Source organism: Cetorhinus maximus, chromosome 1 (assembly GCF_964194155.1).
Source record: "Cetorhinus maximus chromosome 1, sCetMax3.hap1.1, whole genome shotgun sequence".
Lineage (NCBI taxonomy): Eukaryota > Metazoa > Chordata > Chondrichthyes > Lamniformes > Cetorhinidae > Cetorhinus > Cetorhinus maximus.
The window spans coordinates 30,520,597-31,065,801 of record NC_135879.1 but is presented as its reverse complement, the minus strand read 5'-3'; the positions used below and the strand labels follow the sequence as shown (position 1 = coordinate 31,065,801).

At 41.8% G+C, this 545,205-nt stretch overlaps 4 protein-coding genes, 1 long non-coding RNA gene and 2 pseudogenes across 17 annotated transcripts; 4 read left to right on the top strand and 3 right to left on the bottom strand.

Annotated features, from left to right (window-relative positions):
* Positions 1-13,220: 13,220 nt before the first annotated feature.
* Positions 13,221-79,432, top strand: pgrmc2 (progesterone receptor membrane component 2). The gene is made up of 3 exons (XM_078539497.1): positions 13,221-13,610; positions 51,538-51,693; positions 74,832-79,432. The coding sequence occupies exons 1-3, from the start codon at positions 13,262-13,264 to the stop codon at positions 74,927-74,929; spliced, it is 603 nt and encodes a 200-aa protein (XP_078395623.1). The 5' UTR covers positions 13,221-13,261; the 3' UTR covers positions 74,930-79,432.
* A 65,738-nt stretch (positions 79,433-145,170) lies between these two features.
* Positions 145,171-217,816, top strand: ints10 (integrator complex subunit 10). 2 transcript variants are annotated; one of them, XM_078539456.1, is made up of 18 exons: positions 145,171-145,311; positions 149,777-149,844; positions 151,778-151,881; positions 158,795-158,934; positions 165,902-165,983; positions 166,693-166,833; positions 168,509-168,680; positions 169,916-170,085; positions 185,041-185,177; positions 194,502-194,655; positions 198,363-198,445; positions 199,912-200,058; positions 200,958-201,066; positions 202,317-202,396; positions 206,227-206,389; positions 209,164-209,257; positions 214,531-214,602; positions 215,318-217,816. In XM_078539456.1, exons 1-18 carry the CDS (start codon positions 145,183-145,185, stop codon positions 215,472-215,474), a joined length of 2,202 nt encoding a protein of 733 aa, XP_078395582.1. In that variant the 5' UTR covers positions 145,171-145,182; the 3' UTR covers positions 215,475-217,816. The 2 variants fall into 2 exon arrangements, with proteins under 2 accessions (XP_078395582.1, XP_078395590.1); XM_078539464.1 differs by lacking the exon at positions 214,531-214,602.
* Positions 217,817-242,981: 25,165 nt separating this feature from the next.
* gab1 (GRB2-associated binding protein 1) lies at positions 242,982-474,089 on the bottom strand. Of its 10 annotated transcripts, none has more exons than XM_078539363.1 (12): positions 473,870-474,089; positions 327,949-328,243; positions 295,574-295,787; positions 285,573-285,659; positions 276,154-276,761; positions 272,780-272,862; positions 268,644-268,947; positions 257,234-257,323; positions 255,200-255,299; positions 248,745-248,877; positions 246,022-246,150; positions 242,982-244,811 (listed from the first exon to the last, which is right to left on the bottom strand). In XM_078539363.1, exons 1-12 carry the CDS (start codon positions 473,939-473,941, stop codon positions 244,656-244,658), a joined length of 2,271 nt encoding a protein of 756 aa, XP_078395489.1. In that variant the 5' UTR covers positions 473,942-474,089; the 3' UTR covers positions 242,982-244,655. The 10 variants fall into 10 exon arrangements, with proteins under 10 accessions (XP_078395489.1, XP_078395497.1, XP_078395506.1 ...); XM_078539371.1 differs by lacking the exon at positions 248,745-248,877 and adding an exon at positions 247,863-247,977; XM_078539380.1 differs by lacking the exon at positions 473,870-474,089 and adding an exon at positions 436,104-436,201.
* LOC144679124 (COP9 signalosome complex subunit 8 pseudogene) lies at positions 418,261-418,919 on the top strand (annotated as a pseudogene).
* Positions 474,090-475,443: 1,354 nt separating the features above from the next.
* Positions 475,444-499,077, top strand: LOC144679133 (uncharacterized). Its single transcript, XR_013576254.1, has 3 exons — positions 475,444-475,631; positions 479,161-479,258; positions 498,942-499,077. It is a non-coding gene; the product is annotated as an uncharacterized LOC144679133 (long non-coding RNA).
* On the bottom strand, positions 480,711-481,554 carry LOC144679058 (small ribosomal subunit protein eS1 pseudogene; annotated as a pseudogene).
* Positions 499,078-500,263: 1,186 nt separating the features above from the next.
* usp38 (ubiquitin specific peptidase 38) lies at positions 500,264-541,813 on the bottom strand. 3 transcript variants are annotated; one of them, XM_078539336.1, is made up of 11 exons: positions 541,659-541,813; positions 535,030-535,755; positions 533,782-533,917; positions 529,220-529,349; positions 527,477-527,578; positions 524,622-524,780; positions 521,856-522,049; positions 520,078-520,171; positions 519,402-519,508; positions 510,601-511,969; positions 500,264-501,868 (listed from the first exon to the last, which is right to left on the bottom strand). In XM_078539336.1, the coding sequence occupies exons 2-11, from the start codon at positions 535,712-535,714 to the stop codon at positions 501,704-501,706; spliced, it is 3,141 nt and encodes a 1,046-aa protein (XP_078395462.1). In that variant the 5' UTR covers positions 535,715-535,755; positions 541,659-541,813; the 3' UTR covers positions 500,264-501,703. The 3 variants fall into 3 exon arrangements, with proteins under 3 accessions (XP_078395462.1, XP_078395470.1, XP_078395477.1); XM_078539344.1 differs by lacking the exon at positions 527,477-527,578; XM_078539351.1 differs by lacking the exons at positions 524,622-524,780; positions 527,477-527,578.
* Positions 541,814-545,205: the final 3,392 nt, after the last annotated feature.

Below are 545,205 nucleotides of genomic sequence, written 5' to 3'. Positions count from 1 at the left end.
CAACATTCTGGAAGTCACCACGATCCAGAAACACACACACATTCTGGCTACTCTGCAGCAAATGGCTCCCTTTGCTCCCCAAAACATCATCTCCACCTTAAGACAAAAGTTAAGTGTGATGGGATACTCTCATTTTACTTGGATGTTTGATGCTGCAAAAGGAATCTCAATACTCTTCCACTAGCTGAAACTTCCACCAATGTACTGTGGCTACATCTACAAGATGCATTTGCCACCTTGCCAAGGCAGTATCTCTCAAACCCATGTTTCCAGCTCGCACATCATTCATGTACACCAAGGTTGTCCAACCTTTTCGTGTGAGGGGCCATATTTAAATTTTTTTTTCTCACTCAAGGGGTTGATGAGCAAATTCAGAAAGATAAGGTTTGGCACAACATTAAACATGAATTTCAAGTTAAAAGTTTAGGTATGAAAGAAAGAAACAACAAAAATGTCAAAACGATAAATGATTTTTAAAAATGAGCAATTAATAAGGATGACCATTAGAGTGTGTGCCTAGCTCACTCCCAGTCTCGGGGTGCTCACTCACTTATCCTCAACCATGCCCATTGTGTGTGCATGTGTATGGGACTAAGGGTGAGTTAGCATCCTGAGACTGGGAGTGAGCCAGATACACACACACACATTCACTCTCGCTTTCTCACACTTGCGCACATTTTACTGTTGTTCCTCCAATCACAAACTGTTTCTCTCCCTCACTATTGAGCCTATCAGCAGCATAGGCAGGAGAGGAATAGCCTGTGATTGGAGGAGCAGCTCTTTGCAGAATCTTAACTTGTATTTTGAACACTGGCTCCATGGACCGGATTGTGGCCTGCGGGCCATATGTTGGACAACCCTAATGGTGTGCAGAAGTTGTTCCAGAACCAAACCCTGTGGGTCACGCTATCCACTTCTAACCTCTGCAGAACCGTGCTTTAATTTGTGTTCTGTTTCCTCCCTTCCAATCAGGTTTCATCTCAAATTGCTACTACTTCCTTAATTCCTTATCTCTCATTCTTCTCCAGTAGTCTCTGGTTTAACACTTATTCAAAAGCTTTCTGAAAGTTCCTATACACCAAATTCACTGCTATTTCTTGCCCCCCACCCCCAATCCATCATATCTGTTATCTTTTCATGAAACACAATATTAGTTTCTAAAATTACTGTTGGCTGCTTCTGATTATCTTCTCTACATCTCGATGTTTAGTGATTTAATCTGTAATTGAAGATTTTGTACATTTCTTTTCCCATTTCTCTCAGCATCCTTGCATGTATCCCATTAGATTCCAGCACTTTATCCTGCAATAGCTTAATTCATTTCTGTTATTAAGAGTGACTTGTCACAGAGAGGGATATAGGTGACTGAAGAGGCCAACTTAGTTTAGCATTGACAACAAAGGAGTGATTTCATTCAGCTGTGTTGTCACACCTGAGCTGACAGATGGATATTTAATTGTTATAGTATTAGTAGAGTGTTATAATATCACTTGATTTTAATTAATTCATAATTTATCTGCACACCAATGTCCCCTTTTATAATTACAGAAATGAAATACTTGATAAATATCCTGCCAATTTATATTTATCCTTTACTAACTCCCTATCCTCTCTTAAGGATACCACTCACATTCAACAAGTTGCTTTTTCTTTTTTAAATTTTTTTCCAGTGTTCTCATTTCTTTTCCTCATTGCTTTCATTATATATTTCTTAATTTATTCCCACATTATCTTGTATTCTATTATTTTTATCATCCCAATAAGCCTTATATGCTTCCTTCCTAGTTTCCAACCGCTTTATTCAGTCACAACATTTAGAAATTTGAAGTAGTCTTTATAAATTGTATACATTTATTTTTCAACTTTGCAGGTTCCTTATTCTATAAAAAATCTAGTCCTGTGTATTAATTTATTGTTTCTCATCTCATCTAAATTCACTCATCTTTCTAAAATTAGCCTAGTTTTTCATTTGGACTTTAAAACTCATCATTTTATCTCAAATATTAAAACAAAATACTGTGGGTGCTGGAAATCTGAAATGGAAACAGGAAATGCTGGAAATACTCTGCAGGACAGGCAACATCTATGGAGAAAACGGTTGTGATAAAAGGTTACAGACCTGAAATGTTAACCTGCCTACTCACCTACCTGATCTTTGCCATTTTTCTCCATTCAGTCCTTCCCTCCCCCTATCAATAGGTGTGTATTTAAAATCTAGAACAATAATTTTGTTTTCAATCGGTAGTTCAATTTGTCTAATTTACCATTAAGTACCCCTTGTAATCTTGTGTGCATCATAGGGACTGTGGTGCTTTATAGACTCCTTTGATCACATTTTGATTTAATGTTGGTAAGTTTCCTTTAAATTTTGTCTTTGTTTTTGTAGTTTCCCTTTAAGGGGCTGCCTTTTATATTATCCCTGATTTTGTTAATTTAGTTTAATTGGTTGTGACCCGAAAGAGTTACAGTTGTTCCTTAAGTTATTTATGACATCCATTGATCTTTAACTTCTAACCCATCTCAACTGATTGTTCATTATGTTAACTCATTAATTCTTACTCTTTGCTGTTTCCATTAAAGCTTAATACATTTTCTTGACAAAAGGGCACTAAATGTTTGAAAGTCTGTATTTAGCCCACAATTTCTGTTCTAATTGCTGATTCCTTTGATTTGAATTTGTCTGGACACGCTGAAACACAAACCTGGTAGGCTTCGAGCTCAAGTACTGGTTAGATGCAATTTTCGTGGAGCACTACATGTAGGCTCCCCACACCCATTTCCATTGAATGAGTGGAATGTGTTGGCTTGCACACGATGGCATGTTGTACAGTGGTCCAGGAACAGAAGAGGGGGCATAGGTTCTCAGAACTGGAAGTAGCGATCCTGTTAAAGGAGGTCCAGAAGAGGGATGTCCTGACCTGCAAGGGTAGGAAAGGATGCCATCTTGTCCTCCAGGAGCAGCTATTGCTGCTCTGCTTGGCCTCATGTCCTCCCAATCCTCATCCAGACCGGGGTGGGTGGTCCCTTAGCAAGATGCCCATGACCAATTCCCTTTCTCCTAGTAATTCCTTTATGGTGTCCGCTAAAGTGGAATAGCACACTGCACATTCCTTAGTTGAAATCCTCAGAATTTGCAGAATATATGTTAGTGAAATCTTGACTCTGTCCCAAAATTTTTCCCAATATGTTTGAGGTCCATTTCACAGTTCCAGCAGCAAGTGAACATAAAATAGTGAGAGTCACTTCTGCTCATGCTTGAAGTTGGCATCAATGTTATGTTTGGTTTCAAATAGCTGGTTGCTATTTAGAGAGGGGGTTGAGAATAAATTTTAGCTGCTAAAATGCTGTATAACCTTCCTTCATGAGTGTTAGCAAGCATTTTGAGGCAATCAGCCCCTATTGAGCCACCAGGTGGTTGTTCCTAGTACAAACTTCAACTCCTTTACCTAATTAATTGTGCTTCAGCTCAAGTTCTCACTTTGGCCAGCTCAGGGTTGTTAACACCTGAATGTGCTACCAAAAATTGACCCCTCATGTCTTTCTCATTAAATACAACCCTTTGCAAGACATCTATTAATCTTCCAAGCTTCACTTTGTTAAAGTTGTTCTTATTGTATGATTCCTATTGCACCAAGACAAGTGCCTGGAGGCTTGTAAAGCATCCTGGGTATCAACAACTTCTAACCATTTTCAGTATTTTGAGTTAGAGTCCATATCTACAAGCTAAATTTTTTTAAGTTTAAATCATGAAATTAGACCAAATCCTACGTCTCTTGCAGTGGTATTGCTTGTATTCTTTCCATGTTCTGCACCTTTGAATTTTTGGAAGTGTTATATAACTGATAAAGTGCATGTGTAGCATTCCCATAATATATGAGTAATTTACTGTTACAATACCTGATGGGGAACCATAAACCAAAATAACCAAATTTACTGAATGACCCCCAATGAAGAAATTACTAACAATTCCACTTTCTGTAGCTTTCACTTTAACACAAGTCTGAATTGATGTAAATTAAACATGAATTAAATGATACTTCAAATAAAAAGGTAAATTTCACTTTAAATAGTTGCTACAACAAAGATGCATCTTCCACATCACTCATGGCACAAATGTGGCACTATGTAGCTGCATGGTTCCACAATTTGCTGTTCTTTATTCACGCAGTATTGGTCAGGAGTCTTATCCAACAATAGTTTTCACCTTTGAGTTTTACCAGTATGATTATGATTAGCAAGGCACACTTATGCGAACCCTTTCTCCCTTGGGTCAGGACAGTCCTGAAGCCACAGCTTTCCAGAGTTCCTTTTCAACCAACCAATAACATAGTTCACAGTTTTGCTCTTCTGGTAAAATGTCCAGCTGTTTAGTGTCTCTGAGCTATTCATGGTTTTCCAGGTTTTAAGCCTTTTTAGCCTGCTTGCACAACTGACTCCAAGAGTTCCTGCAACTGCTTGCTGATCATCTTCTGCTTCCAGCTCTCCTTTGTGTCTGCCAGCCACAGCTTTTGTATCTTAACCTTGCTGTTGGTACTGCTTCCAGGTCAACGGTCGCCAGGTCAAAATGACCAGTAATACTCCTCATTTCGAGAAAATTACAATTGATACCTTTACAATTAATGCAAACTCTTAGAACTTTTCAAACATTGTTAAAACCAATTACTGATTCCCTAGACAAAGATTGTCACATGACACTTCCCCTGCACCCCCCCAAAACCACCACAATTCCCCCCCAGAAAAAAATAAAGCTTTACCATGGTAAAGTTGTCTTTGCAACAATGTTTGAAATACTTAAAGTTTTAAACATCATAAACACTTTAACAACCAGCATATTACGAGTTACACAATGATATATCGTATTCACAAAACAAGCTTCATTATAAACATACAATACTATTTTATAATCTTAATAAACCCCGTAAGTTCAACAGGCTTTAAAATATTGTTACCATCCCTTGTTCTTTAAACTCCTGACAGGGCACCTGCAACCACATAGCTTTGGCCTGCATTGGTGTTAACGGCTGTAGCATTAAACTCCTCCAAAACAGCTTTTCATTTTTGGTTAAAATATTGTACCTTGATTTTGCATTCTTCATGTTGCTTTTTTTAAAATCTGCATTGGATTTTGGACATTCTGGACCCTAAGAGTTTTGTAATGGGTCCAAAGGTTTTTACAATTTGTTTGGTCCATTTAACTTTGCCAGAAGCAGCAATGTTGTTGACAATCTATCTGGGTACTGGCAGTTGTAATGGAATCCAAGGAGAAGTTCCCTATCATATTGCTTCTCGCCCTCTTGATTCAGCAACTTCTTCTGTTCTCCTTTAAAATTAGTCACTAAATTGTCATCAGGGTTTACACATTTGAAGCACACTGTAAAAGACTTTATTCAGTTTTTTAACTCCTGATCTCCATTTTAATCTGTCTGCATGTTTTTAATGTCCAAGTCTTGGAAAAAAAATTTCAACCAACCAAACATCAGTTGTGATGGAGAATGAAATTAATGGTGAATTTAAATCAACAATAAATGACATTCATCCGGGGACAGGGGGTTAAGATGATCACCTTTGTTTCAAAAAAAGACCTATTCAATTCAGGAATGTCTTTAGGGTTATGTATAGTTGACATCTTTTCAACTGGGATGTACCCTTTTGTCTCTGATAGACAGTCAGTTTTTGAATATACAGGCCAGGTCAGCTGACCTTCAGTGGCCATCTTTGCAGCAGCACATTGAAATGAACCATTTTTAAAAGAAACAGTTGACATTGAATCTTAAAAGTTATGAATATAACATGCCTTCACTGGTCATGCTTTGTAGCTTGCCTATTTTCTGATACAGTACTTCTAGCTTACCTGTAATATTCAACATTTTTTCAATCTTCAGTTCATTAAATATTCTATATATTTTTCATCTAGCTTTAGTACCTTTTAATTACTTGAAATATTTATGTATCATTAATGCAACCAATAATTGCATTTTCTTCCCTTTGTTAGCTGTTTGATTCCTTTTCATGGTTTTATGCTCTTAGTTTGTCCAGTTTATCTACATCATTTTATGATCCACACATCCTGGGCTTTAATAAACTTTTCCTTTGTAATCTTATCCAGTTCTTTGTATTGAAAATCATCTAGTCTTTTCCTTCATAGTAACATATTTAATTTGTAAGTGAATTTCCTCCATCATCTGTGATGTCCTTGGTTCTTCCTTGATAACTATTCTGTTTTAACATTGGAACAATATACATTATTACTTGTCTTCAGGCGCTATATTCACACTTATGTTACTTCATATTTTTTGTGCATTTTTATCTTCATTAAAACCATCAATGCTCATAATTAATGAAGGTGTGCTCTTGCTGACGATCTTAAGCAAGATTCTTCTCTTTAATTCCACTAGGTTGTAGCTGAATTGGACTCCACCAATAGCTTGATCAGGAACATGAAAACAATGGTTAAGTATATCTATCTAATGGGTGAGATATAAGTTATCTTCCAAAACACAGTAAAAAAAAATCTCAAGTGCTGCCAAATATTCATAATTCCAATTAGCTTTCTTACTAGGTAAAAACAACCCATCCAAATTTATCACTTGTAGCACTGGATAGACTCTCTCACTGTTCAGGCACCGTGCTTTAAGAGGGTGTTGGTGAGCATGGACTTTCTCGTGTTGGTCCACGGTTATGCTTGGCAAAGTACTACAGCAGTTTGCCACTGTTTTCTGCATGTTCTGGCTGATCAGGAGACTCTCTTGCTCTTACCACCTGCAGTAGGCATTTGAAAGGATTGCAGGTTGATATCAACCTGTTTGACCACATTATGAATACATCTGTGACCAGTAAATCACGGAGTGGGACTTGAACCCACAGCTTATGGTTCAGGTTGGGGTACCATCACTGCGCCACAAAACACCCCCATACTAAAAACACTAAGCAAAGTAAATTATTCTAGTAATGTTAGTCAGGCAATACACTCCCGTAATATGCAAAACTTGTTAAGAACTAGAAATATGAAAATGTAACATTTAAAATGCATATTTATTCATTGGTATGCTATTAATGTAGGTACACATGGTGTTAATAAACACACCTCAAAAGTCACTATCTCCTTGCCTTTGAGTTTTGAATTTTAATTCCCACTACTGTTCTTATTCTTTATTTTTGTGAAGATATATGCATTTTCATTCCTTTGAAAATACTTCCATTCTGAGAGAACAAGACATTCACCAGCGCTTGATTTCCAGATCTGTAATTTCCAGAACGTGTGGGTTGAACTTTGCCAGTGTCTAATGGTGCCCAATTGTATTCTTGCTTCTTAGTAGTGAAGTTATGTTTGGAACAATGCTGCACTACAGGAAGGTGGAATGATTCTTCCTGCTACCTTGTAACTTGCTTTCAATAGTCACTCAGCTGTTTATTAACACATTAATGAATGTTTTTTGTGCCAAGATTGACATCCAGGAACAGGAAATATGTTGATCTTCGGTCTCAAGCTCAAATTTAACATCAACCAACAGCATCTTAGTCAAAATATCTAACACAACAGAGGGAATTTAACTCCCAAGAATAGGTGATTTGAGGTTAGGTGGGTAGTTAAAATAACTGAATTCTACAATGCATTGCAATCCAGATCTAACACACCCACATCTGGCTTAAACAGAGGTGCGTCCCTTGTTACTTTAATTTAGTTAATTGTTTTAACTCTAAAAGAAGTTAAACAGAGGTGCGTGTGAATACCTGCAAGCATCCTCCTTACCTAAATTGGGGCTTTGATTAGTGCAGATATATGGGTGCTTATTGCAGCAACTAATGTCCTTAGGAGATGTTAATGAGATCATGACCTGCATAGGATTCCTGGGGCTCAGGAAGTTGATCGGTGAAATGGAGGCGAAATTGAGCTGCAGTTCAGGTGAATATTTAAACCGGAGACTGCTGCATCTGAATCCAATCTCACTATTACAGCCGGTGCTTCAGTTCCCTCTGACAAACATTTGGCAGAGAAAGTTCTTGTATTGTTAAATTAATTATTTTTATTTCATTATGCATGTTATATTAGCTCATCTTTGCAGGAGGGATATGTACAATTTAGCATTAAAGATTTGGCTGTCAATAGAAAGTAACTCGACCACCTCCAATCCTTTCCCTCACGTTCTGTTTTCCCTTGTACTCCAAAGGCTGCATAAAACAGACCCACGAATAAGTCAAAGTTAGGTATTCACTCAATGGACATATTGCATTGTTAGGATGACTGAAATAAATGCACCACATAACATAAGGTCTGGGATCAGTGGCAACAGTGGATGGATAAATAGGAAGATAATGAAATGCAAAGAATTTCTGAAATTTCTATCAAGACCAGGGCACAATCCATCTATGCCTTCTTGGTAAGAACTGCAGATTTCTTCCTCATTACTGGGGAAAACCATATCCCTTCTGCTCCTGACAATCCAGCAGTAATTGCAATGATACATCATCTAAAGAGGAAAAAAAATATAGGCCTATGGCGAAAGGGCAGAGGAGTGCAACGAACTAAATTGTTCCTGCAGGGCCAGCACAGACTCAATGGGCTGAATGGCCTCCTTTTGTGCTGTAACCATTCTATAATTAAACCTGGGTTCTGCTCTTGTTCTGTGTGCAACATCCATTGTGGTGCACCTGGCTCCTCCAATTTCCATTTATAAAATGTCCCTATAAAAAAAGCTGAGATTGTGTCATGCAAATAGCATGCTCTCCACACAGTTGAAGACACAAAACCCATAAGCGAAAATTTATTGATTTAATTCAGTTACAATTGCAGGTTCTGATTTGGCTTCTGATTCTGAGTGGGCTTTTGGGTTTTGCCCCTCCATTTGCATTCTTCTGTTCTTCAAATATCAAGACCAGCGAGATTCATGAACTACTTCTGAACATGCACCAATAGAGAAGATCCTCTCAAAGTGGAGCAATATTCAATTACCTCATGACAAGCTTTACAATAATGGTGGTTGGGTTGGATGGGCAGGGCAAGGGCTGTTGAGAAGCGTCTGCTGAAAAGTGCTGATCTTTAATGAAGACCCAAGCTGAGCTTCCTACCCCATATCCTCTTCAACACCAAGATTTCCACTTAATCCTCCATAATGCCCATCTCCAGCCCTGCCTCAACTTAACTGCTGCTGAAACCATTATCCATGCCTTCTAGACTCAACTGTTCCAATGCTTTCCATGCCGGCTTCTCACTTCACACCCTCTGTAAAACTCTGCAGCCCATATCCTAACTCGCACCAAGTCGCTGCCATCCATCATACCTGCTCTTGTTTATCCAAATTGGTTCTCCAGTTTGGCAATTAATTCATTTTAAAATTCTCATCCTTATTTTCAAATCCCTCTTTAGCCCCACCCCTCCCTATTTGTGTAGTGTCCTCAAGTCCCATAACCCTCAGAGTTCTCTGTGTTCCTCTAACTATGGCCTCTTCTGCATGCCTAATTTTAATTGCTCTACCATTGGTGGCATTGTTGTCTAGGCCCTGAGCTCGAGAACTCCCTCCTCAAACCTCTCCACCTCTCCTCATTTAAAACACTCCTTAAAACCTACCTCTTTAACCAAGCTTTTGTTCACCTGTCCTAATATCTCATGTCACTCTGTGTCAAACCTTGTTTTGATAACTGATGAAGTGCATTGGGTTGTTTTGCTACAGAAAGGCATTATATAAATTCAAGTTGTTGAGGCATTATACCCCTCCTAATAAAATTATTAGGAAATATATCTCCCATTATTTACAAAAATATAATGTGACTTACATGTCATTTGTCAGTAAATTTCATTGCGTTGCTCTTTCACATTTTCCATCACCACTCTCCTCAAAAACTCAATCACTAACCCCTCCATCCTTGCACACCACTGCCATGTCTCCAACCTCATTTCCTCAGCAAAGTCCTTGAATGTATTGTTAACTCCCAATTGTGTACCCACCTTTCTCAACCTCTTTGACCAAGCTTTGACCACGTATCTGTACTAATACGTTCCTTTGTTATATTTTGTTTTATAATAGCCTGGGAATTTTGTTATCTTAAAGGTGCTATATAACTACAAGTTATAGAGTCATAGAGGTCTACAGCACAGAAAAAGGCCCTTTGGCACATCGAGCCTGTGGCGGTCAAACAAGTACCTAACTATTCTAATCCCATTTTCCAGCACTAGGCCCATAGCTTTTTATGCCATGGCATCGCAAGTGCACATCCAAATACTTCTTAAATGTTATGAGAGTTTCTGCCTCCTCCACCCTTTCAGGCAGAGTTCCAGATTCCCACCGCCCTCTGGATGAAAAAATTCTTCCTCACATCCCCTCTAAACCTCCTGCCCCTTACCTTAAATGTATGCCCCCTGGTTTTTGATCCCTCCACCAAGGGAAAAAGTTCCTTCCTGTCTACCCTATCTATGCTCCTCATAATTTTATACACCTCAATCATGACCCCACCTCTGCTCCTCTGATCGTGTATTCCCGTGCCTTGTTTGTCATGCCCAAGTGCATCACCTCACATGTATCTGGATTAAATTCCATTTGCCACTGATCAGCCCATCTATATCCTCCTGTAATCTAAAGCTATCCTCCTCACTATTTACCACCCCACCAATTTTCGTGTCATCTGCGAACTTACTGATCAACCCTCCTACATTCAAGTCTAAATCATTTATATATACCACAAACGATCCCTGTGGAACCCCACTGGACACCGCCATCCAGTCACAAAAACACCCCTCGACCATCACCCTCTGCTTCCTGCCACTCAGCCAATTCTGGATCCAATTTGCCAAATTGCCTTGGATCCTATGGGCTCTTACCTTCGTTATTAGTCTCCCATGTGGGACCTTATCAAAAGCTTTGCTGAAATCCAAGTAGACTACGTCAAATGCATTGCCCTCATCTACATACCTGGTCACCTCTTCAAAAAATTCAATCAAATTGGTCAGACATGACCTCCCCTTAACAAAAGCATTGTTGTTATTAAGTAATAAAAGTGAGCTACAGGTTTTTGGGCTCCTTCAGTTCCCACAATGGAGCAATTAGCATAGGGGAAAAGTTAGGAGTAAGATTCATGATTAAAGAGTAAGTGAGACATATTGAAAACCCCTTTAGAAAACATGCCATATAGGAACAAAAGTAAACAAGATAGGTCAATCTACTTTGTTATTTTTTAAATATTTTTAAATAAATGTTGCAAATCAACTTGCTAACAATATTTTGCAGTTCTCTCTTCTAACATTCATGTATATAGATCTTATCATACATGTTTCCTTGTTACATAGTTCCCTAGTATCTGCCATGGTTTGTATGTTTGTCTGATAATCAGTGTCCAAACCTACCTGCTACTGCCTTTTATTCTACAATTTCTGGAATCCTAACTTTTTTCCACCTGCCCTCCCCTTCCACAAATGATTTTCTATTGCTGCTTCAAAACCTATTTGTCCCCAGATGACTCATCTCTCCTGTATCAGTTTTTTTTTGGAAGTATTCCCAGTTATTTATGAAGGTAGCAATGTTGTACTCTCACAGTCTAGCAACCACTCATTTTCTTCCACAAATTTTCTTTCCTTTCCTTTCCCAAACACAATTTTAAATTCTCTATCCTTGAGATTTTGAGCCATTTTTCATATATATGGCTATTGTCCCTATGTTTTTCCTATCTCATTTACACTTACATGGACCACTCCCACTGGATCCCTACCTGGGCCCTTCAGTTTTCCTTCTAACCATTACTCAGTGTGTACTGTGCTAGTTTCAGTCAGACACTCACGATTCTTCAGGTATTGCCATCACAACACACATCACCGTTCATTGAGCATGAATCACTTAAGATCACAATCTCTCTCTGATCTGGAAACGGTAGTTAAAAAGACAGGGGGGACAACGTGGTAAGATCATAGTTTCCAAGTGGTGGTCCTCCTCTCTGGTTTTCTAAGCCCCTTTTCTTCTGGAACCTTAAACCTTTCTGCAGATTAGACTGTGCCTGGTATATGTTCGCTAATAAGATCTCTTAGGTAGCTTAATTTTTGCTTACTTTATCAATCTTTATCCTGTGTCTCCTTCTTGGCTTCCTCTAGCACTTTGTCCCTTCATCAAATCAATGCTGTTCTTACTGTGCTGCTCTTCAGCTCCAATCCTTGAAGGTTCAGTCTCTAATGCTAGACTGGTCATATCACTTACCCGAGGGAATTTACTTACTGAATCTAATACTCTCCATCTACACTCAACAATCTCCTCTCTTCTGTCTGTCTTTAGAAGTTCCGGTGTGCAACATGTTCCATTTTTATTTTATTTGTATCTGATGCTCAATTTTAATTTTACTTCCCCTTTATGTTTTGTTTTACTTTTTTAAATCTCCCTTAGGTGTTACTTATTTCGGCTTGTCTCAGTCCTTCTCTAATTTCTTTGGTCTTTCTCTGCGCAACTTTCACAATTTCAGACTTTTTCTGCTTCTCGTCATATTTTTGATGTACTTTTCCTTAATCCTGCTGTTTCTACATAAGTTTCCTAACCACTGAACAAGACTGCCTTATATCTTGTACAGTTCATCATCCTCAACAAACAAGGCTAAACATTCAGGGGATTTACCTCAGACCCCACTACTCATGAGCTTTGCCCCCTAGAACCTAATAGTAGGAGACGTCATATCTTTGGATTCTAACTATTGCCAGAAACTGCCATTTTTAGTACAAAACCTCAGTATTTTTACATTTTTAATGTTGGTATATCTCCATTAGGATGATAAATAACATGAAATATATTCTCAATGTAATAAGTGTGGAAAAATACATCCAAGAACAAAATTGGGCCAAAAGATTATACTCAAGAACAAACACGTTCATCTAAATATATCATTTAGCACTGAAGTTACGAGTTCGTGTTATAAGCGTTTTAAGTTTTCCTGTGTTGGTAACCCATAGCTTAAAATCCCATGTCCATCTGCGTCGCTATGCCACCATATCACGAAAAATTGTGAAAGAGACTCTCCTAACAGTAAACTCCACTCCAATACATTGCCCCAGGACTTATCTACACTCCACGTGCCGATTCTGAAGAGGCGCCACGTAGGCAGCAAGTCCTGCGCCAGACTGGCCCGCGCACGCGCACTGGACTCTGCGTTTGTCGACGTATCAGGCGCAGACGCTTGAAGGACTACAACCCCCGTCAGGCCCCGGGGACGGCGTTTGATTGGCGGAGGCGCCGCCAATGGGATGCCGTTATACTGGAGTGGGTACGCGCTGCTGGCGGGGTTGCTAACGTGCATTATGGCGGACAATGTGGAAGGGAATAGCGGTGGTGCTGGTGGCGGCGAGGGGGTTGGTCCATCTGTGGAGGAGGAGGAAGCGGCCGGGATGGCCGGTTTCGGCGTCGGCGGGTTAGTGTTTAACGTCTGTCTGTTGCTGCTGGCTTTGCTCGGGGTGTACAGACTGTACCGGAGGAGGAGGGCCGGCTCGGAGATCGAGAGCAAGGAGCCCGAGCTGCCCAAGATGAAGAAACGCGATTTCAGCCTGGAACAGCTGCGTGAGTACGACGGGCTTCAGAACCCGCGGCTCCTGCTCGCCGTCAACGGCAAAGTCTTCGATGTGACCAAAGGGAAGAAATTCTACGGACCCGGTCAGTGCAACAACAAAATTACCCACCTAATAAACAAAAACACAGGGGCTCTACATCCACTGCCGCGGAATGCAGATAGACATCTGCCTGTACAACTTCGCTGTATACTGTGAGCCGATGATCACTCAGTTATGTGCAATTTGTGTGTTTGCATTTCCCACTCATTTATTCTTGGTGTATTTGTATGCAAACTGCTCACGTACAGGAAGAGAGAGCAGCACATTAATACTGGGTATAATTTTTTACTCCAGCACAACATCCATCAGTTAAGCTGGAGAGGTGAGAAGTAGAGATTTTAAATAATTGCCTTTATTCGATAGTTGCAGAGTTTCCCCTCCCCAAGTGCTTCCGAGCATGTGTCTGGCGAGTAATTTTGTTGTCAAACATACACTGCACAGTGAAATCTTGTTACGGACCTGAAGATGTTTTCTTGTTAATTGGTGGGACTCAGAAGTGGTAATAGCGTAAAGTTACTGTGGCTGCGCGCGTTTGCAGTGCTTTTCTATTCAGGCGGTGTGTACTCGAGTTTCGAACTGCCGAAGATTAGTTGCGTTTAGGGTTTTGCATTCCCAAAGTTTTGAGAATTTTACTTCTAATTCAGTCTTTGCTATCAGTTAGGTGAAGTTTTTATGTAGTATCTTCAGCTGGGAACAAAAGTTGAATGTAACTCGACTTTCGTGCAAGAGCCTGGTAAATCCTGTCATTGAGAAAATACAAATATTACCCTCATTCATGCCGAAATTGCCTCCAGACTTGACTATTTTAACGCACTGTTGGCTGGCCTTCCACATTCTACCCCCTGTAAACTTGAGGTCATTCAAAACTCTGCGTCCGTGTGTTAACTTGCAATAAGTCCCATTCAACTATTTCCCCTGTGCTGGCTTCCAGTCAAGTAATGTTTTGTTTTTCAAATTCTCATGTTTTTTCAAATCCCTCCATGGCCTCAACCCCCTCAATCTCTGTAATATCCTCCAGCCCCACAACCTTCTGAGGTATCTCCTCTAATTCTGACCTCTTGAGCATCCCCAATTTTATTCGCTCCATCATTGGAGACTACGCCTTTAGTTGCCTAGGCTCTATGCTCCGGATATGTTCCCTACGCCTCTTTCCCTCCTTTAAGATACTCCTTAAAACCTACTACCTCTTTGACTAAGCTTTTCTTATCTGTGCTAATATCTCCTTATGTGGTTTGGTATCATATTTTGTTTGACTTTTTATCACTTTACCAGTGCTATATAAATATAAGTTGATGTTGTATACATGATTGTGGTGTTGGTACTTTTTGCTGACAATATCCTGACATCTTGGGGAGTGAAATTGTTGGATTCTGGAAGAATATTGTTTCCTTCGTCAAGTAATATGCGCACTTTTTATAAACTTAGCGATAAAGCATGTGGGGTCAATATTGCTTTATAAAAGCCACAAAGAAAACTGATGCACTCATGGATAAACTTTTCTCGCCTTGTGCTGTTAGATGATATCAGTGTAGTGTTGCATGATGGTTATTGGTTACATCACCACAGGTTTGAGTGATCAATAACTGTTCCATTAAAGCCCTGTGTAGAAATGGAAGAGTACAACACTGAGACGTGCTGTCTGTCTTGTATGGAATTATGGAACTTAAATACATCCAAAAGATTTCAGTTAATATTCTAGTCACTTACATAATCAGCAAGTCTGAAATGGTTATGCCTTGCTTTGGTGTTATAAATTTAAGTATGCAGACCTGGTAGCATTTCATTTTTGATCAGTAATGCCCAGTAGGCAAGCATACATGACTGGGTTAATGGCAGTTCTTGACACAGTGCATCAGAATACTAAAGAACTTGTGTCTCAGTCTCTCTCCTGAAGTTATTCTTTAAACTCTTTTGTGTGTTTGTGTCCAGACCCTTTACGCTGGTGAGAGATTACTTCAAAAATATTCCTTCATTAAACAACCTGTCAATAGTGCAATAATTGTGTACCGCAACTGGAGGGAGTACTTTAAATGGGGTGAATTATGGACTCGCATTGGACTGGTATTTTAGTAACTTTTAAACTTTTTAAAGAAAGCACTTCACCTGATGGCATTGGCGCTTGACAATACTTTGCGGTGTTGGCAGGAGTTAATGTTTTATCCTCAAAGTCTGGAGTGGGACTTGCACCCACAACCTTCTGACTTAGATGTAAGAGTGCTGCTGAGCCATAGTTGACACCACGTTGGGGGGATATAGAATGGTTGCAGGCCTGAAAGAGGCCACTTGGTCTGCCTTGTCATTTCTGGCTCGTTGTAAGACCAACTCAGCTGGTGTCTCACTCTTGCCATTCCCCCCTCGCCCTGTAACTTTTTTTCTCTTTTCCTGTTATTATCTAGTCCTTTTGAAAGCCATGATTGAAACTGCTTTCACCACACACTCGGGCAGTGTATTCCAGGTCCTAACTACTTTTTTTTATTATTCGTTCATGGGACCTCAGCGTCATTGGCTAGACCAACATTTATTGCCCATCCCTATTTGCTTTTGGGAAGGTGTTGGTGAGCTGCCTTCTTGAACAGCTGCAGCGCATGTGGTGTAGGTATGCTGTTAGGGAGGGAGTTCCAGGAGTTTGACCCAACGACAATGAAGGAATGGCTATATATTTCCAAGTCGGGGTGGTGAGTGGCTTGGAGTGGAACTTCCAGGTGGTGCTGTTCCCATGTGCCTGCTGCCCTTGTCCTTCAAGATGGTAATGGTTGTGGGTTTGGAAGGTTCTGTCTAAGGGGGCTTGATGAGTTCCTGCAGTGCACCTTGTAAATGGTACACACTGCCACTGTGTGTTGGTGGTGGAGGAGGGAGTGAATGTTTGTGGATGGGATGCCAATCAAGCGGGCTGTTTTATGGTGTCAGACTTTGAGTGTTGTTGGAGCTGCACTCACACAGGCAAGTGGAGAGTATTCCATCACACTCCTGACCTGTGCACTGTAGACGGTGGACAGGCTTTGGGGAGTCAGCAAGTGAGTTACCCGCCACAAGATTCCAAGCCTCTGACCTGCTCTTGTAGCCACAATGTTTATTTGGCTAGTCCAGCTCAGTTTCTGGTCAATGGTAACCACCCCCCCACCCCCTGGATGTTGATAGTAGGGGATTCAGTGATGGTAATGCCATTGAATGTCATGGGGTGATGGTTAAATTCTCTTCTGTTGGAGGTGGTCATTGCTTGGCACTTGTGTGGCGTGAATGTTACTTGCCACTTGTCAGCCCAGGTCTGGATATTGTCCAGATTTTGCTGCGTTTGGACGTGCACTCCTATAGTATATGAGGAGTCATGAATGATGCTGAACATTGTGCACTCATCATCAAATGTCCCCACTTCTGACCTTATGATGGAAGGAAGGTCACTGATGAGGCAGCTGAAGATGAATGGGCCTAGGACCTTACCCTGAGGAACCCCTGCAATGATGTCCTGGAACTGAGATGATTGACCTCCAACAACCATCTTCCTTTGTGCTAGGTATGACTCCAACCAGTGGAGCACTTTCCACCTGATTTCCATTGACTCCAGTTTTGCTACTGCTCCTTGATGCCACACTCTGTCAAATGCTGCCTCAATGTCAGCACTTGTTGCATTTTAAAAAAAATGTTTTTCCTTATGTTGCCTTTTGGTTCTTTTGCAAATTGGCCTAGATTGGTGTGCTTGGTTCCTCAACCCTTCCGCCAATAGGAACAGTTTCTCCCTATCCACTCAGCCCAGACCTCATGATTTTGGACACCTCTTCAAACCTCTCTCGACCCTTTCTAAAGAGAACAGCTACAGCTTCACCTATCTGTCCATGTAACTGAAGTCCCTGAACCCTGGAACCATTCTCATATCTTTTCTGCACCCTCTCCAATGCCTTCACATCCTTCCTAAAGTGTGGTGTCCAGAGTTGATGCTTTATCAAATGTCTCTTATAAGTCTACCTATACCACAAAACCACATTATCCTCAATCTTCTCTTACCTCAGCAAAAAACTAATAAAATTAAACATGATTTTCCCTTAATATGTCCATTATGATTTTCCTTAAATTGCACTTATCGAAGTGACTGTTAATTTTGCACCAGATTAGTGTTTCTATAAACCTTCCCACCAAACTGACTGACCAGTAGTTGTGGACTTGTCATTAAACCCTTCTTTGAAGAAAGGTTGAAATTTGCAATTCTCCAGTCCACCCCTGTATCTAAGGATGATTGGGAAATTGTGGCTATTGCCTCTGCAATTTCCACCCCTACTTTCATCAGTACCATTGGATACATCTGATCTAGCCTTGGTAACTTATCAACTTAGTCTCCTAGCTGTCTCCAGTGCACCAGTTTTTGTCCTTCATCCAGAAAATTGTAATCTGTAACCCCGCTTACTCTACCTCAAGGACTTGCTTATCACCTTTGAATTTGGGCGTTGACGACTTGTCATGTTTTCATTGGTAGCTCAGTGAGGGAAATCTGAGCGCTAATGTTCAGCTAAATTTGCACATGCAAGTTTTGGCCCTGAGTACAGCTGTTCTTAATATGTAAATACACTTAATACACAAAATTTGTAGTTTTCTTTGAAGAAACCATCTAGGGTAACCTATCGTCACCCCAGAAGCCTAAAAACTATTAAAGAATGGAGACTCGTCAGGTCTGTGCAGACTCTCAAATTATGTAATGCTAGTTGGTATGTTTAGTGATTATCATTTGTGCAATAATGCCTGTATGACAGTATTATGGGCCAAGTAGTGGATAGTTAAGATTCCATGCCCATTCAGCTTTCTATCACATGAATTTTGTCATACAATGTATATGTTCAAAAAGAGGATGTGTGGATGGTAATTCTGTCCTCTTTAGCTCTTGGTACTGAATCATCAGGTGCACACTGATACAGCTGACTTCTAATAATTCAAGGTCATTTTTTTCCACTAAAGTGAAATTATACAGTAACTTGATTTAAATCAACATTAAATGAGGAAGTAGGAATTTAATGCCAAAATATTTAAATTACTATATCTGTGAATCAGTGGCTTTTGAAAGCGATGAGACATGGAATTCAAATTCAGGAATCAAATTGAAACATTTGCATACAGTTAAATCAAAAGTTGTACATGACTGATCTTTTGACATTAAATTATTGTGCAGGGAGCTATGAAATTCAGTTTCAGTTCTCGTAAGTTCAATTAACTACAGTAGTGGAGTGCTTCACAAAATATTATTAAATGTAAAATATCCACATGGGTTCCTGGCAATTTTGATCCAATCCTTGCATTTCATGAAAAGATAATGATTATGTTTTGTAAACTTCCAAATACACAATCTTGTGTAATAACCTTTTAATCTTTTGGCTAGTATTTCTCCTATCACATTCCACAAACTAAGTTGGAAGATGTACCGCCACCTTCGAGGAGTTCACGCGACTGTCTCAAGGGCACTTAGGGATGGGCAATAAATGCTGGCTTAGCCAGCAAGGCCCACATTCCATGAATGAATAAAAACAAATAAAGATTGAAGCATTTTACCATGTAAGTGTGCAGGTATAATTTCATTGAATTCTTAATGTAACTCCTGAGTCCTTTGCAGGTCAGATTGGCTTTCTAAGTGTTTTAAGACTGAAAAATGTGATTTGCTGAAGGTAAGCAGGTAAGTTACCCTGCTTACAGACATTCAGACTCCTGTGTCAGATGACTGTTTTTGCTGTTTGACATGTAGGGAGAACTATGATGGACCAGAAATATGCACCAGACGTACTGTTGCTCAGTGGGTTTTATAACACGAGGGCTGTTTATGTAATGTAAGAGAGTCCACTAATTTGTAATTACTAAATCATTCAATTTTTATTAAATATAGTCTGTATTTTTACTGTTGTTTTTGTGATCGAATTTCATGACTTTTTTATTATGTGAAAAATGGAAATGACTGGTATTTAGATGTTACAGATGCAAACTATAGAAGATTGAATAGTATATAGGGAGTCAAGACAAGGTGTCTTTAGGGCAAGGGTAATTGGACCAAAACTCTGAAGACATGTCAAGGTTCGGATAGACAGGGAAGGTACATCTGAAAGAGCAAAGTTAATGTGGGATAGGAGTCCTCAACATCGACTTCGGACTCCATGAAGTCTAGCTCCCCCCCACTGTCCACAGCTGATAAATCAGTACTCCTTCATGTTGAACACCACTTGAGAGTGGCAAGGGCACAGAATGTACTCTGGGTGGGAGACTTCAATGTCCATCACCAAGAGTGGCTCAGTAGCACCACTTCTGACTGAGTTGGTCAAGTCCTAAAGTACATAGCTGCTAGACTGGGTCTGCAGCATGTGGTGAGGGAACCAACAAGAGAGAAAAACATACTTGACCTGATCCTCACCAACCTGCTTGTCACAGATGAATCTGTCCATGACGGTATTGGTAGGAGTGACCACCGCACAGTCCTTGTGGAGATGAAGTCCCACCTTCACATTGAGGATATCCTCCATCGTATTGTGTGGCACTAACACCGTGCTAAATGAGAGAGATTTCGAACAGATCTAGCATCTCAAGACTGGGCAACCATGAGGTACCATGGGCCATCAGCAACAGCAGAATTGTACTGAACCACAATCTGTAACTTCATGGCCCGGCCACTCTACCACTACCACCAAGCCCGGGGATCAACCCTGGTTCAATGAAGAGAGCAGGAGGGCATGCCAGGAGCAGCACCAGGCATACCTAAAAATGAGGTGAAAAGCTGGTGAAGCTACAACACAGGATTACTTGCATGACAAATAGCAAAAGCAGCAAGTGATAGACAGAGCTCCAGCCGTGAATAGTGGTGGAGAATTAAACGGCTCTCTGGAGGAGGGTCCACAAATATCCCCTTCCTCAATGATGGGGGCGCCCAGCACATCAGTGTAAAAGATAAGGCTGAAGCATTTGCTACAATCTTCAGCCAGAAATGCAGAGAGGATGATCCATCTTGGCCTCCGGAGGTCCTCAGCATCACAGATGCCAGTCTTTAGCCAATTTGTTCTACGTGACATTAAGAAACGGCTGAAGGCACTGGATACTGCAGACTATGGACTCTGACAATATTCCGGCAAAGTACTGAAGACTTGTGCTCCAGAACTTGCAGCACGCCTAGCCGAGCTGTTCCAGTACAGCTACAACACTGGCATCTACCCAGCAACGTGGAAAGTTGCATCAGATATGTCCTGCGCACAAAAAGCAGGACAAATCCAACCCGGGCCAATTACCACCCCATCAATCTACTCTTGATCGTTAGTAAAGTGGTGGAAGGGGTCACCAACAGTGCTATCAAGCAGCACTTGCTTAGCAATCATCTGCTCACTGACACACAGTTTGGGTTACACCAGGGCCACCCAGGTCCTGACTTCATTGCAGCCTTGGTTCAAACATGGACAAAAGAGCTGAACTCCTGAGGTGAGGTGAGAGTGACTACCCTTGACATCAAGGCCGCACTTGACTGAGTGTGGCATCAAGGAGCCCTAGCAAATCTGGAGTCAATGAGAATCAGGGGGAAAACTCTCCACTGATTGGAGCCATATCTAACACGAAGATGGTTGTGGTTGTTGGGGTTAATCATCTCAGCTCCAGTACATCACTGCAGGAGTTCCTCAGAGTAGTGTGTTCAGCTCAACCATCTTCACATGCTTCAGCTGACCTTCCTACCATCATAAGGTCAGAAATGGGGATGTTTGCTGCTGATTGGTGCTCAACATTGCACATTTGTGACTCCTCAGATACTGAAGCAGCCCATGTCTAAATGCAGCAAGACCTGGACAATATCCAGTCTTGGGCTGACAAGTAACATTTGCAACACACAAGTGCCAGGCAGTGATCATCCCCAACAAGAGAGAATCTAACCATTGCCCCTTGACATTGTGGCATTACCATCACTGAATCCCCCACTATCAACATCCTGGGAGTTACCATTGACCAGAAACTGAACTGGACTAGCCATATAAATACTGTGGCTACAAGAGAGTGTCAGAGGCTAGGAATCCTACAGCGGTTAACTCATCTGCAGACTCCCCAAAGCCTGTCCACCATATACGGTGCACAGGTCGGGAGTGTGATGGAATACTCTCCACTTGCCTGGATGAATACAGTTCCAACGACACTTATGAAGCTTGTCACCATCCAAGGAAAAGCAGCCCGCTTGATTGGCACCCCATCCACAAGCATTCACTCCCTCCACTACCGAAGCACAGTAGCAGCAATGTGTACCATCTACAAGGTGCACTGCAGAAAGTCACCAAGGCTCCTTAAACAGTACTTTCCAAACTCAGGACTGCTACCGTCTAGAAGGACAAGGGCAGCAGATACATGGGAACACCACCACCTGGAAGTTCCCCTCCAAGCCACTCACCATCCTGACTTTGGAAATATATTGCTGTTCCTTTACTGTCGCTGGGTCAAAATCCTAGAACTCCCTTCTTAACAGCATTGTGGATATACCTACACCACATGGGCTTCAGCAGTTCAAAAATGCAGCTTGCCACCACCACCTCAAGGGCAATTAAGGATGGGCAATAAAAGCTGGCCTAGCCAGCGAAGCCCACATCACTAGAATGATTTTTTTAAAAAAGGCTAGGTAGAACAGTGTTAGAGGTTTGGAAGGTAGGTAGGTGGAATACAGAAAGAGGCTTATTGGGGCTGAGAGAGAAAATGTTGCTCGAGGACCTCAAAATAAGGGTTGAGGCTATATGAACTGGCTGCATTATTGTAGCCATGACAGAAGTCCATTAGGATGTAGAAGGAAGGGAAGTGTAGAGGAGACTGGAGAGAACATCGGGAGAAGAGTGTGTGGCGATATGGGAAATGGAGGAGGAAGAAGTCAAAAGTAAAAATGAATGAAAAGGTTACTGAGTTTAAAAACAGAATTGGTGAAGGTGCCATTAATATATATAAAAAATTAAGAGTTGGCAGAAGCAGGATAAATGAATTAAATTGGGGGAGAACATTGAATCAATTAAATAGTTAGAACTAATGGATTGAAAGAGCATTTTCATATGAATCAACATTAATTAAAGATCAGCACTTTACAGGGGAAAATTTGGATTGTTTTCCTTGGAACTGAAAAGGTCAAGGGGAGATTTAATAGAGGTATTCAGAGCTATTAAGGTAGAGTAAATGAGAAACTGTTTCCACTGGCAATTGACAACTACAGGGGAGATGAGGAAAAATATTTGTATACTGCAGAGTTGTCTAAAAACCATCTCGTGCATACTCCAGGAATTCATCCACCACTGTATTTTCGCTTATTTGGTTTGCCTGGTCTATATGTAGATTAAATTCACCCATGATTACTGTAGCACCCTTGTTTCATGGCTTTCTAATTTCCTGTTTAATGCCATCTCCTACCTTATCACTATTCTTTGGAGGCCTGTAGACAACTCCTACTAATGTTTTCTGAGCCAATATCCTCTCTCACTATCCCAGTGATTTCATCCTTAACTAACAATGCCACGCCACCCCCATTTCCTTTTTGCCTGTCCATCCTAAATATCGATTATCCTTGGATGTTCAGTTCCCAGCCTTGGTCACCCTGCAGCCATGTCTCTGTGATCACAATCATATTGTACCTGTTTACATCTATTTGCACTGTTAATTCGTCTACCTTATTGCGAAAGCTCCGTGCATTCAGATACAGTGCCTTTCAACTTGTCTTTTTAACATTTCTACACTTTTTTTTGTACTGTGGCCCTATTTGATGCTAACCCTTGTTTCCTATGCCTTCCACTTTAGCTTTCTCCTTGTCTGTTTTTCATTCCTATCTTTGTTTCCCTCTCTTGTGTCTCCCCACTCAGGTTCCAATCCCCCTGCCAGTCTAGCCTCTTGAGAGTATTAATGCTCTGTTGTAGAGTACACTGTTGTTTCTCATTATGCTTAATTCATGATTTCATTGGGGATAGCTTTAAGCAAATATGTGTGCTAGGCATTTCACCACAAAATGTAAAAAAAATGTTTAGATCTTGTACCCACTAATGGTTGCAAAGCACAAGTGATTAAGGGCTAGGAGCAGATACACCTATCTACCTTTCAAATCACAATGTTTGGTATATTTTTTCTTTATGCTAATGGATTGTCTTGCGTGCTGTTCATGGTTAAGGCCCCTGAAAGGGTCAAAGAAGTCACGCTGTTTTATAAAGGCAGGATCATTGTGTGTTTTCTTTGGTATGATGTATTTTGCTACAGCGTAATCAGATTTCTCTGAATTCAATTGCTCTGCATTCTTCAAATCAATTGGCTTCTGATCAGTAGCTGGTTGGGTCAGTTAGAGGTTACAGACATTGAGTCCTGGGTCAATAAAGTATTATGCCTTTGTAGATTGCAAATGATTGACATTTTTAAAATTTTTCTAAGTTCCATACTCAGGTGTGAGGAATGCTCACACAATATTTATCTCATGATTAAAAACAAAAAGCTGTTTTCCCCTACACAAAAACAAAAATACCTGGAAAAACTCAGCAGGTCTGGCAGCATCTGCGGAGAGGAGCACAGTTAACGTTTCGAGTCCGAATGACCCTTCAACAGAACTAAGTAAAAATAGAAGAGAGGTGAAATATAAGCTGGTTTAAGGGGGTGGGTAGAGCTGGATAGAGGGCCAGTGATAGGTGGAGGTAACCAAAAGATGTCACAGACAAAAGGACAGAGGTGTTGAAGGTGGTGATATTATCTAAAGGAATGTGCTAATTAAGGGTAGAAAGCAGGATGAGCAAGGTAGAGATAGCTCTAGTGAGGGCGGGGTGGGGTGAAGGAATTGAAAAACGCTAAAAAGTAGAGATAAAACAATGGATGGAAATACATTTAAAAATAATGGAAATTGGTGGGAAAAGAAAAATCTATATAAATTATTGGAAAAAACAAAAAGGAGGGGGAAAATCGGAAAGGGGGTGGGGATGGAGGAGAGAGTTCATGATCTAAAATTGTTGAACTCAATATTCAGTCCGGAAGGCTGTAAAGTGCCTAGTCGGAAGGTGAGGTATTCTTCCAGTTTGCGTTGAGCTTCACTGGAACAATGCAGCAAGCCAAGGACGGACATGTGGGCATGAGAGCAGGGTGGAGTGTTGAAATGGCAAGCGGCATGGAGGTCTGGGTAATGCTTGCGGGCAGACCAAAGGTGTCCTGCAAAGCGGTCACCCAGTCTGTGTTTGGTCTCCAATGTAGAGGAAACTGCATTGGGAGCAACGAATGCAGTAGACTAAGTTGAGGGAAGTGCAGGTGAAATGCTGCTTCACTTGAAATGAGTGTTTGGGCCCTTGGACGGTGAGGAGAGTGGAAGTGAAGGGGCAGGTGTTGCATCTTCTGCGGTTGCATGGGAAGGTGCTGTGGGAGGGGGTTGAGGTGTAGGGGTGATGGAGGAGTGGACCAGGGTGTCACGGAGGGAACGATCCCTACGGAATGCCGCCGGGGGGGTGAAGGAAAGATGTGTTTGGTGGTGGCATCATGCTGGAGTTGGCGGAAATGGCGGAGGATGATCCTTTGAATGCGGAGGCTGGTGGGGTGATAAGTGAGGACAAGGGGGACCCTACCATATTTCTGGGAGGGAGAGGAAGGTGTGAGGGCGGATGCGCGGGAGATGGGCCGGACACAGTTGAGGGCCCTGTCAACCACCGTGGGTGGAAAACCTCAGTTAAGGAAGAAAGAAGACATGTCAGAGGAACTGTTTTTGAAAGCGGCATCATCAGAACAGATGCGACGGAGGCGAAGGAACTGAGAGAATGGGATGGAGTCCTTACAGGAAGCGGGGTGTGAGGAGCTTTGGTCGAGGTAGCTGTGGGAGTCGGTAGGCTTGTAATGGATATTGGTGGAGAGTCTATCACCAGAAATTGAGACAGAGAGGTCAAGGAAGGGAAGGGAAGTGTCAGAGATGGACCATGTGAAAATGATGGAGGGGTGGAGATTGGAAGCAAAATTAATAAATTTTTCCAGGTCCAGACGAGAGCATGAAGCAGCACCAAAGTAATCATCGATGTACCAGAGAAAGAGTTGTGGGAGGGGGCCGGACTAAGACTAGAACAAGGAATGTTCCACATACCCCATAAAGAGACAGGCATAGCTGGGGCCCATGCGGGTACCCATAGCCACACCTTTTATTTGGAGAACGTGAGAGGAGTTAAAGGAGAAATTGTTCAGTGTGAGATCAAGTTCAGCCAGACGGAGGAGAGTAGTGGTGGATGGGGATTGTTCGGGCCTCTGTTCGAGGAAGAAGCGGAGAGCCATCAGACCATCCCGGTGGGGGATGGAGGTGTAGAGGGATTGGATGTCCAGGGTGAAGAGGAGGCGGTTGGGGCCAGGGAACTGGAAATTGTCGATATGATGTAGGGTGTCAGAGGAATCACGGATGTAGGTGGGAAGGGACTGGGCAAGGGGAGAGAGAATGGAGTCAAGATAGCAAGAAATGAGTTCCGTGGGGCAGGAACAGGCTGACGCGATCGCTCTGCCGGGACAGTCCTGTTTGTGGATTTTGGGTAGGAGGTAGAAGCGGGCCGTCCGAGGTTGGGAGACTATCAGGTTGGTAACTGTGGAAGGAAGATCTCCAGAGGAGATGAGGTCAGTAACAGTCCTGGAAACAATGGCTTGATGTTCCCACAGCACCTTCCCATGCAACCGCAGAAGGTGCAACACCTGCCCCTTTACTTCCCCTCTCCTCTCTGTCCAAGGGCCCAAACACTCCTTTCAAGTGAAGCAGCATTTCACTTGACTTCCCTCAATTTAGTCTACTGCATTTGTTGCTCCCAATGCAGTTTCCTCTACATTGGAGAGACCAAACACAGACTGGGTGACTGCTTTGCAGAACACATTCGGTCTGTCCGCAAGCATTACCCAGACATCCCTGTCGCTTACCATTTCAACACTCCACCCTGCTCTCATGCCCACATGACCGTCCTTGGCCTGCTGCATTGCTCCAGTGAAGCTCAACCCAAACTGGAGCAACAGCACCTCATCTCCCGACTAGGCACTTTACAGCCTTCCGGACTGAATATTGAGTTCAACAATTTTAGATCATGAACTCTCTCCTCCATCCCCACCACCTTTCCAATTTCCTTCCCCCCCCCCCCCTTTTTTTCCCAATAATTTATATAGCTTTTTCTTTTCCCACCTATTTCCATTATTTTTAAATATATTTCCATCCATTGTTTTATCTCTACCTTTTAGCCTTTTTCGATTCCTTCACCCCACCCCACCAGGGCTATCTGTACCTTGCTTGTCCTGCTTTCTCCCCTTAATTAGCACATTCCTTAGATAATATCACCACCTTCAACACCTCTTTGTCCTTTTGTCTGTGACATCTTTTGGTTATCTCCACCTATCACTGGCCCTCTATCCAGCTCTACCCACCCCCTTAAACCAGCTTATATTTCACCTCTCTTCTATTTTTACTTAGTTCTGTTGAAGGGTCATTCGGACTCGAAATGTTAACTGTGTTCCTCTCCGCAGATGTTGCCAGACCTGCTGAATTTTTCCAGGTATCGTTGTTTTGGGTTGCCAGCATCCGTAGTTTTTTGCTTTTATCTTGCTGTTATCTTATGTTATAAAACCTACTGAGCAACAGTATGCCTGGTGCATATTTCTGGCCCATCATAGTTCTCCCTACGTGTCAAACAGCAAAAACAGTCATATGACACAGGAGGCTGAATGTCTGTAAACAGAGTAACATAAACATATAAAGCAAAAACAGAATTACCTGGAAAAACTCAGCAGGCCTGGATGAATTCGCTATCGATATGGGATGGACAGATACTATCCGAAGGTCCAAACCCATCAATAGATACGCGGCTTGGAGGGAGGTTGAATATTTAAAGTGGGCCGACCTCCAATGCCAAGGAACTGGCGTCAAGTACTACACAAACGACTATGCTTCTAATTCCTGGATAAAAACTTGCTTCAACATAAAGCAATCCAGACTCATCAATAGTTTGCTTCTGCGGTGCAATCTCTACCCGACGAGATCCACCCTAAACAGACATAAACATATGTTCAGCAAATCAAATTTTTCAATTCAAAAACACTTAGAAAGCCAACCTGACCTGCAATGGACTCAGGAGTTACTTCAAGGATTCAATACAATTATAGCTACACTTTTACATGGTATAATTCCCAATCTTTATGAAACAGTACATCCCCCAACTTAGTTTGAGCAATGTCCTAGGAGAAATACTAGCCAAAAGATTATTACACAAGACTATGTAATCAGATCAGACAGCACCTGTAGAGGGAGGAAGGTAGGGTAACATCTCAGGCCTTGTGACCCTTTGTCAGAACCTTCAGTCGATGTTGCTGAAGAGAAAGATCAAGAACATGCATTCGATGACTCATGGTGGCAAAGTTAAATCTTAAAGTGACAGGGTACATGGAACACTGAATAGCACCAAGATATCTGATCATGAGTGGATCTGAAGCAGGAAAAGTGGAATTAAATCATGGGGAATAGTTTGGAGTGGGGTACAGTTGCTGGGAGATGTGATTATGAAAGTGACTTAGTGAGCATGCGATCAAATACAAGATGGAAAATGGATTGAAATGGAGGTGAAGGGGGTAAGAAATAAAAATAGTGTTGAACAACACACTCTTCAAGGCGTTGAGCAGTCCTAGCAGAGATGGAGCAGTAAATGAAACCGAAAAGCAAAATACTGCAGGCACTGGAAATCTAAAAAAGAAAATGCTGGAAACACTGAGCAGATCAGTCAGAATCTGTGGAAAGACAAAAGTAGGATTCACGTTTCAGGTGTTCTGATGTTCTATTGTCTTCATTGAATTTGTGTTATACTTCCAAAGCTGGTCAGTATTCAACAGCATGCTACAAGTTTCTTTTTGATTTTAAGTAATTTTGCCTCATGGAATCAGCAACATAATATTTTCCCACCAGGAAATTGCAGCTAAGTTCCTCTTTTTAAATATGATGTCACAGACAATATATTCTATGTGTAGCATATGCACCATTATGCTAGCTGCTTCGAGGCTTGCCTATGTGGTGAACTTGGCAATGAACTGACATAATTGTGATCTAATCTCAGCATTTGGAGCTGTTGAGTTGGCGAAAGATAAGAACGTGCACTATCTTATTACTAGCTGTGGTACTGTTGCATGTATGCTTAAAGTACTGTAGATTTTCAAATATCTTTATGCTTAAGTGATACTTTTGAAACAGCTCTCCTTGACTTAATATGTTTTTAAAAATAAGCTAAAATCTTGTTATAAGGCCTCTGTGGGCCCCATTTACAACTGATTTCTGCTTTGTGCCAAATTTAAAATAGCCTTTTACCACCAAGGTGCTCAGGATATTGGCTTCAGTCTAATAACATAGATTTGTCAAGAATCTGTTATGTACAGAATAGAATTTTTAACTCATTAGTCAGTTCTGTGCCACAGGCATTATTTAATTTTGTTTTTTAGAGAAAGGGAGAAAGAGCAAACAAAGGGGTGTTAGTGGTCACAGGATGGTTATCTCTGCATATATTTGTATGAAGTATAATGCTGTTTTTGCATAATCTTTTAAACCTATATTCTAAGTTTCGCAATAAAGACAGATTGCATTTCTATGGTGCCTTTCTCTTCCTCAGGATGTTGTAAGTGTTTTACATTACTTTTTAAGTGTAGTCTCTTATGTAGGGTAAACACAGCAGCTGATCTGCTCTCAGCCAGGTTTTACCATCAGCAAACCAACTAATGACCTCATTCCCTCTTTTTGGAATTACTGATAGAGGCAGGAATGTTGGCCAGGACACCAGGAGAGCACTGCTCTTTTTTCAAAATAATGCCACAGCATCATTTAGGTCCATTTGAATAGGCAGACAAGGCTTCTGTTAATATCTCATCCAAAAGTCTACACTTCTGAGAATATAATTCACTCTGTCACCCTAGCTCAAGTCTGCAATGGAGTCTGAACCGCTACCTCTGAGGCACAAGTGCTACTGACTTGTGATAAACTGATATGAAATAAATGTTTGTGTTCTGTGGCACTGGAGTTATTTTTGCCTTACTAGGTGTTTTTTTTGCATTTGAAAGCATATTCACTGGTATTTTTTTGCATTCATTTTAAAATTCCCTACCGCTCACTCTTTAGGGGAATGGGCGGTTGTATGCTCCAAGTTTGCCATTAGTCCTGATAGGTGCAGCAGAATAATTCCTGGTGACTCATAATATTCCTTAGCATGATCCATTTTTACTACTCCATCTTCAGAATGGGAACTGTTGCAATTTCTTCCGATGCACTAGAAAAGCTGAGTTTGGATAATATTAGCACATGCACTTATGTGCCAAGTAGCTACCTTTCAGTTTCATTTCCTAAAACTGATACCTCATACCAAAATACCTAATTTGTGCATTATGAACTAAAGAAAAGGTTACAATGACTTGAAAATTAAGAAGCAACCAAGGTGAATCAAGAGAAGCCAAGGAATATGGGGCAGAAAATAAGATGTTTCATTGGTTTGTTTTTTTTATATGCCAGCAGCAAAGATAACCTGATAGTGAAACTGCTGACTTAAATTACTTCAGACTGAAGCTTTGAAATTTTTTATTTGGGGCTCCCCATTGGATCCTTACATTCTCTTGCATTTGTGCTTTAGTTTTGATACTAACATTTTTTTTTAAAATGTTTTTACCCATCTATTTAAATCTGAAACAAAAATATGCTTCTGTATGCATTCCAATCATGTTATTAGAAAACCTTACTAGATAGTAATGCTGTATTAGCATGTGATGGCATAGTTCTGACACAAGGAATACAGTATAAATGTAATTGGTGTAGAGGTGAATTTTGAAACTTATTAGGCAGTTTCACAAAGTACCAGTGTTATTCATTTGTGGAGGGGCACCACAGATGAGTCTGCATCCGATCTCCATAAGTGAATTTCTAGCAAGGATCATTGGATAGGAATCAGGGGCAACCCCAGCCAACTCCCTCCCTCAACCCCCCCCAGTTTGCACACACCACTCTGAAAATGATAGAGACATAGAAACTAGGAGCAGTAGTAGGCCATTTGGCCCTTTGAGCCTGCTCCGCCATTCAATATGATCATTGCTGATCCTCTATCTCAACGCCATATTCCTGCTTTCTCTCCATACCCCTTGATGCCTCTAATATCCATTTGCATGTCAAATCAACCTGCCAGTATGTATCACATAGATGCAGTAAGATTAGCAGCATTATGCAATGGTACCAACATTTCCTAGCCTGTAGTCTAGGCAGTTCTTTCCTTTTTGCATAGGTGTCATTGCTTCCTGATAGTCCATGATTAGTGATCTATATTGTTCTTAAGTACATGAAGAAATGAAAGACAGTAAGGTGGCTATTCAGAGGTTGAAGGAAGTGCTTGGGTGTATAACATATGTCAGTGCTTCCCAAACTTTTCTGCTGTGGGCCCATTTTAAGGCTTCACACTTGGTGTGACCCCAGAGTGAAAATTGGTGAGACAGGGGTGCAGGGGAGAGACTTGTTGAGTGGGGTAGGGGTTCAAACAGCAGGGATACAGGCACAAAAACAACTGATAAACTTACTATTTTTCAGGGTCTAGTGTCAGTGATAGGACCTTTAGAGTTCATTGGATTGGGTCATACCCACTGGCAAAAGCAAATCGCACGCATTTAAAGGGGCTACGCAGCCAATCCCAGGACTGTCAAATCTGAGAATTGTGATCAGGACTCTTATTTGACACTTCGTAGTTAAATGGATCTTGGTAACAACTATTTGGTGCTAATGCTTAAATGTGTTTTAAAACGAGTGATCATTTTGATAAGTGCTACTGAAGAAAGGGGCATCCTGAAAATAAAAATGCTGCAGATACTCAGGGCAGACAGCATCTGTAAAGATAGAAACAGTTAATGCTTCAGGTTGATGACCTTTTTTGTTAGAATTGGAAAAAGTTACAGATTTAACAATTTATAGTGCGCAGCCAGAGATAAAAAAAGGCCGGAGGTGTAGTTGGAGGGCAGGAAAAATCTAAAGGAAGGGTCTGTGATAAGATGGAGAGCAGAACTTATTAAATGGCAAAGGGGGTGATGGTGCAAGACAAAAGGCATTGATAATGGGATAATAAAGAAACAAAAGATGACAATGGTTGAGTACATTACCCGCCTGTGTGGGGGAAAAGATGGGATCTCATCTGAAAAATGTGGCAGCTGACAGTGCGGCACTCCCTCAGTACTGCACTGAAGTGTCAGCCCAGAATTTGTGCTTAAAACTCTGGATAGGACTTGAACCTGCTGACTCAGAGGCAAGAATACTGACCACTGAACCACAGCTGACACCTAATACCATATCCCAGTTCCAATATTCATGGGTGTAGTATAGGTGATTCTTTTAATAAACCTTTTTGATCTTAAAAAGCTATATTTGACTTGATTTCTCACTTGGATCTTTTTTAACCAGCTGTTTGACCATTCTGGTCTAATAAACGTATCAGTCTAAAAAATTTGTTTGAGCTATATTTCTCCACTTTAAGAAATTCAAAAGTATAAAACCAGCAATAGAAACCACCAGCTTATACTGCAAAAATTTTACTGAGTATTAAAAACAAACTGGAAGTTAAAAGCAATCTTGATGAGTAAGCATGGACTAATTAATATCTAAAACTTGGTTTCAAAGCTAAATTACTAATAAATAATGCTGTATCCAATTCATTGGCATCATTAACTTCTAATCTACACATAAGAGGAGGAGGCAGAGAAAACTGTCGGGTGATGAAAGGAGATAAAATATTGACACATAAGGGCTTAACCTGGGACGGGATACTTTTATTTTGTCCCAGTTGCTAACTTACATTCATGTTATATGTTTTGTATTTGTGATACTGGTGCCTTTGAGAGTTGTTTTAATTTGATCTGTTGCTTCTGGTTTTGTCCATAATACCTTTGCATACCTTGTGATTCGCTTCACATGTTAGAATGCTAACTGAGTTTCATTGATATTAGTGCTTGTGAGTGTTGTGTGTAAGTTTTTTGGTGTAATTTCTCTGCTGCAAGCATCTGTATGCAAAGTGTTTTGCTGTTGTGTGTTTGATTGTTTTTTAAATGTGTTGTTCTCAGTGCTTGCTCATGTTTGTGGCTGTCCATGACATCTGATATGTGTGTATGCTGAGAAGCTCCCCAAAATAGCAAATCCAGACACGATGAAAATGGTGGCAAGTGGAGAGGCTCTAACATACTAGGCTCCAAATGCAAAAAAAATTGAGGCATCAATTAAACCAATGACCTGATTAGAGTCTAAAGTCAAATTAAGATAATTTGCATGTTAAATGTTCTTCTGTATCAGATGTGCATTAGAAATTGTTGACTCGTGTCTCATGTTTGCGACATTTTCGCCACACGCACTGATTTTAGCAAAATAATAAATTCATTAAGGAGTTCAGGAGAGACATTGCCCAGAGAGTGGTTACAATGGGGGAACTTGTCACTAGTAGTCGGGGAGGTTGGTGTAATGCATTTAAAAGGAAGCCAGTTCAGCATGCGACAGAGAAAGGAATTATGCTGAAGGCAAAATACTGCGGATGCTGGAAATCTGAAACAAAAACTAAAAGTGCTGGAAAAACTCAGCAAATCTGCCAGCATCTGTGGAGAGAAAGAAGTTAATGTTTTGAGTCCGCATGACTCTTCAGAACTAAAGAGAAGTAAAAATATGGTGAAATATAAATTGTTGAATTTTTACAGCGCTTTTTGTTTTTGTTAAGGAATTATGCTGATAGGGTGGGGAGGAGGTTCATGTGGAGTACAAACACCAGCATAGACCAGTTGGGCCAGATGTACCGTGTCTCTGCTTTAATTGTTGTTGTATCTGTTTATCTGTGAGACCCCTTTGGAATAATGCCTGAATCCTTGCAGTTTTATTTGTTGGGTTGAACTATCGGGTGGATTTTCTTGATGCGCACATGTATGAAGCCCTCTTTTTTTGAGATGATGTCCATTGATTATGTGGTTGAGGACAATATTTTTGCCATTGGGGAATAGAAAAGTAGGGCGATGGTAGAATGATAGGATTTTAAATGTTGACAGTGGATTCCAGGAGAAACCAGTGAGCGAGTGAATGATGAGAAAACTGCAATTGAATGAAGGGAAAGCCTGCAAGGGGTGAATAAGAATCAGACTGAGGGCATATGGTAGAATGGTGAAGATATTTTTTTTTAAACTTTAAAAAAAACAGCTGCAGAAATCCTATCTTTGCAGCTCTCATTAAATATCTTCAGCTTGTAGCCAGTGAGAAAAAGTAAATGGCAGCCAGGGCTGGCGCTAGTGTCACCAGTGGTGGGGAGGAGTGAACAGAAGGCATTGGTGTTATCTATGAAAAGTAATTGGAAAATATGTTAATCTCCAGGAGTTCCCAAAGTTACAGAAGTGTTACTAAGTCATGATTGAGGAAAATGCCAAATAACATATCTAAGAAAAAGAGGTTTTTGCTTATTGTGTTGTGCCTTACTTCCATGGTTACTATTTATTTGTCATCTGCTAAAATGGTTTTTAACATTGGTGGAATGCTGGATTTCAGCATTATGGAAAAGCCAGCAATGTTGTGTGGAGAGCCCTGGTCGGTTTGACCAATTGGAATAACTGCCAGAACAAAGTAAGATAAACCAAACGAGCAGCTCCAACAGGGCCTGTCATGGCAAAAGGCAAGCAGCACTCTATGTTGTGGCTGGAGAACAGGGATGGGGTGGGGGGTGATGTATTGCATTTCATTACATTCTCAGCAATCACTTTAGAGTCAAAGTCCCACTTGCAATTGCTGAGCAAAAAACTAGAAGTTGCACAAAGATATGTTGTATCAAATAAATTCAAGCGAAAGTTTCAAACTTTTGAGTACGTTTATCTGTATTATATAAAAAGTATTTACTTAATGCATGTGGTCAAAATAGTGTCACTATTGCCATATCTGTAGCATGTCAACAATTTTTAATGAGCACCCCTGGTATCAAAAAAAGTTTAATTTGCAAATTCTTTTAATTTTACCTTCAACTCTAATGATCAGTTTGATGCCTCAGTTATTTTTCTCACATAAGCTGCCCATTGTATAAGTTTAGAGCCTCCCAGGTTGCCACGCTCTTTATTGTATTTGGATTTGGTATTCTGGGGAAGTTTCTCAGCACAGCAGGTTTTTTAGCTTAAAAACAAAAAGCTAAAAGCTACTGCGGAGGCTGGAAATCCAAAACAAAAACAGAATTACCTGGAAAAACTCAGCAGGTCTGGCAGCATCGGCGGAGAAGAAATCAGTTAACGTTTCGAGTCTTCATGACCCTTCGGCAGAACTGAAGCATAGTTAGGAGAAAGGTGAAATATAAGCTGGTTTAAGGTGGGGGGGCGGGGGGAGAGAGAAGTTGAGGGTGTGGTGATTGTGGAGATAAGCAAGCAGTGATAGGAGCAGATAATCAAAAGATGTCACAGACAAAAGGATCAAAGAGGTGTTGAAGGTGGTGATATTGTCTAAGAAAGGTGCTAATTAAGAATGGAAGACAAGACACTCAAGGTACAGCTCTAGTGGGGCTGGGGTGGAAAGACTAACAAAGTTTTAGTTTTAGATTTAAAAATAATGGAAATAGGTGGGAAAAGAAGAATCTATATAAATTATTGAAAAAAAAGGGAGGGGGGAGAAACGGGGTGGGGATGGGGGGAGGGGGAGTTTAAGATCTAAAGTTGTTGAATTCAATATTCAGCCCGGAAGGCTGTAAAGTGCCTAGTTGGAAGATGAGGTGCTGTTCCTCCAGTTTGCGTTGGGCTTCAATGGAACAATGCAGCAAGCCAAGGACAGACATGTGGGCAAGAGAACAGGGTGGAGTGTTAAAATGGCAAGCGACAGGGAGGTTTGGGTCTTTCTTGCGGACAGACCGCAGGTGTTCTGCAAAGCGGTCGCCCAGTTTGCGTTTGGTCTCTCCAATGTAGAGGAGACTGCATTGGGAGCAACGAATGCAATAGACTAAGTTAGGGGAAATGCAAGTGAAATGCTGCTTCACTTGAAAGGAGTGTTTGGGCCCTTGGACGGTGAGGAGAGAGGAAGTGAAGGGGCAGGTGTTGCATCTTCTGCGTGGGCATGGGGAGGTGCCATAGGTGGGGGTTGAGGAGTAGGGGGTGATGGAGGAGTGGACCAGGGTGTCACGGAGGGAACGATCCCTACGGAATGCCGTCAGTGGGGGTGAAGGGAAGATGTGTTTGGTGGTGGCATCATGCTGGAGTTGGCGGAAATGGCGGAGGATGATCCTTTGAATGCGGAGGCTGGTGGGGTGATAAGTGAGGACAAGGGGGACCCTATCATGTTTCTGGGAAGGAGGAGAAGACGTGAGGGAGGATGCGCGGGACATGGGCCGGACACGGTTGGGGGCCCTGTCAACGACCGTGGGTGGAAAACCTCGGTTAAGGAAGAAGGAGGACATGTTAGAGGAGCTGTTTTTGAAAGTAGCGTCATCAGAACAGATGCGACGGAGGCGAAGGAACTGAGAGAATGGGATGGAGTCCTTACAGGAAGCGGGGTGTGAGGAGCTGTAGTCGAGGTAGCTTTGGGAGTCGGTAGGCTTGTAATGGATATTGGTGGACAGTCTATCATCAGAAATTGAGACAGAGAGGTCAAGGAAGGGAAGAGAAGTGTCAGAGATGGACCATGTGAAAATGGTGGAGGGGTGGAGATTGGAAGCAAAATTAATAAATTTTTCCAGGTCCCGACGAGAGCATGAAGCAGCACCGAAGTAATCATCGATGTACCGGAGAAAGAGTTGTGGGAGGGGGCCGGAGTAGGACTGGAACAAGGAATGTTCCACATACCCCATAAAGAGACAGGCATAGCTGGGGCCCATGCGGGTACCCATAGCCACACCTTTTATTTGGAGGAAGTGAGAGGAGTTAAAGGAGAAATTGTTCAGTGTGAGAACAAGTTCAGCCAGACGGAGGAGAGTAGTGGTGGATGGGGATTGTTGGGGCCTCTGTTCAAGGAAGAAGCTAAGGGCCCTCAGACCATCCTGGTGGGGGATGGAGGTGTAGAGGGATTGGACATCCATGGTGAAGAGGAAGCGGTTGGGGCCAGGGAACTGGAAATTGTTGATGTGACGTAAGGTGTCAGAGGAATCACGGATGTAGGTGGGAAGGGACTGGACAAGGGGAGAGAGAAGGGAGTCAAGATAACGAGAAATGAGTTCCGTGGGGCAGGAACAGGCTGACACGATCGGTCTGCCAGGACAGTTCTGTTTGTGGATTTTGGGTAGGAGGTAGAAGCGGGCCGTCCGAGGTTGGGTGACTATCAAGTTGGAAGCTGTGGGAGGAAGATCTCCAGAGGAGCTGAGGTCAGTGACAGTCCTGGAAACAATGGCTTGATGTTCTGTGGTGGGGTCATGGTCCAGGGAGAGGTAGGAGGAAGTGTCTGCGAGTTGATTTCACCTTTCTCCTAACTATGCTTCAGTTCTGCCGAAGGGTCATGAAGACTCGAAACGTTAACTGATTTCTTCTCCGCCGGTCTTTTAGCTTCCTCTCCAGATTATTCGTGCTATGTTGTTTACCCGCCTATGTTGGATTTCTTTTCATTTGTTAACAATCTGACTGAATTTGTAATCTTGATCTCTCTTGGAAAGTTAAACCTGACTTAAATATGACCTCTAAAGACTACCTTTGTAATTTACCACAGTAATGTAGGAGGCCTTCGATGAGCAGCTGACAAGTTGTCCTACAGGAATGGTAATAACTGAGTCACTGCGAGTTAGAGTTGAGATACCAACCTGAAGCTTGTGCCTCTCTCTCCATGGCTTTTTTTTAGTGGGCTAGGTATGGGAGAAAAGAATTTGAAGACTTTGCAGAAGTACTAGATGGGCAGATATTGCAGTCAGTGGTGAAGCAATGGGATTGCCTTGTTGAAATCGGCTCACTAAGAACTGGTGACCTTTGGCATGGTTTTCCCCTTCCAAATGATAGTTTCAATCTGGCGCCAAGTTGGTTTGGGGGAGGGGATGTGGTCCCTTGGAGTGCAGTGCAGTAGTAGTGATATCAGCAAGTGGGCAAGCAGCCAATGACATTCAAGTGTTCACACACTGCAGATCAAAAACACTTAATATCCTTCAATTTTAGTTTAATTCAGATAGCAAAATAAGTGAACAATTGCATTAAGTTAGAAGCTAAAACAAAGCTTAAAAAAACTTTAAATTTTTTTTAATCATAATATTGAAATTTGACATTCTATAAATATAAAATGATAAATTAGCTTCTGAAGGCCAGTGAAGGTGTTTCTCAGTAATTACTGAGTTAGGAACAGCTCATTCAACAACTGTAAATTTTTTTCAAGGCTGACAAGCACAGGAGTAGAAGTTTTCATCAGTTCAATTGATTTCCCATTAATTGCAGTCTGGTGATGCCTCAACAGCCTCTGGAGTAATGTAGAATTCTGTTTTTTTCTGCGCATGGGAGGACTCCAGAAGCTTCTGTCAATCTCTGGCATAATGATGGCAAAAACTGAGTTTTGCCATTGTTACCATCACAAAATCCATTATCTTTATGCCAGGATGAAAATGTAGACAATTGACATTTGTAGATACCATGAAGAAAAGATGGTGTGTTAAAACTTATAACTGGACTTTATAGGAGCCCTTAGTTGGGATTTTAACTATCTAGTGGAATACCTGGAATTTTGGTTATGTCTGCAATACAGTGTTGAAGTTTATGCAATTCACGTCTTTTGGACTTTGCTTGACTTTCTGGCTACACCAGTAATTTGTGGTGAAAACTGCAGGCAAGTTGGTATTCAGCACAAACCCTGCTCATTTTTTCTGCACCATATTAATTTGATCTCTAAGTGGAGTTATCTCACAATACTAAGAGACCTTTTCTTAAATCAGTTTGGTTTTAAAAACTGAGCTATAGAACAAAATACAAGTCTTTCCCCCTTCTTGTCCAGTTGTAAACTATGGTGCTCTGCAATAGGGTGCAGGGTGTGTAGAGTTTTCTTTTACAGGGAGAGGGGTGTGGTTGGATCCTTCTAAATAGTTCTTTTTCCCATTAAAATCTAGAACTTATAGTTAAAACAATATTTTCCAATTGTTAACATTTTCATATTCCTGCAATATTGAACAGTAAATCCTGTAAAGACCTAATTGTGAAACCTGCAGAAATTACAAAACTAGATTTCAAAGTGGAAGTTTGCATGTGTTTAAATAAGAGTAGCCTTGCGTGTGTTTAAATAATAGTAGCCACCCTGGACAGTATGTTGCAAGCTAGTAAGCATCAAGACTCAGACTTTCCAAACTAAGTAAAACTGAACTGATTTATTAAATAGTCAACTTGGATTGTGCTTTGTTGTAATTTACTATCCAAGGCAGCTGCTATTACTTACAATGTATATATAATCTCCCATTTCGTAGGTTTGTAATTAACTGTTGCAGTTATTATGCGGCAAAACAACGTGAGGATGAGAAGAAAAGGTAAGTTGGACTACTTTTTTTCCCACAAAATATTGAACACGCTGTATCTAGTTAACATAATTTCAATGAATAGAAACTGAAAAGGCAGCTTTTGGTTACATCACATTGTATGTGTTCCATTTAGGCCCTGGACACGTTTAGGTCAGACATCATGATTAAAGCCAAAGTTATGTCTGTTTGTGCTACTCATTATATGTTACCCACTACCCCATGAGCCCTTATCTTGGGTGACACCTTATTGAATCCCTTTTGAATATCCATCTATACTACATCCACTGGTTCCCCTTTATCTACCCTGTTGGTTACATCCTCAAAAAAAATTAATAGATTTGTCAAACACTATTTTCCTTTCATAAAATCGTGTTGATTCTAAGTCGTACTATGATTTTTGGCCTTAGAACCATATACGTACATGACCAAGAAGGAGGCCATTTGTTGCATTGCATTCACACCAGCAGCTCTTTACAATTCAGAACTGGTCCGACTACTTTCTCCCCATAGTGATCTCTGTGTTAGATATTCTCTATAACAAAGCATTCCATGTTGCAACATAAAAATTTCATTACATTTTTCTTCACTCTGTTTATGACTTTTTTAAATGAACAACTTCTCCCTAACAAGAGATAGATTTTCCTATTAATACTATCAAACCTCTTCATAATTTTAGTAACCTCCTCTTAACTATCTCCATTCCAGTGGAAATACTTTGTTACTTCTCAAGCCTTTCCTCATATCTACAGTTTTCCTCTCTGATGAATTAATGCTATACGTCTTCTCTATTTAAAACTGAGGTATCCATCATGTCTGGCATTGTGGGAACACAGCTGATCCTTGACCTCAACTCCACCCCGCTTAATTACCTTAGTGCCCAAAAATCTGTCAATCTCAGCCTTGAATAAACTAGACTGAGCATCCAGAGCTTTTGGGGAGGGGATTGTGGTTAGAAAACTCCAAAGATTCACAATCTAGTGAATGATGAGATTTCTCCTTATCTTAGTCTAAAATGGCTGTCTCATCTGAGACAATTCTTGGTTTTATACACTCCAGCCAGGTAAAACAGCCTCTCAGCATCTGCCCTGTCATAGCCTTTCAGAATCTTTTATGTTTCAAAGAGATCACCTCTCATTCTTCTAAACTCCAGAGAGAACAACTCCACTCTACTCAATTTCTCCTCAAAGCCCTCTCCGCCCAGGGATCAATCTAGTGAACTTTCGTTGCACTCCCTCTAAGGCAAGTATGTCCTTCCCTAAGTACAGAGATCAAAACTACACAGTACTTCAGGTGTACTCTTACCAAAGCCTTGTAGAATTGCAGCAAGTGTGCCTCACTTTCGTACTCCAACCCTCATCAATAAAGGCCAGCATACCATTTGCTTTCGTAATTGGTATTGTACCAACAGGTTGACTTTATGCTCCTTGTATTAGGCCCCTCTGAATGTCAACATTTAATAGTTCCTCACCTTTTTTAAAAAAAATGCTTTTCTATTCTCACTACCAAAGTGAATAGCCTCAGATTTCCTTGCATTATAGTCTATTTGCCATCATCTTGCTCACTCACTTAACCTATCTATTTCCCTTTGCATACACTTTGTTTGCTTCACAACTTACCTTCCCATCTAGATTTGTATTATCAGCACACCTGGATGAGTGTAATGTATCCAAGTATTAACATAGTTTGTAAACAACTGCAGCCCCAGCACCAATCTTTGCAGCACCTCAGTAGTAGCAGCTTGCCAACTTTAAAAAGCCCATTTATTCCTTCTCTGTTTCCTGTCCTTTAACCAGTCCTCCAATCTTGCTAATATGTTACCCACTACCCCATGAGCCCTTATCTTGGGTGACACCTTATTGAATCTCTATTGGATATCCATCTGTACTACATCCACTGGTTCCCCTTTATCTACCCTGCTGGTTACATCCTCAAAAAAAATCTAATAGATTTGTCAAACACTATTTTCCTTTCATAAAATCGTGTTGATTCTAAGTCGTACTATGATTTTCGAAGTAACCTGTTGGCACTTACTTAATAATGGATTCCAACATTTTCCTGATGGCCTATGTCAGGCTAACTGGCCCATAGTTCCCCTTTTTTCTCTCTCCCTCCTTTCTTCAATAGCAGTTTTATATTTGCTACCTTCCAATCGACAGGGACTGTTCCAGAGTCTAGGAATTTTTGGGAGATTGCAATCAATGCATCCACCATCTGCAGCATATACTTTTAGAAACTGAGGATATAGACCACCAGGCCCAGGAGATTTGTCAATTTTCAGTCCTAGTAAAAGAATGACTAATCGTAATGCTAGCAAAAGTGGGTATAACAGGAAATGGAAGTAAACAGAAGATGAACAAAATGGAACCTGATTTTTGATCCTTTTGGGGAAGGAGCAGCCTTCATGTGTCAAGATCCCCATTCTGAAGTCTATATTAGGGAGTTACCTCCCTGTATTGCTGCCGTAGTCTGCTTTTAGTACCAAAGGAGACCTAGAATACAGATGAGAGCCGAATTTCCCCACTTAATTTAACAAAGCTGAAAATCAGAACCTAAATAGTCAGATACCCAGTTGTTTATTATAAGCTGGCAACCTTGTATTGAGTGTTACTTCAGATAAGAGAACCTTGTGTCTGCGTTTGGTTACTGCTGTAGAAGTATACTTTATATTTTTATATATCAGTTTAGTTAAACAGAGGGCTGCTGTGACTGATGAGGGTTGCAGCTGAAGGAATGGATCTGGTTCTGGGGACTGAGGTGGGTCAGGTGGAGCAAGTGTCAATAGGAGGTCATTCAGGGAACAGTGATCATGGTATCATAAGCTTTAGATTGGTTTTGGAAAAGGACAAGGAGCAGTCTAGATTATAAATACTTAATTGGAGGAGGCTAATTTCAGCAGGTTGAGAATGGATCTGGTCCTGGTAAATTACAAAGATTGGCAGGCAAAAATATAAATTGAACAATGGGTGGCCTTTAAAGAGGAGCTGGTTCAGGTACAGTGAAGGAACATTCTCACAAGGGGGAAAACTAGGGCAACCAAAGCCAGAGCTCCCTGGATGATGAAAGAGAGATGTAAAATGAAGCAAAAAAGGATGTGTGAAAGAGGTTAGGTTGAGCGTACAAGTGAGAACCAGACTGAATATAGAAAGCTCAGAGGCAAGTGGAAAGGGAAATGAGAGGCAAAGAGAGAGCTTGAGAACAGACTGGCAGCTAACATAACAGGGAATCCAAAAGTCTTCTGTAGAAATGTAATTAGTAAAAGAATGATTAGTGGGGTGGGGCCAATTAGGGAACATGGAGACCTACGCATGAAGGCAGAGGACATAGGTGAAGTATTAAATGAGTACTTTGCATTTGTCTTTGCCAAGGAAGAAGGTATTGTCAAAGTCACTGTAAAAACGTGGTTATTGAGATACAGGGCTAAAAATTGATAAACAGGTACTGGAAAGGCCAACTGTAGTTCAAATTAGTGTTGTAGTATTGGATACTCCTAGGTTGTTGAGGGAAGCAAGGATGGAAATTGCAGAGGTACTAGCCGTAATCTTCCAATCCTCCTTAGATACAGGATGGTGCTAGAGGCTAGGATAATTCTAAATGTTACACCCTTATTCAAAAAAGGATGTGAGGATAAACCAGCCTCTAAGGGCCAGTTAGTTTAACTCCAGAGGTGGGGAAGCTTGTAGAAACAAGAATCAGGGGCAAAATTAGCAATCACTTGGACAAGTTTTTTTTAATTCATTCATGGTATGTGGGTGTCGTTGGCTAGGCCAGCATTTATTGCCCACCCCCAGTAGACCTTGTTTAGCGGGCATTTTAAGGGTCAATCACATTGCTGTGGGTCTGGAGTCACTTGTAGGCCAGACCAGGAAAGGAAAGCAGATTTCCTTGCCTAAAGGACATGAATCCTTTTGGAAGTGATATACACATCAATCACATCACTCTCATCAACCCTGCTCCAGATGGGATTTTACAACAATCAGCAATGGTTTCATGGTCATCATCAGACTTTTAATTCCAGGTTTTATTTTATTGAATTCAAATTTCACCATCTGCCATGGTGGGATTCAAACCCAGGTCCCCAGAACTAGTGAAAATACCACTGTGCCACCGCCTCCCCAAGGATTAATTAAGGATAGTGCTTAATAATGGATTCCAGCATTTTCCTTCAGGCTAACTGGATCTAGTTTCTTTTGTTCTCTCTCTTCCTTCTTGAATAGCAGTGTTATATTTGCAACCTTCCAATCCCCTGGGACTGTTCCAGAATCTAGTAATTTTTGGCAGATCACATTCAATTCATTCACTATCTCTACAGTTTCCACTTTTAAAACCTGAGTATGTGTTCATAAGGGCTTTTTTAAAGACAAGTTGTGCTTAACTCACTTTATTTAGTATTTTGATGAAGGAACAGAGAGGCAGGGTTGATGTATATATCACTTCCAAAAGCTGTTTGATAAAGACAACATAATAGACCTGCCAGCAAAATTGAAACTTATGAAATAAAAGGGGCAACATGGGTAAGAAGTTGGTGGGTGACAGAAAACAGATTAGTGGAGAATGGTTGGTTTTTTGGACTGGAGGGGTCGGTATTAGGGCCACTACTTTTCATGATGCCTCCTGTATATTAATAACTTAGATTGGGGTATACTGTATGCGATTTCAAAATTTGCAGATGACACAAATTTTGGAAGTATTGTGAACTGAAGAGTTTTGAGAAGACGTAGGCTGGTGTAAAGGGTTTACGCATGGCAGATGAAATTTAACGCAGAGAAGTGCAAAATGATTTGTTTTGGAAAGAAGAAAGGCAATATAAGTTAAAGGGTACAATTCTAAAGGGAGTGCAGGAACAGAGAGAACTCAAGCTAGATGTGCATAAATCATTATGGTGGCAGGGCAGTTTGAGAAAACGGTTTAAAAAGCACTCAGGATCCTGGGCTTTATAAATAGAGGTATAGCGTACAAACACAAGGAAGTTATGATGAACTTTTATACTCCAGAGGTGGACCATTGTGTCCAATCCTAGGCACCACACTTCAGGGAGAATGTGAAGGATTGAGAGGGTGTAGAAAAGATTTACGCAAATGGTTCTAGGGATGAGGGACTTTAGTTAGATGGATAGGTTGGAGGAGCTGGAGTTGTTCTCGTTTGAGCACAAAAGATTGAAAGGAGATTTGATAGAAGTGTTCAAAATCATGAGGGATCTAAACAGAGTAGATAGAGAGAAACTGTTCACATCGGCAGTAAGGCCTAGAACCAGAACCTGATGTAGAATTGTCAGATTTAAGGTGATTGGCAAATGAACCAAAGGTCCCATGAGGAAACATTTTATTACTTAGTGCATTCCAGAACATAACTGTACACTGTCTGAAAGGGTGGCGGAGGCAGAGTCAATCATGGCTTTTAGAATGGAATTATTTAAGCACTTGAAGGGAGAAAACATTTTCAGGGTTATGGGAAAAGGGCAGAAGAATGGGATTAGCTGGCTTGCTTTTGCAGAGAGCTGGCATTTATTTGATGGGCCAACTGGCCTCCTTCTGTCCTGTGCTCATTCTGTGATTTTATAATTCAGGGCATGTGAACGAGGAAAATTGGGTAGAAATAAGTATGGGGGGCAGATAGTGTACAGGTTGTCAGTTGCCTGTTTTAAGTAGATCATTTTACTATTTAGGCTGGTGAAGGCAGCTGCCGGTAATTTTAGTCTGACCATGGAGTATTTCAATACCTCAAAAGGTGAAATGAATGATTAAGGCCAATCAAATAAGTGGAACAACAGCACAGGTAATTTTAGAGGAAATAAATGATTGACATCATGGGAGTGAATATTGCATTTAATACTTACCTGAAATTGTTATTAACCTGTGAATGAAGGTAAAGGGATGTTCATTTTCACCTTCCTTCGGTTTAAAAAATAGAATAAATTAAAATGCAATGAAGCCTTGATTCACAGAAAAGTTAGTTTAGGACAATTGGAGGAATTATCACAGGGCAAACAAAAGTGAAAAACCTCATTACGAATAGCAACAAAATGATTCCAAATTTTTTTTAAGCTATTTGTCAGTCTCCTGTGATGATGTATATGAGGAGTCAGGACCATGTGTAGTTCTGAGGTGAAGTGGGATTAGAGACTGTCGGCTAATTAGGGAAAGGCGCATAAATATATTTAATTCCCCATTTTAAAGTCATATTCTGTTCTTTATGCTGTTTGATTTGATAATAGGTCATACTTTGCTGTGAGCAATGAGCAAATGGCTGTTTGTCAGATTTGCACTTGTCCATGGACCTTTGGCCATCAGCCAAACAGTGCAGCACCCCTGCAGGGCATCTGGGACCTATGCAAGCAAGACAATCCATTGTGTGTTTCTTTAACCAGTCAAATTGAAAAATCGCTAATAGGCAGACTCCAAACCAAGATATGTTAGATAGAATAGTGAATACAATGTCAAATCGATCACAATGGTAGGAAAGAGAGCCTGAATTAAAAGAGAGAGATAAAATAGACTAAGAACCTTGGTTAAATTTTTGTATTTTTAAGAAATAACCAGCAATAAGTAAAAGATGAAGTAATGAGATTCTACACTTGTAAAAGTTAATTTTCAGTGCCAGAAAGATATTTGGCAGTAATTAAGATTTAGATGTTATTCGACTGGAATGGACAAACTCCTAACTTCTTGTCCCATTTTTAGACTGCATTTACCCTGCAAGTACAGGAATTCCACATGGATTAAGGCATTTGAACAGCAGCTAGGCAGCAAGATGCTATTTTCATGCAGCTCGGAGCAGTGCATCTCAGCTGCTTACATTTTTTTACAGTTAACCTGCATATGCATTAACCACAAGTTGCCATCAGATTTGCATGAGTCATTTGCTGTTATTTTCACAGCAAAGTCTGGCTCAATACCCATATTTACATGTAGGGGCAAGATTAAGAATTTTGCAGATGATAGAAATTGGCTGTGTGGTTGATAGTGAGAAAGAAATCTGTAGACTGCATGGATATATCAATGGACTGGTCAAGTGGGCAGAAAGATGGCAAGTGAAATTCAATGTGGAGAAATGTGAGGTAATGCATTTGTGGAGGAAACATAAGGTAAGAGAATACACAATGAATGGTAGAATATGGAGAAGTGTCAAGGAACAAAGGTACATTGGAGTGCATGTCCACAGACCCCTGAAGATAGGATAGGTAGATAAGGTGTGGTCAAGAAGGCACAGCAGATACTTTTCTTCATTAGTTGAGGCATAGAAAGTAAACAGGGAGGTTAACAATAAAACACGAGTTAGACATTCTGGTCACTGCATTACAGGAAAACTATGATTATACTAGAGAAGGTATGGAGGAGAAGAATGTTGGTAGGACTGGAGAATTTTAGCTATTAGGATTTGGATACGCTAGGGTTGTTTTCTTAGGAACAGAGGAGGCTGAGGGGAGATTTAATTGAGGTGTACAAAATTGAGGCCTATGTAGTGTTCCATTGGCAGAGAGGTCAACAACCAAGGGTCATAGATTTAAATTAATTGGTATAAGGATTAGAGGGGAGTTGAGAAAAAGTTCTTTCATGCAGGTTGTGGAAACCTAGAGCTCTCAGCCTGAAAAGATGGCAGCGACAGAAACTCATTGCATTGAAAAAGTACTCGGAAATGCACTTGAAGACCCATAAGCTACAAAGCTGTGGGCCAAGAACTAGAAGGTGGGTAGGCTGGGTAGCTTTTTTTCAGCCAGCACAGACAGATGGGCTGAATTGCCTCTTGTGCCATAAATTTCTATGGTCTGTAAGATTATATAAGACATTTAAAATTTTAGTACCATCATTGGAGGTAAAATGTACTATAGCATCACCAATTTATATAAGTACAAGCAGTTTCCATCATAAATGAGTATAAGAATCAGTAATGAGAAAAGTTGACGAATCAGTAATGAGAAAAGTTGACAAGTGTTTCATAGGATTTTTAATTGTTTTTGTATTTAAAACAAAATATACATATGAAATAGATTTAGTGCTCAATACCAGGCGATGGCATAGTGGTATTGTCATCGGACTGGTAATCCAGAGACCCAGGGTAATGCTCTGGGGACTCGGGTTCAAATCCCACCACAGCAGATGGTGGAATTTGAATTTAATAATTTAATAACTGGAATTAAAAGCCTAATGATGACCATGAAACCATTGTCAGTTGTTATAAAAACCCATTTGGTTCACTGATGTCGTTTAGGGAAGGAAATCTGCTGTCCTTACCTGGTCTGGTCTATGTGTGACTCCAGACCCACAGCAATGTGGTTGACTCTTAAAAAATGCCCTCTGAAGAAGGGCAATTAGGGATGGGCAATAAATGCCCAAAAGATTAAATTTTTCATGCCATTCTGTAGCAGGCTAGACAAATTGAAGATCTATTTAAACTGCCTTTATAATCTTCTAACTATGTTATTAAAAGGGCACTTAGATTGTAATGGACAAACTCTAACTTTTTGTGACAAATTTAGTCCGTATTTACCTTGCAAGCACCAGAATTTCATGTCAATCAAGTCATTTGCCAAAGGGCTAGGCAGAAAGATGCTATTTTCATGGGGCTCACGGTGGGGCAGTGCACCTTAGACAGTAGCTTACAGTTTTTCTCAGTTAACTGTGCATGCACACTCGCTGCATATTGCTGCTCTGTTTGCCTATGAATCACTCACCATTATTTTCACAGGAAAATCCAGCTCTTTGAAATGTAGGCAGCAGGATTACTCCTAAGAGTGTACTTGATTGTAGATATATACATCTCCCATTTGTGGGTGCACTGGTGAAAACCAGCCCAGGCTCCAGAACTGACTGCATGGCAGACCCTGAAGATAAAGGTCTGTGATTCTGAATGGAACTTGCTACCATGAGGAGTAGTTGAGATGACTGGCATAGATGCATTTAAGGCAAAACTGAATAGATACATGAGGGCGAAAGCATATGCTTCTATTCCTAAATGAAAGGGTGAGAGGAGGATCTGGACTGAATGGCCTGTTCCTATACTGTTAATACAATGTGAATGTAAAATAATCATTTTAGTTATGTAAATGTGGCAACTGATCCCATCACATTGAAGTATGGCCAAGTGTGCTCAGAGTGTGTTGCTTCAAGTTGGAGAATCAAAGCAGAGCAACAGGTGGACAGCTGTCCTACAACAGGATACAGGAAGAATGTATGTATATAAGCATACAGCTTTGAACTTTTTGGAAAACATGAATGTTATATTCAAAGATTATGCCTACATGGCACTTGGACCAGATACGAATCACTCTAAAATCCTCAAGGAGGTAGGTGAAGCACTGAATATTTTTTGGATTTGCATGTGTACAAGACTGTACATGTGGAATGGAGAATAACTTAAGTAATGCTATCAAGAAGAATGACGCATGAATCAGACAATGGTAAAATAATAACATGGTTAATGCAGAAGAGCAATTTTGGGATATTCATTTAAAGCCTGGAGGTAATAAGGTGCAATTGACATGATTTTAGAAGCATTTTATCATGCTGTACAAATCTTTTTGAATTCCTTCTGATGAGATAGCTAATTGAATTGCAATCATAGGCTGCCGACTGCTTCTAACTGACTTGGATTTTCAGAAGTTGAAGTCCAGCATGTAATGCTTTTAAGGAATAATTGAAGGTGGATTGGTTAGATGGATTGAAAACTAGATTGATGAACAAAATGAGAAAGTGGTAGATGATAAAAACTTTAAGATAATTAGCAAGTTGTGAGGAGACCAGTTTTGTTTTGTTTTAATACTGATGATGTTGAAGATAACAGCTCACTATGTTATAGAACTTAAGAGCAAGTTGCGGTCAGCTGGCAAGGGGAACCGGTTAATATTTGACTTTATTTGAATAAATTAAGTGGATCAACAAAGGAACAACTGACTTTAATATGGATAATAGGATCATTTATTTTGGGGAAAAATTGAATGCTAAATGTTCAAGAGCCTTGGCAAAAGTGGAATGTAACTTGGGTATGTATCCTTCTGAAAATAAAATTGTCACCATGAAGCTAAGTACAAAACAGTTGATTGTAGGTTGTTGCGAGTGCATTATTTTCCTGTAGCTGCATGTGCGTGGTTTTTAGGCCCTATCTTCCATTAGATGATTCATAGCATTTAATGAGAAGTCACTAGGATAATTCCTAAGACTTAAAACATTGTTATTAAAAGAAACTCAATTCAAAAGACAGAAGAAAGGGATTATCCATAATTTTAAAAAATGATAAAAAGAATGGATTAATATCTTGTATTATTGAAATCTATTACTGACCTTGAACACAAATATAAAAAAAAATCCCTGTGTGATTCTAACGGTTGGAATTCCACCACCTCACCTCCAACCAATCTATAGAATAGTAGCTGTGAAATAGACTGCAGTCATGATCAAATAATGCTATGTGAAACAATTCCTTTGGGGGAAAATCCTGAGTAATTGGTTAAGAATAGGATTGAAAGTGAATAAGTATAGAAAGTTAATCAAATATGTTATGGAAATGTTGTTTCTTTTGAATTCCCTGTCCCACTGCCACTATCTAACGTCATCTAGAAAAATAACTTCAAAAACTTATGATTATTCACCTCCCTCGAGGAAGATTTAGGTAGCTGAAAGTTGTAAGTGACCTATATTGAAATCAAAACTATTTCTCATGGGATGTGGGTGGCACTGGCAATGCTGCATTTATTGTCTATTCTGAGTTCCCCTGAAAAGGTGGTTTTTGCCTCTGAACTTTAGCAGCCCTTGTGTGATGGTGATGCCAAATGGTTGTTAGGCAGGGAATTCCAGGATATTGACCTCTGGTGATGAAAGAATGGTGCTGTATGCCCAATGCAGGACGATGTGCAACTTGGAAGAGAACTTCGAAGTGAATGTGTTCCAGCAACATTGCTAATCTTGTCTGCCCTGACAGTTGTTACAGGTTTAATATAAGTAACTTTTGCTTGCTGAATGTATCCCATAGATTGTACATCCTGTAGCCAGTATGTCGATGATGGAGGAGGTGGATAATGATCCTAAAGGCAAGGGCACCAGTCAAACACATTGCTCTGTCCTAGGTGGCATTGTGCTAATGGATTGTTATGGCTACACCTAGCATGTTGATTATTCCTACACCCACCTGACTTCAACTTTGTGGATGATGGGAGAAGCTTTGGGGGCTCAGGCAATGAGCCACATGTCGTAGAGTATTCAACTTATAGGCATGCCTTGCTATGGCTGGTCCAATTTAACTGTTGGTCAATAATGCACAAATGTTGTTGACCACTTGTCAGCCCGAACTAAATGTTATCCAAGCCCCCCTCCAGGTTGGCATAAGTTGCTTCATTATTAGAGAAGTTGTGATAGAGGTGAACAGTCCATTTCAGTTCTTAGGTGGAAGGTAATTGTTGAAGCAGCTGAAAATGGTTGGGCTGAACAAGCTTCACAGAGGAATTCGTGCAGTGATGTCCTGGATTTGTGATTGTCCTCTGGCAACCAATTTCACTCATTACATCATCAAAACACGTCTGCTGTGAAGGCACTTTTATGTTACAACTCTATGTAGATTGAGTCTTGGAAGAGTGATCTGTGAATGAATTCTGCATCACAAGTCTTAGGTATGCATGTTGGAGACTGGACAGATTTTGCTTGAGCCTGTACTAGGCATCCCATTAGTGTAGGCTGTTGAGGCCACGTGGACTTCCTTTAACCACAGGAATTTTTTTCATTGTATTGCTTGGATATTCTATTTTCTGAACTCACTTGGATATTTGCCCGTGTTTTAAGATTTTTTTTGTTCATTGTCTTTAATAACTTGCTTTGTTTTGGTGCTGAGCTTCAGTGTTGCTTTGTGAGCATGCTGAACCAGCTCAACATGTTTTGTAGATCAGTGCAGCAGCTTGTTACAGTGGCAGTTTGTTAGACCCATGGAAAATAAGTCTGCTTCTCTCGACTGTAATCGAAGGCTAAGGGCTTGGGACTTCAGAACTATTCGATTTCTATTCTCAGTCTTTTTATTTTTCAGGCTTTAAACCCAACCCAGGCCTGGTGACAAATTACTACTGATCTGCCATTTCCCTTTTAGATTCTTTTCAGCGATTGTGGTGGCATGGCCCTCCATCCTTGTTTCTCGATTGAAACTGTATTTCTACAAGGAATTGAGTCAATAGGCTTGTCTTTCTGTGTTCTATACTCCAATTAAATGGAGTAATAACGATATATTAATACTTTCCAGTTAACTGATCAAGTGAAATATTGAAATATTCAGGAAGGCCATCTAGGGATTTTGTAAAAATGAGTTCAAGGGGCAATTGGGTGTATTTCTGAGGAATGAAATGAAGGATTTCATGAGAAGGCATATGAGTAAGGTTGATTCCTTTAAAAAGGGAACAAGCTTGTTAAACCTAATGGCCATTCTATATTCCCAAATAGTTTCATGAGTAGCAACTTATTCATGTTAAATTGCCTAGAGGTATTACTTCTGATTAAATATTCTTGAATTTCTTTTGTCAATTGCTGTTTATAAAAGCTTGGGACAAAATCAATTATCAGTTGTCAGCTGCCAATTCAAGGAGTTTCTAATCTATTTCTGAAACTTTTTTTTAAACAGATGGTCCCTATGGCATATTTGCTGGCCGAGATGCCTCTAGAGGATTGGCTACTTTCTGTCTTGATAAAGAAGCTCTGAGGGATGAATTTGACGATCTGTCCGATTTAAATGCTGTACAGATGGAAAGTGTTAGAGAATGGGAGATGCAATTTATGGGTAAGTATTCAACATTCTGTTGAATGTTTGACATTCTGCAATTGATGCTGTTGAGGGAAGGCATATTGAGATGGTTGTATAGTAAAGGTTTTGTTAAAATCCCTATTTCCATTTCATTTGTACTGTTTTGTTCTAAATTCTAATATTCAAATTACATGTAATTTTTGGACTTCAAGAAAGAGAAATTATGAAAGCTTGGTCAAAGAGGGTCTTAAATTTGAAAAGGTTTAGGGAGGTAATTTAGAAGTGTGGGACCTAGATGGCAGAAGGCATAATCATCAAATAATAGGATGAAGGACTGCACAAAAAGCCAGACTTAGAGAGAATTTCAAGAGAGGAGACTTTAAGACTGGAGGGGGTTGCAGAGATTGGGAAGGGTTGAGACCATTAGGAATTTAAGCACTGTGATAAGAGTTTGAAATTTCAGCTGATGGGGGACTGATGGCCATAGTAGGGTATTGCGGACAGAGGTGAAGACTTGTAGCACAGAATATGAGCTGCAGATTGATGGATGAGCTGAAATTTAGAAGGTGGAGGCTGGGAGGCCAGCTTATTGGAATAAACTAACCTAGAGTTGACAAAAAGTATGGATGAAGATTTCAGCAACAAATGGACTGAGTTAAGGGCGGAGGGGGCAATGATATGGATGTAGAGGTAGGATGTCCCGGTCACGGAGAGAGTCAGCTCAGGAGCCCATCTTGAGATCAAGCAGGTCGCTGGGAGTAGAAACTGTCTGCTTCAACCTGATACAGTGGTTAAGTTGGGAACACCACCACCTGGAAGTTCCCCTCCAAGTCACTCACCACCCTGACTTGGAAATATATTGCCATTCCTTCACTGTCGCTGGGCCAAAATCCTGGAAGCACCTTCCTAACAGCACTGTGGGTGTACCTACAGCATATGGACTGCAGCAGTTCAAGAAGGCAGCTCATCACCACTTCCTCAAGGGCAACTAGGGATGGGCAAGAAATGCTGGCCCAGCCTGAAAAGCCTGTGAATGAATAAGAAAAAGATTGAATCAGGGCCATAAATGATGGCTTTGGTCGTAGAATCATAGAATCTTAATGGCATAGAAGGAGGCCAATCAGCCCATCGTGCCTGCACTGGCTCTCATCTTGGTGTTTAATTGGGAAAATTGTAACGCATTCAGAACTGGAGAAGCAGTCTGATGACAGAGGCAGTGGAGGGCTCGAGAAGTAATGGAGAGGTAGAATGGTGTGTCGTCATTGTCTGTGTCAGAATTGAATCTGTGTCTTTGGCTGATGTCACCAAAGGGCAGCATATAAATGAGGAAGGGGAGGGGGGCCAAGGATAAATAAATGCCAAGGAAATTTGATGATGGTGCATTGTTGGTATAGAAACACTTGGAAGTGTTCTAGCTAAGAATGGAACCAAACAAAATGTATTCCCACTGAACTGGACAGTGAAGGAGAAGAAGAGCATGTGGTCATGTGTGTCAAAGGCTGCAAGAAGGTCAAGGAGAGGTAGTACATCATGGTCACAGGCACAGAAAATATAATTTATGACTTTGATTAGGGCAGTTTATGTTGTTGCTTGAAGGAAACCTAGAGAGCTTCAAATAGTTATCAGAAAGTTGGGCATGGATCTGGGAGGCTATAACACGTTACAGAACTCGAAAGAGGAAAATGAAATTGAAAAGGGGACATAATTTGCAAGAAGAGGGGAATGAGTGTGGATTTTTTGAGTAGCTGGTGATGATGGCAATTTTAAAAGAGGCGAGCAGTACCTGAGGAGATGCAACTGTTTGCACTGGTAGCTAGCATGGGGGCCAGAAAAGGAAGTTGTGGTGAGTTCAGTAGGAATGGGGTTAAGGGAGCAGGAGGTGAACATTGGAGAAAGATGTAGGTTTATGGCTGGGGTGTAGAGAATCCTGGTGGAAGTTTGACTTGCCAGGAAAGTAGGAGAAAAGAGCATAAGATCACCTAAGTCTACATGATGAAAAAGTCCCTGAGCTCCTCCCACTTGCTTGAGGTGAAGACGGAGGGATTTATGGAAATGTTTGATAGTGGAGAAAAGCCATGATCTTCTCTTCATGATGATCCTGGAGTAGTGGATAGTAGGGTGGAACAAGATGAGGAGCTCAAAGGACAAGGTACCAGGCTATCATGTTTTTGCCCCAATAGGCTAAATGTATGTATTGGCATCCGCCCATCTCAGAAGATGATGGACTTCACCCAGGGCGTATGTTGCTTCTGTATTGAACATCATCTGTTGTGGCTGTGGAGACAAATTTGTGAATGGCAGCTTATTCCACAGCTGGCACAGATGAATAGTGTTGACCTGAGGTTGACTAATGTTTTTTCCTTCTGGTGGGCTTTCTTTTCTGCCATCTGGTCATTTCTTTTGTCCTCTGGCTTTTCCATGCCCTTCCTGATTGCTTTTCTCCAGGCATTCTGGTCAGCAGCAAGGACTTCCCAGGCATCAACTTGATTCCCGGTCAACTTGAAGTCTAGCTTGCAGACATCCTCGTATTGCAGCTGTGGACACCTGTTGGCCTCATGCCGAGACCAAGCTCGCCACAGCATGTCTTTAGGGATGTGGCTGTTACAATTTGGCTCACGTGACCAAGCCAGCAGAGTTGCTGCTGACACAACATGCTGGGTACCCCTGCACGTTGGTGATCTTTCATATTTGGCATTCTATCTTGTCAGGAGATGCCCAATATTCACCTTGGGCTTTTACAGGATAATCCATATCCAGACACCTTTTAAACAAGTTTGACAACTAGGAATTGTTGTTATGTGGCTTCATGCTTTCTAATCATACTATACAAACCACTGTTTACAGTGACTGAGATTAACTTTTAGAAGAGATGGGCAATAAGGAAAAAGAGAAGCAGCCCTGATAAAGATGGGATAAAGACAGGAGAAAGAAAGCATCTAAGCTCAGAAAATTAAGTTGAATCAGTTTGGGTGGAGCAAAGGAACAACAAGAAGCTGAAACCATTGAAAATTGCTTATTTTCCCCCTAACAGTAGTTGTCATGTAGGGCAGAATATCAATCAAGAAATTAGAGGTGCATGTAACAAGGGGACTTTAATCTTCATAAAGATTGAACAAGTTCATGGAATGTATACAAGTTTAGTTTTCTAGATCAATATACTGAGGAACCAACTAGAGAACAGGCTATTTTGGATCTTTTTTTAAAAAATTAAATCATTCTTGGGATGTGAGTGTCACTGGCAAGGTCAGCATTTGTTGCCTATCCCTAATTGCCCTTGAGAAGTTTGTGGTGAGCAGTATGAACTGCTATAGTGCATGTGGTGTAAGTATACCCGCAATGCTGTTGTGGGAGGAGAGGGGGTACTGGGGGCAGTGGTGGTTCCAGGCTTTTGACCCAACAATGGTGATGGAATGGCGATTTAGTTCCAAGTCAGGATGGTATGTGACTCGGAGGGGAACCTGCTGGGTTTGGTGTTTCCATATATCTGCTGCTCTTCTTGGTGGTAGCGGTTGTGGGTTTGGAGGTGCTGTTGAAGGAAACTTGGCTAGTTCTTGTAGATGGTACACAACTGTCCCACCAGTGGTGGTGGTGTGGGGGTGGGTGTGTGTATCTTTAAGATGGCGGATGGGGTGCCAATCATTTGGGCTGCATTGTCTCGGCTGGTGTTGAGCTTCTTGACTTTTGTTGGAGCTCCACTCATCTAAGCAAGTGGAGTGTGTTCCATCACTCTCTTGGCTTGGATCTTGCTGATGGTGACAGGCTATGGGGAGTAAAGAAGTGAGTTACTCACCACCTGTGCAATGACAGTGGGTTAATTAATAACTCTGCAGTAAAGGAGCTGACAGGGAAGCATCGCCATAATTGTATAGAATTGTACAATGAGTTTTCAGGTGATTAAATTAAGCCTGAAACTAGGATCTTAAATCTAAACAAAGCAGACTACATAATCACAAGGATAAGTTGGCTAGGGTAGATTGGGAAACTACATTAAAAGATGATGGTAGACAAACAGTAGCTAGCATTTAAAGATTTGGTACATAATTTGCTTCAAATATACATTCCATTAATGCACAAAAACACCACAGCAATCATCTCTGGCAGTATTAGATCAAAGGAGAACATTTATAATATTGCCAAAAAACAGTAGCAACCCTGAAGATTGGGCAGATTTAGAATTTGACAAAGGAGGACCAAGAAACTGATGAGGAAAGAAAATGAGAGCAGGCTAGCAAGAGACGTAAAAACAGATTGTAAAAGTTTCTGTAAGCATGTAAGTAGGAAAAAAATTAAAGTAAAAGGGCCCATTAAAGGCAGAGAGGGGTGAAATTATAATGGACGATAAAGAAACGGCACCAGATATTTAACAAATACTTTGTATCTGCCTTCTTGGTAGAAGATGCAAAATAAATTCTGGAAATAATGGAGAACCAAGGGTCTAGCAAGAATGAGGAACTTGAAGTGATTATTAGAAAAGCAATAGTACTGGAGAAATTAATAGGACTAAGTAACAACAAATTCCCAGGGAAGGACACACTTGCCCTAGGGAGACTGAAACAAAGGTTCACTAGACTGGTTCCTGGGATGAGGGGATTGTTCTGTTGGGAGAGATTGAATAAACTAGTTCTATATTCCCAAGAGTTTAGAAGAATGGGGTGTGACCTAATTGAAACATGTAAGATTCATAAGGGGCTTTACAGGTTAGGTGCTGAGATGATGTTTCCTCCGGCTGGGGAATCTCGAACACTGGGTCCGCCATTTAGGATTGAGATGAGAAATTTATTCATCCAAAGGAGTGTGAACTTTTGGAATTCCCTACCCCTAGAGGATTGTGGATGTTTAGATGTTGAGTATATTCAAGTCAGATGTTGATAGATTTTTGGTGCCGGGGAATTGAGGGACACAGGGTAGTGCAGAAAGGTGGAGTTGAGTAAAAGATTAGCCATAATCTTGCTGAATGATGGAGTAGGCTTAAAAGGGACAAATAGTCCACTCCATCACTTACTAATGTACTTATTTCTGGTATAGATTCATAGGAGGACTCTTCAAGAAAAGTTGGAAGTTCTAACTTGGTTCTAACCTGTTTATGCTGATAAAAGCTAGAACTTAAAGTTCCAATGACTTTTTGACCATTTATAGTGTTGGTAACTTCTTGCTAATGTGAAAATACTCTGACATATTCTGGTTATTTTTAATTAATACATAAAACAATCCATTATGTTATCTTATAAATTGTGTAATCTTCTTTAATATGCCTGCTTGACACTATCATTGCTTTTCTCACGACGTGTTGGGTTAGGACAGCTGAGAAAATGTGAGATAGTATATGTAAGTCTTTTGATCATCTCTTGATTTGGCTCTGTTCATAGAACAAACCATTTCTGTCCTTGAAGGTTACTGGCCCGTTAATGCTGTGCTTCTATTGTAGGTTCTTAGGTTTAAAGTGTGTAATTGTCTACTGCTGACAAAAATGTATAATAAGGCTATTAGCATTTTTAGGATATTCCACACCTGCCCTCCCCCTCCCCCCACTCGCCGTCTACACAAAGGAGTAAGGGTCGAGACTAATGTGTGAATTGATGTTAAACTCACGTCAGTATCATGATAGTTTAGGATGGGCAGGTGGTGGAAAGTATAACCAAGCAGAGAAGCTTCAGTGAGGAATAAGATGTTGGCTTCCATGAGCAATGTTTCAATCAAAGCCATGATAATGTAATCATCCACAAAAAAAGGTTTTGGATGTCAAGGACCTTGTTCATGAGCGAGCAGACATTCTGATGGAAAATGCAAGTGGTTGGTCTACCAGCTGTCCAATGGGGCATTGGTGGGCGGGAGTCATGAGATGAGAAGTGTGCCCTCCAGTGGGTGCATTTGGTAGGGAGGTCAAGAGAGGACGTTGAAGCCATAAGGGTTACTGCTATTTAGGTCGCAATAGGTACTTTGATGGGGTTTTTTTTAATGCAAAGTGAGGCACAGAGGTGAACTATGGACATCAAACCTGGAACAGCATCAGGGCAATCAGAAAGCAGAGGAGCAGTAATAGATTGGAATGCCTTACTGCATTAATGGTGCCATATAAATTCACATTGTAGACAGACTAGATTCAACCTTGAAAAATATCCAGAGTTGGGGGAGGAATTAATCTAAAGTGGGTGAGAAGCAAAAATTGGTAGTGCACTGCTGGACACTGGCCTGTGGAATTGGCACAGAGAAGGAGTGGAGAATTGCCCACAAATTAGAGGTTCGTTAATATGTCCAGAGCAATTGCATAATGACCTTGGGTGCTACACCAATGATCCAACATACTAACACAGAAAGGAGAAGTGGGGTTGAAACCTGGGGATCAAAAGCAACAAACTCCAGAGAGTCAAACATACAAAATAGAAGAAAAAGCAGGCCCTTTGAGCCTGCTTTGTCATTCAATAAGAATATGGTTGATCTGTTTGTGTTTCCAATTCCACGTTCCCATCTACCTCCGATAGCCTTACATTCTTGTTAGGCAAGGGAGTCAGTCTACCTCTGCCTTAAAAACATTCAATGATGCCACCTTCTGAGGCAGTGTTCCAAAGTTGCACAACCCTCATGAGAGAAAAAATTTTCTCCTCATCTCTGTCCTAAAAGCGCAGCCCCTAATCTTAAAATGGTGCCTCCTAGTTCTGGACTCACCCACAAGAGGAAACATCCTTTCCATGTCCACCTTGTTAATACCGTTCAGGATCTTATATACTTCAAGCAAGTCACCCCTCACTCTTCTCAACTCCAGTGTGACCTTGCTTCATAAGGCAACCTACTCATTCCAGTTATCAATCTAGTATACCTTCTCTGAACTGCCTCCAATGCATTTACACCCCTCCTTAAATAAGGAGACCAAAACTGCACACAATATTCGCGATGTGGTCTCACCACGCTGTGTATAACTGAAGCATAACATCCTTACTTTTATTTTGAATTCCCCTCGTAATAGAGGGTAACATTCCATTACCCTTCTTAATTACTTGCTGTTACTGCATACTAACTTTTTGTGATTCCTGCACTAGAACAACTAGATCCATCTACGTCTCAGAATTCTGCAGCTGCTCTCTGTTTAAGTAATACCCTCTTTTTTTAATTCTTCCTGCCACCGTGAACAATTTCACATTTTCCTACATTATATTCCATTTGCCAGATTTTTGCCCACTCACTCAACCTTTCTACATCCGTCTGCAACCCCCTTATGCCCTCTTCACAACATATTTTCCTACTTATCTTTGTGTCATCTGCAGATTTAGCTACTGTGCCTTCACCCCCCTCACTTAAGTCATTGGTATAAATTGTGAAAAGTTGAGGCCCCAGCACAGACCCCTGCAGGACTTCACTCATCGCACCCTGCCAATCAGAAAAAGACCCGCCTATGTATACTCTGTTTTCTGCCAGCCAATCTTCTATCCATGCTAATACGTTACCCCCTGCACCATGATCTTTTATTTTCCACCATAACCTTTGATGTGGCACCTTTTCAAATGCCTTCTGGAAATCCAAGTACAGCATGTCTACAGGTTACCCTTTATCCATAGTGCATGTTATGCCTTCAAAGAGCTCTAATAAATTGGTTAAACATGATTGCTGACTCTTCCCGACTACCTTGAGTTTCTCTTAATTGCTCAGCTAGAACCTCCTTAATGATCGATTCTAACACCTTCCCCAGGACAGACATCAAGCTAACTAGCCTGTAGTTTCCTGTTTTCTGCCTCCATCCCTTCTTGAATAAAGGGGTTATATTTGCTATTTTCCAGTCTGTTGAAACCTTTTCAGAATCAAGCAGTTTTTGGAAAAGTAACACCAACGCATCTACAACCTCATCAGCCACCTCTTTTTAAGACCCTAGGATGAACTCCATCTGGACCCGGAGACTTGTCAGCCCACAGCTCCATCAGTTTGCTCAATATTGCTCCCAAGTGATTGTAATTTCACCAAGTTCCCCTCTCCCTTACACCTCCTGATTTGCAGCTATTACTGAAATATTTTTTTGTACCCTGTATAATGAAGACAGAAGCAAAATATTTGTTCATTTCATGTCAGTTCCTTTATTATCTACTATTAACTCCCCATTGTCACTCTAGAGGACCAACACTCACTTTACCTTTTTCCCTTTTAAATACCTGTAGAAACTCTTGCTATCCATTTTTACATTTCTAGCTGGCCCCCTCTCATACTCTATAATCTCCTTCTCCTGATTAACCTTTTAGTCTTTCTCTGTCATTCATTGTATTCTGACCAGTCATCTGACCTGTCACTCATCTTTGCGCAGTTATATGCTTTTTCCTTAAGTTTGATGCTTTCCTTAACTTCTTTAGTTAATCACAGATGGTGGGTCCTCCCCTTAGAATTTTTCTTTATAGTAGGAATATACTTATTCTGAGTATTCTGGGATAGCCCCTTAAATGTCTGCCACTGCTTCTCTATTATTTATCCCCTGGCCTAGTATCCCAGTTCACTTCAGCTAGCTCAGCTTTCATGTCCACATAGTTGCCCTTATTTGAGTTTAAAATATTAGCCCTAGAACCACTCTTCTCTGTTTCAAACTGGACGTAAAATTCAATCATATTGCACCTAAGGGTGCATTCACTCTGCAGTCATTAATTAACCCTATCACATTACACAATGCCAGGTCTAATATAACTTGCTCTCTGGTTGATTCCAGAATGTGCTGTTCTTAAAAAAAACTATCTCGGAAGCATTCTAAGAACTCCTCATCCAGGCAATTACTGCCAATCAGATTTTTCCAGTTTATACATAGATTAAAATCACCCATGATTATTGCTGTCCCTTTATCACAAGCATCCAATATTTCTTCTTGTACACTTTGTCTTAAATTGTGGTTACTGTTAGGGAGACTGTATACCACTCCCACCAGTGACTTCTTTCCCCTACTGTTCCTCATCTCCACCCAAATTGATTCTACATCCTGAGCACCTGAATCAAGGTCATCTCTAACTATTACAGTAATGCCATCCTTGATCAACAGTGCTACCCCTCCACCTTTGCCTAGCTTCCTTTTCTTATTGAATGTCATATGCCTCTCAATATTCAGGACTCAAGCCTTGTCATCGTGCAGCCACTTCTCCGTAATGGCTATCAGATCATATTCATCTACCTCAATGTGCGCTATTAATTCATTCACTTTGTTATGAATGCTACACATATTCAAATACAGAGCCTTTAGTTTTTTTTTGTTATCTTTGTAACATCTAGTCTTGACTATTGGTGTATGCTTAGGTTTTATTTCTGTCCCTCCCTGCTATCCTATGAACCTCATTTCCCTTATTACTATTATGGTGTCCTGCCTTGAATCTACCCCTTGATTTGCCACATCTACCCAAGCTTGGGATCACCCTCCTTGTTTAATTTAAAGCTCTCTCTACTTCCCTAGTTATGCAATTCGCAGGAACACACATCCCAGCATGGTTCAGGTGTAGACCGTCCCAATGGTACAGCCCCCACTTTCCCCAGTACTGGTGCCAGTGCCCCATGAACTGGAACCCACTTTGCCCACACCAGCCTTTGAGCCACACATTCATCTCTCTAATCTTATTTGCCCTATGCCAATCTGCACATGGCTTAGGTAATAAACCAGAGATTATTACCTTTGAGGTTCTGCTTCTTAATTTGGTACCTAGCTTCTGACTATGGAGGGGAACATGAAGGAGCAACAGAGGGAATTGGTCAGGGGAACAATATGGGTTTGTTACAGATTTGTCAAAGTCAAATACTTTTTGACTAACTTGAGTTCTTCCATGAAGTAATGGAGAGGATTGGCGGTACTGCAGTTGATGTATATATTCCCTTTCATATTGGAGGGATGTTTCAGTCTTTTTCCCCAGGGGCTGGTGTTGGGGCTAGTGTTCTTTTTGATATGAATAACCTTGATTTGGATATACAGGACACGATTACAAAGCTTGTAGATGACACCAAACTCTGAAACGTAGCCAACGCTGCAGAGGATAGTAACAGACTTCAGAAGGCAATAGACAGATGGCAAATTACATGGCAGGTGAAATTTAGGGCAAAGAAGCATGAAGTGATTAATTTTGATAGAAAAAATATGGAGACACAATATAACCTAAATGGTGCAATTTTAAATGGGGTGCAGGAGCAGAGACCCGAAAATGTATGTACACAAAGCTTTGAAGGTGACAGGACAAGTTGAGATTTTTAAAAAAGCACACAGGATCCTTGTCACTAAAAGTAAAGACATAGGCCCCAATGTTAGCTCAATGTGGGTATTGGCTGTCTTGCGGTCAGGAAACCTGGAAGAATAGGTTTCCCTCAGGTTCTGACTACTTTAACGGCTGGACCTGATTAACATTTATTGCCTCCTTTTCCTGGCTGCAGCCAGGTTGAGGGGTTGGCTAGTTATCGTGCTGGTAAGCTTTTCGTAACCAGGGAGAGGAGGGAGGGTCAGATAGGCTGAGGGATGGAAGGCTGGAGGGAAGATCATTGTAGGTGTTGGTGAGGTCGGGGGGGGGGCATGCACAAGGCAATAACGGGAAGATCACAGGCTGCAGCTGGAAAGTGCACAGGAGGGAGGGATTGGAAAGACCTGGGATGGGGAAGTTGGGGGGTGGCGTGGCAAAGAGTTGGGAAATTGTAGCTCGGGGGTTAGGGGGGGAAGCAGATAAGCTGGATCCAGCAGGTAAGTGGTGAGATCACTTGTTTGCTGGATCCAACAGTCCTTGCCTCCCTTTAACTATTGGATTTCCTGAGGCCTGGAAAACCCAATGAGGCATGCAGCTTCATTATAATGTTTAAATGACCAACCTACGCCCCCCCCGGGAGAGGGTTAGTTGCTTGCCTATATTAAAACACGAAGTGGGAAGTTTTGAAGCAGGTTCAAGTCAGGTTTGAGGTTTTTAACATTTTAAAATCCTACTCAACCCAAACCCACCCGTTAGAGACTTCAAAAGCAAGGAAGTTATGCTAAACTTTTATACACTACGCTTTAGGTCCCAGCTGGAGTATTATGGCCATTTCTGGGCACCACACTTTCAGAAGGGTCCTTTGAGAGGGTGCAGAAAAGATTTACTAGAATGGTATGAAAGACTTGATTGCATAGAGAAACTGGAATTATTTTCCTTGGTGCAGAGAGCTTTATGGGGATATAGGTGTTCAAAATTATGAAGAGTTTTGACAAGGTAAACAAGAAGCTGTAACAAAAACAGAAAATGCTGGAAAATCTCAGCAGGTCTAACAGCATCTGTGGAGAGAGAAACAGCACTAACGTTTCAAGTCCGTATGATCCTTCTTCAGAGCGGAAAAGTGGAAATGTTAATCCCGTCTTCTAATCCCAGCCCTTGCCACGTATTGACCATACCCTCTGACCTTCCCCTTTCTGATGCTGAACGTTCTGTACTCAGCAAAGGACTCCGTTTTATACTCTTACGCCCTCATCTCAGTGAATTTCGGGCTGGGCACGATGCTGAGCTCTTCTTCCACTGCCTTTGTCTCCATGCTCACTTCTTTGGACAGGAGTCGTCCCCCTGTTCCACGGATCCTTTCACCCACCCCCAGTATTCTCCCTCCACCTGGACCCCTCCCTCTGGCCTCTTACCTGCTCTCGATCTTTTCATTGAGAACTGTCACTGTGACATCTGCCGACTCAGTTTCTTTGCCCCTCTCACCCACTCTAACCTGTCTCCTTCTGAACTTGCTTCACTGCGTTCTCTTAGGTCCAAATATGACTTTGTTATCAAACCTGCTGACAAGGGTGGTGCTGTTGTTGTCTGGCGAACTGACCTCTACCTTGCAGAGGCTGAGCGCCAACTCTCAGACACTTCTTCCTACCTTCCCCTGGACCACGACCCCACCGCAGAACATCAAGCCATTGTTTCCAGTACTGTTACTGGCCTCGTCTCCTCTGGAGATTTTCCCTCCACAGCTTCCAACCTCATAGTCTCCGAACCCTAGACAGCCCGCTGCTACCTCCTTCCCAAATCCACAAACAGGACTGTCCCAGTAGACTGATCGTGTTAGCCTGTTCCTGCTCCACGGAATTCATTTCTTCCTATCATGACTCCATTCCCTCTCCCATTGTCCAGCCTCTTCCCACCTACATCCGTGATTCCTCTGATGCCCTACGTCATATCAACAATTTCCAGTTCCCTAGCTCTAACCACCTCCTCCCTCCTCACCGTCCAAGGGCCCAAACACTCCTTTCAGGCTTCCACTTACACCTCCTTCAATTTGGTCTACTGCATCCGCTGCTCCCAATGTGGTGATCTCTACATCGGGGAGACCAAACGCAGACTGGGTGACGGCTTTGCGGAACACCTCCGGTCTGTCCACAAGCATGACCCAGACTTCCTGTTGCTTGTCATTTCAACACACTATCCTGGTTTCATAAAAGCAAATAACTGCGGATGCTGGAAATCCAAAACAAAAACAAAAATACCTGGAAAAACTCAGCAGGTCTGGCAGCATCTGTGGAGAGGAGCACAGTTAACGTTTCGAGTCCGCATGACTCTTCAACAGAACTAAGGAAAAATAGAAAAGGGGTGAAATATAAGTTGGTTTAAGGGGGGGGTTGGGACAAGAAGAGCTGGATAGAGAGCCAGTGATAGGTGGAGATAACCAAAAGATGTCACAGACAAAAGGACAGAGGTGTTGAAGGTGGTGATATTATCTAAAGGAATGTGCTAATTAAGGGTAGAAAGCAGGACGAGCAAGGTAGAGATAGCTCTAGTGAGGGCAGGGTGGGGTGAAGGAATTGAAAAACGCTAAAAGGTAGAGATAAAACAATGGATGGAAATACATTTTAAAATAATGGAAATAGATGGGAAAAGAAAAATCTATATAAATTATTGGAAAAAACAAAAAGGAGGGGGAAAATCGGAAAGGGGGTGGGGATGGAGGAGAGAGTTCATGATCTAAAATTGTTGAACTCAATATTCAGTCCAGAAGGCCGTAAAGTGCCTAGTTGGAAGATGAGGTGCTGTTCCTCCAGTTTGCGTTGAGCTTCACTGGGACAATGCAGCAAGCCAAGGACGGACATGTGGGCATGAGAGCAGGGTGGAGTGTTGAAATGGCAAGCGACATGGAGGTCTGGGTAATGCTTGCGGGCAGACCAAAGGTGTCCTGCAAAGCGGTCACCCAGTCTGTGTTTGGTCTCCAATGTAGAGGAAACTGCATTGGGAGCAACGAATGCAGTAGACTAAGTTGAGGGAAGTGCAAGTGAAATGCTGCTTCACTTGAAGTGAGTGTTTGGGCCCTTGGACGGTGAGGAGAGTGGAAGTGAAGGGGCAGGTGTTGCATCTTCTGCGGTTGCATGGGAAGGTACTGTGGGAGGGGGTTGAGGTGTAGGGGTGATGGAGGAGTGGACCAGGGTGTCACGGAGGGAACGATCCCTACGGAATGCCGCCGGGGGGGGGGATGAAGGGAAGATGTGTTTGGTGGTGGCATCATGCTGGAACTGGCAGAAATGGCGGAGGATGATCCTTTGAATGCGGAGACTGGTGTGATGATAAGTGAGGACAAGGGGGACCCTATCATGGTTCTGGGAGGGAGAGGAAGGTGTGAGGGCGGATGCGCGGGAGATTTGCCGGACACGGTTGAGGGCCCTGTCAACCACCGTGGGTGGAAAACCTCGGTTAAGGAAGAAAGAAGACATGTCAGAGGAACTGTTTTTGAAAGTGGCATAATCAGAACAGATGCGACGGAGGCGAAGGAACTGAGAGAATGGGATGGAGTCCTTACAGGAAGCGGGGTGTGAGGAGCTGTAGTCGAGGTAGCTGTGGGAGTCGGTAGGCTTGTAATGGATATTGATGGACAGTCTATCACCAGAAATTGAGACAGAGAGGTCTCAATTATTGTTCATTAACGCCCTCTTCACAAAGCTCATCTGACTACTGGTCCCAATGGCATTTACTAGAAGGTTCTTAAAGATGTGGAAGCTACGCTTAGCAAGCCCTTTGCTTGTATATCTAACATTTCCCTGGAGTTAAGGAATGTTCCCATGGAATGGAGAGTGGCTCATAGTGTGCCAATATTAAAAAAGGGCAGCAAACCAGAACAGGAAACCTTAGTCCCACTAGTTTAACTGGTTACAGGCTGGTTGCTAGTTGGGAAAATTATAACACCAACAATTTGTGTTTATATAGTGGTTTTAACGTAATAAAACACCTCGAGGCGCTTCACAGAGACAGTATAAAGTGAAATATGACACCGGGCTACTTAACACAATATTAGGGCAGATGATCAAGAGCTTGGTCGAAAAGGCAGGTTTTAAGGAGTATCAGAAGGGAGGAAAGTGAGGTGGAGAGGTTTAAGGAGGCAATCAGAGTGATGTTATAGAGGTGGAAATAGGTGGTCTTAGTGACAAAGTAGATATGTAGTTGAAACTTCATCCCGGGGCCAAATATGATACCAGCATTGCAAAAGAGTCTGAATGAGCCTCAGATAGATGTCAGGGAGAGGGATGGAGTTGGCGGCAAGGGAGCATAAAAATGTAAGAACATAAGAAATAGGAGCAGGAGAAGAGACCAAATGGTCCGCCGAGCCTTCTCTGCATTCAATATGATCATGGCTGATCTTGGGCTTCAACTCCGCTTTCCCACCTACTCCACAAGCAGAGTTTATGGCAGGAACTAAAGACGATGGCTTCAGTCTTCCCAATATTTAATTGGAGGAAATTTCTTCTTATCCAGAATTGGATGTTGGACTAACAGCCTGACATTTTAGAAATAGTGGGGGCTTTGAGAGAATTGGCAGTGAGGTAAAGCTGAGCATCTTAAACAGACATATGGAAACTGCTGTTTTCAGATGATGTCACAGGGGAAGCACATAGATGAGATAGGAGGCGGCCAAGGATAGATACTTGAGGGACACCAGCAGTAACTGGGAACGGTAAGAGAAGCCATTGATGGCAAATCTCTGACAAAGTTTAGATAAATGCGAATTGAACCAAACAAGTGGAGTCCCACCCAGTTGGACAACATTGGAGAGGCATTAAAGAAGAATGATGTGAGTGACTGTATAAAAGGCTGCAAACAAGTCGAGAAAGCCGAGGAGGGATAGTTTGCCTTTGTCACCCAGGATGTCGTTTATGATTTTGATCAAAGCCATTTTGGTCCTGTGGCAAGAGCAGAAAGCTGATTGGAGGGTTTATGAATACTCTGCCCTACCACTGGGACAGGGAAAGCGTTTGTAAGATCCTCAGCATGGCTTCTGGAAAAGAAAGTCAAGTCTTACTAATCTAGTTACATTTTTTTGAAGTTAATAGATTGTTGAATGAAGTTGGCATGGTTGACATGCTACATGCTCACCAAAGTGCCACAAAGTAAATTGTATAAGGTCAAGCCTCTCCCCATTAGAGGAGAGATGTTGAGTTGGATAAGGAGTTGGTTGTCGGCTGAAGGTTATTAATAGTAATGCATTGTTGACTTAAAAGCCCTTGTTTGTGATAATAGGCTTAGAGAACTTGATCTGCTTACTCTAGAAAAGCTTAGATTTTGAGAAGGTTTCATTTCAGCATTTAAAATCATGAAGGTATGAGGTATGGAGCAATGTATCTCATGATCACTTTATATCTCTTGGAAAACGCTTTAATCAACTTTTGGGGCGTGGTCAGAGACTATTGTCCCTGAAGTACCTGGGGTTTTAAAATAAAATTAAAACATTCTTATCTTGGAAGTTAGTTGTTGGTAAGTAGGGAATATTGAGGTTCATAATGCAATTTGCAACATGGCTATATGTGATAGGCTCACTGGTTGTCTTCTGTTCTTTCTACACATGATTGCATGTATGATGCACCATCAATGAAGGAAATGTGCATTCCCATGTGGCTCCGTTGATGGCTTCTTGAACTTTGGGGAATCTTGCCAACTTGGAGACTTTGCTGCTGGGATATTTAATCTGTACAGAAAGTGATGAACTCAGCTGCAAAAAAAAACTCAATGACCTGCCTTATGGAGTGTTGGGGAGCTGACTGAGCAACATGCTCCCTGCTTCTGCCTGAAGGGAGTCAGGCAAAAAAAATGTGCAATGAGCACTAAAACTGCAATTGACAATGCAATCGGTATGCCAAAGGTGATGTGGAGGTCACCTTACAGCATCTGGCATTACTCCCCTGGACAGCTTTACTTAGCAAATTCTTTTGGGGTGAGGTGGAAATAGAATCTGTGGATTGAGATATTTGATTGGCCCTGAATGCTTCATGTGTAGCCTGACTTTCTGCTTTTCCTTTCGTCATCTTCCTGTTTTCCACCAAGGAAGTCAAATACAGTTAAAGGATGTGCCCTAGATTCCAAAGGAATAATGGTGCCTATAATTTTAAGGCATGCAACATGACATGTTTCACCTTAGCAGACAGAAAATACAAAAAAAGTATGTTCATGATTGTAATTCTGTACAGGTTCAAAGATTTTCCAGCACATTCAATATAGAAGTCCTGTGACAAAATGAAAGCACCTTACCAGCACACTACAGAAACAGGGTACACCTGTTTTTGTATGGTATCCTTTATGCTAGGGGTAAGTCAAGGTGTAATAGGATGCATTATGACACTCATTCTACCTTTTTTACATTTTTCTGCCAACAAGTGCTTCTTTGCACCTGATGGGCTTCTGATATAAAATTTAATGGGTGCAAAATGAGTGGGTATTGCAGTGGAGCATGTTTCTGATGCATTTCTCACTCCCAGTTACACGAGGAATTGGCTGAGGAATGGCAGGTTATCTAGGTAGCAATGCTCAAAAGAACGTGTATTTGATAGGATTTGAAATGACCATTAGTTGCTGGTTGTGCTCTAACGCAATGTGTAGTCATTGTGAACATCATTCTATTGTCGTCTTTGGTTAATAAACTGATTTTGAACAATCTGTTAAGTGCTGTGCAGCTGTTTCCAGTAGCAACTTAGCAGTGTCATCTTAACAGACCTGCTGAATTTTTCCAGGTGTTTTTGTTTTGGATTTCCAGCATCCACAGTTTTTTGCTTTCATCTTAACAGGCCATTAGTTTTAACTATGAATTTCTAATTTTTAGGGTTTAACATTAGCATGATTAAATAGCTTAATTGAATTAAAGATAACCAAGTGAACTATTGTGTAAAAATATTGAATGTAATGCAAACCTTTTGAAAACAATACTTGATCTTGCTTTTGGCACTAAATTATGATTCAAGTGAATTTGGGAGAGCTAGGTTTTGTTTAGGTGTGCATTTTAATTGGAGTTGCTGCTCAGTTTTGCAAGGCCATTGAACTAGGAAGGCCATTCAGCAGATCGTTCATCCATATAGAAAAATCTGCAGCCTTGCTCCTAACCTTAGCTGCCTCCACTCCATCCCACTGCAGTTCAATCACAACATCCAACAGTCCATAAATTATGCCAGAATTTTTAAAAAGATAGCTCAAAAAGGCTAATGAAGTATTAACCTCCACCCTTGAGATAAAGGTTATGCTAAAGTTGTATGAAGCTCTGGTTAGATGACATCTGGAGTACAGTAAGTTCTCATTAAATTTGTATTTTGTTCCTGAGAAGTGCAATTTAAATGAAAGAACTTGTATCGAATCACATTTTCCATTAAAACCAATGTAAAAGCTGTAGTTATGTTCGTTCGGTAATTGTATTAAGGGGTGTAAAACCAAGGGAGGGTTAATGGAGTCAAAATACAGATCAACCATGATCTAATTGAATGGTGAAACAGGCCCAAAGAGTTGAATGCCCTATTTAATGCCTCGGCTACAGTACCTAGAATTTCATTCTTCAGGTTGATTATTCTGTGAAGGGCTTCTTGATGTCCTTATTTTACTTCTCACTAATTTGAACCTTTCAACTGTTTTTCCAATGAAAAAGGAATACTTGCATTTATGTAACACCTTTCAGGACCGCACGATGTCTCGAAGTGCTGTACAGCCAATACTGTTGAAGTGTAGTCACTGCTGTCATACAGGAAACGTGGTAGTAAATTTTGTGCATAGCAAACTCCCACAGACACCAATGTTTTTGTAAAGTTGATTGAGGGATAAATATTGGCCAGGATACCGGGGATAATTCCTCTGCTGTTCTTCAAAATAGTGCCGTGCGACCTTTTACATTCACCAGAACGGGCAGATGAGGCCTCAAGTTTAATGTTTCATCCAAAAGTTGACATTTCCACAGTGCAGCACACCCTTAGCACTGCACTGGAGTGTCAGCCTTGATTTTTGCAATCAAGTTCTGGAGTGGAACTTGAACCCAGAGCATTGTGACTCCGGAGTGGTGCTACCAACTGAGCCGCAGCATAATGTCATGGTGTACTTTAAAGTAGTGTTTCTGATTTATTTGTCTCTATAGCGATTAACTAGCATAATTGTTTTGAATCAGAAGATTGCCCGTTCAAGCCCCATACCAGAAATTGAAAGGAATCTAGGGTGATACTGGTGAAATACTGAATGTCTGCTGAACTGTTTACCTAGATGTTAAAAGATCCAAGGATCAGGAAATTTTTAGGGCAATGTTCTTTACTCAGTTAACACATTCATGTTTTTAAGTTTTTATGTATGTTTTTTTAAAAACTCTGGTAATTTCTCAATGGTGTCTACGACTTTGTTGCTGAGTTCACCTTCATGGCTGGAGTGACTAGACTTGAAATAATTAATTTGTATATGGAAAGTTTTGAAATGTCCTGAAGCGTTATGGAAATGAAACTTTCTTCCATCATCCCTTCCCCTCCTCTGCTTTTCCTCCTCTCTCCTTCCCCCCACCCCCTTCCTCCTTTCTCCTTTACCCCCACCCCCTTCCTCCTCTCTCCTTCCTCTCTCTCCGTCCTCCTCCTCCCCCTCTTCCTCCCTCCCCCTCTTCCTCCTCCCCCCTCTTCCTCCTCCCCCCTCTTCCTCCCTCCCCCCTCTTCCTCCTCCCCCCTCTTCCTCCTCCCCCCTCTTCCTCCTCCCCCCTCTTCCTCCTCCCCCCTCTTCCTCCCCCCCTCTTCCTCCCCCTCTTCCTCCCCCCTCTTCCTCCCCCCTCTTCCTCCCCCCCTCTTCCTCCCCCCCTCTTCCTCCCCCCTCTTCTCCCCCCTCTTCCTCCCCCCCTCTTCCTCCCCCCCTCTTTTCCCCCCTCTTCCTCCCCCCCTCTTCCTCCCCCCCTCTTCCTCCCCCCCCTCTTCCTCCCCCCCCCTCCTCCCCCCCCCTCCTCCCCCCCCCCCCTCCCTTCCCCCCCCTCTTCCTTCCCCCCCCTCTTCCTTCCCCCCCTCTTCCTCCCCCCCCTCTTCCTCCCCCCTTCCTCCTCCCCTCTCTTCCTCCTCCCTCTCTTCCTCCTCCCCCCTCTTCCTCCTCCCCCTCTTCCTCCTCCCCCCTCTTCCTCCTCCCCCTCTTCCTCCTCCCCCTCTTCCTCCTCCCCCCTCTTCCTCCTCCCCCCTCTTCCTCCTCCCCCCCTCTTCCTCCCCCCTTCCTCCTCCCCCTCCTCTCTCCTTTACCCCCCCCCCTTCCTCTCCCCCCTCTTCCCTCCCCCCTCTTCCTCCCCCTCTTCCTCCCCCCTCTTCCTCCCCCTCTTCCTCCCCCCTCTTCCTCCCCCTCTTCCTCCCTCCTCTTCCTCCCCCCCTCTTCCTCCCCCCCTCTTCCTCCCCCCCTCTTCCTCCCCCCCTCTTCCCTCCCCCCCTCTTTCCTCCCCCGCCTCTTTCCTCCCCCGCCTCTTTCCTCCCCGCCTCTTTCCTCCCCCGCCTCTTTCCTCCCCCGCCTCTTTCCTCCCCCCCTTCTTCCCTCCCCCCCTTCTTCCCTCCCCACCTCTTCCCTCCCCCCCCTTCCTTCCTCCCCCCTTCTTTCCTCCCCCCCTTCTTCCCTCCCCCCCTTCTTCCCTCCCCCCCTTCTTCCCTCCCCCCTTCTTCCCTCCCCCCCTTCTTCCCTCCCCCCCTTCTTCCCTCCCCCCCTTCTTCCCTCCCCCCTTCTTCCCTCCCCCCCTTCTTCCCTCCCCCCCCCTTCTTTCCTCCCCCCCCCTTCTTTCCTCCCCCCCTCTTTCCTCCCCCCCCTTCTCCCTTCTTTCTCTCTCTCCCCCACCCCACCCCCCTGTCGTCCTCTCCTTTTCCCCTTTTTTCCCCTGACATTGGTGCGATGATATGCAAATCTACCTTAGTGGAATGGAAGCTTAAAGTGGGGCTTCAGATATTTGTTGCCCAAGATTTTGCTCTGAAAATCTTGGCCAGTGCATGCCTAAACTTTTGATGTATCTGTCAACAGCACAAACATCAAAAAATTATCTGCTTGCAAAGCAGGCTTATGACTACTGCGTCCACAGATCCAAATGTGCTTTTTAGCCAAAGTATTGTACAGGTTCAACATTAGCGTGTTCTGATTTGTACCGTTATGTATATGTTTTATAGTTCAACATTACATTTTCTTTGTTGTTACACAGTGATTGAAGACGCTATGCTCCAAGTCTACTAACACGCTTGGATCTGTATGTTTTAGAATTTTCTCTGTGGTGTTGGTCTGCAATTTCTTTGTCATTTTCAGTGCAACAAAGATAGAAGAATTATGTTGTGCTCTGCCTTTCTAAGAAAATTCAAGCATAAATGACATAAGATAAGAGAACTGAGTTTTCTGCATTATATTTGGCAAAGTAGGACCCAAAAATCGCTTTCTGATATTTAGCATTTTAAAAATATTTCTCACTGCTAAGACCTGTACTGTTCTTTCTATATCTCTGCATTTTCTCTGCAGTATATCTCGAAGGCAACAGAACCTGCTCCATGAAAAGAAAAGCTTCCACAATTGTATTTTCCTAAAATGCCTGTGCCTTATGTGCATAAATGATGGTTTGATGGTTTCAGACTTCAATTTTTGTAACATAGATTGTTGGAAATTGGTGTAAACAGTTTTTATGTGCTGGCCTATGTTAAATGAACTTTCCAGGAAATTTCGGCAGAAGTTGATGATTGAATATCGGGGGATGTTTTGTGGTAATATTGGCCTTAGCCAGGTCAAGAAAATTCTTGGCCGTACTATGTTTTATTTCTTTTGAAGCAACAGCCCTTGTAGATTAGTGCAGAGCATTGATTTAGAAGAGTATCCAGCACCTGCAGATGATTAGCACACTTTATTACAGCAATGTTATTAATGACCTGGCTGTGCTGTGATGGAAGCAGAGGAAAAAAAAAATAAGCAGCCTAACAGAGAGGGTTGATGAGGGTTATGTAGTTGATGTTCCAGAAGGCATTTGATGATGTGTCACATAACAAGCTTGTCAACAAAATTAAAGTTCATGGAATAAACGGGAATGTAGCAGCATAAAGACGGAAATGGCTGAGTAACAGGAAGCAGAGCAGTTGGGAATGGTCAGTTGTTTTTTTGGACTGGAGGAAGGTATATAGTGGGTTCCCCAGGGGTCAGTGTTAGGGCCCTGCTTTTCTTGATAAGTGTTAATGACCTGGACTTAGGGCTACAGGGTATACTTTCAAAATTTGCAGATGGCAGAAACGTTGGGAGTATTGTGAACTGTGAAGAGGAAAGTGATAAATTTCAAGAGGGTATAGATAGACTGATGGAATGGGTGGACAAGTAGCAGATTAAATTTAATGTGGAGAAGTGTGAAGTGATTCGTTTTGGTAGGAAAAATGAAGAGAGACAACATAAATAAAGGGTACAATTATAAAGTGGGTGCAGGAGCAGAGGGATCTTTGGGTATATGTGCACAAGTCATTGAAGGTGACAGGGCAGGTTGCAAAAGTGATTAATAAGGATCCTGGACTTTATAAATAGGGGCATAGAGTACAAAAGCAAGGAAGTTGTGATAATACTGTATAAAACACTGGTTCAGACTGACTTGGAGTATTGTGTCCATTTCTGAGAACCACTTAGGAAGGATGTGAAGGCATTAGAAAGAGTGCAGAAAAGATTTGGTAAGTGGTTCCAGGGATGAGGAACTTCAGTTACGTGGATAGATGAGAAAAGTAGGGGCTGTTCTCCTTGGAGAAGAGAAGATTGAAGGGAGATTTGATGGAGGAGCTCAAAATCATGATCCTGGACAGAGTAGAAAGGGGAAAACTATTGCTGTTGGTGGGAGGGTCGAAAATGAGAACACCGATTTATAGCAAAAGAAGCAACAGTGTCATGAGCACTAATCACAGAAAATGGTTCATCTTCAAGGACTCCGTCCTTTGCCATTGAACCATTGACTTTTAAGCTTTGGCCGAATTCCTCCATTTCTATTTTTATTTAATTTCTTTTTGTGTGTTTGTGTGAGAGACTTAAGGTATCTCAAGAGTAATTAGTATAATTTCATATTCCATTCTGGATGTTGATAAGCTTTGCCTTTCTATTTGACAAGACCAGTTTAATGGTAAACTAATAATTTTGTTGTTTCGTCAAAGAAGCATGGTTTAAGTCTCTCTCATTCTGAGTACCAGTAGTGAAGGTAAACAATTGGCCACTCTAGTGAGTAAATTAAACTATTAACCTGATGGTACAATCTGTGGAGTAGTGGAGCTAGATCAACTGCGCACTTCTCCCATCCCGGTTGTAACAACAGCAATGTGAGGAACTTTTTTTACAGTGGCTAAAACCTTCAATGCACTGTCTAAGAGTGTACAATTATAAAGGGGGTGCAGGAGCAGATTCAATTGAGGCCAAGAGAATGGGATCATTATCTGAAGAGAGAAAATTTGTGAGACTATGGGGAAAGGGTGGGGGAGTCGGACTTAGTGAGTTGCTCTTGCAGAGAGCTGACACAAACATGGTGGGCCAAATGGCCACCTATACTGTAATGATTCTATGAATTACTCAGATGTCTGCATACTTCATAATAGCCTATGTAAAGTTTAGTGATTTGTGCGGTTCATCAAATTTTCCACCAAAGTACAATTCTGATCATTTTGCTGTAAATGAGAGGGATTTGGTTTAAAATGGAATGAATTGAGTAGAAATACAGGTTTGATTGTTTACAAGTCAGTGTTTTTAATCTGTATTTAACTTATTCTAAAATTCTTCTGCTTGGTTGCCCATTGGGTAACGATTTATTACCAAATTCTGTATTCTCCTCCATGACTTTGCAATAGCCCACGCCAGTGAAAAAGATGGGGGCTGCTAAACAATACCTGTATCCCCAAAAAACAGCATTTAAAACAAAAACTTTAAACTGGTATGCATTGGTGCACTAAGTTATGAAGGAAATAAAAAGTTGATTTTTTAAAAAAGCATGATGTATTATTGAATTAAAATCTTTGGTTATTTCATTTGCAGAAAAATATGACTACATAGGCCGGCTGCTGAAACCATGGGATGAACCATCAGAATATACAGATGAGGAAGATGTTAAGGAGCACTCAAAGCAGGACTAAAACTGTTCAGCAACCAAAGCAAGGGCCTTCCGTGCTGCAACTTACTTTACTCAGATTTCTGCAGCTTTCTTTTTCTTCACAAGCTACAAATAATTGAATGCAAAATATATTTTGTAAAAAGTGATGAATACCCTTGTGTGGAGATTTTAATTAAAATGTCCAGTATATGCTGCCAACATTGTTTTGCAGTTGTTGTATAAGTCAGGTATGGTTACGTCCATGTTAGCAAAAAAAAAAGAACACCCAGGAGTTGACTTTTCTTGGACCTTTTGTTTGCTGGTGGAAGTGAGATGGGCTTAAACCATCGACATCACCAATGTTTCAAGATTCTTTAAACTGGGTGTAATAGGACAAGACCCTGTATCTTGGGATCCTTGTTTCGTGCAATTTTTTATGTACAGCAACATTACAAACAATCACCAGTGATCTTGCTTTTACAGTAAAACAGTAAGTAGTTTGCACTACTGACAGCTGGGGTTCAGAGATGAATTTTGAATTCTCTGCGCAGTGCGGTTTTATAGGCTTTTTTTTCCATAAAACTGCACTAAATCAGTATATAGTAATCAAAGGAAAGAGAGGTACTGCTAACTGATTATGCTGATTCAGTTCCAAAATGTTATGTGGTTTATTTCCACTGAATGTTACGCAATTATATTTCTCTGCAATGATGTAACACTGAAGTCTGGCTCCCCTCCATTTATCGAAATGTAGGTAATATTCATTGTGCCTTATTTTGATTACTTTTCTACTTCAACTTGAAATATTGTGAATCAATTTCCCCAGACCTGAGTCAATGCTGTAATAGTGTTCAAAGAAGAAAAGCAGTCATTGCCTGTACCTCTGTTTATCATTGCCTGTAGTGTGATATTGCCATTGGTAGAGTGGGAGGAAAAGTCCACTCGTGCTAATGTAAGTGTAGCTAGCATATCTACTGATACTGCCATATTTATGTAGTGATTGTATAGTTTTGTGTTGTCATAGTCTGAAACCCACGTTGCATTTATTTTCCTCCTTGTTTGGAGTAGCTCTTCTATTCTGTGGGAGAGGAGAGTACCTTTATTTAGCTTGTGTGGGATAGGAAAAGAAATTGGGATGGTAAGGCAATGTGAATTTTGTAAATATGTGTGCAACTGTTTTAATGAAAACATACTACAACTAGGCAGAACCGACTTCATGTAGAGTATTAAATCTTGAATCAGAGCTATAGGTTATGATGGATCAGATGGATATTGCACAATAAACGGTTGGTTATTAATCTGGTCTGATTTTGTGATTTATTTTGAAAATACTGAAAACCTTTGTTAACAGCGCAGGTAACAGAAATTGCAAAGAAACAGATTGTGTTACATTGGCTGAGGTATTTAATCTTTACCAAAGATTATTTATGTGAGAAAAGTTACAGTTTAAATATTTGCAGTCTCCCAACATAGAACTTGTAAATTTGGGTAGAGCATTGTCTTGTGTTTAAATTGCATTAAATTGTATCTACTTGTTTTGATGAATGGGAACCAGTGTAATACCAAAACATGGCATACAGTACAAATGTAACAGCAACTGAGTATCAAAATGCTTGTGGCTTTTTATTAGTGCACTCTCCAGCTATTTGTTTAGGAATGCAAACCTGTTATGTTTGCGATTTAGTGTCACCAGATACACCTGTAATTTCTAGGGGAGCCTTCCCAAGTGCTTGTAAACGCAAATGTTTGATTATGAAAACTTGATATGTGAATTTCTTTTTTCTGTCTGATCTGTAAGTAGTCAATCCTTAGCTACTGCATTAATCTCCTTTTAAAATGGTTTTTAATCACAACTTTTGTTTCATCTGACACTTTGTTCATTTTGAAAAATTCCATATGTTTATTAATGCTTTTCTCAACCTGTCTGCCTATCTTTCTTTCTTTTAAGACACTCCTTTAAAACCTACCCCTATTCATCTCCCCTTATATTTCCTTGTGTGGCACAGTGTTTTGTTTGACATTCCTGTGAAGCACCTTGAGACTTTTTTTTGTGAAATATGCTATTTAAATAGAAGTTGTTTATGTATTCTCCTTGAATTTTATTTCTCAAGTCATTTTCATTTTTTTAAAAACTGGGCATCCATGAAACCCCAGATTCACACTCAAATGCTGAAGTGTTTGGAGAATCTTTTGACGTGTAAACTATATCCAGAAAAAGAGACAAACTGCCAATAAAAGCATTTCAGCTTTGAATTACAATAATATTTCAACAAATCCATCACATCTGTAGACCACAACAATCCTGTTTTGATGCATTAGGTTAACAAGGTTACTGAAGCATCATTATGCAGGAATGCATTGTATCTGACAAAGCTCTTCCTGATTTTTCAGCTCATGCCTTTACTTCACATTTGGAAAGCCTTCCAAATAATTTTCAGATCATTATCAAACATATTTTGGTCAGTTGTCTTTAGCAAATATCTCTGTTATAACCTTTTTGACATGTTGCCATTCATTCAATAACTTGTATTTTAGGAAAGTCATCATGAGCTTAATGTTTCTGCATTATCTGACTAAACTTGGTAGGCATAGTACCTGCTGAATAATGAGAGAGAAATTGACAATGCATAGAGACTAAGTGGTAATGATTTAACTGAGTACATTTGTGAAATGTTTATCTGCATCATTAGGAGTCTTGTAAAACCTTAACTTACAACAAAGTAAATTGTGGTACTAGCTCCAATAATGAACAGTAAAAGATTGTAGGACTTCAAAGACCCAATATTTACCCATATTAGGATCTGTGCCAAATAATGAGTTTCAGTTCAAGCTTTGTCTTAAGAGAGGGGTGACGGAATCCGTTCTAATAGGGGAGTGCGATCCGAGTTTTGTGAGTATCAGCGAGCCTTTGTCCTATGGATTTGTGTTGGAAAGTGGAAATTTGTTTCAGTTTTGTCATTTGTATTTCCCTTTAGAAAATATAAACTCCAGGAGTTTAACAGTATTTTAATCATATCGCTGGGTTGATTATTGTTTTAGCACTGAAACACTGGACAGAGGTAAGAAACCCTGTACCTTAGTGTTTTGAAGTAGCATATATGAGGCGATACAAACTAATCCAAAGTTGACCTGTGCTTTTGTATTCACAATTGCCTAAAATTCAGTGGAAATTTCTCACCAGACATTTTTTTTTCGAGTTTGGGTCATAAAACCAATTCTGAAATTCATCTGTAATTTTAAAAGTTCCAGTCATTTATTGCCATAATTTTAGTTGTTATCATATTCTAAAAATAGTCTCTAACACTAGTCTCTAGTGGCTATTAATATGAAACATTCCTTGTTACAGGTATGATCAATAATTATAACTTCAAGAATAGATTTTTTTTAAACATTTTTTCAGCATTTACATAATTGGGAATGTGACCATTCCCAAGGAGCTACCTTGTGCATCTTGACCCTCGATATTTTTTGGGACATATTCATGTCTCAGACCTCTGGCCATTAATGTTAATTCATCTTTTGTGCTTTTATTATACAGGGAATGTTTGAGTTGCACTATATAATCTTAACAAATCTGATCACATTGACGAAATACAGTACTGAGAAAATGAAATCGGAATTTTACAACACTGACTGAACTAACACCGTTAAACAAAATGGACAATGGATTCTTCATCGTCTTCCACAATGTCTTGTGATTTCTTGGCTGACCTGATTTTGCATTGCCTTTAAGAACTTTCTGCTCTTTGTTATTGACAATCTTTATGGTACTACACTGCATTTGTTTTTCACCTCCATTGTTTTCTAGTGAATATAGAAAATGTTGATGGGAAATGTTAACACAATCAGTGACCCTAGAGTTTTATTAGATTAGAACTGACTTAGTGTAAGTACTATCTATTGCCAAAAAAGAAAGCAGTTTTTATTAAAAATTAAAATACCAACATCTGGCTTTCAGTGATTCAAGCTAAATGGAAGCAGATTGTCACAGAATTTGATTGTCACAATCCCTGAATTTCTCCAAGTCATTTTTATGAAGGCGTATTCCATTTAGTGATCAATTGCATGTGCGTGGCAATTAGTTTGGTACCTTTCATTGGATAATTGAGCCAGTGGAAACGGTCTTTAAAAATAAATTGAGCTGACCTAAATGATTTTGCAATATATATGGAATAAACAATACTTTTTCTAAAGTTTTTTTTCAGTATCATATTTTCACTTGTTAGTTCATTCAAACGAGTTCAGTGGTGATTTGCCACTCTTACACTCCTTGGATTCTACAGTTATATTCTTCAAACATAATTGTACAGGAGTCTTAGGCACTGCATTAAAATCATTTTGGCTTTAATTTGACACTTTTTCATACATAGCGTGGTTGAAAATAGTTCTGAAATCTCGATGTTACCAATATTTTCTTTGCAAAGTTTTAATTCTTTAATGATTTTAAGATGATTTTGCAGGTTATGTTTGCCATAGTTTGTATTGTACAATAGATGGTAATTCTTGTATGTATAATGGAACATTGGTATAAATTATGCAGAAGTTACTCAAATTTTCTGCGGTACCATCTCAAAGTTGGTTTTAGTGCCACTAATGCTCAAGGTTTATAATAGAATCATTGAAAGTTTATAGAACAGAAAGAAGTCACTTGGACCATCATGTCTGTGCCAGCCAAAAAAAGAGCTACCCAACCTAACCCCACTTTCCAACATTTGGTCCATAGCCCTGCAGGTTACGGCATTTGAGGTGTATATCCAGACATCTCTTAAATGAGTTGAGGGTTTCTGCTTCTACTACTCTTTAAGGCAGTGAGTTTGAGATCGTACAACTCCCTGGGTGGAAAATATTTTGCCTCATCTCCCCTCTAATCTTTCTACCAACCACTTTAAATCTATGCCCCTAGTCACTGACCTCACTGCTAAAGTAAATAGGCCCTTCAAATCCACTCTATCCAGGCTCCTCACAATTTTGTACATCTCAATTCAATCTCTCCTCACCACCTCTGTTCCCCAACCTACCTAATATTTCCTCATAGCTGCAATTTTCCAGTCCTGACAACATCCTTGTAAGTCTCCTCTGTAACCTCTCTGATGCAATTATACCCTTTCTGTAATGTGGTGACTACACACATTACTCAAGTTGTGGCCTAACTAATGTTTTTAGTTCTAGCATAACCTCTCTGCTCTTGTATTCTATGCCTCGGCTAATAAATTAAATACTATGCCGCCTTAACCACCTTATCAACCTGTCCTGTTACCTTCAGGGATCTGTGAACACTCACTCCAAGGTCCCTTATTAAATTAATTAATTAAAGACCAGTAGGAAATTGAAAAACTAATTAAATAAAATAGAGATGAAGGGCCAGGCGATGTGTTGTAGCTGGTGGACCCCATTCTGATTCCTAGTGACCACATCTCTGGCAAACGTTGGTTGCTCGAGGAACTCCGGCTCAGAGTTGTTGAGCTAGAGTCTGAGCTTCGGACACTGTGACACATCAGGGAGGGGGAAGAGTTACCTGGAGGGCTGTATTTCAGGAGACAGTCACACCCCTTAGATTAACTACCTTAAATTCGGCCAGTGGTCAGGGACAAGAGGGTGTGACTATGAGTGAGGCAGGTAGAGGGATCCAGGAAATAGCACTGCCGGAGCCTCAGCCCTTGCCTTTATCCAACAGGTTTGAGATTCTTGCTCCCTGTGTGGACAAGAGCGGGGACTGTAGGGAGGATGAGCAAACTGACCATAGCACCGTGGTACAGGGAGCCATTCAAGTGGGGGGAGAAAAGAGAAATGTAGTTGTAATCAGGGATAGTGTAGTTAGGGGAATAGATGCTGTTCTCTGTAGCCAGGATCGAGAGTCCCGAAGGCTGTGTTGCCTACCTGGTGCCAGGGTTAAGGATATCTCATCTGGGCTGCAAAGGAACTTAGAGTGGGAGGGGAAAGATCCAGCTGTCGTGGTCCACGTAGGTACCAACGATATAGGTAGAATGAGGAAAGAGGTTCTGCTGAGGGAATATGAGCAGCTAGGGGCTAAATTAAAAAGCAGAACCAAAAAGTTAATAATCTCCGGATAACTACCTGAGCCAGGAGCTAATTGGCACAGGGTCAATAAGATTAAAGAGGTAAATGTGTGGCTCAAAGATTGGTGTGGGAGAAATGAGTTCGAATTCATGGGACATTGGCACCAGTACTGGGGAAAGAGCGAGCTATTCCATTTGGATGGGCTCCACTTGAATCAGGCTGGGACCAGTGTCCTGGCGAATCGCATAACTGAGGTTGTAGATAGGGCTTTAAACTAAATAGTTGGGGGGGAGGGTTCAGTTGCAGGGAAATATAAAACATTAAAGTTTAAGGAGAGGGTAAGAGTGCAGGTTAGTGACGAGGCTGATTGTTATCAAAAAGTGAAAGGAAGGGACGGTTTGTGAACGCCATATTGCACCAAAGAATCATATAAGAGTGGGGAAAATTGCCAATAGAGAAAACTTAAAGGCTTTGTATCTGAATGCACATAGCATTTGGAATAAAACTAATGAGTTAACAGCGCAAAGAGAGATAAACAGGTATGATTTGGTGGTGATTACTGAGACGTGGTTACAGGGAGAACAGGTATGGGAGTTGAATATCCCAAGGGTACTCTGTTTCAGAAGGATAGGCAGGAAGGAAAAGGAGGTGGTGTAGCTTTGTTAGTAAAGGAAGAGATCAGTGCTATAGTGAGGAATGATGTAGGCACTGGAGAGCAAGACGTAGAGTCAGTCTGGGTAGAAATAAGAAATAGCAAGAGAAAGAAGTCCCTGATGGGAGTAATCTATTGGTCCTCAAACAGTAGTTTAGCAGTAGGGCACAGTATAAACCAGGAAATACTGGGAGCATGTAAGAAAGGCATGGCAATAATCATGGATGATTTTAATATGCATATTGACTGGACTAATCAAATTGGCAAGGGTAGCCTCGAGGGAGAGTTCATAGATTGTATTAGAGATTGTTTCTTGGAGCAATATGTTGTGGAACCAACCAGGGAGCAGGCTATTCTGGATTTGGTTTTGTGTAATGAGATGGGATTAATTAATGATCTCATAGTAAAGGATCCTCTAGGGAAGAGTGATCATAGCATGCTAGAATTTCAAGCTCAGTTTGAGAGCGAGAAACTTGAGTCCCACACTAGTGTTCTGGAGTTAAACAAAGGTAACTATATAGGCATGAGGGCAGATTTGGCCCTAGTGGACTGGGCAGGAAGACTACAAGGTAGGACAGTTGATGAACAATGGCAGATATTTAAGGAGATATTCAATTCCTCCCAAGTAAAATATATTCCAAAGAGGAAGAAAGATGGTAAGAGGAGGAAAAGCATCCATGGCTAAGCAAGGAAGTTAAAGATAACATAAAGGCAAAAGCTAAGGCATACCAAATTGCAAAGGTCAGTGGCAGGCTGGAAGATTGGGAAACTTTTAAAGATCAGGAAAGGGTTACTAAAAAAATAATAAAAAGAGCAAAGGTAAATTATGAAAGAAAACTAGCACAAAATGTAAAAACTGATAGCAAAAGCTTCTAGTATATAAAAAGTATATATATGTAAAAAGTTAAGTATATAAAAGGAACGAGAGTAGCTAAAGTGAATGTTGGTCCCTTGGAGGATGAAACTGGGGAGTTAATAGTGGGGAACGCAGAAATGGCAGAGATGCTTAATCAATATTTTGCCTCAGTTTTCATGGTGGAGGATATTAGTACCACCCCAATAGCAACAGTTAGAGCAGAGGGTATAAAGAAAGAGGAACTTAGAACAATCACCATCACTAGAGAAAAAGTACTGAGCAAACGATTGGGATTAAAGGGTAACAAGCCCCCAGGACCTGATGGCCTACATCCCAGGGTCTTAAAGGAAGTGGCAGCGGTGATAGTAGATGCATTGGCTATAATATTCCAAAATTCCCTGGATTCTGGAAAGGTTCCAAAGGATTGGAAAAATGCTAATATAACGCCCTTATTCAAAAAAGGGGGAGGCAGAAAGTAGGAAACTATAGACCAGTTAGTTTAATGTCTGTCATTGGGAAATTGTTGGAATCCATTATTAAGGAAGTAGTAATGGGGCATTTGGAAAGTCAAAATGCAATCCATCAGAGTCAGCATGGTTTTATGAAGAGTAAATCATGTTTGACTAATTTGCTAGAATTCTTTGAAGATGTGACAAGCAAAGTGGATAATAGGGATCCTGTAGATGTGGTATATCTGAACTTCGAGAAGGCCTTTGATAAGGTGCCGCACAAAAGATTAATAAACAAGATAAGATCACGGAGTTAGGAGTAACATATTAGCTTGGATAGAGGATTAGCTAACCAACAGAAAGCAGAGAGTTGGGATAAATGGGTCTTTTTCTGGATAGCAAGCTATAACTAGTGGGGTGCCACAGGTGTTCGGTCCTTGGGCCCCAACTATTTACAATCTATCTTAATGACTTGGATTCAGGGATAGAAGGTACTATAGCTGGGAAAGTAAGTTGCAATGAAAAAATAAATTTACAAATGGATATGGACAGGTTAGGTGAATGGGGCAAAATTTGGCAAATGAAGTTTAACGTGGATAAGTGTGAGGTTATCCATTTTGGTCGGAAGAATAAAAAGGCGATATTATTTAAATGGAGAGAAACTTCAGAATGCTTCAGTGCAGATGGATTTGGGTGTCCTAGTGTATGAATCACTGAAAGCTAGTATACAGGTACAGCAGGTAATAAGGAAGGCAAATGGAATTTTGGCGTTTATTGCTAAAGAAATAGAGTCTAAAAATAGGGAAGTGTTGTTGCAACTGTACAAGGCATTGGTGAAACCGCACCTGGAGTACTGTGCACAGTTTTGGTCCCCTTGAGGAAGGATGTAGTTGCATTGGAGGCGGTTCAGAGGAGGTTCACTCGATTGATTCCAGAGATGTGGGGCATGTCTTGTGAGGAGAGATTGAGCAGTTTAGGTCTATACTCACTAGAGTTTAGAAGGATGAGAGGAGATCTAATTGAGTTATATAAGATGCTAAAGGGGTTAGACAAAGTAGCCGTGGAGTGGATATTTCCCCTTGTGGGGCATTCTAGAATGTGAGGCCATAGTTTTAGGCTTAGGCGTGGTAGATTTAAATCAGAGATGAGGCGAAATTACTCTTCTCAAAGGGTCGTGAATCTGTGGAATTCACTACCTCAGAGTGCAGTGGATGCCGGGATGCTGAATAAATTTAAGGAGGAGATAGACAGATTTTTAATTAGTAATGGGTTGAAAGGTTATGGGGAGAGGGTGGGAAATTGAAGTTGAGGCTGAAATGAGATCAGCCATAATCGTAATAAATGACGGGGCAGGCTCGAGGGGCTGAATTGCCTACTCTTGCTCCAAGTTCTTATGTTCTTTGCACCTCCTCAGTATCCTCCCATTTTTTGTATACTCCTTTGCCTTGCTTGACCTCCCCAATGGATCACCTCACACTTCTCTGGGTTGAATTCCATTTGCCATTTTTCTGCCTACCTGACCAGTCTATTGTTATCTTCTTGCAGTCTACAGCAGTCGTCCTCATTATCAACTATGTGGCCAATTTTTGTGTCATCTGCAAACTTCTTGATCATTGCCCCTACATTTACGTCCAAATCATTAATGAATGCCACAAAAAGCAGGGACCTAGTACTGAGCCATGTGGAGCCCCACTGGAAACAGCCTTCCAGCCACAAAACTACCCATCAACAATGACTCTTTGTTTCCTGCCACTGAGCCAATTTTGTATCCAGCTTGCTACATTCCCCTGGATCCCGTGGGCTTTTATTTTTTTTAACCAGTTTTCCATGTGGGACCTTGTCAAAAGCCTTGCTAAAATCCATGTTGACCACATCAACTGCACTACCCTCATCAATCCACTTTGTTACTTCCACAAAAAATTCAATCAAATCAATCCGACACTACCATCCTTTAACAAATCCATGCTGACTGACTTTGATTAACCTATGCCTTTATAAGCAACAGCCTATCCTGTCCCTCAGAATTGATTCCAATAGTTTGCCCACTACTGAGGTCAGACTGACTGGGCTGTAATTATTTGGTCTATCCCTCGCTCCCTTTTCAAACTAAGGTACAATGATAGCAGACCACCATTTCCCTGGCACCTTGCCTGTAACCAGTTATGATTGGAAAATGATGGTCAGACCCTCAGCAATTATCCCCCCCAGGTTCTTATAATTGCCTGGGGTACATTTCATCCGGCCCTGGCAATTTATCCACTTTCAAGGATACTAATCCCCTCAATACTTCCTCTCTCCCTATGTTTATTGCATCTAGTGCTTCACACTCCTCCTCCTTAACTACAATGTCTGCATTGTCCCCCTCTTTTGTGAAGATGAACACAAGTATTCATTAAGAACCATACCCATATCCTGCAACAAAAACAAAAATAGCTGGAAAAACTCAGCAGGTCTGACAGCATCTGTGGAGAGGAAAACAGAGTTAATGTTTCCAGTCCTTATGACTTCATCAGAACTAAAGAGAAATAGAAATGTGGTGAAATATAAGCAGTTTAAGGGGGTGGGACAGGTGGAGCTGGATAGAGGACCAGTGATAGGTGGAGGCAAAGGAGAGATTGCCAAAGGTGTCATAAACAAAGGTCAAAGGGGTGTTAACGGTGGTGATATTAGCTAAAGGATGTGCTAATGGTGACATTAAGGGTAGAAAGGATGAGCAAGTGACAGATGACCCTAGTGGAGGGGAGGTGTTGGGGGGAAGGGATCGAAATAGGCTAAAAGGTGGAGATAAAATATTGGATGGAAATAAATTTTTAAAATAATAGAAATAGGTGGGAAAAGAAAACTATATGTATATAAAATATATATATTATTAGAAAAAGGAGGTGAGGATGGAGAAGGGAGTTTATGATCTGAAGTTATTGAACTCACTGTTAAGTCCGGAAGGCTGTAAAGTACCTAATTGGAAGATGAGGTGCTGTTCCTCCAGTTGGCGTTGAGCTTCACTGGAACATTGCAGCAGGCCAAGGACGGACATGTGGGCATGGGAGCAGAGTGGTGTGTTGAAATGGCAAGCGACAGGAAGGCCTGGGTCATGCTTGTGGACAGACTGAAGGTGTTCCACAAAGCGGTCACCCAGGCTGCGTTTGGTCTCTGCAATGTAGAGGAGACTGCATTGGGAGCAGTGAATGCAGTAGATTAAATTGAGGGAAGTGCAAATGAAGTGCTGCTTCACTTGAAAGGAATGTTTGTCACCCATATCCTGCACCTCCACACACAGCTTACCTCTGGTCTTTATGGGTCCTACTTTTTCCTTTGTTATCCTCTTAATGTATTGATAAAACATTTTTGGGTTCTCCTTGTGTTTGCTTGCCAATATTCTTCCATGTCCTTGCTTTACTTTTCTAATTTCCTTTTTGATTTCAACCCTCCTCTTTCTATACTCCTCTTGGCTTTCTGTAGTATTGAGTTCTCGGTGTCTGATATAAGCTTTCTTTTTATATCTTCGCTTACCCTGTAAGTTCCTTGACATCCAGGGAGCTCTAGATTTAGCCATCCCATCCTTTTTGTGGGAACATGTATACTCTGAACCCTCTGAATTTCTCCTTTGAATGTCTCCCCCTGCTGTGTCACTGATTTACCCTCAAGTAGCTGTTTCCAGTCCACTTTTGCTAAATCACTTCTCTGTTTAGTAAAATTGGCCTTGCCCCAATTTAGAACTTTGACCTCTGTTCTATCTTTGTCCTTTTCCATAATTATGTTAAAACTAACTGAATTATGATCACTACCACCAAAATGCTCTCCCACTGTCATTCCTTCCACCCGCCCAGCTTCATCTGTCAGAATTGTTATGGTGCAGAAGGAAGCCATTCGGCCCATCATGTCTGCACTGACTCTTTAAGCATTATGACTCCATGCCATTCTCCTGCCTTTTCCCTGCAACCCTGCACATTGTTTCTATTTAAATAATCATCTAATGCCCTCTTGAGTGTCTCGAAATAACCTGTCTCCACCACACTTCCAGGCGGTGCATTCCAGACCTGAACCACTTGCTGTGTGAAAAAGTTGTTTCTCACATCACATTTGCTTCCTTTGCAAATCACTTTAAATCTGTGCCATCTCATTCTCGACCCTTTATATGAGCAGGAATGGCTTCTCTGTGTCTCTTCTATCCACCCCCTCATGATTTTGAACACCTCTTTCAAATTTCCTCTTAGCCATCTCCTCTCCAAGGAGAACAATCCCAATTAGCCCAATCTATCTTCATAACAGAAAGTTTCTCATCCCTGGAACCATTTTTATAAACCTGTTTTGCACTCTCTCTAATGCATTCACATCCTTCCTAAAGTGTGGCTTCCAGAACTGTACGCAATACTCCAGCTGAGGTCTAACTAGTGCCCTATACAAGTTCAGAATAACCTCCTTGCTCTTGTACTTCATGCTTCTAATAATAAAGAACTAGGATACTGTATGCTTTATTAACTGCTCTCTCCACCTGTCCTGCCAGCTTTAGTGACTTATGCACATATACACCCAGGTCCCTCTGCTCCTACACACCCTGTGGAGTTATACCCCTTATTTTATATTGTCTCTCCATGTTCTTCCTAACAAAATGAATTCTGCCACCTATCTGCCCCCACCAACTTGTCTATGTCCTTTTGAAGTTCTACGCTGTCCTCACAGTTTAGAATGCCTCCAAGTTTTCTATCATCCGCAAACTTTGAAATTGTCCCCAGCACACCAAGATCTAGATCGTTAGTACATATCAGGAAAAGCAAGGACCCCAATACCAACCCCTGGGGAACTCCACTACAAACCTTCCTCCAGCCCAAAAAATAGCCATTAACCATTACTCGCTGTTTCTTATTACTCAGTCAATTTTGTACCCACGTTGCTACTGCTCCTTTTATTCCATGAGCTATAACTTTTCTCTCAAGTATTTTGTGCGGCACTGTAGCGAATACCTTTTGGAAGACCATGTACACCACATCAACAACATTACACTCATCAACCCTCCCTTACCTCTTCCAAAAACTTCAAGTTAGTTAAACACTATTTTCCCTTAAGGATTCCATGCTGGCTCTTCCTAATCAACCCACATTTTTCCATGTTTCTAGAAGCTTCCCCCACTACTGAAGTTAAACTGACTGGTCTTATGAGGAAAGGTTGGACAGATTGGTTATGTTTCCACTGGAGTTTAGAAGAGTGAGGGGTGATTTGATTGAAGTATACAAGACCCTGAACGGCCTTGACAAGTTGGACATCAAAAGGATGTTTCCTCTTATGCGTGAGCCCACAACAGGGGGCACTGTTTTAAAATTAGGGGTCACCCTTTTAGGACAGATGAGAAATTTTTTCTGAGGGTTGTGTGACTTTGTAATTCTCCACGTTAGAAGCTGGTTGAAGCGGGGTCATTGAATATTTTTAAGGCAGATGTAGATAGATTCTTGTTAGGCAAGGTAATCAAAGGTTATCGGGGTTAGATGGGAATGTGGGAGAAACACATGATGATCAGCCATGATCTTATTGAATGGCCGAGCAGGCTCGAGGGGCTGAATGGTTGTCTCCTGTTTATATTTCTTATGTAATTGCTGGGCTTATCCTTAGAATCTTTTTTGATCAAGGACGTAATGTTTACAATTCTCCAGTCCTCTGGCATCTCCCCTGAATCTAGGAAAGACTGAAAGATTACGGCCAGTGCCTCTGCAATTTCCACTCTCACTTCCTTCAATATCCTCGGATGCATCTCATCCGGTCCCGGTGCCTTGTTAACTTTAAGTACCGACAGTTTATCCAGTACCACCTCCTCATCAATTTTAAACCCTTCTAGTGACAAGAGATTCCTTCTCTGTCACCATGGCCTGTGTAGCATATGCTTCCTTGGCAAAGACTGATGCAAAGTATTCATTTAACACCTCAGCCATGCCCCCTGCCTCCATGTGTAAATCCCCTTTTTGGTTCCTAATTGGCCCTACTCCTCCTATTACCACCCTTTTACTATTTATATGCTAATAGAAGATTTTGGGATTCCCCTTTATATTGGCTGGCAGTCTTTTCTCATAATCTTTCTTCCTTCTCTTATTTGCTCCTTCACCTCTCATCTGAATCTTCTGTATTCAGCTTGGTTCTCAATTGTATTTTCTACCTGACATCTGTCATAAGCACACTTTTTTTCTTTATCTTAATTTTTATATCCTTTTTCATCCCGTGAGCCCTGGATTTGTTTGCACTACCTTTCCCTTTTGAGGAATATACTGTGGCCGTGTCCGAACCATTTCTTCTTTGAAGGTAGCCAAGTGTTCAGCTACGATTTTTCCCACCAACCTTTGGTTTCAGTCTATCTGGCCCAGCTCCATTCTTGCCCCATTGAAGTCGGCTCTCCCCCAGTTAATTATTGTTACTCTGGATCGCCCATTGCCCTTTTCTACCATCATCCTAAATCTTATGAGACAATGCTCACTGTTTCCTAAATGTTTACCCACTGACACCTGATCTACTTGGCCCGCCTAATTTCCAAGAACCAGGTCCAACAGTGCCTCCTTGTTGGGCTGGACACATACTACTGCAGAAAATTTTCCTGAACACAATCTAGGAACCCTTGCCCCTCTCTGCCCTTTACACTACCACTGTCCCAGTCTACATTTGGGTAAAGTCCCCCATTATAGCTACTCTATAATGTCTGCACCTCTCTGTAATTTCCCTGCAGATTTGTTCCTCTGCATTCTTCTCACTAGTTGGTTGCCTATAAACCACACTGAATGATGTAATTGCACCCTTTTTGTTCCTTAGCTCTAGCCAAATTGATTCTGTCCTGGTACCCACTGGGACATCCTCTTTCTCCAGCAATACAATGTTCTCCTTAACCAATACAGCCACCATCCTTTTTTCCTCCCCTATCATTCACCTTGTACCCAGAAATATTTAACACCCAGTCCTACCCTTCCTTGAGCCAGATCTCTGTTATCGCCACAGTATCATAATTCCACAAGGCAATCATGAGCCTGTAACTCGCCTATCTTATTTGCTATACTTTGTGGATTCACATACATGCAGTATATAACCTTAACTTAGACTTCATTACTCTCTCTCTTACTTCAACTTAGCCTATTAACTTACTATTCTCTATTCTAGTGCTATCTGCGTCTCACAGTATTGTGTGCACCTTGTTATTCCTCTCTGGTTCCCACACCCCTGTCGAGTTAGTCTAAAACCCCCCAACAACACTAGCATTGAGCTTCACTGGAACATTGCAGCAGGCCAAGGACGGACAGGTGGGCATGAGAGCAGGATGGTGTGTTGAAATGGCAAGTGACAGGAAGGTCTGGGTCATGCTTGAGGACAGAACGAGGGTGTTCAGCAAAGCGGTCACCCAGTCTGCATTTGGTGTCTCCAATGTAGAGGAAACCGTGTTGGGAGCAGCGAATGCAGTAGACCAAATTGAGGGAAGTGCAAGTGAAGGAGTGTTTGGGCCCTTGGATGGTGAGGAGGGGGGGAAGTAAAGGGGCAGGTGTTGCACCTTCTGCGATTGCATGGGAAGGTGCCATGGGAGGGGGTTGAGGTGTTGGGGGTGATGGAGGAGTGGACCAGGGTCACCTGGAGGGAACGGTCCCGACGGAATGCCGACAGCGGGGGTGAAGGGAAGATGTGTTTGGTGGTGGCATCATGCTTGAGATGGCGGAGGATGATCCTTTGAATGCAGAGGTCGGTGGGGTGAAAAGTGAGGACAAGGGGGACCCTATCATGATTCTGGGAGGGAGAGGAAGGTGTGAGGACAGAGGCACAGAAGATGGGTCGGACACGGTAGAGGGCCCTGTCAACCACCGTGGGTGGGAAACCTCGGTTAAGGAAGAAGGAAGACAAGTCAGAACCACTGTTTTGGAAAGTGGCATCATCGGACCAGACTTCCTCCATCACCCCCAACACCTCAGCACCCTCCACGGCATCTTCCCATGCAATCGCAGAAGGTGCAATACCTGTCCCTTTACTTCCCCCCTCCTCATCGTCCAAGGGCCCAAGTATTCCTTTCACATGAAGCAGTGCTTCACTTGCACTTCCCTCAATTTGGCCTATTGCATTCGCTTGCTCCCTGTGATCTCCTCTACATTGGAGAGACCAAACACAGACTGGGTGACCGCTTTGCTGAACACCTTTGGTCTGTCCTCAAGCATAGCCCAGGCCTCCTTGTCGCTTGCCATTTCAACACATCACCCTGCTCTCATGCCCACATGTCCGTCCTTTGCCTGCTGCAATGTTCCAGTGAAGCTCAACGCCAACTGGAGGAACAGCACCTCATCTTCCAATTAGGCATTTTACAGCCTTCTGAACTTAACATTGAATTCAACAACTTCAGACCATGAACTCTCTCCTCCATCCCCACTCCTTTTTGATCCCCCCTTTTTCTATATTCATTTTTATTGATTAATTTTTATTTTTCCCCCACTTATTTTCATTATTATTATTATTTTTAAAATATATTTCCAATTTTTATTCATTGTTTTATCCACAGCTTTTAGCCTATTTTCGATCTTTTTTTCCCTCCACCATCCCTCCACTGTTATCTACTTGGACTTCCAGAAGACCTTTGACAAGGTGCCGCACAGGAGGCTGCTCAGTAAGATAAGAGCCCATGCTGTTAGAGGCAAGATACTGGCATGGATAGAAGATTGGCTGTCTGGCAGGAGGCAGAGAGTGGGGATAAGGGGGTCCTTCTCAGGATGGCAGCTGGTGAATAGCGAAGTTCCGCAGGGATCAGTGTTGGGACCACAACTTTTCACTTTATATATTAATGATCTAGATGAAGGAACTGAGGGCATCCTGGCTAAGTTTGCAGATGATACAAAGATAGGTGGAGGGACAGGTATTATTGAGGAGGCGGGGAGGCTGCAGAAGGATTTGGACAGGTTAGGAGAATGGGCAAAGAAGTGGCAGATGGAATACAACGTGGGGAAGTGTGAGGTCATGCACTTTGGTAGGAAGAATAGAGGCTTAGACTATTTTCTAAATGGGGAGAGAATTCAGAAATCTAGAGTGCAAAGGGACTTGGGAGTCCTAGTCCAGGATTCTCTTAAGGTTAACTTGCAGGTTGAATTGGTAGTTAGGAAGGCAAATGCAATGTTGGCATTTATTTCAAGAGGACTAGAATATAAAAGCAGGGATGTGCTGCTGAGGCTTTATAAGGCTTTGGTCAGACCACATTTAGAATATTGTGAGCAATTTTGGGCCCCGTATCTCAGGAAGGATGTTCTGGCCCTGGAGAGGGTGCAGAGGAGGTTCACGAGAACGATCCCAGGAATGAAAGGCTTAACATATGAGGAACGTTTGAGGACTCTGGGTCTATACTCGATGGAGTTTAGAAGGATGAGGGGGGATCTGATTGAAACTTACAGAATACTGAAAGGTCTGGATAGAGTGGACGTGGGGAAGATGTTTCCATTAGTAGCAGAGACTAGGACCTGAGGGCACAGCCTCAGAGTAAAGGGAAGACCTTTTAGAACAGAGATGAGGAGAAACCTCTTAAGCCAGAGAGTGGTGAATCTATGGAATTCATTGCCACAGAAGGCTGTGGAGGCCAGGTCATTGAGTGTATTTAAGACCGAGATAGATAGGTTCTTGATTGGTAAGGGGATCAAAGGTTACGAGGAGAAGGCGGGAGAATGGGGTTGAGAAACTTATCAGCCATGATTGAATGGCGGAACAGACTCAATGGGCCAAATGGCCTAATTTCTGCTCCTATGTCTTATGGTCTTACGGTCCCCTCCCCCTACCCTACCCCCATTAGGGTCATCTGTCACTTTCCAGAGTGCTTACCTTGGTCCGGCCATTATCACATTCTGCTTTCCAGTCTTAATGTCACCATTAGCACCTCCTTTAGCCACTACCACCATTATTAACAACCCTTTGACCTTTTGTTTATGACATCTTTTGCAATCTCACCTTTGCCTCCACCTATCGCTGGCCTTCTGTCCAGCTTCACCAGCTCCACCCCCCTTAATCAGTATATATTTCACCACATTTCTACTCCCCATTAGCTCTGAAGAAGAGTCATACTGACTCAAAACATTAACTCTGTCTTTCTCTCCACAGATGCTGTCAGACCTGCTGAGTTTTTCTAGCACTTTTTGTTTTTGTGTGTGTAAAGGAGATTGTGTGTAAGGTAGAGGCATTTTAAGATCTAACAAGTGTGAGAAGCCTCCAGCCTGTAAGCCACAAATTTGTCTGCAAGGACCCAGAGCTGAAAGAAACTCATTTTGAATGCGACTGTCCAGGGTGTCCCTCACCAGGTGTCTGTTTAAATCTGAGATTTACTGTTGCCTTAACAGGGGCATAACTGAGAGTCAGATTAATTAGGGGATTATTGTAGTTATTATAGTAGTAATTTTGTAGACATATGTATGTGTTTACAATCTTTCTTGTATTAATAAATGTTTAATTTAGTTTTATAAAAAACCTCTGGAGACTCGGTGGTCTTATTATTACTGAATTCAAAGCCTGCATCTCGAAACATGCAAATTGCAAAAATGGGTTATGACAGTTGTTTCAAGTTTCCCTCTGGGATTTGAACAATTCAGCCTTTACCATCAGCTGTGTCATAATAACCACATCCCCCTTCCTACCTAATTCATCGATACCAACATAGACCACAACCTCTGGCTGCTCACCCTTTTCCAGAAGGATGACCTGTAGCCACTCAGTGACATCCTTGTCCCTGGCACCAGGGAGGCAACATGCCATCCTGGAGTCACATCTACAGCTCAGAAACACCTGTCTGTTCCCCTAACTAACAAATCCCCTATCACTATTGCTATACCTTTCTTCTTCCTTCCAACCCCCCTGTACATCAAAGCCACTCATGGTGCCACAAACTTGGCTCTGACTGCACTCCTGTGAGGAATCAGTGCCCTCACCTGTATCCAAAATGGAAAACCGAATAGTAAGTGGGACCCCAGAGGATTCCTGCACTACTTGCCTGGTTCTCTTGGGCTGCCTGGGAGTCACCCATTCCCTTTCTGCCTCCATGCTCCTAAGCTGCGGTGCAACCACCACTCTGAATGTGCTACCCATGTAGCTCTCAGCCTCCCTGATGCGCCGCAGTGACTCCAGCCACTGCTTGAGCTCCAAAATACGGAACAGTCTGGGCAACTTATTTGTTGAGTGCCTGTTAGTGGCATAGATTTGTTCTCAATCTAAGCTCTCGTAAGTGCAACTATTGTCAGGAACAGATTCATACCTAATGACGCCTAATGCTCAGAACTGCAGACCTAAAATGGCTAAAACCTGTTTTTGACATAAAATAGAAAAAGCTTTACTCTGCATTTAAACATATTATAATTTGAGCTTACTGAAAGTTGATGTAAAATGCAAAAAAATGAGAAAACTGTTGCTCAGCTTGATGAGAACAATGTTTATCTCTACTTTTTGCTTCCTGTCTGTTAACCAATCCACTATCTGTGCTAATATATTAACCCCACCTCCAAGCAACTGTTAACCTTTTGTGTGACATCTCATCGAATGCCTTTTAGAAATCCAAATACACTACATCTACTGGTTTCCCCTTATCCACATTACTAGTAACATCCTCAAAAAACTTTAATAAATTTCTCAAATACTATTTTCCTTTCTTAAAACCATGCTGACTTTGCCTGATTGCACTATGATTTTTTAAGTATGTTGTTAAGATTTCCTTAAGAAATTCCAGCATTTTCCCAATGACTGATGTGAGGCTAACCGGCTGGTAATACCTGTTTTCTCTCTCCCTCCTTTCTTGAATGGTAATGTTACATTTATTGACTTCCAATCTGCTGGGATTCTTCTAGAATCCATGGAATTTTCTAAAATCATAAAATCTGCAACTATCTCTTCAGAATCCTTGGATGTAGGCCATCAGGTTGGATTTTAGTCCTCTAGGTTCCATAAATACTATTTCTCAGCTTTTTTTAAAAATCCATTCATGGGACCTGGGTGGGTAGGCCAGCATTTATTGCCCATTCCTAATTGCTCTTGAGAAAATGGTGGTGAGCTGCCTTCTTGAACTGCTGCAGTCCATCTGGTATAGGTACACCCACAGTGATGTTAGGGAGGGAGTTCCAGGATTTTGACCCAGCGACAGTGAAGAAACAGCAATATATTTCCAAGTCAGGATGGTGAGTGGTTTGGAGGGGAACTTCCAGGTGGTGGTGTTCCCATGTGTCTGCTGCCCTGTCCTGCAATGCATCTTGTAGATGGTGCACACTGCTGCCACTGTGCGTCAGTGGTGGAGGGAGTGAATGTTTGTGGAAAGGGTGCCCTGGATGGTGTCAAGCTTTGAGTGTTGTTGGATCTGCACTCATCCAGGCCAAGTGGAGAGTATTCCAACACACTCCTGAGTTTTGCACTGTAAATGGTGGACATGCTTTGTGGAGTTAGGAGGTGGGTTAGTCACTGCAGGGTTCCTAGCCTCTGATCTGCTCTTGCAGCCACAGTATTAATATGGCTAGTCCAGTTCAGTTTTTGGTCAATAGGAAGCCTCCAGGATGTTGATTGTGGGGGATTCGGCAATGGTAATGCCATTGAATGTCAAGGGGTGATGGTTAGGTTCTCTCTTGTTGGAGATGGTCATTGCCTGGTAGTTGTGTGGTGCGAATGTTACTTGCCACTTGTTGCACAAGCCTGGATATTGTCCAGGTCTTGCTGCATTTGGACATGGACTACTTCAGCATCTGAGGAGTCGCAAATGATGCTGAACGTTGTGCAATCAGCGAACATCCCCACTTCTGACCTTATGATGGAAGGAAGGTCATTGGTGAAGCAGCTGAAGATGGTTGGGCCTAGGACACTACCCTGAGGAACCTTTGCAGTTATATCCTGGAACTGAGATGATTGACCTTGAACAAATATAATCATCATCCTTTGTGCTGGCTATAACACCAACCAGCGGAGAGTTTTTCCCCTGACTCCCATTGACTCCAGTTTTGCTCGGGCTCCTTGATGTCACACTCTGTCAAAAGTGGCCTTGATGTCACAGGCAGTCACTCTCACCTCACCTCTGGACTTCAGCTCTTTGTCCATATTTGAGCCAAGGCTGTAATGAGATCAGGAACTGCATGACCCTGGCGAAACCCAAACTGAGCATTTGTGAGCAGCTTATTGTTAAGCAACTGACACTTGATAGCACTGTTGATGACCCCTTCCATCACTTTACTGATGATCAAGAGTAGACTGATGGGGCAGTAATTGGCTGGGTTGGATTTGTCGTGCTTTTTGTGTACAGGACATACCTGGGCAATTTTCCACATTGCCAGGCAGATGCCAGTGTTGTAGCAGTACTGAAACAGCTTGGCTAGGGGCATGGCAAGTTCTGGAGCACAAGTCTTCAGTACTATTGCTGGAATATTATCAGGGCCCATAGCTTTTACAGTATCCAGTGCCTTCAGCCATTTCTTGAGATCACGTGGAGTGGCTGAAGACTGGCATCTGTGATGCTGGGGACTTCCGGAGGAGGCCAAGATGGATCATCCACTTGCCACTTCTGGTGGATGATTGTTGCAAATGCTTACGCCTTATCTTTTGCACTGATCTGCTGGGCTCCCCCATCATTGAGGATGGGGATATTTGTGGATCTTCCTCCTCATGAGCTGTTTAATTGTCCACTGCCATTCACAACTGGATGTGGCAGGACTGCAGAGCTTCACTCTGATCTGTTGGTTTGGAATTGCTTTGCTCTATCACTTGCTGCTTATGCAGTTTGGCACACAAGTAGTCCTGTTGCAGCTTCACCAGATTGACACCTCATTCATAGGAATGCCTGGTGCTGCTCCTGGCTTGTTGGTAATGGTAGAGTGGGGGATATGGCAGGCCACAAGGTTGCAGATTGTGTTTGAGTATATTTCTGCTGCTGCTGATGGCCCACAGCGCCTCATGGATGCCCAGCCTTGAGTTGCTAGATCTGTTTGAAATTTATTCCATTTAGCACAGTGGTAATGCCACACAACACGATGGAGGGTATCCTCAATGTGAAGACGTGACTTCATCTCCACAAGGTCTGTGCACTCCTACTGACACTGTCATGGACAGATGTATCTGTGACAGGTAGGTTTGGTGAGGTTGAGGTCAACTATGTTTTTCCCTCTTGGTTCCCTCACCACCTTCTGCAGACCCAGTCTAGAAATCAGCCAGCTTGGTCTGTACTGGTGCTATAGAGCCACTCTTGGTGATGGACATTGAAGTCCCCCTCCCAAAGTACATTCTGCGCCCATGCCACCTATTGTTCCACATGGAGGAGCACTGATTCATCAGCTGAGGGGAGGGCAGTACGTGATAATCAGCAGGAGGTTTTCTTGCTCATGTTTGACCCGATGCCATGAGACTTCATGGGGTCTGGATTCGATGTTGAGGACTTACAGGGTAACTTCCCTCCTGACCGTATACCACCGTGCCATCACCTCTGCTGGGTCTATCCTGCCGGTGTGACAGGACACCGGCAGGGATGGTGATGGTGGTGTCTAGGACATTATCTGTAAGGTATGATTTCATGATTATGAATGGTCAAGCAACAGCCTCTCCCAATTTTGGCACAAGCCCCCAGATGTTAGTGTGGAGGACTTTGCAGGGTCGACAGGGCTGAGAATCGTTTCTAGTCAATTTCTAGGTTGATGCCGGGTGGTCCGTCCAGTTTCATTCCTTTGATTTTCTAGCAGTTTGATACAATCTGAATGGCTGGCGAGGACATTTAAGATTTAATCACATTGCTATGGATCTTGAGTGAGTCACATGTAGGCCAGACCAAGTAAGGACGCAGATTTCCTTCCCTAAAGGACATTAGTGAACAAGATGGATTTTTACAACAATCAACAATGGTTTCATGGTCATCATTAGGCTTTAAATTCCAGAGCATTACCCTGGGTCTCTGGATTACTCATCCAGTGACAATGCCACTACGCCAGCGCCTCATTCCTATTAGTTCCTAGGTAACCCTCTATTTCTGGTATGTAACTTGTGTCTTCTACTGTGAAGACACACAGAATATTTGTTCAATGTCCCTACCATTTCCTCATTCATAATTTATCCTGTCTTTGCCTCTTGGAGGCCAATGTTTACTCTCCTTTTTGTACACCTGTAAAAGCTCTTGCAATCTGTTCTTATATTCCTGACTAGTTTACTTTCATATTCTACTTTTTTTCTCCTTTTTATCAGCTTTTTGGTGGCCCTTTGCTGTTTTCTAAAACACTGTCCAACCTCAGGCTTACTACTATTCAGTAGTGCAGTGTTATATAAGCCTCTTTTAATGTAATACTACCCTTAACTTCCTTAATAAGCCATGGATGGATTTTTCTTCCTGAGTTATTGTTTTTAATGGAATGTAATTTTGTTGAACGTGCTGAATTGTTCCTTTAGCAAAAAGTAAATCAAGGACAGAAGGGGCATGTAATTGGAGACCAAATTAAAATCAATCGATTATTTCTTTTTTTTAATTAATCTAAAGAGTTATCAAACTAATCTCCATCAGAAATGTGGTCTTTGTTTAGTGCGAATGTTCCCAGAACATTTAACTACTTTGTTCCTTTTTAAAAATCATAACTCAGTGAAGTCTTTCTAACTTAAACTTTTTATTGCTTGTCTTTATACAATAAGTACATTCTTGCCCTTTTTTGAGTAGTGTAACATTATTGCAAATTTCTCCCCTCTTACAACTGCTGACTCTTTGGTAAAAATGATGACACTTTGATGATAATTTGTACCGTGCCCAAGTGACCATCTTTGTTATCAGAAGAGAAAAGTGTATATTATTCAGGCATGATATTATAGCCCGATCCTGTTTCCATGGCATTATAGCCCAATCCTGTTTCCACCTGATCGCCACACAGATGTACTTTGCAGGAGTGATCCTTTTCAAGCGCAAGAATCCTACCTGATTTCTTATTGGAGTGTTGATACTAATTGTAGCACAGAAAATTCTGTCCTTTCTGAAATGATGAATTCAGCACAGGTTGGCAAAGAAATGTGAAGCTTTGTGGTCTTCAGTAATACTGAGCTGTACAATGGAGGAAAGGTGTTGAAGGAGGGTGATGTGCTCTATTGTCTCAAAGGAAAATGTAAAGATTAGGAGGGATAATGCTTATGATAAATCACAATGTTACTTGTGACTTTTCTTAGGGCTGTCTCAGTGCTGAGACAGGGACTGAAGCCTGATTGAAGAGATACAGCTCTGAGTTCCATGAAGGATGGGCATGGACTTTGGAGGCAGCGAAGCAGTCTCAGACTTTGGAGAGGAAACTGAGTTTTAAGATGGGATAGTACTTTGCAGTGAGTGGAGAATGTTTTCTTTTGAGGAGGGAATGATGATGGTGACTTTGAAAGTGAGAGGGATAGTATCCGAGGAAAGGGAATTGTTCACAATGTTATCTATAATGTTGGCCAGGAAGGGAAGATAAGTGGGAATGGAATCAAAGGGGCAGGAGATTGGCATCATTAAGATTGGCTGTGGGAGAGCATGAAGAGCAGTGAGTGAGGAAAGAAATGCAGGTTCAGGGTGAGGGGAGAGGGGAGCTGAGCCTGTGGTGGGTGGAGTGGTTTGGCAATATTAGGGAAGTGGGAGAAGCAGCAGAGGTAAATACATGGATCTTTCTTGATGGCAAATTCTGTCAGATCCTTGCTTATTGAAGGTGACAGAGAAAGATTTAGGCAGGCTGGCTTAAAAGTAGATAAATCTCCAGGCCTGGATGAAATGTATCCCAGGCTGTTGAGTGAGGCAAGGGAGGAGATAGCAGAGGCGCTGGCAATAATTTTCAATACCTCTCTGGCCACAGGAGAGGTGCCAGAGGACTGGAGGACAGCCAATGTGGTACCATTATTCAAGAAGGGAGGAAGGGATAAACCAGGGAACTACAGGCCAGTCAGTCTAGCCTCAGTGGTGGGGAAACTATTAGAAGCAATTCTGAGGGACAGAATTAATCTACACTTGGAGAGGCAGGGATTAATCAAGGACAGTCAGTGTGGTTTTGTTAAGGGGAGGTCATGTCTGACCAATTTGATTGGTCTAAGAGGTGACCAGGTGTGTAGATGAGGGCAATGCATTTGACGTAGTTTACTTGGGCTTCAGCAAGGCTTTTGATAAGGTCCCACATGGGAAACTGATAACGAAGGTAAGAGCCCATGGGATTCAAGGCAATTTGGCAAATTGGATCCAGAATTGGCTGAGTGGCAGGAAGCAGAGGATGATGGTCGAGGGGTATTTTTGTGACTGGATGCCTGTGTCCAGTGGGGTTCCACAGGGATCGGTGTTGGGCCCCTTGCTGTTTGTGGTATATGTAAACGATTTAGACTTGAATGTAGGAGGGTTGATCAGTAAGTTCGTGGATGACACAAAAATTGGTAGGGTGGTAAATAGTGAGGAGGATAGCCTTAGATTGTAGGAGGTAATAGACGAGCTGGTCAGATGGGCTGATCAGTGGCAAATGGACTTTAATACAGATAAGAGTTAGGTGATGCACTTGGGCAGGACATGGGAATACACAATGAATGGTAGGACCCTGGGAAGTACCGAGGATCAAAGGGACCTTGGTGTGCATGTCCACTGGTCTTTGAGGTAGCAAGACAGGTAGATAAGGTGGTTAAGAAAACATATGGGATACTTGCCTTTATTAGCCGAGGCATAGAATATAAGAGCAGGGAGGTTATGCTGGAACTATATAAAATGCTGGTTAGGCCACAGCTAGAATATTGCATGCAGTTCTGGAATCCGCATTATAGGAAGGATGTGATTGCACTAGAGAGAGTGCAGAGGAGATTTACCAGGATGTTGCCTGGGCTGGAGAGTTTTAGTTATGAGGAGAGATTGGATAGACTAGGGTTATTTTTCCTGGAGCAGAGGAGATTGGGTGGGGTCATGATTGCGGTGTATAAAATTATGAGGGGCATAGATAGGATAGACAGGAAGGAACTTTTCCCCGTGGTGGAGGGATCAATAACCAGGGGGCATAGATTTAAGGTGAGGGGCAGGAGGTTTAGAGGGGATGTGAGGAAGAATTTTTTCACCCAGGGGGTGGTGGGAATCTGGAACTCACTGTCTGAAAGGGTGTAGAGGCAGAAATCCTTATAACATTTAAGAAGTATTTGGATGTGAACTTGCGATGCCATGACATACAAGGCTATGGACCTAGTACTGGAAAATGGGATTAAAATAGTTAAGTACTTGTTTGACTGGTGCAGACTTGATGGGCTGAAGGGCGTTTTTCTGTGCTGTAGACCTCCGTGACTCTATGACTCTATGATTTAAGGAGACAGTTGATGGTGGAGAAAAGCTATGGATATCTTTGCTGTCTAGGGTGGTCTTGAAGTGGTGAATCATTTTGACAGAGTGCAGCAAGGTATGGTAGTGCTTGATGTGTGCCAACAGATTTGGTGATTGATGACTATGCCAGTTTTCTGTCAGTTATGCTTTACCCCTTGGACTTGAGAGCAAAGACGGGAGGTATACATGGGAGACCAACCAGGATGGAAGAGAGTAAAGATTTTGTCAAACCCAGGGCAACACAGGTGGCAGAAAGTGAGTGGTTCAGCAAATCTACAGTTGCAGAAATATAACAGTAAATGAAGGGCAAAGGCTAAATAAGTGGAAGTACAGATGTAAATGACTCATGAGGATAGAGACAAGGAAGGGGATATCTGGGTGGAGGGGTGCATGTGAAGGACATAATGAGGTGATTGTGGAATAGTCTTTTCTGTGATCAAGACCATGGGAATAGAGATGCCAAGCTCAAAGGGATGTCTCTGAATGTCAGTAGGAGAGTTTAATTGGCAGATAGTTCAGAGGAGAGAGACGAGGCAAGCTGCAGATTGAGAAGGTACATTGCAGTGGCTGAGGAAAGAAAGGATGGAGATCATCCTGAGACAGGGCTGGGGTCGGCTGTAAACAACAAAGGTTTTAAGTGAATGGTGGGATGTTTGAAAGAAGGTGCCAGTGGAATAGGGAAAGAGTCAAGAGGCCACTCTGCCACTGCCCTGGATTAAGTGGGACAGGTGGTAGACAGCGTAAATAGGGAATGAAGCTTTGATGTGGAACAAGCTGTTGCCACCCATGAACCAAGTATCAATGAAACCCAAGATTTCAATGCAATCACCCATTATAATGTGAATAACAAGGGCCTTGTATATGAATAAGCAAGCATCAATTCTAGAAAGAAATACAGAGCGAGTTAACTGATTTGCTAGCATTGTCTAAGGGGGCAATGGTGAGTGTAATGGGAAAGAGGTGAGCAGTGTTAGCTCCCAGCAGATATGCTGTGCAGGAATGTTATTGAGAGAGGAGAATGGAGTAGTAGGGGTGTTGTTTGCAGGAAACCAGCATGGGTGGCTCATCCATGACTCATGGGGATAGAGACAAGGAAGGGGATATCCGGGTGGAGGGGTGCATGTGAAGGACACAATGAGGTGATTGGGGAATAACCTTTTCTGTGGAAATAGAGATGCCAAGCTCAAAGAGAGGCAGAGAGGATGGATGTGGGTGTATTAAAGCCTGGAACATCAGGAGAATAAAAAGGCAGGGTAGTAGTGATTGGCTGGGGCAGGAATTGGTGAGGACAAAGTAATCAAGAAGGGAGAAATAAAATGTGACATTATTGGTTGACAGGAGGGAAGGAACCAAGAGAGGCCATAGGGACAATAAAAGGAGATGGACATAATGGACTTCAGTCCAGAATGGCAGCCAAGATGTTCAGGCAAATTGGTAGGATTTGCATGATCAAGATTAGCAGAGATCCAAAAGTGAATAGGGGAGCTCCAAGCACAATTTAAAAAAAATATTCCAATCTAATTAGCAGAGATCTAGTCCTTCCTCTAGTCATAATGAAGCTTCTGGGCATTGGCTAGATCACTTTACTCTTTTAAAGTACAATGTGAATGTGATACATTAGCATATTGTTAATTATGAAGTTGATGGCTATGAAATAAATATGCAGAAAAGCCAAAATTGTATATTTCTCTTCAAACCTTGTAAAAGTAGATGTGAAGGAATTTCAGCACAGTCTGTACCATGCTGCTTGTTTTTTGAAACTTCTCCCACGATCACAGTGCAGACTTGCTCAAGATACTGCTTGTTTTCCTGTTTCCTAAATTATAAGAGGCAGTGACTTGTTTAGGCTTGCATGGTCAAAGCATAATATCATGAGCTGAATCATATCATGAAGCCTCAACATTCTACTGCACCGTGCATCAGGGATATACCAATTAGAAATGGGAATGTTATAGGATTTCAGAAGTTTGTTATGGGGCTAGCAAAGTGTAGATTTGCACTGCTTGTCTGAGACAGTACATTCTTCAGTTTGAGCTCAGACAAACTGGTTTGTGATAGGTCAGTAATATATGTTAAACTCATTTAACTTACAGAACTTTTAAAAGCATGGAATCCAAATTGATGCCAGCAGCTGAACAAGAGATCATAATTTCAGAATTTCTTGTATATGGATTTCAATGACAAGCCAGAAAAGACCACATTTCAGAGAGAGAAAAAATTATTTGCATTTTATCTCAAAATATAAATAATTGGCATAAGATGGATGGTAGGATTGTTATGACTGATTATTTATCTTAAGGTGCAATGCCCCAGGGCTTTTTCTGCTACACAATTAGTATTTGAATGCTGAGTCAATTCTGATCTTTGCCCTTGTTTGTGAGAAACAGGGGACGTGTGTTAAGAGTAAAGGTCAATTATTCTACAAACATACGTATTAGGAGCAAGAGTAGGCCATTCTGCCCCTCAAGCCTGCTCCACCATTTGATAACCTCATGGCTGATCTGATTGTGACCTCTATTTACCTGGCAACCCCTATACCCTTTGACTCCCTTGTCAGTCAAGAAGCTATCTAACCCAGCCTTAAAAATATTCGATGACCCAGGTGCCACTGCTCTCTCGAAGAGAATTTCACAGAGTAATCCACCCAAAAAGGGAGACCCCTTATTTTTAAACTGTTTCCTCTAGTTCTAGCCTCTGCCATAAGGGGAAACACCCTTTCAGCATTCAAGCTACACTTTGTAAAACAATCTTTAAAAATAACGGCCAGATACATCGGATGAAATTTTCCACTCCGGTTGACAGCAGTCGTCATGGCAGGTGTGAGTGGGCAATATGGCAAGAAGGCCAAAATTGATTTTATGCCATCATGAAGCCAGTTTGCGATCGTCTGTTCCACTCCTCAATGGCAGGCCGCGTTTCCCACCGTCCAATTTTGGGAACTTAATTTTAATGCATTTGCATCTCATCATTGAGTCCACATGCCAGAATCATTCCGCCATGTCAAATTTACCTCCCATGTAGGTGTGACTTAGACCATAAGACGTAGGAGCAGAAATAGGCCATTCAGCCCATCGAGTCTGCTCCACCATGAGATCACGGCTGATCTGCTAATCCTCAACTCCACTTTCCTGCCTTTTCCCCATAACCTTGATTCCCTTACTGATTAAAAATCTGTCTATCTGAGACTTGAATATACTTAACTACCCAGCCTCTACAGCCCTTTGTGGTAAAGAATTCCACAGATTCACTACCCTCAGAGAAGAAATTCCTCCTCATCTCTGTTTTAAATGGGTGACCTCTTACACCAAGATTATGCCCTCTGGTCCTAGACTCTCCCACAAGTGGAAACAACCTCTCAGCATCTACCCTGTCAAGCTCCCTAAGAATCTTATATATTTCAATAACGTCGCCTCTCATTCTTCTAAACTCCAAGAGTACAGGCCCAACCTACTCAATTTCTCCGCATAAGAAAATCCCTCCATACCCGGAATCAACCTAATGAACCTTCCCTGGACTGCCTCCAATGCCAGTATATCTTTCCTTAGATAAGGGGACCAAAACTGTTCACAGTATTCTAGGTGTGGTCTAACTAGTTCAGAATGTCGTGATTTACAACTGCCTTTAAAAGGCGTACACCTGGTAAGCTGAACTTCAAGGGGAACTCTGAGGTGAGTGCCCACAACCTTTGGCAGCTCTCACGAGGCAAATCACTTTTTCCCGGCTGGCTTTGTGTGGTGCCAGGGCAAGGACTCCAGTTCGGGTGGGACCAGGGTGGTGGTGGTTTGGGGAGTGGGGAGGGGGGTGGTGGGGGTGTGGGTGGTGCAAGGCAGCACACACTGAAAGAAGCACACAAGCACATGTGGGAGCGGGGTAGGGAAGCGGCCACACACTAGGAAAGGCTGTAAAATGCGAGCATTCTTCCACAGCTGAGACTGTTCAGCTGCAGCTCTATTGACATGCTTGGGGTCAGGCCTCTGAAACTTTTCTCCCCACTCAAGCAATGCAAAAGCATGAATGTGTCACCATCTGCTCCAGAACCTTTCACCTCGCGGGCGCAGACAGTAAATTAATGTGCGTTTTAGGGGGCTGCAGAACAATTGGACGACTGAGCAAGTTGTAGAATCCCCTTGCAAAAGATGGGCATGATGCAGTCACTGGTGGAGGTGCTCAGAGCCTCTTGCAGTATCTTTATTATGGCTTGGACCAATATCCCTCATGGTTCAAGCTAACAGCTCAGCCTTGCAGTGCCAGTTAGGAGAAGGCCTGAGCTGAAACCACAGCATGCAGTCCAGTGGCTGAAGCTGCCGTCAATCAATCAAGTGGAGTGAGACTGAGGTGGATGGGGTTTCAGGCAGCCATGAAGCGACTACACACTGGCCATCTAAGTGGTGGCCAGCACCCCCCAACATGCGTGAAGGGGCCTTGAGGCTTAACCAAGAGAGGTCCTTAGGACACATATGCTAACCCACATGTCTCCCTCTTTGATCCTGCAGGAGGAGAACATCAAGATCATGGAGCCTGGTGATTTAGTGGCATGCATCATGCCTTACAGGGAGCAGAGAAGAGTATGACAGAGGCGCCTTGCTCACCAATGGGAGGAGCACGACCCTCAAGATGAAGGTGCGGCAGGGCCTCCTGTGCACGCAGCTGAGGATTCACGCCGAGCCGTCGATCGTAGGTGCCTCGCTAGACCGAGAGTCTATAGATGGTATTTATCATTCCTGCAGATGACTGAGAACCAGGGTCACCAAAGACTATGCATGTCTAGCGAACTGGTCGGTCACATGCCACCTGCTGCGGGATTTGGGGGTGCCACAGGGACATGGAGAGCCTCCAATTCCATTGGCCATCAAAGTGACCATGGTGCTCAATTTTTACGACAGTGGCTTCTTCCAAGGCTCCACAGGTGACCTGCACGGGATCCACCCATAAGTGTATCCAGGAGGTCATGGACACCATATTTGTGCAGAGGCAGAGCTTTGTGCATTTCACCCGGGATCAGGCAAGCTAGGCAGGAAGCAAGTGCACAAATGTGATGATCTCTGGCTTTCCACAGTTGCAGGGTGCAGTCGACAGCACTCACATGGCACTTAGATCTCCATGGCAATAAGCAGTCAACTATGATAACTACAAGGGCTTCCACTCGTTGAATGTTCAGCTGGTTTGTGACCACCACAAACGTTTCCTACAGGTCTGTGCACGATTCCCAAGGAGCGCCCACGACTCCTACATCCTCAGCAGGTCTCAGATCCCTGGCATTTTTCAGCATCCACAGAGGCTGCAGTGTTGGCTCTTCATGAACAACGGCTACCCACAGAGGACATGGCTGATGGCACCCATGTGGCAGCCTGAGACTGCAACAGAGCGATAGTATAACGAGTCTCATGCCATAACCTGGACTTTAATGGAGCAAACAATAGACATATTGAAAATGAGGTTCCGGTGCCTCGACAGGTCTGGTGGAGCACTGAAATACAGACCCCAGAGGGTGTCGTACATCATCACAGCTTGTTGTGCGCTGCACAACCTGGCGCTGCAGCAGAGGGAGGATCTGCCTGAGGAGGATATGGAAGAGCTACACATCTTCTCCGATGAGGATGTCGAAGGGGATGAGGGCGATGAGGTCCTCGAAGGCAAGAATGATGGCGATGAGGCCATCACACTGGCCAGATGAGGCAGGCGTGCTCATGAGGCCCTAATAGCTGCAAGATTCATGGAGGATTATGAGATGCAGTGACAACAGACCTGACATCCTCACCTTGCACCTGTGAACGTTTGACTCCTATGTGGCTGATGGCAGAGCACATACCCTCAGTGCACAGGCTTATGTCATGGACATGTGTTAAGACCCTAATACTCGGCAAAATTCCAGGAGAATGATGACAACATGCAGTGAAGACACTCCAAGGACCTTCACATTGCCTCTGTGAATATCTGACCCCTGTCTGGCTGAGGGCAGCTCGTTTGAGCTCTATGATCATGGTCTTATCATGGAGACGCAACCATTCCTTGATGCATTCTCTATGGCAATGCTCTACCAATCGGAGTCCAGTTGTCAACCAATCAGCACTGTCTTCTCATGCAGTATAAATTGTTGTTTCTTTTACATTTGGAATTCTTGCAAACTGTCCCGATGAGTGAAAGACTAAAAGCTTTGACAGCATGCCTCCCTTTTTTCAGCAATACTCAAATTCAACTTTTCTTCTGTCAAATGATCAAAGTACAAGCTACAATATATATAAAGTAACAAACGCCTCTCATGTGTGGGAGTGTAGTCGAACGGAGGCCCAACCAATCCCCATCCACCATCACCCTCCTCCACCTGACTGAGCTTGTTCTCACCCTGAGCAACTTCTCCTTCAACTCCACTCACTTCCTTCAATAAAAGGTGTTGTTATGGATACCCACATGGGTTATATAAGCATACAAATTAGGAGCTGCAGTAGGCCATTCAGCCCCTGGAGACTGCTCTACCATTCAATATGATCATGGTTGATCTGAATGTGGCCTCAACTCCACATTCTGCCTACCCCGATAACCTTTGATGCTCTTATTAATCGAGAATCTATTTACCTCTGTCTTCACCGCTTTCTGGGAAGAGAGTTCTAAAGACTCACGGCCCTCATAAGAAACTTCTTCTCATCTTGTCTTAAATGGAAGACCCCTTTTTTTTTAAACTATGTCCCCGAATTCTAATCTCTCCCACAAGGAGAAACATCCTTTCAGCATTCACCCTGCCAGTTCCTTCAGCATTTAATGTTTCAATAAGGTCGCCTCTCATTCTCCTAAACTCCAATAGATACAGGCCTAGCCTATCCAACTTTTCTTCATAAGTATCAGTTGAGTGAACCTTCTCTGAAATGCGTCTAACGCATTTATATCCTTTCTTAAATAAGGAGACCAAAAATGTACGAAGTACTCCAGATATGGTCTCACCACTCCCCTCTACAACTGTAGAAAATTACTACTTTTATATCCTATTCCCCTTGCAATAAATAATAACATTCCATTTGCCTTCCTAATCACTTGCTGTGCCTGCATACTAACTTTTTGTGATTCATGTACCAGGATATCCAGATCCCTCTGTACCACTGAGTTCTGCAATCTCCCTCCATGTAAGTAGTACACTGCTTTTCTGTTCCTCCTGCCAAAGTGGACAAATTTATGTTTTCTCACATTTGCCAAATTTTTTCCCACTCACTTAACCTATCTATGTCCCTTTGCAAGGTCCTCTTCACAACTTACTTTCCTACCTATCTTTGTGCCATTAGCAAATTTAGTAATCATACATTTGGTCCCTTCATCCAAGCCACTGATATAAATTGTAAATAGTAGAGGCCCCAGCACTGATCCCTGTAGCACTCCACTTGCCACATCTTGCCAAACCAAAAATGACCCATTCATGCCTACTCTGTTTCCTCTCAGCTAACCAATCCTTGAGCTATGCTTGTCTTTTTGTGAGATATGTAGAACATTCATTATTTCAGTTGGGCCCCCTCTCTTATCTCTCTTTCTGGCACATTGATGACTTGTGTTGGTGCCACTTCCTCTCGTCATGAACTGGAAAATTTTTTTGACTTTTTTTCAAATTTCCATCCTTCTCTCCTTCACCTGGTCCATCTCTTACTCTTCCTTTCGTTTCCTCAACTTCTCTGTTTTCATTTCAGGTGGTTGGTAGATAGCCTATGTTCACTACAAACCCAGACTCGCACAGCTACCTTGACTACACTTCCTCACACCCTGCTTCCTGTAAGGACTCCATTCCAATCTCCAAGTTTCTCTTTCTCTGTTGCATCTATTCTGATGATGAAACCTTTGGCACTTCTGATATGTCTTTTATTCCTCAATCAAGGATTCCCACCCAGGGTTGACAAGGCCCTTCACCATGTCTGATCCATTTCATGCACTTCTCTCATCCCTTCCTCTCCCTCTCAGCACCATGATGGGGTTCCCCTTGTCCTCACCTTCTACCCCACCAGCCTTCATATTCAATGGATCATCTCCTGCCATTTTCACCAGCTCCATAGTGACGCCACCATCAAACACGTCTCACCCTGCTCTCCCCTTTCAGCATTCCAAAGGGAGTGTTCCCTCTGTGACACCCTGGTCGACTCCTGAGTCACCCCTACAGCACCTTTCTGTGCAAATGCAGGAGATGCAACACCTGTCCTTTCACCTCTTCCCTTCTCCCCAGGCAAGGTCCCAAACACTCCTTTCAAGTGAAAGAGTGATTTATTTGTACTATCAATTTAGTATACTGTATTCGCTGTTCAAGATGTGGTCCCCTCTGCATGGGGGAGACCAAACATAGACGAGGTGAACACTTTGCAGAACACCTCTATTCAGTCCGCAAGCATGACCCCAAGCTTCTTGTTGCTTGTCATTGTAATTTTTCACCTTGCTCCCATTTTGACCTTTCTGTCCATAGCCTGTTACAGATTCCAGTAAGCTCAACACAAGTTCAAGGAACAGCACTCATCTTTTGTCTCTACACTTGACTGCCTTTTGAACTTGGTATTAAGATCAACAACTTTAGATCATGACCTCTGCCTCCATCTTGTGCTATGTGTTTTTTTGCTGGCTTGTTTCTTTCTTTATCACTTCACGTTGCATTCATATTGCTGCTATATAGCCATTCACACCTCATCTGTTTACTATACTCATTATCACTCTCTTTGGATTTTGCATTATGAAATCTTCTGTTCGTTAATCTCTATTCGTTAATCTCTACTATTATTTACCCTATCGCAGACCTTCATTTTGTTCTTCCTGCTCCTTCCCCATTCTATTGACTTGAAACCTCTGAAATTTATCGATCTGAAACATTCAGCTGTAACTTCTCAGCTCCCCAGCATCGGATTAGGGGGATACACCAAAGAAGCACTGGGGGACCTCACAGGTAAGGGTTTGCATGGCAATTGCCCAGAAGCGCATGCTTCCTCTGGGTAATGGCCCTGCTCTGGGAACCATTTGAAGTGCAATTTTACGTTGCAAGCTTTGGAGGTTCTGACAGGGTTATACCAATAGTTACTTAGAAAAAATTAGAAGAATTAAAATCTTTCTAACGTCTGGGTAACTATTGTAACGAACCAGACCAACCGCCCCCCGTGGGACTCCCCCACCCCCCAACTAGCCACACCCCCCCACCACAGTATTGTCTATACCCCCCCCAAACAACCCATGTGACTCCACCCCACCTGCACAGGCACACACTGCAGGCCTGACTCTCATCCCCATGACCCGACCCCAACCTGACGTATCCCCCCACACCCTAGCACCCCCCAATCGCAGCAGACCTGGCCTGACAAACCCCAACCCCAATACCCGATCTGGCCCAACTACACCCCATGCAGACCCAGCCACCCCCCCAACTCTCCCAAAGAACCCACCCCCTCCTATATGCGGTCCCATCCCTTCCACTGAGGACCGATCCCACCCCCTTCACTGAGATCCGGACCCCCACTCCACTCCACTCCACTGTCCCCTCCCGAGGTCTGACCCCAACCACAATGAGGTCCAGCCCCCACCTCCCAAACCCACATGAGGTGCAGCTGCCCACCACTCCATACACTGAAGTCCAAATTCCCTTAACTGACCCATGCCCCCATCCCACCAGCCCCCCCACACTGACCACTGACGACTCGCCCCCATCCCACCCTTCCACATCACACCCTACCCCCCCTTCCCCCCCAAACGAGATCTGACCAACCCCCTTTCCCGAGGTCTGACCACCCCAACCCCTCCCGAGACCCCGACCCCCTCCCGAGGTCCCACCGTGCCTCTGATTTTTCCCTCCCACCCGCCAAATCTTATCTATTTACCTTCTCCCTGGCCCTTCAAGGACCTATAAATTTCAATGGGACCTTTAACTTACCTGGTTTACGGCAGCTCGTGCTGTAAAAATGGGGGCGTGTTCTCCTTCACTTCGACGGAGCTGGTCTTCGCCACTGGGCCTCGAGGGCGAGCTGCTTTGCCTGGATCTCGCCTGACCTGAGTCGGAAGGCCGGGCAAAGGCAGGCTTGGAGGAAAATCGCCTGGGTAATTGGGCATGGAGTGGCAAATCTGAAGCTATTGCCACTCCAAGGAAGTTACAGCCCATTAACTCTTTTTCTCTCCACAGATGCTGCCTGACCTGCTGAGTATTTCCAGCAATTTTTGTTTTTAATTTCTATTGCTATCATTCGCAGTATTTTTCTTTCCCAATCAGGAAACACCTGAAGAAGTCATACTCACAGAATCGTTCCTTTTAGCCAACATCCCAGACTCTTATCACCATCCCTTGGTATATCCTGTCTTACCGAGAGGGCACTCACACCAGAGGTTGTGGCTCAGTGGTATGCAGTAAGGAGGGAGAGGTCCTGCAGGGTGTCTCTGAACTCCATGAATGCTCTTGGCATCAGGTTAAACATAGCAAGGAAACCTCCTGGTTACCATCTACCACCTTTGGTTAGCTGATGGATCAGAACTCCATGTCGTACACCACTTGGAAGAAGCACTGATGGTAGCAAGGGCACAGGATATGATTTAGGTGGAAGAACTTAAGGGTCCATATGTCCAACATTTGCCAGGTAGGACTGTGGCAGTGACAGAGCCAATACGAGGGAAAAACCTACTTGACCTCACGCTCACTCACTCTACCTGCTGTAGATGAACTTATCCATTGCAGTGTTGATAGGAGTAACCACTGCACAGTCCTTGTGACAGTGAAATTCTGACTTCACACTGAGGGCATCCTTCATTGTGTTGTGTGGCACTACCACCGTGTTAAACAGAACACATTCAGAACAGGTATAACAGCTCAAAAATGGGCATCCAATCACATGCAGTATGCTGTCAGTCACAACAGAATTGTTTTTCAGCACATTAGTAACCTCTTGTACCAGCATATTCTTCACTATCGAGCCAGGGGATCAACCCTGGTGCATTGAGAAGTGTAGAAGCGCATGTCAGAAACAGCACTAGGCATACCTGAAAATGGGATACCAACTTAGTGTTTTGGGACCATGTGTGTAGGAAATGTCATCAGCTATTTGAGCTCAAGCTCAGGCTTTCCAAGCTTGATGGGCAGCTGGACGCTTCTCGGCCTTTTGGCTAAGATCAAGTGTAGTGTTGCAGGGGCGACACCATGGTCCTGCCAAGGCAAGGTCGGGATGGAAGGGCGATAACCAATCGCAATCCGAATCCATACCGTGGGTTACCTATCACCGTCCGAGTCACGGTGAACCACAGCGACGAAGGAGGATCACCTATGGATCGGGGCTTCTTCACCAGGAGGATCCTGTTGAAGGCGTGCGGCTTCCAAGCTACGGAGATCTTCACCCTGCATGACTCCCGCAAAGGGGGTTATTTTGACGTGACGTTCAAGCGAGTGGCAGACTGCGTCCGGCTCCTGAGGGTGTTCGAGGAGAAGAGAGACCTGCCGGAGATGAAGATCCTGACGGCGGAGCCGCACTTTTCTCTGCCGTTGCAACGGGAACGTGAGGTGATGGTGCATGTGTACAACCCCTTCGTCCCTGTCGCCGACGTGGTCACCTTCCTCACCAGGTACTTCGATAAGGTGGGGAGCGGCACTGAGATTCGAGACGACTTGGGGATCTGGACAGGCAAACGCCTGTTTAAGGTCACGCTAAAGACCGATGGTAAGGGAGCCATTTTCCACCCTCCTTCCAGTTTCGCTATCGGGGGAAACCGTGGCTACCTGGTCTACGCTGGGCAACCCAAGCATTGTCGCTCATGCGGCAAGGCTGGTCATGTGGCGGCCAACTGCAGCGCCTCCCTCTGCAAGATCTGCAAACAGGAAGGGCACCAGACAAAAGACTGCAAACAGGCCAAGTGCTGCAACCTGTGTGGCGAGGCAAGTCACCTCTACAGGACCTGCCCCAAACGCTGCCGTACTTACGCACAGGCAGCCAAAGCCGACCAGGGGGAAGCAGAAGAAATGTTCCGTGTCACTCCAACCACCAAGGCCCCCAGGGAGCTCAACGGGACAAAGGAGGACACAGAGAGAGACAAGGTGGAGAAAGAGATTGAGGCAACAGAGAGCCAATCAACAGCACTACCCCCTGAACCTTCCAGTCCTCAGGACAGCGAATCAATGGAGGAGGAGGCAGCAGTGGAAAAGCAGCAGGGGGAGTGGCGGACGGTGAAGAACAAGAAAAGTAAGAGGGAGCGAAGAAGAAGCAAAGGCGTTTCCCAGAGAAGCGGCAAGAGGCGTCTCCCATCCGACACGGATGACAAGGGCAGCAGCTCTTCGGATGAGGAAGTGCCAGAGCGGCACCGACAGAAGAGGCGGCAAAGCTCCAGGGCGTTGGAGGACGAGACACCCGAGCTCCAGAAAATTGGAGACAACAAGGAGCCCAGCGCACCCCAACTTTGCCTGCAACCTGAGGAGGCCAGTGCACCACAGCCCCTGGAATCTGGGAGCAGTGAGGCAATCATCGCACCCCAGCTCCAGGAAGCCGGGAACAGCAACCCCCCAGAGGGGGTGAGTTTTGGAGAAGCTTCTCCAGCAAAGGTCATCTCAAAACCCGCTCTCTACGTGAACCTCCAGATGCCACTGGAGCAGAACACGGCCAAGGAGATCTACCTCAGCCCATCCAAAGTGAAGGAATTTGAGCTCACTACGGGTATGAAGGAGCAGACTAAAGGTCTGGGACTCTCAGAGACAGTGGGTTTGGTAGGAGAATAAATGCTTTAAAATGGGTTTAAAGATTGTATCCATAAATGTGCGTAGCATTAAATCTACTACGCGATGTGTTGCGACCTTGGACTACCTAGCCAAGGTCAAAGCTGACCTGTTGTTTCTGCAGGAGTGTGCGATACCGCACCTCAGCTCCTACAGGCAATGGTCACGATGGTGGTCCCACGGGCCATCGATCTGGTCGGGCGGAAACGACTCTCATTCCTCCGGCCTGGGTATTCTGCTGCGGGGAGGCAACTTCACCGTCTCCGAGGTCAAGGAGGTGGTGGGCGGGCGACTCCTCGTAGCAGACGTAATGTACAAGAACGCTCCACTCCGGTTAATTAACGTGTACGGCCCGGCACAAGGGGCTGAGCGGCTGGAGGTTTTTCAGCAGCTCCCACTGCTGCTGGCGACCTCCAGGCCGGTCATTCTGGGCGGGGACTTCAACTGCATCATCGATGCGGCTGGACGATCCGGCAGGGCCGGAAGCAGATTGGACGCTACGTCCAGATCCCTGATGGAAACAGTTAAGGATGCCAAGCTGCACGACGTCTTCAGCAACCCTGCAGACGGAGCGCAGCGTAGATACACCTGGTCGCGGCCAGACGGGTCCATTCGTTCCAGGATAGACTTCCTGTTTGTGTCCCGTGCATTCACAGTCAGATCCACCGAGGTCAAGCCGGTGTTCTTCTCTGACCACTGCCTCCTACTGGCGGACTGCCACTTGGAGGAAGACCTGAGGGTGGGCAGGGGGGCATGGAAGCTAAATGTGCAACTGCTGACCCCAGAGAACATTGAGGAGCTCAAGAGGGATTACAAAGGTTGGAGAACCGTGAAACCCCTCTTTGAGTCCCTGACACACTGGTGGGAAGTGATCAAGGGAAGCATCAAGAGGTTTTTCATCCGCAAAGGCACCCAGAAAGCTAGAAAGGAACAGAGGGAAATGTCCCGACTCCAGGAAAAGATGCAGAATCTGCTCCGGCTGCAGTCGATGGGGGTCGATGTCAAGGAGGAGCTCCAAGAGGTGAAGGGCCAGCAAGCCTCGCACTTTGCCTCGGAGGCCTCCAAGATCATCTTCCGTTCCAGAGTCCGCTCCGTGGAGCAGGATGAGACGTGCTCACGTTTCTTCTTCCAAAAGGTACACAGAGAGCGCTCTGTGATCAGCAGCCTGAAGGAAGAAGACGGCTCAGTAAAGTCATCACGGTCCGACATTCTGAGGATCAGCAAATCCTTTTATGCCGGACTGTATGACGTGAAGCCCACGGACAGCACGGCCTCCCAGTCCTTCCTGTCCTCTATCACGGAGGTCTTAGACCACAGTACGCGGGAGAGCCTAGACAAACCGCTAACTCCTGACGAACTGACTAAGGCCCTCGAGTCCTTCGAGAAGAGTAAAACCCCCGGAAGCGACGGCCTGCCGGCGGAGTTGTATTCGGCTCTGTGGGACTTGATCGGCCCAGACCTGCTAGAAGTGTACGAGAGTATGCTCCTGGCCGGCAGCATGTCAGAATCCATGAGGAAAGGCATCATCACCCTCATCTACAAGCACAAGGGGGAAAGGGAGGAAATTAGAAATTGGCGACCCATTTCACTGTTGAATGTGGACTATAAGATTCTGTCCAAGGTCATCGCCAACCGGGTCAAATCCGCTCTGGAATTGGTGATTCACCCTGACCAGACCTGCTCTGTGCCAGGCAGGAAGATCTCTGACAGCCTGGCGCTGCTCAGGGATACGATTGCCTATGTACAGGACAGGGGTGTGGATACCTGCCTCATCAGCTTGGATCAGGAGAAGGCCTTTGACAGAATATCGCACACCTACATGGGGGATGTGCTCTCCAAAATGGGCTTTGGGGAGGGAATTCGAAATTGGATCCAACTGCTCTACACTAACATCAGTAGCGCAGTCTCAATCAATGGGTGGGAAACAGATAGCTTTCCGATTAAATCTGGAGTCAGGCAGGGCTGTCCTCTCTCGCCTGTCCTTTTCGTGTGCTGCATAGAACCCTTTGCCGAGTCCATCAGGAAGGATCCGGGCATAAGAGGAGTGACGATCCCAGGCAGTGGAGGCACTCAGGTAAAAGCCTCCCTGTACATGGACGACGTCGCCGTTTTCTGCTCGGATCCGCTGTCGGTGCGCAGACTGATGCACGTCTGCGACCAGTTCGAACTGGCCTCGGGAGCCAAGGTAAATCGTGGGAAGAGCGAGGCCATGTTCTTTGGGAACTGGGCTGACCGATCCTTTGTCCCCTTCACTGTCAGGGCTGACGGCCTGAAGGTGCTGGGGATATGGTTCGGAGGGACCGGGGCATGCGTTAGAAACTGGAAGGAGCGAGTGGCTATGGTGAAAAGGAAACTGGGCATGTGGGAGCGACGCTCCCTCTCCATTGCGGGTAAGAACCTGGTCATCAGGTGTGAGGTACTCTCGCTGTTGCTGTACGTGGCGCAGGTCTGGCCCATTCCACACTCCTGCGCGATGGCGATCACTCGAGCCATCTTCCGCTTTATCTGGAGGTCGAAAATGGATCGTGTCTGCAGGGACGCGATGTACAAGCCTCTAGATAAAGGGGGAAAAAACGTGCCCAACATCGCCCTCATACTGATGGCCACCTTTGTGTGTGGCTGCATCAAGCGGTGCGTAGACCCTCAGTACGCAAACACCAAGTGTCACTACGTGCTGAGGTTCTACCTGTCCCCGGTGTTGCGAAGGATGGGTCTGGCCACGCTGCCGCGGAACGCTCCAAGTAGTTGGACCGTGCCGTACCACCTGTCCCTGGTGGAAAAATTTATGCAGAAAAACACCTTTGACCACAAGTCCATCAGGCAGTGGTCAGCACGTAACGTCCTAGAGGCCCTGAGGGAAAAGGAGAGGGTGGACCCTGTGGGATGGTTCCCCGAGCAGACTGTCAAAGTCATTTGGCAGAATGCCTCATCGCCAGAACTTTCCAACAAGCACCAAGACGTAGCTTGGCTGGTGGTGAGAAAGGCCCTCCCCGTCAGATCCTTCCTACACGCCAGGAGTCTCACCCCCTCTGCACGTTGCCCTCGAGGTGGCTGTGGTGGGGAAGAGACCGTTGTTCACCTCCTTGTGGATTGTGCCTTTGCAAAGAAAGTCTGGAGAGAGATGCAGTGGTTGCTGTCGAGGTTCATCCCGAGCAGTTCTGTGACACAGGACTCTGTGCTCTACGGGCTGTTCCCAGGGACACACACCGAGACAAACATCGACTGCAGCTGGAGGATCATCAACTCGGTGAAAGACGCGCTTTGGTCTGCCCGAAACTTGTTGGTCTTCCAGCACAAAGAGTTGTCCCCGACCGATTGTTGCGGACTGGCACAATCCAAAGTCCAGGACTACGTGCTGAGGGACGCACTAAAGCTTGGGGCAGCTGCCGCAAAGGCGCAATGGGGAAGGGTCGCTGTCTAAGACCTTTCTACCACAGCGCACCGAGAGACTGGGAACTGTTTAGAGCCCCTCGGGCTGTACAGATCAAAATGAAAGGCTGTAAATGATTGTAATATTGTTTGTACTGATGCACCTGGTGATACATTTTGTAAAAGTTTAACCTGGATTGTACCCTTGTAATGTTGTTTTTGAAATGGTTTTGAATGTGATTGAAGATTTTTTATGAATAAAGTATATTTTTACAAAAAAAAAAAAAAGCTTGATGGGCAGCTGGAGTCACCGTGGAGCATCAGGGAAGCTTCAGGGAGGTTCCAGGTGGCGGCCATCCCACAGGCAGTGCTTGTTCAGGATAGTAGATAGGCAGCCATCCAGAGGAGTAGAAAGAGGCGCAATGTGTGTGCTACACTCAAACCCGTACTCAGCATTGGAGACTGCTGGGAGTGATAACACCATGAAGGAATGTAGCCCAGACGATGACACCAATGGGCAAGGGACTGCAGAGGAGGGAACAGCAAAGGTAGAATTGTAGTCGTTAAAGGAGATTCCATAGATGGGGGTGCAGACAGACAGGCATTTCTGTAACAGTCATCATGAATCCCTCATGGCGTGTTCCATCCCTGGTGCCAGGATAAAGACATGGAGAAGGTGCAGAATACTGTATTCTGCATGGGGAAGGGCGTGAATCAGAAGTTGTACATGTCGGTACCAATCACAAAGGGCAGGTATTGGCTCCCTACGGTCTGACTTTCAGGAACTAAGAAGGAAGTTAAAAAGTAGGACCCCAAAGGTTAATAATCTCTGGATTACTCCCAGTGCCACATGCCACTGAGAGTCGAAATGCGTGGCTTGAGGCATGGTGCAGGAGGGAGAGCATCAGATTCTTGGAGGATTGGGACCAGTTTGGTTCATGCTTCTTCCTGTTGTACTCCTACTAGACTGGAACCAATGATCTTGTAGGGAAGTTCACTAAGGTATTTGAGGAGGGTTTAAGCTAAATTGATCGGGGTGGGAACCAGCATATAGAAGTAAAGAGAGGAATAAAGGAGTGAGTGTTGGATCGAACTTGAAAAGGAAGTAATATCTTATTAGATAGCAGGCTAAGAAGCACTGAAAGGAATACAAAGACAGGCTTTGTATGTATGTATAGGTATAATGAGTGATGAATAAAGTTGATGAGCTACAAGCACATAGCAATGCGGGAATGTGATATAGTGGTAATGATGGAAACGTGGCCTAAGAATGGTGGGGATTGCACATTAGATATTCACAAATACAGTGTGTTCATTTTGGGAATGAGAAAAGGAAGGTGGGTTGGCAGTCCTGATCAAGGAAGGCATTGTAGTGTTGGAAAGAGGATGTCCTTTGACAGAATCCATTGGATAGAGTTGAGAAGCAAAAAGGGCATAATCACGACTGGGGTTATTCTTTAGGGCTCCAAATAGCGAGTGAGAGGTAGTGGAGTAAATCTGCAGGGAAATCACTTGGATGCGCAAGAACTATAGGTTGGTGATATTGGGATATTTAATTTCCCAAATATTGTTTGGGATAATTATAGAGTAAAGGGAAAAGAGGAAGAGGAATTTCTGAGAACTTCCTTGACCTATATGTTCTTGGTCCAACTAGGAAGGAGGCGGTGCTGGGGAATGAGGTGGATCAAGTTGATCAAGTGTCTACGGGAGAACAATTGGGTAAGAGTGATCATATTGTAAGGTTTAAATTAATGGAGAAAAGCAAGGAAAAATCTAAAGTAATTGAAAGAGGGCTAACTTCAGTGGGATGAGAAAATCTGGCGAGGGCAAAATGAAACTAAACTGTGACGAGAATAGCTGTAACTTATGAATGGGTGATCTTTAAGGAAGAGATGTTTCAGGCTAGATACATTCCAACAGGAGGGAAAGGCAAGGGAGCCAAAGCTGGGCTCTTTGGATGAAGGATGTAGAGAATATGGTTAAACAAAAAAAGAGCATGTATGATGCATGTCAGATGAATTCTTCAGGAGAGAAGTTGAGAGGATAAGTGAAGAGAAAAATTAAATTGTCAAAGAGAGAATATGAAAATAGAATGGCAGTTAACATAAAAGGGAACCCAAAAATCTTCTCCCATATGTAAATAGTAAGTATGCAGTAAGAGATGGGGTGGGGCCTATTAGAGACAAAGAAGGTGACATATGCTTGGAGGCAGAGGGCAAGGCTAGAATACTTAATGAGCAATTTGTATTGATGTTTATTAAGGAAGAGGGTGCTGGCAAAATATCATTAGAAACAGAGATGGTGGAGGTAATGGATGGGGTGAAAATTGATAGATATACTAGAAAGACTAGCTATGCTTAGAGTGGATAAGTTGTCTGGCCTGGATAGTTTACATCACTGGTTGCTAAGGGAAGTGAATGGCGGAAATAGCAGAAGGACCTGCCATAAGCTTCAAATCTTCCCTCAATGCAGAGGAGGTACCAGAGTATTGGAAAATGGCAAATGTGACATCCTTATTCAAGAAAGGATGTAAGGATATTCCTAGTGACTACAGGCTGGCAATTTAACATCAGTGGTTGGTAATGTTTTAAAAACAGTAATCGAGGAAACAATAACAGGCATCTGGAGAGCTTTCAGTTAATTAAGGATAGCCAGCACAGATTTGTAAAAGGCAGATTGTGTTTGACTAATCTAATTAAATCTTTGGATGTAATAACAAAGAAGGTTCATGAAGGGATTGCAATGGATGTTGTTCATATGGATTTTAAGAAAGTGTTTGACAAAGTACCACATGAAAGGCTGATTAACAAATTGAGGTTCATGGAATAGGAGCTTGGATTAAAAAAAAAATGCCTTAAGAACAGAAAACAGAGCCGTGGTAAATGGTTGGTTTTTAGGTGGAGGATGGTAGACAGTGGTGTTTCCCAAGGGTCTATGCTGGGACCACAACTGTTTTTGATATATTTGAGTAAAATTTCAAAATTTGCTGATGTTACCAAACTTGGAGGTGTGGCAACCAGTGAGGATTATGCGATCAACTTGCAACAAGGCATAGATGGGCTAACAGAATGGGCAGGCAAGTGGCAGGTGGAATTTAATACATAAGTGATACATTATGTCAGAAAGGATAGGGAGAGACAAAATTGACTTAATGGCACAATTCTAAAGAGTGTGCAGAGACTGAGGCCTGGGAGTTCATGTGCATAGATCTTTGCAAATGTTGTCCAATCACGGAATCATATCTAATGTTGGACACTGTGTTTTGAGTTTTGCAAGTGCAGGATGGTTGAGTATGGTCTGTACCTTGCCCATTGTGAACTGCGGAAAGGACTTGCTGTTTGTTACGATCCACCAGTGTTTGGGATGTACTGAAATTCATATACTACATGACTCATTTGTGTGATAGGTAGAACGTTTTTGGCTTGACAGCAGCATCCTGTTAGTGGCGAATATCACTTGTGTTGCTGCTGCATAGTAGCAGCATGAAACAGCTAGCTTCACCTGTTCCTCAAATCTTTGAGATACCTTGCCCTTCCAGGGTAATCTGAGGTACATTGGGCAATTTTCAGGGTTGAAAGTGATGGCCTTAGGCCCATTCATGAGTTTGCACAATACACAGCGCGAAATGATCTGATCAAGGTAGCCATTATCCAGCAGGATCTCTTTAATGAGCCTTACTTCAGCATCAAGCTTGCATGTTGAGCAAATGGCTTGTGCCCTATTTACAAGGTTGTCGATTAGGTCAATCTTATAGTGTGTGGAACTGCAAGAATCCCAACACGTATATTGACCAGTGAAGGTAAGCTTGTGGTAGACTGTAGTAGAGAAACCCTTGGCAGATTTCTCAACAAATACATCAAGGAAGGGGAGTTCATCTGACTGCTCCATTTCAAAGATTAATTTGAGCAAAGGGTGGAGCCCATTAAGACATGTAAGGAAATTATTACATGCTGCTATGGATTTAAATACAGCAAACGTATCATCTACATATCGGAAATATGCAAGGGGTAGGAAGCTAAGTATCATTCCATTGAAGACACGTTTCTCATGGAAGCCAACAGAAATGTTTGCGAGAGCTGAGCTTAACGAGGATCCCATGACAACATCATCTATTTGGACATACATGATGTCATTAAAACTGAACACAACTGCGTGAGTTGCATAAACTCAATGAATACTGATTCACACAATGATGGCGGTCTAGATCACCATGATATAGTGCTGCAGCGCAAATATCTTCCTTAATGGCTTCCTTAAGTGGAACATTAGTGAATAAGCTAGCAATAACATTGGGAGTCGGAGAGGTGGCTGGACCTGCAAGGAAGCAACCCAGAGTGACAGGATATAAATCATGACCAAGGCTTGAAGCCTACACCACTTACCTAGAGTCGGAGAGGCATCGAGACCAGTCAGCTGCTCGGAACTGGCCCACGCTGAGTTTGAAAGGAGAGTGAGGAAAAACAAATAATAAGTTCATTGGTTGGTAAGAAACTGCTGTTAGGGACTGTGTTTAAATTGCTGTAAATTAGAAAAGTGCATTATTTTTTAGAATGTAGCTATACCAGAGAAACACCAGGAATAAGGGAAAATCAGGGCCAGTATAATAAAGTAATATAAATAAACCAACGTAAAATAAAGTTAAGACATGGCAGGGCAGCTCAGTCGAGTGGAATGTGTGTCCTGCAATATGTGGGAAGTCATGGACACTACCAGTGTCCTAGGTGACCACGTCCAGGAAGTGCTACCAGCTGCAGAACCTTGAGCTCTGGGTTTCAGAGCTCGAGCGGCAGCTGGAGTCACTGCGGCACATCTGTGAGGCTGAGAGCTACATAGATAGCATGTTCAGAGAGGTGGTCACATTGCAGTTTAGGAGTCTGGAGGCAGAAAGGGAATGGGTGACTGCCAGGCAGTCCAAGAGGAGTAGGCAGATAGTGCATGTGCCCCCTGAGGCCTTGCTCACAAATCAGTTTTCCATTTTGGAAGCTGGTGAGGGTGCTAGTTCCTCAGAGGAGTGCAGTCAGAGCCAAGTTTGTTGTACCACCAGTGGCTTGGCTGTATAGGAAGGAAGGAAGGAGAAAGGAAGAGCAATAGAGATAGGGGATTCTTTAGTTAGGGAAACAGACAGGTGTTTCTGCAGCAGTAGACATGACTCCAGGCTGGTATGTTGCCTCCCTGGTGCCCGGGTCAAGGATGTCACTGAATGGCTGCAGGACATTCTCCTGGGGGAGGGTGATCAGTCAGAGGTCGTGTCCACATTGGTACCAATGACTTAGGAAGGGGGATGTGGTCCTGTGATCAGAATTTAGGGAGCTAGGTCGAAAATTAGCAAGCAGGATCTCAAAAATAGTAATCTCGTGATTACTCCCAGCGCCACGTGCAAGTGAGTACAGAAATAGGACGATAAGGCAGATGAATGCGTGACTGGAAAGATGATGCAGGAGGGAGGGCCTTCAGATTCCTAGGATGCTGGGACTGGCTCTGGGGAAGATGGCACCTGTACAAGCTGGACGGGTTGCACTTGAACAGAGCTGGGACTGAGTTCCTTGCGGGGTGTTTTGCTAGTGCTGTTGGGAGGGCTTTAAACTAACTTGACAGGGGTGTAGGAATCAGGAGAGAGTATTAGAGAGGAACACCAGGGTGCACAAAATACTGGGAGAGACAGATGGCACTGGTATAGTGAAGAATAAGTTAATAGGTGGAGTCGGAGTAAGGGAGAAAGTCATGAAGTCTAAATCAGGGTTACTGTGCATGTATGTATGCATGGCATACTGTGCATGGAGTATAGTAAATAAGATTGGGGAGTTACAGGCGCAGATTGCCATGTGGAAATATGATATTGTGGTGATAACAGAGACCTGGCTCAAGGAAGGGCAGGACTGGGTATTAAACGTTCTTGGGTACAAAGTGTTCAGAAAAGATAGCAAAGGAAGAATAGGAGTAGGAGGGGTGGCTGTATTGGTTAAGAAGAGCATTGCAGTGTTGGAGAAAGAGGATGTCAAAGAGGGTTCAAGGACAGAATCAATTTTGCTAGAGCTAAGGAACAAAAAGGGTGCAATTACATGGCACAGTGTGGTCTATAGACTGCCAACTAGTGAGAAGGATGTAGAAGAACAAATCTGCAGGGAAATTACAGCGAGGTGCAGACATTATAGAGTAGTTATAATGGGGGACTTTAATTATCCAAATGTAGACTGGGACAGTGGTAGTGTAAAGGGCAGAGAGGGGCAAGGGTTCCTAGATTGTGTTCAGGAGAATTTTCTACAGTAGTATGTGTCCTGTCCAACAAGAAAGGAGGCACTGTTGGACCTGGTTCTTGGGAATGAGTTGGGCCAAGTAGATCAAATGTCATGGGAGATCATTTAGGAGACAGTGATCATTGTATCATAAGGTTTAGGATGACAGTAGAAAAGGACTGTGCAATCCAGAGTAAGAATAATTAAATGGGGGCGAGCTGACTTCAATGGGGCAAGAACAGAGTTGGGCCTGATAGACTGGAACCAAAGGTTGGCAGGAAAATCTGTAGATGAACAATGGGCTACCTTCCAAGAAGAAATGGTTTGGGAACAGTCAAGGCATGTTCCCTCAAAAAGGAAAGGCAGGGCAAACAAATCCAGAGCTCCCTGGATTAAAAAGGAGATAGAAATTAAGATAAAGAAGAAAAAGTGTGCTTATGACAGGTGTCAGGTAGAAAATACACTCAAGAAACAAGTATAATACGTAAGGTTCAGAGGGGAGGTGGAAAAGTAAATAAGAGAAGCAAACTGGGGATATGAGAAAAGACTGCCAGTCAACATAAAGTGTTGAAAGTCTTCTATCAGCACACAAATAATAAGAGGGTGGTAAAAGGAGGAGTAGAGCTGATTAGGGACCAAAAAGGGGATTACACATGGAGGCTGGGGGCATGACTTCTTTACCAAAGAAGCAGATGCTACTAAGGCCATGGTGACAGAAGAGGAAACTCTGCTACTAGAAGGGTTCAAAATTGATAAGAAGGAAATGTTGCATAAATTGTGAGTACTTAAAGTTGACAAGGCACTGGGACCGGATGAAATGCATGCAAGGATGTTGAAGGAAGTTAGAGTGGGAATTGCAGGGGCACTGACCATAACGTTTCCATCTTCCCTAGACTCAGGAGTGATGTCAGAGGAATGGAGAATTGCAAACATTACGCCCTTGTTCAAAAAAGGTTGTAAGGATAAGCCCAGCAATTACAGACCAGTCGGTTTAACTTAAATGGTGGGGAAGTTTCTTGAAACAATTATTTGGGATAGAATTAACAGTCACATGGAAAAATGTGGGTTGATTCAGAAGAGCCAGCATGAATTTCTAAAGGGGAAATCATGTTTAACTAACTTGTTGGAGTTTTTTAAAAAGGTAACAGAGAAGGTTGATGAGGCTAATGGTGTTGCTCTGGTGTGCATGGACTTTCAAAAGGCATTTGATACAATGCCACATGACAGACTGGTGAGAAAAGTTGTAGCTCATGGGATAAAAGAGACAGTAGCAACGTGGATACAAAATTGGCTGAGTAATAGGAAACAGAGGGTAATGGTCAATGGATAATTTTTCAAGCTGGAGGAAGGTTTGTAGTGGAGTTCCCCAAGGGTAGATATTGGAGCCCTTGCTTTTCCCGATATATATTAATGATGTAGATGTTGGTGTGCAGGGGACAATGTCAAAGTTTGTGGATGATACAAAACTTGGAAGCATTGTAAACTGTAAGGAGGACAGTATAGAACTTCAAAAGGACACAGACAAGTTAATGGAGTGGGCAGATAGGTGGCAGATGAAGTTCCATGTGGAGAAGTGTGAGGTGATGCATTTTAGTCAGAAGAACATGAAGAGACAATATAAGGTAAGTACTACAATTCTTAAGGGGGTGCAGGAGCAGAGGGATCTGGTGTATATGTGCATAGATCATTGAAGGTAGTAGGACAGGGGGAGAGAGCAGTTAATAAAGCATGCAGTATCCTAGGCTTTATTAATAGGGGCATAGTGTACAAGAGCAGGCAGATTATGTTGAGCTTATATAAGACACTAATTAGACCTCAGCTGGAGTGTTGTATTCAGTTTTGGGTGCCAAACTATAGGAAGGATGTGAACACATTGGAGACAGTGCAGAAGAGGTTTACAAGAATAGTTCCAGGGATGAGAAACTTCTGTTATGAAGATAGATCGGAGAGGTTGGGGCGGTCTCCTTGAAGAGAAGAAGGCTATGAGGAGATTTGAAAGAGGTGTTCAAAATCATTAGGGGGCTGGATAGAGTAGATGGGGAGAAACTGTTCCCACTCGTAAAAGGATCGAGAACGAGAGGGCACAGATTTAAAGTGATTTGCAAAAGAAGCAAATGTGATGTGAGATAAAACTTTCCACACAGTGAGTGGTTCGGGTCTGGAATGCACCGCCTGGAACTGTGGTGGAGGCAGGTTCAGTCGAGGTATTCAATAGGGCATTAGATGATTATTTGAATAGAAACAATGTGCAAGGATATGGGGAAAAGCCAGGACAATGGCACTAAATCATGGCTCATTCAGAGAACCAGTGCAGACACGATAGGCCGAATGGTCTCCTTCTGTGGCATAACATTCTGTGAACACATGGACACAGCATTGCTATCAAATGCATGTCCTGTATGGTCTCTGCAAATGTGAGGGAATCATTCACCGTGTATCTATGTCACCGTTGTTTCACACGGCTACTATGCAGTAGCAACATGAGGGTGGAATGCAAATATTGCGGATGACATCATAAGAAGGGTTGCAAAGCATAGGGAAAGCAGTGTTTTAACTGCAAGAAGCCAAATAATTTTGCACACAGGCGTTTGGCTAAAAAGAAGCAAAACCAGCCTATACAGATGGCCACTGGAGAGATATCAGCAGGAGAGTCTAATGAAGCACTATACACCATACAACAGGTTGGCTCAGTCAAGTCTATAGGTGATAAATGGTTTGTGACTGTTACAATGATGACTGCAGAAGGAGAGTAGGAAGCAAACAAGAAATGTCAGATAGACACTGGTGCGCCATGCAACATCATGACCTGCACAAACCTGTGTAAAGTGGCTCATGATGGCAATCTGCAAATGAAACTCTCGAAAGTACGGTTGAGGCTGTATGATGGCACGATGCTCATACCGAGAGGACAAATTGGTCTGCAAGCCCAATGCAATGGCAAGAAGAAAGATTTAGAGTTCCAGATCATAGATAGTACACAACAGCCACCCATCTCAGCAGGAGCAAGTCAAAGCTTGGACTGGTAACCTTAAACGTGCCAACAGAGATTTCCAATATGTCGCAGCACATAATACCATTGATTGCCGAACAGATCCTACAGGAGTACAAAGATGTGTTCACAGGGTTTGGATGTCTACCAGGAGAATATACTTAAGAAGTAGATGAGAGTGTAAGACCAATTCAGCAGCTGGCAAGAAGAGTTCTAGCTGCCCTCAAGTGAAGCCTAAAAGACAGGATAGAAGAACTGGAAAAGAAGGTGGTAATCAAGAAAGTGATAACTCCTGCAGACTGGATTAGCAGCATAGTAACAGTGAAATAACCCAAAAAGCTGCGAGTATGCTTAGATCCAAAGGATCTAAATAAAATGTTGAAGAGATCTCATTATCCCATACCAACCATCGAAGGAATTTTCACAACTTGCCAAGGCAAATATCTTTACTACCCTAGACGTAAAGGATGGTTACTGGCAAGTGAAGCTTGATAAAAGCAGCAGCTTTCTAGCTACATTCTGGACGCCGTTCAGGAGATACAGATGATTGTGCATGCTGTTTGGCATTTCCACGGCTCCAGAAGTGTATCAACGCAAAAACATGAGATAATGATCTTCCCAGAGTGGAAGCCATGATGGATGATCTACTAGTCTCTGGATGTGGAGACACAATGGAAGAAGCCATAGCTGACCATAATCCATATTTAATACAACAGCTAGAGAGAGCTTGCAAGATGAACCTGAAGCTGAACAAGAAAAAATGAGAGTTGAAGATGCCTGAAGTCAAGTATTAAGAGCAAAAGGCCTTTGCCTGGATCCTGACAAGGTGAGAGCTGTAGCAGTGATGCAGTGACCAACTGATGTGAAAGCAGTGCAACAATTTGTTGGATTCATGAACTATTTAGCAAAATATTTGGCCAATTTGTCATCAGTTTGTGAACCATTACGCAAGCTCACTGCCAAGGATGTGCAGTGGTATTAGGGCTCAGGGCAAGAAGCAGCGTTCACTAAAATCAAACAACTAGTAACAACAACACCAGTGCTGAAGTACTATGATGAATGTCAATGATGAAGTCAATGATGAAGTCACCTTGCAGTGTGACACCAGTGAGATAGGTCATGGAGCAATCCTAATGCAGTAAGGACAACCAGTCACATTTGCATCCAGAGCACCATTGTAAACAGAATGAGGCTATGCTCAGATCAAGGAAGAGTCCCTGGCTATTGTTTTTGCTTGTGAGCATTTTCATCAATACCTGCTTGGGAGAGACAAAGTAATAATGGAGTCCAAAAACAAGCCACTTCAAAGCATTTTTCTCAAACCACTATCTACTCCAAAGTATCTGCAAAAAGTTACCTTTTTTAACAGAGATATCATCTGGACGTGACATACAAGCAAGGGAAAGAGACATATATTGCAGTCATCCTGTCAAGAGCAGCACCATGAAGAAAGTTGAGGATGCTACAGCAGAATGTGAAATCTTCCAGATTCAATGTAAAGCAGCAGTTCGACATGATCTCAGTAAGTCACAACCAGCAGAGACATTGAATCTGACAGACAAACACCTTACTCAAATCAAGTGAATTACCCAACAAGGTAGTGATGAAAGGATGGACTCAGAGCAACAAGGACACACCTGGTCACAAGAGCATGTTGGGCATACTGAGATGAATTGACAGCCCAAGATGGCATCTTGCACAAAGGAAATAGAGTCATGATCCCTAAGGTGATAAGAGGAAAGATGCTGAAGTGCATCCATGCAAGCAATCAAGGAATTGAATCAAGTCTGAGAAAGGCAAGAGAAGTGCTCTATTGGCCAAACATGAGCAATGAAATGAAAGATCACAGAGACCAATGCGGTACTTGTAATGAGTACCAAATTAAACTAGCTAGGGAGCCATTGATGACGCATGACATCCCAGACAGATCATGGATAAAGCTAGGAGTCAACCTCTTTATGTTAGCAGGAACTGATTATTTTGTCTCAGTCGACTACTATTCCAATTACTGGGAATTAGACACTTGACTTTAATGACAACAAGAGAAATAGTAGAATGCCTGAAAGCACTTCAATCATTATGGCATTCCAGACATTGTAATGAGTGACAATGAATGGCCCTCAATTCACGAGTAAAGAATTCAGTTGTTTCACAAAGGATTGGGAAATTCAGCACTATACACCAACTCTGCACTATCCCCAGTCGAATGGAAAGGCTGAGTCAGCAGTGAAAATCACCAAGGGAATTATCAAGAAATTGAGCAAATCTAGCACAGAAGGACACAAGGCAATCCTTGAGTGGAGAAACACACCGACTGAACACATGGAAAGTAGTCTAGTCTAATGTCATCAAGCAAACGACTCTTCCGATAGCAATAAAGCTGCTGAAACCAGAAGTAGTAACAGGCGTGAGTGAAAAAAATCAAGGTGGAATGGTAGAAAGCCAAATTTCATTTTGACAAGACTGCCAAACCATTGCCAGAGCTGAGCATTGGAGAGCCAGTCGGGGTATAAACCTTTAACGCTTTCAACAGGTGTCAGCCTATGTGGAAACTTGGGACATGCGTAGAGACATTGTCACCTCGATTGTTCATGGTGGAAGTGAACAACCAAATATACTGGAGCAACTGCAAGCACATACGTACAACTAGCGAAGCAGTTCCTTCACAGTACAAAGCAGTTCCTTCACAGCAATCGGCCAGCCAAGAAGATGGGATCACACTAGCTATACAGAGTACAGAACAACCATCACTCCTAGAGGTCCAATTGTCCCCAACTGTGATCTCTGCCATAAGGCAATCTCTCTGTACGTTGCCATTTTACATGAGCTCAATAAAGACTTTAGACTGGAAAGCACTACAATCATTGAACTTGAACTAATCCCTGTGGCACTCCACTAGTTACAGCCTACCAACCCAAAAAAGACACATTTACCCCTACTCTCTGCTTTCTGTTAGCTAACCAATTCTTTATCTGTGGTTTCTATGTTATCCCTGCACCATGAGCTATTATTTTGTTCAAAGCAGAGATGTAGAGTTGTGATAGCACCAGACTTGATTTGTATATTAATAATGTGTGCCATGAACATGCCTGTTATTTTTCTAGCACGATATGGCTCATTGATTATTTTATTTGGCCAGAAATTGTTACAGCACAGTGTAGATCAGCAGACTGTTTGCTTCAGTTTTTACTATGCCACAGTCAGAATTTTCCAAGTGCTCTCACTATATCAATATCCTGAAGGGCAGAGAAACTAAAGAAGGACTAAATGTACTATTGGTTTCACTGAACCACATGACAGTAATTAATCCACACAATAAAATATAACAGTTTAGCTCTTTCACCTGGGCTCCTGAGCAGGAAGTGAGTGGGAAGTACTGCATTCAGCAGGGGTAGGCAGTTTCGTGTTGCAAACATCAAAATGATATCCAGCAGATGCTTAAAACTGTTAATACATAATGCTCAACTATCCTGGTGGCATCCAGCATCATGATGTCAAACATCAATCACAATAGGACTGGCACTTATTGGTCTGCAATGATAGTAGCTCTGAAAGCTGTTCAACCACAACAATGACAAGTGAAAAGCTTGTCTCAATATGGCTGACTTATATGGCAAGAAACGCAGCCAAAAGGTCATCACAAAATAAGCAACATGTAGAGCTGCTTATTATGGTAACAACTAGCATTTGTTAGTATCTTTAACTTAACTTTTTTTAAAGGTGGAGAGAGAGATTTAGGGAGAAAGTTCAGAGAATAGGGTTCAAATAGCTTAAGTCTCATTTATAATTGAGACAGTGGAAGGAAGTCCGAATACACAATATACCAGAGTTACAGGACAGAATAGTATGGCTGAAGAAAGTTGCAGAAGGTGCAATAGAGACATGGAGGAAATCAAAGACAGGAATTGTAAAGTTAATGTGGTGGCTCCTGGGAACTATCATAATAGGTTTCCATCATTACATTTGCAATTGTTCAATAGTATTTGTGAAACTCAAGAACTGTTGGGACATAAATATTTCCAATATTAGCAGCCAAACATGTTGATTGTATCAAACTACTCTGTCTGCTATTTAACAAAGACATGTAACTATGGTGTAAAACATTGACTAATGTAGCAGGCAAATGAATTTTCTACAAATGTGTCAGAGCATAGTTCCATCCCATTTGAAGGGAAGGCTTTAACTTTCCCTTTACTGGAATTTATTGGAGGTCTAGATTAGATCAAGGAACCACTGGATTACTTGTGGAAACTGAAAGCTTCTTTTGTCAGGATTGATTTTGTGATGTGTTGGAAGGACAGGAGCTTCAGGTCGAATGCCTCTCCAATGACACACATCTGTTCCTGATGAATCATGCCTTCGTTACATTTTCCAAGTGAGCTTCTGTTGCTCACAAAGGAAACGTGCTGGTTCTGAGCGAGCTATCTGCCACTGCTGCAGCTATTTGGATGGCAGGCCTATTTTTGATGGGAAACATTTGGAAAATATTTCTTTATGCTTACCTGTATGCAGGCTGATAATAGGTAGAACTGCTGCTGTAAGAAGTGGGTGTTTAAGATGTTTGCTCTGCTTGACACTTCAGAGTACTGTCCCCACAAGAAAGCAGCCAATGCTACCTGACAAGAAGCGGAGCAATAAATCAGTCTGATTGCAAGATATATGGAACTAAATTGAAAAGCCCTTGCACACAGCCGGCACAGCATGATGGGCCAAAAACCTCCTTTGGGGATGCTGTAGAATTATATGATTGTGCAAGTATTCCAATTTATAAATGTTTGTTTATTTAGTAGTGTTTGCTTTACTTCTTTCTTGTGCTGTGTCATAAAATTCATTCGTTTTCAACTGTGGAATGTTGTGGCATCATTTCTTTCAGGTAATCACTGGATGTTCGAATTTCTCTTCAAACATTAGTCTCTACAGGGATCATAACACATTGTGGATTAGCTTTGTGGCTCGTCCCTCCCCCTCACATAATAAAAATCAACTTAAGTGGGATTTCAATAAATTAACAAATTTTATTGTTATTTATTTGAGTTCTATGTTGAAAGTTCAGGGAAGATTGACCACGACGATTCTGGGGCTTAAAATTGTATACAGTAAAGAGAGTCACGAAACCAGACTTATTTTCACTGGAGAAAAGATGCTCCAGGTTTCTAAAATGTCGAGACATTCACCAAAGCATACTGCGTTACGGCTATGGGCGCTGAGCCATTTAGATCAGGTTGGGTCCCAGCTGGGAGGGCAGGGGTTGCTGATAGGGATATTACAGCCCAGAATTTCCAGTCAGTGCAATGCTGGGTGCATTACTGCTGCCTGCCAAGTTTTCTGCGCCCCTATGGAGCTGCCAATTTTCAGCCGGGACTTCCAATCCCAGCTGAAACAAATTGATCAGCACAGCCGCTCCAGGGTAAGACTAGCAGGTGCAATTGAGTCAAAGGAAGGAGAGGGCACACTCCCTTTTTACTGCACTAGCTACTATATTCAGTTAAGTTTTTAAAGGCCCAAGTCAGTAAGTGAGTGAGTGGTTGGGGTGTGGGTGGTTGGGGTGGGTGTGGGTGGTTGGGGTGGGGGTGGGGGTGGGGGAGGGGGCAGGGACGGGGACGGTAGGGAGAGGGTTGTAGTCAGGTCGAGCCTGGGGGTGATCAGGTCAGAGGATTAGTCTGTTGGTCAAGAGATGGCCAGGTGGTTGGTAGGGTAGTTGTGTTGGGTTGGAGGGGGCTACTCAGGTGGTTGGGTGTGGGGTATTCAGGTCAGGTTGGGGGGTTAGTCAGGTCGGGGGATGATTGGGGAGTTGATTGTTATGCTCGGTTGAGTCACAATGGCTAATCCCTGAACCTGACCAGATATTAACCAGTGTAACTTTTCCAGGGAAGTATCCAGGTAAGTCCAGCATATCTGGCCCAAGTCTCCGAATCTGAGCTCAGGGTCAGAGACTTTCACAGAGGGTCCTGGGCTGTAGAAATCAACCCATCTGAAGTTTAAATTTCCTGGCAATTTCAGTGCATGTGTGTGCATCAGGACTTCTGCGGGGTCCTGATGCAAATCTCCCAGCTTATGGGTCCCTACTCCGATGATACGGATACCAGAAGATTTGGGCCTACATTTGGACTCTGTGCACCTTACGGTTGCCAACTCTACAGGATTGGCCCAGAGTCTCCCGGAACTGCAGATCAATCTCCCAGGACACTGCAGTATGCAACCCTGGAGAAAAATCATCGGGACATTAAAAAAGATTGCTTTTTTGTCATTTTCTTTGAATATTTCTCTTTACCAGATATTAAAATATTAAAAATGGGGACAAAAAGCTGTTTGACTGACAGTCAAGCATCATCCAATTGGGTAATGAGTCTTTTTGCTTTCCGATTGGTGTAAGGAAGGCATTGCGTCACTGGCTGGATCTGTCAGCTGCCTGATGGCTGGAGCGTGGGAGCAAGTCAACTGATGGAACCTCCAGGAATACATTTGATCACAGTTGGCAACCCTAACGCACCTGTGTTAAAGAAACTAAAGCCAGATCCCTGTTCCCAATTGCTATGTAGTGATCCCTAGTGGAAGTGCAGGTGTAGATATTAGACAAAGATAGGGTTTGAACTGAACTGTGGTGCTTACCTGGTAGGCAAAGGCTACCTGCTCTAACTCAAGGCACATACATTGAGGGTTCACTGGTACTCACATATCTACAAATAGAACCATAGCTCAGGAAGGAGTCAATACCTTCAGGAGAGAAGGAATGGGAGACAATAGATGGAAAAAAGCAGCATATTTAATTTTTATTGTGAGCACTGGACTGGAAGATGCACATAGGAAAATAGGAAGTCTCATTCAGAAAAATAGTTTCTCACACACTAAAGGCAGGATTTAATGCTTCCCAGCAGGATCATGGAGGTGGAAGGGAGAGCGGCCAGTGCACCTGCTCCCACAGTCGATGTTTCAGGCGCAATTAGGCGTCAACTGGCCAATTAGCAGCCAGCCGACTGGACATCCTAGGGCAGGGGGGTAGCTTTAGGGGAGTGTTTTTTTCTTTGCATAATTTGCAGAGTTATTCACTCTCACAAGTGTCAATTTGTTTTAGGGGTTTCTATTGCTGTAACACAATTGTGTGTAACGCTGTTCCTAAGAAACTACATTTCACTTCTGAATTCTACCACCAACAGTGTAATTCCAGAGTAAAGCATTTGTTTATTTGTAATGAATCTAGAATGGTTTTTTAAAGAACATGTTTTGTATTACCCCTTTCTATGAACCGAAAGAAGGTTCCAGAGTACAATTTAAAGGGCTGCAGATACTGAGGAGGGCATCATGAGGGGCAGGAACTTTGGCATGCCTGAATAATTGAGGCAAGGCAGCAATGATAGCTGAGATTTAAGAAAGAACAGCTGTTGCCATCCTGGTGACTGTTGTGCCAGCTGCATCTTGTGACAGTCCCACTTCAAAGGAGAAAGTTTTATCTCCCCATCCAGTGCACCCCCCACAGTGGAAAAGTAATCCACTCTCATTGCTGCAGCTGCTAGGAGCAATGAGGGATCCAAAAAGCTGGATGGCCCATGGTTTCATGACTCCCTGTGAGTCCTCTTCCAGGCTGTGAAGGAATGGCTGGAGATTCTAATGCCACAGGATGGCAAGAGGAGACCTCCCTGTCAGACCAAGGAAGCTTGGCTGGAGGTGGCAGAGGAGGTCAGCAGCTGTGGGGCATCCAGAGGACATGGCTGCAACACTGCAAGAGACTGAATGATCTCCTACATTCCACTTTCTCAATGTGGACAGACACCTATGGGGGTCTGTGAGGATGTTGTGTATGGCAAGTGGGAATGGGTTAATGATTGAACAATAGCCAGAAGGCAGAATCAATAGGCTTTCCACCCGGTATGGCTCTGGGGACTGGGGTGGGGCTCAACCATAACGGCTGGATCTTGATCTTTCCGGAGGTGAGACGCATCATTCTTCCAATCTTTGCAGGAGAAGAGAGCCCATTATGCCCATTAGGACTGATGGGGTGTGCCCAACCTGGCTTTTACGACACTAATGGAGGAGGAGATTCTCAGCTGGCCGGTCACCAGGGGCTCAGATCCATTGACCTTGGAGAGGCTGGAGTTTGGCCTGGGGGAGGATGTTGGTTGGAATCCAAGGGGCGATTGCTCAGTCCAGGGAGGAGATTGTGGGTGGGGTGGTGGGGGAGGTGGTATTGTTGGAAAGAGGTTGCAGTGTGCAGAAGTGGTGGAGGGAGGAACTTGTGTGCTTTGTCTGAAGAATTGGGAGGGTGTGACCTTGTGTCATGGCTTACATGGCGAGGGTGTGTGACCGAGAAACAGCAATCTCTCAATCAACCGCACATGAAGAGTGGAACATTGTGATCTTTATCTGTTCTCCCACAGGTCAGTCGTCAGCACCTGTAGTGAACAGCTCCGAGAGATCAACATTAACCTCTGAAGAAGGGATCTCATCTTTGCGCCACACCTAGCACCAGTTCAAATACTCACACCTCAGTGGGCTTGTGCGCATCAGCTAAAAGGGAATCACATACTGGTCTGAGCACATCACAATCTCCAGCCCAGTTTTCGGAGGCTGGGTTAGTCCAGGCCTCTGTCACTCAGAGGAGAGGTGGAGGCCAGCTAGGTGCTGAGCCCCATACTGATGATGAGCCTCTGGCAGCGGATGCTGGACATACAACAGGAGGTGCATGCGGATCTGGCAGAGGTTCCAGAGTGTCAGCCTGCCCTGGCACAAACAGTGGAGGAGTCCATCCAGGTGTGCTACGATTGCCCTCTCCTCTGAATGCATGGCTTTCTTCATCGAGGCATTGGCAGCTCTCATGGAGAGCCAGATTCAGCAGCTCAGTCAGGGGTAAAAGCAAAATACTGTGGAAGTTGGAAATCTGAAATAAAAACAGAAAATGCTGGAAAAACTCTGCAGGTCTGACAGCATCTGTGGGGAGAGAAACAGAGTTAACGTTTCGAGTCCATATGACCCTTCTTCAGAGCTTTTAGCTCATTCAGGGGCTTTGTTCATACATCCTGACTCTGTATTTGACCATCTTGTCAAGCAGCCAGTGTCAAGGCGAGAGGGGGGAATGAGGCATCTGGAGTCTTCACCAGGTCCTGTCAGGAAAGCATGGAGGGCTGACTGGACCTCAGGACGGCAAATGAGCAGTAGCTGTTGCTATTGGGTCACCTCTCAGGGATCTCCTGATGCTGAAAGCCTCTCGACCATCCCCCCTGCCAGGGATACCAGCACTTTAGGATGCCACAGTGACTGGATACTCCTGTAACTGTGCAGGAGACCCTCACCACACCAGAGTTGTTACGATTGCCTTAGAGACCAATAACTTTTAAAGATATGTTTGAATACCTGGTGGCTGCCTGAAAGGATCACATGGCTAGAATTCAAATTCTAAGACTTTTACTGTAACAAACAAGCTAAAAGCAACATTACCTAAACACTATTTAGTAAGCTACTAATACACTAAACTACAGAAAAGATATTCCCACTCTTAACTTTTAGCACGACTGAAAACGCCACGCCATGGTTATACTTTACATCCAGCTCTCTGCTGAATAATCTCGTTCTCTCTCAAACAACTTCTAAACAATAAAAAAAATTTAAATGAACATTTTTGCATTCATATTACATGATGATTTAACTGTTAGAATTTTGGTCCTTGGTAGAGACACTGATATACTAGGCAATGACGAGATTTACAATCTTTATATTTCATGTGGGACTTTCAAATATACCATTGATAAATACCTGTATTACCTTGAAGCAGGTCAAATTAGGGCTGATGTCATAAGAAAATGTCTGGTCATTTTAAACAAGTGTTTTGAGGCAACTCAAATTTCTCCAGTGACGATTTCTCTTTTCTTTAAAACACGAATGAAATTGTGTTGCTTAAAGCATCGATCCCCTAAAATATCCTAATCATTGCGGTTAAACATGCAAATGGCCAATACATCTATAACATCTGAAACTACCCCAATACGTTCATTTGTGATTTTTCCTTTCTGCAGCCTCACCATATAGAACATTAACTGGCTGTGAACTGCTGTTTCAAAATATTTGTAACCCTAAAAATTGATTTCTTTGACTGTGATGAATTCTGAGTTGTAATTCAATGCTATTGATTTTGTGATTTCAAACACGATCAATTCTGTCCCCCTTACTCCTAGTAAAGAATCCTGGCTGTTTCTCCTTTTCATATTTCACACTCATATGACATTGTGCCAGGGTTCCCAAACCCATTTGTGATCATATGGAACAAAAGTTCCAAATGGGACATCAACAATTATTCTAGTACAAAAAGTTAAAAAGAACCCCAAAATATTTGTAAATTCCAAAGTACGTCCACCTGACTAGATTGCTGGTGCAGTAATTGTGATAACAAAGAATCTTGAAGCCAGAATATCCATAAAGAAAAATATTTCACTGAAAATGAATATGCACTGGCAGCTATGAACACCACAGATTTTAATATAGTGGTTAAGCTAGATTATGGCGCAGAGAGTTTATTGCCATTAATAGGAAATATTAAAATGTTGTATCAGACTTGCCAAGTTCCATCAGCGCAGAACTAAGATAATAACCTCTCAAAATTGGAAAGCTATTTTTAATTATAATTTTAAAAGATATTGCCGTTCAGTTACTAGACTTTGATTTCTTGTCAAAAACTTAATTTAAAATGTCTACATTTCATTTCTATATGTGTTACTAAATGCAGTAGCATTTGCCACTATTGTGCTAATTTGTCCCAACTCTCCCCCTATACTACATTTTGGAAGAGAAATAAAACACAAACACTCGATTGAGTTTAACAACAGAGGCACTTAAAAAGCCAAATAAGGATAGTTTAAATTTTATCAGAGAATTGTATGCAATCTCATTACATTATCTGCTTTTCAATAGCACATTGACTGTAACTAAAAGATGCCATGATTCACACCTAATTAAAGGATGGTGGGTGTACTAGCACATTGTCACAATGACCATGCTTAGGTGGCCCAGCTGGCACCACAACTCATTTTAAAACTCTATTAAAACAGTACTGAAGATAAAATGTTACCACTATTTCTGAAAGGAAAACACAGCTGGAATAATGGACACAATCTCTTCTGTTCAGTATAAATAACCTAATCTGCTGGAAAGTGGAAACAAATTTGCTATTTGCTCATCAATACAAATCTGACTACCTTTCAGTTCTGTATTTTTTAAAAACCGGCAGTATTTTGCTGGCCACCCTAGACAACTACTGAATGCATCTAGTGGATGCGCTGGCCCTGCACAAGTGCCTTGTTTTGTGATCTGCTGAACGTTTATCCCTTTGAGGGAAACACACAATAATCCTGATATTGGGCTTCAGCCATTTCAATGAATCTAAACTACAATTCAAGAGTGGAGAAGTCTCCTTTCTTTACCAGGCCCACAATGAATGTTCTCCTACATAGGTACATAGGAACAACAAACCAGACACGTGAACTATGAACTATCCTTTAGTTTACAACTTGTAAAGGTATACTATTCTTTCTAACTTTGTTCTTTTTCTCATGCGTGTGTGTGTGTGTATGTGTGTGTGAGTGCTGAGTGATTGATGTAAGGTTTAGACTTTTGGAGTGAATGCGTGAATAAATAATCCTCATTACTTAAACCCATGAAAGCTTGCTGCTGTTATGTAAAATGACCACACACTCTGGAGACTAAGAAACACAAACTTTCCTCTCCAAAAACCACACTGATTATGGACAATAGGGGAAAGGGTGCAAGGGTTTTAGTTTACTCCTGATTCTGTCTGTTACACAATCCTAACTCAATTCACTCCAGGGGAAAATTACTTAAATATCTGTTCAACAAAAAGAATGCAAATATATTGACAGTCTATTAAGTATACGAAAGCAAAATACTGCAGTTGCTGAAAATCTGAAACAGAAACAGAAAATAATGAAAATACTCAGCAGGTCTAAGTTCTGTCAAAAGGTCATTGGCTTGAAACATTAACTCTGTTTCTCCCTCCACACATGCTGCCTGACCAGTTGACAATTTCCAGCATTTCTGCTTTTATATCAATTATATAGGGTGCGATGGATCCTTAACTGTAGGTGCAAATATGACTTAACCATGGGATAGAACTGCAAGTAATGACAGGATTTAGTTTCACTTGTTTACTTTCTGAAGGTCAAAGGAAAATTTCACAAATCTTTATCATCCAGGAGGTTTAGCTATGGATGGTGATCTGTCTCAACACGTTGGGTAGAGTCAACAACAAGACAAACTGTGCAGTTCTCTATTAAACACTTCACTTCTGCTTATTCTGTCTTCCTTTTCCACATACGTACTTTCCCCCAATTGCTTTTCTGCTTTTATTATTTTAGCTGTCACAAAATTCACAGCCAGGCAGGTTATAAAAGAAAATACAGTGAAAGGAATCAAAGAGAAATGCGATAAGAAAAAGATGAAAGATGAAAGAGGTGTAAATAAGGCGAAGACAGAAAAAAATTCAAAAAGCTTTTAAGAATGTAACTGTTAGATTGGATGCATTGTCAGTCTTATTTTTGCAGTGATATAATTGGAAGCCTGTTTTTACTGCCTACTTGAATTGCAGTAGAGTGGAGTTGAGGAGGATAGAATTTTTTTTATTTGTTCTTGGGCCGTGAATGTGACTGACAAGGCCGGAATTTATTGCCCATCTCTAATTGCCCTTGAGCCAAGTGGCGGTAAATCACCTTAAACTGCTGAAGTCTGTGTAGTGTAAGTATACTGTGCATATAGGGAAGGAGTTCCAGGATTTTGATTCGGTGACAATGAAGGAACGATGATATAGTTCCAAGTCAGGTTGGTGTGTGACTTGGAGGGAACTTTGGAGGTGGCGGTGTTCCCACTTGTTCATTGCAATTGTCCTCCAAGGTAATAGAGGTTGCGGGTTTAGAAGTTGCTGTTGAAGAAGCCTTGGTGAGTTGCTGCGGTGCTTGTAAGTGATACACACTGCTGCCATGGTGTGCCGGTGGTGGAGGGAGTGAATGTTTAAGGCGGTGGATGGGGTAACTGTCAAGCTTCTTCAGTGTTTCTGGAGCAGCACCCATCCAGGCAATTGGAGAGTATTCCATCACATTCCTGTCAGGTTGCCAACCCTCCAGGATTGGCCTGGAGTCTCCAGGGATTGAAGCTCAATCTCCAGAACACAGCTGTGTGCAGCCCTGGAGAAAAATCATCGGGACATTTAAAACTCTTTTTTTTGTTATTTTCTTTGAACATTTCTATTACCAGATATAAAAATATCGAAAATGGGAAACAAAAGCTGTTTGTCTGACAGGCATCCAATTGAGTAATGATTCTTTTTGCTTTTCAATTGGTGTAGAAGGGCAGTGCCTCACAAGGATGGATGTGTTGGCTGACTGATGGCTAGAATGTGGGGGCAAGTCATGTGATGAAACCTCCAGGAATACATTTCATCACAGTTGGCAATCCTACATTCCTAACTTGTGTCTTGTAGATGGTGGACAGGCTTTGGGGAGCCAGGAGGTGAGTTGCTTACGACACAATTCCTAGCCCCTGGCCTCTTCTTGCAGCTATTTATCTGGCTAGTCCAGTTCAGTTTCTGGTCGATGAAACCCCCAGAATCTTGTTGGTGAGGGATTCGGTGATAGTCATGTCATTTAATGTCCAAGGGAGATGGTTAGATTCTCCCTTGTTGGAGATAGCCATTGCCTGGCATTTGTATGGTCTGAATATTACTTGCCACTTACCAATGAAGACTGAATGTTGCCCACATCTTTTTGCAAGGGGGAATGGATTGCTTCAGTATCTGAGGCATTGCAAGTGGTACTGAGCAGTGTGAACATCCCCACTTTTGACCTTATATTGGAGGAAAGGCCATGATGTTTTCTCCCTGATTCACATTGATTCCAATTTTGTATGGGCTCCTTGATGCCACACTTGGTTAAATACTGCCTTGACATCAAGGGCAGTCACTCTCACCTTACCTGAAATTCAGATCTTTCACATGTCCCAGCTCATGTGACAGTGTCACATGAGGGGACGTTTTAAAAGTTTTTATTTCCCTTTATTTAAATTTACACATGTCAAACTGAACTCCCTGAGGCACCTCCGTGCTTCAGGGTGATCTCTGCGCTTTTTTGGGCGCATGTGCGAAAGAGCGCAGGGAACGACTCAAGGAATTCCTCCCACCGCCCGCACAGGGAGTGCTCAGCGTTTCCGTGCGAGCGTCACGTTGGGCAGGCCAATTAAGGACCGCCCATGTAAAATTTGGTGCATCCCCGATCGGGGGCGCTGATCGGGTTCACGCCCGCCCTCGCCCTCGCCATTGCCCCACCCCCCCCAACCCCGATGGGGGGACAATTCAGCTGCAAGAATGCTTTGCTGCATTTTCAGCCGAATTCCTAGGACCAAGACCAGGAATTCTGCCAGACAAAGCCATCTGGAAGAACCTTCACTGGGCATTGACTTACTGGACTGTACTTATGTGAATTAATTCCAATACCTTTTGACTTTTTTTTATCACTCAAAATTTGTAACTTCTTTTCCTTCTTTCTCTGCCTCTCTACCTTGTACACTCGTGAGTGTGAACTTGTGCCGTGATCAATCCCTTGGGTTTTGAATGTGTTAATAAATCCTAGTTTTGTTTCACCTTAAAGAATTTGCTGTGGGGTTATTTTTAACGTTGGACCTCATAAACCGAGGTTTGGGAAACACAGCCCATTTCAACGAGGGAAAGGATACTAAGAGAAACAAATTAAATTAGAAATTAAAACTATTGCTGTCATGGGCAGAAGAGGGGAACAGTAATAATAATTCAATCCACCTCGCCCTCTTGTCCATAACACCTTCCAGATCTCATTGCTCAACAGACTGTTATCAGCAGTGTGATTTTAATAATTGAGTAGCTTTAAAGATAAATAAGTTAATTTTTAAAATATGAATAAGCCACCAAAGTTAGTCTTAAATTCTAATGTTTAAGTTGTTTGGCAGGACTTTTAACTGTGTGATATTCTAAGTCAATCCTCTGCCAAATAATTTCTGATAGCTGATTGGTTGAAAATACTTTGTCCCATAAGTAGCAGGAAGAATTATTCAGATAACTGAAGAATATCAAGGACTTGCCATAGCCGAGCACCAATAACAGGATAGAAAACTCTAATACAAGTACTGACAGATCGTTCTGCCGTGCTGCATGTGATAGAGAGAGCTTCTTTGTATTTATGTGGGTGACAATTCCAGCATGCACAGCTTGTGATTGAAAATCTCATGCTCGTGTTAACAGCCTAATGAAATGTGTAGTTTTGTTTTATAATTCAATAAATTTTGTCAGCTTAGTTGTGATCATAGATTGGCTCTGAGTCGTGGAGTGATGCCTCACTTCAGAGCTTCAGCACCATAGTCTGGACTGATGCATCAGTATTCTGAGAGTGAATCATTGAATCTTACAGTGCAGGAGGAGAACATTTGATCCATTGTGCCTCTGTCAAATGTTTGAAGGTGCTATCCAATTAGGCCCACTCCCCTGTTCTTTCCCAAAAAACATGCAAATATTTTCCTTTTTATGTATATATCCAATTCCCTTTTGGAAGTCATTATTGAATGTTTCCACCACCTTTTCGGGTTATGCGTTCCAATCATAATGATGCATTAAAAAAAATTCTCATCTCCCACCTGGATCTTTTGCCAGTTATGTTAAATGTGTCCTTTGGTTATTGAACCCTTCTGCCGGTGGAAACAGTTTCTCCCCGTTTCCTCTGTCTAATCGAACTTTTCATAGTAGTGAACACCTTTATCAAATCTCCCCTTAATCTCCTCCCCTCTAAGGAGAACAATCTCAACTTCTCTGGACTATCCATATTGCTGAAGTTCTTCATCCCTCATGTCATTTTAGTAAATCTCCTCTGCACTTTTGCCAAGGCCTTTAGACCCTTCCTAAAGTCTGGGCTCCAGATTTGGACACAATACTGCAGCTGAGAGCTAACCAATGATTACCAGTATAAAGGTTTATCATAACTTCCTTGCTTTTGCGCTATATTCCTCTACTTATAGTGCCAAATAATAAGCACGTGTTTTTAATAATTTATGAACTTGCTCTAGCACCTACAAAGATTTGTATATGTGAACCTGCAAGTCTCTCTCGTTTTGAACCCCCTTTAAAATTGTACCATTTGGCTTATATTGCCTCTCTTCATTCCGAAATGCATCACTTCACATTTCTCTGCATTAAATTTCATTTGCCATGTCTCTGTCTATTTCACCAGTTTGGCTGTGTCCTCCTGAAGTCTGCTACTATCCTCCTCACTGTTAACTACATTTCCAAGCTTTGCAGCCTCTAGAAGCTTTGAATGCATACCTCTTAAAAGTAGCACTGGGTTATTAATATATTTGAAAATAAGCTGTGGACCTCATACCAACCCCCAGTTGACATAATTGTATGCTGCCCTCTTGTGTGATAAACAACTGTTCATCACTATGCCAGACCTGCTGAGTTTTTCCAGGTAATTCTGTTTTTGTTTTGGATTTCCAGCATCCGCAGTAGTTTTTTGTGTTCACCACTATTCTTTGCCAGTGGTGGGAGAAACTGTGCATTTGCCAGCGGACACAGTGCAAGCTGAGTGTGCGTGCACAACTGTTCCTGGTGCCTGGCCAATCAGCTTCAGGACTTCCAGTGTTTTTTTTGAAAAGGAATGTAACATTTGAAACCCTCCGGTCCTTTAGCACCACTCCCATATCCAAGGAGGATTGGAAGATTGTGATCAGAGCCTCTAATTTCCACAATTACTTCCCTCAGCAATTTATTTTGCATCCTATCCAGATTAGAGATCAAGAAAAATCACACATTTTTTAGGGTGTTAAACTGAATCTGCTGGTTCCGGTGATTGTTAAATGTCCCATGACACTATTTGCAGAAGAGTGAGAAATGCTCCTAACCACATTCTTCCCTGAACCCGACATCTAAATAAATGAACTGCTGCACCTTGCAATAGTAATTTCAATTTCAAGAAGTAATACATCAAGCTGTGACTCAGTGACACTTTTGCATCTGCATGAAAGGTTGTGTGTTCAAGCCACATGTCAGGAATTGAGCACTTGTCAGCTGACAATCCAGTGCAATGTTAAAGGAGTGCTGCACTGTCAGAGGTGCTGGGGGTTAAATGGTTCAGTCCCTGAAAATGGGGGCAATGAATGTGGTGTGCTATTAAAGAAACCCACACAGTTTAGTAGATTGCAGGCAGCATGCCAATTTGTCTAACCTCCATGCAGAAGACTGGGCTATTATGGGAAGGGACATTGCTGAGGCTGTAGTACCTGGTGGGGCAGAAGTCAATGTGGATGAAGTTATTCACCTACCTAACCCTCCTCCTCTCATCTCACTTCTCCCTCATCCACACTTTCTTCTAACACATAAGCTGCTGATGGTGGAAGCATGCACCTCTTACATCCTCCTCTTCCCTGATCACCATAATTCTAGCTTTGCCCCTTTTCCCCTTCAGATACCCAAACACTGCAATCTGTCCAGGCAGTGGAGAAAGAGCAAGGAGAGGGTGAAAGTGAAGACACAGAGTGCAATTTCAGTCACAACCACCTGCTCAGATACTGATCGTTTGTATAATTTAGAGGATAGTAGAATTGACGAAAAGCCAGAAGAAATATACCAACAACTAGACTGTAAGTGGCTGATGATCTCTGCATACTGTCAATGGATGCATCCCAATCCTTTTACCAATATTGCAGCTAGTGCACTTTGCATCAGAAGTGAGCTCATGTGCTACTGATGCCAATTTTGAAACTTTAAAGGACCTCATGTTACCCAACGGAACCCAATTTCACCACTGCTACCTTTTGAAGACATTAAACTGGGGTCCTGCCTGCCTTCTTGGGTAAATGTAAAATATCCTATTTGAAAAGCAGGGGTGCTCCTCGTGGCCTGGCAACATGTATCTCTCAACCAAGAACATCAAAACAATTTAATTGACATTGAGTTCAACAACTTCAGATCATTGACTCTCTCCTTTACCTTCACCCCATTTTAATCCCTTTTTTAAAATGCATTTTTATTTTTTATTTACTTATTTTTATGTTTATTCATTGTTTTATCCCTTTTTCTATCATTTTTCCCCAACCACCATCCCCTCACCCCACCCCCAAAAGGGCCATCTGTTACTTGTTCCATGTTGTTCTTTCACAGAGTGCTTACCCTTGTTCTGCTATTCACACATTCTGCTTTCTTACCTTTATGCCACTTTCAGCACCTTCTTTAGCCCTTACCACTACCATTAACACTCCCTTTGTCCTTTCCATGACATCGTTGTCAATCTCTTCTTAGCCTCCACCTATCACTGACCTTCACCTGCTCCACCCCCCCCTTAAACAGTATAAAGTTAATCACATTTCTACTTCTCTTTAGCTCTAAAGAAGAGTCATACTGAGTCGTAATGATAACTCTCCACAGGTGCTGTCAGACCTGCTGAGTTTTTCCAGCATTTTCTGTTTTAAAACAATTTAATTGGTAATTTATCTGATAACTGGTCATCAACTTGCTGTGTTTGTCTACATTAAAACTGTTTCTTTGGCGGTGAAAAGCTTTGGGATGTCTTGAGGTTTTTGAAAGGCGCTATATAAATGGAAGTTTCTACCCTGGGGAGGTTTTTTTAAAGCCAATCCTTCAATCATGCTGTCCATTGGTCAACGAGGTGTCCAATGAGAGCTGGAGTATTAGCGCAGGCGCAGTTCCAGCCCCGGTGTACGCATGTCCAGTTTAGCGCGCCTGCGCACTGGCTCTCCACTCCAACTGGTGGAATCATGGCGGCGCAGGTGGAGTGCGAATTTCTGGTGAAGAAGGCTCGGGATTTAGTGGCGGAGGATCCCTGGGCCGCCAAAGCCTGGCTAATCACCGCCAGGACCTTGTACCCTACAGATTTCGGTATCCAGGTCGGTGTAAGCCGGAGGAGTGGGAGAGACAGGACAGTAAAGATGATGATAATGGGGTTATTGTGGAACATGTCTTGGAGCGTTTATGGCTTTACAACCATTGTCAACAATCATCTTCACTGTCCATCAAATTATTCCCATTTTTATATATAAGGGGCTGCAGTTTACTGTTTCACAGTTCAGTACGATGTATATTACTAATAAAAAAACCTACAACCTACAGTGCCCATCTCCCAATGACTGACATTGAGCAGTCTAGTACAGCGACAGCTGGAAAACTATAATAATGATCAGAAACTCTGTCGAATTTATATTACTTAAAAGTCATGCAGACTGCTCTACATTGTTTACTGTTCAACAAATGACAGGCATGTGCAGGGTTTACTGTTCAACAAATGACAGGCCTGTACAGTGTATATTGATATACATTGACATTGGCATTTCTCTTCAGGGTGCATAGCTAATCATTGATTGATAGCTTCATAGAGTATGTATTACAAGATTTAAAGATTAGTGCATCACACAGCCTTTACCTTGTGACTTGTTCAGACCATGAATGTAACATTTCTTTTAAACGTTAATATGCAATTAATATAAGCTTAAGAATAAGTTAAAGGTTTTTTTTTGCTTTACTCTTTAATAAAATCTCCATCCTTTGATTAAAATCCAACCTTATAACTCCTGGATATTTTATACTGTGTAACACACTGTAGCATATGCAGAGTAGTTTATTACCATTTCTCCAACCTCTGTGACCCACATAAAATCCAGTATTGACTAATAGGAAAAAAGACTCCTTTGACTCTCTAAGGATCACAAAGAAGGTTTGGGCAGTCTCAACCCAGATTTCAATGGATGTTCATTGCAAAATGTCCCATAATTTGGCATAAGTTTTTGTCGCATTGGTTAATTTTCAATGATTAATGCTAAGCTACATTTTTAAGACAGCAAAGAACAATTTGGCTTGACAGGGGCACAGTTGAGGCTTTGGAAGGCAGGACTCTTTTGTGCTTACCTTAATGCATGCAAAAGGTTTTAAAGCTATAAAAGGGAGACCATGAAGAGTCTATTCTGCTTAGAAATTAATTATCTTAAGTCATTCTGCTTCTACGTGACCAAATATCTCTGTGGCTCAGTGTTAAATTTTGTTTAATAACACTCCTGCAAAGTGGTTTGTGATGTTTACTATGGTCGAGGGTACTATATAAATGCGAGTTGTAAAACTGACTCTTGAAATAATTCACTTATCATTTATGTCACTACTTGCTATCACATAGTCTTCGGATTAGATTCGTATCCATGGTGACATCAGACAGCCTGGTGAACTTAGTGCAGGCAACCAAATATAAGACCACAATCACAGGCTTCTGGTTAAGATCTAGAAAGAAGCATGGACCTACCCATTGCCCAGACTTGACTCTCATCCTCATCTCAGATGTAGCTTGAAAGCAAACCTGTTATTATTTTTAAAAAGATCCCCATGATGTCAATTGCATGATATGTTTGAATTGAATGGCTTGACACCCTCCTGAGCAATCTATTGATCAATTCTAATTGCTTTAGTTAACCTGTGATTGTAGGAAATGAACAAGTGTTCAGACAACCAACAGGGGTACTACTGGCTCTTCACTCAACAGACATTAATGTATTAAACCACTTTATTTGGTTCCTCTGGAACATCCTTCAGTGACAGTGTTTATTTTGCAAGACTGGGAGCTTATTGAAATAACTAGTAATAATCAGTTTTAATCACCTGTGCTGTGATCAGCAAGATAGAATCCAATAAGTAATCTGTCATGGAGAAAAGTATTTCAATTTTGACAGGGTAGAAAAAACACAGTTGCAGGAATTTTTTTTGACACTGAGTAATATCATGAAGATTACAGTCATGCATTATAATTTGTGCATCCAGCAATGATTTTAATGTGGAAATTCAGAGGTACATTTCATCTTGCTTTTGTAACTTATGACATGAACAGAACAATTTAATTAAATTGTAATTCTAATCCATTGCCAACTGTTCTCTGAAGTCTGCCCTATCTTTAATTTCACTCAGTTCCTCTGTTGCCACCACAACTGAAATTGTGGGAGTGAAACCATGGCACTCTGTCATTGCACTCATTGGACCACTTAACCAATCAGTTGTGGGCGTTGCTGGCTAGGCCAGCATTTATTGCCTTTGAGAAGGTGGTGCTGAGCTGCTTTCTTGAACTGCTACAGCCTATATGGTGTAGGTACACTCACAGTGCTGTTAGGGAGGGAGTTCCAGGTATTTGACCCAGTGACAGTGAAGGAATCGTGATATATTTCCAAGTCAGGATGGTGAGTGGCTTGGAGGGGAATTTCCAAGTGGCGGTGTTCCCATCCACCTGCTGCCTTTGTCCTTCTAGATGGTAACGGTTGTCCGTTTGGAAGGTGCTGTCTAAGCAGTCTTGGTGAGTTTTTGCAGTGCATCATGTATATGATGATACACACTGCTGCCACTGTGTATCGTTGGTGGAGGGAGTGAATGTTTGTTGATGGGGTGCCAATCAAGCAGGCTGTTTTATCCTGGTTGGTGTGAAGTTTCTTGAGTGTTGTTGAACCTGCACTCGTCATGGCAAGTAGCGAATATTCCACTACACTCCTGTCTTGTGCCTTGTAGATGGGTGGACAAACTTTAGGGAGTCATGAGGTGAGTTACTCCTCAGGATTCCTAGCCTCTGACCTGCTCTTATAGCCACAGTATTTATATGGCTAGTCCAGTTCAGTTTCTGGTCAATGGTAACCCCCCAGGATGTTGATGGTGGGGGATTCAGTGATGGTAATGCAATTGAATGTCAAGGGGCAACGGGTTAGATTCTCTCTTGTTGGAGATGGTCATTGCCTGGCATTTGGTGTGGCATGAATGTTACTTTCCACTTGTCAGCCCAAGCCTGGATATTGTCCAGGTCTTGCTGCATTTGGACATATACTGCTTCAGTATCTGAATGTTGTGAATGGTGCTGAACATTGTGCAATCATCAGCGAACATCCCCACTACTGGCCTTTTGCTGGAAGGAAGGTAATTGATGAAGCAGCTGAAGATGTTTGGGCCTCGGACACTACCCTGAGGAACTCCTGCAGTGATATCCTGGAACTGAGATGATTGCCTTCCAACAACCATAACCATCTTCCTTTCTGCTAAATATGACTCCAACAGTTGGAGAGTTTTCTAGCTGATTCCCATTGACTCCAGTTGTGTTGGTTATTATCAAATTGCAGTTTATTTCAATCATGGATTAACTGAAATATTTGTGTCAGTATTATTGGGAAATTGTACTGAAATGTTTTAAACTAATTTACTGTCATCCTTCCCCTCCACTAATATTTTAATTATTCTTGTTCTTAGCAATAAACAGAATTGGAAAGGTAGTTTCAACATGTTTTGCTGGCCTGGATTTTATGAATGTATTGAGAGCAAAACTATTGATGTTCGCCATCATTAGTCTGTGAAACTGAAAGAAACTTCTGGTGTCTGCACATGTGTATCTTAATGCAGAAACCCATAAGTTGCTGTCAGTGATTCCCCACCCCCCCAGAGGGTGCCCTATTGAAGTCTTTGCAGATGGAAATCAATTCAAAATCACTGATTTGACGTGAACTTCCACTTTTACATTATTAGTCTTGCTGTAAAAACCCTTGAAAAAGTTAAGCCATTGAATAAGGTGTGACTGGGTCCTTAATGCTGTACTAAATCATAATTACCACTGAACAACCCTTCTGGCCTAAACAAATCTAATTTTGTATTTCTGGAATGTCAAATTGTTTCATTCCATTCTAAAAATTCCATAGTTTTTTTTTATTTTCTAAAGTTTATGATGCTTCAGCTTCAGCTATATATATGTCCCAATGTTTATTTCACTCCTACTAAAATGATAAAAAAGTGAACAATGAAACCTGCTTGTTATTTCCTGGTTTGCTGCCTGTGAGAATTCTTCAATATGATTGGCTGCTTAGCCTGCTTGATGACATCACCATTGTTGGATGCCAAAAAACTCCTTCAGCTGGTGCCAGAATGAAATTAGCACAGGGAAAGATAAAATCTTTCTAGTGCCAGCATTCTCTAAGCCAGGATCCAGATGGCAACATAAAAGCTGGCTGGGATGGGTTATTGACAGGTGGCTGGAGTGAGATCACACAGAAAGCTTGTTTCTTGATTTAAGTGGTTCTGGAGCTCACTGTGAAATTGCCCGTTTCACTGCCAGATTTATTATCTGATGTCCTTTTTCTGTTGTTACACATGCTGCTAATGAAATGGGGGAGGCAGCGGGATGGGGGTTCAGTCAGTCAGTCAGATTCCTGATATTTGAAACCCAATTTTTACTGTCTCTAGTTATCCCTCTTGAGCTATAACTGAATAATGCTTTTATGAAATCATATTTAGATGCTTTGGATTAGTTTCCTGGATTTTTAAAAATTAATATTTAATGGTTTCTGTTCTTAGTATGAAATGTACATGATTGAGCGAAATGCTGAGAGAACAGCTTCAGCTGGAAGACTCCTTTATGACATGTAAGTAACACAACAAACAACTTTCCACAAAAACAGGCAGCAATAAAGTGCTTTGTGTTACTGCCAGGCATTTCTAAGGAAGATGTAAAGAAGAAACTACAAATGCTAGAAATCTGAATTAAAAACAAAATGTTGGTAATACACCTGAACAGAAAACTGCTAGGCTAACATTTTGGGTACAGACCATTCATTGGAATCCTTGGGAGCTTGTGTAGGCTATGAACATGAAACAATCATTATTGCAGGAGAATTTTCCCTTTTTAATCCCAAAAAGGAAGCATTTAATATTTTCGATGCTTGTACCATCAATTATTGAAGTTATCAATGAGAAATCCTTTTGGGCAACAAGAGGGTGATGATGATAGCTCATGCACTTTTCCAATTAGATACGTCTGCATTGGGTAGTGAAACACTGTACTTATCATAAAATTACACATCAAACTATACTCTATTCGTCTATAATTTACCCAGTTTTATTTGGGTTGATATATCTGAGCTGACCACAATTAGCCTGAATTCAAGACTTAAGTACTTTATAATAAAAGCAAAATACTGCGGATGCTGGAAATCTAGAACAAAAACAAAAATACCTGGAAAAACTCAGCAGGTCTGACAGCATCTGCGGAGAGGAATACAGTTAACGTTTCGAGTCCAAATGACTCTTCATCAGAACTAAGGAAAAATAGAAAAGAGGTGAAATATAAGCTGGTTTAAGGTGGGGGGAGGGTGGGACAGGTAGAGCTGGATAGAAGGCCAGTGATAGGTGGAGATTGCCAAAAGATGTCATAGACAAAAGGACAAAGAGGTGTTGACGGTGGTGATATTAGCTAAGAAATGTGCTAATGGGGACATTAAGGGTAGAAAGCAGGACAAGCAAGGTACAGATAGCCCTAGTGGGGGTGGGGTGGGGAATCGAAATAGGTTAAAAGGTAGAGATAAAACAATGGATGGAAATACATTTAAAAATAATGGAAATAGGTGAGAAAAGAAAAATATATATAAATTATTGGAAAAAGGGGGATCGGAAAGGGGGTGGGGATGGAGGAGAGAGTTCATGATCTAAAGTTGTTCAACTCAATATTCAGTCCGGAAGGCTGTAAAGTGCCTAGTCGGAAGATGAGGTGCTGTTCCTTCAGTTTGCGTTGAGCTTCACTGGAACATTGCAGCAGGCCAAGGATGGACATGTGGGCATGAGAGCAGGGTGGTGTGTTGAAATGGCAAGTGACAGGGAGGTCTGGGTCATGCGGACAGACTGAAGGTGTTCCGCAAAGTCTGTGTTTGGTCTCTCCAATGTAGAGGAAACCGAATTGGGAGCAGCGAATGCAGTAGACTAAGTTGAGGGAAGTGCAAGTGAAATGCTGCTTCACTTGAAATGAGTGTTTGGGCCCTTGGACGGTGAGGAGGGGGGAAGTAAAGGGGCAGGTGTTGCATCTTCCGCGGTTGCATGGGAAGGTGCCGTGGGAGGGGGTTGAGGTGTAGGGGGTGAGGGCGGAGTGGACCAGGGTGCCCCGGAGGGAACGATCCCTGCGAAATGCCGCCAGGGGTGGTGAAGGGAAGATGTGTTTGGTGGTGGCATCATGCTGGAGTTGGCGGAAATGGCAGAGGATGATCCTTTGAATGCAGAGGCTGGTGGGGTGATAAGTGAGGACAAGGGGGACCCTATCATGGTTCTGGGAGGGAGAGGAAGGTGTGAGGGCGGATGCGCGGGAGATTTGCAGGACACGGTTGAGGGCCCTGTCAACCACCGTGGGTGGAAAACCTCGGTTAAGGAAGAAGGAGGACATGTCAGAGGAACTTTTTTTGAAAGTGGCAGATGCGATGGAGGCGAAGGAACTGAGAGAACTTTATAGTTTTGTAATGGTGTGTTTTTCAGAACAGTGAATTATTGTCTATGCATTACAAGTATCTCAGTGCATTTTGTTTTAAATACCAGGTTTGTAAATTTTCCTGATCAGCCGATGGTATGGAGGGAAATAAGCGTTATTACAGCAGCACTGCGTAATGATGCCCAGGACAAGCAAACACAGTTTTTACGAGGTAAAATATTGGTTAACGTTTCTTAATTTCCTGTATCGTGTTTCCCAAACAATGGTAAACCAACTCACTACTACTGAATGGGGTGCCATGAAATGGAATTTGTCATAATTTCGCCAGTGTACAGTGCTATTTAGAGAGGGTTCAGGGGACCTGAGAATACTGAATGACAGAGAAATGAATGAAGGGAGAAACTGGAGATGAGTAACTCCAAGCTATCTTTGCAGGTCTGGCAACATCGATGGAGAAGAAAAGAGTTGACGTTTCGAGTCCACATGACCCTTCAACAGTTTTGTTGAAGGGTCATGTGGACTCGAAACGTCAACTCTTTTCTTCTCCACCGATGCTGCCAGACCTGCTGAGTTTTTCCAGGTAATTCTGTTTTTGTTTTGGATTTCCAGCATCCGCAGTAGTTTTTTGTTTTTATCCAAGCTATCTTTGTCTGCTTCCAACCCTCTGACTGAAGAAACAATGCTGGTGGAGGCTTGGGTACACATTTGCTGCAGGTTAATTCAAATTGATGCATGAATGGAATCACAGTAAAGTGTTTGTAAGAATTTTCTATAGCAGGTTTCTCAATTCACATGGCATGTTGCTATTATTGGATCAAGTTGTATGCTACATTACATAGAAGGCAGTGAAATTCTGAATAATTTACAATCTAGAATGGCTGTTTCTATGGTGCTCTGTGTCATAAAACTGAAAGTTCTTCCAGACAACATAGCATCTCTTTCAAAAAATGTCAAAGCTGTCCCCAGTGAAAAGCTATGCCAGTTTAGGAAAAAATAAAGTAACATCCATATGCAAGTTGATGGTCAGCAAATTACAGGCACTAATCTAATCTAGCAAGTTTAACTGAGTTTAGCTGTCATAATTTATATAGTCATCTGATCCTTTTGATTGGATTAGAGACTTGTAATTCAACAATAATTTTTTTGTATCGAGAAGACTGCTATTTTTGAAATAAATATTTGTGTGTACCGTTACGAATTGAATTAATATAGCAAAAAAGGAGGTCTGTTTTGCATCTTAATTCTTTTCTTTGTTAGGATGTAAGCAGGGAGGTTATGCTAAACCGTATAAGACATGAGTTAGGCTACAGCTAGCGTACTATTTATAGTTCTGGTCACTGCATTACCGGAAGGATGTGCCCACACTAGAGAGGGTACAGAGGAGTTTTATGAGGATGTTACCAGGAATGGAGAATGTTAGCTATGAGGAAAGTTTGGATAGGCTGGGTTGTTTACTTTGGAACAGAGGAGACTAAAGGAGATTTCTTGAAGTGTGTAAAATTATGAGGGGCCTAGAGAGAGCAGATAGGAAGGACCTATTTCCATTAGCAGAGAGGTCAGTTACCAGGGGACATAGATTTAAAGTAATTTGTAGAAGGTAGTTGAGGAATAATTTTTCACCAAGAGGGTGGTGGGGCCTGGAACTCATTGCCTGAAAAGGTGGTAGAGGCAGTAAACATCATTGCATTAAAAAATACACTTGGTTATGCACTTGAGGTGCTGTAACTCACAGGGCTGTGGGCCAAGAGGTAGAATGTGCAATTAGGCTGGATATCTGTTTTGGCCAACATGGCCACGATGGGTCGAATGGCCTCCTTCTATGCCCTAATGTTTCCTATGTTTCTAATTTGAGCATTATCTACATGTGTGCATGTGACACTGTTTTAAATTTTGCACACATTCAGTGATGTTCCTGTCGTAAGAGCAAAGCAGCAAAGAGAAATAATTTTGCTTAAATTTGACAAAATATGTCATTGTAAGATAAGGGGTGCATAGAGATATTGATGACAGAAAAGTGAGATGAACTGGACTTCATGCAGTTAAGTGAGACAGTCTAATTTAGCAGACTACAATAGTTCAATAGCAATCATATGTGCTTGAGAACTGTCACAAAGCTTCTTATCTGCTGTTAGTAGGTCCTATAGTTGGGTTATTAGTGTTTTATCTGATTCCTGTATACAGGTTTTGGACCCGCCGCATAAGAAAATTGTGTGCTATGGCACCACTGCTGGTTTTGACATGATTGCGGAAAAAACAGTTCACTGACAAGTTCAGTAACTTTGTAATATTTGTTTTATTTCAAATAATTTGAATATATTTTGTACTAAAATATTGGATTATCCAGTACTTTCAACTAAGATATGTAAATAACTCAAAGAAGTGGGAATTTACTGCTTTAAATGAGCTGTTGGATAATTTGAAGTATGGAAATTTGAATTAAGAAAAATAAACTCCTGTTTTCTTATCGGTTTCTCATAATTTAACACCATTCCATAGAAGTCAGTGGGTAATGCTGTAAAAATTGACATCGGTCATTCTCACTTCTTCCAGAGGATGATGCTTTAATTATCTTTTATTAATAAGAAAAACTAGCCCATAATAATTGTCAAAATAAAGATTAGGGTAATGGTGGTCACCATTATTCAAGTGCAATTTGCCACAGCAAATTCAGCTGAGGACATATGTGATTAAATGCCGAAATTTAGAAGTTGCTATTGGAGATGTGCTGCTCTGCTGTTATCTTTACAAAAATGGCATCTCTCTGTCAAGCAGATTGAGCAACTTGAAGTTCCTGTAGTTGCAAGGTGTAAACGAAGTAAACTCAGCACAGAAAGTGAAGTCTTCATTTCAAGTCTTAAGTAACTGCATAACAACGTGATAAGGTTAATTATTGTCATCTTGAATTAACTATTGCAAGCGTGGGGTTTCATTCATAGAATCTTGGAATGGTTACAGGAGAGGACGCTATTCGGCCTGTTCTGTCTGTGCTGGCTTTCTGAAGGAGCAATTCATCTAGTGCCACACTTCTGCCTTCTCCACATAGCCCTGCACATTCTTCTTTTCTACATGATAATCCAAGTTCTTCTTGAATGCCTTGATTGAACCTATATCCACCACACTCTCAGGCACTGCATTGCCGATTCTCACCACTCATTGTATAAAAAAAGTTTTTCCTCATGTCGCCATTGCTTCTTTTACCAACTACCTTAAATCTGTGCCCTCAGGTTCACGATCCTTCCTCCAATGGGAACAGTTTCTCCCTATCTACTCTGTCCAGACCCTGTCATGATTTTGAATACCTGGATTAAACCTCCTCTCAACCTTTTCTTCTCCAAAGAGAACAGCCCCAACTTCTCTGATCTATCTACGTAACTGAAGTTCCTCATCCCTGGAACCATTCTCATGAATCTTTTCTGTACTCTCTCTTATACCTTCACATCCTTCCTAAAGTGTGGTGCCTAGAACAATGTTACACAGATTTTTGATTCACAAGGGAGTTAAGAGTTATGGGGGTCAAGCAGGAAATTGGAGTTAAGGCCACAATCAGATCAGCCAAGATTATATTGAATGGTGGAACAGGCTCGATGGGCCAAATGAGCTGCTACTTTTCCTATTTCTTACGATCTTATGAGAACTGGACGCAGTACTCTAGTTGAGGCCGAACCAGTGTTTTATATAGGTTTAACATAACTTCCTTTATTACAGACAAGGGAGAGAGGCAAACCTGAACTCCTTTATTCTTTCACTGTCTGTCCAGAAGCAGAGGTGTTTTAAATTTTGAAAAAGGCTGTGGCATGTTTCCCCAAAACCCTCTGTTTGTGAGGTGATTTTTTAAACTGACTCACAGCAAACTGTCTTTAGGGTTAAATCAGAAATATAGTTAATTCATACACCTGGGCAATGGTCACAATGTCATACACACACACTGTCACACAATAAGAAGATGGGAAAGAGAAATTTTTACAACTATAAATAGCTTAAAAGAAAAAGAACCATAGATATGGATATCAGTTCACATGATTGCCAGAGTCCAGAAAGTCAGAGTCCTGTGAGGGTTCCTTCATGGAGGAGTTGCAGTTCAGGCGGGTTCAGCTAGCTGAAGCAGGAGTCGCAGAATTTCTTTGAAGTTGATGGTGATGCAGTGAGATGAGGTTGGTCTATTCAGCAGGCACTGACAGGAATCTTCTAGAGAAACAGGCTTTGAGGAGGCTTAAGTTTGATGCAGGCTATTAGTCAGCCTGGTGTCCTGCGTTGATGTTTGCTGGCTGGAAGTTAAACAGCAGACTGAGTTGCGAGTCTAGAAATGTAACATTAAATCTTTCCAAGGTCAGAAGCTTAGGTCATGTGATGTTGCCCATTAATGAGTCAGTTGCAGGCTAATGAGCAGTTTCTATGCCTCTGACCGAATTTCATCATTTACCTTAGAAGATAGATGGTGGCTATTAGAGCTTTTGCAGGTATAATAAGCTTTGATGGCTCTCCCTTTGTTGTAGGACCAGGCTTGGGAGTCAGATCGTCTGCTGGTCCCTGGTTTTGTTGATTGTAATGTGCCCTCACAATGAGAGTTGTGAGATTCCACAAGGATGAGGGTTGAGCTTTTGTCTTGGTACTGCTGTTGAAAGTTTCCAAAACTGTAGCCACCTTGTGAATTATGCGACCTGTAGCAGCCATCTTTTGGTTCAGCAAAGTTCACTTTTTAAATAAACAAAAAAAAAGTAAAGGTTTGATTTAAACAGTTTATTATCTCTTTCATGTCTTAAGGTCATGACACTTGGCTTTTTTACTCAATGCTCCTATTGATAAAGCCCAGGATACTGTATGCTTTATTAACCATTCTCGCAACTTGTCCTGCCATCTTGAAGTTATTAATTTTTTTTGCTTTTTATTTCTCTCTCTCTCTCTCTCAATCCAACCTTTCTTTCCCCCTTCTTTGTCTTTCGCTGCTTGGTTTGACATTTTAATTCAAGATTCTAAATTGCATTTCCTTGTTCAGCTGTTAATTTCAGAATAGTTCAATCTGGTTAAGGAGAAAGACAATTGCTTGTCCTGTTCACTTAGATCCCAAATGCCCTGTGGAGGATGCCTTGCAGTTTCCATCCCGCATCTCCAGCAACTTCCAGTGCAAGATATTGTTGCCATTAAACAGGCAATGGCAAGTCTTACTCCCAGCAACTGCTATTCATTGACCTGTTACAGGCTATTTTGTGCCAATTGAACCCCTGTCACTTATACTGTTGCTGCAACAGGTGCTTACGTTGAGTAAATGATGCTGATCATAGGCGTCAATTGCAAAGGTGCCACTTAAACAGTATTTTGCAGGCTGTCTGTTTCAAACTGTGCAAACAGCTGTTTACTCTTGTTAAAGTCCAATTACCTGCTATCCAGTACTAAGTCACTTGTGTTCTCGATAACTCCTACCACATGTGACTTGTGTTGGTCCGAGTTGAGTGCAATGCCTGACTTGGCGGCTGCGACAAAGGGCGGAGCGTCCCGCAAGGTGTCGAAACAGTCGCTGATTAAAGTCACCAAGAAGCCGCCTAAGAAGCGAAGAAAATCTCGCAAGCAGAGCTATTCCATCTACGTGTACAGGGTGCTGACCCAGGTCCACCCTTCCACCAGGATCTCGTCCAAGGCCATGAGCATTATGAATTCCTTCGTTGTCGACATTTTCGAGCGCATTGCCTCCGAGGCGTCGCACCTCATCCACTACAACAAGCGCCGCACCATCTCGGCCCGGGAGATCCAGAGCGCCGTCCGCCTCATGCTGCCGGTGGAATTGGCCAAACACGCCGTCACCGAAGGCACCAAAGCGGTCACCAAGTACACCAACTCCATTTAGGAAGACAATTCTAAAGATTATTTTTTAAAAAATAACTCCTGCCACTACATATGTTTCTGCTGGAAGATCAAAGCCTATTCCATTCAAATGGAAAGGTTCAAACAGCAAAACACTAAAATCATAACTCCAGCCACTGCCACTCCTGCAAGCTCTCCTTGCTGGCTTGTTGAGCTGGACACCATACTGCTTTAAATTAATGTGACTGTCTGAACACCTCTTAAATGGATTTGACTCCTTTATTTCTAACCCAAGTTGCTGACAGTGAGATTTCAAAGCCTTCTTCATTATCTTAAAATGCCTGCGTGAGCAATGTACCGGTTGTATGTCGACATGTAGGCATTGAGTAATGGCTGGCGCTGTATATGTACACAATTGGAAATGGAGAGATGGTAGAAGAAGGTTCCCTCTTGGCTTTTTAAAAATGGAAACATTTTCTAATTTTATGAAAAGATATTTAGGAAACAATATTACATTATGCCAGCCATTGTGTATCGTGGGAAAATCACATTCACATGAAAGTGCCTGCTATCTGTGGTGCAGTCTAATGGTAGAATGCTTTTTCTTGCTTCCTGCAATCTCTCTAAGCCTGTTAAAACAAAAAGCTAAAAGACATTTCTTCTAGTTAATCGTAGACAGTGCCACGGAAAATTGATGAGACATAATCAATTAGGTCATGACTTATCTGCACCTCAACTCCATTTACCTGCCTTTACTCCATAACCTTTGATGCCCCGCCTAATAAAAATATATTTCTGTCTTCAAAGCTCCAATTGTCCTGATACCCGCAGCCTTTTGGAGTGGGAATTCCAGATTACTGCTACCTTTGGCATAAAGTTTGTACTCAAATTGTATTTTCCCAGAAAAGAAAGGGATTTATCTTTCCATGTTGCACAGCAAAATTGCTTCTTAAAGGGTTATAAAAAGTTTTCTTAAGTAGTCAGCATGATGTCTAGATTTGAAGCTAACATTGAGACACACTGAGCCAGTGCTTGTCCTATGTTGAATGTAGTGTGTAGAGATAGAGCAAGAGTTCCCAAGCTGGCATCTCTATTCATAGAATAGCCCACATTTCTGGTGACATGTAGTGTTTGTTTCTTTGAGGAAGATAATATAATTTGTAATGTGAATTATCGACAATGTGTGAAGTTTGTGAAGTTTGATTGACCTTATATATCCTATCTGAAAGGTCTGCATGAACCAAATATGAATCCTTTGTGAGATTTTGAAATACAAATACTATAGTGTACACTTTTGAGATTTAAAACTCTGTTAAATTACTTTTCAGGATTGTTTGAGACCCTTCCAGGTAGAATACAATGTGAAATGCTTCTTAAAGCCACAGAGCAGTGCTTCAACACGTTGGAGAGAGCAGAAATGTTGCTGCTGCTCTTGAGACGGTTCCCAGAATCTGTGGTACAGCATGGGGTACGTATATTCATGTAATACCGATCTAATTTTTTTTTTCACTGATGTTAACTAGCCCGTACATTGTTACTGTGCTGGCGTGATGTGTTTCGTTTCAGCATTTGCTTTGGATCTGTTCTGTTAAGTTTAACAAAAATAAGTTTAAAATGATTGCAGTAGTTTCTCTTACTTGGAGAAACTGTTACTGAAACAAAATAATAGAACCATAGAAAAGTTACAGCACAGAAGGAGGCCATTCAGCCCATCTTGTCCATGCCAGCCCGAGGACACCCAGGTGCCCTTTCTAATCCCACCTTCCTGCACCCGGCCCATAGCCCTGCAGTTTACAGCACTTTAGGTGCAGATCCAGGTACTTTTTAAAAGAGTTTAAAGTTTCTGCCTCTACTACCAACTTGGGCAGCGCATTCCAGACACCCACTGCCCTCTGCGTAAAAAAGTTCTTCCTCATGTCCCCCCTACACCTTCTGCCACTTATCTTGTATCTATGTCCCCTGGTTATAGAATTCTCCATCAAGGGAAACAATTTTATCCTGTCCACTCTATCTATTCCCCTCATAATTTTGTACACCTCAATCAAGGCACCTCTCAGCCTTCTTTGTTCTAAGGAAAATAACCCCAACCTATCCAATCTCTCGTCGTAGCTACACTTTTCGAACCCTGACAACAGTCTTGTAAACTACCTCTGCACTCTCTCCAGAGCTATTACGTCCTTCCTGTAATGTGGTGACCAGAACTGCACACAATACTCTAGTTGTGGCCTCACCAGTGTTTTATACAATTCCAACATTATATTCTTACTTTTATATTCTATACCTCTGCCAATGAAGGAGAGCATTCCATATGCCTTCTTTTCAACCTTGTCTACTTGAACTGCTGCCTTCAGGGACCTGTGTACTTGTACGCCAAGATCTCTCATTTCATCTACCCTTCTTAGTATATTCCCATTTATTTTGTAACCCCTGTAACTGTTTGACCTCCCTAAATGTATGACCTCACACTTCTCTATGTTAAAATCCATCTGCCACTTTACTGCCCACTCCACCGACCCATCTATATCGTTTTGGAGATTATGGCTATCCTCTACACTATCCACTACTCGGCCAATCGTTGTGTCATCTGCAAATTTCCCAATCGTGCCCCCCATGTTCACGTCCAAATCGTTAATATATAACACAAATAGCAAGGGTCCCAACACCGAGCCCTGTGGAACACCACTTGAGACAACTTTCCATTCGCAAGGGCATCCATCGACCATTACCCTTTGTTTCCTGTTACAAAGCCAACCTTTTATCCAGTTTGCCACATTACCCTGAATCCCATGGGCTTTTACTTTCCTGACCAATCTGCCATGTGGGACCTTATCAAATGCCTTGCTAATATCCATGTACACAACATCCACTGCACTACCTTCATCAACCCTTCTTGTCACTTCCTCAAAGAATTCAATCAAATTTGTGAGGCAAGTCCTTCCTTTAACAAATCCATGCTGACCATCCCTGACTGGTCCATGCCTTTCCACATGACTGTTAATCCTATCTCTCAGGATTGATTCTACTAATTTGCTCACCACTGATGTAAGACTAACTGGCCTATAATTGTTTGGCATTTCCTTTGATCCTTTTTAAACAGTGGAACTACGTTTGCATTTCTCCAGTCCTCCGGTACCTCCCCTGTATCTAGGGAAGATTGGAAAATCATCCTCAGAGCATCTGCTTTCTCCTCCCTGACTTCCTTCAGCAGCCTCGAAAAGAATCCATCTGGCCCTGACGACTTATCAACTTTCAAGGATTTCAACCCTTCGAGTACTTTCTCCCTCTTTATGACTATCCCGTCTAATATCTCGCAGTGTTCCTCCTGGACTACTATATCTATATCCTCCCTTTCCTTTGTAAACACGGAGACAAAATATTCATTCAAAACCCTTCCCATAGCCTCTGCATCTAAACACAAGTTTCCATCTTCATCTCTGATAGGTCCTACTTTTTCCTTAACTAACCTTTTTGCATTAATGTATTGGTAAAACATCTTTGGGTTATCTTTAACTTTACTTACTAATCTTTTTTCATGCCCTCTCTTTGATTTCCTTATTTCCTTTTTTACTTCGTCCCTGCACTTCCTATATTCGTCTAGGCTATCTGCAGTGCTTAGTTCTTTGTGCCTATCGTACGCTTTCTTTCTAATCTGCTCGTTCTGTATGTGCTGTTTTCTACAATTTTTAAAGCCTATAGCACATAGTGGCAAACTGGAACATGAGAGGTCAAGTCCAAGGTTTGGTGAGGACCTGACCCCAACAGTTTCTTTGGGGGTGATGCTTAGCAGAGGTTGGACAATTCCTTATGGGTCAGAATGGATAACCACAGGTCACAACTCCTAGTGGAAATTGCACAGTGGCAATGTCAGGTATCTGGGAGCAATTTTCTTCCCTACTTTCCTGGTCAGGGCCTGTACATGATAAAATAAAACTTGGAAAATATAGAGAAGGAAATAATGGTTTAAATAGCTTGGTCCTCTCCTACCTAAAAGGTGAAAAACAAAGATTGCAAACAAATAATAGATTATATTTCCTTTTTCTGCTGAAATCTGGATTTTACTCTATAACAAGAAAACAAAGATGGTCTTTGTTACCAACTGTAACCAATCCTGTGCAGTGGCTTGGAATGTGATCTAGGTTATGGAATGCTACATGTTCACTCGCCAACAGTACTCCAAATATTGGTCAACAGGAGGCAAGGGAGTGAGTAGAAATGCATATTGTAGTCCTATCTAATGCTCTGGACAAGAACTGACAAAACTCATCCAATTGAGATATGACTTCATGTGGTTGATATGTTAGAATTCTAGTGCTTACCAATTTGTGAGTAAAATGCTTATCCTTTCTAACTGCTGAAGTACATTGAGATTTTTTTTAACTCTCATTCAGTTTTAAAAAAGGAGACCACAGGAGATCTGTGAAAGAGCAGACGACCTTCGTGTGAATTATTGAAATAAAAAAATCCAAGTAATAAAAGAAGCAAAGGCTTGTGATGCTAAAAATAGACATTCTAATGTGTCTAATTAGTGTCTGCACTTAAAGTTGCTGTGTTATTTTTGTAGCTGCACCCTTAATCCATAAAGATTTTATAACTACGTTAAGACTCTTGTGACCAGTGTGCATTCTCTGTGCATATGAAACTTGTTTCTGTGTCATGAATTTTAAGTCACAGTTTTCTATGAGAACATAATGGCAAGAACCCATTTTGACATTTGACTGTCATGTTGTAATTGCAGACATCCTGACATTAGGTGGCATTATTGTTTCCCTTCTATTTGCTCACATGTCCTCTGCTCTTATAAATACAGCAGAGACAGAAATTCTAATTGTGAAGTGATATATCTTAGTAAAAAGAAATAGCAGTAATTATACTCAAAATGGAAGTAGGATCAATAATGTGAAAGAGCAAATTAATTTGAGGGTACCTGTTACAGAACTATAAAGGTAGCACATCGGATTAATAAGGCTGCAGAAGAGATAAGTGAATTCTTGGTGTTATCACATAGTAAGAAAACTAAAAGCTAAGAGATAATGATGAGCTTATATAAAAATTAATAAGGCCTTAGTTGGAGTAATATAAAGTATTGAGTCCCACACTACAGCAAGGATTTAGAGGGGGTACAATACAATATGAAAAAGATGCTTCAATTTCAGTAATTTTGTTGGGAGGGGTTGAATTGGATTTGTTTTCTGGTCTATCGTTGTAAGCAGGAGATCCGAGAACGGGCAGGATTTTTGATCTTCTCCCTAGATTTGCTTTCATGGGGATAGGAGAGGGGTGAACGGAAGTTTGTGATCCGAGAATTACTGCTCAGTTTGTTGGGTACAGAGGAGGGGACTTAAGGGATTTCACATGAGGGGTGGTGGTTACTGATGATTTACTGTGAGCCACAGTTTCATCTTCTGTGCTCAGTATTTCAATTCTACATTACTACTGCTCTGCACAAATTTCTTTACAAAATTCTCTGACAATTGGGCTTTAAATTGATGACTGTGAAAACCAGACAGCACAGATTGCTTAACTGTACTGTCTTCCCAGTTTGATGTTTTCAGGAAGTTACAATCTTAACTGTTTTCAGCAAAAACCTGACTCTTTTTACAGGTTTGTTTTGGAGCTGTTTTGTAACGTTAGGTTGCCCCCATTTTTGTTAATTACCCATATTATGTCCATAATGCCACCTATAACTACAGTACCTTTAAAATCTTGCTGTTTTTAATATACTGTGGACTATATCTGTTGCCTGAATTCCTTCCGACTACATTTTTTTTCTTGCTGCTTTTTTAAAATGTCTTATATCTCCAACCCTAAAAATTTTGGTGCATCTTGCTCCTCTCCTGCTTCTGTTACCAATTTTAAGTAGCCCCAAAATGTCGGTTCCACTCCTGTCAGCTTTATGTCTGGTTTCCCCCTCGTCCCCTCTCCTCTACCCCACAACCCCAACTCTCTACACAATCCAGTGTCTCTGTCCCTCATCTCCAGGTGTCTCTGCACTGGGAAACCAAAATGCTTTATATTTATTAAAATATTTATAACAGTGCACATAAATGGAACATGGTATTCTATTTCTATTATATTCTATTTAGGCAGTTTAAACACTTTAAAAATGAATTGCTGGCTACTCTGTTCTGTGAAACCCATGAACAAGAGTGAAAAGTGGTTAAACAGGCATATAGGATCTTGGGTTTTCGAATTAAAGACATAGAGTACAGAAGCAAGGAAGTAATGTTGAACCTTTTTAAAATACTGGTTTGGCCTCAACTGGCGTATTGCATCCAATTCTAAACACCACACTTTGGGAAGGGTGTGAAGATTTACAAGAATGATTTACAAGAATGCTTCCAAGCATAAGGGACTTCAGTTACATACATATATATTGGAGAGGCTGTTCTCCTTAGAAAAGAGAAGGTTAAGAGAAGATTTGAAAGAGATGCTCAAGATCGTGAGGGGTCTACATAGAATAGAGAGAGAAACTGTTCCCTTTGGCACAAAGGTCAAGACACAGATTTAAAATGAATGGTAAAAGAACTGTCAGCAACATGAGGATTTTTTTTTTTACCCAGTGAGTGGTTAAGATCTGGAATGTACTACCTGAGAGTGTGGTGGAAGCAGATTCAATTGAGAGAAATTTGTGGAGCTATGGTGAAAGGACAGGGGAGTGTGATGGAAAGAGTTGCTTCTGTAGAGAGCTGGCAAGAACATGAGAAATAGCCTCCTGTGCCGTAACCATTCTGTGGAATGTGCTTTTCAGATGAGCATTATGGAGGGAAGTGATTCGAGGTTGTAGGTGTATGGCACTGTGAGCCAGAATGAAGAAGAGTTACATGCAGAGGGGCTGTGGGGATGAAAGCAAGGTAGAATAGGCAACGAGATGTGGGAGGGCAATAGGGTTTAATGATTTTGGGTCAAGTGACTAGATTGAAATGGTGGTAACAGGTGAAGGGGATGGAACACACGGAAGTTTAAGAGGTGGGGAGAAGGTGACTTCAGATTATAGAGAATACGTGAAAGCTGATGTTAGTGTAAGGGTTAGTGGTTACGTAGCGAATGAGGGATTAGTGCAGTGGGAAAAGGGCATAGACACTATAGCTGTGAGTAGATAGTGGGAAAGGAAGTAACGCGACATGAAGAGGAGAAGCAACACAAAACAGTGTAGAAGTATGAGATGCTGAGGGAAGTGGCATAACAAAATGCACCTTGCCAGCTTGTAGTATCTCCTTCCATGCCACGACATCCAATTAAATTGATAGAAGAAAGAGAACAACAGAAAGAAATAGAAAAGAACAGACTAGAGCATGAGAGACGAACAATATATACATGGTTAGAAGAGAAAGAGAGGCATAGAAACAGAACATGAGACAAGGGAATTGATTTTGACTTATGGACGACCAGCTGGTGGAGCACATTGGTTGGCCTCTTGTTCCAGCAAAGAAGAAGCCCCTACCACTTGAAGCCAGAGCCCCATTTAAGTTTCACAGACAAGCTGAGAGATGCTTATCAGGTGCCCTAATACAACTCGCTGGATTGAGGTTGCAAGATCAGGTTGGGTTATCAATGAAAGTTGCAGGGCCAGGTGGAAGTCATGAGCACTACTGTACCTCTGGGGCTCACAAAAATAATTCAACACTTAACCATTGCTGAGCTTCTTCTGTTCCATTGTCCATGGAGCTGGCTGGAGTGTACATGGGATAGGCCTTGGCTAATTCTGATCTAAATTGGCAGTTGGGGGTCATAGGACTCTAGTTTTCATATTAAAAATATCATTCCATGTTAAAAAGAGCCTAACATTTGCACACCCAGTGATAGGTTCCATTCAAAATGGAGTCAGCCACATTGTTAACCATTCTTTCAGGCAGTTAATGTTTACTTAACAGTGATTGGTTCATAGAAGAATCCAACAATCAAGCACTTGTTAGGAAAAACTTAGATTCTTCAGTCTTCAAAGGGGTTGAATAAGAAGGACACCTTAAAGAAGAATATACATTTAAGAGACTAAGTGAAATAGAAAAGGCTAATCTGGCACACTTCATGTTTCACCATGACTGCTAAACAAAGAACCTTAGAGCATCCTGTTGAAAGGTAAGTTCAGGACTGATGTCAGGAAGCATTTACCTCATAGTGATTGATTTGTAGAATAATTTTCTGGGAAGTGTGGTAGAAGTATTTAAGAAGTGGTTGGACATTGTGATGGGGGAGGGGGCCATGGATTTCTATAAAAGGATGAGCTAGATGGGGCAAATGGTCTCCTTTATCATTATAGATAATTGTGCAGTTTACTGTGACCTTTGCATGTGTGACACTGAGGGCTTGAAATGCAATGTGTGCTAAATGCAAGTCTTTTAACAATGGAGGTTTTGAAAACTTGGAAAGATTTTTGACTATGAATGAGTTGATGGTGATGAATATTTTGGGTATGTTTATTTTGTTCCATAAATTAGGTCAGTCTTGGTGAAACGTTATTGGAAGCTGAAAACCTTGATGATCAAGACTCGCCTGTCAACTGTTTTAGAAAGTTATTTGGTAAGAAAGTAAAAAGTCTTTATGAAAATATGAGTTTGTAATAGTTCCTGGATTGCTTTGAGTTGGAACTTGCTGATGAATGTATTGGTAAATGCACCATATGGTGTAGTTCTGAGTTATCTAGAATTGTAAAATCCCAGTCTTTATCACTGGCTTGTACTAAGTTAATCACAACCAGAGCAGTTCTGCAGTGCATCTTAATGCTCCTAGGCTAGGCAGGAGAATAATGAAGCAGGGTTCTATTTCTCATTGCTACTTACAATGCAGTGTGCATGTGTGTGGATATTGGTCAGGCTCAGATGTGATGCCCTTGTTGATGTACAGTTTGCTGATATTCATCTAAGTGGACATATGAGAAATGTTTAGTTTGGAGAGGTGCTGGGTGGCTGCTGCTCCCTGTACTATTTGAATATCTAGCAAAATCCCTTGTGTCTATTTGTCATTCTTGCAGTGATATTGTGTTATAATTCAAGAATTGGGGTCCATCATTGGCTTCCAAAAAATACTCCTTCATTTTTTTTTTCTTCTTTAACATAAAAAGGCATCAATAAAACTAAAGAGCTAAAACTGCTCTCCTTTTTGAAGGAGGGTCAGTGTCTAATTTAACAGTTTGTCTGGAATTAACTGTAGTGCCATATGACATATGAGACATCTTTTTCCTGTCGTAATTTAAATTTTTCAATAACACAATGCACTTTTGTATCTGCAGTATGTGACGTCCTACCTCTAATTATTAATAACCCTGATGTGAGATTACCTGCCAATCTGTTGTATCAGTATCTCCACAAGGCAGCAGAGTTTTATATTGGTTACGTTACCAGATCTCCTTCTTTGGAAAATCAGCATCAAGGTAATGCAATGCATTCTTCTAAGAGCCCAGTCACTGGACCAGTAATAAGAGAAAGAATTGCTTTTATTGCTGTTAGAAAGTAATCTTTTAATAATATAGTTTATTAATGATCAGTTGCATAAACCTGTGTAAGTAGAATTTTTCCAGCACGTCCGATATAGTTTTATTTTTGCAAAGTTAGACTTTTTTATTTTGCTTCCCTTCATTTATGTCTCCTTGTTCCAAACATCTTCCTCATCAAAAAAAGATAGGCTGGAGCACTATTCCTAGGCCTTTGCTTTATCCCATAGCTGACTGCTAGGAAATATTACTGAAGTCGCTTAGAGCGACTACTGGTGAGACTTTACATTTTGGAAGACGAGGGATTTCGATCTGCTTCATGACTAGTCATGTCTATGTTTCCCAGTCAGGCTCGTGAATTGGTGGGCAATAGCATTTACATCAGATTAAAGGGACTGGCAACCATGAAAAATACAAATGGTTTGCTGGCTTAGAGAAACTGACAGTGATCTACCCATTGTGGTGTCTTCAATGGTCTATCCATTGACTTGATGGGCCGAATGGCCTCCACCAGTGCCGTAAATGACTAGGACTCTGATTCACCTCATTACCCATATCAAGTTAGGATTATGTTCTAATATACCTGGGAACACTTATGTTCTGTTTTGTACAGTCCTTCTTTATATTCAGTATTTTAAAAAAATTCCTTCATGGGATGTGGGTGTTGCTGGCTAGGCCAGCATTTATTGCCCATCCCTAATTGCCCTTGTTTAGAGGACATTTAAGAGTCAACCACATTACTGTGGGTCTGGAGTCACATGTAGGCCAAAACAGGTAAGGATGGCAAATTTCCTTCCCTATGGCCTTAATGAGATTTATGTGACACATAATGTTACTTCATTATCACCTTATTAAAGCATCCCTACCCATATTTAAGTTCATATTTTGGAAGATTGCTGTGAGAGAAGTAGGTGCGACCTGGCACTATGCCTGTATGTACAATTTTCCTCTGCTCATGCAGAGACTGTCATTTGGCAGGAAATTTTGCCGTTCCTGTCATTTCTCACTATCACTGGGGAAAGTACCTGATTTATGCTCACTGTAGCTCACTAACAGCACTGCTTGATTCAGAAGTTACTTCTTACGTGGAATCCTGGTGCCAGCTACTCCCTGGAGTAGTCAGAGTTTGATTTCATCATCCCTTTTTAAGCTAGTGTTGCATTTCTTGAGTAATTAAATGTTACCTGTAATGTAGAAAAATTATTGATCAGTGTCATATATTTGGAGACATTTGGGGTGGGGAGAAGAAGGAACACTTCAATCATGTATGTTAGTACAAATTACTTAATCTGTAAGGAGCATATCCTTTAGTTTTAAGACTTGCGATCGATCAGAATTGGCAAATTCTGAGGACCGTTTATAGTCTTGAATTTAAAAAGTAAATTAGTTCCAATATTTTGTCTAGTAAATTGGACCTGTCAGAAATGTTTTGATGGAGAATATTTGACTTTGAAATATGCATTGGCTCCTTGTATAAGATCTGAATGGATGGATTTTTCAGAATTAGGCTAAGGAAATTAAAAGATCGATCTGCAGTGGATGGAAAGGTTGCTTTTGGTCTGTTTGTGTTTTAACCATTTAACACAAAAATTAATTAACTCCTATCTTCTGCTAGGTTCCCAAGAAACAGCTGATATAAAGTCACCCACCAAACGAAGCACTCAGAAATATATCATCGAAGGACTGACTGAGAAGTCATCGTTGATAATGGAACCATGGGACAGATTGTTTGAAATCATGTCTATTGTGGCAATGAGGTGTGAGTGGCAAATGGACAAAGCAAACAGGTTAGAATTCTGATTGACCATTTTGGTCCACTGCTTTCTGGGATAAGCATTGTAGAAAACTCTACCAAATTACACGCTATTATAATCTGAGGAGTTCTTTTTATCCTTTTTCCTGTGGGGCCAGTGGGTGGGGAGAGTTCTTTAAATGATCTAATACAAAGTTTTTAACCATTTTGCAAGCTAACTGTTTCCAGGCTGCCATCCAACGTTGTTTAAGTAGGTGTGTCCAATGCACAGACATCTCCATGGATACAGTTTATAGCTACTCTGAGCCAAGCACACTTGAATACTATGAAAGAAGATCCCCTGGGATAGTTTCCCTTCTTTTTTCTACCCTCCTTCCTCCAATCAGTATAGGACTGGCAAAATGGCCTTGAGAAAATAATGAATAAATTAATATCAACTATTTACATGATCCAATGTTAGTATGTTTGAATAAACTGTATAGAATCAAGCAACATATTATTCTCATCATCCTTTGTTGAGAATCAAGTTGCCCGATCTTATTAGAAGTTGAAGACACTGAATACTTTTTTGAAATAATCCTGAGTTAAGATTGGTAAAAATTCAGATCAGATCTCTCACTAGTATATTATGAAAATCCACCTAACTGCAAAGAAAAAATGCTTGCAACCTGACATTTTGGCAGTGTTTCTATATTCATTGCTCCTCTGAACTTTCTTGTTCCTCAAGCTGTATATATTTCAATCTACATGCTTATCCTGCTTGTAATTCTTATTGTGTTGACATCAAGACTCAATGCATATTCTCAAAGCTATTGAACCCTTACCTCTCTTCAGCATTTTCTTCCTCCCTTGAAGTTTCAGTAACCTACTTTAACTAATCCTTATTTTTTTCCCTCATGATATATGAAACATTGATACTTTCCTGTGCCTTAGCTTCTCAATTTATATAAAAAAAGTTTTGGTTGGGTTGAAGCACTGATCCTATAAATACAAAGATTAAAAGTGAACTAGAGAAAAGATTGATCCTGTAATTCAGAATCAGCCCATACGTAGTATTGTTATTGCAATGCTTTCATTCTTCTTGTGCTGACTATTCAAAATGTATAGGTATAACATGAACAAACATTTCTTAACAACCGATTTAAACTGTATTGCAGCTTGAAATCTAAATCCATGGTTCAATGTAATATTGAGGGTTTTTTAACGGTTTTTTTTCACATATTTCACTCATCCTTGAGTTCTAGATTACCTGTCAAATTTATCTTTCAGGAATTGTGGTGAAATTCTGCATAGGATGAAAGATTTATGCAGGTATATAAACAACTTTGACGATGAAGGCCATAGGAAGTATAAACATCAAGTTGTTTATTCTACATTACTGGTTTTCTTCAAGAATGCATTCCAATATGTCGGCAGTATCCAGCCATCTCTATTTCAAGGTTAGTTCAGGGATTCTTAGGAAAATAACGTTGTCTCAGGTAGACCAAAATCAGAACTCTTGTATCCAAAGAAATTTCCATATTTTACAATTAATTTTCACCTGTATGAAAATGCAGGAAGGAGAATAAGGAAAACTCGAAATCGCGCCATATGAGAGAACATACGTTTTTAAAAATTCTTTCATGGGATGTGGGTGTCGCTGGCTAGGCCAGCATTTATTGCCCAGGAGTGTGCGGAGCCTAGAGTTGTTGGAGCTGCACTCTTTCAGGTGAATGGAGGGGTATTCTCGCACGCTCCTGACATAACCTGAAGATGGTGGACAGGCTTTGGGTAGGCAGGACATGAATTACTCTCAGCAGAATTCCCAGCTTCTGACCTGCTCTTGTAGCCATAGTATTTATATGGCTGGTCCAGTTCAGTTTCTGGTCAATGGTAACCCTCCAGGATGTTGATAGTGGGGGATTCAGAGGTGGTAATGCTGTTGAAAGTCAAGCAGAGATGGTTAGTTTCTCTCTTGTTGAAGATGGTCATTGCCTGGCACTTGTGTGGTGCGAATGTTATTTGCCCCTTGTCACCTCAAGCCAAAATGTTGCCCAGGTCTTACTGCATATGGACAGGACTACTTCAGTATCTGGGAAGTCACGAATGGTACTGAGCACTGCAGTCATCAGTGAACATTCCCACTTCTGACCGTATGATGGAGGGAAGGTCATTGAAGCAGCTGAAGATGGTTGAGCCTAGGACACTACCCTGAGGAACTCTAGCAGCCATGTCCTAGGGCAGCGATGATCGGCCTTCAACAACCGCAATCATCTTCCTTTGTGTTAGGTATGACTCTGAACAGTGGACGGTTTTACCCCGATTCCCATTGACTTCAGTTTTGCTAGGGATCCTTGATACAACACTCGGTTGGATGCTGTTTGTTGTCAAGGGCAGTCATTCTCACCTCACCTCTGGAATTCAGCTCTTTTATTCATGTTTGGTCCAAGACTAATGTGGTCTTGAGCTGAGTGGCCGAGGCAGAATCCAAGCTGAGCATCAGTGAGCAGGTTATTGGTAAGTTCTGCTTGACATTCTTGACAGCGCTTTCCTTTGCTTTGCTGATGATTGAGAGTAGACAGTTTAAAACAGCGAGAAGAGCGCCGGGATTTTTACAGTTTAAAGTAGCGAGAGGAGAGCCGGGATTTTTACAATTTAAGGCAGTGAGAGGAGAGCCGGGATTTTTACAATTTAAGGCAGTGAGAGGAGAGCCGGGATTTTTACAGTTTAAAGCAGCGAGAAGGGAACCGGGATTTTTACAGTTTAAAGCAGCGAGAGGAGAGCTGGGATTTTTACAGTTTAAAGCAGGGAAAGGAGAGCCGGGAGCACACGGAGAGCAGACCTGTGTGAGAAGGACAGCGGCAGTGGGAGATAAAAACTGGCGGCAGAGAGTCCCTTCCACTTGTTTCTACCTGTCAGAGCCAGTGTTTGACATCACAGGAAAACAGGTAGGTGATTGGTGGGTACCTCTTCCCTGTCTCTTTTGATTGGCCAAGTGGTTTGAATCAGATGTTATTTACAGCTGAAGAGTACAGTTAAACATAGAAACATAGAAAATAGGAGCAGGAGTAGGCCATTCGGCCCTTCGAGCCTGCTCCGCCATTCATTATGAACATGGCTGATCATCCAACTCAGTAAGCCTGCTCCAGCTTTATTCCCGTATCCTTTGATCCCTTTCGCCCCAAGAGTTATACCTAACTCCTTCTTGAAAACATACAATGTTTTGGCCTCAACTACTTTCTGTGGTAGCAAATTCCACAGGCTCACCACTCTCTGGGTGAAGAAATTTCTCCTCATCTCAGTCCTAAATAGTCTACCCCGTATCGTCAGACTGTGACCCCCGGTTCTGGACTCCCCCACCATCGGGAACATCCTTCCTGCATCTATTCACTTAAAATATTTAATATCCAAATTAATTGATTAAATAGAATAGAGATGGCTGGGCAATCGATGTGTTGCAGCTGTAGTATGTGGGACTGGTGGATGTTGGTGCGATCCACGGTGACCATATCTGCAGTAAATGTCGACTGCTCGAGGAACTTCGGCTCAGAGTTGATGAGCTGGAGTCCAAGCTGCAGATACTGCGGCATATCAGGGAGGTGGAGAGTTACCTGGACACTGTTTCAGGAGGTAGTTACACCCCCTTGATAAATTACATCAAATTTGGTCTGTGGTCAGGGACAGGCAGGTGTGATTGTGAGTGAGGCAGGTATGGGGATCCAGAATTTAAATTTGGAGGAGCCTCAGCTGGTGCCTTTGTCCAATAGGTGCGAGGTTCTTGTCCCCGGTGTGGATGAGGGTACAGACTGCAAGGAGGTTGAGCAAACTGACCACAGCACCGTGGTACAGAGCACCTTTCAAGTAGGGGGAGAAAAGAGAAATGTAGCAGTAATAGGGGATAGTATAGTTAGGGGAATAAACACTGTTCTCTGCAGCAAAGACAAGAGTCCCGAAGGCTGTGTTGCCAACCTTGTGCCAAGGTTAGGACATCTCTTCTGGGTTGGAGAGGAACTTGGAGTGGGAGGGGAAGGATCCAGTTGTCGTGGTCCACGTAGGTACCAACGACATAGGTAGGACTAGGAAAGAGGTTCTGCTGAGGGACTATGAGCAGCTAGGGGCTAAATTAAAAAGCAGAACGACAAAGGTAATAATTTCCGGATTGGTACCTGAGCCACGTAGGGTAATTGGCATAGGATAAATAAGATTAGAGAGGTAAATGCGTGGCTCAAAGATTGGTGTGAGAGAAATGGGTTCCGATTCGTGGGGCACTGGCACCAGTACTAGGGAAGGAGAGAGCTGTTTCGTTAGGACAGGCTTCATTTGAACCATAACACAAACAGAAAATGCTGGAAAACTTCTTCATTTTCTGTTTTTGTTTCAGAATTCCAGCATCTACAGTATTTTGCTTTCATTTGAACCATGCTGGGCCCAGTGTCCTGGAGAATCATATAACTAGGGTTGTAGATAGGACTTTAAAATTGAAGGGAAGTTTAAAAAATCAAAAAGAAATGAGAGAGCAGAGGTGCAGGGTAGTGAAGAGGTGAACGATAATCAAAGTGTGACAGGAAGGGGCAGAAAATATAAGCAGAAGAGTACAGCAGAAATTAGAACCAGAATGAGTAATAACTGTAAAAAGTCAAAGCTTAAGGCTCTTTATCTGAATGCATGCAGCGTTTGTAAGAAGATAGATGAGTTGATGGCACAAATAGAAATATATGGATATGACTTGATAGCTATTACAGAGACATGGTTGCAGGTGACGAAGACTGGGGACTCAATATTCAAGGGTATTCGATGTTCCGGAAAAATAGGCAAAAAGGAAAAGGAGATGGGGTAGCTTTGTTAATAAAGGAAGGTATCAGTGCAGTGGTGAGTAGTGATATAGGTGCCTTAGATCGTGATGTGGAATCAGTTTGGGTAGAAATAAGCAATAGCAAGGGCAAGAAGCCACGGGTGGGAGTTGCCTATAGGCCTCCGAAGAGTTGCCTCACTGTAGGATGAAGTATAAATCGGGAAATAATGGAGGCATGTAAGAAGGGCGCTACAATTGTCATGGGTGACTTTAATCTGCATATTGACTGGACAGATCAGATTCGCAGGGGGTAACATCGAAGACGAATTTGTAGAGTGCATCAGGGATTGTTTCTTAGAGCAATATGTTGCAGAGCCTACCCGGGAACAGGCTATTTTAGATCTAGTAATGTGTAATGAGGTAGGATTAATAAGACATCTCGAAGTTAAGGATCTTCTAGGGGGTTGCGATCACAACATGGTAAAATTTCAAATTCAGTTTGAGGGCGAGCAACTGTGGTCTCAAACCAATGTCCTCAACTTAAATAAGGGCAATTACAGAGCTATGAAGAAAGAGTTGTCTAAAGCGGGCTGGGAAAATAGACTAAGGGGAAGGTCAGTGGGATGAGCAGTGGCAGACATTTAAGCAGATATTTCATAATGCTCAGCAAAGATTTATCCCTGTCAAAAAGAAGGACTTGATGAGAAGGATGTACCACTCAAGGCTAACAAAGGCAGTCGAGGAGAATATCCAATCAAAAACTAAGGCATATAAAGCAGCGAAAACTAGTGGTAGGCCAGAGGATTGGGAATTTTTTAGGAGCCAGCAGCGGATGACTAAAAAGCTAATAAAAAGGGAGAAAATTGATTATGAAAGTAAATTGGCAAGAAATATAAAAACAAACAGCAAGAGCTTCTACGGGTATATAAAAAGGAGAGTAGCTAAAGTGAGGAGGATGTAACTGGAGAACTGATAATGGGAAACAGGGAAATGGCACATAATCTAAACCAATATTTTGCATCGGCCTTCACGGTGGAGGACACTATAAACATTCCAAAGATATTAGATAAGGAAGGAGCTAATGGAAGGAAAGATCTTGTAACAATCTCTATCACGAGGGACAAAGTATTTGACAAACTAATGGAACTAAAGGCAGACAAGCCGCCAGAACCTGATGGCCTGTATCCAAGGGTTTTAAAGGAAGTGGCTGCAGTGATAGTGGAGGCATTGGTCGAAATATTCCAGAACTCACTAGGTTCTGGGAGGGTCCCAGCAGATTGGAAAACCACTAATGTGATGTCCCTGTTCAAGAAGGAAGGGAGACAAAAAGCAAGAAACTATAGGCCAGTCAGCCTAACATCTGTAGTTGGGAAAATGCTAGAGTCCATTATTAAGGAAGAAATAGCAGGACATTTAGAGAAGCTTAACGCAATCAGTCGACGTGGTTTTGTGAAAGGAAAATCATGTTTGACAAATTTGCTACAGCTCTTTGAGGATACAACAAGCAGAATTGATAAAGGGGAACCGGTAGATGTAGTGTATTTGGATTTCCAGAAGGCATTCGATAAGGTGCCACATAAAAAGCTTATTGCACAAGAGAGGAGCTCATCATATTAGGGGTAATGTATTAGCATGGATTGAGGATTGGTTAACATATAGAAGACAGAGTGTTGAGATTAATGGGTTTTTTTCAGGTTGGAAAGACGTAGCTAGTGGAGTGCCACAAGTATCAATCCTAGGGCCTCAATTATTTATTATCTATATTAATGACTTGAAGGGGGCAGAGTGTAATGTATCGAAATTTACTGATGATAACAAAAAAAGGTGTGAGGGCACGTGCTGATGATGACATAAGGAATCTGCAAGGGGATTTAGACAGGTTGAGTGAGTGGGCAAAAACTTGGCAGAGGAGTTTAATGGAGGAAAGTATGAGGTTATGCATTTTGGTAGGAAAAATGAAAAGGCAGACTATTATTTAAATGGCGAGACACTCCAAAAAAGTACAACACAGAGGGATCTGGGTGTTCTTGTGCATGAAACACAAAAAGTTAACATGCAGGTGCAGCAAGTAATTAAGAAGGCAAATGATTTAGGCCAGTATTGCTAGGGGGTTGGAGTTTAAAAATAGGGAAGTCTTGTTACAACTGTACAGGGTGTTGGTGAGGCAGCACCTGGAGTACTGTGTACAGCTTTGGTCCCTGCATTTAAGAAAGGATATACTGGCATTGGAGGCAGTTCAAAAGAGATTCACTAGGCTGATCCCAGGGATGAAAGGGTTGACTGATCAAGAACGGCTAAACAGGTTAGGCCTTTTTTTCGCTGGAGTTTAGAAGAATAAGGGATGATCTTATTGAAACGTGGAAGATTCTGAGGGGGCTTGACAGGGTAGATGTTGAGAAGATGTTTCCACTAGTGAGGGAACCTTGAACTAGGGAACATAACTACAGAATAAGGGCACACCCATTTAAAACTGAGATGCGAAGGAATTTCTTCTCTGTGGGTAGTGAATGTCTGGAATTCTCTACCCCAGAGAGTTGTGGAGGCTAGATCACTGAAAGTATTTAAAGAGGAGGTAGATAAATATTTGAAATATCGGGGAGTTGAGGGTTGTGAGGAGCTGGCACGAAAGAGGAGTTGAGGCCTGGGGCAGATCAGCCATGATCTTATTGAATGGCAGGACAGGGTTGAGGGGCCGGATGGCCTACTCCTGCTCCTAATTCTAATGTTCTTATGTAGACTGTTGCGATGCTAATTGGTAGAATTGGACTTGGCCTGCTTTTTGTGGACAGGACGTATCAGTAGTTTTCCACAGGTATATGCCAGTGTTGTAGCTGTACTGGAACAGCTTGACTAGGGGTGCAGCTAGTCCTGGAGCACAGGTCTTCAGCTGGTATATTGTCAGGGCCCAAGCCTTTGCGATATCCAGCATGTTCAGCCATTTGTTTTTATCACGTGGAAATGAATTTAATTGTCTGAAGACTGGCATCTGTGATGCTGAGGACTTCAGGAGGAGGTTGAGATGGATCATCGACTTGGCACTTCTGGTTGAAGCTATTTACAAATCCTTCAGCTTTGCCTTTGACACCAACATGCTGGGCATCTCCCATCATTGAGGATGGGAATGTTTGCGTAGTGTCCTCCTCTGGTTGGTTGTTTAATTGTCCACCACCATTCACAACTGGATATGGCAGGACTGCAGAGTTTTGATTTGAACTGCAGGTTGTAGGATTGCTTAGCCCTGTCTTTGGCATACTTTTTCCACTGTTTAGCATGCATGTAGTTTTGTACAAAGTTGACATCTCATTTTCAGGTATGTCTGGTGCTGTTGTGGCATGCTTTTCTACAACCCACATTGAACTAAGATTGATCTCCTTACTTGATGGTCATGGTGGAGTGAGGGAAGTGCCTAGCAATGAGGTTACAGATTGTGGTTGAACATAATTTTGCCACTGATGATGGCCCAGAGAGCCTCATGGATACCCAGTACTTTTCAATGGCCTGCACCTTGCTGATTTTTGCGTTTTCCATCTTTCACTTGTCCCTCTGCATTTGCAGTTTTACCATATATCAACCCAAATGCTGCAGAAAATGGGAAGAAGTGTTGCAGAAGGACACAGAAGAATGAATTAAAACAGAAGAGTAAGGGGAACAAAAGGGAAAGTAGATAGAAATGAGAGCAAAAGGAAGTAAAAGAAGAGAGAGCCAATGAAAGAATGGTCAAGAGGATGAGGAAGTGGAATAATAAGTGGAGTATTTCTAATGAATAGATTCCTGATTATATCTATTGCAGCAGTGCGACAAACTAGGGGATGAGAAAAGAAAAAGATTCCCCCATGTTGGGAAGGGCAGAAAGCGAGACTCACTATTGAAGATGAAGATATGGAGAGTTCCAGTTCCAGGGCACAATAGCAAAGGGAAACTATGAAAACCGTCTTGTGGACCTGGTTGTGGAGGCTGTGAATAAGCTGGAGAAAAGATAGCGAGACTCTTTTGACATGAGGCAAAGCCAAGAGAAATTTGATTTGAGGGTGGGGGAGAAGGAAAGGGACAGAGGTACTTTGAAGAGAGTTAGGAAGAGAAGTGGACAAATATTTATTGAGAGGGAAAAGACATTTTTGCTCACAAACAAAAAAAAGCCTTGCTTTGAACATTCAGAATTAATTCAGCAATCCTTCTCAAACTGCTTTCATAGATTGGGAGACTGAATGATAGCATCAATGTAAACCTGTTGAAAATGTGCCAATGAGTGCTAACATTGCTGGTTTAGCATGCAAGTGGAAATTGTCCCAGTTCCTATTTATTTGAGGCCACCCTTCCACAAAAGCAGTTATGAAACATGGCAAAGTTTTAAAACATGCAAAGTGACAACTTAATATAGTGACAGAGACTTTGACACTTAGGTAGCAATAACTTGCCAAGGTATTCTATTCGCTCTGTAACAGCTGTGAAAAATCTGGCACCATTTCAATCCAAATCACAGGTTTCGACCATTGAAGTCTGCTTTGGTTCTGTCAGCTATGACACCTAACATTGGCAAAGATAACTTCCAGAAATGAATAAACTATATTGTGTACTTCATTTACTACATAAAATCGTCATCAGTCTCTTGATTCGAGGATGACTTCTACACAGGGTTGCGAGTTTCTGCTGTGGCCTTCATGTGACTGAACAGACTGGTTCTCAATCCACTTTGAGCGTATGGGACACAATGTCCCATGAGGTACTGGGATCCAGAGTGCAGGATTTACTTTCTTTTGTTTCCTTCTCTGCTGCAACTCTGCCTCATCATTGAGATGTGCCTTAAAGCATGATGTAGCTTGATGGACAAGTTGCTGCCATTTTGAACAATTGATAGCAAGATCCTTTTAGTCATTAATGTCAATGCTGCTGTGCTTAAAGGAGAGCTTCATAGTGTCTTTGATGTGTTTTCTTTGTCCTCCCCTGGAATGTTGGCCATTTTGAGAGTTGAGATAAAAAGACCTGGTGGAGGGGAGTCACTTTTTGGACATCCGAACATAGCCGGACATTCATCGAGTTCATTTTGCAGGAGTATTGCCTGAATGTTTGTGCAGTTGACTTCAAGAATGACACTAGCATTTGTTTGATGGTTCTTTCATTGAATCCAGAGGATGTGACAGAGGTATTGATGATGGAATTTCTCTAGCCCTCTTATGTGTCATTGATACACAGTCAGGTCTCACTGCAGTACAGGAGTGTGGTGATGACAACTGTCCTGTACACTAGGACCTTTGTTGACTTGTTGAGGCCTTTGTTGCCAAACACTCACTGCCGTAGTTTGTAGAAGGCTGAGCAAGCATAGCTGATCCAGTGCTGGATTTCCTCGTCAGTGATGGATTTTTGGCAGCTGCCAAGGTATGGGGAGTGCTCAACACATTCCAGAGTCTTTCCATTAGTGTATATGGGAGATGGAATATTTGGCTGACCAGGTGCAGTATGATGTAAGTTTTGTTTTGGCAACATTCAAGGAGAGGCCAAATTTCTTATATGCAGAATTGATAAGTTTAACAGTGACTTGCAAATCTGATATCACCTAGACCTTTGACCTGAACAATGACATAATCCAGGAGATGCCAATGCTTCATTTAGGATGCCTCCATATGGTTTTGTATTTTGCCTTCTGGAGGAAAATGGTGTTTGTTATAATGAGGCCATGCTGAGCACACTTTCTCAGCAGAAGGGTGCCACTTGCATTGACCTTTCCTATCTTGTTTTTCCCAATGTCTCTGTTCCAGACATTGGAGTCATAGGCAATGATACTGCATTCATCCAGACTTTAGATCATGAATGTCTTTGGTGGTCAGTTTAGTTTTGACAAGGAGACGACTGAGGTTAAAGAGTTGTCTATGTAGGAGGTATTTAATACTGACACCAGAGGGCAATTGATCTTTGAGGTGAATACCACTGTCAGATTGTAAATAGCATAGGGCTATCATGCGGCCTTGCTTGAATCCAGTCCTGATTTTGAAGGCATTTGTTTCAGATCTCCTGCTCAAGGCATTTGCAGTTATATCATCATGTAGCAATTTCAAGATTGTGATGAAATTTCTTGGACATCTAAATCTTTGGAGCACAATCCAGAGAGCCTCGCAATTTATTGAGTCAAATGCTTTGGTCAGGTCAATGAATACAATTAAGAGTTCCTGGTTTTGTTCTCAACATTTTTCTTGGATTTGTCTGGCAGCACAGACCATGACAGAGGTTCCTCGGGAAGGTCTAAAGCCATACCGTGTCTCTGGCAGGATTTCCTCAGCCGCAGGAAGTAGAAGATTTGTGAGAATGTGTGTCAGGATTTTTCCTTGTTCTAGTTTTAATGACACTATGTATGTCCAAATAGATGGCGTTGCCATAGGATCCCCTCTTGGCCCAGCTCTCGCAAATATCTTTGTTGGCTTCCGTGAGAAATGTGTCTTCGATGGTATGACATCTAACCTCCTGTCCCTCGCATAATTCTGATATGTAGATGAAACATTTATTATGTTTAAATCCGCAGCTGCATGTAATAATTTCCTTATGTCTTTATGGGCTCCACCCTGTGCTCAAATTCACCTTTGAAATGGAGCTGTGAAATGAACTTCCCTTCCTTCACGTACTAGTTGAGAAATCTGCCATGGGGTTCTCTACCACAGTCTACCGCAAGCCTACCTTCACTGGTCAATATATGCTTTAGAATTCTTATGGTTCCACAAACTATAAGATTACCCTTTTTGGCAATATTGTAAATAGGGCCCAAGCCATTTGCTCACCATGCAAGCTTGATGCCAAAATAGGGCGCATCAGAGGCATCCTGCAGGATAATGGCTACCCTGACTAGATCATTTCACGCTGCACATTATGCAAACTCATGAAGAGGCCTAAGGCCATCATTTTTGGCCCTGAGAAGTGCCTAGTCTGCCTCAGATTACCCTGGAAGGGCAAGGTATCTCAAAAGTTTGAGCAACAGGTTTCACACTGCTACTATGCAGTAGCAACATGAGTGGTAATTGTCACTAACGTGATGCTGCTATCAAGCCAAAAAGATGTTCTGCCTATCGCACAAATGAGTAATGTGGTATATGAATTTCATTGCAGTGTGATGCTAGCTATGTAAGCTGTACATCCCAAAGACTGATGAATCGTATCAAACAGCATGTCCCAGCAGCGGTTCATAATGGGCAAGGTACAGACTGTACCCAACCAGCCCATGCTTGCAAAACTCAAAACACAGTGTCCAACATATATGATTCCGCGATTGGACAACATTTGCTAAATAATCCTTGGTGTGCTAAGAATTACGCTGACAACTAATTTAAGATGCAGTGCGGCGCATTTGTGTGTACTGGAATTAATACACAGGGCCCTGTTCTTTTCAGACAGAAAGAACATGTACACACATTGCACCTGTTTCAGCTAAACAAAATAAGTGATAGCCATTCACTGACTCATTCCTCAGGGCAATGCCTTGACCAATCAGGGTCAAGCTGCCTGGTTTAAATTCAAACAATGCTTGGCAGTTAATCATCACTGGTGCATTCTCCATAACAACGCCTCTACCAATCAAACTTGCCAACCAATCAGCACTCTCTTCACATACAGTATAAATTGTTGTTTTCCCCTTATATTGGTATTCTTGCGAAGTACCCTGATGAGTGCAAGACGAAGAGCTTCAAATGTCTCTTTTTTCAGCAATACTCAAGTTCTGTACTACGAAAATTTAGAGTTTTCACTCTTTGACCACAAAGATGGCGCTGCAGGGTGCGGTTCCCCCAGCCAGGAGAAAGTCGGGCAGCTTATTTTTAGGGCACCATGTTTAGTCCCTTCCACTTGGGTGAGCGGAGAGTATCATGAAGAGGACTGTCACAGATGCTGCTTCCCAAAGACACCTCTGTCCCGACACAGGTGTCCAACAACCTTCATGCATCACTCGCCTGTGTTCAGGTTCTTGACTAGGGACTTGCAGGTTCGCAGCCCTGTCTCCATTGCCAGTTCTCTATTGCCACAGGACTTGGCAAATGAATCCTGGTAGAAGCCTGCCCTTGACTTTGGTTAATGTGGGGACCTTGGGGACGCCATCATTTTACACACAATTTTGGTCAGATTTTGGTGATAAGTCAAACCACAATGATCAGGACTACCTTGCTGCTGCAGCGCTCTTCCGCTTTCGCAGCGGGTGAGACGCACAGCGTTGCTTTGCGTGTTCTGCCATTGAGGACATTTTGGACCACACTTTGCCTGGCACCTGGTCCTGGCCGTACCGCCATGGATGGCCCTACCTGGAGCAAGTTGCTCCCGGTGGCATTGCTTAAAGGATCGCCAAGGGTGCAAAAGCTTCTCAACTACGTCATTGTGGCGATCTACAAAGGGTATTACACAGAATTTGCAGGCTGGAATGCCAAGGATTGGTCAGTCTTTGTTCTAAACGTTTCTGATGTCAGCTGGATGCCTTCGATTTATTCTTGTTTTGTAACAAGCCTCTCATTGTCCTAGAAGTAAGAATTGTAATTATATGTGAATGTTTTAATAAGATTCTGTGGTGTGTCAGAGAAGTCATTTGAAAACTTTGTTTTGCTTTATCCATATTTGAAGTTGGGGTTATTTTATGTGACATTTATTATTGAGTTCTTGACGTGTATGTACTGATCTTGTCTTGTATCACGTGAATAGCTTAAATTCTACTTCAGTAGTGCTGTCCATGCTGATGTTCTTCGTGTTGGTTCAATCCCAGAAAGCTTTATGTTGATAAATGACTTCAGGAATCACTTTGTTTTCACTTGTGTTAACAAATTAAACCATCCCTTTCTGTTTGCAACGTGTACACTTCTGTTCAGATTTTTGTATGATTAGCAATTTTAAAAACCTGTTTAGAGAAATCTAGAGAAATAAGCCTGTATAATTCAGTTGACCAATTAGCAAGAAAGATGGCAAGAACCAACACTGAAGAGAATTAAGAGGAATTGCTATGTTGTTTTGAATGCTGACTCTCTCCGAACAGTATATCAGACATTGCTCTGTAGATTCTAGTGTTATGTGCCATGGTTAATGTTAATGATCTGTATCCAAGAGAGTGCTGGATTTTAATTTTATAAATGTTTAACAGAGCATTTCTTACTCAATATATTCTGTGAAGAAAACAAATGGTAATGCTGTTCCTAAAAAATGGCATCCGTTCTTTGGATGTGGGCTGTGTTGGCAAGGTCAGCATTTATTGCCCATCCCTAATTATCCTTGGGAAGGTAATAATCAACCACCTTCCTGCACTGCTGCAGTCTGCATTTTTTTTATTCGTTCACAGGATGTGGGCTTCGCTGGCTGGGCCAGCATTTATAGCCCATCCCTAGTTGCCCTTGAGAAGGAGGTAGTGAGCTGCCTTTTTGAACCGCTGCAGTCCATGTGGTGTAGGTACACCCACAGTACTGTTAGGAAGAGAGTTCCAGGATTTTGACCCGGTGACAGTGAAGGAACAGTGATATATTTCCAAGTCAAGATGGTGAGTAACTTGGAGGGGAACTTCCAGGCGGTGGTGTTCCCATCTATCTGCTGCCCTTGCCCTTCTAGATGGTAGTGGTCATGGGTTTGGAAGGTGCTGTCAAAGAAGCCTTGGTAAATTCCTGTAGTGCAACTTGTAGATGGTACACACTGCTGCCACTGTGCGGTGGTGGTGGAGGAAGTGAATGTTTGTGGATGCGGTGCAAATCAAGCGGGCTGCTTTGTCCTGGACAGTGTCAAGCTTCTTGAGTGTTGTTGGAGCTGCACTCATCCAGGCTGGGTAGATTGTCAGTGTTGTAGCTGTACTGGAACAGCTCGGCCAGGGGCACGGCAAGTTCTGGAGCACAAGTCTTCAGTACTATTGTTGGAATATTGTCAGAACCCATGGCCTTTGCAGTATTCAGTATCTTCAGCCATTTCTTGATATCGCATCGAGTGAATTAAATTGGCTGAAGACTGGCACCTGTGATGCTGGGGATCTGTGGAGGAGGCTGAGATGGATCATCCACTCAGCATTTCTGGCTGAAGATTGTTGCTAATGCCTTATCCTTTGCACTGATATGCTGGGCTCCCCCATCATTGAGGATGGGGATATTTGTGGAGCCTCCTCTTCCAGTGAGTTTTTTAATTGTCCACCACCATGACTGGATGTAGCAAGAATGCAGATCTTAGATCTGATCCGTTGGTTGTGGGAATGCTTATCTTGCTGCTTATGCTGTTTGGCACGCAAGTAGTCCTGTGCTGAAGATTGGCATGCCTGGTGCTGCTCCTGGCATGCCCTTCTGCGCTCTTCATTGAACCAGAGTTGATCCCCTGGCTTGATGGTAATGGTACAGTGGGGGATATGCCGGGCCATGGGGCTGCAGATTGTGTTTGAGTACAATTTTGCTGCTGCTGATGACCCACAGCGCCTCATGGTTGCCCAGTTGCTTGATCTGTTCGAACGGTGGTAGTGCCACACAACATGATGGAGGGTATCCTCAATGTGAAGGCGGGACTTGGTCTCCACAAGGACTGTGTGGTTGTCACTCATACCGATACTCTCATCTGCGGCAGGCAGGTTGGTGAGGATGCGGTCAAGTATGTTTTTCCCTCTTGTTGGTTCCCTCACCACCTGCCTCAGACCCAGTCCTTTAGGACTCAGCCAGCTCGACCAGTAATGGCGTTACTGAGCCACTTTTGGTGATGGACATTGAAGCCAGAGTACATTCCAAGTGGTGTTCAACATGGAGCACTGATTCATCAGCTGGGGAGGGCAGTGCATGGTAATCATCAGGCGATTTTGTTGCCTAATGCCATGAGACTTCATGGAGTCTGAAGTTGACGTTGAGGACTCCCAGGGCAACTGCCTCCTGACTGTATACCACTCTGCCACCACTCTGCTGGGATGATGATGGACATTATCTGTAAGATTTGATTCTGTGACTAGTCTGTAAGACAGCTCTCCCAATTTTTTCACTAGCCCCAGATAAGCAGGTTAGTAAGGAGGGCTTTGAGTCTCGACAGGCTGAGTTTGCCGTTATTGTTTACAATGTTAGGTGGTCTGTCCGGTTTCATTCCTTTTTTGAGCAGTTTGATACAACTGAGTGGCTTGCTAGAGTCACATGGCCAGACCAGCACCAGGTAAGGATGGCAGATTTCCTTCTCTAAAGGACATCAGTGAACAAGATGGGGTTGTACAACAACCGACAATGGTTTCATGGTCATCATTAGACTTTTAATTTCGGATTTTTTTATTGAATTCAAATTCCACCAACTACTGTGGCAGGATTCAAACCCTGGGTCTCTGGATTACTAGTCCAGCGACAATACCACTACACCATTGCCTCCCCATGTTAAAGGTACTCCCACAGTGCTGTTCGGGGAGTTCCAGGATTTCGATCCAGTGACGATGAAGGAATACTGATATATTACAAGTTAGGATGGGATGTGTTTTGGAGGGGAACTTGCAAGTTATGATGGTCCCATGTGCATGGTGCCCTTTTCCTTCTAGGCAGTAGAGGTTACTGTTTGAGAGGTGCTGTTGAAAAAACCTTTCTGAGTTGCTGCATTGCACTTTGTAAATGTAGATATGTTCTTGTTAATGCTGATGCTGTTTGATGCATATTGATTTAACAGCTTCAAATAATTTTCTTTTTAGCATCTAGCCCTTCCAGCAACCAAGTTCCTCTTATTTTGTTGGATGATTTGTCAAATATCTATGGTGATGTGGATATTGATAGGAGTAAACACATTCATAAAAGACGGAAACTTGGAGAAGGGAGGGAAAAAACACTGGTGAGTAATCTATACCTCCTGAACTTTTCATTATTTTTGGAAAGTTATTTTTTTCCCTACTGGAAATGGCCAGGTTTCAGACCTTTTGCAATATTGTTCATGATGAAATCATCTTCAACTATGGGTCAGCTTCCACATGCACGTTAATGACACTCAGCTGTTCTTTTCCCATCTCTCCTGACTCCACAACTGCCCCTAAGTTATTGGACTTTTTAGATGATATCCAATCTTGGATGAGCTGTAATTTTTTTCCCAGTTAAACCTTGGATGACTAAAGCCTCACCACCAATTCCATCCCCCTCCCCGACTATTGTCTCAGGCTCAGCCTTATTGTCTGCATGTTTAATGTCCTATTGGTCCCGACCTGAGATTCCAACCCATATCAGCTCCATCACAGAGAATGTCTCCAGAGCTGTGAGGCTGGAAGTGGGGGTGGGGTGCCAGAGCCTTTTAGGCTGCCGGAGAGAAGATCAAATAAGAGTGCACAGCTCAAACATCGCAAATATGGGAAAAAGGACATCCCAGCCTCAAATAACATGGGACAACCAGCACAATTACGGGACAATTCCATAAAATCTGGGGCGGTTGGTCTCCCTGACCCCCATGCCTCTGAGACCTTCCTTACTTACCCCTTTGACCAAGCTATTGGTCACCCTTCCTGCCTTATTTGTCTTGGGCTCCATTCTTGTATGATTATGTCTTGTGAAGTACCTTGGGATGTTTTCTCAATTTAAAGGCAGTATATAAATGCAAGCTTTTTGTAAACATTGCACAGACTGAAGCCATCATCTTTGACCCTTGTCACAAATTTGCTACTGATTCCATCCTCCTGTCTTGCTATTTTTTCAGGTTGAACAAAACTATTCACACCCTTTCTATTGTATTTGATGCTGGGCTCAGTTTCTGACCCCACATCCTCACCATCACAAAAGCTGCCTGGTACCACCTCTATAATAACACCCATCCTGGCCCTTGTTCAGCTCATCTTTTGCTGAAACCCTCCTCTGTACCTTCTTCACCTCCAGATTTGACTATTCCAATGTTTTTCTGCAGTTTCCTGTTAGCTAGGCAATCTTCTATCCATGCCAATATGTTATCCCCTACACCATAAGCTTTTATTTTCCGCAATAACCTTTGGTTTGGCACCTTATCAAATGCCTTCTATAGAACTAACGATCACTTGGTTAACACTTTTCTTTTTAAAATATCTATAGAAGCTCTTACTATCTGTTTTTATATTTCTAGCTAGCTTTCTCTCCTACTCTAATTTTTCCCTCTTTATTTTTCCCTTTTAGTCATTCTTTGCTGTTTTTTGTATTCTGTCCAATCTTCCGACCTGCCACCCATCCTTGTGCAATTATATGCTTTTTCTTTAAGTTTGGTACTACCTTTAACTTCTGCAGTTAACCACAGATGGTGGGTTCTTCCCTTGGAATTTTTCTTTCTCGTTGGAATGTAGCTATTCAGTGTATTCTGAAATATCCCTTTAAATGTCTGCCACTGCATCTCTATTGACCTATCCCTTAACCTAATTTGCCAGTTCACTTTAGCTAGCTCTGCTTTCATGCCATCGTAATTGCCCTTATTTAAGTTTAAAATACTACTCTTGGACCCACTCTTCCCTCCCTCAAAGTGAATGTAAAATTCAATCGTATTACGATCGCCGCTACCTAGGGGTGCCTTCACTATGAGATCATCAGTTAATCCTATCTCGTTGCACAATACCAGGTCTAGTATAGCCTACTCTCTGGTTAGCTCCAGAATATGCTGTTTTAAGAAACTATCCCGCAAACATTCTATGTACTCCTCATCTAGGCTACTTTTGCCTGTCTGATTTTTCCAGTCTGTGTGTAGATTAAAATCTCCCATGATTATCGCTGTACCTTTCTGGCAAGCTCCCATTATTTCTTCCTTTATACTCTGTCCTACCTTGTGAATACTGTTAGGGGGCCTGTACACCACAGGTGACTTCTTGCCTTTCTCATTTTTCTTCTCTACCCAAACCACTTCCACATCCTGGTTTCCTGAATTTATATCATCCCTCTTTATTGTGCTAATACCCTCATTAATTAACAGAGCCTCCCCTCCACCTTCTCCTAGCTCCCTGTCTTTCCTGAATGCCATGTACGATGTAGTTTCTGTATCTTTGTGCTTGTCTTTTTTTCTTTCTTTTTTTCTGAGAGATTTTCTCCTTCCAGTAAATCTATATGATTGTACTATGATCTGGTCAAAGTTGGCTTTGGCAATAATTGAGAACATTCCTATGAAGGTTTCTCCAATAGTAAGCAGAAGTATTTACCTGATTTCAGTTGAGGAATTCGCTACCAACTGAGCCAAATAGGGAAGGTCTTGCTTTTCTCTGGGTAAGAAATATTCTAGCGCGTAGGCTGAAAGCCCATTCTTGTGTCAAACATCAAGTAAGGCAAACCAAAGTGTCACCATCTACCCCATACCCTGTTGCCTGTCAGGTTAACAACTTTTCCCATTGTACTTTCCATTTGCTATTGAAATATTTAAACTATTTCAATAACCAAAACTATTATAACCTCTCTTCCTCTCATCAAATTCCCTTCAACTTGTTCTTGTACACAGGATGCCTGATGTAGTTGATTGCTTTCTTGGGACACCCCCTCAGTTTACTGTATCCAGGATAGCACATGACTGATGTATGTTACTGTGATGTTATAATGGAAGAGGGAAGATAGGCAATGAGAGTGCTAGCTCCTTGTAAGCTATCCAATTATACAATTTTAAAGATCTAGAAGCTGGTTGGAAACTGTTCTTTCCAGACTGAGAAAATCTGGTTGACGTAATGATATTCTAGTGTTTTAAGTAGCTTCATAAAACAGTGTTGGTGGTCAGTAAATTGATCCAGACCTGGAGTTTAATCATTATTTAATTATTTATGTATCCCTTGGACTAGCCAGCCTTCTAAGTTATACTCGAGACATTGACTTTTTTTCCAAAAAATAATGTAGATAGATATTGCAGTATGTTTTCAGGATTATGGAATATATCCCTTGGGGTTGTGCTATGGCTTTGCAACATACTGTTCAGAGTGCAGGTGGATTTAATACATTCAATTCTCTTCACTACACCACAAAAAAGATGCATATACATTGGAATGGTTATAGAGAAGGGCACTGAAAATGATCTTGAATATAAAAAGGATGACTCATGAATAAAGCTTTAAGTATGCTAAAGCTATACAGTTATAAGAAAGCTAATGAAAGATATTAGACATCTTGGGCATAAGTGTTTCCTGTCTTTATAAGCAGTATATTCCTCATTGTATTGATTATTACCTACTCTATCTGAGTGTCACAATGTCACCTGTAGTGCAACATGTGAGCACGCTACAACAAAAATGTGTTTGTTATTAATATTTGTTTCAAGTACTTGGATTTGTCAGGCAAGAGGAACTAAATCAATGATAAGTTAACTTAAAATAAACGTACAGAGCAATGTAAAAACATGCCATTTTTGAGGAATAATCTGCCCATCATAATAGTCGAGGAAAAGACATTAAAGGTATTGAAACGGAACACTTGTCTAGGAGCGTTATGCCACTAAAGGAACAAGTACAAGATCCGGATGATTTTTTCCCATTCTTGACTACTGTTTTGTTGCTCCAGATTGGCATTGAAGGCAACTGACCTTAATCCACTATTCTTTCATATCCTGTATGAAGCTGATTCTGTCACTAAGGCATGCAAAAATATTATTTCTTGTAGAGATGTACTAATTTATCGTCTGCCAGACTATATTCCAAATTGCCTTTTGAGATGGAATACTTAGGAACCAGTTGTCTAAATGAGGGTGGTTATAATGAGTGACCAAGTCATAGATCAGCTGCACATTTCATGAAAAACTTGTGCTGCTGAAAGACCAAATGGCTTCACTTGGGTAGAAGTTGAACTTCAAGAACTTTGCATACCTGGACTGATTGCCAGTTTGAGAGTAGTGGGTCTTTGGAGAACATTATAACCATCCAATTTCTTGGTTATGCGGCCTGAATAATATAGGGTACTATTGCCATTTTGAATTTATCTGCTAACATGGGATCCAGAAAGCTCTAGTCTCTTGGCAACTGCATAGTACAACGTGTAAGATTGACTCCTTTCTCATTTGACAAGAAGTTGTTTGATCACAGTGCTGGATAGCAGCCTGTTTACTTCAGCTGCAAATATTGTCATCAACTAAGAATCCTTCAATTGGCCTGACTACACTGCTAAACTAAAGGGTGGGGACAAACACTGCTGACCCACACACCACTAGTGACCTCATACCATTTTCTGCTTGCATCAAGCAGCCCGCTCCCACACACACACACACACGCACACACACCCTCCCCCCCACACACCTTTCTGGACCACTGGCAAGCTGGGATGGGGCGGATCTGGTATTTATGCTCTTGCAGTTCACATTGTTTGCTTTGCAGCTCCATATGAAGACTCAGGCATCTTGTATTAGGCTAAACATTTCATTTTTCAATAATTTATATAGATTTTTCTTTTTCCACCTATTTCCATTATTTTTAAATCTACAACTAATACCTTGTCAGTCTTTCCACCCCACCCCCACTAGAGCTGTACCTTGAGTGTCCTGCCATCCATTCTTAATTAGCACATTTTCTTAGATAATATCACCACCTTCAACACCTCTTTGATCCTTTTGTCTGTGACATCTTTTGATTATCTGCTCCTATCACTGCTTGCTTGTCCCTACAACCACAACCCCACTCAACTTCTCTCTTTCCCCCCCACCACCTTAAACCAGCTTATATTTCACCCCTCTCCTAACTATACTCAGTTCTGCTGAAGGGTCATGAGGACTCGAAACGTCAACTCTTTTCTTCTCTGCCGATGCTGCCAGACCTGCTGAGTTTTTCCAGGTAATTCTGTTTTTGTTTTGGATTTCCTTTTATATGTTGCACGTGACAGAATCAATAATGACCCTTTTACCAAGTTTTTGTACATCAGAAATTGCAGAGTGCCCACTGCACTTCAAAGCTCTCAGATAAATGGCAAACGCTGTATCGTAAAAACTAAAACAAACCTGTGAATTATTCACAAGTTAGTATTGCACAGTAGCAATACAGATACTACTAATAGTTATCGAGTTAAACATCAAAAATCTCTTCAGTTCATAATATCGATTAAAATAACTTATTCAGAGACTGTTTCTTACACCATCTGATAAACAGCAAGGTCTGGAGTGGACACTGACTTCCATAAATTTCCTGATCATATATTATTATGCGAATGAGACAATGTTCTTGTATTAGGCCATAGAGCCTAGCTGTTGCCTTCACATACAATCAAATGGCTGCCATATAGATTTAACCAGCAATAGGATTCTGATTAGAAAACTATCAATCAAAGGAACAATTATACATTGACAAGCTGAGGATTTGCCGTGTACACCTGGTGCAGTCTTTGCATAGCTAACAAATGTTTTAATGAGGCATAATATGACATGAGTGATGGGCAAAACAAAGACCCCCATGCTGTGTTCTGCAGGACACACCCCTCACCAATTGACCCTTTAGTTCAAAAACAATAACCTTCAGTCTAACGAAAGGCACAAAGAATGAATGTTGGTGGTATTCTTCGTTCTGTAGGAAATGTGAACCTTTTTAAAAAATTTTTTACACTTTGTGAGTAATGAATTCCTTCTTATGTGCATTTTGGTAGATGAAAGATTAATTGTAGATGTGTGAGTACTGCCCGCATGACTTAAGTTAATTCGAATCATATGTATGGATGGATTGTGTATGTTTTGGTCATGACAAAGTCTCTGCTTTTCAGCTGCATCCCATAGTCTGCACAAGTTAATGGTGCAGACAAATAAGGGAAGCTGCCTGAAATTTCCATGAGCCATTTGCGATTTAAATCAGCTAATACATTTAGTGTGAGGCCATGTCAATCTCTGATATAATGTTATTGTTCGCAGATATATACTGTCTGTATATAGAGGGCAAATCACATTGACTTGAATGCACCTGTTAAACATTATGGGGACTGTACTATCAGTCAAGTAGGTGGTGGCTATAAGGGATCTATTTAAGGGGTGTTTTCACATGCAGACAATTCCTGATTTCCCTCTCCAGTGGTTTACCACCTATGATGACATTTTTGTTTCTACTAACATTTTCGTCAGTAATTTCACCTCCATGTTTAATGCCCTCATCTCAGATGGTCTTCCTCTCCATGGTCTCAAATTCTCAGGCCATAAACTCTTGTAAGCACTAGGTGATTGACAAGTCTGGCTATCTGCTGTAAAATATGACTGGGCCACCTCAAACTGTATGGTTGTTCATATTTTTGCTCTCCCTCAGCCTTGAATACTCCCATCATGTCCATGAAGCCTGCCAGCTGATCTTTTTCTCAGTTCTCAACCATTCAGTTGCTCTTCTTCAACCTCATGTCTGCCACTATCATCAATCTCCCATTTCAAGATTATTATGATTTCTCAAGCAAAGCACCAATAACCTCTCAATTCTCCACGTGTTGCTCTGTTTCCAACCTTTCCTTTCTTTCAAATCCTGACATGTTGTGCAACTACTCTCTCGCCAATCCTTATTTGACACTCTAATCTTGTTTACATCTGACTGGCATACAGCACTAAGATGTCAGTAGTGGAAGTCATTAAGGACATGTAACTGTACCTGTGGCATTCAATCTCTCTTCATCTCAAACAATCTCATGACAGGTTGTGAATATGTTTAACAAGATTATCAAGTGGCATTGAGACCTATTGCTAATTAGTTATGCCAGAATTTACACTCTAACAACGATTAACAAATTCAGAATAGTGTGAGATGAAATATTAAGGTTAGCATGAATGGAATCAGCACTATCACCATACAAGCATCGATGTGTATTGATTTAGTTAGCTCTGCTAAACATACCAATTGTGTTGTTTTGTGAGGGTGAGCTGCCTTCTTGAACTGCTGCAGCCCGTGTGGTGTAGGTACACCCAGAGTGCTGTTAGGGAGGAAGTTCCAGTATTTTGACCTAGCGACAGTGAAGGAACGGCAATATATTTTCAATCAGGATGGTGAGTGGTTTGGAGAGGAACTTCCAGGTGGTGGTGTTCCCATGTGTCTGCTGCCCTTGTCCTTCTAGATGGTAGAGGTCATGGGTTTGGAAGGTGCTGCCTAAGGAGGCTTGGTGAGTTCCTGCAGTGCATCTTGTAGATGGTACACACTGCTGCCACTATGAGTCGTCGGTGAAGGGAGTGAATGTTTGTGGATGCGATTTAAGCAGGCTGCTTTGTCCTGGATGGTGTCAAGCTTCTTGAGTGTTGTTGGAGCTGCACCCATCCAGGCAAGTGGGGAGTATTCCATCACACTCTTTGCGTGTGCCTTGTAGATGGTTGACAGGGTTTGGGGAGTCAGGAGGTGAATTATTCACCGCAGGATTCCTAGCCTCTGACCTGCTCTTGTAGCCACAGTAATTATATGGCTAGTCCAGTTCAGTTTCTGTTAATGGTAACCCCCAGGATATTGCGAGTGTAGGATTCAGTGATGGTAATGCCATTGAATGTCAAGGGCTGATGGTTGGATTCTCTCTTGTTGGAGATGGTCATTGTCTGGCTCTTGTGTGGCATGAATGTTACTTGCCACTTAACAGCCCAAATCTGGATATTGTCCAGATCTTGCTGCATTTGGACATGGACTGCTTCAGCATTTGAGGAGTCACGCATGTCGCTGAACATTGTGCAATCATTAGCGAACATCCCCACTTCTGACCTTATCATGGAAGGAAGGTCATTGATGAAGCAGCTGAAGATGGTTGGCCTAGGACACTACCTTGAGGAACTCCTGCAGTGATGTCTTGGAACTGAGATGATGACCTCCAACAACCACAACCATCTCCCTTTATGCTAGGTATGACTCAAACCAGCGGAGAGTTTTCCCCTGATTCCCATTGACTCCAGTTTTGCTGGGATGCCTTGATGCCACAATCGGTCAAATGCGGTCTTGATGTCAAGGACAGTCACTCTTATCTCACGTCTGGATTTCAGCTCTTTTGTCCATGTTTGAACCAAGGCTGTAACGAGGCCAGGAGCTGAGTGACTCTGGCGGAACCCAAACTGAGCATCAGTGAGCAGGTTATTGCTAAGCAAGTGCCACTTGATAGCACTGTTGATGACACCTTCCATCACTTTACTAATGATTGAGAGTAGACTGTTGGGGTGGTAATTGGCCAGGTTGTATTTGTCCTGCTTTTTGCGTACAGGACATACCTGGGCAATTTTCCACATTGTCAGGTAGATGCCAGTGTTGTAGCTGAGCTTCACCCTTTCCACATTGCTGACCTTTAGTTATGCACACTGGGTTTTCCAGTTGATCGACTGTATGAAGAAAGGGCACCTAGGGTGATATCATCTTGGTTCAATTCAACTCAGAATTTCTGCTCGTAACTTTTCACTGTTACAGTTTTATCATATTTAATATGTACTTTATAGGGAGTAGTGGATTATTGCTACCCATCTCAAGTTAATAATCTAATTGATAATTAAGTGTAGTCACTGTTGCAATGTAGGAAACACTGCTGCCAGTTTGATGTGATAATTACCATGTGCAATTGACCATTGCACACCTGAAGAAGAGGTGGGGGGGGTGGAATCAGCTAGATTTTCCAGCCCAAATTGTTATCTGGTGCTGTAGTTCTCGAGGGTTTTTGGTTGAAGGATCTCTTTTCAAATGGATTAATAATCACACATTCTTCCCCACACCTCACCCCCAACACCCTAATCTAAATTATAATATTCATTTTACCTGGGAGAATATGTATTTGGGTGCTCTTTCTTTGACTTTAAGTTTACGTAATTAAAAATTAATGAATAAATTCCTCTCGAACAAGGCTGAACTTGCCTGGTGTCCACCTGAAGCCTTGGTAACTGCGGGTCTATCTGATGACCTTCCTGTTTCATTCAGTGCTCCTTCATGTGTGCTCTCCTGCAGGCCAGACAATCAGCTTACCCTGTGCTGCACATGTGGTAGATTGAAGTTTGAGAAAGGCAGATCTACCGATCCTTGCTGGATGTCTGTGTGTGGATATTTGCTTAGGACAAGGAGCGAGTCAGGTTCAGCTGTGATAATCCTTGTCCTTCATGGTTGAGTAGCCTAGGAATGTTCATTGCTGAGACTTGCACACAAGGAGCAACCACTTGTGTGAGGTACAAGAGACCATGGAAGGAATTAACTTATTCAGAAGAGGGAAAATTGGTGTAAAAGGTAATGCATAAAGCAATATTAGTTGCTTAACATTTAAATTTTAAAGAAGCTAAATTTATTTCATTTTTTAAATTTAGAGTTCAGATGATGAAGAATGTTCTGGAAAAGGGCGTAACCGTCACATTGTTGTCAATAAGGTTGAATTGCCAAACTCAATTGATGTTCTTGAGAACTTTAAGCTTGCAAGAGAAAGTTGGGAGTTGCTTCATTCTCAAGAGGCTTTGGAGAAAGGTAGGGCTGATCCCATTTTTATAATGGAGATTAAATTATCTTTTCTCTGTAGAACCTATCTGCGAGGAGAGGATTTCTTTGACTTTTTTCAAGCTATCTGTGAAAATACACAAGATTTTGTTTTATCTTCCTATATTTTAGAGATTGTTGCATCAAATTATTGCATCAAATTACTGGCTTAGTTAACTTATTCCTGGCCTAATGTGTGTGTGAAAGCATTGAATGATTCAATCCCATTTCAGGTTTTCTGCATGAGAATCATTTTCTAATTTACTCATAATTGTGTGTTGTACTATAAGTAATACTCCATTTATGGTACAGATCTTCCACTGATTCAACTGTTAAAGTCTAACAAATTTAAAATATGATTGTTGCTTTTGATTTTGTGGAAACTTGCTTGATGACTGATTTCCAGATGACAGAAGTCCTCCTTGTTACATCAGTGCCATTGTAAGCTAAAATGGTGCTGATACCAAGGGTATAAACAAGAAAAGCATGATTGCTATCACGTCCCGCAGCTGAAATGCTCCGACTCTTATCTATACAGAGAGTTACATGATTTTACTGCCATTCATCTGTTTGGCTTTTCTCCAGTGATTAAGATTGGGGATGTTATTAAAGCAAAGGACAAGTTTTTAAATTTTTATGAATCAGCTATGCCTGTGCAAACTACACTGGAACCCTGCTATAATGTGGTCCATGGGGCCCATTTCTCAAGACCCCATTATGGATGAGGCCAAACTATAAAGGAGTCCTTTCAAAAGTGCCAAGCCAGTAGTAAGAATAAAGCAGAACTACTGATTAAATCGGCATCCGACAGAGAATTCCCAAGATGCCAGTCACATGTTCTCTATAATGTATGTTCAGATTTTAAATCCTGCTTCATAATTTTTCTCATTGTCATGAACTTGTGTTGAGCTTGAAATAGGTACAACAGCATTCTAAGTTTAAAATAAATAAAGCCAGTGGGTTTCATTTAAATAAATCAATACAGTAAATGGCCTGGCATGCACTTTAAAATTTTGAAAGGCGAATAAAAGTATAAGAACTAAAGGTTAAAAAAAGTGACAAGGCAACTCTTACAAATGGTGCTGAAACCTGCAGAGGTAAACTGTTAAACCATTAAATAGCAGCAATGGGTCAGAGATAACAAGTCAGAAAACAGCCTGAGCCAATGTCTAGGTAGGTCCAATGACAGGCAGACGAACTTTCCAGTGATTGTCCCAGCTATGGAATGCTAACCAAGGGCACAATCCCAGTGGTTACCCTGCATTTGATGCTGGGAGCAGTGTTGATTGCTTTAAGGTGAGACTTCCTCTGCCCCTTTCTCAGGAGGAAGCCCCACCTTAGAGAGCTGCAGGCTGCTTGGATTGTTGGCTACTGGTAGCCACCGCTGGGACTACAAACAGTCCCCAATTCTGAGGAACCTGAACTGACAGGTAAGTCTGGGGTTGTGGTGTGGAGAGGGGGTTGTGGGGGATAGGGGGTGCTGGGTTCAAGAGGCAAGTGGGGGGGCAAGGGGTGGAGGATGACCTTGAGGGTGGGGTACCTCCGATGGGCCCAGGTTGTCCCAAAGGAGGTTTCCCCACCCTTGCCCGACACCAGCCTGTGCAGCTAAAGCTGCTGGGCTTCCCGCTTGGCGTGGTAAAATACCTGCAGCATAGGGATGAGGCCTTTAAGTGGACATCAGTTGGCCACTTAAGGGCTTCAATAAGCCCAAGGGCAGGTGTGCTGCCCGATTCCTCCCCTGCTTCCTGCAAAATTTTAGACAGGTCGGGGTGGGTGGGATAGACAGTGGAGAGGCCACCCGCTGGATATTACTTGTTTTTGCCCCCCCCTCCCCCCCCCAGCTTTCAAACCCACCAGCGAGGGAATGTAAAATCCAGCCCTAAGTTACACACTGGATCTCTACAGCTTCACTGTAGCTTCCACACGGTGGAAGTGATTTCACTGCACTCAACTTTAGCTCCCAACCTGAGTGACATGGCCTACATGAGTTGACACTCTTCTCCTAGGTTTAGTTAACACTTTGCTCCACTTTTCACACAGTTCTGTGAATAAACGTAAATGAAAATTTTGGATTCCAGGGCACTCACATTATTACTGAGTTCCATGCTATAGTGTGGTCCCAGTGTATGTTGTTTTTGCAAGTTTTTAAAATTCATTCATGGGATGTGGGCTTTGCTGGCTGGGCCTAGTTGCCCTTGAGTGTTCTGCAAGTACAGTTATAAAACTCAATTTTTCTTCTGCATCTGCTCACTTGGGGAGCCTTGTGTAGGTGAATAGTAGTAAAACCTCTACTTTCTATACTGAAAAATGCAGAAACTCTTTGAGGTCAGTCAAATGGCAGCCATATTTTTGCTTGCCCATTCTTCTGCCTTGAAGCAGTTAGGTACTTAATAAGAAAGACACAACAGTAGATTTCTGGTGTTGATATTTTCATCACTCTGTCACACCTTGTTTAATGCTATACATAAGGATATCCATAATAAATAGTTTTTGTGCATTGTGAACTTACTTTGAAAGTTCTTCAATTTAGATCACCTCTCTATGGTTCCCTGACCTTTATCAAGGCATCTGGGGAACTACCACATAAAATAAATTCCTATTCTCCAGCACAATTTGCACAACAATCCTTTTTAGTTGTTTTCTCACTAATTTCTGAAAAGTTTGTGGATAATCATAAGTGATGGGTTCATTTTACACCTATCAAAACACCCGAAGGGGACTGCAAATATTCAAAATTGATGTTGTTTTAAACAGTGCTGCTTGATAATTTCCTAATTAAAAATAATTTTAGGGAAGAACTATAGCTGCACACTTTTGAATGCTTAAAAGGTTGCGAAAGAAGCCTAAATAATAAAGAAGCCTCAGAAAGGGATGGTTTCCAAATTCTCTATTGGTTGCCATCTTTCTCAGAAATAGCTATAAGAATTGGATCGAAACCTTAACCAGCTGGTATGTCAAAAGTGTCCAATTCTGTACCAGTAAAACCAGTTACCTTTCAGAAGTTAATCTGGCAACCAGAGGGAATTTACTTAAATCACAAACAGCAATAATACATATGAAAAGGTATCACTTGGATGTGCTCAATGATCATGGTTTTTCCAGACACATGTCAAAATACAAATTAGGAGCAGGAGTAGATTATTTGGCCCCTCGAGCTTGCTCTGCCATCCGGTAAGATCATGGCTGATCTGATTGTGGCCTCAACTGTACTTTCCTTCATACCCCCTATACCCTTTGACTCCCTCGTAGATGAGCATACGAATTAGGAGCAGGAGTGTCCATTACCCATCAACAGTATTGGCTTGACTAACATTTTAGCATACCTCATGCATTGCCAAAACAATAGAAAATAACTTAGCATGCAATTTCAGAAACTATGTTCAGAAATGGGAACCCGTAAATTAGGGACAATTCTGCTCCATTTTTGTCACCAGGCAATGACATAAGGCATGGGATTGATTGACTCAGAATTGTAGTTTCCTTTTATATTAACTACATGTGTCATTGATATTCCAGAGTTGCTGATGTACTGGAATTCTTGCAGCATAATATTTGCTTCTGGTGGTTGCATATCTCTGCAAGGGTACTTGCAAGTACTGAAAAACTTTTTTCTACTTTTCCTTAAACTGAGATGTACTATTAATCACTATTTTATGATATATTGTAGAATTTATTTGTTATTCTTTTCCACTCTCAAGAATTCACACGAATCTGCATGTCTTGGAAGACTGAAACTTGGCTGTGGTTGAGGATATTCATAACTGACATGATTGTATACCAGGTAAATTATTTGAGGTCACACTGACTGTGGAAGCACAGGAAGACTTTTTGCTGTCAAATATATCTGCTTAGTCTTATTAACTAGCGGTTTGTTCTGAATTTATTGGTTGAAGTTAATTAAGTTATCTTCACAAAATTTCTTATCTTGTGTCTATTACCTTGTGACTATTGAATCTCTTTGGGAATTTTCTTCCTTATTGGATAAGTATTTCAGTTAATATTTTTTCTTTCTATTTGATTATTTTCTACTTTCATTACCATTCATGTTCCACCGAGAATTTACACAATCACATTCAAACAAAAATTCTCCAATATACAGCCACCATAAAAGTTCCTCATCTACCCAACTATAAATCCCCCAAAAAAAGTATCGTTATCAGAACTCTCAGATTTGCTAATACAATGTAATTTGTCCCCCCACAGTCCACTTAGCCTCTGAGCATCCTCTCTTTTTAAAATTTGACTGCACATATTGTCCATCCATAGTTACCTGAGGGCATTGTTGACCATGAAGTGTGGAACCTTAGCCACGTATACGCCAAACCAAGTAATGGCAACTCCCTCCCTTGAAGGACATTGAAGCAGTTAGGTTTTTATGAAAATCTGTCAGCTTTTATGTATGTTTTATCTGGTCATATTTGTGACTTGCCACGTTGGGAAACTTTTCAATGTACCCCTGATTGCTAGTACAGTGCCATTCTCCCAAGGGCAGATCTGTTCCCTTCCCCACCACTCTAATGCAATTCTTTTCTGGGAAGTTGGTTCCTATGTTTGGATGCTAATGTAATATGCTGAATGTAATATGCCGAATAAATACGTATATGTGCAAATGTCTATCTTGACGTGAAAGATCCATTTTCCAGGAGACAGTGACTACTACTGCAACCCAGTAAGAAGGCAAATGGGAATCCCACATTCATGCATACACAACTTATAGTATAGATGGGCAGAAACATTTTATTTGGATTAAGTTTGAACTTTATTTTTGATGTTATTCACATTTAGAAAGAAATAAAGATGATTTTAATGCTAGATTAGTTATTTAAAGTAAACTCTTAAATTAATCTTAAATTTAGAAATACAGTATACCATCCAGCATTTCAATGGTATGCCATGTTGGCACCAGTGCATTGTGCTGTGGTGTAGTTCACTACGTGACTATGTCTTCTCTGCTGCTGAGGACAGAGAAGGAATGGAAAAGGGTAGAGGATAAAGGATACTGGATAAAAGTAACCTTGATACCACACTAGTTATTAGAAGAATAAAAGCAATTACAATTTCTATAATCTATTATTCAAATGTTAGTTTGCTGATTAAGGGAAAGCAGGACTATTGAAGTGACCTCAAGACATGCCATAAATAGTTGACTTTTTTTATTATGTACGTAATGGGATTATATAAATATTTTAAGTGATGTCTTTACCTTTTTTATTGCCTTAGTATGTAATTGAATTTTTTCTTTTGAAGGGCCAATACAGAAAAGCAATTAACAGTCTTCATCAGTTAGGCGCTCTTCAAGGAGCCCAGCAACATGTCATGAGTCAGGGCACACTGGAACAACAAAGAGCATTAATCCAAATGGCTGCCTGTCACTTTGCATTAGGAGAATACAGAGTAAGTACACAATGGTGATACATTCTGAGAACTTAGAAATTGACTTTTGCCTACCCATTTTACAAATTTCAAGCCTCCTTTTGCAATATTGATGAATTTTGATAAGATATGGGAAACCTTGTTAACGTATTTGAAAACGTGATCACTTGGATGCATATTTTTGATATACATGTTAGTCAGTAGGGCTGATGATCTAAGTGGCCTTCTGGGTTAATGCAGCAAGTAATTGGCGTGGTGGGTTACTGGAATTCAGCTGAGAGTTTCTCATACAGTTAATTTCTAATCTAAATAATGGGCACTATGTGAAGATGAGAAGCTATCCCTTACCAAGGTTGAAAGACAGCATCAACTCTTGCTATTCTGTAACTCTATTCTGCAAAGTAGGATGATTGTAGATGAGGAATGAGCTGGTTGCTGCCTCTGCTCCTGAATGAAACTAAATTAGCTGCTTGTTTATGGACAGGTGTAAAAGTAAAATGAAAAATTTATAATACATTAGTATTTGTTAGCTGAGGAATCCACTGTTTTGACCACACTCTTTTGAGATGGACTGCACTATTTGATTCATGCATGGAGATTTTTTTTCTTTTTAAACCAAGTATTTAAATTTACCTGTGCCATTAATGATTGGGAAGACTGCTAGGACAAACCATAAGAATGGGTTCAAGAGACAGTTGGATGCATTTCTGAAAATGAAGAGTATGATGAGAAAGGTGGATAGATAAGTTTGATCTGTCAAAAATGGAAGAATTTATTTAGATTTTATGGCCTTTACTGTTTGTCTAAAATCATATGTTCCTATTTAAGTTGATAAATATGACCTTGTAATTTATTTTTCTCATCATTTGACAATGTAATGAAGTCAATCATGAATCTGACCTCTTGTTTTCCTTCCGTAGATGACATGTGATAAGGTGTTGGATGTTATGTGCAGTGTCATTCCATGTACACAAGATGTTGTGAAAGTACAGGAGGAAACTCCAAAAACGAAACCTAGATTTAGGAAAGGTATGGACTACATTGAGTTATTCAGATATATGCTAATTTTAATCTTTTTATCTCTTTCCCCCTGAAAACTGAGGTTTATGAAGAAGTTGTGATTTGGCAGTGCCTGCTCCCCTTCTAAACTAGGCTAATGCATCACACACAAGTGTTCCTTATAAGTTGATCATTGTACGCATTGATCTAAGTACATCTCTACAGTGCCATGGTAACCTGTTTACCTGTTCAACCTGGGCAAAACGTATTAGGGCGAGGTGTACAATTAGTTTAGCTCAAAAGTAGGTGTATTGGTATTTATGGTGTATATTTTCCAACTTCCTTTCGTAATGTGTGAAATAGTTTGGAGTGCAACTGGAGAATTTATAGAAAAATAAAATTGTGCAGATATTGGAAGTGTGAAATAAAAACAGAAAATGCTGAAAATATTCAGCACTCTGAGAGAGAAACAGAGCTAATGTTTCAGAATGATGAATCTAATTTATAAGCTTGGAAAAGGCCATGTCTGTGCAAGAGATGTCTTTTCATTTTCACGCATGAGATGTAGTTGGGACAAGTGGATTCTTACCACTTGTTCCAAAACTAAGTACTCAGATTATTTGTGCCCCTCTAAAACTTTAGAGCTTTTACTAACAAAACCAAAGCAGATGATGAAAGAAGTTTGTGTTCTTTTCTATAGAATTCTTGGTGATAGTGATGGAAGACATCAAAATAATAGATATTGCACCTTGAGTTTTACCCCTGCGCTTGCATAAAGATATTGACACAAATCTCCATGTAGGATGGAGCAAGTTAGAGCCCTGTATTTTTGTGATAATTATAAAAGCACTAACCTAGAAGTGTAGATTGTTTAACCAAATGTTGCTGAGTGCTTGAACTTGTACCACTGTAGAAAGACAACAAATGGAGGACAAAACCAGGACTGCTTCTGAACTGCAACTAGTCTCTGATTAATGACAGCAAAGTGGAAGTCTAGGAAATGGTTGTCCTCCCAGCATCTTAACTGAGCTTCATTTTTGCCACTTGAAAGCAGGAAAGGAAAAAGAGTGGAATTATCCTAGTGTATGTTTTTTTTTAAAAATTCTAATTAAATACATTAACATTTGCATTAATTCCTGACAATTTATATATGCTGCATAATTTGCTTAACATGTGCAAGAAATTATATGAATTTACAGAAATTATAATTCTGCTTAATTTCTCAGAAGATCCAGCTGTACTGCTGCCATTTTTATTTTTTATACTCCATTTACTTTCAGCATTAGACCTTAAACTGTTGCCCTGTACAAGCAAAGCTATGATGCCATATTGCCTTCAGTTAATGTTGGCCTGCTTTAAGGTAAGCCGACTGACTGACTGAACTTCTTCATTAATATTAATAATTTATAGCATTTGTAAGTAAAGACTTGAGTCAGTTCTGGTGAACACAAAAAAAAATCTATGTGAAATGCAATACATTTTGTCTCTTCCTTCCTGGAGGCTGGATCTTGCCTGCAAGATACAGCTGCATGGCACTCGAATACTTTATTCAACTAAACTAATCTGGTGTGTAAACATGGGTAATGAATGCTAGCATGATGGCTAACTATAAAGAAGAAGAAAGAAAGAGGTTGCATTTATATAGTGCCTTTCAGAAGCTTAGAGTTCCCCAATGCATTTGGTGTTTGTGTTTTCGGTCATGGGTCACTGGATAATAATCATGATCAAGAACTGCACCGTCCCACTCCCCTGCCCCTCTGCCATCCTCAGGTACTGAAGCCAGTGGTAGTGTCTCATTTGCTTCTTAGCTGAGTTGTGTTAACTCAGCACTAACTGTGAGTCAAAACTAGGAATATCTGGCTCAGCACTGCAATTGGCTGTACATTCACCCAGTAGGCCATCGGGGAAGACTGTATTTAATGTTATCTGGATTTTTAGCTTTTTTTTTCTTTACTCTGACACTCCCGCCCTTGCTCCAGATTAGAGGAAAAAAACAGCTGATTGCTGGAAGTGTGCATCTCAGTACTTGCTATATTTTTATTTACTAAGGATTTATCTGGCCTCTTACTGGTGTTTGTTCGGAGAATGTCACCAGGCCACCACATGGGGAATTGTGGACAAAAAATATATTGGGTGATAAATTGGGCATGTTGGCCTCTATTTTTTGGACAGTACAAGTGCCCTTAGAGCTCCAAATGGTATTCGTGGCATGCATGCACACTTGAAGAGCAAATCACACCGGACGCCATATTGATGCAGGTGTTAGCACACACTGAACATCCACCAGAAGTATGCAGAGTAAGCAGATCATGATGTCAATCAGCATGCAGTGCTGACTTGATGCCAGGGATGCCATTTTGGAGCTTCATGCTTCAGCTTTTTAACCTCGCACAGCTGAACACTCATTCAGCAACATGAAGGACACCTCATCAGTGCCTTTCAAGAGATCATCAATTGCTTATAGGTTAGTTGCTGAGTATTGTTGCAATTCCATAAGCGTTTGGTGCCTTCTATAGTTGTTTCAAGTACCAAAGTCTCCAGGGAGTCGTGCAAAGCACTTTTTCCTTATTTCAAAGTACAAACTGGTTGCTGCCAGACAAGTAGGCATTTCCCTTGGAATGCAGCTTGACTTGGAGAGCCAACAGAGACCATACAGAGTAGGACAAGCTGCTGAAACTTTCCACCTGAGGAGGGGGAAAGAAAGGCCCCCACCAGGAGATCATATCCGCCTGAAATTCTCCTTGAACTTCAGCAAGGGAAAATGTGAGTGACATCTGCACTTAAGTAAGAACAGCCTCGCTAAAATCTGTCACCTGCTTCAGCTGCAACTATATTCTTGGAGCAGGGCAAGGGCTACAAAGTCAGTGGCTGTGAAGATGACTGTGGTGATGAATTTTAATCCATTTGACACCTCCCAGGCTGGAGATTTGCAATATCTTGCAGCTTGATGTCCATTGTTGCATCAGGGAGGCCACTAAGGCCATTACATTTCATTCTCCAGAGGGGCAGACAGAGAGAGAGAGAGGGCACACGACTTTGCTCGGATTGCAAGTTTCCCTGTTGTCCTAGGTGCCTTTAATTTCATTATTATCGATTTCCTGGCACCACATGCCACCCCTGCCTATATACTGGAGCTAAGAGCAATTCCACTCCATCAACATCCAGCTGTATGTGAGTATAGACAGCAAATCGTGCTGGTCACTACCCACTATCCTGGCAGCAGCCATGATGCTTCATTCTGCAGAAGTCTGCAAACCAGTGGGTGGTTTCTGGACAGCAAGGGCCGACCAGCCGCTGATGACTCCAGTGCGCAGCGCACACGCACAATGAAAGCCGTGCTGCCACATGAAATGTGATAGAGCAGACCATTGATGTGATGAAACAATGCTTTCAATGTATTGACTATTTGGGTGGAACTGTGTGATTTTTAGCTGGATAGGTGTCAAGTTTTGTGGTGATCTGCTGGATGCTGCATAACCTTGCCATTATGAGGAGACAGACCTTGATAATAGCTACATGGCATACAGCTAAGAAGCAGGAGCATGAGGAGGAAGCAGAAGGGGAGAGGCAACTTAGGGAGCCCCTTGCTGTCCGTGAAAAAATCATCTGAGTGTGGTGTCAGTAACTGCAGCCCTAATTCCCCACTCTTCAACAGCACCCTACCTTCCCTTTTTTGTACACAAGCTGACACTGTAATGTTACTATGTAAAATTAAAAACTGCTATTAACATTCCTAACCAAATTTATAAATCATGCCAATCAGTCATGTGCATTCCCATAGTGCTTGTCTTCTATGTACCTTTACCTGTCCTACTGCTCCCACATGATGCTACCCCAGTAACTGCAGCATGGCTGGTGGAAGGCTGCTGATGTTCAGTGGAGGAAACTGCAGATGGCATTGGAGAATGACCTCGAGCAGCTCTGGACCTAGAAGCCTTAGTGATGGACAACACCATCTGGGCCTTGGCGACAGCAGTCTAGGCTGGTCGGCTGACGCACAGCAGCAAAGGCACTGGTAGAGTGGCGGGATGGCAGGCAGAAGGCTATCACCTTCAGAGGGGACAGCAGGTTTGCGCTCAGAGCCACTGCCACTCCCCAGGGTGATGCCTCAGCACTCCTAGTAATTTATTGGAGGACAAATTTCTAGACTACAGTGACATTCTGCAAGCCCTTTGCGCACACTAATTCACAGCCATGATCACAACAGTCTGAGTTGATGTGGCAGCAAGTTGGCCTTGAATGACAGCAATCTGAGCTTCCACTGCAGCATTCGGACTTTGAGTGGCTCCTGCTTGTGCTGCAATGCAGGCTGTGACATCATCCTACTGCATTATGTTTGAGCATGTGAATGAGTTACTACCACTTTCATGCTGGAAAGGTTGGGCTCCACAATCTGCCCAAAGCCCTCTGCCAGGTGGTGCTGGACTCCTCCATGCTCTGACATTGATGACATGCTTCCCAATGCCCCAAGCATTCTGTTGTGTACACTCATCAGTTTCTTTTATCAGCTGCCCAATTGAAGCCCTCATCTGAGTTTTCTGCAGTGGAACTCCTTTCCAACCTTACCTTCCAGCAAGCTGACACATGTGCTATCTTCACCCTCTGCCCTTGTTTCAGACTACAGATGGCCAGTGTCTCACCATGTTCAAATCTTGCTGCTGTTCTATCCTCAAGATACACACAGTGCCAGTGTCCAAGATGATGGCTGCGAGTGTGAAATCAAATGACAGTACTATATCTTCATCATCACTCTCTTCTTGGTGTTTCTCCACTGCCTGGTCAGGTTGCACCTCTTGGGTATCTGAAAGGAAAAATGTAATGTTGTCATGTGGAGAGTTGGGAAAAGTAAGAGGTGCATGCTTACAACATCAGTAGCTTGTAAATCAGAAGAGCGTGTAGGCTAAGAGGGAAGTGGGATGTGTGGAAAAGGATTGAGTATGAGGATACTCCCATCTTTCATGATTTCAGGCCTGTCACTGGCCATGACCTCAGCAGTGGCCATCCCAATAATGGCAATACACATTTGTACACTAGTGCATTGTGTCACCGCATCATCATTTAAGTTTTTTCAGTTGTAAATCGAGATATTCAGCCTTTGACAACATGAAATAAAACCAAATTGCTGAAAAAATAGTTCTGCAATTTCTTGTTTCCTTCAGGAAATTTAACAAATAACTTTGCTTTTTGTAGTTGAGAGCCTTTACAGACATACGAGATGATCTAGCTTTAGGTCATGTGATTGTACTGCTCCAACTGGACTGGCCTCGTGGAGAGAACCTATTTCTCAAAGCAGTTGACAAAATCTGTCAGCAAGGATCGTTTCAGTATGAAAACTTCTTCAATTATGTCACAAGTATCCTTTTACGTTTTTTATTATATGCTAGGAAGTTCTAAGATGCCATCCTATTTATTAATCTGCCTTTATTGTTTTTGAGTCAGAAGGTCATGGATTCAAATTGTATTCCAAAGACTTCAGCACTTCATTACAGTATTGAGAGATTGTTGCATTAGTGGAGGTGCTTTCTTTGAATTGAGATGTAAAATTTTGAGTCCCTGTTTGGCCGATCAGGTGGGCGTAAAGGATGTCACTGCACTGTGAAGAACAGGCAGTTTATAATGGTGTGCTGGCCAACATTTGTCATTAGTCCACACCAGCAGAACTGATGGACTTGTCTTTCATCTTATTTGATGTTGGTGCGATCTGACTATGCACAAGTTGACTAACAACTTTTGGCACACTGAACTTAATTAATTGAGAAGCATTTTGGGACTTCATATACATTTGTTATTTTAACTGTTGTGCTAAGAAATTGGGAGTTCAAAAGAACGGAAACCAAAGTATATATGACCTCTAGATTTAGTATAAAATATCAATGAAGTGTGTAAAAATGTTTTAGGTCAATGTAATCTGTGTTAGTGAACTTCTATGTGTTAACCTCTTATTGCAGTGTTTATTTCTGCTACTTTATGTCAAAATACATTTAAGTAATTGGATATTGTACTATAAGACTGTAACGTGCTCAAGGAGCTCAGAAGATATAAATTATTAGTGCAAAGTTTGAATAATTTAACAAGTGATCTAAACATTGAAATATTGCAGAATTGAACACACCAAAGCAACCCTTTAAAAGTGAGAGAATTTTGTGTTGAACTTTTCAGACCTTTCTCACTTCAATTTATAATCACAGGAAAAGGAAATGCCCCTACAACATTTTAGTGCTAGCCATCTGAAGAACTATTGAAAACCATTCTCCTTTATACATCACATGTTGCATACATCAGAGGTACATGTCACAAATAAGATCGCATGACATATCTATTCCTGAATCTTTTGAAGACAATTCATCCATGTAAACAGTCATAGTTATTTGCTCCAAAGCTACTTCCCTCAAACAAGACTTCCTACCTCGCTGTTCTTAACCTGTTTGAAGAGCAGTTTTTATTAAGTTATCCCTCTATGCTATGTTTAATGGATTCCTCAACCGGTGTTTATTACCCTAGACACCAAAGTTATACTTTAATCCCATCTGTCATCATTACTGTCACTTATTTCTTTGCACAAGCATTTTTTGTATATGACACTCGGGCAGTAAAAACATAAGGCAAGCCAGGCTTTCTTCTCATGACACTTCAAAACCATCTTGCTTGTCTTGGCAAGCCTATTGCTCCATGATACAGTTTGATTATCAACCCCTAGCTCCCCAGGATGTTGAGGAGATCTAACAGTTGTCAATTTGAGCTAGCGTGGCTGTTTCTGTCATTGGTAGCCCTTCCTGTGACAAGTCACTCTTGGCATTGTCTGTCCTTGGCCATCCTTGCCTTTTTTCATGCGTGTCATGGAAGGTAATCCAGCTGTTTCCGTTCTTGAAATGTGCCCAACACATTTCTTTAGTCTCTTGGATCTTTTGCATAAATGCTGTTTCTTGACCAAGCAATTCTTGCTATATCATTCTTGATTTTTTTTTTGCTTACTGGATATTCCCCAATATTCCTATCAATAAGCTCATCTCTGCTATTATTATCTTTTGTCCATCAGTCTTTCTCATGCTCCAAATTTCAGATCCATATAATAATATGTGGATAATCATCACTTTGGAAACTTCTACAAAATATCTTTGAACTGCTTAAACTTCCAAAAGCAACTTCCAAGTTCAATCATTTGATGTCTTCACAGTTCCCATCGAGGTATACCAACGTTTTCATCTGTAGAACTGCATCCCCTCCAACTATAATGTACTCACCTTCCAGTTATTTCCCCTCTGCCCAGGTTTCAAATGCCTTTTTAAAAAGAAATATAAAACTGCATGTGCTAGCTGGTTGCGTACATGCCCAATTCTTTAATTTAAAACAAACTTTCTTGCCTGGTTTGAATAGTTGGTTAAGGGAGCCCTGGTGTCAGTACTGCTTCTGAAATCACTCCAGTTTGAGTGGTGACTTCAGTTTTTGTTGTGCTGCAATTTGTGTTTACAGTAAACTGAAGTCAAATCTCATATCTTCAGCTCCCACCAACTACTGAAAAGAAAAACACTGAATTATGCACCCATTTGGCTCCAGTATGTCACTCTAGTCTGTGACTGAACATGCGCAGTTACCATTGCGGTTCTTGGCACATGTACAGTAACCACACTAAAGCGAAAATGGAGGCAGCACTATTCGGGTAAGTTCCCTACTTTTCAAACCATACTGAAATGGAAATGCGTCATTAGAACGCTCTTTAAACGGGATATCTGTATACTGAAGTAACATTTCGTAATCTTGCTATAACTTCTAACAATTAGAGTACATGAGGGAAAAGGGAATAGAAAAGTATGCTGTAAGGCTGAGATGATTATAAATGAAAAAGGAGAAGATTCATGTGGAGCATAAACATCATTAGGGCTGAATAGCCTGTTTCTGTGTTGTATGTTCAACATAACTCTGTGTAGTTTGTTTATATCTCAAGTGTTGTATAAGACGTGATGTTCTTGCATCAGAATAAATTAAACAGGTGAGAGATATTAAATTACGAATGTGCTCCCAGATTAGTGGTAGAAGAATACATTCTGCATAGTTGGTGAATTTATTACAAATGAACTAAGTGTTGTACTAAAATAACAATAGTCAACTTGTCCTTAATCACGTCTGTCGACATTGACATGTTGGAAGAATTTGCTTATCTCAGAACCACAGAAGGTGGTAAAATTCATCTAGAGTTGTTGCCAAATCAAGGTCTTCTAATAAAGTGAGTACTAAGCTTGTAAGACAATTATTATGCACACTGTGACTCATGTTGGAATTTCATTATGTTTGTTTGAGTAACTAATGTTGCTCCTTGCTTTGTTACAGCATGTTACAAAGAATGTGTTGCAATTACTAAGGGGAAAAGATGCTGGAAAGGGTTGAACTTCTGAGAAGGCCAGCAGTAGTTTCAACTACCTGAGATTAGCGATTTAATTAACATTTCTTTAAACATTTAAGTTTTTGTGATTTTGAATGCCCTTAGAACAAGCAAGATTTTAAGTTGTCTTTTTTAAACGTCCGTTAAATTGTTAGGCTGTTTCTCTTTTCCTCAATTTAGTAACAGTTTTAAAATCTCTGGATGGTTTATTGAGTCATCCAGTGATTATCTTTACCATTCAGATCTGGAAAATCCAAGTTTTGTAATTGTAGTTTGTCACAATGTACCTGGGTTAGCGAGGGGACAGTTGACCAAAATTGCCAGTTCTGATCACTATCCAGTACTTCTACTGAAATGCACACGTGGACATCAGATGAGTGCAAGATTAGAATTGGCTGTGGTCTTCCTGTTGGTGAATAGGCATCTGATGGTGTTGATGCTCGTAGACTCAGACGTTTACAGCACAGAAAGTTGCCATTTGGCCCATCATGTCTGTGCCGTTCAACAAAGATCTGACTACGCTAATCCCATCGTCCAGCACTTGGCCCATAACCCTGGAGGCTATGGCAATGCAAGTAAATATCTAAATACTTCTTAAATGTTATGAGAGTTTCTGACTCAACCACCCTTTCAGGCAGAGAGTTCCAGACTCCCACCACCCTCTGGGTGAAAAAAATTCTCCTCAACTCCCTTCTTAGCCTTCTACCTCATACCTTAAATCTATGCCCCCTGGTTATTGACCCCTCAACTAATGGAAAAAGTGCCTTCCTAGCCACCCTATCTATGCCCCTCATAATCTTATACGCCTCTTTCAGGTCCCCTCTCAACCTTCGCTGCTCCAAGGAAAACAACCCCAGCCTATCCAATCTTTCCTCATAGCTCAGACCCTCCAGCCTGGCAGCATCCTGGTAAATCTCCTCTGCACCCTCTCCAGTACAATCGCATCCTTCCTATAACGTGGTGACCAGAACTGCACGCAATACTCCAGTTGTGGCCTAACCAGCATTTTATAAAATTCCAGCATAACTTCCCTGCTCTTGTATTCTATGCCTTGGCTAATAAAGGCAAGTATCCCAATTGCCTTCTTAACCACCTTACCTACCTGCCCTGCTACCTTCATGGATCTGCGGATATGCACACCAAGGTCCCTCTGATCTTCAGTATTTTCCAGGGTCCTACCAGTGTAATCCCTTGCCTTGTTAGCCCTCCCCAAGTCCATTACCTCTCACTTTTCTGGGTTGAATTCCATTTGCCATTGCTCTGCCCACCTGACTAGTCCATTGATATCCTCCTGCAGTTTATAGCTACCCTCCTTACTATTTACCACCCTACCAATTTTCGTGTCATCCGCGAATTTCTTGATTATACGCCCTCCATTTAAGTCCAAATTATTTGTGTACACCACAACCAGCAAGAGTCCCAGCACCAAGCCCTGCGGAACCACACTGGAAACAGACTTCCAGTCACAGAAACATCCCTCTACCATCACCCTCTGCTTCCTGCCTCTCAACGTCTTTGGTTTTCTGCGCACATGTGGACCAGTGCGCATGCGCTGACATGGATCAGTGGCTATCTTTGGGCCACCTTGCATTGGCAGGAGAGGCAGTGTTTTGGATAAGTACTGGAGAGCAGTTAGCACTCCTTTACCTGTGTTTCAGTAAGGCATCAACACTTTGAAAATAGGAGGAGGTAATAAGTGACAAAAAAGAAAAAGTAGTATTTTCCCCATTCCTTGACTTTGTTTCTTATTATTGTTCCACTGGCTTAGATACTAACATTTGGATACTGAGGTAGAACTCTGGTTAAGTGCCACAGATCTCTGTGTGAGTGTATGCATGTGTGAGTGTATGCGTGCGCGTGAGTGTTTGTATTATAATATAGATTACTGGAACCAAGAATTTTTGGAATTGCAGGTAAGGTCCATTTTTTCTCTTGATCAGTAAATTATCTTTTCTTCTGAGAATTTCAGAAGTAAACAGCACTGCAATAATTAACTTTCCTGTTGAAAAATTGTTTTAGTCAACGGGTAACTTGAGGAATTATTCTTATGTGGAAAATAATTGTCATATTAAAATCACCTTTCTATTGTAGCCAGCTGTGCTAATCTACTGTTTCCTTTTTACATTTGGGCAGTTCAAGTTGCTGGCCTGAATAAACCAAACAGCACAGTTGTTTTTAGAAATTGGATTTAATCTACATTTTTAATACACATGTTGCTGATGTATTTAAAACTTTGTATAATTAAAACTGCAAAGTAGTCAGGAATTGTGATTGGATTAATTGGAAATTGTTTCCCCCCTGCTTTATAGAAGGATTTGAAACTTGTATTGGACAGATTAAAATCAAAAGATGATTTTTAGGCCTGTTATACAAAATGGACATTTATGTAAAATTAACTTTACAATTTTATTTATTTATTCACATTTCATGAGCTGACTCTCTAAATGACATATTTAGCTACTCTAAATGTTACGATTTCCCCGAAATAATTGATATTTTCTGAACTCTTGAATAGGCATGGGGAAAGAACAGTTAAAATGGATTAGAGTAGATAGCTCCAATATGGAGCTAGCACTGGCATTATTGGTATATAGAGTCATAGAATGGTTACAGCAAGGAAAGCAGCCATTTGGCCCATTGTATCCATGGTGGCTCTCTGCAAGAGCTGTTCACCTAATGCCACTCCCCGGTCTTTCCCCCTTAGCCCTGTAAATTTTTCCTTTTCAGATACTGATCCAATTCCCTTTTGAATGCCATGATTGAATCCACCTCCACCGCACTCTCAGGCAGTGCATTCCACTCGCTGTGTTTCCATCTGTGGAGGGAGAAACAGAATTAATGTTTCATGCCCAATAATACTCTTCTTCAGAACTGAACTTCTTCCAAAAAAGTCATATTGGACTTGAAACGTTAACTCTTGTTTCTCTCTCCACAAATGCTACCGGACCTGCTGAGTTTTTCCAGCATTTGTTCTTATTTCAGATCTGCAGCATTCACAGTATTTTGCTATTATTTTAGCTAAACATGATTTGCCCTTGACAAATCCGTGCTCGCTTTCCTTAATTAACCCAAATTGGCCCAAGTGACGATAAATTTTGTCCCAAAATCATTGCTGCTAAAAGCTTCCCCACCACCAAGGTGGGCTGGTCTGTAGTTGCTGGATTACCTTTACACCCTTGTTTGAACAAGGGTGTAACATTTGCAACTCTCCAGTCCTCTGGCACCTTCCCTGTATCAAGGTGTGATTGGAAAATTATGGCCAGTGCTTCCGCAATTTCTACCTTCACTTCCCTCATTATCCTCAGATTCATCCCATCCGGTCCTGGTGCCTTATCAAATTTAAATGCAATCAGTCTATCCAATACCACCACCTTATCAATTTTAAACCAATCAAGTGTCTAAACTAGTTCTTTTTTCACCATGCTTTGTGCAGCAGCATCTTTCTTGGTAAAGACAGATCCAGAGTATTCATTTAATACCTCAGCCATGCCCCTTGCCTCCAAGCCTAAATCCCCTTTTTTGTCTCTAATCATCCCCGATCTTCCTTTTTAACACCCTTGTTTCTATTTATATGCCTATAGAAGATTTTTGGATTCCTTTTTGTGTCCACTGTCGGTCTCTTTCCATACTCTTGCTTTGCTCCTCTTCTTTGCTTTTTTAATTCCCTTCTGAACTTTTTATATTGAGGCTGATTCTCAATTGTATTATCCACCTGACATCTGTCATATGCACCCTTCTTATTGCTTCATCTTATTCTCTGGCTGGAATTTTATGGCCCCGTCGTGATGGGGAGGGGGCTGTAAAATGTGACAAGCCATTCTAAACTCCAATGACTTTGGCGGGACCATAAAATCCTGCTGGTGTAAAATTCTGCCCTCTATCTCTCTCTTCATCCAGGGAGCTCTGGATTCGTTTGCCCTACCTTTCCCCCTTGTGGAAGTATACTTTGACTGCATCCAAACTATCTCTTTAAAGGTAGCCCATTGTTCAGTTACAGCTTTGCCTGCCAAATGTTGATTCTGACCCAGATAAATTGGAAGCATTGTCACCTCAATGAAGTTGGTGATCCGCGAATTAGTTATTCTTACTCTGGATTGTTATGTAGTCTGCAACAAATCCTGGATGTTGTATTGACGTATATTCAAGCCATACTAAAACCTATGTCTCCTGTTGGGATAAAGTATTAATTTATTAAAATTACCCAAAGTTAAATCTTTTCTTATGCTTTCTTTTAAAGAGTGTGGCCTGTATATGAATTAATATGGCATAAAACCTTTTTGAAGATGGATGGGGGGAGGGTGCAGGTGTGAAGGATGTGTAAGTTTCATAGAGCTGTGTCCTTGAATTTGATCATCTTACCAACCTGCCATTATCTATTATTGTGGGAACAAACTCATGCTGCGTTTTCCTCAGTATTTAATTAACTCTGGCAGTCTAGAGTTGCTTTTGATCTTAAAAAATGAAAAACTGTGTGTCTGATTTGGATAAAGAAATAGTTCCACTTTGACCATTCTGTGTAAAACTTGGCATGTTATCACATCTTTTTGGTATTTTTTCAAAAGCAGTTATGCATGCATAATCTTGAAGAAAATGAACTGTGAAGTTATACACTCCCAAGCTTCCAGTTATGCTTCTACACTGGTGAAATATTTTATTAACAACAAATGGGCAAATGAATTGCCAATAGAAGAGCATTGTGGAAGTTTGAGATGAAGTCATCTGTCTCTCCTGTTACAGGAGATGCATGGCCTGGTGAGGTTGTAGGGGAAAAATAGGAAGTCTTGACCTTATTCATAAACAGATGTGATGATGAAATCCTGCACACATTTTCTCTGCTGTAAAAGCATTATTTCCTAATTTCACTATGCCTGTTTTTTTTAAACTAGTGGTTCGAAAGGTGTGCATATGTCTTGTGTTTTACTATGTTGCATGTTTCAACTAATGAAAAACCTATCTAGTTTGTGCTTGTGGTATCAAATTATGAATTTGAAAGTTATTGTGTACTCTGTTCAATTCCTCCCAGTTATCTTTTTCCTGTTGGTAACAGGTAGAAGTTTTGTGCTATTGGTGAATATGTGTGAGTGTTGAATGTACTGTTGATGTTTACTGTTTTCAAGGAATTCTAGCCCTCCACTGGGGGTTCTTCCGCAGGAGTTCAAACTGCAGCCCAGCAGTCAGACAGCTGACAGGTACCACACGACCTGTTCGTCATGTGCTGTGTTTGTCACCATGTTAACCCATGGGTTTTAAAATTTTTAAAGATGTCTTTATTTTTCTATTTTTCGTTTACACAATCCATGATTTAAGCATCATGCCATACAGTGATCATTTTAGTATATCGTACTTCACAAAATGCAAACTTTGTCATGATTATTTCAGTACTTTTTTTTTTGAAGGGATGTCTATGACTATTTTGGAAGTTATTATGAAATGAGTGCAGCAAGGGAGCATTTATCACAGCAACAAGTATATGTTATGCATTCCAATGAATTTGCACTATTGCTTTAAAAGAAAAGCCAACCACTTCAGATTTGTGTGCTTTAGTTAGAAAGCATGATTGGTCATGAATCTTTATTCTTCTAAATGTCCTTAAGTACTCACCAATTAACTTATTATACAACTAGTACAAAAATATTTTAATCACAAACTTGGGAATTTGGCTAGACAGAACTAAAGAAAAATTGATTCAGATCGAAAAATTCAATGAATTTAAAACATTATTCCAAATACTAATGACATTTCTATGCATACGTTATATAATTAAATGTTATCAATCTTTAAGTTAAATTTTATTAACTTGAAATTTTCTTATGGTGGGGTATAGTCAAAGAATGAAAAGTTATTTACAGTTGGCAAGAATGTGTAACCAGATGGATAATTAGCCTTTTTTCACTTGTGTTGCAGACATCACACTGTAACCCGAGGTATTACGAAGGGAGTGAAAGAAGATTTCCGATTAGCTATGGAGCGGCAGGTTTCTCGCTGTGGGGAAAATCTAATGGTGGTGTTACATAGATTTTGCATTAATGAGAAGATCATATTGCTTCAGACTTTGATGTGACAAACATATCCGAGCATTTCCCTTTTAGAACTTATGGATGATTATGTCTATCTGCTGAAGTGCACAGCTCCTATCTTGTGCATGGTAAAGTTTGTTATTGGATTTTACACTTAAGTGAGTCTATCTCAATGGAACTCAAGACAGACGTGAAAGAATATGTTCTAATTCCACTGAAAAATAACCAACATTGATGCCTTAAGTAATCAATTTTTGATGAATATTTGCATTCGTTAAGGCCAGAGACCTCAGTTCTAAAGGACTAGAATATTTTTCCTTCCTTTTTTTTGTCATTGTATATCAGCTTCAAACACTCTGAGCAGGCATACATGGCTATAGTCATTTGTGTCGAGGGAAAAAAAAGCTCCCTGTATTCTTGGCCCAACAATGTGCTTTAGCTCTAACATCCAGCCTTAGAAAAGCATCTCCTACTGCATCAATCTGCACTACCTGGTTTGTTACACCAAGTTCTTGTGGGCATTTGAGACTGCCAACATTTTTGATGGCAATTTTGGTGATGTGGATCTTGCACCAATCAGCTGATATTTTCCAAACTCATTTGACTTGGGTCTCTTACAGCCATCAGAAACAAGACTTTCTTCCCTCACTGGCCGGAAGGTCTAGGTAAAGGGACAGTGTTATAACTCTCTGTCCTCTCAGCCATACAATATAGTGATATTATTATGAACAATAAATAAGCATAATAATTTTTAATTCAAACATCATACACAAAAATAAAATTCAGCTCTTCTTCAGCAGACCCATATTTTAATGGCAGATCAATTACAATTCCACAATTGCATAATTTCCACAGACTATAGTACCTGCTGTCAGTTGAGTTCAATTAATCAACATTTTCCAGACTGAATACCTTATCCTAAATTATTTCTGTCCCATGGAGATGAATGTGCGCTCTTAAAATTTGTATCTAAAATGAATGGCTCTTTAAAAGCATTTTTAATACCACTTTTTCTCCTGAAATTAGGCATTTGTATTTAGTAACTACAATGCAGCATTAATTCCTTCTAGTAGTGGAACTAGCCCTTGTAGAATTTATTTACCATGAATGGGAACCTGACAGAAATAAATTTCTGGGAGACAAATAAAATGTTTGAAAAATAATTGATCTATGCTATAACATTAAACATTTTGCGTTGTCCTGTAGGCTGGAGAACTTGTTGGTTTTCTCTTACGGTTTAACACAGCAGCCTATGAGAGGTTGTGCGCATAAAACATCTGATTTGGAATTAATTATTGGAGATTCCAATATATATATTTCTGAGTTTATTTGGACTGATTTTTCAAAGTGATAGTTCTGTTAAATCTTAAAATGAATAATTGAGGCTCTTCCATTTTTATTTTCAACTAAGCAGTTAAATTGCAGCTCAACATTTTATAATTCACAATATCTTGCCAGCTTTAGACACCTGCTCCAATGCTAATAGTTCAACTATAAGGCTTTAAGCACCACCCCACCAATCAGCTGAAGAACTAGGGAGAATTTCCAATGTGTTTTTCTGATCTTACGCTTGAACTTTGGTGTAAGTGGTTGTTTTTGGCTGCTTATGGCAGTAGATTGAGAGAACCCCAACAGAAATTTCAGGCACAGATCTTTACTGAACTTTTTCTGTGTTGGTCCAGAGTGCAGTAGGGAACAATCATTGGCCGATATAAACAGAAACAGAAATACCTGGAAAAACTCATTGTTGGACCAAATGCAGCCCTCTTTAAACCATGTACATTCTGTAACTTCTCCAGCCATATTCCCAAAATTGAAACCATCACAGTACTACTGTTTTTGATGAACCATTCCCTTGGTAATTAAAAGGCTTTTTAGGAACATTTTAGACTTTCAAGTAACCCAGTGCCACAGTGAGGGAGAAAGATGATCTTAACTGAAGATGATCTTGAAGAAAGGAAAGACTCTGTTCTGGGCTGTCATAATGGGCCCACAGACTGAAACATATGGACTTAAGTGCTCACCTGTGGTCAAAGCCTCTAGCATAACATATTATTCCCAAATACATGTCCAGTTCAATTTACTCGAGAGTGTAATGCATTCTATTCAGTGGCCTTAAATAAGCCAAAGCTGGCTGTCCATGGTCTTAGTAAAACTGTGGTTCAACATGGAATGCATTGAAGTTACAAAAAGAGATTTATTTTAAAAGTCATAAACCAAGTATCCAAAATGGACCTAGTAACATTGAATTGTTAGTGGAAAATAATATAGTTCTCCTAATCCACACAAAAGATGTAATTTTTTAAAAACAATTCATGTACAAGTCTACAGGACTGTTGTAATTTAACGTGCACTTGTGTTTTTATGAAAAAACTTTCCCAAAAAATGCCATTTTGTCTTTATTGAGATATGTTGCATTTGAGCTTAATGCTGCACCATGCAGCACATATACTAATGATGTTTGTTCCATATATATTTTAATCTTTTGTCATATCATCTGATATTTAAATACATCTGCTTGAATGTGTGAAAGAAGATTCAAATTACGTCAGATTCCCTACACATAAGGTGAGTTAGGTATAACTGGTCAAACTACCACTGTTGTTTTTCCTTGCCCATAAGCAAGGTTAACACACTTTGTAAACAATATATATTGTCATTACCTCATGCCTGTGGGGAAGGCACCGTCTATTCTTCATTTCAACTAAGGAATAACTCGCAATCCAAATTATATCCAGATTTCCCTAATTGCTTTTGCGCTGCCTTGGATATTTTCTGTGCAGGAAAGCATATCATAGGTTTTCAGATTGCTTTAAGTCTTCAAATTTGATTAATCTCTGTCCAGTTGTGAATGGTTATTAGTCTCCTCTGGGTTATGACTGTCCATCTTAAAAATATACACTTTCATCCAGATTCTCAATCTTTCTCTTGCCTTCATTCTGCAGTGTAGGCTCCACCTGTTCTCATACGAAATAGGAGCAGAAGTAAGCCATTTGGCTCCTTGAGCCTGCTTCCCCCATTCAATAAGATCATGGCTGATGTGTTCATGTTTTGAATGGCACATTGCCATCTACCCCGATAACCTTTGATTCCCTTGCCTAACATGAATCTATTCACCTCTGCCTTAAAAATATTCAATGACCCCTGCCTCCACTGCCTTTGAAGGCAGTGTTCCAAAGTCACACAACCCTCCAAGAGAAAAAAATTCTCCTCATCTCTGCCTAAAAGGGCAACCTCTAATTTTAAAACAGTGTCTTCTCATTCTGGACTCACCCACCAGAGGAGACATCCTTTCCACATTGACCTTGTCAATATCATTCAGGATCTTATATACTACAATCAAGTCACCCCTCACTCTTCTAAACTCCAGTGGAAACAAACCCAGTCCATCTAACCTTCCCTCATAAGAGAACCTGCTCATTCCAGGTATCAATTTAGTAAACCTCCTCTGAACCACGTCCAGCACATTTACATCCTTAAATAAGGAGACCAAAACTGCACACACTATTCGAGATGTGGTCTCACCAATGCCATGTACAACTGAAGCATAACACTTGTAAGTTCAATTCCTCTTGTAATAAAGGATAGCATTCAATTAGCCGCCTTAATTACTTGCTGTACCTGCATACTAACTTTTTGTGACTCGTGCACTAGAACACCTAGATCCCTCTGCACCTCGGAATTCTGGAGCTGTTCTCCATTTAAGTAATACTCTGCTTTCTTTATCCTTCCTGCCAAAGTGAACAACTTCGCATTTTCCCACATTATACCCCATCTGCCAGATTTTTGCCCACTCTCAACCTATCTATATCTGTCTGCAACCTCCTTATGTCCTCTTCATAACATACTTTCCTACTATCTTTGCGTCATCTGCAAATTTAGCTACCATGCCTTCACTCCCCTCATCTAAGTAATTGATATAAACTGTAAAAACTTGAAGCCCCAGCACAGACCCCTGTGGGACTCCACTTGTCACATGCTACCAATCAGAAAAAGACCCATTTATGCATATTCTCTGTTTTCTGCCAACCATTGTTCTATCCATGCTAATATGTTATCCCATATGCTATGAGCTTTTATTTTCCGCAATAACCTTTGATGTGGCACCTTATCATTTTCAATTGGAAGCTGGTCCATGTTTTGTACATCACACTGCCTACTTGCTTCCAAGGATGGCCCTTAGACATGTTGATGAAGTAGTAGTAAGTACTTTAGTGCAGTTTTAGATTTGCGAAAGGTGTGGACTCTAGTAAATGGATAGTCCATTAGTGTGCTATAGTGACTGCTAAATTGTTTCCATTTCGTCTCGAGTTCAGCTAATCCATCATTCCCTTTCCAAATAAACATGACCTCAATCATGTATTTTCAGTTAGTTGCTGAGAAAACCTTATGCTTAACAAGAGCCACAATATATTCATTCAAAATTGGAATCTGAGAGTAAATTTTATGAATTTGCAATTCTGAAATTGATTACTGCAGAATTGGGAATGAGGGTCCTGTAGTCAAGAACACAAGAGGTAAGAGCAGGAGTAGACCATATGATCTTTTGAGCCTGTTCCACCATTCAATACAATCATGGCTGATCTTGGGCTTCAACTGTGCTTCCATGCCCATCTCTCATATCCCTTAAATCCCTTTAGAGACTAGAAATCTGTCTATACCAGCTTGAATGTCTTCAATGATGGAGCATCCACAAGCCTCTGGAAAAGAGAATTCTAAAGATTCGCAACAGTTTGAATGAAGTAATTTTCCCTCATTTCAGTCCTAAATTATTGGCCCCTTATCCTGAAACTGTGCCCTCGTGTTTTAAATTCCCTGGCTAGCGGAAACAATCTCTCAGCATCTACTCTATCAAGCCCCTTCAGAATCATTTACGTTTCAATGACATCGCCTCTCATTCTTCTAAACTTCAGAGAAAATAGGCCTAATTTGCTCAGGCTTTCATCATAAGCCAACCCTCCCACCCCATGGATCAATTTAGTGAACCTTCGCAGTATTGCCTCCGAGGCAATAGATCTTTTAAATGTGGAGACCAAAACTGCAAACACTACTCCAGATGTAGTCTCACCAAAACCCTGTAAAACTCTAACAAGACTTCATTATTCCTGTACTCCACTTCCTTTGCAATAAAGGTCAACATGCCACTGCAGGATTCCTTCTGCATTTACCGCAGTTAAAGTATACCCCCATAGGAAGATTTTGCTATTTGTATGGAGCCTCACTAAATATTAGCATGAGTTAGAGATAGCCCTATAATACTTAAGTGTCAATTCTGCAACCACACTACGTTTAGCAAGGTTATATGCTAGAAATAGAGTCTTGCAAAGTTATCCTCAACATTTTGGGTCTGATGCAGTTGCTATAGCATTGAGATTAATTGTCCTGTCAGGGCCCACTTGTTCCCTAGTGCCATGATGTTGCTAAAGCTTGCAACATCAATACTAAACCTTGCAATTATTATTTTTTATAGGCTAAAAGTAATAGAATTCCGGAAGACTTTGTTTTTACTATACCGTGTTTCACAATGTCAATCTGAGCTGTAACAGCAATGGCCTTTGTATTAGAAGGTCATGGACTCAAATGCCACTGCAGACTTAACACATCACCCAAACTGACACTTAGTAAATGTGTGCTGCACTGGTGGAGCTGCTGCCGTGTTTCAGATGAGACAGTGAATTGGGACCAATCTGCCTTATCAGGAGGATGTGTAAGATCCTATGGCATTCTTCAAATAAAACTTCTCTTGGTGTCATGGCCAACTTTGTTCCTCTGCCAACATCATTGAAATGTGATGTGGTCATTTATCTCGTCGTTGTTTGTAGGATCCTGTTGGATTGTAATAGTGACTATAGCTGAAAAGTACTTAATTGGCTGGGAAGCACATTGGCAAGTCCTGAAGTTTTGAAATGTGCTATATAAATGCAAGCTCGCTTGTTTTTAGAGAGCAACCGTGGTAGCTTCACAAAAGAACAATCTGTAGCATTACATCTTGTTCCCTTTATATAATTTCAAAAACTATTTATTTTAAAATTAAACAATTCTGAAATAATGCACGTTAAATGCATCATCCTATAAAACTAATAATCTACAGTTTACTAAACAGGTGCTCCAATAGCACATGGTTTGTTTTTGCTGCAATACTGGCATTCTAATGTTGAAATACTGTATTAAATATGGAAATGCTAACCTCCTAGCATATGATTGCTGAAGCATAAAAATACAATAGCAGGAACCCATTTGTTTCAAGAGATTCTTGAGCATGATACTGGTGAGAACCATTGCCCAATTGGCTGCACTCAGGTAAATGACTCTTAAGCATTTCAGTTTGACAGGATACTATCACCTCTGAGTCAGAAGGATGTGATTTGAGCGTGTAATCTAGGCTGAAGTTTCAGTACAATACTGAGTGGTGGCTGCATTGTCTTTTGGAAGTGATGTTAAACTGAAGCCCCATCTGGCTCTTCAGGTGAACATAAAAGATGCGAGGAACTAATCAGACAGCAGAGGAAAATGGCCCACATCTGCAGAAGCTCTTCAAATCTGCTTATAATGGCCTGGTTGGCGTAGATCCACCAATGTTATCTTCAAATAACAGAAACAGCCTGTATTTTTCCCTATTTTCAGCTTCTGGATCTAATCGCCGTCTTCTTCAGCCTGCACCGCTAGAATCATCATCTGAGCTCTGATGGCTCTCTGTCCTTTTATATGATTTCACTCAGTTCCAGGTGTCCCAAAAGTTCTGGTTTCCAATCTCAGTTTCAGTCTTAGGTTCCTTGGAAACAGACCCTTCCAGTTTCTATTCCCAGTTTCCCTTTTCAATTAGGGTCTGTCTCAAAAAATAACAGGCTTTGAAAGCATAGGTTCTATCAGAACATAAAGGATGTAGTCTTTACTGAGGTTCTACAAAAAAAGTGCTACCATTATAAATTACTGTATTGCCCATGATGTAATATATGCTCTTGCTATGCCACCATGCATTGTTATTCTTCTTAAAATTAAGATCTTGAACCTACGTGCAGCAACCCTTAAAAATATAACTCACTACTTTCATTATTTTCTGCCCAGGATGTGCTTAATCTAACCCATGCTTTAGGCTAGTCCTGATTCTTTCAACTCCCTCTGAGGACATGTCCAAGCAAAAAAATCGAAGTAAAAGATTGCCCTTCCGGTATATTAAATGGATAGCCAATTTTTGAGCATGGCAAGGAAGTTTTTAAAGTGTATATGATAACTTTACCCTTTTTGATCAGTTAACACCTTATGTATAACATTGAGCTTTCCTTAACAGCTCATGCTTTCTGGACCCCCGTACATTTAGTCTCTCTGAACCCTGGACTTATGATCTACCTTTTGAGAAATAACGTATGTACCTGTTCTGTTTAGCTCCTCACATACGGTGATACTAGCCATAAAGAATTCAAACCGGAGAATAATGCAAATAAAAACAATACATTTTTTTAATCAAAAAAGGCTTCCTGATTTTCTGGCCCACATCACTTGCCATATGGGAAAAAAAACACTTTGGGCAGAATTTTCTGGCTGACGTGTGGGTGGCGGAGCCTGCACATCAGCGCTTAAAATGTCCTGCGAGCGTCCCGACGTCAGCACGCGGCATCGCGATATTTCGGTCGGTGGGCGCGCTCAGCAGCGGGACGCTCGCCCGTCATTAATTGAAGGCCTCACTAAGGCCCTTAACTTGCCAATTGTCCACTATTTTGAGGGGCCCGTGCGAACTTAGGGTCGGACAACAGGCAGGCGGGTAGGAGATTTTTTAATAAAACTCATGCACTGGTGGGATATGTGGACTCAGAGGGGTTGTTCGTGTTTTCCATGAAGTTTTAATTGCAGAAAGTGTTTTAAAGTTGCCTGTTTGGTTGTTAGCAGTTCACATCGATTTCCAAGTGCTTCTTGTGTACTTTGAAACTAGTCTGCAGACAGTAATCTTTCTCGGGCCTGCAGCTTTCCGGAGGCCTCCATTTAGCCTGGGGGTATGGGTCCTGACATCTCCACTGAAGGCAGCTGAGGAGGAAGGGAGGGATAGAATAAGGAGAAGGCCAGGACTGGACAATCAGCCTCGTGGGGAGCCACCTTTGGGTGTCCAGGCGCAGGGTCAAGAGGCTGTCCAAGATGCAAGGGGCCGCAGAAGACACCACTATCCTGCTGCCAGGGTATACAGGCAGCGAAGCAGCTACCTCAATATGACTGAGGTGCAGTGCCGAAGGAGGATCCGACTGTCAAGGAAGACAGTCAACTATATCTGTCAGATGATTGGCCCTGAGATCTCCCCTAACTGTGTGGGTGGACACCCCATGCCAGCGGCTCTGAAGCTCACAGTTGCCCTCCACTTCTATGCCTCTGGCTCCTTCCAGGGCTTGGTGGGTGATCTTTGCGGTGTCTCCCAATCAGCTGTCCACACTTGTGTCAAGCAGGTTACAGATGCTCTGTTCAGCCGGCTATTGACCATCATCCACTTCCGCTGCGACCAGGCAAGCCAGGCACAGCAAGCCAGAGGCTTCGCGGCCATTGCTGGCTTCCCCCACGTCCAGGGTGCAATAGACTGCACACATGTGGCCATCAAGGCGCCAGCAGGTGAACCCGGTGCCTTTGTCAACAGTAAGGGCTTCCACTCCATGAACGTGCAGATAGTGTGTGATCACAGGATGCTGATTCTACAAGTCTGTGCAAGGTACCCAGGCAGCTCCCACAACGCCTACATCCTCAGACGCTCCCAGGTGCCGGGTATCTTCAGTGCTCCGACTCGGCTGGATGGTTGGCTGTTGGGTGACAAGGGCTATCCCCTGCGAAGGTGGCTCATGACGCCACTCCGCCATCCAAGAACAGAAGCTGAGGAGCGCTACAATAGGAGCCAGGGCGCCACAAGGGCTGTGGTGGAGAGAGCCATCGGTCTTCTCAAGATGCGCTTCCGTTGCCTGGACCACTCAGGGGGTGCACTCCAGGAACCCCCAGATTGCATCTCTGATAGTGGTAGCATGCTGCGCTCTGCACAATCTTGCGCTGGAAAGGGGGGATGCAGTTGACGATGAAGACCTTAACGCCCTGGATGAGGCTGCACATGATGAATCCAGCAGTGCCTCAGAGGATGAGGAAGCACAGGGCAATGATGAGGGGCAGCACACCGACCCGCTACTACACCAAGAAGGCAGGGACACCCGGGACAATTTAATCCAATGAACCTTCAGCTAGCTCCACACACATGGATCAGCAGGACCAGCATTGCCTGGCACTTCCACATTGGGCACTTAGGTGCTACATCTTCCACCTTATCAGCTGCAACTAAGGTCTTAGTACAGAAACATCAATGTCCACTCAAACACTCATGATATGTCTGTGAAAAAGTAAAATGCAGCACAAAGGAAACACCCTCAGCCATGGTCAGAAAAGTGGACTTTATTATGTCCAAAAAAATAACACAGACTTTTCCATTGCAATAAGAAGAATTTTGTTCCCTATTCTAAGGTCAACACAAAATCACCAGTGACAAACCCGTTGAGTGCCTAACATTATGCTTACGTTTGCGGATGCTACGTCTAGGTACCGCCCCATCGGTCGGAGTGGCTTGTGAGACAGCCTGCTGACTCTGCAGTCCTGTTGGCCTCGATGACCTTGGCGGGTGTCCTCTGGCTTATGGAGCCTGTGATGGCCCTGCCTGGGAGGGAGTGGCCAGTTCCTGAACTGGCACCTCCCCAGTCGTTGCAGCCTCAACGGAAGCAACATTGACTGGCAGAGGGGCGGAGGAGCTGCTGCCCTCATCCGGAGCACCCTGAGAGGAGCTCGCAGCGACGACAGGCAGCTGCTGCGCCGACATGAGGTCACATTGGACCTCCCTGCTCACCACAGATGCATGGGCACTGAGCGCCGATGCTTGGTGCCCACAACATCTCCCACATTGGGAATGACCACCCGTGGCCAGTACCGCTGTGAGGGCTTGCAGGTCAGAGAGTAACCCGATCAGAAGATTTTCCATCCGATCGAACCCCCTCTCCATGAGAGTCGCCAATCTCAGTGGAGGAAGCGTGAAGCTCTGCCCTGAGGTTCGTGCCTTCACTTACACTCTGCCTGGACTCCTCCATCGCAGAGACCAGCTGAAGCACACCCTCATGCAACCCTGCCAGATATAAACACGCTTCCTGCCACTTGTCCTGCAGCTGCTGCATTGGTGACAACTCCAGAGGCACATCATCAGTGCCGGACTCAGCATGTGCCTGGTCCCCTGCAGCCCTCCGGTTGCTGGCGCCATTGGCACTCTTTGCCCTTACCATCTCCTCCAGCGATTGTGAAGTGCCCTCTCCACTGTGACCCGGGACACTAGCCGATGGTAAATTCCCCACCGAGGTGTGTGTGTCTGCGCTGGTGCCTGGCTGGCTGAAATGATGTGCCACAAGTTGCACATGTTGGGCCTAGGTGGTGGTGGGGGGGTGGGGGTGGCTGCGGTGTCTATGGGCGTGGCAATGCTGAAATTAACAACAAGGACAGTGCATCAGTTAGTGTACAGTCAGTTAAACCTTTCATCCCTTTCCCCCCGAGCCTCATAAGTCGCTCGCCCTTCAAGACTTTAAGGAGACAAACATTGGCGGGGTGGAAAAGAGTCAAGAGGAGCCCCAACCATGCAGACAGGCTTGTCAGATGGCCTCAGGAATGCCACATGGCATGTTATGTACCATTGGAGTGGGGAGAGTGCAGAGGTACCTGACCTGGATGCATGCTGACCTGGATAGTTGCAGTGCTGAGGAAACATCACAAACATTTGCCGTGGATCACAGGAGATTGAGGGGTCACATTATTGACCTTCATACCGTTAGGGGCATAGACCAGGTGGACAGAAGGCAACATTGCCCCTTGGCGCAGGGATGAGTAACGTGGTGGCATTTATTTAAGTTGAGTGCCATGAGTTTCACAGCTGAGGTGCTGAGGACCTTTTGGACAGAGTAATGTGGGGCGCACTGGCTGAAAGGGTGGTGGAGGTCCCAAACCCCCTAAGATGCAATAAGTCTTTGGATGTGCAGCAGCAATCCAATGGCATGTTAGGCCATGGGGATAGTGGTCACAAATGGGATAAGGTGACTTTGGAAGGTGGTGGAGACGTGAATCCTCAAGGTGACGAGGGACCTTTGTGTATGACCCACACGTCAGAGTGTGTCAGTCTGTGAATGAGCAGTGTTGCAGCATTAACGATTGCAGCAACCATCAGTGGTTTGGATGGTGGGCAGACAGAGTGGATGGGACTGTGGACCTCACATACCTGGCCACTGGACCCCAGCCTCACCGCCCTGGCCTCCTGCCTCCTCCTTAGCTGCATGGCCTGCTCCTCAAATGTTGTGAGGCGCTGGAGCAGGGTGTGCCCACCACCAGTCCTCTGCCACTCCCGCAGATTGCGTTGACTTTTTGCCAGCAGAACAGAGAAGAGGATGTATTGGGGCTGATCGCTCATGTACTCTGCACGCCGGACCCCAACCACAGTGGCCCATCTGAGGCCTCCAGTGACTCCTGTCCACACTACTGGTGATCAGTCCCCAGAAGATAGTACGGCTTCTCCCAACCCCTCCCCTAACAGCCACCTTGGACACATCCGGCGTCCATCACTTTGAATAGCACACAGGCCTTAGCGCCCATGGCAAGGAGGCGCAACTAGGTGCGGCAGATGGCACTTGGCCACAACACTTGAGGCACCCCTTGCACCATCTCATCACCATCAATATGACATATGTTGGAGTTCTGAGTATGTGTCTAGTGGCCTCCCCTGCAGATTGCCCCCAGACTATTCAGATCTCACAAACACCAACATATGCTGTGGGGAGAACCCATCTTCTCCTCAACCACTAAGGCTGATGTAAGCATGGTCAGCACCCGTTTGCCCACCCAGCATGCGCCAAATGCCCAATGCAGTAACGACAATAAGACATGGTTGGGGGGTGCTCAAAGGCTAAGGCTACCTTCTGGGTCAAATGGCCAAGGCTGACATGGTACTCATCCTTCCAGAGCGCAGCAAATCATTGAATCTTTTGCGGCGCTGGGTGCCAGTGCGCCGCACATCGTCATGGGCACTCACAGCGTCATCCACCTCCTCCCATGCCTGGCTGGTGACATAGGGGAGCCCTCCTCCTCCCATTCTCCGGATACAACACATCCCGACGGCTGGAAATCTCTTGAAGGAGGACAGCAAGGAATGCATTGGAGAGTCGAGGGGCACAGTGCCCCCCCCCCCCGCTGGCCTCTCCTGCAGCCTGCCCCCCTCCTCCTGCTCATGCTCGTGTGGAACCACAGCTCCCTTCCTCGCTCCCCGAGTGGCCATGGTGCACTGCCTCAAGCAGGCTGCCTGGCCACTCTCTTTAAACAGACTGAGGGCTCCCCATTGGAACCGGCAGTCTGAAGCTGCCCGCCCCTGCGACTATTTTCCCGTTCTCCACAGGAGTCGCTAACCCGCTGGGTGGGCCTTAATTGGCCCGCCCGCAGAAAATGGCGGTGCGGCACAATCCGTTTCAGCGGCGGCAATCGGCTGCCCACCCACCGCTGAGTCGGTCAGGCCCGCCCTCCCATCAAACGTAAAATTCTGGCCTTTGTGTTAGACAAATCCTGTTGTAGCCTATACTTACAGAACATTAAATGCCAGTCCTAGAGAGATGATGTTTGACATCATCATAATGTTGACTATTGTGATGTTTGTACCTGATATAGAAACAGTTTACACCCCTACTGGATATCATTGTGATGTTTTCCATGATATTATTCCAACTTGCATATAGCAGATGATAAACTACAATTCACTGATTTTCCTGAGTGAGGCTTTTCAAGAATGATATTTGTAAAGTTGAATTAGTTATATGACCAAATAACTAAATTTATGAGATTTTCTCAGTCTAGAAATATCTTAGTTTCCAATCTGTTGCACATTCTTTAAAAGCAATAGTATTAGATGCAGTTTGCCAGCAGTTCTCTTGCTGTTTAATGGCCCTCTTCCATTACGTCGTTATAGCAGAAAATAACATCTGGCATACAGTAGATTAACAAGGTGAGGGGAATATGGTGAGGTTGGGTTGTGAGTAATGGTTATGGTCATTTACAATTAGTCAAATAGTTGATATAAAATGGCAAATGGAAACTTTTTTTTTCAAAAAGCTATAAATATGGTCTCTGGAGAATATAAACACGCCTGACAGCTGACAAGTGATAAGGGAAATGTTGTTCAGACAGCTGGTCTCACAGCAATATAAACAAGAATGGAACTTCAGCCAATGCCTCAAGCTGCTTCTTTCCCATGGAAAATTATGGTTGGTATCATACTCTCTAACATGACCATTAGATCTTATTTCTGTATGTTTTCCCTGTTAAAGTGTGTGTACACTTGCCAAAAAAACAAACTTGGAGCACTCTTGCAAACTTTCTCACAGCAACTCTAGCTTGATTATATTGAAGTACTTAAGGTTATATTGAATTACTAAAGCAAACATCTGCCTATTTTTCTTAAAGGGAGAAAGAAAGAATAATAAACAAACTGAAATAGAGATGAGAGTGTATACAAAATTAATACTGAATGAAATGATATAGAAATAAAGTCAGAGAGCTGGATATAGAAGGCAGAAGCCTATTAATTACTGTTCCAGCTTGATTAAGGAAGAAAAGCCCTCTATTTTACTGTTCAATGTTCCTTCTGCTGACCTCCAACCTTGCACCATTCAGAAATTTCAGCTCAGCCAAAACTCTGTTGCCCACCTCCTAATTCGTACCAAATCTGATTTACCTATCATTCCTGTGTTCTCTGAGCTACATTGACTTCCAGTCTGGCAGTGTCCTGATTTTAAAATTCTCATGTTTGCTTTCAAATCCTTCCATGGCCTTGTCCCTCCCTACCTCTGTCACCTTCCCTAGCTCTACAGCCTTCCAAGAGCTTTGTGTTCTTCCAATTCTGACCTCTTGTGCAACCCTGATTTTCATTGGCCCACCATTGGTGGCAATGCTTTCAGCTGCATTGGCTCACACCTCTGGAATTATCTTCTTTCCGACTTTCCACCTCTTTACCTGTCCTGGTATTTCGTTACGTGGTTTGGTGTAGCATTTTGTTTGATAATGCTTACGTATTATATTTTGGTATATTTTACTACATTAAAGGCACAATATAAATGTAGATTAATGTTTCCCGAAGCTGCTTAGAGGCCCATTCTGTAATCTGAACAATCAGTTAAGTGCAATAATGATTTGAAACACAGAAAAAATGGATCACTGTGAACAAAGGAAAGGCAATTTTAGTAATCCTACCTGACAACACAATCTTTGAAAAAGAGTTGGGAAGGAACCATGCATGACTACCATCCTACCCCCTCCCCAGAACCACCTGCCTCAACAGGCATGGAAGGAGGAGTTTTGAAAAGAGTAAATGGGTCTGCTGGAGCTGGCAGGATATTCAAGGAAAAAGAAAGGTCTGCATTTAAACAGGACCTTTCACGACCTCGGCATCCCAAGCCGTTTTACGGCCAATGCAATACTTCTGAAGTGTGGCCATTATTGTAGAAAATTTGGCAGCCGATATGCGCTCAGCAAGCTCCCAAAAACAGAAATGTGAGAATGACCAAATTACCAGGTAGTTTGTTTTTCGTGATGTTGGGTGAGGGATAAGTATTAACCAGGCTAACAAGGGAAAAAGGTACCAGGTGTGAAAAAAAAAAATCTGCGAAAGCAAGCTGAAGAGACATGCTTAACAAGAACTTGCCACAAATAGACATACAAGAAAGCCATTTTAATTTTTTCGTACTGGAAGAATTGAGCAGAGGCAATGCTGGAATTTAGAATGCGAGCCAAGGAATGCTTTGTATGAACAGGGAACCGAATACTGATGAAGATGATGACATGAATGCAGTCCGAAGCACATCCATAGCACCATGGAGCAAATGACTGCACAAGAAAGTTATAGTGAAATTTAGAAATATAGGAGTTTTGATTATCAGGCATTTCTGTAAACACTACTGTAAACCATGCACCAAAGAGCAGGATTCCAAAAGCAATAATCTATTGATTGCTGCTAATGCCACATTTCAGTGAGTATGAAACCAGTAAGGGGAGATAGATTAACATATGGTTGGAGAATGGTGTAGGAGAAAGGACTTGCGGGGTCTTGGAATGGAACATGGGGATCAGTTCTGCTGCTGGAGACACCTGTATTATATGGACACATAGAGCTGGAGGCGCAAGTAGCCACATGGGTTTCTGATATAGTGGAGATAACAAAGATCTGACAAAAACAAGAGGAGGTATGGGCACTTTTTATTCCTAGCTACAATGTTTTCAAGGAAGATAATGAATAAAAGAAACAGTGGCAGTATTGATCAAATATACTGTGTTAGCACTGGAACAGGATATTTACTTGTACAGAATCTACTTGACTATAATTAAGAAACAATATTGGGGCTATTACACTGCTAGGTGTATACTTCTTCAGTTCTCTAAGCAAAGGCCAATCTGTCTGAAAGCACCAAAACCTACACCCCAGGTAGGGCAAGAATGCAGGACCTGAATCCACTGCAACCAGGATGGGGACCAAATCCTGTGCTGTTGGCACCAATCTGATCCACACCAGCCACCCATCCAACCAGCCCCCTAAGGAGTTTGATTTGCTGTGGTAACATACACTTTCACATACACTGAAGAATAGTCTCAAAACATTAACTCTGTTTTTCTCTCCACAGATGCTGTTAGACCTGATGAGTTTTTCCAGCATTTTCTGTTTTTGTTATACACTTTCACATGCCTGTTGTAGCCTGGAATTATGAATAGTGGCTCCAATTTCTTTCCCTCACATGGCTGACCAGGAAATGCTCCTGCTCTTACCACCTGCCCTTGACATATGTTGGAGATTTACAAGTTGACACTCAACCTTTTAGGCCACGTTATGAACACACCTACCTTGGCCATTAATTCCTGGAGTGGGACTTGAACCCAGAGCAGCAGCAGGGAATGCTAACCCCTGCACCACAAGACTTCCAAATGTAGAAGATAGGCCAGAAAGTAATGAGATGATGCTAAAGGAACAAATTTGCAGGCAAATTGCAGAAAAATGCCAGAAGTTTAAATGGGTGATAATGAATGGATAGCTTCAATTATCCTAAGATAAAAGCAAAAAACTGCGGATGCTGGAAATCCAAAACAAAAATAAAAATACCTGGAAAGACTCAGCAGGTCTGACAGCATCTGCGGAGAGAAACACAGTTAACGTTTCGAGTCCGTATGACTCTTCAACAGAACTAGTGGAAACATTGGAGAGACCAAACGCAGACTGGGTGACCGCTTTGCGGAACACCTTCGATCTGTCCGCAAGCATGACCCAGACCTCCTTGCCACTTGCCATTTAAACATTCCACCCTGCTCTCATGCCCACATGTCCGTCTTTGGCCTGCTGCATTGCTCCAGTGAAGCTCAGCGCAAACTGGAGGAACAGCACCTCATCTTCCGACTAGGCACTTTACAGCCTTCTTAACTGAATATTGAGTTCAACAATTTTAGATCATGAACTCTCTCCTCCATCCCCATCCCCTTTCCGATCCCCCTTTATTCCAATAATTTATATAGATTTTTCTTTTCCCACCTATTTCCATTATTTTTAAATGTATTCCCATCCATTGTTTTATCTCTACCTTTTAGCCCATCCCTTCCCCCCACCCCACCCCCACTAGGGCTATCTGTACCTTGCTCGTCCTGCTTTCTACCCTTAATGTCACCTATTAGCACACTTCTTAGCTAATATCACCACCGTCAACACCTCTTTGCCCTTTTGTCTATGACATCTTTTGGCAATCTCCACCTATCACTGGCCCTCTATCCAGCTCTACTTGTCCCACCCCCCCTTAAACCAGCTTATATTTCACCTCTCTTCTATTTTTCCTTAGTTCTGTTGAAGAGTCATACGGACTCGAAATGTTAACTGTGTTCCTCTCCGCAGATGCTGTCAGACCTGCTGAGTTTTTCCAGGTATTTTTATTTTTGTTTTCAATTATCCTAACATGGCTGGAAAAATAACAAAGGAGCAAAAAAGGGGAGGATTTTTTTTTCATTCATTCCCGCAATGTGGGCCTTGCTGGCTAGACCAACATTTATTGCCCATCCATAATTGCCCTTGAGAAGGTGTGGTGAGCTGCCTTCTTCAACCGCTGAAGTCCATGTGGTGTAGGTACACCCACAGTGTTGTTAGGGAGGGAGTTCCAGTGGCAGGAAAGGAACAGCGATATATTTCCAAGTCAGGATGGTGAGTGGCTTGAAGGGGAAAGTCCAGGTGGTGGTGTTCCCATGTGTCTGTTGCTCTTGTTCTTCTAGATGGTAGAGGTCATGGGGTTTGGAACGTGCTGTCTAAGGAGCAAAAAGCAAAATACTGTCTAAGGAAGGGTGAGTTCCTGTAGTGCATTTTGTAGATGGTACACATTGCTGCCATTGTGTCAGTGGTGGAGGGAGTGAATGTTTGTGGATGGGGTGCCAGTCAAGCGGATTGCTTTGTCCTGGATAGTGATCAGCTTCTTGAGTCTTGCTGGAGCTGCGCTCATCCAGGCAAGGGGAGAATATTCCATTACACTCTTGACTTGTGCACTGTAGATGGTGGACAGGCTTTGGGGAGTCAGGAGGTGAGTTACTTGCTGCAGGATTCCTAACCTCTGACCTGCTCTTGTAGCCACTGTATCTATATAGCTAGTCCAGTTCAGTTTCTGGTCATTGGTAACCCTCAGGATGTTGATAGTGGGGGATTCAGAGATGGTAATGCCATTGAATGTCAAGGGGCGACAGTTAGGTTCTCTCTTGTTGGAGATAGTCATTGCCTGGCACTTGTGTGGCATGAATGCTACTTGCCACGCGTCAGCCCAAGCCTGGATACTGTCCAGGTCTTGCTGCATTTGGACATGGAATGCTTCAGTATCTGAGGAGTCACGAATGTTACTGAACATTATGCAATCATCAGTGAACATCCCCACTTCTGACATGATGGAAGGAAGGTCATTGATGAAGCAGCTGAAGATGGTTGGACCAAGGATATTACCCTGAGGAACTCCTCCAGTGATGCCCAGGTGCTGAGTTGACGGACCCCAACAACCACAACCCCTTTCTTTGTGCTAGGTATGACACCAGCCAGCGGACAGATACCCCCCTGATTCCCATTGACTCCAGTTTTGCTAGGGCTCCTTGATGCCACACTTGGTCAAATGTGGCCTTGATGTCAAGGGCAGTCACTCTCATCTCACCTCAGTTCAGCTCCTTTCTCCATGTTTGAACCCAGGCTGTAATGAGGTTAGGAGCTGAGTGGCCCTGGCAGAACCCAAACTGAGTGTCAGTGAGCAGGTTTTTTTCTCGGCAAGTGCCGCATGATAGCACTGTTGATGACCCCTTTACTGATGATTGAGAGTAGACTGATGGGGCAGTGATTAGCCAGGTTGGATTTGTCCTGCTTTTTGTATACAGGACATGCCTGAGCAATTTTCCACATAGCCAGGTAGATGCCAGTGTTGTAGCTGTACTGGAACAGCTTGGCTGGGGCGCGGCAAGTTCTGGAACACAAGTCTTCAGTGCTATTGCAGGAACATTATCAGGGCCCATAGCCTTTGCAGTATCCAGTGCCTTCAGCCATTTCTTGATATCACATGGAGTGAATCGAATTGGCTCAAGACTGGCATTTGGGATACTGGAGAAGGCCAAGATGGATCATCCACTCGTCACTTCTGGCTGAAAATTGTTGCAAATGCTTCAGCCTTATCTTTCACACTGATGTGCTGGGCTCCCTCATCATTGAGGATGGGGATATTTGTGGAGCCTCCTCCTCTAGTAAGTTGCTAGTTTTCCATCACCATTCACGATTGGATGTGGTAGGACTGCAGTGTTTAGAGCTAACCCATTGGTTGTGGAATCGCTTAGCTCTATCACTTGCTGCTTATACTGTTTGGCCCTCAAATAGTTCTGTGTTGTAGCTTCACCAGGTTGACACCTCATTTTCAGCTCCTGGCATGCCCTCCTGTATGCTTCATTGAACCAGGGTTGATCCCCTGGCTTGGTGGTAATGGTAGAGTGGGGGATATGCTGGGTCGTGAGATTACGGATTGTGATTGAGTACAATTCTGCTGCTGCTGATGGCCCACAGCATCTCATGGCTACCCAGTCTTGAGTAGTTAGATCTGTTCTGTTTAGCACAGTGGTAGCGCCACACAACAAGATAGTGGGTATCCTGAATGTGAAGATGGGACTTTGTCTCCACAAGGACTGTGTGGTGGTCACTCCTACCGATACTGTTATAGACAGATGCATCTGCCACAGGCAGGTTGGTGAGGATCAGGTCAAGTATGTTTTTCCGCCTGTTGGTTCCCTTACCACCTGCCGCAGACCCAGTCTAGCAGGTATGTCTTTTAGGACTCGATCAGTTCAGTCTGTAGTGTTGCTACCAAGCCACTCTTGGTGATGGACTTTGAAGTCCCCCACCCACAGTACATTCTGCGCCCTTGTCACCTTCAGTGCTTCCTCCAAGTAGTGTTCAACATGGAGGAGCACTGATTCATCAGCTGAGGCGGGGGTGGTACGTAGTAATCAGCAGGAGGTTTCGTTGCCCATGTTTGACCTGATGCCATGAGACTTCATGAGGTCTTGAGTCAATATTGAGGACTCTCAGGGCAACTCCTTCCCGACTGTATACCACTGTGTCACCATCACTGCTGGGTCTGTCCTGCCAGTGGGACAGGACATACCCAGGGATGGATAACGGTGATGTCTGGGACATTGTCTGTAAGGTATGTTTCCGTGAGGATGACTATGTCAGGCTGTTGCTTGACTAGTCTGTGAGACAGCTCTCCCAATTTTGGCACTAGCCCCCACATGTTCGTAAAGAGGACTTTGCAGCATCGACAGGGCTGAGTTTGCTATTGTCGTTTCAGATGTCTAACTCGATGCCAGGTGCTCTGTGCGGTTCCAAGAGAACATTATGGATCAGTATGTTCCCAATTCAATAAGTCAGTTTTAGAATATGGGGTCAGACATTTAGAACTGAAATTTCTTCACTTAAGGGGTTTTGAGCACCCACAACCCCCTGCCATAGATACTTCCAATTTGAGTATGTTCAAAATAGAGTTGAATAGATTTTGGTTACTTAGGGAATTAAGGAATGTATGGATAGTGTGGGAAGGTGGAGTTGAGGTAAAACATCAGTCATGATTTTGTTCAATGGAGGAGCAGGCTTGAAGGGCCTAATGGCCGGCTCCAGTTCCTATTTCTTGTATTCCCCAGAATACAATCCAGCACTGCCGATTTCCTCATAAGAACATAAGTGCATTATGTTACAGTGGGACAGCATTTGGAAACAGTGATTACAATGCAATTAGCTTTGGAGTAGTTATGGAAAAGCACAGGGAACATTCAAATATGAAACTACTCAACTGGAGGAGGAACATGGATTGAAATCAATGACTGGCTAGTAAAACAGTAGATGTTGAATAGAAGCTTCACAAAGAGAAAGAAAGAGAAATTTGCATTTGTATAGCACTTTTCATGACCTCAGAAAATCTTTACAGCTAATAAAATACTTTTGAAATGTAACCACTGTTGTAGTGTAAGAAACATGGTAGCCAATTTGTGCACAGCAAGCTCCCATAAACAGCAATGTGATATTGACCATATTATTTGTTTTTGTGATGCTTTTTGAGGGATAATTACTGGCCAGGACCCCAGGATAACTCCCCCGCTCATCTTCAAAATAGTATCATGGGATCTTTTACATCTGCTTGAAAGGGCAGACTTTTACGTCTGCTTGAATGGGGCCTTGGTTTAGCGTCTCAGCTAAATGCTGGTATTTGTACTCCCTCAGTACTGCACTGAAGTGTCAGCCTTGACTTTTATGTTCAAGTCTTGGGGGGGGTGGGACTTGAATCCAAACCTTCTGATCCAGAGGTGAAAGTGCTACCATTAAGCGGCAGCTGGCAACCAAGAGGAGAAATTTCAGGTACAGACTAGGGGGAGAAAGTTAAGATAGGGAGGGCATCCTAAGCCAGAGCTCTTATGATGAGTAAGAATATAGATTTTAAAATGAAATATACTGACAGCCAGGTTCATTATTCTAGAATACCCTACGAGCAGAAAGGCTCTCTTTTCCTGCCCAATCAGTTCATATCAAAATCTTAAAAACCTCAATCAAATCACCCTGAACCATCTATATTTCAGGGAATACAAGCCAGATTTATGTAATCTCTCCTCTCAATCTAACCTGGGAGCCTGGTAACATTATGGTGAATCTGCACCGCAGTCCTTTGAAGGACAATAAACCCTTTCTATGGTGCAGCCCATAGCTATCGGAAGTAATCCAAATGTGGTGTAACCAGGACTTTGTACAGCTGCAAAAACACTTCCTCCTTTTCTATTCTAGCTCTCTGGTTATAAGGGCTAATGTTTCGTTAGACATTTTGATTTTATTCTGTAGCCGACTACAACATTTTAGTGATGTGACTCCTAAATCTCTTTGGCCCACCACTGTTCCTAACTTATTTATAATACTCATCAATCCTTATTTGGGTCCAAAACAGATGATCTCACACTTACATGCCTCAGATTCACCCACTCATTTAATCAATTTATCAATGTCTCTTTGTAACTTTATGTTCCCATATCCACTACTGATGAGACCACTAATCTTTGTGTCATTGGGAAACTTGGATATGTGACTCTCTATTATGTTATTTAAATCATTAAATATAGTGAATATTTGAGGCCACAGCACAGGTCCTTGTGGGACACCACTAATCACTCCTTCTAATTCAAATACATAACCATTACGTTCCTACTTTCTCTCTACTGCCTAACCAATTTCCTAACCAGGTCATTAAATTGCCTTCAATTCAATGAGCTTCAATTTTAGTTAAGTCCCTTATGTGGAATCTTATCCAAAGTCTTCTAGAAGTCCATATGAAGTACATTGATATACATTCCCCTGTCTATTACTTTAGTTACTTCCTAAAAAAAATTAAATTAGGTTTGTTGGAAATGATTTATCCATGTTGGCCTTCTCTATTCAGCTCTGCTCTTAATTATAGATTCCAATAACTTACCTACAACAGATATTAAACAAGCATGTCTATAATTTCCTGACTTTTCTCATTCACATAATAGACTTGTCAGCAAATTTGAAGCCCATTGGGTTAAAAGGGCAGTGACTGCATGGATAAGAAATTGGCTAAGGGACAGAAAACCGAGTAGAGGTGAATGGTTGTTTTTCACAGATTGGAGGCAAGTGTGCAGTGGTATTTCCCAGGGGGTCAGTATTAGGACTACTGTGCTTTTTGATGTATATAAATGACTTGGACTTGGGTATACAGGGCATAAATTCAAAGTTTGCACAGGAAACAAAATGCAAACATAGTAAACAGTGAGGAAGATGGTTACAGACTTCAGAAGGCAATAGACTGAAATGCTCAGATGCATGGCAGATGAAATTGAATGCAGGGAAGTGTGAAGAGATTCATTTTAGGAGCAAGAATAAGGAGAAGCAATATAATCTCAATCAGGCTTGTCCAACCTTTTCGTGCGAGCGGCCACATTTCAATTCTTTTCTCACTCAAGGGGCAGATGAGCCAATTTAGAAAAGATAAGGTTTGGCACAACATTAAACATGAATTTCAATAATATGTTCGGTTATGAAGAAAAGAAACAGCTTGCTGAGCAAAAATAAAGCAATGTCAGAGCGATTGATGATTTAACATAACAAGCAATTAATAAAGATGACCATTTGAGTGTGAGGGGGTCAAATCATGTTTTTCCGGCTCACATTCAGTCTCAGGATACTTATTCACTCACCCTCACCCACAACCACTATGTGAGTTGGTGTTGGGGGTGGGGGTGAGGGTGAGTGCAAACTCTGAGATTGGGAGCGAGCCAGACTCGTGCTTACATGCACACTCTCACTCAAACATACACACTCTCAAACACAAACATGCTCGTTCACACACACACACACACACTCTCACACCAGCAGCCAGTTTCTCCCCTCCCACCAGCAGCCAGATTCTCCCCCACCCAACAGTAGCCAGTCTCTTCTCCCCACCCAGTGGTCGCTCTCTTCCCCTCGCCAGGCATCCACTCCATCCCCGCCCAACAGCCACTATCCCCCTGTTCGGCAGGCATATTCCCCTGCTCAGCAGCCACTCCGACCCCACTCGGCAGCCACCTTCCCCCTGTACAGCACCATTTTCCCCCCTGCCCGACAGCCACTCTGTCCCTGTCTGGCAGCTGCTTTGACGCTTCTGCCCCCCCCCTCCCTGAAAACCTCCCTTTCAGATTCACTGCTGTTGTCACGCCATATTTTTAGGACTCAGGCTAAAGAAAGCTGCTCTTCCAATCAGAGATTGGTTCTCTTCCACATTTGCTACCGATTGTCTCATTAATGATCCTAGCAACAGCAAACCCAGGAGGGAAATGGCCTGCGATTGGAGGAGCAGTTCTTTGAATTCACTTACTGACATTTTGAACACGGGGTCCACAGGCCGGATAGAAAGACTTGGCAGGCCGGTAGTGGCTTGCAGGCTGCGTGTTTGGCAAGCCTGATCTAAATGGTATTATAAATGGGATGTAAGATCAGGGAGACCTGGAAGTTACGTGCACAAGTCATTGAATACGGCAGGACATGTCGAGAAGGCTGTTAAATGGACCTATAGACACTTGGCTTTATAAATAGAGGAATAGAGTGCAATATCAAGAAGGCAGTGTTGAGCCTTTATACAACACCATTTAGGCCTCAGCTGGAGTATTGTGGTCTATTCTGAGCACCACACTTTCTGAAGGATTCAAGGCATTTGAGAGGTTTCAGAGATTTACTAGAATGATACCAAGAATGAATATTTAGAGTTACACAATAAGACTGGAGGAGCAGGGTTTGTTCTCCTTAGGGTAGGGAAGATTAAGGGGAGATTTTTATAGAGATGTTCAAAATCATGAAAGATGTTGATAGAGTAAATAAAGAGAAACTTTTTCCAGTAAGAAGAAGAGTCACTCACCAGAGGATAGAGATTTAAGGTAATTGGCAAAAGAACCAGACATGAGGACACTTTAACCAGTGAGTCCTTACGGTCTGGAATGCACTGCCTGAAAGAGTAACAGGAGCAGATTCAATAGTGACTTTCAAAGGCGATTGGACAAATACTTGGAAGAGGAAAAAATTACAGGTCTTCGGGGAAAGAGCCAGCAGAGGGATGAAGGGCCAAGTGGCTTACTTCTATGTTCTATAATTTTACGATTCACTTCCGCTGGAGTTTCCAAATAGGGTTATGTATGCACAGATATCATACTTTTAATCTCAAAATTGAAAACAGAGCTTCAGCGCTGGAAGGGATGGGGATTAAAACTTTCAGAAGGGTCCTGCAAGACTTTGGGAGAGGAGCATGAGAGTTATGGAGGTGGAATGGGCTTGATGATGAATGCATTGGTGGCTCTGATCAGAGACCTACGCTGGAGCAGGTTGGAGCTGTAAGATGGTAGTGGAGGCTGCAGTCATAGATGGAAAGGGTGATCCAGACTGGATCAGCACAATGTCAAAAAGTGGCAATGGGGAGGTGAGGTCACAGAGATTGGGAGAGAAAACTGAGACCAGTCTGTAGCCAAAGAATACAGAGTGTGAGCATGTTAGATCAGGCTAGCTTGCATGGGATAGGGGGACAGGGTGGGGGGCATCCGCTCCAGGAGTCAAGCGTTGACAACAGACAGCCAGTAGTGTGCCCACATATTGAAAATGTAATTTTTTGGGGCAGTTTGAGAGCCAGAATACAAGATTATTTAACAGGATTTAGGGGACCAGCTAATTAGGATTAGAAAGCAGCCAGCTGCAGTAGGTGCCAAGAAAACGGCATTGTGGCTGTCAGCGTAAATATTCATGCCTGCTTGCCTCCTCACACACCCTTATGTAGAAGCAAAAGCTTGACCTCCGATACTGCTACCACCAATCCTGGGTCGTCAGGACCCAGCCTTCATCTGCCAGAGCACAGTCTCCCTGAAGAAATGCCATATGGCAAGAACTGGGGTATGGTGCTTCTCAGGACCTGGCACTTGGGACAATTAAACCCTTAGCAACACCTAGGGGCACTGGAATGTGGCATCACTAAGATGGAACACAGGCCATTCAAGCCCTTGTGCCTGTTTCGCCATTCAACTAGATCACGGTTGATCTTCCACCTCAGCATCATTTTCCTGCACTATCCCCATAATCTGAAACTGTCTCCCCTGATTCTAGACTCCCCAGCCAGGGGAAACATCCTTTCTGCATTTTTAGCCCCATAAGAATTTTGTATACTTCAATGAGATCACCGCTCATTCTTCTAAACTCTAGAGAATACAGATCCAATCTCTCCGCATAGGACAATCCCACCATTCCAGGGATCAGTCTGGTGAACCTTTGTTGTACTCATTCTATGGCAAGTATATCCTTCCTTAGGTAAGGAGACCAAAACCACGTGGCTTCTTGATACCAAAGGCACAAATTACATTTATTTTCATGAATTTACCCCACCTACAAAGGGTAACTAGTTTCACTCATTTACTCAAGATGTTTTCAATACATTCAATTTTAAGTTTTAACCCTCTCTGGGACCTCTCCCTGTCCCCTGACTGTGACATTTCTTGGCAATTGCACTCTGCATCCAGTCATCTGACCTGGGTTTTTGCACTGTTTCCCTTTATTTCTTTACGCACAGGCCTGTGCTGAGCCCAAAGAACTTACACTGCAGAGAAATGTTTCTAACCTGCCCCTAATGCTTTTAGTAAACTTGTGGTTCTTTGTTATTAATGCAGAAACCAAAATAATTACCTTTTGCTATTTAGCCTCTCGACCCTGTTCAAAATGCTAACATTTCTTTTAGATTCTCGTTAACATTCCCTCCTTTAGTGAACGCAGTCCTTGTTTTTCAAAGTCTCCCATCATAACGATTATATTTTCATTACTGGTGTCACCTATGTTCAATGTTTTCCACAGCCCCAACATTCTTTCTACATTGGGGTGTTCAAAACTGCTAATCAAAGTCTTGTTTAGGTTCATTATCACTGCCTTGTTTTTGTATTCAATGTTCGCACCAGGCACCTGATTGAGGTGAAATTCCTGTGTCTACAGACCACCTTTCTGATCAAAGTTCCGATTAGAATAATAAAGCCCTAAGTAAACTCTGGTGCCTTTGTTCAAAAGGGATGAATGGATTGCTCGGCCCATTTTTCTGCAGCCTCTTCAACACCAGCTTTGACGTTTCCATATGCAGGTCGGAGAAACTCTAAACAACTCATAAGAGAATCTGTTGTCTTAGCTGGTACTTTTTGGAAAAATGTTCTGACGAAGAGTCATCGTTGACCTGAAACGTTAACTCTATTGCTCTCTACAGATACCTCCTGACCTGCTGAGTATTTCCAGCATTCTGTTTTTATTTTTGTTTTGGGAAGAAATTGCTTACCTGGGTCCCAGCCCAGTTTTCAGACCTCTGCTGTATTCCTGGCACATTTACACTGGAAGTGCATGAGGGGTATGGATTTTCAGCTCAAGTCTACATCACTATTTCCTGTTAAGATGTTATGTGGAGACTCTAAGGTTAAAATGACTTGCACCCCATGTTCCATTTTTACTTTGGTAAGCCATACGTTAAGATCAAATCTCAAGTTTTTCTCCTCCGCTTTTATTATAAAAAAACCAACATTTTACTTCAAGACCTCTGATACTTTAAACAAAATCCAGAATTTGCTTGACATTCCCAAAGATCAAGACACTAAGCACTGCAGAAGCAATCAAATCCCTCTCAAAACCTCTCTTTCTTCCTTTAAGATGCTCCTTAAAACCTCTAAGCAACCTTTTGGTCATTAGCCCAAATATCTCCTACTGTGGCTGTGTCAAATTTTATTGATAACGTTTCTGTGAAGTGTCTTGGGATGTTTTATTATGCTAAAGGTTCAATGTAAATAGAAGCTGTTGTAATTGCAGAAAGGTTCATGAAGGGAATCCCAGAGCTAAGGGGCTAAACAGCAGAAAGCACGGCCAGCAATGATGGAGCAATTAAAATTGGGGGTGCGTAAAAGCCCAGGAAGAGGAGTGCAAAGAACGCAAAGGGTCACAGGGAAGAAAGTTACTGAGAAGGGAGAGGCAAGAACATACAGGGATTTAAAAACAAGGCTGTGAATTTTAAAATCAAAGTACTGTCAGGCCAGGAACCAATGTCGGTCAGCAAATATGGCTGAATGGCAAGTTAGGATAAGGGCAGCAGAGTTTTGAATGCGCCATTCTAGCCATTTGTGCACACATCAATTGCATATCTACATACACATCAAACTCATTATGGCCAATAGGGTGTGTGTGCATATGAATGCAATAGAAAGAGAACATAAGTAGGTGGAGCTCACCCAATGGTCTTTTCTTACTTAACAAAACACACTGCACTGTCATTGAATATGACTAAACAGCCTAAATATCATTTGGTCCATGGTGGAGAGGGGTTTGGGTTGTGAGTTGTGCGATAAGTTTCAGTTCATCTGGATATTTGCACAAATGACTAGAAAATAAGTTCAAACACCCTGGGTGGAATATTGTCATTGATTTAATTTTACATTTACATTATGACTGACATTTTCATAACTTGCATTAAAATACAAGTAGTATACTGCTTCATTATAATGAGTAACCATCGCTATGTGCAATTTACATTGAGAAAAGGGTTCTTCAGCCAAGATATTTATTTTAGATACAAAGCCTGTGAGCTGGAAAACTACAAACATACAGGTAAAATCGTCATTCATTCAAGATTTAATGACATTTTTAGGCATATAGACAATTTCTGTAAATACAAATGTTAGTAATTTTTTAGTACATTTACAGTTTGTAAGCACTTTATAAGTGATCTGAAGAGAAAAAGGTTTTATGTACAACATAATTATCACATTCCCAAGATAAGGCGGTGGTTACATTAGTGAAATGATGTAGGTGGCTCCTGGAAATGGGGATTCACATAACTTAATTGCTATTATAAACAGCAGGGGGCATTTTTAAAATCTAAGTACTGCATCCCTGATCTTCAAATACAAAAGGAATAATGCAACTATCTGTAAATCCATAAAAAATTTACTGCTGAAAGTAGTGCAAAAAAATGCACACTTTTTGCGTAGGGCTCAAAACCAAAGAGCTAAAATGGAATTTGTGTATCTTGAAACAAGACTCTCAGATACAAGCACACTAGAATTTGCCAAAAGGTACCACCTGAGCATAAAATTATGAGCCATTTTGTGGAATATCAAACTAGCTTTTCTCTGGATCAGTGATAAGGAATGCACGACTCTACCCTGCAGAATCTGCACTCTGCAAGATTACTTTTGAATCCAGGCATGTAAACCATGTCAAAAGGAATAAAATCTCAACTTTCTAGAGCTACGAACTCAACAACTGTTTAGTGAGTGCACCTCCTCTGCATTAGCAATTTTGACATATACACCGAAGAATGAGAAATAATTGGTATCTATGGTTCATTCTGCTTTCAAAACCGGAAAGGAATTTGGTGGGATTTTCTTTTTGTAAATAATTATTGATAATGGTCATCTAAAGGTCACTGCCAGCAATGTTGCTCTAGAGATTGAATGATATATTAGTAGTATTACTGTAACTACTTTAGTTAAGTCTAATGTGTCAAAAAATTGCCTCAACTAAACCTAGCTTAAATAAATCTAGACTTCAATTTTAAAAAAAATTAGAAAATTAGTTTAGCTAGAATGTGTTTTTCAGACTGGATGTTTAAAATTTTCCATGATTTGGACTAGAATTAAAAAACGTGAAGTTATTTTCTACATAGACGGGATTGACTTTTGAGGCCAGATTCCTGCAATTACTAACAGCTTCTCCCTATACCCGAAGTAACTCTTTCAAATAGCATTTTAAAACTGAACATTAGAGCGCTTGAAGCATCCAAAGTCCAAATGCAGCTAACATACAGAGTCAAAGGTAGCCTCCACAGACAATGCATGAAAATCCACACAACTTGCACTTAATTACAGTTATCAACTTGATTCCAATAATTTCCCCTTTTTGATGATGTATGTTGCTTGTATGTAAAGTTTTGAGTCACTGGCCATTAATCACTTCTGACCGCTTTATAAACAGATCGATGGCTTACTCGCGTAGGGCACACTGGCTAGAAGGCCATTAGCGGCAGGAACGTAAAGGCATCTTAACAAGGCATGATGGTCTGTTAAATGACAGCATGAGGTCACTTTGCACTTTTAACTGGGGCCTCCGACTCTGTAGACTGTCTTTCGTCAGTCCATGCTTTTCTGGTGTTCTTCAGTGCAAGTGTTCTCTCTTGGTCCACCAATACATAATCTACTTTTTCATCTGCTGGTACTGTACCTGTACCATTGCTTTTCTGAAATAAAACAAACAAAAAACCCATAAAGATGGCAGTATTATTCAGGTTTTACTCAGTAACAAAGGAGAACCTTGGAGGTGTCCAAGCCAAGGGAAATTAGTAATGGCTGAATACATGACAGTATCAAAGTGGAATTGGGCACATCTGGGTCAGCACCATTAGAGATCTGAAGTGCCAAACTCTATGGTCAGGATTTTCCCCTCGGCGATTTGGGGCGCGGGGCCCGCTCGCCGAGGGGAAAATAACATGGAATGATGGGAGGAATCCCCGAAGTCATCCGGGTCCCTTTAAATTTTTAGGAAGGCGGGCGGACAGCGAAATCAGCTGTCTGCCCGCCGAACTGTCAATGGCCAATTGAGGCCATTGACAGGCTAGTTGAGATAATTAAAGACCTACCTGTCCAAGCTTAAGGCTGGTGGGCAGGCCAGGAGCCCCAGCGGGCTCCAGATTATTCATGAAACTTCATCCACTGGCGGGATGAAGTTTCATGTCCGTTTTAAAAATATTTAATACATTTTATGTGTTTATTATTAACATGTCCCATCTCGTGTGACATTGTCACATGAGGGGGACATGTTAATAATTTCAATATTTATCTATTTTTACACTTTACTTACCTGTCACGATTCTCCCTGAGACAGGAGTTTGTCTCAGGGAGCAGTGCGCTCTTTCGCGTGCATGCGTGAAAGAGCGCACTTTGACAGATGGGGATTCCCTCCCCCCGCCGCATAGGAAGCGCATAGCGCATCCTGTCGGGCAGGCCGCTGGGCGGGCCTTAATTGGCCCGTCCACTTAAAATGGCGGCGGGCCCCGTTTCGGTGGCTGGGATCGGCTGTCTGCCCGCCGCCGAGCTGGTGGGGCCCACACGCCCACCAAGGGCAAAATTCTGCCCTATGTAAATAAACAGCCATTCCAGCATACTTGGAGACCAGCCTTTAACACTGGCAGCTCTTTAGAGCTGTACCTTTGGCTTGAATGAAGATTTGAAATGACTGAAATAAAACCATTATTTAGAGACTCCATGAGGTGACTTACCAAATCAAAAGTAGCTCCTATAAAAAGCAATGTTTAAATGCTCCTAGTGGAATGCAGCATAGTTGAATAGCAAGGCTATGATGCTGGTTTTTGTAGCCAACTACAGATACATTTCAAGCATTATGTGCGGTGGACTGCAAACTCTTGTCAGCAGTACTGTATAAAAGTGTACCTTTCGAGGTGGTGTTGATTTGCCAGGGTCTAGATCCAGGTCTAAGTACTCCACTTGTTGTTTGTCACCTTTAGATCTTGTTAAACTGCTTCCCCCATCAGAACATTGCTGTGCTCCTTGTTTTATGGTCTGCAAAAAAGTCAGAGAGTAAATTCGACATTACCATGGGGACAAAACGTGCAGCTTAATATCACCAATCCTCCCAAACAACCTGTTGCAATGCAACAGAGAACAGGTTGCTTCTTAGTGGACAAAATTGCCATTGTAAAATAATTACATTTGAAAATCTATTTAGGTTGTTAAACATTACTATAATCACATCAAACATTGAATAAATGTACCAAAGGTACATTCAGTCATTTAATAGTACAGGCTTGAATGTTGCTGAAAAAAGACACATGCTGTTGAAGCTTTTCATCTTGCACTCTTTAGGACAATCTGCAAGAATACCAAATGTAAAGGGAACAACAATTTATACTTCATGAGAAGAGAGTGCTGATTGATTGGCAAGTAGACCCTGATTGGTAGAGGCATTGCCATGGAGAATGCACCAGTTAGCTAATGCATTCAATTTTTCAGCAATACTAAAGATACATTTATCAAACAGTTGTTTTCATCAGTGTAGTAATCCAGGTTCCACTTCTGCTTGTTGGAGGTTGTTGAAAGGCTACACAATAAAGCAATTTTATAATCCAGTCAGAGGGGAGATGTGTCTGATAGCAAACAGGCCCCTCTGAAATCACTTTGTAGCAGACATTAGTCAAGTCGCCACAGGAAAATCTTATTTTTTCTTCAGCAGTGCCTCCATTAGCAAAGGACCGACCGAAAAAGCTCATTCAACTAATGTAGTCAACTTTAATTGACAGTTTGGGTCTCTAACGCACAGATATCTGGGCAGAAGAGAAGCACGCAAAGATTGTGTGACTACCAAGGGCTGGCAATATTCTTTTGCTTCATTTTGTTTAAAAATTTAAAAAATAAAATCCTTGAGAGGCAGTATGATATCATGTGAGGTACGTGTCATAAAAGTTAAATTAAAGTGAAAATAAGTGATCTAATTGTTTCATAATAGCGGGAATTAATTAATAGAAGGAACCTGCATTTCTAAATTACGTACAAATGGTAATGTTAATTTGGCTGCTGAAAGATACATGTGGAAGCGAAGAACTTTCCTAGCGGGAAGAAAACATCAACCTGACCTATACTGGTTACGTGTCAATGTCCAAAGCCGAGACCTAATATTTCTCCTCGCACTCTAGGGTGGGAAATAGCTTAGAGGAGCTCAAATGAGCTCTTCTGTATTCTATTTCAGCAGGAAATTAACTGGAGTGACCATTAATACATGACATATTATGATTCTGGATTTGCTCACATCGGGTGATAGCTGTCACTTCCAGAATTGCAAATAAATCTCATTATGTCCAGTAACAACAAAAATAATCACAAGTTAGTGACTCTTGCAATCTCACTACCATTAGCTGGGGTCATTTAAAACCACAAGTACCTTATAGACTAATATATTTCTAGCTGAAACAAAACCACTATTTAAAGACTCTACAATACTCAGGTTTCTGATAAGAATTAAGGACAGTATTTATAGCTCCTCTAGAAGCTTTATAACACATTATGCCTTCCTATAAGCCCATCATTCAAGAGACATTATAGTTGCAGAAACACCTCATTAAACATCATTATTGTGTTTCAGATGCTGTATACCTGTAACGCATTAATAGTGTGTACTCAACTGGGTGCTCAAGAATGGTTGACCAAAAAGTAACAATTCTTTACACAGAAAACCTTTTTCATTAAAAATACAGTCTTACAGTAAAACAGCTGCTTACAGAGATGAAAGCTGTGGTTCCAAAATCATCCCACCTCATCTCTTCTGTCCATTCCCTTCCTGATACTTCCCGCTCAATGGGTGTAATAGGAACAGTACAATAGAAGGACTCTTCACTGAAAAGAAATGGAGAGGAAGAAAGGAAATGGTAAACTTAAAGAAAGGAGAAACCAGAGCAAGTAGAAAGCTTCAGAAAACTACAAGAAAAAGCCATGATGTGGAATAGCACAGATCCTGAGAGAGGAAAAGAAGTGGGTTGATGGGAAAACAATACAAAAATGGTAATAGAAGTTGACAATACTGGAAAAGGTAACACAGGAGTTTTGATGCCCTAAAAGGAGCAAGAATAAAAGTAAGACAGCTTCTAGTATAGATCCTAAAAGAAATCAAAGAAAGAAAAAGAGCGATTAAAAAGAGAAATATAAGCAAAATGAGAGAATTCACAGATATACGAGGAGTCCTTCCAAATGCATTATTCCAACCTAGGTATTTTGGAACATAAGGACAAATTTAATCCCTTTTTGCAAAAGATGAGGTTTGGCTGGAAACAACTTACCCTGGTATCCAAATACAGCATTTATACAGACAGCCAGATAACTAACATCTTACCTTTACTTTAGTAATATTGAGTAGCCACCCAGTTATACTATGCAAGTTTTTACTAATAAAAGGATGTTTTTTTAAAAAGAAGTGTTTCATGGGAAGAATCAAATCAACATATTGCCTATGTTAAAATCAGAAGGATGATCACTACTGCCGCAAGTTTTGATTGTGAATGCTTCTAAATGCTCTATACCTACATTGCACCATATTTTCACTTTCTCTGCTGAGACCATGACATGATAATGCTACATTAAAATCGATGAATCTGAAGGTTACATACTGGATCGTCTGTGGAGGGAGCAGACTCCATGGCCACGTAGTTCTCCTCACTGTCCTCCTGTGAATCAGTGCTGGAAGCAGTGCTGTGTATGGAGGCTGGTCGGGGATTGACAGGAAACCTGGAGAGGCTGATTCTTAGGGATTATTGGGGGAGGAAAAGAAGCAACAGTCCAAACAGTTACACTTTATGATCCTCCCATATACAAGATCACCATTTGCAAAGAATAAAACTGTACTTGCACCTCCATAGTGAGGCTGTGGACTGAACTGGAGGCTTACGAGTAAACCACAAATTATGCTCAACTCATGGCAATATAAAAATCACGCTCAGGTTAATTAATAAAATAAATAGTGTAAAGGAACCAGAGTAAAAAGCTGAGATAATTCCAAGTTTGTTCCTTGTTTCTGGTGTTGGTCCAATTTTATTGATATACAGAATGTTTGGAACAACTTCTTCAAATTAATTTTCCAAGTAAAACAGCTTTTGGTAATTAGGATAAAATGTCCATTCATGTAAAATGAAAAAAAAATGACAATCACATAGGACATCAATAGAAAATAGGTGACTAGGTGCCATGGGGACGGATTCATAGCCTACAAAAAGCTTTTTGCATGAGTTATGCCCAATGCCACAAAAAATTGTTGAAGTAGTATCCTGTTTCTTGACATTTAGTCTACTTTTGCCAGATGTAGGCAAATAATCCCAATAATAGGGCAGATGAAAATGTCCAATTTTTAAAATGGGATTTAAACTGATTTAATCTCCTTAATGGAAGTAGCAACAATGGATTCAAATGAGCCTTTAGCAGGCAGCCTAAGCACAACACTTGCACCCACCTCAATCAGGTCATTGACTTGAGTGCATAATTGACACTGGCAATTCAATGCAGCTCCGAGAGAGTACTGCACTATCTGTGGTGCAGACTTTCTGATGAGAGGCTAAACTAGGGTCCTGTCTGTCCCCTTAGGTGGGCAAAATGTTCCACGCCACTATTCAAAAGGGTATTTCTCCCATTGTGTTGACCTGTATTTATCCCTCAACCAACATCATTAAAACAGATGATTAATTAATTTCTTTCAACGCTGTCTGTGTCACCTGGCTGTGTGTCACCTGGCTGTGTGTCACCTGGCTGTCTGTGTCACCTGGCTGTGTGTCACCTGGCTGTGTGTCACCTGGCTGTGTGTCACCTGGCTGTGTGTCACCTCGCTGTCTGTGTCACCTCGCTGTGTGTCACCTGGCTGTGTGTCACCTGGCTGTGTGTCACCTGGCTGTGTGTCACCTGGCTGTGTGTCACCTCGCTGTCTGTGTCACCTCGCTGTCTGTGTCACCTGGCTGTGTGTCACCTCGCTGTCTGTGTCACCTGGCTGTGTGTCACCTCGCTGTCTGTGTCACCTCGCTGTGTGTCACCTCGCTGTGTGTCACCTGGCTGTGTGTCACCTGGCTGTGTGTCACCTGGCTGTGTGTCACCTGGCTGTGTGTCACCTGGCTGTGTGTCACCTCGCTGTGTGTCACCTGGCTGTGTGTCACCTCGCTGTGTGTCACCTGGCTGTGTGTCACCTGGCTGCTGCAATTCCCTACATTAAAACAATTGAGTGCACTTCAAATGTATTTTATTGACTTTGAAGTGCTTTGAAGCAGCTCGAGGTCATGAAAGGTGCTATATTAAATGCAAGTTCTTCCTTTCATTTTAACATAAAACACTACAAAAAATGTTTTAATTTCTACCGTCAATTAACAGCAGAAGAAATATGTTGAGGCATAGAACACTATTTTTCCAAGCAACTGAGAAAACAAGTTTATTAACTTTATCGAAAAGTTCAAGTACTGGGACCTTATCTTTTGCATCATAGGTAAAAGACTCCAGTGCAATGCATCGGTGTTAAGAGTGTACGGCTCTGTACTAAGCGCTGCATCAGCTGCTCTGGAAATGATATTAAGTCCAAGTTGTCATCAGCTTGCCTTTGTGCATCACCTAATGGCCAGCTGAAGAACAGCACAGCCAGAAGCCTTGCTGCTGATCATCCAGCTAACTCTCTTTTGCAGGTGGTTTATGATCCAACCAGAAAATAGGGAACTAGAAAATAAGGGTGGCAGAAGATAAAGAATGGTCCATTTCCTGCACACATTTCTTACATGTTTCTTTTGGTTTGCAGGTAAAGGAAAGTTGCTCAGTCTCAACATCAGAAATTCTCACGTTGTGGGATTGTTATATTTGCCTCATAGAAGGTAGGGTTACATGCAACACAATGGGCCATAACTTCCTCTGAGTGGCAATCAGCATTGGAATGCTACTCTGTGCACATTTACCTATGCCAAATTTCTCCCTTGCCTTTCTCGGCTGACCATCCAACTCAGGCCGGGTGAGATCCAGGCAGCGTAGCTGTCTCTGAAGTCCAGCACTGTCAAATTGAAGGAGACACGCCCCATATATTACGGCACTAGCTGCCATAAAGCTGGTAAGTTTAAAGGTCCCATTGAAATTGACAGGGCAGGGAGAAGGTAAGTGAGGAAAGTAAGTGAAATGGATTTTGGGGTGGGGGGGGTGGAGGGGGTGGTGGTGGTGGTGGGGTTCGGAGATCGGTGGGGATGGGGGGAGGGGGTTGGACATCGGGAGGGGATGTGAGGGGGTGCAGCGGGCCAGACATCTGGGGGTTGGAGTGGTGGGGGGAACATTGGGAGGGGGGCGATGGTGGGGGTCAAACATCAGACGGCGGCAGAGCTGGGGTTGTCAGACATCAAGGGAGCTGGGGGCGGGGGGGAGAAACTGGAATTTCTGGGGGGTGTGGGTCAGACATTGGGGGGGGGGGTGGGGGAGTCAGGTCGGGTCAGGGGGTGAGAGTTGGGCCTGCAAGGGGGTGTCGAGTGAGGAGTCCCGTGCGGGTGGGGGATTCCCATGGGGGCCGGAGGCTGGAGAATACAGTGGGGGGTCCCCTGGAGGGTCGGGACTGTGGGGGCAGTCCCGTGGGGAGATCGGTCTGGGTCTTTACACTAGTTACCCAGAAGTTAGAAAAGGTTTTAATTCTTCTAACTTTTTCTGTGTAACTATTGGTATAACGCTAGTGGGACCATCCAAAGGTTGTGATTTAAACCGCATTTTTGGATGGTTCCCAGCGTAGAGCAATTGTCCAGAGGGAGTGTGCACTTCTGGGCAATTGCCGTGCAAACCCTTACTTGGGAACTTCCCAGAGGGATTCCCAGTGCATTTTTGGGGTACCCCCAAATCCGATGCTGGGGAGCCCAGAGGTTATGGCCCAATGAATTTGCAACTCATCTGGAATTCAAATTGTGTGGGTAAATTTCAGCATCACAGGTCTGACTTCTAAAATATTTTCTTTATGTGGACACTACCCAAAGACATTTAGTGTTCAAAAATGTTTTTTTTATTCTTTCATGGGATGTGGGCTTTGCTGGTTGGGCAGCATGTATTGTCCATCCCTAATTGCCCTTGAGAAGGTGGTGGTGAGCTGCCTTCTTGAATCGCTGCAGTCCATGTGGTGTAGGTACACCCACAGTGCTGTTAGGGAGGGAGTTCCAGGATTTTTGATCCAGCAACAGTGAATGAATGGCGATACAGTTCCAAGTCAGGATGGTAAGTGGCTTGGAGGGGATCTTCCAGGTGGTGGTGTTCCCATGCATCTGCTGCCCTTGTCCTTCTAGGTGGTAGAGGTCACAGGTTGAAGGAGCCTTGGTGAGATGCTGCAGTGTATCTTGTAAATGGCAAACACTGTTTCCACTGTGCGTCAGTATTGGAAGAAGTGAATGTTTAAGCAGGTGGATGGGGTGCCAATCAAGCGAGTTGCTTTGTCCTAGATGGTGTCAAGCTTCTTGAGTGTTGTTGGAGCTGCACTCATCCAGGCAAGTGGAGAGTGTTCCATTTCACTCCTGACTTGTGACTTGTAGATGGTGGACAGGCTTTGGGGAGTCAGGTGGTGAGTTATGTGTTGCAGAATTCCCAGCCTCTGACCTGCTCTTGTAGCCACAATATTCATATGGCTATAATTTAACTATCAACATCCTGAGGGTTACCACTGACCAGAAACTGAACTGCAGCAGCCATATAAATACTGTGGCATGCACACACCGTCCTGGCTTGGAACTATTTCGCTGTTCCTTCACTGCCGCTGGGTCAAAATCCTGGAACTCCCTTCCTAACAGCACTGTGGGTGTACCCTCATCACATGGATTGCAGCAGTTCAAGGCAGCAGCTCACCACCAGCTTCTCAAGGACAATTAGGGATGGGCAGCATATGCTGGCCTAGTCAAAGACGCCCACATCCCCTGAATAAATAAAGAAGGTTCAGGTAAATTTTTGGTCAATGGTAACCAAGGATATTGATAATGGGGGATTCAGTGATCATGTCATTCAATGTCATGGGGAGATGGTAAGAATCTCTCTTGTTAGAGATAGTCATTGTCTGATACTTGTGTGGCGTGAATGCTACTTGCCATAGCTCAAGCCTGAATGCTGTTCAGGTCTTGCTGCTTGTGGACATGGACTGCTTCAGTATCTGAGGAGTCGTGAATGGTGCTGAACATTGTGCAATCATCAGTGAACGTCTCCACTTCTAACCTTATGATGGAGGGAATGTCATTGATGGAAGCCGCTGAAGATGGTTGGGCCTAGGACAGCCTTAAGAGACCCCTGCAGCAGTGTCCTGGGACTGAAATGATTGACCTCCAACAACCACAACCATCTTCCTTTGTGCTAGGTATGGCCCCAACCAGTGGAGAGTTCTCCCTCTGATTCCCATCAAAAATGATCCAACAATTTCCAAGGGTTGACAATTATATCCCATATAACCAGTACCTCCTCTTTTTCTCTCTTTCAGTTATATTTAGCCCCAGTTAGCCCACTTCCTGCATCCTCACCCCAACCCCTCAAGCCAAGCGTTGGAAACAAAATGAAAGGCAGACTAACTTGGCTATTGATAGTGAATCTGTAGAGTAATCAGTAGGTGTTACACAGCTAGGTTTGAGGCACCTAAAAAGCATACACTCATTATCAGGAATGCACTTGAGAATGCACTGATGTACTTTTCTGAATTTACTTTTCTGAATGATATTTTAAGTATTTAAAAAAAAATTCAAGTTAATGCCAAAAATCATCTAAATTTGATGGAATCTAACATTGTGGCCAAGTCCAAAGTAAGTTAACCTTCATGAAGAAGCAGCCAATGTATAAATCAACCAGTTAATATTTTACACACAGTCTTCAAGCAATATGGATATGGACTGAAAATGCAATTTTCCATGATCCTAAAATGGAAACATTTCTTCAAAAAAGTGAACACATGGAGACTTATCAGGCTTAATATAACTTAATCTCTATTTAACTAATAATCAATAAACTGGAGAATATGACTTTAATCTGAAAGATAAAAACTGGATTTATGCAATCAATCTAAGCAATTAAACATTTCAGAACTAGGCCTTTCCCAGTCAGAGTTTGATGCGTTCCTGCGCAATGTGGTTAATTTTGCAGCATAAGGTGATACAAACAAGCTCTGGCTTGCAAGGATTACATTCTTTCAGCTGATACACAAGCCAAATGCAACAAATAGATTCTGGTGTTTGTTTTGTTATTACAGCGATGAGAGTTTTTCTTCCTGTAGAACAGGGTGCGGACCCAGTAAATCAAATACTCTTATGATACTGTGCCACAGTATTATATCACAGAATTCATTCAATCAAGTTAATAATTTTGCTGGGTTTCAGCTTTTAATATCAATACTTATAGGTGATACATGAAGGGACCAGTAATTTATAGTCCTTCAGCAAATAAAAGCACAATGCCACAACTGACAACGCACAGTTCCAAAGCTTTCAGTAAAAAAAATAAAAGTTCATTATACAAGGTTACATATTTATTTTTTAAAAAAACCAAATCTATTCTTTAAGTAAACTTAATGCATTTAATTTTAATTCTCTTGGTGGAATGAATCTATGCTCCAGAATAGAGTGGTACAAGAAGAAAAGACAATGTTGGTATGGAATATATCATTTGAGAATGAAAAATCCAGGTCAGTTGGCATACAATGTGGGCCTGCAGAAAGTGGGAATTGGATTCAAACTATTTTTGGACCCTAGACCTGAACTGAAGATGACCTAGGAGACAGAGCTCAGGTTGTCAAAGAGAAAGGAGGACTGCACTGGTAGGAGGGGATACAAGATCCAGGTGGAATGTCAGCTTGACAGTAGAGTCAGAACAGGAAACTCAAGTTTCTGGTTACTTTGTTCAAATCTCCATGCTAACTTTAGCTAACTCCCTTTTTGTGTCTTATCACAGTGCTCTGCAGTTTAAATCTTTAAAATTCCATAAACATTAAAACACACAAATTAATGCATAATCAGGAAGTCTATTCTTAACGACTGATTTATCCAAAGCCTGTTGAACAGAAGCAATGACAAAAAGTGCAACACATATCAGATAACAATAAGTGACAGTTTAGACTTACTCTCTGGTAAAGGTTTTGGTCACTGGCGATCTGACTGGAGCTAATTCCTGCAATTCTTCAAATTCAGGTAAAGGTTTAATTTCCAATGGGGCAGGTTTAACTGTGGTATAAAAAGTGCACATGAATATACTTGCTGTATAAAAAGAATGGGGAAATTGCTGGGTGTCATCATTTTACATACTACATACAAAATGTTAAACAGTGCTGGTGGCATGTTTACTATTTAGAGAATCATTTTAAGCTGGAAAAGTATACAACTTGCAACTAATATTGCAGACAGTTATTAATTGGGATTATTGGGTCTTCTGAAAATACTCTCCATTAAACACGAAATGTTTTGCTTTCAAATATATTTGACCAAGAAGGTTCAACTGTGTTTTACACACTTGGACTTACAATGGATCATTATTGTAACCACTGGAAAATCAGCTGGCATCATGGAGGACATGGCCAATTTCTCAGGAAGTGTGGGAAAACAAGAAATGTGGTTTCTCCATCTACCTCTCCCCCACCCTCCTGAGGAAAAGATCAAGATCTGGCAAAACCCTTGACATTAAATTTGTTTAAACATCAACTTCAGGTTCTCAGAAATGCAAGCCAAATGTTTTAAACATGTAGCTAATTTTAGAAAATGGTTTGGTTAAGTACTTGCTGTTGAACATCTGATGACTGCACAAAACTAAAATCAACTAAAATATTAGAATGTCTAAAATCAACAAATGTATTACTGGTGGTGTTGCCTCAGGCAAACAAAGTTGGCTGCAAGCTAGTGAGGAAATTTCATAATGTAGCTGCACTAATTAGAAACAGACAGCATTTGATCTCCCAGCCCCAATAGCAAGTATTGCAAATAGCCTGCATTATGCACATGATGCTGATTTTACAAGACAGCAATACCGTGGGGAGCTTCACTGGCCAGCAGCCTAATGAGAAGCTAAGGCAGACATGACCAATGATTTTCTATCCATTCATTTGAAATGTTGGAAAATCTTGGGCAATGCACTCCTGAGTTTTCAAAGCGTGCTGCTGGCCAAGAAGACTTCCTTCTAAAAAGGCAAGATTCAAAATCTTTCCTAAAACGTCAATCACACAGTCAAGTTAAAATATACTATTCCTTTGAATTCTGTAAAGGTGCAAACCATTTTCTGGAATTATGCACATACAATCTGGTGAACTTGTGAGGAACACCAAACCAAATATTTGTTTGTTAAAATCCAACCTATTTCAAAAGAAACACTAAGATTTTAAAGTTATTTTGCAATTTTTTTTTTGCCTGCTAATAAAATGGAAATGATAAAGTTGTAGCTTAATCTGCCTCAATTCTTCTTGCCCTGACCATGGAAGACTAGAGGTTTACAAGGCAGGTTGTCGTTGGATATTCAAGGAACAAAACTACTTTCAATTATGGATTTTATGTATTATATAAATGTAGTTTTCCTCATGTTAGAATGTAAATTGCTTAGCAATACAAAGAAGACTAAACTAATAGGGTTTTAAAAAGTATTCTCCGCAACATTTAATATGTTGGAACTTTTCTGCATACTCTCATCTGAACAGTAGAGGCCACCCCAAACAAAAGTTTGCAGTTTATTCTTAAGTTTTCCTCAGTTCAGGATATGAAGTTGCTGTACAATAGTTCGTTTTCATACGTATACAAATGCAGTGTAATTAAATTGTCAGTCGATACTGCTTTCAAGGTTAAAATTTAACCACTTACTGATGACAAAGTTTAAAACCTCATTTTAACAGGAGCATAAGCAACCAGATAAGCTGTTAGAATGCAAGTGTAGATAGTTATGGATCATAAATAGTAGATTTCATGATTTATTCAGGAATACTTAGCCATTGTATAAAGGTATCAAAAAGTGTAAAATAAACCTAAAATACAAACAGAGGTATAATGTTTACTGATTAATTGAACAAGTATGCAACTTGCTGATGGGAGGGTTAATTGCATTGTATCAATCATTACTGAAAGTTTTAGTCAGTTAAAGTTCCAAGCCATCTTAATATAGCATGCTGAACTTTACCTACCCTTGTGTCGTCTTGGAGTAAAGTCACCTATGGTTTGAGTATCAGTTCGTTCTAAAACAGGTTTAGCTCTTAATATTTTAGGACTTTGACCTAATTGATGAGAAAAGAAGACTCTTTGGTTATAATTTTGTCTGTAAAATTACTGCAATGTCAGGCTTTTAGCCAGTTAGCTTTGCCAAAATTGCAAGTGCAAGTGTTAACCAGCGGAGCAAAAGCAATAAATGTAACTCTGGCCAATCAACCAGTCCTCACCATGCTCATGCTTAGAGGCTCAAAGCATTACTTATTTGTTTTTTAAGTAGAGGAGTAAATAGCCACAGCATGCAAATGTCCTAAGTGGTGTAGACAAAGCAGGTAATTACAAAAGGGTAAATGCAGAATACTTCCCAGGGTACAGACAAACTTTCTAGCGTCGAACAAACACCTGAACCCTTCCTGTCACAACCACCAACCTAAAAGACATTTTTCCTCCCATCCACTTCTTTTTCAAAAAGCTCCACAGAGATCACCTACCCTCAGATGCCTTTTCCAAGGAGCCATTTTTCGTAGAAGAGTTTGAACAGTAAACACCGACAGAATTTTGAGAGGGAGAAGGGTAGCACACTCCAACCTGACCCTGTCCTCAGCTGACAAATAGACACGCTGCAGCAGGATTTGCTAGATAGCCATCATTTATAGGAAGAGTGACTAATTTTTGCCCATCCCTGGTTGCAAGGCAGTGCAGCCTATTGCAAAGAAAATGCTATCAGCCAAATTCATTTTTATGTTAGAATCTTTTTAAGTTTTGTCCTCAGAGTTCCTTTTTATTTTCAATTCCACTTTCCTTTTCAGACAGCCGCTGTCATCAGCAGGTAATTCCATGCACGATGAGATGCTGAATAAAGCTTCCTCTGCTGTATCCAATCAATGTGCCTGGCTCTAACTTCCAAAACTTCCGCTTTCTCTAGTGTGCTGCATTTCTATTTTCTCCGCTGCTATTCCATGGTCCACATAACGTGAATGATCGCCAAGTTGGTATTCAATTAAGGTGGGGCAGCATTTCCAGTTCAGGAATGTAGCATAAAAATCTATGTTGCAAGCAAACCTTAAACTTTATTGCCCATCCTCTATTCCATCAGACACTTCCAATAAACAGCCTCACTCCTATGTGGTTAGTTTAGCAATAAACGTCTTGGAGACACCAAGACTTCTGAAAGCCACATCCTCAATTTTAGCCGTTACCTCAATCTTTCAAAATACACAGGAAACAAAACACATTTATCACTGGCATTAAGGCTAAAATTAAACTACTTTCTCAAAAAACCTCCATTGCTTGCTTTAGCAAGTGGATGAATACTTGGCTCCCATGGGCAGTAATGGCTTCAAGCCCAAGGATGGCTGGAGACTCAAACTTGCTTCCCCCCTCAAGTTGCACAAAGGAGGTTAGTTCATTGTAGGCTGCTGAGTAATGCACTATGTTAAACAGAAACTTCTGGTCAGAGGGAAAGGAGAATAGGCTTGCCCTCCTTGAACTGGGCAACCAGGGTTTCCCAATTGCTTAATGGAGTTGTCCAACAAAAAAGCAAGCCCTGCTTGATGGGAAGCTCCCAGATTTGGTTGCCAGTTAGCTGAGTTAACTGATATCAATATGGAGCAATGCAAGGAGCGTTACAGTCTGTAATGGTGCCTCTCAGTTGGGGGTAGTGGGGGAGTTGGGAGTGGTGGTGGTGGTAAAAATAAAATCAGCAAACACTTCTGCTCCTAGGGCAGAATTTTATGGCTCCACTGTGGCAGGGGTGGGGCCATATAATGCAGTGCCGTCAAATGCAGCAAGTGTTTCAAGGGTCCATTGACTTCAGCGGGACTGCAAAATCCCACTGGCGTAAAATTCTGCCCCTAAATGCCACTCAGGGATCCTTGGTGGGACTGCATATGTAATTGTCAGGTTTGGGCAGGATTAGTACAAATGCAAAATACTGCAGAAATTTTTTTGTTATTCATTCATGGGATGTAGGCGTCGCTGGCTAGGCCAGCATTTATTGCCCATCCCTAATTGCCTCGAAAAGGTGATGGTGAGCTGCCTTCTTGAACTGCTGCAGTCCCTGTGCTGTAGGTACACCCACAGTGCTGTTAGGGAAGGAGTCCCAGGATTTTGACCCAGCGACAGTGAAGGAATAGCGATATATTTCCATGTCAGGATGGGGATTGGCTTGGAGGGCAACTTCCAGGTGGTGGTGTTCCCATGTGCCTGCTGCCCTCCTCCTTCCAGATAGTAATGGCTGTGATTTTGGAACCTTGTCAAAGGAACATTGGTGAGTTCCTGGAGTACATCTTGTAGATTGTACACACTGCTGCCACTGTGTAAGGTGGTGGAGGGAGTGAATACTTGTAGATGGGGTACCAATCAAGCAGGCTGCTTTGACCTGGATGGTGTCAAGCTTCTTGATTGTTGTTGGAGCTGCATTCATCCAGGCAAGTGGAGAGTATTCCACCACACTCCTGACTTGTGCCTTGTAGATGGGGAGTCAGGAGGTGAGTTACTTGCTGCAGGATTCTGAGCCTCTGACCTGCTCTTGTAGCCACAGTATTTCTATGGCTAGTCCAGTTCAGTTTCTGGTCAATGGTGACCCCCAGGCTGTTGATAGTGGGGGATTCAGTGATGGTAATGTCATTTGAATGTCAAGGGGCAATGGATAGGTTCTCTCTTGTTGGAGATCACAGAATCTCACAGTGCAGAAGAGGCCCTTCAGCCCATCGAGTCTGCACCGACACCAAGATGGTCACTGCCTGCCACTTGTGTGGCACGAATGTTACTTGCCACTTGTCAGCCCAAGCCTGGATATTGTCCAGTTCTTGCTGCATTTGGACATGGACTGCTTCAGTACCTGAGGAGTCGCGAATGGTGCTGAACATTGTGCAATCATCAGCGAACATCCCCACTTCTGACGTTATGATGGAAGGAGGGTCATTGATGAAGCAGCTGAAGATGGCTGGGCCTAGGACACTACCCTGAGGAACTCCTGCAGTGATGTCCTGGAACTGAGATGATTGACCTCCAATAATCACAACCATCTTCCTTTCTGCTGGGTAAGACTCCAACCTAGAAATGCTAGAAATTTAAATGAAAATAGAAAATGCTGGTCAGGCAGCATCTTTGAAGAGAGATAAACAGCTAATATGTTGGATTAATGACCTTTCATCAGAACTGGGAAAGTTAGAAATGTAACAGGTTTTAGTTAAGTAAAGAGGCAGGGAAGATGGTTGGGAAGAGGGAAAGACCAAAGGGGAAATCTTGATAGGAGAGATTAAATGACAAAAGGGATGATCGTGCCAGGCAAAAGAGGATGGTAATGGGACAAGAAAAGAAACAAAAGATGTGTCCAGAGGACCTGTAAATGGGAAGAACAGAATCATCACCAAGAGCTTCCATCCAGCAAGAAAACAAAAGAGGGCAGAGGTTATAATCTAAAATTGTTGAAATCAAAGTTAAGTCCGGAAGTTTGTAAAAGCATCTCTTCAAAAGATGAAGTGCAGTTTTTCAAGCTTGCTGTAAGCGTCAATGGAACAGTGCTGGAGGCCGAGGGCAGAGTCGGAGTGGGGCAGAGAATTAAAACGACAGGCGACCAGAAGCTTGATGTCACATTTTTAAGAGTGAGTGGAATGGTTCTGCAAAGCAGTCATTGAATCAAGTTTGGTCTCCCCAATGTAGAGAAGATTGCATTGTGAGCAGCGAATGCAGTGTACTAAATTGAAAGTAGTACACGTAAATCACCTTTGCACCTGGGTGCAGCGTTTGGGGCCCAGGGCATCGGGAAAGGAAGAGGTAAAAGGCCAGGTGTTGGATCTCCTACGGTTGCATGGGCAGGCCATGGTCAGGGAAGGTGGTGTTGGGGATGATAAAGAATCCCCCTGCCCTTCCTTTTTACTATTTTGAAGGAATCATCACAACAATCTGGTCCATTCTTCAATCATTTGTACATTGTGAACAGTGAATAGAGCATACTAAATTAACAATCATCTACACTGGGAGATCAAACACAGGTTGGGTTGCCACTTTGCAGAACACCTCCATTCATTCTGGAAGTGTGATCCAAACTTCCAGGTGCTGTCATTTTATTCTCTGCTCCACTAACCTCTATCTTTGGCCTCTTACGTTGAGCTTCTTTAGAATAGTGTAAGATTGAGAAACAGCACCTCATCTATGGATCAGTCATGTTGCAGCCTTCCAGGCTCAATATGGAGTTCAAGAATTTCAGGTCATAACTACTGCCCCATTTTTTTGTACAGCTGCTGCTGTTGAAGATTCTGTCCTTCTCATTTACAGCTCCCCTAGACTGAGGTATTGTCTTTTTACTTCTTTATTATCCCCTTTTGCCTTGTACCACTGTCATTTAATCACTCCTCTCCTTTCAACTCTATCAGAGGCCTTCCCTTTTGTTATTTTCCCCATCTCCCCCTTTGCCTGACTCTGTCCTTGCTTAAACCCTGTTACATCTCCAACTCTTTGCAATTCTGATGAAAGGTCAGTGAATTGACATGTTAATTGTTTCTCTCTCCACAGATGCTGCCTACCCATCAGAGTATTTCCAGCTTTTTCTGTTTTGATATTGGACAGGATTAGGTTTGGCAGTGATGTTCTCTATGACTAAATAGACTGCTGACACTAGCCATTCAGGATGACATTAACATTAGCCATTTAGGCTAAACAGCAGATGTCTATGGGATTGTACAACAGCAGAGAGTGAATATCTGGAGAAATTGGCACAAGAAAGGAAACAACTCTCTGCAACCATTTGAAAGTACAACAGTGTAAACCAGGCGTCCAATGAGTGGCCCGTGGATCGGGTGTGGCCCCAGAGAAATGTGGAAGAGAAGCAGTCTGTGATTGGAGGTGCAACAACACTGGTGGCAGTGTACGCGCACTGGTAAAACAGGTTAGGCGGGGGGGGGGGGGGGGGGCTGTGTGTGTGTGTGGAAGAGGGAGAGAGGGGATTGGTGGAGGGAGAGAGGGACTGCAGTGTCATGCTGTGCCGGGTGGGGGAGGGTGAGACACACACAGTGCCGGGCTGGGTGGGGGAGGGTGAGATTCACTGTCGGGCCAGGGATGGAGAGACTCACTGCCAGGACAGGCCAGGTGGGGATGGAGGGGGGAGGAGAGAGAAGCGGGCACGGGGGAGCGAGGGGGGCACGCGGGAGCAAGAGCGCTTGGGAGAGAGAGTGTGTATGTGTGGCCGGGGGGGGGGGGGGGTCTGGTTCATTTGAAGTCTCAAGATTCTCACTCACCCTCACATACCGACACACAATCATACCCACTCACTGGTGGCTGAGGGTGAGTGAGTGAGCATCAAGAGATTGGGAATGAGCCAGACAAACAAGCTCTGTCTCTCTCACACTAATGGTGATCTTTATTAATTACTCCTTTTTTTAATTACCAATTTGTTGCTTTGGCATTGCTTTATTTTTGCTCAGCAAGTTGTTTCTTTTCTTCATACCTCAACTTTATTTTAAAATCACATTTTGTTGTGCCAAACCTTACCTTTATGAAATTTGCTCATTGGCCCCTTGAGTGGGAAGAAAATGGAAATGTGGTCCCCCTCAACTGAAAAGATTGGACAAGCCTGGTGTAAACTGATTTACAATGTAGTACAAAGTGACAGTTCTTTCACACACACATACATACACACACATCAGGCCTGTTAACTCAGCTCAACAATTGAATCCTTGAGTGAATGATGTGGTAATGCCCTATTAATGCTGTTGGTCTGCAGTACAGGTGGATTTAAAAAAAAACAATTTACATATTTTACACATGCATTAGCATATACTGTGTACACAATTCTTAAAACCTTTACTACTTGTGCCTCAAGTTGTAAGATATAATTGAACTGATGCGAATGTAAGCCTGTCTCCCAATAAAAATCAGATCAAGAGTCGGCTGGTTTCTTTGCCAAAGTCAAGTCTGAACTTACATGGTTGGTGATTTCTAGTGACAAGAGTCATATTCTGGCCAATTTCAGGATATTTTAGATACCCACTTGCTATATATAGTTCTATAATACTTCAAAGGGTGCTACTGAAATGTGTGTGAATTAATATATATATTTCATACAAAACCAATCAGAATAAGTAGTCCATGCGAATGAAATTCATCTGAATCAGCACGGAAAACAGTAAATGCAGCATCTATGGAGCCAGCTATTTTCTCCCTAGCCATTCTAGAACGAAAGCTAATTTGGATTATTCTGCAGAAATGCAAAATGAGAGTGCTTAATACCTCTCTCTAATTTCCACAAAATGTGAGTGGAGTGGCTGCAATCTTACTGCAGTTAAACAAAGGTGCTTCCCCAGAATGTAGAAAATTACAGATTCCCCATGTTGATTATACACCAATGAACTTGGGACCAAATGTCATTTAGGGGGTTTATCTACAAGAGGATGTTGCCGCTAACAATTTTTCCAGCCTATATGGTTCAGTGATCTTGCTTCTGCCTTGTTGATGGCAAGGCCCATGCTGTTAAGGAGCAATTGTACATTGGCCTCCCATGTATTTCTGGGATTGCTTTAGGACCTCTTCTATGTTGACAGTGCTTTGGTGGTAAAATGGTCCAGCAGGGACAGACTCAGGGACCCAATGATAATGATGATCCATGGTGGTTATTTTTCATTAAACATTTTACCATCGCTCTCTCTCTGTCAGCAGTTCGAAGTATTTTTATTTGCTGCCAGTTCTTTACAAGTCCTTTTAAAGGCCTTCCTGTACTAAGTATTTTGGATTTTGTTATATCCTTAGTCATTCCATGATCAAGAGTTTCACTAATGCTGCTTCAGCTGGTGTGAAAGATCAGTTCAGGGCTATTTTCTCACTAGTTTTTCTTCCCCAGAAGTATATAGCTGGTCACTTGCTCCAATAATATGCCCACTATCAGGAATTTGCAGAGGGTGGGTAGGAGGAAAAATGATGCAGTAATCTTGATCCCACCGCACAATGTCATGAATTGACTGCCATTCTCAGATGGGCTGTATGTTCATTTTTGTTTCCTCTAATTGTCAAGTAGTAACAGCAGTGATTGGCACACACATTTTATCTCTGTGGCATAGGCAAAAATCCAGCCCAGAATGATGGAACAAAGTCTTCTCTCTCTGTTGGGTTGAAAGGGTCTATATGAAATACGTCTGACACATTTTCCAGTGGGTCTCTTAAACAGAACTGGCAAGAGATTGGTACCAAATGAGAAAACAATGAAATGGCTAGTGTGGCTATGGGAGAAACATTGGTGCAATGGAGAGCGCTCTTTGGAGTTTAAGTACATTGTTCTGACAGACTGGAAAGAGCTTTCCACCCCATTGGCCCATGCAATATACTTGACCTCAGAACGGCTGAACCCACCGAGTACCACAAGTGGAAATGTATAACTCCCTAGCACTGCAGAAGCCATATGTTCATAGCATTATAGTAAAACATCCAAAAGCTTCACAGAATTCACGGAAGCTGTAATCAGACAAGGGATATCCTCTTACCTTGACGAGCACAAACAAAAATCAACAAAACTCAAATGCTAGCCTGCTTATTAGAAGTAGGAACAAAACCTACAAAACTTTCTGAAAATAGTTGTTCACACAGTGCCATGTTACAATTAACTCTCAATTGCTGAAAATCTGCTTCAAATTAAAAAAAAATCCATTACATTTCCGCAACAACGCATTCATATATCTACAATGAAAACATCTCCTCTGCAGTAATTTAAAAAAAATTAATTTATGGGATGTGGGTGTCACTGGCTAGGCCAGCATTTATTGCCTGTCCCTAACTGTCCTTGGGAAGGTGGTGGTGAGCTGCCTTCTTGAGCCACTGCAGTTCATGTGGTGTAGGTACTCCCACAGTGCAATGAGGGAGGGAGTTCCAAGATTCTGACCCAGTGACAGTGAAGGAACGGCAATAAAGTTCCAAGTCAGGGTGGTGAGTGGCTTGGAGAGGAACTTCCAGGTGGTGTGTTCCCATGTGTCTGCTACCTTTGTCCTTCGAGATGGTAGCGGTCATGGGTTTGAAAGGTGCTATCTAAGGAACCCTGGTGAGTTCCTGTAGTACATCTTGTAAATAGTACACACTGCTGCCGCGGTGTTAGGTAGTGGAGGGAGTGAATGTTTGTGGAAAGGGTGCCAATCATGCAGGCAGCTTTGTGCTGGGTGTAGTCAAGCTTCTTGAGTGTTGTTGGAGCTGCACTCATCCAGGCAAGTGGAGAGTATCCCATCACACTCCTGACTTGTGCCTTGTAGATGGTGGACAGGCTTTGGGGAGTCAGGTGGTGAGTTACTCACTGCAGGATTCCTAGCTTCTGAGCTGCTCTTGTAGCTGCAGTATTTATATGGGTAGTGCAGGTAAGCTTCTAGTCAATGGTAACCCCCAGGATGTTGATAGTGGGGGAATTCAGCAATGGTAATGCCATTGAATGTCAAGGGGCAGTGGTTAGATTCTCTCTTGTTGGAGATGGTCATTGCCTGGTGAATGTTACTTGCCATTCATCAGCCCAAGCCTGGAAATTGTCCAAGGTCTTGCTGCATTTGGACATGGACTGCTTCAGTATCTGAGGAGTTGCGAATGGTGAACCATCAGCGAACATTCCCACTTCTGACCTTGTGATGGAAGGAAGGTCATTGATGAAGCAGCTGAAGATGGTTTGGTGTAGGACACTACCCAGAGGAACTCCTGCAATTATGTTCATGACAATCTGAATCTGCAGTATTATAGAAAGTTTGCCTGTAAGTGCTATTGATTCCACTTAGCAATTGCATTTCAGGAGGCAAAGATCAGCACAAATATGCATCTTTGCTAACCACAACATATATATGCCTAATTGATACAATTCCTCCCCATGGACAAAAAAATGCCATTAGAAATTAGTATATATAGTTTTATTTAAAAACAGCCATACCACACATTAAGGATTATAAAATAAACTGCGTATCTTTCATAGTCTGCTCCCCATTAGGAAACAATCATTGCCTAAGAAATCTAGACCTCACACTGCCCGGCTGACAGTATCTTAAACAACACCAATCCATCTGAGGATGCTGTTTTCTTTCATAATCATCTTCATAGGCTTCAACAAAATTTGCAGGAAACTGATTGATAGGAAAAAGAAAATTTCTGACACCCCCTCCCATGGGATCTTTTCTCAAAGTTTTAACAAACCTCACAGAATTTATATAATCCTGAAACCCAAACAATATGGATGTTCTGGAATCAGTTCCACTCATGAACCTCCCTTTTCCCTCTCCTCTAAGTCTGCACAGGCATCAGATAATCCACGCGTTTCTCATTATTGTTTAACAACATTGGGAAAATACTCCCAATTTATGATAAAACATTTCTGAACACAAACCCAAGTGTCACAATATCAATAAACCACAAGTACCAGTTACAGTAACAATGTAAAATAACAAATTTTCAGTGTCTTTCAATCTACGTGGAAGTGTAAGTCACTGATCGTTACGGATTAGACTTTTCTCAACATATCAAATATGGTAACAAATCAACACTCAATATACGTTCTGAGCAAAAATCTGGAATTTTATCTTATAAAAGTAACTGACATTTCAAACAAATTTTAAGCACCCCAATACTATTCTACAAAAGAAATGATTGCTTTCTGTCACTGCAGCAATGCAATTTAGGCTCAGTGACAGTACATGCAAGCTTGCCTTCAATTTATGTGCTTATAGTCTATCTACAACCAAGCTACTGGATTGGAAAACTCTACTTTTATAGGGGTACATCATCCCTCAAAAGGGTGGTGGTGACATACTCTGTAATCACCAGTACCACATCGGTCTAACAATCTGAGTAGCATGGGTGTTGCGTGACAAGGAGCGTTGATTGCATAGAAGCAAAGAACGAAGAAAGGATAGCAGATTATTTAGGTCATGTTTTTCAAAGTTTAACATGCATATATTGTCACTAGGATCTTGGTGAAAGATAATAAATCATATTTGTGCTGTGTCCACTTGATTGTGTAAAACGCCCCGCAAAACAATTGTAGGCTTTGTTTTTCCAAACTTTGGTTGTGTTCAAAGAGCATTTGGAGCTATAAAGCAAGAGGGCCAAGTTTTGAGGTGGGAGCAAAGAGGTGCTGAAATGCATTCCCGGAAGGGTGTTTTTCTTTCCCATCCCTATAGTTATTGGCACCAAGATGCCAAATATGCCTAGTGACAACAGTGATGCAAGAAACTTCAATTCACTTCCTAATGAAACATTAAAAATAATTTTTATACATTACTTTAATGCAGGTATTGTTAAAATTAACCCAAGGTCTGAGCAGCAAATGCAATGTGATGTTTGAGTATAAACTCAGCTAATAGCATCCTTCACCAGTGACAGCTTTACGATAAAAGCATTTTGCAGCAAGGCCCAGGTACAAGAGCACATCAAATTTATAAAAGCAGACAAAAGATACAATAACATTCCAAACACAAATCAAAACATTTTAGCATTTCACCATTTCTAAAATAGCAGAAGATTGAATCAACGTAGCTAATTTACTATCTGAAAAGGAACAATTCAGGTGGTTTAATGTAATAATGTCAATTAAAAGATAATTTCAACCAAAACAGTGAAGTGCCCAAGCCAATCTTGGCCGTGCAACTAAACTACTGTGTCATGTTTGGCTGGATAATAGCACTTCTTGGTCACAAACTTAGAAAATAAACTCTGACAGAAGGATCAGAATCCATTCAACATACATCCGCATATGCTATTGGGAAAGTCTGCTTCGCAGTTGAAAGCAATTTAATGCTAACAAACCAAAAGCATTTAGAGACTGCAGATGACCTTGTAACAGGATTAGCACCATTATTTTCCACATAAACTAGATCAGGCTTTTCTCATGAACAGTAGTACTGGAAAAGGCTCTGATACATCATTTTGAATCTGGAAGAGTCCTTCAAGCATATTTTTCGACTGTATTAAAAAAATCCTAAAGTAATACGTAAAATTCAATTCTATTCTCACTTATTTCATAATTGCAACACTGCAAATATAATCTTTAAAAATTGCAATGTTGAATCCAAATTTATAATCTAATTGGCATTGCAACGAGTAAATAGCATCAGTGCAAATTTTCCATTTTTTGCCCAAATTGTGCAGTGAACACTTCAATTTCAAAAAACATTTTCATTTTAAAATCTTACACTTCAATGTGAGAATCATAGACACCTCTTGCAGAACTCCAAATTACACCAAACATTTCAAAATAATTTTATCTTGAATTTCAAATAAAATATTTCTACTTTTTGAGAATGCTTTCTGTGATGAATCACAAAATATTAAAATATTTACGTTATACAATCATGTCATATTTTTAAACACAAGAAGGGTTAAACCACAATAAATACAAACAAACTGAAACAAGTAAAAGCAGTACAGATCTACTCTTACCTTTCCTGTCAGGTTTAAGGTTCCTGTCCACTGGCGGTGGCTGACAATCAGCAGTAGGTACTGCCCTCCTGGGAGGTGTTTTTGGGCTTACCCTGAAACCCATGTGTGCTGGAGGTGGTACCTGCATTCCCAGTGCAGGGAAATCAAAAGGACCGGGTGTCATAGCTACATAATTTGTGTCCTGGGTTGGTTCAGTGTGGCTGATTGACTGTAGGCGTGGTGGAGAGTTGGCATCCATGGGTACGTAGTTCTGGTCAGCTTCTTCATTACACAAACTTGCCAGTGGCATCATACCCTTCTTTTGCTTAAAATTGAAGGGAAAATAGTCGTAATTTAAAAAAAAACATTAATTTAAATTGTCAAGAAGAAAGTGTAGGACAGCACTCCCTTTCGTGTCAGCTTGCCAAATGGCAGCATTCTCACCTCAGAATCAGAAGGTCCTGGGTTCAATCTTTACTGCAGGTCTGAGCACATAAGCTAGACCAACTTTTCAGTGTGGTACTGAGGAAGTTCTGTATTGTCAGAGGAGATGTTAAACCAATGTGGATGTATAAGATCCCACTGCAGTTTTCAAAGAGGGGTGTAGTGTTTTCCCAGTGTCCTCAACCAACATCCTAAAAACAGATCAACTGGCCATTTGCTGTTTGTGAGACCTTGCAGTGTGAAGCTTGGTTGTTATGCTTACTCTTCAGAAGTTATTCACTGGCTGTAAAAGGGCTTTGGTATGTCTCGAGCACAAGAAGGGCATGAGGGGCTCTATTTTAACTCTAAGTGGGTAGGTTTTGAATGAATTAAAATCTTGACCTCATTTGTATCTGTTTGGTTTAATACCATGTCAAGCATTGTGTTTACTTATTGAGATATTGGGGGATACCTTGCCCTGGTAGTGAGCCTGGAGGGAGGAGGATTGCCATGGGTTACAGGCCATTTGAATTTCCTCTCCTCCCTACTCCATTTTCATTCATTCTTGAGATGTGGGCATTCCTAGCAAGGGCAATATTTAATGCCAATGCCTAGATGTTGTGGTAATGGTGGGCCTTCTTGAGCTGCTGCAACCTGTGTGGAAGGTTCTTACAATGCTGCTAGGTAGGGAGTTTCAGGATTTTGACCCAACGATGTTGAAGGAATTGCGACATAGGTAAGGATGGTGTGTGACTTAAAGAGGAGTTTGAAGATGATGGTCTTCCCATGCATCTGCTGCCCCTGTCCTTCAACGAGGTGGCAGTTACTGGTTTGGGAGGTGCTGCTGGAGAAGTGTCAGCAAGTTGTAATCTGAAATAACACATAGCGCAGCCATGATACACAGTGGATGTTTACGCTGTATATCTATTCTGCTATATCCAGGCTTGACCAACCTTTTCACTTGAGGGGACACACCACATTTCCATTTTTTTCTCACTGAAGGGCCTGTCGAGCACATTTTGGAGCAATAAGGTTGGGCACAACATAAAACATGAATTTCAAAATGAAGTTGAGGTATGAAGAAAAGAACAAACTTGCTGAGCAAAAATAAAGCAATGTCAAAGCAATGCATTGATAATTAAAAAAGGAGTAATTAATAAAGGTCACCATTAGAGTGTGAGAGGAACAGAGTCTGTTTGTCTGGCTCATTCCCAATCTCTTGATGCTCACTCACTCACCCTCACCCACTGTGAGTGGGTGTGATTGTGTGTTGGCGTGTGGAGGTGGGTGTGGGGCTAAGTGGGCACCTTGAGACTGCGAGTGAGCCACAGTCTCGTTACCCACTCGCACCACCATCTGCACCCTCCACCCCAATCCCTCTCTCTCCCACACCAACAGGCAGCGAGTCTCTCCACCCTCCCGCCCACACCACCGCATCCAGTCTCTTCCTGCCCAGCAGCGTCTTCCTCCCCCATCCAGCCTGGTAGCCAGCCTCTCTCTCTCTCCCTCCGCCGATACCTCTTTTTCTAGAGCACTCATTGCTGCCAGTGTTGCTGCTCCTCCAATCACAGACTACTTCTCTCCCACATTTGCTGCTGATAGGCTACTGAGCTATCAGCTGTAAACACGGGAGAGGAGCAGCCCGTGATTGGAGGAGCAGTTTCTTTCAGAAACTTCCACTCCATTTACCAGCATTTTGAAAACTGCCTCTGGGCACCACGTTGGGGGCTTTGTGGGTCACAGCTGGCCCGCTGGCCACACGTTGAACAAGTCATTGCTATACTGATAATCTCAACGTTTTTGTGGCGTTAATTTGCAACTCTGACTTAATGACAGGAGTGACTAGACAAATGCACGACAAGCATTTGAGACTGTACCTCAAAACAACAAGGGTTGAACACTGATCTACTGCAGAAACACTGCCTACTATAGAAGAATACAACAGTCAATTATTGTTTGAGTTATGAGATATGAGGGACTAATCTAGAAAGCAACCTAAAAAGTAAATTCTATAAAGAAAAATAAAGACTTGCATTCATATTGCACTTTTAATGACCAACAGATGTCTTACAGCACTTGACAGCCAATGAAGTACTTCTGATTTTGAATGTATATAATGTTATAATGTAGGAAATGAGGTAGCTATATTGGGCACAGCAAACTCTTGCAAAAAACAATATAATGATCTGATTTTTTTTTGAGAGTTGATTGGGAGATAAATCTTGGACAGGAGACCAGGAATAATTTGACTGGTCTTCTTTGAAATAGTGCCATGGGATCTTTTACATCCATCCAAATAGGCAGATGGGGCCTTGGTTTCAAGTCTCATCTGAAAGACAACAGTTCTGACTGTGAACACTCTCTCAGCACTGCACTGGAGTGTCAGTGTAGAGTTTTGTGCTCATGCCCTGCATTTGGACTTATATCAAAAACTTGTGACTCAGAGATAAGTGTGCTACCAACTGAGCCATGGCTGACATTATTACATCATTTCTTTAAGAATTACTCAATGATAATGGCTTAGATGAGGGAAGTGAATGTACTATCGCCAAGTTTGCAGATGACACAAAAATAGGTGGGAAGGCAAGTGGTGAGGGTGACACAAAGAGTTTACAGAGGGATATAGACAGGTTAAGTGAGTGGGCAAAAAACTTGGCAGATGGGATATAATGTAGAAAAATGTGAGGTTATGCACTTTGGCAGGAAGAATAGAGGAGCTGAATATTATTTAAATGGAGATAGACTGCAGAAAGCTGCAGCACAGAGGGATTTGGGAGTCCTTGTGCATGAATCCCAAAAATCGAACAAACAAGTTCAACAGGTAATAGGGAAGGCAAATGGATTGTTGGCTTTTATTTCAAAGGGAATGGAGTATAAAAATAAGGAAGTCTTGCTAAAACTATACAAGGCACTAGTTAGATCACACCTAGAATACTGTGAACAGTTTTGGTCCCCTTATCTAAAGAAAGATATACTGGCATTGGAGGCAGTCCAGAGAAGGTTCACTAAGTTGATCCTGGGTATGGAGGGATTTTCTTTTGAGGAGAGGTTGTGTAGGTTAAGCCTGTACTCATTGGAGTTTAAAGGAATGAGGGGCAACCATATTGAAACATAAGATTCTTAGGGGGCTTGACAAGGTAGATGCAGAGAGGTTGTTTCCCCTTGTGGGAGAGCCTAGGACCAGAGGGCATAATCTCACAGTAAGGGGTCACCCATTTAAGACAGAGATGAGGAGGAATTTCTTCTCTGAGGGTAGTGAATCTGTGGAATTCTTTATCGCAGAGGGCTGTAGAGGCTGGGTCATTAAGTATATTCAAGGCTGAGATAGACAGATTTTTAATCAGTAAGGGAATCAAGGGTTATGGGGAAAAGGCTGGAAAGTGGAGTTGAGGATCATCAGATCAGCCATGATCTCACTGAATGGCACAGCAGACTCGATGGCTGAATGGCCTACTTCTGCTCCTACGTCTTATGGTCTAACATCTCTTCTACAAATACTGTATTTGGTAATAACTGGTCTCCTGGACAGAGAATTACAAAAAGTTATGATTTTGGGTGTCACGATTCAGGCTACATGATTTACTTGGTTATTTTAACACTGCCCCATTGTACCTTACAATATACACTGAAAAGATATGTTTTTATATTTTGAAACCAAAAGGGTTAAGAACATAACGTTATAAACAAACACAGCCTTGTGATGTCTTACATTAAAATAAGTAAAACATACTTACTAGGTAGCTACTAAACCCTTCCCCAAGATCGACCGAATTTGAAAATGTTCTCGGAATATCATAGCTATCTTGAGGGCCACAGTCTGTAAAAGAAGGTGTTTCAAGAGTGAGGTTGCTAAAACCAAGGTGCTCTCCCAGGGAAGAAAGTAAAACACTAACACCAGAATATGTTAAATTCGATGTTGGAAAATGCCTAATTCATTCAAAGTAAAAACAAAACCAATGGTTTGAATTACAAAAACTTTTGGTGTCGCTTTCCTATAAAAACGGCAGTCAAGACTGCTTTCAAATATTATGACATTTGTTTTGCCCATTACGAAATTGCACAGATTTTTAAGACATTAAGGGCTGGGGGTACTGCACATTTAAAAGTGGTTGTTTCTCTATAACTAGTAGATGTCTAAGGTGGATCTTTTGTACCGAAATAAGTTAATGTGCTGAAATTTTACAGTAACAATGTAACAGCTTTAAAGCTGCAAAGAAATGGATTCATTACAAATATGAAATAAAATGATTAATTGCACAGAAGTTACTTAATGTCAGGGTTTTACTTCAGCCTGCGCCTCCTTTTATTTTTGATCTTTACTGCACTCTACCAGGCCTTTCAAAACAGAAAACTCACTCTAATACTGACCTGACGTTTTTAAAAGTTAGAAACGGCAGCAATTTTCTATTCAAGAAGTGAAAATGTTGAAAAGATTTGAGAGCAAAGTGTCAAAGAGTCAGTGCACGGACACATGGTCACAGCATGCTGTAATTCTAGTTTATAGCAGAAATTAGCCATGTGCCAACTTCCCCATCAAGGGAGGAGAAATGGAACTGATGTGCCTCCTCAAAGGGAGGAATCTACCCATGTACTCATGCATGCTTCCTACTCTCAGGTGACAACAGCAGCCGAATGCTATCTACACTTAGCTGGAGGGGATTACATGGTATTAGCTAATTAGAAGGAGAATAACATTACTGACAGTAAAGTTAGCTGATGTCACATTTCCCAAAGGCTGACATTTTTTTCAAAAAAATATTTTTGCAATCCAATGACACCTGGGTGACCTTACTCATGAATTACTAAAAGTTAGCATGCAGGTGCAGCAAGGAATTAGGAAGGCAATTGGTATGTTGGCCTTCATTACAAGGAGGTTTGAGTGTAGGAGTAAAGATGTGTTGCTGCAGTTGTATACAGCCTTGGTGAGACCTCACCTGGAGTAGTGTACAGTTTTGTTCCCCTTATCTAAGGAGTGATATACTTGCCATAGAGGGAGTGCAATGGAGGTTCACCAGATTAATCCCTAGGATGGTGGGATTTATGAGGAGAGATTGAGGAGTCTGGGTCTGTATTCCTTAGTTTTGAAGAATGAGAGGTGACCGCATTGAAATTTATAAATTTCTTACAGGGCGTGGCAGGGTGGATGCAGCTAAGATGTTTCCTCTGGCTGGTGAGTCTAAAACCAGGGGACATAACCTCAGGATAAGGGGTAGGCCATTTAAGACTGAGGTGAGGAGGAATTTCTTCACTCAGAGGGTGGTGAATCTTTGGAATTCTCTACCCCAGACGGCTGTGGAAGCTCAATCGTTGAGTATGTTCAAGATAGAAATTGATAGCTTTCTGGAGACTGATGACATCAAGGGATATGGAGATAGTGTGGGAAAGTGGCCTTGAGATAGATGATCAGCCATGATCTCATTAAATGCGGAGCAGGCTCGACAGGCTGAATGGCCTACTCCTGTTTCTTTGTACTTGCATAATACATTGAGATCCCAGCCTGTAACTACCCCAAACTGAAATCCTTCCCTATTTTAGGTTGAATTTGATAATTTCATAAATGGTATCAGGAAGATAAAAAGCGTGAAAGGGGAAAAGTTGGCATATGGTCTGACTATTGCAGCTTCTCTATGAGATTCAGTCACTTTTATCACACCATGGCAATAACTTAATATCGAGGAATGAAAGGGTTGCCAATCCCTATTGAGTCAACACTCACATTCAGCAACTAAATCTCTAGTAGCTGTCACCCAAACACAAATCAAAGCTCCTATCCAACCTGAAAAGCTAATTTTCCTTTATCACGCACCAAGGTACTAACAGATTTTTAATAAATTATTACATACAAAGTAAAAAAAGTTGGGATAAGAGAATTTTTTTGCATTATAAGTATATCCTATCATTCTAATTTGATAGCAATTAATGGCTGTACATGGACACATGCCTGGCTGGTTTAGCTCCAGAATATAGGTGGCAGAAGTACCTGAAATTTAAGCAGGCTAACAAGGATGTTGCTAGTAAAAGACAATTAGAAATGAAACAAAACTGAAGAAAATAAATGCTCATACATTAACACTACTGCCTGAGGGTCTATCCCATACATTATAATTCTAGAACTGCACAACAGGAACATTTTTATGTATTATGTGATACAATTGAGACAGCCATATCATGGTTCCCTGTTCCACAGAATTGACAGTTGTGCCTGCTGGAGCATAATGCACTGAAGTTGCTAATGGACAAGCTCAGACATGTGCTAGGCTCAATGACTTACAGATCCCTCTTCGGAAACTCTGAAAAAATCTGTACATGTTAAAGTAATGTCATGACAGTTAGTGGCATTTCTGAACCATGCTTGGTCAACAGGTGACCATCAAGTTATTTTATACAGTAGAGTACACTTTAACAATAGAAACAAATTCCTCCTGTTTATACATTTATTATGAAAATAGGTTTATATTGAAAAATATACCTCCTTTCAAAAATTAATTTTTTCCCTTCAAAACTGCTCTACACTCTATAAACAAGCCAATCAACAGGGTATTTTAGAGTACAGATTTCCAGGCATATCTGAACACTTGATTTCTTCATGCCACTATTTCCAAGTCATATTTCTGGACAATGTGTACCAGCTTTTTTGGCTTCACAGCTTGTCCTTTAGGTGACAACTCCACATTTTCAGAAAACATTCTTCCCTCAAACCCACTTCCCTTCGCTCCTCCATCTAAAGGTGTTGATTAGACAAAATTCCATGGACTCCTAGTGTACTCATGCACCTCAGCATCAAATGTTGTTAGATTATTCAACCAGAGAGAGAATCATGCCAAGTCCAATGCTGTCCTCACTTGACTGACACACACACACACACACACACAAACAGCAGGAGGGGGACATTGCATAGTAATCAGAGCAGGAAGCTGCTTTGCTTTTCCTCTCATTAACCGAGCAGCAGTGAGACCAACTGCAGCACTCTCATTACAATCGTAGCTGCAACCAGATACCTCAACACAGCCTGGCAATGGAACCCAGGGCCTTCCTGGTCTTTATGATTCGGTGGATAAACAGAGAGATCAGAGAAGGTACGGTTACTTACTCAAGCCACTGAACTGACCTTTTCTTAGCCAATGGCCTTCCACAGTGCCAATGGTATTGCTTCGAAGAGTTTTGCCTGACGTAGGAACGCTGTAATTAGTGTCGGCCTCTGAGGATGAGCGTGGTACACAATAGGTGTCCACAGGAGAACGGTCAAGAGAGAGAGAAGGTTTTGGTGGGCGAGGTGGGGGAACATCTGGTATAGGTTCCAACTTTGAGCAACTTTGACTCAGGGTCCCCTCTACAGAAGGTCGTGGAATCTGATAAGTGCCTCCAGGTGTTGGAGGAATGTCATAACAGACAGACATCTGTCTCATATGATTTTCTATACCAGATATCCGTGAGGGTGTATTAAATACATATAAATCTCCTTCACTATCAGCAGCCAATGGAGAGCAAGTTCCAGCAATTATGTCTTGAGAATAACTCCTTGGCAGGTTATAAAGACTTGAATCTGTGGACGTGGAAGTAACTCTGGGTGGGGGAGAATCATAAAAACTTTGCTGAGAAAAGAAGCCATTCATAGCCTGTTTAGATGCAGGAGGTGCCGGGGGCTTGTGTGAAGGTACATTGTCATTGCAGTCAGTTTCTGATGAGGTGGACTTGGTCAAAGAATCTGTATGCAACCTGAAAAACAAAGCAGAACACCTCAAAAACAGTTTCTCACGCATTAGCACCATTAGAAAAGTGATCAGTGCAAATCAAGTCTGCAATTAGCTGCCTTTAGTGAAAACTGATTATATGGAGGCGATTTAGCAACCCCAACTTTTCTTTTGGGTAATCTATGGATTAGAATGCTTAGCTGAACTTTTGTAATTATTGCAAAAAGGAAATGACACAGAAGGTATGCCTTCAGTGCTGGCCTGCTGATCTCACCTGCTTCTAATTTAACCAATAATGAAAGAAAGGGTAGGGCTGCTACAAGTACACACATTGAATAATCACTTCAATCAGCAGACAAGAGAAAGTAAATCAACTGGAATGCAAACATGCAGACAAGAAATTTTACATTTAAACTTCAAATCAAACTTCAGTGCTTTATTTAATGAGAAATTTTAACCCAGATGTAAACCTACTGAAACTTCACCCACCGTAAACCTTAACTCATCCAAAGCTCTGATGCTCATACCCTATACTGCATCAAGTCCCACTCGCCCATTACCCTCGTCTTCACCAATTTATATTGAATCCTGCTTCCTTTGAAACAGAGGGTTGTGGGTTCATGTCCCACTCCCGGAAAAACCAAGAACTGTGATTGTACTCGAAAGAAGTTGCAATCTGTGACTGTTGGTAACTCGAAAGAGTTTCCCCATGCCTCAAATTTAAAATTCTCATCCTGGTGTTTAAAAGAAAAACACATTACCCATACAGATTACACATTTCTCAGCAATTGTGAATAAAACTTTAACGACGCCAATTTCTGAAGAACATCTATGCATATCTACAGGAGCTGTGGTGCGGTTTTGTGGCATAGCGGGTAGCGACCCTGCCTTTAAGCCAGATGCCCCACATTCAAGTCCCACTCTGCAGAACTTGATGGCTGAGGAAGGTGCATCCATAGCAAGACCAAACAGGTTGAGTATCCATTTGTAAATCTTTCCAACATAAGCCAGTGACAGGCAGTAAGAACGGGAGAGATTCCTGGCCAGCCATGTGATTGAAACAAAATTGGAGCCTTTACTGTCATTATACACGGCTCCAGTCTACAACATGCATGTAAAGTGCATGTTGTGTGTGTGTGTGTGTGTCGGGGGGGGCGGTGGTAGGCTCGACGGCCGGTGCCAACAGAATGGGGTTTGATTCCTGCTCTGGCAAGGGTGGATTAGGGACCTGTCTCTTTATCCTGCCTGTGGTGGAAGTTTGGAAGTTGTGGTGCTGTGGGTCAGAACTGCCTTTGGGCAGAGAACAGAAGAAGAGCTGCTGTTCTTTTTAAAACAACTGGCCACAGAGAATAAAGCCAACACCAAAACTGGAAATTTTGGTGCAATCAACTGCATTTTCACCATTTTCAGGTTCCATACATTTTCGATACAATCTGAAAACATATATTAACTTTGCTTTAATCAATGTAAGTGCCATACTGGGAAAAATGCAAACAATTTAAAAGGACAGAAACTAGAGTCCAGTCTCATTCTAACAATGGAGAATGTGTAATTGTGACAGGTTGATTAGGAGCAAAATAACATTAATAGTTTCCAGAAACAATAAAGTTCTAAGAAAGTTTTGATCATCAATAAATTTGACTGAACTTGGGTTTTACAGATAATTTTACAGACATAAGCACCACTGCTAATGTCATCTTAGGCTTTGATGCTTAGAGAACATCTGCTCCTCAGGTTGTCCTTAAAGCAATATGGCAGAAAAACAAAACCTGAATCCAACCTGGATAATACTTCCAAAATATATCATAGTAAGCGTGTGACTTGTTTGCATTAATTTTCAGGTTTTGGTCTTTGTTAAATGTTTCTCTTGAAAATAATGAGAAAATCTTATTTCATTATGAAATGCATATCTTTATTGTTCATGTAGAATTAGATGAAGAATAGCTAATCTTTCATTATGGCAGTTTGAACAAGATTTGTCTGGCCCTTCAGTGTTCCATGTTGGACATGTTCAGGGTCAAAGTCCAAGATTTGGCACACCAATCATTTAAGGACAGTGAGTTAAAGTTATTTGCTTGACTGGATTTTCTGACATGGAGAGTGAGAAGATAAGAGAATTAAAAAATGTATTTTTATAATTCACCATCACATTACGAGAGAATGTGCATATACCTGACAGACTGCACAGCAGTATTTTCATAGAAAAACAGAAAAAAAAGAAAATATTACAATGGAGATGACAGACAAGTTACTATTTCAGGTGTGAACCCTCCTTCACCTGAAACACTAAATTTAATCCATTTTCCCCAGAGTTGACTGACCTGCGGTGTCTTCCCAGCCTTTTCTGTTTTTGATTCAGTATTTTCTTTTTACCCATATTTTCAATGAGTTTTATCCAAACAAACAGAATCTCAGAATTGTTGTGGCACAGAAGGATGTCATTTGTCCCATCATGTCTACACCGGCTCTCCGATTGAGCAACTCATCTAGTTCAATTTCCCTGTTTTCTTCCTGTAACCCTACACATTCTTCCTTTTTCAGTTAACAGTCTAATTCTCTTTTGAATGCTTCAATTCAATTGAACCTGCCCTCATCACACACTCAGGCCGTGCATTTCAGACCATAACCACCCGCTGCATGAAAAAGTTTTTCCTCATATCACTTTTGCAAATTACTTTAAATCTGTGCCCTCTCGTTCCTGATCCTTTCATGAGTGGGAACAGTTTCTTCCTATCTACTCGATATACGCCCCTCATGATTTTGAATACCGCTATCAGGTCTCGTCTCTTCGCCAAAGAAAACAGTCCTAACATCTCCAATCTATCTACGTAACTGAAGTCCCTCATCCTTGGTACCATTCTTGTGAATCTTTTCTGCGCCCTCTCTAATGCCTTCACATCCTTTCTAAAGTGCAGCGTCCAGAACTTTATTTTAAACTTGATTTATTTTATTTATATTTATTTACATATATTTTTAATCTTATTTATTCTATATTTATTTTTTAAAACTTTATTCTGAAGGTAATGAAATTCTGCAATGTTCGGAGCACATACAACATGACGCAGCATTTAACTGATATAATTAGGTACTCAGAGGAAACAAAAAGAAATTACACACATTTCCCTTTATTCAAACGTATAAACTTCTGTTAAAAAATGTTGCTTAACCAGAGCAAGTTACCAAAGGTTGTTCGAAACAGCATTGTCAACTAATCAGTCACCTTACACCAAAATCTAAAAGCCCATCAAAATGGTTTAGTCTGAGTTACATGAGATAAATAAATGCTTTAATCCAGTAACAACCCAGAATGGTTCATAAATTCCGGTGTCAGAAGCCGAAATGCCTGTATCGTGCACCTTCAGAAGGACATAGCTAGGCTGGTGGAATGGGTGGATGTGTGGCAGATGAAATTTAATGCAGAGAAGTGTGAAATGATGGGTTTTGGTAGGAAGAACAAGGTGAGGCAATATAGAATAACGGACACAATTCTAAAGGGAGTATATGTGCACAAATCATTGAAGGTAGCAGAGCATGTTCAGAAAGTGGTTAAAAAGGCATATGAACTTCTGGCCTTTATAAAGAGGCTTAGAGCACAAAAGCAAGGAAGTTATGGTAAACTTTTATAAAACACTGGTTTGGCCTCAACTGGAATATTGTGTCCAATTCTGGGCACTGCACTTTAGGAATAATGTCAAGACATTAGAAAGGATGCACAAAACAATTACAAGAATGGTTCCAGGGATGAAGAGCTTCAGTTATGTGGATAGATTGGAGAAGCTGGGACTATTCTCTTTAAAGAGCAGAGAGTTGAAAGGAGGCTTGATGGAAGTGTTTAACCCATGAGGGGCCTGCACAGAATAGATAGGGAGAAACTGTTTCCATTGGTAGAAGGGTCAAGAATCAGAAGGAAAAACATTTTCATGCAGCACATGGTTAGGATCTGGAGTGCACTGCCTTAGAATGTGATGGAGGCAGAGTCAAGCGTGGCTTTCAAAAAGGAATTAGATAATTATCTGTAGATAAAAATGTCCAGGATTATGGGGAAAAGGCAGGTAAGTGGGACTACCTGAGTTGCTCTTGCAAAGAGCTGGCGAGAACACAACAGGCTGATTAGCCTCCTTTTGTGCTGTAGCCATTCTATGATTCCATAATACACAACTGTAAATCTCAACTTCTGGTAACTGCAATAATAACCTTTAATGTACAATATTGTAGATGAACCTTTATAACCTGTGCAAAACAGTTCCAAAAGAAATTCTGGGACGAGTATTTGCCAATTTTTGAAAGTATAGAATAATCTATACCTCCATCCATCCACACATGAATATCTTGGCTCATACATCATTATTCAGTGCTCACCTCTCATTGAAACAAAACACCTTGCATAACTGGATTTATGGTATTTTCCCATAGTCAAATAACTAGGTATGTGATCCTAAAAAAAGCCCAAAATAAAGTAACCTATAAGAGAAGCCTTACGCCACTTATCATGCAGGTTTTTAGCTACCTTAAAATTTTGAGGTATAACTTCTGCAATGGTGCACAAGGTCTTTTTGCTGCTCATCACAAAGTTGATTGCTGCAACACCAAACATCAGCATGTCACACACATTCCTCCTACTAAGTCCAAAAACTGGTGTATGGATCCACAAGCATTGGCAATCTGCACACTGGAGCCCAGGCAGTGGCCATCAGCAACCCTTACAGTACCTTTCTGGAAGGTGTCACTGTGTACTAACCAGTAGACCCTCAGGAGCTGCAAAAGCCATCTTCTCTTTTGTGGGCTTGATTTTCAAATTGGTGACGGGAACCTATAAATGGGATTCTGGCCTTTATGGAAGTGGCCAAATGAGAGGTAATACGCATGATCCTGTGCAAGATCCCCCAGGATACGATGTTTTCCACCTTATAAAAAATCTTTGCTTCTCCCCACATTGGTGAACCGGACAGCCTTGCACTAATGTGCACCAGATTGCTTGGGTTCACTGCTTTCCACGTTGAAAATTCCATTCTTGCCCTCTCTGGCCCATTAACAAGGTGCTCAAGGATCATAACAGGCTGTTAATTGGAGGCAAGCCGGTTCCCACCTCCCTCCTCCAACCCTGCCCTCACTTTGAAAATCGGAGTGTATCCTTGAGGCATTGGGATCTAGAAATGCCTACCGGGACTGCTATTATCAAATCATACCCCACCCTGCCGGCAACTGAAAATACAGCCTGTGAACTATTAAAACAGTCGCCAGTATCCTTTGCTCAGTTTCAAGGTGGTGAGATAATTAGCTTTCTCCAATCACAATCAATTCACCATTCTAGCAGAGAGTTGAAAGGAGGCTTGATGGAAGTGTTTAACCCATGAGAGTCCCATCAGGTAAACATCAAATTAGGATACCTTGTTCAATTTTCGTAAGTCATTACAGAACCTTCAGTTCCCATTAGGTTTCAGGCTTAAACACTCCATTCATTACGTGACATCCTTGACTCAGACACACCTAGTCTCACATCCTCTTAACTCTTGCTTTACCATTAAGATAAAAGCAAAATACTACAGATGATGGAAATCTGAAACAAAAACAAGAATTGCTGGAAAAACTCAGCAGGTCTGACAGCATCTGTGGAGAGGAAGACAGAGTTAACATTTCGAGTCCGTATGACTCTTCATCAGAACGATGGTGTTCTGATGAGGAGTCATACGGACTTGAAATATTAACTGTCTTCCTCTCCACAGATGCGGTCAGACCTGTGGAGTTTTTCCAGCAATTTTTGTTTTTGTCTTGCTTTACCATCTTCTGTTTGACCTCTCGGATTCTGCAAGGTCTTACTTTTGTCAGCTCAGGTGGTGCCACCAAAACACAACAGATTACCCTTGTCCTCCTGGGTTGAGATGTAAATACGTGGTCTGGTCCATGCCCTGAAGTTATCCATACTGATCTGCAGTTAGTTCACCTGAGAGGTGAACTGTTCTTTGTATCTTGGGGTCGGGCTTCCTAGCATTTTCTCCACCACTGTCAGAGCCTCTCTCTCTCAATGGCTTAAAGTAGTTTGTGTGGTAGATCTGCTCAGGTTTCCTTCTCTGAAATCACCTGATCTTTATAGTTCACCACCTTTATAGCATCACAAGGTCCTTGCCACAAAGCAAAGAGCTTGCTTTCAGATGTAGAGAAGGACCATAAGATGGTCGCGTTGGAGTAACCATCTCCATCCGCTCCCTCACCTTCATTATGTGTTCAACAATATTTTTGGAGGGTTTCTCTTTAACCTTGTCAAGGATTCTGCAAGGTTGTTGCCCACGCAACAGCTCAACAGGGGAAGGCTGGGGCTCCCCACTAACCGCAAGAATGATTTAAGGCACGAGGATAACCCAATTTTTCCAATCCTTATTGATCACTTTTTTTTTGACATGCACTTGAGAGTTTCATAGAACTCTCCACAAGGCCAGCATTTTGAGGTTGGGCACACAAGGTCCTTAGCTCTTGATGTGGAGCAAGGTACAAACATCTTTTATCACTTTGTACACACAGGAAGTACCTGGCCCATTAAGATTTCCTTCAGGTTCCCCATCTGGAGAACATCTCCAATTCATCCCATAAGGTTTCTGAGGTCGTGCTCCTTAATGGAATTGCCTTGGGACATCTTGTAGAATAATCAATGACTAATAAAATATACTGGTGTCCTCAGGACCACCAAAGAGGTCAGCACATTAGGTCCGTAATGATCTTTTCAAAGGGCAGCTTAATTATTGACTAGCCTTCATCCTTTGACACAGTTGAGCACACCAACCTCCTTCAATGGCTGTCCATCATCGTCCAGCTAAGGGGCACTGCACACACCTGGTCCCAATTCTTTTCTATCTATTCGTAGCTAGAGTAAAACTTACATTGGCTTTTCTTTCTGCTCTGTCACCTCTGGTGTCCGCCAAGGATCTATCCTTGACCCCCTTCTGTTTCTCATCTACACATTGCCCTTGGCAATATGGAGAAAACAGCATTAATTTTCACAGGTAGGTTGATGACACCCAGCTCTACCTCACCACCACCTCCCTTGATTCCTCTACTGTTGCTAAATTATCAGACTGCTTATCCACGATCCAGGACTGGATCAGCAGAAAATTCCTCCAACTAAATTTAGGGAAGACTGTAACCATTGTCATCGGTGCCAACTCCATTCCCTAGCTACCAACTCCATCCCACTCCCTGGTGACTGTTTGCGACTATCAGTCTGTTCACAACCTGTTTGACTCAGAGATGAGCTTCTGACCACATATCTGCGCCGTCACTAAGACAATTTCCACCTCGTCTGCCTCAGCTCATCTGTTGCCGAAACAAACCCTCATTTTGTTACCTCTAGACTTGACTATTCAAACACACCCCTGGCAAGCCTCCCACTTTCTACATTCTGTAAAGTTGAGATCATCTAAAACTCTGCTGCCGGAGCCCTTGCTTGCACCAAGTCCTGTTAACCCATCACCCCTGTGCTCACTGACCTAGACTGGCTCCCTGTTAAGCAAAAGCTCAATTTTAAAACTTTCTTCTTTGTTTTCAAATCCCTCCATGGCCTTGCCCCACCCTATTTCTGTAAGCTCCTCCACTACTAGCCTCTGAGATATCTGCGCTCACATAATTCTGGGATCTTGAACAATCCCCGTTTTAATTCCTCCATGAATGGTGGTCATGCCTTTAGCTGCCCAGGCCATAAGCTTCGAGATTCCCTCCCTAAACCTCTCCTCACCCCTCTTTCTTCCTTTAAGAATCTACCTCTTTGACCAGGCTTTTGGCCATCTGCCCTGATATTGCCTTACATGGCTCAGTGTCTTATTTTGCTTTATAACACTTCTGTGAAGCACTTTTGGACATTTTACGTTACAAGTGCTGTATAAATAGAAGTTGCTTTTGCTGTTTTATTGTGTCAGGGACTAATGAGTACAATACTGAGGCTTGGATCCACATTTCAGTTCCTCAACTCCTAGCCTCTTTCAGTGTCTACTTGCTTTGAGCCTCCCCTTTCATGCATTGCTGGCTGAGGAATGTTTCTTCCCAATCCAAGTCCAATTATCATTCAAGGGGAGGCTCTTAAAGAGGCCATACCATTCTTCTGGGTACATGACCTTCATCAACCCTCAGCTGATATAACCAGCCCTTAATCAACCTGCTACAATATTCTGTATAATATAGTGCACAGACACAATTATCCATGTGAATATTTGATATACTATACGTTATATATATTTTATATATAAAAACATATTTAGGATGTACATACAAATGCCAACTCTGATTAAGTTAACCACTTAAAAAAAAGATATTGGTGACATTTTTGCACCTAACATAACTTTCAAAGATAACTCACTAATGCCTTATCCTGGAATGTTCCTTTAATTGCTTTATAGTGTTTAGACAGACCTTACATATCATTGGATTCGGCTGTATTTAATTTGCTTAACCACCAACATATGAAGAGGTTAGAATCGATTCATATAGGTATCCATTTCAATTAATCAGATTAGAGGATCATTTCAAACATTTTCTCAAGGGTCGACATTGGTTAATATTTGATTAAAAAATAAGTGCCATGCAACCTCTACCAAGGACTCAGGATTCACCAAGCATGAGTCCCACACCATGCCATTTCCCCCAAACTCTTTGTCAAAGTTTCACAAAAGCCACTGTAAAGGGTTAGTAGGAAGCAGATGTATCAAGTTAGAATTTCAAGCAGTGGCAAGAGTGTAGTTTGCAGAGTGGAAAGCCAAACCATTTCTGGCACACAGATCAATTCTGAAATGCTGAGAACTGCAAACGAATCTACGTTTCCACTGTAGACCCATTTGCAGTTCAATAAACTCACTGGTTGTGAAACGGATGCTTTTTGCTTTCAAAATCTTCCAGCAGAAGATACTCGTCCCCCTCTTCTGTGGCAAAAGATGAGGTTCGGCTATTTCACAGAGGAAATGGAAGATGACAACATAAAGGCTCAGCTAAATCTAATTTCAGTGCAGAATGTAATAAAGATCTTAATTAAACAAAAGGAAACATTCATTTGCATGAAAGTGCCATCTTCCATTGAAATGCAGCTGACAACAAAGCAGTGTATTGCAGGATATAATGAATTCCATGTATATCCTGTCAAACTATAATTGACAACAATCACAAACTGAACAAAGTATATAAAATTTGACTGAAGCACAGGCAAATAATTGAATAGCTGTTGTATTTTTAATGCTCCAACATACAAACTAATATTTAACAGTTACTGAAGTATCAGTAGATTACTTAATACCATTTTCTTGAAGGGCCAGTGCCATAGATGAAACCAAGCTATGAAAGTCTTTCTCAAGGGTGAAATAATACACTTACTGGAAGTCAATTTATTTTAGTCGATGGTAGTACAGAACATGAGTACTGCTGAAAAAAAGATATTATCAAAACTTTTCAACTTGCACTCATCAGAACAGCTACACAAGATAAACCAACAGTAAAGGGAACAACAATTTATACTGCATGAGAAGAGTGTGCTGACTGGTTGGCAAGTGGACTCTGATTGGCAGAGGCATTGCCATGGAGAATGCAGAAGAATGCAGCTGTTCTCTGTTGCATTCTCCATGGCAATGCCTTTACCAGAGTCCACTTGTCAACCAATCAGCACTCTCTTCTCATGCAATATAAACTGTTGTTTCCTTTACTGTTGGTGTATCTCGCATAGCTGTCTTGATGAGTGCAAGATGAAAAGCTTCAATAATCTCTTTTTTCTTCATCAATACTCAATTTATTTTGTGAACATCTTTATTGTACATTGAAGTCTACAAGATTCGCTGCTTTCTAATTCACTGCAACAATTTACAAAAGCTTCATGCATCAGAAAAGCTTTAACCTTGAAAACTCTCACTCTCTCTGATTCCGGGATGGTCAGGAAGAGCAAGTGAAACAAGAGGGTCAGCAAATAGATTGAAATCACGTCAAGAGATTTTTGGGGTGGATTCCGCAATGACTCAACATCCCTTCCTTTCACCTTGAACCTTGTCAGAATCCTGCCCTGTCTGATGGGATGAAATGATCCAAGATGGACATAATGAACTCAATGTGGTGCAAAAGAGGCCTCTCTTCTACGATAGTATGAAAAGCACTTTGCATTCTATCCAGAAGGATCTTACATTAACTGAGTGTGGAGACGGCTTCAACTTAGGTCCAAACAGGTGTGGGAACACTGTCAAGATTGAAAATTTTGTCCTATCAGTGGCTACAGGAGCTGAAAGTAGAACATTCACAGTTACAAACTGAGGGGTGCTCTAACAGTGGAGCTAAGACAGATTGGGGAAAAAAATCTTATCTGTGGCAAGTGCAACTGAATGGTAAATCTGTTCATTATAAACAGGTTATGATTTTTCTAAACCTAAGGCACAGAGAAAATCTTCCCCATTGTTGAATAGAGCAGAGGGAAATTTAATTGTTGATCTGGCAGTGCTATACATTTGAAAATACTCATTGCAGATAGTGGATGCAAAATGTGGAATCCTGCGACAGTTGCTAGGTGATTTTAGGCACAATTTACACAACCAATAATCATTACGATAGAGTGAGCTCGATCAATTTACGTTCTTTGATATTATTTAATGGTTCGCAGTTTTGGAAGTCTTGTATGAATGAGGAATATGAAATTTTGGGCAAGACTACAATATAAGTATATGGAATTCTATATGTATGTCAGTATATGTGGATGTATATCTAGATCCATGTAGATCTAGATCTTTCGTTCCCACTACTGAAGCCTGTTTGTTTATCAATGTAGCTTGATAAATAAGATGATTTTTGTCGCCACACCACCCCGCCAACCCACAACCAAAAATTTTGCCGCTCCAGGCAACTGCCTAGTTTACCTAGTGGTTGCCCCGGCCTGGTTATATAATGGATGCTTGCAATCACACACATTTAGTTCACATATTCACTTATAAAATGGTTACAGCAGAGGTGGCTGTTTGGCATGTCCGTCATCTCCGTGTCAGCTTTCTGCAAGAGCAACCCAGCTAAACCCACTCTCATGCTCTTTCCCTGAAGCCTTGAAATCTCTCTCTCTCTCTTCAGGTGCTTATCCTGCCCCCCTTAAAAAACCCCAATTGTATCCCTCACCATCCTCTCAGGTTGTGCATTTCAGATCTGAACCATTTGCTGCATGAAAACAGTTTCCCTCATGTTGCCGGTGGTTCTTTTACCAACCACCGTAAATTAATGTCGTCTGGTTTTTGACTGCACCGTCAATGGGAACAATTTCTCTCTATCTGCTCTGCCTAGCTCCCTCATGGTTTTGAACACTTCTATTAAAGATTCAACTTTCTCTGCTCGAAGGAGAACAACCCCAGCTCCTCCAATCTATCCATGTAACTCAAAGTTCCCCATCCCTGAAACCATTCTCGTAAATCTTATCTGCAGCCTCTCAAAAGCCTCCAACATCCTTCCTGAAGTGCTGTACCCAGAACTGGACACAATACTCCAGTTGAGGCCAAACCTATGTTTTATCATAAAGGTTCATCATAACTTCCTTGCTTTAATATTCTATGGTTGGGATTCTTCAGCCCCGGTGCGGCGGGGCCTGCTACGGCAGATGTAGCATGCCATTCAAAAGTCTATGGCTTCGGTGGGACCGGAAGATGGTGGCTGGGGCCGGAAAATTCCAGCCTATGTCTCTATTTGTAAAGACCGGCATCCCTTAAACCTTTTTGACCCACATTCTCAACCTGCCCTGCCACCTTCAATGAGTTGTGCACATATACCCCCAGTTCTCTCTTTTCCTGCACCCTCTTTAGAATTGTGCCTTTTTAAAAAAAAATGTTGCCTCTCCTAATTCTTCCTACCAAAATGCACCACTTCATACTTCTCTGCTTAAATTTCATCCACCACGTTCTGCCGATTCCACCAGCCTGCCTCTTCCAAGTCTATCACTATCTTGCTCAGTTTCCACTACTTGTCATTTACAAATTTTGAAACTGAGCCCAGCACACCCCATAGTCTGGGTTATTAAAATATAACAAGGAGAGCAGTGGCCTTTGTACCAATCCCTAGGGAACCCCACTGTACACCTGCCTCCAGTTTGAAAAAGAGCCATTAAAAACTGCATTCTGTTTCCTGTTATCAGTCAACTTTGTATCCATGATGCCACTGTCCCTTTTATTCCATGGGCTTCAATTTTCCTGGGGAATCTATCATGTGGCACTTTATCAAACAGCAGTTGAAAGGTCCATATACACATCAACCACATTACCTTCCTCAACCATCTCTGATATCTCATCAAAAAAACTCAATCAAGTTAGTTAAGCACTATTTCATGCTGGCTTTCCCTAATTAATCCACATTTGTCCAAGTGACTTAATTTTGTTCTCGATCATCACCTCTAAAAACTTTCCCACCACTGAGGTTTAACTGATTGGCTTTAGTTTCTGGTCAAGGGTGTAACATTTGCAATTCTCCAGCCCTCTGACACCATCCCTGTGTCTAAGGTGTATTGGAGAATTATAGCCAGTGCCTCTGCAATTTAACCTTACTTCTCTCTGCATCCTCAGATGCATCTGATCTGGTCCTGGTGACTTACTAACTTTTAAGTACAGCCAGCCAATCAAATACACCGAATACCAATCTTTAGGCCATCCTGTATCTCAACCACCTCCTCTTTTACTACTATTTTGGCAATGTCATCTTCCTTCATAGGAATAGTTGTAAAATCCTCATTTGGTGCCTCAGCCGTGCCCTCTGCCTGCATGCGTTGACTCCCTTTTTGGTCCTTAATTGGCCCCACTCCTCTTTACTACCTTTTTACCATTTATATGCTTACAGAATTAAAGTTTAACTAACATTTAAGAGTTAAAAAATTCAACACATAATAAACCACAAATACAAATAAAGGTGGCTACCTGGTCCACATTAGCTCAATCAAGGAAACCCCTACAGTTCACCATCAAAGGATCCAACTGTCTGTTATGACAATTACTTTGGCTTGTAAGGAATTATAAAAGATGCTTCTAGAACATTTGGAAAATGATGATTTGAGTTTTCCTTTTAAAAAAGAAAATTGAAAGTTATTTGCAATAACTAGACTATATCATGTGTTTTCATCACTTAATAGTGACTGTTTCTAGATTTATATGTTAGTGGGGTGATTACAGGCAAATGCTGAACACACTTCTGTGGTATTGCTCATGGTAGTCAAACATTTGGAGTCCGGCTTAGTATTTAGCTGCTAATTTTTAAAATTCATTCACGGGATGTGGGTGTCATTGTCTAGGCCAGTATTTATTGCCCATCCCTAAATGACATTGAGAAAGTAATGTTGGGCTGCCTTCTTGAACTGCTGGAGTCCATGTGTTGAGGAACCACCCACAGTGCTGTTAGGAGGAGTGTTCCAGGATTTTGACCCAGCGACAATGAAAAAACAGTTAGGATGGCGTTTGACCTGGAGGGGAACTTGCACCTGGTGGTGTTCCCATACATCTGCTGCCCTTGTCCTGCTAAGTGGTATAGGTCATAGGCTTGGAAGCTGCTGTCAAAGCAGCCTTGGTGAGTTGATGCAGTGCCTCTTGTTCATGGTACACATACTCCACCACTGACCCATTGTGTGTATGAATGTTTAAGGTGGTGGATGGGGTGCCAATCAAGCAGGCTGCTTTGTCCTGGATGTTGTCGAGCTTCTTGAGTCGTTGGAGCTGCACAAATCCAGGCAATCTGACCTAGACCTCCGGGGCCATGCTCCAATTATCAAATTGAAGGAATGGTGACTTTTAAAATTAGCTGTGGTCAGAGGATAATTGTAAATACTAGATTCAACATCAGTGTTCTCTTTTATTTGCAACAATATTGTTTTGAATCTCCTTGCATCTATAACAGATGCATTCTACTGCAAGACTTTATACTAACCACTGCTCATAGTAGGTTAGAGGATGCAATGTTTTATGAAGAGTAATGTACAAGGCAAAAAACAGGTAGTGTTCTACTAAATTGGAAGTACGTGCTCTTTTGAAGTTACCAAGTTTGTAAGTGCTGTTAGGTAAACATTAGGATGATACAGATATCAATTAAGAGAGTCCAGGCATCCTGACTAGGTTCCTGGAGGGATCCTTTGTATTTCAGTTGAAAAATGATAAGAATGCGACATTGATGTGTGAAGAAGAAATTAAGAAAACAGAAAAAGTGCATAAAAGGCATATTAGATGTTAAAATATGATAAAGTAGATAGAAAGATGCTGCTAAATATAGAGAAAATCTATAAATAATCCATTTCCAGGTTATATGTCCTAATACTGCATGTTTCAATTGTTTTGGTAGTTTTAAACTAAATTGGTCTGCCAAATGTTTAACTCACATAACATGGTGAGTGAATTCAATATAGGTGCATTTCTAAAGCATCTTTTGAAACATTAGCCCTAAGCATTAAACAATGAAAGCTGCAAAATCATACAGAATATAATTGTTATCACAGCTCTGAGAAATCTAGTGCAGGTACAATTCTCCTGCACGTACAATTCTCCTGCACTTCCATTAGCTCTGCCCTTGCCGTTTTCCATTGGCCCAGTGCCATCATGCAATACCAACGTCACAATTCTTGTTCTTATATTAAAATCCCTCCATGGCATAATTCCATCATACCAAAATAATACTGCCATACATTACCATTCTTCTGTGCAGATTACTGCTTGTCCCCTGCTTTTTCTGCTACTCCATTGAAGGCCAATCTTTTAATGACCATGCTGATGGCAACTTGGTTTAGTGCTAACACACTCACTTCTGAGTTACAAGTGTTAATTCCAATAATTGTATATAAAGGAAGAATGAGTCTGAAGCTAATCTTTTATCTCAAGCAAGTTTATTCTTCAGACAGCTCAGTAGTGACAGCCTCCCAATTCCTTTTCCCCTGGAGTGTCACCGGTGTACCCATTTATAGGTGAACCAATGCCCATCACCTGTTTTAACAATGCAATTGTCTTAACAATGTAATTGTCAGTCAACAAGATGATTGTTATTGGACCTTGACAATGTAATAACTGATATATTGACAAGAGGTCATAGTTTTAGCCCTGCTCCAGAACTGGAGTGCTGTACATAATATAACCGGTACTTCAGTGCAGTGACAGAGGAGTACTACATTATTGGAAGCATTGCCTTTCACGCGATGTACAGAAAAGATACCAACGGCACTACCTGAAGGGGGCCGGGGTGGTTTCTTAGCGTCCTGGTTAATACTTAACCCTCAAGCAAAACCACCAAAATCAGAACCTGTTAGTGGGACCTCAGTGTGACAAACATTTGCATTTGCCTACATGACATAAGTGATTTCAAAAAGTAATTTTTATTTTATTCGTTCATGGGATGGGGGCGTCAGCATTTACTGCCCATCCCTAATTACACTTGAGAACTGAGTGGCTTGTTAGGCCATTTAAGGGTGAACCACATTGCTGTGGGTCTGGAGTCACAGGTAGGCCAGGCCAGGCGAGGACAGCAGATTTCCTTCCTTCAAGGACATTAGTGAACCAGATGGTTTTTACGACAATCAATAATGGTTTCATGGTCAACATTAGACTTTTTATTCCAGATTTTTTTTTATTGAATTCAAATTGCACAACCTGCTGTGCTGGGATTCGGACCCAGGTCTCTAGAGCATTACCCTGGGTCACTGGATTACTAGTCCAGTGACAATACCACTACGCCATCACCTCCCCAGTTACTGCCTGTGAAATGCTTTGGGGCATTGAGAACGTGAAAGCAGCAATATAAATACAAGTTCTTTCCTTACTCTGTATAATTCTTCCAAAACAACTTGGTCTTGCTATTTCTCGCCCTACTTTCAAATGTTTAAAGAATACCCTTCACCTGACTGAGCCTTGTGACAATTTTGCATTTACCTTCCTGTTATCAAGTGGGTCTACCACTTGGAGTTTTCCTCTCATACAATGATTTAATCAATTAAACAGATCTAGTTTTTTTAAAGAATGTCTTTCCCTGAAAAGGAAGTAGGAACTATCTGCTGGGGCCCCTACCTAATTTCATCTAGTTAATTACCAGAAACCATTTTTGTTTTGTTGCTTCTAAAATCCTTTTTATTTATTTATTACTTCAAAACTTATCCTCTGTTTTATACATAATGTTAGATAGTAAATTAGGAGACAACTTGATTTTAATGCACAGAATTACAGACAATGTAATGATACTTGAGTTTGTGACAATGAGTGGGGGTTTGCTTGTTGTTTTACTCTCTCTGTATTACACTGGAGGCTCTGACTGTGAGAATCTGTGTTCGTTCCTCTTCCCCGGTGTCCCTGCTCTCAAGTCTTGCAGTCTCCTTTTCCCTCTGTACACTTAGCTTCCTTTTATGCTTCATATTTCATGTGACCTCTGCTCTCTGCTGATTCGCTCCACCCTTGCCCATGTGACAGCAGTCTTCTTCCGCATTCATTTTAAGTGGCTACCGCAGTCAGCTACATGCCCCAGCTTTTTGACAAATGATGGTGCATTTCACTGTAGGCTTCAGTGTTCTCCACTGTCTCTTCTCTAAATCTGTCCCAGTTCATACTTTCTTTATTAAGTGCTCCATTCATCACAGTGGTTCGACAGTTCCATGACTTCATGCTCAGACATGCCCTGGATGATGGTGAACCTTCTGACCCATTCCCAGTCACTAATGGAGTTAAACAGAGCTGCATGTTAGCACCGACCCTCATCAGCATGTTTTCCTCTGCCATGTTCTAATCAGATGGTGCATGGATGGAAGCTGCTGAATCTGAGGCAACTCTAGGAAAAGCACAAGGTCTCCAAAGACATACTTTGCGATTTCCTGTTTGCCGATGACTGTGCACTAGCTGCTGGTTCAGAGCTGGTTCAGGACATGCAACGTAGTATGGACTTGTGCTCCAATGCATGAGACAACTTCGGCCTTATGATCAGCATGAAGAAAACTGAAGTAATGCACTAGCCTGCTCCAGGAAAGTCCTATCTTGAGCCAAAGGTTTCAGTCCATGGCCAGACCTGTCAGCAGTGGATAAGTTCACTTATCTCAGCAGCACTCTCTCTCAAGCTGTTTATATTGATGACGAGACACATGCAAGAATTTCCCAAAGCAAGTGTAGCCTTCGGCATACTTTCATCATCAGTCTGGGAATGAAGAGGAGTAAAGTCTGCCTACCAAACAAAGTCTATTGAGCAATAGTCCCACCCACTCGGCTGTACGCATGCAAGATTTGGACTGTGTCCAAGCCTCATGCCAAGAAGCTCAACCATTTTCATTTATCCTGACTTTGGAAGCTTCTGAAGATCAATTCGCAGGTGCTCATCCAAGCTAGCATGCCAAGCATCAGCATCATATTGAGATAGTCACAACTGAGTTCGGCTGGTCACTTAGCCAGAACGTTTGACAATACTATGGAAAACTCGAGCCTGGGGTGCGGTCTCATGCCTCTCTAAGGAAGCGCTACAAAGGAAGTGCTTCACTTAGGAATTTTGATATTGACTGAGTCCCTTGAGAAGCTCGTCCCGGGTTGCTGCACCTGGTGTAACCAAACAAAAAATAGTGTGGCCTCCTTTGAAAGCAAGTACAAAGCAGACGCAAAGAAAAAACACAGGGAGGAAATCCCAAGCCAGCAACTCATCCAAAACTCAATCGTCTACGGTATCCTGTCCTATTTGCAGCAGAACCTTCCGGCGCAGGTTGGCTTTAGCAGTCACCTGTACCCACTGGAGCCATACCAAACATCCCAGATGAGGAACAAGATCATTTTCATCTTGAAGGACGAATAACACAAAGAAGAAGACTAAGTGCTCCAGGGGTTTCCTTTTATATGTGGTAATTATTGTAGCTTTGAAAGGGAGCTGGATTGGTTGCATGTCCCACTTCTAATCTGTTTTGTTTACTGACATTTGCAAATCTAGCTGGGATAAGTCTTTTCATGCCTGTGTAGATATGGATTCCAATGAAAAACAGGATAGTATTGTTGTGTGCAAGTTTTCATCTGGAGACCATTTTTACTGATAAGTTTGTGCAATTTCAAATGAAAGAGTTGCTTTGTTTTGTACTGCCAGGCAGACAAAATTAGAATGAAGCACTTTTAAAAAACTTTGGTTTCCATGACAATGTGATTCTAATAAGTAGTTAATGACCTCTTCATTTAAAAAAAAGTATACAGGTTATAAGTTTGATGAAAAGGGGAAGATTAAAGACTGAAGGAAATCAGGTAATCAACAGAGCAAGAGATTTTGGAAAAAAGACAGAGCTTGGGGGTAATAGCTTCAAAGATGCAAAAACTGAACAGAGGCAGGGAGAGGGCAGTTTCACCTCCTAGTTTCCTTGTCCATTAACCAAGCAAACACCATTCTCATATTTTCAACTTTGTCACATAGGTCACTATCACACATGTATGTAAGTTAGCCAGGCAACAAACTAAATTCATCAATAAAAACAGGGCACAATCAACTCTCTGTAAATTTTGCAGCATCCCTAGACAATAATATTCAATATTTCCTACAACATTGCAAGTGATCAGCATCAAAGAAACAATCATGTCATCATTGGTCAAAATGCAACATTGAGGAGCTTACCCAGTCCTCAAGCCTAAATCAACTGAAAACTCAATTCCAAACCACACAAAATGAGTAGCCTTTCATACGAAGAATTTTTTTAAAAAATCACTTAAAATCAAGACAGTCGATAACCACTGACAAAAAGTACAACTTCCATTCCTATTTCAAATGAATAACATTCTATTTATACAAATTGTGAAGTTGTGTCAGGACATTAAAAAAAAACTCTTCAGATTAAGCAGTGTAGCACTAATGGAGTTCATAAATGATACTGAAACTCTTCCCAAGCACTCATCTTACCTGGCAGGTTCAGGCTTTTTACTTTCACAGTTGGCTAACCACAGATAATCCTGTGGATCTTCCTGACTGGATAACGATTCTAGATGTCGCACGCTGATCGGCTGATAGGGGGGAGGTAGCGAGCCCATGCAAACTGCTGGCCGTACAGATGGCTGTACTGAAAGAGGTACCTCAGTACCAGCATTACCAGAGGGATTCGATGGCTTAACTGCATCTATAACAGGGCATAAAAAGAGTAGTGTTATAAATAAATGTATTGAGATAAAAAGAACCCTAACAATGACGTTCAACTTTAATGACATTAATTGGGAACACGGCAGGGGGTTAGATCAATATTTGAAAATTCAAAGAATTGATCATTCTACAATTTATTTGAAAATTAAATTCAAATTGTGGCAGTGCATTCTGAAAACATTCTAATATTCTGAAAGCTTCACCAAATTGCATCCTGTATGAAAAATTAAACCAGATGCACTAGAAATGTTAATTATACAGAACTGTATTTCAATGTAATGGGTAGACTGTAGAACAATCTTTCTGTATTTCACAAAGTTTCAAAGACATTTTCTCTGGAGCTCAAAATATGTCAAAGACTCCAGAAGAAATTTTTTTTTTTCCAGATGTCAAATTCTTCCCTCTGCAGTTTGACAAACAGGTTTTGTGGCTGGAGAAATGTAGGCATTGTAGGTAAAGAGTAGTTCCATAACTTTTTAAAATCCTATTTCACTGATCATTCTTAGAAACCCAGCAGCAACTGAATTGTACTCTCACAAACTGGAATGAGATACTGGACTAAATCATCATTTTGGGGAGGTTCTTTTGGGAGGCAAGATAATATTTTGAGTATTAACAAAGCTGATCCAGCAGTGAAACTATTCCGTCTCTCAAACTCTGCCTGCGCTTCCCCCACTCCCCAGCAAAATTACCCGTTGTTGAACATCTTGACAACAAATTTCCATAAGCAGCAAAACCACGTATGAAGCAAAATGTGCATTTTTCTTGGGCAGAAATGGATTATTGATAAATTGCTTAGTGACAAAAGAATAGCATGCTCATGACATTCTTGTCATTTTAAATGAGGAAAATGCTGTATCATGAGACTACCTCAATTAGACAGAAACCACTGCCCAAGATGTTGAAAAATATTATGCAGCACAATTTACACTCCCAACTCCTAAAAACTTCTCTCGTTGTCTCCAAGTTCAGTCTCTGGTGGTACACATGCAAACCTCTTGCTTGTGGAATTCTCTCACCTTCATCAAGAATGAAACAAAGAAAGGAATGATGACAATGCCTGACACAGAGCTGTCCCTTGGGTATGGCGAATCGGAGTGACCGCCCCAGGCCTCACACTTTGACATCATGGTGTCAGATGTAATAGTTTGTAGTACATACCAGCTGATTTGAGGTCTCTCGCACTTTAAGTTCAAGATGAGTGTTTACTGTTGGATATAAGCGAATAAATGAAGCAGGTATCCCCTCTCCAAAACTCATAAAAGGGTAGAAGAGAAAGCAGATTAAAACCACATGAATTGGGATAAATCCCTGCCAAGGCGGCAGGCCGGGCAACCAGAAGCGCAGTGTGGGCTCAGCACCGTCCATCCCCCTTGGAGACTGCAGTGCTGACCTAGGCGGCAGCAGTGGAGCAGCTTTTATTCCAACTCTCATTCAGCACAGAGGGGCAAGATGAAGTTTCTGAAACAGTTAACATCTTTATAGCCAGCATATAGCGCACAGCGTCCAACCTGGGGGTCACTCACTTGCTGTGTTTATTTTTGGTCACAGGTAATTTAAACCCTCCGCTTGTTTTATTTTTCTCCCAGTACGCATTTGCAACTAACATTTGCTTAACGTTGGAAGATGGACAGTCATTTAAGTCGCATTATTTATTGCATTGAGTTTGTACTTTTTAAAGAAGTAGTTGAACGCAGTGAATGTCCTCACTCCAATGTTTAGGCCAGAATTTTCCAGTCTTCCTGTGGGGGGGCCAGGAGGCCAATGAAATCTCCATTAACATTGGCGGAACCAGAAGATCCCGCCATCGTGAAGGCTGGAAAATTCCACCCTTAAAGTTTTTTTCCAGTTGGGGTGTGTTAGTCAAAATGTTATAACAGAATCCCATAGAGATCACGGATTTCTTCTTAACAAAAGGAGAGCCAACAATTATGTTCAGCCTTGGAAGCAAGGTGTAGTTTTACATATGACACAGTTATCACAGTCAATAGTGTATTACGTGCTTGTGACCAAGTGCTCAGTAGCTGGGATGTTGCTGGTGCTCCTTTTCATACACACACTCAGGGGCCCAGCCATCAGAGGAAACTTGTCTAAAAATGTTATGGAGGGCCCACACAGTGTGATGTGTCCTGAGTCCCGCACCCCCCTAGGGATGGCCCTGGTCTGACGCCCCTACATTGATGAATGAAACAGCTTCTTGTCGATTGGCTTGAACAAACAGAATCTGAATAAGCTAAAAACCCAGCAAAGGGGTTAATGGCTTAGAAATTGCATCTCTCCTCGATGCCTTATATAATTTCTAATTAGATGCTTTTTAGCGCCAGATAGCAGCTGGAAATTACATTTTAACATGTCGCCAAGATGAATGTCCTTTATGTTCAGACATAGCCCTGTGAAGCAGGGGTCAAAATAAGTTTTTTCCCTCTAGGGCTCCATTTAGATTTTCTTGAAGGCTACATTTTGATTTTTGGGGGTTATTTTTTGATTTTTGGGGGCTCCAAAGTGACTGCATCATTTCAACTTTTCAGCTTTACATGTATTATAGGATGAAGTCCATACAACAAGACATGACCTTGCTGCATTATTTACATCATAGGCAGGGAAGCTTCAGTGGGAAAGGTGTCATCATCCATGAGCTAAGATTGCCTGCCATCTGAAAAGTTTCTGCTCATCACCTAAATACAATTCCAAATTCACAATAATGCACTAAAACATCCTCCCCAACTAACACCATCACAAGATTACAGGGAAATTAAATTGGGACAGGCTCTCTCCCTCTGTTGGCTGTTGCACTTGACAATATTTTCCATTTTGAAAAGGGCAGGATGTCTCTCCTTTCTCCTGCAAATTCTGACTACACAGTGACATCAGCTTTAAATGCCTTACATCTAACTAATCCAAGGCAAAGTTCAAAATGTCTTTGGCCTCTTGCTGCCAAACAGCCGTGTCAATGTTAGCCTTGATCTTCATTGCAAGGGCACACAAGAAGACTGCGAAATATCCTAGTGTACACGCCTGAAGCTCATCTACTTTCTATTTACCACAATGGGTTCATCCCCATTGTGAATCAATTCCAGTTCTCTGGCTAGTGCATCTCTCTCAATCTGTGTTTATTGCCTCGGGGAAACGACCCTCTCCATTTCATTGCCGACTATGTTATACCATGCCCTGTCAAGATACAAATAGGTGGATTCTCGATTGGTGGACCATTAGGTTGTTACAGGAGGCAGCCTTCTTCTCAAAGTCTACTCAATTCAAGTCACTCTCACCAATATCATTATAGGGCCCCTGACCCCTGTGATGTCGTGGCACCTAACCCCCCCCACCAATGTATTTTGAATCCTGTTGTGAAGGATGCAGAAGATTACGTATGGATCAGGAAAGAAATTCAGTCCATATTATTTCATGCATCCAGAATCCGATGCATTCTTTGCCACTCCGCCCCTTCTCAATACAGTGTATTATAGCACCAATTGCTTATTAAATGATTCCAGGGTTACTGTGTTCTCAGTCTTCATGGAAGTCTATTCCAAGCATTGATTACTTTCTCTGAGAGAGAAAAAGTCCTCGTATCAACCCTAAAATTACCTTCTGCTAGTTGAAACTTGTGTCCTCTTTTTCTACTCTCAGTCTGATTTGAAGTTGTATTCTTGTAATCTAGATTGATGTTTTTGTATTGTTAACTTATTTACTTCTTTAGGATTTCACCCCAGGCATCTCTTTTTCAATGGTGAAAAGCTCAAGTCACACAAGTCTTTCCTCGCAGCTCAGATCTTTGATACTAGTGATTAACCTCACAGCTATTTACTGCACTCCCTCCAGTGTTTGAATGTATTCCTTTTTCATGATGTCTAGAGTCTGACATAGTACCCAGTGTGTACTTTGACCAGAGCTTCCTCTGACTTGTGTTCTACTATATTGTTAACATTCTTCTGGATTATTCATTGCTTCTCTGCATTGGCTGGACCTGTTGAGCATCGCGTCTACCAAGACTCAAGTCACAGGTCCCTTTCAGCTTCATCCTTAACTACTCTAACATGATTTATGGAGTATTTCAACCATTTTTACTTTTCTGTGTGCAATTCTTTGTCTGTATTCAATTTCATCAGGCCCACTCATCCTTGTTTAACTTATTTTGTAATTTCTGAGCTATCTTCAGGAATTCCACATCTTCCTCCAAATTTGACATCATTGGCAAATTTAACCAATATAAATTGATCATTTGAATTCAAGATATCAAAGTAACTTAGAAATAGTAGTTGCTCCTAACATTGAGCCTTAGGACTTCCTCTCGCTATGAGATTACTGCCCTTCGATGAGTTTCTTAATCTTCCCCTGAATCCCCATGGCTTTGAGTTTAGCTAGCCATTCATGGGCCAGGATTTTGCGCTGAGTAGGCAGGCGCGCGCCAGACCCGCTCAAGTGTAAAATGATGTGCGATGACGTCGGGTGAGTGTCCCAACGTCATCGCGCATTCACACGATATTTTCGGTCAGCGGGCACGTGCGGGAGTTGGCAGCACGCCCGGGGACAATTAGAAGGCATATTAGGGCCATTAACAATCTAATTGATCTAAATTTGGTGAAAAGGCCAGGCGGCCTTTGCATTTTTTGTGAAATTTCATCCACGGGATGAGGTTTCGACCCATCATTAAAAAAAATTCATCCTAATTTCTAACATGTCCCTGCTCATGTGACAGAGTCACATGAGGGGATTTTTTTTTTACACCTCAAAATTCTTTATTTTTTTATTCTGAAAACTGCTCATCTCCCTGAGGAGCTCTGTGCCTCAGGGAGCTTTTCCCAAGTGTGCACGCACGAAGTTCGCGCTTGCCCTCCTCCCCCCTACACAGGCAGCGCTGAGCACTGCAGCGCACGTTTCGCGCTGGGCGGGCCTTAATTGGCCCACCAGCGTGAAATCGCGGTCCGGCCCCGATCATGGGCAACGGTCGGCTTCCCGACCGCTCCCGCCCACCTGACGAGGAAAAAATTCTGCCCATGGAACCATCGAATACCTTTTGGAAGTTGAAGAACATAACTTTGTAGGATTAACTACTGTCCACTTAGGAATCACTTCATCAAAAGATCTTAAGGAAGTTGGCCATGAAGGTTCTTCCTCATCTAAAACAGTGTTGAGACTGTGTACTAATGCTCTATCATTCTTCTTGAAAATGGATACCATGTTAGCCTGCGTCCAATGAAGTGCTACCTCTTTAGTGTCCACTAACACGATCAAAATGATTTGCAGTGCTTCACAAATCTCAGCAGTTTCACTCAATACTCTGGGACCAACTAGTTTTGGGGTTTCAGTTTGCTCAAGACATCAACCTCATTGAGAGCAAAGCCCTGAATTAAACCTTTGTACAAGTAACTTTAACATGTTAAAAAGGAAATAGAGGTAATCGATTTAGGGTCAGGCTTGTTGAGTTTGAGCTTGCTGGTCCCATGAGGTTTTGGGGGGGGGGGGGGCAGGGGAGGAGTGGTAGATTTTAATGTGAGCAAGCATGTGGGTTGGATGCAGCTAGAGTTAAGACCTGGAAAAATAGGTGTGTGTTGGGAAGCCAGCTCTAACGTGCTAACTTCTGCATTTAACTCAATGCATTAGGCTGCACACACTCAATCCCTTTAACAGAGGCAGGTTGTCAGCTTCAATATATTAATTGCTCGATTACAATGATATTAATGTGGCTTTTGCAAATGAACTGTGGGTCCACGGAATTCCTGGCACACAACAGTGAAAGTCGGGTGAGAATACAGTGGCAACTGAGGGCACTGATGACACAATGCGACAGGGAAATTTTTAAAAATTCATTTACGGGATGTAGGTGTTGCTGGCTAGGCCAGCATTTATTGCCCATCCCTAATTGCCCTCGAGAAGGTGGTGGTGAGCTGCCTTCTTGTACTGCTGCAGTCCATATGGTGTAGGCATATCCAGTGTTGTAAGGGAGCGAGTTCCAGGATTTTGATCCAGTGACAGTGAAAGAACTGTGATATATTTCCAAGTCAGGATGGTGAGTGGCTTGGAGGGGAACTTCCAGGTGGTGGTGTTCCCATGTGTCTGATGCTCTTGTCCTTCTAAGCTGGTAGTTATCGTGTGTTTGGAAGGTGTTGTCTAAGGAGCCTTGGTGAGTTCCTGCAGTGTACCTTATAGATAATACACATTGCTGCCACTGTTCATCAGTGGTGGAGGGAGTGAATGTTTGTGGATGGGGTGCCAATCAAGCTGGCTTTGTCCTGGATAGTGTCAAGCTTCTTGAGTGTTGTTAGAGCTGCACTCAGCCAGGCAAGTGGAGAGTATTCCATCACTCCTGACTTGTGCTTTGCAGATGGCAGACAGGCTTTGGGGAGCCAGGAAACGAGTTACTCACTACAGGATTCCTAGCCTTTGACCTGCTCTTGTAGCCACAATATTTGTATGGCCAGTCCAGCTCAGCTTCTGGTCAGTGGTAACCCCCAGGATGTTGATAGTGGAGGATTCAGCAATGGTAATGCCATTGAATGTCAAGGGGCGATGGTTAGATTCTCTCTTGATGGCATTTGTATAGCCAGAATGTTACTTGACACTTGTCAGTCCAAGCCTGGATATTGTCCAGATCTTGCTGCTTTTGGACATGGACTGCTTCAAGTATCCATGGAGTCACGAATGGTGCTGAACATTGTGCAATCATCAGCGAACATCCCCACTTCTGGAAGGAAGGTCTAAATACACCTCACAGCTGTTTTCTTGTCTGCTGTGTGTGAATGATTTCACTGAAAATACTTGTGCCAGGAGGTTACTTTTGGCGGTGTCTGTAGAGTAAACGTGACCATACCCATAAACCTTTGTAGTTTGGTGGTATTCCTGGGTGGTGGGGATTCTCTTATGGCTTTTGTCTTCTGCAGGTCTGCAGTGATTCCTGTTGTGGGCTCTTACAGACCTCAGCATCACCTTCAGGGAGCCGTCAGTATAACGAGGCACAGCCTTTAAATGTCTGGACTCCATTTTGTCAATTCCATCTGTTGTGCTTCCAACTCCAGCAAATTGTTTGTCTGGCATGTCCCTTTAATGTCACCTCATGCAGGCTGACATCTCACCAAATGGTAGGGAAACCCAGAAATATGGTAATACAGCGTTTGCATTTAAACGTCACCGACAGAAATGCTGCACTTACTTTCCGTCTTCCCATGCGCTACTAGATCCCACCTACTGCTCCCAACATGCCGCAAAGTTAAAATCCAGCTCTTTGTATTTGTTTCACGTGCCCAGCATTAATATTTAAAAGGTTGTCTTCTACTGAAATATTAACAAACTTCTTGCTCTAACACATTTATATTCATTCTTTAAAAAGTTTATTTGAAGTTAGCTCTTTTAAAGTTCAAAACTTTAAAGCATCAAAGCTCCTCATCTCTGGTATAACCGAATCCCAGCTTGCTTTAAATTTGCAGTGACTTTACCCTTGGTTTGCATGATTTAATTTTCGTGAGCTATTTAAGAATGCTAGGTTAAGATGAGCACCGGCTCTAATGGCTGGCTTTGCACACTTGAGTCATGGAACAGTCATGCATTACATTTACCAACTCTAATTCCAAACCTCCTGAGAATCCAATTTATATGTTTGAATGGCTGAAGTTTTTGATTCCAAGGATATATCCATTTTTCAAAAACACTATCTCTTCACAGAGCAATCTATCCTCCTTGTGCTGACCTGGTGCTCTTTAGCAAATCACAAGCATTAGCCTGGATCTTTTTCCCATTGGAAATTTCTATCCTAAAGTAGTTCTTTATGTACCTTACTTCCTCCCATAGGATCAACTTAGTTTATGTTCTATTTGACCCTGACATATCTGATGTCATTGCCTCCTTTTCTGTTCCTTCTGCATACTCTATATCTGTGAATGTTAAATTCATTTCCATCCTATGGGTTTAAACATATTTCTGATATTCCCACTATCCTGTTCCTGATTACCACAAACAGTTCCACATTTTATTTCAGCTGCTTCTTACATTCAAGTTTAATCATTTTAATTTGATTTTCTTCCTCCCCCGCCCCAGATTAAGGTACATTTCTGGATTACTGTATTCACATCTACCTGTTGACTACTCTCTACCCTACTATCTTTCCCATCTGGAATCCGGTTACTTATTCCCCTTCCCTCTCTCTTCCCCACTCTAAACACCTCCCCACTCCCTCACACCTCCATCTATTTTTCACTCTGAAATGTTCCCAATTGCTTTGTTTTGTCATCTGAAAGCCAGCCTTTATTTACCACCTCAACTTTATTGGTGAACTCTCTCCTTTCCTAAACATTGAAAGGTCAATTTTCAATGACTCCTTCAGGCGAAGAGCCTCCAAGGTGGCCAAGATGGGATCCTGAGCTGAAATGCTGGCTTAACCTGCATTGACAGCAAGATGTTACCTTGGTAAAGGAGTTGAAGTGTCTGCTTGGAATGACTGCCTGGAAGATCTTTAAGGAGTTGACTGCCACTTCAAAATTCTGCTTGCGCTCAGTGAGGGTGCAGGCATTTTGAAGGCTAGTGCCTGTCCCAATGCCCTCTCCTAACAGCAGCTGGAGTTTCTGGTCAATGGTAACCCCTCAGGATGTTGAAGATGGGGGATTCGTTGAAGGTAATGACATTAAATACCAAGTGTAGATGGTTAGGTTCTCTCTTGTTGGTGGGGATGGTCATTGCCACTTATTAGCCCAAGCCTGAATGTTGTCCAGAATGCTGCATGTGAATATATCATTATCTCAGGAACTGTGAGTGGAACTGAACATTGTGCAATCGTCAGTGAATATTCCCATTTTTGACCTTAAGATGGAAGGAAGATCATTGATGAAGCAGCTGAAGATGGCTGGGCCTAGGACACTACCCTGAAGAACTCCTGCAATGATGTCCTGGGACTGAGATAATTGACCTCCAAAAACCACAACCATCTTCCTTTGTCCTTGATATGATTCCAACCAGGAGACAATTTTCTCCTGATTCCCACGAATTTCAATTTTACCAGGACTCCTTGATGCCACACTCGGTCAAATACTACCTTGATGGCAGTCCCTCTAACCTCACCTCTGGAATTCAGCTCTGCTGTCCGTATTTGGGCTAAGGCTGTAATAAGGACAGAAGCAGAGTGGTCGTGACCAAAGTGAATGGCTTCCTACGCCTATCAGGACTCACCTGAAGTGCTCAATTACCAACGGAATGCTCAGTTTCTATTTCTAATATTTTATTCAGTTTTTGGATTGCCTATTTAAATTTGGCAGGACTTGAAGGGAATTAACCTTACAGTGCCATTTCCTAATTGGTGGATTTAAGGTTTACCACCATTGAGTGTGCAGCAGTGATAAAAGATCTATCCAAATGTTCTGAGGTGCCAAACTCGGAGAACCTAGCAGTATGTAAAACTCTGAAACACAAACAAATCTGCAGGCATGGTGTTCAAGTCCTGAAGTGCTCCATCCTATTCACCTGTAGAGGTGATCAGACTTACTGGTCCATTCATCAAGTCCCTTGCAGAAATGATGTTGCTCATGTGTCGCATCATCCACTCTCAGACAGGCAATCCCATGGGACAAGTATTAAAAACAAAAAAAAAAATCAGAGGAAAAACAATCAGGAAAATATATGAAAAAAACACTCTGGGAATTTTTTTTTTAATATTCGTGCATGGGATGTGGGTGTAACTGGCTAGGCCAACATTTATTGCCCATCCCTAATTGCCCTTGTTTAGGGGGCATTTAAGAGTCAACCACATTGTTGTGGGTCTGGCGTCACATGTAAGCCAGACCAGGTAAGGACAGCAGATTTTCTTCCCCAAAGGACATTAGTGAACCAGATGGGTTTTTACGACAATCGACAATGGTTTCATGGTCACCATTAGACTTTTAATTCCAGATTTTTATTGAATTCAAATTCCACCATCTGTCATGGTGGGATTCGAACCCACCATGAGCATTACCCTGGGTCTCTGGATTATCAGCCTAGGGACAGTACCACTATGCCACCGCGTCCCCAGGTGAGAATTCTTGAGAATATTTTAATGAGAGGACATCAGGATCCAGGACATCCTGAAACGCCGATTTCTCTTTCCACAGTTGCCACTTGGCCTCTAGTATTCTAGGGTTTTCTGTTTTTATTTCAAATTTCTAGAAAAATACTGCAGATGCTTTTGTACCTGGGAAATTCTTCTCTGATCCCCAAAGACAAGCAAACTCCAGGAGTCTACCAAAATTGCTAACACTAATCCCTGCTAGCTCCACCTGCTTTTTTGTAATTTCAGATACATTCTACCCACAGGAATTCACCCAGCTCCCTTTTTAACACCTGTAGCAAATTCAGGCACACCACACATTTTTGCAATATTAACAGTCATCAACCTCGATAACAAAATAAATATTTCCTGGCTTCTAACCTAACACTGTGACTTCTTATTTGGTGCCCCTGCCCCCAAGTCCTCTTTATTCTGTCCAGCTTAACCAACCTATTCAATTTGTTACGATCAGGTGAGGAGGGGTCGAATGACACCCACTCTTTTCCCACTCCTCATTTGACTGCAACAGAATTTTCTGAAAAAGATATACTACCAATTCAGTGCATGTTTAACCATTTATGTGCTGTGATCATAGAATGCACAACCAAGACAGGTTTTCTTGAGTTTTAATAAAGAGCTCAGCTTTATTTCCTTCAAGGAGTCCCTGTTTGCACAAGGGGCATCCCTGGGTGTTCACGATCAGCAAACAGGGTTCAAAGCTTGAAAGATAGGTTGGAGAGAGAGGGAGGAAGAAGGAACCCTGCTTGGATCGTCCCTTGGGAGCTTGTCAGCTGCTTTTTCTCTTATTGCAAAGAAAGTAGAAGCTAAAACACACAAAGGGTGGTCTGTCTCATGGCCATCACCAGTGATTCAAACATGGTCATTACCAGTATATTCCCCTTGTAACTTAATCAGTGCATATTTGGAATCCTCTCTCTCAGCCAGGGTTCCATTCTTCAAGTGATTGGATGTAAAGTGTATTTCCATTGTAGCTTGATGAGTTCATGTTTGGGAACCCTCTGTTGAATATCCCAGGTGACTGCCTTGATGCCTTGCTAATGGGGAAAGGATAAGTGGCTCACTCATTTTCTCCTGAGGTCATTGCCCTTGATGGGTCTTCGCAGGTATGGTGTCTCCATCTCAATGGATTGGAATGAGGAGGGTACAGTGGTGCAAATTGGGTAGCCATCTTTGGCTACGAGTTCAAGTCACACTTAGTCTCGGTTTTTCTCTGTTTTTAAAAGTTTAATTCAGGTTTTCCAGCTGGTGGATTAAAAATAATATTTGGCATGAAGTATGTTTTCATGACAGATCAAAGAAGAACCATAAATCACCCAGGAATTGATCAATGTGATGGTCCTCCTTTGGACTCCCTCCAAGGCTTTGATATTCCCCTGACTGGTGAGTGGAGCAAAACCAAGCATACTAGTTAATATAGAGTTGCACATGTGACTTCTAAAGAATATTTATTGTGGCTTTGTATTTCACTGTTCAGGCTATACTACCCAAACAACTTGTTTGCCTTCTCTACAGCCCCATAACATTGCCTCTGAGTTTTAAGTATTTTGTGAATGAGGTAGGTCTCTTATCTGTTCTGCAGTCAAGCATGACAAGCAAATCTAGAATTACCATGATGCAAATGCCTTAGTACATTGAAATTATCAACATAAGGACTTTGACACCGAGCCCAGTCACCAATATATCTAAATCAGCCTTCAAAGTATTTTGCTCAAAATCCTAATTCCCACATAAATTTGCTGATACCACAAAGGTATAAGGATTGTACTAACAACGTCTTCATCCAAATCATTGTTAAAGATGGTTAAAACTAAGGTCGTAACCCAGATCCCTACAGGACTGCGCTAATGTGGGTAATTGTGTCAGCCTGATTGGCCTGCTATACCAGGTGGATACTGTAACCAAAGCCCATGCAAAAGCGGCAGAGCTGGGGTCAGGCATCCGAATGAAAGATAAGGGATTAAATTTTGTCATTAGTATGCTGATCCCGGCATCGAGATGAATTCCGGGTTGGGAACCCAGAAGAGGGAGTGGTAGGATAGCGGGCGTGAGCTTTCCGGAGATGGCCAATTAAAAAGCAACCTCCAGGCTGGTACCAGATATGGAAGGACCAGAGGGGCCAAAGGGAAGGGTGGCTGGCAGCCCCACTAAAAATAGTATGTGCTGGTCCAGTGAACAGAGGGAGAAAGCACCACAACATGGAGGCGCACCACTAATGCTGGAACTGGCAGACATGTCCTAACGCCCAGAACTACCAGGTGGATCTGTCTGTGGGGGAAATGCTTCCACTTGAAAGCTTTTGCCTGTGAATGTGCTAATTGAAACCTATATACTCATTTGATGATAACACTGCATATTCATTTCATGGCACTCCACCCTCACACCATGCTTTCACCTTTTGTAATGAGACAAGTTGCACACAGCAGGGGCCCTGTGCGTCTCTGGCAAACTGCCATTGCCCTAGGAAACCAGTTAATTGATGCTATAGTGGCTGTAATTGGCTTCTTGCCACAGCCAAGCAGGTTGATTTCCAGGCACGCAGCCATTCCCTGGGAAAACCGGCCAGAGGCAGGAAATGTCAGTGAGTTGGTCCAAAGCACTATTTTATCATTTTCCCAGCCCCCGCCTCCAAACCAGTGCTGGAAAAATTCCCCCCCAAGGAGCTCAACAGGTCAGGGTCTGGGACAAAGACTAGCGAAGCTCAACAAGCATCAGGGCAGAGGTCAGGAGCAAAAGAACGGAGGAGGTCAAAAAGTTTTAGGATCCAGAGCAAAGCTGTTCCAATGATAGTCAGAGTTGAGTTGAAAGGGTGAGTCAGCTCTCATATTTTCATTCAAAAGTTTATAATGTGTTCAATTTAATTTTGTGACAAGAAATAGTCAATAACCAGGCTGGTTAAAAGGGAATGTGGAACAGCTGCCCAAAATAGCTGGCGCGCTTAATACGGGTCATTTGCCTGATATAGGCAGCTGTTCAGGATAAGCAGGGATGTTTTAAGTGGTGGGGCCTGTACAGGCTATTTGCCATCAAACAATTTTGTCACCTCTTCAAAAATTTCTGTCAAGTTGGCAAGACAGGATTTACATTTTCAAGAGAACCTCGAGAATCCCTAGTAAGCAGCACTGTTTCAAAATAATTGTGCAGAGCATCTCTAATAATTCCTTCAAGTATCAAATGTCAAATTGGCATACATTTGCTAGACACTGACTTGCTCCCTTTGTTAAATATAGGCACCACAGGCTTCCATCCAGTCAATGGAAACATTCCCAGACTATAATGAACTGATAAATATATGAGCCAAGTGATTGGCACTTACTGAGGTGAATACAACCAGAGCCAGCAATCCAATCCCAGCAAGGACTAATCTTGCATCAAATTAAGGATTCAATATTGACATAATTTTTACCTACCAGCTATAGCAACTCTGTAACGTCCTTAATAGTGAAAACAGATCAAAATTAACTCTATTATTTCTTGCTCTACTTCTCTTCACATGCCTCAACATCACGAACATTAATAGCTAATACAGTACCCAGTCCCACTCAGCAGTACTTCAGACAGAAACACTAGCAATGGCATTTATCCCTGCAACCCCAATGCTTTGCAAAAATCAGCACTCTAAATTGCTACTCATCATCCAGGTATAAACAACTATTCTGAATATGCCAAGGGCTTATATATTGTGAAATATGTAAAGAGACATGCAAGAGCTTCTCAGACACAAATATGCATTTGGCTGACTAGATCTCTTCAATGTCTCAAGTTACCAATTGCAGTTTTATATTTGAAAATTGTAAAATAGCTTTCTTTATATTGCTAAATTATAATCTCATTATGAAGTGTCTCACTCAGATTCATCCATCAGCCTCAGTTAGGTCATCAATTGACATAAATCATTATTTCCACCTGAGAATTTCCAGGAAAAGTGACACAGACACCTCAACAGGTTTAAATACTGGAATTCTGAGGTATCAAATGAAGGAAATTCAATACATAGTTGGCATCACATTCAATTTCCATTCAACACCAGTACAATAAGTAGACTGCATTCAGGGCATAGGCTGTATTTTTCATTGAAAAGATTGGCACTGCCCCCACACCCCCCAAAAAGTCGGTAGCAAGCCCGCCTCCACAGGGCCAGAAAGATATGATTTTATTTTACCATCAGGCTGCTAAGTGGGTTAGGTCATGGCTTTTGCCCCACTTGGAAGGTGTGCCGCCTCAAGAGAGCTGCTGGCCAATCAGATGGCCGGCAACTCTCCAGTCCCAGCAGCCGGAGTGGTGGCCACTGCTGGAACTGCAGCCAGTGCCCCAGAGGAATTGCATAGAGGCTGGGCTGCAAGTTAAGTCAGGCAGGTTCCGGCAAGGGAGACGAGGGGCTGTGATCGGGAGACCAAAGTGAGGTGGGGGGAAATAAATTGGGGTGGCAATCACTGTTTGGGGGGTAGTTGGGTGGGGGGGGGGGGGGGGGGGTGTAGTTGGGTGGGGGGGTGGGAGAGACTCTGTCAGGTGTAGGGTGCCACTTAAGGGCCTCAATTGGCCCAAGGACAGGCAGGTGAGCTGCCCCACACCTACTCTGCCACTGGTAAAATCCCAGTGGAGGCAGGCACCTGCCATGCCACCTGATTTTATGCCTCTGGCCCATCTGCAAACTCGGACCGGCGGGGTAGTGGATGGCATAAAATTCCAGCCATATTTTCAAAGCACACTTGGAAAAGTGAAATCAACCAACCACAAGTCACTTTGTCTGGATTGGGTTATAGTGTTCCGTTTTAATGCCTGCTTAACTCTTATTTGCTTCAATTGTTTTAATTGCAAATCAAGGCATTAAACTTTTTTTTAAGCCTGGAAACATGGTGATGATAGCCAAACTCCACAGTCTAGCCTGATAATCATTTCCCTTCCTATATGTTAACTTTACATCAATCTGACAGTGCATAACTTTGTTGTCCCATTCAACCTTGTCCATAGGTTCAAACTCCACATCTACTCCTGCATCAAGACTGTGCACATCCATTTGAAAATAAAATCTCCGTTTCATCCCAACTGTCATTGAAACCCATGTTCAAGTTTGTAATCTCCAGACTTAATTTCTCAAATGCCCAGAGCTCCACCCTACACAAACTGCCTCATCCAGAACTCTTGTCACCTCTACCCTGTGAAGGGTTTGATATGATCCCCACAGTGAGTAATAACTTTTAAAGAGGGAGGAAACCCCACAACACCAATGGTAAGAAAACCACTGGATAGGATTTCACTTTTTAAAAACTTTTACTGTAGCAAACCAACTAAAATCAACATACAGTGGAATCTTGATGAGTCAAACTTGGCCGGCACGAAATTCTGCTTGTGTTGAAGTTATCAACCATTCCCGCTGGCAGAATAGCAAAAGCAATGGAACAATGCCCGTGAATAGCCAAATTTCTGCAGTGATTGGGTTAGCCAAACTTTTGTTTGGCGCCAAGAGAAATAATGTTGAAATCAGGGGGCATGTGATTGTGCCTGAGTAAAGTGGTTGGGTCTAAGCGCACTCAAATTTCTCCGTGAAGCAACTTGTAAAGCTTGCAAATATGGCAGGACCTGTAAGAAAGTTAAGTGTTGTCGATTGGATAGAAAAGTTGATGGAGCAAGTGGAAAATTGTGCTATGAGGTGTAAGGCAGACATCATAAAAGAGTGGGAGATTCCCCCATCAAGTTTGTCCACCATTCTGAAGGCCAAGGAGAACATCTTGGAACAGTTCAACAAACAGGCATTTTCTCCAGCAAGAAGAGGATCAGAATGACTATCTATCCCGACATCAAATAAGCTCTGCTAACCTGGTACATTCAACCCAGCACAAGTAGAGAATATATCAATCTCCGGCTCAATCCTGCAGGAAAGGGGTGTCGTCATGGCGAAGAAGCTGGGACACATGGAGTTCATCTGCAACAATGGATGGCTGGACCAATTCAAGACAACACACGACATTGTCTTCTGCTCAGCAAGTGATGGGGGGTGGGGGTTGCTATTATGATAGCCATGACACATGATTGTACATGGACAAGACCATTTTGGAGCCAAAGAGACATTTTTAACACGGATGAAACCGGACTGTTTTGCTGTCTTTTGCCAGGCTACGCTTTGATGTTTAAGGGTGCATGTGTAATGACAGAAAGTGGAGCAAGGGACACATCACTGCTACGGTCTGCACCAACATGAATGGCGCCAAAAAGCTGCCACTTCTTGTGATGGGGAAGTCGAAGAAGCCACGGTGCTTTGCAAAAGTCAAGACGCTATCCACATAGAATGAGGCAAATAAAAATGCCTGGATGACCTCCAGCATTTTTGAGAAATGGGTCAGGGAAGTGGACAAAACATATCAATGAAGGAAAAGGAACACTGCTATTATCATAGAGAACTGCCCTGCGCACCTCGACATCACCAATCTGAAGAGCATCAAGCTGATTCTCTTGCCTCCCAACACCATGTCCAAGCTCCAGTCGATGGATCAGGGGGTGATTAGGAACATGAAAACCCACTAGTGAAGGCAACTGATCTCTCAGGCTATTAACATCATCAGTAAGAAGTGGGACAACAATCCCACTGTACTAAGGGGCCATTTTAATGCTGAAAAAGGCATGGAAGGTGGTGAAGGAAGCCACAATTGCAAACTGCTTCAACCACGCTTGGTTTAAACAGGCTACGGCTGCACAAGACAACGAGAACCAGGAGGAGCAGGGTAATGCCAACCAACACGATGACAAGGCACTTTCCCCTTGCCTGTGGGGGTGCTGGTATGAAGATTCCAGTAGAGACAACCATGGAAACTTATGCAGAGGTAGACGATGCCGTATGATGCATGGTGGAACTGACAGATGATACCATTGTAGATGCAGTAGGTTCTCCAGCCGAGGAGGCCGATGACCCTGAAAATTCCAATGAATGCCCGCCCGTTCCCCTGGGCGATACCATGAAGGTGTAGAGATTCTCTCGGATTCCGCACTGCAACACGAAAGCGCCAAAAACATGTTGTCAATGCAGTCAAATATGGCAGATTGTATCGAGCACGTCCAAAATAATCATGCTAAACAGAAAAAGGTTAGAGTTTTTCTAGTGCTAAATCCTGGCCTCTCTCAAGGTCAACCTCCAGCCCTTTCCAAGGTCCCGCCACCTGAAAATTGGGGCTGGGTGGGAAACGGCACTTAAGTGGTCATTAATTGGTCACTTAAGGGCCTCATTGGGGAAAGGGTGGGGTGGGGTCAACCTAGATCTCGCCCACTTGAGAGGTCAGGGCTGGTGAGAGCCCAGAGGGAAGGCTATTTGAAGATTTTACTGCCCCCCTTCTGCCTATAAACATACTGGTGGGGGAAACGCAAAATTCTGTCCCAGGAAGCCAATGAACTCTCTTTCATAAAACGCTTTCCTGAGCAGTTGAGCTGAAGGAATCTGGATTACTTAAAATAGTAATTCCGTTGTATTTTACTTGCTGCTAGGAAATTGTTCAAGAAGTCAACCTTCCTGTCCAAGCACCCATACCTTTTCCATGACACACTCTGAACATACATTATAGCCCCTTCGTACATCATGGCTCTATAGGGTTGAGTATGATTCTGAACATCAAGACAATGTAGCATTGAGAAAGCTCTGAACAAGAAACCTTAGCAATGTCCTAAAGACCAATGTACCCTCTAATTTTGTTGTTGTTGTGCACAGACAAACTGCATGAGCCCTTCAAAGTTTTTTGCATGGTTGCATGGGTGGTAACTTAAAGGGACCAACTGGTGTGCAACCTGTGAGGGAACTTTCAGGTTTCTGTGTGCATGCAGCTTAGAGAAAACATTGCTTAAGACTATCTTGTGAAAGGCACCGTCAGCACCAACTTGTAAATTGGGAACCTACTAAAAGTTGGCCCAAGGGTTATTATCCTTTTCATATTGCGAGATCCAGCATACTCAGCAATCAATTGTGTCCAGTGGGCTGATTTCAGAACCACTCAGTTGGCCACTTGGTTATAATCTTCTGTGAGTGAATGCTGCAAAGATCTTACAGCTACTTTGGCCCCACAGACGGTGCAATACTGCGAACATACTAGAGTGAGTTCTGCCCTTTCTCTTTCTGTGGTGACAATGACAAGTTAACCCCTTGTCTTGTATGGACACCATCAGAATTAAGTTGGCAGCAAGACCTACATGACAGAATTAGTTTTATGATCCACATTATCGGACAAGAAGCAAGTTGGCTTCTGGCTCTACTCGGAAGGCTTCATATGGATGAGTTCAACTCAAATACAAAAAGCTCTGAGAATCAGATTGTCTCGAACAATAAATGAATCTGCTCACAGTCATTTTCTACTAACACTACTTTGTTGCTCTTTTGTGTACTGTATTTAAAATACCATAAGCCTGACTAATTGGTTGTGTCTGAATTATATACCAACAGAGGAATCATAATGCCAAACAATATTATGAATACCAAACAGTCATTGTGTTTGCTGATTCATGCCTTGTGTGGGAAAGTCCCTTGCTTTATAAGCTCCACCTACACACAAACTACACATTACATGTTCCCAGAAAGAAACAAGGATTTCTTCCTTCAACTGCACTGGCAAATCTGTTGATGACAAATTAAAGTAGACACTGTCAAAGATGATCCATTTCACACTGAAATATATCAGACAAATAATACCTTGTATGCTGCAGTCATACACCGGTTATAATAGAACTCTAATTTAATTTTACAGAGAGATCAAATGGGACACATGACTACAGCTAGAGTTGCTCCAAACATTCGTGCACTGTCTGATATGCTCTTTCTTCTGTTTTTTAATCCTCCCCCGTACCCTGTATTTAAAAACTTCATGTTGTTTGGGTAAACTCACTGCTCCAGATCATCTTTATTGAAAGGTTAAACTTTGCTGAAGGTTAAACAGCAAGTGCAATTAATGCTTTGTAACTAAGGTTTTAAAAATTTCTTTTCCAAATGGGAACCGAGGTTTTGGTTGTTTTGATCTGTTAAAGGTTTATGCAAATACAAAGGTTAATCTACAAATGTCACTTTTGTTTTACATACAGAGTAATCTAGCATAGTTTAATGAAATAGGTCACTATAAATTGTTAGTATTTACATCCATTTTGTGAATGTTGTACTTTAAATAATAAAACCTCTTTTGCAATGGAGTAATGTTACATTTTACAGAACATGCCTGTTATATTATTATACTATTCATAAAAAGGAACTAGTTGTCATGTGAAAAATATATATATATATATATATATATATATATATCCTGGGGTGCCACATTCACTGTTGCACTGTAGCCATGTGCCTAGTAACAGTTTATCGTGATGGCCCAAGTGCTTTTGGGGAATAAAAGCAATGTTTTATTTTGGGATGATGGTCCCTATAAGAGATAGGTTTCTCTGAAAGAATAATTCTTGTAAATAGCAGCTGGCTTCCAGTAATTGATCATGTGACCCAAGCTGCCTGAGAGATAAACAATCGGGGGGAAAAAAGAGAGGTCAACCAGATGTAAGGTGAATGGATCACTGGGTGTTGTTCTATGTCAAGTAGTTCGAGTTTAGTTCACAAAGGCTGGCTAGAGAGAACATTTCTTTCAAGCAGGAATCACTTCAAGTTGTGTGCGCTGGCTAAAAGATGATGAAAGGACGCAACTAAAAGCATGTTGAATTTCTGGGAAAGCCAAGCTGCGAAGAGAGAATTCTTAAATACAAGACTCCAGGAGTTAAAGAATATAAAAACCAGGAGAGTGCTGACCAGAGGTGGCTATGCTCAAGATCCTAGTGATGCCTGTGTTAAACTGGGAGACTATAGCTGTGGGACGGTTGGAGGAAATTTGAATGGACAATCTTGCTGGAAGTAAACAGAAGGCCCAAAAAATCTCAGTCCCTATAGGAATCTTTGAAACAGTAGTCAGCCCAAGTGGTTAATCTTCCACTGGTCTGATAAGTCTTTGACTTGAACTTTTGGGGGTGTAAGTCAAATGGGTGTAGAAGGAAAGTTGGATTAGTAAGTGTGATTTAGAGCATAAGTAACTGTGTTCAATGTACCTTTAATATCTTTAACGTAACTGACTATTTAAGATAGGACATCAATACTGATAACTACAATCTATGATTTTGTGTAGTAAAATTATTTTGATTCACACCATGAACATTGCGGCTTTAGTCTTTTAGGAAATAACTGGGTTTTTGGATTCTAAAACAAAAATCAACTCATAACTGGCCTCGACCAAGATCATAACATATCAGTCCACCAGCCACAAAGAGAGCGTCAAAAAATACACTTGATGAAGCTCCAGCATTTTGAGTCTAATGTGTGATTCCTTCTAACTTAAGGGAAGCAGAAGACATAACATGGTGGCAGTATTTGTCTGTGAGCAAAACCCCAAACATTTTAAACAAATTTAATGCTGAATTAAGTTGAAAAAAAAATCAACCTGAATTAGTGCCAGAGAGAGCGAGAAAAACCTGAGTGAATTGTGCAAAAATGAAATGGGTGGTGCCACAGCAATAAACACACAACTCCAGCCTATGATGAATTGGGAGGCTGATGATGTCATAAAGGCATGAGAAGTTTAAACGAAAGTGCGAATTAACATTCAGTAGCTTTCTAAAAGAAAAGGATCAGCTACATCCTTTTGTGGGCAAGAGAGAGAAAGTTAAATTTGTTTAATAGCTGGGAGCTGAGTGAATAAAGCAGCAGAAACCCAGACAAGATTTTTGAAAAATTCAGCACAAATCTACAGCTGAAGTCAAATCATTATATCTACCAATATGAAATTCAGGAACTAGGTGAGCCTGTTGACAATTTCATAACAAGATTGAAAAATACAGCCAAAAAATGTAAATTTAAAGGCATAGATGAAAGGATGCTAGATCAGCTCATATGGGGCTCTGCAACTCTGAAGCACCAAAAGAACTGATTGGAAAGGGCAAGCTCACCGTATAGCAGACTGTAGACACTGCCAGAGTACATGAAACCACGAGCAGACAGCTGAAGGTGCTGACTACCAAAATGGCTAGCTTTCAGTTAAGTCAGGAGAAAGGCAGCAGGGTTGATGCAATGAAACAGCAACAAAAGAATGCAAACCAGAGAGAAAGATGTGGAGGAGTTGTGGATGACCACGAGTTCACAAATAAAAGGATATGTCCACCATATGGATCAAACTGCAGAACTTTTGGAAAGACCAATCACTGGGAAAAGATGTGCAGAACAAAGAAAGAAGATGGTGACTGAGTTAGAGTCAGAGCCAGAGCAACAAGGAGAACGAGAAGGAGAAGAAACCAAAACACCCATATCCTGGAAGATGACAATGAGTTTGAGGACACAATAGTCATAGGAACCATACAACTGTATGAAATGGCTGGATGCAACAATTCCCAAAAAGAAATTCATACAACCACTCAGATCAGGAAGAGGGTGAGAAATAAGCCCACAGCCATAAATCTGAGGCTGAAGCTTGATACTGGAGCACAGAATAATATGATCTAAGTCAGACCGTAGATTTCAGGGCTGGGATTTTCCAGCCCCACCGTGGCAGGTTCCCCAGCGACTGATGTGACAGGCCATTCAAATCTCCATCGACATCGGCGGGACCGGAAAATCGTGCTGGCAGGAGGGACCGGAAAATCCCACCCCAGATCATTGCTGAAAATTTGAAAGAAAATGGGGACACAAGGAAAGGTGCTCTGAAACCGAGTAATGCCACATTAATGAATACAGGGGAACTGAGACAAAAACAGAATTACCTGGAAAAACTCAGCAGGTCTGGCAGCATCGGTGGAGAAGAGTCAACGTTTCGGGTCCACACGACCCTTCAACAGAAGGGTCTTCTGTTGAAGGGTCGTGTGGACCCGAAACGTCGACTCTTTTCTTCTCCACCGATGCTGCCAGACCTGCTGAGTTTTTCCAGGTAATTCTGTTTTTGTTTTGGATTTCCAGCATCCGCAGTAGTTTTTTGTTTTTATAACAGGGGAACTGAGATTTGACAGCAGGGAACAACTCAAATCAGGTGGACACACAAAAGAAAAGATATTAACTGTATGTTCTACATCACTGAAACAGAAGGCCCTGCTATCCTGGGGTTGAGCAGTTGCAAGAATTGTAGTTTATCTCAGTAAACCATGAGATAAAAGAAGTAGATATAAAGATCAATCGCCTAGTGAATGTAACACCACCTAAACTGAGCAAAATTAGAGATGAGACCGGCAAAGATCAAGAGTTATAGGTAGTCTTTCAGCAAGTGATCAGGGTTGACCTGTTAAGATACAGTAAGCATAGCCAGCAATATAGTAGTATCAGAGGTGACATGGCACTGGTAGATAGTGTTTATCTCATATGACACAAACTGTCTAAAATGTTATGCTTTAGTTCACTTTCGATTTTCTCCTTGCAATTTCCATCCTGTAAAGAAAGTATAACTTTTCTAATATTACTGTGGGATACTCTGAAGCATGTTTGTGGGGGCTGTGTGTATGTTTGCGTGTGTGTGACTAATTTAATTAAACTGAAGACAATCAGACGACAAGGTTTAAATCATCAAAGGGTTAGGTGTAAAAGCAAGCATTTTGAAGTGGAGATGAACAAGTTAAGATGGGATACAAGCAAATACAACATTAATAGAAATTTGCATTCGGAGATAAATGAGGAGTTGAATTTTTAGCTGTTGAATTTCAAAGAGAAATAAAAGAAAGTTTTACAACTGGCAATGATCATAAATGAATAAAGTTATAAAGTTTATTTTTCCCAGAAGTAATGGCCATAAAGACAACATGAAAGATTTTTATATTTTGGGAAAGGTAACAAGAGCAATGGGGTTAAAGATGAAAGAGAAAAAACACATTTAAAGAAAGACTGAACGCTGTATGAGGGGTGTGTGGCCATGTGAGATCTTGAGGAGTATGCTGTGCGAGTACAGGCCTGTGAATTAAGCAGCCTTTAGTCACCCCAGATATTGTTCCACAAAGCCAGATGTTTTGTACAAGCCTTGGATTTCTAATGTCGAGTGAGAGGGAAATAGAAGCCTGTGAAATACCCCCCTCCCCCAAAGGAACAGTGGGTGCCTTGCAGTAATATTACTGGATTTTTAAAAAATATAGATTAGGAATCTATATGTATTGATGACTGGGAAAGGGTGTTTATTTGTGAGTCTAGCTAAGTAGAAATCTTTTGGGAAACGTGTAAGACTAAATTTAACTGTGTAACTGGAACCTTGTGTGTTTAAGTTTTCTTTTCTTTTGTTAATAAAATGTTTTAATTTAATATTTAAAATCTCCAAAAGTGGTAGTGGAATCTTTACTTCTGACTTCAATACACATATCTTCACGTAATAAAATACAAATTGTTGTGACAGCTTGACCAAGTTTCCCCTTTGAGATTTGATCAGCCTGGCAATTACCACCTGCCATATAATAACAATCCCTTCAATCAATTACAAAGTCCCTTTTTTCCCAGCTATTGCGTGCTCAACAGGAGGAGGCATGGCTAATAACAATGCTAGTTAATTTGTCTTAAAATGACTATTGGCTTTCTACGAACCTATTCAGAGAATATGTTTATAGGTCTACACCATACACATCCCTGACCAAAGTTCACTGATTCAAAAAACCATAAATTTGGGGGGAGGGGGGAATTTTCTTTGTAAATCTGTTCATAAAATTGCTGACTCATACTAAGGTGTATATCATGAGCAAAACCAGCTTTCCATTAGTTAGCCGGAATTGTCAGTCTCCATGCTTGAGCTCATAATGAAGAATATCAGCTTTTTGACTATGGAAGGCATCAGAGCCAAGCCCCTATATCTGCAGTTAAAAAATCTCATCATTCTAAACAAGCAAGTTGGTGAAGAGAAGGTTCCATCTTATTAAAGCCTTTCTGATTGTTTTGTTTTTCTTACTAATGTTTTTAAGTCATAAACACAACCATAAGGAGGTGGTTAGGAAGCAAACAAACCTGATAAATGGATATGTATTGTTGAGACAACATACAGAAGCCTTCTTTTAATTTCAAAGCTACACTTGAACCATATTTCTGCTATGTTTTTTGCCTTTAGGAGGTTTGCAAAACCCCTCGAGTATGGCTTTAATACCTGTGGACATGTTGGATAGACAGTCTTCATAAATCTTGACTGTGCTTTCTTCCAGTCCAATGGCTGGCAATATCCATACAAGCCAACAGATACAAAGACCGGGATTTTCCAGCCCCGCCTGCCGCCAGGATCATCCGGTCTCGCCAAAAGTCAATGGACTTTTGGCTGGGCCGCCAAATCTCCCACGGTGGGTCCTGCCACAGCGGGGCTGGAAGAACCAGGCCAAAGTTTGGGAACAGATTATTCGAGAACCATGAATTCTGAACAATGGGGCAATATGGAGAACCAAGTGAAAGGTGATTGCGGTTTAACCAATGGGATCCAATCAAGTAGTGTTTGTCTGAAGTCAGGTGTACATGCTAAGTCCATAGTTGCAATACTACATCTATTTGATCTGTGAAAACATTCATCAAGCTAAATATTTATCAATTTTAGTGGCACCTGTTGGTGGCATTTCAGAGGGCTGTGATTAAAGTCTCACTCCATGCCTTGAATATGTTTGGCCTCAACTGAAATATTGCATCCAGTTCTGAGCACCACACTTTAGGAAGGTTGTGAAGGCATTAGAGAGGGTGCAGAAAAGATTCATGATCTAGATACATTAGAGAAGCTGGGGCTGATACATTGGAAAGGAGAAGGCTGAGAGGAGATTTGATAGAGGTATACAAAATCATTAGAGGCCTGGACAGAGCAGATAGGGAGAAACTGTTCCCATTGGTGGAACAAACAAGAACCAGAGGACATCGGTTTAAGGTGATTGGCAAAGGGAGGAACGGTGACATGAGGAAAAACTTCTGTTACGCAGCAAGTGGTTAGGATCTGGAATGCGCCGCCTGAGAGTGTGGTGGAGGCGGATTTAATTGTGACTTTCAAAAGAGAATTGGATCATAATCTGAAGAAGAAATATTTGCAGGGCTATAGCGAAAAGGCAGGCAAGTGACAAAGGTGAATTCTCTTCCAGAGAGCCAGTGAAGGCACAACAGGCCAAATGGCCCTCTTTTGTGCTGTAACCATTCTATGACTCAATGTAATCCATGTTGACACTGAAGTGCAATACTGCACTGTTGGAGATGTCACCTTTGGAAAAAGATGTTAACCGAGGCCTTTGCTGCTTATTCAGGTGATATAAAGGTCCATTGCAGTAATCGAAAAGGAGAAGACAGTTTTCCCAGTGCCCTTAACACCACTAGAAGCAGATCAACTGGTCGTTTATCTTATTTAATGGTTGTGGGCCCTGCTGTATGTAAATTCACTTCCATATTGCCCACCTAATGACACAAGTGCACTTACTCAAAAGTAATCAATTGTTTATGCAGCAGGTTGGGATATCCTGAGTGCCTGAAAGATGTATAAATATCTGGTAAACAAACTCAGGGAAAGCAAACTTGATAATCAAAGGGTTCATGTTAGCTTCTAATGCTGTAACTATGTTTTTGGTTGTATAGTTACACAATGTTTGCAATGACCTCATTCCAAAGACTAATTGTAGTAGTGTACCCTGACCCAGATCAGATCAACAGCTATTTCCTGGTTCTTCCTACACATATGTTCTCACTGCATGACTAACGTTCAAATTATTTTCAATTATTCTGGCCTACTACTATAGCTGAGGGCCCATGTAACCCAGCAGACCAAGGCAAATGCACAGTAATGAAATGGTAGTGTAAGGCTTCAACTGCAGTCTATATTCTTAGCATTGTGTATTGAATCAAAAAAATCATCCTTAAGGAATGGTCGGAAGTATGTTAATCAATCATGCTAATTGCACACATTTCCCCATAAGGTTAAAATCGGAGACAGAGTATCAAGTTCCAAAGTTCTGTCAATGCAATTGATAAGCTGAAAATAAACGTGATCTAATTTGTTTCTGCGTGCCAGAATAAAATCAGAAAAAAAGGATACCCGGCCTGTCTGGGCCCCCATTTAACCTGCTTCTGTAACATCAGAGTCTCATATGCAAGGCACAAGGTCATTTCTTGCTTTGCAGAAAAGACAATAAACTTGGATATCTGACAAAAGCTTGATTTCAACAAAGTTCAACAGACAGAATCCTTTCTGCCATAACTTATCGTTTCAGCATGATTTGTTACATCAGCTCACTTTGCAGATAGCAATAAACTTCATCAATAGGCAACAGCAGCAAGAATAATGGCAAGTGCTGACCCCTTTTTGAAAAATTAAGGCAGAGATACAGCACAAATATGACCTGCTCATCAGTGTCACCTACTGCAAGGAGTGGTTAGTGCCGTTCACACAAGTATTTTGTAATGGACAGATATTCAGATCAGAAAATTGGGAAGAATTGAGTGAATGCAGAAAAGTACACTGCGCTTTTAAGCATCTGTGTTTCTATTTGTTCTCAACAGGTTTTTAATATATGTGTTACTTGTTAATGGGCACAAAATTATTACAATCTAGAGATAAATGCACTCTAATGTAGTTTATCCATCAAACAAAAATGGATGTTCTTTGCGCAAAGTGAAGAGGTTTTTACGAAAGAGTGCAGCTAATGGCAGACTGGCTGCTCTCCCTCTGCTGGCCACTCTATGCACTGGGAACTTCTGCGTGAATAAACAAACATATGAACATACAAAATAGGAGTAGGCCATTCGGCCCCTTGAGCCTGCTCCGCCATTCGATAAGATCATGGCTGATCTGTTTGTGTTTCGAGTTCCACATTCCCATCTACCCCCGATAACCTCAGATTTTTGTTAAGCAAAGGAATCAACCAGCCTCCGACTTAAAAATATTCAGTGACCTCACTTCCACTGCCTTCTGAAGCAGAGAGTTCTAAAGTTACACAACCCTCAGCAAAAATTTCTCCTCATCTCTGTCCGATAAGGGCAACTCCTAATTTTAAAACAGTGCTCCCTAGTTCTGGACTCACCCACATCCTTTCAATGTCCACCTTGTCAAGACCATTCAGGATCTTATATACTTCAATCAAATCACCCCTCACTCTTCTAAACTCCAGTTTAAACAAGCCTGTCCAACCTATCCTCATAAGACAACCAGCTCAATCCAGGTATCAATCTAGAAAACCTCCTCTGAACCACCTCCAGCACACTTACATCCTTCCTTAAATAAGGAGACCAAAACTGCACACAGTATTTGAGATGTGGTCTCACCAATGCCCTTTGTAACTGAAGCATAACATCCTTACTTTTATGTTCAATTCCTCTCATAATAAAGGATAGCATCCATTAGCCTTCTTGGCTACATGCTGTACCTGCATACTAACTTATGACTCATGCACGAGAGCGCCTAGATCCCTCTGCACCTCGGAATTCTGCAGCCGTTCTCCATTTAAGTAATACTCTGCTTTTTAATTCTTCACGCCAAAGTGAACATCACAATTTCCCACATTATACTCCATCTGCCAGATTTTTGCCTACTCACTCAACTTATCTATATCTACCTGCAAATTCCTTATGTCTTCTTCACAACATACTTTCCTACCTATGCGTCGTCTGCAAATTTAGCTACCATGCCTTCACTCCCCTCAGCTAAGTCATTGATACAAATTGTAAAAAGTTGAGACCCCAGCACAGACTCCTCCAGGACTCCACTAGTCACATCCTGCCAATCCGACAAGAGGAAACATCCTTTCAATGTCCACCTTGTCAAGAACATTCAGGATCTTATATACTTCAATCAAATCACCCCTCACTCTTCTAAACTCCAGTGGAAACAAGCCCAGTCTGTCTAATCTTTCCTCATAAGACAACCCACTCGTTCCAGGCATCAATCTAGTAAACCTCCTCTGAACTGCCTCCAACACATTTACATCCTTCCTTAAATAAGGAGACCAAATCTGCACACAGTATTTGAGATGTTGGTCTCACCAATGCCCTTTATAACTGAAGCATAACATCCTTACTTTTATTCCTTTGCTTAACAAAAATCTGAGGTTATGCATACTCTGTTTTCTGCTAGCCAGCCAATCCTCTATCCCCTATACCATGAGCTTTTATTTTCCGCAATAACCTTTGATGTAACACTTTATCAAATGCCTTCTGGAGATTCAAGTACAGTATGTCTATAGGCTCTCCTTTATCCACAGCACATGTTACTCCTTCAGAGAACTCTAATAAATTGATTAAACATGATTTCCCTTTCACAAAACCATGCTGACTCTTTCCGATTACTTTGTGTTTTTCCAAGTGCCCAGTTATAACTTCTTTAATGGTCAACTCTAACACCTTCCCCATGACAGACATCAAGCTAACTGGCCTACAGTTTCCTGTTTTCTGCCTCCCTCCTTTCTTGAATTGAGGGGTTATATTTACCACTTTCCAGTCGGTTGAAACCTTTCCAGAATGTAGGGATTTTTGGAAAATTAACACCAATGCACCTACTCCCTCATTAGTCACCTCTTTTAAGACCCTGGACCCGGAGACTTGTCAGCCCACAGTTCCATCAGTTTGCTCAGTACCGCTTCCCTAGTGATTGTAATTTCACCAAGTTCCTCTCTCCCCTCCATCTCCTGATTTACAGCTATTACTGGAATTTTACTATATCCTCTATAGTGAAGACAGAAGTGAAATATTTGTTAATTTCATCCGCTGTTTCCTTAATATCTACTGTTAACTCCCCCATCTCTCTCTGGAGGACCAACACTCATTTTACCTACTCTTTTCCTGCTTAAATACCTGTGGAAACGCTTGCTATCAATTTTTACATTTCTAGTTAGCTTCTTCTCATGCTCTAACTTCTTTCTCCTGATTAACCTTTTAGTCATTCTCTGCTGTATTTTTATATTCTGACCAAACATCTGACCTGCCACTCATCTTTACGCAATTATATGCTTTTTCCTTAAGTTTGATGCTTTCCTGAACTTTAGTTAACTATGGATGGTATAGTAGGAATATACTCATTCTGAATATTTTGAAAAATACCTTTAAATAGCTGCCACTGCTCTCTATTGATCTATCCCCTTGTCTAGTATCCCAGTTTATTTCAGCTAGCTCAGCTTTCATGCCCACATAGTTGCCCTTATTTAAGTTTAAGATACTAGTCTTAGACCCACTCTTCTCCCTTTCACATTGGATGTAAAATTCAATCATATTGTGGCCACTGCTACCTAGGGGTGCCTTTATCCTGAGGTCATTAATTAATCCTGCAACATTACGCAATATCAAATCTAAATTAACCTGTTCTCTGGTTGGTTCCAGAACGTGCTGCTCTAAGAAACTCTCTCGAAAGCATTCTATGAACTCCTCATCCAGGCTACTACTGCCAATCTGATTTTTCCAGTTTATATGTAGATTAAAATCACTGATGATTATTGCCATCCCTTTATCACAAGCACCATTGCGCAAGCACATAAACTGTGGCTACCATTAGGGTGCCTGTAGACCACTCCCACTAGTGACTTCTTTCCCCTACTATTCCTCACCTCCACCCAAATCGAATCTGCATCCTGATTTCCTGAACCAAGGTCATCTCTAACTCTTGCACAAATATCACCCTTGATTTACAGTGCTACTCCTCCACCTTTACCTTGCTTCCTATTCTTCTTGAAGGCCATATACCCCTCAACATTCAGGACCAAATCCTTGTCATCTTGGTCTCCATAATGGCTATCATACCATATTTATTTACTTTAATGTGCGTTATCAATTCGTTTACTTTGTTATGAATGCTACATGCACTCAGATACGGAGACTTTAGTTTTGTCTTTGTTATCTTTGTGACATCTAGACTTGATTCTTGGTGCATTCTAGGGTTTTTTCCCCTCTGTCCCTTCCTGCCATTCTCCGACCCTCATTTTTCATATTATTTTTTTCCTCTCTACTCTTTGATATGCAACATCTTTCCACATTTGATCCCTGACTATTTAGTTTAAAACCCTGGACTTGCTTAGTTATGTGGTTCATAAAAACATTGGTCCCAGGCCGGTTCAGGTGTAGACCGTCCCAACAGTACAGCCCCCACTTTCCCCAGTGCTGATGGCAGTGCCCCTTCAACCAGAAGCCACTTTTCCACCAGTCTTTGAGACACACGTTCATCTCCCTAACTTCAGAAAGGGGGGAGAGAGAGAGAGAGAGAGAGAGAGAGAGAGAGGGGGATTGGCTTGAACATTGATTCCTACGGGAACCTATGATTTACTTAAAGTTGTTTCACTTAAAATCACGATCTTCTGGAATGCAACTACAACTTTAGGGGAGCACTTACTGAATGCCATACATTGTTGCAGACTGGAGTTTATAGCTGAAGGGAAAACAGCAAGGGAGCAGCTACACACATTTCAAGCTGCTCGAGTTTACACTATGATGCAGCAACTAGCCTGCGCTCCACTCGTACTAATAGTTTCCTAAAAAAATCAATATTAAATGTAGATTTCATAGGCAACATAATAATAGATAGTCGAATACAATTCCAAATAATTAAATGAAACACTACATCAGTTAAGAAAATTTTAGGATGTTACGGATAATCCAATAAACTGGATGCTGGTTGGTGAGAATTTGCATATCAAGATGTTTAGTAAGCCAATTGCTTTTCTTATCCGGAACGTCCCCCTATAAGTGCAAGGGAGGAAACAATTTCACTGGCAACATACTCCTTTCCACCTGTTAGACATTGCACACGGTTTCACAAAAACAATACTCTGGAAGAAAACTTGAATTTCATTACTACTGTGAAAACACAGAGCTGTCACCTTCTGACAACTCATAAAACAGAATGGCTATCAGAGTTATTCTTCCTCTGAAACAACCTTGGTGTGGGGGGGGGGGCATAACCTGTCATGCAAGCTGTGCTTAGAAAACTATTCATTCTTTTTCCCTCCGTTTCACTCTTGAAGAACGGAAGAAACTTGGATTTATACAGCCCCTTTCAATAAACTTGGGATATCCCAAAGCCCTTCAAACAGGTGATAGACGGTGGAAGGCTAGCCAAGAATACTTTGCAATAATTAAGTCCAGAGGCAACAAAAGGCATGGATGAGGATTTCCACTGCAGATGAGTTGACGCAGTAACGGAATCAGACGATGTTATGAAGGTAGAATAGGTAGTGATGGCGCAGGTATATGGTCGAAGCTCACCCCAGGTTCAAATATGACACTAAGGTTACAAACAATGTGGTTTAGCCCCAGAGAGTTGCCAGGGAAAGGGATGGTGTCAGTGCCTAGGAAGCGGAAATTGTGGAGGGGTACAGAAGATAATGGCTTAGTTGATTTAACATCTCATTTGACTGATGTCACCTCTGACATTGGAGCACCTCTTCAATATGAAAATGAAGTGTCAGCCGATATTACATGCTCAAACCTCTAGAGTAGGGCTTGAATGCATGACTTCCTGACTCAAGAGCCAAGGCTACGCAGGAGATATGGGCTGGTTGCTGGCACGTCCACTGAAGTGCTAACAGATAAGTTACCCATGCATCGGCCCAGATCTTCCGGTCAGCAGCAGCGATGAAACAGTGAACACCATTGACAACAATTCAAAGTACGGCCTTACCATTTTTTGTCCTTGCAGCCAGGCCTCTGAGCCGGAGCAAGGAGTGAGCCATTGTCAAAGGGATCCACCAGAGTGACTGGCGGGGAAAAGGAGCAATAAGACCATGTCCCCTTCTGATGTCACCAGCACGGGTAACTCCCTTAAGGTCAGCATGCTTGAAGTGCTATGGTAAGTTTTTTGAAGTTCTTAAGGTTGACTTACCTTCAAAAATTTAAAGCCCCAGAAGCCCTTGGCCTTATTGGATGCTAGTGATGCTGAGCTTACCATGTGACATGCATTGTATGATGTATTTTGCTCAGTTGCATGGTGCTCCAATGCATTCACCCATTTACATGCTGGCTTAATATGTGTTCCTCCTCCCCACTTAGGCCACAGCTTCTTCAGCTTAATTAGATCCCACCCCTGCTTATCCAGATATTGCTTCTAATATGGCCACATGGTAATGGAATTTTCAGGATGCAATCTCTTCATTCTAATTAGGGACCAAACTGTCTAAAAGTAACGCCATGTTTATGCTATCAACAGCAGCGCTTACTGGAAATAATCAAAGCTAAGGCACTTACCCTCATCAGTAGGATTGAACCCACAGATATCACAGATACATCGAACCCACTTATTCATTTCTTCTTCGGTGTCTGCTACCAGGTAGAAGACACGGTCAATTGTTCTGATATCAAAAATGTAACTGTTCTCAAGATCCTTCTTATTAAAGGTCAGCCCAGCATCCACTTGCTCACAAAGATTCAAGTCAATGACACGGATCGGTTTCTTTGCATGATCATTTTTGTAGTATTCCAACACATCTGGATCTCCAGTCAGACGGCCACTTCGAAGTACAAACCAACGCTTCTTCCATGCCTGAAAATAAACCAAGAACATCATTCCATTGAACTGTCAGTGCCATTAAAATTTTCTAATGCGTTTACTACTGTATAGTGTTGTCATAAAACCGATTGTTTTGAGCTATAAAAAGAGTGGAAGAAGGAGACAAGATCACTGACACTACATCAGTGAATTTATGTTGGGCAACTATTTCTCCACAGTGTAGAAATGCTTACAATTACTTTGTGTTTTTTAAAAATTTACGGTTATATTAAAAATACAAGAGAAGAGGGCACACAGTTGAGTGCATACCTTCGCCACACTGTGAACTCAACATTATTACAATTATGCAGCTCTTCCTTTAGGCTTTTCCCCTGCCTGGTTGATGCTCTAACTACAAAGCTGAGAAAATAAATCTTATAAGAGCTTCCATCTCACTGAGGAGGCTTCAGGAAAATCCACATCCAACAATCCATTCTGAAAACTCTGCTCACACTTTTACAGCTGTGACAAATGCCACCACCGCAGCTGAGGCAATCCACAACATTCTAAATAAAACAGGCCACAACATTTTAAAAGAAAAAGCCATTTTTCTCTATCTTCTAATGTTAACGAATCACTCAAAAAAAATTCCAGGATCCCAATCTGAATCCACATCTTTGCCAAAAAACAAATAATTCTTCCTTGGGCCATTCCCTAGCTCTGTCCCAAGTTTCGTCGAAACCTGTCCATTAGTTTTTGAGATATACTGTTTACAAACAGGCTAACAAACAAGGGGGAAAACCATTACCTCTGCCCACCTTCACTGGTGGAGATAATAATAGGTCCACCCTGAAGGGTTGCAAGAGAAATCATTTTGCTTGGATGACCCACAAACTCTATTTGTTACAAGCTGTCCACCTTCTCCTTGATCCACCTTTTCTGATAATTGTACAAATAAGGACCCACTGGAAGAATAACAGGAGACTGAAACAGGTAGAGTTAGGGTATCATTAAATTTTCCCCCTCCAATATCTTTCTCTCCTGAAGAATGGGTACTTGGGCACCATATGGAAGGCCACGTGGTACACATTGGTACGGACAACATAAGCAGAAAGAAGGATGTGGTTCTGGAGTCAGAATTCAGGGAGCTAGGTAGGAAATTAACATGTAGGACCACCAAAGTGTTAATCTCCAGCTTACTCCTAGTACCATGCACAAGTGAGTATAAAAATAGGAGGATAAAGCAGATGAATGCATGGCTGGAAAGATGGTGTAGGAGGGAAGGCTTTAAATTCTTGGGACATTGGGACCAGCTCTGGGGAAGGTGGGACCTGTACAGGCTGGAGGGTTGCAGCAAAGAAAGCCAGGATTGAATTCCTTGCGGGGCAATTTGCTAGTGCTATTGGGGAGGGTTTAAACAAACTTGGCAGGGGTGTGGGAAACAGAAGGAAATATCAGACAGGAATACCAAGGTGCACAGAATACTGCGAGAGTTAGGGAAGCACTACAGTAGGGAATAGCAAGTTATTAGGTGGGGACAGTATAAGGGAGAAAGCAGTAAAGTCTAAATCTGGGATAAATGTGAATGCATGGAGTGAGGTTAATAAAATTGGTGAATTACACATGCAGGTTGACATGTGGAAAATGATGTTATGGCTATAACAGAAACTTGGCTGAAAGAAGGGCAGAGTGTTAAATATTCCTGGATACAAGGTATTCAGGAAAGATAAGAAAATAAGAAAAGGGCAGAGAGTGACAATATTGATAAGGAGAGAATTGCAGTGTTGGAGAGAGAGGATGTTGCAGAAGGGTCAAGGACAGAATCTATTTGGCTATGGCTTAGGAACAAAAAAAGTGCAATTATATTGCCTCTCAATGGGCCACCAACTAGTGGAAAGGATGTAGAGGTACAAATTTGCAACGAAATTTCAGAGAAGTGCAAGAAGTTTACAGTAGTTATAATGGGGAACTTTAATTATCTGAATATAGCTGGAATAGTAGTAGTGCATAGGGTAGAAGGGGGCAAGAGTTCCTAGGGTGTGTTCAGGAAAATTTTCCGTAGCCGTATGTTTCTAGTCCTAAAAATGGGGAGGCCAGACATTGTTCTTGGGAATGAGTTGGGCCAAGTGGATCAAATATTTGTGGGAGAACATTTAGGGACAGTGACCATTGTATCAAAAGTTTTAGTTTGGCAACGGAAAAGGACAAAGAACAATGTAGAATTAGAATAGTTAACTGGGGGAAAGCCAACTTCAATGGGGTAAGAATGGATCTGGGCTGAATAAATTGGATTCAAAAGGTTGGCAGGAAAAAGGCAACTGATACATTCAAAGAAGGGATAGTTCAGGCACAGTCAATGTATAGTCTTTTCAAAGGGGAAAGGTAGGGCAATCAAATCCAGAGCTCCCCAGATGACCCAAGAGATAAATAAACATGAAAAGTAAAAATTGTGCTTTTGACAGATGTCACGTGGATAATATAATAGAGAACCAGGCTGAATATAGAAGGTTAGAGTGAAAAAGCAAATAAGAGAAGTAAAGAGGGAGTATGAATTGTGGTTGACTCTTAAATGCTCTCTGAGATAGCCTATCAAGCCATGTGAGTTGTATCAAACCACTACGAAGTCTATGAAGAATGAAACTGGACAGTCCACTCGGCATCGACTTAGGTAACGGAAACAACGGCAAACTCAGCCCTGTCGACCCTGCCAAGTCCTCCTTACTAACATCTGGGGGCTTGTGCCAAAATTGGGAGAGCTGTCTCATAGACTAGTCAGGCAACAGCCTGACATAAGTCATACTCTCAGAATCGTATCTTACAGATAATGTCCCAGGCACCACCATCATCATCCCTGGGTATGTCCTGTCTCATTGGCAGGACAGACCCAGCAGAGGTGGCAGCATAGTGCTATACAGTTGGGAGGGAGTTGCCCTGGCAGTCCTCAACATCTACTCCGGACCCCACAAAGTCTCATGGCATCAGGTAAAAAATGGGAAAGGAAATCTCCTGCTGGTTAACATGTACTGTCCCCCCTTCAGCTGATGAACCAGTACTCCACAATGTTGAACACCACTTGGCGGAAGCACTGAGGGTGTCAAGGGTGCAGAATGTACTCTGGGTGGGGGACTTCAATATCCATCACCAAGAGTGGCTCAGTAGGACTATTACTGACTGAGCTGGCCAGGTCCTAAAGGATATAGTTGCTAGACTGAGTCTGCGGTAGGTGGCGAGGGAAAAACATACTTGACCTCATCCTCACCAATCTGCCTGCCACAGATGCATCAGTCCATGACAACATGAGTAGGAGTGCCCACCGCACAGTACTTGTGGAGGCAAAGTCCCATCTTCACATTGAGGATACCTCTATCATGCTGTGTGGCATTAGCACCATGCTAAATGGGATAGATTTCGAACAGATCTAGCAACTCAAGACTGTGAATCGATGCGGTGCTGTGGGCCATCAGCAGCAGCAGAACTGTACTCAACCACAATCTATAACGTCATGCCAGGCATATCCCCCACTCTACCATTACCATCAAGTCAGGGGATCAACCCTGGTTCAATGAGGAGGGTATGCCAGGAGCAGCACCAGGCAAATCTAAAAATGAGGCGTCAACCTGCTGAAGCTACAACTCAGGACTACTTGCGTGCCAAACAGCATAAGCAGCAAGTGATAGGCAGAGCTAAGCGATCCTACAACAAACGGGTCAAATCTAAGCTCTGTAGTCCTGCCACATCCAGTCGTGAATGGTGGTGGACAATTAAACAATTCACTGGAGGAGGAGGCTTCACAAATATCCCCATCCTCAATGATGGGGGAGCCCAACACACCAGTGCAAAAGATGAGGCTGAAGCACTTGCATCAATTTTCAGTCAGAAGTGCCGAGTGGATGGTCCATCTCGGCCTCCTCCAGAGGTCCCCAGCATCACAGTGTCAGTCTTCAGCCAATTTGATTCACTCCAGATGATATCAGGAAATAGCTGAAGGCACTGGATACTGCAAAGGCTATGTGCCTTGACAATATTCTGGCAATAGCACTGAAGACTTGTACTCCATAACTTGCTGTGTCCCTAGCCAAGTTGTTCCAGTAGAGCCACTACACTGGCATCTACCCAGCAATGTGGAAAATTGCCTAGGTATGTCCTGTACACAAAAAGCAGGACAAATCCAACTAGGCCAATTACCATCCCACCAGCCTACTCTTGATCAACAGTAAAGTGATGGAAGGGATCAACAGTGCTATCAAGCTGCACTTGCTTAGCAATAACTTGTTCACTGACGCTCAGTTTGGGTTCTGCCAGAATCACTCAGCTCCTGACCTCATTACAGTCTTAATCTAAACATGGACAAAATAGCTGAACTCCAGAGGTGAGACAAGAGTGACTGCCCTTGACATCATGTCAGCAGTTGACAGAGTGTGGCATCAAGGAGCCCGAGCAAAACTGGAGTCAATGTGAATTGGGGGAAATCTCTCCGATGGTTGGAGTCATGTCTAGCACAAAGGAAGATGGTTGTGGTTCTTGGAGATCAATCATCTCAGTACCAGGACATCACTGTAGGAGTTCCTCAGGGTAGTGTCCTCGGCCCAACCATCTTCAGCTACTTCATCAATGGCCTTCTTTCCATCATAAGGTCAGAAGTGGAGATGTTCGCTGATGATTGCATAATGTTCAGCACCATTAGTGACTCATCAGATACTGAAGTAGTCCATGTCCAAATGCAGCATGATCTTGACAATATCTAGGCTTGGGCTGACAAGTGGCAAATAACATTCGCACCATACAAGTGCCAGGCAATGACCATCTCCAACAAGAGAGAATCTAACCATCACCCCTTGATATGCAGTGGCATTACCATCGCTGACTCCGCCACTGTCAACATCTTGGGGGTTACCATTGACCAGAAACTGAACTGGACTAGCCACTTAATACTGTGGCTACAAAAGCACCTCAGAAGCTAGGAATCCTGCAGCAAGTAACTCATCTCCTGACTCCCCACAGTGTGTCCACCATCTACAAGGCACAAGTCAGGAGTGTGATGGAATACTCTCCACTTGCCTAGATGAGTGCAGCTCCAAAAACACTGAAGAAGCTCAACACCATCCAGGACAAAGCAGCCCGCTTGATTGGCACATCATCCACAAACATTCACTCCCTCCACCACCACGCACAGTGGCAGCAGTGCTTACCATCTACAAGATGCACTGCAGGAACTCACCAAGACTCCTTAGACAGCATCTTTCAAACCCACAACTGCTGCCACCTAGAAGTACAAGGGCAGCAGATAGATGGGAACACCACCACCACCAAAAGTTCCCCGTCCAAGCCACACATCATCCTGACTTGGAAATATATCACCATTCCTTCACTGTCGCTGGGTCAAAATCCTGGAACTCCTTCCCTAACAGCACTGTGGTGCACCTATACCACATGGACTGCAACAGTTCAAGGCAGCTCACCACCACCTTCTCAAGGGTAATTGGGATGGGCAATAAATGTTGGCCTCACCAGTGATGCCTGCATCCCATGAATTAATATGAAAAATGAAAAGAGATTGGCAGCTAGCATAGAAGAGAATCCCAAAGTCTTCCATAGGCATATAAATAGTAAAAAGGTGGTCAAAGGAGGAGTATGGCTGATTAGGGACCAAGAAGGGAATTTATACATGGAAGCAGGAGAATAGTCGAGGTATTAAATGAATACTTTGCTTCCGATTTTACCAAGGAAGAAGATGCCACCTGAGCCATGGTGAAAGTGGAGGTAATTAATACACCGAAAGGATTTTAAATTGACAAAGGTGGTGGTATTGGACAGGGTACCTGTACTTAAAGTTGATAATGCACCAGGACCAGATGAGATGCACCCAAAAGGATACTGAGGAAAATAATCTTCTAGTCTTCCTTAGACTCAGGGTTGGTGCCAGAGGACTGGAGAATTGCAAAAGTTACATCCTTGTCCAAAATAGGATGTAAAGATAAACCCAGCAACTACAGGCCAATCAGTTTAACTTCTGTGGTGGGCAGACTCCTACAAACAATAACTTGGGACAAAATTAATAGTCACATGGACAAATGTGGGGTAAGTAAGGAAAGCCAGCATGGATTTGATAAGGGGAAAATCGTGTTTAACTAACTTGCTGGAATTTTTTGAAGACGTAACAGAGAGGGTTTATGAGGGCAATGTTCTTGATGTAGTGTCCTTGGACTTCCAAAACGCATTTGATACATTGTTACACAACAGACTTGTAAGCAAAGTTATAGCTCATGGAATAAAAGGGACTGTAGGAACATGGATACAAAATTGGCTGAGTGACAAGAAACACAGAGTAGTGGTTAATGGTTGTTTTTTGGGCTGATGAAGGTTTGTAGTGGAGTTCCTCAGGGATCAATGTTGTGACCCTTGCTCTTCTTGATACATACTAATGATTTGGACCTTGAAACTTGAAAGCATTGTGAACTGTGAGGAGGATAGTGTAGAACTTCAAAAGGACATTGACAAGTTGGTTGAATGGACAGACAAGTGGCAGTTGAAGTTCAATGCAAAGAAATGTGAAGTGATTCGGATTGGTAGGAAAAAACATGGAGAGACAATATAAGTTAAAGGGTACAATTCTAAAGAGGGTGCAGGAGCAGAGGTTCTTCAGTGTATACATGCATAAATCATTGAAGATGGCAGGACAGGTTGAGGGAGCGGTTAATAAAGCATACAGTATCCCAGGCTTTATTAATAGGGTCATACACGAGCAAGGAGGTTATGTTGAACTTGTGTAAAACAACTAGTTCAGCCTCAGCTGGAGCACTGCTTCCAGTTCTGGATGCCGCACTTTAGGGAAGATGTGAAGGCAGTGGAGAGTGCGCAGAAAAGATTCACGAGAATGGTTCCAGGAATGAGGAACTTCAGTTATGAAGGTAGATTGGAGGAGCTGGGACTGTTTTCCTTGGAAAAGAAAAGGCTGACAGGAGATTTGATAGAGGGGTTCGAAATCAAGAAGGGTCTGAACAGAGTAAATAGGGAGAAAATGTTCACACTTGTGTAAGGATCAAGAACGACAGGGTATGAATTTAAAGTAATTGGCAAAAGAAACAATAGCGACATGGGGAAAAACGTTTTCACGCAACGAGTCGTTAAGGTCCGGCATGCACTGCCTGAATGTGATGGAAGCAGGTTCAATCGAGGCATTCAACAGAGAATTAGACCATTATCTGAAAAGGAAGAATGTGCAGGGTTATGGGGAGAAGGCGGGAGAATGGCATGAGGTGAATGGCTCATTCAGAGACAGTCTGAATGGCCTCCTTCTGCGCTGTAACCATTCTGTAATTCTGCCTTCACTGTCTATCGAACCATATTCCATCATGCTGCAAGATACAAGTGTGGAGACTGACCTTCAGAGAGCTATTTAATTGTGAATACCATCACTGTGATTCCCAACCACAGCTTCACTCAGCCTGCGTATGCAGACTTCGAGAAGGAAATGTTGGTTGGTAATTAGGATTAAGAATCATGTTAATTTCCTCTCCCTAAATAAGAACATTGATATCTATTGTTTCAACCCCTTCTTGCATCAATCTAGTTTAGGGAAGGGGCCAGAGTGTAGGTTGAGGAGATGGAGAGAGAGAGTAAAATGAAAAATACATTTAAACAGCACCTTTCATAACCTTAGACAACATCGGAGTGCTTTATAGCCAATGAATTACTTTTTGCAGATGTCATTGTTGTTGCTACTGCTTTGTAAAATATGGCAGCCAATCAGCAAGATCCCACAAACACCAAATGAGATAAAAGATTTGTTCACCTGTTTTGCTGGTAGTTGACAAAGGAATGTTGGCAAAGATACTGCAAATTCCCTGTTCTGAATAATGCCATAAGATTTTTACATCCAACAGGGAAGTAACTAGGTCCTCAGTTTAATGACTCTTTTGAAAGACAATATCGCTAACTGTGCAGCACTTTACTGCACTGAGGTGTTAGCTGAGATTTTGCATTCAGGTCATGAAATTTGCCTTAAACTCTCAACCTTCTGATTCGGAGGAATGAAGTCTGGGGCCCCCCTGGTCTACACAGCCCTTCAACACACCCACTGAGCTGTTGCAAAAGGGACTATTCTATTTTGCTTTGGAGGTAGGACAGACAATAGTTTCCATGTTTCTTGAAAAAGACACACTACTGCATCCTTTGAAAAGGCATCATTTATAAGTAACAAAATGGTTTATTATACAATGTCCTTGGCCTATTTTGTTTGTTGAGCCGCAGCAAACACTGTTACAACGCCAACAAGCTGTAAAGTTAGTTATTAAGAGCAGAGCTCTCACATCAACAATTTGAACTCTAAATGTCCTCTTTCTTGCAATCATTCCAAATAGTTTCAAACAAATAGCGCTACAAACACCATTTCTAAATTTTAGTCATGAGGAAGAATGACACCTCGGAAATAATTTGTTCTCACATAATTTTCCAAACACGACTATTTTCATCTCTAATTAACAGCTTCAAGAAAACCAAGTGTATTATTAAGCCACACAGATCAGGAGATCCCAGATTCAAATTCCCAAGATAGCAACTGGGTGCCAAATTTTGGCTGCAGCAATCTTTAGTTTTTCCTTTGGGCAGCGGCAAGAGCCAGAGGGGAATTAAGCCAGTATTCCTGCTTGTGATTGCTATCCAGCAAATGCTGCTAGACAATATTCATGCAGAACTGGTCAACATGGGCCATGATTACATGTTGCAGCAGGTACCAAATGTTGCCAGAGAACCAGTTTTGCAAAACACAAAGGGGAACCAAAAGTGCTTATAAAATAATTTTCTGAATGTAGTATTGCATTAAAAAACAAAGTTAATTTTATATCGACAGTTAAAAGTGAATTCCAGCTCAAAGGTTCACAATTAACCACCATAAGTCTTCCATTTGTTCATGTCTTGGTGGAGTTAAATTGCATGTTATTTTCTCCTGTTTGATTCTTTTAGGGAGTTGGGATGTAGCACGATTAAATAATGCAGCCTTGAATACACAATGCTGCAACAGTGAGCAGGGAACAAATACAGAGTTATAGATACTAGAGGCCAAGGTCTCTCCAAATTCAAGACACTGAGCTATTCAGTACGAGCCATTCCTCTTTGTACTCTGTTACCATACACCAAAGGTCTTCCATAATTAAAGTAACTACGTTTCATAACAACTGCCAAATGATTGTCTAATAAAAACTGCTGCCTAGCTACACATGTGGCTACAATGTTTTAGTCACATGTAGTAATTTTAGTAGAAACTGCCTTAGATACACTCAAAGATTACATGTACATGTACTTCACATGGGTATATTTACTCAATGCCTGCCACCATTCAGCAATCAAGCAAAGCTCTCACAACAATCAAAACAGATTCAAAACATTTTATGAACAAATGCACGAAATTAAGTGCACATTCATGTGTCACTTGAATTTGAATACTGTGATCACATGCAAAAGTCCATTACTCATTTTTTATTTAATAATCAGAAATGCAAGTCGCCACATCTGTATTCCCAATTAGTCGTAAGTAGGTAATGTATTAACCAAAATTGCTGGAAACCAAGAAATCACAACAAACATTCCAGAATGCAATGAAACTTCATTATGTGAGTTAACTACTGCAGTTCAGAGAGGTTCCAAGCTTGATTTCTGGTTTGTGCAGTTATCCAACTAGCATCCCTACTGCTGTTCTTCGTTGGAGCAGTGGGCGGCTGTTACAATTCGTCTCAGCACTCCTGACCTAGGGAGGGTTAAAAATTAGTCAGGATTCCCATTCCTGATTTCTTGGGGTGAAAGTCCTACTGGGAGCGCAGGTGTGGTTATCAGATAAGGACAAGATACTAGGACTGCCAGTGTCTATGGGATTTGTACCCCAGCAAGAGTGAGCATTTTCAATGGAGGAAAAGGAAAGGGACAAAACAGGAAAATGGGGCTCAGGGATGGTGGAGGCATCAACTTTGCATAAGACAAATTTTAATAGGTATTTCAAGTAATGTTAAATTTGAGTAAGCATCTTTTGTGAAAGCTAAGTTGGTACGAGAACTTATAAATCACAACTTTGTTCTAGACTGACCGTTGCACAGAAAAGTAGATATACAAATCAAAATCTAGAGTATGCATGAAAAGTCCAAAAGTAAACACTTAATTTTTCCAACCCTGTGAGACAGATGGAGGCTGAAGGGTGGGTAGCGGTAATCCCAAACAGTACGGCCCCCTAACGCCATGCTGCCTCCAGACGACTGTTCCAAGGGTGGGTTACCGTGGGAATTGGCAGCCTTCTCCACAGAGGCAGGAAGATAATGAAGTCAATCAAGGGCCATTTTTCAGCCAATGGACTCTATTTTTCACTGATCATGGGGGAAGGGGAGGAAAATAGGAAGAGAAATTTACTTATGACTAAACTGTTCTTCTATCTGTCCTGATGTGTGCATTCCCTGTATTTTCACTTGTGCACATATAAACTGGTGCACTTCTCATGTACCTTAATCTGTGATGACGAGTTGGAACAGCTGCCAATGTTGCATTTACACTGGACCCATTTCATCAGTCAACATGAAGACTCATGTTGTAGACTCAGCAACATGGCAGCTTCAAACATGCATGTGTGCACAATTAGCCAAGCTCCCTTGCAAGGTCCTTTCAAATATCGTGCTTTAATTAAACAGCTGTAAGTAGATAGTTCAGAAATACAAGTCTTCAATTGCACTTACACTGGACCCTGAGAATAGCTCAATCTGCTCCTAGATCTGCATTTTGGCCATCACAAAATGGTCAAGAACATTCTAATTCTGCAGGCATTTGGCTGCCGTTTAAATTTTAACTAAGTATAGGTCCCAGATTGTATATTCCATAACACATCTCAACAATGTCACATTACTGGGTTGCTGCATAATGCTAAGTGCAGTATTTGAAACACGGTGAATACTTGCACTGTTTTAAACTTTCATTAGCAATTATATGTATTTTAATACTATACATATGGTAATCCCTTTCCATTGCACCAAAGTCCCTTCCTATTCAGGAGGTCTTCACTCCAAAAACATTTAGTGCCATTCCAAATTATAGCCTGAAGAGCTTAAAGAACACAATGCTACAGGGGTGACACTACAACGTGGTGTATAGGGCTATGAAACACATGGACAATTGAGGTTTTTAATAATCTTCTACATTTTGCTAGAAAATTCTAATACCTGACTTAAAAACTTGGGTAAACATTTAGCCTAAGACAGGTCTTCTGGGCAGTCAATGCTCAGGTCAATTGATATCGGAACACTTGTTCAGATGTAGCTATGGAATTATTGTACACAATGCTAAAATGAGTACTCAAGTTATTGGTGTGGCACCTGATAATATTTTGCTAGAAAAGAGACTAAGCAGTTTGATATTAAATGCTTCGGGTGTATGTGAATTTGGTAATAGTTGTCGTCTATTGAAAAATTCCACTAAATTGACTGAAAGCTATTCAAGTTACACACATAATTTTACTACCCTTAATAAAACCTCAAATAATAATTGCAGAAATTAAGGTGAACCTGATCCAAGGGCTGTAAAACTGTAGCTTGGTTGCATTGTTATATGGGTGGTATGCACTTCATGTACTACAACATGCCTATTAACAAAAAGTTGGTCAACAGAAACTGCTGACTAGCCACAGATATGCGAACACAATTTAAGGCACATGCATTAATTTTAATGGAAAATGCCTTGCACACAATACAAATAAAGGTTCTTCACATTTATTTACTTTATATCTCCCACAATTTTGTACTAAGCTTTTCAGTCCATGGCCTGTAAATTCCAAACTCCAGGGCAGTGCAGCTGGGGGAGGGTGGAGGTGGAGGGAGGGTGGACGTGGAGGTGGGGTGTGGGGGGGTACTCCAAAGTTGCGCTAGGGAACACCCCCCTGGAAGTTCCCAGGTAAGACTGCATGTCGATTGCCTGGAAAGTTCAAACTTCCGATGGGCGATTGCCCCGCACTGGGAACCATCCAAGAATGTGATTTAAATTGCAAACTTTGATGGTCCCGACCGTCTAGCAGCAATAGTTACCCAGAAAAAGTCAGAAGAATTTAAACTACTTCTTGTTTCTGGGTAACTATTATAGTGACTTCCACTGAAACACTTGGGCTTATATTCTCTGGAGTTTAGAAGAATGAGAGGCGATCTCATTGACACCTACAAAATTCTGAAGGGGCTTGACAGGGTGAATGCTGAGAAATTATTTCCATTGGTTCGGGAATCTAAAACACGGGGGCACAGTCTCAGGATAAAGAGGCCGATCATTTAGGACTGAGATGAGGAGAAATGCCTTCACTCAAAGGGTTGTGAATCTTTGGAATTCTCTACCCCAGAGTGTTATGGATGCTTCATTGTTGAATACACTTAAAAACTGGGATGGACAGATTTTTGGTCCCTCAGGGAATTTAAGGATACAGGGAGTGGGCAGGAAAATGGAGTTGATGCCCAAGATTAGCCATGATTGTATTGGATGGCGGAGCAGGCTCGGTGGGCCATGTGGTCTACTCCTGCTTCTTATGTTCTTATGTTTTCATGTGTCCAGATAGCTATGTTTATTATTCATTTTATTTGCCGTAGAGGGAGTACAACGAAAGTTCACCAGACTGTTTCCTGGGATGGCAGGGCTGTCCTACGAGGAGAGATTGAAGAGACTGGGCCTGTATTCTCTGGAGTTTAGAAGAATGAGAGGTGATCTCATTCAAACATACAGAATTCTTACAGGGCTCCATAGGGTAGGTACAGGAAGAATGTTTCCCCTGGCTGGGAGGTCTTGAAACGGGGTGGGGGAGAGGGGGGGGAGAGAGACAATCTCAGAATAAGGGGTAGGCCAGTTAGGACTGAGATGAGAAGGAATTTCTTCACTCAGAGGTTGGTGAATTCTTAACCTCAGAAGGCTGTGGAGGCTCAGTCATCGAGTATGTTCAAGACAGATCAACAAATCTTTAGATATTAAAGGCATCAAGGGATATGGGGATAGTGTGGGAAATTGACGTTGAGGTAGAAGATCAGCCATGATCTAGCTGAATGGCGGAGCAGGCTCAAGGGCTGAATGGCCTACTCCTGCTCTTATTTCCTATGTTTCTATGTTCCTGTTTTTCCTATTTTCTGGCCAAAGCTGTAATTAGCTACATCCGGATTCCCAATTAGCCACATTAGGCAGGTAGCTAACATTTTGGTAACACTGTACTATCAAATTTAACTTCCCAATAAATATCAGAGTTTTATAGTGCCTTTAACTTGATCTTCAATACCCATTTCAGATTGTAGCAGATCCTGAATGTAACACTTGTGGTTCTCATAAATAAAGATATCTCACACACACATACAATGAACAGTAGTTAAATGACTGTCTTAAGGGAAGCAGCTGGGTTATTCCTATTGGAGACTCAAGTTAAAATGAACAGTAAACAGGAATTGCTCCTCATGCCTTCCTAGCACAGCACTTCCACAGCTTGACATGATCCAGTCCACTGTCCAAGCAACCCGCGCAAATACCGAATAATCAATCCACACTTCTTCCTGTCAGGCAAATAACTGCAGGAGGTCTTTAATATCAGAAGTCCTCTCAAAGGAAGTTCCACGAGTTAGAGAAATATCTCTGCACTATATTTTCTCCTAATCCTACAGCTCATTTACTGTCACTAATTCAGCTAATTAAATATGCTTGCTACAATGCTACAGCAACGCAGATGTACTTGGCACAAGAAAAGAAAACTTTTAAAAGTTCCTGAAAAACAATAGGGCCAACAATGAATGCTAAAAATGCCATCTCAACTGGATTACAATTATATCAACCCTGAAAAACAAAATCAAGCTGTCACTGTACATCACAATCAGGCTACAACATTATGATTTAAAGAAAACAATACTTTTTTTTGCTAAATACATCAGAAAAATCTACCGCATCAACAATAATTCAGGCAGTTCATCTGCCTTATGGTACTCAACTCTAAATGTACAGGTCAGAAAATTACCTTTTGATTATGAGCGCACCATTAATACCCACTTCAGTACAATTTCCAAAGTAAATATATATACCCTGATTAAACTACCATTTACTTGTCTTTTTCTAAGAAGTATTTCAGGAACAAATGTAGCTATGTACGGAAATGTGGTACTGGCACAACCAAACAAATCCTCTTCTGGGTAAATCAAATCTATACTAAACCAATCTCTCAGAACTAGCAGGGCAGGCATTCATTTGCTGAAACTGAGGGATTAACCAAATTGGACATTATCTTCAGTGTTCAGACACATCCCAAAATTTGTTTGGTTGTGAGATTACATAAACACTAGTTGATTAACGATATGACAAGTCTCCAGGCTCTATCACTTTGCATTTCCAGTCTCATTTTGTTTCCATTGTATTCTGTAGCTTTCCATTTCTCTATGCATGGACACTCTGCCCTTCACCTTCATTCTTTCCTTCTCTCTTTTGTTCCCTCTCTCCATCACTCCAAGTCTCTCTTTGCCTCTAAATCCTTATGTCTCCAAATATGTTGCTATACTTTTCATAATTTTTTAGCCCTTTCTGTCTTCATCCATCTCCAGTATTATGACATTAGAAATATGAAAACAAAATATTTTCTCTTGAAGTGCTAAATTATCAGACTGCTTGTCTGACATCCAGGACTGGATAATCCGTAATTTCCTCCAATTAAGTATTGGGAAAACTGAAGCCATTGGTTTTGGTCCCTAATTACTGACTTCATCCTCCTTCTTGGCAAAAGTCTAATACTAAATCTTAGTGTCATATTTAGCCCCAAGATGAGCTTTTGACCACATACTCCAGCCATCACTAAAACTGCCTATTTCCACCTCAATATCATTGCCTGACTTTGCCCTTGTCTCAGCTCATCTGCTACTGAAACCCACATACATGTCCTTGTTGCTCTCGACTATTCCAACCCACTTCTGGCTCAATTCCCACATTCTACCCTTCCCAAACTTGAGGCCATCCAAAACTCTGCTGCCTGTGTCATAACTTGCAACAAGTTCCTGTGTCTGCTGACCTATAATAGCTCCCAGTCAAGCAATGTCTTGGTTTTAAAATTCTCATCATTGTTTTCAAGTGGCTCCATGGCTTTGCTCCTCCCTAACTCTATAGCCTCCTCCAACCTCACAACCTCCTGAAACGTATACCCTTCTCTAATTCTGGCCTCTGAAGCATCTCCAATTTTAATTGCCCCACCATTGGTGGACATGCCTTCAATTGCCCAGCCTCTGAATTCCCTCCCAACACCTATCATACTTTCCTCCTTTAAGATACTCTTTACAACCTAGCTCTGACCAAGTTGTTAGTCATCTGTGCTAATATCTCCTTATGTAGCTTGGTGTTGTACTTTGTTATATAACGCTCCTGTGAAGTCCCTTGGAATGTTTTATTATGTTAAAAGCTCTATATAAGTCATTGCTGTTGAAGTGAGATCATTGTCTGTAAACTGTGAAAAATGACTTTGACCAGTTCAAAGCAGTTACTGAAATTTTGAATTTCATGGTACAAGCCTGCAAAGCTTCAGCCGTTTGGCATTTGATGTTATCCGTCTGCATTGCTGGCATACTTTAAAAGAAGAGATAAAGAGGTCATTTTAGTTGATCAGCTCTCAGGAATGCCATTTTTGTTTTCCATACAGAAGAATGATGGCAATTAAATGACATCGCCATTTATTACTACATCAATATAAAACAGCTGAGAACCACTAATAATTCATCAACATCTATTTTCTGTATTACTGCAAGCCACAAGTGCAGAAATTATTGCATAATTTTGATGCTGATACTTTCACACCAAAAAGTTGCTTTAGTTTCAGTAGTTGAACAAGCCAACGGTTACTCCATGTGCCTCTTGTGGCACTCTCAGACAGGCCCATTGTGGCACGCATCACAGTTTCTCTTTCCCCTCCTCTTCACCCCAGTGTTATCCATGCTTTCAGCCGCTTAAGCCAGAGTCTCTGGAATAAACACCATAAGTCTCTGCACCACCTTCTTCTGCATAAACAAGTTCTTTGAATTCTTGGGCACTCCTCCTAATATATCCTTTGGTTTGGTGAATGTTTTCCCAAGCCTTTGAAATGTTTTTCTATATTAAACGGAACAATATAAATACAAGTTGTTGTTGGTATGCTACATGAATCTTATTATGAGGAGTGGAACAAATATGACAGAATATAGAACGTAATTGGTGACCAAACCAATCAACTTGTAGAGCTGAGTGGACCCAACTGGTTCCAGCAGCAGTCGTCTTCTCTGTTATTTAATAACAAGTTAAAGGATTTATTCAACATTTTGGAACTGATTCATTGAAGTACTAGAATCCGGTTGATTGATCTTTGGTTCTGGAATCCAATCATTTGATGGGATTGTACATTACTGCATCACATAAAGAAACATCCAGAAAAAAAATTATACATTCAAATACATAAACTGGAGCCTTGGTTCGCAATTAATATTCAACAAATTTTATATCGGGGGTCAAAATACTTTGGTGGCCTGGAGCCCAAGTTGCACTCAACCAAGACTTGCACATAGAGTAACAGCTTTCAAGAAGTTATGACTTATGTATCAGATTTGTGATAGCTTCATACTGCATTGTAGTCTCTGATACTCAATTGGAACCATTAACTGAACTCTGGTGAAAGCATCCTCAAAGCAGTTAAGTATCTCTCATTCTGGCCATGAAAATTTAAGTGCATGTATACACTTAGGTAACATCCATTTAAAGGAATGGCGAGAACAACGGAAACAGAGAGCAAAGGAGGTCAATTCTGCATAACCTTGGAGCATCTGTTATTTTGCAAGAATGTCAAAGAAATAGCATAAAATATTGAAACAATGAAGGTTACTGATTCACCGTTATAGAAGCAGATAGGGTAGTTATCAATAACATTTTGTCATCTTGTCAAATTAGTGGGATTTTTAAACGGATGTCTCTTCCAACCAACAATAAATAAATTAAAACTAAGGAACATTCAGAAACCCTGCATTTTATACACTTAAGTGGGTGGTGTCTAATTAAATGGGAGATTCTGAATAAAACAAAAGCAACTCTGATGGCTCAAAACCATTTCTATTATAGATCATAGGAGTATTCTGACTTATCCTTATTAGAGGACCTTAACAAGATTGCATAGTCCTGCTCACCAAGAGTACATGATAGACTGAATGAAAGAGTGCAAGTGAATCCCTGTACAACGTGGGGAATAGTTAACGGTGATGGATGAAGATATAAAGGCACTGCAACTGCATAACATGGTAACACTATTGCGCAAACGTTTGCTAAAGCATATACTCTAAAATGCCAAAAATGAAAGGAATATTAAGAAACTGTCACTGCTGCACATCTGGCCCCAGTTCTAGGGAGAGAGTAGGGTTGTGGGATTAGTTTGGATTGCTCTAGGCTGAATGACTTCCTTTTATTCTGTGAACTTCTGTGGTTTCACACATAAGTGCTGGTATAAATCTTGGCCCATAATTTCCTGTCAAAATAATGGCAAGGCTAATTGTATCACTATTTTTTTTTGCACAAATGTCACAGCAACTTCGGGCAAGAACAGATGGATGGAAATTCAAAAGTTGCTATTTGAGCTATATTTCTCTGCCATTAGCTTCTTGAAAACTGTACCTCGATGCTTGGTTCACTACTGAAATGCATCGAATGGCATGAAGCTGCCATATTTGCACAGTAGATCCAAACTAAATTCGGCACAGAAAGTTAAAGCTAGTCTGAAATGATGCAACAAGCCTGTCTTGGAGCCATTTAAAGTCATGCATATTTAATTAAACCTGGATTAGCCACCAGAGATTCTTTAAATGGCATGCTAAGTGTTATTTACTTCAAATGAACCTCTCTGGCATTGAAAATTAAAGATTACAAATGTAAAGTCTCATTTCTTCAAGTTTTGATTGTTGTCGGATATTTTAAAAAGGCTCTCTTTAAACTTTTCCTTTGTCTCTTTTTTCTCTCCTCTTATTTCAATCCTTCTTTCACTCTCTTCTCCCTCTGTACCTGATTTGGCATTGAATTCACCCACTCTAAATTATACTTCCTTCTCAGTCCTTGCGCTCTTAATCATTCAATCTGACTACTAAAGGAGATACGCAGTTGGTTTACTTACTCATGAAAGCGCCTGTTTCCCTCACTGTGATTCTATCAGCTCGCATTTTCAGCAACTTGTGGTGCAATATGCCATTGCAATTAAACAGCAAGAGCAAGTATAACCAAATGAATTGCCCTGCTACCACAAAATATGCCCCAATATTGCACAAATTATGACTCAATATTACACAAAGTGCAAATCCCATCTTAATCCAATACTGAGATTTTCAGTGTTTAAAACGTACACCTTTACTGTACTTCTTACACCAAGTGTGAAAATTGACACGAAACCTGGAATTCTTTGCATCTTATATCAGAAATACCTTGGACTGTCTAAGGGGATAATTGGATCTTTCGATAAAAAACAAAAGCTGAAGAACAATGCAGATATTTTGTGAAACCCAACAAGATCATGAGACACCACGCTTTGAAAGAACATAAGAATTTATATATGCAACAATGGATATTGAGTTTTGACGAATCCTGGAAACCAGATTCAAGGTAAGCTTAATTGCAGTTATAATCCTCCTTGGACAGAAATACCTGCTAACCTGACCTTCTGTTATGTCCTGGGTAAAACACTCCTCCTCAATCACCAGTACCAAAACAGGTTCCAAAGTCATTACTGTTTGTGGGAGCCTGTCTTGCATAAAATGGCTGCTGTATTTGCCTATGTAACATGCTTTGAAGTATAGTGCCTGTTAAGTGCTTTGAGGCTATTCTGAGAAATCCAAATAATTAAAGAGCACAGTTTACAGAAGAGCTGTAGCGTTCTTAATCTTTTTAAGGAGATGCATTTTATTATAATTCTTAGAAGGAATAACAATGCATTTGATTTAAAAAAATTATTTCCTTCTCATTTCCCCACACTTTGTAATTTCTTCAAGGAAAAGTAGCTACTGAACATCAAAATGCTGAAAGCACAGGTTGAAATTGCTAATCAATCATTCTGCCTAAAAAGGAAACTGAAAACAAACTAAACATTTAGCAACTGAAAGCAAAACTAATTGAAGCCTGCAGTCAAGATAAATGGTTAATAGAACAACTTGAAAATGCATCCCCATTAAAGTCAAAGCTTTTAGAATCTTGAAATAAAATTGAACCAGAAGTTCCCAACAAAATTGAAAATTGTTCTATTCTGGTTACAAATGATGATTTAATGCTTCTGAATGTCAAAAATTTCACATGGCCCTTTATTGCCAAAAATAATGGGTCTGAGCTACCGAATCACACCTGTTCACAGCAGGTTGAAATTATTTGAATGTTCCTTTGAGGAAGGGAAGAAGTCGAATTGTATAAACAATTTCATTACAACAAAACACAGTAATAAACAGAACAAAGTAATGCTCAGCAAGTAACAATAGGACACCCAAACAACGTAAAGCATACACAGCCATTACAGCTTTTCCAAAAACAATACTTCAAAAACAAAATCCATGTATTTTACGACATAAACAATTTACTAACAGATCAATGCACCTGAGGTGGTCTTGTGCCTGTCTCAGAGCCAGAAGCTCTGGGTTCATGTCCCAGACTTAATGGCCAAAGAAGGTGCATTGATAACGTGGTTGAGTATCTAGTTGTAAATCCTTCCAACATACACCAATGGCAGGCAGCAAGAGTGGGAGAGATTCTTGGTCAGCCATGTGATGGAAGGAAATTGAAGCCTCTATCATCACTATCCATAGCTCCAAGCTACAACATGCATGTAAATATCTATGTTGCCACAGCAACTTTGACTTCTCGGGGATGCTGGTTGGCTCAGTTGACTGGATGATTGATATGAATCAAATTGGTGCCAACAGCATGGGGTTTGATCCCTGTTCCAGCTGGAGTGGATTCGGCCTCCTTACCTTACACGTGGAGGGGATCAGGTTGCTGTGGGTCAGGCCTGCCTTTGGGCAGAGAACTCAAGATGATGATGATGATCACGCACAGCTCAGCCTTGACTATACAGTTTAGGTTTCTAATCTGCACACAGAACAGGTTTCTTGTGCAGAAAAAGCAGATACAATCTTCACTGCTATAATTGCTCAAACCTCAAAAGTAAAAATAACTGATTTTTTAAATTATACCTTGGTGCTGTAACAAACTAATTATAAATGTGTTTCTTGGGGGGAAAAATCATACCATACCGTAACACCCCTGCAAAAAGGACACAACTTGACTTAAACTAACTGGGGACCTGCTTAACACAATAACATTTTACAATCTTTTGAAGATGTGTTGCTATATCTCCTACCAGTTTATAAACAAACTGGTAAATAGTAATAAGTAAAAAAAATAAGCAACACATGTTGGAAATGTAAAATAAGGGAACAAAATATGCTCAGTATTTATGACTTTTCATTTAGTAACTGTTGTAGCTGTACTGCCAGGAACACAGCCATCAAAGCAAAGCAGTGTATCAAGCTCGTATTGAGATATGGTAATTTTTTAAAATTGCTGGTGCTCTCACTGTATATAAATACAAAAATATATAAAAAATGCACACACACAGCTCCCACCACTTAGACGGTGCATTTTTAACCAGTTGCCTATATTGGACATGGTGCTAATGGTCGCTGTGAACAACAGCTCGGTAGATGAGTGGCGAGAGGCTGGAAGCAACCTATGGAGCGAGAGCAGCTTTGAGTTGCAGGATTGTGGAGGTAAGCCGCACCTGGAGGCATGGCCAGCGGGAGGTTTGGTGGCAGCCTGGAGGGTTGGGGAATGGGAGAGGCTGATCCAAAATAGCGCCAATCGAGTCACACAATCCTACGTCACACCTGGTACGAGTCACAATGCTAAGTGCACACACAAACCCTATTATTAACGCAACGTTAAATCAAAATAACTTAAAACGGGGCAAGTTAAAGTGAGGTCTTACTGTATTTTAGGACCCGTGTTGACATTTCTTTTTCCAATGCAGTTCAATTTAAGGGCAGTGTGGAAAAACAATTCCAATCCACCCAGGTCAAGAAAATTCACTTCCCTATTCTGACACAATATTCAGCAGAGAATAATCTGCAATAGTTCTTCAGTTCTCAGAAAAACACAGCTAACCCCCGTCCCCCCCACCTCCATTAATCTTCCCCACCTCATTTCAGTGAAACGCTAAACTACAAAAAATGCCCCAACATTTCCAACTGGAAAACATTTAGTATATTACAAGGTGTTCTGATTCTGTATGTGGAAGTTAAGAAAAAAATATACTTCTTTGGTCCAGAAAATCTGCAGTCCTCAGAGAGGGAAAATCAGATATTTCACAATAATTCAGTTTCAGGTCATGTCATTGTTCAGATGCTGATTAGTCATAAACTGGCATTTATATGCTGCACAAGAATACATCACACAAAGTCTAACCCCTTCAGCACAAGCTGCACAGCAATCAAGAGCAAGGTCACAACTCCTGGTTCAAAGAAGGATATGTTTTCAGAAACTATGATTCAATATTCTCATTCTGTAACTGGTCAATTAAGGGCAAATATCTGCAACCCCTGTATATATTATAGACTTATTTTGCAGACATTACATTGGAGGACCAAAACATAGTTAAACTGAAAATAATGGCGAGTAATCTAAAGAGTTTTTAAAATGTACAGAAGATGTCCCGGGTCCTTCATAAATAGACATAATGAAGGGGTAATTTACGAGTAATTCAAAGAAATAGGCTTTGGGGACCAAGGGAGATGCTGAAGCAGAGAGCTTGAGGGGGATAGTTTGAAAGAATAGGATCAAGGTGGCTGTAGGAACTGTCACTAATGGCAGATTAAAGGGACAAGGTCAAAGTCAGGTGTACAGAATGTTATGGGGGGGGATATAGACCTAAAGATTTCATAAATATGGGCTACTGTGAATTAGTGAGAGATGTGTGGCTGACTGTTTTTGACAAGTTGGAGTTTATGGACCGTGGAGAATGAAAGAACAGCAAGGATGGTGCTGGAGTCACTGAGTGGAATCAACATGTACCCCACAGGCAAGTGTGAAAACAGGACTGGGAGCAAACTTGCAGATTAGGCCATCGGGTTGGCAGGCCAACACATTCCTGACAATCCAGACGATCTTGCCAGACAGAGGTGAGTGAACAATGGCAGCAGCGCCCTGCCTGGCAGCCACAGGTAGCCATTAACGATCAATGAAGGGCGTGTTGCAGGGGGACAGGGAGGATTCCCTTGGATCTTCCAAGCAGCACAGCAGTCTCCTGTTGAGCGCCAAGTCTGGGAGCTGGTCTCCTGGCTGCAGGCTGGGGTCCAGCTAGGTCTGCTTTATTCCCCCACATCCCTTAGTAAATGCCAGAAGGTCACAGATGCAACTGGCAACTTTGACCACATGGAGTTTTTAAAACTTAGTAATTCTTCCGAGGTTGCCTTCATCTTGAGGCACCCTTGCGGCCTCCTGCCCGCCTCAGCAGCACCCACCTCATCAGGTGGGACTGCCAGCAGGCTTCCATTGCAGGCCCTCTACTGGCCCAGCAGCCTCAGGGTCAGGTGGCAGACAAGGAGTTAGACAATTAACAAGTTGCCTCTTGGAAGATTGCGCCACAGGGAGCACTGCAAATCCATGCGGTTTGAGGTTTGGAAATGGTCCCAACTCCTGAAAAAACCCTATCAGCGTAAATTTCCACCCACCGAGTTTGAAAGTGACAAGGCATAGATAAGTCTCTTAGCAGTAGTGGAAAGCAGACAATGTTGCAGAGATGGAATTAGTATCTTGGTCACAGATGGGATCTGGATTTATAGTTGGCAATTCAAGGTGCTGACGTTTTGAGATGTGTGGCTGTGCTGCAAATAGGCAATCAAAAGAAAAATCTACAAACATAAAATGTCTAAAAATACGGCAGACCCACCAGCATCGGAACCAAGAAAAATATAAAGATGTTAAAATGTGTCAAGTACAGACCCTTGTTCAGGACTCATGGATGTTTGAGCTGGCTTTGGCACATGCTCAAGTGCATAAGTGTTAAGCTGGGCCCAAATAGTGAGACAGCATTTCAACTACAAAATTCATTAGGAGCTTACTTTCAACTCTAATCAAAAGTATTTAAACTGCTCGTGTCAGACAAACAACACACAACATGCTGCATCATACCACAGTAGATTCACGGGTTATAAACGAGGGAAGGAAGATTTAAATTTCAATTAGCTCCTTAAAGATGCTGCATATTTCTAGCAAAAATAATTGTAACCAAAGTTGACCATATTCCTCTCAGCAGTAACTAGCTTCTGTGATTTGGACAGGAATATTTTATTTTGCACAATCCTGACAGATGGAGAAGTAATTGCTTAAAGTGACACTGGAAACATTTTTGTTTCTAAGCACTGTAAGTGAAACTAGATAAAAACAAAAAGGATTACTATCAGAGCTGTTTTCACAGAGAGGAAAAATCCCAGTAAAATTCACATGACCACATTTAATAGCAATAACTTATTCAATCCATGTTGAGTACTCTTCATGGGCTCAAAAAATTCTTCTTTGAGACACTCAGCACTGACCCTCTCTTGTCAAAGAGGAAAGCTCGAGTTTAATTATACCCATAGTCCAATTTCTGGAGTAGAAGTAGTAAGTGGGTATTTGAGAGAAGGTAGTCAAATCAAGTCAGTCTTCCTCTGCTCTAAATGTACCCCAAATTATTTCAGCAAAAAGCTGATTGCATCTACCAATGCTTAATTGAGGAAACGGGACCGATAGATAACATTTAACAATTTTTTCAAAAACATTTTCAAGGGCTTTGCATTATTAGACACAGGAATTCCACCACCTTCCCCCCCGCCCCTCACGCCGACTTCCTCCTATGTGTGGAATTTCCTTCTTGATCAGGATGGCAACAAAACCCCCCCTAGTAACAGCCATTATTGATCTTTGGCAAATCCACCAAGATATCCTCTCAAGTGCTGATACAAGACACTCCCTTTATAAATGTGGGTAGTCCATTTTCACATTCAACAATTGGCAACACGCATCACATTATATTCGGAAATGTCTCATGCCTCAAAACACCAACTTTTCATTTATCAACACCATCTCTAGACTGTAAATCTGGAGGTAAGGAATGTGCAAGGATGCAAATTTTAGATTTCACATATTGGAAGACAGGGAGGACCAGGATGGCGAGTGTGAGAGACTTAGTGTGGTACAATATAGGGATAGATAGGCCTTTGGCGAGCTGAAATTCACAGAGGATGCAGGTTTGGAGGCCAGCTGGAAGAATATTAGAACAGTTGAATATGGTAGGGTGACAAAGGCATGAACAAGGGTTCAACAACAAATGGGCTGAAGGAGGGCAGCAGCACACAATGTTGCAGAAGTGAAAGTAGGCTATCTTCACGATTAAAACGTGGATGTGGAAACTCCACTCAGGGATGAATAGGATACTGGAGGTTTTCAACTGGCTGGTTTATTTTGAGACAGTGGGCATTGCATCAGGGTCAAAGTCATTGACTAGGATTTTCCAGTCAGCAGTGGACATATGGCATTAGCTGTTCCTTGCACTTACACTCACCCGCAGACTTTTTTGGGCTTTTACATTTTAACTTTCAGTTATTAGAAAGTTACTACTGCAAAATCCTGACCAATGGTTTAGTTCTTCACAATGTATAACTTCAGGAAATTGCAGCTCATTCAAGACTGAATGTTGGATTAGTAGTCTGGCTGTACAGAGACCGATGGGATTGAAAGAGATAGTCCTGGGTATCATCTAAGTGTGAAAACTAACCCCATTTCTGCAGATGTTGCTTCTGAAGATCAGTATATAATATGAAAGAGGGGCGTGCTAACAATGGATAGTTGGGAAACTGTGTGTTGGATGGTGCAGGGTAGGAAGAGAAGTCATTAGTTGGGATGTTTTGGCTACGATCAGATAGAGTGGAACCAAGTGAGGCGAGTCCCATGAAATTGAACAAAGGAGGAGTGGTACTTGAGAATTGTACCATCAACCATGTCAAAGGCTGCATAAAGACAAGGTGAATTTTTCCTATGGTGGGTGGGCATGGAGCCAATCGCCGCCCGCGATCAGCTGCGCGCCGCTATTTTACGCGGGCGGGCCAATTAAGGCCAGCCCAGCATAACACGCGGCCAGTGGCACTCAGCGCTACCTGTGTGGGCGGGGGGAGAAGGGAGAGTCGGGGTCTGCGCTCTTTCACGCATGTGCAAAAGAGCACAGCAATCTCCTGGAGCCACGGAATTGCCTCAGGAAGATTAAGTTGATAAAACTTTTTTTTTTTATAAATAAAGTAAAAAATTATTTAGACAAGTCCCCTCATGTGACAGTGTCACATGAGCTGAGACATGTTTGTGAATTTAGCAAAATTTATTTAATTATTTTATAAAACCTTCAGGAAACCTCATCCCACCTGTGGATGAGGTTTCCAGAAAAACACGAAGGCCGCTTGGTCTGTGAGAGGGTGGAAGACACGACAGAAGAGTTAGTATTATAGGGCTAAAAGGAACGGTGATGGGCAAGTTAAGAAACAAATAAATAGAAGATGTGCTGAGAGCAGGTGTGCTGCTATCTGAAAGCAAAAATAAGAGAAAAACCAAAACGTGCCAAGAAAAGGAAACAAAATGGTGGCTGGGGTGGAGGCCACAAAGTTTACGGTCTGAAATTGTTGAACTTAAATGTCGAGTCCAGAAGGTTGTAAGGTGCCTAATCAAAAGATGAGGTGCTGTTCCTCTAGCTTACATTGAGTTTCACTAGAATAGTGCAGAAGACCAAGGACAGAGATGTCAGTGTGAAAGAAAAGTGGAGAATTAAAATTAAAGGTCACAGGAAGCTCTCGGCCATACTTGCAGACTGAACAGATGTGTTCCACAAAGCGGTCCCCCAATCTGCGTTTGGTCTCCCCAGTGTAGAAGAGAGCACATTGTCAGTAGTTAATACAACAGACTAAATTGAAAGAAGTACATGTAAATCACTGCTTCATCTAGAAAGTGTGTTTGGGGCCTTGGATTGTGAAAGGGGCAGATGCTACATTTCCTGCATTTGCATGGAAAGGTGCCTTCAGAAGGGGACAGGGTGTGGGAAGTGATTGAGAAGTGGACCAGGGTATCATGGAGGAAATTCTCCCTTCCAACTGCTGAAAGGGTAAGATATGTTTGGTGGTGGCATAATGCTAGACGTGACAGAAGATGCTAAAATACTAAAATACCAACTAATCAAACCATTTTTTGATTTAAAGGTCTCAAGTTAAACCATACAAAGCATCAATAATCATTTTCCAGAAGTTTTGAAATTAAAAGAAAATTTTTAGCCAGAACTTGTAATTTCATTCAAAATGGCCACCCACATACATTCCACACATGCTATAAAAAAGCTGTTGACACCAGTCTCCTTTCCAAGAATGACTATTGTTTCTGCCAATAAAATATCAATTTAAAGTTAATATTACACAGATAGGAATGGATTTTTGACAGTCCATAGTTAAAAAAAAAAACAGGACAGCAGCTTACATTGGATTCTGATAAAGTAACCAAGGTTCAGGATTTTATGGCCCTTCCGCTTGCTGACATATTACGGTCCCACCGAACTGAATAAACAATAGATGCTTAAATTATAACAGCTCAGTTTCAAGAAAATAGAGTGTTTATTATTTCTTGAATAAAACTGAGTCCAAGTGTAAACTTGCCTTTCCAACTCAGGAGAAAACAGCTCCCAGTTAGATGTTCATATTCTACGACTGTAAACAATTCAAAAGGCCAAATTCTTGACAAAATTTGTATTTATATTTCTAGGTCTGTTTTTACACATGGACAGCTTTGTGTACCTTTTTTCAGAGTGAGAAATTTTGATTCTGTTAAAGTTTTTGGTGAAAGAATAACTAGAAATCCTGCATTTAAAGATGTACTGTTGCAATAAAAATACTAATTTCACCCCAAATGTTTTATGGGTCTCTGCTAGTTTCATTAAATTAAACAATGTTGGAAGTCAGAGTGAAATAGAAATGAAAATGTAACAACCTCACGTGGTACTGACTCCAAATCACTGTTCATGAGTTGTCACAAGACATATGTTCAAAGCTATTAAAAGAAAGTGATAAATAAACTAGTGAAAAATAAGGTTGCAAGACAACAGAGTCAAATCAAAACAGGGAGAGAAACCAAAAAAAAAAGAACATGAATACATGAATGTCAAGTTGAAAAAGTTCATTCAATGTAGTATCAGAAAGCCTAAAGCAACATGGGAACAATGTGGCTGCTCTGCCCTGGGAATGATCAAATAGTTAAATTCTGGATTAATAATAATTTAAAAGAAGCGCATACCAGATTTAAGGCAATTTGCAGTAAGCAAATTAATTCAAGAAATGTCATTTGAGTTACTCAATAACATCTCTGCACTCATAAAAGTGTAATTTCCAAGACTCTGATTATGTTCCCTCTTGTTCCAATTTGCTCCTCTGATAACAAATGTTGATATTATTTTAATGAAATCAATGAAGTGAAAAAGGTAATGGGGTATCACATGGGGAGATTTCCAAATTTATTTACAATGAAAAATGAATTCCGAAAAACATGATGCTGTTGAGATTACTGTAGAAGACTGTCTTGAAACCTGAACTGTTATCAATCTGCAACCTTTCTCAGTACTTTTCGTAAAACTTTTGGTAAAACAGCCTGTCTCATCAGTGGAGAAATTGAAATAAAATCAGGGTCAAAATTATAGATTTCAACAAATAATTGAAGAGGGAATATTCAGAGAGAAAATATTAATCAGGGAGAAAATATTTTGCGAGAGGGAAATCATGTTTAACCAATTTATCAGAAGTCTTTGAAGAAGTAACATGTGCTGTGGATAAAGGGGAACCAGTGGATGTACTGTACATAGATTTCTAGAAAGCATTTGATAAGGTGCCACATCAAAGGTTATTGCAGAAAATAAAAGTCCATGGTGTAGAGGGTAACATATTGGCATGAATAGAAGATTGGTTAGCTAAAAGGAAATAGAAAGTAGACATAAACGGGTCATTTTCTGGTTGGTAATATGTAATGAGTGGTGTGCCACAGGGATCAGTGCTGGGGCCTCAATTTCTTACAATTTATACAAATGACTTGGATGAAAGGACTGAAGGTATGGTTGCTAAATTTGCTGATACAAAGATAAGTAGGAAAGTAAGCTATGAAGAGGACATAAGGAGGCTACAAGGGGTTATAGAAAGATTAAGTGAGTGGGAAAATATCTGGCAAATGGAGTATATTGTGGGAAAAGTGAAATTGTCCATTTTGGCAGGAAGAATAAAAAAGCATATCTAAAAGGTGAGAGTTTGTAGAGCTCTGAGATGCAGAGGAATCTGGGCGTCCTAGTGCATGCATCACAAAAGGTTAGTATGCAGATGCAGCAAGTAATTAGGAAAGCTAACAGAATGTGATCGTTTATTATGAAGGGAATTGAATACAAAATTAGACAGGTTATGCTTCAGTTAGACAGGGCGTTGGTGAGACCACATCTGGAGAACTGGGTACAGTATCGATCTCCTTATTTAAGGAAGAAAATGCATTGGAAGCAGTTCAGAGAAGGTTTAGCAGACTAATACCTGGAATGGGAGGGTTGTCTTATGAGGGAAGGTTGGACAGGCTAGGTTTGGATCCACTGGAGTTTAGAAGAATTAAGAGGCAACTTGATTGAAACGTATAAGATCCTGAGGGGTCTTGACAAGGTGGATGTGGAAAGCATGTTTCCTCTTGTGGGAGAATCTAGAACTAGGGGTCACTGTTTAAAAGTAAGGGGTTGCTCATTTAAGACAGAGATGAGGAGAAATTTTTTGAGGGTTGAGCCTTTGGAACTCTCGTCCTCAAAAGGCGGCGGAAGAAGAGTCTTTGAATATTTTTAAGGCACAGTTAGGTCGATTCTTGATAAGCAAAGGTTATTGGGGATTGCGGGAATGTGGAGTTGACATTACAATCAGATCTTAATAAATGGAGGAGCAGGTTCGAGGAGCCAAGTGGCCTACTCCTGCTCCTATTTCGTATGCAAAGAATAAACTGCCTCCTGTGAAGAAGTTTCATTTGGTCCATTACATAAAATATGTTATTTTGGTAAAAATGAAATCTTGACTCGAAACTTTATTGCCTTCTGTTTACTCTTGGTCTCACCCCTTTAGGTTCTGTCCAAAATTAACCCTCATAGGGTTTCTTTACATCTGCTTCTTAGACACTTTAATTCAAATTGAAAATGGAATCCAATTGACATCCAAGACTTTTTCTGACATAAAGCAGCATTAATTATCTTAAACTTCCTTCATATAATCCACTTAAAAAGAAAATTAATCTCATTCAGCATGATGTTGGATTAGTCATAGTTATCAGAATCCATTGATACCAGTTTACACTGGATTCTGATAAAGTAACCAAGGGTCAGGATTTTATGGCCCTTCTGCTCGGTGACATATTACGGTCCCACCGAACTGAATGGAGAATTAAATAGCTCATCACATCCGCTGAGGGGAGGCACCATGGTGGGGCTGTTAAATCCTGACCATGGATTCCTTGTGTTTCATTATCTTTTGTGATTTTCTAGCCCCAAATCAACAATCCAGGTTTATCTGAAGTCTTCACCTTTCTGGGTGTGAATGGTATTTCCATTAAGCACTACTCATCTGAGGTGAATGCTAAAACAAAAGTTGCCTGCTTGCTGGGATCTGATACACCTCATCTCACTTTTGTGGTGCTGAATGCATGCTAACATATCAGTACACAGCGATACAAACTACTATACTTGGAATAGGCTAACACATGGGTTTCCCAGCTGGGGGGTTAAAATGCTGCTCAGCAACACCCAACTGGGAGTGGCATCTTGCAGATTGGGGACTCTCAAGCTAGAGCGCTCACCTTTTCTTTTGCATAATATTTAAAGGCTTTGTCAGCAGGAGGGTCAACATATATTCCAATTATGGAGCTACTTTGTTTTGATTACATGGGTCAATGATGGAGACAGCACACTAACCCAGCCAAGGCATTCACTGGCCAGATTGGTTGTCCGCTGTTAATTTTTTGCTCATTTTAAGGCTCTTAAGGGCTCTCCGGATAGCATTTTGTTAGTTAAATTCTTTTAAAATTTTTTGTCAGGACATGGACATTGCTGGCAAAGCTCACATTTATTGCCCATCCCTGGTTACCCTGCTACAGCTGAATAGCTTGCTAGGCCAGGTCAGACAGCAGTTAAGAGTCAATCACATTGGTGTGGGACTGTTGTCAAGCGTAAGCCAGGCAGGATTTGTTCCCAAAAACAACTTTAATGAATCATTTGGGTTTTGATATGAAGGGCATAAATAATGTCAGGGAGCCAAGGAGGCATACAAAAGCAAAACTGGTTTCTTTAATTTTGCTCTCCAGCTGAGACTTTAGCAGTGTGTTACCAGATGTAGGTGAACTAGTCATTGAACTAGTTCCATCCTTTGTTGCTTGAACTCTTTCCCTGTCATCGTCCTCGTTTCATTTTTATATGTATTTTCCTGCTCAGACACTCATTCTCCAATGGCCTTTCTTGGCTCTTAATCACAGCTACTAAATTGATCTTGCGACTTCTACCTAGGCCTTAGTTAAACTGACCATACCTTACTTCACTTGTCATGAGCTGTCTTTTTGACTATGCAGCTACAAATGCTCTATGAAGAAAGACAATGTAAATATGCAGGCATGACCACAAAAAGTGAAACTAAACATTTCAGCATTCGGTGCACAAGTCCAGGCATGTGCAGCTATTGGAAACTATTATCTACTTCAATCCTCATTTAAACAAAACTTGGTTTCTTTGTAATTGTGTATTTGGATTTCAAGTTTAATGAGTTCACAGCTGCAATGCATAAAAGCTAGAAGAGTGAAGATATTGACCCAGATTTTACAGCACAAATAATAGTGAGGTTATCAGTGTTCACCATTTAGGAGTAAAACGGACAGCAGCATCTGGTGTTGTGCAGTTAAACCAACATCAGAAAGTCGCTATCCGAGGTGCCCTATTCCTCCAGAGGCTTAGCTATACCAGGGTCTTGCTGAGAGACTCGGCATTCACATACAAAATCTGAGCCAATGAGAATGCAGTATCTCTAAATGAGAATATTGGAAGCTGCAAATAAATAAGTATATCCTTTTCCCACATATTCTCCTTACCACAGTGTCTCTGATTCTCTAGAAAAGGTGTCTTGTACAACATGCAATAATTTCAGTAGCTGGTTCTGTAAAATAATGCAGTAACTTCAGATAAGATAATCATTGTAGGCTAGTGCATGTATTATAAAGAGATCTGCTTAAAATCCCAGAATAAAAGTACTCTGTAAACTTGAAAACAACTTTTTATAAGGCTTCACAGGGGCTTATAAAATACTTTTGCCGAAAGTAACAGGTATTCTTGTTCAAGGATCCCAATCAAGGGTTCAGATCAGGTAACATGTGGCAATAGTAGGGAAGCTGGTATTGTTCTCCTTAGAACACATAAATACTAGTCAATTTCCCATGTGTTACACATGGGGATTTAAGACCAAGTATGGTCTTCAAGTGAAGTGAGTTTAAACATTGTGGAATAATTAGATTGGGGCACACAGATGTTACTTAGCCCTTATTTTAGTGTCATACCCTGGCCGCCTTCTTAAAATTTTCTATGTCCTTTTTTATAATAGAAACTATCTAGGTAATCTTATCAAACTGTAATTACACCCTTGCTGCACTGGCAGGTTACTCAATCATGGGGAATGGTGAGCATCCAAGCATGTCATACTCACCTAACATCCACAAACACAGAGAGAGTAATTAGAAAGCAATTAGTTTTAGGAACACAGGCTGATTTTTTTCACCTCTTGTGAGCATGTGTGGCCAACTGCAGCATCATTTATTCTAAACAACGGTGCAGTGTACTAGACCACCAGACAGCACCAACAGTAAAATACAAAAAAAAGGTGACATGAGGGTAGGAAAGGTCTTGAAATCAACTATTAAGGCAGTTTTCTTGAACCAAGAGAGGATAAAAGCTGAAATGCTAGAAACTTCAACCATTGGAAACCATGAAGCAAGACAAGTTCATAAGTTTTCAAATCACCGTCAACTACTTTTGTTAATATTCTATGGCCTTACTCAGAATGGCCACAAATAAATTCTTAATCTTTAAAAACTAATGAACAGATTAACTGATCTCACTCACCTCTCATGCACAGCACCATTACTTGGATTATCCACAGCCCTAGCCTTTGAAATTGTGCAAATGCCAAATGTCTCCAGTAAACAGCTCCGGATGCCAAATGCTAGAGAACCCAAGCAGCTGCACAGAAATTCTCCAGCATTCTCTCAATGCTGCAGTCGTGTGATCCTTATCCAGATTAAACATTAATTTGCACATGTTGTTCTCAAAACATTATCGAAGGGCTGTGTTGTGTAAATGAAAATCATTTGACAGCAGCTTGAAAGCAAATCACCGGTTTTGGCATCATCCCTACTTTTCATCAATAGAGAATGAAAATTACATGGTCTCAGGTGTATCTCAGTGCACTTTGCCAGACAGTTAAATTCAACCCAGGTAACACTCGTAGCTTTCAAAGTTCCTGTGTAGCATCAACTGAAACCGAACTAGTTAATGGCTAATCCCTGAGGCTGGTGTGTAAATCACCATTATCTCAGTTCCACAAGGTCTTTTTGCTTTGCATGTGAATGAAAAGCTCTGTAGTATAGAATAATTGTTTTATACACTGTTGTAAGGAGAAGCAAGGAATGATACTTCACATCATATTCCGTTTTCAATGGGGAAACTGAAGGAGGAAGTGGAGAAGAGTGAGAAGGAAAAAGGAAAGGAAGCAAATGAACTTGAGTTTGGCCGGGGGGGGTGGGGGGGGGGGCAGGTGCACAAAGAGAAGGTGGGAAACTTGCAATTATTTTTAAAACCACATTTCCAGGGAACCCTGAACCTCTACATTTCTGCTTTATCACAGTCCATGAAATGTTTTTGCTTCCAAATGTGTGCCAAACAGCATATGCAAATTGAAGAAATAAAATGCAAATGTGTTAAACTGAATTTCTTTAAAGCAGAGTTATATGAATATGTAAACATATGACCCAGGAGCAGGAGCAGGCCACTCGGCCTCGTGAGCCTGCTCAACCATTCGATAAGATCATAGCTGATCTGATTGTGGCCTCAACTTCACATTCTGCCTACTCCTGATAACCGTTGACTCTCATGTTAAATCAAGAATCTATCCAACTCAGCCTTAAAAATATTCACTGACACTGCCGCCACTGCTTGCCAGGGAAGAGTATTCCAAAGATTCACAGAAATAATTTCTTCTCATCTCTGTCTTCAATGGGAGACCCTTTATTTTTAAACTGTGTCCCCTCGTTCTAGTCTCTCCCACCCTGTCAAGTCCCCTCAGAATCCAATATGCTTCAATAAGATCACCTCTCAATCTTCTAAACTACAATGGATACAGAAGCAGCCTGTCCAACATGTTTTCATAGGATAATCCCCCACCTCCATCCCAGGTATCAGTCAAGTGAACCTTCTCTGAACTGCTTCTAATGTACTTATGTACTGTCGGAAATAAGGAAACCAAAACTGTACACAATACTCTAAATGTGGTCTCATCAATGCCCTGTACAACTGTAGCAAAACACCCCTGCGTTTATATTCCTTCCCCTTGCAATAAACAGCAGCATTCCATTTGCCTTCCTAATCACTTGCTGTACCTGCATAATAACTTTTCCTGGTTCATGTGCCAGGACACACAGATCTCTCTGCATCAGAGAGTTCTGAAATCACTCTCCATTTAAATAGTATACTGATCTTCTATTCTTCCAGCCAAAGTGGACAAGTTTATATTTTCGCACATTACACTCCATCTGTAAAATTTTGCCCATTCGCTTAACCTAAGTCCCTTTGCAGACTCATGTTCCCTTCTCGACTTACTTTCCAACTTTTCCAATCTTTGTCATCAGCAAATTTAGCAACCATACATTTGTTCCTTTCATCCAAATCAGTGGATAGGAGTATTTTAATCCACAAAGTGCCATCATGTTACTACTTATTGGCATTGTTCTAGACATTGGTTTTGGTTCACTCTTATTTACTTCCAGTCCTACAAAAATAAGTCAATTGCTATTATTTGCCATCATTTTTATCCCACATAGGTTAACTAAACACCTTACAGCTAACTGGTTTATTAAATAGCTGAAAAAACTTCAAAATATAGGGCAGCATTTTGTATTCCTGAAGATAACCCATTTGTGCCTGCGATATTTTAAAGTCAACAGTTCTTCAACACTTGTCCAACACTTGTCTAACATCAGTAACTCATCTTGTCAGCTGGTGAGATATTCTCTGCATAAATTTGGGGCTTGTCACTCCCGTCACGGTGTGATACAGTGCTCATTAGTATTTACATCAATCTAAATGACTCATGTTCTGCATAACTGGCACAGTCAAAATACAGAACAAAAGCAATCACATAAATTAGACAATTTAATAACTGTGAAAGAAAAGTTCCCTGCATTAGGGAACAATGATCAATTTAATGCTAGAATAATTCTGTATGTGAGGCAAGAGAACTGACATCAGCACCCTGTTCAATCACAAAACAAAAGCTCCTCTATGCTTTGCCAATTTGCAGTACGCATTCACATAAATCATTCTTTGTTATGAGCAAATATATGGGATTTTAAAAAAAAAATCAGATTCTATATTTAAATCTTGTGGCTTCCAAGGCCACAGATGCAGTAAAGCATTAATACTTCAAGTTGTTTGTTCTTCCTAAGTCAAAAGGGGATAAACATCAGCCACTTCTGTACAAAATTTAAAATGTTGCACATCTTCCTCTCCTCCCTTTCTGCTTTTCAAAGGGGCTATTCCATCCAGGGGAGGTATGCTTTCACCACCCCTGCTTCCAGCTGCCAATCTCGCTGGCACCTTCCCATATAATTACAGCAGATGCAACATTTGTCCATTTACCTCTTCCCACACCACTCTTCAGGGCCCCAAACATTGCTCCCATGTGAAACTACAATTTACATTCACTTCCTCCACTCTAATATACTGCATTTATTGGCCATCATGCACTCTCCAATTCAAATTAGGGGACGTTTTGCCAAATGCCTCTGTCCTGTCTGTGCAACCTTGGCCTCCCTGTGGCTTGCCACTTGAAATTCTATTCTGATTGCCACCATCTTTGGTCTCTTACACTGTTTTAAACAGACTCAACACAAGCTGCACAATTAGTTCCTCACCCTTTCTCCAGCCTGAATAATGACTTAGCCATAACGGTCATGTTCTTTACAGCAGGGATGCTGGCGATATAGGTTGAGTCTGCCAGTATCCAAAGGGTTGGTTGATGATTTACAGATGAACATTTTAAAAAAAATATTGTACTGGTGAGGGTGATGATACTGGAGAATAGGGTAGGCTGTGTTGCTGCTGTTAACCTTTTAATTCCTTTTTCAAGACTGGTGGGTGCAGTGTGTTTTGCCAGAATTTTCCCTAGTCGCTTCAGATCTCCAGCATTTGCAGATTTTTCCCCCCTGCTCCAATTTCTTCGCTTTTCTTTTACATTGGGCCTGTCCTTTGTCCTCTCACCCACATTATTTGCACATTTGGTGTTTTGAAAATCTTTCAATCATCTTAATGACCTTTTACATATGTTACCAGAATTTATGGATGACACCAAATTGTGGGGTATAGTCAATACCAAGAAAGACTTTGTCAAAATACAAGACATAAATAAATTTACAAATTGGACATATAATTGGCAGATTAATTTCATTACAGATAAAGGTGAGGTGGCACGCTCTGGTAGCAAGGTAAGGAGACCAAATACTCAAAAATAAGAGTCTTAACTGGAATAGAGGAGCAGTGATCCAGGCGTACAGAAAAGCAAAATCATTAAAAAAAGATTAATAAGGCCATTAAAAAAAAAACAGCAAAGGACTGGGGTTCATTTCTAGAGGAGAGAAGGAGAAGCCATGTTAAACTCATATAGAAATTTGATTAGACTACACAAAGTACTGTGAACAGTTCAGGTTGCCACATAATGAAAGGATATAAAGGCACTGGAGAAAGTGCAAAAATAATCACACAGGATGTTAGGTATAACTTTTCAGTGGTATTATAATCTATTAGCAATAATAGAACAGGCTGGGCTCTTTTCTCTAGAAAAAAAGCGAAGGTGGGGTGACACGACAGAGGTCTTTTATGTAAGGGTTTGATAGGGTGTATGTAAAGATGATGTTTCCACTTATGGAAGGAGCAAAGCTAGGAGCCATAAATACAAGATAGTCACTTCATATATCCACTAGAGAATTCAGTGAAAACTTCTTTACCCAGAGAGTGGTTATAACGTGGAATGCACCATGACAGGAAGTAGTTAAGGCAAATAGCATAGATACATTTGAAAGGAAGCTAGATCAACCCATTAGGGAGACAGGAATAGAAGGTTAGGTTAATGTGGTTAGATTTGGAGGGTGGAGGGGGGAAAGAGTGCAAGTGGAAGGGGGATCATGTGGTGCTTAAACACTGCATGGATCAGTTTGGCGAAATGACTTGTTTCTACACTTGTACATCCTATGTAATAGTTTTCTACTAAGCAGTTTACAGATTTTGTAATATCATTATTCTCACCCTAAAATTGGCCTTACTGAATGGAATTTATTTTGCTTCTTTTATTACATTTTCCCCAAATTTTCCAAAAAGCTCACTTAACTTAGTTTTAGTTCTGCTGAAGAGTATTAGAAACATGAACCTGTTTTCTCTTTACAGGTGCTGACTGATCAGCTGTTTATGCATTTGTTTCATGTTTCAGCAAAGTTATTTAGTTCAGAGTTCTAGAACTTGTAGATTTATTTGCCTTCTGATTTACAATTCAATGTCTTAAAATCTCTACATTTTATATTTTATTTAATTTTGCTATTACCGACAATACTCAGGGACATCCAAACAAGCTTTCACAGAATCCAACCAAAAGTAATGTTTGTTAAAGGAAGCCACTTTTTCTACCATTTTCAGTGGACTAGGAGAATTTGAGTGTAGAAAATCCCTCCCAAAATTTTCTAAAACATGGGGTGAAATTTTACAGCCCCGTTGCCAGGGGCGGGGTGGTGGTGGTCAGGGCAGAGCGGTAGAATGCAGTGAGCCATTCAAAAGTCCATTCACTCCAGTGCGACTACAAAATCCCACTGGCGTAAAATTCTGCCCATTAACTTTCTTTTCTTAATCTAACAAACTATTTGCATTTCGGAGCGGAAAGCCAAAGCACACCTGCACACACGATTCGAAGTATACTTATTTTCAAAAGAAATCCAAAGCACTAAGCTTTCAACCGCGATGATTTCTACTTGTGATTCTCTTGATAAACTTATTTTATGTTTCCTCTACGTGCTATACTTTAACACAGAAAATTTGGCTTCAGCATAATATTTTTATATTAGCAGTGTCAAAAGTCCAGCTGGGACAAAATTGAAGTATGAACTCGACACTGACTGAATTCTACTGCTTTGGTGCCCACCTCCTGCCATTGGAGGGAACTCCAATCTACTTTGTTCATGAAGGGGCCGTGGTTAATGAAAACTGAAACACAAACAGAAGAACTGATCACACTTCTGTTCAAATTCAAAACTTCTACTCTATCAACATGAAACATGAACCTCTATGCAAAGAGCCAAAACATTTCAACCAATGAGACAACAGGAATAATTTTTAATGGTGACATTTTTTGATAATGCTCATGAGTCAAAAATCACACAGATATACACAGAACCAAGCTCATCCAGCCCAACTGGTCAATACTGATGTTTATACACCACACAAGCCTCCTCCACCCCGCTCTCATATTCCTCTATTTCCTCGCCACAAACATACCAATGCCATCTACGTCAACCACCTTGTTAGGCAGCAATTTCAATATCCTCACCATTTTACATCTAAATAAGTTTAGTAATAGTCGTTATGCTGTCAAATAGTATAGTGTACACTAATTCATCAGTATTGAGGCAACCCTAGGATTCAGATGCACTGGAAAGGGTGCCTAAAGCTTAGTAGAATGGGGTCTCAGGGTCCAGCGTATTTTGAGGTGCACCACTGGGTCTGAAATCAGTGGGAAGGTATTCATGAAGTCCATGAAAGGTGTAGAGAAAGCCACTCAAAACATCGTGGGAAGTCTCTGATCTGGAATCATTGGGAGAAGTCTAGGGATCTGGGAACATTGGAGAGGGAGGCCTGCGGAGCTAAGAATAGACGGAGATTCAGCAATTTGAGAACACAGAGGGCAGTCTTAGCAGTCAGCAGCATTGGAATGGCAATTTAAAGATTTGTCAACACTGGGTAGAGGTTCCAGGAGCTGGGAGTCTTTCAGTTAAATGGTGAAGTCCAGGAGGGTAACTGATGTGTCTTAGAGCATTGGAGACCCCAGATGGGTAGTACTGAGAGGGGCCCCAAGCAAACTGACCCACTCAAATCATCAGGTATTTCCCCAAACTCAATGCAGTCAAGCTCCTCCCCAATTCCCTTTGGGTTAGCAGGTATCTCCTCTCCCCACCACCCTTATGTCACCCAATTCCCAATTTTAAATTGAATCTTCAAATACATTATTAAAACAACTTGTAGTCTTTTACACTTCCACGAACAAAGAAAATGATCGTATAAGGCATTCCAAAGTTCACTTTATGTAGCTATTCTGACCTTGCACTTTTAAAATGAACTTGCAGCCAAAAATAAAGAGGGGAGACACACATGATTGATATGACAGAAATCCACTCACAGTAAACAATTTTAAAATGTCACTAAAAGAACACTATTAATCACAAGTGTGGTCTGGCTTAGGAATAATATTGAGTATGTAATATTTTAAATCCAAAACCTGCCAGAAATAATGCTGGGAATTCAATTTCCAATTTATTCCAAAGTTCTGACAAAAATACAGCATCTCACAGGGTGAGGGCAACCTCTACATCAATTAAAAGAAATCTGTCAAACTCTGCAAATTGCACGTGATCAGAATGCATGGATGTAATTGGTAACTTCCTCCAACTGCTCTGGGGTAAAAGTATCCAATTAGAGCCCACAGCTTTGAGTGCTGTCAGAATAGTACCTTTTCAGACAGCATCCCATGCTCTTCATTCACCATCCGGGTCCCACTGGGAGCACAGACCCACTAGAAGCGGCGGCACATAGGTATGTAGTCAAGATGGAGTGACCAGGGAGTCCTCAACATTGACTCTGTACCCCATGAAGTCTCATGGCATTAGAGCAAACATGGGCAAAGAATTCACTTGCTGATTACTACTGCCACTCTTCCCTCAACAAATGAATCTGTATTCCTCCATATTGAACACCACTTGGAAGAGGCAATGGGGTAACAAGGGCACAGAATGGGTGGGAGACTTCAATGTCCACCAATGAATAGCTTGACAGGAACACTACTGACTAAATTGGCCAAGTCCTGAAGGACATAGCTGCCAGACTAGGCCTGAGTAAGTGGTGAAAGAACCAACACAAAAAGAAAAAAAAGACTGCATTTGATCCTCACCAATCTACCCACTGCAGATGCCTATCCATGACAGTATTGGTAGGAGTGAGCACCGCATAGTCCTTGTGGAAATGAAATCCTGACCTCACATTGAGGACACCTCCATTGTGTTGTGTGGCATTACTGTGCTAAATGGGATAGATTCAGAACAGACCTAACAACTAACATCAATGAGGTGAGCCATCAGGGGCAACAGAATTGTGCTCCACCACCACCTCTAACCCAGCATATCCCTCACTCTATCATAACAATCAAGCCAGGGAATCAGCCCGAGTTCAATGAGGAGCTTAGATGAGCATGTAAAGAACAGCACTACATATACCTAAAACTGAAGTGCCTACCCGTGCTCTAGAGCTAGCTGCCCCTCCAAACAAGCTGTCCTGTCACCTGTCAACACTGGCATCTGCCTGACAATGTGGAAAATTACCCAGGTAATGTGTGTCCAGACAAAGCATGACAAATGCAATCCGGCCCATTACTGCCTCATTAGAGTACTCTCAATCATCAACAAAACGATGGAAGGTGTTGTCAGTGGTATTACCTACTCAGTACAGATTCATCCAGTATAAATTTGCTCTAAACCTTGTCACAGCCTTGTTCCAAACATGGACAGAAGAGCTAACTTCAAGAGTAGAGTAGAGAGTGGTTGTCCTTGATATCAGCAGCATTTAACCCAGTGTGGCATCAAGGAAATCCAGTAAAATTGAAGTCAGTGGGAACTAGGGTCAAATTCTCCACTAGCCAAAGTCATACCTAGCAGTTCATGTGATGCAGGTACACCCACAATGCTGTTAGGAAGAGCGCTCCAGGATTTTGATCCAGCAGCAGTGAAGGAACGATGAGATGGTTCCAAGTCAGCAAGCCGGAGGGGAGCTTGCAGTTGGTGGTGTTCCCATGTGCCTCCTGCCCTTGTCCTTCTAGGTGGTAGAGGTTGAGTGCTTAGAAGATACTGTTGAAGGCACCTTCATGAGTTGCTGCAGTGCCTCTTGAAGATGGTGCATACAGAAACCATAGTCAGACCCTGTTGGAGGCCGCGAATTTTGACCGTTGCTGGGTCAAAATCCTGGAACATTACTCAACAACTCCCCGGGTGTACCTATACTACACAGACTGCCAGCAGTTCAAGATGGTGGCTCACCACTACCTTCTCAAGGGCAATTATGGATGGACAATAAATGTAGGTATTGCCAGAAACACCCATACCCCATAAACAAATTTGCAGTACAATTAAAACTGGCTTCTACAGGGATCCGAATAAAATAGCAATTGTTTTTTTAAAAAACTGTCTATCCACTATGACGAGATTTAAAGGGACAACCACTAAGCCAAACTGGACAAAAATACATAACTTTCTTCACAAGTTTTATTCCAATTTTGAATTAAAGGTATCCTATTCAGCAGATTCAATTTCATTTAAATAATTCAACAAAATAATTCAAGGACAAGGGAAATGTTGGCCGGTATTTTACTGCCCCACCCACCGCCGGGATATTCCGGTCCTAGCGAAAGTCAATGGAGTTTTGGCTGGCCCACCGCATCCCCCCGCAGCAGGTCCTGCCACGGCGGGGCCGGGAAATCCCGGCCGTTGTTTAAATAAGTTGTTAGATGAACAGGTTCAACTTTCTGGGCAGCAGGGAAAAACTTGGAAGACACGCATGAAAAATCTTGAGGGGCATAGCTCGCAATTCCAGCAAAACAGAGGGCCAGAAGGCAACCAACCTAAAGCCAAATTGAAGCCCCACAGCTCTATCTGAAGTTATGCCTCAGATGACAATGTTTAATAGACACAAACTGTCCCATAAAATTGCTGAACTTTAATACAAACTGGTAACAAATATACAAACTTAAACAATGTATAGTCAACAGGGCTGATAAAACAGCAGCCAACATTTTCTTCCAAAAATAATTTGGGCAAACTGATGGGATTCCCTTTTCACTTACAGAATTTAATTTTGATTCAGTAATTATTTTGATTTTTATGATTTGTGGTTTTCAGTCCTGCTTGCACCTTGTTAACTGTTGGCATGATTTATTTTAGTTACCATTACATGCATAAGAGTTAAGACTCATAGGTGAAACGGCAAGATATATTTTCAGGTAAGGAGGTGTGATGCCCTATTTGGGAGAGAAAATGTGGTCATTTCTTTTAATTCATCCATGGGATGAGGGCATCACTGGCTAGGCCAACATTTATTGCCCATCCATAATTGCCCTGCAGAAGGTGGTGGTGAGCTGCCTTCTTGAACCACTGCAGTCCATGTGATGTAGGTACACCCACGTGCTGTTAGGGAGGGAGTTCCAGGATTTTGACCCAGTGGTGAAAGTGAAGGAATGGCAAAATATTTCAAAGTCAGGATGGTGAGCGACTTGAAGGGGAACTTCCAGGTGGTGTGTCTGCTGCCCTTGTCCTTCTAGATGGTGGCAGTCAAGGGTTTGGAAGGTGCTGTCTAAGGAGCCTTGGTGAGTTCCTGTTGGAATAAGATGATTGGAACCTTGGCAGGATCCAGGATTAAGCACAGGGTTTCCTTGAAGAAAAGTTTGATTGTGAAGGTCAATCCAAAGTTAAAGACGTTTTGACCTTGCGTGAATGAGGTGCTTCATGTTGCTGGGGAATATTCCTCTCTGTACACTGTTGTGTGTGAGATTGAATTTCTAGTGCCAACACTACAGGTAGCAGGTCTGATTGTGCAGATCCTCTACTGAGCAGTTGGGCATGGTGGGGAGGGAGGAAGAGTAATCTTAATGCTTAAGAAAATTTGTTGCAACTGCTTTTGATATCACAATGGTTTCTGATCTGTCAATAGTAATATGTGCCTCACACAATCTTCAATTTACACTTCTTTTATCCTAAGTATTGGAAAAGTTGGATTGCAATAATAAACTAACATTTATGCTTTCGAAGCCTACATTTTAACACTGATATGTGGGGTAGTATTGATATTCCACAAGTAACCAGATAAGTCACAAAGACAAACTGACTTGGTTTCTTCAGTATTAATCATATTTTCAAAAATATAAGGCCAGGGTTTCCCGGCCCCACCATGGTGGGACCCGCCGCAGGGGATGTGGCAGGCCAGCCAGAAAATCCTGGCTTAGAAATGGCATATTCTGCATGTTAAAGACCATCATACATAACTTCAGCACAATATGCGTTATTGCAGCAGTCTGATATTCTCACTGGTATTTCTCCACACTACTGTTATAGAGGATACACTGCAATAACTTGTGGGATAGGATTGATATTTCACAAGTGACCAGATAAGCCATGCTTGACAAAGTCAACATTTATATTTTTCAACAATACAAAAGGAATACAAATTACATCTCAGAGCTTTTCATAATATAACCACTGGTAGCTAATTAAGTAAAACTGTACAAAATTACACTATGTTCACCTTGCAGGTCAGTTCCAGCACAGCTCAAGAAAGTACAAGTGTTAATTAGTCTCATGTTGCATAATCTAGGTTTAGAATATAAACAAACATTCCCTTTCTAAATGAGTTTTCAACAAATAAATAGCTGGTGATTAAAATGTACTGCATCATTCTGTGAAATACGTAAACAATATTTAGCAGGAATGACATGCACAGGTTTATTTCTCTGAATGATTTTGCCGCACCCAGGAATTAGCATCATTGCTAGTTAGGAAGGGTAATGCTCAGGTCTGCATCATTTAATTGTGATGCTTGCTGGCCTTTTCTCACTTTCCTTTTTTGTATATTGATGCACAGAATAATACATTACTCATAGATTTAAAATGAGACTTTGGGTTCCAAAGAGTCATATTGGACTCAAAACGTTAACTCTGTTTCTCTCTCCACAGATGCTGCCAGACCTGCTGGGTTTTTCCAGTTCTTTGTTTTTGTTTCAGATCTCCAGCATCTGCAGTATTTTGCTTTTACTTTGGTTCAGTTCCTCTGATACAGGTTTTTAATTTGTCAATAATGCTGTGTGCGTCATGCAATCTTTCAATTCAGGTTACTTTTATCCGCAGGTCTGCACTAGAAACGCAAAAATAGCCCAATTTGTCTGACGCCATTTTAGAAACAGACTTTTTGCTCATTAGCAGCCTCATTTCCAAAAATTTATAAATGCATTTTGGATTAAAAACAGAACGGCCAATTTATGACATCTAAAAATCATAATGCGCAATTACCGCACAATACTCAGGGCCATCCTTGGGAAGTGAGTGATAACCAAGTCTTATGCGAAAAAGACATCCATATTTCAGTAAATCAAAAGCAAAATACCTGGTGCTGGAAGCCTGAAATGAAACCAGAAAACACTCAGCGGGTCTGGCAGCTTCTGAGGAGAGAGAGAGAGAGAGAGAGAGAGAGAAACAGACAGACAGAGAAGACAGCTGGGCACATTTCAGGTCAATAGAAGGGTCACTGACCTGGAACATTAACTTTTTTTTCCTGAGTATTTCCAGCATTATCTGTATTTATTGTCCACATTTCAGGACAGCTACAGATAGTGTTTTAAAATAACAGTGACAGCACTCCCTGAATAAAAGAAAAATCTAAACAGGTTCTAGGTTTCAGATTGCTTTGTATAATATTCAGTGGTAGAAGCCACATGCCAAAATTAAAATCTGGAAAGTTAGGTGAACTCGGCTCTCTGCCTTGCCAACTCCATTCTTTAGTACTTCAGAATGTCAAAATGGTGCTAAATTCTTGTTATCGTGAAAGATTTCTATAAAAGGTCACAACTTTTGTGTGGCCAATTTTTAAAGATCTTGTTTGTAAGTGAATTGCATCTGACATGGAATTATTCGGCTGAATTCGCTTGGATCTTCGAATCCAACTGACAGGGGTCAAACATTTGGTAAAAGCTTACACTGTTATGGTTATTGAAAGCTAAATGTTTAAGACACCAACATTTCCAGAACGTCTATAAATCAGACATTCTTCTGCCCTCACTGAGTTTATAGAATTTTAACCCATTAAATGCTCGGCATTTAGATTTTTAAAAATCCTACACACAAGTGGTAGAAAATTATATTGGGATAATCAACAAACTAAATTATGACCCCACGATAACCTAAAATAGGCCGACTTAGTTTATGTTGAAGATAATGAAGTTTGCCAGATTTAGACAACTCGATCAACCTCCCAACTTCAAATAAAATGTACATTGAAAGACAATAATTTACTTCTGAGGTCAGAATATGAGATATAACTGTGACCAGTTTTTTCCTGTTCCCTCCAAATGATTTTTTTCCAGTAGGGTTAACTGCTCACAGTTGGCAAACCATCTATGTTTTCCAGTACTTACTTTTGTTTTGGAATTTCTTCAATCTGTTGTATCTTCAGTCTGTTAATCATGCTTCACATTTAACTTCTGCAACCCTCATTGCCCATATATTTAAGCTAAACATAATGCATAATTCCTTACTGATAGGATCCTGCACAAAAAACACCTCTGTGCATAAATAAAAATGATTGGAGAAATGTTTAGAGGTTCAACTGACCTAAGCTGGGGGAGGATCTAGGCTTTCCTGTGACCACAATTTACATCCCTGAGTTGATATTCCTTCCTTTAGATTCATCTGCTTCACAGATAAGCTCAAAGGGCTAATTAATAAATTTCCTCTCCCTGCATTATAAAAAAGCATTTTAATGTATTTTGAGGTTTAAAACAAGTAGTGAACTGTCCTGTTGACTCAACTCTGGAAGGAGATCTACCATTAAGGTACAACAAACATACTCATTATCACAGTCTAGATCTAACATTTCCTCATGAATAGTTTATTTAAAAGAAATAACTAGAGGAAGGAGGGCTGGGCTTGCTCATCGTGGGTACCAGCTTCCTTCTTATATGTCAAAATGTGCATTCTTAATACCAGAAACCGTCATGGGTTTAGGCAAGCAATTCAACCAATATAGGGGCAAATATAGCAGAATCATCTCTCATCTTTGGAATCATGTATTGCAATTAGCAGCAGGAATTCTAGATAAATCTTTCTCCTTCACGCTAGCCCAACAATGCAAAGGCCAATTTCATCACACCCTTGCTTAGATCAACTAATGAAACAAACATAGAGAATAAAACCTAGCATCTTCTGGGTCCAAGTGGGTCAAAACCATGAGTAGCATCTATTTAACTAAATAACACATTGGAAGAGCTGGATGTAACCTTTCAGGATTCTGCACTGTACAAAGTTTTTTTTTCTAGCCATCTCCAGCAACAGGAGACTAAAATGTCAGCTAATTCACAACACCAATAATTCTCCAAAAGGACCATCAGGAAATACTTCTCCACTTTGCTACAACAGGCTCTGCTAATGAAACAGGATAAGCAATCATGGCCTTGAATTTCTACCAGCCTTGATATGAAACATATAAGGTCTATGTATTGTATTAAAGAGATTATAAATCCAGTACTGTACACCTTGTTATTAAAGTATTAACTTAACACCCAGCACCATACTCTGTCACTTGTATACTTTACAAAGTTTCCTTTGGCTAACATATTAAAGGGTACAACAGTTTCCTAAACTTAAAGCCATTTCCTATCCTAGTTTAAATAAAATGGGATGGAAAGGAGTGGGTGACGCAATAGCCTCCTTTACTCAGACGCTTGTTGGAATTGAGTCCAACCAAAGGAAGAAAAGTCTTCAAACAAATGTGTGAGCTTAACAGACATTCACAATCCAGTTATCAGTAAACAAGAGTGAATACAACTGTCCTCAAAATTCAGTACTTGTACTAATTTAGGAACTTTAAATCAGAGAAGCTGTAAAGATGTAGTGTTGGAACTGTCAAGTCATACTGGTGTGTGATGGAATTGCATTTCCCCAAAACGGGGTTTAGCAAACCGACGTAGCAGAGATCTCTGCTCCAGCCTTAACTTATCTCAGCACTGCAGCATTTTTGCCCTTGTTTTATGGAACAGTATCAATAAGTCACTAGTGAAACACATCACAAGGTTTGATTGCTGGGATGAATGAATATGCCGCTAATGACTAAATAGCAACACAGAGTAATGAGAAAGGGCAAAATCAGGAACCAGCAGACTAGGGGTCAGTGAAGATTGTGGGATCTTCGAAGAAAGTAACTGAGAAGAGACTGAGATAGTTTGGTCATTTGTTGCAGAGAGAGAGGGGGGGGGGGGGAATGTGCTAAGGCGAGTGATGGAGATATGACTGCCAGGAAGGAGGGCCCAAGAGCAGATAGAAAGGTGGCTAGAGACAAACGCAGTGGCATTATCAGAGGAATAGGAGGAGATGGACAAGGGTGATCAACTAGCATTGTGGCAACCCAAGTGAAATAGAAGAAACCGAAAGAAGACCAAACAGCAAAACTAGCAAAGTCAGTTTTAAAATAATAAATGCCTACAGCCAAATTCAAAGCCTTTCTTTCAGTTTGTTAAAATTTCTAACACACAATAGTGTGAATTAAGCAATTTTAATAGTTTCATACTGAAGTTTTTTATTTGCATGTCATTTCAAATTAACAGAATTCAAATTAGGCTGTCCTGTGGTTAGGGTGAACATAAGGTATCATGGACCACTTTCTTAAAAGGCAAAGCTAACTAATGGAGCAGACGCTGATATGTTCAAAACCATGTTACAGCTGCATATTCACTCACTGCTGCAAATGAAGGAGGCAACACTCATTTTCCTTTTTTTTATTCATTCATTCATAGGATGTGGGCTTTGCTGGCTGGGCTGACATTTATTGCCCATCCCTAGTCACCCTTGAGAAGGTGGTGGTGAGCTGCCTTCTTGAACCACTACAGTCCATATGGTGTAGGTACACCCACAGTGCTTTTAGGGAGTTCCAGGATTTTGACCCAATGACAGTGAAGGAACAACGATATGTTTCCAAGTCAGGATAGTGAGTGGCTTGGAGGGGAATTTCCAGATGGCAGTGTTCCCATCTATCTGCTGCCTTTGTCCTTCCAGCTGGTAATGGTCATGGGTTTGGAAGGTGTGGTCTAAGAAGCGATGGTGATTTCCTGCAGTGCATCTTATAGATGACACACATTGATGCTACTGTGCACCAGCAGTGGAGGGATTGAACGTTTGTGGATGTAGTGACAATCAAGTGGGCTGCTTTGTCCTGGATGGTGTCAAGCTTCTTGAGTGTTGTGGAAACTGCACTCATCGAAGCAAGTGGGGAGTATTTCATCACACTCCTGACTTGTGCCTTGTAGCTAGTGGACAGGATTTGGGGAGTCAGGAGGTGAGTTACTCGTCATAGGGTTCCTAGCCTCTGACCTGCTCCTGTAGCCACAGTATTTATATGGTTAGTCCAGTTCCAATCCTAGTCAATGGTAACCCCCAGGATGTTGGTAGTGGGGGATTCAGTGATGGTAATGCCACTGAACATCAAGGGGTGATGGTTAGATTTTCTCTTGTTAGCGATGGTCATTGCCTGGCACTTGTGGGGCGTGAATGTTACTTGCAACTTGTCAGCCCAAGCCTGGATATTGTCCAGGTCTTGCTGCATTTGGACATGGACTGCTTCAGTGTCTGAGGAGTCATGAATGGTGAACATTGTGCAATAATCAGCGAAAATCCTCACTTCTGATCTTATTAGGGAAGGAAGGTCATTGATGAAGCAGCTGAAGATGGTTGGGCCGAGGACATGACCATGAGGAACTCCTGCAGTGATGTCTTGGAGCTGAAACAACCACAACCATCTTCCTTTGTGCTAGGTATGGCTCCAACCAGTGCAGAGTTTCCCCCCTGATTCCCATTGATCCCAGTTTGGCTAGGGGTCCTTGATGCCACACTTGGTCAAATGCAGCCTTGACGTCAAGGGCAGTCACTCTCAGCTCACCTCATGTTACCCCTTAGAATAAGGGTTCTCAACTGGGTCTGTGGACCCCTAGGAGGGGAGAAGGTTGCAAAGGGCCTGCCAGAAATCAATGTGTAGAATGTGGGGTGCCTTCCGCACTGTCTACATCCCTCTCTCTCTCTACTGAATATTTAATAATTTTTGAAATTCTTTTGGATTTCAAGTTTATCTATCCACTTCACAATCATAATGTCTAAAAATCAAATTGAAAAGGAATTTAATTTAAGATACAAGTTTACCAGTCAAAAATACATTTCATATATCTCCTGGGGGACAAGAAGCAAAGAAAGGCACCTGCTTTTATCAGTCGACTAAATATGCAAACCAATGCTTTTGAGAACTGCGGTGCGTCACTGCACACATCATCACTGGAGTGGATTGAGGCAAAAGTCAATGAGGCTGGGTCTGAGAGAATTTAATGTACCAGGCTGGGCACGTGGACTGGAGTGAGGCAAAGAGTTAGGGTCGCAAAGAGTGAGTGAATGAACTGTGAATGCGTGAGCAAGGCAGGCTGACAGGTGAGCCCTGGGCCACTCACCAACTCTCGGGCATTCATGTCATCCTCACGGCTCAGCCCTCCCTTCCAACCCCTCACCAAGCCTTTTTGATTTTGTTGCTTTCATTTTCTTCCTTCTTACTGGGTGTTGGTTGCATCACCTTGGGCAGAATTTTCCGGTCCCGTCGAAGGCAATGGACTTCTGAACGGCTCGCCGCATTTTACGGCCCTGGCCCCACCGTGACAGGGCTGTAAAATTCCACCCCTTGTTTCTAAAGACCGCCTCTTTGCCCCATATTCTGATATGGTGATTCTTCCCCCTCACCCTGCCCCACAACTTTGTTCACCACAAAAAAAGTTCTTTAAGTTTGTCCAAATATAAGGATTGAAGCAGTGGGGGTTGGGCAGGGGTTGCTGGCAGTGATAGTTGTTCAATGTGGAAATGGGAACCAACTGTTTGCTCAGCCCTAGCACCAGATATATATATATATATATATATATATAAAGGCAATATATATTGTCAGAAAGAGGGATTTTAAACCTTTGAGATCCGGCATTATATTTGTTCAAGCAGATACAGGCTGTACTTCAACTCATCCAAAATTCTATTGGCTGTATCTATCCCATATCCATTACGCTGTTTATTTAGATTGTCCCCTAACACCTCATCAAAATTCTCATCCTTGTATTTAAATCATACTGTGCTGTAAACGCTTCATTACCACCCCTTCCCTTATTTGGTCCTTCCCCCATCTCTGTAAATGATGGAGTGAAGGGAACAGGAATGCCAGGGTTAGAGGAACAAAGGTTGCTTGGTGGGTTGTAAACCTGGAAAAAGTTAAGTTTTTTTTCCATTCATTCGTGGGATGTGGGCTTTGCTGGCTGAGCCAGCATTTTATTGCCCATCTCTATTTGCCCTTGAGAAGGTGGTGGTGAGCTGCCTTTTTGAACCGCTGCAGTCCATGTGGTGTAGGTGCACCCACAGTGCTGTTAGGAAGGGATTTTCAGGTATGCAGGGGGAGGTAATGAAATGATTTGAATACAAGGAGATAAATTTTAAATTTCAAGTGCTGGGGGACTGACAGCCAATGTAGGTCATTGAGCATAGGGTAATGGATGAACAGGAAATGATGTGGGGCTGGACGGGAGTTCTCAGACAGGCGGGGGTTCAGGAATCCACAGAAGGTTTCAATGGGTTGCCAAAAATAGCTACACAACACGTAAAATGTGGGCCCTATGCAATCTACCCATGCCTCTCTGTCCACAGAACTTTTAAACCTGTACTGAAGTACCATGACCATCTGATTCAGTAACAGGTTGGTAACTGAGCTCTGTCATTCATGCACTTCACCTGTTGCTTAAATTTTTGAGACATCTTACCCTTCCAGGGTAGTCAGAGGTAGACGGGCACTTTTGAAGGCCGAAAGTGGCGGCCCTAGGCCCATTCACGAGTTTGTATGATATATAGCGAGCAATGATCTGATCAGGGTAGCCATTATCCTGCAATGACTTGGACGTACCTTATTTCAACATCAAGCTTGGACGGTGGGCAAATGGCTCGAGCCCTTTTAAAATTTGCCAATAAGACCAATCTTATAGCGCATGGAACTGTAGGAATCCCTACGCGTAATGAGTGAAGGTAGGCTTGCAGTACACAGCAGTAGAGAATCCATTGGCAGATTTCTCAACCAGCACATCGAGGAAAGGGAGCTCATTTGACTGTTCCATTTCAAAGGTGAATTTGAGTGCAGCATGGAGCCCATTAAGGTGTGTAACAAAGTTCTTACATGCAACTGTAGATTCAAATATAGCAAGTGCATCATCTATGTGTCAGAAATATGCAAGGGGTGGGAGGCTAGGTGTCATTCCATCAAAGAGGCATTTCTCGTGGAAACCGACAAAGATGTTTGCAAGAGCTGGGCCTAGAGGGGATCCCATGGCAACATCATCTATTTGAGCATACATGGTGCCTGTAAAACGGAACTCAACTGCATGAGTTGCTGAGTTCATAGGTTCAATGAATAAAGATTCAGACATTTTCTTAGAAATTGGAACAACTGGTAAATCAAGCTGTTGCATGCTGTTACTATGCAGTAGCAACTCGGATAGTATTCTCCATTAGCAGGACGCTGTCATCAAGCTAAAAAGGCATTCTGCTTTCACACAAATGAGTAATGTGGTATATTAATTTCAGTGCCGGTGTGATGCCAGGTAGGTAGGCTGTACATCCCAATGACTGGTGGATCGGAGCAAAAAGCATGTCCCTTTGGCTGTATGCAAAAGATAAATTATTGACTGTACCCAGCCAACCTGTGCTTGCAAAACTCAAAACATTGCGATTCCTCTAAACAATCCTGATTGTGCTAAGAATTACACTGAAAACCAATTTAAGATGCTCAATCGGGCTCGCAGTGTGGCTCACATATACATACTAGAAGTCACATATATTCACACAGGACCGTGTCCTTTATAGACAGAAGGAGCATGTCCACGTGTTGCACCTTTTCAACTAAACAAAAGTTGGGGACAGCCATTCCCTGGTTCATTCCACATGGCAATCATGACTAATCAGAATCCACTTGCCAACTAATCAGCACTTTCTTCTCATGCAGTATAAATTGCATTTCCCTTTGCCGTTGGTATTTCCTGCAAGCTGTCCTGATGAGTGCAAGATGAAAAGCTTAAACATATCTCTTTTTTCAGCAATTGTCAAGTTCTGTACGACCAAACGACTATTTATATGTGAACCTGTAGAATTTGAACCCTCCTTTGGACTTTCTTGTCATCAGGTAGCATCATCTCTATTGTAATTTTATATTAAATCAGCAGTAATCAGCACAGGATAGTTACTCTCAACCCAATCTGCAATATACAATTACTCCCCATACACTGCAACCATGATACCATCAACCACAAACCACATATTAAAATCTAGCTAACCAGCATGATGCAGCAACAAACCACAGTAATACAAAGAATGAAAGAACAATGGAAGCATTTATATTGTACGTGATCCTTTAAAGGTAAGAATGTCTTCTCCCTAATTTTCCAAATTCACCTGTAAGTATTTGAAGTCATTACTTACTGAGCTATAATGCCATCTCTCTAAGTGTACAATTGTAAGTGATGTGAAGTGACTGCAAGAAAAACAGGAATGACAACATGATTATGTAAAAATGGACCTGTTTATGAATTGTGAGAAAGGCGGCAATGTTCAATCACATTGTTAGCTTCAAAACTAAGAAGGGCTTATGAGCTTTGCCATTCCAATTATAATGTTCCAGTTTCCATCTTCTGTCACCACAGATAAGATTTACTTGTTAAAAACAAAAAAACTACTGCGGATGCACTTGTTGTTTTACTTGTAGATTTACTTGTTGTTTACTTCAATTCAAACCTTGGTAACATCTGCTTAATGTTGTATCTTATGATACAGGGAAGTTTATGCATTTAGGATCCATTGTTGAGTTTGAATCTTCAAGTGCATATTTTCCTGTGATCTCTACATTTTTTTATGCAATGCTGCATCATGTAACACCATTGACATGTTGAGCAATAGGGCCATGTGGTTGGGATGACATCAATTACAAATTTAAATGACATTCTGACACAGAAGGTGCAAATGAAGGCCACCTTGGTCATTGTCACATCTCAAACTGAAAGAATAACACTCAAAGTCATAGCTTTAACTGCAAGATCATCATTTAATCTGCCATGCTGGCAAACTCCCTAATATGTGTTATCTGACCTTCAACTCCTCCCAAGTCAAATGACCCCAAATGTAGAAGAGCATACCTAACATTATATTATCTGAGTTCCGTATAGTTTCTAATGCTCAAGTACACACACACACACACACACACACACACACACACACACACACACACACACACACACACACACACACACACACACACACACACACACACACACACACACACACACACAGCCATCATCATGACATCCTTCCCTTATTAGACCAAAAATAAGACCATGATTTTTCTGCTTGATGTATGTAGCTTAGACTCCATCCCTTACTAAACATAGTGCAATAAATTTTACAAATAAATTAACAAATCATTATTTCTCTAACTCACTGAGCAAATGAATTTCTTCAATTATGAATGTCAGCTAAGTTCAGTGCATCACTGTTCAATATAGTTTCAGTCTTTTGTTCAGTATTTCACTTTCTGGAATTATTACTTCTCTTTCACTATTTAACCATGGCATCCCTTTTGATAATCATCAGTATGTAATTCGATGCTCCTCAAAGGATCCAATCCAATTACTTTCTCGTGCAGTGGCAAACATCACAAACAGGAGCTTAAAAATTACAAGACCAGTGTTCAGCTGATTTAATATTCAGTTTCTTGTTCTGTCACCAAATCTCACAGAACCTTCATAGCGCTTTGGTGGTCTCCTCTCATGGCGTGGTCCACTTGGTGTCTCAAAGACTCTGGTCATCACATCAGGGTTATGAAACGTCTTCATCCCCTCTGGAACCAATGTTTTTCCTTCTGGATAGCAAGTTGTCTGTCAGTCATCAGCATTGCTGGCTTGGGCCTCTGGATTGCTGGATGTTAGCTTCACCTCCGGTCCTACATCTGGTTCATCTGCTGCTGTGTCTTTGTCACCACGATACTTTTTGACATATGAAGAATTTCTGCCATACAGTACTGGTACTCCTTCTGGCAACTGCATAGTCACACTGCTTCCCTTCTTGGTGATGATAATGTTCGGCTTGAGGTAAAATGCTGTATCCATCTTACTTGGACTCTCCCATCTCAGCAGTACTTCCATCACCTGGCATCACATCAGACCATCTAGCTCCCCTGCAGTGGTCTGGATGAAACTTTGCAGCACCCCTTTTCTCTGTGTCATGAACTCAAACCTCTGGATCGACACTGATGTTCCTCACATCTGGCATTTTGGTGTGTATTTTGCATCCAAATAGCAACTCAGCTGGGCTCTTTTCCATCTCGTGTGTGGGGTTGTTCTATACATGGCTACATATGACAGCAACACCTTCCAATCTTTGCCCTCAGCCTGAACAATCTTCATCCATTTCTCTAAGGACTGGTTTTGTTATTCCACTTCCCATTTGCCTATGGCCATTTAGGGGTTACAGCATTGCACCTGTAATTAACAGATTATCAATAACAGCCACACAATCACTCCCGATTCCGAATGTTACTGTTATAAGGAGGTCACCTGTTTGCAATTCTAAGGGAAAACACCAATAAAACCAAATTTCAATTGTTTATTCACCATAAATGAGTTGTCCTGCTCATGACACATTAGGCTGCTATCTTTTCCCAAGACATCATAAAATTCCTGAACCTCCCAATAAAACCAAATTTCAATTGTTTATTCACCATAAATGAGTTGTCCTGCTCATGACACATTAGGCTGCTATCTTCAAGTGGGGGAAAAGTGGTAAACAAAGGCGGAAATTCACCAGGTAGCCAGGCCCAAACTAGAACAGGATGTAGTAGCAACTAGCTCCAAAGTTTTAGCCCCACAGAACGATATAAACAGGAAATAAAACAGAAAAAACATTTTTACAATCTAGTTCAGCAGCTGTAATTAAATTGTAATTAACCACTTTAACCTCAGAAATAATTAACTCATAATGTAAAAATAAAGCACTTCAACTTGTCAGAAAGTCCCAGAACACTTGACAACCAGTTAATTACTTTTGAATAATAGTCACTTCTCTAGTCACATGTGGCAACAATTTGCATACAGCAAGCTTGCACAAACAGCAACGACAGAAATGGTCAGTTAATCTGAGCAGCTAACATTATCTAACGGATAGCTTTTGGTCAAAGAACTCCCCCAATTGTCATCGAATAGTGCCATGGATCTTGTTTTGTAGATAGACAGGGCTCAGTTTAATGGATGATCTGAAAGACATGGTCTCTGACACTGCATCACTTCTTTAGTAATACACTGAATTGTTAGTCTAGGCTCTGTGCTCAAGCCCAGTGGTGGGATTTGAATCCATGAAACTTCAGCTCCCAAACTTAAACAGGAACAAAAAGGTACTGGGACAAAGTTGCAGTAGCAGGGCATCTAATGGCATCTGTTGTTAGACAGAAATACCTTTGCACATTCAGGTTTTCTTTTTTTTATTGCATGACAACCATCTAGAAGGACAAGGGCAGGAGATAGATGGGAACACCAACACCTGGAAGTTCCCCTCCAAGTCGCTACCATCCTGACTTGGAAATATATCGCCGTTCCTTCACTGTCACTGGGTCAAAATCCTGGAACTCCCTTCCTAACATGGACTGCACCGGTTCAAGAAGGCAGCTCACCACCACCTTCTCAAGTGCATCTAGGGATAGGCAATAATTGCTGGCCCAGCCAACAAAGCCCACATCCCGTGAATGAATTAAAAAAAGTTGTTGGAAGTGCCAGTTAATAATGGCACATTGAGAGAAAAGGGCATTTGAGACCTGAATGAACAAGGCAAACAATGGTGTTTCTCCTTAATCAATCAGATTTAACAATTAGGAAATAAATTGCAGATGGTCTGAGGAAAAGTGTGAATTAATGAAGGCGAATTCAATGCCAAATCAGAAGAAAAGAGAGAATGGGGATTAAGAGAGAGAGAGAAAAGAGAATAGAAAAGCAAAAATATACATTTTTAAAATCTCCAATAATTAATATCTAAAGAAATAAGACTCACATTTGTAATAAAGTTAATTTTCAGTGCCAGAGAGGTTGATTGGCACTTAACATGTAATTAAATGGGTACTTAACACTTAAGCAGACAAGATCTAACTTTGAGGTGAGTTTAGTTCATATCTACTGCATAAATACAACAAATTCACACCATTCAATGCAATTCAATGGTGAGCTAGACAGCAAGATGCCATTTTTCATTAAGCTAATGGTTGGGTGGTGCAACCTGGACCACACCTTTGGATGTCTGAGTTTAACCATGCAGCTGATACTTGCCTGAAGTTGCAGTGTCATTTGTTCAAAAACAGCAGCTGGTGCCATTAGCCTCACCATTATTTTGATGTGAAAATCTTGGCCAAAATCTCTTACAATTTGAGTTTTGGGGCTAAATGTTCTGCACTGAGCCAACATTTAAATTTTAACTGATCAGCTCTACCATATTTAGGAACAAAGGGAGCAAGAGGATTCTACATAAGAGCCCATCAGTGCAATGTAGTAACGACCGGTCAAGCATGATATGATCTATTAACACACCCTTGGCACTTTAAATAATACCAAAATGATTTTTTTACCATTTACATGTGAGGTATCATGTCAATTACCAATGTTTAATATAATATGCAAATTACGGATTAACCACATCTTTTACAATTTTTCCTTCCCAAAACATATGTTTGAAATATTTCTTCATTGTGATTCTAAGACAAATGGAAGACAACATGATTGATTGGGTTTAGGAAATAAGGTAAATTGAACCATCAGGGAAAAAAACAATATTGTTTGCACTACTGTGACGGCAGTTCAGAACACAATGGGAAACTATTTACTGCATGTGTGGCTACACAAAATTCAAATGATCAGACCAAAGTTTTTTTGTGAGTTTTCCAGGAAGCTCAGTTGTGCACTGAGCAAAACAAGGAAAAAACAGGCTCACTGGAAGTTTCCACTCAGCTGGCTATCATCCTGATCATCTGTTCCTCACACACACACACACAGTGGCTGAGTTTCCTGTTTTCAAAGGATTTTTACATTTGTTGGTCTCAACGCCGTCAATCCCAATTTTAGGGGATTACAAAAATAGCCCAAAACTCCCGCCCCATTACATCAATTTGCTTGAAGCATTATAAGACAATCTAATAGTAGCGTAACAAAACTGTGATTCAAGAACAAAAAAGTACACCAAATGGCTCTCATTCAACAGATTTCTGGAGCACACACTTCACAACTGATTTCACTTCATACAAAGACTCATCTAGCGCCATTCCAGTTGTTGCAGCCAAGTGAAATACTAACCAATGGAAAGCTACAAGAAAAAAAAAAATCTGAAATTACTATAATTCATTAATAGCCTGGACCTCAGGCACATAATCCATACATACTAGGGAGTCCAAGTTTAAAAACAAAAGCATGCAGTAACAAAACTAATTGGCAGGAAAAAAAAAACTTTTTTAAAATAGAAAAAATGCACAAAATTAACAATCAGAAAATCTACTAGAAAAGTGAGCACTAAAAGCTTTGTTCAATTACTTTTGTTAAAGTAAAGTTAGACTTGCTGCTCAAAGATACTTTAACACGCTGAACTCCCAAGGTAGAACAGTTTTATCAGACTGTATTTGTTTTACACGTTACCAGCAATCATTGTTAACTAGTGTCCGAATCTCAATCATTATGTGAACTTTCATGATTTCAAAGACAAATGTATAATGGATTTATCAGAAACAACATTACAGAAAACATCATAATTCTTTCAAGTTTCTTTATGCAATCTTTTTTTTTTTAAACTGACCACTGTATCTTGCTAATAACTGTACATTCCCTACAATATAGTGAAAGGATTTCCACCTTCTGAAGAGAAAACTAGGGCACGCTGACATGACTGCAGCTGCAGGAATCACGCCCCAAGCTTTGGACTCTCACTTTCACGCAGCATCTCCTACTTCAGCTTGACTTCAGGGGAAAGCTGCCTGTTAATGCTTCAGATCGCAAAACAAAAACTCAACTCAACAGGAACGTTTCGATTGAAAGTCTATCTGCAATTTGTGAAGTTATTTTCACCATAGTTTTACCCTTTGTTGCCTGTGAATTCAGTCGATGCACCAGCTGTTCCTGCGGTTGAGCCTGCCCTGCGACATGCAGTCTGGTCACTTTCCTGCCAGCTTCTCATCTTTACACCACCCTCCTCCAAAGACCTTTGACACACAGGAAGTAGACACAATAGTCTGAAAATAACAGTCACCAGCTGCAGAAGAACACTCAGATCAACCATGGCTATGTAAAAATAAATCCATCATCCCATCCAGAATCAGCTTCAGTCCCTCATCCTCGAAGAGACCACCACTAATCATTGCTGCCTTCCCACACGCCCAATAGAACGTATTCCCCTCCCCCACTAAAGGAAAAGCTACATAGGCAACAACACAGAATTGTTATTTCAAATGCAAACTGATAGTGAAATCAATTTAAAAACTGTTACTAAAAGAATGAGAGATGTAATGAGAAATATGAGAGAGATTATTAAAGCATAGAATACTTCGCCACCGGGATCAGTTGCAACACACCTTTCAAAGAGAGGATTAGACAAATACTTGAGGCAGACTACAGGGAATGAGCAAAGAGTAGGATTACCTTTGGGTTGCTCTAGAGAAGAATTGGGACAGACAAGATCAAATGGCCGCCTTTTGTGCAACAAAATTTTACGGTTCTTTTTGTAGTCAACCACATGATTTTAAAAAAAAATCTAGATATTTTGTTGATTCATCTCAATACCAAATTTATCTTGCAGAATCATTGCCACTCAATATGAACTGGTTCCCCATGTTTCAAGTTTGGTTCATTTATAGAGCACAGCACAACAGTGACAAAGACTAGAATAACAGCACACACCTAGTTGGTACAACTGTCGCCGTTGCAATTTTGCATGACAGTAACCTGGCACCACCATTTTGTGGCGTAATGCTTCCCACCACTGGTGGTAACTCAAGTCACTCACTGATATTGCAGCACTGTCTCACAAGTAGAGCTACAATATAAATGAGATACAAGTCTGATGGCATTACCCTGCTTGAGACTCTGGACCAAGTAAAGAAACTAATGTGTGGGAGTTACACTGCAGTTAATCGGGCAGAAAAGGCAACGAAAACATAAACAAATAGCATGTGGCTCACAAAAACTTTGTTGCGCTCCAACCAAGCACTATTTAAGTAAAATTTGTTTTCATTGCACTTGGCTACAATAAATATTACACTTGTGTTGATGTAATTTAGTGAATCACTGGAGGTGCATCACTGATGTGGTAATCTCATTATGCTTGAATTTCCATTTGTCTTTCCATTCCCTCTTCACTTAATGACATGCAATACCGTACATTTATGAGCATTAACAGATGTTTATGCTACATTAAAACAAGTGCTTACATTAGTTATGCTTGAAAAAGTACAGGAAATTACAATGAATTGCCCTTGTGCCATTGAGCCGGGATTTAACAGCTTCTTGCTTCAATCTACTTCACAAGCAATCTCCTCATTGGCATTAAGATTCAACATCAAGAAAGGATTTTAACTCAATCTGAGGCATTTTAAAGAAACTGCAGTTAAAAATGAATCAAAAAAGGAACACAGTAAAGCACACAGTTAGTTACAAGCCTTGAAATGTTTCAGGCAATTCTGATTTGTTTCCTTTGATCAAAAATATTCATAGTTTTAATAGAATGATCTTACCTACCTTTGTAGGTAAGATTAGATTAGCGATCTTCAGACAGTTGAAGGAAAACAGCTTAAAAAGTAGTTTTTTTGATTGAGCATTAACTTCAGAGAGTTGAACCAAACTGAGGATACACTAGTGATGGAAATACTCAGCAGGTCAAGCAGCATCTGTGGAGATAGAAAAGGTGAGAGAAACAAAGTTAACGCTTCAGGTCCATGGTCTTACATCAGAACCTGATGAAAGGTCACAAACCTGCAACGTTAACTCTATCTCGCCACAGATGCTTCATCACCTGTTTGAAATACTCTACATTTTCTGCTTTTATTTCAGATTTCCAGCAACTGTAATATTTTGCTTTTGTGCTTAGAATAATTTCGTTCACTTGACTTCAAAATCCGTTCCTATCAAGTGACTGGAGTTAAAATCAAACATGCCAATTAACAACTTCCAAATGTTAAAATCATGGCAAATGATTAAACTGTTCATCAGGGTTTAACTGCAAAAGGAGAAATGGTAACGTTTATAACATTTTAATTGCTTTATGAAACAAATTCTTGGGAGGAAGGTGAATTTCAGAGTTTGGCATTCAAACACTTTTTTTCACCCAGTTCCAGCAGCACTCATTCCCAGGTCAAGTACATCATGGTTAATGAAAAGTCAAGCTTCCTTTACTTTTCACTAACAGTCTGCTGGAATCAGAAACTCAGTCCTTACTAAACTGGTGTTGATGTTTCGACTTCCCATGCTGCCATCCTTGTGGCTTCTCTGAGTGGCATTGTCAAACTGATGCCAAATTAACTTTAGTCCATGTGTTTTCACCCCTAAGAATGGGAGGAAAGACATTTATTTAACAGTGGGTTCTAAAAAACATTTGAAAGACAGGTCATCTTCATCCTTTCAGTTTTGAATGGGTCTTCTTGGAGTTATAAAACTCGGTTCAAAATATTCTCAGCAGGTAGAGGACTTATTTTCTTTCAAATCTGTATTTGGTTTTCATTTACATTATTGTACTTGCAGGAGAAAAATACTCCTGTGTCCAACTCTCCAACATGTATGTTGTAATAACTTCTGTGGAAAAGCAAAAAACATTAGAATCGTTGCCTAAAACTCCACTGCTAATAATCAGCATTGCAACAGTTACAATCAATTTTTACCAGTATTTTAGGGTTTGCATTTTGTAAAGTCTCCAACTATAATTGGACCCAATGATTTACAGTAACTAAGGCAGATTCTATTTTTGTTACATGGAATTTTTAACCAGTGTTTTGTGGTTGGTTTTTCATGATTCTGTGCATTTTCCCATGAAAACTACAAAACAATGGTCTTAGTTATTTATTTGTTTCTGTAGAAACTGGTGTGCTTTATGATGGAAGGAACCCAGAGTATTTCTGTATTATATGCTACAAAAGAACCTGCACCTTTCAGTCCTAAAGGTTTTACAAAGTGCTTCACAACAATTTGCATATAGCAAGAACCCCCACCCCCCACTAACACAGCAAATATGATTAGTGACTTATTCAATTTTTGATGGTGTTGGTTGAGGGATAAATGCTAGGTAAGACATGTGGAAGACTATTAATAATTTTTTATTTATAAATCCAAAATGCAATTGCTCACTTCCGAATTCCCAATTAACCACACATGGCTAGTGTCCAAATTAGTGGGTAACAATTCCATTGAGTCAAGCTTGTGTGTGAACATAAGTCAATATTCTGGATATACTGAAGTTAACATGGAAGCTGCTTTTGCTTATGAAAGTTCAAAATTAAGACCCATCTGCAAGTAACAAACAGGTTCTTTGGTCTGTAGATCATGCAAGTTGCAGAAGTTTGATTCTAGATGCCAGCTACTGTTTGGTCCTTTGAAATGTAGTGATCATTTTACATGCCAAATTCTAATTCATATCTGTCAGTTATGGGATATTGCAATGGGAGTTTTTCAATTATTGGCATGTGCTAAACTATGCAAATCCACAGGTAAATGTATTAGATCCTCAGTGGTTGACCCACCAAGAAAGCTTTGTTTTTGAAACTCAAAACATATTGTTTAAAAGCAAAAACAGAATTACCTGGAAAAACTCAGCAAGTCTGGCAGCATCGGCGGAGAAGAAATCAGTTAACGTTTCGAGCCTTCATGGCCCTTCGGCAGAACTGGAGCATAGTTAGAAGAAAGGAGAAATATAAATTGGTTTAAGGTTGGGGATGGGGGGGGGAAGAGACACATTGAGGGTGTGGTGTGATGATTGTGGAGATGAGCAGATAATCAAAAGATGTCACAGACAAAAGGGTCAAAGAGGTGTTGAAGGTGGTGGTCTTTGTCTGAGAAAAGTGCTAATTAAGAATGGAAGTCAGGATATTCAAAGTACAGCTCTAGTGGGGGTGGGGTGGAAAGACTAGAGGTTTTAGTTTTAGATTTAAAAATAATGGAAATAGGTGAGGAAAGAAGAATCTATATAAATTATTGAAAAAAAAGCGGGGGGGTGGGAAAAGAAACGGGGTGGGGATGGGGGAGTTTAAGATCTAAAGTTGTTGAATTCAATATTCAGCCCAGAGGGCTGTAAAGTGCCTAGTCGGAAGATGAGGTGCTGTTCCTCCAGTTTGCGTTGGGCTTCACTGGAACAATGCAGCAAGCCAAGGACAGACATGTTGGCAAGAGAACAGGGTGGAGTGTTAAAATGGCAAGCGACAGGGAGGTTTGGGTCTTTCTTGCGGACAGACCGCAGGTGTTCCGCAAAACGGTCGCCCAGTTTGCGTTTGGTCTCTCCAATGTAGAGGAGACCGCATTGGGAGCAACGAATGCAGTAGACTAAGTTAGGGGAAATGCAAGTGAAATGCTGCTTCACTTGAAAGGAGTGTTTGGGCCCTTGGACGGTGAGGAGAGAGGAAGTGAAGGGGCAGGTGTTGCATCTTCTGCGTGGGCATGGGGAGGTGCCATAAGTGGGGGTTGAGGAGTAGGGGGTGATGGAGGAGTGGACCAGGGTGTCCCGGAGGGAACGATCCCTACGGAATGCCGTCAAGGGGGGTGAAGGGAAGATGTGTTTGGTGGTGGCATCATGCTGGAGTTGGCGGAAATGGCGGAGGATGATCCTTTGAATGCGGAGGCTGGTGGGGTGATAAGTGAGGACAAGGGGGACCCTATCATGTTTCTGGGAAGGAGGAGAAGGCGTGAGGGAGGATGCGCGGGATATGGGCCGGACACGGTTGAGGGCCCTGTCAACGACCGTGGATGGAAAACCTCGGTTAAGGAAGAAGGAGGACATGTCAGAGGAGTTGTTTTTGAAGGTAGCGTCATCAGAACAGATGCGACGGAGGCGAAGGAACTGAGAGAATGGGATGGAGTCCTTACAAGAAGCGGGGTGTGAGGAGCTGTAGTCGAGGTAGCTGTGGGAGTCGGTAGGCTTGTAATGGATATTGGTGGACAGTCTATCATCAGAAATTGAGACAGAGAGGTCAAGGAAGGGAAGAGAAGTGTCAGAGATGGACCATGTGAAGATGATGGAGGGGTGGAGATTGGAAGCAAAATTAATAAATTTTTCCAGGTCCCGACGAGAGCATGAAGCAGCACCGAAGTAATCATCGATGTACCGGAGAAAGAGTTGTGGGAGGGGGCCGGAGTAGGACTGGAACAAGGAATGTTCCACATACCCCATAAAGAGACAGGCATAGCTGGGGCCCATGCGGGTACCCATAGCCACACCTTTTATTTGGAGGAAGTGAGAGGAGTTAAAGGAGAAATTGTTCAGTGTGAGAACAAGTTCAGCCAGATGGAGGAGAGTAGTGGTGGATGGGGATTGTTGGGGCCTCTGTTCAAGGAAGAAGCTAAGGGCCCTCAGACCATCCTGGTGGGGGATGGAGGTGTAGAGGGATTGGACATCCATGGTGAAGAGGAAGCGGTTGGGGCCAGGGAACTGGAAATTGTTGATGTGACGTAAGTTTAAAAGCAATGACTTTTAGGCAAGAATTGAACAGGATTTTGATTTTCTTTTGCTAACAAGAGTGAAAAGTAAAACAGACCACACTTTTACTATAAATATTTCATATTGTGTATCTTTATGTTCTTTTTTAAATCATTTAGTAAATTTAGTCAACAAAGGATAAGGTTTGTTGTGATGTTCTACAACAACTTGCATTTATATAGTATTATTAACATTGAAAAACACCTAAGTGTTCCACAGAATCAGACAAAAATTGACAAGAGAAAGATATTAGGAGGGATGGCCAAAAGCTCGGTCAAAGGTTTTGAGAGAAGAAAAAGAGGCAGTGAGGCAGGGAGGTTTCAGGAGGCAACTCCAGAGATTGGGGCCCAGGCAGCTCAAGGTACTACCAATGATATGGAGCGCAGGGAATGGGGAATACCAGAGTTGCAGGAACACACAGTTTTTGGAGGGCTGTAGCTCTGGAGGAGAATGGAATTATGATCATTCATTGATGATTAAATAGATCTTGTGGAGGCCAAAAAAGAATACCAGTATATTTCTTTTACAAATACATGAAAGATGGGGTCAGGCCAAGGGGATGCAGTTAGGTGGGGGAGCACTGCGGTAGGTTTTCGTTAATTTTTGCTGGACATAAGACCATAAGATGTAGAAGCAGAAGTAGGCCATTCGGCCCATCAAGTCTGCCTCACCATTCAATGAGATCATGGCTGATCTGATAATCCTCAACTCCACTTTCCTGTCTTTTCCCCATAACCCTTGATTCCCTTACTGATTAAAAATCTATCTCAGCCTTGAATATACTTAACAACCCAGCCTTTATAGCCCTCTGCGGTAAAGAATTCCAAAGATTCACTACCCTCAGAGAAGGAATTCCTCCTCATCTCTGTAATAAATGGGTGACCCCTTACTCTGAGATCATGCCCTCTGGTCCTAGACTCTACCACAAGGGGAAACTACCTCTCAGTGTCTATCCTGTAAAGCCCCTTAAGAATCTTGTGTGTTTCAAAATGGTTGCCTCTCATTCTTCTAAACTCCAAAGGCTACAGTCCCAACCTACTCAACCTCTCAAAAGAAAATCCCTCCAAAACCATGATCAACCTAGTGAACCTTCTCTGGACTGCCTCCAATGCCTGTACATCTTTCCCTAGATAAGGGGGCCAAAATTGTTCACAGTATTCTCGGTGTGGTCTAACTAGTGCCTTGTATAATTTTAGCAAGACGTCCCTATTTTTATACTCCATTCCCTTTGAAATAAAGGCCCACATTCCATTTGCCTTCCCTATTCCTGAACTTCTATGCTAGCTTTTTGTGATTCATGCATGAGGACCCCCAAATCCCTCTGTGCTGCAGCTTTCTGCAGTCTTTCTCCATTTAAATAATATTCAGCTCCTCTATTCTTCCTGCCAAAGTGCATAACCTCACATTTTCCCACATTATATTCCATCTGCCAAGTTTTTTCCCACTCACTTAACCTGTCTATATCCTTCAGTACAGTCTTTGTGTCATCCTCACCATTTGCCTTCCCACCTATTTTTGTGTCATCCGCAAACTTGGCAACAGTACGTTCAATTCCCTTATCCAAGTCATTAGTATATATTGTAAATAATTGCGGCCCCAGCACTGATCCCTATGGCACTCCACTAGTTACAGGTTGCTATCCTGAAAATACCCCCCTTATCCCAACTCTGCCTTCTATTAGTTAGCTAATCCTCCATCCATGCTAATATACTACCCTCAACACCATGGGCTTTTATCTTATTAAGTAGCCTTATGTGCAGTACCTTATTGAACACCTTTTGGAAATCCAAATATATTACATCTACTGGTTTTCTTTTATTAATCCTGCTTGTTACCTCCTCAAAGAATTCTACTAAATTTGTCAAGCACTATTTCCCCTTAATTAAATTACACATCAAAAAATTAAGTTAACATGGAGTAGTAAGAAAATATTTGCACTAATGATATGGTTTCCAATGGCTAAATATGAATGGGAAAGCTTAACACCAGAGAGAAAAAAAAATTCAAACTGCCAGTCTATTACAACTTGTTAACACATGCTCACAATGCCCTTATGTAACATCAATTTTTATTTAGCTGTATAATAGCACAACTGATTTTTTTTAGAATTAGTTGCTGAAAATTTGAGTAAGGAATAGTGAAAATTATTTTTTGCCAGATGTGATTTAGCCTTGTCAGATAAAATTGAGTGTGGCAGTGACCAGCTATTTCACAGGATAAACAACATAAAATAAAAATTGTGTGTAAGATGACCGAAATTTTATCATTTGCCTCAGTATGTGATCCATCCAGGCCTCCAAAAAAGCAGTCAGGGCCTCTGTTAATGGAACAGTTTGAGCATCTTCTGGAAGTGGTTGAATTCCCTCTCCAGAACCTGACCAATCACAGTCTGTACAGCAGCAGTTGCATATTCATTGGGTTTACCAGGGAGCTCAGCTGATCGACATGTACTGAACATGGCAGCAAGGTGCTCTCAAAAGGTATAGCAAGCTAGTAATGCCCAAATGAGTGATCCAGGAATTAGCTGCCACGGTTGCCAGCTTGACAACAGTGATGGCACTGCACCAGGGACTCTTGAGAACTGGTCAAGTAATGTACAGATGCTTGTTCTTTTCTTCCCAAAAATACTGAACAATTTATATTGTGACGGTTGGAAGTACTTCGCATAACTGCTGGGTATCCATTTGTCTCAATGCCACATTAAGCCCTTCCTTACATAAATAATACTTTCAAATCTACGCTCCAATCAGTGTTTCCCAAGGACCAACAGAATCATACATGGTATAAGATAATTCATCTTGGTACAATGATCTAGCCATTTAAGAAGTTACTGAATTAGGGAAGCACTAGGCACTGCAAGATTGAGCTTTGACCAGTCCATGTAGCTGTTGTGCAGTTCTAAAGACTATTAACATAAACCACATACTCTTGTTTTAGGGAGCTATGGTTGAGCAGACTTCTTAAAAAAAAGTTCACAGTGTAATCCAAGGAAATTGGGAATTGCTGGTGTCAACGCAATTTGGTAACAGCTTCTGTTATGACTGGAAGCTAAATGTGTCATTGCTTAGCATTCCTCATTTTTATTCCATTAATTTCTCCATTGCGACAGTCATTAATTAGGACACCAAAAATTCACCATTCTAGTTACTGAACTTGTTCAGTGTTACTGAGCGTCATGTCAAGACTTTGTCACACAATACTGTGAATCTAAAATCGGAAGAGCCTCAGAACAGAAACTGAAGATAATTCATGTTGCTCCATCAAATTCTTGAAGTATTCTAGTTTCTAAAATACTCCACATATATTAACAGCAGTAACAATGACAAATTATATTTACATAGAGCCTTTAATGTAATAAAATGTCCCAAGGAGCTTCACAGGAGAATTATGAAAAAGTATGATACCAAGCCACTTTAGGCAGTAACAGGTGCAAACAGCAGAGTAGCTCTTACAGTGCAATAACCACATCAGAAAGAAAACAATGCATGTTCTTCCAACAACTGTACTACTATAAGTCATGGAGCAGCTTTCAGAATCAGACTTTAAAACTTATTCAGCTTCTTTTGCTATACAGCACATGGACTGAAAGACTTCACAAGGTATGCATCCTCCCTTCACATCTGTAAATATTCCATTTGCTGAATAAATAGTTGTACCAAGTAAAAAGCAAAATATTGCGATGATGGAAATCTGAAATAAAAACAGAAAATGCCAGAAACACACAGGTCAAATCCAAATCTGTGCATAGAATAAACACTTTCTTTTTAGCTTCAGACTCTTTTTTAAAGAACTGAATATTAAGACAGGCACATTAATACAATGAGAAAAAGGGAGGGGGGGGAGGAATACACATAAGAAACAGATGAAACCAGAGAGAAATTATGAACGAAATATTGTTAACAGATAATTCCAATCCAGCAATGGAAAATAGCATTGATATATTGAAGAGACAAAGGGTGTCTAAACAGGAGACCTAGGGAAATAGGAAAATTGAGAAAACATCATCACAGCGACTCCTTCCGCAATTCCCCTGCGTCATGTTAAGTTGGTATTAACAAACATACCATAATATAGTAAGGCAACCACACATCTCGAAAGATGATGATGGAAGCATCAACAACAGTTCAGTTATTTTGCCATGTTAAAACATCAGCAGCAGCTGAGCAGCCCAGTTACTGAAACAATAGTCCTTGCCACAAATGGTGCAGGTGTCAATTACAACAACACCTTGCATTTATATAGCACCTTTAATGTAGTAAAACATCACAAAACACTTCACAAGAGCATTCATCAATTAAAATCTACCAAAAATCACATAAGATGTTAGGACAGTTGACTAAAAACTTGGTCAAAGTGGTGAGCATAAAGCAGTGCTTTGAAGGAGAAGAGTGAAGTAGAGGGGTGAAAGAGGTTTAGGGTGAAAATTTCAGAGTTTAGGCAGCTGACGGAATGGCCATCAATAGTGGAGTGATGAAAATCAGGGGGTTGGGGGGGTAGAGTGTGGGTGTGCAGTTGAGGCCATGCAGGGATTGAAAACAAGAATTAACAGAGCCAGATAACAAAAGGTCACCCTATATGCTATAAACCTAAACATTAAGAAAAATTATAAACAAGTACTATAGTATACAATACTATAAAGAAACATACAATATATAAGTACATAAGACAAGCCTTCAATGATTTAACATATGTGATATATTTAAATTTTTGGACTTAATTTTGCCACTGTTGCTAGATATTTAGATAGACAAAGACATTGCACTGCATCACGCTGTTATAGTATGGTATAGTATGGGCAAATTTAAATACAATTTTTCCTACAATATTATTCTTTACGTACCATATGACTCAACACCTTTTGGCATTGGAACGGAAAATTACCAGAGATTCATAAACTAATTTACAACTGCTAAATTCTGTGCACTGTTGTCCCTTTACGAATTAAAACAGCTACTTGAAAATCAGTAACAGGAAACTATCAACAACACACAAAGCCTCACTGTTGTCGTAAAGTATTTTCCCGGCTGCAGCACAACATGATGGCAAAAGATTTTCTGCTCAATAGAGAAAGAAGGCTTATAAATGCAGCCTCAGCCCATCAGAACTCCTTTATCCACAGGGCAAGCAACAATTCTTCTGAAGGTTCATGAAGTCCCCAGTGACAGTGCATATCACTATCACTGAAAGACGAGAGCAGAAAGCCCTACCTCTTTAGCTCTGTTACATCCGATCAATAAAAACAAGCATTACAAAGCAAGTGAAGCCCAAAGGGAATGCTTTCATTTTCCAGGCACCATTTAACTCCCCCACCCCTCTGCCCTCCCCATTCGATACAACAGGGAAAACTGAATACTATACCACCAGATATTCCCTGCTTCTCATCCAGAATTGCATGGCCAATCTGTGTAAACTTGCAAGTAGATATTTGAAATAAAAAACTGAGAAGCAACGAGATAGGGTTTAGTATTGTGTTGGAAACCAAAGAGATATATATATTTAATACTGTAAAACAATGCTTCGAGATTCCACCCCCGCTGTGTGGGATAATAAAGCTTTTTTTCCATTTATGTTAATTGGAGATGTCTTTTGGGCAAGGAAATATTCAATGGAACAATTTAAACATTCTGTACATTACATTTATCGTCAATTTTTCTGCTTCATCCTTTTCTGATTTCCTCATTTATCCTTGCTTTACCTGAGCCCGAACCCCATCCAAATCCCCCCAAAAAACTCTCTCAGTTGACATTAGAATATTCACAAGGTTTCATTAAGGACAAAATGCAAGAAGGCTGAAACTATCCAAAAGACTTAGCACATGAAACTAAAGTACAAAAATATTACAAAAGAGAAATGGAAAAAAACATGGAGGGGGGAGAAGAGTGAGAGAAATGGAGAAGGAAGAAGAAAAAGCGAGAGAGAAAAGAGTGAAAAAGTCAGAGAAAGAGCAAATGATAAAGAGACAGATACCACAAAGGGAGGGGAGGAAAGAGAAATCAAGATGAAAATCAAAGCACAAAAATATAAGCACTTCAATGAAACCATTATTTCCTAGGTCAGAGGTTAATTAATGATCTTAAACTATGTAATTGAACATAAATCCAATAACAATTAACACTTACAGGCTCTTAACATCAGGTTGCACAGCTGTACTCTCAAGTACTCAAAACCTCTATTCAGTCAGTATTTTACACAAATTTCCATTCTCAGTTCAGGAGGAGAGGTATGCTTTAAAGAGTGAAAGACCGCTCCCGAATAGAAATATAATTTTCTGAAGTCGAGAATTCAATCCAGCACAACCTCCTAGTGTCACATGGCCCATAATTTCAATTCCAAAACAGTCCCAAAAATAACCTTTTTACAACTTTAGGTCCTTTTAATTACCAAGTTAGAGAAATGTTTTTAAACTTAGTTTTAGAACAACCGGTCAGCTGCAGGAATGAGTAAAGTTCTATTTTTCTTTCAAATAGCAACGTATTTTAGAACTTACATTTAACAAATTATGGAATACCAATATTCGCTATATTATGGCAACCTAGAAAATTCACCAAAAGGAAGGAGGGGAGAAAGCACTTGTACTTGATTGTGTGTTGCACTTGAAGATCTAATAACTTCTGAAGCACACAAATAATCATCGATAAAAATCTGATTCCAAAAATCAATCGGAACAACAATCCTCAACAGATCTAGTTTTGTCGCACTTTGACCAAGCACCTAAAAGATCTTGGAGAACATTTCATGTCCTCTTGACACAGTAACTTACATTTAACAATGGGTGTTCATGGAGGACATAGCATTCTATCCAACCTATAGGATACAAGATGCTACTCAAGCAAAACCATGTGTAAAAGGCTTCATTGCAAACTTACATTACTTGCTTGTGTGTTAATGTAAAACCAATGAAATGCAGTGAAAACAGAAACGTGGTACAGGCAGACACTATTGCACATTATTCCGCACCATAAAAAAGACTTGCATTTATATGGTGACTTTCATGATCATTGGAGGTCTCAAAGCACTTTACAACCAATTAAATACAACAGTGACTACACTTCAAAAGTAATCTAAGAAACACAGAGAGCCAATATGTGCACGGCAAGCTCCCACAAACAGCAATGTGATAATGACCAGGTAATCTGTTTTGTGGTGTTGACTGAGGGATAGATATTGGTCAGGATAGTGGGGATAACTCCGTTTTTCATTGAAGTAGTGCCATGGAAGCTTTTACATCTACCCAAGCACGCAGATGGGGCCTCGGTTTAACATCTCATCTCAGCATTGCACTAGAGTGTTAGCCTTAATTTTTGGGCTGGAGCCCTGGAATGGGCCTTGAGCCCTGGAATGGGCCTTGAACCCAGAACACTGTGACTCATAGGTGGGAGTGCTACCAACCGAGCTACAACTGACAATCAAAACAGTCATTTTGCATGGGGATGCGAAGAAAATGTTTTGAACTGTCTAGACTGTAATCTCAAAATGGCCAAATGAGAAGGCAGATCACAAATAGGTGCTTTTGCTTTCTTCCAACTTTCTTTCCTTCTCTCCTGAGGACCGTGGCCCAGCCAGTCTTGTGGTGTCACGTCCATTCTTAATTAGTCAGGAAGCATGCACAGGTTATTGAGCCATACGATGGGGTACTTGGTACAGGGTGCAATCACCACAAGGAACACTTAAAAGAATCAGTAATTTCACGATTCCATAGCTAAGCCTAACCCTGCCCTCACCTATGAAAACAGACACATAAAAACTCCAACAAGGATCTCACACAGAAAAAAACAACTGGAAGCAGATGATTTTTTCTCTCTAAACTACGGGCTCTGGGGGCAAGTTGTACTGCCACCACTGGGCTTAGTTCAGTTTACTCATGGGGCATGATGTTAACACATTCACTTTCACAGAGTTAAAATCAGGCCTCCTATGACTCATTATCAAGGCAATTCTCCAGCCTCTATTGTTCGATACAACATGCAGATTGTAGTCTTATTCCTAGCCCACATGGTTCAGTTCAGACCATGCCAAACATTTTCACTTTAGTCGAGAACTTTCATTGCAAAAAGTCAAGTTCCCAAAGACAGGCATAAATTGGAGCCAGAAGCAAGGCTGTGCTAAAATGAATATGGACTTCTTATAGAAGCAGACATTATATTTTTAAATACATTAATAGAACAGTATTTTGTAAAAAATGTAATCAATTTACAAAAAAGCAAAACTCTATATGAACAGAGTGGATCTGATAGTGATTTAAATAATATTTTTGCCCAGTTTTTCTTGCAATATATTTGTGCCTCCTGTTTAATGAAGGAAAATGCACTTATATGAATGCAAGATACTGCTCATCAGTACATATCCCTGTAGAAAGATGAAGCTGTAGATCCTTTTAAATCTTACCTTAACTGCAGTAGCTGCAAGAGCCCTGGAACACTGCACCAAGTACTCCATTTTATGTTCACTAATGCAATGAGGTAATCTGTGTGGTTTCAAAATGCAATCCTACTAACAGTCCATTATGTCAATCCCTTGACAGAATAAAGTATCAATGCACACAGAAGCTGATTAGTTTATTAATACCAACCCAGAATCTAAAAGGTACAGTACCATTTGGAAGGGTGACATTTATATAGACGAATTTTGTACTAAAAACCAAATTTGGATGAAAAGTGTAGTTTTATTTCACATGAAAGGTGATAACTGGAAATCAACACTTATCAGGACATCCAATTAGCTCTTTTTCCTTTTAGAACACTCATATTATATCATTAAGAGCCCCATTTATAAGGACTGTTCTTTTTACAAAGATGTATCTCCCACTTTTATCTTGAATATGACCTTTTGTTATTGCGCAGTTACAATCATAGAATTATCAAATTTTTCAACATTTTGGGCCTGGGCTGGGTCTCAAAGATCCATCCGCATAATCCCATTACATTGCCTTTCCTATATCCTCGCAAATTTTTATTTTTCAAATATTCATTGGCTTTCCTTTTGAAAACCATTTGTTACAACCGGTCCCCAGGCAAGGTTCCCCCAATTTGTTAATTTCCCAAGCGGGACCCCAATCTGTTATGCTCCCGGGTGAGGAGGAATGAGCTGGCTCCCATTCTTCATTCTACCCCCTCGGTTGGTCACAACAAGGTTAATTTAAAAGGAATCTTTTCCCTCGTGGATACCTTTTCCCCGTCCAAATGTATTTCTATGATTTAGAAGGTGCCAATTTTATTAGTTACTAAAAAGCAGAGGAAAAAAATCATAAAAATGCAACACACATACACACAGATCAGAAATGATAAAGAGTCCAAATAAAAATTAAAAAGATATACGAATCAGTCTTTGGCTTGTCCATGAGGCGTAGATGGCAAAAAGTTGTGGCTGTTAAGTTGGGTGATTCCAGTGCAGCTGGCTTTGGCAGTTTAGCAGTTGGTTTGGAGACATTTGGTTCTGCAGCTTAGTTGAAGCTGTCCCGTTTCCTTTTTTGATTGCAGCTTTGCCTCCAGCAACAGAGAGAGAAAAAAACCTTTGCCTGCAAGCTGCAAAGGGGCGCTAGTCAATCTTCTTCTGCTGTGACTCACTAGCACACCAGAACTAGAACACACAGATCAGGCCTGCAGCTAGCTTTTTAGCCCATTTCCTTGTGTATTTCTGGAAGGGAAAAAACAAACATGTCTTTCACCCAGAGTCCGGTTTCTTTCAACTCACATTATTTCCACATTCTGAGATATAGCTCAACTTGAGATGCTTTCTGCTGAGATGTAGTAATTAGTCTCCAATGTCTTCACAACCACATGAGATTCAAGTTCAGGCTTTTGCATTTCATTTCTTCTTCTCCTCAAGTGTTTGTCTGAAGTAGACCTGGACACCTTTTTAGGTGCAACATTCCATGGTCTTTCTGGACTAGTCCGTCAAATATAATCCACAGAGGAATTTTGCACAAAGTGGTTACTTTACATTCTGTACAAGCTTATGCTTGTATGTCTTTTCTAAAAAACACTCCTTCCTTAAAAGTGCAATATGCCCATAAGTAATTTGGGGCTGTAATCCACTGTCCTGACACATTATAGATTCAACTTCTGCTGGGTCACACAATTTTTTTTAAAACAACCTTTTATTTAAATTGAACATTCTCCTAAAAGAATCAAAGTTGTGTCACTTTGATTTGAGCTAAGCACAGGAAAAGATATAGATGTATCATTCATTATTACTGAAAGTTTACTTTTATTTAAATAAAAGTATTTTGTCGCGTTGATAAAATCCCTATCATTGGGGGAAATTTTCCACTCCCGCCAGCAGCAGGAATCGTGGTGAGCAGGGGCATGAAGTTTGGTGTGATGGAAAAAGTCAGTTTCCCACTGGCAGGAAATTAGTTTGGAATTTTGTTCCCCGATTTTGATGGCAGGTTAAAGGCAGGTCTGGTTTCCCACTGATCAATGTCAGGAACCATATTTGCTCATTAAACCATGAACCATGAATGCTCATTAAAAAGCCAGCTCGCCAGAATTACGTTCCAATGCCAAATTAAGTGCCCCACCAGCAAGAATTTAAAATGGTCTGCTTCCTGACTGTATATAAGTGGCGTGCACCTAGCAAGCTTCACTTCATCAATGACTTTGAAGTCCACAGATGTTGCTGCCTTCTTCTCAGGGACCTTGCGTAACTTCACCCAAGTGCCGTCAGCAAACGCTACGTCAAGGCTGGACAATGGAGGCAGGCTTACGGGGGAGAAATGTTTGGGGGTGAACGGTGGGGTCCTGGGGGGAGAGCTCAGGGTACTGGTCATAGGATGGAATGGTCACAGTCAGAGGGGCTAGTGGGATGCGGTAGGGTGGCAGGTCCAGGGTGACAGTCTGGTAGGTGAAGGTTTCATCGGGTGGGTCACAAGAGGGGGTGGGGGGGCAAGACAGATGGCTCGGTTAACAGGAGGGACAGGGTCAGGGTGGGCATGGTGACGGTAGTGAGTTTCGGCTCTGCGGGGAGGAAAGGTATGTGGAGGTGGATTGTGATAGGGTCCAGGGAAATGGGGGTGGGAAGGTTCAAGGGCGACATAGGGGAGAGGAATGGTGATATTGGATGGACCTATGGTGGTAGGTGTTAAGTTGGCAGGTGACAGGGAGAGGGTAGAAGGTTGTGAAGCAACTTTGAACGGTGACGTGCACCATTTTCCCAAATTGGCCTTAACCATACAGTTAATCAATCAATCAATCAGTCACTGAGATCCCCTGAGGTGGGAGGAGGGTATTTTCAGGTGGTTGGAGTTCAAGGGCACTACAAGGGGCTGACTAAAGAGGCATCCTAATAATTATGAGGCAACTGGTTGTCAAAGATGCTCAGTTGTGTTCTCCTTTCGATGAAGCAGGCCACACGGCAGCAGGTTTGTTCCCAACTCATGGGTCTCATTACATTGAGATCCATGCAATGTGTGGAGCTGCCGTTCTTCCCGTGCCATTTGCCATCAGCTGCAGTCAGAGGCAGAGATGAAGGGAGGGGCAATGCCTCCAAGGGGCAGGGCGGGTGGAGAGCAACCAACTCGCAACTCCAAACCTCCATCATTCTGGGTGAACGGTCATGGCTGACGAAGGATGATGTGGTTATTCTTTCTGTGCTAAGGAAATGCTCTCTCTATAAGAGCCTCGAGAGTAGTGGTAACAAGCAGAAAAGTGTACGCTTGAGGCTTCTTCATCACCCTGGTCAAAGAGCAATGTCTCCATATGTATTCATGTATGAAGAGGAGGAACGCCCAATCTCTGGTTCTCCAGGATGTCCTCGACCTGGGGTGGGCATGCCATGTCTAGACGGAGGCCAGATGAAAGGCTTAGCACTCGCCTGCTGGCTTTGAGATGGCGGGAAACCTGTAAAAGACATGCTCACTAAATGTATCACTTCAATTCGCTCACACATCCACTGAGGCATCGATGATGTAGGCTGCAGACAACGCTGTCTTGGCAATGGCTCTCATCCAGATGAGCAGAAGGGCCCGTCACTCTTTGGCACTGGGCCTTGAGAAGCAAGGGCCTGAGTAGCAAGAGGCAGCAGGGCCTTTATAAATTCAAGAGGCTAGTGAACATGGACCATACAAACTAGGGGCAGAAATAGGCCACTGGTGCCCTTGGGCCTGCTCCGCCATTCGATAAGATCATGGCTAATCTGATTGTAACCTCAATGACACATTACAACCTGCCCCGATAACTTTTCACCCCTTGCTTATCAAAAATCTATCTAGCTCTGCCTTAAAAATATTCAAAGACTCTACTTCCAAAGCCTTTTGAGGAAGAGAGTTCTAAAGACTCGCTGCCCTTCGAGAGAAAAAATTTCTCCTCATCTGTCTTAAATGGGTGACCCCTTATTTTTAAACAGTGGCCCCTAGTTCTAGATCCTCCCACATGAAGAAATATCCTTTCTACATTCACACTGTCAAGACCCATCAGGATCTTAAATGTTTCAATCAAGTCACCTCTTACTTTTCTAAACTCCAGCGGACACAAGCCTAGCCTATCCAACTTTTCCTCATAAGACAACCCTCCTATTCCAGGTATTAGTCTAGTGAATTTTCTCCAAACGCATTCACATCCTTAAATAAGGAGACTAACACTGTACACAATACTCCAGATGTGGTCGCACCAATGCCCTGTATCACTGAAGCATAACCCTTCTACTTGTGTATTCAATTCCCCTCACAAACGATAGCATTCTATTAGCTTTCCTAATTACTTGCTGTAGCTGTATACTAACCTTTTGCAATTGATGCACTAGGACACTCAGATCGCTCTTCATCTCAAAGCTTTGCAATCTCTCACCATTTAAATAATATGCATTTTTATTCTTCCTGCCAAAATAGACAATTTTACTTTTTCTCACATTATACTCCATTTGCCAGATCTTTGCCCACTCACTTAACCTACCTATATCCCTTTGTAGCTTCCTTATGTCCTCTTCACAACTTTCTTTCCTACCTATCTTTGCATCATCAGCAAATTTAGCATCCATACCTTCGGTGCCTTTATCCAAGTCATTTATATAAATTGTAAAAAGTTGAGGCCCCAGCATTGGTTCCTGTGGCACACCTCTCATTACATATTGCCAACCAGAAAATGACCCATGTATACCTACTGCTTCCTGTTGGCCAGCCAATCTTCTATCCATGCCCCTGTGTAGAGGTCACCCTCTACACCATGAACTTTCATTTTTGGCAATGACCTTTGATGTGGCACCTTATCGAATGCCTTCTGGAAATTTAGGTACAGTACATCCACCAATTCTCCTTTATCCACAACAAGTTATTTCTTCAAAGAACTCCAATAAATTGGTTAAGCATAATTCCCTTTTCACAAAATCATGTTGACTCTTCCCGGTTAGCTTGAATTTATCCAAATGCCCTGCTTTAACATCTTTAATAATAGCTTCTAACCTTTGACCTGTGACAGATATTAAGCTAACTGGCCTGTAGCTTCCTGCTTTCTGTCGCCCTCTCTTTTTGAGTAAAGGAGGACCACTGCAACAGCGAGTATTGGCCCAACCATGGGTGTATCGCCGGCGGTGCTTTTATCTAGGGGTGAGTGAAAGGCAATGCTGGAGGCGCCTTAGTTACGTCCCTGGATGTAATTGCTCATATCTAAGAGTTTCTCCAGAATAACCTGTGGCCGCAAGGACTCTGGAAGAGCAATGCAGAGCTCCTGGTCTGCAATAAGTGAATAAGTTTGGGGATATCTTTTAAGTATGGTGTCAGGACCTTCAACCCCATGAAGTAATAGCGAGGCAGACAATTTCCTGCCTGCCCTGCCACGAGATTTGCCAAGCTCCTCACAGATGCATAATTAATGAGCTGAAAATCGGAAGATCAGGCATGTTCACCCCGCCCCATGGCCCAGCGGGAATCAGGCCGTCTTTCCCGCCCACTATTGGACTTAGTCTCCAGAATGGAAAATTCCGCCCATCATGTTTTTGACGGTCAGGGCATCATGCGCATTGCCAAAACATCATCAATTCCCACCATGTATACAATGGCATCAAACTCAAATCTACACAAAAAGATAGGAGTTTCAAAGTGGCACAAAAAAGGAAGAGCAACACTAGCATGGGGGTGGGGAGGTGGGACAGAGAGGGGCAGAGGCCGAGCGAGAGCAGAGGGGCAGAGGCCGAGCGAGAGCAGAGGGGCAGAGGCCGAGCGAGAGCAGAGGGGCAGAGGCCGAGAGAGAGCAGAGGGGCAGAGGCCGAGCGAGAGCAGAGGGGCAGAGGCCGAGCGAGAGCAGAGGGGCAGAGGCCGAGAGAGAGAAAGAGAGAGAGGGGCAGAGGCCGAGAGAGAGAGAGAGAGGGGCAGAGGCCGAGAGAGAGAAAGAGAGAGAGAGGGGCAGAGGCCGAGAGAGAGAAAGAGAGAGAGGGGCAGAGGCCGAGAGAGAGAAAGAGAGAGAGGGGCAGAGGCCGAGAGAGAGAAAGAGAGAGAGGTGCAGAGGCCGAGAGAGAGAAAGAGAGAGAGGTGCAGAGGCCGAGAGAGAGAAAGAGAGAGAGGTGCAGAGGCCGAGAGAGAGGGGCAGAGTCCGAGAGAGAGAAAGAGAGAGAGGTGCAGAGACCGAGAGAGAGAAAGAGAGAGAGGTGCAGAGACCGAGAGAGAGAAATAGAGAGAGGTGCAGAGACCGAGAGAGAGAAAGAGAGAGAGGTGCAGAGACCGAGAGAGAGCAGAGGGGCAGAGGCCGAGCGAGAGCAGAGGGGCAGAGGCCGAGCGAGAGCAGAGGGGCAGAGGCCGAGCGAGAGCAGAGGGGCAGAGGCCGAGAGAGAGAAAGAGAGAGAGGTGCAGAGACCGAGAGAGAGAGAGAGAGGTGCAGAGGCCGAGAGAGAGGGGCAGAGGCCGAGAGAGAGAAAGAGAGAGAGGTGCAGAGACCGAGAGAGAGAAAGAGAGAGAGGTGCAGAGACCGAGAGAGAGAAATAGAGAGAGGTGCAGAGACCGAGAGAGAGAAAGAGAGAGAGGTGCAGAGACCGAGAGAGAGAAAGAGAGAGAGGGGCAGAGACCGAGAGAGAGAAAGAGAGAGAGGTGCAGAGACCGAGAGAAAGAAAGAGAGAGAGGTGCAGAGACCGAGAGAGAGAAAGAGAGAGAGGTGCAGAGACCGAGAGAGAGAAAGAAAGAGAGGTGCAGAGACCGAGAGAGAGAAAGAGAGAGAGGTGCAGAGACCGAGAGAGAGAAAGAGAGAGAGGGGCAGAGACCGAGAGAAAGAGAGAGAGGGGCAGAGACCGAGAGAGAGAGAGGGAGGGGCAGAGACCGAGAGAGAGAGAGGGAGGGGCAGAGACCGAGAGAGAGAGAGAGGGAGGGGCAGAGACCGAGAGAGAGAGAGAGGGAGGGGCAGAGACCGAGAGAGAGAGAGAGGGAGGGGCAGAGACCGAGAGAGAGAGAGGGAGGGGCAGAGACCGAGAGAGAGAGGGGGAGGGGCAGAGACCGAGAGAGAGAGAGAGGGAGGGGCAGAGACCGAGAGAGAGAGAGGGAGGAGCAGAGACCGAGAGAGAGAGAGGGAGGGGCAGAGACCGAGAGAGAGAGAGGGAGGGGCAGAGACCGAGAGGGAGGGAGAGAGGGGCAGAGACCGAGAGAGAGAGAGGGAGGGGCAGAGACCGAGAGAGAGAGAGAGGGAGGGGCAGAGACCGAGAGATAGAGAGGGAGGGGCAGAGACCGAGAGAGAGAGAGGGAGGGGCAGAGACCGAGAGAGAGAGAGGGAGGGGCAGAGACCGAGAGAGAGAGAGGGAGGGGCAGAGACCGAGAGAGAGAGAGGGAGGGGCAGAGACCGAGAGAGAGAGAGGGAGGGGCAGAGACCGAGAGAGAGAGAGAGGGAGGGGCAGAGACCGAGAGGGAGGGAGAGAGGGGCAGAGACCGAGAGGGAGGGAGAGAGGGGCAGAGACCGAGAGAGAGGGAGAGAGGGGCAGAGACCGAGAGAGAGGGAGAGAGGGGCAGAGACCAAGAGAGAGGGAGAGAGGGGCAGAGACCGAGAGAGAGGGAGAGAGGGGCAGAGACAGAGACCGAGAGAGGGGCAGAGACCGAGAGAGAGAGAGAGAGAGAGAGAGAGAGAGAGAGAGAGAGAGAGAGGCAGAGACTGAGAGGGGCAGAGACCGAGAGAGAGAGAGAGAGAGAGAGAGGGACAGAGACCGAGAGAGAGGGAGGGAGGGGCAGAGACCAAGAGAGAGAGAGAGGGAGGGGCAGAGACCGAGAGAGAGAGAGGGAGGGGCAGAGATCGAGAGAGAGGGGCAGAGATCGAGAGAGAGGGGCATAGATCGAGAGAGAGGGAGGGAGGAGAAGAGAGGCAGAGACCGAGAGAGAGAGAGAGAGAGGGAGAGGGAGAGGGAGCAGCAGAGACACAGCAGGGAAAGAAAGGGGGTGACAGAGAGAGAGAAAGAGAAAGACAGAGAGAGAGACAAAGACAGAGAGAAAGGAGGGACGGGGAGAAAGATGAGAAAGAGACAAAAAGAGAGCCTGAGACAGAGATAGGGAAGGAAGGAGAGAAAGAAACTCTAGGAATGGAGAGAAATGCTAAGGGATGGATGGCATTTGTGATAGTGGTGGACGAGTAAGAAGAGGAGAGTAGCAACATTTACCGAGGAAGGTACAGAAAAAATGTACCACCATTAACTAGTGGAGTTATAGAAGGAAAGTGCCGCAATGAACAAAGGGACAGGACAGGTCCTTCAAACTGAAACCATCAGAATGAGTGTGTTATTATCATTTAAAAAATTATGAGCCCTCTAAAAATGTACCACCACTTTGGATAAATTCTGTTATTAGAGTACAATTCTAAATTGCTGCCTGCAGCTCCATGCAATGAGAATTGAAATCTATTAGCTTCTATGCATTTGTTTTAGGAAAACTAACATTTTATTCGCATAGGATTACTACTAGGCAAAAATATATCGAGGAAAATAGCTAATTCCTCAAATGCATATAGAAAATATTTTTCAATAGCTATTAGCAAATAGCATGTAGAAACAGAATATGCTAGAAATAACCAGCAGGCCAGGCAGCAGCTGTGGAGAGAGAAATGGGGTTAACAGGTGGGATTTGAATTCACTCAAAATCCATCCATTTGCACAGAATTAAAATTAGGCCTAACATTTCAGATCAATAGCCTTTTGTCAGGTGCTATCTGATCTGCTGAGTACTTCTGGCATGCTCAGTAATTTGCTTTTGTATTTGTGTGAGTAAATATTACTTTATTCTTAGATTTACAAATTGTAATGCTGATAATTGTTGTACGATCCAAAATATACCAAGTGGAAAAAAAATTCTTCTGAGGTAACATGCAGTTCCTCCCCATCAAAAATAATCTATCGTGTGTCTTCTATTCCTCTTCTTATCCTTTTGCTTTTTCCCTCCAATATAAAAAAAATATTGGAGTACACCTACAGCTTTGTTACAAATCACTGCCCAGTGCACTTGTATTGTAGTCCCTTGTTTGTCTATGTCATAGGTTTAAAGTCACAACCTGTATGGGAATTGTTGGCCTTTTGAAGGTGTTGCCAATTTCTTGGTCAATGTGCAAACTTATGATTTGGAAAGCTTTGTTTTTGCATGCTATATTGTCAGTACAGATTGGAAGACTGGAAATCAGGAGATTAATGGCTGAGCTATAATCTTTAGCCATAATTGGTATTGATTGATACTGAACATTTTAGTGCTGCGGCTGCCAACTTGTTGTCTAACTATTCTATCAATTATGCAAGTGATGTATTCAAATATTTGGATACACAAAATGATTAAAATGGTCCAATATATCTTCCTAGTGAAAAGCTGAATTTAAATCAATACATTATTATATCTAGTTAACCAAATGGAGTTTCTCAGCCAAGGATTGTGAATTATCCAACTAGTAACTGAAGACAACAGCTGACTCCTGCACTCCAGTATCTTCTACAATCTTGAATGATTCAAATGCCTTAAATGTACCTCACAAGCAAAGATGAATGGGTACATGACTCTTTCCACAGTAAAAGTAATGCATGGAGGAATTTTAAACCACATTATTTAATTAAACATTTTAGTTTATTTTTGCGTCACTAGGAACCATGTCTGAGAAAACGTTGGGTAAAGGGGTTTATTACAAGCAGAAAGTTAAATTGCAATTCAGTGTTTTGTTAGAACCCTGCCTGGTGGCAGCTGAAAGGTAGGGTAAATGAGCACCCCAAGCTTTCAACTCTTGGACCATGGTTTAAGCTAACTCGTTTACAGAATGAAAGACTCCATAACAGCACTGTGGATGTAGCTACATCACATGAACTGCAGCAGTTCAAGAAGGCAGCTCACCACCATTTTCTGGCCTAGCCAGTGACGCCCACATCCCATCAATGAATAAAAAAACTTTTCTCTCTCTCTCTCTTTGAACACTATAAAGCTCTCTTCAGTTTGAGCTGTCTTAACATTCTTAGTGGACAGAAAAACTGCCTCCACATACAGCAATGTTGTCTGCTCAGCAGCTGGCTTAAGTTTAAAATGCTCCATTACCCTACTCTGATATTCCCAGGTTGATTAGAAAAGATTGTCATCTCAGAAGAAAACCCTCCTTTTCATCTTTTGCTGTTAGATTAAAGCTTAAGTGTTTAACAAGAGGAAACCCCAAGTTTAAGAAATTCTACGCAGGATATTTGTTTCTTTGATAACTTTAAAACTATGCTATATATAGATTTTAGAATCACCATTTATTTAAAGCAAGATATTGACATAGACAGCCCTATATTTAGATGTTATCCAATTATGTGTAAATATGTGGCTTTCACACTCAGAACATTAAGTTTTTTGACCTAGCATTGAAAGCCAGCATATTTTAAACAGTGCAGGATGTTGGAGGCAGGGAATCACCTGCATAAATACACTGCAGTCTGACCAAAGGACACAGTATACATTAGCACCATTAGCTCCTAGAAGATCCTGCTTACCCAGCAGCATAATTGAAAAATCAATGCACTTTGCTTTAAGTGTAGCAGCAGCAGAGACCTAGTTTTCTGCTGGCTCTTCCCATCTTCTACTGGTCCCAAAGCTTCAGAGACTGATCAGTATGCACAACAAGTCGGATTCAGCACTTCTGCAACTTTGATGCAACTCTCTGTACCTCATGGACATTGTGACTGTAATTGAAGTCACACCTTAACTTCAGCTGTGTATAAAGGCGAAATAGAACCATCTACGAGTGAAAGAATTAAATGGGTGATGCAGAATCTTGGTCTACATGGATCCCAAATTCTGCTCTATTGTTGAAACTTGAAACGTAACACACTTTTCAGTTACTCTCTTACAGCCAGGGGAGAATATAAAACTCATCTTAAGAAAATGGTAGAGAACACCTATTTACTAATGTTCAGTTGATGCCACTGACCATTACCTATGCACAAAGTCGTAGTATTTTTTAAAGTGTAGGGAGCAGCTGCATCACAAAGTGTATTAGACGTCAGAATAGGCTCAGATTACCATTTAAATTATAATAGAATCACATGGGCAGAATATACATGGTGTTAAAAAATACTTATTAAAATTATGCTGTAAAATTAACTATGTATTAGTGTGCAAGTGGACTTTTGCAGCTGTGCATAAATGTTTTATTTTTCAAAAAAAGAAAATCCCTTATAACTTGCTCCAACATTTTCATCTCGTCCTACAGAAGGCTTGGAGCTTCCAATGCTATGACTTTTGGTATTCATAAATTAAGGATAACTCTTTAAACTGTCACGCATTTAATATTACAGGGACCAGTAATATGTTACTGATGGAATTCGGATGTTTGGGTTTGGGGTGATTGGGGAAGGTGCAGGAGGAAAACGTAGCTGTGAACGGTTTCCAAAGATCACTCTTAATGCTACACTAATCTTTTTGTTTTTATTCATTCACGGGATATGGACTTTGCTGGCTCGGCCAGCATTTATTGCCCGTCCCTAGTTGCCCTCGAGAAGATGGTGGTGAGCTGCCTTCTTGAACCGCTGGAGTCCATGTGGTGTAGGTACACCCAAAGTGCTGTTAGGAAGGCAGTTCCAGGATTTTGACCCTGCGACAGTGAAGGAACAGCGATATATTTCCAAGTCAGGATGGTGAGTGACTTGAAGGGGAACTTCCAAGTGGTGGTATTCCCATCTATCTGCTGTCCTTGTCCTCTTAAGTGGTAGTGGTCCTGGGTTTGGAAGGTGCTGTCGAAGGAGCCTTGGTGAATTTCTGCAGTGCATCTTGTAGATGGTACACACTGTTGCTACCGTGTGTCAGTGGTGGAGGGAGAGAATGTTTGTGGATGTGGTGCCAATCAAGCGGGCTACTTTGTCCTGAACAGTATCAAGCTTCTTGAGTGTTGTGGGAACTGCACTCATCCAGGCAAGTGGGGAATATTCCATCACACTCCTGGCTTGTGCCTTGTAGATGGTAGACAGGCTTTGGGGAATCAGGAGGTGAGTTACTTGTCGCAGGATTCCTAGCCTCTGACCTGCTCTTGTAGCCACCATATTTATATGGCTAGTCCAGTGCAGTTTCTGGTCAATGGTAACCCCCCCGCCCCCCAGGATGTTGATAGTGGGGGATTCAGCAATGGTAATATCACTGAATGTCAAGTGGCGATGATTAGATTCTCTTTTGTTGGAGATGGTCATTGCTTAGCACTTGTGTGGTGTGACAAATTTGTCAGCCCAAGCCTGGATATTATCCAGGTCTTGCTGCATTTGGACATGGACTGCTTCAGTATCTGAGGCATCAGGCGTGGTGTTGAACATTGATGATTGCACAATGAACATTCCCCACTTCTGACCTTATGATGGAAAGAAGGTCATTGATGAAGCAGCTGAAGATGGTTGGGCCAACGACACTACCCTGGGGAACTCCTGCAGTCGTGTCCTGGAACTGAGATGACTGACCTCCAACAACCACAGCCATCTTCCTTTGTGCTAAGTATGACTCCAACCAGTGGAGAGTTTTCCCTGATTCCTATTGACTCCAGTTTTGCTAGGGCTCCTTGATGCCACAGTCAGTCAAATGCGGCCTTGATGTCAAGGGCACTCCCTCTCACCTCACCAGTTCAGCTCTTTTGTCCATGTTTGAACCAAGGCTGTAATGAGGTCAGGAGCTGAGTGGCCCTGGTGTAACCCAAAATGGGCGTCAGTGAGCAGGTTATTGCTAAGTAAGTGCTGCTTGATAGCACTGCTGATGACCCCTTCCATTATTTTCCTGATGATCGAGAGTAGATCGCCTGGGGATCAGCGATCACTACATCATGCCAATAATACGGTAAGCCCGATACGTGAAAAATAGTGCCAAGAACTTCAGATAATCTTCCAAACTCAAGCAATTGAGTGCACGATCTAATAGTCAAAATGTATGCTCAGACCCACTGACTGAAAATAGAACAGCTCTTACTGCAGCAGCAAAATACAGCCATGGGTCAAAAACACTTCCAAACATCCTGTCATCCATTGTTGTGTGGACACAATTGAATGGAAGTCCAAATGTGTGAAGAATGTTACGATAAAACAATAGACAGCATGGAAGAGCTGTGCATCAGAATGCTCATTAAGGTCAAAGAAGCCTCTCTCCACCAAAAAGCAGGCAAACAACTGAGGTTAGTCAGATCAATCACACCATAGGCTTGAAGGTTACCTTTTCTCTCACAATTTCATTACAGACTCTGAGGCACCTCCGGATCAGTAATGACTAAAGTTCATAGAAAAATTAGGTTATATCACCATGAGTCACTTGCAGCACAGCATGCTCATAAGCATGGCCAAAATTACTAAATTTAAAATCAATTTTGCAATAGATAGTCAGCCAACTAAATCAGAAGCATATCATTTCATGGCACTATATTATGACAGAACTTAAATGGCACTGTGTCAGTCATTCAGTCACAACACTATCTTGAGCATAAACAATAGGAATTAAAATTAAAATCATGACACCAACCTTCCATGTACAAAAGTGGTCAACATTTTCAAGACGGATCAACTCATTTTAACGTGAATAGAGTTTTCCTGCGTTGGCTTTTGCCACTTGGTCAACACATTCTCCTCAAAGGTTAACAATTAGCTGATGGGCAAATTCATTTACTTCATCAGAAAAGACTGGAACACAAGCTATGGGTAAAACTTGAAAATTTTTATCTTTGTTGTCAAAACCCTCCATATGGCCCCACAACCCTCCAAGATATCTGCGCTCCCACAATTCTGGCCTCTGCCACACCTTCTAGTGTCTGGACATGTGTATGTTAAACATGGAAATCCAGAAGCTGCTATTAGTAATACTACACATTCCCAGAGGGTGTGTAGCTGAGACCCAGATTGATTATTATTGAATTCAATCTTCACCATCTGCTGTGGTGGAATCTGAACCCAGGTCCCCAGAGCATTACCCTGGGTCCCTGGAATACTAGTCCAGTGACAATACCACCTACCCATGGGGAGTGGATTAGGGTTGCAATCAATTAGAAATCATTGAGCTGACAAGAATTTCCACTTTTACACTGTAATATCACTATTAAAAGAATTTTAAAAAGTTACACCTCGTTAAACAGTGTACTATGTTGTGACTACTGCTAAAGAACTTCTTTGGCCCTGGAGAGCAGGTCATATATTTATAATGTCAAATCTTTTCATCCAGACAAAAATTCCAAGCTTTAAAATAATATTATTTGTTAAAGTGTTATGATGTTTCAGCTTCTAATGTGTACACCCCAATCATTTATTTTGCTCTCTGTAAAAATGTCTAAAAAGTGATGAATAATCAGTGCATTTTACTTCCTTATAAAATGATCTCATAGAAGTGATCAAGGTGAGTGAATGCATTTTCAAATGTCACATCTGACCTACTGCACTGCTTAACTCAGCCATTGCTTACTTAAATCACCACACTCCCAGTCACTTTACAACAATCTCTATCAACTAAGATTCAAATTTAACTTGCATATGCTTCACCTCATCCTCATACACACTTGGCTCTGTTGCAAGCCTCAGACCCACATCTCACAGCCTGCATCATGTCACAAAATTATCACGTTTTTCATAATATTAGTGGGGGATATGTGTGTGTGTGTGTGTGGATGGTTCTGTCTGTGTGGCTGATTTAATTGAATTAGAGACGGATAGACCACAAGGTTGAAATTATCAAAAGAGTTAGGTGTAAAAGGGCATGTGAAATGCTAAAGAGTGAACTAGGGTAAAGTCTCAGCAGATAGAGTGTGAATGAAATTTGCATTTTAAGATAAGTGGAGAGGTGTTTTGGTTTTCAAAGAGACATGGTAAGATGCTTACAACTAATAAGATAAAAAAGGCAGGCTATTACGTTGATTTTTATAAAAGATTTCTATATTATGGGAAAAGTAAATTCCAAAGACATGTGGGTGCAATGGGATTTACAGATTAAAAAGATGAAGAAATATATTTAAAGAAGGACGAAAGGCTGTGTTGCATGGTCGTGTAAGATCTGAAAGGTACACCGTGTGAAACAGACTTGGGGAAAAGCCTCTAGCCACTTTGCTGAAGTCTGCTGTTCCTGTAACCAAAGTTGTGTTAAAAGCCTTTGGAATTCCGCTGTTGAGTGGGTGCTTATGGTAACCTTGCTGGATTGTCTCTATAAATTTAAAATCTATTTTGGCCTTAAAAGGGGTGTGTGGTTGGGAATCTGGTTCACTAGGAATTTTTGGGAATTGTTATATTATTAAGTAACTATGTAACTGTAATCTTGTGTATGTACTTATTCTTTTCTTTTGTTAGTAAATGTTTTAGTCACATTCACAACCTCTGAATTTAGGCAATACAATCTTTGCCCTGCTTGGAGGTTGGGAGTTGTTGCTGCAGCAGTTTGCAGATTTCAGTATCTCCTTAGTGAAGCACTGATGTTTCAAACATTGGTTGTTACTGAGGTTTAGGTAGAAGAATTGCTCCCTGAACACCTTGGGTCGATGTGGCCTCCTACTGAGAACCCTGCTCCCACTCCTATCAACTTGTCCTGCTTTGTGTCATCTCTGCCATTCTTATTCTGCTTTAGTTGTGTCAGCATCACAGACTAATATCCATATTCTGTCAATATTTACATGGGTAAAGCTAGCTAAACCAGGTGCGTCCTGCTAAAATGGTAGTCTGATAATGGAAACTTATAAATGGAAATAATCTAAAAATGGGTCTTGCAGATTTCAAATGACGGGGCTGTGACTATTTCCTTTGTTAGCTTGTTCTATTGTAGAATTGCCCTCGGGAAGAAAGATGGTTGACACACTACCTTGGAAACATATGGTCTTTGCAGCTTGTGTGGATGGCTACCTCATGTTTTGTTATTGCTGGAGAGCACTGGATACTTGTTTCTATCAATTCCCACTAGTCCATTCCATATTTCGCAGAACATGGTCAGTCTATTTTACTCCCAGTCATGCTGTATTCCAAGAGAAAGGCCCAGTTGTTCACCAATGTCTGGGAACAACTGGCTTGTATGGAAGCTTTGAAATCAGCAAAAATCCCTTCAGCACTTGTCACACACTCCCTGCAGACCTTTGCAACCAAATACATGTAGAATAGTAGCAACAGGCTCAAGAAATCAACAAGCAACTAACCTATAAAGTGGTTGATGATCCCTTTCTTTTGAACTGCTGGGAAGGCAGGGAGTGTTCTTCCTGCTGCTTAACGTGGTCAGCTATGCGAAGTTAAGGGTTGGCTGGAGTGTTGAACTCCAAAACGGCAGCGCTGGTGTCAAAACAGCGCTGCAAGCTGAGTGACATCATAATCTGCCCACTCTATACTGAGAGGAAAGGAGAGCAGAAATAAAAAAAAATTCCTTCTCATTTTGATGCCATGAGGACATTTTTGAGGGAATGAAAACAAAACAGAATGCAAACGTTACATGGCGATAATTAGCATAGAGCATCTCAGGTTCAAACTCTCATTCAACCACTTCACTCTGCAGCCTCAGCACAGGGCAAAAATAGCACAAATTATGCTATGTTCACACCTACCAAAAACAATGTAATAACAATTTAGCCAAAGAAGCCTCTTTTAACCAACCAGCTCTCAGTCAGTAAGCAGGCATGACTGAGCAAAGGTCTCAAACGTGCAACACTTGAAAAGCTGTATATTACTAAACAGAGCCAATGAGAAATTCACAAACTTTAAAAACATATCAGAACTGGGATCTCATACACATCCGATTTTGAAACTACTTTAGCATTTAAGCACTAAATGATAATTAAAGACTGAGCTCACTTACTCTAAAATGCCTTCCAGATCCACATCAGCACTTAAAATTCTATTTTTAAACAATTGGCCTAACAAAGGTGCAGCTGCACTGAAGCAAGCAATGGCCTAAACAGGAAGGGGAACATTTGACGCCAGCATCACTGCTCAGTTCCAGTTGCCTTTTCGTCACACTGTGCAACACTGGGGTGTACATCAGGTAAACACGGTGAATAGGGTAAAGCATTAAAAAGTTCATACCTATTTACCCTCTGCACCCCATGTTAAAATAAAATCCCCCACATCATCAGTTTTAAATCCCTGAACATAAAACCTTTTTAATTCTTGGTAACGTTATGTTTAAATTTCTAGTACTTGACTGGTATAGAAGGTGCAGCTAAAAACATACTTGTTTCAAAGTTTCAACAAAATTTAGAACTTCCCAAATAATTATTTAACTTTACATAGAAGTTGGATTCACAAAATTTGAATCTGTTGCCAGCTTAGCTTTCTACCCAAGTGTAGACAAATATTTGTAGACTTTTCTAAATCAAAAAACTTATGCTGATTATGAATAAATTTAAAATAAAAATTCAACATTTTGTACATTGAGCAACATTATGACACATTCCAGCCTTAAGTCTACCATCAACTCACTGTGTCATGAATCCTTCCCTTAAATACTCATCCAAACATCGTACCATACAGTTGCTTTTATTTGACAAATTGCTCAATATTTTGCAGATTCACAAAATAGCGCAAGACCGATGGGATATCTTATTTTTAAAGGAAGTGTAGATCAGGAAAGGTCATTTGCCCCATCAAGCCCAAGCCTTCCATAAGGCATGCACAACTGACCTACAGCTACAACAATGGTTTCTACTCAACTTTGTGGAAAATTGCACAGGTATGTCTTGTCCACAAAGCAAGGACAAATTCAATCCAGTCAATTGCAACCTCAATCAGTCTAATTCCAATCATCAGAGTGATGGAAGGTGTAGTCAACAGTGCCATCAAGCAGCACTTACACAACGCTCAATTTGGGTTTCACAAGGGTCACTCAGCTCCATACTGCATCATAGCCTTGGTCCGTATATGGACAGAGAGTTGAATTTCAGAGGTGAGGTGAGATGACCGCTCTTGAGAAGAAAGCAACATTTGATTGAATGTGGCGACAAGGAGCCCTAGCAATATAGAAGTCAATGGGAATCATGAGGACACTCCCCACTGGTTGGGGGCATACCTCTCACAAAGAAAAATAGTTATGGTTGTTGGAGACCAGTCATCTTAACCCCAGGACATCACTGCAGGAGTTCCTCAGGGTAGTGTCCTAGTCTCACCCATCTTTAGCTACTTCATCAATGACCTTCCTTCCCTCATATGGTCAGGAGTTGAGATTTTTGCTGATGATTGCATAATGTTCAGTACCATTCACAACTCCTCAGACAGTGAAGCAGTAATTGTTTTCCAGGTCTTGCTGCATGCAGCCAATCAAGCTTGAGCTGACAAGTGGCAAGTAACATAGGCTCCACACAAGTGCCAGGCAATGACCATCACCAACCAAAAGAGAATCTAATAATCTCCACTTGATGTTCAACAGCATTCCCACCACTGATTCCATCACCATCAACAACCTAGGGGGTGACCATTGATCACAGACTTAATTTGACCAGCCATTAAAAACTGTGGAGGAGGGGAGTGAGGTGGGGAGAAGTTGGTAAGATGCCCACGGCGGTGATGGCGGAAAACTCACTGGGATTCAGCAAACTGCTGGAGCACTGAGAGATCCAAGAGCTGGAGGCTCCTGGTGGAATAGCAACACCACAAGTTTATGGTCAACTGCTTGCTTTATATCTGCTACACAATGACATGAATACTGCATGGTACCTCTGAAAGAGAATACCTCAAGCCATCAAAATTGCTAATTCTGAGCTGGAAGCAATTTGGTCTGTGAGACAGCATATCTGGCAAAAGGGACGTTCCTGGAATTTACACGGTGATTAGCTCTCATCAATGGTCTGAAACTATCCAGCCTATCATGGAGGAAGTAAGAGATGCTACAAGATGACATGCCTTTGGTCTTGGTGCCCAAGCATATGCCTCGATTAGTGATGACCTCGCAGCCTTTGTGGGATTTCCAGTAGAAGATGCTGTTAAAGCCCTATTAGAACAAGGGTAGCAGGCAGATCCATCTACACGAATGTACCCAAAAAGACAGGTCCTCCCCCAGTACCACAGATTCCTAATGAACAACAGTTGGCCAGACTAGCTGACAATGTGGCCTTCCTCAAGATTTGACAAACTCCAACTATCAAGTGAGAGAGACATGAAACCCAGCCATGTCAATTTCTTGTCTTGAGAATGACAGAGACCAGCAGAATTTCTGTGTATACTAACCTTGACTAAGAGACTCAAATAAAATTGTATTAGTGCTGAATGAGGTGTTGGTCATAGGAAAGATATTGTCCTCAAAAGGATGCAGGGTAAAGCAGTTGATATGATTCAGGGGTAAGGAATTTTGAGTAATTGGAAAGGCTAAGGAAGTTGAGTTTGCTGTTTCTGGATAAGAGATTTCAAGGTGCCCTTAAAAAAAGAGCTTTCAAGGTTTTGAGTAATTCTTGAGTAATTTGCTCTTGAAAGTTCTTGCAAATATCAGTGTCACTAAATTAAAAGCCCTCTCCAGGAGATATCTAATATTAAAAAATAAATAAATACTGTGGCTATAACAGGGCAGAGGCTGGGAATTCTGTGGTGAGTAGCTCACCTTCTGACGTGCCAAAAGTCTGTCCATTATCTACAAGGCACAAGTCAGGAGTGTGATGGAACACTCTCCACTTGCCTTAATGAGCGAACCTGTAAAACACTCGAAGCTCGACACCATCCCAAGCAAAGCAACCTGCTTGACTGGTACCCCATTCACCACCTTAAACAATTTCTCCTTCCAGCACCAATGCACATTGGCAGCAGCGTGCACCATCTACTGCACTGCAGTAGCCAGGGCTCCGAATGACAGCATCTCCTAAATCTGCCACCTAGAAGGACAAGGATAGCAGGTGCATGGGAACACCACCACCTGCAAGCTCCCCTCAAAGTTATACAACTGCTTCACCATTCCTTCACTGTTTCTGGGCCCATCCTGGAACCCTCTCCCTTAAAGCATTGCGGGTGCATCTACAGCACATGGACTGCAATGGTTACAGAAGGCAGCTCACGACCACCTTCCCAAGGGCAATTAGGGATGGGCAGTAAATGCTAGTCTTGCCAGTGATGCTCACAGACCATGAACAAACAAAAATGAAGCCATAACACTTGCACTCCAGCGTATAGCTGCACCTTTCAGGATAAGTACATTTTCATGTGCACTAGACCTACAATACTAAGGCAAGACATTAGGGATTTTAAGCAGGTATGCACAGAGAACAGATGGCTATCTGTTTGTATGGTTAATCACCTGAAGCCAAAGATCAGGTTGCAGCTCTGAACAAAGCCATTTTGCAAACAAGTAGAACAATGCCATGCAAAATGGCACTACTAGTGCGGTTTAGAGTATTTAGTGGTGATCAGGAAAGCAATATAGAAGTAATGGCAAACAAATATAGGAAACTGCAACACAGTTCGTATCTGAAGTTAAAATAGGATGCCTTAGGAGAGGGTACTGTACAAATCAAATGAAATTGTATTAGTGCTGAATGAGGTGTTGGTCATAGGAAAGATACTGTCCTCAAAAGGATGCAGAGTAAAGCAGTTGATATGATTCAGGGGTAAGGAATTTTGAGTAATTGGAAAGGCTAAGGAAGTTGAGTTTGCTGTTTCTGGATAAGAGATTTCAAGGTGCCCTTAAAAAAAGAGCTTTCAAAGTTTTGAGTAATTGACAAAATTAATCCAGCTACAATGCTGACTATAATAAACAGTCAAATACTAGAGAACACAAGTTAAAAATTAGGATGTTAGGGGAAAGGGGAAATAGAGACAAACTTTCCACTTGGGACAAATTCTGTGGTAGATATTTTCTTGATATGTTCAATGGCATCTGTTACTTTCCTAAGTAGGCTGAGCCACTTTTTGTGGGACTTGGCTCACACTGCTCTACATCTGCTTATACAATAGCATAACCCAGGGGGTGTAATAATAATACCCATTTGTGACTGGAACTGGAAGGTTGTGTCTTTCACACATGTGCTGTTTCAATCTCTCCAAAAGCAGATCAAGCAAATACTTAGTGAGATGAGATCAGACATCCCAAGGGCAATTAGGGATAGGCAATAAATGCTGGCCTTGCCAGGAATGCCCACAGCCCATGACCCAAATAAAAAAACAAACACTATTATTGCTACTATTACTTCTCATATATTCCACCAATGGGATTGTGGCTGTGTCTCTACAACATTTCCAGTCTTTCCTGTCTTGTGTGTAGTGCCATGCTGTGCAGAAGCCTAAGTTGATCTGTTTTTAAGTGCTGCATCACTGCATAGTCCAAGTGTTTCAAAATGTATAACTTATGAAGAACATGTCACACTTTCCCACACCAGTGGGTCCTTAGTGACTTAAACTATGACTTCTAACTGTTCCTTTAGCACGTTTGACCTCAGCCTACACAAAACATCCTGCAGCTTTTTCTCTAAAAAGCTTGACAGCCAGTACAGCATCCTGTTTGAAAATTCTCTCTGCCAGCTCGTGTCCCAGCTTCTACCTTGTATTTCTCAGCTCACAACAAAATATTATTCAATTATTTTTCAATTCAGCCTGAGATATGTTTTCCAATTGACACACAGGCTTCTGAATTGCTTCTTTCCCATTTTAAGGAAACACGGTGAAATGCAATAGCATTTAAACTGCCCATCACCTCCACTTAATACCTTTTGAGTGTAGAAAATTAGCCCCAAAATACCTGCAACGGGACCCCACTCAAAAGGTAAGAATAATGGATTAATATACTGGGTAGGCCATTGAAGCAGGCAACGTTGATAATGTATATCAAAGGGCAACTGGTCACTTTACTTGAATACCAACAGGTAGACTAGTGAAGTGCCTACTCAGCAGTAGGTTGCTGCTGCCATATACGGTACATTCTGTCTTCTTGACACGTTTATTTCCACATCCATTTACACTTGGTAAGCTTGCAAGATTTCAAGAGGCAGAGGTTGCCAAACTCACCGTAACAAGAGTTTTTAAATGGAAGGTTAAAAAATCTGAGTTTTTTGTATGAGAATCCAGTTAATAGATTACAATTGCACAACAACAGTTGCTTAGCCATCCTTACTAGGCTGCTTTCCTCAGATTTCTTTTGGCAACTATTCCAAAATTGTATTCAAATTCCCACCAAATTACATCCAGATTTTCCTTCAGTTTATGGAATGCCAAACAGATGTGAAATTTTGTGCACTGTACAAACACACATATCCAGCATGAATAGAAATGCAGATTAGGGTTATCCAAAATAGCATTTATCCAAAGTATGAACTCATAAAATCTAGAACAAAGTGTACAACTGGTAAAGGGGATAAAATGCTGAATATACACCAACTTTCCATTGCCTGTCACTAAAGTACTTTGTTTATACCAGACATCCACTTTCTAAATTAATTCTAAACATTCAGAGTTTTGCAAATCTATTGGCAAAATTATCATTCTCTTGCTGGACAGTTGCGACAGCAGGAGTGTGAAGTTGTTGTAGCATTTTGCAACACAGGGCTGCCTTTGTGTCAGCAAGTTCCATTCTAGCTCCTGACACAATGGTTTCATGCAGCTGACTATAACTTTGAAGTAAACTTCAGGATTCACGAGAGGCTGGCATCTGGGAAGATCCACTGCGATACCCACCAACCTGCAGTTACTTAATAGAATAATCATTGCTTTAACCAGGTTTGCAGCAGGAAACTGGAACAGCAACATGTTAATTGATTCAACTTCTGTTTGCTATCATAAATAAATGCAACAGTCCAATTAAGGAGATTATCTTAACTTTGCAAAATGGAATAAAGCCATTTTAATTTTGATGTTTGGGTTACCTGAGCATTGTTGTCTATGCAACAAATCTCGACATTTACTCGGCTAGATCTGTCTCTCTCATCCTGCATTCTAGGCCCATCTTTTTGTGGGTCTACAATACTGATGTGGGGATAAGGGAACCGAATTAAGCTGATCAAATTCTGGGAACCAATACACAAATGCTATTTTCCCATGATCCAAAACAAAGCACCAATATAAGGTAGCAATGTCCTGAGCCTAGTTCTGCGACAACTTGTGGAACCTTGATAGTGGGAGATTGCAACATTATCCTACACAAGGAGTTGAATGGATGTGAAGAAGAAACTTGGAATTATAAAGTACCTTTCAGAACCTTACTAAATCCCAAAGCATTTCATAGTAAATTATGTACTACCGAAATGTTGTTACTGTTGTACTGTAAGAAAAAAAGTGGTCAATTTGCAGACAAGGCCCCACATGCAGCAATGGGGTACATAATCATATCATCTGTTTGTGTGGTATTGAAAGCATTAATATTGACCAGGGCACAAGAGCTTCCCTGTTTTCCTTGAAATAGGGTCATGGGATCTTTTACACCCACCTGAGAGAGCAGATGGGGTCTCCGTTTAATGTCTCATCTGAAATTAGGAATGATATAAAGGCTGTCTCCATGGAGATTTAGTTTTTAATGTTATAAGTAAAGCAATCCTTTCCTGGGTGGGGCACCCCCAACAAACACTGACTCATTCCAGGGAACTCTCTGTGAGAAACACCATCAGCAACCAAAGGAAAAGAGGACTATAATTTCATAAAGTATTCTCTCTTAATAAATTAAAAAAACATATCTTTATATATCCCCCAGGAAGTCCAGTATGAAAAGCATTAAGTAATGCAACTGTTAATAGGGTATTTTTTTTACTTACAGAACAATTTCAGAATTTGATTCCTCCCCAACACAATTATAGAAATTACCAATCTCATTTGCAGCTATCAGTGCCTGTTCAACACCTGCGATTCAGTTTGAGATCCAAGAAAGGGAATTCTTAAAACTCTGCTTCCAGTCACTAAATTTTAAGCATATCAAAGAGCAACCAGGCACCCTTACACAATCAATATATTCAAGTCAATAAAGTACTCAGTAAGTTTAACAGATTTCCCCCAAGAATTGTGTAAAACTGACCTGCATGGGCATTAAAACAGCCCTAACCAAAGTCGCAAGAGGCATCCTCTTTTGATGATGATGCATTATCCCTCCTTATCTTACTTGACCTCTTGACCTCGAGAAAGTCAACCCCACTACTCTCCTCCAATACTCCTCTGCTCTCCAGTTCAGTGAAATCGCTCTCACTTTGCTCCATTCATAACTATCCAACTGTCCACAATCCACAGTTCCTTCAGCAATAGCTTCCTTTATCAGTAAAGAATCCATACCTCTGCAGTCCATAAATGATTTACTTGCCTCCTCTGAGTAACCTTATGCATTGACATGGGTTCCGCTTTCACATGTAAGCTATTGGTACCCAGATCTACCTCCCGCAACCCCTCCACTATTTCTGTTTAGTCAGACTGCTTTTCGGATATCCAGTCTTGATGAGATGCAAATTTCCTCCTGTTAAACAGTGAAAAGGCCGATACCGTTGTCTTTAGCTACAAATTCTGCATTCTTGCCATCAATGCTACCCCCCTCTTTAATCAGAGTCTCAGACTGATACAGACTGTCACAAACTCAGCATCCAATTCAACCCCGAGAAAAGATTCCGACCCTATATTCTTTCTATGACAAAGACAACCCACTTCCACCCTTCATAACATTGCCTATCTGTGTCATTGATCAGAAACTTAACTGAACTAAGCACATATATACTGTAGCTACCAGAGCAGGTCAGTGGCTGCAAATTCCATAGCAAATAACTCACCTCCTGACTCAGCAAAGCCTGTCCACCATCTGCAAGACACAGGTCAGCAGTGTGATGGAACACTCTCCACTTGCCTGTATGAGTGCAGCTCAAATGACACTCAAGAAGTTTGACACTATCGAGGGTAAAGCAGCCGGTTTGATCAACCCCCATCCATCATCTCAAACATTCACTCCCTCCACCACCAGCACACAGTGGCAGCAATGCATGTACCATCCACAAGATTCAGCGCAGCAATTCACAAACCCTCTACAATAACACCTTTCAAACCTATGATTCTCTATCACCTTGAAGGACAAGAGCAGCAAATGCATGGGATCACCAACTGTAAGTTGCCCTATAAACCACACAATATCATGACTTGGAATCATATTGCTGTTCCTTCACTGCTACCGGGTTGAAAACCGAGAATTCCCGAACAGCACTGTGAGTGTGCTTACACCACGTGGAGTGTAGCAGTTCAAGAAGGCAGCTCACCACCACCTTCTCATGGACAATTAGGATGGGCAACAAATGCAGGCTTTGCTAGGGATGCTCATATCCCAGGAAGGAATATTTTAAAAATCCTCCATTCTCTGTAAACTTTAGTTCTTCCAAAACTCTCTTGCCCATATCTTATCACACACTAAGTCCTGCTCACACATCACCCCTATCCTCAGTAACCTACATCAGCATTCAGTTCCCCCAATATATCAAATTTAAAATTCTTATCCTCGTGTTGCAATTCCTTCAATATCTTACCCCTTCCTTCACCCAACCACTGACACTGTGCCATTACCCACCTTGGCCTCATGCTCTGGAATTCCCTCCCAAAACCAACAATTTAGGTCCTCCGAATAGCTTTGTCCAAGCTTTTAGTCATCCTTCCCAATGGATCCTCTTTGGCTCAGCATCTAATTTGCTTCCTGATTACGCTTCTGTGAAGTGTTTGTCTGATTTATGCTACACTTTAAAGCACTATAATAAATGCAGGTTACTGCTGTTTGACGCAACACTTTCAATGCTGCATCAACAAGTGAGAGAGTCTCTCCTCCTGAGGGGGTCACAAAACTCTGGAGTCACATCAGCAATTCCATCTCTCTGAAGCAGAAGTTGCTCGACTCCAGACAGTTTGTCCATCCATTTTACAGCTTCAGGTCACTTAGCAAAAAACAAGAACGAGCACGAGTTGAACACTTCATACCTCCCCATCCCTGCTGCAAACCTATTTGATGACTTTGCCAGGTAATGATCTGTTTGATTAAAGCAGCAGGCTACTGCTAATTATTCTGGGCACTATTAATAATGCAACAGACCAGAAAAGAAAGCAATAAAACCATCCACAATATACTACGCACTTATCAACACAAAGACCCCTTGACGCATGAGTTCACTCCATCCAAACAGCATAATTGTCTTCATTATTCATGACGTTAGAGTTGCCAACCCTCCAGAAGTGCTCAGGAGTCTCCAGGAATCAAATACTAATTGCCAGGACACAGCTACGAGCAACCCAAGAGAAAAATCACAGGGGCAGTAAAAAAAACAAATTTGAACAATTTTGTTCAACAGGTATGAAAAGAAAAAAGCTGTTCAGCAAATGGTAAAGAATCCCCCAACTAGGTAATGAAGAATCAATTTGCTTTCCAATTGATTTCAGAATATGGACATGTTGGCCAACCAATGACAGGAGTGTATGGATGGAGCAGATGGAGACAGGCTGCAATGATACTCCACCAATATGTCCAGCCAGAGTTAGCAACCCTACATTTTGTACAAGATCTTCACAAGACTGACACTTTATGTCTAATATATTTTAGGTTATTGTACTTATAAAGTATAAATTAGGACGCTGCATTACATCAAGTAAAAGTTAAACCACAAGAGCCATAACATAAGAACATAAGAAACAGGAGTAGGAGTAGGCCATTCGGCCCCTCAAGCTTGCCCTGCCATTCAATAAAATTATGGCTGATCTGCCCCAGGCCTCAATTCCTCTTTCGTGCCAGCTCCTAATAACCGTCAACTCCCCGATATTTCAAAAATCTACCTCCTCATTAAATACTCTCATTGATCTAGCCTCCTCAACTCTCTGGGATAGAGAATTCCAGACATTCACTACCCTCAGAGCAGAAATTCCTTTGCATCTCAGTTTTAAATGAATGTTTATGCAGAGTTTACTCGCAATTATATTAGCATTAAAATGATGATGTTCCAAACATACAACTTAGAGACCACTGGCTCAGAAGAAACATAATTAATGCAGAGTAAATAAGAATAAGTTATTCAGCACCAGATCTAATGATTCGTTCCTGAATTTTTAATTACTCCAAAGTCAAACGCTAGAGACACTCAACATTACCTGAATAAACTGCAAGTGCAGCATAGCGCAGCATTAAGCTAAGGAATAAAAACCTCAAAATCACTTTGCTTTTTTCAACTGTCAGCCCTGCTTACTATAATATTCTAAAGTAAGCCATCGATATGATGCAGGAATCATATTTCTAGATGTACAGCTCAGTTTAAAAAAAATCACCTAACTACCTGATTAGGAATATGACCAGATGTTATACATCAGATGTTGGCTTGATCAAATAGCCCACAGGGCAATAGTGCTACAACTAGCCTCAGCACCACATACATAGAGCAGCAGAGGAAACTAGGAAGATGGAGGGGGAGGGGGAGGGAGAGGAGAGGATGAAAAATCAACAGTTATCCAACCACTGATTGTTATTCATTCTGGAAAGTACACGTGTGGGTGACTGGTCGGGACCAGAATGGCTTGGCTGTTATGGCCTAAGCGGACAGTTTATAGCCACTTGTAAATGGCCATTTAGGTGAGATCCTTGTACTTTTAGAACTTTACGCCATCAAAGCATTGAATCGGCGTGGGTGGGAGAATGAAAAGATTAAAATAATCTTGCTGATACAAAAATAGTGGACTGGAAAAGAGAAGCAATCTAATCTTGAAATTCAACTCACTCTTGCCTTTCATGATATTGCTTCAGTTTATTTATAAGCCTCAATTGAGCTGAAGTACAATGTTGTTCAAATTGACTTTGTGCACAGAGGCAGAAGAATCTTCATTGGTCCAATCAAAGGAGCTCACTGCCGCATTTGGTCCTCCGCTGCATCCCGGACACCACTATATTAAGGAACCGTTCTTTCAACGTTAAGTTCTGGGTTCAAATTCAGTCTAATCTATTATGGCTGTTGGGCTGCTACAGTGCCTCTGGATTATAGTGGGATGAAAAAAAGGGTGACAGAGTGACCTGCAAAGATAAACTAAGAACAAACAACAGGGAACCTTATCACAACTGTGATCAGTAAATGTATCCCAAACAAGGCAGAGAGAACTGGCAAAAAGAAAAAACATACTGAATCGGGAAATTGTAGAGAACAGCTAAGCTATATTGTTGGGACAAAACAGGAAGAACACTACTTTGTCTAATTACACTGCTTTTTCTCCTCAGTGATTGCTGCCGACATTGGGTGGCCAAAAGTATTCTATTCCTCAAACTGCGGACGCCAGTGGCCCTGTGAACAGGAAAATGTTAACCAAGTTTTACAATTATATATATTATATATATACACATACAAAAAAATAGTTCACATGGTTTCCCCATCTCCAAGGACATCCTACAAACAGCTAAATAAACAATTCATATTTTGTGCTTTGCAATAATATGAAGATCAGTCTATATTCTATAAATCTTTTTCCTGCAGTTCATTTTAATTGGTGAGAGTTCGTAAATTGGATAACTGGAATCATTTCACACCTCTGTCCACTGACACATTAAATTTTGAGAAGAGTAGGTGGTCTGTAGAACTATTTTCCTAATTTCTCTCCCACCCACCAGCAGCACAACTTCATCCAGGGAATAAAAGTTCATCTATTGTGCTAAGCATTTGGCAGCTCCACAACGCAGAAAGGAAAAAGAAATACAATCCTTATGCGTTTTGTGCGTCACAGTCTGAAATGGTCCAATATGTTTTCATGATCTGTCTCCACAGAACAGTGTGAAAGCTACTTGAAACCCTGCTCTCAGCAGGAGCTAAAAATAGAAGTTTATGCAGTTGTAAACATTAATGATGGCTGCTGCTCATTACCGGCGTACCAATGACAACAAACTGTTTTCTCGCCAACCTTTCTCCCCCTCACCTCCAGGGCGACCCCTTGCTGAGCATAATTCTACACTCTGGTACTGCACCCAAATGGCTATGATTCATGCATAACAGAAGGTCAGCAAGCTATTCACCCACAAAGGATATTGCAGATAAACCCATCCTCCTCTGAAGTCCCTACACACATACCGCAAAAATGGCAAATTACCTGGGGGGAAATGTTTGCCTATGTTTCTCAGCCTGCCTTACCCAAAAGTGTCAAGGCCAAATTTAGCCCGATTGAAACTTTAGTCATGATCAGCTAATGAAGTATAGGCTGTGACCTTCCTGCTTTATATGGCTGAACTTTTCATTTGATGATATCACCGTGTTGTTGCCAAAAAGTTGTTGACCCATGCCAGCACTTTAAACCGATCACAGAAGTGAAACACTTTTACAACAATGCCACTGAGGTCACAATACAGGTATTTCCCATTTAAAGCACGTTCTAATGCACATATTCATTTTAGCGAGGTTGGTGAATGAGGATGTTCCCCAAATAGCAATGCTGCCATTTTCATTTTAGTGCAGTTAATGAGCATGCTCAGTCTTCTTTTTAAAAAAACCTGCCACTTCACTGCTTCCCTCCCCGAGCTCCCCATTCGCTGCTTCTTTCTCTGACTCTCCTACTCACTGCTTCCCGTCCTCCTGCTCCCTCCCACTTGCAACTTGTCTCACCACCCCCTCGCCCAGACTTTCACTCATGGTAAGGGTTCAGCAGAGGGAAATGGGAGAGCGAGACAGGAGCAACAGTGGGGCGGCGAGCAGGAGAGTCAGGGAGAGATGTGACGAGCAGGAAGGATGGAACAAATGGCTAGGGTGAGCAGGTCAGATCAGTAAGCTACAATGGGAGGGTCAGGGAGGGAAATGGCAAGCAGGAGAGGCGGCGAGCTGGAGGCATGTTGAAAGAGTAAATTATTAAGAGTCAGTAAGGACTTTTAGGCCAATTAGGTTCAAGGCAGCCAATAGGTTTTTAATGTAAAAATTACATCTCAGGAATGTAATTCATCCTTATTATATGTTTTCTTGTGGGAAAGTGATTTTTTTCTTTAAGCACGTTTTCATTTAGCATGCCATTTTCTAGGAAGACATTCAGAATGCTAAATGAGGGATAGCTATATAACATAAACAAATGAAAAATGTCACTTTTCAATTGTGACAAATGACTACTGGGGACACCAAAAGTGCAACTTTCAATAATTAATGACACTATTTTGTGTTCATTGAAATATTCTTCATAGCATGAAAACATCAAAACTAATAGCCATACTAAAATGCTCCCATAGGGAGGTTATAGGATTAGAAGTTATCCTGATGTACAACTTCATAAATAATCAGGATGGCTCATCAGATTTATAATCAGACTTGTTGGCTGGTGTGCTAAAACCAAAAGGGGTTGCACTTTTCACCCCTAGTGGGATATAAAATCTAACCTGATGTGGTTTTCATACAGTATCCAGTTCAAACCATATGGTGCAATTTGAAGCAGCAAGGTATATTTTGATTTGTGAAAATGGAGAGCTTGCAATGACTGTATAAAATTAAGATCATTCTTATTAAACTGAACAAATATTACCTCAGCTGTTTGAAGATTTCAGGTTTACACAAAGTTTAAGGCAGTCAACTTGAGGTACATTGTTACTTAACTGTTCTTTCCTGGTTGCAATTGTTTAAATTATTTTCACAACCATTTTAAATGTTGTAAAAATGAATTTGAATAGTCACAGCAACATAACACTTCCATAAAGAAAAGTCAACAGTTACATGGACAGGATAAAACATATTATGTAATAGCCTCCATTATAAATTTCACAAAGAAGTCACAAAATCATAAACTATTTTTAAATGCTAAATATAGTTTGTAGCTCTTGAAAAACTATTAAAAAGCGCTGTTGCTCTTGTTCTTCTGCTAAACATGATATTTTTAATCTGTTCCCATAGTGTTTAATGGTTTAGTTGATCTGTGTTTGATTACGTTGGTCTGTGTTCACTGTACTTGATTGCTGAAGTCTGTGGATGGAGCAAGAGAGCTAAAGTAACTGGTACCAGACAGAAGCTTCCAGAAACAGACCTGGATTCCAACTGAGAGCATGTGTGTCGAAATCCTGTAATTGCTGAGATATTGTGAAGTACTGTAAATAAACCTGTTGTAGATTTAGAACCTATCATCTCTGCATTGCTCTGAGATAAATCAGATATATAAAGATATACAGCAAACCAGCAAATACCTAACAGTTCCTGTAAAGGGAGCTGCATATTCCTCCAGATTTCATTTTTCTGAAAGCAAGATGCAAGGACAAACCCACCAGACTACGTCCAATACCTGTCACTACACCAAATCTTGGGTGGCTGCGGGATTGATGAAATAAAGAATCACTCTAAATCAGTGGTTCTCAAACTGGGTCCACAGAGACTTTCCAAGGGTCAGCAAAATAAACTCCACACCAGGTGAGAGAGAAAAACACAAGGAAAAAGAGAAGGAAGAGAAAAAAATGCAATCCATTCATTTTGTATAAATTAGCAGTAGTTGTGTTAGTCCTGTTCAAGTAGCTGACAAGATGTCCACCTGCAAAGCTCACTAATACTCGCTCTTCTTTGCAGTGAAGGACGCCTCAGCTGCTGTGGTTTTCAGTGGTGAATCTCGCATTTACTTTTGGTGGGAGGTACTGCCATGATACTTGGATACATTCAATTTGGACTAATGCAATTAACAAGTGTCATTATAATACTGCCTGGCCTGCTGAGTATTTCTAGCACTTTGTTTGTATTAATCTCCTGTTAGTTTAATTCTTGCAATCATGGGAAAGTTGTCAGTTCGATTTACTTAAATCTTCCACCATGTTGTTGCAGTAATGTAAATTCTTTGCATGATTGAATAACATTGGGAAATTGGGCTTGGTTTGCACAAGTCTGTAAAACATTCCCGAGAATGTCACATTCAAGTAAGTACTGGATTGGAGGGAAAGAAACTGGTACGTTTATGGGAAGTTTTTTAAAAAAGCTAAATTAGTAACCTGTTTTGAGCCTATTAAACATCTAAGTATGATGAAATTGCTGGTAATACTGATTTGGCCAACAGTTATTTGCATTGGATGTGATCTGTGAACCAACTGCGTACATATGTCATTAACAAGCAATCTTTAACCACATTAAAAGCATTTCAGTTGGCAGGCACTAGAATGTTAGTAGAGTTACGCTTGTCCTTTATCTCTGGTTTGTCTGCTCTGTCTCATCACTGTCGACATCGGTGTAATAGTTCTTAAATTGCTATTCTAAGTAATTATCTGTTTTTTTAAAAGCTTCATTAAAACACTCTATACATCCAGCGCTTTTGTATTACGAGTATTATGTAGTATTATAATTTGAATTGGAGGTCGGTGATTGCTAATTCATTTGAAATATGGTCCTTCAACCAAAAAAGTTTGAGAACCAATGCCCTAAATGACCTGCAGTATTGAACAAGGAATTACCCTGAATACACTCAATGTAACCACAGTTCAATGACATCAGTACACTGCAAATCAGATACAGTGACCAATGCATTGAGTGCCAAAGAGAGATTAAAAACTAAATGTGTATTGTAGACCCGCACATGGGGAATGCCTAGTTTCTGACCGATCCATCTGACAAGACAATCCCTCCTCTACTCTTCTCGGTTGGGAAGGTGGCAGGGCAGTGGAGTAAAAGCAAGAGATTGGGTGGGGCAGGGGGGGGGCCTTTTGGAACACTCAGCCTTTTATATCTTCTATTGACAAATTGTGTAATGGGGTTGACAGGATTGATTACTGCCCGCCTCGTGATGGATGAGTCTTCTGCTGGAACCATTTTGGCTCCACACCTGCTTTGATCAAGATGTGGACAAAAGCTAAAATGACAGAGGAGAGGTGAGAGTAACTACCCTAAACATCAAGGCAGCATTCAATTGACTATGATGCCAAGGAGCCCGAGCAAACCTTATGGCAGTGAAAGACATGGGGAAAACCCAGAAGTGACTACAGTCATACCTTCCAAAGCAAAGTGGTCATGGATGTTGGAAACTAATCATTGCAGCCCAGGATCATTGCTGCTGCCAGTGTTCCTCATGGAAGTAATCACCCAAAAGTCAGCAGTTGCTTCATCAATCGCTTTTCCTCCAACATAAGGCCAGGGGCTATTCAATTATGATTCAACATGTTCAGATTCATTCTCAAACCTTCCAAAAATAAAACAGCTCATACCAGCCTATAGCTGAATCCAGACAATATTCAGGCTTGAGCACACAAGTGGCCGGTAACATTCACACCACATCTCAGTAAGTCACAATTTCCAATAGAAAACACCCACCTCCAGTGACCTTTAATAGCACTAGCATCACCAAGTCCTCCATCAATATCCTAGGAACCACCATTGATCAGCAGCTTAACTACAGTGCAGGCGACTCAACAAAAACGAGAAAAATTGGATCAAGCTCAGCAATGTTTGTGGAGGAGTTTCTAGAGGATGTGTGACTAGAGGAGCAGACAGTCAATGGTCTTGTCGGTAGTCTGTATTTTGATGACACAGGAGACGAAAAGAAAGAAAGATATGTTCCATAATGAAGGAAAACTAAAAACTTTACAAATCAACCTAATTCTACAGTTGTCAACCAGCCACATCAAAGCAATTCCAAGAGTTGGGCAGAGTCTCGGGTACTCTGATGCCTGACTCACTTCCTGACTGCTCAAAAACTTCATCAGCATCTACAAGTGATGGGCAACCTAGGCTAGTGAGTAGGCCGCACGAGTAGCCCTCCTTCATCTCAGTGGGCCACAAGATTGAAAATCGGGCATGTGCGATCCATTATATAATTAGGAGAAAATGACCAGAAACAGCAACATAAAAAAAGCACAACCTCCCACATTCACCGGTGTCGTAACCAAGATGGTCTCCCAGGACAGGGTAATTTTGCTAACTGCACTTGCATATCTAGAATTTGTGCTGATTGAACTGTAGCAGCGCTTCGATTGGAGGCAGAGGGAGGGCACTGCTCTCAATCAATGTTGTGTGCAAACAGCACGCACCTCACTTCACATGCCCAGAGCATTCCTCAAGGGAAATCCCTGCCACTGGACTCAATATTCAACCTCTCTACCGCCAGCACACTGTGGTTACAAGTATCTACTCCCTACAGGATGTCCCATTTACCCTACGACCTGCAGAAAAACAAGTAGATCATGAGAATACCATCATCTTCAAATTCCTCTCCTTGCTGACCTGGATGTATTAAATTCCTTCATCACTGCTAAGTCAAAATTCTGGAATACCCTGCATAATGGTTCAAGGACAAGGCTCACTAATAGCTCCTCAGGACAACTAGGGAGGGGCAATAAAATGGAGCTTTGCAGTGTCATCCATAGGAACATGAAAATAAAATGATGCGAGCAAATCAATAAAAAATGCACAAAATCATTCATGGAGTAATGTAGAACTTACAATCTGGACATTTGTAACTATTTCACCATAAACATTTAACTTACCCTAGAAAACCTGCTTTACTTAGCAGGTAAGTGCTAGAGAGCACTTGTTAGTTTAGCTCATATCTCACTGATGCTATAAGCACAATTCGAATGAAACTCATGAATACCAAATGCAAATCTATGCATAGGATTCATGTGTATAAACTGGACCAAGAGCTCAAACAAGCTGCAGTATTTTTTTTATAAGCATACATTCCACAACATTTATACGTTCACAGAATTTACATTATGTATGCATGCATGTGTTAATGTATATATAAAATATATAAATCAATCACACACCACTCTCAACTGATCAAGCTTTTAAGGGAAAACTTGAAGGTTCTATTCCTCTGCAAATTGCTTTAGCTTTCACATTAACAAAATCATCTACGTCAGAGATCTAACTAATCCCTCCCACTTCTTGACTAAACAAACTTAAACCAAAAGGGCACTGTAGTTCCTCAGAACATTTTTCCAGGCTCTATTAAAAACATTAATATTACATTGTTAGATTTTCCTCTTAGATGTCAGCACAAATAGTGACAAAAAAACAATCCACAATTCACCAGATGAGTCAACGCAAGCTGATGATTGAGAAAACAACTGCTGAAAAGTCTGCACTAAAACAACTGGAATTGAAATACTGCTTTATTGAAACTGTAATATTTTCAGAACTATTTTGCACCCAAAATTGTGATTATGCTGCAGAAACAAAAAAAAGTTTGCATTTCCACTTTAAGCACAATCTATAGACAATAGCAACAAGGTGAGGAGCAGAATATGGTATGCAATTTCTTTGATCCAATTGCAGATTTTTAAAATTAGATTATCTACAGTTATAGACAGTGTGCTCCAATATGATTTGAAGTTTCACTCTCGTTTGAATGAGCTCAGTGAAGCAATAACATGCTAATGTAGAACAATCTGCTTGTTAACTGGTCAATAATAGGATTTTTATTTTACTAATCGCTGGCACAAAGGATCATGCTGGGAAAGAGGAAGAAGAAGAAAATTACCTTAATTTCAATTAGAGGATGAATATAAAATTATGGTAAGGTGGACAGCTTTTCTGAGCCCAGAAATTTAGCATATTGTCACACTGTGCATGATCAAGTCACTTCATTCCCTCGTACATAAACCTCTGCTTCACAATATCGTACACAAACCTCTGCTTCACAATGTCAAATATGTAAAATTAACCTGTACAAAGCAATGAGCATTTAACTGAAGGCACACCAAAAATAAGCAATTTGGAAGTTAAATCGATTCATACCTCAAAATACTTCAGCCAAACAGTTCACAACGCCAGAATTAAAGATTATAGTTCTTGGTCCACTTTGCTGAGAAAACAATCAAGTTCACCAACAACACCCACAAATCAATGTTGCACAGGATGTGGGTGGATGTTTTCTCCTGAGCAGAATTTACACTATAGCCATTTTAAAAATTGTTAAAATCTAAATCTGTAGTTTAGAAAATAAAAAAAAAACTTCCAAAAAGAAATTTTATTCTCCTCCATAATTAACTCTGAATATGTTAGTAGACGTTTAAATGTTCAGAACATGCCGTCACAATCACACTCTACTCCAACATTTTTAGGGCAATCCACTTTACTTAGCAATTGCTTATGTTTCATAGATACTGCAATCCTACTTGCCAAACTGCACCTATTACTAACCAGTTTAGTTAAAGCACTTGAATTCATATTTGTCTCAGAACTATCCTTTGTCTACACATTTGCACATTTAGGCAATCGTGCACAGGATCAAAAATAAAATCCATGCAAGTTAAGTAACATTTCCAGGACAAATCTACGATCTACACAGTTGAAACAAAATAAAAGCTTTACAAATCCATCACAAAAACCTGTTCAGGCTTTTCCAAAATTCTTGAATTTACAAAGTACCTTTAACAAAAAAGCAGAATTCACTTCCAAGAAGTGCTGGTTCTTAATTTTATCGTCCCTGGGCGTGGAGGCAGCTAGAACATACTTCCACTGACAGAGGCTTTGCTACTAAAAATGAAGAAAATCTCAGCCTAATAAGCGTCAGGTACTCTTACCACCATTACATCAGTGCCCCACTGGGACATACTACGGGGGCGGGGAAAGCATCACATATATTGGCAAGGTCTTGCCGCAACATGCTGTAAACAGTTGCTTCAATCAAAGTTCAGTGCACATACAAACCCCCAAATCACAGTCACGGCGCTGGTCAGCTCGGAAGCCACCCATCAGCTGAAAAGGAAACACTGGACTCAGTCCAAACTGGCAACTAACAACATAAACGAAGTCATGGAGAGTCCACCAGGGACCTGCAGAAAATAGTGCTGGATGCTCAGTGAATTTCATTGGCTGAGAAACACACTGTGGCTATCTTTCAGTAACTTGAGAAATTACACATTGCAGTTATGACATCTCACAGCACCATAACTGCAGCACAAACAGGACAAGGGTCTAGGCAACATTTAACCTTTCATTCTGGTCAAATACACCAACATGCTCAAATGATTGAGACAACATTTAACTGATTTGAAATGTTTCTCTTTCAATGTACATAAATTAAAAATAGTTCCTTATGAATCTTTATTCAACTTGTATCCAAGCAGTCCAGTGTTAAGACCAAAACAAACCCAAGGATTATGTACTGACATCAGTACTTTAACCATCAATAAAATTAAACTAAAATGACTAAATTTAATGGTCTCCCATCATGTCTCCACCCTTTCTTGCAGGAATAATAACAAGCACAATTAACTCAATTAAAGTGAAAATTTAATGTACTTAACAGAAACATCTCAATAGAAAAACATTGTAGGCAGTATTCGTAGGTCAGCAAACCATTCCCCTATGTGCCATGCATGACTTATTAATCATATCTGTCCTCTATACATTAGTATAGTGATTAGTATCCCTCCTGTCACGAGTGAGACCGAGGCTCAATTCCCCGATGGGGAGATAAGTCTTTGTTCACCAACGTCAGCCGTGAGGGGTCGGCTCATGCTTTGGGTGCCAGCTGTGGCTCAGTTGGTAGCACTCTTGCCTCTGAGTTGGAATGTTATGGGATCAAGTCCCACTCCAGGATTTGAACAGAAAAATGTAGGCTGATGCTCCATGTTGGACATAAAAGATCCCATAAAACTAATTTTGTTTGTAAGTTATGTAAAACACAAAAGGACTCTTTCACAATCCACTATAGCTTAATCTACTGGGACACTATTTTTCTTTTAAGTGCCTCAGAATTTCATCTCTATTAACTTCTGTCTCCTCAATATGTTTTATTTTCCAAAAGCAAAACGGTCAGGTCATCAACATGAAATGTTAACTCTGTTTTCTCTACAGATGCTGCCAGACCTGCTGAGTATTTCCAGCATTTTTTGCTTTATCTTTTATTTTCCATTTGTCTTGCAGGGAAATCCATTTTAAGAAGCTATTATGTACTGAAGTTCACTATTCAAAGTCAATCTCAGAACTGGTGAACCTGGTAGATTTTCAGCAAAATCCAGGGTAGAGAGAAGATAGGGTGAAGGAAGAGGAAAGTACAAACAAGGTTGAAAATCAGGAACAGCGAGCTCATGAGGACGGCTGGTGTACTGCTGGAGGTTAGAGTAGAGAGGGATTTAAACACTAGGATGTAAATCTTGAATTTGAGGTACTGGGGTACTAATAGTGCCAACGAGGACAATGGGTGTGTGAATTGATTACAGGAGGCAGAGTTTTGAATTGTGAATGCAAAGTTTGTAGAGGATGAAGAACCAAGCAAGAGAGCATTGGAATAGTTAGATCTGGAAGGGACAACAGCAGGATGAAGGTTTCAAGCACAGATGTGCTAAGATAGAGGTGAAGCTCAGCAATGTTAGAGTTGGAAGCTGACAGCCTTTGAGAGAGAGAGAGAGAGAGAGAGAGAGAGAGAGGAAACGAAGTTTCAAACTCCTCTCGAGCTTGAATAGGGAGTTGAGGTTACGAACAGGCTGGTTCAGCCTGATAAATGATGGTGGGAGAGAGATTTGTGGCAAGGGCATGGAATTTGTGGTGGAGGCAAAAACAGCACTCGCCTTTCCAATGCTAACTGGACAAAATTTTGGCTCATCGAAGACTGGGGGCTGAATTTTCCTGGTTGAGTTGCGATCCTGATGTCAGCCTTAATTCAGGGTTGGGAACCTGGAAGTGGTCGTGGCTCAACATTGGCTGCAATCTTAAAGGTAGTGGTTAATTAATAAGCAGCCTCCAGGACCCTGTTCAATTGAGATCAGTAGACAGACCAAGATGTTGGGAGGGCCAATAGGAGGGCCCACAGCTAGCAGTCATCAGGAGAGGTGGGCACTGCTGAGGCAGGCAGGAGACTACGAGGGCACCTCAAAAATGGTGGTACTCTGTGCAGCATTCTTATAAGTTAAAAATCATGCATAGCCACAGCTGAGAGACCATCATTGTGGAGGGGGAACTCCTCCACAGGATGGCCAATTACTGTGGCAGTCGCATCCTAGCAGGTTCATGTTGGGATGATTGAGAAGAGGAGTCAATGGCCCCCCATCCTTCCCCTGGGAGGCTGCATTCAGTTATCTTCTGGACTCTGGCTTCAGTGGCGAGGGGGCCTGTCTGCCAGCAGGAAAATCCCATTGGCGCTATCAACTTCCCCCAGTTAGCCCTTTATTGGACCTAATTGGCTACCTGCCACTGCCAAGCCAATAGTCTCTACCATGTTGACCACTCCTTTGGCAATATCAATCAAAGGCAGGAACATATCATAAAGTCAACTCAATATCTTCCAACTTTGTTCCCAGTCCCTTTCCCCTAGATGTCAGATGAGCAGACGTAATGCCAAGGCAGTTGAGAGGTAGAGCTAGATGTCATCAGTGCACAGGTAGAAACTGACCACATATCTGCCAATGATATCACCAAGAAGCAGGCAGCATGTAGATGAGGGGGGAGCCTGGGATAGGTCTCTGGGGGATGGTAGAAGTAACAGGATAGTGCCATGAAGAAACACTACTGCTGGAGATGTTCTGGGTACAACTAAATAGCTAAGAATGGAATCAAGCAAGAGCAGTCCCACTGAGTTGGGCAACAGAGCAAAGTCGTTAGGGAAGCCCCATGTCAGAGGCTGCATAGAGATTGTGCCCAAGAAAGATAAGGAGGGCTAGTGCATCATGGTCACAGTCAGAGAGGAGTAATTTTTAAACTTTGATTAGGACTGTTTCAGTGCCACTGTAAGACCAGATTAGAGAGATTTAAACAGAGTTATGGGAAAGATGAGATTGGATTTGGACGACAACATGATTAATGACTTGAGAGAAGGGGAGTATGGAAATGGGGCGATAGTTTGCTTCTTTTGAGGAGGGTCAATTAGGAATAAGGTCAAGGAAGAGAGCTAGTTGGGAAAAAGATCAAGGAGGACCAATAGGTGGGTCTTGTGGACAAGATGAGCTTGATGACGTTATTAAGGAAGGTAAGAGAAATTAGGGAAAGATGTCGGTTGAGGGCTGTGCAGGAGAATCCTGGGAGGAGGTGTGGCTGGTGGGGAAGAGGAAAGCAGAAACAGCTGAATGGGTAATCTCAATTTTAGTGACAAAAAAATCCACGAGTTCTTTGCGCTTGTTGAATATGAGGGTGGAATAGACAGAGGAGAGGGGTTTAAGGTGATGTTTTTTTGTGGAAAAAGGAACCCAGTGGATATCTTTGCAAACCAGGATAATTGTGAACAATTGATGGTTTTGGCAGAGAAGAGAATGAAGTTCAATTACACTTAATGTGATCAAGCAATACCTCGTGATGAATGGCTAAATCTGCTATGTGCAAGATATGCTCAAGTCTGAGCCCCCTGGACTTGGAGCAAAGATAGGAGCCATTCAAGGGGGGAAACTAGGATGAGAGTGTGCAAAAGTTGTGAACCTAGATATACTAAAGCATGTTTCCAAATTACAGCTATTAACCCATCAGTGCTGCGCAAAGATAAAAACAAAATACTGCAGATGCTGGAAATCTGAAACAAAAACAGCTGGAAAAACTCAGCAGGTCTGACAGCATCTGTGGAGAGGAAGACAGAGTTAATGTTTCGAGTCTGTATGACTCTTCATCAGAACTAAAAAGAAATAGAAATGAGGTGAAATATAAGCTGTTTAAGGGGGGTGGGACAGGTGGAGCTGGATAGAGGGCTAGTGATAGGTGGAGGCAAAGGAAAGATTGCCAAAGATGTCATAAACAAAAGGTGAAAAGGGGTGTTGATGGTGATGATATTAACTAAAGGATGTGCTAATGGCGACATTAAGAGTAGAAAGCAGGATGACTGATGGCTCTAGTGGGGGTGGGGGGAAGGGATCGAAATAGACTAAAAGGTGGAGATAAAACAATGGATGGAAAGAAATTTTAAAATAATAATAGAAATAGGCGACCTTGGTGGCATTTGACACATACACATTTAGTTCATCATCAAAATTCTAAATACAGAAGCAAACAAATTATAAAGAAATATAATTGATGGTATACCAGTGTATTTTTCTAAATTTTGAAAAAAATTGTTCAGCTGAAATGTCACTCCAAATACACTGTTCACCAAAAGGGTGGAATTTATGGCTAATGGAACAAAGACAAATGACCTAAGTAGTTGTTTCTTCTCATGTGTCTTTATATGGGTAATTATCAGATCTGAAATGGCTTAGAGATCAAAAAGATATCAAAGAGCCAATAAAACCCATTCTGAGGATATTTAGAAATTAGATAACTTCTGGGCATCATGGTCAAATTGAATATGCCCTAAAGAAACAATTAAAGCGGTTTCCTATTTTCAAGGAATTTCAGTTTCCTAAGCATTACAGAGGAACCCACATAATCCTGTTTTTCAAAAAAAAGAGCAAGAAACAGAAATAACCAAATTATACATAAGTAGATCAGGAATTAGTAATTTTCAAAGGAATATTGATGGTGATCTGTAAAATACATCTAAAAAGCAAAGACCACATGAGAAACCAACATAGTTCTTGGTGTAATAGGCCTATAACAGTTCAGTTTTCTACCAACTCATTCAAGGAGATTGTTCAAAATCTTCTATTTTGTAGCTTCCACTGAATTACTGGTGGAAGTTACATATCCTCAGCCAGTCAGTTCTCACTGCAAAGCAACAATCTGAAGATTTAAGGTCTTTCCTAAACATAAAGCTGTGTTTGACATTAAAGTCCACTGGCTCATTAAATTATATATTCTTTTCAATGATCAGACAATTAAAATGTTAATCACGTTTGACAACTGAAGTGTGAACTTTTGGTTTGTCTTCATCCCAAATCAAACGGGAAGAGGTATTTGCTGCGTTCGAACCCCTCTACTCCCAACTATCCCGCCACAAACCAGCATCCACTGAAGACACTGAATCCTTTAAAGTGTGCCTAGCTGATCCAGCACACGCATATTGCAGGATTCCAAACGACCTGTCTGACTTTCACATGCAACACGAGGCCTGAAGACCAACCCAGACATACACATCAGTAAACTTGACAAAGCGATGGGAATAGTCATCCTTAACAAGTGTGACTATATCAGCAAAATGCACACCATTCATAATGATAGGTCCAAATTCGTACCCATTGGACCTGCCGCTCAGCATAACAGGACAGCCTTGCTCAAAAGTAAGCTAAAAAAAGCTTGCTGGACTTGTGTAAGAGCGATGAGCTACCTCGTGATATATATTACAGGGTTCATCCTCGCAGTTTGATACGTCCACGTATGTATGGGCTGCCCAAGACACACAAAAGTGATGTCCCTTTACACCCCATCTTATCTATGACCGGTGCTGCACAACACGAATTGGTCAAATGGTTGGGCAAATGGTTACAACCAGTTTTGACCAAGGTATCCACAAACATGGTGAAGGACTCCTTCACATTTGCGAAGGCCACACAGGACTTCCACATCAATAGCAATGCTGTATCCATGTGCTCATCTGGCATTGCTAGAATATTCACCAATGTTCCACTTAAGGAAGCCATAGCTATTTGTGCTGCAGCACTATGTCATGGTGATCTAGACCCACCACCATCGCATGAATCAATGTTCATTGAACTTATGAACTCAGCAACTCACGCAGTTGAGTTCAGTTTTAATGACACCATGTTTGCCCAAATAGATGGTGTTGCCAAGGGAATCCCTCTAGGTCCAGCTCTCACAAACATCTTTAAGTTCCATGAGAAACGTGTCTTCGATTGAATGACACCAAACCTCCTCCCTCTCACATATTTCCAATATGTGAATGATATGTTCGCTATATTTAAATCTGCAGCTACATGCAACAATTTCCTTATGTCTTAATGAGCTCCATCCTGCGCTCAAATTCATCTTTGAAATGGAGCTGTCAAATTAACTCCCTTTCTTGACATACTGCTTGAGAAATCTGCCAGGTGATTCTCTACAACGGTCTACCGCAAGCCTACCTTCACTTGTCAATACACACATTGGGATTCTTACAGCTCCACATGTTATAAGATTGGTCTTATCGGCAACCTTGTAAATATGGTCCAAGCTATTTGCTCACCAAGCAAGCTTTATGCTGAAATAGGGCGCATCAAAGGCATTCTGTAGGTTAATGGCTACTCTGATCATTTTGCGCTACATATCACACAAACTCATGAATGGGCCTAAGGCCTTGAAAAGTGCCCAGTCTACCTCAGATTACCCTGGAAGGGCAAGGTATCTCAAAAATTTGAGCAACAGGTGAAGCTAGTTGTTTCACGCTGCTACTATGCAGTAGCAACACAAGTGGTATTCACCACTAAGAGGATTCTGCCGCCAAGCCAGAAAGACATTCTGCCTATCATAAATGAGTAATGTGGTACATGAATTTCAGTGCCAGTACGATGCTCGATATAAAGGCTGTACGTCCCAAAGACTGACAGATTGTATCAAACAACATGTTCCAGCTGCTGTTCAGAACGGGCAAGTTACAGACCGTACCAAACCAGCCTGTGCTTGAAAAACTCGAAACAGTGTCCAACTTCAGATGTGATTCCGCGATTGAATAATATTTGCTAAATAATCCTCAACGTGCAAAGAATTACGCTGACAACCAATTTAAGATTGTCAGTTAGGCTTGCAGTGTGGTGCATTTGCATGTACTGGAAGCTACATATATTAATACATAGGGCCCTGTTCTTTGGAGACAGAAAGAACATGTACATACGTTGCACCTGTTTCAGCTAAACAAAATAAGGAACAGCCTTTTGCTGACTCATTCCTCAGGTCAATGCCTTGACCAATCAGGGTCAAGCTGCCTGGTTTAAATTTCAAACAATGCTCAAAAGTTAACTCTCAGTCACTATCACAGGTGCATTCTCCTTGGCAATGCCTCTATCAATCAGAGTCCACTTGCCAACCAATTAGGACTCTCTTCACAGAGTATGAATTGTTGTTTTTCCCTTATATTTGATTCTTGCAAAGTGTCCTGATGGGTGCAAGACGAAAAGCTTAGACACGTCTCTTTTTTTTCAGCAATACTGAAGTGTGAACTCTAGACCCTTGGTCATTGAACAGCCCATTCAATTTTGGTACCTTACAGCAATTAAAATTGTAACTTTATGTTTGATGATTAGAAGCTGGAGTTAACCTTTGAAATAATATGGGTAAGAGTAAAATATTGCTGCTGCTCAAAATCAGAAACAAAAAACAGTAAGTGTTTGAAACTCACAGCAGGTCAATTGCCCATCTCCATCTGTGCCTCAGTTCAACTACTGCTGAAATCCTCAAACATGCCTTTGTTACCTCTGAACTTGACTCTGCCAATGCTCTCCTGGCTGGCCTTCCATCTTACATAAACTTAAGCTCATCAAAAACTCTGCTGCACATATCCTAATACTCCCCAAGTCCCGTTCACCCATTTTCTCTGTGCTCACTGACCAACACTGGCTCCCCGTTTGACAATGCCTCAATTTTAAAATTCTCATCCTTGTTTTCAAACCCCTCCAGAGCCTCTTCCTCCAGATTTCTGTAACCTCTGAATCCTACAACCTCTGAGATCTCTGTACCCCTATAATTCTGACCTGTCATGCATCCCCAATTTTAATCACTCCACCTTTGGTGGCTGTGCCTTCAGCTGTCTTGACCCAAAGCTCTGGGATTCCCTCCCTCAACTTCGCTGTGTCTCCACCTCCTTTAAGACACTCCTTAAAACATAACTTTGGCCAAGGCTTTTGTCTCCTATCCCACTATCTTTGTGGCTTATTATAAAATTTTGTTCAAGAATTCTTCTATGACGTGCCTTTGCTACACTGAAGGTGTTATATAAATGCAAGTTGTGTTTGAAATCACCAACCAATTAAATTTTGTGAAGCAGGCTCTTGAGAACTGAGAGATCTAAGACAGGCAGACATAGTACTACCATTATTACATCATTTCACTTTGATCTTTTACATGATTCTACTGATGATATCTCATCTCCCTTTTTTCTGATTGAGTTACTATGCCTGCCTGGCTCTCATGTTTCAGCTCTGAATAAGAGTTCACATCGAAAACATAAGCTCATCTCCACAGATGTATATTGATCGGCTCTGAGTTTCCAGCATTTTCCATTTAGATATCCACTATCCTTTAAAGGATCAATAATTTGATTAGCTAGATTTCAAAGACGACTGGGGCTTCAATCGAGAAAGGCCAACTACACTCATCCTGCAGATACAATAAGCTTCACGTAGAAGTACAATTAAGTGACCCATTTCATGTTGTAATTCAGCCCACCACCAGTATCGGTGTTTACTTTCCATGGAAGCCAATAGTTTTAATCACATTTAGCCACACTGTTCCTGTATCAGTCAATCTGTTTTTCATCACAGATCTATCCAATCATAACCTGAATGTTGATATAGTTTCTGCTTCAACCATTTACTCTGGAAGCAAATTCCACAACTTCAACCCTTAAAAATGTTTCTCCTGTCCTCTGCACTAAGCCTCTTGCACTTAATCACTATAATCCCATGTTCTTGATCCCAGCAAACTTGATTTCAAAAACTGGTTAGAAGAGAGAAAACGGAGTAAGAATTAAGGGCAGTTTTTCAGAGTGGTTCATAGTGGGTAGCGGTGTTCACCAACGTTCAGGTCTAGGGCCTCTTCTATTTATCAGAATTTGAGGCACTATCTCGAGATATAAAATACAAGAGCTGAGCTAACGATGAACTTACATAATGCTTCAATAAGATCTCCATTAGAATGCTGTGTTTAGTAGTGGGTTCCAAATTATAAGGAGGATATTGATACTTTAGAGGATATATTGCAGGGTCACTAGGATGCTTGCCTGGTATGAGGAAACAGAAATATGAAGAAAGATGGCTCACTGACCCTCTTCTGTTCCGTATAATTCTATGACCATCCCTTCTGAAATCTGTGCTGACTACTTACAGCTATTTTCCATTTATCTAGGCCTGTGATAATTTAATCCTTAAAGATGCTAAAATTTTCCATACTTTGTGTGTTAAACTAAGCAGCCTGTAATTAGCAGGATTAGCTCAGTCTGCCTCCATTTTTAAAAAATGGTTACTGCATTGGGCTGTTTCCAATCCTCCAGCACACATCCACATTCAATGGGTCTCTGAAATATAGTTCTCTATAGCCTCTGCAGTTTCCTCTCTCAACTACTTCTGGATCCAAGATGTATCCCATCAGGCCCTGGCACTTTATATTTCCTCAGCTGAACCAACTGGGCTAAATATTTCCTTTTAACCATTAGACACTTATTGTTTGTGAGATCTTGCTGTGTGCAAATTGGCTGCAAAGCAACAGTGACTATATTTAAAAAGTACTTTATTAAGCCATTACAGAGATGTAGTTGCAAGGTGACCAAGATTAGGAGGCAGAATGGAAAAGGAAGATAGTAGGGTCAGGTAGCCCTGATAATAAAGGATGACATAAGGATAGTTGTGAGAAAGAGTCATGGCTCAAAATTAGGAAGTAGAATCAGTATGGGTAAAGATAAGTAATAACAAGAAGCAGAAAATAACAGTGTGAGTAGCTTGTAGATACACTAACAGTAAATATATCATTGGACAGAGTATTACTCAAGGAATAATAGGAACTTGTAACAAGGATCATGCAATAATCTTCATGTACAAGATCTTATGGCACAGTGGTAGTGTCCCTACCTCTGAGCCAGGGTCCCACTCTGGGGCTTGATGGGCATGGAAACTCTTTCGAGTTACCAACAGTCACAGATTGCAACTTCTTTCGAGTACAATCACAGTTCTTGGTTTTCCAGGAGTGGGACATGACCCCACAACCCTCTGGAAAGTGCATTCAGAACATGACCAAGCAGATTGATTATCAACCTACAAATTCTTCTAATATATCTATGGCAGGTGGTAAGATTGGGAGAGTCTCCTGATCAGCTAGAACCTGCAAAAGCTAATGGGAAACCACCATATATATATATATAAAAAAAAGCAAAATACTGCGGACGCTGGAAATCTGAAACAAAAACAAAAATTGCTGGAAAACTCAGCAGGTCTAACAGCATCTGTGGAAAGGAAGACAGAGTTATCGTTTCGAGTCCGTATGACTCTTCATCAGAACTAAAGAGGAATAAGAAATGTGGTGAAATATAAGCTGTTTAAGGGGGGGTGGGACAAGTGGAGCTGGATAGACGGCCAGTGATAGGTGGAGGCAAAGGAGAGATTGCCAAAGATGTCATAAACAAAAGGAGAAAGGGGCGTTGATGATGGTGATATTAGCTAAAGGATGTGCTAATGGTGACATTAAGGGTAGAAAGTAGGATGAGCAAGTGACAGATAGCCCTAGTGGGGTGGGGCGGGGGGAAGTGATCGAAGTAGGCTAAAAGGTGGAGATAGAACAATAGATAGAAATAAATTTTTAAAATAATAGAAATGGGTGGGAAAAGAAAAATATATATATAAAAAAAAATAATAATTATTAGAAAAAAGGGGATCAAAAAGGGGGTGAGGATGAAGGAGAGAGTTCATGATCTGAAGTTGTTGAACTCAATGTTAAGTCCGGAAGGCTGTAAAGTGCCTGATCGGAAGATGAGGTGCTGTTCCTCCAGTTTGCGTTGAGCTTCACTGGAACATTGCAGCAGGCCAAGGATGGACATGTGGGCATGAGAGCAGGGTGGAGTGTTGAAATGGTAAGCGACAGGAAGGGCTGGGTCATGCTTTCGGACAGACCGAAGGTGTTCCGCAAAGTGGTCACCCAGTCTGCATTTGGTCTCTCCAATGTAGAGGAGACCGCATTTGGAGCAGCGAATGCAGTAGATTAAATTGAGGGAAGTGCAAGTGAAGTGCTGCTTCACTTGAAAGGAGTGTTTGGGCCCTTGGATGGTGAGGATGGGGGAAGTAGAGGGGCAGGTGTTGCAGCTTTTGCGGTTGCATGGGAAGGTGCAATGGGAGGAGGTTGAGGTGTAGGAGATGATAGAGGAGTGGACCAGGGAGTTCCGGAGGGAACGGTCCCTACGGAATGCCACCAGGGGTGGTGAAGGGAAGATGTGTTTGGTGGTGGCATCATGCTGGAGTTGGCGGAAATGGCGGAGGATGATCCTTTGAATGTGGAGGCTGGTGGGGTGACAAGTGAGGGCAAGGGGGACCCTATCATGGTTCTGGGAGGGAGAGGAAGGTGTGAGGGCCCTGTCAACCAGGGCGGGGAGCGACGGGGCGGGGAGGGGGGAGCGACGGGGCGGGGAGGGGGGAGCGACGGGGCGGGGAGGGGGGAGCGACGGGGCGGGGAGGGGGGAGCGACGGGGCGGGGAGGGGGGAGCGACGGGGCGGGGAGGGGGGAGCGACGGGGCGGGGAGGGGGAGAATCTCTTTACAGTCTGAGAACACACCTGCAGTATTCTTCACAGTTTTGGTGTCCTTATCCAAAGAAAGATAGATTTACATTGGAGCTAGTACAGAGCAGGTTCACTAAATTTAATCTTTGGATGTCCCATTAGGACACTTGAGTAGAATTCCTCTGGAATTAGAACAATGACGGGGGGAGGGTGCTTAGATTTAAAGTAATTGGTACAAGGAATAGAGAGAAGTTGAAGAGAAACTATTCCACCAGAGAGAGGTGGTGATGGTCTGCAACTCATGACTGGAAAGGAGTAGAGGCAGGAAACTTCATAACATTTTAAAAAGTACTTTTATGTGTACTTGAAATGCCATAACCCACAAGGCTACAGGTCAAGAACTAGAAAGTGTGATTAGCCTTAACTCTTTTTTGGCCAGCACAGACATAATGGGCCATGAGCCATGAATTTCCATGATTTACCCATCACTTATCACAATATCACTCATCTCACTGTAAATTGGGTTTATATTTGGTGTCATTTAGAGGAACGAGAGGCAATCTCATTGAAACTTACAAGATTCTGAGGGAGCTTGATAGGATGGATGCTGAGAGATTGTTTCTGCTGGTCGGGGAATCTAAAACACAGGGGCACAGTCACAAGATAGGGGGCTGATTGTTTAGGACTGAGATGAGACATTGCTTCACTCAAAGGGTTGTGAATCTTTGGAATTCTCTACCCCAGAGGGTTGTGGATGCTCTGTCATTGAATACATTTAAGGCTGGGTTAGACAGATCGTTGGTCTCTCAGGGAATTAAGGGATATGACGAGCAGACGGGTAAAATGGAGCTGAAGCCCAAATTCAGCTATGATCATACTGAATGGTGGAGCAGGCTCAACAGACCATGTCATCTACTCCTGCTCCTATTTCTTATGTTTTAATGTTCTCTCGACCACCTCCTCTTGATATCCTCCGCTTTAATAAAGGCCAATGTGAAGTACATTAAGTATCTCTGCCTTTTTTTGATCCTCTACAAATTGATGTCTCTTTCTTTCGCTTAAATTTTCTTTCCTCACGCTTAACAATTTTCATTTACTGCTATATTTGTAAAATACCTCACTGTTCCTTTTGATAGTTTTCCTCATACTCTCTCTCTTAGCCTTCCTTTCTACGCCCTTGACTGCTTATTTTAGTCTTTAGGTTATTGATATAATCCTTTATCTAACCTCAATGTATCCATGGCATTTTAAAGCTAATGATTTCCTTCTTTTTGATGGAATAAATATTCTGTGCCTTTGAAATGTTATTTCTTTGAAAAAAATGACCCACTGTTGCTTTAGGCCAATTTTCCAATTCCTCCGCTTACCTGATCTCAAGTAATTGTGCTCTTCATCTTTCCAAAACCTGACAGAATCCAATCTAGTGTTCTAGTTTTTCTACTGACTTTTATTCTTTCTAATTAGTTAGATTTTAAATCTCATTATATTGTGATAACTAATCCAATATGCTCATGCATATTTAGCTCATCTATATTGGCTAACTCAAGCCTGGATGTGAAGGATACAAGAGACCAGGATGCTTAGATAGAGAATGTTTATTGCCCACTGCAGAGCGGACTTGCCCCTCTAACACGCCAGACAGTCAGTGCTTTTCTTTTAATGAAACCAGTTAAACTAAATTAGGAAAAACGAGGGACAAAACAAGATGCAACCCTTTAAAAGGGACACTGCAAATAAAAAGTCAAACGTTAAAGCCACCTTTATAAACATTAAACCAAAATGTGATTCATGGGGTCCATAAAGCACCCCAGTCCCCACTGTGCCCACCGAGCACAGAAGGCCTCTATCATGCTGGTAGACACCACGTGCTCCCTCTCCAGGGACAGCTGGCTGCGAATGCAGCCGTGGAAACTCTTTCGAGTTACCAACAGTCACAGATTGCAACTTCTTTCGAGTACAATCACAGTTCTTGGTTTCCGGGAGTGGGACGTGAACCCACAACCCTCTGATTCAAAGGCGAGGGTGCTATGAACTGAGCCACTGCAGACAGTCGATATACAATTGAGTATAATTAGCAAATCAGCACCCAGCAGCTGTTCACCTTATTACCTAAGTACTGGGTAGTTAACATTCATTAAACAGAACATATTAGATGCTAACAATCTACTTGGATCCATCTCATTACTCAGATCAAGCAACAACACTGCCTTTCATGGCCTACTAACCCACTGCTTGATAGAGATACAGCTGAAGTGAGTGATCATTAGGTCTTTATGAACAACATTCCTCAAGGTCAGCAACGAACGCCATTGCTTCACCACTGACCAGAAAATCAGGCCAGTGAGTTTGGCATGGTAATTTCCATTAGATTAATGGGCTAGAAACTGTCCCAATGAAAATAACTAGAATGAAAAATACCAAACTGAACAGCTCAATAAAATAAAAGCAAAATACTGCAGATACTGGAAATCTGAAACAAAAACAAAAAATGCTGGAAAAACTCAGCAGGTCTGACATGATGCTCTGTGGAGAGAAAGGCAGAGTTAACGTTTCAAGTTCGTACGGACTCGAAACGTTAACTCTGTCTTTCTCTCCACAGATGCTGTCAGACCTGCTGAGTTTTTCCAGCTCAATAAAATCATCTGAGGTGAGAAGGATTAAGGCAGAAGTTTCAAAGTCAGATATTTGTAACATCGTAGGACATTAATACTTCAGAAAACTGTAGCCATCTCTCACTCACTCTCACGCACACTGACATGCACTTGCACACGCGCATGCACGCGATGCGCTTCAGATAGCTGAACGCATTGCTGCATAAGGGCAAGGTCAATAATGCTGGTTCAAAAATTTGATTGAAGACCAATTGTTCATCCAACATAATAAAAAAGACCTGATCTCCAACTTCGGAACATTCTTTTAAATTCAAGGCTCTACCATTGTGTAACTTCTTGCAAATAAATTCTGAACATGAATCTCTTAGAATGTTACAATAATAGAAGTAAATTGAGTTCCCAAAGTAAGAACGAACCAAAACAACTGAATAAACCAAAACAATTTTTAAATGCTTCATATGTTCCAGGTAATGCTTCTGATGCAAGGTCCTAACATGGCTTTATTCTACACAGTTTGACTTAAAATGGACAATATAAAACCAATGCAGGAAGGTACTTTAGAAGCCACAATAATTTAGTTGAATGCAATACACTGAAATGGATGTGCCAAACAAAGCAATTTTGGAAACTGATACAGAAAACACTGGAAAAACTCAGCAGGTCTGGCAGCATCTGTGGAGAGAGAAACAGAGTTAACATTTCAAGTCCATATGACTCTTCTTCAAAGCTAAAGAGTAGAAATGTGATGGATTTTATACTGTTTAAGAGGGGGTGGAGCAAGATAGAAGGTTGGGGATAGGTGACAATTAAGGAGGGATTGACAAAGACATCATGGAGACAGGACAAAGCAAGTGTTAATGGTAGTGATAAAGAGTAAAGAAGGTGCTGATAGTGGCATAAAGGTAAGATAGCAGAAGGTGTTAATAGCAGAACAAGGGGCAGCGCTCTGTGAAAGCACAACACAGAAACAAGTGACAGATGGCACTGTGGGGGTACAGGAGGTTGGGGAAAAAGGATTTAAAAAATTGATAAATAAGCAAAAGGATAAAATAAATAAATAAATTAGTTTGTAAAAATTGGATTTAAGAAGGGGGTCAAGGCAGGGGAGAGTTCATTGTCTGAAGTTGTTGAACTCAACGTTAAGTCTGGAAGACTGTAAAGTGCCTAATCAGAAGATGAGGTTCTGTTCCTCCAGTTGTGTTGGGCTTCACTGGAAAATTGCAGCAGGCCAAGGATAGACATGTAGGCATGAGAGCAAGATGGTGAGTTGAAATGGCAAGTGACAAGAAGGTCTGGGTCATGCTTGTGGACTGAGCAAAGGTGTTCCACAAAGTGGTCACACAGTCTGCGTTCAGTCTCCCACATGTTGAGGTGACCGCATTGGGGGCAGCGAATACAGGAGACCAAATTGAAGGAGATGCAGGTGAAGCACCACTTCACCTGAAGTGTGTTTGGGGCCTTGGACAGTGAGAAGCGAGGAGGTAAAGGGGCAGGTGTTGCACCTTCTGTGACTGTATGGGAAGGTGCCATGGGAAGGGGATGAGGAGTTGGGGGATGATGGAGGAGTGCACCAGGGTGTCATGGTGGGAACAGTCCCTACGGAATCTGACAGCAGGGGTGAGGGGAAGATGTGTTTGGTGGTGGCATCATGCTGGAGTTGGCGGAAATGGCACAGGATGAATCTTTGAATGCAGAGGCTGGTGGGGTGAAAAGTGAGGACAAGAGGGACCCTATCATGGTTCTGGGAGGGAGGGGAAGGGGTGAGGGCAGAGGTGCAGGAGATGGGTCGGACATGTTTGAGGGCCCTGTCAACCACCTTTGGGGGGAAAGCTCAGTGAAGGAAAGCTCAGTGACATGTGAAAGACATGTCAGAAGTGCTGTTTTGGAAGGTAGCATCATCGGAGCATATGCAAGACAGGCGAAGGAACTGAGAGAATGGGATGGAGTCCTTTCAGGAAGAAGGATGTGAGGAACTGTAGTTGAGGTAGCTGTGGGAGTTGGTGGGCTTGTAATGAATATTGATAGACAGTCTATCACCAGAAATGGAGACAGAGAAGCCAAGGAAGGGAGGGAAAGTGTGGGAGATGGACCATGTGAAGGTGATAGATGGGTGGAAATTGGAAAGAGAAAAAAAAAAAATCGATAAATGTTTCCAGGTCCAAACCAGAGCATGAAGCAGAACGATACAGCCATCAATATACCGATAAAAGAGTTGGGGGAGGGGACCTAAGTAGGACTGGAACAAGGAACGTTCCACATACCCCACAAAAAGACAGGCATAACTAGGGCCCATGCAAGTACCCATAGCCACACCTTTTATTTGGAGGAAGTGAGACAACTTAAAAGGAGAAATTGTTCAGCAAAAGTTCAGCCACACGAAGGAGCGTGATGGTGGATGGGGATTGCTCGGGCCCAGAAGCGGAGAGCCCTCAGATCATCCCGGCGGGGACAGGGGTGTAGAGGGAGTGGATGTCCATGATGAAGAGGAGGTGGTTAGGGCCATGGAAGTGGAACTGATTGATACTGATGGGGCATCAGAGTAATCATGAGTGTAGGTGGGAAGAGACTGGACAAGGGGAGAGAGAATGGAGTCAAGATAGAAAGAAATGTTTTCTGTGGGGGAAGGAGCAGGTTGACACGATGGGTCTACCGGGACAGTCTTGTTTGTGGATTTTGGGAAAGAGATAGAAGTGGGCTGTCTGGGGTTGGGAGACTATGAGGCTGGAAGCTGTGGAGGGAAGATCTCCAGAGATTAGGTCAGTGGCAGTCCTGGAAACAATGGCTTGATGTTCAGTGGTGGGGTCATGGTCCAGGGGGAGATAGGCATAAGTGTCTGAGAGTTGGCACTCAGCCTCTGCAAGGTAGAGGTCCGTATGCCAGAAAACAACAGCACTGCCTGTCGGCAGGTTTGCTAACAAAGTCAGGGTTGGACCTGAGGGAATGGAGTGCAGCAAGTTCAGAGGAGACAGGTTGGAGTGGGTAAGAGGAGCAGGGAAATTAAGACGGCCAATGTCATGCCAACAGTTCTCCATGAAAGGCTCAAGAGCAGGTAAGAGGCTGGGGGGGGGGGGGGGGGCGGTGTGATCCAGGTAAAGGGCGAATACTGGAGGCGGATGAAAGGATGAAAGGATCCATTGAATGGAGGAGGATTCCTGCCCAAAGAAGTGAGCACGGAGACGAAGGCATCATGCCGAACCCAAAATTCATTGAGGTGAGGGCGTTTGGGGATGAAATCGACTCCTTTGCTGAGTACAGAACGTTCAGCATCAGAGAGGGGAAGGTCAGGGGATATGGTGAATACACGGCAAGGGCTGGGATTAGAAGAAGGGATGGGATCTGAGGGACGGGAAGGATGCAACGTATCGGATGGGCATTGGTATCAATAAGCTGTTGGAGCTTGCGTTCCTTAACGTCTGAAAGGAAGGTAAAAAGTTTCTTGTTAAGACATCAAATGTGATGAAGAATAAAATGAAACTGGGGACAAGGACAGCTTTGAGATAGGGTGAACGGGTGCTGCTGGAGACAGACAGGTCACGTGTGTACTGAATGTGGATCTCAGGATGTGGCAAGAACAGCAGTCCGAGGAATGTTTCATGTCCCGGAGATACCTGTAATCCTGGGTGGATTCGAAATATGAGGGATGGAACTTCAGTTGGAATCCATGTGGGCTAAGTCGGAGATGCAGACAGTCACTGAGGAAGAAAATATGGCTGTGAAAGTGGGTTTTGGTAAAAACCTTGTCAAACACCAGGAGGGAAATGGAAAGCAATGAAGGTGAACAGGGTGAAAGAGACAAATGGAAATCCTGTTGGAGAGAAGAGCAGTACTCCTTCAAGGTAGGCATTCCTGGAAGAGAAGTGGCAGTGAATTAAACACCAAGATAAAAACAAAATACTGAGTATGCTGGAAATCTGGAAAAAAAAAACCAGAAAACCCGGGAAAAAACTCAGGTCTGGCAGCATCTGTGGAGAGAGAAACAGGGTTAACGTTTCAAGTCCATATGACGCTACTTCAGAGCTAAAGAGAAATGGAAATGTGATGTATTTTATACTGTTTAACACCAAACTGACTCCAGCAGTCAGTTAATTGAACAGCAATTACTGCAAAAGCATTTGTATGACTGAGCAACTTAACAAGCATCAACAAAATGTAACACATAGCTTGCAAAATCCTGGGATACCAAAAGTCTATAAAAAACCATGGTGATAGACCTACATTACTTTTATATTGAACTCATTTTTATTTGGATTCCACAAAACTGGCATGTGAGGTAGCCCCCACTGTGTTCACGTTCCTTTTCGTTGTGGCAGATTCAAAGACTGCAAAAAAAATGTATACAACTCTGTCATTTATTTGCATAGGGGAGCTAAAATCATTGTAATAGCAGGGCATGGTATAGTTAGGGGGATAGAAACTGTTCCCTGCAGCTGAGTGTGTGTGTCCCCTGAAGGCTGTGTTGCCTGCCCAATGCAAGAGTTCGGGATATCTGCTCTGGGCTGGGAATGGGAGGGGATGGATTCAGTTGTCATAGTGCACATGGGTACCAATGACATAGGTAGAACTAAGAAATAGGTTCTGCTAAGGGAGTATGAGCAGCTAGGAGCCAAATTAAAAGTAGAACCACGAAGGTAATAATGTTATTACCCAAGGGCTAATAACTGTGAGGAAATTAAGGTAATTAACGTCAGCAGAGAAAAAATACTGGAGAAACTCAGACTAAAATTGGGTAAATCTCTAGGGGATGCTGGCCTAGACCCTAGGGTTCTAAAAGAGATAGCTGCAGAGATAGTGGATGTGCTATGATTTTCCAAAATTCCCTCAATTGTGGAATGCAGATTGGAAGTTAGCAACTCTAATGCTAATTATTCAAGAAAGGAGGGCGGGAGAAAACAGGCAATTACAGTCCAGTTAGCCTGACATCAATCTTAGGGAACGTCCTGGAATCTATTATTATAATAGTATATACACTATTATAATATATTATTAAGGAAGTCTTAGAAAAGCATAGTATTATTAAAACAAGCCAACATGGTTTTATGAAAGAGAAATTGTGCTTGCCAAATTTAGAGTTTTTTGAGGAATATAACTAGTAAAGTGCATAAAGGGGAGCCAGTAGATGCTGTATACCTAGACTTCCAAAAGACATTTGATAAAGTGCCACACAAAAAGTTAATACATAACATAAGGGCTTACAGAGTTGAGGGTGATATATCAGCATGGGCAGAGGATTGGTTAATGGACAGGAAGCAGAGAGTAGGGATAAATGAGGCATTTTCAAGTTGGCAGGCTGTGACTAGTGGGGTGCCTCAGCTGGGGTCTCAGCTATTTACAATCTATATCAATGACTTAGACAAAGAGTAATGTATCTAAGTTTGTTGACATTACAAAACTGGGTGGGACGGTAAGTTGTGAGGAGGACACAAAGAGGCTGCAAAGAGATACAGACAGGTTAAATGAGAGGCAACAAGATGGCATATGGAAATGTGGGGAAGTATAACGTTGTTCATTTTAGTCACAAGAATAGAAAAGCAGAATATTTTTTAAACAGGCATGGAACTTGTAAATCTTGATGGTCAGAGACTTGGGTATACTTCTAAAAAGAACAGAAAGATAGCATGCAGGTGCAGCAGCAATTAGGAAAGCAAATGGCGTACTGTCCTTTATTGCAACAGGATTGGAGTACAGAAATGAAGATGTCTTGCTACAATTATACAAGGCTTTGGTGCAACCACGCGTACTGTGTATAATTTTGGTCTCCCTACTTAAGGGAGGCTATACTTGAATTAGAGGCAGCACAGTGAAAGTTCACTGAATTGGTTCCTGGGATAGAGGGTTGTCCTATGATAGGTCCAACTTACTCAGCCTATATTCACTGGAATTAAGAAGAATGAGAGATGATCTCATTGAAACATACAAGATTATGAAGGGGATTGACAGGGTAGACATGGTGAAGTTGTTTCCACTGGCTCGGGAATCTAAAACATGGGGTACAGTCTCAGGATGATCATTCAGGACTGAGATGAAGAGAAATTTCTTCACTCAAAGGGTTATGAACCTTTGGATTCCAAAACCCAGAGGCTTGTGGATGCACCATCATTGAATATATTTATGGCTGAGACAGACAGATTTTTGGTCTCTCAGGGAATCAAGGGATATGGAGAGCAGGCAGAAAAGTGATGTTGAAGTCCAAGATCAGCCATGATCATACTGAATGGTGGAGCAGGCTCACAGACTGTATGTCTTATCTTGTTCCAATTGCTTATGTTATTTAAGTTTCTTGATTTGCTGTGACTTGTCCTATCACATAATAGGAACTCACTGCTTTGTTGGAATTAACTCTTTTGCATACCAATGGAGATGAGAACAATGCAGGGAGTTCAACGAGAGGAAGAGATAACAGAATAAATTCAGCAGACGCCACATCTTTTTTTCGAAGCACAGAAAAAAATTCTAGTATTCAATTTCAGGCATCCAGTGTCAGCATCAAGCATTTCTGGATCAGGTAAAACACAATAACATGTAGAGTAAAGCTCCCGTTACTCAGCCCCAACCTCAGAAGAGCACCATTATTGTGCCAGTGTGACACTACATTTTCATTTCTGATAGCAGTCATCCTGTGGCCACTCCAACATTATTAACTTAGTCAAATTAGGGGAAGCGTTGTGATGGAACCAGGAAGATAAAAGACAGGGGTGACCGTCATCCTCAGCTAGGACTGAATTTGAACTCAGAAAGGTATGGTCAGCATTTAAGTTGCTGTGCCATTTAATACCTCTACAACCCTTTGTATTCTGGGTAGCTGAGCCATACGGACCAGAAAGATTCTAATTTTGATATTTAAACTAGGTTGTCAGTAGACATCAGGCAAGGCAACATTAGGGGTGCCACACTTAGTCTCAGCACTCTTACATTGAAGTGGAAAAAGGGAAAGAGGATAATCATAGATGTCTTTCATGATTCCTAATCAATGACCCTTTCTGGACAGTGCAACAGCAAACAAAATCAAGTTTTTATATAATGCCCACTGATCCTCACTGTCCAAACTGCTACTTGAGGAATGGTTACTTGGGTATCTGACACCCCTGGAAGTGCACCCAGGCATACGTGATGAGGTGTCAGCCTGGTGAAGCTGCAACACAGGCTCCATGTATTGCAAACAGCAGAGGTAGCATGTTATAGACAGAGCTAAGTGAACTCATAACCAAGAGATCAGTCCAAAGCTCTGTAGTCCTGCCACATCCTGTCATGAATGTGTTATGGCACAGTGGATGGTAAATGCTGAACTGCTCAAATCTCAGAGGAAAACTTGAAACAGCTGCCACAACTGTTTTGCAATTTGAATTTTTATTTCGAGATGCATGCCTTGAATTCAGTAGTAATAAGTCCGAGTCTTAGAGGTTTTTTACAAAACTAAATTAAACATTTATTAATAATTGACTTTAAGCACATGCATAGGTCTACAAATTACTACAATAACTCCTAAATCCCCTAATTAATCTAACTCCCAATTACACCTCCATTAAGGCAATAGTAAAACAAAACAAAGATTTCAATGGACCCAGGCAAAGCACACAATACCCTGATATTCAAACTGAATTCTCTCAGCTTCGATTCCTGGAGACAGCAGCTTGGTTCATAGAGGCTGGAGGCTTTTCACACTTGTTAGATCTTAGAATTTCTTCTTCTTACGTATAACCTCATCTCCTTTATACATGTTTCTCCCTTTTTAATGTAAATCCCATTGTCCCAATATGTTTTTGCAACTTTACTTTTTCCATAATATAAATCTTCCATAGCACTCATAATCAGTAATCTTTGAGAAATTTAAACATACTGTTTGGCTTAGCCTCTGCTGACTAGGTGTAACACCTTGCCATCTCCTTAAAATTCACAACTCTGGTTTATCTAAAAATGCAAATATTCTTCACACCTCCCATCCTAAAACTTCAACCATGTTTATATATTTCGCATTTCAAACCTAGTTTCCTTTCTGATACATCAAAGCACACAGACCAGCCGTCTGTAATTCAATTAAAACCCACACACACACACCTACACACAGAGAAACTAATCCAAACCCCATGATTAATCTACCTTTACAATAAATCACAATAATATGAAAATTATTATATTTTCATGACAAATGGTGATGGACAGTTAAATAACTAAGGAGAGGAACATACTCATCCCCAAAGATGGCAGTGTCAGCAGCAAGTCATTTCGGCCTCATCCTGAGATACCTACAGGTACCAGCCTTAAACCAATTAGATTCACTCCATTAGATATTAAGATTCTGTCTTTAATCCCTCAACTTCAACATCCCTCTCCAGCGCTATAATAGTTTATTTAACCAATACTGATAACCTCTTCCTTTTTCCCTTCCCTATCATTCCTGAATGCCTTGTAACCAGGGCTATTATATTCACAATCATCCTTTCCTTTGAGCCCAATTTCTGCTATTGTCACGATATCAGTGTCCCATGTGGTAACTAGTGCCTGAAGCTCATGAACTTTATTTACCATGTTGCACATATTTACATACATGCACTTGAAACCATCATATCCTGCTTCTCGTTTTTCCTTTCTGATTCCCCTTTATTTCTGAACTGTTCTTTATTCTAGAGCTATTTCTCTCTCCTGGTCTTCTATGCACCTTGTTTCTCCTCTCTAATGTTTCACCCTGGTGCCCATTCCCTTAATATTTTTGGCTTCTCCCTGTCTCTCTATTATCATCTCCTTACTCTCACCCCTCCGCTCCATGGTCTTGTTCTTTCATCCTTTCAGGTAAGTGGTGATGGATGGTATGGTGATGGAGACCCAACAGCTGCAGGCTTTATTTGGGGTGATGGCAGCAGGAAAAATGTAGCCTTTATGGCTCCTTTACAATCCCTTGCCATCAGTTGTGCTTCTCCCAATTCCCTTACATCCCTCGCATCCACTATGCAGCCACATTCGCACTACTCATTCATTCCTATAGGTAAAAGCAAAATAGTGCAGATCCTGGAAATCTGAAATGAAAACAGAAAATGCTGGAAAAACTCAGCAGGTCTGGAGAGAGAAATAGAGTTAATGTTTTGAGTCCATATGACATTTCCTCAGAGTGGGTAAGGTGGATGGAGAGCCTGTGGCAGTGGGCGGAACGCATTGGGGGTAGGGGGGGTGGTTTAGCCTGAGAGTGGGGAAAGTTTGTGTGCTTAAGTCTGGTTCACTCTCAGTGTCAGGGTTGTCATTCATGCTCATCCTCACACACCAACATGCACTCTCGCAGTGGATGAGGGCGAGTGAGTGAGCACCCTGAGACTGGGAGTGAGCTGGACACACACACTCACCCTATCACACTCTAATGGCCATCTTTATTTATTACTCATTTTTAAAAAATGATCAATTAATTGCTTTGTCATTGTATCTATGCTCACCAAGTTGTTTCTTTTCATACCTCAGCATTTTTTCTGAAATTCCTGTTTCATGTTGTGCCAAACCTTCTTTCCAAAATTTGCTCATCAGCCCCTTGAATGAAAAAAAAATTGACATGTGGCCCACCCCGCATTAAAAAGTTGGACAAGCCTGGTCTAAGGCCTGCAAGTAAAACCTTTAAATGAAGACATAAAAGGCATGATAGACAATTCAATGGATAGATTTAATGCTGTTACTAATTATTTAATATGCTTTTTCAGTTTAAACCTTTATTTTGAACATTAGAAATTTAGTTACTGAAGAAAAAAATGGCTGATGAATATAAATTTGAGAAAGGATTGAGAAATTTGTGGGAACCCAGTTGCCAAAAAATACAATCTCAGGACAATATACTTGCACAATAAAAGTGCAACTACTGTGTCAAACAGAGCAACACCTTTAACATTGAAAATACTAATGACACTGCCACCTACAGGAGTAACAGGTACTTAGGATGACTTTTCAGCCAAAGAGCTGTTATCAAATCTGTTATCAAAACTTGGACTTGAGCAGCAGCAGAGAAATCAAAGGTCAAGTAGTGACACCACAGGAAAACAGGTAGACAGCTGGTGAGTACAATCATTGTCTTTTTTCTTTAAATTAAATAGGTTAAACCAAGAAATTTAGTTAGTGATCTAATGTTAAATTCAGTAAGCTTTAAGTAGGCTCAAGTCTAAGTGAGTCTCAAGTTTTATTTCTGATTATTTATTAGACTGCTACATAAACTTGAGACATAACAGGGTATCTTAGTCCCACCAAATGCACATCCTGTGCCATATGGGAACTCCAGGATATTTCTCATGTTCTGGACAACCAGATGTTTTTTTTATTAATTCACAGGATGTGGGCTTCGCTAGCTGGGCCAGCATTTATTGCCCATCCCTAGTTACCCTTGGAAAAGTGGTGGTGACCTGCCTTCTTGAACCACTGCAGTCCATGCAGTGTAGGTACATCCACAGTGCTGTTAGGAAGAGAGTTCCAGGATTTTGACCCAGCGACAGTGAAGGAACGGTGATATATTTCCAAGTCAGGATGGTGAGTGACTTGGAGGGGAACTTCCAGGTGGTGGTGTTCCCATCTATCTGCTGCCCTGGTCGTTCTAAATGGTAGTGGTCGTGGGTTTGGAAGATGCTGTCTAAGGAGCCTTGGTGAAATCCTGCAGTGCTTCTTGTAGATGATACACACTGCTGCCACTGCGCGTTGGTGGTGGAGGGAGTGAGTGTTTGTGGATGGGGTGCCAATCAAACAGGAACTGTTGTTAGCTGGAGGAGCTCAATATCCAGATTTCGGAGCTTGAGCCGCAGCTGGAGTTGCTGCTGTGTATCCGCGAGGCTAAGAGCTGCATGTATAGCATGGTTCTTCAGGTGGTCACCCCACAGCTTAAGGATATATAAGCGGAGAGGAAACGGGTGATCACCAGAAAGACAAGGATGACCAGGCGGGTAGTGCAGCAGTCCCAAGTGCATCTTGCTCCCTAACCAGTGTTCATTGAAGGAAGTGGTGGTAATTCCGGGGAATACAGCCAGTGCCAAGGCCAGAGTGGCACAAGTGGTTCAGCTGCACAAGGAGGGTGGGCAGAGGAGTACGGTCTGGAAAGCAATAGTGATAGAGGATTCTATGGTTAAGGGAACAGACAGACATTTCTGCAGCCGCAGTTTTGGTCTTAGGATAGTATGTTACTTTTCTGATGTCACACTGAAGTTGTCACAGAGCTGCTGAACAACATTCTGAGAGGGGGGAGTGAACAGCCAGAGATTGTGGCCCATTGTTGTACCAATGACATAGTTAGAAAGAGGGATGAGGTCATGCATGCAGATTTCAGGAAGCTAGGAAAGAAATTATACAGTAGGACCGCAAAAGGTAGGAATATCCATTTTACTCCTGGTGCCATGCACCAGTGAATACACAAATGTGAGGAAAGTGCAGCTGAATATATGGGTGGAGAGATGGTGTAACAGGGAGGACTTTAGGTTCCTGGGGCATTGGGCCCAGATCTGTGGGAGGTGGGACCTGTGCAAGCCAAATGGGTTGCATCACCACAGGGCTGGGTTCAATATCATGGGTAGGGTGATTTGCTGGTGCTGGTCTGGCACTAATAAACCAGCTTGTAAGGGGAATGAGAACCTAAGCATAAATTCAGAAGGGAGAGAAGCAAAGCTGAAAAAAGGCGGCATAAAATTAGGAAGCAAGCATGGAAGGCCAAGGAAACAGGGGGAGTTGTTCAGTGATTAGTGTAAGATTATTACAATGCAAGGAGTCTAATGAATAAGGCAGATGAGCCGAGGGCACAGATAGACAGAGAGTATGATATCACAGCTATTACTGAAATGTAGCTTAAAAGAGGGCAAGAATGGCAGCTCAGCATTCCTGGTTATAGCGTTTTCAGATGGGATAAAGAGATGGATATAAAAACGGAGGTTGCAATATTGGTTAAAAAAACAATCACAGCTGTGAGGAGAGATGATATGATAGAATGATCACCAAATATAGCCATATGGGTTGAACAGAATAACAAAAAAATGGGCAATCACACTGCTGGGAGTATACTATAGACCTCCAAACAGTCAGAGGGAGATAGAAGAGTAAATTATATAGGGAAATTGCTGAAGTGCAAAAATAGTAGGGCAGCAATAATGGGGGACTTCAACTATCCCAATATTAACTGGGATTACATCAGTCTAAGAGGTTAGAGGGTACAGAATTATTAAAATATATTTGGGAGAATGTTTTTAGCCAGCACATAGCAAGCACAACAAGAGATGGGACAGTTCTGGATGTCATTTTAGGAAATAAAGCTGAGCCAATGGAAGAGGTCTGAGTAGGAGTGAATTTTAGTGCTGGAAAGGATAATTAATTTAGATTTTTCATAGTTATGAAAAGGGATAAAATAGACCAAGAGTCAAAAAGTTTCAAATTGCGGAAAGGTCAATTTTACTAAGTCATGATGTGATTTGGCATCAGTGAATTGAGCAACTTGAAGGTAAACCAGTGTTAGAGCAGTGGGAGCTATGCAAGGAGGAGATAGAGAGTCTTCAGAACAAATACATTCCTACTAGGAGAAAGGTTGGAACTCCGAAATCTAGACCCCTGGATTTCAAAGAACATACGGAGTAGGATAAGGCAAAGGAAAGGTTATGTCCGACTAACTTGATTTAATTTTTTGAAGAGGTAACAGTGAAGGTAGCGTGTCTGATGTGGTCTAAATGGATTTTAGCAATCCACAAGATCCCACATGACAGATTGGTGAGAAAACTAAGAACCCATGGGATCCATGGGAAAGTGGCAATATTGATCCAAAATTCTCTCAGTAGCAGGAAGCTGATGTAATGGTCGACAGGTGTTTCTGTGGCCGTAAGGCTATTTCCAGTGGAGTTCCACAGGGCTCAGTACTGAGTCCATTGGTGTTTGTGGTATATATCCATGAGTTAGACTTATAGAGCATGACAACCTTTGGCCCAGAAGCAGTACAGTAAGAATTTTGTTTAAATTTCTTTAAAATGTCTGTGGAATCTGTAATTGTTTTTAAGAATGTTTGACAAGAACTTCTGAGTTTGCATCAATTGTAAAGGGATCAATTGTAATTTCCTCAAATAATAAGAAATATTGGTCCATGTGATCTGGTGACCCTTGACCTGAAAGCAGCACCAACAGGAAGGAAGTTGACATATGAAAGCTGTGTGGCCAGACACAAAGGAGAGTAGCGGACAAAGGAGAGCAGAGAACGCACATTTACAAGAAGCTGTGTGTGTGTCATATGGTTAAACAGGATAGAAAGCTGAACATGGGGTGACAGCAGGCATTGTGAACGGGACAATTTTTCTGATACTGTCCAGTTTTGCCAGTTTGTCCATAACTGACCAAACCTTTTAAACAGGGCTTATTAAATGAGTCAGATAAAGGAGTCTCTGGAGAATCTGTGCCATCAAGACTGTCATGAATCTAGCTAAGAAGGTTGTGCAGCAGTGTCCTGTTTAGAGTTTTGACCGTCTCCAGGGACCTCAGATGGAATACAGGGGCTAGTGAATACAACTCCAGGGCTAAATCGATTGAGTGGGAAAGTGAAAGATTCTATGTACCAGAGGTTAAGCTGGAGAACTTTAAAACTGCATGTAGTGCTACTTGTCTGCTGGGAGCAATGCAGGTGCTTGTTGTTGTCTAAAATGTATCTTTGTTGTATTGGCTATTTAAAGTGAAATTTACCATTTTATTGAAGTATCATTTGCCTGTTAATTCATGTTTAATTTGCATAGCTTCTGATTCATGTTAAAGTAAAAGATACAAAAAGTGAAATCTTGTTAGTAATTCTTCATTTAAGGGTTGCTTAGTAAATTTGGTTATTGTGGTTTGTGTTTCTCCCGTAGGGATCGTAACAAGAGGGCATGATTAAGAGAATTTTGCAATTGAAATGCAAATTGGTTGTGCGGTTTCAGAGTGAGGAACAAAGCTGTAGACTGCAGGAAGATGTCAATGGATTCGTCTGGTAAGCAGAGAAGTGGCAAATAGAATTTAATCTGAGAAAAAAAGTGATGCAATACATTCAGGGACGGCAAAAAGACAAGAGGATACAGGATAAAGGATGGAATGCTGAGAAGTGTTCAGGCCACATGTGGAGCGCCTGGCCACAGTCCCCTGAAAGTAGCAGGGCAGATAGATAAGGTGGTTAAGAAGGCATATTAATGGCTGAGGAATAGAGTATAAGAGCAGATAGATTATAGTAGAACTGTATGAAACATTAGACAGACCACAGCTACAGTAATGCATACAGTTCTGCTTATCGCATTACAGAAAGGATGTGATCACACCAGGAAGGATAGAGGAGATTTACAAGGATATTGCCAAAAACAGAGAATTTTGCTATGAGAAAAGATTGGATTGGCTAAGGTTGCTTTCTTTAGATTAGAGGAAGTTGGGGGGAGATTTAATCGAGGTCTATTGAATTATGAGGAGCCCAGAGAGTGGATAGAAAAGATTTACTACTGTTGGTGGACATGCCAATACCAGAGGACACAGATTTCAAGTCGAAGGATTAAAGGGAAGTTGAGGAGAATTCTTTTTCATCCAGAGGATGGTGGGGGTCTGGAACTCACTGTCTGAAAAGGGTCGTAGAGGCAGAAGTCCTTATCCCATTTAAAAATATTTAGATATGCGCTTTAAGTGCTGTAACCTACAGGAGTAGGGAACAAGAGCAGAAAAATTGGATTAGGCTGCAAAGCACTTTTCCAGCTGGCACAGATATGATGGGCCGAATGGCCCCCTCTGCATCATAAATTTTCTATGCTTACACTGTGTACTGAAATTCATAACAGATAAGGAGGGTAAGGAAAGTAAACATTTTCGCCATCAAAAACGGGCCATCAAATCCAAACCACAATCTGGAAGGCGTGATATTCCTGCACTTTCATTTCTAACTTGGCATCTAAAATTGCAGAAATTTACTGTTGGTGAAAATGAATAGTTCTGTTGATTTAAACAAATGAGCAATAAGTATGTGAATCAGATGATGAAATATTTAGCTAATTTGTGTGGGATTTCCTGCATTCATGCAATGGCACGTTAAGCACTTGCGTGGTCTGGTGATAATAATGATCACTGAACATTCTGGAGTTTCAGGACTGATGCTACTAGATACAGAAAAAAAATGGCACTTTGTTTCTTCTCTCATTTCAAATTGTTGCACCCTGGTTCATATCAAGAAAAACCAACACTGAATTTTCACGTGAAAGTCAGTTAAATGCTGCCGGACATTTACAAAACATTCCGTTTAGGGGACTGCCTGTAAATTTAGATAAACTCCCCCAGAGCCCTGGTCCTAACTTGCAGAAGACAAATGCCAGTTATCCAAAGAAAAATAGTACTATTAGTATATAGAAACCAATAAATCAAAATGCTAATTAATCAATACACACAGAAAAAAATAATCAAGCAATGACTCAGGCAGACAGAAACCTAGCACATTAATGTACCCTTTGGATACTCCTCCAGACCAATTTGAAAATCTATTAGATAGCATAGTGTCACATCTTACCAACAGGCCCGTTTGAAGGATGAAAGTAAGGAGGTAACAATGTTTGCAAAGCTGAAATGTTGAACTTTGAACAGGATCAGTGTCTAATTCCTTCTACATGTTTCCAATAATAAACCAAGGCTGGATTCAACTACCTAAAATTCTGACATCCATGTTTCGGTGTTGTTCCTCCTCCATATTAACAGTCAATAGAAATGTATTTTTCTGTGTGCTCATCAAGATGCAACTCTTCCCCTTTCAGGCAGTGTCAGCATTAAGCAGTCCTAAGTCAGATCCTCAGTCAAGCTCCCCCTGCTCAGCCCCAACAAATGCCCAAGTTCCAAATACAGGAGAGTATGTCTATTGCCCCAGTGTCACCTGGTTTCCATTTGTCACACCAGTCACCGTATGAAATTTTGGAACGGGACTACTGATTAGGCCAAACTAGGAACAGTTTTGTGCTGTAGTCCCATGATCAGTGCTGAATCTATACAAGATCCTCATGCCTAGAAGAGAGGAAACATCCAATTTATCAATCCAAACTGGATTTGAATCCCAAGATCCGATGAAAAAAGGCCAGCATTAAGCCCGCACCAACAGTCTTCCTTAAAGCGCATAATCAACATTAACTGTATCTTTCATTTGTATTCATATTTCAAATGTATAAATGCATAAAGATAAGAGAGGCTAGCTACTAAAGGAACAGGACAACTCCATTAAGTACATTTATGCATATTTTAAATAAACTCAGTTATAACACTGTTCTCAACATTTACATAATCCTCACCTCACATGAGCTTTCCACTCAGTTTTCCTCATTTGCCAACGTTAGCAAATCAATTTAGGGTTAAGAAAAATAGAGAAATAAAGGCAAGTCACCATTCACATTCTGGTTCACTTACTGGTGGGGAAAGGAAGAGCGCTTAGAGTAGTACAACTCATTTTCGAAACAATTACTGCAGGTTAGGCCAACTCAAGGGAGACATAGCAGTATTAACAGCTTCAAAGACCCTTGATCAGACTGCCACCAGCAGTAACCATAATGCTGATAGTGTCAGTAGAAACACAGCTGACACCACTACCTCTTACATAACAACCCAGGACATTACACATCTAGTTTCAATCTGAATGTATTTTTACATTTAGAGATGTTCCTGCTGCAAGTGTTGTTTTTCTTCTTCAGCAACTTCCTCTTGTCTTTGCTACATCATGATTTTATAGTCACCACACTGTGAAAAATGGACATGTTGAAAAATCTCTACATGACTCACACACACTGACTTGAATTTATAAGAGATGAACAACATCACAATTCCGAAAGTTTGCAGTTGCAGTCCTCAGATTGACATTTCTATCATCAAGGCACAAAATGTAAAAAAGATTAGAAAGCAAAATGTTGGAAATGTGAAATAAAAACCAACAATACTGGAAACATACATGTGGAGAAAAAAGATGTGCTAAAAATTCTGGTGTGGGCCTTTCTTCAGAACGGAAACATAAGAGGCAGAAAGGCATGTGAATATCTTGGCTGACCAGCTCAGTTTCCAGCATATTCTTCAGACTACAAATAACTATTATTGCTATGAACTTAGCACTTCTACAAGAAGTTGAGTGTCTATCCTGTTTTCCTAATCTCATTATATACTTCTCAAGCTAAGTTAAAAAAAAAATCAAACAGCAGGTGAAACACCCAATTCTCATGATACAGCAGAGGCGGATTGAAAGGTAATCATAAGTTTAAACATACTGCATCTTCTACCTCTCATCTTATTAGACACTGCAGAATATTGCTCTATTTCAAACTTAGCCAGACCTTACAAAGACAACAGGCAGTTCAGTATAAACATTTTTGATATGGAATCTGTAGAAGCAGATACGTCATGATGGCCTTTTTGGAATCAATGCAAAGACACAATTCTATTTTCAAAGTAAGGGAAATAGCTGCAAGCAATTACAAAGCCTGGACTAGATGCCTGTATCATTGGGAATAGTCAAGAGACTTTATTATTTTTTCTGAGATTGCCAGCCTTTAGTTTTTCATTGTTTTAATAATTTTGATTTGTACAAGTTTACATTGCTTTCTCAAGACATGGTTTGATAGAGTACAAGCTTTTAATATAGATATCACAGCATTTGTAGGTACAGGCCAGGATGATTTTTAGTTAGATGATTTCCAACCCCATATCCACTCTATCCAATTTCCACCTCCATAAGATTGTCTGTCTCTACCACTGCCTCATCCAAGTTGCTGCTCATCCATGCCTTTGTCACTTCAACTCAACTGTGTCAATTCCCAACTTGCTCAACTATTTCAATACTCTCTTGGATGGTCTCCCACCTTGCACCCTCGATAAGCTTGAACTCCAAAACTCTGCTGTCCACATGCTAGCTCACACCAAGTCCCACTCACCCATGTCTATCAACCTACGTTAGGTCCCATTCCAGCAACAGTTCAAATTTAAAAGCTTTACCCTAGCGTTCAAATTTTTCATTACTTCACCCACCCTTCCTCATCCCTGTAGCCAGTGTTTGCTCTAAGCTGCATGCCTGTGCATCTGCGCAACAGTCCATCAAGTGCTGCACACTTAATTATTACAACCGTACACATCCTGATGGTTAAAGGAGGTTTACTGCCCACAAACAAAGAACTAGTAGACTGCCCCATGACAGGAAATTAATGGGTGGGCGCCCAGCCTGACGTAATTGATCAGGTGGAATTAAAAGCAGAAATCCACTCCTCTCAGTTCCCGGGGCCAGAAGATATCACTTTCCTCAGCACCTCTCCCACTCCCCGCCCCAACCCTCCCACTCACCCCATCCCGCTCTGACTCTCCTGTTTGCATCCCCTGTCATTCGCTTCCTCCTTCTTGCTGCTCCTCTCCCAAGCTGTCACTCAGTAAGGGTTCAGAAGAGGGAAGAGACAAGCAGGAGGATCAGGGAGAGGAGCGGCAAGCAAGAGGATTAAGGCGGGAGTCAGCAATTCGAGAGGTGAGGCGAGTCGGGAGGTGGGAAGCAGCGAGCAGGAGGCAAGTTGAAAAAGTTAGTAAGTTATTTTGAGTCAGTGAGTGGATCTTTGGGCCAGTTAATACCACTGCTGCAGCAGGTTTCGTGGAATCATTAAAGGAAGATTGATCCCAAAGACATCTGACATATTAAAACACAAGGACATTCCTAGGGAGTTTGTGAAAAGTTTTGAATTCCTAGCCCAGACCTCCAAACAACAATGCAAATGTTCTTGTGAGGTAATCTCATGGAACCTTTTAAAATATGCAATTTTCCAAATACTACTTCTCCTCAGTTCACTTTTGTATGCATTTGACAGTTTATTTTAAAAACGGTGAACTGCACAATTCAAAGATTTTTAATCTTAAAAAAAACTATTGGTGGAATAAATGCCACTACATCCCAAAAAACTACCTCAACAGTCATTCTCCCTCCCTAGGATTCCATTCTCTCTTCACAACTTTCTCTTCCCCAGTTCCTAGATGTAGTTCTCACCCTTCAATTTTCACTTAATTTACAGGAACACTGTGTCTCTCTGACTTTCACCCTACAGTTCACAGGAGCCAACCTCTCTCCAAATTCACAGACACTTTACCTCTGCCTGATTACGTTTGTTGATGTGAAGAAATCTTTGAGCTTACGTACTACTATTCACAGGAGTTTTTAGGAAAGAAAACGCTCAAAAAGCCGAAAAAAATACAAGTTGCCTTTTCCACATTTTCTACCAATTCAAACCTCCTCAGCTCTTTCTATTTTGAGCTGGTCAAATTGAAACAAATGATCTTGTCTGTCTTGTCTTGAGCCATTGCTACCAATTCAACTTTTCTTCTGTTAAATAGCTAAAATACAAGCTACAAAATAAAAACTAACTAAAATACCTTTGCTGTTTGTAGTATACGTAAATGATTTGGAGGAAAATGTAACTGGGCTAATTAGTAAGTTTGCAGACGACACTAAGGTTGGAGGAGTTGCAGATAGTGAAGAGGATTGTCGAAGGATACAACGGGATATAGATCGGTTGGAGACTTGGGCGGAGAAATGGCAGATGGAGTTTAATTCGGACAAATGCGAGGTAATGCATTTTGGAAGGTCTAATACAGGTAGGAATTATACAGTAAATGGCAGAACCCTTAAGTGCATCGATGGGCAGAGGGATCTGGCTGTAAAGGTCCACAGGTCACTGAAAGTGGCAACGCAGGTGGATAATGTAGTCAGGAAGGCATATGGCATGCTTGCCTTCATTGGCAGGGGTATTGAGTATAAAAGCTGGGAAGTCATGCTGCAGCTGTATAGAACCTTGGTTAGGCCACACTTGGAATATTGCGTGCAATTCTGGTTGCCACGTTACCAGAAGGATATGGAGGCATTGGAGAGGGTGCAGAGGAGGTTTACCAGGATGCTGCCTGGTCTGGAGGTTATTAGCTATGAGGAGATGTTGGAGAAACTTGGATTGTTCTCACTAGAGCGATATTTAAATAATTTTAATAATTAATTTAATAATAATAAAAGTTTAAATAAATAAAAAATAGAAGTTTACAAAATTATGAGTGGCATGGACAGAGTAGATAGTCAGAAGCTTTTTCCCAGGGTGGAAGAGTCAATTACTAGGGGATATAGATTTAAGGTGAGAGGAGAAAACTTTAGAGGAGATGTGCGGGGCAAGTTTTTACGCAAAGGGTAGTGAGTGACTGGAATTCGTTGCCAGAGGAGGTAGTGGAAGCAGGTACGATAGTGGTGTTTAAGAGGCAGCTTGACAAATACATGAATAGGATGGGAATAGAGGGATACGGACCCCGGAAGTGCAAAATGTTTTAGTTTGACAGCCAATATGATCGGCGCAGGCTTGGAGGGCCAAAGGGCCTGTTCCTGTGCTGTACTTTTCTTTGTTCTTTCTAATGCTGCTGTCATGTATAGCAATGTAGTGGTGGTGCTTAAAATCTAGAGGTTGTGAATTCAAATGCCACCAAGGTAAATTTAAAATTGAATCAGTAAATCTGGTAAACTCGTGGACTAGCATGCTATTGTTGTCAATGGCTGGGAATGGTATTCTTTCTTCTTCTTCCATACCTATGGTAACTTTTTAAAAATATATATATTTTATCGAAGTTTTTTGTTTCTACTGATGGTGCACATTTGCACATTACCTTGATGCTGGTGTACATAACAAAATTCATTCCCCACATGGATGGATAAAAGAGGGAACATTGCCATCTCTACAAGACTATAAAGAACTCATTCCTCCAACCCTGGCTCTTGCACATACCTAATTTTCCTTGACAAGCATTGCAGGCAACGCCTTCAGATGTGTAGGTCCTAAGTTCAGGAATTTCCTCCCTAATCCTCTCCGCCTCCTTTAAAATGCTGCTTAAAATCTACTTCTTTGACCAAGCTTTGGGCCAGCTGTTCCAATACATCCTTATATAGCTCAGTGACAAATTGTGTCTGATAATCCTTTAAAACAAACAGGGCCATTTTATTACATTGAAGGCATTACATAAATGCAAATTGTGGCTGTTTGCTGTTAAGGGAGGATGGTGGTGTGCTGGGCAGGGGCAGGGGTGGTGGGGGGAGGGGGAGTATTGCAATCAGTTGAGGTAGCTTGGGTTATTAAGTTAAAAGAAAAAAATTAAGGTGTCAGCTTAGACCAATGGTAGCAATCGCCTCCAAATTGTTGTGGATTGAAGTCTCACTTCAGGGTACATAATCAAAACTGACTTTTCAGTACGATACCAACAGAACATGACATTGCAATATCTGTTATCTTTTGGATGAGTCTTTAAACCAAGGCATCATTCACCTTTTACGGTAAACATAGAAGATCCCGTGGCATTATTTTAAGAACAAGGAAGTACTCCTGACATCCTAGCCAACATTTATCCTTTAGTCAACACCAAAATGAGATTAAGAGGTTATTTATCTCACTAATGTTTGGGTCCTTGCTGTACACAAGTTGCCTTTCACATTTGCCTATAAAACAACTGTGTCTGCACTTCAGAACTAATTCAATGGCTGTGAAGTGCTTTGCTGTGGACTGAAGATGTAAAAGGTACAACATATAGAGAAGTTCTTCTCTTAATTGAGAAGCCCAAAGCAAGGGAGACCAACGCAACCTACACTCAAACCTTTTTCTCTCTCTCGTGTTATCACAAACAAGACTTGAGTAAATTAACCATCTCAATCTACATGGGCAAAAAAACTTTTACGTGCACTTTCATCAGGCTTAAAAACATTGCTAACAAACAATTGTAATTTATATCCTAAATCATTTAAGAATAGGATTTATGTTACAAAATTACAATGGGAACATGGTACTTACTCAAAAGGAAAATGCACATTACGTTCAGATTTATTCAGTCTACATTTTGATTATCAATATTGAGTAATACCAAGAAGATAACAGAGGCTTGTTATGTGTGCAAATACAGAAACCACAGATAGATACTGCAATCGGATACCTGACACCTATCTTACAAAATGTATCCTTTCACTTTGTTTATCCTTTTTCAGTAGAACCAAATAGCAGAAAGTGCCCACTTCTGAATGCTTCAACCTAATAGTCCATAACAAAATTGCACAGTACCAGTTTTAACGGTCTTGAAGTTTAAGGCTTGGTGTTGACAGTTGCGAGATATTTACTGCTCTCATTTTATGGTGGTGACCAAGTAAAACTCTTGATGAAAACGTAAATTGAAAAGAACTCTCTTCCCCCAGCGTACACTTCAAAAGTGTATCTCAAAGATCCATGGTTTTCAAATGTGTTAAGTCATGACCATTTCAGATTGCCACATGAAAGTAGTCTTTATCTAAGACTATCTTAAATTATTTTACCCAGAAGTAAAACAGGCAGTGCAAAACCAAAAAAGTTCAAAGTCCCTACAGTAGAAATTATTTTCTCAAGCTGCAGTAAATAATTAGCTCATCGGCTCTTCAAATCTGCAGGCAGAATGAAGTATGCAAAGTTTGCACAGTTACATTTTCAAAATAAGTTAGGTGCTGCCTAGGAACAAAATTCCAATCCTACTTTACATGTGAGCATTAGGCCACCCAAAGCTTACTTGAACGAAGAGCTCAATAGCAAAGTTATAAAACCTTCATGGATGTCACAAACCTCTGTCAAGGTTACAGATTTCTACAGAAATTATTTAAGATACGTTTGAATCCAGGGATCGATCTCTCCCCTGTCTGGCCAATCCCTTCCAAGCCACCTTTTCGGTTAACGAGAAATGTCTCTGGCGAAACAAATTTAGCCCCCTGCCAAAAAACAAGTCGTGCAGCAACGAGGGGACACCCACCCAAGACCTCGCAAGAGACTTCCACGCATTACAAGCAGCCACTTCATCCTTCCATGTCGTTTGGCATTGCACCTGCATGAGAATACATCAACACCCATTCTACCTCAAATGTAATCATAGCAGCAGCCAAGTTAATGGGTGTGTCCCATACTGGAAACTAGATTTCTGACAGTTTGTTCGATTCAGCAACCGTCCCTTGAAAGCTATCACTGTTCAACGTATGTCGGTGATCTGAGCCTTCCTGTGTTCAGCCATGTGTGACTTTAACCTCTCAAATTGCATCAAAAAGTTATGAACATCAAAACATACCTTTAGGGATACTGACTCCAGTCAAAAAAAATCTACAAACACTGGAAATCTGGAATACACTACCGCACAGACCATGCAATAACTCAGTTCGACTTTTCAATAAAATTGTCACGTACAGCAATTCCAAACAAGCCCTAGTTTACACACTAACAAGACTCAAGTGTAAAGGACCAGTGCCACCGGTTACTATATATTTACTGCAATCCTTAGTGCCAGTATTAAGGGTCTGTCGTGCCGAAGGGAATAATCGATCACTGTTCAAAATGAGGTATTAATTTTGCACAGGTAAACATTAACTTCTGCAATATGGTTCGCTTGCAGCATCATCACTGCATGCAGGCTTGAAGCACTTTAATCTGCACATATACTTAAAAGTGTGTGTCTTCGTTTTTAAAAAAAAAACTTACGTAACGTCTCAACTTTTTCTCCGGTGGAGACTTCCTCAGCCAGCCGTTGTAGACGATATCGCCGCCGCTCATCTTCTTGCTCAGGATAAGGGCTGCAAATGACGATGGAAGACAAACCGGGATCGTCTCTCTCCAACCCAGCCCAATAAGTATGAAGCAACTTCCCAGCACAGCCCAGGTACTCTTTTCCTTCTCTCTCTCTCTCTCTTTCCCCAATTCCCTGTTCAAGCCTGAGGGGGGGTAAAAAAGAAGCTGCAGTCGGGTGATGGTTGGGACACACTTGGTGGAGTCTGACTCTCTCCCGCTCTCTCCTGCGCTGTGCTGTGCTGTCCTGTCCTGTCCGGTCTGGCCCAGCCCGGACACTCTCGCGCCGCAGCTCCCTGGGATGACTGACAGCTCTGCTCCCTCCGGCTGCCTGCCGTCTGCAGACTTTTCCCAACAAAACTCACCGACTCCAACCGATCCAACTATTCTGTGACGTGCGCGACGTGAGCTGACGCGAGCCACTCTGTGTGTGTGTGTGTGTGTGTGTAGGTATGGGATTGGGGATGGGGTGGGGAGGGGAGGAGTCCGCAAACAGAATTATGGGATTTGTAGTTTTTTTTAAAAAAACCCCTCCCCAACCCCATCCCCACCCCCATCCCCACCCTGCAGCACCAATCCCGCCTCCTCCAGCGGCTGCGCGCGCCGGGGTGGGGGGGGGCGCGCGAGGAGGCGATGTCACGGCCGCGCTCCTCCAATCCAAACGGTGGAAGTTTTTTTTATGGGGGGGCTTGGTCACTGGTACGTGTTGAGCAGGTTTAGGAGGGACTGGGGATCCGTGACGCTGGGTCCTCCCTTCAGTGCTGAGCGTCCGCCACAGTGTGTGTGTGTGTATGATTCTTACACATTGTTACCAGGAAAAACAGTGCCATCCCCAGTGGGTCAGTCAAGGTTAGAAAACTACATTTCCCGGCAGTGATGATATTCCCAGCGCCTGGTCCCGGGAACCCATCCCGTTTCACAGGCCCCACCTCCCCTTGAGGGGCGGCGGTTGGTGATCGGGAAAACTCAAGTGTTAGATTTCAGGTGCAATAACATAAACAGTGGTCTACCCAGAATATAACTCATGAAAGCGAGTGCCCACCTCGGTCAGATTCAACATTCGTCGATTAACCGATCTTAAATTTTTTTTTTAAAAAAAAAGGATTTTCAATTTTTTTTTTCATATCCCTGTGAAAGTCATAAGTGAACTTTTTTTTTTCTCTTTTTTTTTTTCTCTTCTTCTTGGCAGCAGTGTGAGGTTGCTATGCCACCCTGTCCCACTATTGGGTTGTGTCATGAGAAAATCATTATGCTGGCTGGGAAAGGAATCCGCGGAATGCAGCACAAAAGATCCGAGTGGATTCCTGGAGCTCGCTCGAAGGTGAAACTCCCTCCCAATATGAGTGCGGAGTGGAAAGTCACAAGATCAGAAGGTAACCACGGAGATGGAAGGCCTTCGTCTAGAGAAGAAAAAAATTAAAGTACCCCCCCCTCCCCGGTGCACAAATAAAATTAAAGAGCTTCCTCGTGTACCCACCCCCCCATGCAAACAAAGGACTGGTTTATCTGGTTCGGCAGTTTTTTTTCCTTTTCCCCCCCCCCCCCAAACTGATCCGATAGGCATACTTGGAAGGAAAGAACAACACAATTAACTGGCTTTTTTTGTACATATTTAGTGATACTGTTGACGGATCATGGGCTGAACGAGCTGCGGGGCTGGAAAAGAGATCTGTAAGAGGTGGGACAACATTTTGTTTTCATCAAATAGCGAAGTCACTGCACACACTAGATAAGAGTGTGTCTCATGTACAATAAAATTTGTTGCAACACGAGTGTGTGTTTCTAAACAGCATAGCCACAGTGATTCTTTAATTGGATGATCAATTTCTGCATTTCAAATTGTTTAGACTCGCCCATTTAAAATAAAGTTGCAACTAATTGTGATGAGCTTACGAGATGTTTTGTTTAACTGGAGTGTGCTGATGACTTCATCGGGGAACTGGTTGGAAAGATCTGCTGAGTCAGACTATGCAGGGGAGCAAAAATTGACATGTAAGGTAGAACTGAAAGAATGCTGAAACGTCTTTAGGTTAATGGATACCTCTATTGATGTTAGTCCAACTCTTTCATACTGCCAAATTCAATAATTGAGCCACTCTATCCCAGGGAATAACATCAGCATTAAATCTTCAAACAGATAATAAGTAGCTTTCACATCAAGAACTGAAATGACAAAACTCTTTGGATAATGTTATCTCAAGGGTTTATATTTATATTACTGGTAAGCTATTTAACCATAATGTTAACAGATGGAAAGATTATGAACTGATTATTTTTGCATTTTTATACAAATAAAATCATTGGAATGGACACACATTGAATGTTTTGCACAAGTTTGGGATCCCTTTTACTAAATAAAGGTGAGGGAGAATCAAACACTTAAAACAAATTAACACCTTGGGTCAGTATCTAGGGCTCCTGTTCAGATATACTGCATGACCCGAACAATAACTTTCCTTCATATGGCGCTTTTAACATAGTAAGACATCCCACGGCATTTCACATGAGTGTAATTGGACATTTTCAACTGCGTTGTCATAGCATTCAAAATTCTGTATGAGAGAACAACAAGAATTAAGGACTGGACATGACCCAGATTTTTGAACTGTGGAAAGACATGGATAATATTTAAGAAAGCAGGTTATTTAATTTAAACAGTAGAATTAGAAGACACTGGGTACAAGTTGGCAGGCCTCAAAGAAAACAAAAAATCACAAGAACCTTCATCCCTTCAGAGCCATAGATGTATGCAACAAAGTCAAATGAAAAGCAATGAGTGTCATTTCAATCAATAGATAAAAACATAGCTTGGGAAATATGTCATAAGGAGATTTAATTTAAACAGTAGAATTAGAAGACACTGGGTACAAGTTGGCAGGCCTCAAAGAAAACAAAAAATCACAAGAACCTCCATCCCTTCAGAGCCATAGATGTATGCAACAAAGTCAAATGAAAAGCAATGAGTGTCATTTCAATCAATAGATAAAAACATAGCTTGGGAAATATGTCATAAGGAGAGTCAAAAATAATGTAATACTCTAGAGCATAGGTTTTTCAAACTGGAATCATTGGATATTAGGCAGTTCATGAAGAAATCCCCAAGTTTATCAGATATCAACCCAACTGATATCAGATTTTGTTTTTTGTTTGTATTTGTTGACTTACTATCAAAGTCATTTTGCTACTATATAATAATAACAATTTTAGAGTTTTTATTAGGATATAGCAATAGAAATGATCCATGGCACTGTTTTCCCTTGAGTAGCAGACAAATCTTTCAGACAGGGAATCCATCAATAATGAAAGTGGGTCCCTGGGACTATGCCAATATTTTCATTGAAATCCTGCACAGCAAAGTTTGAAAATCACTTTTCTAAGGGGCACAATAGTTCCTGAGCTCCTGTGTTATGAAAAGTAATTTGTGGAGTGCAATCAGTTAGAATTAGAAAATGTGAATAAGAAAGTTATATACATATTCTAGAATTTTTACTTCATTAAGGTAGTTGAGATGAAGGAATCATCCCTTAATTGCACTAAGTGCGGTAGTGGGCATGAAAAATGACATTTTACACGCCAGCCGCAATGGTGGGTTTTCACACCGTATCCACTTCTGGCCTCATTAGTTATGCAGCCACATGAAATTCACCATCTCACTGGCGTGCAGCCTCTGAATTGCCCGCCACGCCATTACCTCACTGTTTCCTCACTCTGGGTGCCATACCTAACCATCAACCCTGCACACAGTTCTCAATGCTTGCAGCCCAGGACTGCTCCAGTGAAGACAAGAAGAGTTCAGTGACCCATCACTGGAATGCCTTTTGGAGGCCTGTCTTGATGGCCTCTACCCCCACTCTGGTTGCAGGAGGTCCAGCAATCTCACCACTCCAGCTTGGGAGGCAGTGGCAGTGGTGATCAGTACCAACGCTGCAGAGAAGAGGTTGGCCATCCAGTGCAGAAAGAGGATGAATGATCTCATCTGTGCCACTAGGGGAAGGCAAATATCTCATCAGTCTAAAATCACACATTCACTGGCATATCACTCTCTGCCAGTTCAAGTGACATCACCACTCACTCTCTCACACACACACTCACATCTCCATCTGGCCTCATCTCCTCTGGAGACTGTCTCCTCAGCCCTCACCATCTTGAGGCAACTTGCACAGATCAACATGCGCCTCCTACATGCACCCTGGGATACACCCCCCCCCCCCCCCCCCCCCCCCCCCGCCCTTCCCCAGTACAGCCCTTGCCCTGCAGCCTCTTCCCTTACCTGAGGCCACTTCTCGCCCTTCCCCAAGCAAACCCTAGCCTTGCAGCCATTGAAAAGCTTACGGCTGGTCTGGTAGGACCTGCCCGTGACCTCCCCTAAAAGTGATGTGGTGCTGCCTGTGAAGCCTGGTGCTGATGACCACGAGTGCTGCCCTACGCAAGGTAGGCAAACAAACCTCGAAGTCCTGAGTGAAGTGCAGCTTGCCAGGTGCACATTGTTCATGTAGATTTGTGAAAAGCGTCAGCATGGTGAGCTCATGATCCAGCGTGGAGGGATGATTCTGGTGAACAGGGCTTGTAAAGAGATGCTGAAGTATTGAAATTAGGTTCCCGATGTGCAGCGGCAGTAAACGCAGCGTGCCATTGATTGATGAAGCGGATGATCGCAAACTGGTTTTACGACAACGTGAAACTGATTTTTCTGATCTCTCGATACTTTCTGCTCCACCCACTACGACACCCATTGCAAACAGGAGCAGATGATTCCGCCTGAAAACTTAAGAGTCAATCAACAGGCAGTTGGAAGATGTGATGACAGGACTATATATTTTCTTTCTTAACAGATGACCTCCTTTGTCTGTATTCATCTTATAATAACTTTCATAAACTGGGATTATCTTGGAAGCCTTTCCTGTGGTGATTCACAGTCAATTCCCACAGTGAAGATAATATACAATCTTAATTTCAATAAATGTATTATGAGCACAAAAGGAATAATCAGAGTTAATCATTACTCTTTTCAACCATTTTATGATAAAAGAAATGGTTGATGGTGAAGCACCCTTCTGAAAACGTGAAAGAAAAAAGTATTAGTTGGTAGTTCAGAACTTGAACATTGCTGAAAAGAGTGACATGTTGCGGAAGCTTTTCATCTTGTACTCCTCAGGACAAATGCCAGAATGCCAAATTTCAAACAATCACAACAATTTATATTGCAGGAGAAAAGGGTGCTGGTTGTTTGGCAAGTTGACCCTGATTTGCTGAGGCATTGCAACGGAGAAAGCAACATGGAACTATACGGTCCCCAAGCTCCTGGGTAATTCAAAAATGGTTCAAGGTTTGAACATATTCCTTTTGTTTGCACAGAACAGATCCCTGTCTGAGAAAAGGATAAACCAGGCAGCAGAGAAGTGAATTATGAACAGCCTTCTATTAAAAAGAGAGTTACATAAAGTTTGGTATTTTCCTACAACTCCTTTATTTGCATAATTCAGCTGTGGGAATTAAGACTTTTCTCTTACAAGTTTATAGTTACTATTTTTAAAATTCCAAAAAGGTCATATTTTAATAATTTGAGACTTTTTAATATAATTCTTGCACTGCAAATCGTGTGACAGCAATTTGAAATACAAATATGTTTTAACATCAAACATTATAGGTGATGAAATTAAGAGGTAGAATGTAAAGTTATATAATTATAGACTTTGCAATTATTAAAGAAACATACAAAAATTAAAGCATAACATTAAGGTATTTATTTATTTCATTAAAGAAGCTTCAGAATTATCCCATATTTCTCAATAATAGAACAAAAGTCAATCCTTAGTCCTACTGAAAAATATTTTTAGCATTAAAGGAGTATACAACTTAAAGGGGAAAAATTTTCAATGAAAGTAATTTTTCAAGTGTAAAATGCAATTTTCTCCCTTAAAAAAAACTGAAACGGACTAAATATTATACATGGATATTGATCAAAGCATTATTTGTGTCAAAAATAATTTTGACAAAAGGCCCATATCCAAAACATTAACTCATCTGTTGTCTTCACAGGTGCTCCCTGACCTGCTGAGTATTTCCGTCACAAACTGTTTTTGTTTTTAAAGAAAAATATTTTTGCACAGCACGGACTAGGAGGGTACCCTTTTTCTTGGTGATCCTTTGCTGAATCAGATTGTTCAACTGTACATATTTAGAGTTGCATTTTTCTACATCCCAAAGCTTCCACAAAAGTTCCTCAAAAGTGACCAAATCACCTCAACATTCCCTTACAATTAAAAGCCAGTCATTCCAAATTTATCTGTCAATAGCTTATTGAAAATCTTATTTCTGCATGTGCTTTTTATCTCCAAAACTTTACTGGCTTCCTTTAGCTGACTTTTGTCACATTTCTTTTGTCAACTTTTTCTTTTCCTAAATTCCTATGCCCACATTTATAATACATTTTGTCTCTGTAAATTCATCTCTCTGATCATGCAATCTGGCCATCAGGTTGCCAAAATTGGCTCAAAGTGATTTCTGTCAATGTTTTTACCATCATGCTCAGTAACTGAAACTTCTGATACCCAAAATAAAATTTAAACAAAATTATAAACTCAAAATGTATTTAACAAATATAATTGAAATTATCTAATGAATCTTTGTTTCTGTCTTTTTACTAGCTTTTACTAGAAGGTCCCCGTCTCTCTAGAGCCTTGAGTTGGAACTAATACTTTTGCTTAGAGCTTTGATGTGTTGGGTTGAATATCGATTAGTGCCATCTGAGTATGTATTTTTTTTTGTGATAGAGATGTTTTATTATACATATTTAGACAGTTTCCTGGACAGGGGGTTCATATCCATCAGCTCGATCTACTTTAGCACTAGTCTCTTCACCTGATGGTTTGCTTGAGCCACTTCCTCCTTCACCATGCAGTTCCATCAGTTTCCCCAATTCAAACTTGGGCTTCTTTAGCATCTTGACTTTTCGAACATACACATCATGGAGTGGGTAAATGGATTGGCATGCTTTCTCAATGTCCTTACCAATGCTGTCTGGGATCAACTTGTTGACAATCTCCTTGAGATCATTGGTTTGCACTTCGCGAGTCATGATCTCCACCATCTTCTTGCGGATCGTGCGGACCTGCTGGTGTTGTGCATAGGAGGTTTTACGAATCTGGCTGGTGCGCTTCTTTGTGAATCCTACACAAAAGAGGCGCAGCAAGTATCCATCTGTGGTTTTGACATCAATATGGGCTTCAATCATGGTCTGCCATTTTTTAACCATAGAGCACATCTTATCACGTGTTAAGTCCATGCCATGAAAGTTGGTCAGACAGTTTTTGCCCTGAACATCCTCCACGATCAGCTTAAATTTACGGAAGGCCACTTCATCGTTCTGCAAATCAGCAAGACTCACCTCAAATACACGGCCTTTCAAGCCTTCTGAGGCAATTTTAGTTCCCTGGGTCCTGGTAACCAAGGTTTTGCCCAGGTTCCTAATGTTAAACATCGCTGGAGCCTTAACATCGTACCAATCCTTTTTGGAGAAGGGGTCCACGATCTTCTTCTTGGCCCCCTTTTTACCTCCTTTGGTCAGTCTCTTGTTTTTACCGACTGCCATGTTGCTCAGTGTACCTAATTTCTCAGGATCCATTAGCATCTATCAGTCAGCTGTTCTGATGGAATATTTTAATTTAGGCTCCAGCACATTGTGCATGGTTGCTAATCTTCAAATTTAAAAAAAATTCATTCATGGGATGTGGGTGACACTAGCATTTATTGCCCATCCCTAATTGCCCTTGAGAAGGTAGTGGTGAGCTGCCTTCTTGAACTGCTACAGTCCATGTGGTGTAGGTACAACCACAGTGCCGTTAGGGAGGGCATTCCAGGGTTTTGACCCAGTGACAGTGAAGGAACAGCAATATATTTCCAAGTCAGGGCTCTGAGTGGCTTTGGAGGGAACTTCCAGTTGATATCTGCTGCCCTTATTCTTCTGAATGGTAGTGGTCGTGGGTTTGCAAGGTGCTGTCTAAGGAAGCTTGGTGAGTTTCTGCAGTGCATCTTGTAGATGGTACACACTGCTGCCAGCATGCATCGGTGGTGGAGGGAGTGAATGTTTGTGGATGAGGTGCCAATCAAGTGAGCTGCTCTTTCCTGGATGGTGTCAAGCTTCTTGGGTGTTGTTGGAGCTGCATTCATCCGGGCATGTGGAGAGTATTCCATCACACTCCTGACTTGTGCCTTGTAGATAGTGGACAGGCTTTGGGGAATCAGGAGGTGAGTTACCCAACACAGGGTTCCTAGCTTCTGGCCTGTTCTTGTAGCCACAGTATTTATATGGCTTGTCCAATTCAGTTTCTGGTCAATTGTAACCCCCAGGATGTTGATAGTGCGGGATTCAGCGATGGTAATGCCATTGAATGTCAAGGGCAGATGGTTAGATTCTCTTTTGTTTGAGATCGTCATTGCCTGGCACTTGTGTGGTACGAATGTTACCTGCTACTTGACAGCCCAAGCCTGGATATTGTTCAGGTCTTGTTGCATTTGGACATGGACTGCTTCAGTATCTGAATAGTTGCAAATGGTGCTGAACATTGCACAATCATCAGCGAATATCCCCACTTCTGACCTTATGATGGAAGGGAAATTATTGATGAAGCAGCTGAAGATGGTTGGCCTAAGACGCTACCCTGAGGAAATCCTGCAGTGATGTCCTGGAACTGAGATGACTGACCTCCAACAACCACAACCACCTTCCTTTGTGCTCAGTATGACTCCAACCGGCAGAGAGCTTTCCTCCTGATTCCCATTGACTCCAGTTTTGCTGGGGCGTCTTGATGCCATATTCAGTCAAATGCGGCTTTGATGTCAAGGGCAGCCACTTTCACCTCACCTCGGGAGTTCAGCTTTTTTGTGCATGTTTGGACCAAGGCTGTAATGAAATCAGGAGGTCAGTGGCTCTTGCAGAACCCAAACTGAGCATCAGTGAGCAGGTTATTTCTAAGCAAGCAAGTGCCGCTTGATAGCACTGTTAATAACCCCTTCCACCACTTTACTGATGATTGAGAGTAGACCGATGGGGCGGTAATTGGCTGGGTTGGATTTGTCCTGCTTTTTGTGTACAGGACATATCTGGGCAATTTTCCACATTGCTGGGTAGATGCCAGTGTTGTAGCTGTAATGGAACAGCTTGGCTAGGGGGACCTAGAGAACTAGAGGGCATAAATTAGAAGATTCATTAGAGGTGAAATTTATATTCAGTATTTAAAATAAAAAGAGGTCATATGTAACAGAAAGTGAGAAAAATGACAGTGTTCTGATTACTCACTTGTTGTAGCTTTGGTCTTGCATTCTATATCTTTAGAAGGTATTGAACTGAGAGCAAGAGAGTGCAATTGGGGACAGTGAGAGAGAAAAAGATGAAACAGAAGGACATGGCAGGAGAGAATTTCTATGTCTTTTAGTGTTATAAAGGAGGAAAAAAAGCATGTTAAATTTTGAAAGTAAACAAAGCTTTGACAAAAACAGGTAGTGAAGGAGAAGATGATGGGGAATGAAGGAAGTAAATGATTTGAAGATTAGAGAACTTTGGTCTCTGGATGAAGGTATTAATTCAATGTCTGCGCTTAACTATTTACATGCTGATTGCAAGGAAACCAGTCTGACAGGCTTTCTTGAGTTCGAACAAAAGGGGTTAGTATTTTTATTAAGCTAAAAATCCACCAAGGTAAAGATATAAAGATATTTAAAAAGGTAAACCCACATCCCAACATTCACAGTACACTCACAAACACACACACACACGCATGCAATATTACAAGTTCTACAGTAGAAAGTTACTCTTTGGCCAAATTAAAATTCACTGATAAAAGGCAAGAAAAGGGAGCTCACTGTTTATGAGTCCTTCATTGGTACATGTGGCTGAGGCAGAATTTTTCCATGGTGCTCTTGAAATTCCAGTGGAATTGAGGCTGATATAAACTCCAATTTCTGGAGACAGTCTCTTTTAAACCGTAATCCATCTCTTCCAAAAGTCGACGCAATTGTACCTGAGGTTCTTTTCAATGGAATTTCTCTATCTCTGAGGTGGGCTTCCAAAATGCATCAGAGATAGGATTATGAACTTGAGAGAGAGGGGGAGATATGGCATTTCACAGAATCACAGAATCTTAACAGCACAGAAGGAGGCCATTTGGCCCATCGTGTCTGCACCAGCTCTCCAATGAGCATTATGACCTAGTGCCATTGCCCTGCCTTTTCCCCATACCCCTGCACATTGTTTCTATTCAAATAATCATCTAATGCCCTCTTGAATGCCTCGATTGAACTTGCCTCCTCCACACTTTTAGGCAATGTGTTCTAAACCCGAACCACTCGTTGTATGAAAAGGTTTTTTCTCACATCACATTTGCTTCTTTTGCAAGTCACTTTAAATCTGTGTCCTCTCGTTCTTGATCCATTTATGAGTGGGAACAGCTTCTCTCTATCTACTCTGTCCAGCCCCCTCATGATTTTGAAAACTTCTATCAAGCCTCCTCTCAGCCTTCTCCTCTCCAAGGAAAACAATCCCAACTTCTCATAACTATCCTCATAGCTGAAGTTTCTCATCCCTGGGATCATTCTTGTAAACCTCTTCTGCACTCTCTCCAATGTGTTCACACCCTTCCTATAATATGGTGCCCAGAACTGTACACAACATTCCAGCTGAGATCTAACAAGAGTCTTCTATAAATTCAGCATAACCTTCCTGCTCTTGTACTCTATGTCCCTATTAATAAAGCCCAGGATACCATATGCTTTATTAACTGCTCTCTCCATTTTTCTTGCCACCTTCAATGATCTATGCACAAATGCACCCAAATCTTTCTGCTCCTGCACCCCCTTCAAAATTCCACCCCTTTATTTTATATTGTCTGTCCATGTTCTTTCTACCAAAATGCATCACCTCACACTTCTCCACATTAAACTTCATCTGCCACCTATCTGCCCACTCCACCAACTTGTCTATGTCCTCTTGATGTTCCACGTTGTCCTCCTCGCAGTTCACAAAACTCCTAAGCTTCGTATCATCCGCAAACTTTGAAATTGTTCTGCACACTAAGATCTAGACCATTAATATATATCAGGAAAAGCAAGGGTCTCAATACTGACCGCTGGGGACCTTTGTAGCATTTGGGTGTTTAGGGTTGAACAGGTTCATGGAGAAACAGTACTGCCCACATGATGATATAAGAGACACATGGCTAAGAGTCAAGAAGGAGAATGCTCATGGCTTAGACTGAGTAGCACCGAGTCTTGCATATCTGTATATAGTTATGTTCATCCAATAAAACCTGTTATTGTTCTGACATACCTATGTCTCAGCAATCGTTCTTTAGCCAGTTACAACCAACATACATAAGCGTTACTGCTTCATTGGCAGATTTCTTCCAGACACTTTTTTTTTAACAGCTTGGGTATTATATTAAAAGACATTTCAAAAATGGTTATTCTGGTCACATGACCTCTCTCCCCATCGTGATTCCAGAAGGTAATTGAGTAGCTCATGTCTGGACAGACCTTGGTTATTGTTATGGGCAAGGAGATTAGTTTCTTTAATGTCCCAGCCATTAACTCCTAAACGACCCATCCTCTATCTTGATGAGATAAGACTAACACCTGCTATATAGCCATTGTCCCACCTGCTATATAACCTTTTGCCTCCACTTGAAAGGTAGTTTTATAGAAATGCAAATGGTGAGAGCCAGTATGGTTTCAGTAAATCTTTGAAGTAATTCTTGACATCAGCAGGTGTGAAATTCCATAGGAGGTGGCCTTGGCATGTCTTAATTGTAATCCATATTGGAACCTTCCAGAAACTGGCCAACTTGTAATACCTGCCATCAGGTGACCAGTGGCAGCCATCTTGAGTCAGACTCTTTGCTTGCTTTTTAAAAGTCCTTTTAAAGGAGTTCAATATATATTTGATCAGCCGATGAAATTAAAAATTCATGTCCTCCACGCACATGTCATATCATCGTGATAAGTATAAGGAGCAAGTTAGAATGCAGGGATTAAGTGAGTAGGGATATTGATAGGAATAAACGGTGATGATTAGGAGAATGGTTAGCAGGAATGTGAAATGGTAGGGAACACGATGGGAATGAAGGGATAAGGTGAAAGTATAGGTGTCTAGTGGAGAGAATGGAAAGTGAGCCATTGATGGTCATATTTTTCCTGCAAGCTTACCCAAAATATAGCTTGTAGATTTTCAATGCCCCTTTCCCCAACCTGCCATGCTATTACCATTCTACCACCTGAAAGGAAAAGATAGGACAAGAAGCAATTAGAGGAATTAAGTACTGTAGAGAGAAGTAGAAGAGAAAGAGAAAAACAAAAGTAGAGGAAGTGAGACTGAGAGAGGGACAGGTGAAAGTAAACCTATGTGACTTACTACAGAACATCAACTAATATATCTAATAATACTAAAAAAAAACTTCACATACTTTCTGGCAACATTTCCAATACAAAGTTCTATATCCACATTTATAATGGAAACTGCCAATGTAAAATAATTACAATGGGGTAAATTTTTCAGTTGGTGGGCAAGTTGTTTGGGAACGGACACGGGCAGGCGTGGAGCCAATCACCGCCCACTGCCCGCGATTGGCTGCCCGCTACCATTTTATGCAGGCAGGCCAATTAAGGCCCGCCCAGCGTAATGCGCGTGCTGTTGCGCTCATTTCTACCTGTGCAGGCGGGAGGAGGAGGGAGAGCTGCCTCGGAGATTCAGTTGAGAATAAACATTTTTATTAATAAAGTAAAAAATAATTTAAACATAAGCTGGGACATGTTTGTGAATTTAGCAAAATTTATTTAATTATTTTATAAAACCTACAGGAAACCTCATCCCACCTGTGGACGAGGTTTCCTGAAAAACACAAAGGCCGCTTTGGCTCTTCGCCTGCCCGCCAACCTTAAGATTGGATGGGCAGCGTTTTTAATAAGGTCAATTACTTTTTTAATTCCCCTAATAGGCCGTTGACAATTCAGTGGGTGCACAGCCACCTCTGATGCGTGCCCGCCGAACAAATTATCGAAACGACGCGTGATGACATCGGGACGCATACCTGACATCATCTCACGTCATTTTACGTGTCGGCATGTCGGGCCCGCCCCCGCATGCCGATGGCAATATTCTGCCCAGTATAATGACACTTCCCTGCCCCTGATGACAATAAACAGCCTTGGTTTTACACCTCCCAGTTCCTTAACCTTAGCTTCACAGAAATCCTGGTTCAACCTATTCTTCCTCTCAGCTTCCCAAATTACTTATCTTTTGCTGTATAATTATAAATACTATCGAATTAAAGAACATAAAAATAAGGAAAAGATGTATACTTAAGATGGGAACTGAATTTCATCTGCATGTCTAAGCCCAAATATTGGCAACCTTTTAACTAAGTTTCATGTGAAGATTTAATTTGCTTGAGTCCACATGTACAACACCACAGGACATTAACTACTATTATATTAAATTTTATATTAAAAATCTTACAGCTGTGTAGATTTCCTTACTAATCTTACTTTTTGTTGCCACTTTCTTTGATCATTTTGTCAACTGTTGCCTTCATAGATTCCTGTGTCCATATTTCCCATTCAATTCTATTTTGTAAACAGTCACAACATCTCAACTATGTTGGTGCCACTGCACATGCTTCAGGTTCTCCCAGTTTAAACATTGGTGTAATGTTGGACCACTCAAATCCCAAATCCTTACACTGCACACCATTTTGTTGGTCCTTAATTGCCCAATGTCTGCCAACAGGATTGTTCTTCAAGCTCTAATCCAATAACCATTTGCACACTTCTTTTTTCAATGTGTAGATTCCTAGCTGACTGAATGTTCTGGAATACTATGTCACCTGCTTCAACACCTTACTGTTTTATGAATAATACATCTTCCCAATATCTGCCTGCCCCACTGTTAATATAAACTATGCCCTGCCCAATTTATTATCTCCCTGCCCTATTCATTTTTGAATTGTGCCCTGCCCTCTGATTTTTAAATTTTGCTCTGAATGCTCCAATATCTGCCTGTTCTTCTGTTTTTATAAATTGTGCCTCACCCACCACAATATTTGACTACCCCAACATTTTTGAAATTGTGCCCATGCTCCATATTTGCCTATCACACCATTTTATAAAGTTTACCATTTCTCAAATATGGCTGTCCCATTGTTGTTACAAAGTGTATTCCATCCAACCCAATGTCTTCCTGACCCACTGTTCTGTGATTTGTGCCTCACTGACCCCAATATGTCTGCCCCACTATGTTTTACATTGTACCCCATCCACCCCACTATCTCTCTCCGAATTGCTGTTTATAAATTGTGCCCTGTGCACAATGCCTGTCTGCTCCACTATTTCATGAATTGTACCCCACTGCAATATCTGCCAAACCCACTTTAAGTCATCCAAAACTCTGCTGCCTGTGTCTTTACTTGTGCCAAGTCCTGTTCACCCATCACCCCAGTGTTCACTGACCTACATCGGCTCTCAGTTAAGCAATGCCTTGTTTTTACATATGAACAGAAGAACATCACAAAGTAGGAGCAGAAGTAAACCATTCGGCTCTTCTAGCCTGCTCTGCCATTCATTAAGATCATGGCTGATCTGTTTGTGTTTTGAATTCCACATTCCCATCTACCCCCGATAATCTTTGATTTCATTGTCTAACAAGAATCTATCTACCTCTGACTTAAAAATATTCAATGACACCACCTCCACTGCCTTCGTAGGCAGAGTTCCAAAGTCGCACAACCCTCTGAGAGTGATAACATTTCCCCTCATCTCTGTCCTAAAAGGACAATCCTAATTTTAAAACAGTGCCCTTTAGTTTTGGACTCACCCACAAAAGGAAACATCCTTTCCATGTCCACTTTGTCAATATCATTCAGGACCTTATATAGTTTAATCAAGTCACCCCTCACTTTTCTAAACTCCAATGGAAACAAGCCCAGTCTGTCTAACCTTTCCGTATAAGACAATCCATTCATTCCAGTTATCAATCTAGTAAACCTCCTCTGAACTGCCTCCAACGCATCTGCATCCTTCCTGAAATAAGGAGACTATAATTGCACACAACATTCGAGGTATGGTCTCACCAATGCCCTGTCTAACTGAAGGATAACATCCTTACTTTTATGTTCAATTCCACTCATAATAGAGGTTGGCATTCCATTAGCCTTCTTAATTACTTGCTGTACCTGCATAGTAACTTTTTGTGACTCATGCACTAGAACATATAGATCCTCTGCATTTTGGAATGCCGCAGTAATACTGCTAAGTAATACTCCACTTTTTTATTCTTCCTGCCAAAATGAACAACTTCACAATTTCCCACATTATACTCCATCTGCCATATTTTTGCCCACTCAGTCAACCTATTTATATCCGTCTGCAATCTCCTACATCCTCTTCACAACATACTTCCCTACCTATCTTTGTGTCATCTACAAATTTAGCTATCATGCCTTCACTCCCCTCATCTAGGTCATTGATATAAATTGTAAAAAATTGAGACCGCAGCACAGACCCCTGTGGAACTCCACTCGTCATATCCTGCCAATCAGAAAAAGACCCATTTATGCATACTCTCTGTTTTCTGCCAGCCAAAAAATCTTCTATTCATGCTGATACATTACCCCCTACACCTTGAGCTTTTATTTTCCGCAATAACCTTTGATGTGGCACCTTAACAAATGCCTTCTGGAAATCCAAGTACAGCACACCTACAGGCTCCCCTTTATCCTCAGTGCACGTTACTCCTTCAAAAAACTCCTATAAATTGATTAAACATGATTTCCCTTTCACAAAGCCATGCTGGTTCTTCCCCATTACCTTGAGTTTCTTTAAGTGGCCAGCTGTAACCTCCTTAATGGTCAATTCTAACACCTTCCCCAGGACAGGTGTCAAGCTAACTGGCCTTTTGTTTCCTGTTTTCTGCCTCCCTCCCTTCTTAAATAGAGGGGTTCTATTTGCTACTTTCCAATCTGATAGAACCTTTCTAGAATCTAGGGGATTTTGGAAAATTAAGACCAACGCATCTACTACCTCATTAGCTATCTCTTTTAAGGCCCAAGGATGAAGTCCATCAGGACCCGGAGACTTGTCAGCCCAGAGCTCCATTAGTTTGGTCAGTACAGCTTCCCTAGTGATTGTAATTTCTCCAAGTTCCCTTCCACCTCCTGATTTACAGCTATCACTGTATCCTCTATAGTGAAAACAGAAGCAAAATATTTGTTCGTTTCATCCGTCATTTCCTTATTATCTACTATTAACTCCCTATTGTCACTCTCTGGAGGACCAACATTCACTTATTTTTTTCTTTTTTAAATACCTGTAAAAACTTATGCTATCCGTTTTTACATTTCTAGCTAACTTCCTCACATACCCTAATTTCTTTCTACTGATTTACCTTTTAGTCATTCTCTGCCATTCTTTATATTCTGACCAATCATCTGACCTGCCACTCCTCTTTGCACAGTTGTATGCTTTTTCTTTAAGTTTGATGCTTTCCTTATCTTATTTAGTCAACCATGGATGGTGGTCCTCCCTTTAGAGTTTTTCTTTATAGTAGGAATATACTTATTCTGAATATTCTGAAATATCCCCTTAAATGTCTGCCACTGCTTCTCTATTGATCTAACCCCCAGCATAGTATCCCAGTTCACTTCAGCTAGCTCAGCTTTCATGTCTATATAGTTGCCCTTATTTAAGTTTAAAATGCTAGTCTTAGACTCACTCTTCCTCCTTTTAAACTGGATGTAAAACTTAATCATACTACAAATTCAAACATACGACTACCCAGGGGTGCCTTCACTCTGAGGTCATTACTTAATCCTGTCACATTACACAATACCAAGTCTAATATAACCTGCTCTCTGGTTGGTTCCAGAATGTGTTGCTCTAAGAAACTATCTTGAAAGCATTCTTTGAACTTGTCATCCAGGCTACTACCGCCAATCTGATTTTTCCAGTTTAAATGTAGATTAAAATCACCCATGATAATTGCTGTCCCTTTAACACAAGCACCCAATATTTCTTCTTCTTTGCTTTGTCATGAATTATGGCTACTGTTAGGGGGCCTGTACACCACTCCCACTAGTGACTTATTTCCCCTACTATTCCTCATCTCCACCCAAACCGATTCTACACCTTGATCTCTTGAATCAAGGTCATCTCTGACTATTGCACTAATACCATCCTTGATTAACAGTGCTACCCCTCCACCTTTACCTAGCTTCTTATTTTTCTTGAATGTCATATACACCTCAATATTCAAGACTCATTCCTTGTCATCCTTCAGGCTTGTCTCCGTAATGGCTATCAGATCATATTTATCTACTTCAATGTGCGCTATCAGTTCATTGGCTTTGTTATGAATGCTATGCACATTCAAATACAAAACCTTTAATTTTGTCTTGTTATCTTTGTAACTTTTAGTCTTGACTATTGGTGTATTCTTAGGTTTTATCTCTCTGCTCCTTCCTGCTTTCTATCATTTCCCATACTATTATGGTCTCCTGCCTTGAATCTACCCCTTGATTTGCCACATCTAACCAAGCTTGATCCCTCACCCCCTCATTTAGTTTAAAGTACTCTATACTTCCCTAGTTATGCAATTCACAAGAACGCTGATCCCAGCCTAGTTCAGGTGTAGAGCATCCCAATGGTACAGCCCACACTTTCCCCAGTACTGGTGCCAATGCCCTACAAATCGGAACCCACTTCTCCTACACCAGTCTTTCAGCCATGCTCTAATCTTATTTGCCCTATGCTAATTCACATGTGGCTCAGGTAACAATCCAAATATTATCATCTTTGAAGTTCTGCTTCTTAATTTGGGACCCAGTTTCTCATACTGACTATGCAGAACCTGCTTCCTTGTTCTGCCTATGTCGTTAGTACCTACATGGGCCACGACAACTGGATCCTCCCCCTTCCACTGCAAGTTCCTCTCCGGCCCTGAGAAGATATCCTGAACCCCAGCACCAGGCAGGCAACACAGCCTCTGGATCTTTGCTCTTTGCTGCAGAGAACAGTGCTAATCCCCCTCACTATACTGTCCCCTACTACCTTCCTGTTTACACCCCCCACTTGAATGGCTTCCTGTACCATGGTGCCATAGCCAGCCTGCTCATCCACCTTGCAGACCTCACTTTTATCTACACAGGTTATGAGCACCTCAAACCTGTTTGACAACTGCAAATTCTGAGGCTTCTCACTACTGTCTGCTTGGTCCCATTACCTGCCTCACTCATGGTCACATCCTCCTGTCCCTTACTGCTGACCAAAACAGACAACCCTGCTCTCAGAGGCATGACTGTTTTCTGGAACAAAGTGTCCAGGTATTTCTCCCCCTCCCTTATGTTGCCCAGTGTCTGCAGTTTGGCTTCCAGATCAATAATTCTGATCCAGAATTCCTCTAGCTGCTTAAATACTGCAGGTGTTGGAAATCTGAAATAAAAACTGAAAATGCTGGAAAACCTCAGCAGGTCTGGCAACATCTGTGGAGAGAGAAATAGAGTTAACGTTTCAAGTCCAATATGACTTACTTGGAACTGAAGCAAAAGAGTCCGAAAGTTTTGAAGAAGAGTCATATTGAACTTGAAACATTAACTCTGTTTCTCTCTCCACAGATACAGCCAGACCTGCCGGGTTTTTGCGGCATTTTCTGTTTTTATTTCACCCCAATAGCCTAGCCCACCTTATCATAAATAGTGTGTCCCACTCCAATGTCTGGTGGCATTGAAATTGTTCTACTCCCCAGAGCTGCCTTGCACACTATTTTTGTAAATCATTCACTTCCTCCAATACTGTTTTGCCCCAGGGTATTTATAAATTTCACCCTATCCCAATATTTAGGGTGTTGGGGTGAAGAGAAGGAGCCTGGAATTGGGCCTCAGGTGAAAAGGGTGACTGGGAATGGAGATTAGGGCCGGAGTGGAGATTGGGGAATGGTGTCTTGGGGCGAGCAGGAGACTGGGTATGGGGTCAGGATGGCCATGGGAACCAGCATTTCCTGGAATCAAAGATTGGCAGGCAAAATTTTGATTGAGCAATGGGATACTTTTAAGAGGAGATAGTTTGGGTGTAGTCGAGGTACCTTCCCATTCCTAAGACAGGAAAGGTAGGGCAAACTAAGCCAGAGCTCCCTGAATGACGAAAGAGATGGAGGGTAAGATGAAGCAAAAAAAAGTGCATGTGACTGATGTCGGGTTGATAATACGAGTGAGAACCAGGCTGGAATCACAAAGTTCAGAGGGGGAGTGGAAAAAGGAGAAGCAAAGAGACAGTATGAGAAAAGACCGACAGCTGACATAAAAGGGAATATAAATAATACAAGGGTGGTAGAAGGAGGGATAAGGTCAACATGGGATGAAAAAGAGAATTTACACAGGGAGGCAGAGAGAATGGATGAGGTACTTGCATCTGCCTTTGCCAAGAAGATGCTGCCAAAGTCATAGTGCAAGTGGAGGTAGTTGAGACACTGCATGGGCTAAAAATTGATAAAGAGGTGTTAGAAAGGCTGTCTGTACTTTAAGTTGATAAGGCACCAGGACCAGATCAGATGCATCCGAGGATACTGAGGGAAGTAAGGGTGAAATTGCAAAGGCACTGGCCATAATCTTCCAATCCTCCTTAGATACAGGGGTAGTGCAAGAAAAGCGGAGAATTGCAAATGTTACACTTTTGTTTAAACAAAGGATGTAGGATTAATCCAGCAATTACAGGCCGGTGAATTTAACCTCGGTAGCAGGAAAACTTTTAGAAATGATAATCAGGACACCATTAATTGCCACTTGAACAAATACGGATTAATTGAGGCAAACCAGGACAAATGTGTTAAGTACTTGGCTAACTTGATTGAGTTTTTTTTGATGAAGTAACAGAGAGGCTTGATGAGGGTAATACGGTTGATGCGGTGTACATGGACTTCCAAAAGGTGCTTGATAAAATGCACATAAATGCTTTGTAAGCAAAATTCAAGCCCATTGAGTAAATATGAAATTGGCTGATTGATAGGAAACAGAGAGTAGAGATGAACAGTTGTTTCTTGACTGGAGGAAAGTGTAAAGTGTGGTTCCCCAGAGATCGGTATTAGGACCACTGCTTTTCCTGATCTAAATTAATGACCGAGACTTGGGTGTGTAGGGCACAACTTTAAAATGTGCAGGTGACACAAAACTTGGAATTATTGTGAATTGTGAGGAGGATAGTGATAAACCAAGGAGACATAGGCTGGTGGAATGGGCAGACATATAGTGAATGGGAGCGGCACTGAGGGAGGAGCAGCCAGTAAAGGGGTGAGTGAAAGCTAGGGACTTTGTGTAAATCATGAAAGATTATTTCCGCTGGTGGACGATGGGGAACTAGTGAATGGTAACCAAGGATTCTTACTGGAAGACACGAGTATGGAGGGAGAAGCAAGACCCTTGAACTGATGGCCATTAGACCAAAGGATTCATTTGGATTGTGGCTATTAAAGTAGGGAATGCAAAAAATATTTGAAAAGAATATAAAAAGACGTTAGGGTGGAAAGGAGAGAGCTCCAGTATCAGGGGCCAAATTACCTCTTTTAGTGTTGGAATTTCTATAATTTTTTGAAAACCCTTTGACTGACTCCGAGCTCAAGGAGTGGTTTAGTAATGTTGGTGTTGAATTAAATTTAAGACAACTTACCCTGTGATAAGTCTCACAAACACAAGCGCACTGCCCTTTGTACGATTTCTTGCTTTGGTTCAGGACAGTCTGCGATGGTCAGCTTTGACTTGTGAAGTGCGAGTACAGATCAGCTATGATTGAGAATCCTAGTTCAGAATTGTCACCTTCACACAGAACCGGAGCACAAGCCAGACTTCAAGGAGATAGGAAGAGAGATCAGACCTGCTAAAAATGACATATATTAAGGTGCAGGAGTTCCCCCGTGGGCGTCAGGAGCCTGCCATAAGGCTCAAATGGGGGTCAGAAACCTGCACTGTGTGGGGAAGCAATTCACTTGTAATTTTCCCTTAATTGGCCAATTAATGGCTAGAGGGCAGTTTCACCGTTCAGTTGGACAGCCAATAGGAAGTCAGTGAGGGAGAGGACGCCCCAAGATGGAGACATCCTCCGACTTTTCAAAATCTAAGATTAAAATTGGCCTTTGCGACTGGTCTACCGTGTGGATGGGGATCCCACCACAGGGGACCTGTGGCTGCAGCTGAATCCAGGCAGGCAGGAAGGGCCTCTAAACCTGCCTGGAGTGTTGGCCACTCCGGATACCACTGGAAGGCTATGGCATTGGACCCTGCCATCTTTGGGGACCCGGAGGATAACTGGAAAATCCCAGCTTGCCTCCAACAACAGGCCTTAATCAGCCCTTAACCAAAACAAAAACAGAATTACCTGGAAAAACTCAGCAGGTCTGGCAGCATCGGCAGAGAAGAAGAGTTGATGTTTCGAGTCCTCATGCCCTTCAACAGAACTGAGTAATATTAGGAGAGGGGTGAAATATTATTATTTTAGCCCTTAACCAGTTGAATTGGCTACTTTCAACTTGGGGCCGGGAGCCCTGCTATGCAGCCACCCCCATCCCCCAATTCCACCTCTGGGAAAATGGCCTGGGAGGGTGGGATGATAGAGCCAGGAAACTCTGCCTGTCTCAGTGCCCATCAGGGGCTAATAATTCACCGCAGGAGCCTTGTACAATGCAGGGAGATTCTGGCAATTGTTTCAGAGCGAATATCAGTGGCTTTTGGGTTATTATTAGTTACAGGTAGGATATCAGGGCATTATACCTATTACAACAGTTGTATAAACAATGGATTATTGAATTGTATTACTGTTGGTTAGAAGGGGAATCTGAGTGTTACCACTATTACTATTAGTTATCAGTGTAATTTCAGTGAGTTGCTGTTAGCTACCAGTGGAATCAACGTTTCTTCCACCTCTGGTTTCCATTCTTCTAATCTCTCCACCTTTGAATCATTCCCTTCCATGCTTTCAGTTTGCCTCCTCCTAGTTCTTGGAACTTGCTGCACAACAGCTGCTGACTCTAAACCATGAGCAAAAATTCTCAACTACAAGGATCAAACTCAACTACAAATGTCATTGCTTAAAAGCCATTATATCAACTATTATATGGCCACGTCATTTGGTCAGAAGATCCCATGATCAAATCACCAGGAATGTCCCCAACCAGAGTTCGCAACCCTCATTGTAGGTGATGGGTAAGTTGAAGTTCAGACCACAATAACGTATTCTTATTTTAAATGATAATTATTTAACCGTAGTGATTTGTGAGACAATTGTGTTGATGCAGTTTCTTTCAGTTTGAAAATTGATTGTATATGGGTGGGTGGCTCCCCCTGCTGTTTTTGAAAAACGTTGCCCACAATGATAGCACAGTCATTTTTCCCCCCCAAAATCTTGTGTCTGAATATTGCTCTCGACGGTTTTTCTTATAAGTCAATATTTGGTGTTTCTTGTTCCAAACATGATAATTGAAATCAAACAGGGGAGCATTAAGATAATTTTCTATCTTCCATTTAATTTCCCTAATTTTTGAATTTCTTAGTTAAAATGGACATTATAGACTCATAGACGTTTACACCACAGGAGGCCATTCGGCCCATTGTGTTTGCACCGGTCAACAAAGATCTGACTACACAAATCCCATTTTCCAGTGCCTGGTCCATAGCCCTGGAGGCTATGGCAATGCAAGTGAATATCTAAATACTACTTAAATGTTACGAGTGTTTCTGACTGAACCACCCTTTCAAGCAGCCAGTTCCCCTCCCACCACCCTCTGGGTGAAAAAAATTCTCCTCAACTCCCCTCTTAGCCTTCTACCTTAAATCCATGCCTCCTGGTTATTGACCCCTCCACTAATGGAAAAAGTTCCTTCCTATCCACCCTATCTATGCTCCTGATAACCTTCTATACTTCTATTAGTCCCCTCTCACTCACTTCCCTTTGCTGCTCCAAGGAAAACAAGCCCAGCCTATCCAATCTTTCCTCATAGCTCAGACCCTCCAGTCCAGGTGGCATCCTGGTAAATCTCCCCTGCACCCGCTCTGGTGCAATCATATCCTTCCTATAATGTGGTGACCAGAACTGCATGCAGTACTGCAGTTGTGGCCTAACCAGCATTTTATACAGTTCCAGCATAACCTCCCTGCTCTTATATTCTATGCTTTGGCTAATAAAGGCAAGTATCCCATATGCCTTCTTAACCACCTTATCTACCTGCCGTGCTATCTTCAGGGATCTGTGGATATGCACAAGGCCCCTCTGATCTTCAGTACTTTCCAGGGTCCTACCATTCATAGTGTAATCCCTTGCCTTGTTAGCCCTCCCCAAGTGCATTACCTCACACGTTTCCATTTGAATTCCATTTGCCACTGCTCTTCCTGCCTGATCAATTCATTGATATCCTCCTGCAGTTTATGGCTATCCTCCTCACTATTTACCACCCTACCAATTTTCGTGTCATCCACAAACTTCTTGATCATGCCCCCTACATTTAAGTCCAAATCATTTATGTACACCACAAACAGCAAGGACCCCAACACCAAGCCCTGCGGAACCCCATTGGAAACAGAATTCCAGTCACAGAAACATCCCTCTACCATCACCCTGTTTCCTGCCTCTCTGCCAATTTGGATCCAACGTGCCACTTTGCTCTGGATCTCATGGGCTCTTACTTTCTTGACCAGTCTGCCATGAGGGACCTTATCAAAAGCCTTGCTAAAGTCCATGTAGACCACATCAAATGCATTACTCTCATCAACACTCATGGTTATCTCCTCAAAAGATTTGATCAAATTTGTCAAATACAACCTTCCCTTAACAAATCCATGCTGACTATCCCTGATTAATCCATCTCTCTCCAAGAGCAGATATATTCTGTCCCTCAGAAATCTTTCTAGTAACTTCCCCACCACTGAGATTAGACTGACTGGCCTGTAATTTCCTGGTCTATTCCTTTTTAAATAATGGAACAACATTAGTCCTCCAGTCCTCTGGCACCTCACCTGTGGCCAGAGAGGATTTAAAAGTTACAGCCAGGGCCTCTGATATCTCTTCCTTTGCCTCCCTCAACAGCCTGGGATACATCTCATCCGGGCCTGCGGATTTATTCACTTTTAAGACCACTAAACCCGCTAGTACCTCCTCTCCCTCATTGATTCACCTCGAACATGATCTGAGTCTGACCCTGTCTCAGCTCATCTGCTGCTGAAACCCTCAACCATGCCTTTGTTACCTTTCACTGATCAAATGCTCACCAGATGGCCTTCCATCTGCCACTCGACATAAACTTATGCTCGTCCTAACCTTTGCCTGTATTTAACTCATGCCAAGTGTTGTTCACCCAGCACCCATGTGTTTGCTGACATACATTGGCGCCTGGTCCGACAAAATCCTAATCCTTGTTTTCAAGTCTGTCCCTGGCCTCAATTCTCCCACTCTCTGCAACATCCTACAAGCCTTTGAGATCTTTGCATTCCTCCAATTCTGGCTAATTGTGCACCCGCAATTTTAACTGTGCCACAATTGGGAGCCATTTTTAAGATGCCTTTGCCTTAGGTTCTGTGATTCCCTCCCTAAATCTCTCCTCTCCTTCTTGAAGATGCTCCTTTAAACCTACCTCTTTGGCTAAGCTTCTGTGCATCTCCTTAGGTAGCTGGGTAACATAGTTCATTTTATAATAGACCTCTGAAGTGACGTTTTATTACGTCGTAGGTGCTATCTAAATTTTTGTTTCCAGCCTCCAGAAGCTTGGAGTCACGCTTACAGACTGAACAGATTCGCCATAATGAACATTGCATTTGTTCTGATAATGTCATTTTCTATACCAGTGCTTCCGATGTCTTCATTTTCCTTCAGCCGAGGATTCCCCTCCAGTGGGCCCTTGCATAAAACCTGTCACATCTTTAATTTTATCCAGTTCAGATGAAAGATCTGAAATAACTTGTTTCTCTCTCCACAGATGCTGCCTGACCTGCTGAACAATTCCAGCGTTTTCCATTATTATTTCGCATTTCCAGCACCAGCAGGATTCAACTTTTGTGTCAGAATATCCTGTGTTCAGGTGACCAAAACCGAACACAGTATTCTAGAATGGGGTCTTACTAAGGCTTTGTATAACTGAAGCATTGCTTTCTCACTTTTGAATTCCAGTACGTTTAAGATTTAGACCAATATCCATTAGCCTTTTTAATTTACTTTTTGTACCATGGTACAAAAGTCATCTGTATACATGGGCTTCTAAAATCCTTCTGCTCCTCAGCTCCTAGTCTCTCATCACGAAGGAAATATTTTGACTTCAGGTCCAAATGGATGACCGCACAGTTCCTCACACCCGAATTCTGCCTGCTACTCAGTTAACTTGCATTCATATAGCACCTTTAACATTGCAAAACATTACAAATAAGAACAACACCAATTAAAACAAATTAAGGAAATCAACCAAATAGGCAAACGTACCTCCTTAGCCCTATCCCCACGTCCTCGTTATACTATAGAGTTGCCTTTGATGGCCAGAACATTGCCGGTCAGCATTGCCAAGATTCCCCCAACCCTACCCCACCTCACCCAACATTGCAGAAGGCCTCATTAAATTAACAACTTTGTACAGGAGTAGCGAGATAAATATTAAACATTTTGTTTAAGGTTTAATTTGGTGTGGGCCTTTTAAATTGTGTCATGCAACATCAGGGTCAAATGCCAGCTTCACGCATGTAATACATGGCCTAATTCATTCTCGATACGGCTGTTTCAATTAGTTATTTTGTCTGCAGCAGGCATCCCAGAGAATTTATACAAATGAAATACAAACATCTCAACAATGGTTAGAATATGTTTGATTCTCAGCTTCCTTTTGAATGTAACAAATTATTTATTTTCTTCAGTCATTTTCTCAGTTTAGCTGGTTCTAAGTGGATAGTTTACCTGTGAAGAATGATTGTCATGTCGCTTTTATCAATAGAAAGAGAAAAAGAACTGCCATATAATAATACAGTTCAGCACAACAGTTGTGATTATTAGTTGTCATCCACTTACAGGATACATGTTTAATAGCTACTGTAAAACTTCTACATCGTTGCTATTGTTCACTTATTAATTTTGTGTTAATGTTAATTAAAATGTGTTTAGTAGTTAAAACCTATGTCACAATCAATTATCATGTTAATTTGGCACTTTCTGAAATCAAAGATCACACTAGGGCATGTGATAACTGCAGTAAGCTGCCATGAAGTAAGCAAAGACATCTATGAGAGCGTTCTGAGATGAAGAAGCCAAAAGAGAATGTAACAAGCAGTTCTGCTTTATTGTTAAGGGCCTGTGGTACAAAATGGGCACAACAAAAAAAGAAACTGCACATATTAATGTTTGTAAGATAAAGATTTTCCAAAAAGAGCTGGGGAAAATGAAATCAAGCCGATAGAGCTATTTTAAAAATAAGCCAAAAATAAAAAGCCATGTAAAATAGAATGAATAGTTTTGTTGTATCATCAGTGTCTGATATTAGATACCAATTGAAGGAAAACTGGTGCAAAATAAAAATGACTCAGCAGTCACTGATCATTGCTAGTCTCTAAATGAAGTTGGAAATCATTGCTAATTGTGTTTAAATGTTTTTGAAAAAGTTATATCCTAAAGTATAACAGTGCATTACTAAAGTAAAAACAAACAATAATTTAGTGAAAACCTGTTATTGAATAACAGGCAACACTTTTCCAGTAAGTTGTTTGTTTCCTAATCATATGTATGTCCTATACATTTAAATATTTATAAATATTCAGTTTTATAATAAGTTCTTAGTTAGCACTGTAGTCCGCCCAATGCTAGAACAATTCTCAACATATTCATAAGTTTGACAATGCTTGGAATTATTCAGTAGTTAAATCACTGCATCAGCCATGAACACACACAGGGGCAAACACCGTGTTAGCCTTTTATATTTAGTATATATGTGCAATAAACCTCAGATCTCTTCAAGTGATGGCAGGGTTTCTTAGAAACTTCAAAACGTAAACAAGATTTAAGATGTTAAGTTACATCTATGACAAACATAAGTAATTATCCTCCCTCTCCCAAGGATGTGCATTTTCAAAAAAAAAGGTCTGAAAAAATAACTCTCAAATTCTGTTCTTGCATCCTAGAAGTACCTAGTCTATACTGATCTCAAGGCACACATGCACAATCACACAAAAAAAGAGCAAAATGACTATCAAATCTGTGACAAACACTGCTCCCTGAAATTGTAAGATGTTGTTTACACATTCAAAAATAACAAAGAAATGCAATAATAGAAATGCGGCAATTTAAAAAATTACCATCTCAATATTTTGATTAGTTATGGGTTTTAAAAGTTCACTCAATGTATTTACAGCCTTTATACAAATACACATTACAATGCTGAATGTCTTATTTACAAAATTCATCATGCAAATATAGTTAGGGTGAAATTCAGCTGTAAGGTTAAGAAACCTACAAACATTAAAAATTATTGCAATCATGAATATTTTTCCCATCTTTTTCCCTACATTAAGAATTAGCAAGGAAATAATTAGTACAAGTCAATTTTTTCTCAAAATGCCAAGTGGGCCGGGAAAACAAATAGAACAATTGGAAGCATCTTGAGACTTCATCAATAGATTCTGACCCATAGAGTGACGTGATACACAATTTCCCCATTTGTCGGCAGGAGGAAGGGGAGAGAAGAAAGTTGGCCTTGTTGAAGGAGTCTCAGAAGACAAGACGGCTAATAGTATTAAAGCCACCACTTCCTCCCCCACCGCCACTTGGGCCGCAACTCCCCGGTGGATCGCTATCATCAAAACCGCGTGGGCGAAATGAACATGTAGCAGAGGATGCTTGCAGTGCTCTGGTACGGGCATTTAGCTCTTGTTCCTGTGGAAAGGTACAAGGAAAAGAAAAAGTCAATTTCTATTTTTTTGTCCCCACAGCACTGCATACAACTCGGAAGAAAGTCTTTAATTACATAGATCAACGTTTATTTCAACTCACGTTCCAAAACAGTGGGCAGAGTGGCAATTAGTTCCACGGAGTGGTTGCAGACATATTCAAGCTTTCAATGCCCCACAATGTGAGGTCCCAACCTTTTATATGTCCCTGGACTCAGAACAGGAACATATATCACAAAGCACAGGTTATTACTATGCTCATTTTACAGAGACAATAAGGTCTACGTGGCCCACTAATTTATTATTAGTTAGAAATTTCACCTCTGTCCACTGCATAGGATCAGTTACTAAAATCTGCTTAGTAAAGTTGAAAGAATGCATATATGCTGTCAAAAGCGGCTTACAATCAAAGAATACCTAGCACCAGTTCACCTATATTTTAAAAGAGACCGTGCAGCAGTTCAGTGCAGTTAAAGTTTACATTGGGCATTTTTAAAACTTTAGAGCACCAGTATTTTTAAGGGGGCAGGGAAATAAGTAAAGATAAAATGTGAAAATTGGTGATGTTAGGATATGGCAGGTGGTAATTGCCGACCAAATTCCAAAAGGAAACTTAGTCAAGCTATCACAACGATTTGCAATTTGTATTTATTACAAGAAGGTATGTGTATTGAAGCCAGAAGTAAAGATTCCACTACCACTTTTCAAGATTTTCAATATTAAATTAAAACATTTATTAACAAAAAAGAAAGCTTAAACACACAAGATTATAGTTACACAGTTAAATTTAATCTTACAGCATGTCCCAAAAGATTTCTATTTAGCTACACTCATAAATAAACACCATTTTCCAGGCAACAGTCCCTATAGATTCCTAGTCTATAAAACATCTGGTAATATTACTGCAAGGCACCCCTTGTTGCTATAGGGGAGATATCTCACAGATCTTCTTTCTCCCTCTCATTCGACAATGGAAATCCAAGGTTTGTAACAAAACCTTGCTTTCTGGAACAACCAGACACTTCTTTGGGGTGGCTAGAGGCTGCTTCGTTCACAGGTCTGCCTTCACACAGCACACCCTTCAAGATCTCACATGGCCACACACCATGCAGCTTTCAATCTTAAATATGTTTTTTCCTCTTTCATCTTAAAACCCATTGATCTTAGCTTTCTTTGGAAGTTACGTTTCCTAGAATGTAAAAATCTTTCATGTTGTCTTTATGGCCACTACTTTCGGGAAACATAAACTTAATAACTTTGCTTTATTCATTTATGATCTTTGCCAGTTGTAAAACTTCCTTTTTTCTCATTGAAATTCAACAGCTACAAGTTCAACTCCTCATTTATCTCCTCATGCAAATTCATATTCACATTGTATTTACTTGTATCCTATCTTAGCTTGTTCATTTCCACTTCAAAATGCCTGCTTTTACGCCTAACCCTTTGACGATTTAAACCGTGCAGTCTGACTGTCTACAGTTTAATTAAATCAGACACACACAAACATGCACACAGCCTCCACAAGCCTGCTTTACAGTATCCCACAGTAATATTGGAAAAAATTGTATTTTCTTTACAGTGTGAAATGAAGAGTGATTGAAAGCAGCTAAAAGATACCAGCACATGCAATCTACATAAATGAAGATGAAACAATAAACAGTCAAAGGTATAAAACATGTAAGAAAGTTGTTTAGGGTAGAAGGATAAAATGAATGTTTACAATGTACACTGGTGTCTAAAGCTTAGTGGCCCAGATTTTGCTGTAATAACAAAGAGATTATCAGTGCTCATCCTTATAACAGGATAAATTCCACAGCAACTTCTGGTGCCTGCACACACCTAGTTAACATAGACATCCAGATGCTGCTGTCAGAGATACTCCCCTCCTCCACAGGGTGTGCTGTTGCAGACCACGGCAATGAACTATTGTGACAGTGCCAATTTGGGGTACACAAAATGGCTGGTAAGGTGAGGGCTGATGCATTTAGGAGCGAGTGAGTTTTTAAGTGACGTAATAAGTGATAATTACCTGAAAAATTAATAAGTGCAGAGTCTCATGCTCTCAAGGAACTTAGTGCTGCAGTTTGTTTTTTTAGAAGATATGTTAAAAACTTTTTGTGCCCCATTTAAATGCCAGTTTAATCCTATCTTTATTTTCCAATCTTAATTTTGTTTCAAGCACATGATTTAAATATAATTTATTTCCCCTTGTTTTCTTCCTGGTTTGGACTCTACACGGCTTGGTAAGAGAACTTCAATCTGATTGGTTGAAGAGCCTTGCTGTTCTTTTCCCTGTTCACAGATGCCAGATTTCCTGTTGCGGGTGCTAAATTGAAAGAGATGGCAGATTAATGCAAATTTCTGCTGAGAAACAAAAAAGAAAATCTGTGGGCAATTGTATGTGAAGCGACTAGCCAAAGTCATCCCTGCATTGCTAAGAGCAAGATACATGGCCAACAGAATCACAGTGCAGAAGAGGCCCTTCGGCCCATCGAGTCTGCACCGACACGTGAGAAACACCGGACCCACCTATCTAATCCCATTTACCAGCACTTGGCCCATAGCCTTGAACGTTATGAAGTGCCAAGTGCTCATCCAGGTACTTTTTAAAAGGATGTGAGGCAACCCGCCTCCACCACCCTCCCAGGCAGTGCATTCCAGACCGTCACCACCCTCTGGGTAAAAAAGATTTTCCTCACGTTCCCCCCTAAACCTCCTGCCCCTCACCTTGAACTCGTGTCCCCTCGTGACTGACCTTTCAACTAAGGGGAACAGCTGTTCCCTATCCGTCCTGTCCATGCCCCTCAATCTTGTACACCTCGATCAGGTCACCCCTCAGTCTTCTCTGCTCCAACGAAAACAACCTAAGTCTATCCAACCTCTCTTCATAACTTAAATGTTTCATCCCTGGCAACATCCTGGTGAATCTCCTCCGCACCGCCTCCAGTGCAATCACATCCTTCCTATAATGTGGCGACCAGAACTGCACACAGTTCTCCAGCTGTAGCCTCACCAAGGTTCTATACAACTCCAACATGACCTCCCTACTTTTGTAATCTATGCCTCGATTGATAAAGGCAAGTGGCCCGTATGCCCTTTTCACCACCCCGCTAACATGACCCTCTGCCTTCAGAGATCTATGGACACACACGCCAAGGTCCCTTTGTTCCTCAGAACTTCCTAGTGTTATGCCGTTCATTGAATACTTCCCTGTCAAATTACTCCTTCCAAAGTGTATCACCTCACACTTCTCAGGGTTAAATTCCATCTGCCACTTATCTGCCCATATGACCATCCCGTCTACATCTTCCTGTAGCCCAAGACACTCAACCTCACTGTTAACCACCCGGCCAATCTTTGTGTCATCCACAAACTTATTAAACCTACCCCCCACATAGTCATCTATGTCGTTTATATAAATGACAAATAATAGGGGACCGAGCATAGATCCCTGTGGTACGCCACTGGACACTGGCTTCCAGTCACTAAAGCAGTCAAAGTGCTTGGTCATTTCGATAGCGCATGAATTTAAAATTACTGTTAAATACATTATCTATTTTTTTGAGGTTACATGAACAATTTATGTCAGGCCATACAACTTTAGTGGCAGAAATGCTAGATAGGTAACCCATTCTAACTTTTCCACAAGTGCCACTTGAGTTGTCCATTCGGGACTCCATAAAAGGTCTGTGCTGGTTTCCTTTCCCCTCTCTGTGAGAAGGCAACTAACTAGCCTCCATTCACTGTCTCCCTGAATCACTTAGTCTCAAATAAATGATTCAGCACAGGTAAGAGGAAAAAGAAAACCAGCCATTCCACAACATTGCATGTTGAAAATCCAACATGTTGCACCACCTACCCTCAGTCAACATTTATATAAATTTAACCTCTTGCTAAATTTTTCCTTTCCCCTTCTAAACGCAATAGCTCCCTGCTGAGTACAGTTTCATCAATGCCAATCACCCTCTAGTATTTTGCCCAAGTAGCTTTTATTAATTTGTGAGCCTTGGGGTTGTGCGTCGGCGTGCTTTGATTTTGGAGAGCATCACAACTTTGCTCTCATCTAGTGTCCTCACTTCAACAGTGGTTGCTGGGCTACGGCCAGGAACCTGATGACTGCCCCCCTCTTGAACCCAGCTGAAATCAATTGTACTATTCCTACAAACACTATGGGCTGAATTTCACGCTTGACGGGCGATTGGGCAGCTGATCGCTGCCGCCGAAATGGGCCGCGCCTCCATTTTGCGCGAGCGGGCCAATTAAGGCTTGCTCAGCGGGGCTCCGGCTCCCGTGTTCATCGGGAAAATTAAATCGGTGGCGGGCGTGTTCAGACCGCCGGTTCCAATGGGGAACCGGCAGTCTGTATAAAGAGCGGCCAGGCAGCCTCCTTTAGGCTGTTCACCATGGCCAGTCATCGGGCAGAGGAGGAGGAGGGGGGCAGGCTGCAGGGTAGGCCAGCGGGGGACCACTGTGCCCCTTGGTTCTCCGATGCCTGCCTTGCTGTCCTCCTCGAAGAGGCGTCCAACCATGTATCCGGAGGATGGGAGGGGGAGGAGGAGGAGGGCCCCCCCACGTCACCAGGCAGGCATGGCAGGAGGTGGCGGAGACTGTTAGCTCTCATGCTGCTGTGTGGTGCACCAGAACGCAATACCGCAAGCGCTTCAATGATTTGTTGCGCTCTGGAAGGGTGATTACCATGTCAGCCTTGGCCATTTGACCCAGCAGGTAGCCTTAGCCTTTGAGGCCCCCCATCCCCCCACATATCAGAACTCCAACACGTCTTATTGATGGTGATGAGATGGTGGAAGGGGCGCCTCAAGGTGTCGTGGCCAAGAACCATCTGCTGGCCTCCGCGCCGCACCTAGTGCCTCCTTGCCATGGGCGCTAAGACCCGTGTGTTATTCAAAGTGATGGACGCCGAGTGCGTCCAAGGTGACCGTTGGGGGAGCGGGTTGGGACCAGCCGTACTATCTTCTGGGGACTGATCACCAGTAGTGTGGACAGGAGCCGCTTGAGGCCTCAGATGGGCCACTGTGGTTGGGATGCGGCGTGCGCGTGCAGAGTACATGAGCGATCAGCCCCAGTAAATGCTCTTCTCTGTTCTGCAGGCAAAAACTGAGAGCAATATCGGGGAGCGAGAGTGGAGTGGTGGTGGGCACACCGTGCTGCAGCACCTCACCACGTGAGGGGAGCAGGCTGTGGAGCTGGGGAGGAGGCAGACAGCCAGGGCAGCAGGTGTTGGCGAGGCTGGGGTGCACGGCCAGGTATCTGAGGACCACAGTCCCATCCACTCTGTCTCCCTACCTTGCAAAGCACTGATGTTTGTTGCAATCATTAATGCAGCAACACTGCTCATTCACAGACTGATACAGTCAGACGTGTGGGTCATACACAAAGGTCCCTCGGACCTTGAGAATGTACGTCTCTAGCACCTTCCAAAGTCGCCTTATTCCATTTGTGACCACTATCCCCATGGCTTAACATGCCATGGCATTGCTGCTGCACATCCAAAGACTTATTGCATCTTAGGAGGGTTTGTACCTCCACCACCCTTTCAGCCAGTGCATCCCACATTACTCTGTCCAAAAGGTCCTCAGCACCTCACCTGTCAATCTCATGGCACTCAACTTAAATAAATGCCAACACGTTAGTCATCCCTGCACCAAGGGGAAATGTTGCCTTCTGTCCACCCGTTCTATGCCCCTCATAACGATATGAAGGTCAATAATGTGACCTGTCAATCTCCTGAGCTCCATGGCAAATGTTGCAAGTGTATGCAATGTTTCCTCATCACTCCAACTCTCCAGGCCAGCATGCATCCAGGTCAGGAACCTCTGCACTCTCCCCACTCCAATGCCATCCCTCCCATGAAGCGCAGGTCACAACTGAACGCAGAGGTGTAGATGTGGCCTCAACAGCGTTTTCTGCATTTGCAACATGACCTCCCTTTTCCTACATTCTATTCCTCGGCTAATAAAGGCAAGTCTGGCTTTGACCTTGTTAAATGCCTTAGGTTCCTGTTCTGCTACCTTAACGGGTCTGCTCAGCAAGGGCCCTGTAATCGTTGTGACTTCCCACAGTCCTACCATTACTCACGTATTCCCGTACCTTGCTTGTCTAGCCCAAGTGCTTAACCGAACTCTTATCCACATAACATTCCATGTGGCATTCCTTAGGTCATCTGACCAGCCTGTCTGTATGCGCGTGCAATGTTTGGGCCTCCTCTTGACTATTTACCACCCCACCAATGTTCGTCTCCTTAGGTTCTTGAAGGGTGAGCAACTTATGAGGCTGGGGGGGGGAAGGGATGAAAGGTGTTACTGACTGAATGCTAACTGATGCACTTTACTAAGCCCTTAGTTGCAGCTGATGAGGTGGAAGATGTAGCACCTAAGTGCCACATGTGGAAGCGCCAGGCAGTGCTGGTCCTGCTGATCCATGTGTGTGGAGCTAGCTGAAGGTTCATTGGATTAAAGTGTCCCAGGTGTCCCTGCCTCCTTGGTGTAGTAGCGGGTCGGCGTGCTGCCCCTCATCATTGCCCTGTGCTTCCTCATCCTCTGAGCCACTGCTGGATTCATCATGTGCAGCCTCATCCACTGCGTCAAGGTCTTCATCGTCAACTGCATCCCCCCTTTCCAGCGCAAGATTGTGCAGAGCGCAGCATGCTACCACTATCAGAGACGCGATCTGGGGGGGTACTGGAGTGCACCCCCTGAGCGGTCCAGGCAACGGAAGCGCATCTTGAGAAGACCGATGGCTCTCTCCACCACAGCCCTTGTGGTGCCGTGGCTCCTATTGTAACGTTCCTCAGCTTCTGTTCTTGGATGGTGGAGAGGCGTCATGAGCCACCTTCTGAGGGGATAGCCCTTATCACCCACCAGCCAGCCATCCAGCCGAGCCAGAGCACTGAAGAGCACCGGCACCTGGGAGTGTTTGAGGATGTAGGCGTCGTGGGAGCTGCCTGGGTACCTTGCACAGACTTACAGAGTCTGCATCCTGTGATCACACACTATCTGCACGTTCACGGAGTGGAAGCCCTTCCTGTTGACGAAGGCACCGGGTCACCTGCTGGCACCTTGATGGCCACATGTGTAGTCTATTGCACCCTGGACATGGGGGAAGCCAGCAATGGCTGCGAAGCCTCTAGCTCGCTGTATCTGACTTGCCTGGTCACAGCGGAAGTGGATGAAGGTCAATGCCCGTCTGAACAGAGCGTCTGTAACCTGCTTGACACAAGTGTGGACAGTCGATTGGGAGACACCGCAAAGATCACCCACCGAGCCCTGGAAGGAGCCAGATGCATAGAACTGGAGGGCAACTGTGACCTTCAGAGCCGCTGGCATGGGATGTCCACCCACACAGTTAGGAGATATCTCAGGGCCAATCATCTGACAGATATAGTTGACTGTGTCCCTTGACAGACGGAGCCTCCTTCGGCACTGCACCTCAGTCATAGTGAGGTAGCTGCTTCGCCGCCTGTGTACCCTGGCAGCAGGATAGTGGCGTCTTCTGCAGCCCCTTCCACCTTGGACAACCTCTTGTCCCTGCGCCCCTTGTGCCTGCGCCTGGCCTCCCAAAGGTGGCTCCCCTGGAGGCTGATTGTCCAGTCCTGGCCTCTTCTTTATTCTATCCCTCCCTTCCTCCTCAGAGGAGCTGCCTCCAGTAGAGATGTCAGAACCCATAGCCAGGCTAAATGGAGGCCTCCAGAAAGCTGCAGGCCCGATAAAGATTACTGTCTGCAGAGTGCTGAGCTGAAGCTTCAAAGTTCAGAGAAAGCTATTGGAAATCGATCTGAACTGCTAACAATCACACAGGCAAGTTTAAAACACTTTCTGCGTTAAATACTTCAGAAAAAACACAAACAACCCCTCTGAGCCCACATATCCCGCCCGTGGATGAGGTTTGTTAAAAAATCGGTTACCTGCCTGCCCGTTGGGCCTGTGCGCCGAGGCGAAGATAGCATGGGTTCCTCAAAATCGTCTTCAATTGCTGAGTTAAGGGCCTTAACAAGGCCTTAAATTAATGGTGGACATGCGTTGCGCTTCATAGCGCCCGCCCACCTAAATATCGCGATGCCGCGCGCTGACGTCGGGACGCTCACGTGACATTTTAAGCGCTGATGTGCGGGCTCCGCCACCTGCACGTCAGCCATAAAATTCCGCCCTATAGGTGAGATCAACACAGGCCAGAGTTCAAGCTTCTAACCTTCCTCATCTGTTTGCTCCAGTACTCACTAAGCAAACATACTGGGTTACTGGGGAAGGGCTTGGAGGAGGAGGAGAAGCTAACAATTGTATAATAGAATTCCACTGTACTTCATGGGCTCAAGGTAGAACTTTGAAATTTACAGATTTTTCTGAAGCTGGGCTCTAACTCAGCTTTGATCTATGGGATGAGAACTTTGCTCTGCCAGTTGTCAGGGTTGTGTGTGAATAAATTTGGGTTGTTAAAACCCACCTCCCAACAGCCGCAGGCCCACAGCACAAAAGGTTTGCCTCTCGCTTATTGACTCACAAAACTGTGATTAGTGTACTGGTCCAATAGAGGAAGGGGTGGAGGGAAGGGAAAGTGCTCTTCTAATGAAAATTATCAGAGTAGAGGAAGGTTTGTGCAGCATCTCGTTCTGCTTGCTGCCAACATTGGGTGCATAAAATTTGAAATTCCTTTCCCACAGCTGAAATCCCATACCCCCAAAAAATTCACCAAAAAAAAAAATACCTGTAGGTAAAGTTTGTTATCTTTAGTGATTGCATCCATGAGTTCCTTCTGCAGTGGTGGCTCTCCATTTACCCACAGTCCGTTTATTGCACCTGGGTAGACTCCACAATTAGCACCTTGCTTCCTGTAAAACAAGACATATGCTGTGTCCTTAGGAAACCTGCTGGTGATGTTCTGAACAGATTGAAAGGATGTGAAAGTCACTCTGCTGTCATTGAACAGAAACCACTCCTTTGATGTCTCTTTGCAGTTTGGATCATGCCAAATAACCGAAGTATTAGAATCATCATTATCTGTTGCACAACCCTGAGGGGACAGACCTGCAAGGTTAGCCTTATAGCATAATTGGCCTACAGATCCTGAATTTGTGTTTCTGGCATAGCAGTAATAGTGCCCACTCTCAGATGACATTCCAGAATGCACCACAATAGATGAGAGGAGGTAAGATACTGGCTGTGAATCACTCGAGTCTACTGAACCAGAGGATTTCAATTTTTTAGGCAGGTTTTCAGGTGAGTCAGACAGCAGGGATTGGCTGAGCGCTGGTGATTTTGAAGATGTTTTTTCAACGGGTAACTGTAAAACAAGAGGAAGTGCCACATCATCCAGAATTTTCCGCCTTATGTGACTCTTTGAATCATATGAAAATCTCAGGAGAGTGAGAATGAGGTATTCAGGTTCATCGACTACCTGCATAACCTTCTGTGCATTTTGCAACGAGGCACATTTTTCACAGTAGTACTTGTTCTCTCCATTGAGAATCTCAGGGGCCAAAAAATAATTGATTAGATGAGGGACAGATTTAGTTTTGTCATTCTGCTCAATGGATTTATTGCTGTGAACTGAGACCAGTTTATCAGATGGCACTGACAGACTACAGGAATCTACAGAAGCAATGGGTTGCAATGGAAACTTTTGAAGCCTATCATCCACCACCTCTGATCCATGTCCAATTTCTTCCACCTGAACGCCGTGAATTAAAGGAGGCTCACTGTGAAGAGCATCAGAGACTACTGCAGTATGACAATGAGGCATTGTGCTTTCATAGCCTGCTGGGGCAAGCAACTGTGTGGGTCCAGCTTCTACAACATCTTCAAGGCATGGTGGAAAGGCTAGAGAGAGATCGGTGAAAGCCTCCTGTTTCTGAGAGGTGCTCTTACAGTTTAGACAGTGTATTGTGGTTTGCAGTTTGCCTCCAAACATCTTCTCTATTAGCGTTTTCCCATCATCAACTCTTGGCAGATTTGCTTGGGAGAGAGGTGGTGTTTCCTCGGGATGCTCTAGAGAGCTGCAGTCATATGCTGAACCGCTACTGCTTTGTGGGGAATTCTCATGAAGAATTCTACAAGTTTTTTCTTCTTCGTGTAACCTGGAGGGAGAAGAATAGGAAACAAAGGGAGATTTACTGGGCACAACAGTGAAATTTAAAACACAAAAGATAATTTTCTATGAAACATGATTTGGATTTGTCTATAAATCTACTGTAGTTATGATCCAAAGTTTATATACACACAGACTCATTGCAAGTGCACTACTTTATTTTTAAACTGCACATGTTTCTCCCACGATGTCATTGCTGCCAGCTTTTCCAGCCATATTTTAGATTAACATATTCCTCCCAGTACCCAGCTGGAAGGCCTGAATCAAACTGTGCTAGAAAGGGGTAAGGGCAAGAATAAAACCATTACGTGAGGACCCTGAAAGAAAGGTCAAAGGGGAACAGTGACCAAAAAATAACTTCACATCTGCTATTCTCCATAATTATAGGAATCAACTGGGCCATTTTGTCGTGTGCGTAAAAATAAAAAAAAATATTAATCTTCCTAAAGTGGGCAGAATTATAATTACAAATTGGTCAATTTTTCTTTAACTTTATTACCAGAGCAAAATTTACTCTGTTTTTATTTCCATATACTCCCTAGAGGCTCTTCCCTCTGATCCAGGTTGCAGCATGTTAATAGTTCTATTCAATAACCTTCCATTCTTCAACAGGAAAAATAAATCCTGCTCTCCAGTGTCCAAAGTTTATTTGCTTTAAAGAGTGGCTATTTAAGAGTACAGAATAGCACATGATGTTCTGATTTTATTTGGAGTGTCACATGTTCCTAAAATCAGCATTAGCCAGATCTCTCCAGATCATTGTTTTTAAGCCATGGATGTTGACCCAGCAAGACTTTGTTGCAAATGAGGCCCGTAGAGTACCAATGTGGGTCCCAAGAAGATCAGTGCTTACCTGAATTTCAAGTCCTCCCTTGTATAGACACAAAGGGGCAGAATGTATTCTGAAAGCAGAGAAGGAAGTGGCAAGGTGAAGAGAAGTAGGTAGAGTGCTTCACGAGTAAGAATGAACAAGGAGAAATCCAGAGGGTGCATATGGGGTGATAGGGAGAGAGAGGTCACTGAAGTTTGGAAGGGCAAGACAACAGACAGATTTAAAAAGAAGGATAAGAATTTTAAAATCAACATGCCGGGCCAAAGATTAGAGCCTGAAGCTTAGAGAAGACAGGTAGCAGGTGACGTTATGAGGGAGAGAAACCGGACTATCGTATTTTGGATAAGTTGAAGCCTTGAAAAATTGGCCTACTTTGTGATTAGTCAGTCTTTTGTACCTATCTGCCCCCAACTTTACACAGGATATTTTCTATATACAGCAACTGCAGGGATAATTCCACTCTGGGCAAAAGGCCCGCCATGTAAATATTTTTCTTGAACATTTGATGAATATTATCGCACTTTTTTCAATTCACAAAAAAAATTGTGCGTGAAGCTTTCAATGCCCCAAAACCCTAACATTCCCATTTTATGGGAACGTCAGGATGGTTAATCCTAGATTTCCCATTTTTCCCCCAAATTGTTGGTAAAAAGACAAATAGATTTCATGGTGGAGTGTAGATGAACTGTTACATGAAGCGAACACAGAAGGCTAGCCTAATAAGAGTATATGCCTAATTCAGTCATTCAGCCTTTAAGAAAATAAAAAATGTGTCTACATTGGTCTTTACCAAGAGACTCCTTGCCTCCTATAAAAGCCAAATTGAAAACAACTTACAATTAAAAGCAAACTGAACATAGTAAAACATCCCAAGATGCTTAACAAGAGAGATATAAAAATATATCAATAATATCAAATTTGACGCTGAGCCATAGAATGAAATATCAGGACCAAAAGCCTGGTCAAACAGATAGGTTTTGAAGGAGTATCTCAGAGGAGATTAGGTAGTGAGGCAGAGAAGTTTAGGAAGGCTATTCCAGAGTTTAGCTGCAAGGCAACTGAAACCACGGCCATCAATGATGGAGCGATTAAAATCAGGGATGTACAAGAGGCCAGAATTGGAGGAGTGCAACAATCTCAAAAGCTTGTAGTGTTGGAGAGGGTTACATAGACGAGGGAGGGGGAGGACGAGTGTGTGGTGTGAGGAAATGGTGGATTTTGAAAACAAGGATGAGGATTTTAAAATTGAAACATTGTTGGACCAGTAACCTGTACAAGTCTACAAGCACATGACTGATGGCTGAGCAAGATTAGTGAGCGAGTTAAGATATGGCAGTAGAGTTTTGGACCAGCACAAGTTTGTCATGTGGTAGATCGACCAGAAGAGCATCGGAAGAGTCAAATCCAGAGGTAACAAAAGCCAAAAAATGTAAAATAAAATGAACATCACGTTCTTCTGTCCATCTCATCTTATTATAGCTATTCTAGGTGACTGCTCTCCTCTCTTTCCCCCATTCCAATAGTTGGAATTCAATAATGACAGCATATCACGTTGTTTGCATGGACACATTCCCAAATACCGCCATCATTGGAAAAATCTAGAAGGTAGAAAGTTCTTACTGGAGCAGCTCCACGTAGGTAAGGTTTAAAACTAAAGCAACATTCTGACTGTTATATTAGTCTATGAAATTAGGTGTATTTGGCAGCGGGGGGGGGGGGTGGGGAATCACTATACTTTCTTTTCCTTAGACTTAATGAAAAAGGGTTGCAAGGTACATACAGTTCAGCTGCATGGAAAACTTGAGTTTCTGCCTGTAGGTATTATGAACATATAGAATGTTACAGCGCAGAGGTCATCATTTGGTACACTGAATCGGTGCCAGCTCTTTTTAAAAAAAAGTGTACAATTAATCCCTCTCCCTTGTTCTTTCTTCCTAGCCCTGCATTTTTTTTGTTCCTTTTCTGGTATATATCCAATTCTCCTTTGAAAGTTATTGTTGAATCTGCTTCCACCAACCTTTCCAGCAGTGCACTACAGACCATATCAACTCACTACATAAAACAAATTCTCCACTTCCCGCACCTGGTTCTTTTGTCAGTTATCTTAAATTGGTGTCCTTTGGTTATCAACTCTCCTGACAGTGGAAAATGTTTCTCCTTATTTATGCCATCAAAACTGCTCATAATTTTGAATACCTCAAATAAATCTCCTCTTCACCTGCTCTGATCTGATAACAAACACGGCTTTTCTAGTCTCTCCTCTTCACTATGGTTCCTCATCCCTGGTATCAATCTCCTCTGCACTATCTCCAGGGCCTTGACATCTTTCCTAAAGTAAAGTGCCCAGAATACTTCAGCTTAGGCCTAATAAAAACATAAGAAATAGGAGCAGGAGTAGGCCTTTCAGCCCTTCGAGCCTGCTCTGCCATTCAATAATTTCATGGTTGATCTGTTGTGGCCTGAACTCCACTTTCCTGCCTGGCCCCATAACACGCAACTTCTTTGTAGATTAAAAATCTGTCCAACACAGCCCTGAATATATTCAGTGGCCCAGCCTCCACTGCTCTCTGGGAAAGAGAATTCCAAAGATAAATGACACAGAGAGAAGAAATTTCTCGAACATGCACCCCACCTAGTTCTAGATTCCCCACAAGGTGCAACATCCTCTCAGCATCTACCTTGTCAAGTCCCTAATCAGTGATTTATAACAGTTTAGCATAATTTCCTCGCTTTTGTACTCAAGGGCCCAGAGTTTGCAATCAGTGGGGAAAGAAGAGCATTTATTGTTGACCTCAAAAGTAAGTCTTGTTGATCCAGTGATTTCTCTGGTGAATTTCATTTCTATCACTGTGCACTGGTATAGCAACTAATTGCAATATTCTTTACTGGGCATTCACAAGGTGGGGCTGGGGTGATGTCATCCAGCTGTCCAAGCAGCCATTCACATTAAAGGATTTTTCACAGACACACAAACAGGAAGCAAAAACAAAAATAAAATCACTTTCAAATATTTTTATACAGAGAAAATTAAAGATTGGGACATACACATGGGATGAAGGTAAAAGCTAAAACATTTGGAAAAAAAAAAATTTAATTAGCTGAAAAAAATTCACCATTTAACAGTACGCCAAAACGAAATAAATATTTTTTCTGTTGTTCGTCATACTTTATTAATCACATTGCCATTAAAAACCCAGCTAGACCTGATTGAATGAAAGGGAATATTTTATGGGGTTCTAACAGCAAAGTGAGGAAATTGAAATTCTTGTTGATTTCAATGATTTGCAGCTCCTAATGTGTGGGGATGGTGCTGGAGCCTTTAGTGACAGACTGCAACTTCAGGATTTCCACCCTAATCTGTGCATTCTGGACATGCTGACGTTTTAGACAATAATGACCGCGAACACTGACAATTCACCATCAACCTTCCTGCGAAACCAGCTCAAGACCTCTTTTAATAAAGGCAGAGATCCTGTATATTTTTAGAACAGCTTTATCAACTTGTCTTGCTACCTTCAAATATTTTATGCATAAACTCCCTATTTTTTCTCTACTCCTGCAACTGCTTTAAAATTGTACCAGTTTATATTGTTGACTCCCTGCCACCCACTCAATCCAATACAACTACCCCCACCCCCGCCATTGACCAACTACACCCTGACCATACTAAACGCCCGACCCAACTGCCCACCCAACTCGACTCGACTAACCTTCCCCACCCCCGATTATCCATTCGACCCAAGTGCCCATTCATTCATCGACTCAGTAACCCACACTCATTCATTAAAAGACTTGAGACCTTTAAAAACTTACCTGAATATAACAGCACGTGCCATAAAAAGGGGGCATGCTCCCTCCTTCTTTCAGCTCTCCTGTGCTCACTGGACTTAGGCCGGAGAGGCTGTGGTGACCCATTTCTGCTTCGGTTGGGATCAGAAGTCCCAGTTGAAAATGAGCAGTTCTGTCAGGAAGTAGAAACTTTTGCAGGCTGCGGTAATTCACCCAGCTATTATCTCCCTTTCTGACATGGTTCCATCTGGCAAGTAGCATAAGAATCCAGACAGGAATCCTAGTTCCACTCTTTGCCAATAATTCACGACTTCTCTCAGACGATACAACTAACCTGCTAACTTAATTATTTATTAAAATCATTCAAGCAGGATAAAAGGGTCAATGGCCGTAACCCGAGCCAGAAGCAATGGACTTAAGCCCCATTGCAGGACCCCAGGCTGAATGGACTGAAGGCGTTTTGCAATCTCAGAAGGTGTTGTCTTTTGGATGAGATGCGAGATCTCATGCCTGCCTTCTCAGGTGGACATAAAAGATCCCATGGCACCATTTAAACAAGAGCAGGATCTCATGATGTCGTGGTCAACATTTAACCCTCAACCAACACCGCCAGATACAAATTATCTGGTCATTTATCTCAGTAGTGTTTATGATACCTTGCCAATTAGCTGACACATTATAACAGTGATTACACTCTAAAAGTAATTCACGGGTGGCGAAACAGTTTGGGATGCCATCAGATTGTGAAATGTGCTATTTAAATGCTAGTCCTATTTTTCCTAACTAAACTGCTAAAAAAAAACCTGTTTAAGGAAATCAAATTGAAATACATTAACTATTCCAGTAAGTCATAAAGTTACTTCTTTTGTTTAAAGGAATTGTGAAATTTATCAGTGTTATGTACAGAGGTTAATTCTTGACAGACAGACACAATAGCAGCCAGGTCCATCCACCTTCAACTGCTTCATTTCCTCCATCATAAGGTCAAGACTAGAGCTATTCACCAATGATTTCACAGTGTTCAGCATTCACATCTCCTCCAATAATGAAGCAGCCCATGTCAGCCAACAGCAAAATTTGACATTGTCCAGACAAAGGGAGATGGTTGTGGTTGTTGGAGGCCACTCATCATAGTCCCTGGGCATCACTGCAGGAGTTCCTCAGGGCAGTGTCCTAGGCCCAACCATCTTCAGCTGCTTCCTCAACGACCTTCCCTCCATCCTAAGGTCAGAAGTGGGGATGTTTGTTGATGATTGAATAAGGTTCAGTATCATTCACCACTCATCCGATACTGAACCAGTCTGTGTCCATATGCAGAAAGGCTTGGACAACATTCAGGTATTGGCTGAAAAGTGGCAAGTAACATTCATGCCACACGCACAAGTGCAAGGCAATGACCACCTCAAACAAGAAATAATCTAGTCATCTCTCCTTGACATTCAAACATTATCACTGAATCCCCCATTTTCAACATTGACCAGAAACTGAACTGAAGCAGCCATATAAATACTCTGCCTATAAGAGCATGCCAGAGGCTGGGAATTCTGCGGTGAGTAACTCACCTCCTGACTCCCCAAGTCAGAAGTGTGATGGAATACTCTTCACTTACTTGGCTGAGTGCAGCAACATTCAGGAAGCTCAACACCACCCAGGACAAAGCAGCCTGCTTGACTGGCACCCTATCCACCACCTTAAACATTCACTCCCTCCAACCCCGGTTGCACAGTGGCAGCACTGTGTACTATCTGCAAGATACACTGCAGCAACTTGCCAAGGCTCCTTCAACAGCATCTTCTAAACCCGCAACCTCTACCACCTTGAAGGACAAGGGCATCCGATGCAGGGGAAAACCACCACCTGCAAGTTCCCCTCCAAGTCACACACCATCCTGACTTGGAACTATATCATCGTTCCATAACTGTCACTGAGTCAAAATCCTGGAACTCCCTTCCTAACAGCACTGTGGGTGTACCCTACAACACATGGACTACAGAACTTCAAGAAAGTGGTTAACCACCACCTTTAAGGGCAATTAGGAATGAGCAACAGATGCTGGCAATTCCAGTGATCCCCAATCCCATGAAGGAATATTAAATAAAATACTTTTCAAGCAATGACCATTTCCCACAGGAAAAAGCACCAACCTAACCTTCAATGGCACCAAGATCGCTGAACACCATCCCTACCTTCAGTGTCCAGGGGTGGAAGGCAGTCACCAGTGACTAGAAGATATATCAAACTACATCAACAGTGACTACAAAAGTAGGGCAGTGGCTGGCTACCCTCTGACAATGGTTAACCTCCTGTCATGCCATTGCCTTCCTACAAGGCTCAAGTCAAGGTGGCATGATAGAATACTGATCTTTCACCTTAATGTATTCAATCACAACAACGCTCAGGAAGCTTTTCGCTATCCAGGATAGGGCAGTCTGTTTGATGCTCTGCCAACAGACAATATGTACCACCTCCGCCACTGGTGCATTGTCTATGTGATGAACTGTAGCAAGTCATTTTAATGAAACAGTATCTCCCAACCCCATGACATTTACCATTAAGGACAAGGCAGCAAGCTCATAGGAACACCATCACCTCCAGGTTGCGCTGAAAAAGTGAACATTTATGATGCATTAGGATAGTGGAAGACTTGTTACCCTGTTTGACACCGCACTAAACTCTCTCCACGGACAAGAAGCGCAGCATTCCCTTCATGTAACATGCTTGTCGCATAAGTAGTACTGAAATGACCTAGTTTACAATGTCTATTTCAGAACAATGGCTACAAGACAAGGACATTGCTTACCTATCCAAAAGAAACCTGAGGTATTCAGAACAGTCTTGCTGGGACCCAGGGGTGAACCATGGTGGTCTTGATTCTTCAAAGAAGCTCTGTGGAGCATATGCTGCTCTCTGTTGGCAAAGTGGTGGAAACTGCATTGTATTACTTTATATCAACTGAAATAAGTAGAAAACTGAACATCTACAAATATTGCTATCTTTGTTAGATTTCTGTTCTTTTTAGAGAGACAGACTGCAAGTAAATTTGCAAATACGTTTTAAGAATGCATAAACTCAACCAGAATGAATTTGAAAATGTCAATCTTCTTAACATTTGGCCTGCTAAAATGTCAAGTACTCTTTTCTGCAAATGTCAATCTTTAAATATTTCTGTGCAAAAGTTCCAAAGATGAGCATCAAATACAATAACTTCCAGCTCTTAATTTAACATGTGACAATTTCTACTAGAGTTTAAAACAGTCACTTTTCCCTCTTCTGCACATCTCCAAGTTCAGTATTAGTGGCAAAAATCTTGCTCATGTCACAAAAATTGTAAAATTCATTTCCCAAGCCAAAAGTGAAGAACTCATACCACAAAGGTTTTTAAATGAGCAATCACTAGATAAAAGCACCTAATGCTTACCCATCACACTGAATTGCAAAATTTACTGAAAGGGTAGTTTTTTTTTAAAAAAGGGTACCTGTGTGTGAGCCAAAAAAGCAAAGAGAAGTTGCAGTTTTCTCATCAAAGAACGAGCTCCATTTAGGTTCAGTGATAAAACAGATCTTCTGAAACTGAAGGAATTTTGAGAACATTTAAGAAATAAAACTAATTCCTGCAATATGCCCCCCACAAAAAAGTAATATTTAATAAACCGTGGCTATTTACTATTTTTAGAGTTGTTAAAGTTTCTCTTAGAGAAACGAAGGAAAAGTTCACTAGTTCTACCTAACATTCACAGATACCATATGCTTGCAGTTATACTATAGTTATCAGTCTCAAACCAGTGTCGTCAGAACTGGGATTCATGGTGGACAACTCAGAGTTCTATCAGCAACTGCACGTCTTTTTAAATAAAAATCCATTCTTGGGATGTGTGTGTTGCCGGCAAAGCCAGCATTTATTGGCCATCCCTAATTGCCCTTGAACAGGTGGTGGTTTTGCTGCATACAACTGGGTGGCTTGCTAGGTATCAAAGGGCAGTTAGGAGTAAACCACATTGCTGTGGGTCTGGAGTCACACATAAGCCACACTAGGTAAGGATGGCAGATTCCCTCCCCTGAAGGACATTAGTGAACTAGGTGGGCTTTTACGACAATCCAGTAGTTTTATGATTATCAATGGGAGCAGCATTTTATTCCAGATTTATTAATTGAATTTAAATTCCCCCCAGTTTGAACTCATGACTCCGGAGCGTTCATCTGGGCCTCTGGATTACTACTAGTCCAGTGATTACTAATAGTCCAGTAACACTACCATGGTGCTACCGTCCCGTAAACTCAGGTTGAGTTCAGCAATGAAGGAGATAGAAACATAGAAACTAGGAGCAGGATTAGGCCATTCGGCCCTTCAAGCCTGCTCCATCATTCAATATGATCATGGCTGATCCTCTATCTCAACGGCATATTTCCGTTTTCTCTCCATACCCCTTGATGCCCCTAATATCCAAAAATTTATCAATTTGTTTCTTGAATATACTCCACAGCCTTCTGTGGTAGAGAATTCCACAGGTTGACCACCCTCTAAGTGAAGATATTTTTCCTCACCTCAGTCCTAAATGGCCTGCCCCGTATGCTGAGACTGTGGCCCCTGCTTCTAGACTCCCCAGCCAGGGGAAACATCCTCCCTGCATCCAGTCTGTCTAGCCCTGTTAGAATTTTATACGTTTCAATCAGATCCCCTCTCATTCTTCTAAACTCTGGTGAATACAGGCCCAGTCGAACAAATCTATCCTCACATACGACAGTCCTGCCAACCCCGGTATTAGCCTAGTGAGCCTTGGCTGCACTCGCTCTCTAGCAAGTATATCCTTTCTTAGGTAGGGAGACCAAAACTGCACGCAATACTCCAGATCTACATATACATCTGATTTTTATAGTTAGAAAACTGCAAGGTGGGAGCATCTGCTTTCCTCTATTGCTTAAAAGAATAGAAAACTTTCTAAAATATCTAGGAAGCATAATAGTCCTCCTGAGTATTTTTAAAACGTGCTAACGCTGCATCCAATAGGAATCAATGTCTCATGAGAATAGTCTACAGCAAGCAGGGTTCAACTGACTCTTCCGTAATTATGTCATTTTGATATGAATACTCATCCAAAATATTTTTGCATTGTGCAAAAATAACAATATAACTGGGTCCTGAATCTCCTTATTGAGTCCACATTATGTTAACAAGTTAAAATTGGGTCAAACTTAGTACAGTTGAATATTAAAGCCTTAATTTCGCTACAATACTGAAGCAAATTCCACCACTTACTCTGTAGCCATAAATAATGCTTGAATGACACTGTTCATATAGCAGGTATTGCCCAGGTTTATTAACCCAGTTTTTCCAGTTTCAGATTTTCCTGAAAGCCTTGACAAACAAGATGCCAAAGAATTTGAGTGCGATGTCCAAGCACTTTGATTAAGAGTCATCTTCATCTTCTCTTCAGAAGGCTTTGGCAAGTCCTACAAACACCAATTTATGTTTAGTTATCTATCAATTTATATATAGTCTCATAATCCACTGTATGGCAACAAAAACACAGGTTATGCAAAAATGTCGATCCCTGAGCAACAGATAAATACAAAAATACCGTATATAATTGAGTAATAGTCGACCTCATGTAAACGTTGACCCCTGACCTTTGGCCAAAAATCTAAACTCCTACTTACCACCCACTCATCACTGAAGTCAAACTCGCCTTGGTGCAAACCTACTCATTCAATGGCAGCTGGTCAGCTCCTCGTGACTGCACAGAATAGTAAAAATACTTTTTGGCTCATTTTGAGCTAGTTTTGGGGGTGGGGTTGGCGAGAACAGACACTGGCGTGGCACCTCTGCAACCAGCTGATCTACCATCATAAACAGATAGCGAGATGATAGGAGAAGGTGGATTTAAACCCTCTCAAAAATATTACTTGTGTATTAGTCAACCCCCTACTTTTTGCTAAACACTTGGTCTCAGAAACTCGACTTTTACACAAGTATATACAGTAACAACAATAGCAATGGGAATATATGGATGAAAATGAGTAAACAAAAGTTAAGCCAAGCGGATGTTTGGAAAGTGATGGCAAGGTCATAAGAGTGTCAGTGGCACGCACTTTGTAAGAGATCAAAAGTACTGACTAAAGAAGAAACTTAGACAGTGACTGAGTATTTCTTCCCCCACTATAAAAATACATAAATAATACAATGCTACAATTGTCTTTTAAGTTAAATTTATTTATAATTAGAAGTACAGTATGGCATACCTGATTTTTCTGAACAGCTAGCTGAGGAATGATTATTGTGTCAGTGACGATTAGATTATCATCATAACCTAATGATTGTTAGGTATCAGTACTATAATCAAGATTGATTCTATGTTTTTTTTTAAAAATCTGTCACGAGATGGGGGGCATCGCTGGCTAGGCCAGCATTTATTGTCCATCCTAAGTTGCCCTTAAGAAGCTAGCAGTGAGCCACTTTCTTGAACCGCTGCAGTCCACATGGTGTAGGTACACCCAGGTGCTGTTAGGAAGGGAGTACCAGGATTTTGATCTCGTGATAGTCAAGGAACGTTAATATAGTTCCAAGTCAGGATTATGCGTGGCTTTGAGGGGAACTTGCAGGTGGCAGTGTTCCTATGCATTTGCTGTGCTTGTCTTTCTAGGTGATAGAGGTCATGGGTTTGGAAGGTGCAGTCAAAGGAACCTTGGTGAGTTGCTGCAGTGCATCTTGTATATGATGCCACTGTGCGTCAGTGGCGGAGGGAGGGAATGTTTATGGTGGAGGGAGGGAATGTTTATGGTGGTGGATAGGGTGCCAATCAAGCAGGCTGTTCTGTTCTGGATGGTGTCAAGTTTCTTGAGTGTTGTTGGAGCTGCACTCATCCAGCCAAGTGGAGAGTATTCCATCACACTCCTGACTTGTGCCTTGTAGATGGTGGACAGGCTTTCCACAGAATTCCCAGTATCTGACCTGTTCTTGTAGCCTCAGTATTTCTATGGCTAGTCCAGTTTAGTTTCTGGTCAATGGTAACCCCCAGGATATTGAAAGTGAGGGATTCAGCGATGGTAATGCCATTGAATGTCAAGAGGATATGGTCAAATTCTCTCTTGTTGATGGTGGTCACTGCCTGGCACATGGGTGGTGCGAATGTTTCTTGCCGCTATACAGTGAGGTACTGTATGATTTGAATGGAGGTTATCACAGGGAATGAAATACATCTGTGTATAATAGCCATGTGAAGTTTTTTGCTAAAAACACAGTGAATATACGGATTGCACAATTGCATCATAAGGAGTGAATAAAAACTAAATGTGAGATATGATTCTTGGATCTTAGTGAACTGCCAATTTTCAGTTCTAGGAATTATACAACATACCTCAGATGACCTCAATACAAAGTTAGAATGGATAAATGCTGGAAAATTGCCATTAATTTCCATGATCTTTCATGAAGCTGCAAGTTGATTTGGTTGTGATTTTGTTAATTTTTATAAACACAGAACATATTAAAATCTCAGAAACTGAATCAGGGCTGGATTTTACACTCCCCCGCTGGCAGCTTTGAAGATGGGCGATGGTGGGTGACCATGTAAAATCTAGCCTTCCTGCCTCCTGTCTCTGACCTGTCTTAAATTATATGTGGGGCAGCTGAGGCGTCGGAGACCCATCCTTGAAGCCCTTAAGTCCCCAAGACCCACAACCCCAGATTTACTCTGGTGGGACTGCCTGCAGTCCCAGCAGCGGCCAGCGCTCCCAATCCAATCCAATTGGCTCTAAGGCAGGACTTCCTCCTGAGATAGAGACAGAAGTCTCGCCTTAAAGCTATTAACATCGCTCCCAGTGTTAAATTGCTGAAGGGCAGTCGTTGGGATCGTGGGCAGGCTCCCTACGGACCTTTAGCCTTTTTTGGTTGGGGGGGGGGGGGGGGCGGCGGCGCGCGCGGGTGTGGACTGCGCCTGGGGTTGGGAGATATGTGGACTGCAGCACCTCAAAATCGTAAAATCCAGCCCCAGCTGTTTCCTGTAATTATGTCTCAGGCTCTTACCTTAATGGCCTCAAGAATAGGTTCATAGAGATCAGGAAACCCAGAATACTGATACATCATACAATGCATCAACTCAGTCAACTGCATGAGGAAGATTTTACTGGTAGGCGAATCTTCATCTTTCAGGAACTGAACTAGCTTTATAATGTGAGGAACAATCTGTGGAAAGATCAGTTCATGGAGTTACACACAAAGTGTTGTATGTTTGCATGTGTGTGAAATAACATTTCCCTTCTTTATCCTGGCAATCTACTGTTGTCACATTGTGACTCGAGTCCACTATTTCCTTTCTAATTACCTAAGTTTGTTATTTGCTATTTTTGTTATCCACCAATCATGTTACACAAAGCCCTTTCCTCCCAATTTAAATCTGTTATACTGTCAGAGATAGAATTGTCACGATTGCTGTTCACCCACTGCACTATATATTTATAAAATTTTAAAAAACAAATAAAAATCAAATCCCATAAACTTGGCTCCAACAATGCCTTGTCCTGCTCCCCATCAGGACAATGCTCCTGTTAGGTTTCTGTATACCCTGGATTCTGATGCTACCTTGTCTGAAGGCCTTCTGACACCGACCTTCAGTTCCAATTCTCAATACTGTTGTTATTTGCAGACTGGAAATTGCAACTCCCAAACGTAGGCAGGATTACCATTTCCAGGAGTTACTGTGACTTTTCTACTGCTGCTCAAAATCTCCAAGTAAGCATTCCTGTTGTGTGATCCTGTTTGTCCATTTGTTTTCTCAGGTGGCTTGTCATAACCCTGAATGACTAGTCATGTAAACTCAGTTGCAAGATTATCATGTATTGATCCCTATTGTCCCTCTGCTTTTCTTGGCCTACCCCTTCTCTCAGCTCCTGGACTTCACTGCTCCAGCTCACTTCAGGCCCCATTGCCTTTACCTATGTTCATACTCTGCTGCTGTCAAGCAGGCCTGACATCACCTGGAATAAAACTAATTTTAAACATAGGGAGGAATTGATGTGGAGAAAGATATTTAGCTTGATTCCTAGATGTTTGCAGCAGCAAGGAAAGAACCTACCATAATGACAAAGTCATAAATGTATCAATGTAAAATTTCTTGTTTCTAATAGTTAACCCACAGACATTTTTTTTATACGGATGAACTAATAGTCTTGCAATGGAACACCATTCCACTCTAAGAATATTCAGCTGCATTCAATTCAGAGTGGAACTGATATTTTTCTTTAGAATTTGCCACAATGTAATTTCATTAATAGAGGACGGATGGTAAATATTAAGTAATTCATTGACTGTAAATGTGGAATAACTCATTCATATCTATTTAGCTCACTGTCTGTGTAATACTGGTGCAGAAAAGTTGCTGTGCTTACCTAAAAAAAGTCACTGTACTCAAAAAATTGGCAACTTTAACAAGTCTTAGACGTTCTAAAGTAAGAAATCAGGTATATAATTATTTAAAATGAGAATATTTAGAGAAAAAAGGAAATAGTTTTAAAAAGTTCAAATTTAAATCATCCTGTAGTTTTGAGAAAAGATTACAACCAAAATGTTAACCTGATTTTTTTTATTTTTACAAATACTGATGGAGCTGCTGTTTTTCTATAATCTGTTTTTAATCGCATAATTTTCTACAGTGCTTTTTGAAGAGAACAGTGAAAAACAGCAACAGTTAAACAAAAACTCAAGAATGAGAAAAGGCCATTCGGCCCATTCACGCTCATCTATTAAATATCCTATCACTTCAACTGCAGCATTCAATCCTATTTTGGTGCCTCTCCAATGTTTTTGTTTCTATGATTTGGCATGGCAGATCATTCCAAATATACATTGAGTTGGATGATCAGTCGTGATCATAATGAATGGCGGAGCAGGCTCGAAGGGCCGAATGGCCTACTCCTGCTCTTATTTTCTATGTTTCTACATCACTGAATAAAGCCCTCCTTAAAACCGGTTTTAAACTTACTTTTCAGTAATTTCAATTTATGTCTTTTAGTCCAACACTCCTGATTACCCTGAGGTAAAATTCTAGTTTTGCTGTTTCTGCACTATTTAATATTTCATGTAGTTCAACGAAGTTTCTCCTTAACCACTTTTCTTCTACACTGCAGAACTTGACAGTCTCCAATCTTTCCTGAATGCTCACCTCCTTTATATTGGGAGTCAATCTTGTTATTTGTCACTTCACACTCCTTAATTTATGTCACTGTATCCCAAATGTCTCCCAAGTTAATGCAGCATTTTTCTTTTGTAGTGCAGGCAGCCAAAACTTAGAACGTCAAAAATGTGGTCCAAGAGCTCATTGTAGAATTGTAACATAACCTCTACAGATCTATATTTTACTGCTCTTGCTATATATCCCAGCACTTCACAAAATATTGCTTCAGTGCATTACCTCAACAATGAAACTATAACTTTGTCTAGAATTCCACTCACTGTACCCTCTCCACCCACCTGCAATACATTTAGCAACGCCAAATTTAATTCACATTTAGTCTGGCCAATTGCTTAACAGGACTAAACCCTTCTACAAATCTTTTGTTGCGTCTTCTCTTGACTGCTCTTAATTTGGCGTGCTAAGTTTCGGAATCTTACATTTAGTTTTGATATTGACAACCAATGCATTAATAAAACACAAAAAAAAATAAGAATAGTTAAAGCTCACAATGAAGCCAGTTAATATATAGCAACTGTTCTTCATTTTGACTAGTTTAATTTTTTTGTTATATTTCTTAGTTGTTGTTCACATAAATAATCTTATCAATATTTTCGAAAGTCTTAAGTAAAATAGAATCACTTAGAAAGCAAAGATATTAACTATTCAGCAAAACATTTCCTTTCTGAACAGTACAAGTAGAATAACTTACTAAATGAAAGGCTTCTGGAGAATGCTGAAAACTGAGCAGCATGTGGGAAAGAACCGTTAAAGCACCAGGCCTCACAATAGGATACCAAAGGCGATGAAATACCTAACACAGAAAATATATTCACCAATAAGTAGCCATGAAATAATAATTTTCCCACTAATTTGTTTACTTTAGACACGCTTCTGAAGACTTCGACTCTATGCTTGGATCCACAGGGTGCCAGTCATGCTTCAGTACCTCAGCAAGTATTCATTACTCATGTGAAAGTTAGCACAGTAAATGTTCAAACTTTTTGACCAAGGGGAACATCACAGCTGAGCCAGAAATAGCTCTCACTCTTGCACTTTTAGAAGGTGACACTGAAAGCAATCAAGGACAAAGACCCTGGTCGATTTTCTTCATCATGATCCAGGGACACCGAGGCCAGGTATCTCTACCTCTGCCGAGCTGAGATCAGCTACCTCAGACCAAAGATTGAGTCTCAGTACTAAAGACTGGCCAGTGCACATGGAGTTTTATCACCTCCACACCCCCATCCCCACAACTGAAAGAAGTTATCAATGGTAAAAAATAAATTGGAAAGGAAAAAAATAAAAATTTCAAATATAGGCAATCATCTCTGAAAACTCTCACAGTTCTCTTAATTGCATTTGTTGAGATCCCAAGAGAAAGTCTAGTGCCTTGATCTCGACCTGATGAACTAAGGGGCAGTGGTGGAAAAAAAGCAAAAGCAGTTATAAATTTTGGTTACGCCCAATTAAATCCTTAAGCTACTGTTAATGCAATTCCCCATTTTAAACACACAAGACTTCTACCAAACAGTTACAAACTCAGTGAATTGCAAATAAAGCAGTATTTCAGGAACATAGCCAAGACAAGACAATTTATTGCATTCATATTATCAGCAGCTGTAGGCACAGAGTGAGCAGCACAAGTACAATAAATTCTGACCCCGGAGCAAACAAGCAAATGCAAGGTTAAAAAGGATTTTAGATAATGTGTCCTTTCAGGGCAAATATATTACAACCGACATATTCCTGCTGCTGCTATCATGCATACTTGCTGGCTGCGAGGGTTCACAATTGTTTGAAATGATGCTGAGGTTGTAAAATGGTTTAACTCACTGAGCAGCGTGGAGAAACTGTCTTCAATGAGATGAAATGGACTCGGGTATCAGTAGATTAGGGGAAAAAAGTATAAACTACTTCAATTGCTACGTGGCAGCATTCATCATTCTGCTTTACTGAAATCTTCGCAACTCAATATTGCATCATATGAAAATTTCCTTCAAGTTTCTTTTCAGATTTTCTGTATTACCTGAAATGCTGATACTGTTAATGCTGTCCACCTCCTCCATATAATTAATGCAACAAGTAATTTCAACAGCTAAAAGTGTTCCAATGTTGATATTCCAACAAGGCAGTTTCAGATTTATTACTTTCATCGGAGTGTTAAGTCATTCCAGGTGTGAAAGTGTAAGGGATACAATTTACTACTAAACATGCTGTTCTGTATAAACATTTGTCTACAGTTTCTCCAGAAACTGAGGGTCCATATTGGCAGGTGTGTATAGGTTTTCACAAAATGTTCATACAAAATTTCTCTCCCTACTCAAATTCAAATGGAATGTTAAATATGTTTAACAGCTCTTCATTAGCATTCACACAATCCCATCAGTAACAGTAATTTCCCTGTCCTGTTCTCTTCAGGGATTAGTTGCACTTGGTTTATCTCCCTACTTACCTGTTCGATCTTAAGCAAAGTGACATCTATGAGGATAGTGAACTTCTGGACTGAAGCCAATCCTTTGAGCAGTGCAATCACCCATGTCTCGACATGCTGAGCCAATGGCCAGGACAGCCAATCGATCATCCTTCAGGAGACAAAAAAAAATAGCATCAGAAATTTTTAAACTCTCTCCATGGTTTCTGCATACAGATGTTTAAAATGCTTCCTTCTCTGCTGCATATTCATGTAAATATTTACTTGTGCCAATTTGACACAGTATTATATGGGTTTCAAATAAATATTCTAGAATTTCTTTCCTAAACAAAAGCTTCCTATAGCACTTTTTACTCTCTTGCCTATACATTTTCCACACGGCCCATTACCATTTTCTTAATATTAAAAATAAAAACAGCAGATGACCATATGGCCCCTCAAGTCTGGTCTGCCATTCAATAAGATCATAGCTGATCTTCTATCTCCATTTTACTTTCTTGCCCATTCCTCAAAATATCCGTTGATTCCTTGTGAGATCAAAATTCTGTCTATCCCAGCCTTAAATATAGTCAACAATGGAGCATCCTCAATCCCTGAGGTAAAGGATTCCAAAGATTCACAATCCTCAGAGTAAAGAAATTTCTCCTGATCTCAGTCCTAAATGATTGACCCCTTATCCAGACACTGTGCCAGGTATTTTAGATTCCCCAGTCAAGGGAAAACAACCACTCAGTGTCTAACCTATTAAGCCCCTTCAGAATCTTGTATGTCTCAATGAGATCACCTCTCATTCTTCTAAACTCCAGAGAGTATAGACCCGATTTGCTCAGCCTCTCGTCATAAGACAACCCTCTAAACCCAGGAACCTAATTTTAAATTGACACTGCTAGTAGAATGCCAGTCTGCAGTACTCATAAGTGACATGGTTCAGATTACAAAAAATAAAAAACTCCCTCAATCTCTGTGCATCTTTTTTCTTCTGCTTACACTTATGTCTGTACCTCCTCCTGCCATGCAGACAACTGGGTTCCCAACCCTTCCCACTGCACACACCAAAATGATTTGTGTTCATCAAGATAGGGATTATTGGTTGGATAGGGAAGATTGTAAACTAGCCTAGATTTTATTTTAGTAGGATTTAAGTCACCAGTTGAACTTGACCATTTTTAGAGGCTTTTACAAACACATGTATTCTGCAATAGGCTAACAAAGTCAAGTCACCATTTTGTACTAACATCTTATCTAAAAGAAGCCATTTTGTGATTTGAACACCTGCTGTCAAGCTCTGAAACGTTTCAGTACACTAACCACTAGTATTGTAAAGTAGCAACCAACCAATAACAGATGATCATTAGAAGGACCAACGCAATTACTCTAATTAAAGAATAAGTAATTAATCAAATACCTAATGAAAATCAGATTATATTTATTTCTGTATTTTTCTACTAACATTCCTATGTTAGAATCGAAGTCTGAGATTTAAACATTCTGTGACAGCATGTTGTGAGAAAGCGACCTACACTATCCAGTAGAGACCCCTATCAAAATAAACTCTCCTTGACACCTCAAGGTGGGGTGATGCCAGAATTAGGTATAAGAGAGGGTTTCAGGAACCATTTTGTTTGCGTACACCAAACAAAGGGACCTGGTGCTGTATTTTCTTTGGGACAGAGGTAGAATTCCTGTCTGCGCAAGAACAGATATGGTAGCACTAGGTCCAGGGACAGAAGCAAAATTCCTGTTGGGGAGAAGAGTTGAGGTCATTTTTGGCTTCTTCTGGACTAGCCATCCATTTGAAATCATGAAGTCTATTGTGTATTATTGATAAGTAAACCTTTTGTTCTTTTGCTCCTTTAGTTAATTGATAAATGTACTGTTGTTCTATTTTACCCTTTATTCAAATAATTGGCATTATTTGCTAATTCAGTGTCTGATGGTGTCTTGGCCTGATGGTTATATCTCTATCCAACTAAAACAGTTTAAAGGGTTAATTTGGGATCCAGTAATTAGGCTGCAGGCAACTAAATTTATTAAAATACCCTCTTTTTAAAAAAAAAACTTATAAGATGGATTTTTTTTTTACATCAGAGCCAAGCATGCAGGGGGCTAAAACAGTTGGAAAGTAAAGATCCTTTTATTCTGCCCCAAGAATATGCATCCACCACCATTCCCTGAATAGCATTTCCAGTTTCCTACACCAGCAATCCCGTGAAGGTGCCCATCTTTCCCTCAGCTCCGCGCTTGAATCTCTCCAATCAGGTTTTCACCCCTGCCATAGCAATGACCAAAATCACAGTCTGTGACTGTCAATTTAAAATTTCATGCCATCAATTAAATTTCCCATACTCCTACACTTGTATTTAAATCCTTTTATAGGTTGCCTCTATCACTTATCTTGAGAATCTCTCCCATCCCTATAAGCACCCACTCCCTCCCCTGCTGCATCCCCATAAATCTGTGTCCTCTGATTCAGCCACTGGTGTGCCCTCTTTCTATTCTCCCACATGCAGTAGCTATCCTTTCAGCTACCTGGGCCCAACGCTCTGGAATTCCCTCCATAAACATCTTCACCTCCCTTTATTCCTTGAAGACTTTTTAAAAAATGCACCTTTTTGCTCAAGCTTTTGGTCTATCCCTTGGCTCATCATCCATTGCCTGAAGACACCTCTGTGCACACAATGGGACATTTGCCTTCAGTAAAATTGCTATACAAATGCTAACTGTTGTTGTTTGTGCTTGGGGCAAAAGCCACTGGAAACTGGGTCGAGAGTACCAAAGTTCACATTGTGCAGGATCATCACTGCCAGGAAAAAGGAGACGTTCAGCCCACCAATTTGAGTTGGATGTGAAACCAGCTATCAGAGATGAAAGATTACTAACTATACAATTAAGTAACTTGCCCATACCACTTAAAGCTTTAACCAGCTGGGAGACTTATTTCTGCTAGTTATGTCCCCAGATTCCAGCACAATCTCGATGGAATCAGACAGACCAGAGTAAAAGAGCGAAAAATTTAAAACGTAGGTGAGTTATGCCCATAGTCACTTACGCTCATGTTTTCCATGTCACCTTACGTTGGTTTGAGATTCAATTCGCCCGAGCCTAGCCCCAACAACTGGTCACACCCCCCAGGTCAAAATCTCGAGATTCCGCCAGTGGCTCTAGTTAGGGAAGACTCTTCAAATTGCACTTGTTTTCTTAGACACACAATCATTAGTAGGAATTTTTAAAAAGCCATTTTATATCAAAAAATATTTAATTTCCTAAGAATCTGACCAGCGCATACCAATGAAACTATTAAATGCTGAGTTTTTTTTAAAGTCACTTTTGCTGACCCTAATTCAAGCTACTCATGGGTGGAGAACTGAACATCCTTGTTAAAAATTATTAGCTCAGGTGGTAAACCCATTTTGAACTGCATAAATAAAACTGCATCAGGTTACCATTCTTAAATGCATCATGGAATACTCTTTATGGAAAGAAAAATAAGAAATAATTAAGTTCTAGTACACTGCCCGATTGAGCAAGTTCATGGAAGATCTTATGTTTGTAGTTATGCAAATTAATTTTAGTGGAAGCTTTCTTGGTAACCTAACCAGTGCAACTTAAGTGCATTTTGGGTGCAATTTCCTCAATGCACCCAAAGCAGAAATTCTACACAGTTATGTTCACTTATATAGGTACCTTCAAAAACTTGAACATTTTAAACAGAAGCTAGTAAAGAAGCTCATTTTCTTGCACCCTCAGCAGAAATTCTATTCTCCTGAAAGAATTAGGATGCTGGTCTTGGAAAGCATATGATGAAGCATATTTCAACAAAGAGTAGCTTTCAAGGTCTCCCTTTTAGCAATTCAAGCTCATCATATCCTGTGTTCCAATCCATGAGAAGACATTACTTCAGATTTTCTCCCATTTTGCACCCAAATCTTATACTAAGAGTTAGCTTCACATCATTGGAAAAGGAGTGGACCCTTCAGCCCCTTTGTAAGCATATGCTTTGACTGCCTTATGGCGTCTCTGGACATGCGAAGTCTTTTAAGTCTATGTATAATTCAGCCCCTTCAGCCTGTTCTGCCATTCAATTACATCATGGCTGGCCTGTACCTCAACTCTATTTACATGCCATTGTTTCATATTGTTCAACACTCTTATCTATTAAAAATCTGCCTGTCTCGGTCTTGAAAATTTAAGTTGATCCAGTCTTTTTTAGGGAAACAATGGCTCATTTCCATTATCCTTTATTTGGAGAAGGTGCTTCAAGATTTCACTCCTCAATGGCCTGGCTCTAATTTTGAAGTAGTGCCCCCTTGTTCTATAACCACCCCTCCCACATCACTTCTGCACAGGGGCAATTACAACAACCACCGTTTTATAATAGACTCAGCTTTATTTCCCCCTGAATTGTGCTGCCCCTCCATTTTTAATCATTACTTGGGCTTTAAACAGTACTTGCTCAAAGAGGTGGCCACATTTGCCCACACGAGGGTGACTACTAAGTCAACAAACAATTCAGTAGCTCAGGAGTGCTTTGGGATATCTGGAGGATGTGACAGGTGTTACATACATGCAAGTCCCTTCCTTACCTGCAGAGAGCACAAGTCATGCTGGCATCTTTGACGTTTTGATCCGTGATCAGGCTTCGAATGAGAACTGTAATCATTTGTAATGGGATGTGCTGTACAAGACTTGCTAGGGCAATAGATGGTTCAAATATAGAATCTGTAAAGCAAACAGATACAAGGCTCTTTCTTGGTTTGGCGAAACAACTCAATGTAGAACTTGGGCATCAGCTTGATTCCAAACCATAACAGCAACCAGAAAGCATTCAATAACTGACCTATATACGAGAGAGAATTGAAAAGTAGACTCAATAATTGATAATTTAGCTGTCTATTGATTACATTTTGTTAAGAATTCTAAACGTTATTGTCACTCATTCTTAAAGGGGAAAGAACACACAGCAGAGAGTTTCAAAATATATGACCTTGATTGCATTTATTTATGCTTGGAAAGTTCCACTTACTTGAGTCCAGTAGAGGGCATAGCGGGCAGGGAACCCCCACCACAAGGGAGGGTGGTAATTTGATCGGCACCCCAACAAGCCAACCCCTGGACAGAGAGCTTTGGAAGGGGTAACGGTCAGAGAATGAAGAGTCAAATTTTTGCCTCACTTTAAAGTGGGCAAAAAACACAGGAATGTGCCCTCACACATAGGCTGCTGTTCCCCTGCCCCCACTCGGAGACTAATTTGTGGAGGAAAGAATCAGAGAAGGCAAAAGGAAAAAAAAAAATATTTTTGTAAAGAAAAAAAGGGAGAAAAACATATTAAATAAACAATGCTACCAACATGAAGAATTAAGTTTAAAATAAAAGTAAGACAATTGCCAGATGTGAAACTGAACTATACAGGCCAGCAAGGTCGCTGGCTTGATCTCCAGAGATTAGTTAGCTGCTCTCAGCCAGGATAATGGCAGTGGTGCTTAAAGTGGCTTCACTGCCCTAGGGCGGAAATGAAGAGAAAATGAGCCCAAATTCCAGCTGTTGATGCAAAATTTGTGACTCCCTGCAAAACATACATGAGCGTGACTGTCGAGTGGAGATAAGATCAGATTTGATTTTGACGCTACAAATAGTTAATTAGCTCACTGACACAAAGAGTGACTGTTTGTGAGGTATCACAGTGAAGTCTTTATCTTTAGGAGGGGGAATGGAAAAATAGGGATTAAGGACAATCTCCTTTTAAAAACATTTAAAAGTGAATGCTGAAATGGGTCTACAAAAATAACAACTTTTCATTTTTAAAAAATCCCTTTCTTTGATGTGTTTCTTACCTGTAGCAGAGATTATTACGAATACCTCTTGTAGAGAAGGCAGAAGTGCACCAGGCTCAGCTTTCCAAATGCTTTGTAGCAAATTGCTTACTTTGTTCACCTGAGAAATAAATCCACGAATCTCTTCCTCCTGTGTAGCATTGCACTGGAACTGAGTTATAGTCCTTACAAGCTGCTGGCAAAACAGCACTGCTGATTTACCCCTTGGGATGCAGTGTACAAAGTCAGACAACAACTCACTCAACCTAGCACACAGCAAAGGCTCTGGTCTCTCACAAACTAATCGCAGTACCTCAGTGTGCATGCAGCCAAAGATTTCAAGTACAGAAGGGCAGCTCATTATAAGCTTTAGTCCCATGTGGATATAGTCGATAATGGCGATATCTTTCTTATCTAATGATCCATAACCTTGTTGCAGAAGGTTTAGAATAAAGCCCTTGTTAAAGAACTCTTCAAATTCACAACGATGGTACCTGGCATAGGCATCAAGTACCTGAAGACCTACTTGTTTCTGGAAATTGTCCTCCCCAATTAAAATTAACCTTGTCGTGAGATCAAACATCGCCTTGCATTGCTCTCGGTCAACTGAGTTCTCAGCTGCATCTACCACTTTCTTCACAATCCCCTTCTTCACTGTTAGGGGATGTGAAGAAGTGATGAGGGCTTCCAGTATTTTATCCATCATTGATTACTATACCACAGGGTTACACTGGAGGTAGTCAGAGCCTAAGAGAGAAAAAGAAAAAACAAGTCAAACAGCAAATAATACTTATCCAATTACATTTTGACAAAAAAGTTTTTTATTAAATCAAAGCAAATGCAGGAGAGTTATAGAAATCTTCTCCCTGCCCCCATTCCTCCCCCTTGCTCATGTCATCTGGTGTTGCTGCCCCTCTGTTAAGCTGGTTTCTAGAAGAGGCAGAAACAAACCTGGAGTAAAGTTAATCGGATCCAAGCCGTAAAAGGCAGACATCCTCGTCCACTATCTTATGAAATGTATATACTACCCAAGGAGTTAATTACATGCTGCCATGAGATTAGTATGTGGCAGTATTCCTCAGCTAAACTTTAGAAGCATCAGTTTAAAAAGCTTCAATAATTACAGTAAATAATCAAGTAAATTATCTTCTTCAGCACAACGAAAGTCAGAGCAAAAAAAAAATTCCAAACCGTATACAAACATGCCCCCGAAATGGAGAGGCATCCTTCTAAAATCTGTTTGCTTAATTTAGTTAAGGAATTCCTTGTAAAAATCAGAAATGCAACCATGCTTGTAACAGCGCGGTCATTTACTACCCATAACCAATGTCATTGTGCACCACAAAAAAGTTAATGTGCAAAATCCATCCAAATCGCACTGTTGACTTTACTCTCTTTGGTCTGATCTCTGTTATTTGCTTTGCTGCTAATGCTTTCAAGCATTTCTGTATGGTTTCCCCTGAATCATAATGCACTCCATCAGGATGCATCCGTATTCACCAAGTTTTCAAAAGCTTTGATGTTCAATGACAACACTGAAGTCAACATTTTACATAATCAAATGTCTGGAAACTTCAAAACACTATAAAGTTAAGAGTTTAAAGCTATCGATACATATGCTATGAAATAGTCTAAAATTCTGTGATCCTACCAAGATTGAGTACTGTAATCCAGATCAAGATTAAAGATATATATATCTCCCACATAGATTAAGGACATTGAGCTGCATGAACTGCGTGCCCGGTAGAGTCAGGTGTGGGAAAGATGGGTTTAGGTAGAAACCAGGGCCAAGGCTTAGGGAAGAGTGGGTATTTGCTTGAGGTTTGAGGAATGTAGGGTTTAGGTTTGGAGTGGTGGATTGAAGTACAAAAGGAAAATAAAAAAAAAATACAGGAGTGGAACACAAGAAGCGGGGTGGAGAGGAGGGGGAGGTGGCTGCTGTGGTGTACAGGATGTAGCGCAGCACAGTTTCCTTAAAACCAATCCTGATGCTCGTGGATGCTCAGGTGGTTCTATACAAATGGAGTTGCAGGTAACCACTCTGTCATTTTATTTCCGGAAGTAAACGGTGATATTGTCACCACAGAACTTGCATTATTTAAAGCAATTCAAACTGTTGATAACCGAGATAAATCAAAGTAATTGATCAACTATTAGCACCACAACCTTGTGCATGGATCTTTCACTGCAAATCAATGGAGTGTTCAGATACTTTATGGTGGTGGAGCCATACTCACTGCCTACTGTAAATTTTGAGTAGGCGAAAGTACAGTTGCATTTCATTCAGGGGCTGATAGTGATTTGGAACCAGAACACTAATCTGTCTCTTTAGGCAATCCTTCACGTAATCACAGGTTTTCAAATTGAAATATCCAGATCTTAGGGGTTCCCCAAAAGTCAGAAAATTGACAACCATCATTAAATTTCAGATTTGGTTTTGTTTCTTAATTTGTTATTTTTGTTGCTGGACACCAACAGAAAAGATAAAAACAAAAAACTACTGCGGATGCTGGAAATCCAAAACAAAAACAGAATTACCTGGAAAAACTCAGCAGGTCTGGCAGCATCGGCGGAGAAGGAAAAAACAGAAAAGACATTTTCTGCAATGACATTTAAAACCCTGCTGCGCCAAATCCATTCACTCATTGCCCTGGTACACACCGACCTATACTGGCTTCCAGTATGGTGACACCTCAATTTTAAAATTCTCTTCCCTATTTTCAAACTCCTCCATGGCCTCACCTATTCCTATCACCGCAAGTCCTACAATCCTCAAAGATCTTTGTGCTCTTTTGTGCATCCCCAATTTTCTTCATTCTACCTGCGGCGGCTGTGCTTTCAGCTGCCTACGCCTTAACTTCCAGAATTCTCTCCCTAAACCTCTCTGCTTCTCTCTCCTTTCAGGCACCCATTAAAAGCTGCCTCGTTGACCAAACTTCTGATCCCCTGTCCCAACATCTCTCTGTGGCTCTGGGTTAAATTTTATTTGAGGTGTCTTGGGACATTTTAGCATGTTAAAGGCACTATATAAATGCAAGTCATTTTTGTTTTGTTTTTGGTAGACATTATGTTACTGTGTTTTGTAAGTTAGGACAGATAGGGTGATCCTGGAAGAATGTGTACATTTGCATGGAACACACAGGAATACAGAATCCTTGGCAGATGGTTCCACATCCAAAAGGTTTTAAAATCCACTAAGCTATAAAGTCATGTAAAATAAAAATGAAGAGACCTGGAGGGATGAAAAGACTTGGAGAGGTGCACTGCATGATGTTGTATGGTACTGAATTCTTCACACCAGGAAGATCCTTGCTGTGTGATGAATGAGTCAATCTCAGCTGGATAGTGGTGGGACACCAGAATAATAATTTGCAGATGGGAAGTAAGTTTTCTTTTGAAATTAGAATGGTTCCTTCCCACTTATGATCACTATCGTAAATGCTGTAAAGGGCACATGCAGAATTTAAGAAGAAACCTGAACTTCTCTTCCCACAGTTGAATTTCTTACCGACACTCCATCTAAGTTCAAACGTGAAAATGGTTCTTTAGGTAAAAGTACCAGAAGATTGCTGGTCTTTTTGGAACTGTAACCATTAACCACTGCTTTCTTGAGCAAAGTGTAGCAAAAATATTTAGATTTTTAAAAATAACTATGTTTCCCATTATAATTGCAACTGAATTTCTAGTTTTTGTCACTGACCACAGATATTAAAAAAAGTGCACAATAAGATTTTATTTTAATGTTATCAAAGTATAGCCAAGATTTCAAAGAATAAAAATGTACCAGTCAGCTATTCAAAGTGAACCAGGCTTAAAACAAATCTAAACAAGTGAAGAGGGCACTCAGTAGAGCGCATAACTTTGCCACGTTGTGGTAACTCATTATTGCAATTATGCAGCTCTTCCTTGAGACTTTTCCCTGCTTGGTCGATGCTCTGTAACTACAAAGCTGAGAAAAGAAATAGTTTATTAAGAGCTTTCGTCTCACTTAGGAGGCTTCAGGCCAATCCACATCCAACAACCAGGTCTGAACACTCTGCTCACATTTTGACGGCTATGACAAATCGCACCACAGCAGCTGAGAAAATCCACAACGTTCTAAAATCACAGAATCTTAAAGGCACAGAAGGAGGCTATTCGGCCCATTGTGTCTGTACCAGCTCTCCAAATGAGCATTATGACCTAGTGTCATTGCCCTGTCTTTTCCCCTTACCCTGCACATTGTTTCTATTCAAATTATCATCTAATGCCCTCTTGAATGCCTCGACTGAACCTGCCTCCACCACACTTCCTGGCAGTGCATTCCAAACCCGAACCACTCGTTCTGTGAAAAAGTTTTTCTCACGTCACATTTTCTTCTTTTGTAAATCACTTTAAATCTGTGCCCTCTCGTTCTAGATCCTTTTTACGAGTGGCAACAACTTCTCCCTATATACTCTGTCCAGCCCCCTCATGATTTTGAATGTCTCTATCAAATCTCCTCTTAGCCTTCTTCTCTTCAAGAAGAACAGTCCCAGCCTCTCCAACCTATCCTCATAGCTGAAGTTTCTATTCCCTTGAACCATTCTTGTAAACCTCTTCTGCACTCTCTCCAATATATTCACATCCTTCCTATAATGTGGCACCCAGAACTGTACACAATACTCCAGCTGAGGTCTAACAAGTGTCTTATATAAATTCAGCATAACCTCCTTGCTCTTGTACTCTAGGCCCCTATTAATAAAGCCTAGGATACTATATGCTTTATTAACTGCTCTCTCCACCTGTCCTGCCACCTTCAATGATTGATGCACATATACACCCATGTCTTCCTGCTCCTGCACCCCCTTCAAAATTTCACCCCTTATTTTATAATGTCTGTCCATATTCTTCCTACCAAAATGCATCACCTCACACTTCTCCTCACTGAACTTCATCTGCCATCCAACTGCCCACTCCACCAACTTTTCTACGTCCTTTTGAAGTTCTACATTGTCCTCCTTCCAACACTCCCAAGCTTCATACCATCCGCAAACTTTGAAATTGTCCCCTGCACACCAAGATCTAGGTCATTAATATATATCAGGAAAAGCAAGGGTCCCAATACCGACCCCTGTGGAACTCTACTACAGACCTTCCTCCAGCCTGAAAAATATCCATTGACCATTACTCTCTGCTTCCTATTTTTCAGCCAATTTTGTATCCATGTTGCTACTGTCCCTTTTATTCCACGAGCAATAACTTTTTTCACAAATCTGTTACGTGGCACTGTATCAAATGCCATGTACATCACAGCAACAGCATTACCCTCATCGATCTTTTCTGTAACCTCCACAAAATACTCCAGCAAGTTTGTTAATCACAATTTCCCCTTTAGAAATCCATGCTGGCTCTTCCTTATCAACGCATATTTTTCCACGTGACTACTAATTCTACCCCAGATAATTGTTCCTAGAATCCTGCCCACCACTGAAGTTAAACGGACTAGTCTGTAATTACCGGGCTTATCCTTATAACCTTTTTTGAACAAGGGCGTAATGTTTGCAATTCTCCAGTTCTCTGGCACCTCCCCTGAGTCTCGGGAAGACTGAAAAATTATGGCCAGTGCCCCTGCAATTTCTACTCTCATTTCCTTCAATATCCTTGGATGCATCTCATCCAATCCCGGTGCCGAATAATCAACAACATTCTAAATCAAACAACCCACAACATTCTAAAAGAAAAAGTCAATTTACCCTAGATTAACAAATGGATCCTTCAAAAATATTCCAGGATCTGGATCTACATTGTTGCTAAAAATGAATCAGTTTTTCCTTGGGCTATATGCTACCTGTATACCAAGTTTCATGGAAACCTGTCCATTAGTTTTTGAGATATATAGTTTACAGACAAACAGGTGAAAACATTACTTCCACCCACCTTCAGTGGCAATAATGAAATTAAATTCTGATGAAAGGTCAGTGACCTGAAACATTAACTTTGTTTCTCTCTCTGTAGATGACGACTGATCTGAGTATTTCCAGTATTTTCTGTTTTTATTTCAGCTTCCCAGCATCCACGGTATTTTACTTTTGTCTAAGTTAAAACTAGTAAGCATTACTTCTGAAAGCAAATTACTTGTTAGCAAAAAGCAACACAACTGGTAATGTTTATATCAGCTAACCTGAACTGACACTCTGCGCAAAACAACAGCTACAAGTTAGATAAAGAACATCACTTGTAGAGGCATCAAAATGTTTCTAGTCAGTTTGAGAACATGGATTCCAATTCGTTCTAATGTCACAAGAAGTTAAAGCCACACGACAAAAAATCCCCCCTGCATTCTTCAATAAATCAGATTGATATTCCAGATGGTTTAATAAACAGAGCAAAAAACTTCTCCAAGTCCAAGCGATCTAGCTGATCTCTGAACACTACTTCAACGCCAAGACAATGTAAATTTGGCCACACTTGTCGCTACCAATTTAAAAAAATCTTTTAAAAATCGGAACGATTGTAATACGAGACATCGAATGATGTATAAACGACGAGTAAAAAAAAAACGCCGACAGAAAGTGAATAAGATCACAAGTGAATAATGTTGCAAGTCATATTGTGAAGGCCAGAAACAATCGCGGTTCGAGTCAGCGGCGTCTCAACGTTCCAAAAACGAATGCTGTGTCACAACTTACCCAGGGAAACCATGGCAGCCGCCGTGCTCGCGCTCACACTGCAACACTACGTTCCAAACGCTCCCTTCTTGTTATTTCACACTCCGTGCCCCGCTCACATCAGCGGCCCGACAAACGAGAGGCCGGTTTATCGAAGCAGACAAACCACCCCCCTCCCCCCCACTACCCCGGGCAACTCGGTGAGAAACGTCAGCGCGACAGCAGCACACAAGACCCCGCACTGCTTCATCTTAGTTGGTCAATGAAGCGCCGCTGCCGTGTTTGTGAATGAGAGCTTGGGGGGGTAAAGGGGAGGAGGAGGAGCGGGGTTAGGGCAGCGGAGAGAGAAAAAAAAAGAAACGTAGACTTTATTTTTTTCTTACTACATATGTTTCCGTCTGCGTCATCTCCGAGGGAATTATTGATACCAAGGTTTCACCAGTTTCTCTCCTACCCAGGCAAATTTTAGGATACCTCACGCAGAGTTGCCCAAGCACTAACAACGTAGTTTGAGAGTAGGGTGGTTAACAAGGTGAACGTTATCCATTCAGCACATGTAATCGCGTCACCAACCTGATATATAAACACAGCTTTGTATGTATGTGGTTGCAATCAGTGTCACTATTGGTAATAACTAAAAGCTACTGCGGATGCTGGAAATCCAAAACAAAAACAGAATTACCTGGAAAAACTCAGCAGGTCTGGCAGCATCGGCGGAGAAGAAATCAGTTAATGTTTCGAGTCTTCATGACCCTTCGGCAGAACTGAAGCATAGTTAGGAGAAGGGAGAAATATAAAACAAAACAAAAACAGAATTACCTGGAAAAACTCAGCAAGTCTGGCAGCATCGGCGGAGAAGAAATCAGTCAACGTTTCGAGCCTCCATGGCCCTTCGGCAGAACTGCAGCATAGTTTCAACAAGGGAGAAATATAAATTGGTTTAAGGTGGTTGGGGGGCGGGGGGGAAGAGAGACATTGAGGGTGTGGTGTGAGCAGATAATCAAAAGATGTCAGAGACAAAAGGGTCAAAGAGGTGTTGAAGGTGGTGGTCTTTGTCTGAGAAAAGTGCTAATTAAGAATGGAATACAGGATATTCAAAGTACAGCTCTAGTGGGGGTGGGGTGGAAAGACTAAAGGTTTTAGTTTTAGATTTAAAAATAATGGAAATAGGTGGGGAAAGAAGAATCTATATAAATTATTGAAAAAAAAGCGGGTGGGGGGGAAAAGAAACGGGGTGGGGATGGGGGGAGGGGGAGTTTAAGATCTAAAGTTGTTGAATTCAATATTCAGCCCAGAGGGCTGTAAAGTGCCTAGTCGGAAGATGAGGTGCTGTTCCTCCAGTTTGCGTTGGGCTTCACTGGAACAATGCAGCAAGCCAAGGACAGACATGTTGGCAAGAGAACAGGGTGGAGTGTTAAAATGGCAAGCGACAGGGAGGTTTGGGTCTTTCTTGCGGACAGACCGCAGGTGTTCCGCAAAACGGTCGCCCAGTTTGCGTTTGGTCTCTCCAATGTAGAGCGGGGGATGGAGGTGTAGAGGGATTGGACATCCATGGTGAAGAGGAAGCGGTTGGGGCCAGGGAACTGGAAATTGTTGGATGTCCAATCCCTCTACACCTCCATCCCCCACCAGGATGGTCTGAGGGCCCTTAGCTTCTTCCTTGAACAGAGGCCCCAACAATCCCCATCCACCACTACTCTCCTCCGTCTGGCTGAACTTGTTCTCACACTGAACAATTTCTCCTTTAACTCCTCTCACTTCCTCCAAATAAAAGGTGTGGCTATGGGTACCCGCATGGGCCCCAGCTATGCCTGTCTCTTTATGGGGTATGTGGAACATTCCTTGTTCCAGTCCTACTCCGGCCCCCTCCCACAACTCTTTCTCCGGTACATCGATGATTACTTCGGTGCTGCTTCATGCTCTCGTCGGGACCTGGAAAAATTTATTAATTTTGCTTCCAATCTCCACCCCTCCATCATCTTCACATGGTCCATCTCTGACACTTCTCTTCCCTTCCTTGACCTCTCTGTCTCAATTTCTGATGATAGACTGTCCACCAATATCCATTACAAGCCTACCGACTCCCACAGCTACCTCGACTACAGCTCCTCACACCCCGCTTCTTGTAAGGACTCCATCCCATTCTCTCAGTTCCTTCGCCTCCGTCGCATCTGTTCTGATGACGCTACTTTCAAAAACAGCTCCTCTGACATGTCCTCCTTCTTCCTTAACCGAGGTTTTCCACCCACGGTCGTTGACAGGGCCCTCAACCGTGTCCGGCCCATATCCCGTGCATCCGCCCTCACGCCTTCCCCTCCTTCCCAGAGACATGACAGGGTCCCCCTTGTCCTCACTTATCACCCCACCAGCCTCCGCATTCAAAGGATCATCCTCCGCCATTTCCGCCAACTCCAGCATGATGCCACCACCAAACACATCTTCCCTTCACCCCCCCTGACGGCATTCCGTAGGGATCGTTCCCTCCGGGACACCCTGGTCCACTCCTCCATCACCCCCTACTCCCCAACCCCCACCTATGGCACCTCCCCATGCCCACGCAGAAGATGCAACACCTGCCCCTTCACTTCCTCTCTCCTCACCGTCCAAGGGCCCAAACACTCCTTTCAAGTGAAGCAGCATTTCACTTGCATTTCCCCTAACTTAGTCTACTGCATTCGTTGCTCCCAATGCGGAGACTTTGTTAGTCTTTCCACCCCACCCCCACTAGAGCTGTACCTTGAGTATCCTGTCTTCCATTCTTAATTAGCACTTTTGTTAGACAATATCACCACCTTCAACACCTCTTTGATCCTTTTGTCTGTGACATCTTTTGATTATCTGCTCCTATCACTGCTTGCTTATCTCCACAATCATCCCACCCTCAACTTCTCTCTCCCCCTGCGCCCCCACCTTAGACCAGCTTATATTTCACCTTTCTCCTAACTATACTCAGTTCTGCCGAAGGGTCATGAAGACTCGAAACGTTAACTGATTTCTTCTCCACCGATGCTGCCAGACCTGCTGAGTTTTTCCAGGTAATTCTGTTTTTGTTTTTGTCACTATTGGTAATGTTCACTCTGCTTGTGCTACTTAATATAATGAAATCACCAAAACTAATGCAATAATTCCTATTGAAATGTATTATTAACTTTTGTAATTGTAATTCATAATGTCTGGCAGAGATATAAAACATGGTAAAGGAAACACAGTAAAGGGCTACAGGGGCCAATATCACAGAGAATACCGATAAGGGAGATCTACTAGTTCATCCTTCTGTGAAAAGAAACTTGTGGGTTTCCCCCACCACAGCATGTGATTGTCTCTTGAATGACTCCCACAGAGTCTTTGCACTATTCCAGAATTGATCACTGTTTTCATTAAATTATTACTTTTAATCTTGAACTCGCCTTTTATTTGTTCGAACTTATGTCCTATAGATCCACTTTGGTAGTTTAATTTGAATTGACGCTCAGAGTTGACTTTCTCGTTCACGTAATGCCTTGCATACCTTTGCAATGTGCATTTGCCTCCTTTCAAGGGTGACGAGTCAAAGTTTCTTCAAGCTGTT

Excerpts from the sequence above, each read along its gene's own strand:
- pgrmc2 (XM_078539497.1), top strand. The coding sequence starts at position 13,262 with ATGGCGGACAATGTGGAAGGGAATAGCGGTGGTGCTGGTGGCGGCGAG. Across the intron at positions 13,611-51,537 it reads GAAGAAATTCTACGGACCCG|ATGGTCCCTATGGCATATTT; the intron begins GTCAGTGCAACA and ends TTTTTTAAACAG. Across the intron at positions 51,694-74,831 it reads ATGGGAGATGCAATTTATGG|AAAAATATGACTACATAGGC; the intron begins GTAAGTATTCAA and ends TTTCATTTGCAG.
- ints10 (XM_078539456.1), top strand. The coding sequence starts at position 145,183 with ATGGCGGCGCAGGTGGAGTGCGAATTTCTGGTGAAGAAGGCTCGGGAT. Across the intron at positions 206,390-209,163 it reads CTTCTTCAATTATGTCACAA|ACATTGACATGTTGGAAGAA; the intron begins GTATCCTTTTAC and ends TCACGTCTGTCG. Across the intron at positions 209,258-214,530 it reads AATCAAGGTCTTCTAATAAA|GAATTCTAGCCCTCCACTGG; the intron begins GTGAGTACTAAG and ends ACTGTTTTCAAG.
- gab1 (XM_078539363.1), bottom strand. The coding sequence starts at position 473,941 with ATGAGCGGCGGCGATATCGTCTACAACGGCTGGCTGAGGAAGTCTCCA. Across the intron at positions 276,762-285,572 it reads AAGCATCCGTTTCACAACCA|GTTGCATACAGATTCTTTGA; the intron begins GTGAGTTTATTG and ends TTTGTTTTTCAG. Across the intron at positions 268,948-272,779 it reads AAGGGTTTAGTAGCTACCTA|CAAAAGAAGGGTATGATGCC; the intron begins GTAAGTATGTTT and ends TTCAATTTTAAG.
- usp38 (XM_078539336.1), bottom strand. The coding sequence starts at position 535,714 with ATGATGGATAAAATACTGGAAGCCCTCATCACTTCTTCACATCCCCTA. Across the intron at positions 524,781-527,476 it reads CTCCAGAAGCCTTTCATTTA|ATTGTTCCTCACATTATAAA; the intron begins GTAAGTTATTCT and ends ATCTTTCCACAG. Across the intron at positions 520,172-521,855 it reads GCATTATTTATGGCTACAGA|TTTCAGAAGATCTGTTTTAT; the intron begins GTAAGTGGTGGA and ends AAATTCCTTCAG.